This window comes from Falco cherrug, chromosome 4 (genome assembly GCF_023634085.1).
Source record: "Falco cherrug isolate bFalChe1 chromosome 4, bFalChe1.pri, whole genome shotgun sequence".
Lineage (NCBI taxonomy): Eukaryota > Metazoa > Chordata > Aves > Falconiformes > Falconidae > Falco > Falco cherrug.
The window spans coordinates 65,491,947-66,068,662 of record NC_073700.1 but is presented as its reverse complement, the minus strand read 5'-3'; the positions used below and the strand labels follow the sequence as shown (position 1 = coordinate 66,068,662).

Genomic DNA, 576,716 nt, shown 5'->3' with positions numbered 1-576,716 from the left:
TTGTGTGGTAACAGCCAAGGATGATAAATTTCACAAGCTGGTCAGGGTTAAATTGGTAAATCATGCAATCAGTTATGGGTTAAATATTAACGGAAGATACTCTCCAAAAGAAAGGACAAAGTTGATTACGTTCTTTCAAATTACTCCCAGATGTTGAAGCATGCCTTCCAATGAAAATAATTATATTACCTGCAAACCTGAACACCGTGTTAAAGGAATGGTAGTGAAAATTACAGAGTTAATAATCTAGGCCCCTGGCCATTTTGCCTCTCTAAAGACAAACAAGAAAACTTCACGTGTCCTGAGAGCTGTTGAAGTGAAAAATTCTGAGTTCAAGAGATTTCATACTTAATGCATTAACTATAATCTTTTCACTGTAGGCTAAAACACATACTTTTTTGCACTTTTTGTGACACTGTGATTTATAAGAATTGTTTCCTTTTTCTGTGGCTTGCAGTGTATGCCTTGGAACTGAGGAGCAGGCTCTCAGAGCCATTTAACTGTGTAACTGCAAATGTTAGTGACAACGAGGCACACTTACTACATACACCTTACCTGCACATTTCTGGAGAGCAGCTTGTCTCTGTTTAATACACCCTTCTCATACATTACTTTTTATTTTTCTTTGAGCAATTGACAGCCCCAGGTGTCCAAAAGCATTCAGGTTACCAGTTCATCCTTCATATTCTAGATATTGCTTATAAAGTGTTACACTTAAAATAACATTTGGGGTCTTTTTATTTAACTTCTATAATGTAGAACTCTTGGGATGCTACTCCTGGTTTCAGTATTTGCTTCTTTGCTTTTCCACTTTTTTCCAAATTAAAGATGAAATTCTCATCTAATCCCAAACTAAGATTTTCAGAAAAATATCCAATGAATGGTGGTGTTGGAAATTTGTAGCATTATAATCCCAACAAAATGGGGTTAAATAGACACATTACCATTCAATAGCTTCCATCTTAAAGCTATGAGAATTACTTTTGAACTGCTGGTTAACTAATTATTAGACTCATAGGTAAATATTTGACCAACAGTTAATTCCTTGATTGCTTTTCTTTTTTGCTTGAAACAGTTTCATGAAACTGAGTGACTTCTCAATAATGAAATTTGCTAGCAAATGTACTTCTTAATTAGAAGTCTGAGATAGACATACTGCTCACATCTCTGATAGGGACCCCACTCTGCAGCTGAACATATGCAAATCTGTGATGTGTGTTCAAAAACTGTTGTGGGAATAATGAGAAAATTAGACTTCTGAAAACTTTTATTAATTATTTGTAGTAATAAATGGCCCTATCAATAGTGCAGACCAGATTTCAGCCACAAGACAACTATAAAGCAAAAAACAACACATAGTTTCGCATCTCTCAAAAATTTTTTTCTCTGTTGTCTTTGTAGATCATCCTTGATGACGCTGTTGTTGCAACAGTTTTTAATGCCAAGAATAAGTGAAGAAAAAATAGAGAAGTATAAACTGTGTTTTAAAACTTCTCAGAAATGTGATTTTCTAAGGAAGCATGCATCTTTCAAATACTTCATACTGATCACAGGCTAGGTCATCTAACTACAAATATCAAAAATTTAGCTATCCATGTCAGTGCTAGTGACCTTGTGCCATCTTTATAGCCACTGGAGAAAAATAGGCACCATGAGACAGCGATTCGTCAGACATCTTTGGCATCTAGGACACCTCAGATCTTGGGGATCCAGGCGTGATATGAGTCTCCCTCTTGAGGTGGCTTTACTTCCCCTGAGCTATGAAAGGCACCTATGATAATTAGATAATGTCATTTTTTGTGCCTACATTAGGAAAAATGACCCAAGATCCCAGCTGGAGCTATCGAGAAGAGCTCCATGCCAGCCTAGAGCTTCTGAGGCTAGAGGGGTGCCCCCAAGGCCAGGGGTCTCTGACAGCACTGGAAGGTTACTGAACTGGTGTCCAGGCAGGGCCTGAGAGCCTCATGGAGAAATTCCTGCTAACTAAAAATCCCACCAGCTTCATCTTGCAGTGAGGAATGCATTGTGTTCAAACTGAGGCATGCAAATGAACAAATTAGTGGAGGTGCTTTTGAAATGGTATCATCTTCACCAACCTTAAAAATCCTGTTAGTTACCTGACAGAACAGCTTATATTTTTCTTTAAGTGCTGACAAATATATTTTCTAACTGAGATCAAAATGATATTATTTTCCCTTGAGTGCACTAATGTTTTATTTATATATATATATACATACATATAATTAATTAGTTATTTATTTATAAATCTAGCTGATATTTAAGGAGTTTATGAGTTTTGCTCTGAGTTTGTTTTTTTCTTAGTAAAGGTTTCTTTTCATCAAATGTGAGTATTAACTATTTATTAGCTATGGTCAAAAATAAACTTTCAGATCTGGAGGGCAAACACATTGTAAAGCTCTCACAGTTTAATCCTGGATTATGCAAACACTCGAATACAGGGAAGCTCATTTAAGTGAGAGGAGCTGCAGCCTTGGGAGGGCTTGGGCAGTGCTCCCTCAGCTCTATTCCCAGGCACCTGCAAATCTGGATCTGTGCTTAGGCAATGGGTGCCCAACCTTTTGCAGATCAAGACCCAAGAAATAAAACACACAAAGACCCCCTGTCAGCAGCACTGGTGTGGTCGCTGGCAGAGTGCTGAGATTTTGTGCCAGAATGAGGGAGCTCTGCCCCAAGTGTTTCCAGTGTTGCCCATCTTTGTCTTCTGTTGCATGCATTCACACCCCCCCCCCCAACTCAGACCCCTCCTTCCCTTCCCGATTGCACCCCATTGCCTCCTGCCTCACCCCAGGCCATGTTTTTTCCAGCCAGAATGGCTGGTTTTGACACTGTGTTCTTACCAAAGAGCCACAAAGATGCCTGGGGACCCAAACTGCTGTACTTCCAGAAATGTGGCAAACACCTGTGTTGAAAAACTTGCTGTGCTTCAGAAGGAGCCTTCCTTAACCAGTAAGGAATAGTGTTGAGGAACATCAGGTCAGCTCTCATGAAAGGGCTACAGCAGCCTGAGTTGCACAGTGGTGCCCAGTTCATGTCCCTGCTTTTCTTGCCCCTGTTTTTGCAGGTCCATTACCTGGCTGCTGCAAATTCAGACACAGGGACACATTGTAGCAGGACTCACATTCCCAATTTAAATGCCAGAAAGTAACTGGTGGTTTTGGCTCCTGTTATTTTGGGCTCAGCTTGAGGTACCTTAAAGAGACCTGATTTACAGAAAGTACAAACGACACATTTATGGGGTGTCTCAAATCTAACATGCAAATGCAAGAGTGAACAAAATATTTTCATTTTGAAAAATTTGGCTTAAGTGTGTGAAGCTGGATGTCTTCAGTTTTTACATCTATGTAAATATTTGAAAAAAGTATGACTATTGGTGGCTGCAGTGGCCTTCTGTGGACTCAGTCATTTCCCAACTTATTTAAAAAAAAATAGCTTTTTTCTTGCTGTAACTTTTAAAGGAGCTTAGAGGAACTGGTGATAAAATGTTCAAATTTTGTTTACTTTTAAATGGACATAAGTAATGAAGAATACATTATTCATAGTTGCCAACAGCAATACAGAAAAGGAAAGCAGAGTGTCATTCTCCATAAATGCATGTTGAAGTGAAAAATAAACTTTCAGTGATAAAGACCATAAAAATGCAAGACAAAAGACTGCTATTGAAAAAAGTGGTCTATTAAATTAAGATGCTACTAGGTGCCATTGTGACTCTGTGGGTAGCATGTCTGTCTTACAGCCAACTACTTGTGGGTTCAAGTCCCATACTGGGACTTTGGCTCCCGTCCAGTGTACTGCAGTAATAAGCAGCATGTAGCACTTTTAGAGGTGTCATCCTTCAGAGGAAATGTTAAACCTACTGTCCTTCTGCCAGCTCTCCAGTTGGAAATTAAAGATCCCCCAAGTACCCTTTGAATACAGTGAGTAATAACCTTGGGGCCCTGGCCAAGATTCCCACTCTCAATAAAAGAATTTGTAATGGGCAGGGAATATTTCACAAAATAACAGAAGTCATACAGACCAATGGAAAAGCCTCATTAAAAATGTCATGGTTCCTTGATGTATTTTTTAACATAGCAACTCACCTATTTGATTAAGTTTCAATAGCATTTTTAAGCAGCTGCCATAAGTTGCCCATACAGGGACACTGAAATGTACAAAGAACAACTTCTACTACACATCTTTGGGAAACAGCTAACTCCCATAGACACCTTTGAATAACTCAGCCCAGGTTCAGGAAAGGTCCATGAAAAATGTTTAACAAGACTACATTTCAGAACAAACCTTCAGTGCAGTGCACAGCAACATTCATGGTCTACTAAGTGTGAAGATGTCAGGAGTCAGAAGCTTCATGTGCTGCTTCAGTCTCTTAAGTACCAAAAGCTGATACACTCAGGTTGCCAAATGTATTCTTGCACTGGAGACTGTTAACCTGGCCAGCTGGTATTTGCATGCTATTAAATCTGCTTTTGAAACATTTTCCACATAGCAGGAATCATAGTAAAGTTATTTAATGGCAGTGGGCAAATATTCTGTCAGTGGCATATGTATATGATTGTGGAAGAGATTTTTAGCATCCCTCATGTGGGTTGAGTGAAGCACGACACAACGTGCTCTGAGCTAAATCTTCTGTCCCCAACTGGTCCTGGAAAGGTAACATGAAATACTGTAGTTTATTGTGCATGGAGACTGTAAACTACTTGGGAAGAGCTGGAATAACATCTCATAACCTGCACACCCATCCTGTCTCCCAGCTGACTGCCTCTCCGCAGCTCCACTCTGAGCAGGGGCCTCCTCTGCCCTTGCAGTGTGCCAACCAGCTGACCCCCAGATAGGCATAGAAGCACAGAGATGTAGGACCCTAATGCCAAGGGAAGATTTCTTGTCACAAATCCTGAAGGTAGCCATGTGCTGCTCACATTAAAGGGTAAGAGCTTTCACCTGCTTCTCTCTCCCCTGTTTGCTAATAGCAACAGGCTCCCAGCTCTGCATAATAGCTTGGTGATGCCACTTCTTGGGAGTCGCATACCCTAACCCAGGAAACTAAAACTTAGCAGTCTGTTTTTCAGTCACCCTAAACTCGTTCACAGTGAACAGGGAGAAAGTACATCTAGACAGCAATTCACTCCTGAAAAGTACACCTGAGAGAGGTCAGAGGAATTTGTTCTCTTGGCAGCTGAGGGAACAGGAGCGCCTCATGCAGACCTGGACCTAAGACGAAGGAATCCAACCCTTACATACCTGAATCCTGCTGATTTCAGGTGAGTAGATCCTGCCTATGCAGTGGGAGGAAGGTTGAAGCTGCCAGAATGAAGCAGCCTGCAATGTTGCACTAGAATCTCCTTTGTGGACTTCATCATTAATGGTTTTTACCACTTTTTCTTTATAAATGCAGAATGTACCAGCCCCAAAAGACTATGTATTTTATAGAGAAACTGCTGTTTGCCTGTAGTGTCAGAATCCTCTAATTTTGTTTTAGTTTTTGTGGCATGTTTGCCTCAACCAGACAACAAAACGAGCTTCTCTGATGGTGTCTGGGTGCAGCAGCAGTCATGCGTAGTACCGGTTAAATGTTATGCCAAAGATTTCCCATCACTGCACACTCAGTCTCATGACTATGCTTTTAATGCAGTTTTATAGGATGGGTTGTTGTGGTTTCTTGCTCCTGGAAAAGTTTGCCCTCTCTCTGTATGCTAGCCTCTGAAGAAAATGAATGGTAGGAGCAGAAAATGGCTTCTGTCTCCCTTATACCTTTCTCATTTCAGTTCTGCCGTTCATTTCTCATACTTCCAGTCTCAAGTGCTCTTCTGAACTCCTCACTTCAGTGACCTCCTTTCTTAATTTAATCTGGACAAAGCACTGAGTTCATTTTAAGTCATAAAGCTTGATTTGCTCTGTGCTCTTGGCAAATGTGAATAAGCTCCCTGGCTTCTTTTAATCAGCTATCATAATAATTTTTTTTAAAAACTGCAGCAATTAGGTCACCAAAGCAAGTAGTCTCCTGTGTTCCGTTGAGAACAAATCCATCCTCCTCTGACTTGCTGCATAATTTAATTATTAAAGCTTGATATAATTTTGGTTTCCATGTAAGGCAACCCCATAAGAGAAATTACATCCTTTTGAAGGCAAGGTTACTACCACTAGAACCAGTACTCAGAGGGCCTGGTACTGCACTGTATATGGTAATACTACTACTTCCTACCACTCACATTGCAACATTTGTCTACCTACCCAGCCAACAACAGCACTCTGCTGGCATCCTCCCTGCAACTTTGCACTGAACTAGTATGTGGAGGATCTGGGATCAATTAGTTAACAATTTAGCAATGGTCAGAAGATGTAAAGCAGCTGCTAAAACTAAGCTTTATTATTATGTTAACTAATATTTTTCCTTTACTTTTTGCATGTTTTTTTCTTCAGAAAACTTTGTTGTATTATTAACTGCGTTTAGCACCTCTTAGTTCTGACACTTAAATGTCTGAAATGTTTTGGAGTAATTACACTGGTTTGTATCACAGCACCTAAGATACTCCCTCTGTGTAAAAGTGTGCATACCTAAATTTTATTTTAAGAACCCTGACTGTTTCTATTAGCTTCTTTCAAAAAGACAAAAAAAACAGTGTGATAAAACATCTTATTCATCTGGCTGGAGCAGCTTTCAAGATTAAATGATTTAAGAAGTTAGGAAAAAGCGTTTGGCCACCGGGTTGATTTTAATTTCCAAAGTCTGCTTTTCCTGATTCCCTCTCGGTTCCCCTCAGCACCCCAGGAATATCTGATACTTCTGGTGCATTGGGAAAAATCTCTCCTGAGTCACATGTTTTGAGGATCTGATTGGCACTCAAATTGGGCTGCTAGGCACAATTAGAAATCCTGTATTTCAAGAAAGGTCTGTAATAAACACATGTAGCTGGTAAAGTAAGAGGCACAATAGCAGAATTCAGTAAGATGGTTCCAAACATTGTTGGTCAGAAGAACAATGTATCTTTGCGTTCACCTTAATGCGCTGCGTATTGCTCAGACGCAAACACATTTTGTGTGACGCATGCAGACTGAACGAGATCTAACTGTAGCACGCTGAGAATAATGGGGCCCTGCTCACTGAGTAAGCTTGCGTAGGTGTTGCACTGCACATAGATAATAGAGTGCAATTATTCTCAAACATGAATTAGAACAACTGTACCAACGTATTTAGTATGTTGATTTCTACTTTTTTTCAGGATTGAAAGATGCAACAATTTGAACTTGGAGATACTGTCCTACTCCAACAATAGGAGCTTGTATAAAGGCTAAGATGACCTGTAACATAGTCTTCTCTTGAAATTAGTTTCAATTCCAATAAGCCTCACTAAAGAAACTTACAATTATCTGCCTCGTAAACTTTAAAGCCTTTCTAGACTGAATATATCAAAATACTTCTAGTGTTATATATTATCAGATACCTTCAAGCCTGTCAGAAACACACCATTTATGTAACAACACTTCAGCTCCTTCTGGAACAACTAATTAAATGTCCCTTTTACATACTTGCCTTGTTCTGCCTGTACCTATTAGGATATGTTGCCCATTTTCAGTTGCTGTCAGAGCACCGGAGTTAGCTTCCTGGAATTCCATCAGAATAAAAATAAAGTTGTTCCTAATATGTGACACATCATTCAGTATGGCTTGTTCCAGACACTCTGGGAGAGGAAAATAATGCATGCTTCCTCAGCTGGGGCTATGTTGTGCCATGTGGAACTATTTTAGAGCTCAGTGCTTTTGATGGGGACTTCAGCTAATCCCATTCTCAGGTACCAATACTGAAAGAGCATGACTGATGTGCAAATCGTGCACAAAGCCTGTGAGCTAGCTTGTGCAGAAAACGAGGATCTTCACAAGCTTCCCCACCACAGAGGAAGCTGTTCTGCTCTGCCGTACCTGTGGGCAGCTGGGCAGACAGTGCAAAGTGGAGCTCGCTGTCTTTTTGCACAGCCCGGGAGGTCTGAACAGTCCCATCAGGAAGCACAGACTCAGCCCTGCACTCAAATCCTGGCAAAGGCAGCACTTTCTGCCATGCCTGTCAGTGTGGCAGAGCTGAGCATGTTCTACAGAAACATCAAGAAGCATCAAGGCAGCAGTGCCTGGCAATAGGGTCTAGCTTCTGGCTAATAAAAAGCCACTGATGGAGCTTACATCTGAAATGAGCCTTCAGCATAACCAGCAAGTCAGCTTGAGCCAGAAAAGGTGGCTGATGGTATCCTGGGCTGCATTAGAGAAAGTATGACCAGCAGGCTGAGGAAGGGGGTCCTTCCTTTTTATTCCATAATGGTAAGGCCATAGCTGAAGTATTGTGCTCAGTTCTAGGCTCCCCAGTACAAAAGAGTCAAGGACATATTGGAGAGAAAGAAGAGCCACTAAGAAGGTTAGATGGTTAAGGAACTGGAATTTCTCTTCTGTGAAGAAAGGCTGAGGGAGCTGGGACTGTTTAGAGACTAAGAGAAGTCTTAGGGGGATCTTATTAATGTATATAAATACCTGAAGAGAGGGTGCAAAGAAGACAGAGACAAGATTTTTTTAGTGGTGGCCAGGGACAGGACCAGAGGCAATGGGCACAGACTGAAACACAGGAGGTTCCCTCTGAGCATCAGGAAACACTTTTCACTATGAGCTTGACCACTCACCGGCACAGGTTGTGCAGAGAGGGATTGTGGAGTCTCCATCCATGCAGATATTCAAAAGCCATCTGCACATGATCCTGGACAACTGGCTATAGATGATCCTGCTTGAGCAGTGGGCTTGGACTAGGCTTCCAGAGGTCCTTTCCAACCTCAACCCTTCTTTAATAGCAACCATCAACGTAACTAATAAACATTAAAGTAACCTTTAAACACTAACAAAGGAAAAAGAGGCAGTTGCCCAGGTTCCTTAGACTGCTAATGTGAAACTGAGTAAAAACAGCTAAGTTTGTACATTAGAGATGTTAACAGACAGACAAGGCCAGAATCACAGTGAGATTTATCCAGTAGTACACAGTATTCTGCATCCTTTGTTATCTTGTTCATGCCTGTCTCGGTATTTCCTTTAGGACTTCTCTTCCCCAGGGCTCCCTCCAGCTGCTAAGGGCTCTGCACAGCCTCCTCAGGCTCTTTCCAGTCAGTACCACCACTTCTTGCCACGAACCTGCCACTCTCCTTCAGTGTCAGCAGCAAGAGCTGCAGCCAGCATGATTCATGGATGTTTGACCTCTTATGCAGTCCATGTATCAATTCTGTTTCAAGCCTGTGCTGGGACTTCAAAGCCACAGTCTGATGCACTGCATTGATTTTGCCTCCAGAGACTATGAGAATATCTGCTTTCTCTAGGATTATTTTTTTTTACCATGGCAGAAAATCAGACATGGGTATATATAAACAAAGAGCTCTGGAAGAACATCTGGGACATCAGGCTGCCCAACAGAGACATATCCTGGCCTATTTCCACTCTTTTGCCTCTTGAAACTCATCCCTAGAGCCATAAACAAAGTAAAGAACAAGAACATCAACATTTTTCAAGGAACTCTCATCCTGCATCTCATAGTAATTGCTACGTGCCTTTGCCTGCCAACCTTATTTTGTGCAGAACCTTCATTTGCCCTTACACATCAAATGTTCCCAACTTTGAAGAAGTTTGAATACAGATCTGGTGTTTGCAGCTGAAGCATACCTCTAACATAATGATGGAAAAAAAAAAAAAAAAGGAATGTATTGAAGCAGAACACAGACAAACTTCTTCCAGAAATCACTAATCAAGCAGCTGCTTACAGAATGAGGTCATGTCAAAATGTTCCCCAACATAGTGAATACAGTTCTGATGTAAGTTTATGAAAAGACTAACTCTATTAAGCTCATAACATTACTAGACCCCTACATTGGCCTCCTAAGGCAAGTGAGTGTGTTAACACACCGGCTTGTTCCATAGACATTGTTAGAGGGTAATATTCTTACACATTTTTTTCTGCCTCACCAGATCCTACATGGGAAAGCCAAGTGTAATATCTAAAGGAGGCAGATCCACAGTGTACTTTTTGTCCTAGTAAAGTAAATCAGCTCTACACTTCGCACTTCAGCAGCTGCCCAAACAAATTTCAATATACTGCTTGATAGCTTTATAAGGAATATGTTTGGCATTTGAATGTCAAAGACGGTGTAAGAACATTATTGTAGTGGTGCTGTCATCCAGGCATCTTAACCACAGATTAGAAATCCTGTGGTTTAGGCAATGCACAAATATATAACAAGCAAGATGGCATGGCATAAGCACCAATAGTATTTTACTTGAAGATACATGATACAGAGATGCATCATACACCAATATTCTTATCCACTGTGATATATCAGTTTTAACCTTAGTTGCTAAGGCTGTGACATTTGGCTGTAAAAGGTCAAGGGTGTCCTTGAAATACGGATCTGAAATATATATGGGACTGAAAGCTCAGCAGAAGGGAAAAGAGGAACTTTCTGAGGTTGAATTGCAAGAGTCTTTTTCTTACAACAGGAATTCTTAAAGAGCATCTGATTTTTATCATGACTGTGGCACAAGAGCAGAAGCAATGAGACTAATTATAATGGCAATAACCATGATAACAATAAAACAAGAACAATGCAGAAAATGATAACGAAGCAATTTTTCTTCAGCAAATAGGTTCCCTTTAATAGAGGCTTGTTTAAACTCTTGGGCAATGTGAGAAGGTGATTACTACTGTACTTCAAATGTTTCCTGTTGTAATATTTGTTCAACAATGTAAAGTTTCTGGCATTATAGGTGAAGAACTATTTTGGGAAAAAATAAATTTCTGTAAGCTCATCCATGCCTTTACACTTGTCAGATCTTCTCACCAGTTCTTGTCCTCTCTCAGCTGGACAACTGAGAATTACGGGTATGCATCAAAGCTCACAGAATTTTCCTTCATATGCCTGGTGTTTGGCCCATCCTTACTGGTAAAAAGCGGTGTTTGGAAATCAGCTCAAATACTGAGAAAGAACAATGGTTTAGTGTGAGGTTTTTATTAATCTCATGTTCTTTGATGTAAGAAATGCCAGATTGTACTGGCTAGCAGAAATGGAGAAGAAAATCAGACAACAAACATCGAGTCAATTTCAATGAAATTAAAATGTTATCATTACTGATGGATTATGAGAATATTATTTGACTTCATTTTATTTATGGTCAGGTGATGCTTTCTTGTAGAGAGGGGAAAGAATAAAAAGCAAGACGAACTACAAATGGAAGTAGCAAGGGAACTTCAGGGGACAGATGCTGCACTACTTTTGGTAGCTCATCACATCAGCAGAGGGTATGTCACCACCTTTGGTGGTGTTAAGTAGACTGGGGAGGGAGAAGGAATATAAATTTATTCCTTCTTCTTTCCGTTATTTCATATTCAAAGCAAAGTCTCCATCAAAGCTTGAAGTCTTCAGTGGTGGTAATAGTGTTTTTATCCCTATAAAAATTCAGGGAATATTTTTCTATTTATCGGATGTAATTTAATTAGTGATCACTCAGAGGTAGTCATGTATCTGACTGAATAGAGGATACCGTCTTGTCCTTCTAACATTCCTAAAGATATTCTTGTGTATAACCAGGCGAGGCAGTTAGGTACTGTCATTGTGCTTTCAGGAGACAACACTATCATATTTACTCTCATCTTTTACTCATCCTTTGATAGCTTTTTATGATTGCTCTCTGACTTTCGGCCTGCAGCCATTTCCCATCCTAAAGGGAATGACAATCAGAGATAGTAAGAAAGAGGAAAAGATGACAGAGAGAAAACAGTCAAATAAAGCAGGAAGAAATTCTGAAAGGTAAGAATGAAGGTTTAAAAGAAAAGTTTAAATTACAGCCAAGCAAAATAAAAGAGGTAAGACACATTGGTTTGAAAGTAAATGCAAAACCTTCACTTTAAAGATGTTTAACAAGTACAGTGGGACTGTGGCAGAGAAAGAAGAAGAGGGAAGGGCAACAACGGAGAAATTGCATAACATTGTCACAGGCTTTTCACAAAGAACATTTTGAGTCCACACTTTAAGGGTGGCTGGTTGCAATTCATAAAATAAATATCAAAAGCTGTGCCCATTTCTGAGTGGAGAAAGCAAGAAAATCTTTCAGCCCAGCATCTCTTATGAGATGTATCTCAGCCACAATATGTTTGTTTAAAATATAAAAGGCTGCTTGAGAGACATTTTCAAAACATTTTTTTAATCAAGGAAAACAAATTCATTGAAAACATTTTCTTTTTCCTTAAAAAGTTTATGCCAGTTATAAAGCATGGAACTTCTGGGGAAAATCAGAAAATACCACCTGCTCTAAGCTGAGCATCCCATATCCTAAAGAAGTACTTGGCCTTTCACTTATACCATGCTGGGATAGGTGAGAAGCTGCTTTTGCACTGCATTTTTAGTAGCCTCTGGGTTAGTCTGATTTTGTACAGGACCATGTATTTTGAAATTGTGAAAACTTTTACAAGACATGAAAAATGTTTCCTGTTCAGCTCTAGCATGAAGATTCTTATATCACCAAATAAAATGATCTATAATGGCTAAAATAGCTTCATTAGTTAGGTTTATTATTATGTAAATTGCAGAAAAGGCATGGGACTCAAACATGCAAAGGTGGCAATTCCATTACCTACTTTCCAGCACAACATATGTTTCCAATTTAAGCAAATTTTACCATTTCCCAACTGCAAATTGGATGACATACAACAAAAACTGTGTTTTAACAGCTTTAGCATTTTATAGACATTACAGCCATGCACCAATCCTTTGCCTTAGGAAAAAGTAAGAATTACAAAGACCTTGCCATAAAAGCACCTAATCACCAGCACCCAGCTGGAAGTTGTATGGCCTACTGCATAGCAAACTGAACTAAGACACAAAAAACGTGAACTTGTCCTTGAAGAAAGATGTTTTGCTGCCTTTGTATCCATGTCTATAAAATGGGGTAATAATACTTATCTGCTGCATAACTGAGTGCTTTGGAAATAAGAACTGGGTGTTTTCTGCAAAGTGGAGATCACTTGATATTGATGACAGCACTGAATAATAATAATGCAACTTAACAAATGTAGAAGAAAATATTTAAGAAAACTTCAGTGAATCAACTAAAAATACCAAGACTGTATAATGCAACCGCGTACCTGCAGTGACAACTTCTAATTTTGGGGTCTTATTTCTGTTAGTTTTTAGTTCAAATAAAGAATGAAAATAGGCTTGTTCATAGTAAAAATGTTCCAGTATATTAAGACTTTGGTTACAAAACCAGCAGTATCTTCCTTAGCCAGACTATGTTTTGCAGGCTCTGTTAATATCAGGCCTGACATTTTGATGTACTTTTGGGGCTCATCTCTAGTCAACTGGCAGAATACTAATTATCATGGCAAAATGCTACCAATAAAATAATGCCAAGATCTCTAAATTTTTTTGTAGTGCATAAACAAGTTGCAGATTAAAATACTTATTTTGAAAGCCTGGAAAAATCACTCCTGTATTCCAGATCACTGATAAAATCTTGGCTCCACTTAAGTCTGTTGGAGTTTTGCCATTGATTTGGTGGGGTACAGATTTCAGAATGGACTTTGAAACAATCAGATTAGAAACAGCTACTTTTCTGATTTCCCATATTTCACAGTGGAAGCTGAGAAAGAACATTTTGAATATTGAAGTCATTTAAGCCAGCCAGGAAGGATGCACTCAGTAACCTTGTTACTTTTCTAAAAGATTAACTGTCTGGAAAATGCTACAAATCTGGACACATATTTCTGCATTAGTTCTTAGAGATCTGAGGCATGAACCATGGTATGAATCAAAGGTGTGTATGTGCACACTATATACAGTGTGGTACTATTTTTCTGTTCATTGCATGCACACAAACTCTTATACCCATATGCAGCTCCATTGATAAAGTGGAGTTTTATATGGCTTTAATTGTAAGCTTACAATTGCAGAGAAAAGGGGAAACAAAATGTATGGGAGTGGTTTCTCTAACTAGTATCTGGAGAATATTCTTTAACATTTTCATTCATGCATCTATCGTATTTTTCTTAATACTTTAGACTTCAGTAATACTTTTGTTGTGACACCACTGATCAAAGTAAAAAACGTTTTTTCACTTTTCTATATTCTTTTTTTCTATTTTCATTTTTCCTAAGACTAACATAAATGTTCTCTCGTTCAGGAGTTCAAACCGAGGTACTGCCAGCTATGTGTCCAAAGGACCTTGTTTCGCTTTTTTCTTTCTCCCAAGACCACATGGTCAATGATCTTCCTGTTTTCTGTAGTCTACTTTCTATTCACTTTCTCCTTATGTACTCACACAATCAAAGAATTGTTTATTTCCTATTCAGGAAATATCCCCTTCTTCTTCTTTAGTCAAGGTGGGCCCCAAGGACAGTGATTTGAACAGTAGCATCTATTGTTTCCACCGTTGTCTTCCAGGGAGGAGCTTAATCGCTTCTCCCACCTGAATGACAGAAAGTTTATGTCCTCATCACTGTTGCCCATGACTGTCCAGGGATCAAAAGCACTTCTGCTGTACTTAACCATATTCTGTTGCCCTCTACCATATTATTATTTAACCGCATGAGCTGAAGTCAACCTCTATGCACACATTCTTATTATGACAGTAATTAGGAGCTATACAGTCCTACCAAGAAATTTTTTTTTTTTTTTGACAGGCCAGCAAGAGGTGTACAGAAGTACTACTACTTGGATAAACTTTCTCCAGTAAATCAGAAAGACCTCAAAAATCTATGGAATTTTATTTCATACACAGGCATGTGTATACAAACATGTGTTCAGGAAAAAAATCATGGAAAATATTGTAATGATCTTTGTATTCATACACCCTTACATAAATCAGTTTCTCAACTATTGCAGCCATGGTTGCATAAGTTCCCTGTTGTGTTGAACTTTTTTCGAAGTGCCCAAAACTATTTTAAATAATGGTCCACCTGTTTGCCCAGTTTTCTTCTTCAGAAGGGCTGATTGAGATAATTGATTGTGGGGGCTGATGAAGGGGGCGGGAAGATGAGGTCAGTTAATTGCTGCCTGGGGAAGAGGACGTAGGAGGTCTCTTTTGTCCCAGGCTGAGGGCCCACTTGTAATAAATGACACACAATAGAGATGCTCAGAAGACACTCTTTTAAGACCCTTCCCACAAGGGAATAACAGATGTTCTCTGTGATTTATGGGTCTGGGTTTGGGGGTCTAATACTGTAAAATGTCTGTGCAATCTGGGCTAGGTGTCACGAGCAAGTGCAAATAAATATATCAGGATGGAATTGTATTATAGCTCACTGTGTATTAACAGAATAAAACAGCAAAAACCCAAACAGGGTAAAAAACTTCTCGGTTCTCCTTTTGCACAACTGAAATGTGTGCAGACCTCACATGTTTTGAGAATTTCCACAGCCAATGCTTTCTGGAAGAAAACAACCCTCATCCTGAACGCTGCTGCCCCATGGGTTCCCTGCCTTTAGATTATGGGAGATCTCACATCTGTTCTCAGACTTGCCAACTCTAATAAAATGTATTCATTTCAAGCTTTGCTGATGACTAAAGAAAAAGCCCTAATAACTATTGAAATGGAAATCAACAACTGTTCCAGGCCACAGTAAATGGATTTGAGGACTTAGTAACCTGGCACCCCTGAAAATGTCTTCCATGTAATGCCAGACAAAATGAGCATATTTGGGAGCATTTGGTCAGCTCTCATAGATGTGTACTTCATTACTGAAAACCACTAAGTTTCTCATTTGTTCCTTTTTCTTATCCTTTCTAGAGTAAGAAAAATACAGAGGCCTTAATACAATTTTTTCTCATCTATCTTCTGTCTTCTCCCTCTAGTAACTGTCTTTGACGCAGCTGTGATTTACAGTGTTCAGGACAGCAAATAATCTGTACTCCACACACTGTTGTTTTGAGTGAGGACAAGGAGTTTTAGAGCAGCACAGTCCTAAAGCAAACAGTCCTGCTCAACAAAGCCATGAATAAAATAACCTGCTATAACTTTGGTATTGAAGCATGTATGCGTTTTCTTTTCCAGCCCTTAATGAACATTTGAAGAAAAAAATCAGGAATAATTGGCTTTGAAATTTGGCTGGGAGAATATATAACATGTTTTCACTTATGTTCAGATGCCATGGCTAGAAAATGGTATTTGTAATGGTATTCATATGCCATACCTCTCATTTCCCTGCCAAAAGTCTTTTATTGTAAAGGTTTTTATATGGGAAATATCTCAGTTTATCTAAAACACCAAGGAAAAAAATATTTTTAGATCTGTTTTCCACCCTCCCCCATCTCCCACCTCACATGCATAATTAGCCAGCAATCAGATATAATAGCTAGACACGTAAATGTCTTTAGTTTTGTGCAGGTGCAAAAAACTAAGGTTACACACAAAAACAAGCCCTAAGAATTAGTCTTTCAATATAGGACAGAAAGGCTGCTTTTCCCTGCTCCTCCAAACTGATTCCTCAAATACAGACACTTCTTTCACATATAAAATCTAATAATGTAATCACATCCCGACCCCTATGCTGTATAATGAAAAAACAATGCTGTGTGGGCATCTATTATGAGTCAGTTTTGGCATCAGTTTTGGTAATCTGGAGACAGCAATAGAGTGAAGAGAAAATTTACTTTGGAAGATGAAGCTACTAGCAGGAGATCAGCAGAAAAATGGAGATTTACTTCAAGAAAAATTTGGGGAATAGATTCTTTGCTGATTTATAGGCACCGAACTATTTTTTCAGCCACAAGAAAAAAAAAAAAATTATGGCTTTGGGAATAACCTCTGTATGTAAGAACATACATCAGATGAGAAATGGGGAATAATCTGAAGAGATTTCTTGTTTTTCCGTAGTTAGTGTACAGGTTACTTACCTTTGCCTTCCACTAAAACCGAATCAGCATTTTGAACTTACAAGTAAGAGTCAAAAATCTTCTTCTCCTGGGCATACATTGTTATCTAAAGGTGGTGAAAAATGATGCAGAAACATCTTCCCTCCAGATGATCTGTCAATATTCAAAACTAAAATCTTGGGTGGAACAAATGCTTCAAGGTCTGCAGCCAGACATTCCCCAAGGGAAGTTGTGAGGACAGGGGCAGTAATGTGGCCTTTGTGAAAACCAGCCTAACCCTGCAGCTGACAGTGTGTACGGTTGCTGGTTTATGGGGGATAATACGTAAGAAAAGAGATTACTGAGGTGGCTGAATAGCTAGGTTAAAAGGTTTAGCAACACGACAAAAAACCAATCCCAAGTCATCTTTATTGTAGCCATAAAATAAATACAAAATACAGGCATTGTGAGTAGATCTGGGTTTATGGTCAGAAATGGTCACAGATCACTAATTTGAAGTAACTTTTCTGAGGGTCTGTGGAAGGTCCTCACAATCAAGGCAAATTGGCTGGTTTTACAGAGACAAAAGACAAATTAGTATCATGCAACAAATTACTTTTTCTGTCAGTTTTCCAACTTAAGCAGCTTTAAATTCCCACCTCTGTGTAGACACATTTGTGTGGAGTGGAAGCAAGCTCTGACTCGCCCATTCCCAATGTTAAGTTAAACAAGGGCAGGAAAGCCAGATCCCTGTAAGATCTGGCATGCCCATATTTAATAATGTGTTTAGATAGCAGTGATCACAGCCTGTCCTCTGTTAAGTTCCACTCCAGCCACAAAGCCAGAGCAGTTCCAGAAGCAAAAGGGAGCGCCGGCTACTCGACAAGAAAGTAAACATTGAAAACATGCCTCAGCCTGCAGTATAATCTAACCCGGCTGGTATTGAGACAGATGAAGAGGGTTTACACAGTGGATTCATCTGGCTGTTGGGCTCCCTGGCAGGAGGATGGTAACACAGAGCAGCAGGGCAGAGCCGGCGGTGAGATCCTCCGCAGACCCCCCCACTCCTGGCCCAGGGAGGGCTGGTGGAGGGGCAGAGAGGGGCCCTGAGCTTTCTGGGCACTGGAGAGTTTGCGTTATGATCTTTAAGCTCTTAGACTGACTCTTGTTTTTCTGCAAAGAAAAGCCAAACTGTCTCAACGTATGAGAATTTAGCACAGCGTTAAACCACAAATCCTAAGCCTGGAAGGGCTCCTCTGTGGCAACCTGAAGTTTCTGCCCTCCCATCCTATAGAATGTCAGCTTTTCATGCAGCCCTTAACATCCTTCTAACTCAATTTTCAAGCTGTCTTTGGAGAAAAGTGCCCAATGTCATGTGCCAGGGGCTAACCCCTCACACGGAGACCCAGGCACAGCCTGCAAGAGCTTCTGAACTGAAAAACTGCAAGAGGCTAAAGAAACTACACCCTTGAAATGACAACATACACTGCTGCAGACATTTGGTGCCTCCAAGTCTATTCTCAGCATGAAATTGAAATAGAGTGTTTGTCCTCCTGAGACTGGCAGCTTGGAGGCACTGCCAGGCTCTTTGGAAGAGCTCTCTGCAAACACCTCTGTAAGTCGCCTCTGCTTCCCTGCCCTCCTTGCCCTGCCTTGTGTGCATAATCTATACTTACTTCCCTCTGCCACTGATGAGACTCTCACTCTTTGAGAGCCAAAAAGCCACCCACTGTGGCTTTCTCCATTAGGCCATAAATGCTCTTGAGCTGCTGGAATCTGTTTTGTAAATAGACAATTAATATGAAGAAGGAAAAAAAAAAAAATCTCTGCTCAGCATTGCATAGTCAGAGCCCGAAGACAGCTGTCTTGAGGGGCTCAATCCTGCACGTCATGAGAAGCTTCTGAAAAGTGCTGAGTACCTTCATCTTTAAAGAGCTTAATTGGAGATAAAGGTAGCAAAGCACCTTCAGCACCCCACTGGATGAAGCCACACGTTATTGGGACTCCCACTGATTTCTGTCATCAGAGCAATTGGTTTTGAGAATCAGTAAGGAAAAAAATCTCCCACTGACACCAGTGGGAATCCTTGGCACATACAGGGAACAAAAGATGGTTGAGATCTTCTCTGGATATGGGAGCAGTCTTTTATTCTGTTTATGCAAATTATATATACAAATTATGCAAATAATTACCAAGTCATTCTGGTAGACTGTATAATAATAACAATAATAATTATTATTGTCATTACTAATGTTGATGCTGTTTGTTACTATTGTTGTTATTCACATTTACTCTGATTATGCCTTGGGGCCAGCCAAGAACAGTGTCCGTCAGTGCTGTACGCAGACCAGCAGTTGCTGCTCCAGAGAGTTTACAAAGTGAAGAAACCCCATGGATGTGGGAGGGGAGGGCTGGGCAGCGGGAGGTTGCTCATGGGCAGTGCCACCATCTGGGGATGCCAAGCCTCCCACAGGTGTCTGTTTCTCAGTCAGTGGAGTTAGGACAGGGGTCTGGTGAGGAAGCAGGGCAGAAGGCCACGGCAGGACTGACTGGCATGGGCAGGCCATGAGGAAGGGAGCTGAGGCCAGAGTTTCTTGATTTCCTTTGCATTTTTCCCCCAGGGCTATGTGGGTGTTAGCAGCATCCCAGTGTGTGTGTGACAGATATGTCCACTCCTTGGATCTGGGTGTGTAAGAGGTCTGTGGGAAGTGTCTGCCCCGTAAAGTTGCATTTTACTGACTCCTGGATCAGTACAGGAAAACCTCAACTGCCAGGTCACGCTTCTCCTTCTATAGACTGGGATTTTGGGCTGCTGCTTCTTTGCTGCTAGCTACGGCAAGTCTGTTTTAGCCTTCACACCTACCCCTGCAGAAAACTGCAGTGATAGCAAGGTTTCTCTTGGTCTGTTGTGTTCAGAGACAAAGAGAGGAGGAAAAAATTCCACCTCAACAATTAATGAAAGTGTGAACTGGCCTGAACCTCCTTCATTCCCTCATCAAATAGTTTCCAGGTGTTTACTGATAAGGGGAAAGAGTTGCTGACAACCGCTGCACCCTTCCCGAAGTGGCTGCGCTTCACTTCCCTCTCATGTCCCTTGAATAACTTCACCGGCCACTTCTATAACAGTAAATACAACAAGCTGGGGCCATTCTCCAAGCTCCACGGCAGGTAGCCTGACCCAGCTAAACCCACACAGCCAAACTCTCCTACCTTGCAAAGCCGGTTGCTCTTGACCCTGCCGGCTGTTGGGATCTGGCCCTGGCACACGCTGTGCCCGGCAGGACATGCCAGCGCAGGAGGGGCCGCGCTGCCACAGGCCACTGCTGGCGCCCACGATAACGCCTTGGTTAGTGTATTAACAGAGCCACTAAATGTCTTGCCTTTGCCAGAGCCCTGCTGCTGTTTCTCCTTCCTGCCATTTTCAGTGTTTGTTCATTGTTACTTGAAAGAAATGCAAAAAACCCCACCTCATATAAATTTTTTTTTCCCAAGAAAATGTAAGAAATAGTCTCATTACTCGGGTTGCAGAGACAACCGATCACTCCTCTTGCATTTTGGAACAAGTACGTGTAACATCTAATGGCTTTTCACCAACAAGGCTTTCAATTACAAGAATGTAAATCCAGACAAACTCCACTGAAGTCAAGTCTGTTATTCTTGATTTACTCCCTTATAATTTAAAGCACTGTAGCTGTATTGTGCTAGAAAAATAGAGGAAGTTTTCAAATCTTAGAAGTCTGAATTTCTCAAAATGACATATGAGGTTATGATTTCCTGTGTGAAGTACAAATTATCAGGAGTGTTTCTGCATAGCTGAGACATGTCAGAAACCAATTTTTTTGGTCTACATTTCAACAGTTATTCCTATCCTGTTTTAACTTTTGTGTAAGTAATAAGGATGGACGAATCTGCTTCCCTTCATTTTTCAGTCTATTTTCACTCTTCATTAGCTTGTGTCTTCTCTGGTCTCTCCTCCTTTCCCACAATCTCTTATTAGTGGAACATGAAGTCATTTATTACCAGCTTGAATCAAACTTTCAAAACTACAATGTTCAAGTGGGTTCTACATTAGGCATGAACTAGCCTAATCAAAATGTGTAATACATCATCATTTTGCTGCCTAAGAGTATCTAGCATGAGAGAAATGTGTACCAGCTTTTTTCTGACATGGTTTCATATAATCAGAGAACATCTAATCTATATATTTGCATTGGCTACGATGTGGGGAGTTCACAATTGCATATAGTAACCTGTCATTCACAAACGTCTTGGATTTGTTTTGGAGGACTCTGTGTCTATCGTGGGAGGGATAAGACAGATGAATGTGAGGAAATAGTTGAAAGGTTCAGCTTCCAGTAGAATAAATCTGAATAGCCTTGAGCTGACAGATGTAAAAGGACAATTGTTTAACAACTTCCCTTCTACCAAGAGACAATATTCCAAGCCCTTGTAAAATACAATACACCATACAATATAAACACAATGCAAGTATGTTTAGCAAATTAAATAGCTGGGATAAGAATATTTGGATAGCTGGCCTTATTTTCTTGATTTCTAATTTTCCAGAAATGTTGGCTAGATCTCAGCTTACAAACGTCTTAGTTAATTTAAATCTCCATTCTTATTATCCCTTCCTGAGCCTCCTGGTAAGCTGAGTAGGTTTCATAGTTCCACAGAACAGTTTTGCTTAATAGAACTGTATTTATCTTGGCCATTTAAAAGTTCTCTGTGTCAAGCAGAACTTCTCAGATTAAAAATTCAAAATTTAAAAGAAAGACTGTAGAAAAACACTCCTTGAATAGAATGAGCAGAGGCACTTCCAGATTGTCAGACCCTCACAAAATACGGAAATGCCTACATTCTATTTTTCAGTCACTGTTTCTACTTAGTGATGAAGCAAAGAGGCAGAGAAGGACAACAGTATTCACTAGATACATGATCGAGCTGATCCCACCACCAGCTCTCACCATGGTCAGGGAGTATCTTGGCTGCATGGCTTGGTACCATTTTAATCTCCTCTACTACTCCAAGTAGTACTGTTGGGTTGAAACAGAATTGTTTCAGGGACGGGATCGGAAGGAACATCAATGCAGGAAATGTATTGTTATGTTCCTTCTACTCTAGTCATAAATACAGACCAGGGGTAAAGAGGTGTAGCCCTTTAGCACTGATCCGCATAGCCTGTGCTTCTGCAGAGGATTGTCTTATGGCCGCGCACCTGAACAGCTTCCCTGGTTAAATTAGAGCAATCAGTCCACTACCACTCCCCAGAAGCACTCACATCCAGTGCCAACTGTTTCAGGCACCACCTCTGCTACCACCCCATGGCCTATGGCTACAGGTTTCTTTGTCCTTGTCCCTTTCTGCATCTCACCAGAACCCAAACTGCTGGTGAAACTAAGATTCTGTTTACTTCTGCCCCACTATCTGTTTCTGTTTATTAAGTCATTGCTATATCCTGAGCTGAGGAATGTTACAAGCCCTGTGTACAATGGCCTGAAATAAGGCTAATTTTGAAATACCAAAAAAACCCCAATAATATCAGAAGATACTGCTGACTGAATTCTATATTTGTGAAACTTTTGTCGTGAGATGCTTTATTGTCAAACTGGCAGGAAAACTGAGAACAGGTCTCACCATATGGGAATTGTGGCATGTAAATGGTAAGTTTTAAGGTCAAGTACAAATCACAGTGAATACATTTGCATATTGTATAGTGGCTGAAAATGAATGTGCTATTGTGAGCATCTATTCAAGATCCCCACACTCCAATTGGCTGTGCCTGCTCCATTTCAGTACAGTATCTGGTAATGGAATTATGCTGTGAACAATATACACACTGAAGAATAATAGGCTGAAATTAATTCTCCCAGTGGTGTTTTCACTGCACCTTCACCTTCTTGGGAACAGTGAGTATCTGTAGCTTATCTTAGACAGTATGCTAGGAACAGACATTTAAATTTACTTTAAGCATTTTGAATTAAAATAGATGTCCTCTATTATTTTTGAAGTTGCCTCTCCTCTGCTACTCTCAGCTTTTCTACTTTTTTTCAAAAGTGCTCACATATATTTGAAACAATAATTCTTTACCCTAAAGCATTTTCTCAAGATTAATAACATAACCAAGTATCATGCCATTTTTCTTGGCAGCAATCAGGAGCTCATTTCATCCCTGAAGTTTATCAGTTCAATTCAGCAGGACTTTATTTTTGACATAAAGAGTCATACAAAGATTCTCAAACTATAAAAGAGAAAGACATGCTCAGGTACCTGTTATAGGTAATCAGAAATCATACTCAGAATGACTAACTTTGCCTTGTATGTCCATTTGTCAAGAAAGTCCAGTCTTGGACACAGATCACTGCTTTGTAAATGGATCATCTGTTGTCTAAAATACTGAAGTGGAAATAAATCTTATGACATATCCTGAGCCTTTCCTCTGTTGATTTTTTTCCTAAACTGGAATAAATTGAGGGATTATATCTTGTATTTCGTAACTAGAGAACTTAAAGAAAAGACATAGGGATCTAATGAATATAGATATCTCCTGGGAAAGAAACAAAGAAAAGAAAGAGTCAACAAATAAAATAATTGCACAGATAAACAGAAAAATCTGCCTGATCCTACGAAGGGATAACAAAGAAATGAAACAAAACTCATCAATGGAAATAGTAGCAAAAAATTACCAGATTTTGCTAGATCACTGGCAAAGTATTATAGCAGAGATAAGCTTCAATAGCCCCTCTTACTGTCTTCATGAGTATTCCATAGTGGATATACCTGAAATGCTCATTCTAGTTCAATTTGTATGTACTGGTTTTAGCAACATTTCCACTTTTAGGTATCTCGTACTCTTGATTTTTCTAAGGGAAAAGAAGTATTTTGAGTGGGCCCACTACACAACAAAAAGTAAACTGTGACATCAACATGAAACACCAGAAAAGCCTGAATTTTAAGCATAAGGTAAACATTAGCTTAGTTCTTATCTTTTAGGACAAAGAGCTTCTTTCTAGACAGGTACATTTGATGGTTCTTAGTCACTAGCCCTCCCATCTCCACTACAAGGAGGTTCAGTTAATGGTCCTGATAACTACATGGATGCAATGCCAGCAGCTTTATCAACATGTGAGTGTCTGTGATGGGAAGACCCCAGTTTCAGACTCTTCCAGCGACTTGCTGTATGACCTTCAGCAAGGAACTTCTCTGTACACTGTTATTCCCAATGGGATAAAGAGATAATGGTGTCTGCCCACCTGGTAATGAGATTTGAGGGCTGCTGATAAAGTGCAGGCCAAATTCTTGGTATTATCAGCACTTATGTGACTTCAGCAGGCTTTGTGGGGAGCAGGAGCTGGGCTGGGAAGCAAAAAATGGATGTATAAGCAGTTGATACAGAGGGCTGTTTAATGCAGTATTCTGGGCATTGAATGATATCGCAGAGGGGGTTATTTGCACCTTGTATACCTTATTAAGTCTTAAAGAGAAGGCAAGCAGCTTACTGTAGAAAAATACTTTCTCTTCAAGGTTTTGCTTTGCAAGTGAACTTCAGTCTTTTTAATGTATAGCTGGATGCTCCCTGCTACCTGCTTTGAGTGGGAAGGTGGGCCAGACGACCTCCAGAGCTCCCTTCCAACACAAATTATTCTGTGATCCTAATCCAGTGCTGTTGCCTTCATTTCGTCTATACCTTTATTGCTGCTCTTCTTACAATATATTATTTTTCTTTGGAATCCATAGTTCTTTCTCTGGTATATTTCCCTGATATTTTTTATGTGTGCCAACTAGTAGTCAAGAGAAAGTTATGACTGTAGCTACTTTTAGTACTAGGTCAACTTTGTTAGAAAAATATACTCCAGACATAGACCTAGACAAAAGTGCTGGATGTACCAATTAAAGGTCAGAACAGTTTTGACAATACAAATGCCAGCAAAAGTTCTCTTTCAAGTTTCATTTTCTATCCATCCATTGCATGTTTTCAGTGGAAACTCACCTTCCTCATTGTTGTCCATAATCACACCAACTTTTTTCTCTTCAAGCGCAGACTCCTACACAAGCTCGTAAATTACTTTTTACAAGCTTTGTATAAAAATGCAGAAACACCCGCATGCCAGAAAATGAGAAGCTCTGCCCCACTGCATCTGACCTCAGTATTCAGCTGTCTTTGTAAAGATTTTGAATGCTGGAACGGAACTAGATTCAAGAGGAAAATTGCTGTGCTATTTAAAAAGGGTGTAAACTAGTGATCATAACAGGTGCAATCTTTACTTTTACTTAAATATTGTAGGCATTCCAGCATGAGACATCTTTTTCTAGAAGTCAGCCAGTTGCTTTTTTATTGCAAAAGTGTGTTGAACTGGCATAATATTTTTAAACAAGATATCAAAGAGGATTTGCTTATATGGAAAATAGTTCTAAGGAAATTGATAGGACATTGCTACAACAGTACACATGACAGGACTTGTACAGTTGCCAACTGTTTACAGAAACCTGTGAAATTTTGCATTTTATTAATTTTTCGTTGTTTGCAGTGTCCTGGTATACAGATGTTCTCTTTTTGGACAAGCAAGTGTGTATGTAGACATGGATAAAACCCCAAGGTGTTCTGATATGCTTCTATCTTTTATTTTAATTGTGTGTGGTAGAATTGTTTAAACATGAAACTCGTGAAACAGAAGTAAAATGGAAGGTGTTTTACACTAAAGAAATCAGCTATGCATTCAGGGAACAAACTGAGTTTCTTTTTGTTGCTGTTGTTTGTTTTTGTTGTTGTTTGGTTTTTTGTTTGTTTGTTTGTTTGTTTTAAACACACTATTAATCCCACCTAGCCAAAGAGAAGGAAAAGAGAAAAATGGCAACATGAGCTTATGTAAAGACCAGTTTGCCTAGCAGTATCACTTGTGTCCATGGGAGTGTGAAGGATTTGGTGCACTGGTTTCCAGTTGTCACTGCGACAGCGTAGAGGGACAGGCTGCAGCTCATCATTATGCAGGCAGAGCAGCTTCAGCCATACCTACTCCTCGACAGGGATTCCATAAATGCAACTAGCATTTCAAAGACAAATACATCAAAGAACTGGAAGAGACATTTGTCATCTATCTAGAAGTTTAATTAGACATAAGTCAAATAAAGTCACTATCCATCTAGAGATTTGGAAGCACAACCCACCATACATCTTGTAACTGTTTTACTGACTCAAAACCCTTGAAAAGAGTACAGTGGCCCATCAGGCAGTGGACAGCATGCACATTTTAGCAAATATAAATGGTAGCAATGTGCTCATTCCCAGGATATTTTGGCACCAAATACAAAAATTACTGGCTTTACACTCTCTCTCAGTTCCAGTTTTAAGACATGACTCGTTAGGCTTTTTATTAAATGTTGCCCAAGTCAAATGCTAACATGGGAAAACACTAATGTGAAGTGTTAAGCACATCCATCCTGTCAGAATCAATAACAGCTTTGTGAGCATTTTATCTGAAGAAGGACTTAACCAAACTTGGAAAGAAAATTATGTTGAAGTTTTGCTAAACTTTTTTTCAATTTTTGTTTGAATTCTCGGAGGGCCTAACACACAAAGCAAGTTTTCTTTCTTGCAAATGGGTCTGAGTGCATGAGGCCCCAATAAAGACGTAAAAGGAAAAACCATGAAACATAGAGGTGATCAGTGTCATAGTAGTGATGAAGGAAGTGCTAGGGGCTAGTTATGTAGTAGAGTGCCATGATGAAGGGGAAGAGAGACAGAGTAGTGGAAATCAGCTGGTGTCCTCATCTGTGCATTACTGTAGATACATTGACAGAAGAAGACATGGTGATTTATCTGAGAGAAAATAGGCTGGCAGTAGATACAGAACTCAGCTTCATTAGGATAGAGATGCATACGATATCCTTGAGGCAGGCAATAGAATATATATTATGGATCTGGAAGAAGTACTGTCAAATCATGTTTAAAGGAAGTGAAAAAAAAGATGCAATTGGAACTTCGATAGAAAAGAGATTTGATAATTCGACCCTTCAGGCTTAAGTGTGTTAAAATATGGTCTAAGATGTATTAGTTCTTTGTGTTAGCAAACCCAAAAGGCTTATACCTAGTCATTAGCTATTCCAGCAGAGACAGTGAATGCAAACTTACTGGGCCCTTTGAAGAAGCATCTGACATGATGGATTTTCTTGCTTACCAAGAAAATTATTTACAGGCAAAAAAATCAACACAGATGTCTCATCAAACATTGGATAGCAGTGTCACTGACCTCAAAGAGATATCACAAAGTCAAGGTTAGGTAAAGAAAGAGGGAAGAGGCATGCAGTTAGAAAAAAAGAATTAACCTGTTCTGGAACACCAGATTGGCAAGTCAAAAGCCATTTTAGACCACAATCTATGCACATCAAGGGTTAAATTCTTTTTGCAGCTACTGATTGAAATGAGGAGAATAAAGTGGCTTCCAAAAAGATTGTGACTGATGAGCATTGGCCTTTGATGTTTGACTGATTTAATATTGTTTGCTGATATTTGTTATTTGGCATTTATTGACCAGAAGAGGGGGAAAAAAATGCCTCGTTTCTATCTCAAATTAGTGAACACTGTGGATTTCAGAAGACATGAAATTTTGTGGAAACCAATTAGGCATTCGGCAATATTAGTAGATTTTCATGTCAAAGTATTTTTTGGAAAAGAAACAGATTAATATGGAGCAGGCATTATGCAGTTTAAAAATAAATTTCCTGTTATTAGAGTAGGTCACTATTACAGGATGTTTGCTATGTAGAATAAACCTTTGGGGATAGCAATCATATTGGACAGAGAGCAGATTGTGACAGCAATAATAAAGTGTACAGCACAACAGTGTGGGAAATGCAGAAGAAAGAAAAAAAAAAACTACAGCACTGTATATTCTTAACAGAGATTCACATTGAGCTATAACCTTAAATAATTACAAGAGCTGAAAATGTTTTCTCTTCTTTTCCATACATTTCCCCTGACTGCTAGAATAAAAAAGAACACACACTTTCATGGATTCATTTAATTGTACTTTATTTCCTGATCTGTACAAGACTCAGAATCCATGTGCAGTAGTGACAAACACTACATGTCATGCTATTGATCAGTGCCAGCATATAAAACCACCAAGACAACAAACTAAATGCCAAGCCCCTTCTGACAGAGCCTGAGAGGGAAGCTGAATTGGATGCCAAAGCCTGAAAACATCTTGTTTGTTCTTGTTGAACACAGAAGATGAGACCAAGAGAGTTCCACCCTGCCTGGCTGCCCCCAGCAACAAAATATGAGAGCGGTTATCTCAGCTAGCTTTTAATATCACTGCAAAATTGTTACCACGAGACTGAGGCAGTCGAGGCAGAGCAGGGCTCCAGCCACACAGGACTTCAGAGAGCTATCTCAGCAGCTTGACTTGAAGCCAGATGCAAACAGGAAACCGGTACAGCTGTTTGTGTCTGCTGGTGTAGTTATTTTCTTTATCTGGGGTTTTATTCTGCATTCATCACCCCGGTATCAGGGCACTTCTACTCACAGCATCTAAAACAATCATCTGCACCAACTCAAGTTTCCAAAGGGCTCTCAGAGGTATCCTAGGGAAAGCACTATGCAGTAATCAGCTCTGGGATCTTGCAAAATCAAGACAAATATTGCCCAGTGTCACAGTTTTTATGTGACGGTTGTAAATGAAAAAAAGCCAGCTGCAGTGTCAAAGCCATCTTTGACACACAACCTTTTGGATCTGATGTTCTGTCATTCAGTGACCCACTCATGCAATATAATCACCTACCACCTGCTGGTGTGGTATTGATACCATAAATACTTTGTGGCAGTGACTTTTTTTTGTGAAGACACAGGGTTTAGTGCAGTGCAGGACACTTTGAATGAAAGTGTTGGGGTTCAGCAATAAAAATTAATCAGGAAGGACTGTGTGTGTCTTCTCTGGTGTGAGTTTCTGTCAAGTCAGGTGATGCTTCAACCAAATGGAAAAGGCAGGCATTAGTCATAACATAGGTTCAATTAAAAAAAATAGTGCATCTCTGTATTTCCTGATTCATGGCAAGACAACCTAATGGTTTTGTTATCTCCCTATGCATCTTCATTTAAAAGTAGCACTTGAGCAATTGGAACTCTATTTACATAAGACTGGATCATGACCAGTCAATGGACAGGTGCTTAAATTGAATGAAATTTTATTGGGCAAAACCTCATCTCCTTGGCTTTGGCCAGCTATAGAGGTGCATGGAGACAACTCAGTCCAAGGAGGAGATGAAGTATTTGTGTTCTTCAGATGTTCCAGTGTCATCGTTTCAGAGACTCTGAGATGAGCAAGACAGCCCTAGTGACACAGCCTGTCCAAGACATCTATTCCAAACAAAAAGAGAACCTCCACACACACATACTCTGTCATTCTTGGGGTGTCTTGTGTTACTGCAGAACACGTCATTGGTTTTTTTTGACACGGGGTTTAGTGCTTGCACTAATGAAGTATAATCTCCACTTTTCCCGGAAACATTCCCATAGCAGCAGGCTGAAACCAGTGCCATTAATTTCATATTAGGCCAGAAATCTATCTTTAAGGGGTAAATTAATTGCCGATGGTGGCACATCAAAGTGCTGGTGCAAGGACAGGAGTCAGTGGGTTGGATGTTCCAGTCCATCCATGATACTCTGTGGTTTTTTGGCACTGCATAAAAGCTTTAACTGGTTACTTGGCTTCAGTCCCCTTTGTAAGGTCCAGATGCCAAGACCCTGGTTGTCCCTGGGGCGTTAGCAGGAGTGGGAGGAGTGGTCATGAACACCATGCCTACACTCTTCCCAGTTGCCTAAGCCAGCTGTGCTAGTTATTTCTCATCAGTATAAAACAGCCTGAAGCCTGCTTTGCTGTGTGCCAAGGGCTGGTGTAGGCAGTGCCCAGTACAGGCAGAATAAACTGCTGACCTTTGCCATTCTGTTCTCATAACTTGCAAATGAGTGCAGCTTAGCTGGTCCAGGAGCCTGGCGAGCATGTGACAAAAGAGAATGAGGAGTTAAGTGTTCCCTTCCTCCCTCAGATATCTGAAATTCATTTGGCCACTCCATGGCTGGAAGCCACTGCACCTGTGAGTACATCCCAGGGGGTCACTGTGGCCTGTCTGCCTCAAAATGTCAAAAAAACTCGGCAGATTCTACAGTGGGAAAGTGAAGAATAACAGAGTCTGCACCACTGGATTTTCATTTTGGATAGTAAAACACTATTTATTTATTTTCCTTTAATTATAGAGCAATCGTGCTCCACTGAAACCGGGCTTGCAGATTTTACTATAACTTCTCTCTTAATTGGATGTTTGTGGATGTAAAGGTTTCAACCATGACTTGCGGAATGAAACAAAAACATCGTTTCTACATTAATGTGATTCTCCTATTTCCACCCATTCTCTCACAATCAGGTTTCCTTGATATGCTTAATCTTTTGCAATGGTTTCCATGGCAACTCCTCCTCATTGTTGTGCCACCAAGGACTCCTGTAATCAGGAAGCCCAACTTTGCCAAGGGATTGGGCTTTGCCTTGTTCCCCGGGCTCTGCTGCAGCAGAAGCCGGCGGCACCGCTGCTTCCTCCTGCCACCCCACCTTCCCTGCAGTCACACCTAAAGGCAAGGGCAGGAAGCACACAATGGGATGTTATTAAGGTTTTATGGTTATTGCTACAGCCAAAGCTGCTTTTTCAAGCCCTGTCATACATTGCTGGCTACTGCTGCATTTCCAGTAAATCCCCATCAGAAAGGTGAGGTGCTTGGCTGTTCATCCTCAGAAATGCAAAATGTTATCCTTGCTGTAGTGTCCAAACCTACAAAATAGCTTGTATAGAAAACACAGCGTCATCTGTGTGGTGATGTTACATGAAGCAGCCTCTTCTGTACAGCACAGCTGTAGTGTACAGTGTGTGAATTATCCCATACTGTACTGCACACACCCATAGCAGCAATATACAGATACATAACTTAACTCCTGCTGTACAGCACAAAAACACAGCCATAGTATACAGCTGTATAAAAATAGCTGATGCCAGGCTGAGCTGGCTCCAGCAGTGTTTGGTTATACATTGCAAGAACTGTACTTTGTTGGTCTAATTTTCCTTCCTACAATTTACCTCCCCCTCCTCCAGACCAACCAGCTCTGAGGAATGGACTGTGTGACTGGCAAATCAAACATTATTATTAATCACTGTAATTACTTTTCTTGGCCCAATTGCAGAGCCTGGGAAGCTAACCACAGTCTCTAGAGTGCAACCTTAACTACAACATGTTTCTGAGCCACCATTACCTCATTGTTAGTCATGTTTAACCAGAAAGAATTTTGAAACTTTTTTTTTCCCTGAAACCTCTCAAACCACGTAGGCTGCACAGATCAGCGTGAGAATCTCTGCATATGTATCTCTGTGTCTCCAGCTAACCACCAGCTTTGCCAAAACCTCAAGTGTTTAGTTCAGGCTGAGGGATAGACAAGTATCTTTTTCTTCCCCTAGTCACAGGTAGTGTGAATGGCTTAACCACAACAATGATATCATTTTCTACTGTCAAGTAGATCATTCATACCTTTCACAAAAAAAAAAAAAAAATGCTATATTCAGCCTGCTGCTTCTGTTCAAGTCAAGTAAACATTCTGTTTACTAATTACACCAGCTTTGAATGCCCACATAAAGGTAAAAATCCTGTTCTGAAAAACACTTCTGAAATGTATCAGCTACATGATAACTAACTGATGACTGCAAGGTCACTGATTACAGAAGGTGACTTAAACAGTTTTAAGCAGAGTGCCTGCTTCTATGTCTAATCACCAGCTTCTCAAGTACAGCATGAGAGGCCAGGATATGCTCCCAGCACTTGTCCCTTGTCCCAGGTGTTCCTGCCCTGTCCTATGCACACGTCTGCATGAGCATGTAACTATTCCCAAAACCAACTTTTTCTTGCAGGGTTATTTGTCCCTTGGCTCGGTGAATTGATCCAACTCACCTTTGCTACCACACAGGTGTTAGTGTCATCAAGAGGCAAGGAGCAGGAGCAAGTGTCCAGGGGGAGTGGGGTGGAGGAGACCTTATTCAGGCCTCATTTTATGCATTGCTTTTTTTACTGTATGTACTATACTGCATATTACTTTAAACAGACAGTAAAAGGGAAAACTTTTGTGATAGCTCCTTCCACTCCTAGAATAGCATAATCTTTTCTTAGTCCTGTCTCACCTACTGCAGGGACTCACGACACTGCTTTACAAGGAGGAATACGTCTGCGTTTTCCTGCTGTACAATGTGACCTGAGACAGAGGAAATGCTCAAACCTGCTTATGATTTAAGCTAAATTTGTACGTGGGGTTGTCCACATTATAACAGAAAAATCACAGATGTGTGGCAACATCACAGCCCTTCATAGCTACCCAATGTGTGAGGTTACCATACAGTTATGAAAGTGACTGGCATTTTTCAACCTCTGCTCTTTAGCTAACTGCTATTTTACAAGCTGAGTGGAAAGGACTGGTGATTATAGAGTCAGCTGGGTGAGGGACAGAGAGGGAACAGCTCGGACACTTTTCAGCCAGCCTTTCTTAGCAATCGTAATCAAACAGAAGGAGTGCTAGTTCTCATTGTCTTTTTGTACAGGCAGCGGTAGGCAGGTTAGTGCTAATTGCCAGCTACCTGTGAACACTTGAATTAAAACGCAGCAGACGCTGTGGCTTTTTCCTGGGCTTGAGTAGTCATTTCTGAACTCGAGAAGTGGCAGGTGAGTGCTGCAGAGGCAGAGAATTGCTCACTGTCCATGGGTAAAAGCAGCTGACAGGATGGCAGAGAGAAGCCCTAGCCATAGCAGCAAGGCAAGGAGAGACGGAGCAGCGGAGCCTTTCCTGTGGCACAGCCTTGCACCCATGGCCAGCTGTCCTGGGGAAGCGCCCTGGGGGTTTGTAATTTAGTGGCAGGAGAGCTTCGCCTTCCGCTTTCGAGTATGTAAATGTAGAGTAGTGTGTAGGAGAAATGCAGCCCACGTTACAAAATAGTTATGAGGAGAGAAAAGTCACGTGCTTCTGCACTCAGTACAGTGAACCTATTCACATCACCTGCTGAAGATGCCAAACTTTGGCGGGGACTCTGAACTCAGGGCAAAAAGTTATTACTGTACCACTAATTACACAGAGCTTTACTGAGCAATCAACTATTCAAAACCATTGTTACTACCATGCTTGTGTATTCGTCACCATGTACAAATGATGCCATGGTGACATGGGATGTATATGAAAGAAGTAGAAAATCATCCCTAAGTAAGAAAGATGTACATACAGGAGAGACAGAGCATTAATTGTTCCTGTGTGTATGAGGAGCACTGGAAAATCTTGGATTAATCATTGCCAAAGAACAGGTGAGTGCCTAGGAATAATCTAGAAAAGGAAGAACACTGAAGTAAAGTTAGTACAAATCTTTTGAGGCAGACTTACAACCCAAAAATCTTGAGAACAAAAAAAAAGTATTTGGAGAAAACATCTCTTCATGAAGATGTTCTCATTTTTGTCCAACTTAGATCTCATATTCAAATAACCACTAATTTCAGTTAGAAAATAATCTATAGGTTCTTTCCTGCTCTTGTTGCTGTGAAAACATTGGGAATTTTTGTCACTACTTAAATGGGACAAGCAAATGTCCTAGAGTTTGACTTTTTGCAGAAACAATGTAGACCTGAAAGTCAGTAAAGGTACTTCAACTTTGACCTTTGATTTGCAGCTGTAATTATTAGTATTTAGCTTCAAAAACTTCAATAAAACCACCATGACTGCTTATATGAAAAATATGTTCGTAATTATTTGCAGGCATGAAATGTTGTCTGCAAGAGAAGCTCAATGCTGAAAATCTGTCCCTAGAAAAATTAGTAATGAATGTTCCAGTTAATATTTCCCAAACATTCCTCTGTTGCAGTGCTGGCCTAGCTTTTCTGTTTTAACACACATTTTGGATGAGGCACCTGCAGAAGTACATTTTGCTCTAAAATGGGACTTCTGCTATAGCACAGCAGAAGAAATCAACTCAGCCATTTTTATGATCTTCAAACACAGACAGCCATTCAGGCTACAGATACAAGACTCATCATTCATATAGTCCTAGCTGCTGTGTTGGTTTGGTTTTCTGCCGTGGCTGGAATAGGAACTTGCCTTTAGCTTTACCTCCCTGTCCTGGCTCTCCAGCTAGCAAGGTTCCCAGCCGAGACTTTGACAGTTGCTGGGGGTTAATTTTGTATTCACATCTCTCTTATTTGAAAAACTCACACATAGTTTTCGGACTTCCCAAATCCTAATATACCCTAAATGAGAGGCTATGTGCATATACCTCATTCATGCCTCAAGGAAGCTTTCTCTGCACTTTCCCATTTCCTTGAATTTCCTACTAGGGTAAGTCAGTCAGAAGACTGACAGCAGCAGTACAGCACAGCACCAGATAAGACTGTCCCTTGTTTGTTCTTCCCTCAGCCAGTGCTGCTGTCATATTAGCTGTCCTCTGTATCTCCAGCAAAGGCACAAGGGAAGCTGCAGGCACATTATGCTGCAACCTCTCCTTTCCTCCACAGACTGTCCCTTTAAGCAGCCCTCTTCAGGGAAGGAATCCAGCCCACTAACTAATTGATCATTTATATTACAAATACTAGCTAATTAAATAATACCTTTTCTTTAGCATTTAATGCAGATCTCTAGCAAAACTTTCCTAGCTGGATAAAATATCTCAAAAAGTCTAAGGAGTTTAGCTTTCTAGTCACTCGTTCCACTCAGTGCTATCTATGTTTATTTTTGTTTCTCCACCTACAGATACACAAAACTATGAAAACAAGCTGCAAATCCACATACTTGCTTTCGGAGTCTTTGATGCTTAAGACAAATGTACAGTTATTAAAACAGTTATCAGACACTTACAACCTAAGTGTTGCTAATGGATTTTTTTTCTCCTTCTTTCCTTTCTTCATAATTTATGCAACATTTGCTCACAGGACTGCAGCTCTGGCTGATGCAGCAGTATAAAGTAACTAACTTACCTGAAGCAAAATAATAACAGATCTTTGGGGAGATCCCACCGTGAAAGGAGCCAAGATTAAGGAAAGCAGAAGTTTTGAAAGCTGGACTGAAACGGATCCAAGCAAAACATGCATACACCAGCTACTTCGTTCCAAAGGAGGCAGGTGGCAGGCTTACGTCCTCCTGTTCTTCAGCTACCCATTTCCTTTTGTGGTCATTTTTCATATGGGTTGCTTCCTTTTCTTGCAAGCCAAAATCTGAATATATTATTTCTGTACTGTGCTTGCAGTTTCCAACTCAGCTTACACATAAAATAATTCAACCGCAGCTTCCTACATTCCAAGTTTATCTTGCTTCTGCAATTGCTTTCCTCTCCTCTCTTTTGGATACTTCAGCACCAGGAGGATGTGGGCAAATCAAAAGGAACTGAGAGAAAACAAGCTGAAGGACTTGAGAGTCTGAATTAAGTCACAGTAAAACCTGGGTAAATTATGACATAAGGGAATGCGATATCTAAACAAAATTCATTTATTTGGCATGAAGCAATAATTGAAAGATTCTATCCTGAACTTTCAGTATCTTAGCACACTATTAGCAGTACAACTGAATCAGAGATGTAGTCAAACAATCATTTTGGGGAAGCTCAGTCAGTCAAGCACATCCAAAACTTACCTGTGCTTCTCCAGTGCATGAGGAGCACGTTTGTCTCTTTTTAAAAATCCTGTCAAACAGGCTTCTTCAGTGTGGCCAGAGGTGACCATATTCAGACTATTTGAGACCATTGGGAAATGAAGTGTATTGGCATTTAATATTGCAAGCATTCAGAAGTGAGAACAAGTATTGAAAGTAATAAATGAAGATGTTGCTGGGGCTAGACTAATAGAAAAGAATATCTGAAAATATCAGAAAATCAAACCTTAATGATGAGATAATCACCAAGCAAAACTATAGCTTGTCATGAAAATACTTTAAATCAGAAAATTTTACACTAGAAAAACTGGAACTATTAATACAAGGCAGGATTTGCTATTCCTTTACAATTATTATTATTGTTTTTATCGTCGCAGAGAGAGGGGAGGTTGGAAAAATACTATAGGTTAGACTGATCATGCAAAATGACTACTCCATATTCAATACAGAACGAAGTCCGTAATTTACTAAAGGACAAAGTCAATGCCTTAAAAGTTGTTCTTAGTTCTAGTTCATTGATTTTATTATGAATGCATAATAGCCGTCTCAAAAAAAGCTGACTTATGTCTTCAGACAGAGTGCATGGGTTTTGGATATATATGTTCAGCTCCTAGAACAAGGAAGCTATGATGATATTGTAGTTATGGCTTGTGTAAACCTTGTTCAGCTTTATAATACACGATATACACTTATGTAGCTGGAGAACAAAAAGATACATCATATTTGTGAAAAACACCTTTAGCTTAGAAAAAGATTCACAAGAACATACTTTCAGGTGTTCTTGCAAGTATTCATGCTTCATCTGAGTGATAGATTTGCTGCCTTATATATTAAGGCAGTGCCATTTCAGCACAGACACATCTAGGAAGTAATGAGTCAGATCTAAAAAAAAAAAACAAACCAAGCCCAACTGTTCCATGTGTTGCACAGCTAGTTAAGATTTGTTGCCTTTAGATTTGTATCCTGTGTTCTCCAGCATCACCAGTAACTCTACATTTCTTCCTAATCTCCCACCTGCATGTCCCTAAATCTTCCCACGTGTGCCAGCCCAATACTACTCCCACACTAGTTGCAGCTGCCTTCCGTGTCCCCACACCCACCAAGCTCCCTAGTGCCTCCAGAAGCTTTCCACATCCTCTCTGCCTCCTGCGATGCTGCTGTGTCTCTCCATCCTCTCCTCACAAAGTGGGGATTGCCTGTGTCACCCCCACTACAGCAGCCAGAGATAGTACCTTTTATCACTAAGGTGTCTTTGCCAGACCTTGCAACTAGGCAGGGGATGGAGGGATTGATAGTGCAGGGTTTCATACTCATTCACTGTCACTACCTCTGTGGCCAGGAGCCCAGACAGCCAGGATGGCTTTCTTGCTACCACAGGCATAACTGTGAGCAGGCTGACCCAGATAGTGAGCACTGAATAGGATCTTTTTATGTTGGTAAACAAAATTTGTATGCACTTGATACCTGTGAGACATTTAATCCTTTGTCAAATTTACTAAACTTTCATCACAGCTTCTAAAATGGCTGGGGGAAGGCATGAGCAGGCAGACAGACGGACACAGATGAGTAGCACTGGTGTGTACATCTCATGTCCTTAGACAACCAGGTTAAGAAACTTCAGAGCTGAAACAGCAGCACTGCCTCTACCTCACAAAAGCAGCTACTGAAACAATATAGGAGGTTGCTGTACAGATTTCTGGCTTCCTCATCCCTATTTCTCAGAAAAAAGAAAAAAAAAAAAAAGGTTTACTTCTATGACTAGTTCTATGCTTATTAGACAAAAGCATCATATTTCTCTGATCCAACTTATCTGGTCATCATTCTCTCCTAATTATCTTTTTCTCTATTGAAGGAACAGTACAGATACACCCCCCACACACACACGCAAAATGTCTAAGTTCCACCTGCCTGGTCAGTAATTTAGCGTAGTTGTTTAAGAACTAATTCAAGATACATTTTTCCGCAAGAAAGCAAAACTATTTTCACTGGCAAAAAAAATTAAAATAATCCAGGTTGGCAATTTAAAGTTATTACTGGATTCATTAGATCTTCAGTATCCTACCTACTGCTGAGCTGCTGACAGGATGAGATTTAGCTGAAACCAGTGGATCCAATTAGAGCCAGGGGTCCACACATTGAGCACTTCCAGCGTACAAATTATTGGTGACATTTCTAAACAGTGATTGACAGCTGAAGCCAGCACACATTTCCTACATCGCTTTGCAATGTCATTATGAGCAGGAGTGGACTTAGTAACCTTTCCATGGTACTAGCAGAAAAAAACTAACTTCCATTTTTTTGCATTCCTTCATTTTTCATCATAGACTTTTTTTTCTAGAACAATTGGACACTCCCAGCATAACTTGGGATTCTAATTTGTATTAAAATTTACCAAGGCTGCAGTCACAAGAGCCACCCTCAGACCTGGGGAATGTTAGGATTACCTTTGTGCAGAAGAAACACCTTACTACATAGATACAAAAAGCTACTTGGTCTCCACTATCAACCTAATATTGTGAGAAGGAACAGCTGAGATGGTGTGTGATTATTAATTTTCCTCTCTTATACAAAGGCTTCTCCAAAATGTTTTTCTAAACTAATTAAAATTCATTTTGATATGTCATTTATTAGCCCAACTGATTCCCAATTATATCTCCCTACAAACCTTGCCTCTGCTAGAATATTATAAGCACATTCCAAATATAAATAATTAATAAGACAAGCATGCCTTTCTTATCATAGGTTGCATGTTATCAACAGACTCACAGCTCATGTTTGGTGCTGCAATCGCTTTGCTTCCAGCATCCTCTCAAGTATCAGTCCTTCTTATTGCTATTGCAAGGGACCAGATTTAACCATCTTGGATGTTCTACATGGTAAGATAAAGAGGTAAGCATGTATGAGAATTCAAGGTCAATTATCTCTGTGTGGTTTTTCTGTTATTAGTATAACAAATTGTTAAAAATTTAGGCCCTGTTCATGTAATTATTTTCTGTGCAAAACTCACATGGACATCAAAGTGAATTAGTTCAGCACAGGGAGGGACTGCAAGATCAGGCATCTAGCAAAATGTTTAATATTTCAAGTGTATCATCCTTCACAATGCTTCACTGTCAAAGTAAATGAAGCAGAGTAATGTACATTGAGGAAAAAAATATCAACCAATTCCATTTCCATCCTCCCCATATAAATAAATACTGAAGATTCCATGACATGAAAAAAAGCCCTGAGAAATAAAAGCTGATTGGTAAAATGTTGTCTAGGGTGTTGTAATAGACACCCAAAAATATGTGTTCAGTAGATGAGTTTCCACTACATCCTTCGTTATAGCTGCAACTGGCTGAATTATTCATCAGAGATAACACACCCAGCAAATTTATCATAATATTATTTATACAGTAGGAATGATCACCTGAGGCTGATACATTTGTTTATATTCTCCACTGTATGTCCAAAACTTTATATAGTAGGAATATAGTTTCCATTTGCAAACTGGCCAATAATAATAATAATTTTGTTCAATTAATTTATTAGTTAAGAATAAGGTAGAAAATTTCCAAATTATAGCTGAAACAGAGTATGAATAATTGTGTCTATTCTCGCTGAGCTTTACAGTAGTTTCTGGTCAAATCTGCAAATAAAGTCTCATTCTGTCTGAGTCCATGAAAATCTCATTCTTCATGAGTATAAGCAAAGCAAAAAGTGCTTCTAAATCACATCAACAGCTATTATATTGTAATAGAAACTCAAGGTAAGATGCTGCTACTGAAGGTATAATTGAAAACCATACGGAGGGGCTCAATAAACCTGAAAATGTAATTCTGCTGTCAACTGTTTGCCCAAGGGAAGTTGCGTCCTTCACCAACAACAGAGCTGAGGAATCTCTGTCACTCATGTGCAGGAGTCCTGATCCTCTCTGTCACTCCTGTAATACTGCAAGAAATGGTTTGGGGAAAATGAGTTGGTTTATTCCTAAAACACATTGCTGTGGTAGTCCTACAGTGTTCTCAGTGTACCAGTACAGTCTTCCAGGATCAGCCAATGATTCTGTCAGTGGAACAGCAATATTAATCAGGGTTCTAAAACGAGGAAGGAAATTGGCTTCATATCCAGCCAAAGCCCAGGTTCACCAACTCCTTCCCTGCTTTTGAAGCTCAATGGCTTGGTCCCTCTGGACCCTAGTGGGTCTCACAAAATTGTATGTTCCTCAGTGTTCCCTCGATAATGCTTTCCATTACACCCTTCAGATACAGCAGAGAAGAATGTGCTTGGTTTTGTCTTCAAGCTTTTTGCAAATTTGTCTTATTCCCAGTCTTCTCCTTCAACATGGTATTATTTCCTTCTTTATTCCCTCAAAGATCCTCACATCCACACATTCCTGGCTTAAAGGTCCTGGCTACAAAGATGTCTCACATGATATTTGAATGTAATCTGCTGTATAAAAACATCCTGAGAGAGAACAAAAAGAGGCCACTAGGATCTGCTTGCTCAATATCCACCATTCCATCTGGGATGCATAAAATTCCTAAATCTTTTTTTTGTTGCCTAAAAATGTTTTCTATCTTCCTAGCTGTATCTGCACTACTGAGTAAAGAAGTACTTCACTGCCAAAAATCCCAGCGAAAAGTAACTGTCCCATATACTCTTGGCTGAGCTTGGACCAAACAGTGGCCTGAGAACCCTAATGCTGCACTCAACAGCATGTGACCATTGCTGCAGCTTTCAGAGGATATGTCTGCGTGGTTGTATGTTTCCTTTCTCAAATTCCTCTAAGATGTGGATGTCTAAAACATATCTGTTTTTACAAAACTCAATACCCTTAGGTTAGTTATGTTACTTTACCATGTTATGGCTAAACAGTTACTAAGCCCCAGAAGTACTACCTGCCAAACTGTCCATAGGAAAAGAATACTTTTCTATAAACAGCTCTTTTCTCATATTCTGTCACATTAAAGTGGCTGCACAAGACACTCTCACTGCAGAGCTGTGCTGGAGGCAGTTCGGTTCCTGGACTGTGAAAACTGCCTTCAGAAAACTCCTGCAGCCTCTGCCCTTTCTTCTCCCAGGAACCATCCATGTTTGGTTGGGCAGGCAATGTTATTTTCTTGTTTGCTCAGGCTTGCACCCAGAAGACCAGAATGAAAGGGAGAAAGTAACCTTTGCTGTCTCCCTTCCTTCCCCTAACTCATGCCAGAACCCACCATTCTTATTTTAACAGCACATCCCTGCTTCTGATCCGGGCAATGGAAATAGCTGCTAGACCTTTCTCATTCCTCTGGAGCCCTCTGCACCAAGGCTGCATGTACAGAAAAATAATTCTGCCCTAGGACAGGAGTCAAGTCCAAAGGACCAAAAAGATGTTCTCTCTCTCTCTCCAGCTTCTCTAAGGTCTCAAAATACTTGGCCAGCTTTAATTTCCTAGATCTTCTTTTTCCTTCCAACATGAGCGTTCATCTTTCCAGTACACATGCAGGAAAGCACATTCAGGTCTCAGTCTGCTTATACCATAGAGACCTTGTTACTACTCCCGTGATTCTGTTCTGTAGTCTTTTGAGAACAGATATGAGCTCACGCTGTCTGGACTCCAATGCAGCTGCTGCTGCTACTGCCTTTTTTTTTTTTTTTTTTTTTTTGTAGCAGAATGTATTTACTTGGCTTCAGCACTGGACTACCCACATCCTCAAAGCTTACAATCATGTTGGAGCAAAAGCAGAGCTTGTTCCCACAGACCTGCAAAAGATACTCTGGAAATAACGTTCTGATCTACTTATTTGCTCATGCCCTGTTTTCCTCAGTCTGTACTTTTCTTCGGACAGTTTCATAACTCCCAAGTCCTGAGTCACTGATTCCAGCTCCAGTATTTTTCCCAGATATTGTGCAAACCAATACCACAGTAAATGGGTTTGTGAAAGTCCAAAGACTTTTCTGCACTTCCTTGCTCTAGGCAATATATAACAAACAAAATCCACCTCTGCCTGGAACTGCATCAGTGTTTAATGTTTCAAAGCATTTCAGTTACCAGAGCCTCGATGTTCTTGTACTTTTTTTTTTTTCTCCTGTTAAAGGAAATCAGGCAATTGACCTTAAGAAACTGTAGTCTCTGTTTAGAAGTCTGCCATGTCCATAATGTCAATCCATCTCAGGGGTCTGAGATTCCTACACGTTTAGTTGTGCTTATGGATGCTTCTCTCCTTTTCAGACCTGTTTCCTTTAGCTGTCAACCCAGTAGCATCACACTCCTGGTGTGCTTGGTCCCCTCATGTCTTAACTCCCCCAGGCTGCTTTCTAGACCTGGTAAGGGCACCATTTCCATGATCCAGAGACTGGAAGGCCCTTGCAGGGTGTTTAGAGTCCTCTGGTTCAGGAAGGAGGAAGGTTCTGAAAAACTTTCCTCTGTGTGTCAGTTTATCAGTACAGCTACTTTTCCCTATGAATATTACTTCTAATATATTCTCCTTCTCAGAAGGTACCACTTACAGGGACAATCATTTATTTGGTGATCTTCCCCTATTCGATGTGTGATGGATGAGTCTCTCCAGTCATTGCATGTAAGGGCTCTTTCTGAGAAAAGGTTTTGTTCGTTGCCTGGGTGCCAGGCTGCAGAGTGATTATGCCTTAAAATGTAGTGAGGAAACAACTAACACCAAATCTGGCTCTCTGAGCTCACCTGCGAATCAATTCTGTGCACACCTGCCTGCAATGAGGGGTGTGCCGAAAGCCTCCCACAGCTTAAGTGTGGGGGAAGAAGAGCCCTCCTCAGATGAGCATGGAGGAAGCAAACAGCTTGGTGGGGTGTGAACTGGCTGCAAGGGTGCTTTGCTGCAGGTAGGCATGTTCTAGGGCAGAACTTGGGTGGGTAAGTGATTGTATATAACCAGTACTTACGTATGCAATAAAGGATCTCACTTGGAGTCTGTGCCTTCACATGCTGCAATTGCATACACGTTTAAGTTCACTATTAAGGCCAGTATTTAAAGTGAACTTTCATATTAGGGAGCTCACTACCACCTAAAAGGGGAGGGCATGCTCTTTTCACTCTTGTGCCAGCACTGGCACTCAACAGACTCCCAATGCAACAAGCAGAAAATTAAGTCTGCCAAAGAAAACCAATAGTTTTGTGGGGGCTTTGTGAATGAAATCATCTCAGCAAAGAGCCCAGTGGGTGCCAGAGTTAGTGGAAGCTGGGGAGGAGGGAGGGAAAGATGCATAGGGCACAGATGAGGCTCATGAGCCAGAAGCAGGGAGAACAGAGGAGAGGACAGGGAGATAAAGTCATCCTCTTGCAGTAGCAGGAAGCAAACAGGCCAGCTCAGTTGTCCTCTTATCTTCCCCTCTAGATGCTTTTTCAGCCTGTTCCACCACAAAGCCTCACCAGCTGAGGTAGTGGGAAGGGGTAGCTGAAGAAGTCTGCGTTAGTCAAGACAAAAGAAGTGTCCTTATAACCCAGCCCGGAGGTGGTCATTCAAATGACAAGCAAATACCACTTCAGACATTTGCATTGTTGGCAAATTCACTGTTCATTAAAGTGCTTAAAGGAAAGTTCACGTTGTGATGGAAGTTTACTTTTCTTGACAAGGGGTCTGACTTCCTGTAATTTAGACACATTGAGGTAGGTGGATTGGGAAGTTCATTTACACCCCTGTTTGACAAGTAATTATGCCATGCCCTATTGGAGGTGACTGGTCCTGTACCACAAAGAGCCAGTAGACAGTTTGCACAGCAGAATGTTTCCTTTTATTGGAAAAGACTTTGAATAACAAATACGTTCATGGAATCTGGAATCAGATCTTACCTTGCAAACAAGGTAAAAAAAGCTACACTTGCTGGGTAGTTTATTTCCAATAAATAATTCATCCTCTTCCAATAGAAAGTCCTGCATTCTAAAATGGAATTGGCTTTGCACAACTGATTTCCAGTACAGTATTTGTTCACTGGCAGAAGTCATCTCCACTGAATTCTAGAGGGTAACATAAGTTTCCCTAAGATAGTTTGGACGTCCTGCGGAATGTTAGCTGCAAAACCTTCGGTGTTCTTTGAGTATAGGTTGGTACATGAAATAATGAGACCTTCAAGCATCTTCTTCTCTCAAAGCTGTAATTTATGTCAATAGATAGGAAAGAATTAATGCAAAGCATGAATTATCCTTTCACTACAATACTGCTTTCCAAAATGTCTATTTCAATCATTGTAGTACAGACCTCAGCAACATGAAAGTCTCTAAAACTATATAGATCAACAAGTGACAAAAGAATCCTGAAAACTGAACAACATAAAACCAATCTGTTAAAAATATACAAGATTTCTGAATGTATTTTTAATCTTTACAACTTCTATTTTTCTTTTGCTCTTAAAGAAATTCAAAGTAATTCTAAAAATGAGGACATTCCTAGCAGGACTTTTATGGCAATGTTACAAGGTTTAATTTGTGTGAAAGTACTGATGAGTTTATTCGTTTTGTAGGAGTATGGAATTTGCCTCACGTAACACTCAGGACTTAGCTGTAGCTTTGATAGAAATGTTATTTGGTAATTATCTGCTCTTCCCTTGGGAACAAAGGAATTAATTCTGTTCTGCAGTTCACAGCATATTCTCTTTTACACACATATGAAGGATGAATTTTGGAAGATTATGATCTATAGTTACCTTATTGACCACAAATAACTCATCATCCCGGGCGCTCTATCATGACTTTTAAAGAAAACTCAGGACACAGAAGTCAAACTTCACTTCTTAACCTTTTTGTTTATGTTTGGGGGGGGAGAGAGAATAAATCTAAAGGAAAATAAATACTTTAACTTTCATCAAAGAATTAGATGATATTTTATACATAAACAAATAACCCACAAAAATTTGTATTTTGACATAACTCTCGAGTAAAGCCTATATATCTTTCCCTATTTCTGATTCTTCCCCTTTCCTTTAGATAAGAGAATAATCTAAAGTTCAGCTTAAATAAAAGTTTGAGCAATAAACTTCAGGCATAGGTGAGGAGCTGAACCTCTCCCGAAGGTATAGTTTAAGGAATGTGACTTTTTGTTCATTGCAGAGAAACTCTGTATCTGGAGTTAAGATGTTCATCACAGCTTATTCTTTAATCACAGCGTATTGTGTTCCCTGCTTTCAAAAAATATGTACAGGAGAAGGACATGCCAGCTGATAGAAACCCAAATACAGGGCTCCTGGATACGCTGTCATCACGAAGAGGAAGATAAAAATGCTCCTATCAGTATTCTGGACCCAAATATTACTCAGTGGAAGTCACTGCTTTCAAGAAATACTTGTAGTAATTATTTTTACAGATGTTTTTGCCTGCAACAAGGGAAGTCCTAGTTCAGTTCAGTAGGGCTATGGGGGAAAGGGATCACCTTTAGGGATTCTCACATCAGATCTGTCTCGTGCTCCATCCCAGGTACCATGGCCTGGGCAAGCCATTTTGGCTAAAGAGTTAGAAGTATGATTTTCTCCAAGAATTTGTTACAAACAAAATCTCCTGGTATAGATGCAAAAATACAGTGTGATCTTCCTTTTTTTTTTTTTTTTTTTTTTTTTTTTTCCTCCGGTCTAGCCTGTTTCTTTGTAGACCCCTTTACAGTCAATCACAAAAAGCACCCCTGTATTAAATACTCCTGTATTTATACTCCTGTGTAAACCTACTGTCCCCTCTAGGCAAGACTGCTTCTTCTCCTGCATGTGATGTACTTTCTAATACAAACATAGCTATAGTTTCTTGGGGTTGTGGTTTCCCACCTGAAAAATAATGATAATAGCGTTTCTTACCCAACAGGAAGGTTGTGTCAATAAATGTATTAAAGAAGTCAAAGGATGGAGCTCTAGAAACATAAATATCAACCCTGTAGTTAGGACCTAGGAACTTAATGTACTTGTTTTTACTGTCCAAAAATGCAGTCAGCTGTAAAACAACTGAAATTCTCATTTATTCTATCAGCAACTAAGGGACTTGGCACGGGCCACTTAATTGATGTTTGCCTTAGTCATTTTTAAAAAAGCTCTTGGATGTAATCTGCCAATAAGCCAACAATTAGATGTTTTACAGGATACTATTCCATTGACAAAAATTAACTTTAGGAAGAAGGAGTCGGAGGGCTGGAACTGGCTGCACTTCATAACAGTGCTGGTAATAAATCTTGACAATAAAAGGGAATGAAATACTCTAAGCCAGAAAAGTGAAATCACTAAAAATAAAACTAGAGACAAATTACATTCATCTCCCAGATCTCATTCAAATAACTGACTGGAAAAATGTCCTGCTGTGATAGCTGCAGCATCCCAAGAGGTCCACATCTGCCTTCACCCATGCAACTCTGCCAATCACGAAGACAAATAAAGAGTGATGTTCCTTTCCTTATTATGTGTGCTTCAGTTTGTGGTTAAGATAAAACACTCTAAGTGGATAGGAAAACAGTAGTTATATCCAACAAAGATGCCCCTGTAGGATTCCTTCCAGACTCAGAGCCACATTTGGCAAAAAAAAAAAAATAAAAAATTAACCACCATCAAATGTATGAAAAAACCCTTTCCAAGCCCAGACCACAGAACGCCTCCGTTTTTATGCACAAGGCACAGCCTGGCTCTGGCAGTGCAAACACCCACTCTTGCCTCAGAGAGCCAGGGACTCAGGACATGAGTAGTCCTCGCACTCATCAAATGAGTCATTAGCACCTTCTGGCAAAACAAGCCCGGTCCTTTCAACACAATTGGGAAATAAACTTTGTGCTGAACAACAGGAGAAACAGTGGAGTACCCACCAGCCTCTGCTTCTCTTTTCCCCTGTCTTCTGCATAAGGTAGCTTACCCAAGGCTGAAACACTTAATTTGCAGTAAGAGTGCAGCATGAAGGTGCACACAGTCTTCCTCTTCCTACTTTGTCCTTCCTCCTCCTGAACATGAGATACCATGGAGCTCCTTTGAGCACAACCTATCCCGTAGCATCCTGGCACATGCATTGCCCAGGACAGGCATGCATCAGCCTTGCTGTGTGCCAGACCTCACTATGCTGGAGGCACCCCAAGTAACACCACGGGATCTGACATTTCTCCATCGAGCAGAGCAACACAAAGCGAGTGCCTCACTTCATTGACAGAATCGGTTCCACTGAATTAGCACAACACTGCGCTCAGCCTCATTAACATGCCCTTCCTCAATGCTGAGAAGCCAGGCTAATTACTGTGAATGCAATACTGGCTGATAAAGTCATAGTATCTTGGTGCTATTTTAGTTGATACCAGTCTGAGATTATCCACCGCACACTATATTGTATGCAGTGAATGAAATGAGAAATAATGAGGTGAAAAAACTTCCTTTACCTTTTTTCATACTCCAGCAAAGGTTTGGGTCATACTTGATTTCAATACAGGGTGAAGGCTGGGGGTCAGGTTCCACTGGGGACAACTCGGCTCTTCCTGCCTACCCTAATTGCTCAAGCCGTACTCTTCATGATTAATTCTCTCATCAGTGCTTCAAGGTCTTCAGGGATTTTGGCAAAGATGACTGTGTTATCAGCTGATCTAATGTGGCTTAGGTGCTCTCATTTATCACGATGCCCTTTCTCTCCCTATTCAAGGTTTTTATAAACTTTTCCAGGCATGAGGTGAATTGTTCCAGTGTGACAATATCTTCTTGTCTAGTTCTATTCTTTCACTTGATCTCTTAAATTTTCTTGTCAATGCTTAAATGTCACCACAACACATTGTTCACATGCTCCGGGATTCTAAGAAATCCTTCTTCTTCTCCCGCGTTTCTCATGCTGACCGTGCCCAGGTTTTTTGTGTGTACACCGTTTCCATTACACACCTCATTAGGGGCGTGCACCTGCTCCTGTTGAAGGCAGTGGCAAAATTCCTACTTACTTCAGAAAAAGCAGGTTTGGACCCAGTGGTATGCCAACTGATAAATTAACTTTCAGACAAAACCCAAAGAGGTAGGAAATTTTCCAGGAATATGATTCGCCATTTGAATAAATGAAGATTTTTCTAATTGAAGCTGTCAGAAACTTTTCTGTATATAGCAAAGAACTCCTTTGTTTATTCACTGCTGAAGACCTAAATGAAAATAGACTCTATAAAACTGTTAATAAATAAAATAAATCACAGTCCAGCAGCTTTTTTCATAAAGTGAACTTTATTAATGTAGACACCATTAACACTCTAGACTACAATTGCTTATGATGTAAAGGGATGCCTGCTATTTGAAATTAATGAAAGCATATTCCTAAATGGCCAATACTGGATATTCTCCAAGTAATGTCTCTGCAGTGAATTGTATTTCATCACTGTAGAAACACAAGGTTTTGAGTTAATCATCTGATGCAAGAGAAAACGGAACAAAAAAATCATAAAAGTACATGAAAGAAAACATAAAAAATATTTTGGCTTCTGTGGTAATTATCAAAAAGAACATGTATTTTTTAACAGTTTGGGGACACGGAATGAAAAATATGGGTTGGTATGTCTTTAGCATTGTTCTACCATTATTACTATTTTAACCTTATGGAGATTATTCCTCTGTGAGAGATCGAATGAGATCTTAGCATAGAGTGGTTTAAAATAGAAGATACCATCTTCCTCTGCAGTCTGTCTCTCATTTCTGTAACCTAGGGTGTCTTTCCCCAAGCGTTCAAATGAATTAGGACATACTTAAAGTTGCTTTATAAAATAAAGCATAAGACAATCCACCTTCTTCCAAAACTGAAGTTATTATTTTAACATCTTAAATTATATTTATATATATATATATATAATATTTTAACATATATAAACATCTGATCAAAATTTTCTGAATATTGAGAATTTTTTGTACTAGTTCTTGTTTGACCCATGGCTGGCTATATTGGCAATTTCTAATCCCAAACACAAATTGCTACTTTCACTGGCTGTGGAACTGTAATATAGATTAATGTCCACTGAGCTATAGTTTGAGATGAAATGAATCTCTCTCATGATGTAACCCAAATTTAAGTCCTAGCCTCCAGAAATTATTCCATTAATGAATTTCTTCCCTATCCCTTCATCAGAAATAACGAACCCAATCCGACAATCTTTAATCAAATTCTCATGGAGCTCATTAAAGTAACTGGAAGTTTCTCTGAGTGATCTATAGGATCAAACACGTTCTTTGTATCACTGCTGCTGAAGTGAGTTTTATACATCAGCTTGTAGCTCCTCTGTGTTGACGATAAATGTCCACCTTGTTCAGGGCATACCATACACAAGCAAAAATGACAACAGAGGTAAAACTGAAAGAAACTCTGCTTGGTGCTCAGCAACTATCGGACAAGGCAGTATCATTTTAGTCCTTGTGAGTGTTGCACACCCCCCAAGTTTCCCTTCACCAAGGAACTTTTCTTTCCAGCCCTTTTGCACTGATCAGTCTAGTGGCAGGTCAGTTGCCATGGCTGCACATCACATCCTTTTTCTACTTGATAATCATGCTTCATAGTGTTTATTATGAAGTGATTCAGATATCAGTTGCACTAGGTAAGAAAGTCTGAATCTTAACCTTAGCGATTTGAAAGGTAATTGCCATGGAGAGCATGAAAGAGATCTTCACATCCTCTGCTAGTCCTGCCTTTCATTGGCTTGATCAGTGCTTTGGCAGGGCACAGGTTTTCAGAAGACATCAGCCCAGCTTTCTTATTTTGGTTTTCACAAGAAAGGCCACTGAAGTCTCCTTCCTTTTGCTAACAAATACCTGTGGGATATTAAAAACATAAAGTACTATGAATTGCCTCTGTAATGCTCTTCACTATAAGATTACATTCCATAAGAGGTTATTGCACTTTGAGTATCAGCTACACTGATCTTCCTGAGTAACGCAGTCAATTTTACCGTGCACTTCCCACACAATACACTGATTCCTTGGCTCCTGAGAACAGACTAATTGAGAGGGTGTGCTGTATTACAGAACACGATTTGCCTAAAAAGATTACCATCTAGCTCATTAATTTTACATTACCATACCATGCTTCTATTGACGTTATCACAATGCTTTCTACAACTACTTACTGCAATCACAAAAATGCACAGAGATCACATAGCCATTAAGGTGATGAAAAGATTTTTAGAGATGTTATTATTTATTTATGTTATAGCAATACCTCCTGGTCTTGGTCAATATTGGGACCCACTGTCCCAACCCAGAAAATGTGTTCCCTGTCCTGAAAATCTTGGGGTCTAATTACTCCTAGAAGCAACAAAAGTACAATGCAAACAAATAGGAAGAAGGAAAAAGCAGCAGTTACGACTTGCATTTAAATAAACTAAATATTTACACAACTTATGTGCATTTAAGGAACGTACGTTATAGGATAATCACAAGAAAAGTTGCTAAAAAATAGGAGTGAGCAACAACAAGGTAGGAGTGATTGATGAGGAGACAACTAAGAGAAGATAGGACTAGTGGGAGTTTTCTTCCCAAAATGACAGACTGGGATGGTATTTAAGGGAAAAGGATTCAAATGGATCGGATAGAAGTTGATCTCATCAGTGACACCAATGCTGCAGGGTTAGCATAATTAGATATAATCGTTCTGAATAAAAATGGAAATATTACAATAACTTGTGAAGTGTCTTGGACAAAAAAACTGGATTAACTGAGTATGAGACTGTATGTGAGCATCAGTATTCTGAGGGATGTTCTGGGAGAAACCATGGAAGAGATTTTATCAGGAGAGGTTTGAAGGAGTCAGAAGGGATCTAGGACCCTCTTGTTTCAAAAGCCAATGCTGACCTGGTCTAGAGGAGGCATTTCCATTTTACTTCTGAAATTCTGAGAAAAATGGCCTTTCGTTTCAGAATGAAACAGTAAGTAGAAGGCAGAAATTTCACTTGAAAATGAATAGTAGTAAGATTCTGCTTGAAAGAATCCAAAATGTTTTGTTGTGAAATTGGGGTGAAATTCTGCAGCACAGCCATACCATCTGAGACACCCACACCACCATTTGGAAGAAGCACAGGCTGTGAGGCACCTGGCACAGCTCCTTGGCTGCAGAAAGTCAGGACTGCTGCAATATACAGCTCGGTTCAGAAAATTGCTCCCACAGAATTAGGTCTAAACACATGAGATATCAGCTTGGAGGAGGACTTCTGAGACTGCCAGACACAGTGTTGGGGACCCAGAGCTGAATATCAGAGCTGAAGTCCCCAGGGCTTCCAGGCTTCTTGCTGCAGAGTCAGGAGACTGAAGCAGCAAGGTTTGCTTTTCCCCACCTCATCACAATAATTCTGCACAGTGTGCTTGCACTTCCCCTTACTCCCAGTTTCATCTTTTCCTTCTGATTGCAACAATATCAAAAGATCCGATGGGCAACACAATGGCTCTGAACTTGGCTATTGACTGTCAGTAGCATGGGAGAGCATCACTGATGAGGAGGTGGCGCTCCCGGGATCCCCGCTCGGTGTTAGGAGCCACTGCAGACTGAAGAATCTCAGGTGAAAAAGATGATGGGCCTAAAAACTTCAGATCCTACCCACAAAACTGATCCAAGGCTCCTCCGGTTCATGCATGTATAGCAGGGAGTCTGCGGGGGTGTGAGCAAGTTTCTCAAACTGGCAGATTCTGCATAGCATGGTTGCTTTGAAGCCCCTAGCAGCCCACAAAATGAGCTGGCTGGAACTCAGGCATGTTGGTGTCAGAAAGCCACTTGTGTTCATCTTCTAGTTCATAAAAAACAACGTACTTCCAGAAGACAATCTGGATTTCATGATAGAAACACAGTTGGAAATACCCAGCACACTCAAGCAGGAAGGTCAAGCAGTGAAGATTAAGAGATAATGAAAAACTAGACCACTTAATCAGCTTCTCCCTGTGGCTAGACATAAGCAATAAAAATACAGTGAAATAACTTGTAAAGAACCAACAGCAAGGAAATACATCTATTTAAAACTACTATTCATACTGATAACTTTTTATACTTAGAAAAAAGCCAATAGCTTTATACTTTGACCATAAATTCTTCCTGCAGAACAATCTGGGGCGTTACACAGCATTAGCATACCCATAGTATCTGGTTTGGGCTTTATTTTTCCCTCGCTAGTGCTGTCTTTAGTCGGAAGAGATGCAGCTGGGGGGATACTCCTAAAGATATTTGTCCTTCTCTCACAGACATGGTTTCAATTAAGTTTAATTACAGCCCCTGTAGTTTCAGACCAAAGTCTACTTCACACCATGTGTAGCTTCTATTGCAAGACAGCTCAAATCTCAAAGCTTTGCAGCAAGAATAGACAAACTTCTACCACCTCAACAGTATTTTTTGCAGTGCTGATGAGTTAGATTCAAAGTCTTTTTTCAAATATTATTTGAGGCTTATTCAGGGCTCCACTGCTGCAACCTGTAAGCAACAAAAAAAGATGGAGTGAGTAAAAGATGAAAGCAGCTCTCCTGAGGCAGATTTTTGTCCTGAAATCTGACTGTCTCTGATGCTTTTTTGGAAACCCCAGCTCCTGCTGTCTGTTGATTATAAAGACCAGATTCCTTTTTTCTTAGGAAAAAATAATAATAATAAAATAAAAAAGTTATTATCACTGACAATTACAGAGAAAAGTCATGAAAACATGACTACAGTGTTCCCACAGGGCTCCAAGAAGGAGGCAAGGGAAAAAGAGTCAAGCAGTTATTTCTCTGACAACCTTATTCTAAACAAAACTCAAGGTTTTGGAAGGACTTTGGACTGTAAAAAGGCATCTACAAAGAATGAAGCACAGTATGTATCTCATGCCTAAAAGTTTAATAGTAGGGAAAGTCACTCCTTTAGTGCTGAAAACAGGTTTTGGCACAGATGTTGGTACAATCATAGTAGATTCACGCACCTCTTAGCCAGCTCCAAGTTAATTTCTGCACAGCAACTGGCTTGAGGCAGAGCTCTGTATTCTGGGTACTAACTGGTTTTAATCTCACCCCAGATCTTTGTTGTTCAGAGCCCAATATTTGCTGAGATGGATTACGGGGTTGTTGCGCTCTAACTCTCTGCTCAAACATGGAAAATGGCATGCAAAAATCTGTGAAGTGAATGCAAATCCACCTTCAGAATAGGCCAGCACATGGCACTGTATTAGGAGCTTTATTTCTTAGGCACCAGACAAGTCATTTTTGAATTTGTTGACACCATGCACAGGATCCATATAAAGCCAGGCACAGAATCCAAGAACAAACTGAAAAGGAAAAACAAGCAGCATTTGCTCCCAGCAGCGATTGCAACCACATGGCAATCCTGGCTGCCATGTGGAAAACGTTCATTAGCCTATTTAACCAAAATTAACTATGAAAATGTACTCTGAGTTTTCTTCCCTCACATTGGTAAGATGTCTTTTAACGTAAGTGTTTTCTAACCAATTTAAAGCAATTTTTCCTGTAAATGGTGTCATTATTATCATTATGCTGCAAAAGGTTAGGTCATGATTTTTCTGAGAGTTCTCAGAATCACATTTTACTTGCTAAAATGTCAGAAAAAAACTCATATCTTAGATTCACCAAGGTGCAGTAAATTAGTGTCAAGAAATAAAGCAGAGAGCATCCTATTGGACAAAACAGAAGCAATAAACTGTAGTTACAGATACATACTCCCACAAATGTCTTTCTTCTCAAATAAATCAAATCAATACCCCAGCTCCGATATCAAATATTTGAAATTACTTGACCTGACCATGTCTCACACCAGGGTCTTGGCTCCACCAAAAATAGAAACAAAGTTGGAAGTTGCAATCCTGAGCTTAGGCCACTGAATCAAAGTATGTCTGTGTCAGACTTTGCACGCTTCCCCTCCATCACCATAATGCAAGCAATTAATTCAACTGTCCTTGCGAGAGTAGAAATCTGTACCTAAATCTGTATTTAATTTTTTAGTGGGTGTACACTTCAGTTGCAACTGTGTATATATATATATATATATTTGAATGGGGTTTTTTTGGAAAAAGAGCCTTTGAATGACATTTGTTTCATACTCTGCCTGAAGACTGGGGATTATTTTTTTTTCGGTAGAGTTGGGGTTTCATCCTTTCCTCTTTGGTAACGCCTCATTTGCCATAAGAGAGCATAAAAACACCTGTGCTGGACCAGACCACTGGTCCATCTAGGTCAGCATCTTTTCTCTAGCAGTGTAACAACAAGGCAAGCACAAAGTGACACTTGCTCAAAATACAATGCAGTGATTTGCAACACACAGTGTCCTTGGCTAAGGATGATGATTTTGAACTTATTAGCCCTCACACTAAGCAGTTTTGTAGTTGCCTTTTGAACTCCATAAACTTTTAGCATCTACAATATCCTGTGGCAAGAAGTTCCACAGCTTGCTTACATGCCATGGAGAGCATCTCCTTTACTGTGCTGAATTTTTCAACTACTAGCTTGTAGGCATAGCTGGTAACCTAGTTCTTCTGCTGCAAGAGATCCATGCCCACCTCCTCTATGCCTCTCATGATTTCATATGCATTTGTCCATCTCAGGTGGCTTTATTGCATTCAAAGTGTTATTTGGACTGGATGCTTAGTTAAAATTTGAAAGGGGGAGCTAGAATTGCCATATTTTTCAAGATGGAGATACGTAATGAATGTATACGGTAGTGTAATATTTTTTGTTTTGTTTTCTTTTTCCTAGCACTTCTTAACAGTTGATTTGACTACTAATGAAGACTGAGCCGATGTTTTCGCAAAACTGTTATTATGTCAGAATCTAATTCCTAAATTCCTCATCAGCTCAGAGCTCATAATTTTTTAAGTGAAGTTAGAGGGTTTTTTCCTGTGTGCCATCACTTTACATTAACTGCATTGAATTCATGTGGTATTTTATTGTTTAATCATTCAGTATCGTAAGGTCATTCTACAACACTTTATCCATGTTGGCTGTCATTTCTACTACCCTGAATAACAGTCCCATCAGCAAGCTTTATCACCCCACTCTTTACTTCCTCAGTAACTGCTTATTGTTTAATCTCTACTGCTTGCAGTTTCAAGCGTTAAGTGGCATGAGTTGTGTATGATTACAACGCAGTACATCAGGAAGGAAAGATTTAGAAGAATTATTGCACAATATTCCTATTCCTTTTATCACCTTTTCCTCTTCCCCATCTGTTCTACATTCTCCCTTTTTGCAGTACTCTGCAGAGAAAAATTATATGTCATTCAAGGAAATTACACTGATAGCTGTTCTCTGAAAAGAACATTTGGATAATTAAAAGGTGACTTCTCTTTGTTCTGGAGCCTAACTGAGCTAGAACAGGGGGAAGCGCTGAAAAAGAAGTTGGAATGTACATGTAGGGAGAATCATCATCTTGTTCATTTAGTGTGATGTTCTGACAGAATCAACTTCAGTTTTCTTCTTACTGTCTGGTGGGCTGACAAGAAATCTCTCCAAGGCCAGAACAAAGAATGCTCTAGGGAGCTGACAGCACACAGAATTTATGTTGCAGCAGACCATCATCCTATTCAGAAGCATTTAACCAGAGTAGTTTGCCTTGCCTCTACATCTAATTTCCATCAGTCAGAAATGTCAAGGGACCAGAAGGATTTAAGAGCAGAGGGTAACCTTTGTTTGGGGGTTGGTTTATTCATTCACACATGCAGGAAGTATGAGTATGTTCTTAAAAAGGCAGGAAAAAATATACAAAGTTGTTTTCAAATCTGACTGGCAACAGTCTGTTGAAAAAGTATCTTACTTACAATCTGCAGAAATATGATCTTCAGGACTCCTGTTTTTCCTAGCTCAAATGACAATAAAACGTTCCTCTTATGTTTTGTCCCCCAAAGTTCTCACTCTAAGTATTGGACTTTAAACTTTACCCAGACAGGAAACCTGCGAATGCCACAGCTTGGAGAATTCATAATTTAGGATTCATTTTAACATTCATTACTGTTTAAAGAAAACTGTATCTGCCCTTATTTAACATGCAAAGATTTGAAATTTATTAGAAAAGTCTTTGTTATTTTGCTTTAAGTTGTTTTTCTTCCAGTCAGTCATATGTATCTAATGACTCCAAAGTTTCTGAAGAAACAGACATCCATGTGTATCTTATATGAATGAAGCCAGTACAAAGTGATTCCCTTGTTGTATAATGGTTGTATAAGTTTCATGTAAATAAGGCTATCTAAATACATGTTATAAAGCCAGTTTATATTCGGAACAGTTCAAAATTTTATGTGAACCCCCTCTTACTCTAGTGTATGACCTACTTACATCACTCACATTTCCTAAGGACAAGCATTTTCACCTCACTCACACTCACCAATTCACCTAACTGGATGGCAATTGCTTATATTATCAAAATTGAGAGAGACATCACAGGAATTTCCATTGGCTATGCCGTTTCGTCAGCAGCTGTTCACAGGTATTGTGAAACTTGTGCTTTCTATGAGCATCCTTGTGAGTATTTACTTTAGCTTACACATTTTCACTGGAAAAAAAAGGCTGTGAGTATCAGAGCTGAAAGCTTGAATTTTTTATTCATAAGAAGTTTTTGCAGTCAACGTTGAGCCTGAAAGTGATGCTGAATTTACGTTGAGAGTGGAAAATAACAATTTAAGCAAAATCACGGACTGTCATGCACAAAACAAACAAACGAACAAAAAATAGAAATCATTTGCATGAATAATAGTCAATAAAATAAAATGAAAATTTCTCTTTTGACGTATTAGGCTTCTCAAAATTGTCTAATGAAGATTAGAGTGATTCTATTTTTATATTATGAATAGATGTATTCCAAAAAGTAATTTTGCTGTGTTTCTTTGCAAATACTATTTGTTGACCACGGGGTTCAGCAGCTACTTCTTTAACATTTCAGCAGGCATCACATTTTAATTCTGTTTTCCTTCCAAGAAATGTCACTTCCAGAATAACTTTGTTGAAAATATTATTAAATGCACAAAAAGATGTCTCGAAGCATGCATATGGGACCATATAGAACAAACACTCACACCCACCTTTATGTTATGAAAACTTAATGTTTGTTGCAGATGGACAGACTAGACTTTTCCCCTTCCTTTGAGGACAAAAAAAAATAATAAAATAAAAATAAAAAAAAATGGCAGCTGTACCTAGCACAAGGCATTGCCATCTGTATGCATTAGAGTAAGCCAATTTAATTCTTAGGATAATAGGACTTTCCAAGCTTCCAAAGCTACAGGCAAGAAGAATATATTCCACTTTGTTTTCTCAGATCCTAAACCTGATTTTCGTCCCAACTGAAATGATTGCCTTAATGGTAAGCATTGATATTGCTATGTTTATTTTGTGAGCACATGTTTTGAAACAATAGTTGAATAAAAAATTCTGTAAAGGAAATAATGAAAGACAAGTAAGGTCATTTGTTGCTTTGTGAGCCCTAGGAAAACATATAATTCTCAGAAAACCAGTTTCTGTATTAAAAATGTGCACAAGAAAATGAACGACAGAGAGAGAGAGAGAAATCAGGAGAGGAGCTACTTCGTGTTTCATTTTGATAGAAAAAAATCTGTATCAACCAAATGAGGTTTTTGCTGATATAATTCAGATGAGTCATAATGTTGATTCTTATACCAAACACATCAGAGTCTGTGAGATAGCAAGTTCAGACCCATAGTTGAGAGAATTATTTATCAGTCTGAGTTGAATAAGACATCATTCATTTAACAGAAATTAGAAGTAGCTGCCTTGGCAGAGTTTGCCTGTGGAATTACACGAGGATGGGCAAGAATTCTTATAAGGCTGAAGAAGTCTGTTTACTGACTTGAGCAGACTTTGAAGGGAGTCTCTTTGCATTCAGCTTGCGGTGCTCTGTGCACAGAGTTATCCTTATCTTTAAATGAACAAATGCTGAAAATCTCCTTCCCTACCAGTCTGTCTCAGCAGAGCAGGATAAACGTGCTCAGCTGAATGCACAGTTAACTCTCTTCACTAGGGCTTTATATGTGGACCGTTATTTTCATCTTTATTTTTAATGATTTGTTTCAGTTTGAAATTCCAGTTGCCTCCATAAGGGACTTAAGAAGTTTTTTTCTCAGTTTGGAGTCTTTTAATCAATATTAAACAATACATACTCATTAAAAAGCTAAATATGCTTTACTTTGCTCAGTGTAAAATCCCTATTTAAAATGGCTGAAATCATAAGGCATTTTTAAAAAATGTTAGACTGAATTTGCACTGTTACTGTTGCTACTTTTATTCCTCATTACAATGTTATTCAGAAAAGAGCTATATATTCTAGGCAAATAAGTGCATCGTTTCATTTTATAGTGTTCAAGGGTAGCAAAAATTACACTTAACATTTCAGTCAGGCTTCTAATACAATTCATTGTTTTCCCTCATTCATAATTTTTTTGAAAAAAAAACCCTGTGGACTTGATAACCTCAATGCTTCCATTAAAATCTTTCCTAAGGAAACATCCTTTCTTCCATTTTAAATTATGCATTTTCAGTTATAACATAGCTTAAGCTACTATTGGATAAGCAGTAAAACAGTAACAGCTGATCGAAACACTTCTAAATTTGACATATTACCATTCATGAGAAAAGAAAGTCTTTAAGTCCAAATTGCAGAAGAATAAGTTGAAAATAACATGATGAATGCAAAAAATCAGACCTTGTATGTCCAATGCTACCTAAGGATCAAGATATCAGTCTTATCTATAATATTAGTTCTAGCACCTACAACCTCATATAACACCTCTGTTCTATCAACAACTTTGACCTCAGGTCAAGAGTCTAGAGGAGACTTTCATGAGGATGTTTCATATCCAATAGGGATTGGAGCCCATCTTTTTTTGTTGTTATTGTTGCTGTTAATTAGTATCTTTATTAAACTCTGCGGTATTTAAAGTCACTGACATGCTAACAAAAGCAAAACCAATCCTGGAGCCTGCAGCTTTATCATCAATATTTCTTTTCTTCCTCAGATGCCTTACCCTCTGGTGGTTCCCTGTGCGAGTTATAGAGACATGGCTTACCCTTGGACACAGCCCCAGCTGCAGCTCCATGTCAGACATCCCTCCTCTCCCTCTGTTGCCCCTCGGCCCCTTAGCACAGCTGGAGCTGGCAGTGATCCAGCGATGACACAGCTGTGGGATGAGAAGAGGACAACAGGGGCAGAAAATCACAAAGAGAAGGGAGTCACCAAAGAAAGAGGTGACAAGAAGGAATAAATAGAATAGAAAAGTGGGAAGGTAAGAACAGAAAAGACTGTGGTAATTGCTCGGAATATAGAATCAGCTCTCCTAAAATGGAAGGAGAAAATAGATGCTGGGTTAGCAGCAATGGATATGAGAGTTTCATCCCAATGCACACAAGGAGTAGTAACTTTATCAAAGCCCTTCACATACTTCAGGGAAAGAATATCTCCTCTCTTTAAGGTGCTGAAACTCTGCTCAAAGCTCTGATTTTGTTTTTTTAAAAAAACAATGTAGTGGGGAAAGGAGTGCAAGAGATGTAAGAGCAGGAGGAAATACCTCTATTGTGTCAGTCCCAGCCATGGCTCTATAGTATTCCACTGTGCTCTCTTAACGGGGCTTGAGCCCAGCCTGCAAACAGCCACCACTTATTCAAGTGAGGCAGCTGTTTCAGCAACGAAGTCAGTAAAGAAGAAGGGAGCCAAACCCCAAAACGTCAGATTAAAAATCCTCTTCTCCCTCAGTCACTCAACATTCACTTCCATGGTCCTCACAAGGTCATAATTTCCCTAAGGTAGCTCCTGGGCAGCCAAGCCAACATAAAGATCAGATTTTAGACATTAAATCTAACTACGAGATGAAAAAAAGAACATGGTCCCTGTGTTTATTTTAACATCAGACATCATCTCTTTGTATCCGCCAGCCACCTCCTTACTTGTTAAAGAGATTTGATCTTAACAGCTTATCCTGCTCTTGTATCCTCCCCCTATAATTGCAGCTCATTTGTTTTGAACCAAATTATGGCTAACTACATATGATATTTTATATGCAGTAAGTTTCTCACCTGGTGAATTTTGGCTAGAATTACAGGAACTAATGGAACACATGATTCTGAAATAATAAAATTACTTTTATGTCCTTAAGCCACTTGAATTCTTTCCTTCTTGCAAGAGGTCATCAGGTGTGATTCAACCTGAATATGACATTTATTTTTCTATTTAGTTTTTGCTGTGTCCAGCACAAAAAAAACCACCCTTACTTGGATCTAAGCATCTTTTAGAACAACCAAAGAATGAAGACAACTTGGACTTTTGTTTTGCATGGTTAAATTTTGGTGCAAAAGTGCATATATTACCAAATTTTTCTAGTGACAGAATACTGATATTCATATTGTCCAGGATAATATGTAGAGACTTTAGATAACGTGGATGAATTTTACTATCAAAAGCAGCTTCATTTTTACAGTCTAATCAAAGGGACACTGTCAAGGTTGTTAAGTATTAAAATTTCCATGAATTGGCAGTTGCTCCATTTGAAAGTACTTACCTTAAAGAGACACCGTCAACTTAAAAAAGTCACATTTAAACTTGATCTGAATGCAATGTGCTTTTAATTAGTAAGTTTAAACAGTTTAGGGAGTAATTTTTTATTTTCCTTTAAATTTCGGGAGGAGTTGGGGAAGAATTGGGAGTTTTGCTTTCCTGGCTTTTATATCATCCTGTAAAGTTTTCAAATGTCTAACTGGCAAGAGCGTAATCCTTTCTAAAGCAACTTCACACATGTTTTCAGAGGTAATTCTCTGCTTAAAGATGCAGATTTCAGTGGCAGTGGAACGGATGCTTTTTGAAATGGCAGGAGGTGCTTATCTAAATTTCAGATTTCTAAATACTTCTGCAAATTGGGTCATGAAGTGTTTAAGAACCTGTGCCACTGACAGACAGTGGGATTCATATTCCTGAGTCTTTTTAGCACCTTTAAAACTTTATTCTCCTGAAAAATTATTTTCCCTCTTACACCGTTGCAGCAGTGATTTAGACTTGACTCCTGGAGCTGCTTCTCTGAGCAGTTACATGCTTTGACATCCTGGATGAAGTCAGTGAGCTAAAGCATCCCTCTAAACATTTCATTTACACTGAACCTTTTTTTTAAGACCTAGCACTTAGCTATTCAATTTAACAAAGGACACACACTAGCCACTGTTACAAACCAACACTATCATACATATGCCAAAGTAAAATATTACTCGTGTTCCCAGATCTCTTTCCCCTGAAAAGTTTAGCAAATTGGATAAAATTTTAAAGGTAAAGTTCATGCTATTCTAGGAGAAATGGTCTCTTCAAATAATTACTTGTATTTCTGTTACACCCTATTGTGTGGGTTCACACAGAGGAATTTTGGTCTACGTTGAAGCTATTTCAAAGGAAGCTGATGCACACAGATGACCATTAATGCCAGGCTTCTTTTATGTGGCCAACAATATGGCTGAATCTGTGAGACTTTTTGACACCTACTAGAAGGCATGAGAGTCAAGTGGGTAATTTAGGAGCTGAATGAATCCACCAATTATTCTTTCCTGTTAAGAGTGCCTGACAGGTACCTACGCCTGCCCTTTACCAAGTGATACTGTAGTTCTGGGAAACACTCTGTGAAAGCCTTAAATGACTCACATTCAGGAAAGAGGGAATTACCACACAGGAGATTAAATTCATGCAATGTGAACTCCAGCTTTATCTATTTTTGACGGCAGCTCTCCCAACAAGCACTGTTTCCCTTTTACTCACCTTTGGTATCTTCTGTCCCTCCATGGAGCCTGGCGCTGTCTTCAGACAATGTAATTCCACGGGCTGTAGTGCCTGCGTGTAGACCACTGTCGGTCAGCAAAATCACCAAGTTCGGCCACAGAAGGATGACATGCAAGCAAACAGCTGTATTTCACAGTAGAATAATTCTCCTGTTTGACATGAATATTAGACTCAGACTGACTGTGATCAATTTTCTGGAAATCTATGGCTTACTTTGGAAAGAATCTGAGGTGTTTAGATGGCTACCAGCTCTGGACCTCCCACACTATTCCTAGTACTACTGCTGAATTTAACCAGTTGGGTGGTTGTTTATTATCCATATCCATCTTGCAAGGCTTAGCATGACAACTACCAACACTCAGGGAAAGCAGATAGTCATGAATTAAAAATTGCAGACTGTCGCTTCTCACTCTGCAAGCTGCCTGGTTTTCTCTCATTGCGCCTCATGACATTACTGCTGTTTCTGACATTGGTTGCAGCGTTTTACTGAGCAGAATCACACACCTGGTGTTCATCTACCTACTGGAGGAGGAATTTGGGTATATCATAAGTGTAACACACTTTCAGGGCAAACCTTTCTCAAAGGATTCTCAGTCCAGTGCAAATACATCAGGTTTGTAGGCTAGGCAATTATTCTGTCTCTCACACTTTAAAATGTGTTTTTCACATCAAAAGCATTACCTCGCTGCCCTTATTCCTGGTGACATATTATCTCCGCTTCTCTCAGCGGAGGAGCCCTCAGACAGAGGGGCCTTATAGATGTTCAGCATCATCTCATATCTTCTAATAGTAATGTGTGTTTCGTTTGCCACATTGAAACAGAATTACCTCAACCCACTTTATCAAATCTCTTTGGAGAATCTGATTTTAACCTGACATGTTGGGTCCATTAGAGACTGTAATTATTTAGGGTTAATTGTACAGGTGTGGAAGGAGGAAGGATATGTTGAGTTGTGACAGATAGTATCAGGGTCAGAGTTGAGGTTAAAAGAAGGAGGGTGTGCAGCATTTTTTCCCCCCTTTAATAGAACAATTAACACTTAGCCCAATCAATCTTGCATTTTTGAATGTCTTGCTGCTAGGTCATGCACCATTACATCAGCATGTGAGAGATAGCCAATGCAAATAGGTCACTGGATGTCATCTCAATGGCATCTTACTGTAAATCTAATAAGGTTTAAATGTAAAAGAAGAGCCCTGAGATGAACAATAGAGGAAGAATCACAGATTCAAAAAACTTTATTAGCTAAAAAGAATGTTTTCTTAAGCAGGATAAGCAGCACAGTACTGACCCTGCCACTGATGTCTGGGTATTGATATAGCTGGAGGTCTCTATATCTAATAATAACTGTAGAAATATCTTTAAACACTAAATCTCATTTTGCAGTTCACTGTCCATGGGTTAACAGAAATTTTTTCCCCTTTATTAAAGCACAAAGAGGCAGCAATCCCAGCTTTATTTGTTCAGACATTACTGGGTGGTGAATTTAAATGACAGTCTTTCACACAGACACAGGCTCCTTGCTTCTTAGCGCTTGCTGATGGAACAGTATGAGAAAAATTGACCCTAGTGGTTAAGGCATGGCTGCAAAGAAAAGTGATCTGCTCCCAGTTGGGGCACAAGTGTCCCCACACATGGCTGCGTTACTTCAGCGTAAGGAAGAGTGTGGGTCTGCAGTGTCTTTGAGACCTGGGGGAAAATCCCTGGGTGAACACTCATCTCATAGTGTCCTGTTGTGAATGCAAAACAACTTCTGGATGTGCCTGCCTTATTGTTGGTCACCCGTGGACTGTGGTCCCTCAAGAGTGTCCCTGACCCTGGTTTTAGTGTTGACTACCCCTCACCAAGAGTGTGCCACCAGCTCCTAGTAACTGCTAGATTTTTTATTGCATACATTTGAACATATTCACCACATGCTTCTTTGACGATTAAATGGTTAATTTATACATGCAATGGTTAAATTTTGCTGCAAAGTGGGGTTCCTCCACTGTTTCCCTCTGCCTCAGGTCAGGCTGTCCCATGGTGGTCCCTCCTGCCTCCACCGCACAGGTGCCCACCATGGCCCCTGCTGCTTGTGACCCAGCTCGTGAGCCCAAGCAACCTGAACGCTGTTAGCTGAAAGGCAGCAAGGTCACACCTTACCCACTCTGCTGTTATTTATGTGCACAGGTCCTCAACTAATATAAAGAAGTATACCCTTATAATGGGTGTGAAAAAATAACAAGATTGCCAATAGCTGATAAACAGCCTAATCAACTTAATTCAAAGTATGCATTATTCACAACTCTACAGTTCAGCTTCAGAAAGAGATCACACAGAACTGCATCTTGTGCTGTAATTTTAGTTTCCTTCGTTGCCATCACATGGAGGAACACATTTGTCAGCTGCACCATTTGCATGAATATTGTGAAATCTTTTATAGCTGAAATGTTCAGAGCTTTACGTTCCCATTCCATGTGAATTTTTCTTTTAAACTAAAACCCCAACCCCTGCCTTTCATCCAGAATGAAATAACAATCTTTTAAGTTTTCCAGAGAAATTAAAACCTTTTCTTGCTTTCCTGAAATGGCTGCTCCTGACTCCCACGTCTCCTCAGCCTGTTCCAAAAATTGCGCAGGAACATCAAACGCTCAAACTGCCTGGCTCCGAGGTTGCTTGGAGACTCCCAGCTCAGACTGTCTGTTCAGGCACGTCTGTTAGGTCTTGAGACTTTCAGGCCTTTCCTCTACTGCGGGAACATCAGGGTGTCTGACTCAAGTGCAGGCTGCAATGCAGGACCCAGACCTCTGGTTCGAGCTTGGGACAACAAGGGTTCAAGCAATCTGCCATGGATCTGACAAAGACCTCCATGCCATTCTGTAGTCAGGATGTTTTCACAAATCATTTTGGTGTTTCAGGCAATCCTTGCTCTTAAGGGCTGGGAAGCCTTTAGGGAAATACACTTTTCCTATTTACCTGTGGGATAAAGGACAAATTGTATGTACAGCTTTGCTTCCTTCGATGTGTCAATCTTGAACTCCACTCAGAGGTTGAATTGGTTCCTCTCTTTTCATTTATTATCATCTTCTGAAGAACACTTTTAATAACAACAGGCTATCTGCAGTGTCTCTGATTTAAGTAGCAACTATTGATTGACTAGTTAGAACTTCCGTGCTTTATGAATTGTTCTCTAGAGGTGACGAAATGAGGAAATCAATGCTTCAATTTGCTTTTATATTCTAACCCCTAATGCAAGTTAAACTTTTTCTAAGCAAGCTTCAGAAGGTAAAGGAATATGTTAAAGTATCAGTAGATTTTGTGGGTGCAGAAAGGACAAACCTATCATGAGACATTCAGTTTATCAAACATATGACAAAAATATTAATAGTCTAAGGCAGTGATTAGAACTTACTCCAACTAGAGTTCTGTATTGAAGAAGTAAACCATCTTGTATTTCAAATGATTCTGAAAGCTTTTTAGAAAGGCTTAACACTAAATTCAAAATAATTTGAAACAGTAGAGAAATACTCATTATTGTGGCTGGCCTAAAGCACCAAGGCACAACCTTCACTCCCTGATTGCTGTTATTGCCATGGCAATAGTGGTTTATTCTATCAGCCTAAATTCATGCAAGGGGAATAAAGTATGGATTTACACAGACTTGCAGTAAAAACACAGTGGAAAGTCATGATGTACAGACATAGAAGCTGCTATTATTTGAGTCACTGTTACATTTTCTGGGAGCCAGAGTAATACTGCATGATAATTCACTTACCTTATCACAGCAAAACCTCTTTGCACTGAGAATGAGGTACAGGATAGGTTAATCTTAATGGCTTATATTGATAGATTAAGTGCATATGTTTTGTCCATGTGTCAGTTCTGAATTTAAATGAACAGCTATATACTATTAATTTTGTACATTTTGCTATAGAGTAGATCCTACATATGTTCCATACATTAAAAAAAAATCATGTGTCATGCATCTTTTTTTGTCAGAAATGAAAACAATGCACTTTGAGGTTAGTATATATTGCCAAGAATGTTTGTGGAATAAATGGACCTTCAATCTTATGAAATACAGCTTTTGCTCAAATAGGTGGCATGCATGAATAATGGCCACACCAGGTAGAAGCAAGTTATTATTCTGTTTTAGAATAAACATAAAGTAATTATTATTTCCTCATTGCTGAAGAAAAAATGTTAGGGAGAAGGGCAGCACGCACACAGCCATTATTTCAGCAGATGGGGCATACTATATTCATGGTTCAGATCTTGCACTAATGTAAAAACAGTGTCTCCATCAGCTTTAAATGCCTTGTTCTACATCTTTTTAAGGTACTGTTTATCCTGAAAGATCAATAATTTAATCAACTGTTTGTTATTGTGATGATTACTATGAAAAGAATTGCTAGGTCTTGCTTAAATTAACACACCCTCTATTTGTATCTGTGCTTATTATAAGGAGTGTAGATGTTGGATAGTCTAATGAAGTAGTAGAACTCTAGAAATCTTCATAATTAATAAAAAATTTAATAAGCTACCAAAACAAGAATTAAAAATAAAATTTTAGTGGTATTAACAAAAAGGAAATTTTAAAAACCAAAATGAAACAAATACCACAAATTACCTAAAAAGCAATCTAGGACCATAAATATTGTGGGTAATAAAAGAAACAGCATTTTCTTCTCCCCTGCCCAATTCAGTTCAGAATTAATAATTACAATTACAGCTTCCATCATAAAAAAGCATCACAGATAAAAAAAAGGAACGTTGTATTCATAGCCCAAGTTAAATAGCAAAGCTGTGTGTTGCTGGATCCTCAGGCCAGGACCCAAGCTCAGCAGATGTAGCTTCAGTTCCTGCCACGTACTTCTGATATAACCTTGAGATACTTGGGTCCATATTCATACCTCCCTCTTCAAGCACTGAATCTCAGGACAGGTAGGGCAGTTATATGGTCCTGTTTCGCAATAGTATAAAGATGGTGAAATAAATTCCACAAGTTAGGAAAAGCCTAATTTTCTCATGTCATCTCTTCAGTAATCAGATGAATCTTCAGAGAACTATCTGTTCTCATTAGCAACCAGGGAGACTTGTCCTGGGTACAGAACTATGTCAAACGCGAAGCCTAAAGCCAACAAGAAAGCTGGGTGCTGCAAGTTCCTGACCAAGCAAGCACCTATCTCAAGGGTTCCCAGCTGTACCTCTATCAGTAAGAGATTAAATATACTGTGCTTATTTTGAGTGTACACATTTTTTGAAGTTTCAGGAAGGCAAGGTGTGAGCTTCTCTTCTACCATGTGCTAAAGCAAGAATATCCAGCCTATAGCCCATGGTTTGATTTGGCCCATCAGAAATATTCTGTCTGTTCGAAAGCCCACTCAACGCCACTTTCTTTACAGAAGACCTTCAAACATAGGTGAGACCTTAATTATAGCAGCCATCTTTATGCTAACATCTTGCCAAAGATCCCTTTAGCCCTTCCCAATTCCTCCTCTTTGCTGACACTGTAATGTAAAATTCATGAGTCCAAAACTATTGCAGACCCAAGATGACTGAAACTGTATGTTTCCCAGATGGCTCTGGGAAATAGGCTGAGCCCTAGTTTCTGGTCCCTGTTCACAGCATGGCATAGGCATTTTCATCCAGTGATATATGCAAAAGCAGACACTGTAGATAGGTCCCAAAGTGAGGTTTCCTCCCTTGTGTAGCATCCTTACATCACAGCAGCAACAAAGCACACATCTTCTTACTTTAGCTTTTTCTCTGGTCCCATTAATCTTGCATCACTAATGTCATGCCAATCAGATTCAACGGGGGAGCAGCCTCTTCACAGTCTTGCCTCGAGCTTGATGACCCCTTGGGATGGGGTCAGATCCTTTCAGAATGGCCAAGGATTACTGCAAACTACCCCTGCTCCGCTGCATGAGTACTCTGGCATTGGCCACTTTTGGGCTATGCACAGCAGTATGTGCCCTAGTTTGGTTAAGATATTAAGAACAATCTTTTGGGTCATGGAAACTGTGGAAACAAACTGCCCTCATGTTAAGGAGAGCCAACCACTCAAGCCATTCTGGGAAATTATTTGATTATTCAAGAGTGCAACACGAGCCCAACATGACTAGTTTTTAAGGTCTCTCTTGTCAGACTGCAGGGTTGCTTAGTCATGGTGCTTCACTCCACTTGCCAGGGTTTCTGATCAGGTGCAGAAGCCTCTGCTACGGTGCCTGAGGAATTCTTTTTGGCTCTGAAGTATACATATTTAGTGACCCCAGGCACTTTCAGGCTTTATACAGAGTGTTAGAAAGTAGTTTCAATTTTTTCTTGAGATTTCAGTTGAACTGGTCTCGCACCTTTTATGGGGACCCGCTCTGGTCCCCAGATGCTGCTCCAAAGGGATAGCAAATGTCTCACAGGTGCCACATCTGTAGAAATGTCTCATATGTCTGATAACATGTACTGGATGCCTCTGTTTAGGCACTGAGCCACTGAAGTGTGACTAAATCTCCATTTAATTGGAATTTAAGATTGTGGATGAGAATAATTCCCAGACTATAAGGAGGTTTTGAGAATAAGCTCATTAAGGTTTAGTTCATGCTCCAAAACTGGAGTCACAGAAAAGAGTTCTCCATTACTTTCACATATTACCTAAGGAATCTTCATAGGAACCTGGTCAGTCCACAATTATTATTAATGTATTTTGATCCTCTTATATTTACTAAGGCAGAAAGAATTAGTCCAACATATATAAATTGACTACTAAAAATGTTACCCATTTATTTATCCTTACAAACATACATTTTGCATGCATCCAGGCATAACATTTTAGATATCTTAGAAAGTGTTGCAGTAAGAAACCTGTTCACGCTCATATGGCTGAATGAAATACTGGATTCTCATGGCACAGACTGACAACCCACATAGGCTGGGATGACTACCAGCCCATGTGCTGTTACATTGGTCATGATGATGGTATGCAGAGTAAATGGGTAAGATTATCTTGCATCAGCTCCTGAAGTTGAGAGGGTAGGGAAGTTAAAAAAGACAAGACTAAAAGTTGGGGGGGGGGGGGGGGGAAGTACTGAAATTACAGAAACTTTTCTTCTATGATGTAGAGACATGCTCTTTTTCCAATGTGCTTATTACCTATATTTTGATCCCAGTGCTATGTTATTACTGAACCTGGGGGAAAAGGGGATTTGAAAGACTCAGTAAACTATCTCCCTTAGAGCTAAATGTGTTTTAGGAAGCTTGTTTCTATTATAGAAACAGAAAGGAAGAATGTTTTGTCGCATGGGAGGTGTTGAAAGGCAGGTCTGGTCAGATACGCCAAGCTGTATTTATGCCTACTACTGGCTTGACCCTCTGCTGAGGAAAGCAGAGCACGCCGCAGTGAAGGCGGTGGAGCTGAGCTGTCTGTACAGCCAAGAGAGGCTCCTGAGCACGTCTCCTGCTTTGCTATGATTTGAGCACACAGTTAATTTTTCTAACCTCTCGGAAGTGCCAGGTCAAGATTACGTGGCAATCAAAGGGCTGGTTGTTTCCATTCCTGGTTCAGGGGGGCGCTTTTATTTTTTTTTATTTTATTTTTTTTTTTTTACACTCAAAGAAAAATATAGATGGAACAAAAATAATTCTCAGGCTGAACTGGTATAGAGGCACAGGAGCCCCCAGGAGGGAGCCAAGCACCCCACATGCCTGGCATGTCCCTTGGGGATAACCCCTCCATCCTGCCTAGATGTGCCTCTCTGCGGGCTGGGGGACCCGCATATTACACTTGCTGAAGATCACAGGTGAGGAATTCAATGTCTCACAGGGTAAAGGCAACTGCAGAGGGTTTTATGACTCAGTTTTACTGTTCCTTGCTTTTTCTACGACCACCATTACCATCAGTAGTTTAGTGGTTATGTTCAGTGCTGCTCTCTAACAGCAAGAGATTAATTGCCCACTCAGATACCTGAACAAGGAGCCACTGCCCTCAGTAACAAGAAAAACACCAGCAGTGAAAAGCACCTCCTCCCCGTTGACCTCCTTCCCACTCTCTTCCCTCCACCCCTCTCCATTACGGCAAGATTTCTCACTGCCAGGTAATCTGCACAACTACCACTGCTCCAAAGTGGTGAGGGTGGTAGAGCAGAATGAGGGCATGCTATCTTTTAGCACATGACTATAGTCCAGCAGTGATAATCGTTTCATGCTACCTAAGAAAAAAAATCAGCAGTATAATAATGTTAGTCAGGTAGCGTTTTCCACCTTATCAACACCTGCAGACACAAACCTGCACTGACAAATGCTACACCAGAGGGTAGGATAAGTGGAATTAGAAAATACTACCTTTAGGAACTATTGGGCTCCCAAATGCGATATGCAACAGTAATGTAGATAGCATGGAAAACCAGACAATAAGTACAGCTTTGAATTCAAACATGACCTTCAAAGAGCTTTCTCTTAGAAACACAGAGTAAAAGCCCTAAACCTTTGAAAGAGCATGACCAAACAATAAGCCCCCAACTTCGTGTATGCCTCTGAGAATTCATTCTCAATAATGGACTCTCAGAAGTCTTTTATCACTGTTTTAAAGACTTTATTTATCAAATTTGAAAGATATCTTCTCTTTGCCTCATTTTTATCACAGTCTCAAGGTATCTTATCAATATTCACTCAGCAAGCACAAGCATATTTCTAAGTGACAGTACAGAACAGTATGTGATAAACTGGAACATTTTTGCAGCTCAGACCAACGTGCAAGATAAAAGCGTATAGGCTCCTGCAAAAGCAGCAGGGCTTTGGCTGAAATGTCAGAAGCAACTATTTTGTGGGTAGTGATTCATTAAGCTGACACTTCAAAAACTGGAGGAGCAGTTCTAGTGCTCCAAGCTAAGTTTGAAAAACCTAGACACCCTTGAACTATAGGTTCAAGGCAGAGTCTAGTAACCCTACTCTCACTCTTCCAACTGAATCAAATTGCACTCTATGATGCTTAGGACAGAATATTTCATAGGCAAGATCTTCCGTAAAGTGGAATTGTGTTTGTAATTCACAGACAGTAGAGAGCCATGACACTATTAGAGAAAGGGATGTTTCCAGACATTTTTGGCCAAAGCTGAATAATTATTATTATTCTCTTTCAACACTGAATTTCAAGAGTGGGTGAAGAAAAGTCCTGTATGTACATAATTTGAGAATTCTCTAGTATGACATGTGCTTATGAGAAAAAAAACTTAAATGTGATCATTAAATGCATCCTTTATTAAGCAGATAATGCAAGTATCTATATGAAGTTTTACAGTGAAATAAACTGCCAATAAGATTTTGCAACTATAGCTGCAACATAGAAACTGGACTGTTGATTCAGCTGTTATTATGTTTGTAGTGAATCTTCATTGCCATGAGCATGTACTGTGTGAATGCATATAAGTCACATGAAAGATTTGTAGCCTACATATGAGATAAATGAAAAAGCTCGGAAGGTGAATAAGCAAACAAAAAATCATGTTGAAAGGATGAGTGAAGCTATGCAGGGCCTTGTTAGTGACCAAATCTTAAAATCAACCAAACAGTTAATCCTGCAGCCAACGAGGAACAGAGGGATAATGCTCTTCTCGCTCTAGCTTACTTAATAATATTCTACAATGACTAGAAGAACAGCCAATGGAAGAAATACGATATCAACATTAAATTCTGCAAAGTGGATAAAGTTTTACCTTGCACTAAAGCAGCAGTTAGTAGTTTGATTTAAGCATTCCCTTTATTCATCTGTTAGATAGCCAAGGCAGACTATTACAAAATTGATCTAAGGCACATCACGATTCAGTAAAATGGTTATTTTAGGATGTATTTTTTGTTTATTACTCTTGATAAATGACTGTGCTTTAAATAATAGAAATCATGCATGTATTGACAAAAGGAAAACAAGAATTATCTGAAGGGATATTATAGAACCAAAACTTGACACAGAAATGCATCCAGTCCACTACAATACGTTTTTAGTCAGTGTGTTTAAGTCTTTTATCTACCACTGTTGTAGTGGAAACAGCAGTGGTGTAACTCCTCTTGCCCTCGTAAAAGTTAAGGACTAGTCCTAGATCCAATTATGTAGTGCTAAACAGCTCAAAGTCTCCTGCTGTGATGATATATAACATTTTTCCCTGGTAGTGATTCTTTTCTAAGGATAATACAAGACAAAAACCGTAGTAGTGGATTACAGAACTTGTGAGACTTTCTTATTGTGAGCAGAAACTTCAGCAATTACCTATGAGCAAGAGAGCTCATTTACTGCAAGCCTGTTAAATGCATGGGTTAACTCCTGTGCTTGGGAAAATTGGGGGCGGGGAGGAGGTGGCTCATGGCAGTGGCAGGGCTGACCCATCTCTAAAAATCAATTCATGTCATCAGCTTTAGAAAGGTAATCAAGTGTTACATCTACATTCCCCTAACGAGTTCTAATCTACTGCAGGTTTAACTACAGTTGATTTAACGAGGCTACTCTGAGAACTCGAAGGAAGTTTGGGGATTTTACTTAAGAAACAGTAGATGCAGGAGCAGACACTTGGGATTTGATAACTAAGGATGAGAAGCCCTTGTTAATCATGTCTTCCCAGAAGTCAATAATTAAAATCTCAGTTTTTCCTGAAGGAATTCTTCCTTCAGTGTGCCTGCAAACACAGTCCCTGACAGCTGCCATATGATTTTCAGGTTAAATGTTTTAGTCTCTAGGACAAGAATTTAATAGGTCTTTTAGTCTTCCAAAGTGCCAAATTAATTGTTAGAGCTACATGAAAAGGGGTATTTTTTTCTGCAGAATATATCTGCTATAAACAGCTAGGACCTGTTATGGCTTTCAAAATAAATTTAACTCTCTCAGAGTGAAAAAGTGGTTCTGTTCTCATAAACCACCATTATAGAAAGGGGTAGGGGAGCACATCAGGACAGTCCAGGTAATTTTAGTTTGGGAAATCCATTGGCTCATGAGTTTCAGTAACCTTCTGTAAACTCTTCTTTCAAAATACTGCCTCTACCAGTGTCAAAAAACAAAAACCACACAAGAAACAGTGGCATCATATATAACTTGAGTTTAGTGAGGATGGAGCTGAGCCATTCATAGCTCCTGGAGAATTCTGCAGAAAAAATAGTTTCCTACATGAATTCTATCACTATTAACTTGTTAAATATATTACCAACTTTGGTGCGAGAGAAAGGAATAAAGGTGACTGAACCATCCTGCCACTGCACAGAGACACATGTGACAATGCTTTACACTCTCACAAAGACTTAGCAAATAATTTAAATACTTTTTTTTTTCTTTCTTGTTCTTATCTTAAAATATGTTAGTTGCCGGAAGCAATGATAGGGAATTTTTTGATTGTTTACCTGGTGTTCTTTTGGAGCCATCCTGGGTCCTTACTGTAACACAGGAACCCACCGCTCACCCCTCAGCTGACATCAAGGAACCAATGTAATTACAACATGAAGAATAAAAAAAATAAGACAATAAAGCAAATAACAAATCAGTTCCCCATGGACAACAATAAACAAATGTCTTTCCTCTGCACTATTTCAAATTATTTCATAATATCAGTCCATATTCAAGGCTACTTTTAAAAAGCTGCTGGTAATAAAGACAACATCAAACCAAGTTCCTTTTGTCATAAAGTTTGCTCTAAGCTATATATAGTTCTCTTTTGATTATCTGAGGAAGTAAAAATGCAATAGAAAAAGGCAGAACAGCAAAAGCAAACACACCCATTTTATTTTCCATTTCTCTTCTCACTTGTCATTTATTTCCCCTTATGGAGGCCACCAAGGTTTTTAATATATTTGAATCTCATACTCACAGTCCTCAAAGGGCATTAAACATTGAGGATTCATCTACTTATGTTCTCATATCGAATATGATAATGCACATGCAGATTTCTGATGCTATGAAACACATGTTTGGTTTCAGCCAACTTCCCTTTCAGACACACTCCTGAAAACTAATTAATGGAGTAAAGCACACACTCATCACCCCCAGTTAAGGCAAATATACTGATCCAACTAAGTGTACTTCCCACCTGGAGAAATTCTGGAACACATTGCATTAGATTCTTAGTACAACTTCCATTTCCCAAACTCTTCCTTTTTTTTTTTTTTTTCCTTTCCTTTTAATACCTCCATCAGCAACATTATTATACTGTAGGAATTAATGTCTCCCAATAATATGTATAGTGAATTTACCAACAGGATAGTTAATGTATACACATCAGCACATCATAGTAGGAAATGTGTGGCAAATAAATGCATGGGGTTAGTACACAGTAGTTTTGATGATCTCAAAGCCAAAGCTGGTATTCATCGGAATGCATCTCCATTTCATTCTGTGGAGCAATGCCAATCTATACCAGTTCAGAATTTGGCCTTTCATCTTCTTTCTTTTACAAAGCTAGAGCAGAAATAGCTAAAATTAGTTCTTGGTAAACTTTTAATCTCATTGATATTGAATTTGATCCCTCATAACAAGATCCTTCATGAATTCCAGAGACTTAATCTTTGCTAAATAGTTTTTCATGAGTGAACACTAATGACTTTGTGACACCAGAAAGGGAAATGAAAAAAATATGTTCTTGCAGGGAAAAAGATGTGTTAGAAACACCAAATAAATTAATTCCGGCTTTTACAAGTATTCCTATCTTTTGAATTGTAGCAATCAAGAAAGATGTATGCCTTCTGCCTAGTCTGGAGGGAAAGAATTACCTCCTACTATACCTGGGAGCTGTTCAAAGGGATAGACAGTTTTTTAAATTAAAGACATACTTTGCAAAGAATCACATTTTGGCCACAATAGTCACTCACAGCGGACCTCAGCTTACTTCTGAAATATTCAGAGACTTCTTTCCCCTAGCATAGGGAATCTGACATCTGTGAAGCAGAGTGAAGATTAGTCTTGGCTATGAGGTCCTATTTAATTCTGTGGGAGCTCAAGAATGCTATTGCAGGCAGCTTTTTCAGGCTCCAGTCCATCACAGAATCCAAATATTTGCAGTCAGGAGAAATGGAAACTGTGGTGTACAGAAATAGAAAAGGTTAAGCAAATGTGTTATTGTAGCTATTTTGTGAAAGACTTAGCAGTTTTGAAGAGGATCTCCTGGTTGTTGCTACAACTCCAAAAAAAGCTCCATGGGAAACAATGAAAGAAATGAATAGTGGGCAGTAACTGCTGGTCCACATAAGGGTGCCACGTAAGTGCAGGTGATATGGCAAAAGCCATGGCAGCCAGCGAGAAGGTGGGAAACCAAATAACTGTAAAAAGCTCAGAAATTACAAACTGAAAATAGCCCCTCAAAGCAGGCCCTCAGGTCACCTTGACAGGTTGTTGAGAGAAAGGTGATTGTGACCTGGGCCTGATTTCCCACAAAGAAAATTTATTATTTCATCAATTCTGTTCTAACCTGAACTCTCAGAAACAACTTGAATTCAGTCAAGTTATGAGTTAGTGATCATTAGTTTTCTATTAGGCTGTGAGCCTGAAACTAAAATATTTGCTTTTAATATGTAGCTCTCGTAGGCAGGCTACAAACACAATGAGGGAAAGTGAAGAGAGATCAAGATTTTCAAGAGACATCCAGTTCAGATTAAAGGGTTTCAGAAATGCAAGCAGATGCTCTGTGTAGAAACTATATGTTTGCAGCCACATTATAAAGGAGTTGGGTAGCGTTCACCAAATTGCAGTCCTCAGCCCAGAAGATTTCTTCACCACGGAAGTGCTCACTCTGACTGTTTACAAAGACTTACTTGTGAACAAGAGTATGTCATTTAGTCCTGCTGATAAATTGACTCATCAGCTACAAAACTGCCCTTTGGCTGTGTTTAGTCATCATTACTAAAGGTACAGAGATGGCAAGTGTCACGCATTTCAAACAAGTACATTCAAGGAATAAGAAAGTGAACTAGTGCTGAATATTATTATTGACTTATGCTATGGAACAAAAAAAACAATGATTCAAAGGATAAACAAGTCAGAGAAGATAGGGAGGTGGGTGGATGGATATACTACACCAGTAATCCCATCCTGCTAAAGTAGAACTATGGGATCATGTAATAAAAGATGTAGAGACAAACTCAGTTTCATATTCAACAGGACAAAGGCCTTGGAGACCTTACATTTAGCTCATTTGTAGTATAAACATGTCAAGTATTTAACTTAAAAAGATAACGCTTCTTCCCTGTCTCTGAAGTTTTAACTCTTGGGGGTGAATGTTATCCTTCTTGATGTTTCCACTTGGAGACAGATTCAGGGAATGAGGTACCAGATATTATCCTACTAAATACAAAGACAGCTGGAAAGAGACATAAAATCAATTATTATTTATGTGTGATCAGTTCCTTCAGTTATTAATTAGCTTTTGATTAACTTTTTTAATGTATTAATGCAGGTAGTTTTTCTGTTTATTTGCAAGAGTAACTATGCAGCATGGTAGTCTCAAATATCCAGAGATGGCAGTATCCACATAAAGGTCCTATTTTGGGCTGGATTACTTTCCAAAAGGTTATTTCCTTAAAAAAAATATGTATATTTGCTTTTATAAAGTGCTCAAATTACTAATGAAACTCATTGAAGATAAGGTAACATAGATACAGGAAAAGTTGCAAGTTTAAATGTGTCTTTTGTTAAGCACTGAAAGCAGAGTAAAGCATGTAAAGATGGGCGACGCTTATCCAGATCGGCTTTAACGGATCTCAATAAAGCTTGGGCTGCTGCAAATGATTAAGTTAAAGTCATGCCAACATACTAATGGTTCTGCATATTAGCAGTGTTAACTACTCACAAGATTGAGGAGGGATTATTACCTGACATTTTCATGTCCTTCCTGAACTCCAGAGTGTGACAGTTTGAATTAAAACAAAGTTATCTCTGTCAGGAGAGGATGAAATAGAAGCGACAAATACTTAATCAAGCCAGAACTTGGGATGCTGAATTGGGGCTGAAGGTGATTACAGTCACCGGTGATGGAAAGTTATCCACCTGCGTGTTATATCGGTGAAAAATAATAAGTTATTAGTTTGAAATTTGTGAAATGACTCATAGGAGAATCTTACATTATAATGACAGAAGGGAGATTTACTGTATTTGTATTAGAAAAAGGCTGAATATCTCTGCTTGGTCTCTGAAAAGCACCACAACAAGAGATAAGCATATCTAAACCATGGGTAAAGGGGACATCAAAAAGCAGACCCTGGAGTTCAGGTTCAAGCTGCATCAGGACCAACACACAGATTGCAAAAATTTTGCAGGCTCTTTCAAACTGCCTTGGCAAAAATCCTATCAGATTAACTGATTATTGCAAGCTTGTTGCATTTCTTAATTAGTAGCAATCACGTGAAGTCAAGTTCTGTGGGGTTTCCCACATTTGATCAAAAAAATCTCAGGAGAATGGCTACTCCATTATATTTGAGCTAAAATGTGGGTACCTCCTGTTTCTGAATCCAATTCTGAACATGTACAAAACCTGTGGGTTTTAGTGAAGTGCTAGATATTTTAAATATGCAAATGAGTGCCTGAGAGGATGTCCTTTCCTCTCTGTTAGTTATTTCCTATTAATCTGCAATATACAAAATACTTGCAACTTCCTTCCCATGTCTTAAAATTCTATATCTATATGGTTGGGTGATAAAGAACAAACATGCTCCTATGTCTCTGACTAGCTCACAGCCACTGAGACTGGCACAAGCAGCACTTTTTCCCCCTCTCAGATATACCCATCAGGATTTTCTTACCTTCAGATTTTACTTTCAGATTAGCCTGCCCAAAAAAATGCAGCTCCTGCAGTTCACGGGAAACCCTGAGTGGCATATTGTAACGAAACTTCAGTCTTTGGCACAGAGCTGTAGGACGTGGATGACCTCTTCTATGTAGCTGGAGTGCTGCTGACCAGATGACTCATGGAGGAAACACAATATTGACACAGACATACAATGCTGTTGAAAAGATTTTGTTTAGCAATTGTTTATTTGTTCGGGAACTTGGTACCACATTAGCACTTTTGTTCTGACTTGGGATTCGCTGATTATTTCCAGAAACGCCTGACTGCTATCAGAATAACAGCATTAGAAATGCTTAAAAACAAACATGCAATACACTGTCCCAAATACAACGGGGCTTTCTGCTGGATAACCCTGCCATGCTGTGCATTCAAAAAGTAAATGAAGTTGGCAAAAGATCTGGGAGTTCAAAATATTTGAGTTTTTATTGGCTTGTCCACCAGTAAACACCCTCACCTAAACTTATCTACTATGTCACGTTGTCAACTAAAATTTGGCACAACAGTATAGATGCAATAAAGTCCATGTTCTCAAAGTGAAAATTTGCGAGTCAGTCATTGAAAGACTACGTGTTTTAAGCCATTCAGTTTGTATTTCTAGTAAGGTGTAGGTGTTCCTTGTGTTCTCACAGCATTTGGTAATATGCCATAAGACACAGATGAAGGAACCTAGTGAGCTAAAGAGGGAGTCTAGTAGGATATTGTAAATACCGCTCCTCCCACTTGAGGATGATTGTATGTGTCACTATGGGAATAAATATTTCATTGGTATTCTGCAGGCGTTGCAGGAAAATGCTACTATTACAAAAGCCTGGATCATAAACGTGAAGGGGGGAGGGAAAGAAAGGCTTAGTTCTCATCTAAGTGTAAAGGATACTTCAAAACAAAACTAGGTAATAAGGCAACACCAGTCCAATTAAAGCCTACTGAAGTGAATTGAAAGATTTTAATTTATGTCAAATGCTGTTGGCTCTGTTTCTTTGTGATTCTGTGCTGTTATTTGTGTGTGTGTGTGGGGGGGGTGTGTCTGGAATGCAGTAGCACGATCATCTGTGTAGCTGAAAAGCATTCCTTTCTATCATATTTTAGAGAATGGGGGTTCAAGCCACAGGGACATGTTATCTCACCTTGCCTAAAAGGTGCCCAAGGGAAAATGGAGGCAGAGTGGTCAAGACAAGTGGTAGTAGCTTTCTTTCATTGAATTTTTTTACTGTCTAGCAAAGCATGAAAACTCAGTTTTATTCATGAATGTGAAGTTTTAAGAAGGAAACAAAAAAAACAGACTAAGCCTCTCTCAGGGGTATGAAATTAACCTATGGAACTGTCACAGGGCCATTTATGTGCTTCTACAGTAAAAATTATGTGACAAAACATACTTTTCCCCTGTTCTGCTTGGCTGAGCTGTATTTTCAAAGAAAACATCAATTAAAAAGAAAGATCAAACTAATAAACTGTTTCCTGCATCCTCTGTGATTATTTGTAGAATTCAGTATTTTCCCTTTAGCAGCCTGTCACTTTCTGAAAGACACAACAACAGAACTCAAGCTTTCTCAAAATGTGAAAGCTGCCCACAGAAAAAATCTTCTTTAACATTATTGCTTCTGCTTGTATGTGTAACTTATCTAAGTTAAAGACCTCATGTTATATGGGCAAAACTCAAAGCTGTGAGACTTATATTTTCTCAGCTAGTCTTTCCCTGTGTAAAGAACCTGAAACTCCCAGTTTTGTTCCCCTTCTACTATTTTCTTCCAATGGCTACATTCTCTGGGTGCTGGGAATACTATCCTCAACTGGGACTTTTTTGTTGTGAAACCCTCAAGTTAGAGCAAAACTGTCTTGTGCCAGCTGCGTACTCACTCAAGTTGTATAACTCAAAAGTGTTGGGTTGATAGCTTTTAAATATGTTATGCTAATTATAATATTGAAAAAGCAAAGCATCAGCAAAGTTAAAGACATTGTGTGCACTAAACTCATTGCCATCAATGAATATACGCAAGTTACTGAATAAATCTTCAATAGAGTAGAATAAAATGAGGATACAACAGATAGAAAATGTCCACAAATGATCAACTGGTTTCCTTGAGTATTTCTGTTGAGATAAGGTTTAATACTGGTTCCCCAAACACCTCCTTGATGGCAAACTGTGTTCTATCTGTATACTGAAATCCGAAGCTTTAGGTTAAAAGACTACTGAATATCATAACTGCCACCTAAACTTAAAAGATTATTACAAATATCTCCAAATGTGACTTTACACTGGTATATTCTTTACTGAGAGGGTGAAAAGGCACTGGAACAGGTTGACCAGAGAAGTTGGGGATGCCCCATCCCTGGAAATGTTGAAAGCCAGGTTGGATAGAACTTTGAGCAACCTGGTCTAGTGGAAGGTGTCTCTGCCCATGGCAGGGCTGTGGGAATTAGGTGATCTTTAAGGTCCCTTCCAACACAAACCGTTCTGATTTTATGATTCTAGAATATTGAATTGTATCTGGGTGTGCCAGAAGAAGCCACACGGGCCTTCTTTTGGCACAGACCTACTTATGTCAGTTTAAGATGTGCCTGTAAAGCCACAAGCTCGTGCTAAATTGATTTTCTTAATGTTAAATATAAGCTCACCTACAAGCTGCCTCCATCTAACTAAACTGAATTAAGACAAATTAGTCTGACTTGTGTCTAGTCACAGGCTCCGAGTACAAAGGCAACTATGTATGTGGTGGAGCAACAGCCTGCAGTGCCCTTGCGGATTTCTTGCTCTGCTCCAAAGCGTCAGCTGGGCTACTAAATATCTCAGATAGCCAAAGAGTCATTAGCAAGGGCTGAGGGAAGTGTCTAATAACCATCAGTGTCTTGATCCGCAGTTATTTATTGGAATTTGGGGCTGGAGCATCCTTGTACTAATTGTTGAATGTCTTGTGAATACTGGAAATGTCTGCAGGACATGCTAGTTAGCTTCCTTAATAGCCCATTTAATCTGTTTTTATGATGCACCGCTGAAAATATACAGACAGTAAAAATAGATGGCTTTTTTGGTTTGTTTATTAAGGCAAGAATAAGTCTGTACAGTGCAGAATTAAAATGTTTCCCTGTCATTAGTGATTGCCATGGTCCAATCTATTATTGCAAAGGCAATCAATACAGGCTCCCTCAAGCAGTACTCCTGAAGGAAGATATCCCTTGCCAAAGCTTCTGGATCTAGTATATAGCTATAAAGATTTACACAACTTGCCAATAGAGATGAGATTTCTATTGGCATGTATTTTTTTTATTAGATGGAAATAGGTTTTCCATCTACAGGGCACAATGGGATGAGTTAAGGAGAGATTTTCAGACACCAGATTTCCTACCTGTTCTGAGTTTAAAGCAGATGGTGGGCATTTGAATATCACTTTTTTGAACAAAAGCCTTTATTTAATGTTATTTTTTTAAAAAGACAGCTCCCTGCTGGAATTGTGTAATTTCTGTGACTGGGGGTGCATGGTTTGTCAAGTTGGTGATCAGTTATGTTGGATTTCTCATCTTCTCCACAATACAACTGTGGCATATGTGATTAGGACTAAGCATTCAGTGCTCAGTTTTAAGTGTTTGTTATTAATAAACAGAGAGGCTTTCATGTCTTCCACCTAGGAAGCATTTTACAAATACTAAATACATTTCCAAAGCACCAGATTCGTGAGGCAGATAAGGATTGGGAACAGATTTACCAAAAAAGCAATGTCAGTTGTTTTTTCCTCCCACTTAGCACTAACGAGCGTAGCACTTGCCAGTGTAACATGTCATGGGACACGGAGGGAGGTATTCAGCTGTATCTGAGGTCTCAGGGACTTTAGCATGCTTTCCTCTTTAAGTATGAGAAAGAAAATGTCTCAAGGACATGTCCTCATCCTACTGAAACAGGCAGGCATCTTGTTTTAAATTTCAGTGGCATAACATTTTGATATTAAAAGGGTGGAATTCATCACACCTAACTTCAGCACTCTAAAATCACATGCCAATCATCCAGGCTTTCCTTAAGGCTGGGGCCAGGCTCAGCACCTAGTTTTGAACCGTTTCTTAGGATAGACAGAAGTTCTTTGTGTAGGTGGCTCCCCCTCAGCTGACTCAGGAATGTGTTTACATGAGTAAGTTATCCTAGACACCTAACTTTTAACTTTTAGGTTGCTGAAGTTTGATAATATAAATCCCACCCTGAGTGGAGTTTACATGATAAAGACACACATCCTCGCAAGCAACATGGCTGGCATGGGAACTTATGAGTTCCTGTTTCTCAGTCTAATATTTAGTAAAATGTGTTATGAGGCACTACATTCTTATTCTAAAGACAATAAAGAAATGGCATTATTTTATACCTTTTCATTCACAATGGAAAAAAATCATATTAAACCATCAGAAAGGTAAAAAACCATAAACAATGGAACAAATTAAGGTTGCACTTTCAATGTTATTTCAGTTGATGGGCTGTCAGTGGCAGCCACAGCTTTGGGAGACCGGGTCCTGCCCAGCCACCACTGACCCCCCTTTCTCACCCTGTTTCAGCCCAGCTGAGGTCATGGCCGAGCCCTGTAGGCAGCTGGTGCTGTGGGGTAGCAGCATGTGGGCAAGAGGCTGGAGGGAGGGACGGGGGCAGGAAGGAACCAGCTCCTGCAGCACCTTGCTGCCCAGGCTCCTGTGTTGCAAAGCTACATCCAAGTGCCGCTGGTATTTCCTCAGCCACCAGCTGCTTTTACCTCATAAAGGGGCTTGATTGCTTTGTTCGTTGAGCCTGGCCGATTACTTGGCACGCCTATTATTCTAACAAGGATTGTTATTTTCTTTGGAGCCAGTACATCCCTGTTGGCAGCTGCTAACACCTTTCAGCCTAACTGTATCCTGCTAACATGTAGCTTTGAGTGCAGTCTGTGTACATATAGACACAGTCCCTTCCTTGAAATGTCTGCAACCTCAACATTAAACAATACTAAAATCTGTGTGCTGCTCACACCCCGACTGATGAGGGTGGTTATAAGCAGAGAGAAGCGCAAGCGGATGCGTGGCACCTTCAATCTCACGGGTGTTACACAAATGCTGAAATTCATACATGCTCTGGGTCCCTGGCATAATGAACATTCAAACAGATGGCAGAGGTCAAGCTTCAGGGCAGGCGAGTTCACAAAGATCTCAGAACTAAGATGTTTAGTGTAGGACAATGCTTTCTTAGCATTTCAAACCTTTCTCACTCCCATATCAAGGCCAAATCACCAAATCAAAACCAGGCAGGGAGACAGAGGGACTGAAAATATAGCCCGGTAGTGAGGGCATTTACTACAATACAATTTAAACAAAGACAAGAGGAGAGAGTGCCTGGCGCGGTGTGGTTTGGGCATTGCCCTGGCTGAGAGCAGGGACTTGCACCATCATGCACTTGTGAGTGCTGCAACTCCTGGGCTATAGATTATTCTGCAGGCTTTGTCCTCACAATAAAGTTTTCCTTTTGACAGATCAATTTTTCTTTAAGATGAAAACCTCTCTGTCAAAAAATTCCCAACCAGCTCTTTCACTAAGACAATCAGCAACTCAAATCAAAAGAACTGCGATAACCCCAAACCTTAGGACTGAATTGCTTTAATTATATATTACACTTGATAGAGCAATCAGAGTTGCTTTGATTTGGGTTATGAATAGATAAGATCTCTGTGAAAGATTTAAAAAGTCACTCTGTGCCTATTTTTTGCTTTTTTGCTTTTTTTAATTGACATTACCTTGACAAGTTCATGTAAAGTATCATATTCTCTCCCTGGCATGACTGAACTCTATGTTGCTCACAGTTTTATCACTGCAATGGCAAATATCCCTCTGTGTTTAGAGGAAGAAATGGAGACAAAATTATCAGCTAAGAAAAGGAAAAAATGGATTTGCAGTATCAATTTTGGTTTAGGCTTTCTCAACAGACTTTTATCTTGAAGCTGAAGTTTCTGCTCTCCTTTCTGTCCTCAATACAAAAATAAAAATCTATTAGAATACAAAATATTTATCTGAGCTTTTCAAATCAAATTTAAATTTTCAGTTATCACATATAGTCCTTTCTTTGAAAACAGCTTCAGTCAGATCCTACGATTTGACTACAAAAGGATATACGACTGCCTCTGTTCAACAGGGAGAATAAGATTAAAGCCGTTTATGAGAGGATGGTAGGTTCAAGGTGACAATGCATCATGATTTTATACCAAACAGAAGTAGCATTAAGAATTATCTCTAGATCACAGTACTGGCTAATAGTTTGTAAAAAAACCCTGGGTTTAGTTACAGAAACATGAAAAAAACATTAAAGACATATTGAAGCACCAAAAGAATGCTAACCTGATAGCAGGCACTATCTTGAGAATGTATTTCTGACTCTAAGCTGTGGCATTTACAGGCCACGTTTTCAAAATTGTTCTCTATTGTTGACTGTGTCCAGTTTGCAGACGGAAGTTCGGCACATAACATTGTTCTGGACTTCACCTTTCCTCTCTCCCTCCCTCCCTCCCTCCTTTTATACAACCTGGGTGCTCAAGTTTGCCACAGTCAGAATTGCTGAGACTCAAGACTAATGTTTCTTATTTGGAAGCCAGCTCTTATTGAGGGGCGGTGTGCTCAGCGTGTAAAACTGCATCTATGTTATATCGCTTTTGACTGAGCACACAAAAAGGCACACAAGATCATCAAAGATGAGGTTAGAAGACTTTAGGCTGATGATAAGATAAATTTCTATCAGTGCAAGCAATTAAAAACTAAGAACATTGCCAAAGGATGTGGTGAATTCTCCATCCCATATCATCTTAAATATAACTGGATGTCTTTCTGAAAGATTTTCTTGACTTCAGCCACAAGTTACTGGGTTTGATGTAGGAAGTATTGAGCGAAATTCTACAGTCGGTGTTAAAAAAGGAAGTTAGGTAATACACTAGATTATTATAGCGGTCTCTTCTGACCTCAAAATCTCTCCAGAATCTATCTGTACATTCAGGACTAATTTATTAAAAGCCTGGCTGGCTGTTGCAGGCAATAAGGTATTGCAATACTTCAAGGGTTCTGTGAAAAAGGACTGTTGCCAACATTGCTGACTGCAGTCAGCATTTTCTGAAGATCATAAGAAGTGAAAATACAAAATAAGCATCCTTCTGATTCATGTACATTTCCCCAAAAATGCTTGCTTTCAAGTATTTTTCATTATCCAGCAACTGCACACCTTAAAATTTGAAATAAAATATTAAAATATTTCACTAGGATATGATAATTCTTCTCTGTCACACAAAATAAATGTCTAGAAAATACTACTTCTGCACGCTAAGTGGAGATGCATCTCTGGCTGTGGAGACCTTCTCTGTAACTGTGTATTTGCCTAGGACTGCAGTCTAATCTGAAAATGCTCAAAGAATCAGCCAATTAGAAAGCTATCAGTATTAAAATTTAAATTTTCATTCAGTTCAAAGATAAAAAAATGGTAACCAAAGACTCCAGGGCCTGATGCCAAGACACAGTTTGTCAAGTACTTTTAGACAGATCTAGGTCTAGTATTAACATGCTACAATCAGGCAGTGCACTGCTTGCTGCTGAGTTTGGTACCACGCTCATAGGCTGACTTCTGTAATTTTCACATTTTGCTAATAAAGGGGACAAATGGCATTTCTCACTTTTGGAGCCTCAGAATCTGTGTTACAAAAGAAAATATTTTCATTCTTTGTGTGTAAAATGGTTGGGTAGGGAACCAAATAACACCTCCGTGAAAGGAAAGGAAAGGAAAAAATTAAAAAAGGAATCCCAGATATTTTTCTCAGTTGTTCTCTCCAAAAGTGTAGAAAAGCTATTGTTAAAATAGGTCAGCACATTACTTACTGCTTAGTCTACAAAACGGAAATCTGCAATGACTATGGATGGGCCCTATACTGTAACCCTTTGAGACCTTGAGAAGAGACCTCATAGAAATTTCCCTGCTTTCTAACCTCAGAGACAAATAGACCATAGAGACATGAGGGGTGTACTGGGGCACCTGCTCCGGGACCCCCTTTGGTAGCACAGTTATCCTGGAGGTGTGAAACCAGCCCTTCCCACCGATCTGCAAAGAGTAGTATTACATCTATGTTGAGCTGTGCTGCTTTTTTGACTCAGTTAAGAGGGAACAGGAGAAACATACTGTATGGAAAAAACATTTTAAAATAAGCCATCCCCCATTCTCTACAAAATCTAGAGTTGGCCTTAAGGGACGGAGTTTAGGTTTAAACTTTGCAACAGAATATGCCCTTTAGCACCTTGTATGACCTTCTCTGAACTTTTGGCCAGCATTAATCCACTAAAGTGCACTGTAAGGAATTAGTGGGGAAAAAAAAAAAAGGAAAAAAGAAAAGCTTTTCCATTGGTGTCTATGTTGGACTGTATTTAAAGTAAGCGGTTCTTTCCATACGTTGAATGACATTCAAGATCCAAATGAACATTCATTTTTACCTTAGACATTTGTCAGGAATGTGCTGGCAAATATCACAGGCAGAAAATTCCTGAAGAAACTGGCCAGGCTTTTCTATTGTTCAGTATGCTTTAGCTGTTCTTTGCTGTAGCTCTTTTAATTAAACACTACTAATTTGGCATCAGGGTGCTCAAATTTTACCAGACATCATGACACTAAATATCCCATATATATTATAAGGACACAATCTAAAACATATTAGCTGAGTGGTTGCACCCTTAAATGCCTACAGGTTACAATATGTCAGAAAATCTGGGTTAAAAGGGTTCCAGAACTGAAACCTAGTCAAAGGGAAACAGCAAAAGAGCTTTATTTTTCTGCCTGCTCTGACAGGTCACTGGATTTTGATTATGCAGTCAGATATGGTATTCATCCCCTTGATAATGAAAGGTGGGTGGCTGGCTGGAAAGAATAGGCATGCAAGACAGCTTTTGGTCATTGTCTGCACTATTTCTAGTAATCCTCCTTGCTGTCTAACTCATGTGTTCAGGAAGGATTTGGGCCCGTGGGGTAAATGGAATTGAAATCTCTCAAGAGGAAAAAATGATAAGGAAACAATGTGTACTTGCCAGCATTTTTAGGAGAAGATGTTTAACAAAAGAAGGAGCCTGTATTCTGTATTAGATTACTGCATCGCTGCCTGTATTGCTTTCATTGCTGCCTCACAACGCCAACTCAAGACAATAGATGGACTGCTGCTGCTCTCCCAGCTCCTTGCTGAAACTTTACCAGCTGGATCTGAATATCACCAATCAAATGTCATAATAATGCAAATCACTCACCATTTAATAAATAGACATGGTATTTATAGGGAGATAAACCCTTAACCACATTTCATTTACGGTCTACTGTGGACTGGGAGAACACACATGGTATAACTAGAAGACAGATCAGCTGCTCTGTAACATACCTTTTTTCTTCTCTCTTTATTTTTTTTTGAGATCTGCAGAGCACCAAGTCAGATTTCCAGATGCTCGTTCCCAGCCCCAGTCCGGCATCTCAAACCTTCTGCAACAGAGGACACAACTGTGAAATTCACAGCATAGCAGTTAATTAAAGAGAAATGTAACAGTTAAATTAACAGTATGACAACAGCTTCTTCTGTGGTAATGGCAGCCTACCATGCAGACAGGGCAAGGTAGTGCCCTGTCCTGCTTTCCTTCCATCCTCTGTTTGCAGGAAAGGTGTGTCCTGGCCTTCATGGGCAGTGAGTTACCAGCTTGGAATCAAAGCTTCTGAGAAGCAACTACGATGGTGCTGTTGGCACAGTGTAACGCGGCAGAATTTTGTATCCACCATCATGCAGTTAAAAAAAACACACCTTAGTTGTCCACCTGTGGACAAACACTGCTAAGTTGTGTGAGTCTTCAAAAATGAGATGTGGGCCAGTACAAATCATCCCCTTGTACTCAGAAGGAGCAAATGTGTTTCAGGCTTGTACTTACCGTGGTCCTGAACCCTCTGCCTTCTCTCACCACCTTTCCAAAGGGGCTGCATCAGGTTCCCAGGGTTCCACTTATTCTGTGATGCCAGAGGCATAACACCAGGATGTGTTTGCACCATGGCAGCACGTGGAGCTCTGTTTGTCATTTATATTTATCATCTGCCCAAATCGTCTCAATCAGTTTTACAGTTGTTTAGCTCCAATCACTGTAGACTGTGACATTTTATATCAAATACTCTTCCAACATTCCCACATTAATAAACACAAACAGTGAATCCTCTCTCTGTTGTAATGATGATTTCTGGCATAAATTAAAAGTGCATATTATTATGCCAGAATTAAGAATTGGTACAGCTTCATGCAATGCTGGAATATATATCCGAAAACTAATTTACTTGAGTTGTAATGTTAGGATTATCCTTCTGTCTTTCATGACTGATGCTTCATCTGGAGAATGCTTAATGTTTTCTTGTAAATGAGTGTTAACTCAAATGAATTATTCCAATCTGTTTAGTTTGTCCCTTTCTAACAAATGCAAATTATAATTAAAAAGTGGAAAAAAAAAAAAAGGCAAACAACATTGAAACTCTAGTATGACAACACTGTGTAGATTTTTCTACTCTTAAGTCCACATCAATAAGCAATTTAACAATAGAGGAACTCTCAATGGGAGCCCAACAGATGAAATTATTGTAGAGCAGATCCTTGGACGGAATTTTTTTCTTTGCCCATCTAATTGCATGCAGCCATCCTTGTGTGAAATCCCCCATCAGATTACAGGGCTTGTTGTATGTAAATTGAAGACTAAATGCTTGGTAGCACCTTTCAGCTCTGCTATGCTGGAAATGAGTTTTTTAATAGGAAATTAGATTAGTAATATTTTAGTCAACAAAAATGTGGAAAATTTCTGCATAAAGATGAGAAAATTATTCATGCAAACTGACTTCAAAAAACAAGAATGAGCATTTGTAAAATTCTGTATACTACTATTAATAAAAATTCCTGTGCATTATATTTTAAACAAAGAATGGGATATTCAAACACAAATTATTTCTACCTTGCTGGCTATAGTATTAACTGAGTTTTTGGTTAGCAACAGGTTGCATAATTTAGTGGCTTCTATTTTTAATAGGATTTTATACAGTACTCAAAGTGAGGAACAGTATGTGGAAAATTACAATGAACTCAGTCCAGATTACAAAAATAGACTTTTGCAAACCATCAACCAGGCACTAAAACAAGACACTGCCATTTCCAGTCCCTGTTATGCTGCAGTTGATTAGATTAACCTTCACTAAGTTTCAGAAGCTAAAGCGAAAAAAGACTCCTTTAGACTTGAATTTCCTCTGCAAATGCAGATGTGGTTCCTCTAGCATAAATTTGCTTTCCTTTGTGGCCCACAGCCCAGAAAACAACTATTCAGGTATTAATAAATTATCATTAATACTGTTTATAAACACTTACTTAAATGTTTCTTCCAGTTTGGGCTGGACCACAGAGCAAAGCCTGAATGTACCATACACTGAGAAAAGTAAGGAAGACAGACAGAAACCAACAGATGGTTAGAAGAATGAAACAAAACATACATCATCATTAGACACGAAGTTTTAGGCAAAAACATTCCTGTTCCTAAGAGCCTACTGGCTTTTAGTAGCCTGGCTACAGTCAAAGTATTACGAAGCTTCGCGCTTGCCCCTAAGGAGGATATAAAATGTGATGGGTACCCAGAAGGGGGTCTCAGACTTCAGCAAGTTCTAAGTGGGAGTAAGAATTATAACAGCGGAGCAGTGAAAACTAATGTCTTCTCCAGCTTGCTGAACACGAAGGTGATAACTGTTCTGGGCTCCTGGCAGAAGGTTGCAGCTCCTTGAAGTCTCTTAAAATACCTCTCGATATTTCTTCACCTTCAAACATCAAGCATAGGAATGCATTTCCTGCTTCCACAAGGAACACATCTCTCTCTCCCTCCCTGTGTAAAAGCTTTAAAGAAGTAGTTGCTTAATTACATGAAGAGACCCGAGGAACTCATTTTAACTGTCAAATGCAGCTATTACTAATTCCAGCAATATGCTCTGTACATACAAATGACACTATTGCTAGGACTAGGAGTACATCTAAAAGGGGACACTCATGCACCTGTTGCAAAAATCCATATAAACCAACTTTAAGAAAGCTCCCTTCACACTGACACACACCACTCCCCCACCCCCACCCCAAATATTTACTAGCTCTTACTGCCAACAATAGTTCTAGATAGGAAAAAACCTAAACACAGCCCCTAGTCCCAGGGACTGACAATCTAAAAACAGCCCAGGGAAGCCCACACACAAGAGTTGTTTTACTTGTTGCATTGTTAATTCACATCTTATGGGCTACACAATAGAGTGAATCTCCAGGAGGGTCATGAGTTTTGCTGCCAACTATTTTATCACTTTTTATGCATCTGGGGCATAAAAGAGAAAAAAAGGCAACTAACTACCAGTGGCTGTAATGGTGACAATAGGGGAAGGGGAGAACCTTTTTGCCCATATTTTACTCCTCTCCCTCACTCTTAATTTCTTTTCTTACTTTCCTAAGACAAAGATTACTCCAACAAACAAGCAGATTAAAATCAGATAACTGAAGCTATTATCACCTGCGGCCTTCAGCCCTCCCTCTGACAGATGTCACTGCAGTTTTCAGCTCAATGTGTGAATGTAAGCCCATTCCAGAGCTTGGTTGCTGTAAGATAGTGCAGCTGAAAACAGTATTTTGGGAGCCAATTTGCAAGGGAAGTGGGTCCTGGCATCCTTTGGAAGGGCGCAAGCAGCGTTCCATCCCGCTGTCTTAAAACCACAGTCACGTCTGCCTAAGCAGTGAAACCATCAGCCAGTCAGACAAAGAGTTATACTTCTAAGGAATTATTATTTATTTTCACGGCAGATAGCATGCAATGGGCATAAATATTTTCAAAACTTTTCTTAACTTTTTTTTCTTCCTCCAAAGCTCCTGGGCTTGATATTTTCCTTCATCTCATTCAGACAGTACTCTGTACCATCCCTACAACTGCCTGGGAAGTGTGCACTGCACACAGAATAGAAATCAAAGCCATTTTCTTTAGTCTGCTTTTGTGTAATCCCAAGTCAAGCTTCCAGCCTCAATTTTTCAAATGTGATTAAAATGTAAATTACAAAAGTTAACAGTACTCTCAAGGACAGAAAAATATTAAAGTAAGTTTTCAAAGGTAAGAGACAAATATCAATCACTGGCAAGAAGCAGCCTAGGATATGAATGAATTGCATGCCATTTAGAGAAACAAAGAAATGCAACAGAATTAATCAGCAGATGCAAAAGAGAGTGTGATGCTGATACAAAATAGAAGAGATGTACCAGGAGGCATGAAACAGTAACCATGTGCATCAAATCATCAGCTGGTTTCTGCACAGATGGAAAAACCTCTGAAGAAATGCTACAAGATTTTTAGAAGAGGGTTTCAAGCTGGACATAAATTACAGGCAAACAATTCCAGCCTGTGCCTCTCTCTGCCTCTGTCTCCCTTGTACATGCACACACAGAAACCTTACTTTCATGATGTCAATCTCCCATCCTGGATTTCTGATCCTTGCTCTTCCTCTGCCAAGTTAAGGCTGAACTTTAAATTGAGCCTGGAAGGCCAGGGTGTGGTGACACAACAGCAGCCTAAAAAACAGATACGTTTTTTTCTGCATTTGCATTCCTGACAGATTCCTCACAACTCCTATGAACTAGACTGAGAACTCAGGAGAGAAATATGTAGGAACAGTCAGGCATAGCAAAAAGAATTAAGAAATATTTTGAAAATAGACTTGCCAGCCAGGGCATGCAATAGCCAAATTCACTTTAAGTCTCAACAGCGCAAGTTCAAAGGTTTCAATTACCCAAGAATATCCTGTGTTTAGCCAACACTGCTAATCTGGCGCATCTCTTCCTTCTCTGGCCAAGGATTCTTCCCTTCCATTCTCAACATACCCAGCACAGACAAATGCAATGTTAGAAACAGAGCAAACATGAGCAAAACATCGGCATAGCTTTGAAAGGCAGGCCATATATCTACAGTCATGATGAGTTTAAATTTTGTTTTGTTGTTCTTCCTGCTGTTTGCCAGCAATAAATGGCAATTGTACTTTCCGACCACGTTTAGCTGGGCTCTATGCCATTTTTTGCTGGTTTTGATGGCAGAGTTCTCAAAGACATATATTAAACTATCTGGCCCATGCAATAACTCACCAGGGCTGCACTCTTGTTTCCAAGGAGGCCCTATAAGGCAAGGGGACATAGGGTTTTTTTAGAAAGGTAGCAGTCTTCTGCATTAGTAATATTAAACTTTCCCATGGAATGTCAATAGCATTAACAAATTATTTTGATAAAAACCCAGCAGGCTTTGCAGATGTTTTTTTTTTTTCAGTTTCAACAGAGAAAAATATGCAAGCTTTACACCCACTCCTCGATGCTGTACACTCCCTTACGGTCTGTCCTGTGACCATTCCTAAACACACTAATGTTACAGAGTTAATCTCATAATGGTTATGCGTCCACAAACAAATTACTGCAGTAATGTAGTTAGCTCAATTAACTTTTGAATCCATTCACTATGCAGAACTAAAGGTCATTTTCTATTAAAATATCTCCCTCCCACTTCCTTATCGCCCTTTGCAAATTACGGGAGTTAATATTAGAAATCCTGTCTATGCTATGTCAGGAAGAAGACAGGATGATGAAGCCAGAAAAAGACCTTATACTTTACTAACATAACACAGACATGGCCCAAAGAGAACATCTGCCTTCTTTCATGAACACATCTAATTATGGCAAATTGTTAACACCTTGAAGAGGAGTTTCATAGAAGGGTAAACTTTAACATATGCCATCCTCACATGGAAAACATCCCATACTTCATACTTTTCCAAGCATATGCCCTTTTTCCTATAACAGTTTATCAAAGACCTTATTTTGAAAAGGACTTCAACCTGTTTTCCATTCCTGTGGATGCATTTTTTAGTACTTGCAATTACTGGCCTGTCCAAATAATTCCATAGAAACATCAAACTATGTAATCTGGGAATGCAGTCAGGAGATGAGACAGCAAGGCCTGCAAAACTGCAAATGCAATTATTTCCCCAGTCACAACTACAAGCCACTACAATTTAGGTCTTTAGCAAAATCATCCCTTTAGTTCATTTGGTCACCGAAAGCTGCCTGTCCACCTTGCAGCTCCTGCTACTCCTCCCCTTGAGATCCCACACAAAAGTCACAGTGAATAATTTGACACTGTTATTGCCATGGCAACAGCCTGATGTCATGCATATACAGAATTATGATTGACATTCCTGCAGTATCCTACAAAAGGAGGAATGAGGGGAAAACCAGACACAGCTCCAATACTAATGGGGGAAACAGAGTATCACTGGCACTGTAAATACTGCTTTATTCATAAAACTGCCTTCTCCCATTTTTCACTGTGTCAACATTCCTGTGAAGGGCTTCCACCAGAACCCACAGCACACACTCAGTGCAGAGGTGGCTTCCTCACACGTGCCCGGGTTTGGTCAGGGTGCAGAGGGTGCCTTTCTGACAGTGCTGTCCTTGGGGAGAGGACGCCACGCTGTAACACAAAAGATTTCTTGCCAGAGGTTAGTCTTAAGAATGCACCTTTTAAATGTCACAGGTATGGCCTAAAAATAACACAAGACATCAAACAGAGTGTTTTTCCCCTGTGAGTATAGTCTTCAGGTGTTCAGCTGGGCTGTAAATCTTTTTTTTTTTTAACCAATGTTTATAAGCACTCACAGAAAGACACAGGCAAACCATTCGGAATAGGATAAAATAACATCTGTTAAATACTTTTAAACTCAATGTCTGCAGCAATTCTCATAAGGGTCTACAGGCAATACAAAGACAAGGATGGAAACAGCCTTTTATTCTAAATTTCATATGTACACGGAAAGCTGTTTTACACAGTTTGGTAAATTCTGCGTAAAAGAGCTATTGTCATCCAATGTCACTGTGCTTACACTAATAACTTTTAAACATGGAGTACATTATTAACAACAAAAACCATTAACAAACAGGCATAAAAGACACAGATATGTGTGCTGATATTTCACATGTATTCTAGAAACAAGTTGGCGCAAAAATAAAATGTGCCAGTAAAAAAAAATAGGCTTTTTTTTTTTTTTAATCACGCAATACATGATTTTCTTTCTTGCTTTCTCTCTTTCTTTTTTGTACATGATATGCTGAGATCCATTCTCGAGCCTTTTCACATCAGGATTACAGGCACTTCAGCAACCCAGTTATATTTTTTACAATACATGAAGTTCAGACCAACAAACATATAAACAGCTGTTGCGAAGGAATTTCTCATATCCCATATGCACATTCAAATATTACTCACTGCTAGAGCAATCTTTTTTGCTTTAGTTATTTTTGGATACTGACATGTTTTCAGGATGATGTGTAACAGTTTGTCTCCACTTACCTCTCATTCATATACTTAAAGGTTTATTTTTAATGTAGCATCACAATGCAACAATACAGTATACGGAAGCACAAGGCAACTGTCCACAAAGCTTCACAAATCGTAAAAAGAAGAAATTGTTTTCTTTTTTGATCCAAAGAAAAACTTTGATTTATTCCTCTCTTGCTTTAAGCTATCTCCAACATTTGCCCAAAGACAACTGTGAATCAGATGGCCATGGCATGATACCCTTGCTAGTTCTCTTCCTAGACACGTGTCATATGACCAAACTCATTTAGAAGTAAAGCAAAGTAGAAGTCATTGAATGTTTGTTCATAATTTCCCATCTTTAATAAAATAGTAAAATATACTTATCAAGGGCTTGGCTGTGACTGTATAAATAGTCTCTCTCCAGTTATTTCATTTGTAATGGACTCTGTATTAAGATTATAAGGCAATTGTAACAGGATTCTCAGGATAAATGAAAGCTTAATATTGTTTTCCTCATGAGTCAAGATAAAGGCTTTTTTAATAAGCTCAGAGTGGGGAGAGAGAGAAAAAAAAAAGAGTGCATTTGTGCATAATAGGAGGATAGTTTTTCAGCATATAGACACTTAAATATTGATCAACAAAGACTGGTATTGACTCCACCATAAAACATCTCAGAACTGCAACTGTGATCCAGAGTAGAACTAAGCCATATCCACTCAAGAGCGATATGTAACCCTCCTCCTGACATGAGAGAAATAAAAAAGGACATGTCAATGCTTCTTTCAACCTCAGATTCATCAATTTTATGCCACAATGCTGCATGTTGGTGTAATAAGTCACTGCAAAGTAAAACACATTACAACAAGTCCTAGTAACAAGCCATTGACAGCTACTGGACTGGGCTACGGGACTCGGCGCACCAGGGTGGCGCTGCTCACTTCCACTATGATTGTCAAATGGTGGAACATCCTTCCATGAATCCAACACTTGAGACAGAATGGCAAAGACATAAGGCCCACCAACACTTTCCTCGTATTTTTAAAGGCACTGAAACAGACGATGGATATACTCCTTAGTACCGTCAGTTTAAAAGGTTCTCAAAATATAAGTCTTTATATGAAAATGTTCCTTATTGCATGGTAAGTTGATCTTCATTTTCTTCACCTCAAGAATAAAACGGCCTTCCCTTTTCTGGTGTTTGCAATCTGTTCAGCCTCGCTACCTGAGATGGTGAAGGTGGTACGTCTTGCCTGAAAGGACCTTTAGGAGGGGTATAATTAGGGTCTTGAATTTTCTTATATGAGTCATAGTTGCTAGGCCCTTCAGAAGAAGGTTTTTTTTTCAGTTGTTGTTCTTTCCGCCTCTGCTCTTGACGAAGCAGTTCCTGTGTTTCTAGCATTACCCTGGCATTGAAGCCATGTCCCCCCATGTAGCCATTCCTCGATCCCTGGTAGCTGGAATATCTGGGATTTTCCTTTGCAGTCTGGAACCCTTCTCCAGGGGAATAGCTCTGCTCCCAGGAGTCTTGAGATACAGAACTGGCATTTTTTCTGCTTTGCCTGGAAAGAAAAAATGGAAGAGTCTTTTAAGACAAATGTTCTGGATCTCCTACTGTTACTGACAACAATCCCTGGAAAGAAGGGTGCTTCTGAAATGCCATCAGGTTTCCCTCACCTGTAGTATTCTCCAGAAGTCATGTTCTCTTCTGTCCCAAAGAGGCACTTTGCCTCTTTTGTTGGGAGAACATTCCCTATAGAGTAGCACTATGTTTCTAGTCCTCTCCAGGAGGAATATGCCATGAAAACCCATTCAGTGCTACAACCACCATCATGTTCTCAAGAAAAAAAGTGCTGCAGTTCAGTTGCAGACTAGGAAAGACCATACACATTGTTGTGCTTCCTAAGAAACAGATAACAGCCAGCACTTGTAGTCACTCACAAAAGATTTGTATCTAGACTCACACTTGATTAAAAATGCAACAGGCAGGTCCTTAAAACACTTGCTCTAACATTGCACAAGTCAGAAGATAAAGCTCTTTATTGATAGGTAGTTACACAGATGAGAGTTTCTTCTTTCCATTTCCAGAGCTAAGGAATTTCATGCTATCAGGACTGTTTCCCAGTTTGCTATAGCTTTCATAAAAGAAAAGGTAGAGATAACCATTTTTTCTCATTTTTTGGCTCCAGGGGGTAGATAAATAAATCAAATATGTACAGGAATTACAAATTCTTATCTCTTTTCACAATAAATCATCACATTATTTTGAAGACAGATTATGGTTTTGAAATAGCTTTAATTTACTATCAAGCTGCTAGATGCTTTTATGAATTTAAAATAAGATTGGTGATGATAAAGTAAAACAATTTTGTGCTCCAGCAACAGATACCCACTTTGAGATTAAAACTAGTGTACGAGTATCAAGCAGTAAAATAAAATATATTGCAACATTAATCAATAAGAAAATAATTTAGTTGCTTATGTGTGGCTTGGTTTTTCATGTCAAAACACATGACTCAATGTGGCCTCATACAATGAATATGTAGTGGAGAGACAGGAGACCCCGAGAACTTTCCTACCATTAGTAAGTGACCTAATGTTTTTGCAATCTTCCTTCCACACATATAATTTGAAAATGACCACATCCACCTTATTTCATAATAGATTTTGAGACCTCAGGATGACAATTGTTATTCAGGATGAAAGTAAATTATTTCAGCATAAATTACAACATAATGTAAATTCTCATGCAAATTTTTGTAGCTGTTCTTGGTATTCACATATCCAACTTTGCCAAAGAAACGACGTTTCTCAGACATGTTTTATCACTCTCTGGAACAAAAGCAAATGGAATGAACCTCTGCAGGCTACGAAACTGTCAGGTTTCTGATCTAGAGCAAGATAAATTTTAAGTACTAGAAAATTAACTTGGAGTTAAACATTGCTTTTACAGTTTCACATGGGACAAGAGGATGACTAGTTGAACTGATTTAATTTACTGACTGTTTTCTGGTACTTGTTCAAAATTAGTTGGCCCACTTTCCTTTTCTTTCTGGGAAGATCCTTTAAAATTGACTCAAGAGTTTATTTGCCTTTAGTACTAATGATTTGAACATACAAAGGGGAAAAAAAGAGGCTCCTAGGGACAATACAAGATGAAAAGCAACAAAACTCAGGAATAAAGCCAGTGCATAAATTTTAATCATTACAAAGCCACAGTTGCAACATTAAGCTTGGGACCCAAGTTTCAGAGTAACGTTAAGATTTCTTTAAAGATCAATCACAGGGTTACATACAGTTTGTAAAGCTGGAGAACTGGATGTCCCAGCTTGTTATAGGAGCATCAGGATATTTGCCGTGCTCAACTTTAGCCCAAGATCCTGAAGTTCTGTCTGCTCTCAGCACAGCTCAAATACCCAGAGTGCTCAAAGTCATTAAATTATCAGTAATTACTCAGTAACACGCATTGCTAGGTTACTAGTCACTTCTCATGTTGAAAACCACATTAAGTGAAGTTCTCAGTCACTCTTCAAAACATGCATTTCTATGACCCAAAGCATTACTTTCAAAATTTCTTGTAGATCAGTTTTCTCCTTAGAGTCATTAATTTTTGCCACTGGAACTGCATTTCAACTGATTTCCAACTTTTAAACGCCCCTAGTGACTGAGAAGAACAGGGGAAGCAGGAAGAATCCTAGTTTTAAATCAAAAAATAACCCCTGAACTTAAAAATGACACTAGTGTCTGTGCTCTTCCACTGAGTCTGCGCATGTCTGGGGCTAGGAAAACTGGAAGAGAACTTCTCAGGAAAAACAATATGGCATTAATGGGTGTGGTCACTTCAGAAGCAAAGTAGAGATAAGAAGCAAAGGGAATATAAAGTTTTTCAAAATGACAAACTGACAATCTAAGAAAACACTAACGTTTTCCTTTCCCACCTTCTAGACTTAACAGAAAAAGTCTATGCTGAAAGATGTTGTAGCATGTGAAAATCTGAGAGATCTGTTTTATTTTCAAATAAGGATAAGAGTTCATGATTAGATAACTTTGATTATGGAGCTTCTATTTGTTTCCAAAAAAAGAGTTATGATACACTTGGTGAAACAAATATTGTCACAAATATTTTTTTTTTTTCACATGGGGCACAAAAAACAATACAACCTTGTTGGAAGGGAATTTGACACCAACCTCCAGTGTAAAGGTTTCTCCATTCAACCACTGCCACTCATATTTGAAAATGCAAAGAGTATTTGCACAATGCTTAACTATGATAGTCAATTTACAGTTCAAGTTGGGTAAACTTTTAATAACTCTTATAACTAAATATCAAGTAAAAGACATTTTGCACAGACAGTTCATTTAAGAAAAAAACTTGGATTTTTTAAAAATACAGAATTGTTTAGAGAAAAAAGTATATTAATTTTCAGCATTTCACTGCTAATGACCCAGTAAGTTAAAAGACTTATATACTGGAAACTTGAAGGCCCCTGATTTTTTGGATAGAGTTTCTCAGTTCCATGTACTTTTGTTTGAGGTCTTGATAGTTTCTTTTCCTTTTATTTTTTTTCTCTGCAATAGCATCGCAAAGATATAATTTTTACCCAGTAAGGAATTAGGCAACAGAAAAAAAAATCATCTGAGATGTCAAAAGGGGACAACCCATGTCATGCTCGGGAGACTTTAGTAATTGAGGAAAATTAGATTGGATGGTGTTCCACAAAGAATAGCTTTGTTTTAATGTCTCAATTCTGTTGGGTGCTGAGTGTCATCAGATCCCACTGAAATCAGCTCTGAAGCAATTCTCCTAAAATAAACAGCTACCACATGCTCTCACTTAAGAAGTTTTATGCCTCTTCCACACTGAATATATTCCACCTTATATCAACGCTAAACAAAAGTGTCTACACTAAGTACAACATTTTCCTTCCACAAATGAAATTAGCTCCAGGCTCATATACAGTGAATAGTTTCAGACAGTTACCATACCTGGGTAATGAGCTGTACTGCCGCTGAGCTTGTTGGAAACTCTCTCTTTCTTCTTGCCGCTGCCGCTGCATTTGAACCTCTACTGATACTGAGTGTCGGCCACTCTGTGAGTATGTCTTGGTGCTTGGCTACAAAATAAAAAGGAAAATGTCTTAAACAAAGCAGAAAAATATCCACAAAAGAGCTATCATTTATATTGGTATTGTATATCTACAGTTATATTTGTTTCAACATGCGGTTCAAGTAGATATTTCATAATAATTGGGTTAAATCCTGACCCATAACCGTGGCTTGTGCTACAGATTCTGTTTCTGACCTACCTTTTCTGAGATGTATCAGGACAATATTGGTCCAGAACGGGTTACGCTTTTATAGTAACACTGACATTTAAATTAAGTCTGTGGAACAGATCTTCAAACACTGTAAGTTAGCCTAGCCATGGGAATACTGAGTTTTACTCCCCACTGAGGGAGACGGGAGCACAGCAGGTCTTTTGAACCTCACCAGCATGCTCAGGTGATGCTCTCCCTTACAGGAGCCATCCCATTTTGCTGTTGGTCCAGACATGCGCCACTTGGTTTCCTGAGACACAGGGAAACATTTTCTGGATTTATATGATCAAGTAGATAAATACAGCAAGTGTCTTTTGGACAGTGGGGAACCCTGTATCTCTGAGAAGGATTTTAGATAACAACTCAATGAGATGACAGTTTGAAACTTTGAGGACAATACTATGAGCAAGTGAAAAAGGGTGGTCTTTCTGGGAATACAGAGCATGACCGGTCAAGATCTGCAGAATGGCTGGATTATGAAAAAGTTTACTTTTGTAGAGATATCACTTTCTTCAGATTTTGTGATTTCAAGTTGCCAAATAGTGTGCCACAAAAGTCAAAGAATATTATGGGGTTTCCTTGTTGTTTTAATAATAGTTTTACCTTACAAGGAAACAGAGCACTATTTTATCTCATTAAAATTACCAGTTCTATTCAAAAGATTAGATTACTAAATCTAATCACTGGGAGGTTAGGGAGCATAACCACTTGTCTGAGCCTGGGACTGAAACAGCTTGTCTCAGACTTGCGGTTGTGAAAGCACTTGTTGCCTTTTTATCTCTATGCCTTCCCTCAAAACAAACATTTTTTTCCCCCATTATAATTTCTGCAGCAGAGGGATGTAATGGCTTACAAACATCTGCAGGATAAAAGGCTTTTCAAAGGCTTTGTACATTGTAGACAAGTTTTAGGAACTAGAAGGTTGTCATTTGTGACATAAACTTCTCCTTTGCCTTACTATATAGCCAAGTACCTGCAGGTAGCCAGAAACACAACAAATATGAAACAGGTGTACAACTTCTAGAAACTTCATTTTCAATAACAATGCACTACAGACAGAGTATCAGTCTTGGCTCAAAATTTAGCAGACACAGTTTGGTGAACAACTGACTTTCCCATTAAAAGATGATTGTGCAAAAGAATCAGAACGTGTAAGCATAGACTATGAGTAACGGAGAACTTATTTAAGAGAATCCTTAATGCAACATAGATGTCTACTTCAGAATAGATCTACTCTGTAAAAAACTCAGTAAAACAGTATTTCTAATGAAAAATGTCTTAGGAATAGTATGTAGAGGCAACAAGTTGAGAAAACAGAATTGTGTGTCAGCCTTGTGGGAATTTTTCTTACAGATGAATAAGCTGTACATATGTATGTCCAAACCAACAACCCCCCCCAGAGATTTCCTACTATATTAAATAAGGGCAACACATACAGAGCAGCATTTCAGTTATTGCATATGTCAACATTTCTAACTTTCTTGACTTTATTGAGACTCTTCTGACATTTGGTATTTTATTGAAGGGCTCAGCTTATGGAAGCGAGTGATTACCTGAAAATCACAAGATTTATTTGTGAATTCTCTCCAGTGTGGTTATAAGCAGCTTACAGAAAACCAGAGGGAGACTCAGAAGTTCCCATCTCAACTTCTCCATAAGGAATAAAAACATTTAAACTAAGATTTTAGAGCCAATCTCCTAATTTCATGGGTTCCACTTTAACAACATTGGAAAGCTTGCAGCTACACTATGTCATACGTGAGAAATTAGTTATCACAGAGAAGACATGAAACCAGAATTACTTCTCTTTATTTGAAAACACAGTTTCACTTTTTTCAGCCCACTGTAAATATAACAGATTAAAGGATTTTACAGTACAGGGAATGCTTAAATTACCAAACAGGTGGAGCTAGAATTGAGCTGCTGCTCAAATTTAGGTTTATACAAGACACTAAAATGCATCATCTATAAAGCATGAATGCAAGTACACATGCACACATGTGCAGAGAGCTGGAGTTACCACAAAAGCCTTTACTAAAATGACAGAGACTTTGAAAGTGCTAATGGACTACGAATGGACTAAGATCAAGATGTAGCTTCAGAGACTTCTTTTAATGCACACAGGAGCCAATGGTTAGACAGAGGCAGGGGCTATCATGCTGTAGCGCATGCCCAGTATGACTGGATCTGTGGATTCTCCACAGTTTACAAGAATTTCATCTAATGGACAGCATTTATAATTTGATGGGTCTAGAGGAAAACATCTAAAATCCATTATCTGATTTTCTGAAGGTAAGAGTACCTGCATGCCCTGTTAAACTAAGTGGATTTTCAATACTTAACTAATCTGAAAAAGATAGTTATTTAGAGTCCTGGCTGCATATTGTTCACATCTACAATAAGCTGTTCATATAATCAAATCTGCTATCTGATTTCAAGCATCCAAAAATATGGCAATGAGACGTAGAAATGCTCCCTCTGTATGTAATCACATATTCCATAACATGACAGATATATACACAGGCAGGTATATTCAATCATCTTCTTAATGAAAAGGCCTTTCTTTCAAATCTTTTCATTAAAAACCTCAGTGATACCATAGCGAATGCCCCTTGATATATGGCTATGATGATATAAAGAGTTAATATATTCCTTTTTGGATCCCTAACTTGTTCAGAAAAATGCAAATCTCCATACTGTGATTTATCTTTTCAATATGCTTTTGATTAAAGTTTCTAAACCAAAAATATTTATATTATAAGTAACCTGAGCCTTCAAAAGCTAATTGGTAATTTTGTCTCAATCCCCAAAGCATACTTTTATACATATATATTAAGATAAAATATATACACAAACACACATCTGTACACATGTCAGCACAAAATGAAGGTAATAAAAGAAAAAAAAAAAGCAGAACTATTTTCACTTCTTTAAACAGCAACAAAAAACAAGTATAAGGAATACACGTAACACAGTATTTTTAACACCGATATCAACACAAGGCTAAGTACAATTATAACAACCTGAAATCATCCAACAAACCTGGCAACAGCTTGGTCTTCACAGCACAGATTGGTAAGAACTCTGGCCTTGTTCGCAATGAGAGGTATGACAAGCACTGACCTTTTAAATCAGGATGCGGTCAAGGCCACAATAACAACCAACGCTGCATTATCTAAATAAATGTATGTTCATGTCTTCCACAATACGTTTAAGTGGCAATGATTGTTATTGCATTCAGCATTGTTAAACAATACTCAGCATGTAAAATTGTACTTTAAGATACGTGAAATCACACAGCTCTCATCTCAAAGAGGCATCAATTTAAAACCAGGGCTGCAAAGTTAAAAGTTTCTACAGATTTCTCACTTTATGCAAACAATTTTTTTTCATTTCACAGAGGATGTACCCCCACGGCTCATGTTGCACTGACCACTGTCAGCAGTAAACGGCAGCATATTTTGGGGATAAAGGTCCCTCCTCTCTTTCCTAGCTACGCCAGTGCCTGCCCACATGGTTTCTTTCCCCGAAGAGTGGCATTCCTGCCCATGGAGGTTAGCTCTGCACAGTGGCATCATGGATGCTCCAGGACTGGCACTGATCAAAGTTGCCACAGAATTACAGAGAGGAGGTCAGGGCACTGAGTTTTCAGGGAGATCCAACCAGTTCAGGTGGGAGGAGGCCCGCCAGCTGAGGTGACACACCTATCTGACAGCCTACTGCTATAGGGAAGAGATGGAAGAAATGCTTACTCAGGCTTATAGAACTCCTTTGTGTTGATAGAGAAATGGTTAATCGGGAGATTACTACAGGAACAAGCCCTTAGTATTTTCCCAGTTATTAAAAAAGACCATTATTTAATATTAAAATAAATGTGCTGATTTGTTTCCAGATTGAGCTTTGTGTTTAACCGAGAAGTTTCAAGTTCACCTCGGAAGTTGGAAGACACAAGGCCCCCCAAAAGTCCATGGTTCTTACTGTTCAGCACTAATGAGAAATAGATAAGATTATATGACCTTGCCTGCTTTATGTGTAGTAAATATACTTGGCACAGATGACAGACAATCCAGTAACTGCATATCAAAATTCAGAATGATAAAAAACATGCAGTGGTTCTGGGAGATGTCCTTCAAAAACTATTTTTACTTCTGTCTTTTTGTTTATGTTGCTATGGTGAACAGAACATATAGCAATATTTCTTTTAAAAATTGCCCACAGGTGTCTGTATTAATTCAAACACCATGCAATAAGAAAATCCCATCCCTTTGTATATCTTTCTATGGTGTATGTGTCGGAAGCTGAAAGGCACAATTTGGGACAAAGTTTTCCATTCTGTGTATAGCAGCAGCAGAAATACAACCTTCAGTATGGTACAAATAAACCACCTAGCCCTAAAATTCTGCCTGGGGTATTTACATGCACCACACGCCTGTGAGTTATAAATATGCTTGTTTACAAGCCAAAATTATATAATAGCTTTTTAAAATATTCTATCTTCATTTTCCAATTGAAACTAGTGGGAAAAAAAAGTTATAAATATAAAATTTTAAAGTCAGAGCCTAAACCTGGGCAAGGAATTGCTGATATTTCACAAAATCCTTCGCAGGGTTGTCACAGAATAGATATTAACTGCACAGCTGAAGAGAAACTACCTGTGGGGAGGCTGCTCTGTGTAACTTTGGTTTCCTCTCTTAAACAGGTTGGGGGAGGAGAAACAGCAATTTAGCTCCTAAGGTACTCTTTGTCTACTGCAATGCTCCATTAGATATTGCTTAATATCTTGAATAAAATATCCTAAAACAGACTCTTGAAATGGATACATAAAAGAATTAATATACTACTTTTCTTTTCTGTTAATGTGTTGAGTATTTCTACATAATTTACAGCCTGATATAAACTTTACAATGTTTGTTTGAATATAGTCTGTTATTCATTACTCCAGGTAAAATTACTATGTTACAGTCAAGGTTACAGCAATAAAAATCAGGCTTTTGTTTTTCTGAAATAATTTTAGATTATTATGATTTCATTATGGCTTTGAATAAGTCAAGGACTTGAATACATGGAAAAGAAATGAGTATCATAAACAGATAAAAAAATATTTTTTTCCTTTAATCCATCTTCTACACATCAACAAACAGCAGTAAAAAAAACATAGTCCCTAAATTTTCTGAGCATTTAACTATCAAGCCATGCCTAAGTATGTTGTTAGTATTTCTGGAGTCTTTCCTCTATGAAAATCATGCAAATTTGTGCCCGTAACTAAAGCTATACTCAGACGAGTCATGTAGTACATTTATTTTGACCCAGTTAGCTGTTATCTTCAGGAAGAAAAAAAGTACCTTTTCATTTGATTCCTAAATATTTAAAGTAGAGTTTGCTCAGCCGCTCCCTTGATGCCAAGTTTTTTCCCACCATCCAGATAGATCTGAGATGACTGGAGATAAATGTATTTGTGAATGGAATTTGCCATTTTCCATTTTTAGCACCAATTCTTTTTATTAAAGGTGGAGAAATAAACCACCAACTTTTGTTCCTCCCACATCTTTGTGGGGTTTTTATCACTGTGTACTTCTACAAACAGGACTGCAAGCAGTTGTAGTGTTTTCAATGGATTTAATATGCCCTTTTTTTTAATTGGATTGTTCACTCCCATGACATTTAGGGCTATAATGCTGCATTTCTATTACTGATGGTGGGGATCTGTTAATTAGGATGTGACCAGGCAAAAATACAAGATATGGAACAAATTACAACCAAAATCCCCCAAAATCCAGGACTGGTGCAAGAAGGATAAACCTCAGCAGACCCAATACTGCCCAGAAAAGAACAAAATACAGAGGCTCAAGAGAAAAATCAGTCCCAAAAGAATCCTGCACTGGTATAAAAATGTCATAACAAAAGCAAGGGCCTTGAATATTGGCAGACGTACTGTGTTTCTGTGCAATTCTACAAGCCCAGATAGACATTTCTGCAAACTGACTGGGATTAAAACCAGCAGGATTAAAATGGCACAATTATATTTTGTTATTTTTCTTTTTTTTTCCCCCTGCTGTATAACATCAGGCATACAGTATTGCACTTGAAACCCTCTTGTACCTTGTTTTGTGAAACACAAAAAAAATATTAAAAAAGCCATGCAAAAGAAAAAGAATTATGAAGCCTGAGAAAGTTATCTTAAAATAAACAAATGCCAAAACCTTTTCCATAAAGCTTTGACTCAGTTGCAGAACTAGTGGAGTTTAGAGACGGCTTGATGTTGCAACAGTTAGTCAGTTATTAAACTTTACTAGTGTGTCATTCAAATGGCCTTGAGCAGAAATATTATGCTGCTTAATAGACGGTGTCATCTCATTCCAGCACCATCACTTCTTGTGTGTGTTAAGCTGCCCGATGATGCTGTATGAACACTGGTAGGCATTCAAGTATTTTGTTTACCAGCAGGGCAAACACAGCTGGGCAAAAAGTCCAGCTCTGTCACATTACTTCTTTACAGAGAAACAACCTTCACCTGATGGACACAGCCAGAAAGGGATGGGGTCAGGCGCTGGTCTCTCTGCCATGGGTATCGCTCAGAGCCGGCATGATGTAGTGCTCCACGGCACAGGGATCTGCTTCCAGCCTGACGAGGAGGCTGAAGGTGTCTGTCACAGGTAACCGGACTCCTGTGTCACAGGCCATTAATAGTCCAGGATGGATTGGAGTTGGTGATGTTCACAGGATCATTTTGATAATATATTAGTGGGTTTCTGAGCTATTGCGCTCTTCTGAAAATCCTCAGAGCTGCCAGATTTCCATCAGTATCCATTACTTACACTGCAAACCTTGTGCTCATTTACACTTCCTTAAAGTAACCGATAGTCCCACATCACATCAGCACTTTGTTCCCTATCCTCAACCCTCCCATCAGCTTGTTAATGAGAAATACAAACTACTTATCACCTCACAGCACACACTTCTCCACGGATGGTTTTTTCCTCTCTTTCTACCCAAACCAGGTCAGAGTTGGCTGCTGTCAGGCAGCTCAGAGGCTTCTCTGGATGTAAAGCCGTTTGCTTATGTGGGCTGCACAACCAGCCTCCCTCAGGTAACACACTTTTCAGCAAGGGTCCAGATACAGGTGCACTTTTCACTGCTGCAGTTTGCAACCAACAGCTTACAGATGGAGAAGACCAAAACGACGCCAGTGAATATCAGCATTTTCCTGCATATGTATTATAAACCACTTTTGTAGTTTTTTTTTCTGTCACTGGTATTTAATAATACATCTGGATCTGTTTTGAGAGGGTGTCTTAACAAAGTCCATCATTTTAGACTAATATGTAAAAGTAAAACACACTCCTTAAAAGAGAGGGTTATGGCTCCTTAACACTGAAATGACTGTGAACTGCTGAAATGGATGAGATCATTGCTTTATCCTTTCCAAGCGTTGTGATCTTGAAAGGCTGGAGTACATGATGGAAAAAATAATTATAATTCAAAAATACTCTGGGCCAATTTTTTTTAAAGTACTTATCCAAAATGAAACATTTGGTCACCTATGTATTTAACAACAGAGCAGCTCCTACAAAAGCAACAATAAGCTTCAGAATTAATATTAATACATTAAGCTGAATTAGTCAATTTGAGCTCATTTGCATGATCTGTAGAAGGGGAGTAAACAGAGAGATCCCATTTGTTTGAATAAGAGAAAAAGGAAAGGTCAGTGTTCTGACCCACAATTTAGGAAATTATTCCATTCCTAAGGTAATCAGCCTGTCATCCAAATAATTCCCTCCTCGCTCATTACAAGAAACTATAATAAAATCCAAGTTGCCTGACTAAAGTTGCTATGGCATTTAGATATACAACAATTTGGCCCATGACCTTCAGTAGTTAAGTTCCCAAGTCTTCAAGAGTGCAAGTTTTTCTCATACACAGTTTTCCCAAGAATGCTGCTCAAATCTCTCATTTGGAGACTAAACAGCAGTTGATCTGCATAATGGAAAGTACCTCCTACACCCAGCCCCCTTTCACCCTGAAACTGCTACACTATAACTGTGATGAGCTATTGCATTATCTTCACCACATCAAATGGAAAACATCTGGTCATAAAAAAAATGTTTATTTTATTTATTCAATACAGAGAAGGTTAGAGGTTTTCTCACATGGGAAAAGGGAAGCCTATGTCCTGACACAGTATGTTAAGCAATGTTAGGTCATTTAGGGATACATTTACCTTTGTTCCTCTCCATGCTGCATGTCAAAAATACCACAGGTTCAAACTGGTGAGTTTAAGACGGGCAAGGACACAAAAATTCAACAAAAGTGAAAAAAACTTCTATATCCACCACAATAGGCACACAAAGATGACAGAATACTAGGATGTTACCTAGGTTGTTCTCAGTGACTTCATACCCAGAGATGGAGATCTTCAGATATTTCCACCTTGGTCTCGTGCACATGTAATGCTAAGTGACAGTAACCCGTCACCTACACGTGTTTTGGGGGAAGCTGTGGGAGATTCTACTGTTGTCATCATACAGCTCCCACTTTTTGGGGAATGCAATCAAATTGTTTGCTGTCTTTATTGTGGAATTTTAAGCAAAAATACAATAAAATATTTGTCCCATATTTAAAGGATCCTAATTTAGGATATGTAATTGATTAAAAAGCAACACGGATTCATTCAATTATGTTAAACAAGATAAGCACATAGATTTACATAATTGTATCACATTGCTAGCTCAGACTGAACAGGATTTAAACGATCAATTAGGTTGTATATCTCGAGACAAAACTGTCCTGGCTAATATCAGTGGCAAAGGGGTACTATTGTGAAGCATGCTATTATGCATATCTCTCCTTTTTTACCATGAAAATACATAGCTCTTAAGGAAAAGAACTAATCACAGTGATATTGCTTCAGGAGAAAGAAGCCATTTGCAAGGTTACATGCTCTCTCTAAATTATTTATCATTAGTATGTGTTTTATTCTGATTTTCCCAGAAAATTTCAGCATAACAGACATTGCCTTTGAGGCAAAAAAATCCAAGTAGTAGCTCTCAGAGTGGAGGGTCCAAACACAGGGCAAATAATGCTATAGGCACACAGGACAGATGGATGAAGAAGCTTAGAAACAAAACAAACATCAATGAACCAAAAATAGGGATAACAGAAATGGCAGAAGTGTGGAGGCAGAGGACCCTGCATCCCTCTCAGTCTGCTGCCACCCAGCCTGGGGACAGCAGGAGTCAGCCAGCCTTTGCAGATCACACAGGCTCCGTACACTTACCCACGGCTGCTCAAAACTGTAAGTACGTCGCCTATCTTCCACGTCCTCATCCTGCTTCGCTTGCTGAAACTCCTGTCTCAGGCGCTGTATCCGGTCATGATTGTTAGGGGTTGATCTGTTGCTAAAAGAGGGAGGATGGAATTGATCAATACACCTGGGAATGTATACCAACTCTGACGGTAATTTCTTAGCATAGGACTGCTACTACAGTGCCGGAGTACAGACTTAAAAAAATTCTCCAAGCATTGAGTACAAAGGTCTTCAGTTTTTTAAAAATTATTCATGCTGTTTGACTTATAAAGAAACTCCAGATAGTGTAAGGAAAAAACAAATGAGGATATTCCTAAAAATCATCAAAGGTTGCTGGCATCTTTTCAGTATATGTTACTCCTGGAAAAGAAGGAATAGATGCGCTAGTGTCAGACTTAATGTAAAGGGAAGTTAAAAGTCTTAATGATCTCTGCTACTGAATAAACAGGAAAGATACTTTTTCCTAATCAATAAACTGTAGTGCTGTCAGATCTTTATTCACATCAAATTCATGGCAATGTTTGAAGGCCCTACCTGTATAAAATTTGAGTATTTTCCCCAATCAATAAGAGCCTGTCAACTCTTGGTCCTGTTTTTAACAAGTCTTTTAAACTGATCAGTCTGAAAGCATTGAAAGGCTTGGGGACCAGCAAAAAGCAATCTGTTTGGCAGTGGTGTACACAGGAATGCATCCGGGCAGCACAGTGGTACTGGCTGATGCCTCCTGGACACCAGTGGGCTGGGGAGGGCTCAGCCCCGGAGGTACCGCTACGTGCCAGCACTCCCAGAACCCTCAGTTTTTCAAAACAATCAATTTTTCTACAACGTTGGAGATAATCCACTCTCCATAGCATGGGTTTATGTGAAACCATAATGAAATACGCACAGGAACAGTTTATTTCATGGGGAAGAGGGAAAGTGGCTATTTACTAATCTCGTTGCCATTTTTCCAGCTGTGTGGCTCCCAGCTGGCCCCTACAATCCCCACCGTATTTCAAACGTTAATGTAGGAATCCCAGGAAGCCTGACAAACAAATATGTTATATCAAGACTAACCAGAAGCATTTTAATCTCTTATTATGGCCTTCTTAAGACCTGCATTTCATTGTTTAGTTCAAAAGAGCTGGTGAGGGATGGTCAGCTATTACTTTGTTTCAAAAGAGAGATCTGCAGGGAGACAACAGAAAGCAATTCCATAGATTCCTGTTCTTGGACACAGTGTACAATAAAACACAGTGAATTTATATCCCATGTCTTCTCTCATATGAAAACAGACAATTCTGGAGTCCCTTTGTGACTGTTTTCTGTGTCTTTTGGGACTGGTAGGTGCAGTGGATTGGAGATCGTAGATTTTTGAGACATTACCTCCCATTCTTTTCCATGCCATTAAGCTTATCGGTGCTTGGTTGGCCAAACAGAAAAATTAGTATGACTCCAGGAAAGACTAATTTTTAAGAGGTTTGTTTTATTTTTTTGTTTGTTTTTTCTTTCCTTTTCTTTGAAACAAAAGGCAAAGAAAAGGAAGACATTTTGGGAATTGTTTTTTCTTGGTTTTTCAAATGAAAGCTTTAAAAAATACTTTCTCTATAGGTTAGGTCAACTTCTATGTACCGACTGACATTTTGAAAAACACAATTAAAAGAAAGCTTTTTTTTTAGAACAGGTGGAAATGAAACATCGTAGCATTTTCAAAATTTCCATTTCACTGTAGGTGTGTTGCTAATTCTACTTCCTTAATTCACCTTAATTTTGTCGAAGAGCTTATCTCCATTTGCAGTTTTATGTTATGTAAATTTATTCCTTATTGTCAAATTCTGCCCAGCTTTGCTATACAACCACTTGTTTATCCCCATGCATTGCTATACACTGCATATTTTAAACACAATCATCACAATCCAGTACAAGACATACAAAATACTTGTAAATGGTCTGTTGATTTTTAAAACTTGTATTGTTAATCTAACAAACAAGTAGTCCCACACTTTCTACAGTGTTTTCTGTCAAATAAATTGCACTTAAATGTAGCAAAATACTTTTAGTATTTCAGGTATAAGAACATAGGCTTGCAAGAGAAATGCCAATGAACTTAGGTGCAAAATTACTAGAAAAGTGCTGTATGTAGACACCTTGAAATACTCAAGATGATCAGTAAATAATCAGCCTTCCTTAACAAAGGTTGTTTCAAACTCTAAGGGATCACAGTGCAAAAGTGACACTGGAGCAGTCATCCAATGGCAAAGAAAAAAGAAAGGTGAACCCCCAAAGCATTACACAACCCCCTGTGCATTATACAGAACAGACATACTCTACCAGCCCCAAAATGGGCTACTGGGAGGTTTATTATAGATCTGAGGACTTCGGCACATTTTTTCTGATTGTTTTCCATTAAAACAATTACATCAACAGAGGAAGAGGAGGAAAATGCATAGTGTCCATGCCATGAAGCCAAATTGTATGTCTCCTCCCAAACAGCAAATGCATGAATTTGGCACTTTCCACTGCAAAGATGGAACAACAAAGGACAAGAAGGAACCTGGGATTTGTGATTAACCTGTCTCCAGACCTAAGAAGAACTGATTCTAATGAAAAAAAAAAAAAAAGTCATCAAGCCGATTTAGGAAAAGTTTTTCAAAGATATTAAAAGGTTTGATAATGGCAGAGAAGATAAATCTTTTAACATTTCTATTTTATCTGAAAAGCAAGGGACATGACCCAAATTTAGAAAATTGCAAAAGAAGTGAATTATAAAAAAGGACTATTTCACAGAAAAGAAAGAGCTAAATTAGAAGAAAAAACCCACTTCTATATTGACTCGAAACTCTTTGTGCCCAAAAAGCGTGTGAGACATAGGTTTTGCAGTTAAGTCAGTGATTTTATAATAATAATAAAAATTTAAATATTTCTATTTAGAAGAGGAAAGGGAAAAAGGCTGGCAGCTAAGGAGGGGCTAAAATGTTTTTAAGAAAAGATTATTTGGGGGCTTAGACTGTATCTCAGGTTGGTTTCCTTTTGTTTCCATTTTCCTCTCAATCTTGTTCTGATTGTCTAGGTTAAATTATAGCTACCCTAACACCTTCCCCCCAGTGAAGGCTTCCAGATCTCTATCCTGGCCTGCCATGCTGCCTCACATTTCTTTTCATGCCTCTCTTCATCCAGTTAATTTTAACTTCAGTGCTTTTTTGCTATGTTTTGTACATCTCCCACAGCACTCCCATCACACCAAGTATACCAGGGAACACTTGGTACACCTTCTTGATACCTCATTCAACCCCCTGCCAGCAATTACTACTTCCAGAAAGAGGGAAATGCAAAAACAATAATCACAATAGAATTGTCACAAATAAATTTTTTGAGTCAAAAGTGCAAACCCAGCCTCATTTCCTTTTATGTCCTGAGATGTTCTGTTTTACCTACAGCTCTTTATGTAAGTTATATCCTTATCCCTTGGGACAGATCTAAACAAATTATATCCAGTGTGAAGAGTCCTCAGCTAGTCTAAAGCAAAAATGAACTTTGACTTACTGGATGAATGCATCCAAGAGAAGTAGGGTGATATCAACAAACTAGTGGGATGCTGCACTACAGGTGTTCCTGTTGCTTAAATTCCCTTGTGACTTTTGCAGATGCATGGCGCAAGTCTTCAAAAGTTTAATTAAATACACCATGTTTTGTTTGAATTTTTCATTCAAATGAACTGAAAATCTGAAGGCAAATTCGCCTCGAAGAATTCAGGACTACTACCAGGAAGGAAGGAGTTGAACTTGAAATCCATCTAAAATTGTTGAAGATATGACCTCTTCCAGTTTTAAGCTTTTTAGCCAAACTGGAATTACAAATCCCTGCAGTAACCACAGGTTGTCCAGGTAGCTTTTCCCTGTGCCTACTTAATACCAGGATGGCTGCGAACTTATGAAAGACAATTAGCACCTCCTAGCATCGTATGCAAGCGATGTTCTTCTATCAAAGTGCTCTCATCATTAAATGTTCTTAAAAGAAATAAAAACAAAGGAAAGGGTTTTAAGGGCCAAAATTAACTCGGGTTGCAAAGCGGCTGGGCTTCCTTCTATCACATCTCTATTTGGCACCCCATTGCCTTCCATCTACAGATGGCACATTTCACAATCAGCTATTTTGTGAGCGCTGCTTTAAAACACACAAGCACCAGCACGGGCTAAAAAAGCAACTGTAAGCAAGGCTTAGATAGACCAGAGCTGTCACATATTTCCAGAAACAAGCAGCCGCAGCAATGGCCATCAGAGTCTCAGATCATTAAGCAATGTCTCAGTGTGATGTCATGCACTGATGTACAGAGTTGTAATCCTTTCAAAACAGACAGATTTTCAGTGTGATAAAGTAGAGACAAACATGCTACTGAACAGGGATGACTAAAGCTCTGGAAAAAAAATTATTGGCCTGAAAAAGCATGGAAAAGGGTCTTAACATCAACAGGCAGTTGCAACATGACTAGAATAACCAAAAGGTTAGTAAACAAACAGGGTTCTTTACACCTTGAAATCTTTCAACACAGATTTGAGCTGCCAGGGAGTCACTGGCCTGACCGGATGCTTAGATCTCTGGATAGCAGTTATAAAACACAGATGGGTTCTTATTTACTTCAAGCTGGCAAATAAATATTACCTGCTTGTATAAAATAAATTCTTTTCCATTGACAGATTATGCCATATTAAAAATAAAAAGCTGAATTTGGATCTGTGTCTACAGGTAGAGAGAAGCAGAAAAAGAATTTATTTCCATCCCATTGAGGACTAACGATGCCCTCGCTTTTGCAGCCATGCCGTAGTTGGCAGCACGCAGCCTTGCCAATGTCCTGAACTGGCTGAGTGTCTACAAAATCGGTCCCTTCCTTGATGGCTTGAGCAGGATGAGAACAGCCCAACAGAAAGCAGTGTGTTGATAATCTAACATACACGCTTCTGCGACATGTACTGAAACTTGAGTACTCTCTCGCCACAGTGCTCACCCCAAGCAGACAGACTTGCTTGTTTTGGATGGCCCTTGAGGGTGGATAAGAAGAAACTGTCAAGTGGTTGCAATAAGTCATGGAGGTAAAATAAAATGAAAGTATGCCCTCTACCAGGCTTAAAACTATCACCACATTCCAATGCATGATCTGCTGGTCTGTTCACTTCAAACAGATTTGTTAACCATCAGTGACACAGATGACTGTGCCCATGCACCATGGGGTTAATTAGGGCTGAGATGTGGCAGAGTTTGCACCGTCTCCTTTCTGATCAGCTTACCAGGGCTGGCTGGTCTTTTCCTATTATTTTGTTCCATGGTTTATTTTTTGACACCTAAATACCATTCCTCAAGCTTAGCATGACTGATATGGCTGGTCCTCTCCTTCCAGAGTGCCCTACATACGATTCCTCTGTGAGACATCAGGGAACAGATTTTCCATGAACACATGGATATTAGAACATATAAACATGGTACACAAACAAGAGCAACCACAGCTGGCATCCTAGAAAAGACCTGTTGCGTGATTACAGAACAGCTATAGTCAGTCTGAGAAAAAATAAACAGCTGAGCAAGAGCTCAAATTTGTTAGACTACAAATGCACTTGTAACACAGTTCAGTCATAACCTAGGAGGCAGCATAGAAAGGTTTAACCTACACTACTCTCTTTTTTCTTAAGTGTCAAAGAATTTATTGGGAATAAGGCATTAAAAGGTGGGGGAGAGGTGTAAGAAACCAAAAAATGTATCAATTACAAAATGGCACATAAAAATAGCTTCTCTGCACAAGCTTCATTAAGTTTTATCAGCTAGTATCTTGGGGTTTTACACTCAAACCACAGGTCATAAATTCACAGTAAATCCCCCATATGTTCACCAAACACCTGAATTCAATTTCTCTTCTAGTTGTAAGGAACGGAATGTGCTGCTTAAATTAATTATGCATGCAAAGTTAGTTTCTAACAAGGGCAGCTTCTTGCATGCTGAAGGGTACACGTCCTATCTGATTCGCCCCCCCCCCCCCCCCCCCCCCCCATCTCTTTCAATCTTGGCTTATTTCTACTGTTCATAAGGTTGTAAAAATCCTTCTCTCTTGCCTTTTCATATTTGCTAAATGAACACAGAGCATTATATATCCTTTAAAGTCTGCAGTTTTTAAAGGCAGCTAAATTCAGGGATTGGCTTAATGTGACAGGCAAGATCTAATGTTACCTGTATACATACCTACACACTTCAGCATATTAATTCCATCAAAAAAAGGTTTTAAACCCTAGGATTTATGTCAATATGTATGCATGTGAAGTCAGCTCATCAGGAAGTTTTATGTCATTCCCAGTTTACCTTCGCAGTGGTAGTCATCAATTCCAATATCAAAAAAAAGTTATGTAAGTCCCCAAACACACTCGCTTTTTCAGTGAATGAAACTCATTTCCACATTTTGACATTGCAATTTGTTGATCATTTCACACCAATTTCAGTAGAGTAAATCATTAAAAATCAAAAACCTACACCTCTGTTCTCTGGGTTAAAAAGGTAATCTGAAATGCTCTTAATTCAGCACTCGCTTCTGACGTGATGGCCATAAACAATGCGGAGAGCTGGAGCTGATAGGGAGGTCACTTCACTGCAACAGTCTCTTCAAACTCCCCAGACTAGATTTCACTTCCAGTCCCTCTGTGGCCCTTCCGTAGCAGGGCCATCATTTTACCACCAGTGAAATCTGAAGAATGCACCCAAGACCCTTTTTATTGCCACCATCACTCTTCCTTATTAGCCTGTCAGAGCCTGCACACCAGAGACAGAAATCCAGTCTTACTTTTCAGGGGAATTCTTCTACTAAAAAGAAAAGCGGAGACTTTAGGAACTTGCTATAAACATCTGAAAACAGATGCTCAGCTACTGGGTTATCACACAGCCTAAGCCTTACTTTGGAGCTGTTAGATTTTGCAGATATGAGCCAAGCCAATTTTCAGCCACACACAGCTTGTTACAGCCATTGTCATAGGGTATTGTGTTTTCTGAGTTAAAAAGGAAAGGAACAAAAAAAGACCGCATGTAACCTACAAAAAAATACATGACATCTCGCTGTGAATTTGTTATGCAGGTGTTAAGGAAATGGCAGAAACACACATACAAAGATTTAGTAAATCATGGAAAAAGAAAACAAAAATAAAACAAAAATCAAGCAAAGGAGAAATTTGCATTTTTGATTCTAAATGAAATACAAAATTACTTCAAAGGCAGGTGGGGAGAAGCGGGCTCTGACCTTCTACATATCTTCCTATCCTAACTGGAGCAGACAATGATGGCTCCAGTGCTGTTAGGCCTAATGAACATCCACAATTAGGCATCACAGGCTATTTTGTGTCAACACAAGGATTGCCTGGCACAGTAACACAAAGACATTTAACAAAGACCACAGAGAAGAAATCCTCTCCTGGACCTAGCTGGTCATTCCTGTGCCAGCAGAAGCGACCATCTGAGAGATCCCTAGCGGGCTTCAGGCCATGTCAGCCTTCATCTCCATTTAAACTAATCCAGCTGCTTTGCTGGAAGCTGTTTAAGGGAGAGCTCTCTCTGATCTCTCTGGATGAAATGTGGGGCAGAAATCTTCAGCAGCGGGGCAGCAGCAAGCAGCTAGGGAGCAGTCACTTCCTAAAGCACGACAGCTATTCGCAGAAAGGAACATCTGTCCATAGCCAACACCACCTGTGCAGTGTGAATGTTGTTACGTAGGTATCACCCAGCTCACTCTCACACACCTTACACGACTTAGCTACTGCTGTGTGCTGACACTACATTTTACAGTATAAAATCTGCTTCAGATCCCAACTCTAGCCAGCGCTAGACTGGGGAAAAATCCTGTGTCTTTTCATGGGAGGAGTCTAGAGACATAAAAAAAATTGGGGGGGTGGGGAGCGGAAATAATAATCCTGATTGTACTGTTTGATTTGAGGGATTCATCAAAAGTGAGTGAGCAGTATTTTATTCAAATATTGCACCATTACGCTGTGTTTGTAAATGGTGAAATTTAGTTCTGTTTCAATGCAAAACCCCAAAGTATTTAAAAGGTATTTAGGTCTTGCTTAATGCATTGACATAAGTTATATTGGAAACTCCCAAAATATTTTATGCTGTTTTATTTCCCTTTAACCACAGTAAAATGCTTAGGAAATAGGTATCGGGGTGTTGCAACTAGCAAAACACAACAGAACACTTTTGACTCTTGTGAACACTTGCCCTCACTAAAAATGACAACTTATTTTAAAGTACGAATAAAACTACAGTATCAAGCAGTACATTGCTAGTCAAAAAGTGATGTATAGAAAAAGACATCTTCTTAAAATGCCCAAACATTTAAAAACGTAATGCATTACACAAACTTCATATGGATCCCACAGTCCTTACCAGCTGCTAACATAATTTCAGTATAATTATTTCTGTTCTTTGACAGAGGGACTATTACAGTATAAATCTCCAAATAATATTTTGATTGATTTTACATTATATCTTACTCTAAGTAAAGGCTAATTTCCAAGTGCAAAATGAGAAGTTGTCCATGAAAAACAAACAAACAAACAAACAAAGATGACTGGCCTATGGGTACCAAAGCTGGGTCAGAGCTTCTGAAATCTGATATTTAAGGAGACTCCTGCTAGAAGCATCAGTAGTAGATCAGAAATTCTATATAAAACACAGAGAAATGTGGAATCATTGTTTTGTTTTTGGCACTAAATAATCTGCAACCTCTAAATAAAACTTTAAATCTGAGCTGTTAAGCATTTCATCATTTAGTGCACAGTTTCCCATATGACTCAACCAAGAAAAAATGAAAATCAAAGCTAAGATTGATTACTTGAATTGGTGCCTAAATTCACATGGCTGTTGCCTTCTTATGAAGTTGATTGCTAAGATTTATACCGATTAGCACAAAAAAGTAATTAAGATTTTTAATTAAATGTTATTTGCATATGGAGATTAAAAAAATCTCAATATGATATTTCGCAAAACAACTGATTTCTGGATAAATCCTTTCAGCATTTTATTGTAAAGATGAAGATTTTAATAAAGATGTTTTAATCATGCTTTACCACCACACTGTCTTGATTAACTTTAAAACTAGGATTTGCCATATAATTACAGTTATATTAAAATAAATAATCAATCCCAGGCAAGGACAGATAAGAACAGCACTTACCTTTTATCCAAAAATTAAATTAGTTATTTAGCAAGTAAGTTGGAATGGAACTTTTACTACTTCAACATTTGCAAGTGATTTCACTTATTTTTCCTCTTGGAAATGTTGAAATTATCTTTTCCTCAGGAATTCTTTTCCAGATGTACTGTGCAGGATGCTCAGTAATTGCTCTTGCTATGTTTTGAAACACTCGATTGGAAAATCTGAATTCTAATATTTATTGTTGTTGGGCTGCTTAGTCTCAACCCAAGTGCAGATTTCAGATACCCGAAAGTGTGTATTTTTTCTTGCTGTAGAAGAAATAACATTTACTTGTAACACCACTTCATTGGTTTACCAAGACAATTAGCCTGTTAAAGGCTATAGGAAAGCTAATTTATTTACCAGGATAAGGTAAGGTGGGATTTTTCTCAACCAAATTTAATCATCTAAAAGGTAGGCATATAGTTATAACTACACATCTAGACACTTTCTAAGGGAAATATAGAGAAGAAAGTTACTCTAGAGGGCAATTCACAGCACCTATCTTAGGATGCAATTACCCTCGAGAGCTCATTACTTTTCTTCATTGACAGAGTGGAGAGATGAGCTCAGGCTTAGATGGGTAGTTTTAGACATATTTATTTATATTAGGGCAGATGAATCCCACTCTAGATGGCTAACTCGGGCTCATGGTAGGTGAAAAATGAATCAACCTAAGAAAACCTAGTACAAGGAATGCCTGGTAGAAAGTGATGGTGAACTGGCATGGCATTATAACCCAACAGTTTAATCATTACGCAGAAATATGAATTAGAATAAAATTTTCTAAAGTCACTCAGCCTCTCTGCGTTTGCATTCACATATCCACAAATGGACAATAGCCTTCTTAAAGAAGTGGGTTTTGAGACACTAGATAATCTATACAACGACCAGCTCTCGTTGACTTTACTATAATATTAACAGTTCTTTACAAAGTAGAGTATACTGCTGTTGTAATTTCCCTTTATAGAAAAAAATGGTAAGGTTTTTAGTTTCTGAAACATACAGACTGTATAGCCATGCCTGAGGATAAGACAAGGACTGCAATGTAACAGCTTCTGTGGTTAAGATCTTCCCAGTATGGCTAATTCGTATCTCAACTTTCACATTACTTCAGCAAATGCTATGCAAATGCTATACGGTTTTCTTGAGTAACATAATTGCCATATGTTTTTTAGTAAACAGTAAGAAATGAAATATGTATAATAAGTAATTCCACTTAGTATGTCAAATTTATTTTGCATGATATTGGTATTACATTACAAAGTTACAATGGGATTATTTCATGTTGTTATTCTTGTAGTCTAGGTTGATAATGTTTCATTTTGACACCATAATGGTGTCTCTGGGGATTTTGATGACAATGTGTTTTGACATCATGTTAAAATATATCCAAACTGATATCACTTTATTTTGTCATCATTACCTAGTTTCAGTTGGATGTCTAAGATACTGCTTTATTCTGACATCTTTAATTAGGAAAATTTCAGTCCAAGTGGCAAGCGCTAAAAGAAGTTTTGAAGATTTTAAGCATGGCTGTGTAGCATACATTACTGCGTTACTGCAGTTCAAACTTGTACTGGCTAGATATCCCAAAATATAACACATTAGTCACACGGTACAGATCCTCAGTCAGATCATAAAAACATGAAAATGCTTTTTCTTCTAGAGCGTGATAATAAATTTAATAAATTGTGCTGTAATTCTATTTCAGACACTGTGGGCAGGAGGCCCAGCAGCGAAAACGCTGCTGCAAACCAGAACCTTCTGCTGCCGTTGGAGCATCTGACGTGCACTTACTTCACGACTCCCTGTATAGAAACCAGAAATTATTTCCTGAACGCTATTAAAAAAGTGAGATTTCTAATTCATAAGCTTCACTGAAATGGAAATTGCTGCATATGTGGCTCTAACTAAAGAACAGCAATGCCAGTTCCCGTACAGAGCTCTGAAACACAGCACTGGGCTTGCGCCTCAACCAGCACAAACCCATCCAGACTCACCAAAATCCAACAGAGTTTTGAGACTTTATGGGCATCGGAACATCTGACCAAGAGTTTTGAAAGTGTTTTAGGGGAAGAAATGATGGATAATTTTGAGCTCTAAGCTTCTTGTTACCAGCATGAAATTCAGGGATTGATTCTGAAACAATTTGCTATAGAAATGATCTGGTAAGTTATCCCTGGGCTACAAGGAAGATGCATGTCATACCAATTTGAACATGTCCACTTACAGCAATATCACTCAGTTTCTTCTTTTTTGTTATTTACTAGTTCTTCATTCTTTCTCTACAATGAATTAAAGAGCAACTCCAGGGAAATCAACACATTACACGTACTAAGAAGTATATTTATTCAGCACAGCAGCCCAAGTTCTACTTACTAAAATGATTGCTGATAAAAATCTCTTATTTTAAACATTAATGCATAAGATTTCTCTGACATTCAAATGTGATCAAAGAGATTAAAGAATTTCTTCTTTCCCCCCACTCTCCTGAAGCATAATACTTAATAGAAATTGCTTGTATTATCTTATTTCAGAGAGCAGGCTAGAACTGAGACAATCCCTTGATCCCAGTTCATGAATAAAGCATTTAATGGACTGCACTTGTCAAAGGACACACTAAGCATTTGATCTATACAGTAAACAAACGGCTATGAAAACAACCTCCCAAAACAAAAATTTGCCATTGTTACGCATTATTTAAGATATTTTCCCCTTCCATCCTCTCTTATTTCAGGATTAAGACACTGAAGGCATTGCTGGGATGACAGAATCACATTGAGATGAAAACAGAATTTTTCAAACAACTGATGGCAGCAATTTATATTTCAGAGAAACTGCTAAGAAGTCCATCTAAAGTTCATACATAACTACACTCCAGTAAAAGGAATTAATTGTTACAACACCAGAAAATGTATAATTATTGAACAAGTGACAGACAGCTAAGTTGTAGCCTGACATTCTGACACTCTCCACATCTTCTTTAAGAGTTTCCTTTGGGCATTTCCAGCAAAGAGGAACTCCTGCCAGCAGAAAAAAAAAAAAATGAAGCTACAGAACTGTGAGTCTGCATAACTATGAACCCAGCTGACCTGAAGAATTCAATACATACCTACAAAATGCTCTTTCATGCTCCCAAAAGAGAAGATGAAATACTACAAGCAAGTAACTGCAGCTATTAACGTAAGCAACACTGCAAAGCCAGTTCCATTTAACGCAAATTATGGACTTGTTTCTTCTGGCATTGACCATTCTTCACTAGCCAAAACCCCAAGTCAGCTGAACTGTCTGAAAGGTCTGTATAGAAGACCATGTTATTTTTAACAATCGTATTTATTAAAAAAAATATGAAACCATTTTTTTCTACTTCTTGAGTTTAAAAGCTCAGTGTATCTTCAATTACCTTAAAAAAATAATTGCAATTAATTTTTTTAAAAAATCTGTTTCAATACATTGAGCCTTACTAAGGCAGTGAGCTCTTAAGTGATAGACTAATGAAACATCAGTGCAAACCTGCACTGGTATTTCTGATTAATCTCTGAAATAAACTCATAGTGTAGTATTGTCTCTGCAATTCAAGGGATATATTGCAAGAGGTCACACAGTATTTTTTGTCTGACTGCCATGATCCTGTAAAGTGGGCAGCAATAGAAGACACTGCAGATCACCTGTGTAAGCACTAGCCATCTCCAAAAATGACCTCTCCCCTATGAAAAGTAACAGGAGCTCCATGAGCATCTATGGGAATTTTCAAAATTAACTAAGACATGACATAGCTTCCAGAATTTATATTGCTAGGCTGCTAACTCAGATAAAGTTCAATTCCCGTGAATTTTCCCATTTGAGCTGCACAGTAATTTGTTTTTCAGGGAAATCAAAACCAGGAATTAGAGGCTATGTAAGAAAAGCATGACAAATATCCTTATGAAACAGGACACAAAAAGATTTGATTTTTCTGCCCTTTTGCTATTTAGTTTTTATTATTTTTGCCAGATTTCTACATCATTAAGCCCTACTCAAATAGCAGGACCCTATCTGCAGCAGACACTGCACAGACTGCCTACAACCAGCCCTTAACCAAAGATTTTAAAGTTAAAGAACAGATTTGCTGTTGCACAATGGAGCACACACACATTTGTGCAACGGTCTTTTTTTCCCCACAACAAAGGCACGCAGTAGGCGGTCAGCTCACTGCCCACAACCCCACTGACCGCAAAGGGAGCCCAGCTATACAGGAATACACTGAAGGCACCTAAGAAAGACCAGATAGATTAGGTATCAGAGCAGACTTATTAAGCCAGAGTACCTAAATGAGAACAATCACCTTATGAATGATACTTGGAGAAACTGTGGGATTTAGATATCATTCAAACTTATGGAGACAGCCATGTCAAAGGTGCTTACTAGGTTAGGAGCTGTCTAGCACACAAGACGGTGAGGGTATCTACCACCACTATGAAAAGAGTTGGCAGAAAAAATTGTGCGTGAAATAACTACAAACTCATTTCTCCTATGTTGAGGTCAGGTAGATGCTGAATATCCATCAGGATTGTAAACAGGAGAATGCTGCATGAGCAGCATCAGCCTCTCCTTGTCTCTGCAGTGGGCAATACTGACTCCAGCCACCCCTCCACACAATGGAAAGGGGAGACAGGGAGGCCAGGACAGCCTTCATTTGCATCATTTTTACATTTTACAAATTGCATCATTTACTTACTTTGAGTCAGAGACTGTAGAAGCATAAGCAGTTCTGCCAAACCATTCTGGAGATTTTTATTTTTTTTAAATGAAACAATATTATTTTAAGCCATTTGTATAAATAAAATAATAATAGTCTCACAAGTCACATCAGGCCTCCTCCTTTCATTCTCCAGTCAGCTGAACCCAAGACAACCAAAGAGAGAGACACAAGTCTGTTTATCTGATTATATTTGAGCAACTATACTTCCCCTTGTTGCATACAGGTAATTGCTGCTTTTGCAGGGGCTGTAAAAGCCTGCATTGGGAGCACAATACAACTCATTAGCTCATGGTACTTATTTAAAATAAACCAAATGGCATGTCTTATATTACAGCTATGGCTCTATTACTAGTGCCCAATTCAAGTCGCATTTTTCCCAGCTCTATCACTCCTAGTAAATTACTTGCACTTGATGTAGAGCAGGCATAAAATGAGCAGAAAACAAAACTTCAGCCATTTTAATTTAAATTCTCATAATGGCAGGTCAAATTTATGTGAACTCTTTGGTGAATTGGTTCCTTTATTAGTACCCAGTTTAATTCAAATCAGAGTCTTCTACAGAAGATTAATTAAATATTAATCAAAAGTCCAGGGTAGTCTAAGCTTCTGTTCCATTAACCTAAACGTGACTCCATACAGAACCACAATGCCTTCCCCACCACCCCACTCCCCCAGTTTTAAAGAAGGGTTTTTTCTGTTATGGTGCAAGTCCTTGTAAATGCAGACATGCTATTTGCTGTGTATGTTTAAAGGTCATGATTCTTTCTCCTTTTCCAATTAAAGCTGCTCTTAATCACAATTAAGCTTTCAAGAAACAATTAACAGAAGTCAAAACTTTTCTCCATCAATATGTTTAAGAGATGTACAGTGTGTACCCTCTATTACCACTGGTGTCACTGAACTAATTATGTGATGTTAAGGTTCACCTTCTTGGGTTTAAATTTTGGTTTGAGTTGACACTAAAAAGAAACATCAATTTATTAGAAGATAAAACTTGTTCCGCAGTAATGGAACAGCTGTGTATATAAATTTATTGCAGCTTAATGTTCTCACACATAAAGCAATTAGAGCTTTCTGACAGACAGACTTGCTAAGTATAGTGTGGAGCATATAGTAATATGCAGTTACAGGCACAACATATTTAAGTGATCATATATATCCTGTACAGTAACATCCACTTCTCAAGCCTTTCCAACCCTGGATGTGCTCTTAATTAACATAAACGTATGCTTATAGTCATGTGAACTTTTCCTCCTCTGTGGAGGAACCTTGTCATGCCACGTCATCTTACTCATAGACACCTCTTGTGCTAAATTTGGCTTCTCCTTCTGCAGGAATATATACAGCTTAGTTCCTTTAGGCGGGCTTAATTTTTTTCCACATAAAGGATAATGGAGACCATAATGTTGTCATCAGATTGCTTAAAAAAAATATTCAAAATAAAACTATATACATGGTGTTTGGGATAAGCACCTTTATTTCTAGAACCATAAAGTATAAACTCATGAAATAAACTGCGTTAATCTAGCATCATTTCCTCTCATCACCTGCTCTTGGCTAACCTTGGTTGCCTTCAAATAGCTTCCAGGATATTTTTCCTTCCTTTCTGTTTCTCCTACAGGACAATTATATTTAACTTAAGCTAAGAACTGTGGTTTTGAGGATATTGATTAGCAAGACTAGCAATGGAAACTGAGCATTATGGGGCAGAGGTGTTCCAGACTAATGGTATGCGATACCTTTTCTAATCTTGGAAGGCTGGGAAATGTTAGATCTTAAAACAAGGATACATGGGTAATTGAGATGATAATTTTCCAGTTGATGGACTAAACAGTTAGACTAAATGGAGTTTTCCACAAGACTTCTGAAAATAATGAGAATTTCACAATATGAAGAAGTACAAACATGTTATTTGCTTTTACTTTGGAAACTCCTAGGGGACTTCCTTTTCATTTAATAGCTCAAAACTGTTCCATGCCCAGTTTTGTCACATTTACTCATGAACAAGCACATATATGTTATACATATACTCTTCCTGCATTTTAATACATTTATACTATGTCTGCCTTTACATGTACACCTGTCAACTTACTGACATGATGCTCACATCAGTTAATTGGAATTTCATTATCTGTAACACCTGGGAAGAGTAATTTCTTAACTCTTTAGTTATAGGATTAAATTAAATGACTGGCAGATTATTGTTGTAAAATAACTGCATGATTTTTTTAGGCTAGGATTCTCAAAAAAGTCTAAGACAACTGCAGTGTGTTTCACACTTGGTTGATGTAAGTGCTGGCTGCTAGGGAGAAGTTCTGCCCTCTGCAGCTGAGCGTTGCTGTTCCAGTCTTTGAGCTCCAAAGTGCTCATGATGTCACACAGCTATCTGAATCAAGGGCCTGAATGAAAAACCTTATTTTTTTCTTTCTTTCCTATTCTCTTCTTCTACAGGATTTGCTTTCAGGAAGATCAGCTCCCTGATCCCTCTGTGAGCACTAGGATTGGCAGGGACATATGCCATGGGACAGAGGGAAAGGCAGAAGTCTGGCTTTTTCAGTGGAAAGTCGTCCCTACAGTTTCCTGTGCCTACTGTATGCCAACAGAAGCGGGGTACTTAACTCCTCTGGCAGCCTGAAGGATGCCAGGGTTAAGGTAGAAAAAGAACCTAAGGAAGTAACTCTGGAAAAAGCCCACTTGGCCGTATGAGGAATACAAATCAGTAGTGAGATGCTCAGAGTTCATCTCAAATTGAGATACCACCAACAACTAAAACGGAAGTTTATGAACAAGGAAGAAAGACAGGCATGTACTTTTTTACACATATTTCATACAGTTTAGAACGATGTGGTTATCCTTCTCTGCCAAAACAGCAGCACGAAACCCCCTCTAAAAAGAGGGAAATGCACAGCAACACAAATAACAACTGGAGCTTCGATGGTGCCGTTATGGTTAGGTCATCAGAAATGCACGATAACTGGTGCCAAGCCAACCAGCTTTTCCATTTCACTGTCTTTTCTGCTTTTGTCTTTGAGATGTGACACAGGTCAGTGAATCTGATCAAAGAGCAGAAGCCAGGAATTCTTAATTCTGACAACTTTGGAAAAGCTATTCCTAACCCGTCTCTGCTGCAGCTTTAGGAACCGCTATCTGAAAATTCCAACAACACTTAACTTCATCGGAGGGGTGATCTAAAAACTAATCATTGTGGAAGAATCCTGAATATAAAAACTGTCAACAAATTAACTGTTCTCCTCTATGGCATACTTGCAGCATACAAACCAGAAATAACTGGCAAAAATTATGTTAATTTCAGTATTGGTGTTATAAAAAAATTTTGAGCTACTATGAAATTTAAATCCCTTATAAAAAGACCCTTCCCATAAATTAAACCATTTTTTTGCAGTTCCAGACTATTTAGTTCGGAGGATAATTTATTCTTAACAAACTGCTAAAAAAGTACAGCCTATCTCCTGTTTCTTTCATGATACACATGAAAAAGCTGTATATTGGAGCAATGGTGGGTGTTTTTTTTGTTGTTGTTACTTGGTTTTTTTGAAAACCATCACCTATCCACCACACTAAATAGATTCCTTTCCGCTGTGCTGACAGCTGTTTCCCAGGTAACCAACCTAGCTAGAAGTTGACTTCAAGCAGTGTACAGGAACCAGCACTCACATCCCTGCATTTACATGTTTCGAGGAGTGCTTTTTAACTGCTGCAGTGTCCCCAGTGCCCCTGGCAGTCAACAGGAGCTGGGAGTATCCAGCAAGTAATGGAATAAAGCTCATCAGCAGTGGAAAAATACCAGCTAAGGGTGATTTTACATACAGAATACTAAATGCCATTGGCAGTTGGAAATTAGAATTATCCTCAGTGGTAAACCAGCAGGATTAAACTTCAAACAAGCTGTCACCTTTTACGGGTTCTGCCTGCTTCTTCCCTTTTCCATAAAGGAACTGGGACAAAAGCAGCAGATATTTTGCTGCTTCTTTGCATAATCAGGAATCATTGTCCCCCCAGTTTCTGAAAGCATCTGTTTAATACACTTTCCTTGATAAATCAGATCTCATCTGCTGTCAGCCAGTGTTCTTTTGGATTTCATGGTTGCAGCGCATACATTTCTAGTCATTTTTTGTCCACCTGTCTTTTGCTGCTATGTATTAGTTGAAAACTGAATTATTCTACAAGGCAGTGGCCACACTTTAAGGTACCTCTTACGGCTCTCTGTTGTTCTGGGTCTGAGCACTTACTTTTTAGATCCATGCCATCCGATGATGCAGTGTGAAAAGCTGACAGAGAAGATTATATATTGAACAGGGCACTAAAGGAGTAGGATTTACCCTATAGTCATACAGGGCTTTTTATTTGGTTGCTTTTTTTTTTTTTTCCCTAAAGATAATGAAAAAACTATATTCAATGCCAGCTATAAGTGGGCAGCATTGCTGATCAGTCAGTTCCTAATAATGCCTTTTATGGAAAAACTACCAAGCCCAGGTAGGTTTATTTCTATGAGCAGAGGAATAATCTTCTTCTGGTTCCCCCACTCCCCTAGAGACTCTAGCATCACTACTCCCCTTTTATTATGTTGGAGTGTGGGGTTACAGATCCAATAAATGAGATGATCTCAACAGTTACATCGGAAATGCACAATGCCATACATGTGTGAGCATATGCACACCTACGCTGCAACATGGGATAACAGCTGAAAGTCTTGGACACACACTGCATTCTGTTTTAAAATAAAATCAAGCTTTGGTGTGTAGAACACAAAGTTACTTGCTCACACTGTGCTCGACTGTGCAGATATGCAGCCATCCTAGAATTTCCTGTTGCTAAATTCACTTCAGACACTGCTTTTTTCCAGTGTTAACACAATGGTCCCTTAGGAGTTACCTGCAATTTAATTTTCTTGTTCTCCTAGCACTCTGGATCTGACTGTGCTGTGTCTTTTCACTGTCCAAATATATCTGCTTTTAAAATTGACTGATTGCCTTTTCCCTTTAATATTCCATAAAAGACAGACCGACCATTTTCCACGGTAAAACAAATGTCATCACAGCTGTCCTAGTTCCATCCAGAAAGATTCAGCAGTGCCTCCTACCTAACCGACCATAATCTAGCAAATATCTACCACGCTCCCAAATTCCTGCTTTGCCACAAGCCCCGAAGCCAGACCTCCTCAGACAGTGTCCAAGAAGCAGAGCGCGATGAATGGAATTAGCCTGCCTTGCGGTTTCTTAGTGCGAGTGGCTGTGGCTGAACATACCCCAGGACATCCTGAATCCAGCCCATTTCTCTGTGGAACACAGTGACTCTGTGAGAGCCAGTCACCGCCACCCCACAGCGGCATAAATAGGGGCAGTGTGTGTGGAAGAGAATAACAGAAACTCTTCTTTATGTCCTCACGTGGGCATGCAAGAGGGCAGAATAATATCTATTTCAGTACAGTACCACAGCCTTGTCATCCAACCTCAATTATGTTGGTTTTAATAATTTAAGGGAATTCCTTTTGTGTAATCCAATCAAGTTTCTTAAAATTATTTTGCATTAATAATACATTATATTGAGGTTCACATGGACAGACATAGGTGCCATTTTCCTAAAGACAGTGCTTTCAACATATCTCCTGCCTCTGAAATATGCGCAAGAGGTTATTGATTTCTGAAACCAGTTTAAAATTGTAATTTCTATGGGGTGCAGAATTCAGATTGGGGTGAAAAGTCAAAATACTAAATTCTTCAATCAAGAAACAGCTATGGAAAAAAAAAAAAGTGATGCAGCTTTGGTGAAAAATATTGTTCTAAAATTATCTACCAAAATGAAATACTTCATTCTTGCTTATAATCAAAATTTTCGTTTCAGTTCACCTGAACCAAACATATTACATTTGGGATCACTTCAAGAAACACCTCACGGACTGCAATTGAAGTGCTTTGTGCAGCTATTCCTCAATACAGGTTGGATTTTTTCACTGAAACAAGGTATTTCATGATGTACACCACAAAAATTCAACCAGAAATTAGAATATATTGCCTCATGAGAGACCACATCCAGTAATGAGCTGCCACAGAAGATGACATTGATGCTACTTGGAAATATTGACATGAAAAACATTGTTTAACAAATTTATGTATTTTATCGTGAATTTAATTGCCTGACCTGTGACACTATGTTGCAATTTCATCTTTATAATGAAATGCTTTTCATATGAAAAAAATAAAATATTTTAGGCAGTTACAATGGTTTACTAAGCTTTTTCATCAACAAATTTTACCACAAAGTAATTCCATTTTAAATTCTAAAAAAGAATGTGAGAAATGGAAACAAAATATTTTATTTAACATTTGTACAGCTGTGTGGAAGCTGTACAAAAATCTGTTGGAGAAGCATCCATTTTCAGTGCTTCTAGTTAAAAACCCCCAAACCTCTTCAAAAATAATGGGCAATTTATGCTTTCTGAAATTAGCTACAACAGAGTAATTGCTGGGCGAGTCATACAACGTTTTACAGACTATGTTCTCCCTCAGAACAAGATCCCGAGGCTGCTTTAAAAGGTGTAATCTTCTGTAGTTATTTCTGGTGCTCAAAGCAATTACTTTTCAACGGGAAAAGCAAGTAGGAGAACAACAGCATCCAAGAGCGGAGTTCACTAGTTTGTAAACCTTGACCCTTCATATCATTCGTTTATTGACCGAGTTGGTAAAAGGAGCGTGTTACGATTAAATTACTACAACCCTCATCTTAGATGGCACGAGGCACCATGAGGCCGGCATCTGGCAAGTAGAATTTAAAAAGCAAACTTGTTTAAGACCTGATCCCTTCACAAGGACTTTTCACTCCTCTGTTCCAACAGGGTGAGAGCTCTGTACAAGTAAAACGCATGTAAGGGAGATGAGAAACAAGAAAGGAACGCTGCGCCTCCCCCCTTGTTCTCCGGCAGCACGCTAAGGGCAGCTGAGCTGGAGAGGGGGGCGAGGCAGAATCGACGAAGAGCGCTCCTGGGAAGGCTGGCAGAGGCAGGTGCTGCTGCCACTGCCACCGCTGCTGCTGCTGCAGCGGTGTTTGAAGTCAGGAAAAGAAGCCGCTGAGTAAGAACATATGGTAATAGAGCAAATTTGCTGGATGGCATGTGTATTTTCCCCCTGCTTACTCCCTCTCAAATAAAGACTTTGGTTTTATATGTCAGGGACTTTAAAAAATAATAGGCCACTGCAGGAGGCAAATGTTAACGACAGTAGTATGAAAGAGCTATTTCTGAGTAAACGGAAAGGATTTCTAGGGGTGTCAGGCTATTACTACAGGCCAATACATACATGGGCTTTTCATGGGTTAGTTCTGTGGTTTTCCCTTCCAGGGCATCCAATCACCTGCCTTCTGCAGCAAGAAAGTCCATGAAGCTGGGTCTACAACTGGGGAGAGGGAAAGGGGAGGAGGAGAGCAGTTCAACCTATTTTTACAGCAGTAAAAATAGGTTGAACACTCCTTGATCACGTTTCAGCTGGCGTAAAAGCAGGAAAGGAGGCATTACCCCAGATACCTCTGCCTCTCAGCTCACTCTTTCTTCTGCAGATCAGCTAGGAAAGAAATGGAGTGTGGAGAACTCATGGGAGAAAGCAATTTTTGGAAGAGTAAATTTAAAATAGAGGAGAGCTAAGGGAACTTCAAGGAAGGGGGGAAAAGGAACAAACATATGTTTATGGAGATGTCAGGAGATTTAAAGGCTGATGAAGTATTTAAGCACAAATCTGAAGGGGAAATAGAGAATAGGATAATAAAATGTGACATTATTACTGGAGAAAATACTGGGAAAAGATGAAAAGAAGAACAGGGTTTAGAAAAATCTATAAGGAAACAAAGACACTTAAAGGGGTGATAGAAACTAAATAATAATGCTGGTGATCACCTCACTTAAATTTTAGACTTCTGAAATTAAATGTCTCAGTGAAAGCTTGTCAGTTTTTAATCTATGGAGAGAAATCAGTACACAGAAACAATAAATGATAGCTCCCAAACTTACCTTAGACACCCAAGGATCCCAGAGGAGGCACCTTCTAGAGAGGCTTCTTTCTTTCTACTGAATATAAGGGGACTTTGACAGAAGTTGAACTTGTCTATGCCAAAACCCAGAAAAGACTCCCACTCTACGAGAATGAGCCTAAGAAGGTGAAGACGGATGTTTCAGTTGAGGAACCAGGCTCAGGCAAGTTAAGGAAGAAGTAGAGAGGTAGCAAAACCACATGAGAATGAGAAGAAAGCCTGGACAAATCCTACAAGTGTGCAGAGAAGGAAAAGTCACTGGAGGAAACAGAAACTTGAGGAGTGGAGTGCTAACAGAAAGTTTGTTTCATTCCACTTTTGAGTATGCAGTGGAATAACAAAAGTTTGACGCCTGAGATCATAGCCTTTATACTTGGAAATATAGTGTTCCTTTGGTTTTAGTCTGAAAAGTTAGTAGGTGCATAAAGGTAGTTTTGCCTTTTCAGGAAGTGAACGTCTCACTAACAGCAAAGGACTGGAAGGTCAGCAAAATACACCCATCCCCGCTCCCTGTAGCCTCAGGCTTAACAAGACCGTACTTCAGAAGAGTCTCCTTTTCCACCCTCTTGCCAGGGACAGCTCAAAAGCTACAAAATACTCTAAGAAAAAAACCCCAAACTCTCAGTGCCAAAGACAATAAAAGCATAAGGAACTCATTGTGTCACAAAAAGACTTAAAGCATCACCAAGACTTAGGCTACATGAAATGCATAATTGGGTCCTTTGAGGACTACATTTCACATTATAAAGAAAGCAAACTTTCCCTTTCATACACAATTCTCTACCAATAAGCACTAAGGAAAAAGAGTCCTGCCTTCCAAAGGCATGTCCGACTCATCACTGAGTTTGAGTGTGAAGTACCCAAGCAGTGTTTTTCAGTGCGAGAAGGAGCATCAGTGTTTCCCAAGATGTGACTAAGCTCTGAAACTTCAGATAAAGGCCCTGTTCCCCAACCACCTGCCTTGCAAAGTCAAAATATTTCTGGCCCTTTCAGGTGACTAACAGATGACATGAAGCATGGGATTAATTAAACAGAATATAAATTCAGAACAACAAATACAATCAACAAACTGTGATCTTCTCTGCTTTCAACTTCCTCTTGGGGATACCAACAAATCAAATACCAAAAGGTTAATACCACACACTTTATTTTCAAGACAACAGCATGGAAACTGGGCAGCCACAGGAAAAGTAAACTAGATATGATTAAAGAAATGTTACGACCTTTGTGAGACTTTGAGGACTGCTGAGCAGCCTGCGAGTTAATGTGACAGAGGAGAGAGATTGGTGTTTGTTTGCAGCATGTCCAAAGGCAATAAAAGAAACTACAGAGGAAGAAAGTAACAAAGAGTAACGCTGCCTAGTCAAGCGCTCCTTCCCTGAGTCTGCTTCCCTGTTTTCAAGAGAGAGGGAATGCAATGCATCCATACTCTGAGCCCCTCAGTCACATATTTATAATTTGTCAAGAGGTCAAAAATGGCATTTGCTGGGTCTCAGTGTCCAAAACGCCTTGAATTACTCTAAGAACTGAGACTCTGTGTTTAAATTCAATAACTAGAGCTTATTGAACACATCCATTATGACGGGAAGTTCACCTGCAGCAAAACTACAAATTCCTATCCCAGTGTGTGCTGGGCCTTGTGCAAAACCCAGGATCAGATTCTCTGGAAGAAGCTTCAGCATTAGGTATTCCAGGTCAGTCATGCCTGGAGATATAAGCTCATATTCATATATATCATGCATTCACTTAAGGTTTTATCCAGGTTTTTTCTCTCTTTGCTCTTTTTTTTTTTTTTTTTTTTTTTTTAAGATACCCATGCACAGTATTCTAAATAGGCTTTGGCTAAAATATGAAATACTTTGCATATCTTTTGTGTTTTACTGGTCTTCTCAGATTAAAAAAAAGCTTAATGAAAGTCAAAAAAGAACAGCCTGTAACGTTTTCAAGGATATGTTCAAACATTAACTGATTCATCCTCACTGGCTCATTAAGAAGAGGAAATTGCAGCGGAATTCTGTGTTAAAACCACTCAGAGAGGAGATGACAGATCCAGGATCAGTACTTATACATTACTGTCTCTCACCCTCAGTCTCAGTCCCAGCCCTGCAATAAACATCTGTGGGAAAGTTCTCTGGGCAGGCTCAGAGCCATCACGTCCTCAGAAAAGGCTAACAAGTTGAGAAATTTGCTCCTCCTTTCTTCTTAGTATTTCACCAGAGTCTCAGCCCTTTGAAACACTAGGCTTATGACTGCAATAATACACCATGGTAAAAGTCATTTGTGGAATTAGATATATTGCTAGCTATTCAAATATTTTCTACTACCTATTAGTGCACTGTACAGCACATCAATACTCAGCCCAGATATTACAGCATGGGACACTCTGGAAATATCTAAGCAGACTGATCAATTTAATCTCTGTTGCAATACAGTGCATTAGTGGGATGGCTTTTTTTTTTTCTTTTTTCTTGGCACAGCTTAGGGAGCTCAGAATTAGGACAAATATTCTCTTTCCTCCTCAACAAATGCTTAACAAATGACAAAAGTGACAGCTTTGAAAGACTGATTTTTTAAAAGTGAGGTACTGTATGGTAGCTTATGAAAGCACTTTAATTTAAAATGATTATTAATCAACCATCCATTCAGATAATTTTCTAATTTAGGAGAAGAAAAATCTATATTCTGTCTCTTACATCCCCATCAGGTACTAAAATATGAATGTCTGCACTTATTAACAAATACAAATAGGGAGCATTATCTCACGCAGAGAAACAGAGTTAATACTGAGATGTAGTACTCCTGCCTGACAGAAAATGTTCTGAATTTTAGTGCAGAAGAGATATCATCTGAACGTTAAATATTTTATTATATTACAGCCGTAAATACCGTACATGTATGAAATGGCAAACCTATTCTGACATACTGGAACATAGCTGCTTGTTCTGGGTGCTCTCTCTGGTTAATTCTACACAGAGCACAGGCTTAATTTTCTATTAAAAAAAACATGGGATAATAAAACGGCAAGTTCAACTAAGGACTAAAAGATAACAGTACAATACAAAGAGCAGAACTTGCAAATAAAATTTTAAACCTGGAGAATGAAAAGATACTTTGAGCGATGCATGTATAATCCCATCCTTACACTGATTTATTGTTGTGTGGTCTACCTACTTTGCTTCCCCAGCATGAATTCTGTGAAAATTGGAAATATAATGTGAATATTTATCACCACAACATTATTCAGAAACAATCCAAAGAGTTCAAGCAGCATGCAAAATACCATGAATTAGTTTTCTAAACAAAGTGCATCTGAAGCACAGTCCAGAGGAGTTATGTGCCCAGACTGAGACGTGGACAGAAAAGCATCTGCAAAGTAGGTCTTGTGTTTCCTGGCCAACTTTCCTAACCGACTGGCTACGAAGTCAAAGATGAATGCTACCCTGGCTGCAGCCAGGCTTAACAGAATAAAACCTGACTTAAAAACAATAGTTGCATTTCTGGGGGACTTTCTTCCTTGAATTGCCCCATTAGCTGCATAGGAAGCTTCAGCAGGAGAAACAAACTGCACATTGCCAACAAAATATTGGCTTCTTGGAGGCATAGACTATTGACTTGAAGGCTACATCTTTTTTAGGTGTGACTCATAATGCTTTCTAAATGGACCCTGGAATCACATCTGGTTTAAAAATCCAAGTTTATTGTGACATGTATATACACAGGCATAATTTATGAAGCAAGACATGCAAACACAACTGTAACACAAAATATGTGGCAAGGGAGTAATTTACTAGGCTTTCATACAAAATACAAATTTATTACCAAATGTCTGTGCCTAAAACTCGGTATGTAGTACATCATATTTTAAATTATTAACATCTCTGCTGGAGAAGCTTCCTTCATAAAATATTTACATAGCACATCTCAGGACTCTGTATTTTGCCAGCAGTTAGTCAAAGTGTAATATAAATATAGTTAGCAGGTCATTCTTTTCCTTGATAAGCTATTCCTTTCACTAAACCCAACCCACCCCCCACCTGCACCCCCCAATGTTTAAGCTATACTACTGCTTTGGCCTTTGTTATGAAATACTGTGCTCCAATATAATGATATATTTTGACCCCTGAGAGCTATTGGGGTCAGAAGGCATAACTTCTGCTAATGACAGTGCATGGCTGTAAAACAGAAGAGGCAGGCATGTTTCAATTACTTTTCCAATTAGTAGCAACAATCAATGCATGCTGCAAAAAGCCTTAAGGAAATTGGCAAAATGTTGCAAAGTATGGATATGATTCCCTTTTAAGTAACAAATGCAGGAAAAATGAAAGTATTAGTATTCCCTTGATTGTTTTTTCAATACTGCAAGATGATACAACCCTTTATTTCAGACCAGGCAACCTGGAAGTGTTGCCTTTTCAAAATCCATGCAGCTCTTCAAAGCAAGCAAGTATTAGATAACTTATCTTTTCCAATCCAAGCAAGAAGAAAACTTCATATTACTAATTTTGTTACGAGAAAGTAAATTGAATTTATGATGCAAACTTCAAATGTGTTGGACTGTTATTTAACGCTAAGCAATAATTATGGTCTAATTTTTCAAACAGACTCCCTGCTCAATAGAAAAAAAGAGCCTTCAGCATTTCAGACTCTTGGCATACAGTTGCCTGGGCTACTAAAAAGATTCTCAACACAGTATGAGAATTCTGCTGGCATTTGTATATTCAGTTTGTCAATGTGAAAATATAATTTCAAAGATGTAAGGAAAGCAGAAAAGCAGAACCATAGACTTGAATAGATTTTAAAATAAAATATACCCAACTATATCCAAGATATAAGGCACATATGTTCTGAAATACATAAGATTCTACTGTTATCAAACATTCAGCTGCACAGTTTAAAAATTAATTTGAAACATCTTCTTGATGTTCATATAATTTTCTTAAGGATATGGAATAAATACTATTTGGATCAATTTTTCATTAATGGTTGATAGTAAAACCAGAAAAGATTACAATTAGGTAGCATTAATTTTAAACTTCACAACACACACACATACTGCTTTCTAACAAATTGCTTATTGCCCATGGTAATACCCCCACATCCCAAACTCATGGAGAATTCTGTGATCATTCCATTTAATTTTTGTTTTAACTAATGTAACAGATACATCTCTCTAATGAGAAAAAATTACAAAACATATATGAAATAAAAATGTCCCCATTTTTATTGGGGATATTGGGATCATTGGTAATAATTCAAAGGAATGGGGTTTTTTTCTTATATTCAGGGAGAAAATGTGATTTGAATTCAATAGTAAATAATGAGATTACTAAAAAGCAAACATCTATAATGAATCATTTTCAAATCTGCAAGACCCGATTACTTGTGGACAATAAATTCTAAGGAATGGTCTGAGGGTTTCCTCCGGACAATAGTATTAAAGCATAATATCTACTGTAACACAGAAGAAATTCTAAAATTTACAAAAAAGACAATGTGTGAACATTTCAAGGAAGTAAGTGGGATCTTCTCAACATGACATCATTGTAAGGAAAAATTGTGAAAATAATGTTAACAGAGGCAATCAGTTGGATTGAGTGGTAGCATGATTAATACCAATCAACACTGTTTAATAGAAAACAGGTCTTCTTAGGAAATTTCATATCATTTTGTGATGATATTACAAATTCAGTAGATGAAGATAACTTTTGAAAATACTTGCTTTAATTTCTGTATAAATATCTCTCCCTATTATCTCTCTGATGAAAAAGTGGCATGGCACAAAATCAACACGGCTTATATATTAAACATTTTAAAGAACACTGAGAATCTGAAAAAGAAATTGTAAATGAGGAGTCAACACCTAATGGGAATATCTTTGGTGATGTGTAAAGATGTGCATTATAAAGAGCCAACAGGATTGAGCAGCAGAATCAAGATACACTTGAAAATCTAAATACCTCAGAGCAAAATTGTGGACAGCAGTGATAACTAAAAATAGCGTAGCAGTCCTAATAAATAATCAGCAGAAAATGGATTCTTACTATAGCACAGTGGCTCCCAGAACTTGCATATTTTGCGAATTCTTGCACCTGGATATGCAATGTAGGATTGGAAAACTCATACATATCTAAAAACGACATCAATAACATTAAAAGAAATCATCATTTGCAGTTCTTATCACCACACTTTCAAATGGATTTCTATTAAAAGGACAGTACATATTATCACAATAAGGTGACTGACTTCTGGAATAATTTACAATTCATGTGGTTATTTTTTCTCTCACCTGAAACCTTAAATTGAAATTAGAGGGACTAGAAATACCAAATTAAACAAGGCAAAGAGGAGTTGATGAAGAAATTCCAGATGAAAGGTATGAAGTCATTTCAAAAGAACAGTAAACCTTTTTTTATTTTTTGCACAGGGAACATATTTTGGCACAAAGATAAATATCATCCATGTTAACCCTTCAGCGTGGATAATGTTTCCTTCACTCACAGAGGAGCTGTGGGGCCAACATTAATTTTACTGATTTTTGTGAAATTAGTTTGATGCCAAAAATAAAAGAATAAACACATGTTCTTCCATGTTTACTGATTCTATCTCCTGCATTTCAATATTATTCAGCAGTTCTGCTGTGTTTCAAATGAGACTGCGTTCAAACACTATCTGACATCATCAGGGACCAACTCAGCCTGCGGCCTCAATGCGATACTGAAACCCAAATTGTAAACAAGATTAAAACAATAGTTACAAGCATAAGTCAGCTCTGTATAACAGTTAGTAAACTAATATGTACCCTCCACTTTCACCTTCTGAAAATTAGCTGTTTTGCACTGCTCCCAGAGCTCCCAGCTACAATAAATAAATGTACTATAGTATTTCTGGAAACAAGAGGCACTTGGCTGTGCAAGTCCCCTCTTTATTTTTATTTGTTATTTATTATTATTTACTTTACCTATGAACCAAGAGCAGTAGTGAGTTAAGAAAGAGTTAAATTTTTCTGCTGATTGAAAGATTTGCTAATAGCTGTGGAATTTGCATGATAATACACTCATTACAAAAGAAATATATGTATTATTTTAGATGAACAAATGAACTAGAGAGCTGAAAGGAATACTTTAAAAAACATACATTAAAATGTTTTGTTCATTTGTTCACTGTAATTGCTTTGCTCAAAGCTGTATGTGTTTGGCTGCATGTGTGTATACACAAAATTAGGTCTATCCAATTGCAGCAGCACTTCGGAGTCCCCTTTAGAATTAGGAGACCTTTTTAGCTATGTGGGGCAGATACCTAGCTCTACTCCACTTTGTGCTGGACATCAGTAAATTGAGATTTTGTCTAGGGTGGCAGGCTCCTTAGCAAGGGGAACTGGTGTGGCTGGCAGTCCCCTTGAACCTCTGTCTTCAAGGACGCATGCTGTGGAGAGGAGAGGAGGGAGGAGAGCATGCGTGGCTATCTCAGGAACTCGGGGATTACAGTTGGTCCCAAGTAAGTCTTACCTCTGTTTTTTACTGACCACAATCTTGGAAAAATCATAAGATCATTATAGACAGAAACAACTTCTTGAACTTGACCATGTAACCATCTCGAGGACTTTTCTCTAAAAACTGTGTCTTGCAGGTGAAGGTGGCATTGTAATTGAAGAATATAAAGAAATGGAGCAAGTTTTCCCATAGGGTCCCTCAGCCACTAAGCAAAAGCCACTTTAGCACACACAGCAGAGTATCCTCTCCTAAAATGATGCACTATGCATTACAGTCTTTTGTTATATCTGTGATATGGTACGTATATTATTTCCCCCATTCCACTTAACACTTCCTGCTCTCATTTCTCATATGCAGAACATGCTGGGACAAGCACAAAGGATGAAAGGTAAACTGAAATACACTTCCATGTGGCAATATATCGACCTCTGAGACACCACTCTGGATTCACACTCGCAAACAGGTCTAAAGAATTTTCCCTTTCAAGAGCGCATAGAGCAGCCTCTCTCCACAAATTACCGAGCTGAGAAAATCTAGCATTCAAGTAATGCAATATTTCACTCTGTAGGATAGAGGAATTGCCCAAATTTCAAAAGACATTACTAACAACTATCGGTTTCACAATAGCAGAACACAGAAATTGCAACAACACAAAAAACCACTTAAAAATCACTTTTATGTGATCACTGAGAATCTTAAAGAGAAATTATATTCACCACACATGCCCTAGGTCTGCACTGTGCTTTCCAAATCTCTTAAATTACTAAACTGGAAACAGGTGTTTAAGCTCTTATGGTACATCTGTCACACTCATGCCACATTGTTTTCTTCCACTGAATTTAAGCACTAATGTAAATGTGATCTCAGCTAGTTCAGTGATAAAGAACACTCTTTGTAAAAATAGTGGTACAGGTGCCTGCAATGGACTAAGAAGTCAGAGCTCCTGGCTAACACTCGGTGCGTCATAAATAATTCAGTACTGTAACAGATCACTCTGTACCTTTCTCTAATAGCATCTCTTTACCAAAAATTAAATCTTTCTTGATATAAGCCAAACATTATTATAAATAAGGAAACTTACACCATGTCATTTAATCTACTTCAGGAACAGTGAGTAATGAGTGATGCTGCCTGGTAGCTCTTGGATTGAGTGGGAGAAGGTGCAGCAGAGGCCATCTTTAAAGTTTTTTCACATTTTTATACACTGATCTAGCTTTATTTTATTTTTAAGGTCAAAGAGAGCTATTAAATCACTTGACAAATGGCACGATGTGTTCAGGAGGAGACAAGCAGAAAATCTAGGAAGTTATTGCAAAGTTGCACATTAGTGTAGGAAATACAGCACACAGTAGAAATAGTATAAAGTTACCACACAATAGACAAGCAGTAAACCTAATAATTAGAGCACTTTGGACACGATGATAAAGAAAAAAAAGGATAAATTATGTTCTTGTTAGAAGCACCCCCATGTTTATCCATTAGCACGTACAATTAGCATTTAAAATTGCTGACGCTGGAAGTGGTACAATTGCTTATTGCTGCCACTTCTGGGAAAGGTTCAGTTATGTATTTTCAGGCAAAATAATAGACACAGAGGTGATGTCCTTTGTCTCACGGGCAAAGCTTGCCACCTGCACAACTTTTTAGCACCCTAGGCTTGCCAGTCCACTATAGCAGTACAGACATTGAGCTCAGGGACTTTCACTTTGACCTCATCAAGAGGATAAAGGTGTTGCACATGCCCAAGTGGGAAAGAACCAAATTTTCTTTAAACCACCTGCAAAGGCTAACTCGGAGCAAAGATTTATTTCCTGATTGATTGGTGTCCCTGTGCATGAATTTTAGATGCTGTTAAAAGAAATCAAAAGGTAACTTCCAGCTATTAAATTCACAGAGCTTTCTGTGGTTATAAAATCACCAATAGGAAGTGATTAGCAAGGCTGGTGGAAAACAGAGGCTATTATTCTCCTAATGAAAGCCCTCTGCCTGGGGTTTCCACCTCAGCTTCCATTTAGTTGCTACAGTTCTATCATGCCTATGTAACAGGCAGTTTTGCTTCCCCCTGCCAATAGCCTGCCATGGTAAATAAGAGCAGTGTTCTCGAAACTGAACAGCCCGCTCACACATTTTATATCTGAGAAATCAGATCAGTTTATGAGCAGCGTATAACAGTTCTGTTATCCAAGTCTCATGATTTAATACCTAGTCTTATGACATTTATGTATTTTCCCAAAGCGCCAACTGATGTGAGTTACGCAATCCTTACATTTTTAATCTCATTTCTTAAGAAAAGGAAGCTTTTAAGATCACACCAGTCTGTATTTCAATCTATGAAAAGCTTTCTAATAACTTTTGAACCTACAGGCTGATTTAAGTTAAAATTAGGGATAAAAGTCTCAAAGTTCCTAAGGGTTTTATACAAATCGCTGTCTGGGTTGAGGACAGAAGCTGAAATCGCTGGCCCCTCCGTTGGAAATGGGGTCATAACTCAGCCCTGAGACACTGCTGTGGAACTGCCAGCTGGCTCACTGACATACCTGTCCTGGCTACTCAGCGTGTGCATAGCTTTAGACGTGCTGAATTTTGCACAATTGCTGCCTGTTTTCTGGTGGGAATGTAATAGGAAGGCAGCTCATGGTATCTAGCTGGGCACAAAGAGTTTAGAAATTACAGGACAAAACTCTGTAGGACAAAAGCCTGTCAGTTCTGCGGCTCAGAAAAACATTTTTCCTCCTTCAAAGCGAGACGTACTCACATGGCTGGTACAGAAATAACTGCAAACACAAGCCGCTAAACCTCTAAAGGCTCCAAAATCAATAAAGTGAGTCTAAAGAACAGAAAAATTTTAATCTCAAGACTTCTTTAAGCACCCTCATGATCTTGGGATGACAAGCATTGATAATACTGTAAGAAGTTACATCAAAAAGATGCCAGGGCCAAATCCTTGCTTAAAAGTGGAACACATCTGAGATGCAATGCTCGGTGAGATACAGAAGGGGAACTTCCCCATAGGGAATATGAACAAGGAGTTGAGGACAGGCTCTGAATTGCCCTCATTTACTATGTCTTGATTCGCTGCAAAACACAGAGGGAATCAGAAAGATATCTGCCGTACTGCTCATAACAGACAGGACACAGACTTGCAATGTTTATATGCAAACTTTTGATGGAAATATTTTGCCATTTTCATGAATTTTTGTCTGAGAACCTTATAAGGTATCTATGGAAAGAATGAACCTCTAAAAACTCACATCCAACTGTTTCTTAAAAAAAAATACATCTGCATGGAAGAGTTGAAGCTATTAAGGGTTTATAGAGAGAAGAGACTAAAACATTAGTATAAAATGTTTCATTCTATCTCATTTTTAAGTTTGCATGCTGAAACAATACTACCATTAGCATATTAGATCTGAACCCTCCATAGCTACTGACATGTCACTATAAAGAATTGAATACAAGCCTATGGGTCACTGTAGAAGAAAAATAAATTAATGAAAGTAGAAACAGACTCTTTTTTGTCTGATGCATTTCAAAAAATTAAAAATACCAGATGGATTTTAATTTAGGTAAAATGATTAGAAGCTCCCATAGTGTCTCCTTCTCCTCCTCTAGTCCCAGTCTTTCCTCTCCCGTTCATTTATTCTCTTCAGGTTTTAGCCCAGTGGGCAATTAACTGCCCCAAGCACTGCAATCCAGCTATTCTCTCCTTAATTGCATGTCATGATCAACAAGATTCCTCTAAAATGGTGGGAAGTCAGTCTTTTCAAGTGAACATCAGAGGTGTTTTGATAGCTTCTCTCTGTCCTCACAGCCAGAGCATTTACATTACTGTCTTGAGCTACACTGACACTTTTTTTACTACCTCAGGATAAGGAGAGCACGATGCAGGAGAGGGAATGTGTATGTGACTCAGTTTAGGCAATTTAGATTCCTTAGCAGGCTGCCCTTAAGAGAGGGGGAAACAGGCTTTTCGGGAAGCAAAATTCAAACAGCCTCTCTCTACCAAGTAAACAGCTGGGGAAGACTAACTTGTGTATCAGTGCTCCACACTGAAAGTTAAGGATGAAAGAATTGCCCCAAGTGTTAGAGTGAAGGTCCGCTTAAGTTTTTAATCTGCATAGTAAATGCACACTTCTAGTCACAGATCACATTGCTACTGCATAAAAGCTCTCCTTTCAAAAAGAATAAAATCATTCTGGTTTGTAGCCTGGATTTACCCTGTCAGAAAAATAAAGTGTAAAAACTTAAATATGAGAGGCTGAAATTGTAATTTCTTACATCTCCTATCTTCCCTAGGAGCACTATTTCAGGCTCAAATAAAGTAACAAGCAAAGCTCCTGTGAACTGATGGGTGTTGAGTTGACTCCTCTTAGAACTGTGAGATACCACTGAGGAATGCCACTGTAGGAAAATATCAGTAGCAGTCCCCATTTACAGATCATCCTCACTAAAACAATCACCAGAAAATACCACTCGGTAATTTCAACTATGGACCAGGACATAGAGACAAATCAAGTAAAGGAAGGATAGGTATATGAAAAGGAGTGCTAATATAAAATGCAAATATCTGGGGATTTCAGGTAGCTGAAGGGTGCACTTTGAAACAAAAAAATACAGTGGGTTTACTTGGAAATCCATCATTAAGAGTTTAGTATTAAGAACACAGCTAGGAAATGGTGAGGCTCTTTTTTGGTACTGATAGCTGTGATAAAACATCCTAAAATATCCTTTGCTCAACAGGGACTGTTCCTAATCAGAACTTTGGTCATTAGCATGGCTTGGACTTGGACACACTCCAGCGTGTACAATGTTCCTGTTTCATTCCAAAAGAGTACATATAATTAATTTCCTAAATCAGCTGACAATTGTTAAGTGGTAAGAAAGCACTTGTCTATCTCAGCATTTAGAGAACAGAAGCTGTTAAATATAAAGAAATGGGCAGTTAAAGCTACCATAAATTGTCCACTGTTCACATAGCAAACACATGATTTTGATACAGTTTTCTGTCGTTACTGCAGTTTTACAACAGCAATCTCTATGGAGAAAGATCAGACCAATAAAGTCAACTGATAGCTCCAAGAGCAGAGTTGGGCCCAAATTTATCAACAACAAAATCGTTAATAACTCTGCTTAATTACAACCTTTTCTATTCAACACAGAATATGCATGAGTTTTCAAGGAGATTTAATTATTTAGAAAGTTGAAAGATGTGATAAGCTATTTTTGAGATAGAAGGAGACAAAGAAAGAGACAAAAGTCAACATTTCAAACTGGTAATTTTTTAATGATCTGTACTCAAAAGCTGTCAGAAAATATTCTTTCTAATACAAAGAAGCAAATTCATTCTTCAAGTCAAGGTAATAGTGGGAAAAACAGGCTCAGTAATAAAAGGAATTGTTTTATTGACTGCAGAAGAGCTATCACCCCATAGAACCATGGCATGAGCAATAAGAGCAAACAAAAAATAATTTGGACACTGACTTGTAGAAACAAAAGCTGACTCTTAAAATCAGGCCCTACAAAAAATGGGCAGCCTGCACAGCACCACAAACACAGAGCCGTTATCAAATTGTTTACATAAATTATCAGTGCAAAGAAGCTTCCTGTCTTCTTGAAAAAGGTACTTAATATTCTGGCAGAATATTACATATAGAAATGTATTCTTAGTTTCTTGTGTTATTTTCACTCACCCATCAGTATTTACATGGAAACATATACATGCATCATATATAGAGAGTTGCAGCTATGCCATAGTGACACATCCCTACACCTCCATCTTCATGCTTAGTCAAACGTCTTGAGGGACCATCACAACCTTCAGCTAAAATCTCATTTATTTTATCAGAAAGGTCAGCATTTCCAAGGCTTGCTGGATTCCCCTCCTTCCCAACAGGCTGAGTTTCATGTTCTCAGTCCCAGAATACAGTAGAAAGATGCCAGCCTTACAGGGTCTGTGCTCAGCTAAGCTGGCTACTGTCTGTATGCTGCATAACCCTGGGGGATATAAGCAAACTGGTTAACCAAGAATTTTGGTTAAGTGATGTTCTGCAGAATAGGGGTATAATGTGTATTGCATGTCTTGCTCAAACAGATGTGGTGTAAACTGCTTGGATGCTGACATTGTTATTAACATATGCTAATTGCACGTTATTTATTAAGAGCATACCAAGCTAATCAGTTATGAGACTGGTTCACGTTACATCTAGTTAATAAAGGACAAGGAGACCTCTTCTGAAATAAGCCATGAGTCTCTGGCCCTGTACTCTACACAGCATGGAGTCATCTATGACTGCTTTTATACTATATGATCACCAGACACAGTAAGTTCCTTTCTCCTTTTTCAAAACCAGCAGACAACATCTCAGTTCTAAACAAGGATCTGAGACCTATCCCCCAGAAACTTGCTTTTATTGAATATGCCAGAATTAGTTCTCAACAGAGATTATGGAAAATTGCTATAAACAATAGAAACCTCGAAACTTTAGCACAACACACTTTTGCTGTGAATAAGCATAAAATGAAAAAAAAAAAAAGAATAATTAAAAAAATCCTGAAATACTAAATAAGGTGCAAAATGCAAAAATATTGCTGATAATAAATATATGCAGTGATCAAGGATTAATAATCATGCCTACATTAAAGCTGTCACATAAAGCTGCTCTTTTTCTCACAACAAAACTAGATTTTCTATATAAATTATATCCAACATCATCAACTCAGACAGATTTGTATTAAGTACAGATTTATCTTCTAGCTAGTTATCCAACACTAACATGACATAGCTTATAAATTAAGACAGTTTTATGTGAGTTCAAACCTGAAAGCCTAAGCCTGTGGTGAGTACCAATCAAGACATCACAATTATATTTGCCTTGTATAACCTGAAAACATAAACTTCATCATTTAGCCTAAGCTTGTGGTGAGTACCAATCAAGACATTACATTTATATTTGCTTTGTATAACCTGAAAACATAAACTTCATCATTGATTCTCAAGATCTGGTTTTAATGCACGCTTCTTCATATGATGTAAGTGTATATGGATTTTTAGTTCTTACCTATTTGTATCCAATGAGCTGAATCCATCAAATTCATTGCAATATGAAAATTCAAATGGCATACAGAAGTATCTTATCAGCTATTTAAAAGTAGCAAAATTAATCTATTTCCAATTTCATTTTCATATAACATTATGAACTCTTTCCTTACAACAATGCCAAGCCTGCCGCTGTTTTCATGCATCTCAAGAAGGAGAATCCAAACACTGATGAAAACACTAAATTAGGCAACACAAAATAATTCAGGTCCCTAATCCCAACTTAATTAGCTGTATCTGAATTCTGTAATAATGGCTACAAAGATTTTTTTAAAAAAACCTAACCATAGGGTCACGTCATAGAAAATATTGGCATACCTACTTAGCCTGTAGCCTCACAGAGGATAAAAAATCCTAAAAACAAAGGCAGCTTAACATGTCAGCTAAAACTTTTATGACTGCTAAATTTGAGAGCTATCCTTCTGTAGTACACTGGAGATGGAAAGGCAGATGTTTTAAATCTGCAGAGCCTCAATACCACTGCGCTCTGAAAACAGCAGGCAACAGAATGGAAGGAAGAAAGTATCTTGATAGAAAAAATCCCGGGAGTTAACCTGCTTGATCTTTCACACATACCAACTAGATTTTACAGTGCTTCGACAGTTCTTATGCAGTCAGAGGTGCTCACTATTGTACTTCTGCATGTGGCCGTCCTACCAGCAGATCATCATGATCTCCTGTCCTTTGTTCTAGCGCTAGAACTCTTTAAAAATAGACTTTTCTAAATATGCTTCCTGAACAGTTCACTTTTGTTGGAAGTTGAACTAAATAAGTTAAAAGAGATCACCTTTGCTGTACCCATTAGACAGACTATCTGGTGATGGAGATAATCATCTCCAAAACCAGATACAGCTAAAACAGCCAAGTTAAAGAGCTATTGATTAGTGATATGAACACATCTTCATCTGTGTTTTCTCAAAATGCAGAGGATATAGCAGTACTTCCAATCCCAGGTTTTTAAAAGCTGTTCTTCAGAAAGGATACTGGGTAAAAATAGAAAGGCCATTAACTGAATTGAATGGAAAAAATCCAGTTGATTTAAACCAGGTCAGGATTCTCATTAATAACTTTAGCTAGATATACTAAGGCAAAAGTTCAGATTACAAGCATCGTCACAGAGGAAAACAAAAGAACTGTTATTTCTGCAGAAGGGGTGAAAGCATACAGACTCTCAGACACCAAGCAAGAGCAGCAAATATATCTAAAGACTGACCCCTCTCTTGCTCCTATAGAGATCTTGATCCCAAATCAAGCCACTGACAACCTTAATCACCCACTTGAAATGAACAAAGATTTATTCTAATATTCACATTGTTATTGCTTTTATCTGTCTCATCTAAAACAGAATTTAAAGGATGGTCATCAGTCACAGCCTCTTAGCAGGAAAATACACACCACCACCGCATTCCTTCCAAGACTTCCTCTGAGAGGTCATTCAGAGCCAGTCATTTAGTCAGCTGTAGGAATTAAGATGAAGTTAAATATATTTTTACACCCTAAAGCAAAACCACTACTTCCTTTCTAATTGTCTGGTTAACAGAGTTACCTGCTACAAGCTATCAAGCAGGCAGTCTGAGAGCAGTCTGAGCTCCCATGAGCTCAGAGAGCAAATAAGACACTTGGCACCTAATGGGATAAGGTTCAAAAGCCCTGTTTCTGCAACACTTACATTTGAAGATCAGGGCTCAGAAATTAAGGACATGATGTTTTCCATATGCACAGTACTTCATGACTTCAAAATAAACATATGTACAAGTGTTTCTGTAATTGGGTCCTCAGACTGTAGTGCTGTCTCTTTATTATTTGACTCTTAAAAAACCTTACATTACTAACACTCTCTAAGGAATCTTCTTAAAAAATGTTTCCAGCAAAATACAGCCCTAAAACTTGAACTTTCCTACCTTGAAGATATACAGCTTTTTTGGTAGACAGACATTCACAAATATTTCCTGCACTATTCCAAAGAAAAAACTGATTCATCTCTTGCAGTATTGTGGAAACTCAGGAGAACTCAGAAACAATGACAACAGTTTCATTAAATAGAAAAGTGAATGTTTATATGTTCATTGTCTAATTTGGGAGAAATACAAGAAATACAATAAAGAATGGATATCAAGCCAAGCACTAAATTCAGGCCATTTGAAGAACATGAGCTCCTTTTGTTACTACAGACAGAAACTCTTACCCGCTACTTCCAGGAGATCCTACCCTACACCCCGAGGAGCAGCCACAGGACTGGCTGCGGGCTGAAGTCTTATTTTGGCATGAATCCACCAACATTTAATCTCTTTGGGCACAGGACTCTTTTCAAGTTTCCCTGTTAGGCCTATCAAGGGCATCTGAAAAGATTTTGGACTGGTGCAGCTGAAACAAAACATATCATGAGCATGAGTGAAATTATATGTCTCTTTATTCTAATGATTTTTCATGATGACAGATGGCTCCATAACCTTATGCCTTAGTCCAAGTGCAAATTACTTTGAAAGGCTGTATTGACATGCTCATAGACGCTACACAAATGCTACTTCAGACTCACAATAATATTTACAGGCATATTAAAACATGTAAATATAAATATAATGAGAGATTAATGCATATTTCAGGAATTTAATATCCACTGCAAATGAATTAATGATTTCACCTTTTGTCCTATAATGTTTCAAACCTCTGTCTAAGTTCTGGCATCACGTTCTCCTTTCAAATTAACTGTAATTTTCCAGTGCTACGCTTGCTATGAATGAGCAAACACCCAAAGAAATTACAAATGTGCTGACACATTGAAAAAAAAAAACTCAACCCCAACTGTTTTCTCATGCGGAAAAAGCTCTATTTTTTCTCCATTTTGTATATTACTTAATTTCCAAAGTTGGGGTTTAATCCTAGTATGTTTGCAGTATTGAACTGGAAACTTCTAAGACAAAATAACCTGAAATAGAGAATTAGCGTATTTCTGAGGATAGCAAAGTAATGCCCAGCAGAAGGGTTTTATCACTGGCAAAATGTATTAAAGAAAAAAGCCTAAAAAAGAACATAGCTCTTCAGATAATTAAAGTGCTTTAGACCACTAGCCAATTGATTTTCTCCTTGTAAAGGTAGCTCAATTGAAATGTTCAGAATAAATCATGTGTTAAAATTATCTTCTAAAGTAAGAGCTGAGTGCATATTGATTAATAATTATTTGCACTAACGGACTGAACTAAAGCAATACCATCAATTACTTCAAAAATCTGTAAGATCAATCATGATGGAATCAACCGCTGAAAGATTCACTACACTTTTCCCAGTATTTCAGAAATGATCATCGAATGGCTTTCTAGAGATACCTTGGTTTCCTGTTTCTAAAGCTACAGAAATTTGTTTCAAATTCCAATTACCACTAGGCGTTTCAGCTACATAATAAAGCTCTCACCCTTCAATTACATGGGAGGTCTGCACGAAGAGCACATGTTTTCCAAATCAAGTATAAGGCATGAGGGGGCACTTTCACCAAGGAAGTTTAGTTAATATTTCATACTTACGCTAACACAGCAAAGGAAATGCAAACAGCCTAAACTAATGACCAGAACAGATGATTTACATAGAACCACCTAGCCAAAGACAGGGGATACTCAGTATAAATTAACTTCGTTTTACACACTAATGAGACCTAGTCACTGAATTTGTCTGCATAGCACAATAAAACTCTGGTAATTCTAAAAAAAATTACAATTTGGTTTGCATGGTTATAAATAGCACAGAGATCGTTAATCCCTTACGGCACCACAGACATTACTCAAGCCTGATATCTTATTGAAAATCAAAGAGAATTTTCCTTTCCCATGATGTATAGCACTATTAGAGTCAGGTGGGGATCTACTGGCTGTAGCACCGGGTTTTAAGCAGGTCTGAACTGAATAGAATTTCTGTCATTCTGGTTTTCATGGTTTCTTTTCCACTAGGTTTTAGATTTATTCACTGCAGAAGCGTTGGACAGACAGACAGACAGAAAAGAGGTCATGAAAACTGGTAGACCTTAGTCCACACATTGGTGGAAGATGTTCAAAATGGAAGCACTAACCTTTTAGTTATTTCCTATATTTTTCTTATATTTTTTTTACGTTGGCTGACACAGGACCACCTCCCACATATACTACCTGGTCTTCAGAAGACAACAAAATTTCTATGCACTTTCTCTGTAATGGAGAAAAAAAACATTTTATGACCTGAAACAATAACACTTTTAGCCAAATTATTTAAACATTCTTTACATAAATGAGATGCACATCTCTGTCTAAGCATCTTAATTTTATGCATTTTTATACTTCTAAGCAACTTGGTAGTGAGGGCTGCTTATTTGCATTCATTTACATACAATTTTCAGGAAAAGCTGAAAAAGGGTAGTAAGGAAATCCATCATGTTGACTTTAAGTAAAAATATTATTTCTGTAAAAAAATGTCTTGAATGTTTATTTTCTTATTTTACTTAGGAAATTACTTTTAATGTCTTCATAAGTTTCATAAGTATTGAATGGCACATCTCAGAAATGACAATTTTTTTCACCTAGTAGGTTGTTTAAAAAAATCCACCAATATTTTTTATGTACACAGACACAAGATACAACTTTTTTGGTTTTTTTCCCCTAAGAGAACTGAATTTCTTAGCGAGGTGGATCACCATCCTGATATGTTCTGGCTCTTCCCTGAATTTATATTTTACTATTTTACAGGCCCCAATCCTTGCCAGGTTAGTGAGGGGATGTATGGACCTGTTAACAAAAAAATTGTGTAATGTGCACTTACAAATGTGTTTCTACTACTGCTTTTAGGTCCTGTGCTATCTGTGGATTATTTCTTAGATGATGTTAAAATGAGTTCAAATCAATTCTGTTATTTTACATCTACATTCCGCATATTTTCTTAGTTTTTTTAAAGCTATGATTTTCATATGTAGCCACATTCCTTCTGGCTACCAGCTGCATCTCTAAGTAGCTGGTACTAAATCACACCTATTCTCAGAATTAAGATGGCCAATGGCTTCTCGTTCCTTAGAGGCAGCACACAGTTTAACTCTCTTTGTTTATTTCCTCATCACATCCAGCCTGTCTCCCATTACATCCCCCTGCCTCTGTAACACATGTGCAAAATCAGGAACTCAACAGAAAAGGCAAAGAAAGATAAAACACATGGAACAGATGCTGTGCTACAGCTGAGCTTTCTAGGGAAGCACATTAGGAAATCATGCAGTGTAGAAGTGGTCGCAGGAAATAATTGTGGGTGTGTTTTGATAAAACATGTGACAATTCCTACCGTCTGTCACAGTGATAATTTTATTGGCTGTCATCATATCCTTGGTGGTGGTAACTCACAGCGCAGTGTCAGGGACAGCTCATGCATGAAGGACTTCCAGCGCTACTCAACTAAAGTCAGCAGAAGCATGTGCTTGGCACAGCGCCCTGTGACCCCCCTCCCTGTGATGGCCAGGCAAGAATGAGACCTCCGAACCACAGCTCCAGCCTCAGCAGCAGGACTGGGGGGCACCCCCTTCCCTGTAGGGCACAGGCAATGCAGGTGAGAGCTCAGAGTTACTGTGGATGCAGCCCAGCATCATAAAAGCAGGGCTTCTCCAAGTTAAAGGTAAAAGGGAAGACACACTTTATACATTTTGCTTCAATTAAGCCAAAACATACAAGTGGCAGGGAACAAAATGTGTATTTTCAGGCTTTCATGATCATTTTATGGGTCATTGTTGCCCCCCACTTCTTTTTCTCATGTGTGTGCTTTTCTACACATCCTTCAAGTTTCTGTGTGATTTAAGATAAGCATTTCCTAAATTTTACTTACATGATTTCAGCTGCTAAATACTCTGAAAAATAATTTTGTGCTGATTTGTATCAGGTCAGTAACATATGGCTTTTTATTACATTGCCTTTATATTATAACACCTGACACTGCAAGACTTTAGACTTTCAAACTCACAGCTCTCCTGTACTACATACTTTTGATCTGGTTGAAATTTTAAAATAGGGAGATTTTACTCTCGTAAATTAAAAGATAGTACAAGTCCATTAAATTTCATAATCAGATTAAGGCACTGTAATAAAACTCTCAGTGACCCAAGGGAAAGACTGCTTGAGACAGCAAAGTGTAATTAAGGAAAACTATTGTATCTGTATCATTAAAGAAAACGTTAAAAAGTAATTTGAGCCTAGGGATCAGCACTTCAAACCTTCCCTAACCCTAGCCTTAACCCACAACCTAACTTTGAGGTGTAAGCACATTTTGTCAACAGCAGCCTAGAGGCCTCATGAAATTAATTAAGTATGCTATCTCTTTACAATGGAAACAACCCCCTCCCCCCCCCCCCCCCCCCCATGCTATTTGCATTTCTGGCATGATAGGCATTCCTTACTAAAGTCACCAGTGTCTGTGTCAACAGCTGGGAAGTACAAGACTGAGCTCTCTTTCACTTCTTTTGTCTTCCCTCACCACTTTCAGACTCGGGCGTTAATTATGCTACTCCACAGGTACCGCTCCTAAAAAGCAGGTAAGTCCCCTGCTGCAAAATTTGTTATTCTGATGGTTCTTATCATGAGAAAGAAGAAGCCTCCCAAAGTGCTGAAAGAAATTCTTTGTCCTTAAAGTCCTTTTACTCTCCTTTAGAAAAGCTGTGTGAGTCACAAGTAGGAGGACTGCAAGGAGGCAAGGATACATTTGCCTTGCCATCACGCAGCAGCTGTCAACTCTTCCATGCCAGTGACAGACACGTGAAACTGCATGAGAATTTGGAAATGCGATATGGCACACAAAAAAGAGAAACACCAGGAAAAGGTTAGTCCATGCTGCTGCAGCCTCCACAGAGCAACTGAGAGGACCCATGTGCTAACGGCAAGATGGCAAGTAAGTCCATGGCGTTGCCAGAGCTGGGGCTCTCAGCTTGAGCACTGTGCCTTATGGGCAGATGCTCCAGGCAACCTCCCAGAGATCTGTGGGGGTTGTGCCAATTATCCCACGGATCCTCTACTTCTACACATTTATCAAACCACATCAGAAGTCCAGCACAAAGCCAAGACACCAAACCCCCACAGAAGTCCTATTACTCACCCAGCAGTCACATGAGCACTGGCCTTTCGATGGCCATCTACATAATCATAATTCTCACCTAGATTTTAGGGTCCTGAGGCCTCAACTTGGTTTGATTTATAAATAGGCAGATTAATTTCCCCCTGCTTGACCATGAGACATGGATTTTAAAAACACAAGGTGCAGAAGACTAAAACCCTCAAAAGAAAGTTATTCAACACAGCTCAACCACTTACTGTCACTCAGTTTTATTAATTCCAGAAATAAACTGCATTTGTTCTTGGGGGCTAAGATTCTCTAGGTGAATATGAACTAGGTTCCCAAAAAGTTGAAATGGTCTCTGGTTTTATAAGGAAGATATATTTTTGCATAAAGAAAAGATGGGTCACCAGTTTTAAAGCGAGACTTAACAATGGAATAAACAACGGTATTTAGTGTACAAATTATGTGATTTTTGACAACATGTTTGTCCTTGTGCAGAATGATAACAGAATCCTACATCTTTGTAATCACCAATATGTTATTTATGTAGGATAATCGCATGACTGACAGTGCACACATCAGTGACAATAGCCGCAGTACCAAAATACACACATGTAAGATTATTTCCTCTTAATAGACATTGACCATCATATAGGTAAAAAAATGCTGCCCAGAAGCCATCATCCTCTGAAATGCTGCTCTTGGATCTTATCTTCAATTTGAATACAATCTAGTCAAAACAGAAGGAATTTCAAATTAATATTTTACGTCTTGTGGTCAAGCAAATACTTCAAATGTCATGCCAGCAATTAAAGTGTGTCTAGATTTTTTGGCTGTGGTGGTAGTTGAACTTAGGACCTTCGCAGTGAGTCACCACAGTCACTGAGATATTATATTCTGCATGTACAAAGATGGGAAATTTTCCAGATTGTCTGCCAAGATTCACTGCACCTAGGATACAGCAAGTGTCATAAATAGAATGTGCCACAGCAAGCCTTGCAATAACTGCCAGAGAAACGCAACAGACCTCCTGCAGTCTGATTTAACATAAACAAGCCAAGACATTGAAAAAGTAAAAACACTGCCCTGCAGTCACTGCTTAATAGCTTTTTCAATTGAGCATGGAGAAGTCTGACGTATTGGGAATGTCTGTCTACCCAGCGTACGATGATGCCTTACGTGCTGCAGCTTCTGCCACATCATGGGGAACCTTCCTTTCCTACTTGGAAGATAGCAAATTTATGTTCAGAAAGAGCTGAATTTGGCGTCTGCTGTGCGTGTATATGTGAATATTTGCTTTTACTGCTTCTCCGCCCTGAAATAGCAAAACAAACCCCATGCATGTTAAAACATATGGCTTGGGTGAGGAATCGGTAAATGCAAAGCTCTTTTATTTCCTCGTTGAGTCTCACTTTATAACTGCTTGTGCAATCCAGATCACAGATCTTGAGAACATTTTACAAAAGTAAGTCTTCCTTATGAAAACACAAGAACCCAATTTTTTTCTTATAGCCTATTTCATTTTTATTTATACAATTTTATTTAACTTTTAAGAAAAAAAGGAATTACCTAAATAAAAAAGATTTTTTCATTCTTTCTTAGTATATGGTTTGAAAACCCCCTCCTCCTTTAAAGATGAAAATGTTGAAATACATTTAAGAGAACAAAATAATAAGTACTGTAATTGTTATTACTGTATTGTAATAAACATTACTGATAGTACGACTTGCAAGCACAGTGACACAGTTACAGACTGTATATAACTCTACTTGTAATTTCTATGTTGTAAGCTTTAGGCTGCAGTTCTGGTATGTTCCAGAGTACTGGGGAAGTCAATAGAACAAAGAAAGAAAGAAATCTTTAACAACTGCATTAAAAAGGTAAGACTACCTTTAAAACAAAACACTGGTCAATTAGTTGGAAAGGGCAAACTTTGTTTTTCGTCCTCTTCACCATGCTACAAAGAAACGCCACCCTGGGAAAGGTCACGGTGCGTTACGAAGAAATTAGGGAAATAGATTGCAGTGAACTTAGTGCTACTCTTCTGTGACAAAGTGCAAAACCCCTGCAGTTATAAAAAAGCATACAGATAACGGTTTATCAATGACAAAGTGAAATTGTAAATGACTTGTCCATCAAGAAAGCTCCAGGTGCAAAGCTAGCATGAAAAGGACTGTCATATGTGCTATTCTTCCACGTACTTTAAACACAGCAAACTCTCCTCTTGAGAAAGAATTCCGTTTCAAATGGGAAGAAAAAAAAATCACTAAAAATTATTTTTATACAGCTTAAAAGCTGTAGGAAGTCCTGAGTACAGGTTTAAAAACAAATCAAATAAAATAAAATTTTTATATAAGTGGGAAAATGGCACTGGATTTGAAGTCTTACATATCATGAAACAGTTCTCTATTCTAACTGAAGATAAAGACAATGGTTCATTTTAAAGGTGTGGTCACATGAAACCAACAAGAAGAAAACATAAACGATTTCAGGGGTGTTTCTTTTCATTATTTAGGAAATTATAAATTCATTTTAAAATTAATTTGATAAAATCCAGTGATTTACTAAAGTAGTGTTTACCTTTTTACAATTCATTCTTTTAAAAGCTGAGAGCCCTGATACCATTTGGGAGTTTGTCATCTGGAAAACCTCAAAAAGATTTCATTCCCTTCATACTTAGCTATGAAAACAATGTTAAATAATGGAAAATAACAATCTCATGGGATTTTTTTTTTCCTCACTGCTATATTGCAATGATACCAGTATGAAAAGAGCAAGTGCATCAACCCCACAGTGTATGTGAGCTATTTATCACACTATTACAGGTACTTCATGTACAGCTGAAGATGTTGTACCTTCTGGATTTTACACTGACAGAGGGAATGCAGGGACTATGAAGAAAATGTGGCATAAAAATGTGGTCTTTAAGGCTGAACTGAACTGGTAATTTTCTATTGATACACTACTGGGTAACAGTTCATCTGACAGCATCTGTAGAACCATTTCTATTATTTTCTAATTTGTGTGGGTTTTATACTACTTTTTGCTAGATTTTAAATGGTTTGATATGCCTTATTTTCTATTTTACTTTGTAAGAGTTCATTTTGTAATATCAACACCACCAAAGAGACACAACTGCAGAGCTACAGAAAGGTCTGTAGACATCTAAGCATCTGCAAGTCAACTACCAAAAGATTTATTTTGTCTGAATCTCCTTATTCTTAGCTTGCTTTTTAATCAAAGTAAAAAAGAATGCAACTATTTTACGTCTAACATGAGTCCACTTTCAGTGGGAATTTAGCATTTAAACATGGTATATACACTTTTCAGATTTTTCTGGAAAAAGAACTAAATTACAATCAGTGGTGTTCTGTGATAAAGTTGTGCTGCCCCTTAAAAAAAATGGGGTCTTGATATCTTCAGACACTGATTTGTGCAGCTCCACATCACTTTCCTATAGTTTTTCCTTACTATATGCTAGAGGATGTACAGATATGCTAGAGACCACTCATAGTTAAATACATATGTGCTGCAACTGACAGACTTCTACCGAAACAGTATCTGTATTGGGTATTACTCATTTGCTCTTTATTTTTCTTCCCAGAGCAAGAGTTTATCTACTTTCAAGCTACTATTTCCATGTCTTTCTAGGCCAAAATTGTTAGAACTATTTCTTAACCACTAGAAGCAGCTCTGGGGTAGTATAACATATTGTACATTGTATTGCAAGCTAGAGCCTCTAAGCAATCAGCAGCACCATGTCTTTATTTCCCCTATAACAATAAGCACAATTAAGTCAAAGCACACCTGGTTAACTCTGTTCTGGGCTAACCCCTGCATGCTCACTAGTTCCCTTGTACAGGACAGACGGACAGGAAGGCATCAGGACAACCCCAAAGAATTAGCAAGCCTGCAGTGAGATTCTACAGGAGGGAGAAGGTGCAAGAAAGAATGAGCAGAAGGTGGCAGTTTAAAACACTTATTAAAGGAGTTACCAAAATAAAAGGATGTAATTTAAATCACTAAATGACGGAATCCTATTGTGATGAGGCAATGCAGTGTCTGAAACTGGATACTCCCCGTAAAGATCACCCATGTACCTGCACAATAGCATTAGATGAGGATGGAATTATAAATCCCAGTGACATCGGAATTTGTGGGTTCGGCCTCCGTGCAATAATGTGAATAGGTTTTGTATTGATAGTTATAGTCTTAAGCTATATTTATTAGTGCCCACCTGCTGGTAACACTTTAGTGCCCCTTATACAAAAGCCAACAATAACATCAATCAGCAATTCATTAAAATAAAACTCAAATGCCAATGAAATGTTAAAACATATTCGAAATATGTTCTGTTAGCTTTCCAGTATTCCTATATTCAGTTATAGCACCAAGGTATGAGCCAATATACAGAAGCTCAGATGTAATTTTAGCATAGGGCAATGTTAATTACAGCATGTCAAGCTATTTAAAAATTAAATTAATAAAAGGAGACTAAATTTCATTTTTGTCGCATACCAGTTAGAACTCCTACTTCTGTTCATCAGAGTTGACTGCTGTATCGTTTTGGACTTTTATAGTATTGCTCTGTGTGGAAGGAGTGCCCTCCCCCACTTAAACAGCAGTAGACTGCTGAGAGATTGTTCAAAGATAAAAATATGTACCACCAAGTCCCTAAAATGTCATGATAAACGAACTCAAATGTCACTATTAAAATATTTCCTTTCATCAGTTTCACAGCACAGATCTCCCATTGCAATGCCAGAACTGACTCAACTTTGCTAATACTTCTATGGGAATACTGAATTTCCTTTTGAAGGCTGAATTTAAGACAATTGCAATCCATGTGGCATAAAACTAAGATAGCCACCTGTAAAGTGGCTTAAAAGTTACCCCCTGGAGGAAAACTCTTCTGTGTGACCCTCTGTCACAGGAAAGGACCCTCTGTCAGAGGAAAAAAAAAAAAAAAAGAGGTTGAGTTCATCACAGGCAGACCCCTGAAACAATTCTCTCCAGGCTTCTTTAAATGTGAAAAGCATCATTTTGCTTTCAACTGATTCTGTTAACAGTCTCTGAGAAAGATAAAAAAGTAACATGGCATAAGAGAGAATTGCTTATGAAGAAAACAGAAGACTAAATGAGAAATCCAAGGGTACCAGATTTCTTCCCTCTTTGCCACTGTTATTCAATGCCGTGTTCCCAGAGAGCAAGGAAAAAAAAAGAAAGAATTCCTTTAATGCAGTACCAGAATCAATACGACCGTGAAAATTTTATTAGTTTATTATGGGTAGTTTCTATAACATTTCATGCCTTTCTCCCTCCTGTCTAACTATTTTCTATTCAAATATCCAGGTGATGCTTAGGAACTTTGAACAAAGGGCTGATAGAAAAGGAAGACTAACGGAACAATGCGTGTTTATAATGAGAACCGAACTGCTACCTGCAGAGAATAATACAGGATGATCTCTCATTGGAGAGGGGGAAAAAAAATAAATCAACAACATAAATGGAACGCTGTCAAATTTATAAGCAGCAATTTAGACAGCAAATATGTTGCTTGGGTTTCAGCAGTCTTAAACACTGTGAGCGGCTTAACCTTATCTCCCAGTGCCACTGCCTTCCTGGAGTAATTGATGCTCGGAGTCCCCCAATTTCACATAAACCAGGCCACTGTGTTATTGTATACAGCAATCTAACTGCTAGCAGAGACAGGAAACGGTGCTGAACCCAGATCAATAGACATGTCAACAGTAAGCTGCTTAATCTAATTCTGCCTATCTCATCTTGGAGCACAGAGTTTGCAATTTTACTGCGAGGTCCCTCTGGCAGGAAATGGTTTGGAAAGTTTAGTCTTAAGAAGTTTAAGCGATACGCTTATCCTTCAGGCCCTTGAATGTTTATTCAGCAGAATAGCTGCTTTAAATGTTTTATAAATGGGAGCAATGTAAACAAGGCACTCCTGAATTCCTTCCCATATGAAAGCTATAATGGTGATTTCCTCACAGTGGACAGGGAGCTTAACACGACAGCCAATTACGCTTAAAGGTAAATTGCATTTGTACAGATGTACCCAACTAAAATAAACTTTGAAGATCTGAATAATTTTCCCAACACCCCATCCTCCACTCTGATGATATTCCCACATGGAAACACTTCTTTTTTGACAATTACTTTGCTCCTTCGTCTTTCCTCTCCCCCTCTTTTTTTTTTCTCCTCTTTTGTTGTTTTGGTTTTTTTCACACCCATAAAAATTACATGTTTCTTTGCATGTAGCTTCAGCCTCTAGGCTGGTATAATGCAATCTCTGACAATAAATTAGATCAGGTAATAAGAAACCCTGTCATAGGCTCTCCTTCAGAAAGTGAGAGGGAAGAAATTAAACTGATGACATTTTTCTCACATTCCTACTGCACCAACAGCACCTACATTCCCTTTTGAGGGAAAAAAAACCCCCAGGAATGCAGAGGTTTGCCCCACACGTCCGAGCCGGTGGTGGGGAAACCTCAGCGAGGCACCTGGGCAGACGGCAGCGCTTCTGCCACAGCCGGAACGTGGGCTGGGATCCATGTCGTCTTGCGAGCACCCTCCAGCCGCGCGCCTCTCACAGCATTATCAATGATTAAACAGCAAAAATATAGACACATATATATATATATATGTGTCTGTTCCATATCCCAAAATACTCAGAGTTTTCTGTTTCATCTGAACCGCAACGAAGTCGTGCTGCAGCCCTGGGGGTTTGGTCGTGCCACGCAAGGCAATGGGCAGTGGCCGTTGCGAGTGGAGGGGAAATTTAAGCTCCTGGTTAACTTTGGTACCACAGCTGATGGCTTCCAACCAAGTCAGGCCTTTAAACTACTTTGACAGTCTATTTGTCACTGGAAAACAAGTCCAAACTTGTTTAGAGAGGAAAGATAGTGTTTCATTCAAGGTACTGAAGTGGGAATTAGATGATGCAGGTTCTCTCCTCAACTCTGCCACAAAGTGCCAGGGCGCTTGTGCCAGCCAGTTAATTACCTCAGCTACACATCCATAAAATAAAACTTCCTTAACCGCACTGGAGTGCTGAGATGCTCGATGCATTAGTGTTCAGACACTAGAGCGCTGAGCGCTACAGAAAAGTCAGTAAATTAACTCCATAAATAAAATGTTTCAAAAGTGCATTTCAAACCTTCAGCTTGAAATCATGGGACTGCTCCCATGAGTTAATGCCTTGGAAATAAATACAGCAAAATTTCCAGGAAAATACAGCTGAGAATAGGATTGAGAAATAGTAAAGACACAATTTTAATTTAGATACTTGTGCATTACTTAACAAGCAAGTTGCTTACTACTGGAAGTCTTACAACATGCTGCATACCTCAGATGAGGAAATTTTGCAAAAAAAAGTATCCCTGGAGTAAAATTTAAAAATTTCAACTTTATATCTATGGGCTTATTTGTTCATTTACTGTGAACAAAATTCTCTTGGACAAAGACTTCAATGGAAAGAGTTTGCATAGCTGCCTAAAAACGCTTCAAACTTCCCTTCTTTCTGTTTATAAAAGTTTTACTCTTTTTTCCTCTAAAAGCTGAAACTATAGAACATTATTCCAAAGATCAACAGCATACCAGGAATAATCAAAGGCAGAGCTGAAGAGATTCTTTTGTCAACAATTCATGGACTCAACTCTACAGCCATTTCTAATAAGGAGCAATTTAGTAAAAATAATAAAAATCTGAGGAGACAGACTATCCATGAATACCAAAAGCACTAATTTAGTTCAATTAGTTCACTTCAAATAGAAATGTATGGCATGCCAGTCTATTTTGGTTTCAGACTTGTCCCACCCTCAGTCCACATTTTCAAAGACGTAGTATATTCCAAATGCTAATTAACTACCATTCCTTTTAAACTCATGTATATCCCTACAAATCTGACAGTGTGGGGGTTTTACATGGGATGTAAGAGTAAGAAATTACATTCTCATTAAAATGCAAACAAATCAGAAAGACCTTACTTTAATCCCTCATAAACCACTATTAGAACAAGCATATTTCTTGTCTCAGCAAAACACACATACCAAAGAGTCACTAAGAACATGAATACGTTTCTAAGCCTAGTGACGCACTCACGGAGATCTTCATTTGAGAAGGTCTCAGTGCTTGTAACTTCAACTTCATTTTAATGCAACCTGCCCATTCTCTGGATTAAACTGAATTTTCTGCTTTCACTTTTCATTCACCTTCTTCTCAAAGAAACAATTCTGGTGTACTGGTAAACAGTAATTAGCCAATCAACAATGCCACAAGCTGGAAATAATCCATTTTACCAGCTTGTATATTTAGAAAAAAAACCCCAAAAATCTAATTCTTTACAATCATCAGGCTGGGCAATGATGAAAATGATATAATTATCATGCACATGCTCCTTACTATTTTCCACACTTATATGATGCATCTCAATATAAATGGAAAAGTAATCTCTTTGGAGGTGTGACTACGTTTTCATGCATTTGTTTTATGCCTACAAGTGAAGTCATTGATCATTTCTACAATGCAAATAAATGATTAATCCCTCTGATCTGTAACAAAAAAGTATACTGGGAGCTCAAAATCTTTCCAACTCTAAAGTAAACTTGTAAAACAAAAGCAAGTACAGAATCTTGCTGTTAAATGGTAACAAGTCTACTTAAAAAAAAAAGAGCACATCTTGCAGTTTTGAGTGGAGCAATTAATGCTCTAAGGTTTTAAAGCATGGCTACATAAAGAAGAGATGCACAGAAAATATACTAATGGGAATATAAGACTTGTTGTATAAAAATTATGGAGAACCTTATAATTGAATAATGATGATGATGATGATGATGATGATGCCACTACATTTGGCACATGCATACAAAAATACTCCATAATCCATTATATAGCCCAGGTACCTGAACATGTAAGTGCTAGACCATCCTTATGAAACTAGATCACAGCAGATCCTAAAGTTTGGGTTCCCTACCTCAAATTTCAGGCATTGAACCCCTTTACTTAGAAGCACTTTCAGTTTCAACAGTGTTGTACAAACTGCGAGTTACAAAAATGGTTTCAAATTATCTAAAAATTGAAATACATGTAGCTCATTTGTGGCAAAATTTTAAATGTACATGTTCGAGATATGAAAGCACAACTGTTCAGCTGAGCAGCTATGTATGCAAATGCCACATGAATTTTTATGATGTCCTGATCCTTCCTAACAAAACCCAAAGTGAGACTCCTTTTTTAAAGCTCTCACGCCACCATCTTGAAGATGTCACTTTTTATGTTACTCTGGCTTATAGGAGACCAGATATAGACTCAGACCCTGCAAGCCAGCAATCAAGAAACCTGAACATAGATGCCTACCATTTTTTTTAAAGTGTGTGAGGTTTTGAGTTGGAATGTAATTCCCACTGAGATCAGTAACACTTAGATGTCTACCCTGCTTAAGCGCTTCTGAAAACCCTATTGCATGCTTAAAATGTTGCTGTGGCTTGTCTGAAATACTCACACCACCTCTACATTTTCACAGCTATAATCACCATTATTTCATGACTTTACTGACCCAGGAGAAACTGCAGGCAGTCCTTCCAAAAGGACTAAGTCAAATTGATGGGTAGTTGTCTTTTTGACCCTTTTGTTTAACAAATGCATTGGTTGCTTTCTATCTGGACTTAGATAAATGAGTAACAAATTAAAAGAAACGTTTTTATGATTCACTGCAGTAGCTTGCATTTTGTGTTTTTCTCTTTTCTGATACAAGGTTAAAAGTGTCTGGTAAACCTTTTAAGGTTATTGAAACTAAATTATTAACGCTGTGTTTCACCTTCCTTTTGTCCTCTTCATGGCATTCTCCCTGATTGCTTACTGCTACTCCACTCCTACAAGTTGTAAATCAAATGAAAAATCTTTAAAGTACAAAACCATCTGATTAAAATTTTCATCCACAAGGGAACCACAGATATGACAAGAAGCCACATTATGCAGTTTTTACATTTAAAACATCTGACAGTCGTCTTTTTCATGTGTGCGAAAATTGAACGCTTTCATCTTTGGAAGCAACAAAAAGGATGATTCTCACTCATAAAACCCATTTGCAACCTTCAAAACATCTTTGATATTCTCCTCCATTGCATAACTGCGTTTGGTGCATTATATGTAGGCATAAAGTGTCATGACACAGAGCTAGTCCGGACAAATTTGAACTTCCAGCTCAAACCTGTACAATTCACAAGTTTGCTGAGATTATCCCCCAAATTCAGCACCAGATCATCCACCAGAGAGCCCACACCATCTAGGCAATTGGAAACATAAAGGGAACATGTGATAAACCATGATCAACCCATAGCAAACAGTTCCGAGGGAAAAGATATACCTTTAAGGAATAAAGGAAGCCAAATACTAATTTACATTTTTGTGAGGTTTTTAATGCAATGCATATCTTATCTAAGATACGGGTTTATTTGACAGCATATTTCTGAGAAGTTGGCAAACAACAACTTTCTTAATGCTGCTTTTCAGCAGCAGAGTAAAGGATGATCTATCACCAAGTTTTCAAGATCTGAGCTCCTGATACTCCAAAACAGAATAAACCAAGCAAACTGCTGCATTTCAGTTTTCATTGGATTTCGTAGCTGCTGCACATTTACGGTCTGCTAGGCTGGCACAAAGTTACTGTACATATGCCACAGCGGGAAGAGCTTTGTTTCTCCAGCAGTGGAATTCCTGCACTGAGTTAAAACATTGGCCTGAGTCAGGAGCAGGCCCTGAAGAAAGCCTATGGTGCTAATACTACACTATTTAACATCTGACAACATATCGATGCCTGATAACATGTCTTGTTATCTACAGAGATACAAAGTTACAGAGAAGCACTGAGCTCTCATTAAATAGCAGCACTGTCTGCTGAGCTAGCTCCTCATTTACCCCATTGACATATTATTTCAATACAACAGCATCAACAAGGTGTCCTGCAAGCTGATCATGACAGTTCTAAACCAAGTATTCTGGATACTATATTAAGAGACAAAAGCACAGAAATGGCTCTTTCCTAATTCCACGGCATGTGATGTGCATGTTGCTTCTCTCAGGAGCAAGGTCAGTGGCAGAGCACAGAGAGCTCTGGATGGATGGAAAGGATGCGGAGCAGGAGAACCTTTACGCATGGCAAGCTTTAGGAAAGCACTAGTGACCACCTGAGATACCATATTTGGGTCAACAATGTTAACCAAGAGACACTTCTTCATAAGGAGCTCTCAAAGCTGTTTGTTTTCCTTTAGAATTTGAGGTACTACTTGCATTTTATGTTTCATACAGAAGAAAAGCACCATCTCAGCAGGAGTAGAAAGGGCTGACAGCAAACTTTGCATGGGAAGGCACGAGCTTCTGTGATGGGCGGAAGAGACTAACACGGGAGCAGTGGCTGAAGACAGTGACTGGGATGATCAAAGTTCTGAGCCAGAAGACAGCAGCCTGTAGGCATTTGTACCATACCTGATCTAGCGCTCTCACTTTTTCCTGCAGCAGAAAAATCTGTATTGTCATTCCCTACTGGAAAGAGATGTGGTAAGATTTTCTCATGGAAACCTGAGCAAGCCACATAAGGAATGAAGGAGCTCTTACGGCTTGTATTTACTGAACAATTTGTTGTTTCAGATCTCAGTTTGTCTTCCTTTTCCCCCACCTTTTTCTTCCTGCCTTTGTTTTGGTGTTCAGATACTTAGACTCTCACAATCAATCACAGCAAAGTAGCTCCTATAAACCTGCTTAGACAAAAACATTTTCCTCCTCAGCTCTCCAACCTATTCCCTGGAAAGCAGCTGTTTCTCTAAATATACAAGGCAGCAGCATCTGAAAAAGTGAGTATGACATTACACGACAAAAGAATCATTTCAGTTCTGTCACACCATTGCTTTGCAGAATTGGGACTTACGCAATAAAAGATACAGTTTAAACGATTTGCAGATCTGTTTATACAATATGCATTAAAAGAGTAACTGGACAGAATAAAGAAAGGCAAGGGCATAAACAGATGGGAATCTTAGCAAGATGCCATAACCTTCAGCAAAAGATTCACAGTCTCTTCCTCTGGCCCAGGGAATTTTTTGCTGTACAGTGGCACAGTTGTGACAAAGGGAGAAAAACGCAGTAAAAAGGTGAGAAGCGAGTTCCCGCCTTTCATTTGCTAAAAGCTGCCATAGCCATTCTGGCGTTAGAGGATGAGTTTGGCTGCTCTTTGTTTCAGCAGCCACCAGGACACATTGTGTGAGGTCTCCAGCTGAGTCAGTACACGCTCGCTGTGCTCTGCGCACACAGATGGGAGTAGGCAGAGAAATGTCAAGCTACTTGGATTAGCTCGGTTTTGGTCACGCACACAAGCAGAGCCCAGAGCACCTGAGGAAACCTAAATTAAACACAAAGTATCCTCCTTGGTTTAGGCACCTCATTTTTTAGGCATTAGTTATTAAGGAACTTCCAAGCTGGTAGGTCTTGCTGTGGTTTAACTGCTTTCGTAGCTCTGCATCCCAGCAGTAAAGGTACCCTCCCCTGGCAATGAGATAAAGCCATCGTATAAAAAATGTGCTATGACGTTTTAAGTTTTAAAATCATTTGGAACACATGCATGCAGTTAACTTTATACTGTTATTGTTGCCAATCCCCTTGAGGGAAAAGCAATCTTCCCCTTCCACTCATTCTATGTATGGAATCTTTTTTGTCTGACATATTTCAGTAATTGGGCACATTTATTCTTCAGCTAGTTCTAACACAACCAGTAGAGGCTGCATTTTGAATCTATGAGAGTAAGCTGGCAAATGGCGTGAAAAAAATTAACATTTCCAACAGTACGCAACACATGGATGAATGTTACTCAGCCTGACGGGATGCACAATTTTTAAACCTCTTACAAATGTCTGTGTATATATACTTCTCCCTGAGCACTCTATGGTTTTGGTTGAGGGCTATTTCCAGTTTGAACTATTTTCCTTCAGTGTTTTCTCCCATCTTCTCTACCTGTCGTAACATCCATTACTGGCTGCCACTCTCTTCTGCGCCTTGTTTCACTGCCTTCCCTTCCATTTTCTTTGTACTGAATCTGTCCTTTCTTGGTCTTCTCTCTGACTCAAGGGAAAAAGCAGATCCCTTCTTCCTCTACACACAATTTAAAGGAATATTCTGAAGCAGGAGTGGGGGAGAATTTGCCAGTTTCACCCTCTGAACAGTGATAAAGCAGTAGCCTTTTTGGTTTATACCCCTGTTTATCAGTGTCAAACTGCAGTTCAACTACAAAAAACAGGCCTTCTCAACAAGGTATTAAAAAAAATAAAGCTACCCTCAATTTTCCCCTTGCAAATTTCCAATTGATTATGAGGGTCACTTTATAGATTAAAGGTGCCATCATGTTTAGAGTGCTCAAACATAAAAAATTGCAGAAAGGACAGTGCTATCGTTGCATCAGCTTATTTTTTTCTTTTTACCACTCCTAGCCCAGACCTTGCAAGGATCCTCCTTGCTCCTCACCCAACTTTCACAGGGAGAGGATACGTAGGAAACACTTAAACATGGAACAAAATAACTTCTGAAAAGAGCTGCTACCATATTGCTAAACAGCAGTTCATTGTTCCCTTGCCTTGGACAGTTTGAGCTTTAGGTCTTTATTTTACTCAAAGATCTCTTACTTACTAATGCCCCGACCTTGGCATCTGTGCTACTCCTCTTAAAGCTAATGTGATCTGCTCACACAAAGCAGACTATTGCCAGGGAGCATAAGCAGTCCTAGTGATGTCACTGAACTCATTAAAGATATAGTTGACTTCTTGGCCCTAGAAAACCTAATTATTAAATGTAACCTTAGCTGAAAACAATAGTGCTTGTTGATAAGCAAAGCAAAACAATAGGTGTTTTGTTCAAACATAAAAATAGTACTTGACCAATAAATAGGAGTTCCTGGTTTATAACTGTGGCAAACTGTAGTTAACCATGGAATTCCTGAGATAATTGATATAAAAAAAGAATGGAGTATTTTGAAATACAATCACATGCATATGTTGAAAACCTAATTCCTAATGGAATTCATAGCATTAACGCCAGGTCTAGAAAACTTAGTGGTTCATGTTAGTAAGCAGCAAATGCTGTATATTCTCACTCTGAGGACCTATTAGGAAGCTAACCCTAATGTAAAACTGCTATAATCTATCTTTTGAGAATTGTTTTAAAATACACCTTTTATAGCAAATGCAAAACACAATAACTTGTGTTGTAAATGTGACTGCTATATTTATTTGTTGCTATAGCTATGGATTGCAAATTTAGAAAGGAAAAATACACTTCAAATACTACCACTGACAATAAGAGCCTTATGCTTCTACATGCTATTAAAATGCCACCTCCCACTGGTGACATATAAATCACATCACCATTGAATCAGTTTCTTTCTTTTAATGCATTTGCTTCTTGAACTTTCTTACATTTGTGCTAGGATTTAATGTATTTATTTTTTCTAAAATCATACATAAAAAAGCCAACAACTACCTGGTGGTTCCTGGGTGACTGCCGTCCATCAATAAAATTTACACAAACACCTAAATTAGAGAAACCAAATATTTTTGAAACAGAAGTGGCTAAAGCGACAGTTAAAAAATAGAGATTTTAAGTGAACATGCTCCAGGGTGAAGACACTGTCTTCAGACTGCCTGGAATATGCTTAGAGTATTTACAGACATCTTTCCCTCTCCCTCTCTCTCTAGAAATTAAGTGAAAACTGTGCTTCCCAAACAGTAAAAGGATAAACTGAACAGAAGGTACAGGACTAACTGCTGAACCCCCAAATAACTTTTCTGGGCTAGGTGCAGCTTTGCAGGTATATATGCTGACTTATTTGAGCCATTTAATATTAGGTTGGTTAAAGTTATCCTGGTGATAACACCATGGAGAACAATGTTGCAGAGACAACATTTACCTGTCACAGAAACTAATACAAGCCTCTCACATATTTTTTTTTACAGTTATAAAAATGCAGCCCAGCCTTGTGCAAAAATTTTCTCTCCTCCTTGCTGCATGCTTCAGGATTTCATGAGAATTTTTTGCATGAGATCTGATCAACCTCCCTCTAGAAACTACCAGTTAAAGCATCACTCTATGTTTGAAGACTACCTGCTGAAGGTATTGAGGAATCAGTGCGAAAATACTACTTCTCAGACCAAAATTATTAAAAAATAGATGCATATACATTACATATAACAGTTTTATCACATAGGAAAGTACCACCAAAATACATGAGAATGGTTTAAAAAAACAGCAGTTAAAATACAAAGTACACGAGGGGAAGGTAGTTTTATAGGAAGTGAAATCACATACACATATGTGAGCTTTAGACAGAAAAAAACACCTCCCCCATTATTTTTTTTTTGAGAGAGAGGATTGGGTATATATGATAGATATCATGGTCAAATCACTCGACATTTAGAGCTAATAGAAACTGTTACAGCAGTCTACACTTACGTGTCACAAAAAATGCATGTGATTTTAAACTCTTAACTACAGATTACAGGCTGGCTTCCTGTGACTTTTCCAAACAGATGGTCGGAAGCGAGGATGAAAGAAAGTGTTTTTTGTGATCCGTTGTTCATATGAGAATGTTATCTTTGTTTTGTTTAAGTGTCACAGCTTGCTACAGTAGTGAGCTGAACAGAATATTTTAAAGGGTTAAGCTTTTAAAATGAGCAGATTCAAGAAGGGGCACAATAACATCTTAATGCCTAACAAGTCAGTAAACACCATGCATACCTGGAGGCCTTACTGTTTAAGGTCTTTCTAAAAAAAGGATATAAATCTCAACGCACTAATTTTAATGTCAGATTTGGTATCATTGCTGTATAATTATCTAATGCTTAATATGTCCTTCTAGGAGCAAAATGCATCACATAATCACACCCCATAATTACAAAATACATATAAACCCTATTTATATATGCACATACATCAGTTAAAAAATATGCTATTATAATCTTCTGTTAGTGAAGTTTGCTAAAAATTGCAACTATCTGATATTTTTCCATCTCTCCTGCTCTGTTGCTTCTGTTTGTCTCATCCATTGGTAGCATCTGTACTGTAACTTCAGGCAGCAAGGGGTCAAGAGTAGTTGTTTGCTACAGAGTTACACCCAGCACAGGGGGGCTTGACCTACATGGTGCTTCTCCAATATGCATGTTAAATCAAAGATCAAACCATAGTAATGTCTAGGCAAAGACATTCAAAAGAAGGCTAATTCACTGCACATTCCCTGAACACAGGGAACCAATGTGGTAAATATAACAATGGGGTAAACATTTCTCAGCATCTTTTCCTCTCCAAAAGCTCTTGGTATTTTTTGACAAACTTAATACCTGGATTGAGGGACCCCCTGATTCACAGCTGTAGCTGATACCTACATGTGATGTCTTACCTCCAAAATACATTGGCATTGCATTCATGTCTGTGTTTCAGTGTCCCATATACCGTTCTGTTCATTACTATATAAGAAATGTATATTATGTTTGGTCTTGCCAATGAGGTTGCAAGGCAGAGCACAAATTAGCTGGAATACAAATATAATTTTGTAGGAAAATATTACAATTTTTGAAAAAAATCTTTCTTTATAAAGCGGATCATAATCTCCTAACTACAAAACTAAAGGATACTATAAAAGAGACTAAAGTTTACTAAACATTCTCTATAGTCAGTGTTTTTTCTCTTCATGCAAAGCACGTGCTTAATGGTTTCAACCAGCAGAGATGCAAAAATCTGTCTGATCCTGTAAAATAAACTACTTTAAGTGTCAAGACTCTGACCACTGAATTCTTGCCAGGTAGATTAATCCCATTGCTTTCAAATTAAAAAGGGAATTTTAGCTGCTGTTGCTCTGCTCTAAACAAAGTTGTTTCAAACAGAAGAGTAAAGGGCATTGAACAATTAGAATAAAAGAAGAAAAACATATCAACTACATCCACTTAGTATTGTTTTTGTACATCTACATCATGGACACTGCCAATCCTGAGCACAATCCAGCTGAGGAACTAAAAGCTTCTACTCTCCCTAAGCAACTCAGGTTCAGGAACCCAAAAGCTTTCCTTTATATCTTCTTCCACCAGGTCACTGACATTACTTGGGCTGCTCATCTTGGTCTGGGGTATCAATAACCTCATTATCCTTGTCACAGCTTTCTTCTAGTCACTCTGTCAAATCTGATCTTCATATTTTCATTTTACTGCTGACACACTGTATCAGGTACTTGTAATATTGGAAGAAGATTTTGATTAGTTACTGCAGTACTCCTTCTCACACCATCTTTGTTTTATCTTTTCAGGTCATCCACTTTCACAAATGCTAAAAACAGCTGATGTTGCTTCCTAGGATACACACATGTCCATGTCTATTAATGTCGGTCTAACAATCTTTGCCTACCATATGGTCAACATTTACCAATGCTGAGACCTCCTCTTCGGCATCAAAATCAAACTGGGTTAATTCAGTACAGAAAACCCCAAATGCACGTTTCAAAACCATGTGTACTACGTCATTGAATATAAATCTTACTGGATTACAGAAAATGGATGGCAGACCAAATTGAAGTATCTAAATTGGAAAATGTTGCCTAAGTATGGTCTTCTTTAATTGAAATGCTCAAGCAAGCCTTAAAGAATGGCTATTTTGTCAATTACAGTAATGACAGAGAATGAAAAACCTATTGAAAACCTATAAACCCCTTAACATAAGAGAAATTTACAAGACTTGAAACCATATTACCCTGTATTTTACTTAACAGCCAGCTATTAACATAACAAAATAAATATAAATATAATGGAAATATGACAGAAAGAAGCCAGGTCTGACTCCTGACTTTGAAGCTCTTTATATCATTCTAGGTTAAAGTGGGAAAGGCATAGCATGACATGAATCTGCACTAGGCTGCCAGTTTACTAAAAAGGGTGATGCAATCCAAGGGCTCTGAATTACCCAGTCATGCCCCTTCCATGGCCACTTCTTCCCTCTTCCCACCTTCATGCTTATAACTGAGCACCAGTTCCACCTAACTCCACCTCTGGTAACCATCAGGCTCGTCATGAGACTAATGATGCCACCAGCTCAGCAGAAAATTACCCTGTGTAGAAAAGGTAGGGTTTGTGCAGTCAGGGAGTGGAACTGGCTCAGCAAATGGCCCTGTGATTCCTGAGCTGGCACTGGGAGAAGGTCAGACCATCAGAAATGGAGGAAGCTGGCAGGGCAACAGAACATTCCTCTGCTTTGGTATCTTTTTTGGTGAAATACCACACCAGCTGTTTACAGAACCAGAGCATTAGAGCTCTGGGAATGGGAACTGGCTCTATATGGAGATATTAACATCAGTGGTGACGTCCTCAGGTTCACTTTCTCAACACCACCAGTGTCACTGTATACAAAATCCTTCAGCAAGTCAGAAAAACTGCAAAACCAAGGAAGCCTCCAAAACTGCTGCAGTCAAGAAGCTTCATAGGACAATAAGCTTTTTCAGCAAATCTTCCTAGATTCTGAATTAACAATTTATTGTTGAAAGTTTGTTTTGAGAAGGGGAAGCCAGCCAATAAATGGAATGGCAAGGACAGAACCACTCAGAAGTGCAGCAACTAACCATGCACTTCTAAACCAGTACAGAGTTTCCCCTTCCTTCTGTTGGGAAGACTATACTAGGAAACTGGTGATCACCCAGCTAAAACCAAATACATTTGTGGGCACATTTTACAAAATTTGATATATTAAAAGCCTACACATATAGATGCAAAAATAAAAATTAAATTTAAAGAGAAAAGCACTCTCAGGTCAAAAAGAAGTCTTGAGAGAGATACTGACACTGTGATAACAACAAGAACAGCAAACACTGCAAGCTAGAATACCTACATCCATAGCCATCTACATATTAAAAGAAATGCATATTCATGTTTCCTCGGTGATGTCCCTCTGCTCTTCCAGAGTCAAAGGAACTCTTCTCTAACTGGATACAATCTTTCTCACTATGCTCTTCAGCAGCTGTCTTTGCTGATTTCTAATCAAAGCTCATGACGACTGGCCATGGCAACAGATTGTACTTTCCCAGATGAGTGAGCAAACAAAGACTTTCCCCCCCCCCCCCCCTCCCTCTTCCACAGAACTTGGGATGCATATTGTGTCTTAAGAGGGAATTGATGAGTTCCATAATCTGGTCAACACCTCAAACACATTTAATGAAGGAATGTCAGAGGTCTATGATATTTGTATACTTCAAAATATGGACAGCTACATGACAAAGATAAATGCCAGCCTGGGAAACAAAAAACTGGGCTGTAGCAATTTATAAGAGTAGAAAATGAGAAACTTTTAGACAACAATTGATTTAGATTTGACTGAGAAACAGGCATACAAAGAACAAGTAAATTGACACATCATAAAAAAATCTTCACTTGGGTTTATTCTAAAGTATTCTTTAAATGGGGGAAAAAGCTCATCACAACAACAACATTCACTGAAAGATGATATTGATTTTAGTAGGCAGAGCCTGAGGGATGTCAAACCAGAAAATGACTATAATCAACTAGAAAGGAAATTCATCATGGCAAAAAGGAAGTGGGTGGATGTGCAAAGCTCATGAAAGAAAAAGAAAAAGAACACTGGCTGCTGTTAGATGCATTACTTAAAAAAAAAAACAAACAACAACAAACAAAACAAAGTGAATGCTAAAATGATTCCTAAGCAGTAAATAAATACATGAAAAATCTAATAGGTAGATATTGAAATAAAGTAATCAGAGTATAGGCTATATTTTATCAAAGAGGCATTGCAGAGTTCCATAAGCAAATGTATCCTGCCACTGTGTTCTAAAGAGAAATTCAGATTGAAGATTAAAAATCTGAATACTTAAAAACATAACACTTACATTTCTCAGAAAGACTGCATAAAAAGAGATAAAATACATGGTAAACCCACAATTCTAATTTAATTTTCTATAATGAAACAGAAGAGTGCTGAATAAAGTCTAGCAGAAGCCAGTGTGTTGATAATTGTCAAAGCAGACAACTTCAAACATCCTAGGACAGGAAAGATTAAGTTTAATATATCTCAAATGTGCGGGTTTAAAATAATTTCATTCAACATTTGTTCTCAGTCTTGAATAGGAGAGGAGGAAGAGGGAAGATTAAATGGCAGGTAAAATGAATGGTTTTTTTGCCAATAAAAAAATCTAGAGCACTGATGGAATGTAATTTAATCTAAACCAGAACAAACCACTTATGTTCTTCTACAAAATATGTGCATGACATAAGGCCTGATCTTTCAGTGCAATCTGGAAGCAGGAACGGCAGCACACCCAGCTCAAAGCCATGCTTTGCACGTGGGGTAGCATACAGCACCGGGTTCCTACACAGCCTCCACGCAACATTCTGACAGCCAAATTAAGGAAAAAAAAGATTCAAATGTGGCTTATATTTTTGAATGTGTTGCTTTTCACATGTTTGACTTGAGCAATTCTCTGATGCACGACAGGACATAGTGAAGGGATGCCAGCAGCTGAACATGAGGCTAGAGAACTTTAATACGGAGCAGTCAGAAAAGTGTGACTAACAATATTTGGCCAGAAACATTTAGTATACAAGTTGCATAATTCCCATTCCCCTCCACAGCCCTAAACTGTGCTATGCTAAGCAGTAGGTGAGGTGCTATAAAACAGTAGACAGCTTGTGAGCAGTGGTAACTTTTACTATGGCTGCTGGAAGCAGTAGTCCTCAGGGCCAATCCCAAAGCCCATCTTTATCTTCTACCACCTGTCTTCATTAGCGGTGGAAACAATAAAGCAGAAACACATGTCCACCACTCCCCCAAATGAAATCTGTGTTCTTGCATGATAACTACATGCAGCTTTAGGGCACTGCTCTTAGCTACTATCAGTAAAGGGCATATTTCCACCAATTTAAATGGCAACTTCACCAGTATCTGGAGCAAGACAAAGAGTGGAATTCACCTAATAAAATGAAGACATCTATATCTGTGTTATTCATCTTAGTCAATTAACATAAAGAAGATTGTTAGGACTGACTTAGTTGACCTACTTAGACATTTGTTTTAGGATGAGGTAAATTACACTGTAGCTCCCTTTGAATGTATTAATTAGATTTTGATTTTCTATAAGCAAAGCTCAGGTGACTTGCTCAGTGTATGTTTACATCTATTTGGATGACTCCTATTTGCTTTGCAGAGTGCCTGCAAGAAGCCAGTTAATTGTGTATGCAATTAAGTTCATGAAACTAAAGACTTATTTATGCTTCTGTTGTTTTTTGTTTTGACATAGTTTTTCTACCTTAAAAGAAACAAAAACAGTTGGACTGGATCACAGAAAAGGTCCGTCTGCTCCCCATCTTCTAACAGTCACCAACAGCAAATGTCCAGGGAAGACTACAAGTATAAAGAAACGTCCCTGACAGACACTTCCAGTCAATGCAATTTGCGTTACAGGCTTTAGCAGGATTGATATTTTGTATTGAAGCAGAGATAACAATTTAGCCCTCACACGGTTTCAATTGCCTGTGCAACGCTTCAGGGCAGTAAGCACTTTACAAGTACTAAGTACCACTATTCAACGTCTTTCACTTGTGTTAGAGATTTGATGATAAAATGCTCAGATTTCACATTATTTGTATTACTTGTATTACTTTCATATTACTCATATTACTTGTATGAGCACAGAATAATTCACCCAGAGCTTGAAGTCGCTTAGCTGCCAACCAGTCTACCAATCTACATGATTTTCTGATTAAAGGCACCCTGAAGACCACTACAGTAATAATGAGGTGTTTCTTAAACATTTTAAGATTTAAACAGTTTAAACATATTAGTTACAGCTTTTATTTTTCAGACATACAAAACCTAAACATTTGTCTCTCTGGCAAAGTTACTCTTTACTAATTTTCAGAGCATTAGCTCAGAAGCTGCAACTTCCTGTAACATATTGAGTTTATGTTAGGGGCAAGATAATTTACTCCATTTTGAACTATTTAGCACAAAGGGTCCTTGCAATAAATGCTATCAACTCTAACAGCTCTCCTTTTCTTTTCCTTTCCTCTTAGCCCTAGCAGAACAGTTTCCATAATTTAGTTTGTAAACATGTGAGCATGACACAAAAAAATATTATACTGGGATGAATATTCCTTAAAAAAGTCACCTAATCCTAGGTGACTAACAGAAACAAAACAAAACAAACAAACAAACAAATCAGTAACTTTCCATCAGGGAGTCTATGCAATAACAGATAACAGTCAACACAAAAATGCTCAATGAATTCCATTGGTTTTCCCTGGGTAAAGAGTAGAGCTGGAAGGGATCTGAAAGTCTTCTTCTCTGTTGAGAATCAGCTATACCTGATTATGCCAGCCTCACCTGACCAGAAAGATTTCCATAACCTCTACATAAAATCTACTTCCCGTACTTCATTCTCCTTATCACTAGACAAAAATGCTTTTTTAACTTCCAGTATAAATTGAATATTTTTGCCCCATGCACTAGTAATAGGGAGAACAGTCTACTTTTAAGAAACCTATTACATCCTATGAAGGGTGGCTCTCAGAGTGTGATACTAGCAAAGACCAGCTCTTGAAAAGATGTGTATCCTTTTGAAAATCATTTATGAATCAATTTTCCATTAACAACTACCGCATATGAAGTAAAACAAAGTCTATTTGCACTTATCTCATTTTGTGTCTTTTGTTATGCTGGCATTGCCAACACAAAATATTTAAAATGTATTACTTATAGAGCCAATTATAATAATCAAGTGAGAAAAATTCCATTACAAATCGTAAAATAATCTCTTATTGTATTTTAGGGGATTGACTACATTATGCCATAAGTTCTTTAGCAATATTACAGTTGCTGAGATATCGGAATTCTTATATGCTGTTTCAAATTATTCTCTGAACAGTGTCTGCCCCAATCTATCATATAATACATTGTCTACATAAAGGAAAAATTTTTACGGCCTTAAAGAATCCCAAAATACTTTAATAAAACAGGTTCTTGTCCTTTTTGAGTAAATGGCATTAATGGAACATGTAGAAGCAGATGACTGTATACAATTGCTGTTTTGCCCTTGAAAGGCAAATTCTTCTCTAGCAGCCATTCAGAGGTTCAGCCACAAATGAGGGCTACCATATGCATCTGACATCGCTGAGGCAATGTCTGGAAATAACTACGCATTTTTCAAACTTGGGTTTGAGTAGGTAGAGACTACACAGCAGTTTACCCAGAAGCTACAAATAGACATTTTTCAACAATTAAGACATTATTATTTTCTGTTAAGCACATCAAATTCTATAGTACAACATGGAAACAATATCTTTCTTAAAACCAAAATATATCAAAAGAAACCCCAGTTAATTACCAATCTGGTAATCAGATCTATGACTCTGTGATATTTAAATAGCCATCAAAAGGAAGTAGCTGGCAAGATACAACAGACATTTATGCATTTAAGTCACCTTAAAAGAAAAAAAAATGTTTTGACATTCATGAAGCGGATAGTGTTTAGCTAAGGATTTCTGAGTCTCCAGAAGAATACAAGCCCAGAAACACTCTAAAGCTGGCTAGATTGTACGAGCTGAATCTTCACAGCTTTTCTTCTTGCATAAATTCCTGTCCCAGAAAACAGCTTATGAGGGCATTTAAGAATCTAAGTTCCCTTTCAAAATGATGAAGAGAGAAAGAGGAAAATGCAAGGTCCAAAGACTTGATGATTAAACCCCTCTAAATTAAATCTTTCAGATAGTATTTGTTTGATGTATAAACATCTAGTATCTACACATATGTAAATGCTGAAACATTTAAGTGTATTTGGGTATTTGAGAGTACACAGTAGCCATCCAGACACCATCATATTCAGATGTAATACCTTGCCTTCTCATGCACAGGAAGGAGGACAGAGAATGATCTAACCAACAGGAAAGGACAGGCTGGCACAGTGGTTTTTTCATCCTGATCTTCTTGCAAGTAGATGAATCAGGTTTAACTTTCCACTGCAGACTACTGTAATTGTTGCTAAAAGTCACTTGGTGAGCATCAGCAACTCAGATGCCTAAACATGGAAATCTAAGTGTCTTACCCAAAGACTTATTCCCATAGGAATGGCAGATATGAAAAGGACCTACAGCAGCCCCACATCTTTCTTGGCTGAAGCTACAGTTTGGGTTTGTGTGCTTTAGAACATTAAAAGTTGCACTGAACATTCACATTTTGGCATTGCATTTGCCTTTCATGGGAGTTACATGTCTAATTTTCAGTGTGTATGTTATGAAAACCAGATTTCCTGCATAGACATTAGATAAAGGCATGTTCCTAGGGTACTTTGATTTACCCTGTGGAGATATCTCTATCTACACACTATATATGGATTTCTTCTCTCTCTTAATACCTACACTGTGCCTGAACATTCTCCTCAGTGCCTCCATTTTATGAGAATCTCAACATTTCCACACCTCATTCTGATACTGTAAAGCTAGATGCAAAAGTGATGCTCATTCACTATGACATCAAGGGTATATAACACTGTAAGAGCGAAACAGACAATCCCTAGAGAGCTATGGATGGCCAAGCCTTCATGAATGGACTTCCATTTGCACCATGCACACAGAAGAAGCTTGGCTGACTTCAAACTTAATGAATTCTTATCAACTTGGTAACTAAATGACCTCAGGGCAGGATTAATATGTATGGTTAGAGAGCATTTACAACTCTGCCTAAAGCTATCTCACTTGGATGCTCTGAATTGCCCTCCTGAGGATACTACTTCTCTCCTTTGACTATATAGCTAGCTTGGCTTTCTCATTTAGGCATGAATAAGCTCCTTTTTAAAGCTTTGAACTATTTTTTGTGGAACCTCTGTGGCTTTGACTAGGACACATCCCAACAGATTCAGGTCCGATGGAACCACATTAAATCAGAGTATTTCAGAGACACCCATTCATCCTCCAGGAGCTAAGACTAGGATTTAGAAACAGGAATTTTGGATCTAAACATGTTGATGGTTTTTCTTTCAATTCTCCACATTTCACCAAGTTTTCTCTCTAACTCAGTGAAATTTTCTCGCTTGAAAGTTAGATCCATAAACCATCATGACTACCTTAATGCTATCAACAGTCAAAGTGCAGTATCAAAGCTCAGTTCAGCAAACCATCAAATAATATTCTCTTTGGGGTATTTTCTCCCCTTGATGAGCACACGTAAGACCTAGTTACATTAATCATCATATATATATTGAGAAGCAAATGTAATCCATTGTACATTCAGCCTGTCAAAATGTATCAATTATTCAGTCAGAACAGTATGACTGCATGAATCATTTCAGTGTTCATCCCAGAGCAGGCTTGGAAAAAGGTTTTGATGAAATAACTGAGTAGAAATTATAAAAACTATTATTTTTAACTAAGTTTTGAGGTTTAAAAAGGGAAGGCATAAGTAGGTATAAGTCAGGTTTAGGACTGCTTAGAAAGCATTTCTTTTCCTGTCCTTCCTGCTAAGCTCTTTCCAATTCAGATAATGTTTCCATTCTGCTGCAAGTTTTTCTCAGGAAATTAATTTCTTAGCTGGATGTCACCTGAGGACGCCCAGATGAACCACCTAACACTACTGTAGCCTCTTTTCCTTCTAATGCTGTCTTACATCTTAACATTTTGCATAACAACTGCAAGATTTTTATGGGAGACGACCTGATCTTATTATAAACTCTATAAAGTGCTGCACCACACTTTATGGCATCACATAAATAACAGTAAGATAACATCACTGCTTGAGGACTTGTTTATGTTCGGAAAGTCCTCTTTTACAGGGCAAAACTGAAGGGTTTGGCCAACAGGAAACAGGACTGGAAGAAGATTGATCTCCTCTGCTTTTCACTCTTTGACAGGAGATCCTTGTTTTCTTTCCCTTACTGATATTTTCCCCCTGCTAATGTGTGTGCAGGGGGGCTGAAGTTGTCAAGAAGAGGATAATTGCAGGAGATATTTTGCATGATAGGATAAGATACTAGTCTGTTAGATGGAACTCTCCCTTATTCGGTGCGTATGCAGAGGAATGTATTAAACAGAAGTCCTTTAAGGTACATTAAGCTTGACAGTCGTCTTTCCTCCGTTGTGAGTTTGGCACACACGATGGCTGTGAGACAACGATGTGGGCTGCAGCTTGCTCTCATTTTAACGCCAGCTCAATCCTAACGTCCTCCAGCGTCTAGTGATTTTGCAGTGAGATTATTTTAAAGAAGTTTTTATTTTCTCTCAGTTTTTCAAATGAATTTAATATAGTGTAAAGTGAGAGTTTATGATCCTGGAGAGAGATATACCATACAGACTAGCACAGCATGAAAAGCATTGGGATAGGTTTTCCAGCATCCCCCAGTGCCTCAATTCTGAGCCAAAGGGACAATTTTCTAATCAAAACCCCTCATATTTTTCATTCTTTGGTACTCTTTTGATAACAGAAGGCCCAGACAAACAGAAGCAAACAGAAACTCCATTCTGCTGCTCATGCAAGCCTGTTCACAAAATGCCTCCCATAGGCTGCTTTCCACCAGCCCTGCTATTTCATTTAATCCATTCAGTCCTGAAGGATCAACTTAGGCAATTAGATGAGGGATTTGGGCTCTGAGGGATAATTGGATGACTTGCATGCAATAAACTTCTTCCACGCTCTCTTCACTTTTTTCTTTTGTTTTCTTTGCTCATCCCTTTGTTTCTCATCATTAATTTTTTCAATCAAGTTTGTAACACCCTTGCAGATACAGCAAGATAGTAATGTGACCGAGCAGCGAGAACCTAAACACCTACATTGCGGCTCCTGCTGTTTCATGGCTCTTTAAATTGTTCTGATGTGATACCAAGGGGAAGAGCGGCTGAATTTAGATGACGGGATGCAGTTTCATTTTTGTATCTGCAGCACTGCTGAAGTTGCAGGGAGGGAATGAATGAGCTCAGATGTCTTTGCCTAATCTCAGGTGAACCCTGGAGGGAAGCTCATAGAGGGGAAAAAGGTATTACAGCAGAATTTAATTGGTTGCATTCTGGTGAATTGTGTGTGAATTATATCATAGCCAAGGAGCTTACTGACACAGATTAAGGACTGCTGAAATGTAATTACCTTTCTTTTCCCTTTATAACTACCTGCATCCCCACTCCTTGTCACCTCCAAGTCCCAGCCTGGGAGCAATTTTTGCCTTGGACACCCAACCCCATCTTTACTCTTTGGTCCTCAGCCTGATGCTTCTAACTGTCATTTCCTCCTATTTTGACATGTTCCTCTCACATCAACCACTTCCCTCATGTCATCCTTCCTAATATCTTATTTATTTACCATATAAAATTGCCTTCCTCTGCTCATGTGATTTTAAACTTCTCAGCTCCCTTTATTTCCTGTATGCTAGCATTATTTGTCAGTCTGGGTACACAGCGGTTTAAAATCACATGCAAGTTTGAACACCTCTCTCCGAAATTACAATATAATTATCTTTTATAACAAATGTCAGTGAAATATCAATGATCGCTATTGCTATCAACCATAAAAAGTAACAGCAACAAAAAAAAAATAATCAAATCTTAAACTGCCTAGCTTAAATGTGTAAAGATTGTGTAACTAACTGCTGAATGTGCAGAAGTCCTTTTCAATGCCCATCTGCAAGGAATACAAACATTGCAGCCACAGCTAAGTCTCTCAACCTGTAGGACAGAACGTTTCCCTTCTAGATGTCCACATTCAGTCTCACATGAACAGACACACAATGCCTTGCATACCTCATGTGAAGAGCTGCTCAGATAACACTGACAGGCATAATATGAAACTAGACCAGACTGTGCACAACCTTGTGAAATGCTGTAGGTTTCTTCCAAATGAAAAACACCCATCAAAATCAACGTCAAGAGTAAAAAAACCTCAAATATTTCTCCTCCTACTAGAGAGATAGGTATTCAAGAGCTAGCCATCTTCAGATGAAAGTATTGGGTTTTTTGAGATAAATATCTTACTTAGAAATAAATTGAAAAATACTTTTCAGAGTTCTTATATGACTGGGGAGCATGCAGCTCTGCTCTCCATATCTCCTCAGTGAAGAGCAGGTGTGAGTAGCTCAGGCAGAATGCTGAAGGATGTGAGTGTTGAGCTGCTTCAAATTGTACTCCTGTGCTCTTCACAGAGAGCGCAAATTGACTGAAGATGGAGTAATGAACTAAGAGCGTGAAATGTGAAAAATATTATTAAACTAAGTTCACAAAAGTAAACATCGCATTTGTTTCCAAACAGAGAAGGAAAGGAATATGGTAATGGTTTGTCTCTTCTACGGTATGACGTGGTGATACCGGAGTTAGCTTTTGTCTTTGCAGCAGTCTAAACACTGCAACAGAGGCCTCAGCAGCAGCTAATTTACCCTGTTTTGTGACTGAGGAACACACATAAAAATCTTTTTTCATCTTTCCTTAAGATCTCAAGGGACACCCTCAGGTACCAGGAATTTCAGACACTTTATGTCCTTCTGCCCTAGACCCTAGTACATTCAAGAGAACATGGAGGTGATAAAATACAAATTTAGGTTAAATACCAGGCAATTGTCTTCTCAAACAAGAGCTATAGAAGAAAAAGAGTAGGCTACCTCTCCACATAAAGCTGGTGGACAAACCCATTTCAAAGTGACTGAATTTCCACTACACAAGTGATGGAATAAACCACAGTAGGAATCAATTCTGTGTATGGAGGGAGTCAGACCAAGTGACTAACAAGGTCTTTTCTATAACTCAGTAGAAAATGGTTTCTGGAAGAACATCACCAGGCACTTCTCACAAGCGTACAGGTGTTAACCTTGGTGCCCTGGCCATGTTCCAGCTCAGGTAATTACCTTTTTCACTTAAATTCTCCTTCCAGACTCTCCTGGCTTGTCTCCACTCCCAGGCCCTGATTTATACGCAATTAAACAGCAGCAGTGTTTCACTGCACAGGTGATTGCTGGTCAGGGCAGGGAGTGGTGAGGGGATCAGCTGCGGAGTGGAATGGTCGTTACATTGACTACAGGTCCCCATTAAAGGTTATGAAGTTCTTTAGGGTCCTTGCAAACTTACTATCCAGATGAAAGATAACCCTGTATAGACCATCCTATGCCTCATCTGTGCTTATGAGGAGGGCAGCTGATTATTTTTTTTCTTTTTTCGAGGGTGAGAGGATAGCTGGCTTCCCTTTGTCACAGCAAGCTCAGCAGGCAGCTTCCCCCCCTCCCCCATCACTGTCCAGCAGTGCTGCTGATCTCCACAGGAGAGTTGCTTCATTTCCCCCTCCCTCTCCTCTGGTGCAGCCCTTCAGCTCCGCAGGAGGCACCCACGTCTCCTGAGGCCCCGCTCCTGCAATGCCACAGCACTCGCCAGCTGCAAATTTCAGCTCATGAACAAGCGCAGGTGAACAGGAGTCTGAGAATGGCTCGGAAACCTTTGCTTCACAACAGCCTGCGAACACAGTAACATTTTTCTAGGACTTATGATCTCTTTTTGTCCAGGAAATTGTACAGATGAGCCGCAGAAATGCAGTGTTAAAAGATAAATACTGAAAATCCTCTACAGAAGAGGGGCTGTCAGAGCAGCAGGTCCCACACGGCAGCAAATACTGCCCATGCAGGAGAGCAACGCAATTCTCCACCAGCAGAATAAGCCTGACTGAAAAGCAAGAACTAAGTATGTATAAGAAGCACATGCAATCCAACAGCACACAAAATTGAGTCATTTTGCAAAGGTACTTTCAGACGCATCATTTTTGGTGGAGCTGAATATTGTATACACCACACAAAACCTGTGAAATAAAGGACAGGAGGCAGCTTCCTATATTTCAAGATGAATGAAGGGTTATACTTTCTTCTCAAACTTTTCCTTCAAGTTTTAGATAGTGTATTGGAGAAAAAGATAAGGTATATGTTCCAAACAATTTGTGAGAAACAACCCACGCACCTGAGTATAACTCTGAAATAGAGAAATGCAATAGGTGATTTAAGAAAAAAACAAACTTTGACAATCATTCTAGAGGAAAAGTTCAATGATAACAATGAAGTATTATTTTGTGAGGTAATCCTTATTATTTTCAAATTTTTTTGATGCCTGAGAAATCTGAATCTGTTTTTTCCTATTCCAAATCTTACACAAAGTGATTAATTATTTGGGGGTTTTGTTTTTGTTTTTCTACACATATCCCAGACTCAGAGTTGCACAGCAATAGGATGACAGAAAATGGACACAACCTAGAGCATGGGACTGTCTAATATAAGAAGCTTTTTCTTTTCGCTTTTGTTTTTTTAGATAGCATGAAGCTGGTCAACTACTGGAACAGGCACCCAGGGAGCTGGATGAAATCTCCATCCTCAGAGGTATTCAGCATACAACTGCAGCCCTAAGCAACCTGACCTGATCAAAACTGCTCTGAGCAGGGGGTTGGACTTGATAAGCTCTGGAGGTCACTTCCTCTGGAGCAAAGGAATTTTTAGAGAAGAGGTTTTTTTATACAAACACATATAGACAGACATAAACATGCACACATAAAAATTCTGCCACAGCTAAACACATTCATGCATTTGCATCTCATTCTGCACATGTGTATGTGCTCTACTGAATGTGGACACATGCTCACATATGACATGCTGCACAGATGATGGAGGCATCCAACAGGGAATACTGAAAACATAAGTGTGAGGGCTCCAATAAAGCAGGGGTACTCCTGACACTGAATGCTGTCTCAGTTTTACCTATTTTCCTGTTAAATTCTGACATCTTAAGCTGCAGCAATTTTAACTACATCAGAAGAGTGCAATTAATGAAAGCTAATCAAATTCAGTCTGCGTGAACTGTTCAGTGGGGCTTAAGAGGGCAAATAACAACTTAGCTATGACCATCTAAGCAAGACATAGAGGATATTTTTTGAAATTCTAATTAGACTGGACTGAGGAAAATGGATACAAATAAGAAAAGGAAAAGATGGCCCTGCCCTAAATCACAGTGCCTGCATTGAATGGACATCAACCGCATCCACCGAGTGCAGCACGCTTTTCACAAGTGCAAGATGAGCAAAGGAAAATGAAGATTGTGACTGTTTTTCAGCCACCCACAGAAGAGGACTGAGGTACAGTCCATGGCACTTGGACTGCCTCAAACCCAGTACATCCTGCTGATGCTGAATACCAAACCACTTGTTTTAACATGGTACCTGAATGGAAAGTTTCTTGGCTACTACTCTATAGGGAGACCTTCCAAGAAGAAACAGGTTATGAATCTCAACTTAAAGTAGAAACACAAATGCTTTTGGGGAGTAGAAATTACCAGAGTATGATAATGTAGACAAAACTTAGATGAACAGCCCTACTAAAGTGAAAGGAGCAATTTCTTTTAATTGCACATCCTTTCACAAAATGCCTTTGCATAAATTCCCATAATTGCTTTTCTTCATGATCCCCCAACGATTAGATAAAAAAAAACATTACTTACAGCACTGTTTTAATTTGAAGTTAGTTTTAGATGAACTATAAAAGCCTAACTTAGTGACTGTGCAATCTTACTGCCTGTACCAACTCTTTTGATTTCCCTCTAACATAAAATATTTTTGCCTCACCTGTCATATACAAAACCATGTGTCCTCAATTTTTAATGTCTATTTGCAAATTTATACTTTATCAGATACAGAGACTGAAAAAAACATTAGTAAAAGCAAATGTATGGAAAATTGCTTCCACAGAAAAGAAGGCTCTGTCTTAAGTACAGTTTTAAAAAAGTTGGATCAATTAGCAATCTGTGAATGTTAGAAACATCTTAACAATGTCTCAAAGATGAAAGAGCATATCGCAGAATGAGGGAAGGGGGAAAAATTAAATTATGTCTGCAGTCATAATGAATCAAAGCCCAGAAGGTGGTCTCCGAATCAGCAGGTTTTGATGAAATATTAAGGAAAATGATTATTGATGAAAAATGAATAAGATCTTTTTGATTTTAGCAACCTTTAAATCACACTTTGCTAATTAAAATAACTTCAATGCATCCCTCCATTCCTTGATGGGCATTTAGCAATCCTTAAAATGAGTGGGTTCATTTGACAACATTTTAGCAAATATGCATAGAGTTTATCTTAAGCAAGCAGACACATCACAGTTTAAGATGATGTAAAAAATAATACATAGCTAAACCTTCTCTTCCTTTCTCCCTTTATTTTATTTTTTACACTACATCTACTAACACAATTACAAAGTAATGACAGGCAGCTTCTGCTTGTTTCCTCTGCAGCACACAATACCCAGTAATATATACTACAACTATTAATGAGCCATGAACTATGTCTCGGGAAATAAAGACCAAAGCTACTATTTTCTGTCTCCTTTGTTTGCCAGGTCAGAGCGCTCTTAGGACAATTACTCCTGCTACCTGGGAGGCCTCTTACTGTGGGTACTGTGAGCTTCTGCAAATAAATTTCCTTCCCAAAGGTAAGTGGAAATGAGAAGTCTGAGAGACATTAGTTGTCATATCCCTTGAAGTTGTACTGAATCTAATTGCTTTTTAAAATATTGGTAGTAGAAATTCTGCATTCTCTTTTTGTCCCAGTTTGTACCGTGCTTCCTTTTAAAGAGAAACCTAAGAACGAGAGAAGGCTGTAATGGAGACTGAACTGTTGCACACAGAAGACATTTAATTACAGAATGCGATGCAACTCAGGCATGCCGTACATTACTGTTACAAAACTATATACAAAAAATAAAATGAAGTAAAATCTGCTCCTTCACTTTTTCTTTCACAAATGAAGTCTTATATGTGATATCACCATTTAAAGTCTGGGCAGATGAAATTACCTATTTGTTACAAATATGTGATCTATTTACTGTAATAACATTTCATACATCTGTCATGTAAGAAAGACTTCTATGAATGCATCAGATTGAAAAGCTATTTAAATGTCACTAGTATTTTAAGGAATGAAAAAAAGTTGTGGCAAGTAAATAAGTCTGACGTTGGAACGTTTTTCAGAAATACATAATCATATAAAATAGGTCATGCAAGAAACCTTTTAATGTCTCACATCATACTGTTTGAGACTTAAGGAACAAGATTTCAAACGCCTTATGAACCAATTCTTTAACAATATGCTACGAAGTATAAGGCTGCAGTAATATACACTGTTTTCTGAATGGTGAGTGGAAAAGCGTTGGTTTTCAGCTTTCCAACCAAGAACAAACTGAAATGAGATCTTTCAGTGATTTCTCAGTTTTGAGGGTTGCCAGTGTGGTGTGTTTCATAAGCATTCATTCAATGAGTTCACAGGATATTACAAGGAATTAACCACCCCTCCCCCACCCCCCCCCCACAATGTATATGTAGTGATGTTATTTTCCTTCCTGAAATTTACTGCAGAGGATTCCTCCCCACAATTAGACTCCACCACTTCTGCCAGTGACAAACTACTTTGAACACAAGCAGGGTGCTTTTTAAGTCACATAAACAAACAAGGCTGGCCATAAGGATAAACAATGTAGTTAAATATAGTTTGTCTCATTTGTGAAGGATATACCATTCATATAAAAAAAGGAACAAAACCCCCTCCTAAGTCTCCAATATTAGAAGAACATAAATTAAACCCCAAAATTTTACTTCAGTTTTCATCCACTAACCTATATTAATTCAAAGATCTAACTACAAATTTTATATTTAGTTTTAGCAAGCAGAGAGACAGGATTGAGTGAACACAGAGCACTCCTTCCAGTATCTGCCTGTGTACTCCTCTCCTAAAATCAGACAAGTGTAAAATGCAACACACACACCACCACCACCCCCCCCCCAGCTCTTTAAATGCTTGGAGAGGAGAAGCTGGAATCCTTCACCAAAAAGGAACAGATGGATTGACTGGAGGGACATAAAAGACAGAAGAATCATAAATTTGTATTCTATTTAGAAAGGGCCACATTCAACACCACCAACAAATTAAAATGATTAAATTATGCGTTCAAGTACTGCATAGCACCAGTTTGCAATCCAAATTTTGGTTAGCAGGACTAGCAAAGAACAGATTTTAGCAGTTTACACCAGTAGGATCAAAGCACTTCATTTAATGAACAGGAGAGCCTTTGCTTTTCCAGCTTTGTGTACTCAAATATTCCCTGTAACTTTTTCAGGATGATCTTAAAATTGTATTGATGGCATTAGTGGGAAATAAAGATGTGTGTGTTACACGCAGCTGGTTTTTTGGACTGCAGTCTCAAGCCACACAATAGCCATTTGATGCCCGAGACATTGCCTTTTCCAGTTTTACATGTTTTATTTCATACTAGGATATATAATTTAAGGGGGAGGGGGGGTTAGGTTTTTTTTGTTGTTGTTTTTTTTAATAAATTAAATGCTGCCTGCTGAAAAAATGTAAAAGTTGTTCTCTTTTTTCTTCAAGCAACAAAACACCCAACTGATCTATATCTGTGTGCAAATTGCACTAATATACCAATGAAGAATATACATAATTCGGTTGCGCAATGTATTTAAAAGTCCTGATAGGTATCATACCCTTAAATGGATGAAAAGCGACAGGTTTTGACCTACCCTTTATAGATATAGTATCTTATAATAAGCAGTAGCTGCAGTTAAAGAACTGACAGTCACAAACCTAAGCAGATACTGCTAATTTCCAGCAAAGAGAGCTTGCCGGCGGTCACACGGAACAGGGGCACTAAGGGCGCGTTCGCTTCACCCCTCCTTTTGTAACCCAGCGCGGGAAGTTCATCCCTCTCTTATCTTTCTGTGCACTTTCCCACTGCAACCATTTGTAGAGGTACTAACTCGGGCTGCTGTTGTAAAAACAAACAAATAGCTGCTGCGCTTCAGATTACACGGCAAGACAACGGGAGGAGAGAGGAAGCAAAACCGCCTGGGTTTAAGCGAGGCTGCGGCTGTGGTAAATGGAGAAGGACACGGTTCTCACAACAGTATCAGTCCTTGGTATCTGTTCAGAAAGAAACCAGGACTTTTAAGTAATTAAAAGGGGAGACCTGAATAGAGTTCACTGTAAGTCTGCCATTTATTCCACCAAGGCGGTAATGCAAACAGCGGAGTGCAATTGCATACTTCCACAATAGGGAGCCTACATAAATCCTCATAAATTTATATTAAAAGTTGTCTTATATTCTATGAAGATGGAAGAACAGAAGAAAACAACCAACCTAAGATAATAAAACGCCAATGCTAATGGCGTCTTTTGGGTTCTAAACATATGGGTCTGTGAGAGACTGAGCTAATTTTTAGGCAGTCCTGGGGGCAAGGATTACTGGCTTATAGGATGAAGGGTAGAGGAACAAAAACCCCCAATGTGTTAGGGCTAAAGTGAAATTAAACCCCACGAAGAGTCTCACAGAGGCTCTAACTAATCCCTCTCTGGGTTATCACAGACAGAGGAGGCAAAATACCACAGTGACTTCCAAGTATTATTTTCAGTTTTACATATTAGACAAGTGCAAATAGTTCATTAACCCACTACTCTCCAACGGGTTGTCTTGGAAAGTCTGTTTGATTATCCCATAATGGCATATGTGCCATTTTCTAGGCCAGGAAAGTCTTTCCAGAAGCCAGATTGTCACAGAACTGAAGCTTCATTATGCCACAAAAGGGTGACACTCACTGGAAGATAAGGATTTAAAACATTTTCTGAAACATTACTGATTATTTAGGGAGCTTGGAAAACAAACGGATCCCTGCTCTGAAACACTTGCAACCTAATCAAGTATTGACAGTGTATTTACCCACGAGTGGTGCCTTCCCCGGGCAGCACATCATCTGTAGGGCTCTGATGGCAGAGGGCAATACACAATGAAGAACAAGGGATCCACGTGTAGGAAAACACTTGCACATCAGTGAAGAGATGTTAACAGAGGTAGGAGGGAAGAGCTTACTCATAATCTTATTCCATCTAGGTTGTTAGCCTTCTGCACAGCTCTGCAGGTTTTAAATGTCATTGGTTAGATGGTTTACAGTGCTGTGGCCTTTCCCTTCACAAAAGCGCTCTTCAAGACAACTTCCAGAACTGTCAGAAGATCTCTCCATTGAAGAAACAAGAAACATCCTCGCACTTACAGGATGCATCACCCTGAGTAATAATTCCTATCTGCACCTCTGGTGGGCTTGGCAGTAAGCTCAGATTCCTATGCATAAGTGATCCCACAGACTTAAGAACACTCCTGTGACTGACACTACTAATAAAGAAGTTAATATAGCACCTTGTTGTTTTAAAAAATATTTATCCAGGCATGGCAATATAGTATTTCATAGCTTTCATGACACATTCTGCTATTGCTAAGAGTATTTTACACACACTAGAAAGACAAGGTCTGCTTATTTCACTCTTTACATATTCCAGTATTATATTAGAGTGTTTCTTTCCAGTTTCTGGGATTCATTACTCTCATGCCAATTTAAGCATAAAGATACTACTGACTAAATAAAAGTTAACATCTTAATAAAATGTTCTCTCCTTCTTTTTGGAAAAGGAGCAAGCAAAGTATGCAGCCTGACCTTAAAAACAGCATCTTGCCTCATTGCATCAAATAGATGGCAGTTAAAGCAAGTGGGGTTATTTTCAGTTCCCAAATATTCCTTTGACATAACTTGATTCCACTTCTGATAGAAAAGAAACCAGTTCATAAAGGTCTCCCTTCTAAAATGAACATTTTTCTTTTTAATGGCAAAATGCATGCAAAAAGCATATGATTATGGTATTTATGTTTCCATTAAAATGTCCTCAGCAAGCTGGAGGAGTCTAACCTACTATTTTCAAGCTATTTAGATTTACAGCAGCACAGTGCCTATTTTATTTCAATTATATTTCAGGACATAATTCAGGACAATGCACTTTTGGTGGGAAATGATTACAGAGTGACAGCCAGTAAACGTCCATTAGGACTTGTCTTTCTACATGCTGCTCAGCTGTGGATGTCAGGTGATCGCTATAAAACCCCATTGTATAGCATCATTGTCATCTACATGAAAAACACTATTGATCAGTCATGCAGCTTCTCTTCTGCATGATGCAAAACATATAGAGACATTTTTCAGCTAAGCTAAAAGCTTTATCCACACAACACAGTTCTTGAGATACTTCTCTCCTGAACTGTAAAATAAACATAGATTTTGCATTCCACCTAGATTTCACTGTTAATACCTAATGTAAGTAGTGAGAAACTTCTTAGCAGTCTGTCTCCGTCAACCATCAATAACACAGGACGGAGCTAACATCGCAAGGGCGGCTGTTACATATATGCAGCTATACTGACCACTGATCACTCCCAACATATTTTATTTATTTGTTGCTAGAGCTTCATTTCTTCTGAGCAATAAACTGCTCCTCTGTTAAGAATCTGCTTTAATGGTCTAGAATCAAGAACAGAAAGCAACTTTTTTTAGTGCTACTGGAGAGACCTGCTGTGACTACTGTAACTGGCATTTAAAGTGGTTCAAGATTTACAACAGCTACTTGTATGCATGGATTATGTAAGAAGTCCAAAATAAAGAACCTCCCATGTTTCAGTTACATATTTAACAGATAATAACTATCACTGAAACCCCAACCCAACCAACCAACCCTCTCCCCAAGCCCTACCAATATCCATCAATGACTTAACTGACGCAACATAAATCTACATTAAAGCAATTCTAAAACAGCTTCAAGTCCTGTAAGGATGTTTTTGAGTAGAAATTATTATTTATAGGTGGGGGGTTTTTTAATAGCCATTGTTCATAAGATGAGTAAAGCAATGTTGCTTATACACATACAGAGTAAGTTAACAATGAGTAAGTTAACAACTCTTTCTCCTTTGCTGTATTTTGGGATTATAGAATCCACTTTCTAATTTAGAGAAATGAATGGACAATACAATATTTAAGGAGTACCTATGTTCTTCCTATTGTTTTTTACTATCTGTCTACAATTGCAGTGCTTGGGATACATGCAAATACAAAATGCACCCAAGAGGGAAAATGAAGAAACAGGACTGGTTTTGTACTGGTTGCAAGTTAGGTATTAAAATAACTTGGGGGACCTCTGCCTGACAACTTGACAGCACCACCATTTGTTGAAGCACTATAATAGTTGTTCTCATAATATCCTTAAACTTGCAAAAAAGAAAATAATATTGTCCATTATTCTGATGAGCAGTTTACATACTTGTCCTCCACTTTTTTACCATTCATACACCGTGACACAGTTAAATTTACATCAGTTGGTGGCATGTGCTGATGAAAATAAGAGAGAAGTGAAGAAATATTAAAGAAAAACAAACCTTGACAAGGCCTCACACACAGGCACAGTAATTCTCTTGCAAGTTAAGGAAAAATTTGTCAGAAGTGCTCAGCGATGGTATGCAAACTATTATGGGACATTTTGTTATAGGCTTCCTTAGAGGAGACTTTTAAATAACCTTTTGGACATACTTAAATGTCAAATTTTGTTTGGCACTAAGCACCAAACTGTAAAAGAAATAACATTTCCCATATAAACAATGCTGCTTTTAATATGAACGTGCTAAAGATTTGAGACAGCCTGGCCATTCCCAGCTCCTGGCAGTTCAATGCAAGGGTAACGCACCGCAAGTGATTTCCCTTCCCACCCACAAACACTGGAAGCGACTGTTCCTATTTAGGTAACCTCTGAAATGTCCAGAGGAAAGGAAAGGGTGACAGGGCAAAGGGATAAAACACACTGAAAATAATGCTCACTGCAGGTGAATGCTACCGTAAACAATATTTTAAGGATGCAGAACTGCAACCAACTATTTCTCCTCAAATTTCCTGTAGCATTGTCAGGATGAATCGGACTGCAGAGAAGAGAGTTCCCTGGAGAATAGCCTTGTGAAGAGCCACTTAGATGCTTGGTGTGGAAACGGGCACCACGGGAGATGCCAAGAGAAGGGAGAAGGTCTCACTGCTGGAAAGGAACAGCAAGAAACAAACTGCAGTGCACATGGGGTGGGGAGCCAGGTACCCTGTAGACAGGGAGACAACTCACCTGAGGCTCACATGGCCACACCTATTTCTTAAAATAATGCTCAGATGACACTTTCTTAATACATCTAAGATAAAGCCTGTAAAACACAGAGCAGCCTTGTGAAGATAGCTAAGCCACGATCCAGGCTCTCCTGCTGAACATCCCACAGGTTCAAGCTCCCAGACGTCTTTTGCCCACCTCAAGACTGAAAGCTGCTCCCTCACAGCTGTTACATCTCCCCCGTGCCCAACTAGATGATCTTTAAGGTCCATTCCAAGCCAAACCATTCTATGATTCTGCAACGTGCTCTGTCAGCCATGGGCCCAAGGTACGGACCTGACTTCTGTGAGAGGGAAAGTTGATGGTGCAAGTCACTGCAAAGTTCCCCAAAAATTATTCTGGACCCAGGTGGGATTCACCAGCTCTGCAGTTTGGCTGTTAATAAAGGTGTGAGGAGAGAGGAGAGAAAACCCCATACACTACTCATCTTCACACCTCAGACCCTTGAATGGGTACTTCAGAGCACATTTATAGCAAACAATGATCTTTTTCCATCTGAATTGCCTGTTTTTTTCCAGGTGTTTCTTGCCGAATGTGCCTCCCCCCTTTATCACAGGGCTGGGGGTGGCTTTTCTTGCCTCAGTTCCTGACCCACATTTTCTCCCTCTGCTCCAGCCCGTTGTGCGTGCTGGTTCTTTCCTTTTGTCACAGTGTGATCCAGTGGTGAGAGACGGGGCCCTCTGTGCTCCAGGAGCAGCCTGAATGTGCAGAACTACCACACTGCTCTTCAGTCCTACCCATATGATTAACATCGGATTCCCCCGGCACTCCCTTATCTTCAGTTTTACTCACTCTCTCCTGGCTCTTTTATCAGCAATCACACAGAGTTAGCTGGGTCACGCAGGTCTTCTATTTCGCCGTGCCAGGTTTGCATCAAAGAACGTTTTTTTTTGTTGATGTGACATTGATGCCATTCAACTCCAGCATGAAACACTGCCTTTGGTCTAACAAAAACAGCCATGAGAGTCACCACGTGGCAGCCATATCCAGCCAAGCTATCTTGATTTCCAAAGGCACAAAAGTGCTAAAATGTCAGGCACCTGGGCATACCAGCGCCAGCCAATATAAGGCTAAAGAATACAAAATTTCAAGGGCAGAGCTGAAGCTGTCATTTTTCAAAATTATTTTGCTTCCTTCACTGAAATAATGTACATATCCGCAATACACAAATTATGTTTATTTAATTTGAAAGATAGACCTTTTACACAGTGCAATACAAGAGCACAGTGAGACTGAGAAAATAAAAAGGCAGTTGTGCTGCTGAATTTTAGTAAAAAATTATGCATTTGACAATGCACCTGAGATGTTATTTTTTGTCATGTTAGAGGATATGTTTTTACCAATATTATGTAAAGGAACTTTTCAAAATAAGTCTAGTGGAGGGTTAAATGCACCAAGCTCAGTTCTTAGCTGAGTTTTAGACAATTAGCTACACTCTGCATGACAGCTATTTTCCTTAAGAGCAAATACAAAGGATTCCATTACCACCTAGAACAGGATACGCAAGATGAACACCAGTCATCATGGACAGCTATAAAGGTATCTCAATCACTGCAACCAAAGATACCACTTTGCTGTTTCAACCAAAAGTTTTGTATTTTTCTTCTGGAAAGAATGGGGTAGAAAACAAAATGAATAGTTTTATTCTGAGCTGAATTAATAACCTCTGAACGAGATAACGATCGGTCCTGCACTAGGATTTCGGTGTTACTTTTTATAAAGCTGAGGAAACGCAGAACTACAAGATCATAGATGTAAGCCAAGAAAACAGATGTATTTTCATTGTTAAAGTACAAAAAAAGCTGTGAATTTTGCCTTTGGTTATTTCTGTTTTAGCTTCAGGTTTTCAAATGAACTCAAAACTCCATCAACAGAAAGTGGAATTTTGCCCAATTTCAGCATAAAACCAAGCATGACACAGTTCAGATAATGTAACCACAGGACGCTTATAAATCATTAGCTACAGCCTCAGAAGAGAAAGTAACTCCTAAGTCAAGCTTAGAGTTTACTCACTTGGTCTATGCTTAATCCAAAAGCTCAACCTGTTAGACTGAAGTTCAGGACTACAGTAGGACTAGAATCCAGGTAAACTTTAACGCATTTTTGATTTAACAAGAACTTTCCAGAGATTTTGTAACTGCTGTGACTATATTGGAAATGTCGTATTCCACAACCACAGCAGTTAGAGCTCTGATAAATAAATCAGATGACATTACAAGTGTGAATTTAATTTGAATGATACCAAATGGTGACTCCAATATTCCAAACCATCTGAAGAACGAGAAGAAAAGCAGCTGCTCTTCAGAAAATAACTTACATGTCCCATTCTGTTACAGTTTGTGTGAGCTCAATACTTTTCTACAAAAAGGCTTTTAAGAAACCATTAATAAAAACGCAGTTCTGACTTTCCAGTTGATGTACAGTCATCTCCTATGACAAAAGCATTACAAGGGTGGATTTTGAAAGAGTGTATTGACTGATGTCTGGTGCCTACCTGTCTACAGGTGAAGACTTTGAATTCCGTGGTTTCTTTACTTGGGCGTACAAGGCTTCCACTGTCTGCCCTTCCCTTGGGCTCTGCGGTCGGGCATTCAGCGTTATCGTGCCACTGTTTGAAGAAGAGTCATAGGAAGCGATCCCAGCATACATTGGGTCCGCATCACAGCCAAACGTCCGGTTAAAATCCTGTATCTCTGCATAGTCACGTTCACGAGCTTGTCTCTCTCGAAATTCTCGAGTTTTCGCTTGAATTCTGAAAAAATTAAAAGAAGGCTGAAACTGATGTTTTCCCTCCCAGTCATTTGAAAGCAGCAGTTAGCAGACATTTTAGGTAGCCCATCTTAATGAAAACCAGTGAAGTGTTTCCAGTTTCAGTTTGCCATGGAGTCTCAGGTTTACCTTGGATATTGAAGCCTGGATCGAAGTAATGCTACAATCAACACTAGTTTTTAAGGAAGAATTCTGATTATCCACTGTCTTTTGTTTCATTACTAAGCTAAATAACGACTAGTCATAGCTGCTGGTAAACAGAGTTTACCTCGTTTCATGCATTAGGATGCCTGTACTATTACCTGACCTGCCTGAGAATGGCCTGATGCCATTTGTACTGCATTGTACTCCATCAAAAACTACCAGATTTAATGGTTCTGATGCATGTATTTACAGAGGAATTTTAATGTACTTTCTTGGCCCAATACTACAAAAATCATACTTCTTCCAGAATTTAAAAGCTTCGTAAGGATAGGACACACACGTATATAATTACGTATGCATGCATGCAATAAGAAGCAGAAGTAGATTCTTTTATGAATCGTTTTAAATGTGCATGTTTTCTTTAAAATGTAAACAAACTGCATCTGGCATCTCTCAAAAGCAGGCAGTCTTTCTCAGAGAGTAAAAACATGTGCCTTATGTTAAAGTTACAAATGAAAGGTGATGCTGTACTGGGGTTTTGTATCTAGGCGCATTTGTTTAGCTGTATCATAAAAAGTGACATAAAAACAGATGACATTTAGGAATCTGACAAACACAAATTGAGCACAGGTCTTATTTTCAAAAGCATGCAAAAGCTATCACTAAAATTTGATCTGGGCTTCAAACTTTCTTTGGCATTTTACAAAATTTGATGTATCGCACACATATGCACAGTGAACTGAAAAAAACACACACACCCCCAACATTGTCTCCCCAGACCAATTTAATGCTCTGTCATCATTGCAAAATGAAGCACTCAGCTGTCTCCTCCCTTCCATTAGTAAAATGTGCTCCTTTTTCATCTAATACAGCCATGGCTACACAGTGTGACAGCATCCATCCATTCAGACTACAGCTCCGTGCACCTCTGTTACGTGCCATTTCCAAAGACAGCTTGGCTCGTTCACCAACTTTTAACAAAAGCAGCCCACTCAAAGCCTCTGACTCTTTTGAAAGTAACTCTTGTCTCTTTTGAAATAGAAGAGGCTTAAAGTTAGGTAATTTTGACATTTCTGGAAATTTTAAACGCAGCCCCATTCAAGATTAGTCTTTGCAAAAAGAAAAGGGGATATGCAAAGGGTGGGATTCAGGCTGCAAGTAAAGACATCAGAATTTAGGTGCTTGCAGTAGATGAGATTGTGCCAGCTATGTGTGCAGGCTCCATTTACGGTCCAGGGAGCCAGAAGTCAGCAGACTCCAGAGTTTTATGCATCTGCTGCACTAGCTGGTGTCTTCTAGCAAGAAAGGAGTCGTTCAGCAGCTATGGCCACCTGACATCCCGAGGTAATCCTGCTGGACATCCAGCTGCTGGGCAAGGACTCCCACAGGTCCTCGTCACATCTGCCAGCCTCGTGCTGACATCTCAGAGACTGTGATAACTCAAATGACACAAGATGCCTGTGTTCAAGCATATGAATCCAGCCCTAAGTGAGTATGCAAACATCTAAATTTAAGTGTCTTCACCAGACTGAGTCCCAAGCAAATTGTTCTTTCTATGCTAACAAAGATTACCATATCAAAAGAAGGGAATAGGAGGATGGCATGGATAGGCAGACCTATTTCCCCCGCAAATCCTGCAAGTATTGACCAAGGATAATGATTTGTGATACAACTGATTGGCTGAACTCCCTTCAACAGCAAATGCCGTCTACATTGATGGTTCAGTGATTCATTTACATGCCCCGATTTGTACCTCAGTGTTGTTATTCTTTTTATGTCTATTGTCACTGACATGTGCACACAACTCTCTCATACTCAGTCACACGGGAAAGAAAAGCAACCATATCAAAAAGAAAAAGAAAAAAGCAAATAGAAGAAATCTGAGAAAGTTTAACTTAAACCAATGTAATTTTTTAATTCTGCAGTTTTGCAAATACAAAATTATTCTCTTTACTGCTCGCTTTTCATTTTAATAGGGAAAAACGGAAATTAAAACTGTAACACTATTCAACTGACAGCATGCTCCTCTGCAATTTCAGCAACATCAAGCCAGAATCATTTTTTGGTTTTTGTTTAATTTACAGTGAAGAACTACTCAGGCTTAAATCCAAAACCCACTTCATATTTAAACTGTGTTTCTGCATGCCTATTTTTTAAATAAAAATCTAAGTTTTACATAGACCTATGCTCCAAAGCTGTAATTCAGAAATGTTACCATCTTAATCATTTGGAAGGTAATCTATGCAGAAGGAAAAACAGGCCTGAAAATGACCTGCAGCTGTTGATTCCTCTCTCTGCAGGTTTCACTCCCAATTTGTAGTCCTGTATTAATCAAGCTGTGGAGGAACGCATTTGTCTATTGATATTTGTCTTCTGAATGGCAGAAGCAAAGGAAATCAAATTTCGTAGACATTGGTAGATTTAATTTTAATTTCAATGGACAATGTATCACCACATACTGGAACACCGGCTGACACCAATTTGAGACGAAAAAAATATCCATGTATTTTAAATAACCAAAATTTCAGTGTATGAAATCTGACAGTATAGCAATAATGTGGCATACAGTAATTCAGTCAGAAGAAAACACTGTTACCTGAGGTGCTTATAAGAGAGAATTACCTGGTGGTAACAGGTGATACTGGCCTCAGTGTTACACTGACTGCCATGAGAGATGCCGGTGAACTTATCTAACTTTTAACTGTGAATACCATATCACCCTCCACAGGTGCAGAAAGGAGTGTCCCTGTTTCATGTTAACCAACTTTTCTCATGGATCTGCTTTTCGACTACTTAATATGTTTCGACGCAGCACCATTTGCAGCAAGAGCTTTAAGATTTTCCCGTGCGTGGTTCAATGAGGGATACTTATTCCTGTTCAAGTGGGAGAGAACTGATTGTTGAAGTGTTATGCAAGTAATTATGTTCATATCCACAAGGAAATTTTTTAGAATATTTTCTATAATTACTAACACAATGTGTTAATACATATACATAGTATTAAAAATCCAAGTCTAAATGCATTATAAGTCTTCCTGTTAACTATAACCAAAGTACCTAGTGACCATTTGCAGTAAGTAACATTTAACAAAGAATAACCCTAAAATAAAATGAGAGTTATAAGATGTCTGACTATACTGACACCCAAATTGTTCTGATTTTCTGTCTCTTAAGTAATTTTCTGTGCTTTAAGTTTAAACCATTGTGACAAGTCCTATCACTTTCACATGACAAAAGTATAGGTATTCTAATGACCTAGCATATTTTTGAATATTGTTTAAAATTCAGCTTTGGTTTTGCCTTCTCCAGGACATTCTGCATTTAAAAATTATGTCTACAAACCTAAAGGAACCAAATGATCAGGGAAAAATACGTAGACATATGCTTGAAAAGATTAGCAGCTATCAGCTGAATATTGCACTATTCCCTTTGCAATTATAACAGTTTTTAACTTTGAACTTATTTTTACATAAGAACCTGAACTTAATGGAATGTTATTTTCCTATGTTGGCACACACACCCTCCTCCCTGCCCATCCCTTGTTCACGTGTGTGTATATGCATGATACAGCCTAAATCTTTTGCTAGCATATATCACATTAAGTATACATATGGGAAATGCCAGCACAGACTATTGTGGGAAAGATTATTATTATGTAAACACTCTATGCAGCACAGACCAGAACCTGGAATCTGCTCTGTACCTCAGCCCTGATCAGCAATGCTCCTGCTACTGAAATCCAGTATCTGGAGAAGTGCTTGACCACAGTGCTTTGGTTTCACAATGTGGATGTGTTTATTAAGCTGTCTTCACTGAGTTGTATTCCTTCATGACATGGCACAATAAAAATGCATATGTCTGAAATTTCAGAACAGCTGATTTTGAGGATTTATGGCCTTCCTACAGATTTTGTGTGGGTTTAACAACAACAACAATAATAATAATAATGTTTAGCATTCACATAAGTCTTTTATCTTCAAAGAATTTTGCAAAAACTGCTAATCAGTTTTCCAGTGTTTATATGAAACCAAACTTTATAAAATACAAAAGCTACCCCAAGAAGTTTCTAAACCCTTCTTGCTGAACTGTTAATACTGAAAACGTCAACAACATACTGTCATGCTTTTGATACTCAAATTATAATATTCAGTAAAGTATAAACTATCCTCATGCATTTGTGTGCCATTCAATTCAAAAGCTAATGATAACTGCTTCAAATGACAACATTGTTAGCTGCAGAACTTCCTATGATTGTTAGAAGAGCTTTTCATTGCAAGCTAATCCAGTAATGATAGACACACTCATTGTATAGCAATCCTACGCATGTGAAATGGTGGTCACAAAAGTAAGGGAAAAGCTCATATGCTGTTGTCCAGAGCGAAGAGTCATTCACTTCTTCAAAACTCCTCATTCACTTCTTCAAAACTCTGTGAGAGTCAGCCTTCAGATGAAGGCAACTACCGTTCTAGACACCTAAATTTAGGTGTCAACATATGTTTGGGACTCCCAGAAGAGCTGGTCAAGACTCAGTCACATCAGGCAGATGCCTGCAGGGTCTGGAGAGCCATTCAGTTCAACACCTGTAACGTGGCCATTCCAATGTGAAGCCAAACCCTTCTCCAGGCTCTGCCAACAGTGTGGAGTACCCCTCCCTTGACCACAAAGGGCATTTAGCCATGTAGCTCATTTGTGGATACCAATTAATCGTATTATTCTGAGAGCCCAATCCCAACCCCAGCCAAATATTTAAAGCAGTTTTGTCTGAACTAAACTTTAACTTTTTCCAACAACAGAAAACTCAAATCCCTGGTGCTGGCAGAGCTGTTGCGAGTAAAAACAAATAAGCAAAGCTGGCAAAAGAAGAGAAACTGACCCTTACTTTGTGTAGTGTTAGGAGTGAAATTGTAAATATATTCCCAATCCCCTGACAGCTTCAGTCTCCTTCATAGGATTTTTTTCATATTAGTGATTTAGATCCTTGCAAGAAAACACCTACTTATCCTAACCGATGAACACAGCATGGGAAGGATACTCGTGGCTAGTACATCACATTTGCCATAGCAATGGCAGCAATGTCCTCCCCTAAGAAGTGAAAGTTGGCTGCTGCTTCTGGTGTGCAATTGCTTGGTCAATTCAATTAATCCTCCTGCTGCTGCCAGGATGCAGCTATTGCCCAAGTGATAATCCACAACCTTGTCTTTTCCACCGAGGCTCACTCATTTACAAAATCAGTATTGAACGCTTGCAGTTCCCCATATGTGAGATGGCTGACAATGTTTGTTAAGGATAGAAACAGCATTGTGTAAGGACAGAAGCTAAATGACAAGCCATTCACCGCTGCCAGTTCTCAGTTCCTCTGCCATCAGACTGGCACGCATTGGGATGATGGATTGAAAACAGAGAAAAACAACGACACGTTTATAAAGCCAGTCAGCTTGTTTAAGTTAGTCAGATGGGATGAACACATTCGGTCCAATTTTTGCCAGATACCGCTTCTAATAAAGAGGTGAGGAGGTATGCTGGCCAGTAGCCAAACCTTGTCAAATTTGCCCCCTCCTCCTTTGCCAGTAAAAAATACCTTGCAGGCACAGCGCGCCTCAAACTAAGCCAGGTCTCAGTATTCCTCTTCCCCTCTCCTCAACTGCCTTTAAGGCTTTAATGGCCCTTTTCCTAATTTTTGGCAATCAAGTCAATATGGGAGTTTGTCCTCTCCTGTATTTTTCTTTGACCTTTGTCTAGATACAAGCAGAATTTTTCTGACAACTACTCCTTCTAATGAGGGTACCTTGATTATAGGCATTATTGTGATTTCCCTCTGAACTGGCATATGACACTTAGTTTTTCTTATCATGATTAGGGCTAGTCAGTTATCACAGTTATAACCACCTCTGAGCAAAGACATCTGCTTTCCTGGGAAAATCATCCTCAAGGATCACTGTGGGCAATGGATAATCATGGGCAGCAACTGCATCAGCTTGTAAACAAGAAAGACACCTCCTCTTCCTCATTTGCCCCTCCATTTCGTTCAAAACTTTAGCATATTAAAAAATAAAAAGTCAGAAAATACTGCTATGTAAATATAATTTTTATATTGAAAGGCTGCAGACCAATCATTTTCTAGTCATTGAAAGAAAAATAATACCAGTTCTGCCTTATCTCCTGGGTACATACATGTGTGGCCAGCTGGCTGAAATATGACTGTCCTCTGAGTCATACATGAAGAAACCCATACAAAATGTGGTCAGTTTGCTATGGATAAGCATAAGCATAGAGGAACAAAATCAGAAAGGCCAAGGCACAAAGTGAAATAAAAGTAGCAGGGAGCTCTAAAGATAGCAATAAATCATTGCGTAATTGCATTAGCAGTAAAAGGAAGAGCAAAGAAAAGGTTGCTCCCCCGCATAGTAGTGGGGGAACGATATTGACAGATGATGCTGAGGAGACTTAAGGCTTAATGGGTTTTTTTCTTTGCATCTGTCTTCACTGAAATGGTTGATTGCAAGCAGGTGGCCAGCACAATTGATACTGCCACCAATAACGAAAAATCGCCAATCTAACAGCAAAAGAAGTAGCTAGAAACTGGTTAAGATCATTAAGCTAGTTGAACTTCATCTGACATACACCACTGTCTGAGGAAGTCTCAGACCTTTTTCAGTAACCAGGAGAACTTGTTGAGGACAGCTGAAATATTGGAAAAACTAGAAAAAGTCAACAACCCTCAGAGGACAAGCAGAATTACAGACTTGGCAGTTTAACATCAGTCCCCTTTGAAACAAACTATTGGCAAGCGCAGAAAAGATAACGGGACAAGCAGTAGCCCATAGATTTACCAAGAACAGACATGGTCAAGTCAGTTGGATGTGACTTGTGAACAGAGCAGAAACAGGCTAAGAAAAACAGCTATGGGATGGTTTTAATATGTTAAACCAGGCAGTTCCTACAGAGAGTATCTCTCAGCAATTCAGAGTCACGCCAGATGGATGGATGATGGATCGAGACATTTCCTACCTGGATCTCTCTCTCTGAATGTACTCATGGTTTTCATTATTAATTAGGATACTACTGAATCTGCAGAAAAACCAAACGAAGGAACTTTGGAGGAAAGGATTAACATTTCAAATATTCTTGAAAAATAAGAGTAGACTTCCAAAATGCCATTAATTTCAATAACAGAAACTAGAAGGTAGTTTACATAGTTGGAATAATTAATTAAGCATACCGATTAGAAGTAGGGGAAAAATCTGCAAGCTGATTTTTCAGGAATGGATCTGGAAGTTCTACTGGATAACAGATACAGGAGTGAGCAATGTCAAGCCAGAGCAGAGACATAACAGCAGTTTCTAGATACATAAGGAGATAAGGAATAATGTTTTCCATCTCTAATGCAAGTACTAGGTATTTAAACTGCAGCAAGAAGAACTGAGAATAGATATTGTGGGCACAGACACTTTCTAACAAAGAGGTAGCAGAAGTTGTAGAGTCTGTGTCATTGTAAACCAAAAAAACCCAGGATGCACAGGATGCAACAAACATCTTGTGCAAATGGCACACCCAGGAGATCCTACCTTGGAAAAGTGACATTATGTCTCTTCTGGATTTGTAACTCTGCACCTATTTCTTACATATTGGTTCTACAACAACAGAGAAACGTAACAGGGGCTACATATAAAAAGAAAAAAATAATAAAATATAGCCACTCACCACCTTGTAATTAAAGAAATGCACCTACACAGTCTTAATTTTCTTTCTCCTTCAACAATGACAACCTATCTGCCAATTAGAATATGTGATACTTACTGTCTCTCTGATGTTTCCCCATCTCAAATCCCACATGCAGAAGAGACACAGGATTTAAAAACCTTTAATGAGCTACAACCCAGAATGGCTGTAGTAAAAAAAAAAAAAAAAAGGGGGGGTGGGGGGGTGGGGAGGTAATAAAGGTGATAAATTGATTACTGTAAGTGCCCTAATATATTGAGGAGAACAACATGCTTGTTTTTATTAAGAAGTTATATTAAAGAAGGCAGCAAAATACAAATGAAGATGTAAAGAAATGTAAAAATGCAGAAGAGAAAGTAAACATTATGCATAAAGACAGATGAAGTGCAAGCACCAATTTGAAACCAAGTGACATTGACAAAACTAAAGAAGACATTAGAATAATTTCCTCTAAGCTGGTGAAATCTCTCATGTATTTCACCCCTACCTTTCCTTATCCCCTGACCTTCTTGATTCATCCTTTGTCTTTCCAAAGTGAAGATACATCCCCCCAGCAGAGTATCTCAAAACTGCTTTCTTGGATCTTGGAATAATCAATTGAAAATCCCTGCTTATTTTGATTTTTAAAATCTGTAAATTACCATCTTACTGTATTTCAATGGAGCTTTTAGATTACTCTGCAGTTAACAGTCTGCAGCACTTTGGGGTGGAAGGTACATCTGCTATGTTATGTTAAAGGGTATGTTTCAATCACAGGCAAATGTATCAGGTACATAGGCAATACAGATCCTCCTATCTCCAAAACAAGCACTACCATGAATGAAATTTTCTTTCCTTATTTTCATGTCTGATTCAAGGGTCAGTGACAGTGCAGGATCACCCAGATGGGCAACCGGGACTGTTATCCTGCTGGGAACCATGTTGCATCAAAGAACATCATTGCTGTCTGTGAGCAAAATGGAATTTAGGGTTGGGGTTTTTTTTTGCATTACAAAACTGGCCAGAACAGCTGATATTTATACCTATGACAAAAGTTCCCTGATCATTAGATTAATTTAGCTCTAATCACTTATTTATCTCTTTTGCTGGACTGAAGTAGAAAGGAAGGTGATCACGAGAGTCAGCTGTTGCTGAAACACAACTTGGAGAAAGCTCCTGCTTGCATCACTCCCCCCTTTAAGAGCCCTGGTTTCCTCTCTCATGCAGGCTTTCTTGAACCTTTCTTCCCCTATTTCCACCCCCACGCCCCCACCCCCCCCACCCCCCCTGCAACTGGAGAACATTGCCAGAAAGCAGTACTGGTGGGTAAAATCTCTGCAGTTACGTGTGTAAGAAGCAGCTGTTCCTGTATATGCAAGAAACAAATGACACAGGCATACCATGTATCATACCATATATCAAATCAATCATTCCCAGATACTACTGGAAGTAACTGCAGGTCCAGCTACAATACTGTCATCAGTTAGTTGAGACGAGCCTGTCCAGCATCTACACTCCTCTAGCTGAAGTCTAGTGACAGAAGTGGGTATAAAATTCTGCCACTAGCTCTATTTCAGATCCATTACTCCGTGTTTCTAGAGTACTATGTATAAAGTAGCCTAATCCTGAACTTGGAAAATGAAACAGTCTGAAGTGACAAAAAATAGAATGAAAAACCCCACAACAAAGCGAGGGATTGTGCGAATCTCATGCACTAAAGTTTGAAGTTGAAAGAAAGGGAAAAGAAAAAAAGACCCCCACCAATAGAGAATTTAGCTTATAAGTCATCTATCACTCAAAATCTGATGGGTTTTCAGTTCTGTTCAACTCAATTACACTAAGTTCAGTAAGTTAATAATTATGGTACAGCTTTTTTAATTCTCAAGTAAGTATCTGCTACAGCAACTCTACCACTAACAGCACAGTTTATGTGGCATCAGAGGACACGCTGCTGCCTTATCCTGAAGTTCTTGGCATCCTGAAGCGAAACACATGTTACTGCCCTTACTTAGAACTGAAATTCCTAAGACAGCGCTGAACTTGTATGATCTGCAAGACAACTTAACCAAATTTGTAATTCAAACTATTGTAAAGACCACATAAATTATATTTGAAAATATATTGCAAGAGACTTGGCTGGACCTCGCCCAGTACAGTGTCTTGAATCACTGCAGAGGAAAAATAAACAAAATATACTTTCAGCATGATGTCTTAAAATCTTCATACTTACAATATATAGTTAAAGAAAGTGAAGACTTTTGTTTAAAATACTACCTCAGCAACTATTATTCCACAAAACCTTCAATTTGCATATCTCCCAAAGAAGTCAGTATTTTTATGAAGTGGAAACGGTCTAAAATGTTTTTCCAGAGCTCAATATTCTCATGCTTCATTTTGGTGCTCTCTTACAAAAATTACTGCAATTGATTTGTTTTCATGTACTGCACCCTCATCCATTATGTAAAAAAACACTGCCAAAAACAATGCTACAAATCTCAGTGAAATTAGAATATCCCTTGACAAGCAGACCCCATCTCAAAATAAATGAGAATGAGAAACACATTGCTCTGATTTTCTGATTCACAAAGGAATTTTTTTCTCCCCTTTTATGGGCTGGGAAGGGGGTGGAAGTTTTATCAGTGAAGATTTTACACAAGTCACTTCAGAAAATATTTATATTCTGAATGTTTGCAGTAATAACGGATTTAGAGGTAATAGTTCTTGTGAAAGCTGTTAAGTGGCATCAAAATACAGCAGCAGCAAAACTAAAGCTAAATTTTTGCATTATTTTAAAGATACAGATAACACTTAGGCTACGTAAGAAACAAAAATCCTCTCCTTATCACAGTATGTTGTCTTTTTTCCTAAAAGTAAGATAGAGCTGCTTGATGAAAATATTTTGCTTAAGGGGAAAAAAGTTGGGGTTTTCCAATAAAAATATTATGGTCTCTCTGGGAAATCTGGAAAGACACCAAGAGTGTCCTGCTGTTCAGCCCCCTACTCCATCTGATACTTTAACAGTTCCAGATGGCCTTTACTACAGGATGACCTCTCGTCTATTCTTTTATTATGACCTTTGGGTCACAAATTATCTATAGGATGCTGCTGTCATTCTGTAAGACACTGTTGTACACTTTCATCTAAAGAAGAAAGATGCTTAACATAAAAACTCATCTTTGTTAGGCTGACCTTCCAATGATGATCAAAACAGACAGTTATTCCAATCAATGTCATTGCTGGAGAAAATATGCGTCATTCTTTGCAACACTGACATTAAGAAACTAAGGCACGGTTTTACATCAGATCACTTTTGCAATTCTACTTGGCTAGAGAGCGTGGCATGTTATGGTCATGTAAAAAATCAAAAACATTGCTGTAATGGTTAGGGTGGGTTACACTGATTTGAAGGATATGGTGGGTTTGTTTTTTGTAAGATATTGATGTGGTTTTCATGCAAACTTCATGGACTGGAGGTAATAAAACTTCATGTAGGTTTTGTTAATTATTTGTCTTTCTCTGTCATTGTAAGCAGAACACACTGAACTTGCATAGGAAAATATAATAAATAGTCCCAATGTACTAAATAAAGTAATAAGGTTAATTTCTTTCCTGCTGTCAGTAAATTCATGTTAGCAGTCTCTCGTCAGCTTGACATCAATTAATGATTTTAATTCCAGACTCTTGTCACAGTACTCACCACCCTTTCGTCTAATTAAAATGGATGATGCATGATGAAGGGAAAACACAAGACTTCTGTTCTTGTTGTAACATTTCTATTCATTAGTATACTTTTACAACAAAGGGCTTGTGGCTTTAATGGTACTAGAGAAAGATGAAGAGTTTATTGTATGTTGGAGATAAAGACCTTTAAACCCTTAGGAAACATATAATACAGGAAGGATTTTATGGAATGGCCAAATCCTTCAGGAAAAAAAAAAAAGTGTCAATGTTATTTTAACTACAAATGAAGAGACAGAACGTTTCACTCCAGATGTAGGAACAATCGCTACATGAACAACACCCGCTGAAATCGCAGCCTTGTTTACACTCCCGCGAATGGCCTAGAGATCGCTCCCCGCAAGTGACAGTGGGACCGCCCGTAGGGCGCCCCGGGACCGCGCGCCCCGCACGACCACGCGCCGCGGCCACCGCCGCCCCCGGGCCCTGCCACCGCACCGCACCGCACCGCCCCCGGGCCCTGCCACCGCACGGCACCGCACCGCCCCCGGGCACTGCCACCGCACCGCACCGCCCCCGGGCCCTGCCACCGCACGGCACCGCACCGCCCCCGGGCCCTGCCACCGCACGGCACCGCACCGCCCCCGGGCCCTGCCACCGCACCGCACCGCCCCCGGGCCCTGCCACCGCACGGCACCGCACCGCCCCCGGGCACTGCCACCGCACCGCACCGCCCCCGGGCCCTGCCACCGCACGGCACCGCACCGCCCCCGGGCACTGCCACCGCACCGCACCGCCCCCGGGCCCTGCCACCGCACGGCACCGCACCGCCCCCGGGCACTGCCACCGCACCGCTCCCGGGCACTGCCACCGCACCGCACCGCCCCCGCCCGCAGCCGCCGCGCCGCAGGCAGCGCCCCCCGGCTGGCAGCAGGGCGCGACGCCTCGCTCGGCCGTGGGACGCCCGGCCGCGGCTCCCAGGCTGCAGCCCCCCCGGCAGGGCCACCGGTCCCCGGCCGTGCCACCTGCCCCCGGCCGCCGCGCCACCGCCGTGCCGGCAGCTCCCCCTCCCGGCCCGCCGCTCCCCCGGCGCGACCCGTGCCGGCGCTGGCGACGTCTGCACAGACGGGGACAACGGTAACAGCGCAATTATGCAAATGTAAATCCCTCCGCAAGCTAACGGCACAAGCGGTTGCGTTTCCCGAAACGGAAAGGGGGCAAAGCGGCAGCGGAGGAGGGTTCTGCTCCGGGTGGCAGCTACGCCCGTGTGCGCACGGAGCAGAGCAGCGCTCCGCTGGCCGCCAGCCCGCCTCCCGACCAGCGCAGCAGGGACGGGATCGTCCGGCTGCCCTCTCAGCGCGGAGCAGAGGAAGCCCCCGGCTCCAAAAGCTCCCATCTGACTGTTCCGTCATCCTCCCAGCACTTCTGGAGCCTCCGCCATAGCGCTTCCACCAGCACAACTCTTTAATTCTCCTCCAAACGGTTTCTCCTTATCTCCTCAAGACTCATCCTCACAACACAGGTGCTTAAGCACCTGATCCTGCATCCATTTCAGTGGAAGTTGAGGAAGAACACAATACTGAGATTAAAATGCTTTCATGGTAACCCAGATTTATAGAACATTAGTAAAGCTCTTAGGTCAGCATATTAGCCAAACAGAGAAAATATCCTGTACACTCTTCTTTCCAGAGGAGAAAGTACCTCCAGAGGCAGATTAAAGCATAAGCTCTACTCGCCCATAGCTGGGATCACACGCTCTGAATCATGAGATTACATTAGAATTGCAACTTCCATCTTTTAAGCATTATCTAGCAGTGAACCATGCTGGATACAGCTGCATTTCTTGAAAACTTCACAAAGAGGCAGGCTTATTTCGTTCCTCTGTTATCTCCTACCCGAGTACAGCCAGTAAGGTTGGTTGGGTCGAGGAGCACTTGGTTTGCAAGAGGCAGGCAGCCCAAGGCTGAAGATGGGGCCGGCACGCATGGCCTTACTATGCAGGTGTCAAAAGCTGGACGTGCCCGAGCTGAAGAAAGGCAGAACACAAGCAAAAGTTTTTGATTCGCTGGAGATTTATTTTGGAATGATCACAGAGCTGCAGGGGGGGGAGGGAACCCCAAAAACCCAAACAACAAAAAAGAAATCCCAGAAAAAATCCAACGGTCAGAGGGGGAGAGACAAAGGTATCAGAACCTGCCGTTTAGAGGGGTGTCTCTCCCAGCAAGGGCCACCAACAAAAACCAGAAGACAAAAGCAGTAAGTTTTCTGTCTTCACATCTTGTAAGAGAGGGATTATACTACAGGGTCTTGAAGAAGTCAGAACACATTTCAGGGCAATTCAGGTTGCAGGATATTGATGGACACACTGGCTACCTATGGAGAAAATCCTATTCTGGGAGGCCCTCAAAGACCATATGTAGAGAGTTTCTTAAGTGGAAAATTCTGCGGGTTTCCAAAGCCTTAGATCCAGCAGCACTGCTGAAGGTGACCATCCATGTGAAAACTAACTAGGTTGTAACACCAACCCTCTTGATCACTGATAAAAGTTTCAAAATCTAGTTTGAAGTCTCTCCTACACAGAAACCTGTGTAAGACTGTAATTAGTCTGAAGCATCTCTGAAAGCTCAAGACATTCCATGTCTCTCCAATCTGTAAAATCAATTGCTCTTAGGTAGATAAGCCAACCACAGGTGCATTAGGCACCCCTGGAACTGATAGAAGACCTTCGGTAACAACAGGGCCCAGAGCTGTTTTCTCAGTCTAACCAAGTGAATGTATCATCTCAGTGGTACCCAGTTTGAGTTGTCCAGTGACGAATGGTGGATGAGATGACAGCACGGCAAAGAGGCGGTCCAAGTTAGCATATATACAAAACAGCTGTATTGGGCACAGGAATAGAGCTAATTGAATTCAGGTCTTATTTGGCTTCCTCTCTTGTCTTAGGAGACAAAAAGCCAAGTTCAGAAAACCTATTGCTTAGTTTTGCCTTAAGGTTTTGATTGGTGCCATTGCTGGGGAGAAGCACCCTTGCAAACAGCACACCAGAGCCCGTCTGGATTTTCAGATCGGTGCTTGGCAGATATGGAAGGATAATGCAAGCAGCCTGCAGTAAACCAGCACTAAAGAACAGTGACATGGGGGCAATGTCCTATGGCCTTGGATGAACTGTTAATCCAATATTTGGAGAATTTACGAACAGCAAGCATTCTAGAGCAATTTTGGTAAGATTGGTGGATGGTCTCCTCAGATGACACTCTTAATTGTTCCAGTATTCTGCCTCATTGAAAGCTGCCTGTATTTTCACCTAGATAATTTCATTTTCTGTTCATAATTACTTTAAGATTGACAGTAAACATGTACCATATACAGCTTAAGAGATACACAGCTGAAGTAGTATGCACCATAATAGAAATTATTATTAATACTATGTTGATAAAAGGCAATTATATTAATTTTAATCATGGCAAATTGAAGAACATTAATTTGCTTATTTGCCTCATAATCAATATGAACATTACTTTAAAGATTTTAAAGAAAATACTATTATAATCACAACACTATTTGAATTATCAAGTCAAGGCATAATAATTCCATAAAACTGGGGCCATGATTGATTTTTTAATGGACCATTCACATGTTCTCTGACCCCCTAAGGATTTTTGCTCCTAGTCTCTCATACATAGTAAATTCATTAAATCCAACCTATTTCCCCAAAGTATTGCATCATTATAGAGGTATATAGTATCAAATACCAAGTAAAATAGAGCAAGTGAATTGTACTGCTAAAAACATCAAGGAGGAAAAAAACCACAGAAAACAAAGTTAAAATAGCAGCCATTATGAAACAACACTGACAGTAATATTTCACTCTGTCTCCTACTAAGCATTTTGAGGGATTTTTCAGTTAATTTGCAATAGTACTCTTCATTAATAGCATGTATCTAATATAATTATTTTCCAGGATAAAAAGGAAACTCTGCAATCTAACTGCAAAAATATTTAGTCTCTGTGGACCAAATCAACATCTGAATTATTCAGAAACATAAGGAAGCACCTCACACATTTGGTTGCTATTTTATTGTCTTTTATTAGTTGTACATGCCACTAGCCCAAAGAACTTGTGTTCTCTTATAGACATAACACAAAGGAAAGCAAATACACAGTTAGGGAAAGAGAAACGGGAGGAGGAGGACCCATGTTATGATAACATCAAGCTGTTATGAAGTTCTGGCACATGCATTTTCTGCAGTTTCAGTGAACACATAAAATTGTTTTTATGACACACAAGGAGTGAGATTCCAGGAAAGGTTCAAATTGGTTAGCATAACTTGATGCACAGGGATTAGGAATTTGCTCCATGCATTGGGGGGCTACACAAATAATTTCATAATTCTACCTTGGTACCCAGCGTGACTATTGCAACCTCTCTCACATCACCACATGGACAGTCTATACTCTCACCATTCTTACTGAGAGAGACATAGAGACACAGAAAACAGAGAGAGAGAGAATGAAGAAAGAGAAAATGTTACTAACTGGAAATCTCAAACCTTTCCTCTTCGAATACATCTATATGGCTGATTTTCTGCAGACTTAAGGTTACTAAGAAACCCTCCGTGCTAGGCAAGCTTGGGTTCAATAAAGTGTATTGAGCCAGGGATCAGCGCTGTGCACGTGTGGCTAACCTTCCCCCTGCCCTGAGCGGGCTGGAGCGACGGAGGCAGCCTGCAATGGCTCTGCACCCCTGGCATGAGTTTATGCACAATGTGGCTGGTCTGCCCATGCCTAAAGGAAAGTTGACTGCACAAACACCCTCATACCCAAAGTCACTTATTTCCTTCAGTTCCAGTGTTACCCTTAACCACTTAATCTGAGAGCACCTTACTCTTAAAAACAGGAACAAATTTAATGACCCTGCTTCATTTTTATTAAAAAAGAGAAAATAAAAACCAATCAGCAGACAAATATAAAAACAATCAAGCACTGTGATCTAGCCACCCTCTGCTGTCAGAATGGGTGGAGAAAGACATGAATAAATTTTTACATCAATTTATAGTAGTGTATCTGTTAAAGAGTAAAAAAATTCCCATAATGTAATCCAAACAGATGGTCACAAATGATAAAGTTTCTGCAGTTTAACAAGTTACTGCTGATCTTCATTAACTAATAAATGTATACTCTTAGCCTGCCTGAACTGTAACGTCAAACACAACCCCAAAAGAACTGAGAGCAAACCATTTTAAGTTTAACTGAGGAGACTATACAAGAGTTACTGTGGCTCTGCTATTCCAGAGAGCTGTTAAGAGTGATGAAGCCATTGCTTATAAACTTCAGTTCTTACCCGCAGAAGACCAAGGTGCATAGAGAGAACGATGGTTAAAGGGACCATCACGACTAACTAGCCACACTGCCTATACAAGGACAACAAAATTTCCCTCCAAAATTCCTGCATCAATCCTCAATTTATAGCTGAGCTATAGCATAATTTTTAGATAAATCATTCCAATTCATAGTTCACTTTCACTGCTAAATGTGTCTCAGTCTATTTATTATTCAGCGCTCAAACTTTGTAACCCTTTAAAGTTTGTCTCCTTAACTGCAGAGATGTCTACTCACAGAGATCTCTCCATGCACATCCACAAACATCAGTTAATTTACAACCTAAGCTTTCCAAGATTCTGACTAAGTTGATATAAGCGATACCAGAGTCTAGGCCCCAAATATCTAGGGCTACAAGAGACAGGATGAAAAGTAGATCGGAAGTATCGAGAAGAGTGTATGAAACATATATTATATAGGTTTTTAATGTTAAGGGAAGCTGACATGGAAAAATAGAGGTACTCACCACTCTTTTTTACAATTAGCAGTTTAATATACATATCATTCCATAAACAGACTGCATGACACATAAATAGGCTGAACTCCAGTGACAAATATACTGGTAAGCATAATTTTTAGGTTTTTTTTCTAAGTATATAAATGAAAAAAAACTAGATATGCAAGACTTTGAAGAAAAATACAAAACATACTTCATTCTATATAAATATTTCTTTCCTGAAAATGTCAATAAAATCAGTTATAGAATATATAGAGAAAACATTTCATTTTATTACTTTAGTCTCCTCAAGGAAAGGAGCTCTGGGTCTATAAAAGATACTTAATGCAGCCAAAAAAGCTGTTGATACTAATGTCCAAAATAAATCCATCTTTGTTTTGTTATTTAAAGTATATAAACATATCAACATTTGGGAAATTTAATCAGTGAAAATTGAACTTGAGTGATAAGATGTAAAAAAAACAAACTCTCTCTATCAAGGTTTAAGCAAATACTGAAGTCTACCTCTCCTGTTCTTGCTTCATTCGTATTCTCTCCTCTTCTGAAGTAAGAGCTTCCTGCACTTTTATTTTACCAGTTTTTTCACTCTTGTCATCTTTGCGATGTTTGCCAAACCTGTTAATAACACACAAAAAAAGAATCTAACTTGTGAAATGAACAAAACTGTATTTTCCTTTTCCTAAGACAAAGAGTCCTCTAAGAAGGGCTGCTTGGAAACCAGGAAAAGAAAGTGCAAAGACCTTAGAACCTCAATTTGTAATATTTTCAGGCTGCTTTTGCTTTGGTGTGTGGTTTGTGTGGCTTTTTTTTTGCAAGTTTTTTTTAAATTTTATTTGTATTTCACTCCACTTAAAAGTGTATAGAATTCCTCACTAAAGAACAGAACAAAACAAAACAAAACAAAAACCCAGGACTACACTCCTTTTTTCTGCCAGGATTTTGGGGCCGCTATTCTGAAATACACAGTCAAACAACGTTTTAGAAATTACTCAACACTATCACTGCCAAAGAACGCAAATCAAGTTTACATTAAATTAAAGCTTTCATGTATGAGCTGCAAGAGACACAGTGCTGTGTGTCTGAGAACTGCCCAGAGCGCAGTACCACCCTCCACACCCACCCCACAAGAGCAGTTTCACCACTGGATCCCATCCAAAAATGTAAATTTCTTCTTTTTCAGCACCAAAGTTTTTTTAAACTTTATTACTCATGACTTTTCCCCCAGGGGGTGTTCCAGTGCAAAGAGGGTGAGTGGAGGGATGGAACAGCTTGGGCTGTCCTAGCCAGAGCAGGACACTGCCAACCCAGTGTTTGCCCTCTTTATGGCTCCTCTTCCCCTCTACCAGCTACATTTCAAGTACTTTAGGTTTTCTCCATATTTGTACATTCCACTGTTTTCTTTTAGACTTTCAGGGAGAGCACACTTTGGCATCTGAGACACTCAGTTATTATTAGGACACAATTGCGTGTATTTCTTAGAAATTTCAGACCTACTCTGAAAGGAATTGCTTTTGTATAAACTAAACAAACACTTAAATACGTCTAAAGTTTAGATGACAATTTTCTATATAAGGCAGAAGGGATAACACGTATCTATTAAACGGTAACTTATCATAATACATACCTATTAACATCTATCGTACCAAAAGCAGCAAGAATTTTACTTTTTTTTAATCAAATGCTAGATGAGAGCAAACTGACACTTGTGCACTTTACACTCAGGTTCACATCAAAAGTGAAACGAAAGCACTGAAACGTGCAAACACAAGCTATGGTGTGGACAGGACACCCCGAATGCTCACAAACAGTGAAATAAAACAGAGTTCTTAAAACTTTCTTTTGACCCACGTATGTAAACAATTGTAGATATTTAGATTCCATAAGACTTTTATAATGTTTTCTCTTCTGTTCCTGTTGATTCTAGTACAAAGCCACTGTGTGGGCTGAAGACGTACCACATACCGACCCTGCAGAATGATTAATTTCTGGCCACTCAGTCAAGAGATGTTATTATACTGCGTAACCATGTTTATGGCTCTTAGGGCAGCTGTTTAAAAACACAACAACACAGAAATACAGATCAGGAGCATATACACAATCTTTAAAGTGCATAGCTGTTCTCCACAGTTCCCAGATTACTTCTTTCCAAAGTAATTCAGGCATCTGAAAACTAAAACTGTTCACTAATAACCATCTGAAAAGGGAAAGGCAGAGGACATGACAGGGTTGAGAAACACAAAATAGGACATAAAAATAAAGTCTCTAATTTTATAATATCTTACATGCAAAACTGACATACTTAAATTCAGTGACTAGAAACACCAGCATGTATCTTTTAAAACATCCACCTCTTTATTAGAGAGTAGTCAAATCCATTATACAAAACATTTACATATATGACAGAAGAGATTCAAATCAAGGTCTGGATGTCACCCACCAGACACAAAAGAAAAAAATAATGGTTAATTTAAAATATCCCTAAATCCTCTAGCCAAGAGAGGAGTTCTGGCAGAAAAACGGTGGAACTGAGCCATTTTACCCTGATAGACAGAGAGTGCTGGGGGTGGCAGGGGTCTGACTGACGGAACACGCAGAGCTGTGAGGAGACACACAACATATGTGGTACTGTAGCACAGCATCCGTGGGATGCCCGCATTTGCTTCTGTCTCCTGTCCTTCCTTGACCCATTCAAAATGTCAGGCAAAGCAAAGGGACCATATTCCAGAGTAGCCAGTTTATTTTTGAAAAAGAAGTAGTGCTTAAAAAAAAAAAAAATAGGAAAAAATAGACAAAATTGAATTAGTTAGTACCCATTAGATTTTGGCAGCAAAACAGAATTTCTGCCACCATAAATCAATTAATTGCAAGTATGAACAGAAATATATCAAAATCAATACCTTATTAAAAAATAAAGTACACAGGAAATTTCTAATAATCCTTGTAAGCAATCTAGTAAATGTCTGGTCAGGCTGCATGATTGTGAGGAAAGTATTTCTAACGTAAACAACACATAATGCAAACCTAGCAAAAATCAATGGTTCGAGTTTCCAGATCCAGCCGCCCAAGTCCAGAACACACCACGCTTATGCTGCGTTTCAAGAGAGGCAGAGGCAGGTTTACCGCACAGGCAGCACTTGGAACAGCAGGAGGGTTCAATTTGCTTTGATTCATGAGCAAGCTGTGGCAACAACCCTTCTTCTCTTACAGGGTTTTCTTCTGATCATCTGGCAATGATCATTCCTTCTGCCCTCGGGGACCATCCTGATAAAGCCTCCAGAAGACATCTCTGGTCCTTTCCCAGGCATTTCAAAGGGTGGCCATATTGCTCCCTCTCTGACTGGAGACTTCCCAGTGCCCATCTTTGACAAGCTCTGTGGTCATCCCAGCAGTGGACAGCCTGGCAGAGTATGAACCACGGTGGTCTTGCAAAGGTGCCTTCTCTGGACTTTGTCACCCGCAGAAGTGATATATCTGCCATAATCACCACTGCCTGTAACAAGTTCAGCAACATTAACTGCACTGTCCCTACACTCGAACCCAGAAAAATCAATGCCATCCTCCCCCCTCCCTGATTGTGTCTTCACGCTTTTAACACCATCACCTGCATAGATAGCATCTCTGTGATACTCAAGAAGTCACGGAGCCACACAGCAGTTTGGAAACACAGTGCCCTAAATGAGTCTGGCTCTGAACAAGTCTGCATATTTTAGCAAGACCTCTGTGAAAAAATATTTGGAAGTTCAAGATTTCTCTTTTCCACTGAGATCACAAGTCTAACAGCATCTCTGTTCAGCTTCAGCTTACAATAGTAGATGTAACACACCAACAAAGGAAAAACATTTTCCAGGCTCCACCAAGCACCTAAGAAAGGTGTTTACAAGAACTGTGATGGGCATGGATATGTACACACACCCCTTTTATTTCTGTAGAAGCAGTCAACACTCCCCACTCCAAACATCATTCGAAGGTTTTGGTAAGATTACTCTTGCTAACATAAGTGTTTGCTATTTATTTCTATTAAATGCATTTGCTCCATGAAGTACAATTTATAGTCTTATTGAAACCCACAGCCCAAATCAGCATCCTCTCCACCAAATTTGTAACAGACATTTATAAATTATTTAACATTGATATTCAAGCCAAGTTTAACTACAGAAGAGCAATGTCCAGCAGTACTAAGGCACACTATTAAAGCCAGCTGTTAACACTCCCTGTACTGTACTGTACTGTGGTGACTACACTGGTGTCCAGCTATTCCAAATCACCAGTCTTTCTAATTTCCTCAAATCGATGTTTCCTGCTCTGATTCATGAATATTAAGTAAAACAGGATGCTTAGAAATAAAAATAAAGAGTATTCAGATCACTGAAATTCAAGCAGTCTATGCAATATCCTTTCAAAACACCAAATGCACATCCCACAGCCCCTTTACAGCCAGCAGTAAAGCCCTGCCCTGCTGGTGTCCTGTGGCCCTTGTGTGAGTCGAAAGCAGTGAAGCGTGGGTCAGGTCCCCAGAATTTAAAAACTCAGTATTTAAAACACCCCAATTTAAATGCATCGGTCCAGTGAAAAGATCTGGCTTATCTTTGTAGAAGTTTCACCTTCTTAAATGTGCAAGTGGTGTAGTCCCTGACTTGCCCTTTGAACGTCAGTTCATGTGTGTGACACCTTCCCTGCAGCCCATCACCATCTGCATCACTGTGAAGCTTACTCCTTTACTGCTCAGGTCCTCAAAAGGAAGGGAAGATGGAATTAGGATATGTCCCCCATACATGACCCATGGCAACTTTGGAACCTTAGTGCTTCCCATACTGTTTCTCCCAAAATGCATATATTGAATGGGCTGGCACACCCTCATAATAACGTCCCCCACTGAAGCGCCTGCTCACTCAATGATAACAGCCTAAGGCTGGAAACTCCTGAAGAGAAATTGTTAACGATATATCCCTTGTAAAACAGCAATCATCATCCATTTGTCCTGCGTCACAGAAACTAGATTTTTTGCAAGGACATGGCCTTGAGGATACTGCCAAGTGATTTGATCCCAGCCCTTGCTGCTCACTTCACAGATGCAGGAGCTGTTCCCCGCTGCACGCAGCTGGGTTAGTGAGTGCCTGAAGCACCTGGAGATTTTCAGGCACTTGTCTGAACCTGTGATGGTCTCATTCTCATTGCTGTGAGGCTAGCTGCTGGGATACTTGTTGCAGTTCTTGCAAATACAAATTAAATGACAACTTTCCTTCCGAAGCAGACATGAGAACTTCACTGCTCAGGATCCGTGCATAGCAATGCTCCTTGCTTTATTGAAAAGGAGGACAGCCTTTAAAAACAAAGGTAAGAACTATGGTTGGAATTAAAAAACAAAACAGTGCAGAAAAGGAGCATCTGTGACAATGATGTACAGACAGTCCCAGAAGCCTAATTCCAAGATCCTGTCATTTGCTAAGTTAAGTGCCAACAACCTGACTGTGAGCTATAAAAGCCCTACCTAAATCAGTGCACAGGCTACCGACACACAGACACAAGCTACTGCATGATGTGCAGCAAAATTACGTACGCTACCGCCTCACAAAGTTAACATATTCATGACAAAAAATGTTGTGATGCTAAAGGCTGAGCTACACCAGACACTGTGGAGCACCTGCAGCCATAGCAGCACAACACTGACCTGTGGCCACCACTTCCCCCAGCCCGAATTCTTAGAACCAGACCACAGAATATTACTCACGGTGGAAAATATAGAGCAAAAGGAAAGTGGACATTTTCCTCCAAACCCCAAACAATAAGAAAAAAATACTGTTCTGTTCATAAATGTATTCTTTCATAGACATAGCCTAATACTTACTTGATGACACATACAGCTATAGAATAATCTCTTTGTTATAAATACAGGAACAGTACCTCATGTAGCAGCTCGTTTATTCAGTAACTCTCTCATCTAAACCCTGTATAAAAAGTATAGCTAAAAAGTAGTTTAATTTTATTTTGTAACTGCATAATCAAAAGCTTCAAGAAAAAACTTCTATGACCAATTGAAATACAGTTTGTAAATTAAAAATACCCTGTCTATCCCAGAGTGTGAGAAACTGATGAAAGAGAACAGCTGAAATCTTGTTCACTCTAATTGCCCAGATACTCCAGGGTTCTACTTAATTTATAGCTTCTCAATTCTCCTTTCACATTAAGGGTTAGAGAAAGTTTCAAGATAAGTGTAAATGCTCAAAGTCATATTCACAGATCCACAGACTTAATCCTCAAATTCAGCCAACAACAGCAATCACAGTAAGTGAAGAAATTAAAAAAATGTAAGAGGACCAATTTTTAAAAGTATGAACTCTGGAGTATAACAGCCAAGTCACATCAGAAGAAAGGACCATCCTCAGACCCTGCGATACTAGTTTGTCACATTATTATTAATAAAAAGACGAGAACACAGACCCACATGCCCGAAGCTTGACCCTCAGATAGGAAATCCCATGAAGTCTGCATAATCTAATCAAACTAAAATGCATACCCAAACCTCTCCGTCAGGCCCTAGCTGGCTTACTTTCAAGCTTACTTGCCTGAATGACTGTCACCAGTCAGGAGGTGGCCTAATCCAGAGCCTGTCACACTCAACAGAGAGGCACTGCCTAGCAAGTGCCTTCGGTGGCTTTGGTCCATTGCATCAGAGCAACTAAACAGTACGAGACTCAACAGAGAGGGTAGGGTAGCAGAATATTTAAGGAACGAACTTAAGCTGCGTGATGCCATCTATATAAAATGCGCAAAATGCATACAACATACATATGTAGACATAAAGAACTTGTACATGACTTTGCATAAATAAATACATAGTCAGAACAACTAAAGAAAGGAGGATGTAAGAGTGGTAGCAACAGAAATTCCACATTTACAACTTTTCTCAAATATAGCTTCAGTTTAAAATAACATATATCAGCATCCTTGATATGACAAAAATAATATACATATAATCTGCTAAATGGGTTTTACTCTGAGGTGTTACTGATGAGATCATTGTCATCCGCCATATCACCCACATATTTCATTAGAATAAAGAGCTATAGGAGAAACATACATTAGTTGATTAATGAAAAAACTCAAAAATTGATTGAGACAGAAGTTTAGTAGCATTATGTTCCTTAATAGAAAAAATACCATCATTAAAAATTAACAAATGGTAAGAGTCTTGAGCTGTTCTATCAGTGCTTTCTGTCTTCAAGGCCTTCATGGTCTTTTCCCCATAGCAGCGAACAGTATTCACACACACACACGCCCCAACACTACTCAAAGGATTTTTGCAATGATTTCTGCAATCTTTTTCACCCTGCTGTCTCAGCAAAATCATAAGATTTATATTGCAAAAGATTATTGTGACATACAAAACCATTCTGTTGCTAAAAAAAGAATGTAATAAGCATAAACAAGGATTCAACACAGCACACAAACAAAAATCACCCTGGTTAGTGATGACTTGAGGGCTGACAAGCCTTCATTTCCAAGCGAAATTGTGCAAGTGCTATTTTTAAAAATATGCTTCTAAGTGCAAACATCTACATATTTGCAATGCATTTCTAGAAATAGCCAATTATCACATCTAATTGAATTAGTAGATCAAATTTTACTTGTTAGGAGGGAGTGGAATGACTGCTGGAGTGACTCAGCAGCAGTGTTGTCCTGAGATGATACAGAAGCACTGACGTACAGGCAGCAGGAGCAAGGCGCCTTCATGTAGGAGCCTGTGGGTATAGTTAAAATGGACATTCATAACTTTTCATTTTCCATGGGTTTCTTTGCCTGTGTTAAAACTGATAAAGCCACAATCCTTCTGGTGCAACATTCAGCAGAAGACCCCTGCCAGAAGGGTTCCTGGACAATTCTACTGTCCCAAACCAAGAAAGGTGCGTTACAAAAGGACATAGTCCACTCATGAAAATGAAGAATATCTCTGAAAATGTACACCTGTACCTCTTCAGAGCAAGGAATTTTGCCTTCAAGCAATAAAGAAACTCATGTGTTGAACACAGACATTTAAAGCAGGAGAACCGAAATTTTTATCACTCCAAATTATCATCCCTCTCTGAAGTTGCCACTTGGTGCATGAATGAGTACTGTACAGCACGTGAAGGTCTATGTTATAATTCACACATTTCCTCCTAACAGCCTCTGCCTCACTTTCCAAACATTAAAAACCATTTTTTTCAGCACTGTTCAGGTGTGGATTCTAGTTCATCTCACCAAATTAAGGCTACTCAAAACCAACAGCCAGGACGGCACACAACTTGTAACCCTTCATGTGCAACATCACTGGTGATTCCCACAACAACTTCCTGGAGAGGAGTGGAAACAACATATGGGATCAGTAACCGTTTCCAGCCACTGAAGCTTAATCTGCCTGTCTTTGCGAGTCAGTATCCCAACTTCACAGAAAATGAGTATGATGCCAAACCAAGAGACATGTCATGAGGTTTCATTCAATTATTTTCATAAACAGTTTTGATAACATTTCCTGAAAGGCATGACACAACAGGCAGAATATTATTCACACCAAGTCGCTCTCTTTTCACAACTTCAGCATTTGTAATATTTACTTCCAGCATAAAATGGTGGAACTTTTAAAAACAGATTTCTTTTATGGAGAGACCATCTGTTTGCAAATTTCTAAACAGAAGATAATCTTCTTGCATTACTACTCATGATTGCCTAAAGCTAGTTGGAACCATTGACAGCTCAAATAGATAAATAACTCTCAAGAAATAAGAAAAAACCTAACAACTAATCCCAACAACTGCAGTTTGAAAAAAAGGCTGAGAAGGTCAAAGGAAGTGGGGAAAATTTTAAAATGATAATATTGGAAAGACAGCAGCAAGTCAGCAAGTAGACAAGAGATTCTTCTGTTGCATGGCCGAATCAAACTCAGTAAGCAATACCACAATGTACTAAAAGTGACCATAAATAACTCATTTTCATGGTGGTCAGCCAAAACCTGTTAAACTGTGGATTGCGGCATCCCTGAAGGAATTAGGAATAAAAAAGAAAGCTTATGCTTAGATACAATTGTGTTAGCAATCATCAATGATGGGAGCAACCACAGAAGCAGTACATGACATTTTAATGGATGTTTCATAACAGCCTAAACATTTTAAAGTTTGCTTGCGTGGCAAAAACTCTTTAATGTTGTATACGCATTCAAAAAACAGAGCGGTTATTGACCACAGAGTTACTTGCTTTAAGATTAAATTTGATACGCTGTGTGCTATTTGTCATTGAAGAAAGTAGTTCATACATGTGACACAGCCAAGATAATTCAGTCTTTTAATAGATAATATAGTCCTAATGGGCAACATATCCTTTCATTACTGTAATTTAATGTACTTACAAATGCTCCTGTCCCCTCTCTCAGAGAGAATTTGCCCATCAAGACTGCAGTGCCCTGTTAGGCAATTCAGTACTGGGCAGTAAGATGTTAAACAGTACTGAAAAACCTGTAAATACAAATTGCAAAAAAGTCTCACTTACAAAGTAAAGAGCAGGCTCCTGAAAACGTCTAAGTGAAGCCCTCCGATATGTCAACTCATCTTTCACAGACATAAATGCACACATACAACTGTCTACTTTGCAATACATAAAACCATACATAGGGATAAAAAATCCCCACCCCACATTCTAAGCATCAAGAGCAGCCTACAATTAACAGATGCCCAACTATCTAAAGTACAATGAAGTTATTCTTCTCTAACATAAGCAATTTTTCTGAGTCCAGGTACAACGCTCTTTCCAAGTGCACTGGGTGCCAAGCCCAGCCGCCCATCTCTTGCTCACACCATACTAAGCAGGTCACAAAGCCTCACCCCAGCTCTCGCCACCCACCTGCCAACTGACAACCACGCAGCTAGATGGACACGCTTCTGTTGTTGCATTTGTCACACTCCACAGATTAGTTTAAAAATTGTGAACCCATTCAGGTATTAATACCACCACATTGTAGGCTTCTAATTACTGGTGTCCACCCAGAGCGCTTAGAGAGAGCGCTTAAACCATGGCTACTCTTCAACATGTTCCCTCCACAACTATACTTCTAATTCCTGCTTCGTTCATTTTAATGCATTATTGTTTCAAAATACAATGCTTCAAAATTGTAAATTACATCTGGCTCAAGGGCTGATTATGAGAAATACTAGCACTTCTGCCTCTGCGTGAATAACTCTGATAATAATGAGCGATTGATTGAGCTCCAAGAAGTCCAAATGATGAGAAGGGTCAATTTGAACATTTCTATTAGCTTCTTTTGTTAAATCTAACACTTTGCCAGGCCAGAGACAAATACTACATCTGGTTACCATGATTTTTCCCAACCCTACAGAAGTACAATTTAGAAAATGGGTACTGGTCTAAAGGCAGACCTTGTAAGAAATGCTAATGAAACATAAAAACCCACCCATTTTACTGGCACTCAAGAGATGGTGGGGGGAAAAAAAAAAAAAAAAAGAAAAAGAAAAAGAAAAGTTGCAAGGGAAATTTGCTTCAACACTTTTCTGGCAGAAAAGATAAAAAAACCCTCAGTAATACAAAAAGCCCTCATAACTCCATTTTATAACTGAAATACTTGCTTGCATACACATGAGCATGGCCTGCCTTTTGTAAACGGGAACTACAGTGAGAAAATTACTGAAGATGCTCACTAAGCACATGCAACAGGCAGAGAAACAAGGACACAAATGTAATACACTGACTAGTTAGACCAGGAAATTGCAGTAACATTACTCAAACAACTTAGTCTTGCAGCATTGCAATTACACTATATAAAATCAGCAAAGGTTAATATAAATACACAGAAAGTTAATCAAACTACTGCCACTTCATCCAGAACCTTCCAAAGATTAAAACTTCCCTACAGATCTCATTACCTAGAAATGTTAATGTCAGTCAGCACTTTTTCTGTCAATTACTGAAAACCTTTGTTGATACACATCTCCTAGAAAATAACCTCTGTAGGGTAAATTAAGCAATAGGTGATGTCTCTATATCGTTAGCCTCACGCACATATTCACACTTACAGGAGGTACGGAAGGCACAGACAATTTCCAGCAGAGGAAAACAGACAACAGTGTAGGTTCTGTGGGGCAAGTCTAAACAAAATAGCCTTAAAACCCGGACAAGCATGCAGCTACCATCCTCTTCTCAGAGGATGCCTACGACACCCAACACCAGTTGCCCTCACTGAGCTGCAGCACCCAAGTGCGGGTGGCTGTCGGTTACAGTTTAGGGTCTCCTTCCCATTCTGGGTTCGACAGTGCCACCTAAGTCTCCTTGGGGATAAAAATATAAACTTTGATTAGAAAAACAAATAAATAATGCCAACAGGATATTTTTACAAAGTGCTGTAGAGAACAACTCCGACTACACTGAATGCCCCTGAATTTAACTTCTCATAAAAACCAGAGAGCAAAAAAGAACCGGTACATTATTTTGAAAGTTTGCTATAAACACAGGGCTAAGGCACAGGACTTAGCCTGAGCCAAGGCTCTGGTCAGCTTACATTAACATGTCACTGCTGGCTTCACAAACCTCTGTCTATTCTATCAGCTGATACTCTGCCCTGCGGCTCTAAAAAGTTAGTTTACATAGGCAGTATCTTCTGGGTGGAAAATGAAGAGTGAGACTTTGCACTGCCGCAGCACCACCGGAACAAACTGTCTCTGGAGTGGATGCAACAAGGCTCCGGTGGATCATTGCTGGGAAGTCAGTCTGGCAGCGAGTCCCCACAGCAGCTGGCGCGGGGGCTTGCCCAGAGCTGCCTGGAGCCCTGGAGATGCCCGGCATCCTATAGCTGCCAGTACTCAGAGGCTGAGCTGTCTTCATGGTAACTGCAGTTGAAATAACTATATCAATTGTGATTTATGCTGCTGATTATTTCAGGGCTAAGTCAGCAGTGGAGATTTATTTCAGATAGAAAAGGTGTACAACGTGACTAATTACAGGCAAGAGACGTGGGCTGGTGGGTTTTTTGTTGTTGTTGCTCCAGCCACCATACAAGTAAGCTCCTAGCACAGAAGACCTCAGACCTAGACCAGCCCCATACTCACTGACATTTTTGTTCTGATTTGTATACATTCAGGCACTATAAGAAGTGAGCGACTGGGCCTATATTTACTTATTTAGAAACCCAGATAGATGGTGTTTAAAATAAACCCAATCTTGACTTCAAAGATACCTGGCTCCTGAGATGTTCATCTCCAAACGAGATCAGGTCTGCCCTTGCTCAGTCCTACATACAGTATACAGTAATTATCACTGCCACCTTAATATTTCTTCTAAATAAAATAAGATATTTTTTATTATTGTTTCTAAAGATTTAAAATAAATCTAAAATAATTCTTAAAAGAATGAGGAAAATGATATTAAGTCTTCACATTTTATTTATCTTACACAAGCAGTTTTCTTCCTTTTGCAGTTATAAAGGACAAACAGAATTAGCAAAGTATTTGGAGCTCCACAGGTGATATCAGGTCTCCTAATAGTTACAGACGATGATACTGTTGGTATCATTACCTGCTCAGCAACATCAGAGAAAAGAAATACTTCAACTGTAACACTACATCTGAAACTCCTGCTTGTGGCAGCATGTTGTGCTCTGAATTTCAGGATTTTAGCACTATGGCTTAAAGACAAAGATAGCATCTGTAATAACTTTGTGAAATATTTGAGATTTATTTGTGGTATGTTGCTGTTAAAATGTGTAATAGCAATTCAGCTTGCATTCTAAATACTGTTGGCACACCTGGTGTTGAATATGCTAGAAGCACTTGAAATCAGTATAAAAATATACTACTTTCATTATTATGGTACTCAAAAATGCTGATGCAGCTAAGATTCTAGATGCATTTTTGTTGTTAAGTCTTTTTTTCAGAACTTTTAGAGATAATCCATAAACTTTGCTTCTGATTAGACATTTTCTTACTAAGTGCCACCTATAACAGCATAGCAGAAAAAAAGAATTCTACAACACTTTCAGTCATGCATCCACTACCCATCCACCTTCAAACTAAACTCAACAGCAGCATTTGGAAACTATAGATAGCATATGTTTTTAGCATACAAATATTTTGTATTTCTACAACATGGGAAGCACCACAGGACATCAAAGCCCATAGAGACACTAGCATGAATAAGGTACTATCCCATTTTTAAGATAAGGAAATAGTTCCTCTTGAAAGTTTAAGTAACTTGCCAAAGTCCAGATTTCTGTATTGCAAGCACAAACAACGTAAGGACTAACTGCAGATTCCACTGACAAAGCCAGGTCTATGACGTTAATATATCTACTGAAGTAGTTATTTCTAACAGAGAATTTTTCTACCTATACAGCATTACCAACATACTTTCAACATCTAACACAAACCCTTTAAAATAGCCATATGAATAATAGGCTATTATATTTTTTGACAATAGTTAAGATCACCAAGTAGTCCGTGAAACCATACTACGTTCTTTTTCTTTTTAGGACTAGAAGCCACAGGACTGACATCAAAAAACTCCTGAAAAAAAGTGTTAACATTTGTAGAATGTTACATAGAAATTTGTAGAAACTATGAATTTATCTTCTGCAGAAGCAAACATCTAAAAATTTGCTGTTAATCGCATCATCAGCTAGCCCAAACATGCGCTGTAAAACTAGTTGAAGTGAATGCATTCCAGCAGGATCTATTTTACAAACATCTACAGCCTTTTCTTGCACTCCTGCTTATTGTAAGTTTGCACAGAAGCAGTAAAAGTTAATATGCAGTGGAACACTACATTAACTACTGAAACGTTATTGCACATCAAAAAGGTTTACTGCTGCTTTGCAAACATGCTTACCTGGGTGCCATAAAATACTGACATAATGAATCAGCTCTACCACAGTGCATTGCAATCAGGTCTTCACAGTTATAATGTAAAAGCAGTTCCTTGATACAAGAGTCATTCTACACAATCTCTAAAAGACATTTCTCTAAATTATATACTTCAGATTTTGTTAGTGCTTTGGAATTAGGTAAGTATACCCCAAACTGACACTAACAGGACAAATTGCCCAGAATGGAATACACACACACACACACACACCCACACCCCATATTTTGCACTTGAGTGCAATGGCACTGTCTCAGGAAATCCTTGAGCTGCAGATCACTGAAAGCCTGGCAGACAGACCTGGGAAGAACTGCTCTAGGGTCACCCTGTTCTGATACCCCACCCTTGGGAGATACTACTGACCATTATCAGAGATGAAGTATTGGGGTACAGGGACTTACCAGGTATCATACAGCTCTGTGTGACTGTATTCTTATATTCTTGAAAAAACTCTAGAGAATCTACTGAACATGGAAGGAATTAAAAATACTTTCTCCCCCACCAAAAGTAATACAAACTTCCTTCTTTTGCAACTCACTGAACTAAAAATGCCTGAGGATTTACTTGAGGATATCTGTACTTTGAGATGAAAATGAAATGTATCAGCATTAAAACACCACAGATTTAACATTTTTATTTAAAACACAGGTAACATTTTCTGGTATAGCATGAAATAGTAGAAAGGAAGATTTCTGTAGACAGTTTCTTCCTCAGTTCCACAGAAAATAATCACCTTTCCTAGCTCAGTGGATCATACCAATATGATACTATTAGGTAACATATCAGCCAATCAAGCTTGCTATCCTAAGACTTGCCAGTCTAAGACAAGCTAGAGTAAGATGCTTGGAAGCACAGTAAAAATAACCTGGTTACAGATAACTTCTTCCTTAACAGTATGCAACAGGTGGCTCACAGTCACAAATGCATGCTTAGCTGCGTTATTTCCTATATTCTTGGTGTCAAGGAACTGTGGGGGTAGTAAGTCCTTGAGGGTAATCACGTATGACAAAAATCCTTTAAACTTTTTGGATGACAAACTTGTTGTACATCCACATGTTTTTGCTTAATGAGAAGGACAAGTACATGTTGATTGATTCAGATTTTTTGTACCAGCGATTATTCAACCTTGTTCCTATCTCCTTTTATGGAGGACAAATACTTTTTCACCAGGAGAGTGGTTAAGCACTGCAACAGGCTGCTGAGACTCCATCCTTGGAGATGTCTGAAATTCAACTGGGCCTGACAATCAGCTGATGAAATGCTGAAGCTGGACTGCTGTGAGCAGGAGTCAAACCAGAGATTCTTTCCTGCCTGAATCACTCTAAAAGTGTAGTATTTTCAGTATGTCTTCAGTCCCTCCTAATTTTTTTTTCCCCTCCAGAAGTCATCAACAGATTCAAAGTGGGGTAAATACTACTTGCATACTCCATTGGCATTATGTTTCTAGTATTTCCTTCTCTCTTATTCCTTCTACAAAACTTTTGTTCCTCATATATTTCCCTGATATAACAACTTACAAGCCTAAATAAGCCCTCTGAATGCCTTATACCCACTGTCTTCTTACTACATACACTCAGGGAAACGCAGGGGCTCACAGGCTATTTCTATTCCGGTATATTCTGTTCTGGAAATCATACTGGCTTACACCCATTTTTCCATTTTCACTGAAGTGTTTTATAATTCTGTCCTTAATGGCTATTTCTCTGCACAACAGTAGGACACATGGAAAACCTAACAGGAGGCATCAGTCTGCCAATGTACCACGAATACAGATCATTGTTCCTGGGAAGTGAAATGCAGTAATAAGTTGGAGCTTTGCCTTTTAGAAAAGGCAAATCAGCTGTCCTGCAGCTGCCAACTTAAGTACCTCAAGTAACTACGACTTAATAGTCTAAGTCATCTTCAGCTATAAAAATATATTAAGTTGCATTAATTTTCATGTAAGAAAATGTTCCTATTTCTGCTTTTAAAAAGGATTTTCAAAGGCAGCTGCTTTAAAAACATAATCTACAGAATCAGTAATGTATACCAATGTACAGGTGCCATCAGCAGCAAATTAAATCTCCAAAGAACATTTCCAACAGATAATGAAATAAACTTCATTAACAGAGCTTTTCATCTAACAGATCCTTCACATCTCAAGACAGTATTTATTTACCATACTTTGTTATGAACTAGCACACTGACTAGTTAGTCTTCAACCATGACATCAGGTGGAGGAAAAAAATCCTATTTCTATACGAGCTAAAACTGAAATTGACTTTGAATCTCTGAACTGTCAACAAATTCTTCTCTGAAAAGGCTTGCTTTGTAGAGATTATAAAGTAGGTGTCATCCTTGACACTTGTGTTCTATATTCATCCAGCAGGCCTGGAAGAGAACTGCCACAGAATGCCGGGTAGGATGGCGGAGGGCTCAGCTGTCATGCCGCCTGCCTCCCTCGCTTGCTTTGCAGGCAGAGACGGTGCTGTAGGTGTCAAAGGTTCTCTATTTAAACTCGCTGACAAGCAAAGGAAGAATACTGGAAGAATATGTTAGCAGCCACTATGAACTCATCTCTAGTAACAAGTCAACCTGACACTTATTTCTGGATGTTAGAAACGAAAATCCCGATTCTATTGAAATTATGGGGAGAAAAAAAAGAAGAACTCCAAACAAAAAAACCCCCACCACCATACAATATACCCCCATCAGATTTACAAGTTCAAGACTTACTCTGGGAAAATCCAGTGTTAAGAATACATAGAGCAAAGCCCTGCTTTCTGTCAGAATGACAAACTAGAAAGCCACATACGATTATGTTAATCTCTCACTTCAAATCTCCTTCGCACAATCGCATACCACTGCTTTCTGTGTTTTGTTTAGAAGTCACAGAGTTTACTAACCACTTAATGAAGCTGCATTCCTTAAATCCCTGACAGATTATGTGAAGTTGTTTGGTTTAGAAACACGAATTTGCCATTCCACTGCCCCCTGCCCTAATGTCATCTTAGTCAAAAGCTGGTGTGTTTGGGGCTGCAGGCAATGGGACACGCATTTCCTCAAAGGAACCGATTCCACCAAGCAGCAGCAAACAGGAGGGTGAAAAAGGACGGAGAGGAAAGAAAGAGCATGGCTTGCCTTTCCAAAAAAGAAAAGCTATTTTCAATCAAGCTTATCTCTTTCAGTCCCTTATTTACTTTTAATTGGAAAGAAGGAAGCGAAGAATATGAATATGCTTTGAAATACATTTATAAGAGCCCTGGGTAATTGTCTGCATCAAAGATGACAATTTGCTGCATGGCTGATTTCATTTGAAAGGCTTTTCTGATTCTGTGTGTCCCAGTGGCCATTGAGAACTCTGAAAGTGGATCAGGACAAAGTAGCCCAGAGCAGCACAGAAGAGAAGGTGCCATCAACAGCATCCAACTTGTAGCCAAGATGAGGACTGTGCTCCTCCTCTGAAGCTTGAAAAGGCATCATGCTGAGACCCTGCACCCAGGATTGTAGCGGGTCACACATTTTCTAGCTGGTGGCAGAAGAGGGAAAGCAGATGTGGACTTAATGATAGTGGCACCATCTGGCTCGTAGTGGCAGCAGGCAAAAGCCAGAGCGCAAATGGCCCCAGATTCCATTTACCTGAGCAACGACCCAGCTCAGCATTTCTCATGGAAGTCTCAGTACAAGCACTGCAAGCTGTCGGCGACGTTCTCAGATGAGCATTAGCAAACCCAGGTGCAATTCAGTGTGCGAGCAATGAGCTTCCAAGTTAGAAATTATATAGCCGGCAGGTGTTTAAGCAATAACCTCCTCCTCTGTGTTCTAAGGATCAAGATTTATGGTGTTTTGTGCTGTGAGCAGAGCACTAAAGAAAAAAAATATTCTAACTTTTGGAGTTCATTCCCATGTTTTCTATTAAGCCTATACATCAGTAAGTGTCATTCACCAATACAAAGCCATATTAGTCATGCTTCCAAGGAAAATGCCATTATTGCTGCTTCTTAAGCGATTGAATGATGAAAATCAGACCACAGATTTTATTTTATTGAGTTTGAGGTATTTGCCAGTCCTGTTCATTAGGGTATAATTCAACAGTATTTTACACAACTCAGATACCTTTTTGTCATGTGCCTGCTTAAAAGTCTGAAGGTTGTTATTAAATGAAAGAGAAAGAAGGTAATTACTAAATCAATGTTATAACCCTTGTGATTTGCTTTTCATCTCCTCACAGACATTATGATGAGAAAACTTAAATGAAAGCCAGAATAGGAAATACAAGGAAGTCATGTAACAAGGAACAGTAATCCATGTAGGTTATTCTCCCAAATGCCCAGTCAGAGGTCTCAGATGGCTAATGTGGTTGAAATGTGTAATTCAAAGCTACAAATAATATGTTTATGAATCTGGACATGTCTAGTGCACCTTGGAAGCAGCTGTGTGTGGGCAGAAAAAAAAAAAAAAGAAAAAGACAGCAGTATATCTGATTTCAGCTAAAGAAGGCTGCAAACTAAATTATCTATTTCCTCTCACAGAACTGGAAGGTACAGCACAGCAAGGATCCCAGTAATAATTTTAAATGTAATTAAATCTAATTAGGATTAGATTTTAATGCTAATCTGGGAATATTACATTTGCATTGGCTACCAGTGCATTGATTTAACCACCTGTAAGCCACAATAGTTAAGAAAGCCATTAAAGTTCAGTTACCATACATTATGGCTTTACATCTCCGTGAACACTGGAAGCCAGATCTTGAAATGCGCACCTTCCAGTACTAAAACCACCTATGTACATGATTAATTTTAAGCATACTGCCTTGTTCCATGGACTTCATTACACAGTGCTTATGCTCTCCATAGAAAAATTATTTTTATGTGGGACTGAGGTATTAATTCCTACAACAGAAAATGTATTAATTTCACATAACATACTTATCCACAGTTGATTCAAATTACATTACATCTGTTTCATAAACAACCTCCAAAACCAATGCAGGTATTTTCTTGCTTACACTCAAAGTTAAGATACAATGTGCATACCTCTCATCTTTTGTTCTCCTCAGCATTTCCCCACAAACTCAAACATACCATTTGTATTTGCAAATCTGTTTTTACCCAACCATAACAAGGTCTTCTTGTTTCAGCAGGTTTTTGTTACCAGGTGCTGAGTGACTGTCCCTCTGATATTTCCAGCAAGATATCACTAGGTAGCTTGGGCTCCCTACTACTCCCCTTTCTCCCTTTGGAAACCCTGAGCTGCTTTTTTTCCTTCCTTATTCTCAAGATGTTGGTAGTTCAGTTTCTTCTAAAGATGTTATTCCTCAGACATGTCCATTCCTGAGACTGATCACTTAATGGACATTGTTTCTATCACAAAACTCACCAGTGAGAGTCTTCCCATACAAACTCCCCAGTAAGAGCATGGTTGTCTACTTTCTTGCAAACAAAATTAATTCCCCAAACAAGTGACATAATCACAGTGATGCCACCACCTTATAGAACCATGGTTCAGGGATGACCATAGAGGAAAACTGTATATGGCTTTAGGAAGCTGGAGAAAGATCTGGAGCTACCACTTCAGTTGCCTGTGACCTGTTACTTCACCAGTCCAGTCATCCATCTAGAAACTATATCCAAGCCTGTACACTGGGAATAAGTGTAAATGAACTACAGGGACTGTAAGTCATAAGCAAGACTACAGCAGAAGTGTCACATCATCATTATCCAAAAACTACAATAAGAACGATCTCACATCTCCCTATCTTACATCCTGAGGGAATCCACTTTCATAAATGAAAATACCCTATATATGACAGGAGCAAGAGGAGGGGAAAAGTCGACAGCATATACAATTTTCCTCTTTCAGGAGAGGAATGTCAAAGAATCGCATGACATAGAAGCCCATCAAATTAATGTATCCCTTCCAGCACTAATTACAGGTGCACTGTTTGAAACTGTGAAGCCTCTTTCTTAAGGCAGCACTACAATGACTTATTTATCAACTGATTTTTTTATGTCAGGTTGATTTTATCAAGAAGTAAACTCTCTACTTAAAAATACACAAAACCAGTCTTAGAAATGACTAAATATATTTTAGATTGCACTTGAAGAAGCATACAAATTTTTATAAACTTCTGATGTCAAAACATATATCTACTCAAGACTTCTTAGTGTAGTGAAACAAACAAACAAAAAAAAACAACTAGCAGAACTTTTTATCAGCTTCCCAAAAGCTATTTGCTCAGCTGGTAGTGGCCATCCAGGCACCCCCTAAATGAACAGCAATGGAGAAGGAGGAACTGGGCAGCCTCTCATTTGGTGTGTGGTTACAGCCACAGGACATGACACACAATCCTATTGAAGGGATAAGACAGGAATGATGCAACTATTCAGGTAAAACAAATTCATTCAGGTGTAAGCAAAGCTCTGCAATGCCTGCATCTCCTCCAGTAGACCAGTATTTTTGTTCAGTGCTTTCCTAAGTTAACTTCTGCCCTACATTGATCTGTGAAGAGACAGAGACTTCTCAGCCAAATGACAAATTTAAATAAATTATTCTGTTCTGCCTTGAAATGTCATTTTGAAAAAAGAAAGACACACACGCTTAGACAGATTTATTTCACAGTGAAAAGGGTGAACTTTCAGAGTGCCCACAGTGCAATGTCACCAAAGGTCCTCTGGAAATAACGGGAGTTGTGTGTGTCAGAGCCACGCAGGCTGCATCCTGCATTTTACAGTTCTCTTTCACAGTTATGTCAGTCATCTTAACGATGTCTGATAAAAGCATTAAAACAATGGAAGTATTTAGAAGATTTATTTATGATTTTAACCTGCTATCTGAATCACCCAGGGATTTCTTGGAAATGATGACTAGATGCTGAAGGATAAATGTAACCTAGGGTTCTCTAATGGGAGTTTCCATCTCAGTACAGTTTAATGAAGATCCCAGTAGCAAATCCTAAGATTTTTAACTGAAGGCAAGGAGACTTATTTTTATACATCACATAGACACCACTCTATGAGCTGCTAGTTTGCATATAGGCAATAAAAAGCCCCTTGGCTAAATACTGACATTGGAATAAAGTGTCAGTTAATAGTAATATCCTGCAGGTGTTCTTGCCCATACAACCTAATGAGGAAGGATTATTTTAAGATAAGAGCACAGAAAAGGAAGAAAAAGGTGAAAAAGGAGAAGAGAAAAAGAACTACAAAGAAAACACAATGTTGTGCAGAACCAAAACATCCAATTATGTTTTGATCATGGCTTGAATTTTAAATGTTACCGTTATCATTATTTTCTATCACACAACTTTCAGTAGTTACTTGATATCTATGATATATGTCAGACGTACAGAAAAACAAAGCATGTTATAGGCAGACGTAGTAGCTTATCTTGCAGCCACTATAAAGCCCATCTCTCAAACATTATTGAGAAGCCTGTCAACAAAACAAATCAAGCACTGAATGGAAATGAGGCATAATGCTTAATTCCCTCAATCAGCATTTTCCTCCTTGCCAGGAGCACCTCTCTTGGGTGGGCTGACAAGGTGCAAGCTAATTTACAGATCCAGGAGGAGTTAACTGCATCTGGATAGCATTGCACCCACGTTAATTAAGAGGAGGCTGAAAACATAAAGTTCACTCAGAAATGGTAGAGAGGGAAAAAAATAACTCAAGGAAATGTTGACTGTTATGAAGAGCAAACAACAACGGGATCATCAGATCTTCCTACCAGTCAAACTACTGTTGTTTCTACATTAAAGATTTCAGAAGTGTTATATCAAGCATACAGACAAGGTTACTTCCTTTTTAGCTGGGAGCACCTGATTAAAACTGGTATTAATTTCCACTTGTACACTTGTTTCCACCTAGAGCATTCAAAGCTGCACAGGAATGCCAGACATCAGGCTCTAAGGCTGGAGGGCAGAGAGGAGCCAGCAAGCCCTGCACTGAGCTGGCTCTAGAATGCAAAGGCTCCTCCCTTTGGATGGGACCATATGTGAGTCAGCCCTTTGCCCGTGCACCAAAGCTTGCAACATGAAGCAGCTATCTCACAGGTCCTCTGGGTACTGGGAATGTTACACAGGAGGAAAGTGAGGACCAAGGAGCTGCCCAAGCTTTCTAGATGCTGTAAACATCTCTGACTGAATTCACAACATAGCACTCATGTCATCAATATGCTACTTAGAGCCCATAGAATTTATCATATATAATATTACTTAAATTTACCTGCCATTTCTGCTGTATAAAAATGGCAAGGACTGCAGAAATGAACCAGTCAGCATTTCTTACCTCCTACCTTCCAGCCTCCCCCAGTGCAGGGTGCATTGCTCTGCTTCAGGCTTGAATTTAGGCAGGTAAACTCCCAGAAGATGAGGCATCCCCGTGTGACACGCAGGTGACCAGGCTGAAGTGCTCTCCTCCTGTCTGACCCGCGGGACTATCTCCTATAACTCTTTTGGTGTTCTGTGGCCTATGCTGCCTAACAACTTGGTACTATTTTGTGTTTTCTAAACACATTTTCTAAGTAATATTTTCTAATTAACTAGTTTTCCTAGTAACTGATGTTGTCATACGATTCACAGACACAGAAACAACCCTCAAGAACCTATGCAGTTACAACACAGGCTCACTTCATGTTTTACAGGATAAAGAAAGTAACAGGATAAAAGTTAACTGAAGCTCCACTTACATGTTTCCAGAGCTGAATCACTGTTACTAAGGTTTTAAAATAATACTGGTATCTCACTTCAAAATTAAATAATGAATCACTGCATATACAAAAGGAAAACAAACACTGCTTTATTTTTTTTTCTTGGAAATATATTTATTTACTCTAGCTAGCTAAAAGAAAGACTGGTTTTCTTGCTCTCTCATAACTTCCCACAAGTGACCCAAGGTGTTGTTTCACCATTTACCCAGAACAGCAGGGTGTCCCTCAGCAGTCTGCTTCTTTCAGATCACTTATGACTGCTGGAAACATGACTCCTCAAAAAAGACCCCCAGTGCCTGGTAAAAATCAGGTCTTTCACTGACCCCTTCACCAGACTGTGGGTTCTCAGAGCACACAACCTTACTCAGAACCTGTTTTCCCTGAGAGGAGCATGCTGTTTTTCAGTCTCAAACTGATTCAACTCCTTCACATCATGCCTCCGTGATACCAGTCTTGATAGTAAAGCAAGGAAAAACACTCATTTAGTAACACACAAGCTTTGGGTACAGTATTAGGAACAGCACAGTTTAAGAAAGAAACAAAACCCAAAATTGTTTGACCCGTCAAAGGACATGTGCACTACTTAGACATCACCAAAGACTCTTTCCAAGACCAAGCAATTTGTGACTTAAAACCATTTTTATCTTTACAGCACCTTTAGCCTGCTGGCCACCTCCTTGTCTTCCATCCTGAGCTGCTTCCCTTCCGTGACACCACTCACAGGCTCAAAAGTTCACGATCAGCCTACGTATATCATGTATATATTTATACAGTAAAATATGGCCTCAGCAAACAGTCACAATATAAATGAACAACTAAAAGATGAAACTTCTTTTTACAGTTAATTCTATATTTGATTGCAAAGCACCTACCTGAACATGTCCCCTAAGCCTTTCAGCATCCCTTTCTTTGCCTTAATTTTATCCTTCTCTTTATCTCGATCTTTCTTCTTTTCCTTTCCAGCCTTTTTTCTGTCCCCTTTATCTTGGCTTCCATTCATCTGTCTCTCCAATGAGTGGGATGGCTGGTCACTTGCTGTGGACACAGATTCTCTACCAGATCTTGAGCTTTCCTCTGTGTCTTCCTCCACTGAAAGCACATATTAAGAAACATTAGTGGGATAAGAACAAACAACAAGGGCAGGCTTTTTGGTATGTTGCATAATGTATTTTGAAGCAGGATATATAAACAACCACAAAATACTCATTTATTTTATTTTCAAAATCAGTATCTGCTTTTGTGAGGTTTTCCTGGAATGTTCATTTGTACTATTAATGCAATAAACTCACCCTTTGCATAACACTCTGCAAAACACAATTTGTGGTTTGTGTTCACTCCAAATAATGTATGGGTTAATAAAGAACATTAGCAAAGTGATATTAATTGGCCCATTTTGTTTCAGTATTTAAGTCAATTGAGGAGTGATTTCAAAATATCTGCAAGAAGAAACAACAGCAGCACCAGCATGACCTGTCAGTAAATTCTTAGAAACACTCCTATAAAAGTATGAAAGTCATTAAGGACTGTTAACCCTCAATACAAGCCTTGATAGACTTTTTCTTCTGCTGCAAGTAACATAATGGTTTTGCCACACTACTTCATTTCCTGGAGTAGTTTAAAACATATAATGCACTATAATTTTTACTCCTAGTTGAGATGGGGTAGCCTGGGAGGTTCAGGTGGGGAGGTTCCACCCACTGGAACAAGTAAAAACCTTTAAGGGTAGATAACATGTTCCTTCTCTGTTTCCAATCCAAGACCAAGACTGAGAATCCTGAAGTATACCCAAGCCTAGATTTAACAGACGACATGTATTTCAGAAAGTTTGAAAGAAAAATGACCAAAAGAAACGATCTATTAAAAAACCAAAAACTCCTCCAGTAGCTTAATAAGAAAGAAAGAAAACACTTCAAGCTCGTGGGTCAGAATCCTGCAACCGTTTTGACTGAACTTAAATCCAGGTCCAAAAATCACAGTGCATGGCTGTCGAAGCTGTGATCTTGCAGGAGCTTTCACATTTTATACATCACATTGTAAGTAGGGCTACACCATCTCCCAGTTTTCCAACAGACAGCACAAAGCAGCAGGTAGGATCACAGATGTATACTTTGTACTGTCTCCTGTAGCTCTAATGCATAATGAGGCTCCAAACAACTTCTGGCAGTAGAAGCTGGAAAATACAGTTTTGCTTCATATATACACAATCTACAGAAAAATAAAAGATTTTGGTTGGTACTCAACAAGATATGGAAATGGCCATGGCTTATAGAAGGAAAAAAGAATCTCTTTTTAGTTGAGCATATATTTAATACTTATTATTATTCCTGCCAATATTACTGTTTCTAGACCTCACTGACTATTCTACAGCCAATAGAAGTGTGTCATTCTTTAGAAATTTCTCTTACATAGACTACTGTAGAATATCAACTTGTTTTTCTTAGTCATCATTCATATTTACCTTACAAGTAATTCATTGAACCTGAAAAGTCTACAAATCATTGACTGAAAGCCATTCAATATCATCTCTTCTTTCTGATACTTGCCTGCAAAATACTTTTTATTCATTAATATTGCAATACACAGACCTGTCCAACAGTCTTAGTACTTATTCACTGAGTATCCCAAAATTTCTATAAATATTTTCCAACCCTGAAAGATCATATAAACATATCTCAAGAAAAACATACCATGTCAGATAAATCTCAATATTAGTAACTATTTTTGAATCTCAACTTGTACTCTGAAATAAGAACCAGCAGGGGAAAAAAAAAAAGAAAAAAAAAAAACAACCCAAAAAAACCAAGGACAGGTTTCAGCATTTCATGTTCACTTATCTTCAGAATCACTGTGAGTTAAGTAAATGATACAGCTTCTCAGTTGTAGGCACAGTTTTAATATTCAGATAATTGTATTTTAGAAACTTAGTAGGCCTGTCCTATAAATGGCTCTGTACTAGCTGTACTTGTACTTTTTTCTTTGTCACAGTGTTTCTTAATCAGTGCCTGGGATGATATTTAGTTATTTAAAGAGTAGTGGAAAACCACTTTGGAATAGATAAGCTAAATTTTTTGCATGTTAATTTATAGCTACAATCTGTTCCAGTTAAAACCAACTAGACATTTAAAACACTGTACTTACAAATAAATATAATTAGTAAAAAAAAAGTGCATTAAATTTCTGACAACTTTTGAATGTTTACTTGGTACTTCATTCCTAGAATTTTAAAGATGAATCAGTTTTGACCTCTGGTTGTTCATATTCATATAACAATGAATTAATCCTAAATATGTATTGTGTACTGTGCTATGCTGAGTTTCTGAACAACTTGTCATAACAATGCTTCCTCTTATTATTTATTTTGCATATTCTGTGGAGGTCATATTGCCTCCTTTTCCAAACTTGTGCTGCAATAAATATTTATCTATCAAACTTGCTTGCAATTAACTCTGTAGCTTAGGCTGAGCCCTGTGAACTGGGCTGCCTGTTCTCCTGGAGTAAACACTGGTGTCTCTACTGGACTCAACAGAATTTCTGGTTTTCTTAAAAGGACTCAACATGAAGAAACTTGTTCCACTTTTATGCAGCACAGTCATTCTGCAATTAACATACACCTAATTACTAGTGTTTAGAACAAATGCAAATGCTGCTCAATTAAAATTCAAGCCCAGGCTACAAATGAAACTTCTAATTTTTGTCAAGTTGCAGTAATGACATTAGGTTACTGCATAACACAGAATGTATTTGTTCTGGTGCTGTTATTTCCTTCCTATCCTGCAACTCCTGCCTCTCCATTTAGGATGCTGAAGCCAAAAAATTAAATTGGAGTATACTTTAAACATCAATTAAACCTGAAAACTAGTGTCATTTCATGAACCACACTGTACTATGGAGAACTACACAAATAGGTATTATGAAGCTATTCCCCTAATTAACCCATAAAATCGAAAAGATGCACATGAGGAATCAAAGCTACTTAATGTGAAGCTATTTTGCCACTAAGCTCCTAGGCCTCTTGTTGTGATATTTAATACAGCTGTAGATTCTAGCAATTAAGATTCAGCAAAAGATTAGAAAGCTTTGTTGATCTCTCCCAATCCAAATGCCTTGTTCTCATTCCAGACACTAAAGATAACCATTTTGCTTCCAATCAGCTATTTCAAGTATTAAGGAAAAAAACAAAAAGCAGGAAAAATGGTCAGTAAAAGCTGAACACCCATACTTTTCCACACATTACTTCCTTGCAGCCATTAAAACTCAAATGCATCTGGCCCAAATACTTTTTAGAATGTTACCATAGAACTGGTCACTGCTATCCAATTTTCATCCTACACTGAGTAATTTAATAGCATGTTGTTCCAAGGACAGCACGTACATTCAGAAGAGAGTCAGACCCTTTGCCACATATGCTACCTGTGCTTTTATGGCTTTTGTATATGGGGTGATGACATGTTAAGAATTCCTTTATACAATATATTGTAGTGCTATTATTTGCTGCTCTAAAGAGGGTCACTGGAAGAAAGAAGCACTCTTAGCACTGAAACACTTGGAGGAGAAAGGGGAAAAAATCCAAGGCAGACAAATGGATCCAATCTCAAGGGCATCAGCAAATTGACCACCGACATGTTTGCCTGGGTTTTACAATGAGAGAAAGCCATGTTTTAATTTCAAACAATTGTGGAATAAGTAAATACAATTTAAAAAATCTTAGGCAATGACATTATGGCAGCAGTGAGCATTAGGACCAGATTGCTAAATTGATGTCTACTTATTTGTACGTGCCCAGGCTTTGTCCATCTGAAGATACCATTTGGTAAATTCTTGGGAACCTCAGGCCACATATAATTTACATGAAGTGGAGCAGTCTGCCATGCTTTCAGTTTTAACATAGATACAGACACGTTTTCAGAAAGACAGGCAACATATGGCTGGGCCAGCTCTTAAGCTCCCATGGCCACCATGAGGAGAAGGCCTCAGGGACTGAGTTCTGTCCAACAAATTTACTATATTTGCTTTGCTACTCATCTGCTTCTATTAACCTGGCACTGTCAATTTCTGGATTACTTCTTAGATATTTTCTTATAACACACAGAAGCTATTAAAACACAAGTAACTCATATAGAATGCATAGTTCTAAGCACATAGCTTGGTCACGCTTTGCTCAGCCCTTCTTCACCATGTGAGGTTTGAGAACAGCCTCGTTCTTGCTCTCCCATGACACCAAGATGGCTCTTGGTCCACCAGTGCCAGACGAGTTCATCCATACAGAGAGATGAAGGCAAAGCCTCCCTCCATGGCATTTTGATTTCAGCCAGAATGCTTTGTCTGGTTTCCACTACTCCCATGCCAAGACAAAAAATACTTCCTTGCTACCCTCTATGCATTGCATCAACAAGCTCAAAATCCCTTATAGTAATCTCATACACCTATACTCACCTAGAAAGCGTGTCATGACAAGAGTTTTGCCATGTTTTTGATCAAATGAAGTTAAACCATCTGTAACTTCTGGATAAGCCCTGGATATCTCACGTCTTAAAAGAGGATATTGCTATCAGTGGGCTCACACCAAACAACGTCTTTTAGAAAAACATACACTTATGTCCCCAAAAACCATCAATCGGCATGCAGTTTGGGAGAATGAGCAGGATCACTGCATATTTTCTCATACCTGTTCTTCTACTGGCCAGAAACAGATTGACAGCCAGCAGCACCAGACCAGCATTTAGCCTCACTGCTGCGTGAAATCGCTAGGTGCTGGAAAAGTGAAGCAGAATTAATTCTGCACATAACTACCTTTGAGAAAAGTGACTAGCAAAATGACCTCCCTTTCAGTCTCAAAACACTTTTAGAAAGAGGCAGATGTATAAAAAAACCCAAACCCAACAATCAAGGAGTTTTAAAAAAATAAAGGAGTGATTACACAAGTAGCTTATAAAAGAATATTAGGGAATGAGACTTATGAAACAGACTTTCCAAAACTAAAAAATTTTAGAGAGACGAGGGTGAAAAATATCTTTTCAAGCCTCTTCCATCAGCATTCAGGCTAAATATTTTACTACTTCAGCCTTCCCACCACCCTCTTCATTCATAAACTTCTAACTAGTTGCTGGTTGATTAAAAAAAGTTCTGCTGGTGTGTGACATGTTGAAAGTAGTACATCATGAAGGTTAAAAATTCAATGATTTTAATACAACTCCTTATTGAGGTAATTTACCATTCATACTATTTTCATTCAATGCAAGTTGTCATTTTACCAGCCCATTCTTACATAGTTCAGTAATGATAAGGTTAGCTTTGAAGTGATTCTTTTATGTTAATGACAGTCTCCACATGTTGGGTCATACTTTGGGTTAAAGAACTGAAAATGTAAATGAATGCCCATTAGGGTGGGTAATAGCTAATCATTAACTTCATATTTTATTAGATCTGCCAGCCTTACTCACTCTAATTAAAGGACAGTGATTTCTTTTTTCCCCCCAGACACTACAAATGTACCCTTTCAAAGTTAGATGCACATGGTTTTGTAACATTAATTCAGTGGCTTTTTGTATTTCTGCATTACTTTTTTTTCTAATTTACATTAATAAATGTATTAGCCGTCTTACAGAAAATTTTCATAGTAATTTAAGTAAATACACTCCTAATAATCTTATTTTCTTATTTTAGAAGGGAAGGAAGCTGCAGAGTGTTGCAATCTGTTAATGCATATGAAGGGAAAAAGCCTGGAAAAGAAGTATGATGAAAATAAGTCAGTTCTATTCTTTTAAAATCCTAAAATTATCTTCAACTACTTTTAATTGCTTTCTAAATAAATTAACATATGTAGTCAATATTTTTTATGTTCAGCAATAGCTTACTTACAAGTTTCCATGCCTTCATCATCATCATCTGCTACAGGTTTATCGTATGATTTGTCTATGGCAGCTCTGAAGCTTTCGTTGCAGCCTCGTCCTCGGATAATCCGCGGGCGCGGGCGGTGGAAGGGAATATCGCCATTCAGAGTCACCTCAGCAACGGCTGTCTGCAGACTTTCTAATGAGCTGGATTTCTTCAGACCTAATGAAGGCCCCACATCTCTGGTTGGGGAACCTTAGTGATTTAAGGGGGAGAAAAAAAGAAGTAATTAGAATTAGTATTGAGAACTGCATGCTTGATTATGCATATCCATCCTGAAAGTCTTTAGGGACACACTTAACATTATTCACACCATCTCTCAATAATCTGTAGGGAATTCTCCACAGATTTGTTGGTCTCAGAAGTGAATGAGTATGTCAAGTCATTGTCAACGAAACCGACAATGTTAGCAATGTCTGGCTTTTCAAATCAGTGAAGAGAGACCAACATCCATTACTATTACTTTAAACAATTTGAATGATAACATAATCACAGGGCTTTAAAAACAGCTCATAAAAACTGCAGAGATACATAACTAACAAAACTATTAATTATTTTTGTTTTGAGCAGAAAATTTCATCTGTACTAGCCACTGTTGAACAGAAAGCAGATTATGGGCATGAATCTTACTGTGTTAAGAGTAACAGTCTTGCAAAGTAGCCTGACTTCTGGTTTCAAGGAACATGCTGTTTGCTTTTAATCAAGTGTTAAAGACTTGCATCAAATTGCTAGCAATTTCATAATGAAATGCTTCTGAGAAATACCAGTGACTTGCTGGGATTTTGCAAAGTTGCTTAAAAATAATCTGTAGAAAGGACCCAATTAGGCAATGCCAGTTAACCAGCTGGAAAAGAAACACATTCCTGGCAGTCACCAGGTTGATGTTTGGGCAGTGCTACAGCTGGGGCTGAAGGCACCGCTGCAGCATGTCCAGAAGTGTGCCAAGAAAGTCCCAGACAGTATCCTGCAAAAGCCTTTCCCCATACGGACTTTTCTTTCAGGTTTGTGGACTAAATGTCTAGCCTCTGTTTTTAGATAAACACTCTGACAGTATAAATCAGCTCACAATTGCACAATTAGATTTCATATTATAGTTAAAACTGGAAGAAATCTTTCAGAGGGGAAAAAGAAATATCACTGCATTTATTTGAAGTGATTTTCTTCAGAAGTGCAGTACAGTCTGGGCCGGATTTTCCATAGGATTTGGGGCTAGACAGCAAGATGAGGTGAGGCATCACCATCATCATCATGACAGCTACATTTCTTGAAGTTAGGAGACCAGAGCCCTCACCTAGAATATGGAAACCTCACTTTTTCTCTACCCAAAGGCAGCAGAACAGAGATGAGTGTGGTGGCACCTCAGCAACCCCAGGCAGTGGGTTGTTAATCAGTTGATATCAGTATCGTCATCTGACAGAGGCACAGAAATATAAATTTCAAAGCCCTGAGAGACAGAGCCAAGAACTGAGCTCTCAGGGATACCAAACCAATGAACAATACATTTGTAAACATGGTCTGGTGTGAATAATGCAAGAAAGGAAAATTATCTTTTTTAAGTATTTATATCAGAATAACACAGTTCTGCAGTTGATCCCTATTCTGGTAGATATTAGGAGGGAAAACAGAGACAGTATCTGTCACCATTCTTAACAAAGGTGAAGTTACCTTAAACTGGGGAAAACTGCTACTTATACTACTCAAAACCAGCTTCTTTGTCCATTCAGACTGGGTGGGGAGGAAAGGGGTTGCTGGACCTACCAAAGGGATGCAGAATAGCATCATGGCAAGTCCTCTCCATGTAGTTTGTTAAATTGGTATGAGATGGAGCAAGGCAGTAAACACTTTTATTTTTTATTCACCTACCCAAAGTCTAGGCAATTATGTTAAACTGAAATCCCTCAGATCAAAAAAATTCAAACCACAGTTGTCAAATTACTCCCCTTCAGCTTCCCTACTGATAAGATGAACTTGTAAACAGAAACAAAACAAAAATCCTCTTTCACAGGTCTAGACAACTCCTGCAGTTTTGTTCCCCCAGTGGTCCAGAGTCCTGCTGCTTGGACCCTTGGCCAGAAATAAACATCCCCAACAAACGAGAAATTTAATTTTGAAGAAATTGCATCTCCTAGAAGAAGTCACCCTCTCACTCACAGCTGGTACCTGCTGCAGGGCCCAGGGTCACGAGGATGGCTGGGGGCACAGTGCAGCTGTGGGGGTGAGCCAGAGCAACTGGGACTAAGGAGGTCTGATGGCCTCCCAGCTGTGCAAACAAGCAGCAGTTCACGTTCACCAGACTTCTGAACATGAGCTGAAGTCTAAGGCAAGTATTTTTACATACACTTTCTCTACCAAGTAAAAGAACTCCAGTTTAGACAATTCCCTATAAACTGTCCACTTTCTAGCATATGCCAAAACCTGCTATTCCTGCACTAAAGCCTGCAGTACACAAGAAATGGCATTTTGGTTTTTACTTTTTGAGATTGTATTCTACCAAAAACAGTCAAAGACAGCAAAAATGAATGCAACATTTTGAAAGAAAAAAAAAGAGGAAATGGGACAATCATATATAAACCAGCTGTTTGACAGATTCAATCTCATATACAAAAGGAAAGGGTATCCTCTTACATGGCAACTTACTGTAAACTTCCTTATTCTACATTCTGCTTTGCAACCTTCTAAATGTAATGCTCGTATATCTTTTCCTAATTACTGAGTGGCTCTTTTTGTAAACAGTAATTATAAAGGAGGCATTTATGTGCCCATTTATGTTCTTAAAGGACATTAAAAAAAATTCCATTTCCTGCCACTCAATACAGATCTTTGTGAAAACTGTATTTATGTAAGTTGGCCTTTCCCAAAGGAAAAGCTAGATGGGACATGACCTAATGTTCCCGAGTACTGTAAAACTAATAATGGATTACAAAAATGATAGGGATATTTATTGAACTTGGGTGGCCATGAGCACAAATGTGAACAGGTTGCAGAATTTGAAAGAGGGAAGTGTCCTTTCGCAAGAAATTTTAAGTGCTGCAATTGTAAAGCTATGTATATTTTAATACCTTCACTATCTTCTTATGGCCACTTCATAGCGAGTCTACTCTTTTCAAAATATATAGTTAAGCCTCCCCGTAAATCGAGTGAGTTCAGAATTTATTACTAGAGTTCACCAGCCAGAAAGTGAGTTGTTTACCCATAATCTGGTTAGAAACAGCAAACTTTCTTTAAAATGGATTCTGTTTAAAATTTATGAGTCACATCAAAACCTTGTTTTCTACATACAAAAATGTCAGCATTTTCTTCCAGCCTTTACAGCACTGGTGGTAATCATCAGAAATGTTATCTGCTCAGAATGAGTTCTACTTCTATTTTGACACCAGAATTTAAAGTAGAAAAAAAAGAAGAGGAAAAGACACATCTGCCTAAAGCATCTTTATATAACTGAGGGATGAAAGGGATTCTTTTATCATTTTTAAAATTTGAAGTTTATCAAAATCTTCCTTTTCAACAATTTTCTTAACAAATATCCTTTGAGGTAGATTTATCCCTCCGTACCACAGCAGTCCCCCTACTGCGACTGCCACCATGTGCACAGTCTCCTCGCACACTCCACTTACACGCTCCACCATATGGCTTTACTCTACGTGCCACATACCCCGATCCATCCTCTCAAGGGCTTTTGTAACATGCTCACTCCACCTGGCCAAGCCCAGCCACTGCCCACCACACATGCATCACCACTCCTGATGTCCCCAGCTGGCCAGCCCTTGGGGACAATGGCCAAGCCTTGCCCTCCAGGCCATGCAGCCAAGCTCTGCTCATGCATGACTCTGCTGGCAGGGTGTGCGTCTGCTCCCATACGGTAAAGACAGCCCCCGCCACATAACTTCACAGTACATACAGATCCAGCGAGACATTTAACATGCAATACATGACACGAAGCCTACATGTTGCTCCCTGCTCCAAGCCCTTCGTTTTTCCCTTCCTCTGATGCTGTTTAACAACTCATTGTGCTTCCATTTCTCTCATCTTATTGTTAAGTATTTATACAGTGCCACAAATCCACTTGGGCAATTTGCAAAGGCAAAAATCGCGGTGTCACAGGATATATGAAATTTCCCTCAGTGGCTGAAGGCTATAAACCAAACTTTTCGTCAGCACTTTCTTTTAAATGATTTAAAATTGCAATTTTATTTCTTTCTGAAACATTATTTTTATTAAGTCTCAGGTTAAATGCTACCAGCAACTGATGCCAAAAACCTCCCTCGATTTGATAAACTCAGTTTTGCAAAGGCATGAAATCTACTTTCTAAACACTTTATTAAAGGACATTAGCAGTGAGTCTATTTACTAACATCTGTTCCATTAAATCCGATAAATTCTTCTATTTCTAGTTCCGATCATACACTAAAAGAGACTGGGGTGAGCAGGGGAGGAATAGATCAAGCAACTGCATCAAAAATAGTTTCATTTTGGGTCCATTTAATAAAAGAGTTTATTTTTAAAACACTGTGTAAAAATAAATAAATAAACAATTTAGATATATTCTTTTTTTCATTTATTTTTTGTTTTCACAATGTATACATGGAAAAATAACCACCTAGAACTATAGCATGCCTGGCACTCCACAAATAAGCCATGCTCAATTGCTACTGAATGTGCTTCAGCGCTTGGATGAACTGTAAACACTGCAAGTATTAGGCACTTCAAGTGAACTATAGAAAGAAAAATAATTAAAAATCTATTATAGTAACTAGGGCTGGTGAGTTCTACACTCCCCTTTTCAGCCGATACTATTAAGTTCAACTCTGACTGTAACAGAGTTTGTTTTTATTTTTTCTGAAGTAAATACACGCTAAAGCTTTCTGGCTTCTACAGTTCATTAAAACATAGTTCACCACACATTTGAAGCATTTTTTTTCTTAGAACCCGACAATTTTTAAGCCAAACTACAGTAAGTGGTTTGTTTAACAACCACATCCATCTTCAGAAATGGGAGAAATCCAGTGTTTATATACAAAACCCAGTTAAAAGCACTCAAGATAAATAAAATACAAGTACAGTAAAAGGTGTTTTTTTTCCTTTTTTCCAGCCACTGAACTTGCTGCACACAAAATATGTAAGTGGTTAGTCCAGATGGTTATGGTCATGCTCTTTCACCCAAGTTGTCCGACTTGTCTCTTTTTCTGGAATTTAATCCAGGTGTTACACATAGAGAAAAACTACACTCAATTAACACCACCCTCTATTGATAGCACCAAACCCACTATGCACTTTTAAAACCTAAGCATCATATTTTACTAAAACACATGGGTTTTACACCATTCTAACCATATTTCATTCAAATAGGCAGGCTAATAAGAAAATGAAAAATAATTTACAATACATTTTAGTTTGATCTATAACTCCTTTTAATGTGAATAATGCTCAGGGGCGAAAGCAGTTCCTATGCACTGATTATTACCACAATCATTAACATAATTCATACATTCACACTCTGATGGCCTTAGTCCTTCAAAACATTCATACATTTTTATTTTGTGTACTCATTCTCAATTTGTAAAGCTGCAAGTGTGTGGCCAAATTCTGCAATATTTTAAGAACTAGAAGTTTCACCTGTTTAAATAAAAATTATAATTTTGTCACTTGAGTACTTAGAGCTTTTCAGTATTCCTACTCATGTTGTAAAGTATGGTTAAACAGAGATGCAGTTGTGAATTATTAATTATAAATTCTGTATGGAATGCCCTTCTCCCCAAATCATACTAAAATAAATAATATTTTCAGGTTAAAAAGGTGAATTGTTCCTAATTAGAGCTAAGTAATGTTATGGTGTCTTCTGGATCTAGCCTAATTAAAATAACATTCCAAAGGCCAAAAGCTAACTTATATTAATAAATCATAAAGGTTCATAATTGCAGTTGGTGCATTATTTTAATTACTAATAAAAAAAAATTGCTTTGAAAGCTATTTCTCATTATCATTGTATGAAATGTTACAATTGATGGTTATGTGGAAAAGATTATATTTACATATCCTTTTGTTCTGTTACGATGCTCAGGTTTCGGCTCCAAAGGCAAATCGACTTGCACAAATAAGTCTTGAAGTGAACTCACAACACATATCTGATGACCATTTAAGGCAAAGGTAGCAGTTTTCTAATTAAAATAATTAGTTCTAAGCACTGTGTTAGCACTCTAATAGCCAAACATTCAACTCTTCTACATCGTCTCTCTGCACATTAGAGTTTGAAGTAGGAGGAGATTTTTCCAAGATTTTTGGAAAGGTCAAAATTATAAGCTCCAAGTGTAGAAACAGGTGTCCACCTCCCGTCACATGTATGACCTGGCTGAATATACTACGCAAGATATTTATCTCTACAGAGAGTTTTCTTTTTCTGTACAACTTGATTATTCACGACAATAGAAAGCAGCCATGCAAGTACTGGAATATTCATGTTTTCATGCAATTTGACTGGCAGTTCTGTAATTGTGGTAAGCTGCTTTGACCAAGGTTTCTATAGCAACAGCCTTACTGTCAATTCTTACCTGTTTTCTGGTCATCCATTGTACTGAGCTTAGTCTCGTCAGCTACTGTTAAAAGGTAAATGTATAACGGTTAGCCCAGTTAGTGCCCATGCCCCACATGCATCCAACATTCCTTTTGTTTTGCCTTTTTTTTTTTTTTTTTTTTTTTTTTTTAAAGTTAGGAGACCTTAGCAATGTAATACTCCATGCAAATAAATTGCAACAGTAAGCAAACATTCTAGGTAGAAATGGCAGCAAACTAGTAACCTTCATGCAATGTCAGTCATGTTCACATCACAGGCAGGTACAATATGTTATTTACGCGTTAGCACATCACAACTAGTCAAGACAAGTCAGTACCACCAACCTTACTATCCCCTGAGGAAGTTGGTGAATTAGGGATTGTAGTCAAGATATTCACAATTATTGTAAAGGAGTGAATCATATTATATATTATTCTGAGTAGGGAATTTTGTGTGTTTAAATAATCAAAACTCACTGTTTAAGGTTACTAGAGTCTGCACTTCAGAGTCTAAATTCAATGGCAGAAAAATAGATGGGCTTGTTGGCAATTACTTATTCCCAGTTGTTTTATCAGTTAAAATGATTATAGTCGATTGCCTGTCTTAGCCACTGCTCCTTTACAGGGCTTCTGATGTAAATATTGAAACTTGGCTCTCAGACAGATGTCAGACTAGCCCCATTTTCTAATTCTGAATCCATCTACAAAATGAGAGACTACAAAGGATCTTTAAGGCTAACTGTATTATCATCATGAACTGAGAATAATCCTGTCTACACAGAACCACAGCGTGGTAGTTTTACACAGTTATTCTATATGGATTGGTAAATGCACTTTTCACCTCCATTTTAATAAATACTTTTAATGTTTATAACCATATATCCAGAGGGCTATGGTATTTAAATGTACAGACATTTACAAGTGGTACAAACAATACACAGGCCACATGGCCATTCACATTAAGAATGCTTTACTTCCCCCCAGTAGACATTACATGTAGTAGTACTGCACATAAACAACATATTTGGGATCACAAAATCTATATACTTACAACAAGAAAATCAGGTTCAAATAAAACAAGTTAAAAAATATCACTCACTACCTAGATCCATGCTTTTGGATTTTCGTGTTTTAACAAACTCCAACTGACTGGCATCTGAAAATTGCTTTGTACGCTTTTCTGACATGCTCTGGCGTCCAAAACCCTCTCGCTGGAAGGCAAGCACTGGATCAACATCTGGACTAAGAGTGCTGTAAGAAGGGAAAAAAATCATGCGAACATTTATCAAGATCACGCAACCTTTCACTCTGCAGAGAAAAGCATTTATTTAGCACGTGACTTCTACCAACAATGAAGTGCACATTTTTAAATAAACCACTGCAAGTACTCAGTTACACAATGCATTTGTTTTACTTGCATCGAGTAATTCTAATTAAAAAGTATCAAGAATTTCACTTATAAGCTTTAGTGAAAGATATACATAGCTGGTACACTATACATATATTATCAGAATGCACAACCCCAACACAGGAATAATTTGAGGGAGAATAAAATAGTTCCTTTTTCTTCAGCAGAAACAAATAGATTCTGTTGATAGCAAATTATCAGATTTTTATCCATCACAACATGCTTTTAGTAAAGCATAAATAGAATCTGTCCTGCCTGAAGCCCACAGAGCTTTAAATTTCTTCATTTAAAGACTGCATTAAAATTTCTCTCCATATGTGACATTGCTTGTAAATTTTTCACAGCATCTCCTGGTTTTAACCTGGCTATGACAGACAAATGTATTTTTACTCACTACTTCCCTACAGAACAAGTATTCACCACAATGGTTCCACCACTAAATCAGAAACAGGGGTAAAACTGGACTGAGTTTCAGGGTCTTCTGCAGGATTCTTGCATGACCTTGGCTGTGTGAGCCAGGTCTTCAGGGAGCAGTGACTGGCATTTCACCATGCTTCATCAAAAGCATGCTCAAGATAGATTTATTAATGTTTGTCAAATGTTGGCACAAACACGAGTGCAAGAACGCAGGCAAAATTTGGTGTGCAAGCTAAACCTTAGGCTTGCAACGTGACACCATGGCCACAACGCATGTTAAAAAACCTAAAAAATCATAATAAAAAATCACAAGATTGCTTATTTCTGATAAACTGTAATATAAAAGGAAATTCACACAAAGATCTTCTAACTCCTGGAAAAGGAGAGAGTATTAAAAGATTCTGAAGGCAAGCCCAAACAATTTAGATTTATACTTTAGCTGGCACAAAAAAGCAACAAAAGCATAAAATACTGGAAAAAATTAGCATTTTGCACTGTTGTTATCTAGCCTATACCAAAAAAGATCCCTCAAAATCCCCCCTTTGATTGTTGTTGTACTTCAAGATAAAAAAAAGCTAAATATTTTGTCACTAAGTTCTCTAAATAGACTAAATGCCATTCAAAATATTTTATACATACATGTTACTATTCAGTAATGTTTCAAAAGAATTATGTTCTGCTTTCAGGGTAAGTATAATACACATTTCATACCTAGTGAGAAACAGGCAAATAGTGAATTTCTGCAGAAACAAACTTACAAATTCTGTAACATGCACATGTTTATGTATGCTATGTACTATAATTTATGGAAGCATCTTTGAACAAGAAACACCTTGGTATTAGGCACAACAGTAAATAGAGGTAAGAAAAAGTATCCAAAGATATCAAGTACTATAAAGAGTGCTGCATTATCAGGCAGCCTAGAAAAAATTCAGTCTAGTAGTGGCAGATTTACAAATAATAAGATATGTGCATGTGACAAGTATATAATACTTAAGTGAGACCAGCATCAGAGCTTATATGAATAAAGTCAATGTCAAGTGCCTTTTGACTTTAACGTTTCTGGCTCAGGCTCATAATGTTTTACATTTAATTACTGCAACTATTTCAGAGATGTCTGCACAATGTAGCAACATTTTGGAGCATATGCTGAAGAGCTCTGATGAATCAGAGCCCAAACTCAAAAATAACTACTTAGTCCTCACATTCACTCCCACAAAATATGGAAAAAATTATCTCCACATGACAGAAAGATAAGACAGACAAGGCCAACATACACTTCTAGCATTTACAGCAGCACAACACACAGCTGAATAAGAACCACCTAAGTCTGAAAACGTCCTCCAAGTGACTCAACTGAACTTAGAGGGTTTCAACACCTTTCATAATCAGATCATAAATGACCTTCCCAAGGCCACACAGGAGTTTCTGGCTCACTGCTAGTCAGCCTTGTCTCTGAAGGCCAGAAAAATGTGGTTTTACTAAGTGAGAATTTTCTCTAGCAACATCTGTTAACACAGCTCACATTAGTTAAAAACGACCGGCTTCATCTTGCTGAACAAAATGTATCCTGTGACACTTTCTGCAAAAAGGGTGAATTTCTAAAACTATTTGTTTTGGCTGCATGCTCCTTATTTTCATATGAGCTTGCTTTGATCCATATACCTAACGTTTCTAATAAAGCTGAATATCATTTTCACGTAAATACAGCATGCACATATATACTCAACTTGAAGTCCTAAGAACTGACTAAATTCCAAAGTTAAATGAAACTCGAAAAGGGCACCACAGGTCCTGGAGAGAGCAGTGGGTCTGCACATGGCATCAGCAACCAGGAATTCTGGAGACTGGATCCCAGCATTTCCACTGACACCACCTTTAGGGGCTTTCTCTCTGCTTCCCTTACCTGCCCTTACCACACCTACCTTCCACACATGCTTATTAGGGGGATTATTACTGTGTTTGTACAGCATCCTGCATACCAAAGGTCTACACAGCACCAAAAATTACTTGCTCTCTGATGTCACGACATCTCATACCTTTTTACAGCACAAATATCTGAGCGCTATGTAGAGTCATCAGTTTCCACGTCCTGGTTTATTTCTGTTGTTATAGACCCACAAGGGTGTTTTAGTAACTAAGGAAGGAGCAGATCACAGGAGTTTGAACGTATGGATGTTGCCTAAAAGTATTCAAAAGCCCCTGTGAAAATGCACAGCTCCAAAAGCCAACGAATACAGAGGAGGAACTAATGCCCCTAAAAATGCCTCATTTTAATATTTTTCAACTACATTAATAAAAGACAGAAGGTGAATTTAGTGCAAGTCATTAAGCAATGCCAAATGCAATTTACTATATTCTAGCATACTTAACAAATAAGATTTCTGGAATGACAGTTGATCCTTAAAAGAATGTAACCGTCTTTTGACCCTCAATGTTATTAAAATTCCACTTATTAATCCTGTCTTATTGCCCCTTTGTTTTCATAACATTTTCATCAAGGATTAGGGAGATACTGTGAGGCTGGAAAAGCTTACATTTTCTTCTGTGATTCAGAACAGCTGCCATTCTTGTTTGGATAACCCTTCATCCATATTCTTAGTTTTACCCTTTGTGCCTTCCAGCAAAACCATACAATGCACCTTCGTTTTACAAGTCTTCCTTCATCCATTAGCAGCAGGAAATTAATGCAACAATCTAATTCTACTGCTATTTACTTTTTTACAAATAGAATACATTAGATAGTAAGGGGCTGCACTGATACACTCTTTTAAGTGCAATTGTATCTGAAGACCTTTACAATTTCTTAAACACACATTTACAGGTTTTGAGCATGATCAATTCCACAATATCTAATTCCTTTTTTCTTTACTGTTATGTTCATTTTCAAAGTATATGAATAGTAAGATATGCTGCATAAGTAAGTGTAAAAGCATCTGCAGGTTTCAAATGGACTTTTACTTTACGCTGTAGGGTTTTGTTCATATTCAGCTAAAAAAATTCACTCACAAATAAGCTTTTATATGCAGCCTTGAGTACTATTCTGTTTAAAACTCTCAGATTCTCAGCTCTAAAAGCTTTTACAAAAGATAGATGGACTTTTCAAGGGCCCAGATCACAGGTATGACTTGTCCAAGAGAAGAGCAGCAACATTTTAAGAAAATATGCAAATGAGGATAAATAAAAAAAAACATAAACTTTTTATACAATCATTGAAACAGTCCTTAAAATACAGAACTCAATTCCTGGACATAAGATGAAATAAACTAATATAAAGCAAAGAAGAAGATGACAGGTGCATATCAGCTGGCAGGTGCTATTGCTGTTTTATTAAGATATTGCTGACACATTCATAACAGGCTTGAAAGACAAGAAAAATAAGAAAATTCATATATTTCACACTATTTGTGGTAATTATCTCGCTTCAAGAAGTGGCAGCGTACAGAGGTGGGCTTTTATTTTGCCATTACTATACATAATTACAGGACGTGGAAATTAAATCTTAGATCTGTATTAATTGTACTAAGCAATAAACAGTATTTCTTTCCCAGGAATCTAAGCAAGTCAATAATGGAGCTCAATGCATTCATCAAGAAGACTCTTATACTCAAATGTATGAAAGTAATTAGAGAGTCAATCTAAGATACACAGAAATTATTTTTACTATAGATTAAACATATGAAGTTACTTTCTATAGTTTTAGATGTGGAACTATTACTTTCATATTTTTAAATTTAGAGCTATTACAGTACACTGTCTTTGCATGATAGTTACAAATCAGACAATGTTATGAAAGATATTTCTTTATGCATAATGAAGAAATCCTAACTAGCTCTTGGTGCACAAGCATTGACACTAAGGCAAAACAAATTGCTGCCTTGACCTCTAAGCAGATTTTCAAATTACTGTACATTATTAAGAAAACCAAGAGAGTATATAGAAGAACTAAAAGGCTCCTAGATATATACTGGAAGACAAAGACAACACCTTTGTTTTCTAAATGTTGAAATATTTACAGTGAGGTTTATAAATTAAAATTTCCAATTGGTAAGTATTCTTTCATGAACTCAAGTATTTATATTTTGCAAAGGGTTTTTTTTTTTTATAAAAGCTAGTTCAGTTGGCAACTAAACTTATATCAAATCATCAAATTAACACAGCAATACATGAATCTGATCTTAATAACAATTAATAGCATTACCACACATGTGCTTTGACAGAGCACAAAATTACAATCAGAAGTAGAAAGTCTAACAAATTTTCTGTACAGCCCTCCTTCCTGAAACAGGTACAATTACCAGTTTGAAAACAGTGAATCAAAATGTGAAGGAGGGGGGGGAGATTAGTATTAGCAGTAGCCAACAATTAAACTAAAGAAAAAGATGTAACTGCAGTCATGTTTTTTTTTCCTTCCACTAAACCATTCTCTTACCAGTCTGTTGACTCATTAATTGCAGCTTTAGCCCATCCACCAGCATCAACAGTGCCAAATCCAACATCATCATGGGAACTGGATGACGACTGGTCAGAGAGATGAGGAGGGAGGACTGACAGCCTGTCATCTTCAATAATGACAGTGTCATCTTGGGGCATGTTCACCGTTGGAGACAGCTGATATTTACCTGAACAATAAAAGGAAGAAAAAACCCCAAAAGTAAATAATGGCAGAGTGTGCCTTGAATAACATATAATCACAGCTGATAAAATGTCACACCAAACTGCAATGCGACTGATAAGAGAGACACAACACAGATAATGAAAGTAACTATGTCTGATTTTTACGCATCTTCCTACGCAGAGGTTTGAAAAGTAATATATACCAGTTGCATCTGTGACCTACTGCAGGAAGATCACAGAATCCCAGGAGGGCTGAGGTTGGAAGGGACCTCTCACCTGCTCCATCCCTGCTGGCTCAAGCAGGGACGCCTACAGCCAGTTGCCCAGGACTCTGACCAAATGACTTCCGAATATTTCTACTCCACCACATCCCTGGGCAAACTGTGCCACTGCTCAGTCACCCTCACAGTGAAAAAGTGTTTCCTGATGTTCAAAGAGAACCTCTGTGTTTCCATCTGTGCTCATTGTCTCAGGCCCTGTCACTAAGAACCACTGAAAAGCACCTCCCAGGAGACAGCATCTTCTCTTGCATCAAATCATTTGTTAGAAACAAAGAAAGAGTTCAACGGGAACTAACAGAGCTCATCACTTGTCCTGATCAATCTTGCCCTCATGACATACGGAACTTGTTTGACTGCTGTTGGGAAATGGGAACCTTTTAATAATGCCTCCACAAAGGTAACGATTGTGAAAGGTGATGAGAACTCAGGGCTAAAGCGAAACAATTCCAAATTTTCTTTCTCTCCTTTAAAAAAAAATCTGGAGGAACACATGCAATATTTGGGGAAAAAAATTACCTAATTCTATTACCACCACATTCAAATAAATGTTAACACTGTTAAAGTGCTTAAACTAGAGCCAGCACAAACATGAAAGAGACACTATAAAGACTCAGCATTATTCCTTGTTCAGTAGCAGACTTCACTGGGTTGATTTGTGAGAGTAGCAGTTAAATTTAGAGGATTCTTACAAACTACTAAAAAATTATTTCCATGCAAAAAACAGTTTTAATGTGCATCTAAATATTATAAATCCACTACCACTGCTGCTTTTATAGGGATAGTTATACACAAATAATTGTATTTTCCAGTAACTATTTCAATGCATAAGATTGTATAATAATTTTCAACTGCTGTATAAAAAGTAGAAGCAACTTTTAAACTTATAGAAAACTTTATGCCACCAAAACAGACTAAACAGCTATAAAGAATATCAGAAGGAATATTTTCATTGCAAAGCTTCGTAACATAACTATGGTTTAAACTGAATAAATCTGTTTTTCAGGATGCATGCATGACATACAGATTTGGGAGGATGGGGGGTTATATGATATTATTTGGACAACAGTGGAAATATAGAATTATCACCATTTAAAATTTTAACTTGGCAAAAACAGAGGTTATTTCAGTATCTAGAAACACTAAGCTAAAACTTCCTTTAAGGAAAATGAAGATTTGCAAACCTGGATGAAAATTATTTAGTTATCCGAGGCAATGGCTAATTAAGTATGAATCTTTCACATTTGCAGCACATAATTTTTTATGTGCTAGAATATCTTTATTATTTTTTTTCTCTTGGATATTGATGCTTGACTTAAAAAGATACGTAATATAAAATGTTTGGTCCTAACTCTCACTACATGCAGCTGACACTACATAAATTTTATTCCTGGAAATATGTTATCTTACTAAAACAATTAGAAAAAATGTCACACCTCATGAAAAGAAACCCACTACCTTAATCAACCGTTAATGTGACAACAAACTTTAAATTATTCTAAAACTATGATGCACTGCAGTAATAATATACAACAAAACTTATATATTCATAACATAAACTGCTTCTGTGGATGCATCAAATATTTTCACACTTTATTTTTCCTACACATACGGAAAAATTGTGTAAAATTAGGGGAAAATAATTTTTCCTCTTTTCTGGAAAGGTTTTAGTTACCATCACTACTTTTGCATGCCATAATTAAAAAACAAACAAAAAAATAAAACCTTATGCATAAAGAGCTAGCTAAAATAATCACTGCGCTAGATAATGTATTTTGTATAGCTTTCCAAAGTGGGAAAACTGGCTTCAGAAAAGATCAGTGAAGAAGGCTGAAGTGTCTGGAAGAAAAAGGTATGGCATGGTGAACATGTCATCACTGTCAAACTGAAATGAATGTGTTCCATTTGCATAACAGCTGATTCCTTGCCCAGCAATAGTTTCTTTGATGGACAGGTTAATGTTTAGCCTGGTAATGTACTTCTTTCCAAACATAATGCCTACAAGACTGTTAACTCTGTAGTTAATAACGTCTCCAAAGAATTGATTGTGAAAAGGTATAACCTTACGGCATTCGGCAGATTGAACTTCTCATTTGAGAGGCTACAGTAATTCAGTAACATTTTTAACTTTTCACTACCCTGCTTTATATCTGACAAGGGTAAAGACTGACATTTTAATAGCTGCTTTGGAATTAAGAAGAAAACCCATCTGACATGACTATGCTTTTCATTGCAGATAAAGCTAAAAACAGGTGAAAGGCTTCACCTCCAGCAGATGGTTAGACGGACCTCAGCCCTTTGTAGAGAGCTCAGCTGAAATGGACAGAAAATACCCTTGGAGAAAGCAATTCGGCAAGTGTTGTGAGAAACATTACAAGGAAACATCAAAGAAACTTCAAACCTAGTAATCAGCAGTATATTTCACTGATCCACAAACCTAAGATGTTGCTCAAGCTGTCTACACACCTCTCCAAGACAGTAATTTTCCCTCAGGCTGGGAAAGTGCTATAAAATTTAGACTCTGAATACACTTCAGGTTCCAGGTCTGCATATATTAATTCAACTTCAGCCAGATAAACTGTAATAACCAAGTATTTTGGATGGTGTAATAAGGAAGAGAAACCATTCTCCCTTTCAAGTGTGTCTTCTCTCAGGACCACGAGGCTCAAATTTCTTGAACAAGTTACCAATCTAAACAAGTGTAGCCTGAGGACCATACCAAACGATGGGGTCAGAAGGGTTCCCACCTGCCTGTGCAGAGAGAGACGTCTCAGAGCTCCAGTACACAGGTCTATGAGGACTTTCAGCATAGAAGGAAAAATGTGCAAAGAGCAAACCTTCAAACCTGTAACACTATAGACCTATAATAGACCAGAAAATAGTTTGGACCCAAGTTAAACCACCAACATAAAGCACTCTAAAAAACCCCTGCGCATACATAGTACATAAAAAGGACAACAGGTTTAGTCATGAAGGTACTCCAAGTCCTTTTATATCTTGAAAATCCCTGAAGTTTAGTTAATCTGTTTGCTGGAATAACTTCAATAACTTGGCTCACATACTACACTGCATTGTCATGGTACTGTATCTGACTCAGTTCTTGTTGTTTTGCTGTTGCTTTCTCTTTAAAGCAAGGTCTAAGAAATCTGTTGAACACCCTTACAGTAGGTTCAAAACCAAATATTACTTTATGGGTGACTCTGATGAGCATTTTGGTATTGTGGGATTCAGACCGATGGTGCACTTCAAGCCTCTTCCATGAATAGAGGGCCTTTCTTGCCTTGACATGGCAAATTATTCCTAACCCGCCTGACCAAGAAATCAGCAACAGCTACTCTGTGATGAAGAATGAAGTATTAACCAAACTAGTAAATACAGTAATAAATAACAGAAGTAACAATAAATGAAAATAGTGATGATGATGACAATACTGATGAAACTGCCTACAGGAGAGATACAGAGAATTGTGCAATGAGAAATTAGAACTTCTCCAGGTCTTCCTTCCCCTCCCCCCAATAGCATACTTTCATTAACAACATCCTAAGTTTTGGCAAAATCCCTCATAGATACTCATATAATCTAATTTTTCAAGCTAAATAGAGGTGGGATTGGGAATAAATGTTGGGGAACAGCTAAGGACAAAAACGTCTCCACTACATTCAGGCTTTGGATTTCAAGGGAGTGCTTCAGATCTGTCAAGGCTATCATCCCAGACCACCACATTCTGATGAGATTCCTGGCTGTTGAACTGCATTCTGTTTTGTAAAGGGTTATTTTCATTTAATTGATACACACACTCAACATCTCTAGTTAAATTTTTTTCAGCAGTGCTTCCTCTTCATTCTGTCCTTAAGACAGCAATTATTTATGTAGAGAACAAAGTACTTGCTGTTGTGTAGGAACTATCAAATTTTAAGAAGTTCTGGGGGATCCTTCAGGATGAAACGCAGATTCAGTGCAAACTATTGTTATCCTGTGCACCCCCTGATAAATAACTTATGTTTAGTCACTGGTAGCAACACAGCCCACTGTGTTCATAAAAAAAAATATCAGCAACTAGAAAAAAAAGATGAAAGAAGACTTTGTACTACGCTGTTTGTTGAATAAGAATAATTTATATAGACAGCAGCTATGTATGTATTTGCGTATTGCAAAACTCAGAAGCATAATGGATGATATATAAGAACGGTGTATCAAAAGAAGAGACTTGAATTTTTAATCATAGAACCCACGAAACCAGCATAACACAGTTGTTATTTTGAAGGTACTAACAACATGCAACCTGAAAATATTAAAAATAAACAAACACACACAAGGGTTTATTTTCGCCATCTAATTCTTAGAAGTGAAGACTTAATTTGTATAAATAAAAAAAATGCCTCATCAAAAAGCAAAATATCCCCTGAATACAGAAAGCGGTACCTCCTCTCCATCAGAAATTTTCGGTGAAATGTTATCAAATGAAAAGGCATTAGAAAATCTATAATAGCAATAATCATCTAGAAAAACATCAACATAAGAATTGTCAGAAACATTAAAAGATTCATGTAGCCTTTTTGCAGTAAGCAAACATTATCTTACATAACTTAAATCACGTTCTAAACCTGGTATTTTATTCCCACTTTCACAGCAAGGCTCTGACAACCAGTTCTTGCTGTCAGTTATGTATTGAAAGAGTAAGGGAATTGTCTTAAATACCCTTCCTGAAAAGTACACGAGCTGTATTTGAAAGAAACAAAACTCTCTTAAAAGTTCTATTTCAACTTTAAGCAATGACTGTAAAGAGCAGGCATTTTCCAGACTTTAAGATTATCACTTTTTAATAGTCTAATTTAGGAAGGAAGAAAACTCAAAATCCATCCGTTTTATCCAATAGCAAAAGAAGCAGAAAAAACTACTCCTTCACACATGAAATCAAACTGTGACCTCCTCACCACAAGGTACCAAGAGCACTAGAAGTTCACATAATTAAATCCATTGGGGGGTAAATAAAAAGACATCAGGTCATTCCAAAAGCCCTTAAGTCAGAGGGCTCCTCCATGTGGGGCCCTCCTCAGCCAGATTGTTCTTAGGATTTATCCTGGCTATCAGACCCATTTCAAGAGAGGAGGAAAACTCTTCCAGGGTCATGTAACACCACATATGCATTCTCAAAAAAAAAAAAAAAAAAAAAAAAAAAATCTGAGGTTTTTCTCATTATCAATGCAAACAGGACAGGAATTCCACTGCATAATAAATGACTGAGTCTTACAAAAGTCTGTTAGTCTGAAACAAGCAGCTGTACCTCTCTCTCCTCAAATGTGATAAATAATACCTCTCTGTTGTATGGAACTGTAAGAAAATGTGCATGCAAGAAGATCATAAAAGATTACAAACACTGCAGTTTTAACTTTGTGGTACTGATAAATTCAGAAAAATCAGCATACTAGAAAACTGACTGCTACCTAAAACCTGGGTTTAAACATGACAGCTCTGTGAAGCTGCCATGATTGCAGAAGGGAATGACCCAGTCCAAGACCAGCAAGATCAGTTTTGTTACACTGGGCTAGACCACATTTACTATGAGGTTCAGGCACAATTTGATTTTCCATGTGCTTACAACTAAAGCATCAACGGATTTAGTTCACAACCTACCAATTTGCTACATAATTCCTGGTTTCTGAAAACAATACAGATAAACAATGATTCAGAGGAAATCAAAACATCAGCTTCAGGTTATAAAGCGCTTACAAAATGCAGGAAGGATTTTTTCCCCTCTATGTTTATATTGCAGAGGTATCCAGAAGCATTAGATTTTAAGAGCTTTGGAAAGAGGTTTTTTCTTTCGCTGAAACATCTGTTCGTGGGTACTGCTAAAGGGTTGATAGCAGACTGATGAACCACTAGTTCAATTTGGCATGGCAAGCCCTGTATTCCTTTGATACAGAAGTAAACTGCATTGCTGACACACATGCACACAGACTCTCTCAGGGTTTCTTCTCCCATCACTGGACAAGGTGTTTAAGCGATAACTCATTAACGCTTATATGAGCTCTACGTGTAAATCCTCTGCAACACTGATGGAAAAAGCAGAAGGCAGTGCTTTGTCAGTGCTTTATCTAAAGCCTTGACATCACAAGAATTAGTCCCTTCTATGACAGAGACATCACAAGAATTAGTCCCTTCTATGACAGAGCAGTGCTAAAGACTTCAAATTGTTTTATCATTCCTTAAATTAGTCAACAGGTTTTTTTAAATTCTTCTCTTTAACAGCATATGACTTTGGGTGAAAAGGTTTCATGCTTCCTCAATTCTCATTTTATTTTCTGAGCTGCACAAAATGTAACGCAATAGAACAGAATATGATTTATTTCTAATTACCATTGCCCAAATGCACAAAATAAGAACAAAATGCTTAACTGAAGAAATATCTTAAACAGCAAACCCATGGATTTTCAGAGAGTTTAACAACAGTGTTATTCTGCTACCACCAAGAAAAAGCAAACCCCAAAATACAGAAATTATAAAAACAAAAAAACAACCAACAACCCCAAAACAGAGAAAAGTATATATACAAACTGTTGACCGGAAAAAGCATAAAGTGGTAGACTAATTTTCTATGGATGAAAATCAATCTGAAGCAATTAAAAACTAAGTTCAGCCTTGCTTCATATCAAATTTATAGCAGCATCTTCTAATATATTCTCTGTGTGTCACGCACACTAAAAAAGTCCCAGATTTAATGGCTACCTCTTATGTTTAAAACTTGCAACTCAAGCAAGCAGTCGTTGCATCTTCTGCCAGGTGCTATTTTCATCAAGCTGCTTTTTGCGTTTAAATTTGAAAATCCTTTCAAACTAATCCCATCCTAGGCAGTAAATCCAACCACCCCTGTGGCAAGGCAAGTCTATATTACCTAGCTCTGTACATCGGAAGCTGAGTTGCTGCAGAGCAACCGCTAATAACCTCATTATCCACTGGGACCCTGCAGATGGTATGGCACAGAATCTACACAAGGGATTCTTAAAATTAGTTATGAGGTTTTAAAATTGGTGTCCTGCAAAGCAAAAATTCAAACAAATTAATGAAATGCCCTAATAAGCATAAATGGATGCAAGTTTGATTTATTTATTTTCGTACTATAGTATGACTGAAATAAAGGAGAAGAAATGCTGAAATTAATTATAAATTCCCATGAGTCACTGCCTTTCATGTGAATGAAGGCTCAACATGGAGAATAGACCAACCAGTAATTTATTGTCCCCAATCAGATACTGAAAAACCATGCTAAACGCTCCTGTTATTTGTTCTATAACCTGCCATGAGATACAAAATTCACTTCGTAATTCTGTTTGACTTACTTTCTCTTATCAACTATCCAGAACGGTTGCATGGAACAATTTTAATGCACATTTTAAGTTGGTCCATGCAACCTCCATGTTTCCCGATTCCCACACCTAATACATTAATTGCCCTTCGATGCGTCACATAGAGGAATAAAAACACGCCCCGATTAGCTGAGCTGATTTGACTCACCCATTATCCTACTCAGTGCTGCGTTCTTCGTGGGCGACTCGCTGAGACCCTCGATCCCACCATAGAGGGAGTGGGAAATCCTCCGCTCCCGGTCATCCAGCAGAGTCTCTATGGGCAGCTCTGGCCCCGAAGGGCTCCCAGGTGACTCCAACTGCACAGAGAAAGGAAAATTAGCGCCCAGGGTCCATTTAGCAGCATGGAGGAACTGTAACAACTTGCCTAAGGCCTAGACTTGTCTGGGACCAAATGAGCTAGGACTTCTCACCCTGGATAAATATAATTTGCAATGACAGGTCTGCTTAATGACCAACTTTCTAAGCCACTTTACAGTGCACCTCCCATGGTGCCCTGTCAAATTTCAAATCCTTCAACAGAAAATTGCTGGGGAAAAAAAAAAAAACAACACAAAACCCAACAACCAAAAAAACCCACAACATTGCATTTTTGTGTGTCTTTGTTGGATAATTTCTTAAACAGACAGTTTTGGCTTTTTTCAATACTATTGGGCAGACAGCTGGGCCATCTTTCCCACACTGACAGCCTGTCAGAACAAGGCTCCTCTCAGGAGTGCGGAGCAGTAACTCCACGTGGAATTGGGCTGCTGTTGCTTTTTGAAGTGGTGCAATTTGCTTCCAAATGTAATCATCATGGAAACCCCCAGGAAACCCCACCACACGTATTGGTAAACAGTACACAAACACTCAAATATTTTATAGTTAGGAGGGAAAGGGAAAGGAAAAAAAAAAAAGAGAGAGAGAAAGAAGTCAAACATCATAGTAACTTTTTTTTTTTTCTTCCTACTTATGATGAGTTCTTTGCTCTGCCTTTCCTACTTGCAGGGTACAGAGACCTCCCATGCTTTGTTCAGTGTGGAAGCTTCCCTGATCCCTGGCATGGCTGCAGCATCCAAAACTGGCAAGACCTGAGGTGCCCCCCACCTATCCCAGCCCTCAGCCCCTGGAGCTGCTGGGTCCCTGCCCACCAAGACTCCAGGCAGACCTCCCTGGCCACGACAAAACAGATGCAGTAGGTGGTGGAAGAAGTGATGGAGATGGGCTGCTTGGCCACAGGCACAGAGGAAAAGACTGCATGTATGCCACTTCCCCACCCCAGCTGCTCTCCATCAGAAGGCTCCCCCGAGCGACTTCCTAGCCCAGCCTTTGTTTGTAGAAGCTGGTCATCCCTTGTTTGCCCGTATATGCCTCTCAGATTTACAAAAAGAGGGGGGAAAGTTGTATTTTCCTCAGTGAGCCCCAGCAAATCAGAGCTTAGTGGAAAGCAGCACCTATGCAAGGTAAAGAAATAAAGCAACTTGATATCATCCAGCTGGATTTACCCACCGCATTAGCCACAGGCAGCTCCACTACCACTGCTGACAGCCCCTGGGAGCAAGGAGAGTGAGCACCTGTGTGCTCACTGGCCAGTCTGGATGCCAAATTTTTCAGTGCCCAGTTGCTCACTGCAGAGACAAGAGACTCCCCGCGCTGTCACCCAGCCCTCACGCCATCCAGCCTTCCTGCCCCTAAAGCTCTCGGTTCACCTGAGCTCCAGCAGCCTGCCGGCTGCTCAACGATGGTACTGGAAGAGCTTCACTGAGACCATTACACCAATTCACCTAAACAGCATGAACTGAATCTGGCCCTATTAAAAAATAAACAAATACTAAAAAAATAGATGTGTTTTGCAGGGCAATCATACAAACTCACACATAAAAGCACTAGCTGTTGTCACCAACACACCTCTTCAAATTGAAGCGTACAGTTAAATCTCAAGAACAATGTCCTTACAGAATACCACAGCACGTATTTATATGTATTGAAATGCAGCAGGGAGCAAGATACTGAACACGCTGCAAACTCTTTGAAGCCACTGGGAACTCGGAATTCTTATTCCAAGGACTGGTCTCTAAATGAGCATGAGAGGAGCAGTTCATAGTTTCATGAATTACAATAACAAGCTACATGTTTGATAGTTGTTTTTTCTTCTTGTAACAGCTGCCCATTATTAATCACTGTACCTGCAATCCCCAGATGACTAAGAAATGTACACTACAAAAGATTTTTTTTTAAAATATGCTTGAAGGGCTACAAAGCATTCAACTACAGTCTCCGCAGCAGAGGCTTTGAAGTCAGCCCAATGGACTAACAACTCCTGACATTTGAGTACTGGCATAACGCCTGGTACATGAAGGGGTGGAGGTTTGCGAAACACCACATTACAAAGTCAAGGAGACCATGATCGGGAGGTCGCAGAGTCTGTAAAAATTATTATTTCTGTTCAAAGCCATCATCTGTTTAATATAAATGAGATATTTAATGAAGTTCCAAATTGTAGACTTATCTCTCCCAGTTTGATAAGCACTGGGGAGATTTACTGCATCGGAGGGTCAACACAATTACAATTGGAGGCACGTCAAGCTGCAGGAGAATAATAAACTTGCAGTGCAAGTGAATTAGACTCAATAAGGTTTAAATTGTGAAATGAGGATTTGTTTTATTAGTTTTTTTAAATTGCAGATTACAACTGACAGCTTTACTGAAAAGTAAATTAAACAATATTTGTAGCCTCTGTAATAAACGAATCCAAGGCAAATTCAAGAATGTTAAATTCTGAAACACTGTAAGAAAAAAGCACAAAGCAACATTAGACTGCTTGAGAACTTAAACTTGCATGATAAAGGCACTAAATGCTGAGCTAACCTTTACATCACTGTCTTTAAATAAGGTGTGAAAATATCAAAGTGCTTTGGGATTTGTTCTCCCAGTGCTATATTGATGACTTTATGTAACAAGTGTCCAGCTTTTAGTGAGCCATATTGCACAGTACTTCTTCATATGACAACCCATCAACTTTCAAACTCATTTGTAGGAAGGTCTCAGGAGATTTTCAGAAAGATACTGACAAGAAGAAAGCTCTGAATCAGAGAAATAGGTAGAAATTCACTCCTGGCAACGCAGTCAAGTACAGGGTAAATAAAAAGGAATAGCAGGAGGTTGTGTTTAGATGGCTGTGTTTTGTAAAGTGAATCATGTATTTTAACATTTTCATGGGGAAAACTTTTTCCATTTCTAATTAGCATCACAAAAGGTGGGTTTAAACAAAGGCATCAAGCCAACTACACAAATATTTTACAAAAGTTACAATGCCTTTTATAAAATAGAAAAAAATTAGACAGGAATTACAGAACTGGCTTTCAAAAAAACCCAGTCTTTTCCTTACATGGTTAACAGAAGGTTTGTGTGAAAAAAAACCTACATTGTGGAAACTGTTCTGTGGGCAAGACAAAGAGACTGACAGTCCAAAGCAAGATTGCAGTTGAAATAAATACTTGTTCTTCCTGGTGCATTTCTAATACAGAGCTTGAATTACACATTCCACTTCCTTCCCTTAGCCGATATCATAGAATCATAGAATTGTTTATGTGGGAAAAGACCATTGAGTCCAACCATAAACCTAACACTGCCAAGTCCACCACTAAACAAACCATGTCCCTGAGTGCCACATCTACACACCTTTTAAATACCTCCAGGGATACTGAGGCAACCACTTCCCTGTGCAGCCTGTTCCAATGCTTGACAACCATTTTGGTGAGGAAATTTTTCCTAATATCCAATCAAAACTTCCCATGGCACAACCTGAGGCCTATTCATATAATTTAATTTGATTAGCTGCTAAGATGTAGGTAATATAAACAAAGATGTATGAATTCTTGACCTTCATTAAAGGCCTGGACAGGAACACAAGCTAGGCAGCAACTGGCCCCTATACTTCCTACCAATAGCTGCCCCAGGCAGGAGCATTTCTTGGTGTGACAGTTCAGAGGCACCGACTGTTTAAGGTTGGACCCAACCACTGGACATTATCTAGTCCAACCTCTCACTCAAAGCAAGGTCAGCAAGAATAGGTTGCCCAGTGACTTGTCCAGCTGGATTTTGAACACATGGAAGGAAAGAGACCCCACAGCCTCTCTGGGCAACCTGTGCCAGTGGTTGGCCACCCTCTCAGAAGAAATTCTTTCTCTTATGTTTAAAAAAACTTCTTGTATTTCAGGGTCTGCCCATTACTTCTTGTTCTGGCCCTGGGCAGCCTGGAGATGAGTCTGGATCCATCTTCTTTGTTCCCCCATCAGGTATTTATAGACACTGGTAAGGTGCCCCTGAGCCTTCTCCTCTCCAGGCTGAAAAGAGAGTGCTCCCTCTCTGGGTCCTAGCACTGATCTATAATAAATGATCATATTTATAAAAATGCAATAAAACCTTACGCTACAGATTGCCTGTAGCTCCTTTTCTCTCCATTCTCTTAAAATAAAAATAGAAACAATATTTTATATTTTTTAAAAATAAAAAATCTCTCTACCCTGGCCCTTTGTCATTCAAATAAGAACCAGCTGCCTGCTAAAGCACTGTCTGTACTAACTACCCCAGCTGCTGCTTATCTAGATGACAAAAGGACAACTCATGTGGTCCTTCTTACTTAAACACCACTATTGATCCTATCTGAAGTTATGCACATAAATATGAAAAACATTTATGCACAAGACCATTGCCAAAGTACTCAAAGCATAAACAGACTTTTTTATTTTTTTAAAGAAACAATAATTAAACTTACTTTTTCCTTCAGAAAGGAAATTATCCAAATACTGGAATGCAGGCATTATGGATTTCAAAGAAGCCAGTACAGAAATTTGCTATATATTACACTGCATATAGGGTACCCACGCTCTTTGTGTCACACAGAATTTTTCTCCAGGCTTTCTTTTTCCTTTCTTATCTGTACTATGGTTAAGATGTCCAAAATGCTTTAGCTCCTTTTTCAACACATATACTTTTACAATACCGCTACCAATAGTAGATATGATTTTCTTTGTTACCACCCAAGCTGGGATCCTGTTTTAGGGACAGATGTTGCAAGATGCAAAAATGTAGGTAAACAGCCAGTAAAAGGGTCATGTTTGACCTACATGCACAACCGTGCACTAGTAAAAGTAAAATCAGTACAGTGTTTCCAAGAAATACTGCATTCTTCTTCTGACAATGTTAAAAGGCAAGCAGAAGACAAAAAAATGCTTTCAGAATTGGTGGGAGGGAACCCACACAGCTTTGCAAAATGTAGTTAGATGGTAGGTTATGGGGTATGGGGAGGAACCCGGGCCAAGATGTAGCTTATAAGTTGATGCTAAGGATGGAAAAATAATAAAGGAGAAAAAAGTCAGTCAAAATAAATGGGGACAGGTAGTCAGGCAGAACAGAATACGCAAGATACTACAAAATAGAAAAACATGTACATACTACCCCCATAGCTAACTTCTAAAAATATTTATTGGGATGTTTACTATTAGAAGTTTACCTAAATGCACTGAAAATCATGTACCAAAAAGACCACCAGAGGCCTAAAAGGATACCATTAACAACCCCTGTATTAAAAGCTCAGGTAAAATGTGCCACAGTTAAAAAAAACCGAACATCATATGGCCCAAGAAATTTAGAGGAAGAAAGGAGAATTTAAGCAGCATCCTTCAATGGATGCTCAGACTGAAGGTAAAATGTTCACCAAGGACACCAGACATAAGAAGGAACACAGGAACTCAGCTGCAGCCCCTGATGACAACCGTGAAAGGGGCACTGAGGGAGAAGTCTGCAGCAGGGAAGCTCAGTGATTTCTGTGTCTCAGCCTTTGCTGCTGAAGATATCAGGGAGATTTCTACACCTGACCCCTTTCTTGGTAACAAATAAGGAGAGGAGTGAGATCAGCCAGAAGAAAATACACAGGAGCGTTAGACCAAATGGGTAGGTGAGAAGTTAACATGTCACCCAGGTTGGATGGCATTTTCAAACATGAAATTGCATAACTGCTGCCCAAAACGTTCAACACACTGTTATGAACAGCCATGGTGCCCGAGGACTGGTGGGTGCCTTTATACCTAGAGGGTATCTTGGGAACTACAGACCAGGCATCTAACCTCCTTATGGATAGAATGGTGGCATCCACAAGAGAGTAAGAACGCTGAGCATGACGGACATGGGTCCACGGGGAAATCCTGCCTCACTGGGATGCTGCATATTCACAAGGGTGCCACTGAGCTCTCTGAGCTCTCAGGCAATGAAATGGACACGACATACTTGCATCTTCAAAAAGCTTCTACCAAGGCTTCATATCAAAGGCATTAAAGAAACTAATTTTTCATGGGACTGGACTAAGTCTTCATTTTCTGAGTTGAAATCTGGCTAAAGGATTGGACACAAAGATCAGTCTTCAGGGTGGAGCAAAGCCAGCTGTAGGGTCTTCCAGGGATCAGAGCTAGGAACAGCTTAGGCTGATGAGCAGCTTTATCAATGACTTGGAGAAGGGAGTGAACAGTGAAACCACTGTGTTTGGAGAAGATGCTAAAGCCTTTTCATTAGTTAAATGAACTCCAGAAGGTCATCACAAAACTAATCTAGTGAGAAAAGAAAAAAACGAATCTGTCATCGCAATTTCAAAGTAGGTAACTAGGTATCGCATCCAGGGAAAAATTATGCTTAATGTTTTATATTTCCACACATACCAGGAAGAAAAAACAAAACACATTTGCTTGCTTCCTTTCTTTTATAATGAAACTACTCATTTGCAAAGTGTCTCTCACTGATCTGTTTACCAGTCAATATATTTAAACAGCTGATGGAGTCCTTGTATGGTCTGGATTCATGACTTGCTCCATTTTCCAGTCAGCAACTGAGGCAAAGATGAACAGGCATGCAGAAAAAAATTTAGGGATCTACAAATCATTTGCAAACCTTCATTTCAGGGACATTTAGCAAGACATTAATTCTGCCAAAACAGGGAGATAGACAAGAAAAAACCTTGAAGTCTCTCATTTTGAGGAAAATGGTGATGCTCCCCATCATGGTGGACGAAAGCTACCTGCATATGACATGAACAGAGTGCAGACGAGCAATCTGTCCAGGTTGCTGGACTGAAAAAAGCAGGATTCCAAAAGTAACCATTACCTTTATTTTCTTGAATCAGCACATACTGCTGCCAGCTGCACCGATCTGCCTGACAGTTGTGCCTAAGCGCTGTGTACGCATTATGGTGATACAGTCAGCAGCTGTTTGCCCATACAGGCTAATCATAATAATATCACTAATTAACAGAACATGGCACAAGGAGCTCCACTGCTCCTCCTTAAATCTTAGTAATTTAAAAAACGTCGGCCTTGAGTTAAAGATCTAAAAAGCTGATGGCCATGTCTTCTGAAAACTAAGGTGTTAAATACCTGCCATATATGAATATCCAGTCAATATTAGTTTTTCTTTCCGAATTGCTACTGTCTGCACAACTTTGGAAATGTACCTTGATGTCTGTCTGTGCTTATATAGGAAAGCTGAAGAGTCAACACACGATGCCGATCACTGAGGGCAAGGCTAAACATTGAAAGTATAATTAGAACAGCATATTTAACTTTTTTTGAAAGGGAGGCAGAGTGCCTTTGGTATATCCATATCCCAAATTAAATGTTTTTGTTACACTAATCTAACAGCTTCCATCAAATATGCACTGTGTGATTTTTGTCTAGACTGGCTGAGATATTAAACAAAGCTCTGCAAGGTTTGCAGTAGTGCAGCTAACAGAATTAACTACATTACTCTGTGTAGATGTAATGCAAACAGGAGAAAAACTCAGATACACAGTTTTGGCTTGGAGTTCATTCATAACTACCACCAACTCCATGCTTATATCAATATTTACTACAAGATAATTCACTTGAAAACCTGGATGGATTATACTCTATCTCCTGGCAAGTCAATGAAAATTCTTTCTACAGGCAACTCTTCAGTTCAGTAAAACCACAACAGCGTAAAAGCACTTTTTACCTTCTGGGAAGTTTGTGGTCTCTTTTGAGTTTATAGTTATGTAAGTGTTGATGATGTAAATGATCTCCTCACAACCTCTCTGAAAACAAGATAATACTCTGATGGTGTTTATGTATATTTTTATTGTTCCTGTAATTGTTTTGGAGGCTTAGACTACAACATAAGAACTGGTGAAGCTGTATGAGAATAATGCTAGCATAAAAAGGGAGTATCAGAGGTCACTTCACAAAGTTTTGAAACAGTTTCATACTCAAGTTAAGTAGACTTTGACTTTTGAAGCCTGAGAAAGCTTTCTAACAAAGAAACAGCTCCTCTACAACAGATGGGAGGCAACCACCCCTGCCTCGCTAAACTGAGGACAACAAGGGTTGAGCTGTCCCTCTCTTCATCTAACAACCAACATACAAAAACCATGTGAAAATTCTGGTCTGAACTGTAACACACAGAAATGTCACACTGCAGAACTGTGCTGTCAAATGAATTTTCCCTGCCCTACAATTCTCAGGGCTGATTATGAAAATGAATGTTAAAAACAGAAGAACTGTAGTCATACTACTAACTTCCTTAAAATTTAATTCAAACTCAGTTTTGAAGAAAAAAAGACTGTGTTGCTTATCTATCTCAAAATAGTTTGATTTTGCAAATGCAAAACAATCACTGGACTTGAAGCCATGGGGAAAAAAAAGTCTTGTTTTTTTGTTCTTTTTGCTGTTGGTTTCTTAAAAGCCAGATAGCAAATGTTTTTATCATCTAGACATTGAGCATAATTCTCTCCTGCACTGGCATTATCACCCCTTGTACAGATTCCCACTCTGAGACACTTGCAGCTGCTCCATGGCATGGCATGGAATCCCAGGGTGCAGAGTTCTGGCCTTGTGCTGCGCTGCAGTACTGACCATGACACTGGAATGGAGCAGAATGAACACTGCTGTTGGCGATACGCAAAAAGGAATATAATTGGGCTCGTTCCACTTCCACAGAACTGTGGTGCTGGAAGACCAACAAGAGTGTAAGATGTATTTTTTTCAATAAAGCAGGCACATACAATGCTGAATCAACACAGGAAAGAAATCAGTTGAACAGGATCTTTTTTGTTGCTGTTGTTATTTTATGGTGACTCCTCTGGAGAACCAAAAGAGAGAGAAAAGCACAGAAAGCACCAGAGAAATAGTTTCACAAAGGGTATACATTTCTTTCTTTTTTTTTTTCTTTCATAAAAAACAGTAAAAACCTAGTTGTTTAGTCTAGAGAAAAGAAGGCTCTCTACGACTGCCTGAAAGGAGGTTGTAGTGAGGTGGTTGTTGGTCTGTTCTCCCAAGTAACAAGAGCTAAGACAAGAGGAAATGGCCTCAGATTGTGCCAGGGGAGGTTTAGATTGGATATTAGGAAAAATTTCCTCACTAAAAGGGTTGTCAAGCATTGGGACAGGCTGCCCAGGGAAGTGGTTGCCTTACCATCCCTGGAGGTATTTAAAAGGTGTGTAGATGTGGCACTCAGGGACACGGTTTAGTGGTGGACTTGGCAGTGTTAGGTTTATGGTTGGACTCAATGATCTTAAAAAGGTTTTCCAACCTAAATGATTCTATGCTGGTAAATGGTGTAACTTTTCAAGACAGGCACTGCCCTTCTCATGCTCTTACTTCTAATCTGCAAGCTCCTGAATTTGCCACCAGTCCCATGTCATTTATTTTTTGTACTAATACTTCAAATCTTCTCTGGTGGCATCTGCAAGAATATTCTAACTATTCTTGAGTAAAAATTCTGTCAGATTTAAGGAGCAGTGTCTTTAGTTCTTCATTGCTGGGTTTGCTGCGACATATTTACAAACACTGTTTTGATACATTTGATCTAGAAGACTTTCACTAAGAGAAGAGCAAACATCTGCATCCTTTTTGAAAAAATTATACTAAACATAGAAATGGTCTATAATATTTCATCCTCTTTATGCAGTAACACATAAAATGCATCTGAAATTGGGTAGGAATAAGGAATAGCCTACAAAGGACAGTCTGGTACACAAGTTCAGAATTAGGGCTAAAACAAAACAACACCAAATATAAAAAGGTCGTAATTCTTTCAACACCAAGTGAGAAATCGTGTGCATCCAAGTGGGCTTTCTAGCAGTATGTATATCTAAACATCTGTATACATGTATTAAAGCTGTGTATAAGCAGTTAATCAAGAGGAGCTTAATACTTTTAGAGAGGCTAGTGTCTTTTTCACCCATGGTTTTATAATACACTATGGGGTGGAAATTTTTAAAGATCAATTTTATGCATTAAAAAATAAACCATTCCTTTTTCCCCCAGGCAGGATCAGCCATACTAAACCAATTTGTGCACATCGCTTTTGAACCATGATACTCAAGAAATAACATTCCTGGTAAGACCCTACCGGTGTTAACAAGAATGAATGACTTCTAGATGTCTTAAGAACAGATGCTTCCCTGACCCAACATTCAACTGCACCCTATTTAACTCAGTGCATTTCTCCAATCTGTCCAAATCATTTTGAAGTCTAATTCAGTCCTTCACAGCATCTGCAGCCCTTCTCAGTATCATATGTCCATATATTCCTACTATATAGCATTATTTACATTAATCTAGAAGATAAACTATTAGAAAACATGAATATGTTTCAAAACATCAATACATTAACGTTGCACTGGAGGACACAGAAGTTATGAATAATATCAGAAAAAGAATCACCACTTCACCCTGAATTCAGTATTTCATACTTCCCTGCAACGAAGGCCAAGACACGACATTTAAAACCCAAATAACGGAATTATTTGCATCAAGTTTTGCAGAATCTTTACATGGAACTTTTAATTTCTTAGACAAAATATATTAATGAAATATAAGACCTCTACTCTTAATTAAAAAAAAAAACTGAAAGTGACAAAGAAGCAAGTTAGTTAACACTAAGTCTATAAATGAAAGATTTAATAGACCTACAGAAAAAACTCCAAAGAACAGAAATCACGTAAACAGTCAGACTGAATTACAAAATCAATATAGTTTTATTCAGTGTTTCCTGTTATTCATTGATGAAAATACTCAAAAGAAAAACTTTATTGATTGATAATAAGGTTAGCATGTCTAACACTGAATTTCAGATAATTTTTTAATTCTCTCTTTAGCTTCTCAAATATTATATTCCAGGCCTCAGAGGAAACATGACATCTCCTATAAACACAAATGCCTTAGAAGTGAAAACACCCAGTCGTGTTATCAAAAGTGTATTACCTCATTGCATTTACTTATTCGCCTTGCAACAATAAGCTGAATCATTCCCCGTTTGTTTCCTTCAGTAGACATGGACCTCCTTAAGGTTTCCATAGCATCTTGATTTGTTTTGCCCAATAATGATTCTCCATTTACTGCTATTAGTTGATCATTCACTCGAAGCCTGCCATCCTGGAAAAGGAAAGATTATAACTACTTACATAAAAGACACACACAAGAAGTTTAGTCTGCTGAAGAGAGGAAAAAACCAAAAGAAAAATAAGCAAACAACTATGCTTAGTCCTAATAGTTTATGGCCAAATGAACAGTGGTATAATAGCTTCCATTGCAGCCACTGTAGGAAATGTCTATTGCAATTACAGATCTGCACTGCAAGCTATTATGATAACCTGTTTGCACAAATAGAATACTAATTGAACTGTCAGGGATAGCTTGTATCCTTCCCAAAAATCTATAAGGGCTGTTTAAATCCTGGGATTTGCAAACAGATGAATCTGAGTAGAAATCTAAACATTACCTCTGATGGTGTAATTGGAAAAGCTAGTTACAGAGAGGTCTCATTCTTCTTGAATGTGTGGTTATTTTCAAAACAGCGTTATTATGGAAAACCAAAGAAGACCAAAGTATACAGATGTTCTCTCTTACCTTGGATGCTGCTCCACCGTTAATAATGGACTTGACGAAGATTCCTAAATCAGCATGGTTTTCTTTTGACCGGTTACCTTTGACGCTCACGCCAAGTCCAGCTGATCCTGAGTCATTCAGTGGAACTTCAAATGTCAGGAATTCCCTGGTGCCATCAGGGGTGAGGACAAGCTCCTCTTCTTCTGCTTTCTGTCAGGAAGATTAGCATGGGATTATAGAAGAGCATTTCTTTGGGAATTCTCCTCCCTTTACAGCAATTAGCATTAAAAAAACCTCTGCTTTTAACTACAATGCCATAATATTTTCCACAGTAATTACTTGAAGAACCACGCACAAATAGTGTATTTTCAATCACCTCCAGCTGATGCCTAGATTTAGAAATATCTTATGTTTGTGTCTAAGTGCTTCTCTCTAGTAAAATAATTGAATCACATGTCATTACTGAATATGCCATTAATACCAACTCACCTGTAAGCTGCTATTTCATTAACTGAGAGTGCTATATCAGAAAGATTTTCTTACTTTCAAACCTATAGAATTTATTTTAAAGTATTATCATCATCTATGGTAGCTTTGCAGTCACGGGGAGGAACAAAGTGCAAGAAAATCAAATACAAAAATTACACATTCCCCTCACTTCATTTATAAACTAGCTGTGTTAGGAAAAACAGAAAATCACACAAGTGTGATCTGCAACAGCACATCTCTGCTATTGCCAAGCTCAGCATCAAATCCAGCTCCAAGCACCAATTTTTCTCTTTCCCAGCTCTGCTTTTCACCTCTGTCCTCTTAACCACATCTTCAGCTCTTCACGCCCAGCTGTAGCCTGGCTGGGACAATCCCAGGTTTTGCTCAAATTATAGTCCCAGGCCTGCCAGGGTCCCAGCAAGAAGCCGCTCAGCGGCACCCTTCCATGCACCCAAAAGCCATGCAAGTGCAGGTGGCCGGCCTCTCACTGCACCCCCACTGAGCTCAGGGTGGCAGGGACCCTGACGTGTCCCCACAGAGCAGTGGTGCTCATTGGGGCAGCAGGCACAGGCACAACACCCAAGAAAGAAAATGGTCAGGCCCTGAGGAGCAGCACGCATGCACAAGTGGCTGCTGCCCAAAGGAGGAAAAGGAGGGATGGGCGGTTCACCAGCCCTGTCCCTTGCAGTAGACACTGTCCACTTGTCTCTAGCCACCTTTCAGTTCTAACAGAGCAGTTATAAACACTTTTGGTTGTAACTTTATAAAAGAAAGAAGTCATGGCCTTAAAGGCAATTCTCTGCAGTGGGCTCAGTGTCTGGCCTGCAGAAAGATGCTCATTAACCCAGCTGTGTGTTTTTTTCTCACCCACATGAAGGAGAAAAAGAACATCCCCCCAGAAGGTGCACACTAATGTCCAACAGTCGACAGTTCTTCTCTGGAAGAATTAACCTGGTCAATTTTTTCATAACCTCAGCAAATATGTCACCTCCCTCACTGACACTGATTTTATATTGACTTTTCCTATGTCACTCTCATCTATTTGCAAAGCTCTCTACTATTTTTCTCCTACTCCCAGATACCTGGAGCATGACAAGACACATGAAAGGTTAACATGTGCCTGCTGAGCCATCCCTGTTTCTTAAGACCTGAGGAAATGCAAAGCTGACAGGCTGTTCTGAAATTCAAACACAGACTACAGCAAAGATGGATGTGAAAGCCATGTGGAGTACAGCAGACTGAGATGATCAATTTGGGCACAAGCATGCTAGTTGTGTCACCATTGACCTAGAAATGCAATGTGAAAATGTCACACGGGAAGGCAGCCAGACTGCTGAGAGAATCGGAACAGCCAAAGGAAGAAAAACGGGAGCTCTTATTTCCCACTTGGTTAAAAGCATGAACCTTAATGTGTTTGCCAGCCCTTTCCCTTGCGCTGGATGCTATTTGCTCGTCTCTAATCACCTTTTCTTTATAACAAAGCATAATGCTTCACCAATTAAAAAAAAAAAATTAACACACGCTATCCAAGTGCCCTAGCTTGGCTGGCTCACTTGTGAATCCCATTATCCAAATACACCTCTTGGCTATGCAAAACAGCATGATCTGTGATAGCCATCATGAATGGAAAGGTGTACTGTGTCCATGGGGAAAAAAATGGATTTAAAAACTATTTTCCAAATTTTGGGAAAATAACAACCCTAATTTTCCTGCTTGGGTCACAGAAGCACAAGTTACAGCATATATTTGAATGCACCTTTTGTCAGGTGGCTGCAGAGTAAAACAATCTGAGACAGATGCACATTACCTTTTATTTCCTGTAATACTAATAACTTTCATATTCCTTAATAAACAGTAGTAGCAACAAAAGCTTGCAAGCCAACGAGGAGATAAAGCCAAGGTAGGATGTATGGGTAGGAAGTACATAAGATTTTTCTTTACTACTGTAATCATAAACCTACAATCAATCCCCCCCCCCAGTATTTTCTAATCTTCTAAAAAATCTGCCAGAACTTCAGCCAGAGCGATCTTCCTTCCAGAGCAGAGAACTAAACTGCTTCCCTGCACAGCCTGTCCCCGTAGGGTGCACTTCTATATGCCAAAGGGTCAATTGGACAGAGCATCTTAGCAAGCTTCCCCAAGGACTTGGCTAATGGCCCTCCATGCTACTTCTCTTCAGCAAGACCCAAAGAGCTGCATTATCAGCTCAGCACTGTTCTTAATGTGAGCCTTCTGCTTGCTTGTCTTCTACAGTCTGGAATAAGGAAATAAGCTATTATCAGGCAACAATCACCTGAGTGTGCAGGTGAACTTAAGGCCTAAACTGGAACAAACTAAAGAACTCCTTAAGCAACTGCACCTGAGTGAGTAGAAGAGGTTCACAAAAAAATGAGAAACAGCAGCCTCAGCGCTGGAACAGAAGTTTTGAAGCCATGATAAAATTGCTTGATCATCCTAAGAAAAAAGTTACCATTACTGGGCTAAGGCTAAATAGCTTTAGGGACTTCACCAGGTATCCACAGCTTTTTTTCAGCTAAGCCAGCTTCTTTCACCACCATACCTGTGTCTGCAATTTTGGGGACAGGAGAAGCCTTTTGCCCTCTAGAATCTGTCTCATCTGTCAGTGCCATATGCTTGAATGAAGATTTTTAAAAGAGGAAGCAATAGAGAGAACAAACATTTCCTTTTGATATCCCACCATTTTTCAAAGAATACTTAAGAAAAAAATGTGACTTTCATGAGTAACTGCTCCATTAAGATTCAAGGAAGGACTATCAATATGAAAGTACAGACTTTAACATTTGTGCCACACCACGGTACCAAAGAAGGTCTTACTATATATGACATATATAATACAACTTCATACATTGAAAGCTTGGAATGAAACTATACAGTGATTACGTCATAAAGGAGCCACTGCCAGAGAAATAAGCAGGAAGATTTTAGCCTGATACCATAATATTTTGAACCCAAGTTGCAAATACAAAACAAAAATAACAAACAACTCCTCAGACTGGCTGAATCCTTTGTTCCACAAAGCCCTTTAGAGTACAGAAACATTACATGTACAGCAACCGTCCCCAATCAAATATAAGCTATTATAAAAAAGTAAAATTCGCACTGAAATTGTGTTGAACATTCAGTATCTAAATGTAACAAACCATCACAATTCGCTAATACATCCACGAGACAGCATAAAATGCATAAAAATCTAAAATGCAGCATTTAAAAATTCCAACTGAGAACACAATCACTTCCTAATTGCAATAACTTCCATTTGATCTTGATACACTCTAAATTAACAGCTTCACTATGTCAATCAAACACCTCAACACTATTTTCATGATTAGTTGATCTGTGGGAGAAATTTATTCCTTCATACACTTTGACAGGCCAGCAGTAAACACGCAAGCAAAATTATGTACTGTGAACCCTGAACAACAAAATTCAACTCCCTTAAGATTTTTCACATAGTATGTCCAAAACAATTAACAGCAAAACAATATTCCATTCAGACAGATTCTGATGAGGAAAAGGTCATCTGAAATGACTTCAGTTGGATGAATGAAGCTGCTCAAGTATGTAATTTGTAATAAAATTTCGATTGGTGATAAAATATGTAGTTGACTATTTTTTGCTTCAAATTCATACTTAGCATCAGTTTATGCTAAATGACATTTGAGGTAAGTTTTAAACTTTTTAAATACAAGATAAATATATTTTAAATTTAAACCTCCTAACTTATGGCAGTGGTTTGATATATAGAGATTAAAAAAATTGTAACAAATGGGGGAAATTTTTTTCTTCTACATAACATCAGTTTCTGATCCAATCAGAAAACCTGATTTACTTTTACAAACGACATTAAAATGGACCTTGACACTAAGAGTGCAGTGTTTATCTCATCATATTAGTGACAGCATCTCCTTATCACGTTTTAAATACTATGAAGAAATTTCTTGCTTGGGACTTCTTCCCTTTATAAAAATCTCATCAAAGTTGTGAGTAAGCAGCATGAGATGGGTGAAAAAAGAAACCGAACAGCAAAGAAAAACCTCCTCCCACCTAGTGGGGGAAGCAATTTTCAATCAAGCTGGGACAAGTTTCCGAAGTGGCTCGCTGCAGCTACAAATCTGGCTGCATTCTCTCCAGTGAAGTTCATTCTTTTGCAAGCTTAGACATGCTGTCTTCTCAGCAGCTATTAAGTCACTGAAACTTGTCTGCAAGTTACTTTGTGATTATGTAGAGATAAAAGAACTAAGTTAATCATAGGACTTCCAGCAAAAATCCAATACACTCCTGTTTCCTTTCAGAGAAGCAATTAATAAAGCTCTGCATCGCCACTCTTAAAGGGTAACCTACATTTATGTATATGAAAGCATGTACATGAAAACATTTACAGGGCTCTTGTATGCACACACATATAAGGGTACATATAAAACCACACCCTTATATATATCACAATTAAATTCATATGATCAATTACGTAACTGTAGCGCAAACCCTACCCAACACCTCCAATGACCCCATCTACACTATTCACTTTACCTGCCCCCAAATCCTGTTGTACGCAGCCTTCTAACATCACAGCCCTAAGCCTGTTAGCCTCTGTTTAGTTATTATTTTTTTAACCTATCAACCTTTTGCCTCACAAATGCATCTTCTCTCTTTTGAATTTGTCTAGATGGAAAATCTCAAGTTCTTGAAAGATAAGTCCCATGGACATAAGAGCTCAGCAGGTCTAAGAAGTTGTAAAAGGACTGGACGTTGCAAAATCCCAGGTTTAGTCATTTGGTTTCAGTAATGGGGAATTGCCAACCTAATACCACAGCCTTTTCCAGGACATTTTCAATCTTTAGAAGATTTTAATATAGTATCCATTATTTTATTCTTTCTCACAATGTACCTGTGACACTAAGAAATCATTACTTCTATACACTGGGAAGCAAATAAAATTTGTCTCGGTTATTGTAATAAAGTAGAATTCTTATATATGCAGGAGAGAGATTTCACCTCGCTATTGTGCGAAGATATTTTTGACATCAGAGATGACTCAGATTGTTTTGTCCTTCAAGTTAGGTTGGCAACATTGCTGTCACATCAGGCCACCTTCTAAACTGAGATGCGTAAAAAGATGATGACTCAGTTTTACCGCATGCCATCACACATACAAATGTAGAACACAAACTGAACAGCTCTAAGGAACCAAAACAGCTTCCTTCGTCAATAACTGTTTCGTGGGGGGTGATGTTTAGTATTTATAAAAATGTAGATTTATTACTGCTGGAGGTACTGAAAACAGAGCAATGTAGGTGGCCTAAAACGTACCTCTCTAACTTCAGTTGAGGCCTCTCCTCGGGAGGAATAACTGAGAGCTGATGCATCCTGCTGTGGGTGGACATTAAAGATAAATGCAACTACAGAATCCCAGATTTAAAACTGGACCTCCAGCAGAGAAAAGCCTGCCTACTGATCCAGTAGTGACATGCACACTCCAACACAGCTTCCTCCTGAAATACAAGGCCTTTTATCTTTTATTTGTTTGGTTGCTCTTTTCAAATCAAACAATCGTGTTGTGTTACAAGTTATAGGGGCCTGAAGTGTCTGCTTTCCTAGTTATACAATGATATAGGACTTAAGCCAACTAAACAACTAACATTGTTACACTTGCTTTCTTTTCCTTAACTCTTCCTAGGTTAAGTATTCTAATCTCTCTCTATGTTAGATAAACACTAATGAATCTTATTTGCACATCTACACTGTGACTCGTTACTCATATTAGCTAAGTTAATATGTCACATCTGGCAAAGACTGCACTCCTTCAAATCAAACAGCAGCTGCTAAATATCAAAAACTACATCTGAATTCTGAGATTTTATAGGAAATGTGGTCTGCTTTAATTCTAATCCCACCAAGGAAAAGTTTTTTGCATATTATATGTGGATTAACTTTGGTACATATTTATATGCAGAAATGCTAGCCCATGAAAATACTGCAAAACAGGCTTGTTACATCTCCAGTTATGCCCATTTTATGAATATAATTTAATATCAAAAAACATGTTCCACATTCAAAAATGTCTTCAATTTAATGTTTGTGATGGATTAAAAAATGGTATAGGAAAAAATTAAATGTTTTCCAAAGCACAGAAATTCTAGCATGCGATTTTCATTTAGTATGAAAATCAAAGCGTAGCAAAAGCCCATGTTTAAGTACATCCACATGTTTGTTATTTTTCCCTATAAGAAGGCCATTGCTATCTATGCTAACATTATTCTCCTTAATGCTAACACTCCGATCTGGGCTGTCATAGAAACTGGTTTAAGCAGCTGAGATTCTACATTTCAAATCAACTGATCAGACCGCTAAAAATACTTTGTTGGTTACGCATCTCAGAACTTCACACAGGGACTAGTCTGTTGCCGTTACCATAATGACTGTACTTTATTCAGGCCAACAATATCCTGCTTCAAACTGTTGTTCCTACTATAGCTTCAAGCTCCCACTGTATGTTCTGAAACAAATATGTGATTGCATTGCTAACTCCATTTCTTCACAAGATGCTTATCCTAGAGAAGTGAAAACCAAGGGATTAGATATACAGCAGGTGTCTGCTCTGCCAAAGAAATGTGTAAAGCTACAGCTCTCTGCATTATCTCTTGTACAAGAAAACCTTCAATGCCCAACTCAATAATGACACAGCTCCCTAAAAATCTTTATACTTCTTTCACTGGCCTATTGGATGTGCAAGACCTGAAAGACCAAAGAAACAGATAGAGAGTGTCTGGGGAAGTCAGACAGGAAAACAAAGTTGAAAGGAAATTAATGTCTTTGTAGAAGTCCATGGCAAGAAACAGGTTCCACAGGAGGCAATGCCCGCACGGGCCACTGGGACTGACCTGTGTCTTACTCCTACTTCTGCAGATATTCACACAACCATGGCAAACCACATCATCTCACTATTTTCCCTGGATTTATTAGAAAGGAAGAATCAACACCAAGAGTCTAAAGCCAACAGTGCAGTAAAACAAGCTTTGCACTCAACCAGAGTTTTCAGAGGTTTAAATAGGAATTTTAAGCAACAATGTGAACTTTGCCTTCACCCAAATTAGGACAAGCATTTGAAAGAACCTGATGACCCTATTGCCTGTGCTGGCAGTTAACTAACTAAAGGATCTGGCAAGCCCCTTTCAGTCTCATAGTGTATATCTGTTGTTTGAATTGTAAATGCCTTACGTAGTTGACTCCTATTATCCAAAACAACATAACGTCAGTATGTAGGAAATACCATAATAATGGTGAATAATGAAGCACACACCAGTGTGGCCTCAGGATGACTCTGCAACAGTGGCACTGAGGCAGCCCTGTTACAGAACCTTGGTGGAGGAACACATACATTGCCTTCCATGAAACTGGCAACTGGTCAGCAAGCGTGATCACCGCAAACTGAGAAAACAGCTAAAGCTGCCCTGCAGTCCTGCATGGAGCCAGCTTGGGAGTGCCACGCTGCAGCCCAGGTAAATCACCTGCAGACAACAGTCAGAACTATGAGCTTGAGCATCAGTCCCAAGCACACCCTTACACAGAAGTTTATGTGGATTGTCATTGAAAATTCCAGGAAATTCAGAGTACTCAAAGAGCATTCATAAATACAGTCACTCAACTGTTACATTAATTATTCACTAGGAATTCATGTCCCAGCTCTACTCTTTAATGCCCAGAATATGCTATTCCATACTAGAGTACCTCCTATGGTAGAAAACTAAGTACAGCAGTATCCTGCAGAAGATTACACATTCATTACGTCTTTCTTTCATACAGGCAGTGATCTGCTATTTCTTACATCACAACTTTATTAAAAATATAATCTGAAACCACTCAAAATAGCACTAAAAAAGGCTTTTAAAACATTGTAATCACCTTGTGCCTCACACAATTAGCAGATAAAAATATAAAAAAAACAGTCAGCACAGGTTATTTGCAGTATTCCTAAACACCATGGAGGAAATAACAGCATTCATTTAGTCAGACCTCTCCTCCTGCAAGAAAATAATTCTGTATCTAATGACATCACTGCTGTTGATGTAGGCTCATATTAGTCAGTGTATGATCTTGGCTCAATTTTTAGACACTTGGATCACCTAGTGCAGCAACGGAAACTGATGAAGCTCTAAACTGTTCTCCAAAGAAGGTTCTATGTGAAGGAAGAGTTGCATCAACTGAATGATACAAAACTGCTATAAAAGCTGAAGTTCTATGTAAGTGCTAAATATGAATCGGTGGAGCTTAACTTACAGCTTTTGAAATATAGCTATGGATACACACCCAGTGAATATGTATCCTGAAGTAATACAAACAGCTTTCCACCAAAAGTTAGAAACAAACATATGTGCTCAAAACACCAATATCTTAAAGCTAAACACTGGCAATGTTTATTTCCCCAAGATTAAGCTCTAAGAATTTTCCATCCGTTAATCAATACAAATGATGTCTTTCTAGGCATTTGCTAGTATATCTCTCATATTCACAACAGAAAAAGTTGCAAACAAAATATGTATAAAAATAACTATGTGCTAGTTCTTACAAAATGCCTCTGACCACAGTTGTATCACCCTATTCCAAAAGCTTATGAATTCTTGCATAAAAGGTGCATTTGAAACCAAAAATGCTGATAGGTTTAGCCATGAAAATACCCTTCGATTCTGAAAAAAGACGGTGATCAAAATGAAATTTATATAACAACAGGAGCATCAGATGTTCAAGTTCAGAAGAAAATAAAAAGCAATCCCATTTGCAATTTCCATCAGAGCTGCTAAACATTTATATATTGTTCCAACACACCAACCGCTCCTGTTATGTCACTGTTACGAATCCTGCACTCACTAAAATTCATAACATTCTGCTCACTTACAACAATTTGACAGAAAAACAAATGAGAATCGAAAACTGAAGCTTTCCCATGCTGCTGAGTGAAACAATCATTAAATGAAATCCTGAATCTTAACTTTGAATCTCTTTTTACCAATAGACAACACCACCTCAAAAACACTTACTTATACAATAATTATTATTTTTCTAGTATTATGCTTACATGAAAGTTAACTTGCAGGTTGTGAAATCATAAAATAAGCAGTGAATGACAATTGTAAAAGCAAACTACTACTGAAACACTACTGATTTTCAAAGAGTATGAGGAAAAATTAATTGGCAGATGTTTTACATAGCATAATTAACAGTTCATTTCAATGCTCCGTAACAAGATTAAGATAATTATGCTTAAAAAAAGAAATGTAATAATGATAAATTACTAGTTTTCATATTACGGTCAATCTCCTACATTCCAAATAATCACCACATTTAGAAATAGGTGCATCTGTTCCATGTTGTCATCAGATATACAAATGGCACAAACTCATGGCTGTGTGAAACAATCTTTCAACCAAGATACAGGAGATTTCCTTGCTTCAGAAGTAGAGTGCCTGTTCCATTTGTCAGCAAAACAGAAGGTAAAAACAGCACTATTGTTTTCACCAGGGCACAGTTACTGGATAGAAGCTGAAGTTGCATTAGCAATTTACATTTCTTATGGATAACTGGAAAGCAAAGCTTAAATTCTGAGAGCTTAGCAAGTTACAAAAACTACTCCTATGACAGTTCAAGAATGAGAAGATGGGAATCTGTATTTTGTGATGGTGTGCAAAATATGAAGTCATATGCTCTCCTACATGGGTAAGATTTCAGGCCACAAATAAATGAAGAAAAAAATAATTTTCAAGGTTTTCTTCATTACATCTATGAAGACTCTAGCTACAGCATCCAAGTGCCACAATATTAGTGTAAACCATTTCAAATTACCAGTTATATGAATGTAACCCCTGAGTGTTAATAATGTGCTGATAAATTAGGCTTTTTATTTTGGGGTCTACATAGACATTTTATTTCAGGCCTTCCGTTTTCAAGGTTTTGGTTTTTTTCTTTTTTAATTTCAAAGGTGCATTTTTCTTCTATTTCCCCACAAAGACATAACAACAAAAAACAACCGCAAACATTCTGTCTTTAAACTAAAAACAGACTTAGTATTTTACCTCTCTCTCATTTCTATAGCTTCCCTGCTTTCATCATGCTTTTTTTTTGTTGTTGTTGGGTTTGGGGTTTTTTTTGCTTTGCATTCTACTATCAAGTCCTTGACACTTGGAGACTAAAACCTCACAACTAACAGCACAATGATCAGAGCAGGCACAGAAATAGAAATTGCAAGATTAGAAATCTTAAAGACCTGAAAAGTAGACAGAGGAGGAATAAATAGGGATTGAGGCAGAACCAAGAATAAAGGAAAGCAATGAAAAATAGTTTCAAAAATAATATGTAAAAAAAAGAAAGCATGTGACTGTATTATTAATGTACAGCTGAGGAAAACTGGTTCTGTAGAATTGGAGTATAACACTTACCCAAAGCAAGGCAGATTGGAAGAAGAGAGGTAAGTGCAAAAGCATTGTGCATTACAAATACCCGCTCATACCTTTCACGTTTAGTCCATTTTTTACTTCCACCCGGGAGTAAGCAAATTTAAAGAGATCTATTGTTCCTACTATTGATCACTATTGATCTGAGCCTTCAAATAAGTAACAGAAAAATCCCACCCCATAATGAAAAAACCAAGCCATTAAGCAAAACACATGTTGACCAGCTTTCTAGCTTCATTCCCTCACTAACCAAGTAACTCTCCACACGTTTCCCAGTTCAGTTCCTTATTTCCAAGGCTTGCTAGGTCTTTCTGGGTGGTTTCTCAGAAATCCCTAGCTACTCATATGCTTCCTGTCTGTCTTCCATAATCCCCTGGTTAACAAGCAATTTTTAGCCCACATCCACAGAGAACAAATGAGAGATACTTATTTTCTTTTGGTCTTTCCTTAGATGAAGTCAGGGTGTTGGTCTCAAAAGAGGCAGAGAAAGCATTTACCATGGAATTGAATTCAAAACACTAACTTTGCAACAGATGAGCAACTGATTTATATTAACACCTTGTAGGTGATCTGACTAATCTTAATGCAGTTTTGGGGCAGAATTTCAACTCCTAAAACCAGGGCACTTTTATAAGGCTGCACCCACAAATTATTCTCAATTGTATTCAATTACAGGCAGAAATACGGTCCTGGGTTTTTATCTTTGATCTCCTTATGTATCAGCAGTACATGGTAAGAAACTATGAAGATAAAACCATACATATACTAATGAGATGTACTAAAAAGATACTGCAAGGCATGTCTGAAACAATGATACACCCACAATTTTGCAGAGCCCTTATGCAGATGACTTTCAAGCTAGAAGGACATCAAAAGCCAGAGGGATAAAAGTGAATATTGCTACATTCAACCCAAAAGCCCATTTTTACAGTTACATTCCATTGGCCGGAAAAAATAATAGTATCAACCTATGTACCCTTGACTATCTCACTGAGATGGCTCTTACATCTCTTTACCTAGTCTTGACTTTCTTTTTATCCCAGACACTACCTCACCATTGCTTGTAAGGCATTCTGAATTGCCTAGAGAAACCTTTTCTGTTTTGCAACAGCCTAGCTGATTTCAAATCCCTGCACAAATGCTCTTAAATTCTCCATAATCTAAGTTACTATTTAATTTTGAAATAGATACCTAATTGAATGGAGTTTCTTGAAATATGTTTTTAACTAAGATACACTATACCCTTAAGGTAATATATTCTTGTTATACCTCTGTTAATATTTCATAAAATCTTTTATTTTAGAAAAACTTTTAACAGATACTAGTATAATGTGTATTAAGACTGATCCTGTTCTACTGACTAAAATGAGGTGTGTAAACAGTATACAACCTCAATACACAGCCTCACTGACAGATCACATACATACCTGTTACAGCCCTCAAAGGGTTAAATCTTTTCTTTTAAGAACTAAAGAAACTAAATAGTTTCTTAAAAATAACTAACAAACAGCGGTTTGCTATGAGGATACAATTGAGCCTTAAATCCAAACTGCCTAATCGCTGTGTTTGTATCTCAGGATTCAGTCACACAATAATGATTTAAACAGTTTCAACAAGTGACCCAAGTTAACAGTCTACTCTTATCATTCCAACTTTAGGCCTTTGGCTAATGTAATTTCAAATAGCACTTGAACATACATAAGAACTGATTTGTACACAATATTCAAACAGTATTTGAAATTACATTAAAAAACGCATTTAAAATGTAAAGCTAGACAGAGCCATCTACAGTGTATAAGGTGAAAGGAGGATCTGTGAAACTTTGATGAAGTGCCATATCAATTTAAAAACATTTGGGAGTCTTCCAGTATGGAAAAGACAAAGCTCTTACCGTTTCCTTTGGAATTTGTGACTGGCTTTGTTCTGCATTCTAAAGGAAGTAAAAAAAATAAATAAGAACACAACTACATACGACATATACTATCTATCAGCAGGGGGATGAAACAAAGAGCTCTAATTCTGACGTGAAGTGGGTAATGGAAAAATGAAGGGTGTTTGCCACACCCTTGATTCAAATTTGTCTAAACAAGCACTAAATGAGAGGTGAACAAAAATAACCTCCAGTGATCTTAGGCCAGGGACTTTATCTGGTTGTGAGGTAGGTGGCTATCTAGCCAATGAAGAATCTCAGCTGCTTGTACCATTTTCTGGCTGGTGGAACACTCTTATTCAGGGATGTTCTTCCCTGGCCTTTTCCTTCTGCTTTGAAATTTTTGAAGAATGACCTCAGCAGCCCAGATTAACCCTTCCAAATATTTTAAACAAGTACCTAATTTTTAAAACATCCATTCTCACTTTAACAGGGGATTCCCCTTTGAGTGCATTTGGATGAACCAGAACTACAGCACTGTATAACCCAGGACACGAGAGTGCTTTCAGTCCACCACAGATAGGACCCTCCAGTACCTTGCATTTCTCACCTGTGTCTTAAGGGAACATAAGGCAAACATACCTTACTGGAAAACCTTTCTGCATCCCGCTACCAATTCTGGAAACGCACATAAGGAACCATTGCTCTTCCAAGCCCATGTCCACCCATATGAAAACCCCTTTGAGCACCCAGGAGCCACCTTGTTCCTGGCTGGATCATCATTGTTAGGCTAACTAGATATTTCTTTCCATTCAGCTGGGCCAAAATGAAATTCTAGGGTTTACTGGACTTTTTTGTTTTGGGCTGTTCTGCAGGAGACTCAAATGATTAAGCAGAAAAACATAGTAGTGGTGTAGTAACACAAACACCTAGTTAGCTATAAGCTGCAGCCAACAACCCTTAAGAAAAAGAAATGATGAAGGAGACAGCTACCGGGAACATAGAAAGGACCAACATATATCCATGGGTGTATTAACTTGTAGGGTATTGGAGACTAACTCTGCCAGCCAGTCTCTGCTGATATTGAGAATATAGCTCAACAGCTAAATAAACCAAGTCAATCCTTCTGTGGATTCACATAGTCAGTAGCAGGCTCTAAGAAAATCCTTCGCAGCAAGTTATGTTTGGGTGTGGGAGGTAACCACGGTGTTACAGGAGCTCTACTTAACCAGGGTAATCCTCATCCCTCTCATAAAGGGAGGAGGCAGGGAAAGAAGATTTTTAAGAGACAAATCTGCCTCACATTGATGCGGACAAGCCATAGTGTACCACCTATCTGGCACTAGGTAACTCTGGAAGCAAAAAAATGCCTGGTATCCTGAAGAAGCATAATCATTCTTCCAGACCTCGCTGGTTAGAAAAGTTGACTCCTGTCAGTTAGATTTTTATTCCCTGCTTTGTTTCATTCATTTCTACCATGATCTGCTGCACTGGGTGGTGGTTCTCCATCAAACACACCTCCCCTAACCTGACCACACAAGCTACAAAGATCCCATTTTAGATACAACTACACATTTTTGTAGGTCTTTTCCAGACCATAACGGCAACAAACATCAAAGACACTAAACTCCACAACTCTCCTGAAAGCTTATTATCCTCATTTTACTTATAAAGAAAGCCAATGATAAGTAATTTTTCAAAAGTCATTCAACGAGCCTAACCTAAAACATAAAATCTAAACGCCATTTTTATTGGGATTAGTCTCTGTACAAATGTTGGTAAAATAAGATCGTTTTAATGCTGAGTGCTCCTCAGCAAGTAACAGTAAGTCCTACCCTTTATGAGATGGATAATATCAAATAACATGATTTTATGCATATGGTTTCCGAAACAGAATCAGTTAATATTTAAAGCATACAAATGTGGAAAATATGACAGAAATAGGGGAAGGATGCAAAGACAAATTGTTCATAAGTGGCCAAAGAAGGTTTGCATGTGAAAAAGATGAACTGACATGGTTTCAGATCGTTCCCATCCCTCCTTCAATATTCATTTTGCTTGGGGGTTGGTTTGTTGGGGTCTTTTTGGTAAATAAAGCTAGTAAAAGTCAAGGAGAGAAGCTGGTTGAAAATTACTTTTTTTTTTTTTCTTTTAGGATTATTTCTTACCAGAGAAGAAAGAACAGCCCTTATGATGAGTTTTAGTTCAACAACTTCCCCAGCAATTCTGCTCCTGCTCTTTGACAGCTGTCAACAGAGCACACCTAACAGTTCTTCATGTCAAAATGGAAACAAACAAATCCTTATGCAACAGAGGATCATCACGCATACGTACTGTCAGATCCTCACAATATCACTTGTTCAACTGGAGCTACAGAAATGTACAGAAACGTACATCAGTTCAGATCTGATCTCTGACTGCACAGCACAGAGCCCACCTACTACCTGACAGCCATGCTTAGATCTAGCTTCTCTACGCTCGTGCTTGCCAAAATACCTGAGAGAGTATCGCCTGAGCAGCAGCAGGGAGGCTACTGAGGTTGAACTCAATTAAAGGGGCTGATTTGCTGTTATTTTTAAAACTATATCAAGTATTACTATGAAATCTCTGCATTACTCACATACCTTTGTTTATAATTAAACAAAATATTCAGTTAAATTATGCATTAAAACTTCCTCATTTTACTATAGAAATAATATAGACAAAATTAAGACATTTTCTTACTTCTAAGTTTATTTGAAAAATTTTAAAAGCATTTTCATTCACCTTTATGTAAGATAGCAATACTGTGAAAATTACATCATAGGAACTTATAAACAGATTGCTTTCACAGTTCCATAATAAGGTAGGGCATAATATGCTTTCCAATTGTTCATTTCTCTTCATTTTAAGACAAGTTTCACTTCAGCACCTGAAGTCATGTTCCAAGAATATTAAGGTAAATGTACGGTTCATTTACAACCTTGCCTGCCACTTTGACTTCCTAGGTTTTACTGTAGTTTTGAAAAGTAAAAGGCCAATGTTAACTGTCTTGAAATGGCCAAACAAAAATTCATTCTCTTTGCAGTCAAAATAACAAATCCAACAGAAAAATGAAGCAATCAATTCATCATACTTATATTTTTCAACTTGTATATGTCTATCTTTGTATGATAATGCAGCCAAATAAGTTATTTTTAGACCTATAGCTATGATAATACAAATAATAAATAACTTCAGCAGTTTAATTGAATACAGAACAAAGTAAGACTGCTACATTCACAGTCTACCTTTTCATAACAGAAATTATCTTGAATAATTATCAGAGAAATATCTGTATACACTATGCAACCGGAGCAGGTACAGTATGAAACAGCATTTTATTTCCATTTCATGTAAATTCCTCAGAAACATTTTCTCAATTGCCCTGCTAAATTAATAACTGCAGGGTTTCCATTCCACAGAGATTGCATTTATATTCAAAAGAGGCTACTAGTTCTTATATATTCCACTTTTTGATAGAAAGATATTTCCATATCCTGTTTTGGAGTAATATTATATGCTCTAAAACATTTTAGTGAGCAGGTAGTGGGACAAATGGCAGGCTTTCAAACATAGATTTGTCCATACGAAAGATATGAAGTAATCTACTTGTCTGCATGCATCTGAATAAAGTCCATCCGATAGCTTCTTCTACAATAAACATTTTCACTCAAAATATAACTCTCACTTATACATTATCAACAAATATTTAATTCCAATAGCAAATCTCAAAGAGAATAAAAAACATCCATGTAAAATTGTTTTAAATAAAGCAAAATAGTTTGTTTTTTCTTTTCTTTTTCTTATATTCAGTTCTGGCCATGCATGTTTACTAGCAGATGACAAGATCAAATCATTTGCTCATACTCATCTAAATCTCTTAGCTGCTCTCTATTTTACGCACCAGTTCCCTTGGATGGAATGTTTCTTCTTGTCGAAAAATCAGAAGGCCAACGGTCCCTCCCATCTTGGTGCTTCGCAGCAAGGACACAACTTCTTCTTGAGTTTTGCCTGTTAAGTCAACTCCATTTACCTGTGACAAAGGAAGTATTAGAAATTGATAAGACTCCAAAACTGGAAAAACAGCACAAATTTATACTGAAAAATCACATTAAGCACATGGGACAGTATTAAAAAAAAACTCACTGAAGCAATCTGCTTATTGGCTCAATAGAGCTTCTACTTGGTAGAACTAATTAAACATGCAATCTTTACCTATAAATAACAAGCAAGACAGCTAAATTTCCCTCCTTTTTAGCAGCAACTGTATACTCCAATATAATCTAAAGACAACTAAACCCATCTACCAGTATTTTTTACATTTTTCTGCATTAAAATCCTTTGCTAAAATCAATGCATGATCCAAAACTGGTCCTGTTTCCACATGCCTTGGTGTTATACATATCTTCCAAATATATCTTGCACAACAAATTGTGTCAGAAGTGGAAAGTACTTTTTTCCCCCAAATAACATTGGGGTAGCTACTCTTTACTTTGACTTTGTTCAGTAGTCCAAGTCCTTGGCCTCCAGATACCACTTAACAGGACAGACAGGTATGGAAAACATACAGGTAAAATTCCCACTGTATGAACTAACTTGAGTAAGGGGGAAGCCACAGAAAGATAGTGTATTCTCAGGCTTGACCTTCAGAAACATTCCTGAAATGCAAGGCAAATCAACTAACGACATTGAACAAAGGAGCATGCTGCTCAGAAGAAGTCAGCAAACCTCTTTTTCCTTCCCCTCATAAAAGATCACAGCTCACACTGTTGAGATACCATAGCTGTAATATTAAATTCTTCTCAGTCCCCTTCTACCCAAGTCATCTGGGTTACCTTGAATTACAGTAATTACAGAGGCCTATCCCTCCAGCAACAATTCAAGCTGACTTTGCTAGTTTTGCAGTAAAGTGAAGTTAGGGCACTGAGAAGAAGTTACAGTCTCAGCTATACCTCCAGTGTCATTTGGCTTAAGGACAGTAATGAAGAGCTGTGGGTGATAACGTCTCATATCACTCCAGCTAGATTTGCAGCAAGATCTCTGCTGTGCATCTATCTAAGGAAAATTTAACTCCCTTGAGGACATCCTTCAGGAGGGATGTGGCCTTGATTCGCTGCAGCACTATTCTCCTCTTATATTGTCGCTTCCAGTTAATTCACTAAACTTTTCCAGCCTATTGTCTTCCGTGCTTGGCAACACCTTCAATAATTTCTGGTCTGTCACTCCACGCTGATTTAATGCCACTTATTAGGTAACAATGGCTCTCCTTCAACTTATTCCTAAACAGCAATGCAAGACTATGCCACTATATTGACATAACGACATGCAAACTCATGTTTTTATAGTATGTCTGGGTCCAGCTCTTAAAATTGAAAATATGTAGCCCTTGATCTGTTACCTGGAAAAAAAAAAAAAAAAGAAAAAAAAAAGAAAAAGAAAAAAAAAGCCAAAAAACCCCAAAGCTACAAAAAAAGGCAAAAAAGAAGAGGGAAACATTTTCCTATAAGATAAACCACTAAAAGCCTTTGGAAGTTAACTACTGCTTGAGTTCACTCAAAAACACAAACAACATGTAACACTTCATCACCTCAATTAATCGGTCTCCAGCTTTTAGTCTCCCATCTTGAATAGCTGCACCTCTCGGAAGGATGTTTTTCACATAAATTGGAGCAGAGCCACCAATTGGGACATCTCTTGAAGTAATGCTAAATCCCAAGCCTTCTGTACCTGCATAAAGAATGTAGAATATTAGTTGTTAAAATGCACATTTTATATTACATATTATTTCTATCCAACAGAATGTAGGTATACTTCAGTGATACAATCCATGAAAATACATATGCAAGATATAAGAATTACTGCATAGCAAAAGAAGAAACAAAAGGCATATATAGGAACGCTATAGCTAAAGCACAGAGTCTGGCACAGGTGGCTCAGCAGCCCCTTCTTGCAACTTGCTGTTCTGATAATTTCCAAGTCATTGCCATATTTCCAACTTTCTATTTCAGATGAGATGAGTGACAAGGAATCAGAACAAAGTATATCTGATATCCTATGACTGTCTTCCCTCTTGTCAATTTGGATCTTGTCAATGATCCTTTCTTTCTCTTTTGCAACCCTATCAACAATGCCAGTCGGCAAACACTACTAGCCATGGGGCTTTGTCAGCTCACTTACGGACACCAACATGTGACAGACAGAACCAGAGCTCAGTGGTCTCATTTCTTCTGCTCTGAGGGACCTCGAGCTGTTTTCTGTCAACAGCCTCTCTGCCCCAGGGTTTCACCCCGGCTCTCACTGAGTTCCACCCCACCTTCTGCCACGCAGGCAGGGAGCAGAGCCAGGCTGCCACTTCTGAGGTCCTGCTGTGCTCCCAGGTGACTGACTACGGTTGGCTGACTGAGGCAAAACAGAGACATTTATGACGTGGAGAAATCCAGGGAAGGTCCAGGCAATATGACAAATGAGACTTGCTCTTACTTGAGAAATTATGCCCACAACTGGTTACTGAAGTGTACCTTAGGACCACACCTGGGGTTCACAAGCTGAAAGGACAAAAGAAGCCTTTCCTACTATGCAGAAAGTTCATTTGTGATCCTCTCTTTGATGCAATCTGTCCAGTGTTATCAACAACCTTTGAAACACCACATCAAAACCCACCCTCTCCCCACTACACTGCACATGACTCAGTATTGTACTGAAGATAGTCCAGCATGAAAACAGACAGCCATTCAGCAGAGAGCATCCCTGACAGACCATCAGCATCTACCACTTCCATTTGAAACATCTCAGAGGTTGTCAAGATATGCCTGCAGTTCAAATGCACTAGCTAGGCATATGCATGCCCAACCTACATTTAATCTGCCCTACTAAGGCAACATGCAGTTACAACTCTGCAATATCAGATATGGTCTCTGAAAGTTGCACAACATACTTTTTTGTATAAGATCAAAGGGAAAGACAGAAGCCAAACTTTTTGTGCAACAGTCCTCAGCCTGGGAAGCTGAACACAACCTACGTGAAAGACACAACTACAGAAACATTTGAGGTTTGTATTGCATTTGTGTGGCAAGGTTTTGGTAGTGGGGGAGCTACAGGGGCGACTTCTGTGAGAAGCTGCTAGAAGCTTTCTCCATGTCTGATGGAGCCAATGCCAGCCAGCTCCAAGATGGGGCCACCGCTGGCCAAGGCCAAGCCCATCAATGATGGTGGGAGCATCTCTGGAATAAAGTATTTAAGGAGGGGGAAAACCTGCTACACAACAGCACCTGCAGATGAGTGAGATTATGTGAGAGCAGCAGCCCTGCAGCCCCCCAGGTCGGTGCAGGAGGAGGCGGGGGGGCTCCAGCCACCAGAGCAGAGGTTCCCCGGCAGCCCCTGGTGAAGCCCACGGTGAGGCAGCTGTGCCCTCAGCCCAGGGAGCCCATGGTGGGGCAGATCCCCACCTGCAGCCCCTGGAGGACCCCACGCCGGAGCAGGGGGATGCCCGGAGCAGGCTGTGATACCGTGGGAAGCCTGTGCTGGAGCAGGTTTGCTGGCAGGACCTGTGGCCCTGTGGAGAGAGAAGCCCACGCTGGGGCACGGCTGCTGGCGGGGCTTGTGACCCTGCAGGGACCCAGGCTGGAGCAGTGTGTGAAGAACCGCAGCCTGTGGGAAGGACCCATGCTGGAGAAGTTCATGGGAAGGACCCCACGCTGGAGCAGGGGCAGAGTGTGAGGAGGAAGGAGCAGCAGAAACAACGTGTGATGAACTGACCACAACGCCCATTTTTCCCGTCCCCCGAGTTGCTCAAAAGGAGGAGGCAGAAAATTTCAGAGTAGAGATGAACCCAGAAAGAAGGGAGGGGTGGGGGGGAAGGTGTTGTAAGTTTTGGGTTTATTTCTCGTTATCCTACTCTGATTCAATTGGTAATAAATTAAACTAATTACCCCAAGTTGAGTCTGTGTTGCCCGTGACAGTAATTGCTGAGCAATCTCCCCTGTCCTTACCTCGACCCATTATATTTCATTATATTTTCTCTCCTCTGTCCAGCTGAGGAAGTGAGTGATAGAGCAGATTGGTGGGCACCTGGTGTCCAGCCAAGGTCAACCCACCACAAGGTTAAAGCCTGAATTGATTTCTTGCTGTTCCCTGTGTTCATTTGCTAAGTCTGCTTTTTTATTGAGCAGGTTAATATTCACATGTGAAAGAGGAGTCCAATACAGTCACCAGTAGTCTACGTACAGATTTCTGATATCTGCACAATTACATCTGATTAAAGTTTAGTACAATATATTTTATTATCAAGATGGTAATGATGTTAAGAAGTAGACTGACACAGGTGACAGGGCTGGGGGTGACATAACCTCTAAAAATCTTCATCTTGAACATATCTAAGTCCTCTAGTACACACAGCAAGTGTACGCAGCTCAAACAGTTCAGGAAATTTGTATCAGTTCCTCTAGGCTAACTATCATGAGACAGCATCCCTTCCTTCAGCAGCATTCAAAATAGCTGAAAAACGGACATTTGAATTTGAAAGTCTTCATCCACTTTCAGGCTGATATAAAATTTATCAGTGCTATTACACAGAGATGAAAAAAAATAGTAGTTCTTATAACACCCATTTTTTACTTTGGAGACCTCATAATTTGAACAGTGCTTCAAACATTCATAAAGCTCTTTAACTCTTTGCAACATCATGTGAAGATGATCTGTATAAGTTTTTTTTAAGTCACATCTCAGCTTGTTATGGAATTTATCTTTTTCTTATTTTAAGGATCCATTTTGAATACTGCTCTTTGAGTACAGATTTTATCTGCTAAAATTTCTAAACTAGAAATCAGAACATGACTGCAGTCCCAGGACAACATTTCATTATTAATAAGCTTAATTCCCATAGCCTTATTATGGCATCATTACAGATGTCTGGTTCACACACTCCACTTAAAATCCCCATGGAAAAAACAGAAGTTGAAATGCATGCAGGATATAAATTTGGACTGTGGCATTTTCTGCTGTCAAATCTCCAGAAAGCCTTTACCAAAGCCAGCAGAATGCCACAAATCCATGCTCAGCCCAGATTTTAGCAGAAAAAAAATTTCTAATTACTTGGGGAAAGAAGGGGACTCAACTGAGCTATGTTTTGCTATGCTGCCCTGTACAGCTTTGCATCAGGCAGCTTTTGGGTGTCATCTTCCTTTTACCTTTTCTCTACTTCAGTTTACTATCCACGCACTAAAGATAAATGCCCTTAGCTGTATAATACAGCTTCATAAACTCCTATGCTTACTATATAGTAAATTAGAAGTTAACAGGACAGGGAAATAAATGGATATATTTGACTGATGCCAAAAAAAAAAAAGACTTCTGTGACTGGATTGCTTTTAGTTGGGTTTTTGGTTTGTTTTTATGCACATAACTGATGTAGTTACCTCTATTCCATGCATTTCAGTTTTCCTGTTGATAGAAATGTATAAAAGATCTTAACATCTTCCTCCTGCCAAAATATTTTCAGTTCTTAGGTTATACAGTAATGCATTATAGTAATGAGGGAACTGTGCAAATACACTGTAGGCTTGTCTAGTATCTCTGATTTATACTAATAATATGGGAGAAATTGGACAACATACAGGCAGAATCAGAACATGAGTAGAAAACAGAAGGAATTTTCATCTTTTTGAAAACATGGGAGTCATCCTACTCAAAGCTAGGAGCTTTACTTTGCAAGGTCTAGATTATATTTGAGCTATGTTTAACTCAACCTCTTACAGTTTTTAAAGAGAGCAAGTATAGAAAATGTCTTCCTCCCTCTGTAGCTGTCATTTCTGCCAACAACCAAATTACACTGAGTGATAATAACATTTAAAAATTACCAATTTGTGGAATTCAAATTCTTAGGCTTCTTTGATAAATCAGCAGCTTTCTCAACAAGCTAGAGCTGTCCTTCTTCAATGTGTTGCTGAACACACCTTCTAAGGTCACATTACCCTCAAGAGCTCAGCAAGCTCTGAGCTGAAGATAAAGTAGTTTTAGGTCAATAAAAAGGGCAGTTACAATAGTAAAGGAACTACACTGTACAAACGGAAGAGGAACAGATTTGATGCTTCAGGTTTTTAGAAGAAAAAGTTTCTTAGAGCATTAAGGGGGGTGGGCACTTTCATGTAATTTAATTTTGTATATATGTGTGTATATATATAGATATAGATATATTCAAAATGAACATCATCTTATTTGGAATCAACCTGATCATAAACTAACAAGATATTAAAAAAAATTATTAAATCTCACTAAAGGTGGTTAGGTTTTCTGCTATCTCCCAGAGAAGAAGCATTTAGTTTCTTACTAATGCTAGGATTATTGATTGTAGAAAGAGTGTGTCTAGCATAACATTTCTGTCTTTCTGAGGCTCTTCTGCACGAAAAAATTGTGTGCTCCTCATCCAACACCAATTGCAGGTCTACATTTTCAGCAGGAAAAGGTGTTGCTGGATAGAAATACTGCCAGAACATGAGACAAAAAGAAAGCATCACCTCTGCACTGCTTCCAGTACTTTCATGTCCCTCTCAAAAGGATATTCGTTCAGAGACCCACTAAGGAACATCTGAAACCTACACTATCAACTTCTTAAGATACTTCTCTTAAGAGTTAGCTTCCCTTTCAGGACTGCAAGCAGAGGTAGAAGTCAGTCATGGTCTCCTTTCTCCTCTGTTTTAAGAAAATGCAGATGAGTTCTCAGGTACTTCAGTACAGATCTCCCTACATTTAAAAAATAAAATTAAAATCTCACTTCTGAAACAATAGGAAATATTTGATAACCAGACAACTGGGCACTATATTTGTTACTAATTATGCAAGACAAGCAAAGCACATTTCAAAATAACCTCAATATGGAAAACCCATGTGAGTGCACAGTCCTCAGATGAAATAAAGGATTGTTAAGGAAAAGTGCTGATTCTTCATGGAAGAAAAAGAACACAGCTCGCTCTTTCCTATAACAATAAGGGAAGCTGGTTACACTTTTAAATAATTTGTGACACAAACCCACAAAAATTACAAAATAAAGCATCCCCACTTAATGAAACTATTTTATTATAAAATGATCCAGAATAAGGAGAGAGATAACATTACAATAAAACTAAGCAAAAGGGCCAAGCACTCTCTGACAATAATCAGAGCAGACACTCTCCTTCCAAGCATTTTAAGCTCCTGCATTTTGACAGTAGAGTCTTTCCTGAGATCCACGGATGGATGGATGACTGCTGAAACAATTATCCTACTATTTTATACTAGAAAGCACTTTTTATTAAGGACTGGACCTTATGCAAGAGCTGAACAGCAAGTATGTTCTCCTTATTGTCAAGAGCTTCACTAAATTAACCTATTTTAGATACTTCCTGAAAAGTTATTTTACTGCTCCTACTTTGAGCCTTATATTTTCCGAATTTGTGTATCTGTAGTCAAAGTAACTGTACATGCAAATGGCTGCTTAGAAAACTGACTGCTGAGCTGTCCATAAAATTTCTGCAGCCACATGTGCAATCAAATTAATTGTATGCCCATTTTTATGTAGTTGAGTGATTTGGAACAACTCTTTTTTTTTTCTCCAAGAAAAGCTCAGAACTCTCAAGAAGATCTTTGATCAACCTAATAGAAACATTCTTCCCTTTTTGCTACAGCCTGCTAATAAGTAGTGATCAGAAGTTTTTTTTTTAAATGGAAAGATGAAACTTGATGCAGTTAATATTTCTTCAGTGGCTAACAATGCCCAAAATTATTTGCGTCACTTTTGAATCTCATTTCTCAAGGTCACTTAAGTAATTAGGAATCTACATGCTTCATTTCAAAAGTGACAACCACCCCTACTGCATCTGAAAAGGAATACTAAAATCGGTCTAAGAGAACATACAACTTCAAAAGAAATTTTAAATAAAAATTTAAAATGTCATTTCAAAGTCTGGCTCAAGATAATGTGTGGGAAAACAGGAGAGTATGATGAAAAATGTATGTAAATCTGTACACTTCAGATACATGATGCAGGATATCTTACAGAGAAGTTCAGGGCCCTGCCTTGGATGCTTGGCTATTTAAACCCAAGTAAAACAAGTAATCATTCATATATATATACACATATACATACATACATATATATACACACACACACATATACACACACACACACACACATACATATATATGCTTTACTCCACACCAAACTTGATGCAATTTTAAATTAGCGTACTCCCAAACTATCCGTGGCACCTTATTTGTGGCTGTAATGACTCTCTTATGACTTCTTGCAGAAAGCAAGTTGTGTGTGGCAGGGCTGGGTGTCACCACGCCATAACCCTGAACGCCCAGGCACCTGGTGGGACCTGCAGTTTTTAAGCTCGGCTCTGTATGTAAGACTGAGCATGATTAACCACAGAAGGGCCAGCAAGCCAAACAGGAATCCAACAAGAAACTCTGAAGAGCAATGAGTCTCATAATCCTCCTCACATCTACAATTTAACCATTTCTGTCCGTTGCACTGCACAAAGGTGTCTCCTTCCTCTCAGGAGTCACCATCTCCTCGAGCACGGCTGCTACAACATTCCTGTGATGGACTCGGTGATTCCTATAGCATTCCTCCAGTCAGGTATCCTGCACTTGTGTCACTGCTTTCTTTCTCTTGAAGCTATAGTATTTTGCAAGATTTATTACTATTTCTCTGGGCCAAAAAGGGAGAGATGATCGCAACTCCCATGGACAGTAGTTAAGTTGCCCTCTCCAAGCGAGGAGATGTGGACTGAAACCCTGATACACTGAACGCTTCAGACAAAAACCAGGAAAATATTTGGTGGAAGCAGGACTGACAAAAAACAAGAGCTCAGTTTTGAAATTTTACGTCAACTACTATATATTTAATTTAGCTAGACAAATATGTAGTTACAGATGGAAATGATCTGAAGCAATAGGCATTATACTTAAGAGCAATCAAATAAAATGAGACTAATTTAAAGACTGAGTACTTCAGGCTTGTATTAGTACAGCAGTGTCAAACCCAGTATATATGAAATCTGAGCAATAAAATGCCCAGTTGAAAAGCAGTCTTTTGAATGCCTTAGTGAGTAACAGGCTAAATGTTGAGAGCTACTCAGTGCTCAAAGACTAAGCCTTAGAATGATCTGTTGTGTAATTGGTTGTTTATTATTTATAAGTGCTGGACTAAATTTCTCTCAACTGCATTGGCTCAAACTCTTGCAACCAAAGAAAAAAAACACTCTGGAACTGTCCCAGTGTATATGAGGTCAAAATTTCTCCTGACACTGGGTGTTATATCCATGTTCTTATTTTCTCTATCTATTAGCTGTGAAGAACTGTATTTATTTATTTATACTTCCTTTGTATCAGCTTACACCAAAATATATGTAAACATATGCTCAATGTCACATCTTGCACTATCTTAATTTGTGTGAGCTATTAAGCTAGACTGTTACACAGCCTTAATGGCATTAGAATATCAGCAATAACCCCTACATCTATATGCCAAAAGTTCAGGCCCTGACCTTTAAGGAAAGATAAACAGATATCCATTTTCATCTAAAAAAAGCCAACAAACATTCTGCATTGACTGAAACATATGACTGACCTTCTCTTCTGACTTTATTAAACAGCTAAATCTTATGAAAGTTCAGGTTATTTTAAAATGCCAAAACAGCAATAAATATTAAGAAATCATAATTACAGAAGCACATACTGTAGGGTTATCTTACCATGTCATTTTATATAGTAAAGCTCACACAATATATAGCAACATGGCTGTAATAAAGGAGGTCTGTCAGTATTGAAAAAGCATCAGTTCTCATATACTACATCAGTAACCAGAATGCACAGGTTAAATCAAAAGTGAATTTCAAGATGAAGCTTTACACGCTTGCGTGTCTTAATGCACCCCACAAGGAGTTTTTAATCTAATGATGGTAATTGGTGAAATAACTGCTGCCTGTTAGCTACAAAGAGAACACATTTGTTAAATATCTATAACGCCTGTATTATTACAACATCCTTCATTAGAAATAATCAAAGACAATCAACATCCCTATTGCACTCATATTTATAGCAAACTACTTGGGGGCATCCTTAAGTGTTTTGCTTCATTTGTTGCTCCTCATGTATGTTCTCAGAGTGATCAAATGGAAGCCAAAATGGGCCAGCATCCCTCTTTCTACAGTGAATATTAACAAGTGAAAGACAGCAATGACAAAAAAGTATCGTTCCTTAAACACAATTTAAAAAAAAATTAAAAAGATTACCATGCAGAAAATGCAGTACATTGCTGTACTGTCTGTCCATAATCTGAGCTAGATGTCATTTCCTCGTAAGTACTATTCTTACAGAAGCAAATTGTTACAAGCAAAGATCCCCTCTAAACCTCTGAAATATACTCTAAATATGGATTTCAAAGCTTTTACTAGTGTAACAGCCATCAAAATTCTCTGGTGTGAAATAGATGTTAAAGTATCTTTCAGAACACTTTCAGTTAACAGGTAGCACCCATCTCCTTCAATCCAGAAACACTTAATATACTGGTGCCAGCAAAGCTAAATGACATTATAGAAGTGGGGCGAGTATTTATGAAAATGTATCCAGTGCAAGATGACCAAAATGTAACCTCAAAAACATCCGTAACACATCAAAATTATATTCTCATATCTTATGAGCAGCTAGAATTCCACATTTGTTTCATCAAAAAACATTGTGTTCCCACATTCTATATTCATTTCCTGGTGCTTTAAAATTATATGAAATGCATATTTCCACTCCTGATTAAGAATTCTTCTACATAAATTCCCAGTGATATTTCTACAGGTTTCTACGGACACACACAAAAAAAGGTAAAAATCACTGTAGTGACTGAGACCATATTTGTAGACACAGTGATACCTTACTGCGCCAACAAGATTTTTCCAAGCAGGCAGATCTGAGCTGATGGCCTAAAGAATTTCTTGAAGGACCATCAACAACAGAAGCAAACTGTCAATTCAACCTTATGTCATCCAAGTTTGTAGAGCTTAAAATTCAGCAACCAGAAAGAAGCAATCTGGTGGTTCATGTGAAGTTCATAGAAAGGAAAGCACACCGATAAGGTGACAAATAGCCTGGTACCTGTGAAACTGTAAAATCTCAAGCATTCAATGCATTGTCTTCAATACTTTTTGATAAAAAATTTTAATTAAAATTACTAATGCTAAGCACATCCAATATGAAAGAAGTTTTAGTTCACAAAGAATACTGTCACATAGGCAAACTTCTTGCTGTGTAGTGTAAAACCTATTCTTCCTGCTGGAGATCAATTTATATCTAACCTTAAACATGCTCATTTTAATAACATAAAGCTTCCAGCTCATATAATCCTTTAAAAAATTATTTCCCAAAAAGCTAAGAAATACTTGCATCTAAATGTCATTTTATTGTACCTCAGATTATCTTAAGTGTCTAGATGGTAACTTGTGGATAACTGGCTAGCTGAAAAGGGTCACATAGACATAGTCCAGCTGGCTGGACAAAAATGCACATCGCTCTCAGCTTATCTGAAGAAAAAGCAAAAATACACTGTCTTTGGCTGTTCTTGTTACATAATAGGAAGATTTCGGAGGGAAAAGAATGTTGCAGGTGGGAACAGATAACTACAGAAGAGAAACTAGGGGCGGGCTTGATATTTAGGCAACTAACCAATAATGAGCTTAACTTTTGTAATATGTATGAGCTAATTATAACAAGGCATAAAAGGTGACTGTAAGGTACAATAAACGAAGTCTGCTGATCACTCATATTGAGTGACTGTGTCTTCCCTCCGTCGCGACAGTAACTACACAAAAATACCACGTTTTCTCACTTAGGCCATTTAACACATCATACAAATTCCAGGGATGTAGCAATGTGTCTACATATGTACATATAACACAGATGTTGAGATAAGGACCAACCACTTGCTCCTCTGCCCTTAGTCTCTCACGCCCATTCAAATGACATCAGCATAAGGGCCACGGTAGGAAATTTCACATTACATCTCAATCATTTAAACACACACTTTCACAACTCAGTGGAATGAAAGCTTTAGCTGGAAATTAGAAAGTCCAATTTACCAACTGGATCCAGCACACACTTAAAATCTAACGGAAAAAACACAGTTACTCGGTTTGAAAAGTCATTATAACTAAGTACAGAATATGGGTCATTTTGCCTTATTTATTCATATTATATAGTTCACGAGTCCCTCGGTCTTGGCCAACAGAATTTGTAGCATGTACTGCACTTCTCCATTAGCGGAGAGACAGAAAATGTTAAAAGCGCTCTTCAAAACAGCCTTTTGTGAACATGCTGCACACACTCAAGTGTATGGCTGGGCTTCTGGGCATGCTATCAGGGAAAAGTCAGCCCCTTGGCTTCAAAAATCCATCACATCCCCCGCTACTGCAAGCTACCCTGCCCAATACAACGGCACTGAACACACATACATACACTACACACATATATGTTATGCTATATGAGGAGTGTATTAGTGCCTTACCTTTCCTCAGCTGTATACTGAGCCTCTTCCCTATCTTTTTGGTGTTATACCCACTGTTTGCAGTGGAGGTGAGAACTTTTTGAGGTGACGGTACCAGGCCCGAGGGTGGTTTCCCTGATGAATTCACACTATGAGGTAGCTGCGAGTAGGAGTCTGTCTGATCGGACTGGTTACCCGCTCGAGACATTCTTTGTAATGTGTGAAGTCCAGAATTGTTAATACTTTTGCCGTCACCATACTGGGAATCGGGGCTGAACCGGCTGGAGTAGTACGTGTTCTTCTCGCTTTGGGACAACTGTTCATACTGCTCTTTATTAGCCGCAGGGACCACATGGAACCAAATGAATGGCGTACGCATGGCTTGGCGAAACATATGCTGTGCTCTAGGTTTCAAAATTAACAGAAAATTAGCAAATTAGGACTGGCAGACTACAAGGCATTATAAGCATAATTACTAATGTTAATTAAGCAACACAAGCTGACAGACACATTGCACTCAAGCATAAACCATAAAACTTGAATCTGTTCACTAGTCTACTTGGTCTGCTTTTTGCTACGGTTTATTTCCTTAGGGGAAAACAAAATGGTTAAATATGTTTAACAACTAATGTACCAAATACTGGATTCGGAAATGCAAAATAATTAACCACAGTCTTAAAATGCAGACAGTCCTATGGCAGGACTGCAGTGTCCTTTTGTTTTGAACCTTGATAATTGCAATAATTGTGATAACAGTAATCACAGTGACAACAAAATTATTAGAATGAAAATTACACTTTATACAAAGACTATGTATTTCCGTAATTTGCTGAAAGTATGTGCAGTTCTTGCAAAAAGTCTAGTTTATGCTTTTCTGAAGTTTTTAGGCTTTCAGAATACAACATTAAGAAATCAGGGAAAAAAAATGTTTAAGCCTGCACTGACAGACGTTGCTCTAGGGTCATGATCCAAAGTACACAAAGTCAAAAAGTCTCTTCTCAGGCTTAACAAATTGTGATTCAGAATCACAGGACAAGCAGAGAAAAAGCTGCTTTCAACTATACGGTACAGGGTCATGTTCCAATCCAGGTTAGAGCCAAATAAATTAAAAAAAACACATTTCAACTGTATATTAAGTATAGGATGATCAGAATAAATGATATTTCTTGGACCCTCAAACTGTTAGGGTATTCAGAACAGTATTATCATCTTTGAAATCACTAATTTTCTGCATACCTCTTTTCTGCTTTCTCTTTCAATATCTGTGAACTACAAGCTGATGTCATTTTTAAAAGTCTTTCTGATTTAACATTCTGTGATTCTACCAAGTCCAGCATCCACTGCACAAATACTTACAATCTCTCAAACGTCTCCAGGAAGTTTCTGTATATAGTACCTTTAGTTCTCACACATATAAAACCACAACTATTTTTAAAATTTTAGAAATGAAGTCTCTATGCTATCCACTTATATTGAACATGATGCATTGCAAGTATAAAAACAGAAGACATGCAGGAATTTTAGGACAAATAGTTTAGCAGTGCAAGAAGAAAAACTCCATAATGTGCAAAAACAATCAAATAAGAAGTGCATACATTCTAATGACAATATATTATCCCGAATTTTTCATAGTTTGGCTAATTAAAAAACATTCGCGTCCCTTGGTGTATTGTTTCCTTATTAGAAAGGCAAAGTTAGACTTTTTTTTTTTTTTTGCTTTCCTCAAATTACAGCAAGGTGCAGTACTAAAGATTAAATACTGCAATTTAATACATTGTAAGTACACTTACTGTTCAAATCTCCTGTTCCGAAGGTCTCCATCGTTAATCCTGACAATACAATCATTCTCACGAAAAAGGTTTTCTTGTTCAGCTTTTCCACCCTTCTCCAATCGCTTCACCAGCAGCCCCAGGGTTCTGCAACATTAAGATTACAAATGAATACTGTTTAAACAATTTTCAGCTTAGAAAATCCTACTGATTTAATATTTTATCATAACCACTATAGAAACTAAATTTTAAACCATCTTTACCTTGAAGTAGGATACCATAGTTTGAAATAATTTTTACCTGAATTATTTTCATTTATCCATGAAACAAAAAGCCTAGGTGAATCAAGCATGTCATTTAAAAATAAGAATGAACAGACAGTGTGATGATAGCACATCCATTCTTGCAAAAGGCCTAGATTTCTGAGCAGTAAAAGCTCCAAGAAGCACCACACATCTGACAGTTGGCATCTTTTCTGCTAGTTGACCGAAGTTGAACTGGTTCAACTTAAAATTTAAACTTCTGAATTAGCAGAGAATATCGCAGCCATCACTACTGCCTCTATGCAAGCAAAACGCGGGGTCATCTCACAAAACAAGCAGCCTGTAATGAAGGGAATGGGTAGAGGACTCCAGAAATTCACGTGAACCGAATGCTTTTATTTTTAAACCATAACTTTTTTACTAAACGGCAAAGAGGAAATTAAAAACTTATATGCCATTTTTAATTCAGCATATTATCTTAACTTAATTGGCTACCATTTGATAGCCTCTGTGCAATGAGTTGGTCACTTCTATCTAGTGCTTACCCGCAGTGTCACCTTAAGGACATTCTTAGAAAGAAAAGGTAAACAAATGTTCAACCTGAAATTATGAAATGGATCCTGAAGAGTGGATTTCTGAGGTAGGATAGTGTGAAAAGTCAATGATGTTTCTATACCTGAACTCTAGGTCTGAAGAAGGATTCAATCTTCAGGATTATTCTTGCATCGACACTGCACTTGATTTTTTTTTAAAGAAGATCAGCTTTACATTGAAATCCCACAGGATGTATCAGTGGGTCAAATTCACATCATCCAAGTCAACACCATTACTTTTTCAGAAGTCATTTCAAGGCATGGCGTGAAAAATACTTGGTTGCGTGGCAGGAATTGCAAGACCACATATGTCTTTTAGCGCAAAACTTTCAGTGATCGTAGCACTTCAGTTCACACATACCTCAAAGTAAATGAGCAGTCAATGTTGCTTAAAAGGACTCCTCATGCGCTCGAAAGTTATATACGCACTCGAGCACTTCATCAAACGGGTCAGAAAAGCAAAATCAGCTTTTAACTTATTTCTTCCACTTTAAATTCTTCATTTACCAATTTATCATCAACATATGCAAATAAGACATATATTTTACAGAACAGTCATACGTTTTCTCCTACAAGGCAGATGAAGGAGTAAGAGAAACGATCCTAGTAGTATTTCCATTTTGGAACCACCTAGAGACATTAAGATATGATATTGAAAGGATCTGTACATGTAGACAGACTGTGAGGAGAAAAACAACATAAAGCATTATGACAACACAAATCATCAAATGATGTTTGAGTCAGACATTAACATTTAAGTGATACTATTCTGTTTCCACCTGATATGGAGTAATTTACAAACACCTCTACTGCACCTTTGACCTCTCCGGGGGTGGGGTGAGGGGTGGGGGTGTCCCATCAGAGGCAAACCTCCACTCTTATTTGGTTCCCGATGGACTGCTTGGGCACAGTCACTGATGCTAATTGTGATTGGGCTTGACTTTAGCTCAGCTGCTGCAATTAGCAATCTGTCTCTTTGCAATAGCATTGGTGAGCACAAGAACCAGAAAGATTCCATAAAGCTAAAGTATCATTTCTCTAGAATGCATGCATTTCAAAAAACAACAACACCCCCTCCCCCCCAAAAAAAAAACCCCAAAAAAACCCAACAACACCAAAAAAACCAAACTCACAAAACCAAAAAAAAACCACAAAACAAAACTAGTGTCTCCTATCCCTCCCCATCCCAAGCTGATATCCTTTGGGTTTGGAAGTTCCAACTTTTAGAAGTTCCAACTTTTGTAAGTTCCTTGCAACACCCCAGCATCTCCCATGAAAAAAGGAGAAGTTAAAAAAAAGCAAAACCAATTTTCCCAAATTTCCCAAAGCAAAAACAATTCTTCCTTTTTTTTTTTTTTTTTTTTTTTTTCCTTGATCACCAAAGTAGTGAAACACCTTGTATTATCTAGGTATTTTACATGGTTTGCTGTTTGCCTTTCCCACCATCCTCATACTTTGCATGACATAAAATTCTAAAACTCCCCAACAGTCACGCACTAATTTAATGACCACATCATGCTCCATTCATTGTACTAAAACTTGCTGATCATTATGAAGGTATATTGTCACAGAAAGTAAAACAAAAGACGTTTTCAAAATAGCAATTCAACCCCTTTTTCCTTCTATTCACTAAAACACACTTTGAAGACAGTCTCAGATTTTTAAAAATGATAATTATATAAAAATATGCATACATCCTTAGTTGCAGAAAGCACTAAGTAATGAATGTTAATAAAAAGGAAAAAGACTTGTATGCTTTCACTGCATGATTTTTATCAGAATTATAGTTTTGATACATACAAAACTGATGGTTAGAAAACAACTTTGTGACTTTCACTTCTGATTTGTTGAACTTCTCTGGGGAGACAATGTGTGATCTGCACAGTGAAGTTACTGAAGAGGACATGTCTCAGTGAGGAAGAGATAAGCAAGCAAAAATAAAATTGGGAATGCTACATTTAAGAGAAAACCACCAAAATATCTGAGGAGAAGAGGAAAGAATTGTGTCTACTCTTTTTTTTTTTTTTTCTTTCCCTTCATCCCCAACAGCACTTTGATGCAGGTGTGCTTTGTAATGCCCAAAGACAATTCAGAATTTGAATGTGCATGCAATACTTGGCTGTGAGCATACACAGGAACTGCAACAGGTGTTTTGTTTACATGGTTAAATATAAAAAATATCAAAATAGCAATATACTAAATATCAAAACATATTCTACATAAAGTACAACACTCCAAATTAATACTATGATAACACTCTATACAAAATAATGATTTCATCCCAATATCACCATGTATTTATGATTACAAATTAGTCTATCAATGCTTTTTGTATAGTATTTTACTTGAAATGATGCTACCATTTTGCATTCTGAAGTTATATTAAATTATTAATATAAGATGCATCTTTATACATGGTTTGTCATTTCCTAAATTTACTTCACCTAAACTCTCAAATCTAGTAAAAATATTAGCAATCCTAATCAATGGTAAAATAATGTAACACATAAATAAACTACCAGTCAAAATTGCTAATAATCTCATTAAACAAAGGCTACAAGTTCTACTAATGCGAGATTGCTCATCTCAGACACAACATATGGTGCTCATGAGGATTTTACTTTGTAACAAGTGTTAGAGCTAGGTTAACCAAGGAATATAAAGCTGAAGTCACTGAGAACAGATTCAAGGCTGGATGAACAGCCTGAGCCAAATCTGAAATCAGGATCCTCACCGTGCCCTTTAATTTACTTAAGTTTTTAATATAAAGACATGGGGCAAAGGATCCCTTTAGACACAGTTCCAGAAACAATTTCCTGAATGTGGTTCTGCAAAGCAGAATAAACTCTCCTAGAACTTGCAGAAAATGCATGTCCCTGAAAATCAGTACCAAAAGCCTATCAATTTCTTACAGTATTTCTTCAACATATTACGGTTAGATATAAGAATATGACTCTAAAAAAGGCATTATGGGAATTCATGTTTGTTGTTGCAGTAACTGGAGATAAACTGAGTAGACCTGATATTGCAAATATGCAATAACCTAAAAACTAATTGTTTTTTTTTTCCCCTGCTGTATGCCACCACCATTAATCCTGATAAGTGGAGATACAGCTCTACTACAGTTTCACTATTACGTTTCCTACATTAGGAAAACATAATTTTGAAAGCCCATAAACTATTCTAGTATAAAATACAGAAGTCAGTATATATATTTATTTAAAAACAACCATGTAGCATACAAATATATGAGTGCATTTGAATTTGCTTAATCACGTCCAGTTAAACTAAGCCAATGCATTTTCTAAGATAAATTTTTCCATTATAAAAATTTTAAACTATAACCTTTTTAAGAACAAGATCAAATATTGTGTGAACCTCTGCAAGACACTCTGCAAGTCTAAAACACTGTCGAAAAAATAATTATAAATGGAAATTTGGTAGCTGCACTATTTTAGACTAACGTTAGCTGTCATGGGGACAGAAGGGAAACAGTACTAGGGCACAGAGCTCAATCTTTGTATTTGTTTTAAATATCTAATTGGGAATGTAAACAGATTAGATTAGCATTTGCACCACTGTATTTCCACAAGGTTCATTACTCTAATTATACAATTAAAATAAACTCAGCTACATGTGTTAACATTTCAGTTCTCAGTATAAATTGCAACCAATGACAAAACTAGAAATAAGCAGTGAATGTTTTATTGACATCTAAATTGCCTGAGTTAGTCTGGGTAGTTCTTTGAAATTGTGAACTCCCCACATGCCATCCAGCTGTATGGAAATGTTTATAATTTGTCTTAATAAAAACTGACAGTGTAAATACTATAAGAGTAATAAAAATATTACATTGAGCATCTAGAATATGATTTGGCCATCACCGCCTGTTGTACCTACACACTGAAGTTATTTACCTATTACCTGTAAGCTAACTGTAATATAATCAAATCAGTCAGAAGAGAAAATAACCAGTTTAGATGTTTTATGTAAAGACACTAACATAAAAAAACAAAAACTAGATTAAGGGGCAAAAAAAAGGACTGCTTGAAAAATCTGATGTGTAGTGGTTTCATGCCATGAAAGACCTTTGAGAAGCACTACGGGAACATAAACATGGTATAAATTTCCTGAGATTTGGAGGTTAGAGTAGGCAAATCAGCTTGTTTGTTCAAGTTAAATTACTGTGGCTGATCAGTGCTAAATTGGACATAAACTTCTTTGCACTACATTGACATCACAGTGCTACTGTGAAGGCATTAAAATAACTTTCTCAGTTTTCATACCTGAAGTCCAGAACCCATTTCAAGTCTTTCATAACTACTCCTCGGCTTTTTACCTCGAATAATACTTCAAATTAAGTTCATATAACTTTTTAAAGGCTGAGATCAGACAAAGAAAGCCTTGAATCCAGCTAAAAGAGTGAGGGAACGATACATTCACACCACAGGGAATCTTTTTCTAATGCAGTTGTTTTTGAAAACCAAGGCTACCTTTGAGATTTGAAAGGCTGGAAATGCAGGAGAGGAATAAATGGAGATGCAGATAACACATAACTCCTAGATGATCAAATAGAATACGATCATTAGAGAGGCACCTTGAAGGCAGTATTAAGGACTCTCAGTGTAGACAACGGCCACTAGCTATTACTTTAGTTTTCTTTGTATCTTGAGTAACAGACTAAGACTAAAACTTTTACAGTGAAATATGAAGTGATTTATAAACTCTAGAAAATTAAGGACACTTCCACTAAAAGCAATAAAAATTAAAAAAAATAAAAAACTACAGAACACAAAAACATACAAACAATTTTCTAGTTTAGGGATTGTGTATACATCAATGCCTACCTTCATCTGAGGTTTTGCATTGTTTTAATAAAATCTGTTAAAACTGTCATTTAAACTGACAAAAAGCCATATAATTCAGTCTCTTATTTTTCCCATTCTTCTGAGACTTCCTTATTATTGTAAAGACATTATATTTTAAAGACATTTAGGATATATAGCATAGAAACATAGACCAAATATTTTTAGCTGCCAGGTTTTAGCTGTACAGTTTATCATGGATTTTGTGGCATGCTTCATAGGAAGAACAGCTGGCAGAGCCCTACATAATGCTCTGCATCAAAGTAACATGTCTGATACTTCTTAATGGATGTTCTTTATGGGGTTATCAGATGAATAGACAAATCCTTTTCTGTTCTGTTTTACTAAGTAGACATCACAGTGGTCTTGGGACTGTGGGACTGTAACTTCCATATCATTATTCACAGAGATTTCTAATGTAATCTCATATATTCCTTGTTTCAGTTCAATCTCCTTCCAAAGACAGACATAGCAGGATTTTGGAAGAGCAGCTACGGTATAGAGCTTGAGAAGATTTCAAAGACTCTTAAAAGTAGAAGAGGCCATATAATGGTAAATTACGCTAGAAATACTCTTAAGCTTGCAGAGGAGAACTTGATGCAACCCCATTTATGCATCAACATCACATCCCTATCAGACAGGACTACTCAAATGCTGTTCTTAAGGGACTGAATGCTTGCTCTCCTCTATGGGCACCTAATAAGGAAGGATTAGTGCTAAAGGCAATTTTGCACAGATTTAGAATTTTCTTTCCTTTTGTGCTTTCCTCTCATTCATTTCCTCTTTGCTCTACTTGTATCTAAAAACTTTTCTGTTCACTTCCTATTCTGTCATTCTCTCTGCTTTCATTTTCATTCTTCCTATTCTTCTTAGCACTGCATCTATGCTATAGCAAAAATGTGCAAGCAGGTTTTGCAAACAAAACTTTTATTTTGAAACACAACCATAAGGTGATGAATATGTATGCCCCTCCTCCCTTTTGAAAAGGTGAACACACTCTTATCCAAAGCATATAATCAAAAAGGCCAATAAAGGACTGATGAACTTCTAGAGGTAAAAACAGAATAAGGAATCACATCCACAGACGAAAGTTTGACCATGTCTGTACAGTTCGATAGTACTTTTCCCAGAGAATTAATAAAAGATTTTTTTCTTCATTAAAAAAGTCTTGTTTACTATGAACAGAAATAATTAGTAGCATCTATAATGACAAAGAATAGATATTTACAGATTTTGTTCAAGATCAAAACCCAATACTGAAGACAGATCATACTCAAACCCAAACCCTCACAAGACCATGAAAAAGTCAAATATTTCCTCAATATAAATAGACATAGTTATGGCATACAATTTTTAGAGGTTGGGGGTGTTTGCTTTGGGGAAGGGGGAATTTTTTGGCAGGAGAAGGCCCCTGTTTATTGCATAGGGAAAAAAGGGAGAATCGCATTAGTACATTTTACATTTTTTTCACTTTTCCGATTTATTGATTTAGTAACATTGCCTATTGAGTAACATTTTCAAAAGCAAAAGAAAGGGACTAGAAGAAAATAATTGAAAACACAGCATAAGTGGAATTGGACACCAAGCAAATATAAACCAAGAGTGGGCCAAGGGACTAAACTATATGATACACTAGATCTTTTCTTTTTGGACATCCCTCTAAGTCTTTACCAAGTCCTGTGTTTGGTTTTGTATATTTAATTTTCTATTGAGCAGATCACCTGCTCAAATAAGTTAGTTCACTCTAGCGTGCAGCATTATGCTTTGCAGCGAGAGGAGGATCAAAGAGCAGCCATGTGCTAGAGCAAGAAACAAATAGGCAGAAGAGAATCCCTGCCAAGCACCTGCTCTCTCTCTGAATTGAGCAAAAAGAGAACCAGCGTATCTTATTTGCTCAAAAGAGCTGGGGGACCAGAAGAAAAAGTAAAAAAAAGAAAGAGGGGGGGGTGTCTAGAAAGAAACCAAAAACCACCATCAAGCACTCCAGAACTGCAGGTGGGTGCATTCCTTTCCCTGACCACACTGCAAGCAGCTGGAGAAAATGTCACTGTTCCCAGTGAAAGCATGTAGAGGTGTGGGCACAGCTGACAGTACAGCAGCAGCACAACACAAGTGCTTATCATCAATACCAAGCAATGCACTCTACTTTTCTTCCACTACAACACAGAAAGCATGGGAGAAATGTTTCGGAAATACCTGAGGTCTAGTCCTCCACACTTTGAAGACATGGACCCAAATATGTCCCCTCTCCAGCCAATTATTTTGGGGGAGGGAGATGAAACTCACTCAGTGATTGCACGTACCATTCACTTTTCAATGAGGGAAGTTCCAGTATTATGAAGAAAAAATAGATACATTTTAATATAAAAATCACTTCCCTTGTAATAGAATTCTGTTTTCAAGTAGCTCCTGATTCTAAACATCTATATTTAAAATTGGCTTTCTGATAATAAAACTTCACCATATAATCCCAAAATCAGGACAAAAAGAGTTAAAAATCTTTCATAGCTCTTGATGTAGATAGCATCCTTTTAAAAAAGTGAGATATTTTATTTCTGTGTTTATGGTTTTTTTCATTTTATGTGCTCTCATGTATAAACAGTTTAAGCTTGCCCTCAGACTTGACAACCACATTAACATCCTGGAAGTGAATTTTATCTGAGTTTAAATTCTCATCCAAAATCTGAAAATATACATTTCTAACATCATTTTTATTTAAAAAGTACTTAGTAGCCAGCCAACATTCTTAAACCAGTCTTTTTCTTAGCCTTCACACTGTCTAAATCCCAGATAACTGTGTGAACATTTCAAGCATTTCCAGCATCATGGAACTTACTTCTGACCTTATGTTTGAAGTACCACTCACTCCTGCCCTTCCCATCCCCACACTGAATTTACTGAATTTCAGATTATGAATAGAATCATTTACCACTTTACAGAAGTTTGTTCTTCAAACTTGTGGTCCTCAGAAAAAGTAGCCTTAAAATTAAAAAAATTACATTTTCTCATTATACATATCAGTATGGCTATGAAAGCACTGGGTTTAAAGTAACAACTGCAAATAAAGTTCTTATTCCTCTGTGTTTACAATCCTGTTAAGGTATTTAGTATAGAAGGAAAAACACATTTATCATTTCTGAAAAGAGGATATTAATATTTCAGATATGTATACATGTATAGCAAGTTAGTTTTGCTCCTAATTACTAAACTGAAAATGCTGCTGGGTCAACAGGTGTGGAAACATAACACCCCTTCATGTGTAATCAAAGATTACTTTTAAAATATGTGTTTGTTCCCCTTTTCCTTAAAGAAGGAAAATACAGGGTATACTTAGAATATGCATGACCAGAATAAAATTTGCATATATTCCTGAAGAACTAACATTTTTCAACATACTTAAAGGCTTCAAATCCCCCACTAATTACTGCAAAAGTTAAAACTATTTTTCTGAGATGATGTTAATGACCCTAAATGCTAAAACTCTACTACAGCAAAGTAAGCATTAGAGATGATGCATTCTGTTTACTAATATAGTCCCCCACATTATATTTTTTAATGTAAAGGACTTTCCTTACACTTTTTTTTTGTAAGCAATCCAACTTCAGGAGTTCCAGCCTGCCATGTAATAGAAAAGGTTCACCTTCACCAAAATCAGAATGTTTCAACTGGTTTTGCTACTTCATTTTAAACCCAACAGATGGGACAACACAAAACATTGAAATTGTGATGATTGTTTCCTCTTCCACTATCATGCACAGGCATAGGACACCTCTAGTTTAGACTCCTGCTGTTATTTGGGAACTTGTGGCTCTAAACAGTGAGCAAGCAAATGTTGCATAAATATTAAAGCAGCCAATTATAGTTTTTAAGAGTGCGAAAGGAAACATCTTTATACTCCCAATTTCCCATGAGATTACAACAGAAACTCTATTAAAACCCCACAGTTCTAACTCCTTTCAAGCAGAGCCTTTCCATTAGTTTCCACTCCAACTACAGAGTCAGTAAACTTGCATTTCTTCCTTTCTTAATCGGTGAGACTGCCTTTTGAAAAACATACAATATTCTACAGAAGGCAAAAGCACGTAGTACAAACATTAACACAACTAAGATAAAACACAGCAAGTTACAGTTCAATTAAAATCCTACACGATACTTTACCTTCCGCCTCGGGCACTGAAAGGCACTACATGGATTCCCAAAGGCCCGCCGTCATTGGAGACTTCTACGAGCTTTACCATATCACTGTGAGACAATGACGAATGAGGGAATATGAACATGTACCGTGAAGGAACCAAAAAACCCCACACAAACATACACAGAAAACCAAAACTATTCCAGAAATCAATTCATGGTGATGAAAGCATTGCTGAATGCTACGTACCTGAAGATTAATCTGATGGCATGAAAGGAGATCAATCATAAAAAATAGTTCAATTAATAAAACAAACAAAAAAATCAAATAATTTTTTCCTAAACTTGAGTTTGCTACAAAAAAATAGGCAGTATCATCGCATGCATTGTTTTATTTCTTCCTTACTCTAAAGTTCAATTTAAAGTTAACTGTTTGGACCATTGAGCAGAAATACAATTTTTCCTCAGAAGCCTAAAAACTGATCATTAAGCACTAATATGCTTTATTTTTTTAACTTGGAGAGAGACCACTCTAAGCCTTACCAGCTTTAACATTAGCTTTCATGTAACTACCCCTTAATAAAATAAGCATTGTTCAATTTTTAAATTTGTTAAATTCTTCTAGTTTTAAAACAAATCAATTTGTTTTATTGTAAATCCATTTCTTCTATTGGGAGATTGCTGGATCTGTATTTCCTTACTAGGTGAAGTTTCCACAGTAAGATTTAACTGTAACATTCAAAACCAACCAGACCTCCTCCAGAAGCAACTATGCATATAGTTTTCAATTATGCTTTTTGCTGTAGAGGGGGAAAAAGTGAAAGAGAAAAGTACAGGTTCAGAAAGAGACATGCAAAATTTCTAGAAATAGATTTGGACCACATCTACTGATGTGTTTGAAACACGCCTACATCTGGAAAGGTGGAATACAGCCCATAAACCATAAAGAATTATAAATACCCAGATGAGAAAACAATACATGAAGGCCAAACCTCTCAGTAAATTTGGAAGTGAGAGATCTGAACAAAAGCCACAATTTAAATTTGTGGCTTATGCCTCTCTCTAGTATTACATACTTTTCCCATATTTCCTGGCACTACATATACATACAGATCTTTGAGAAGGTTATTTCTCATCAGCATACAAATCAAATGTAATCTAGAAATGGAGTAAAGAACAAGACCAATGCCCTGTGATAGCAGTAAAAGATTTTCTACTTCCTTCAATAAGCTCTTGATCATACGGTGGCCTATCACAAAAGCTTGAAGTGCTTAATCTGGAATTTGAGAATAACCAGACCACATATTGTTAGGAAGTCAGCACAAACACTGCAATACATTTTCTTCTATATTTCTTTCACATTAAATTTTTTAAAATGTATTTTTAATGTAGCCTTTATATTTGTTGTATGCCTCAATTTGTGTTTGATTTTTTAAACAACATAAATGGAAGGTCTCTATCCCTGTTGCCACTGTTTTCGTAGTGGGGGGGCTACAGGCATGACTTCTGTGAGAAGCTGCTAGAAGCTTCCCCCATGTTCAGTGGAGCCAATGCCAGCCAGCTCCGAGAAGGATCTGCCACTGGCCAAGGCCAAGCCCATCAGTGATGGTGGTAGCACCTCTGGGATAACGTATTTAAGAAAGGAGAAGGGGGGAGGGGGATGGAAATCTGCACAAAAAAAATGCAGCAGAAGAGAGGAGTGAGACTGTGCGAGAGCAGCAGCCCTGCAGCCCCCCAGGTCGGTGCAGGAGGAGGCGGGGGGGCTCCAGCCACCAGAGCAGAGGTTCCCCCGCAGCCCCTGGTGAAGCCCACGGTGAGGCAGCTGTGCCCTCAGCCCAGGGAGCCCATGGTGGGGCAGATCCCCACCTGCAGCCCCTGGAGGACCCCACGCCGGAGCAGGGGGATGCCCGGAGCAGGCTGTGATACCGTGGGAAGCCTGTGCTGGAGCAGGTTTGCTGGCAGGACCTGTGGCCCTGTGGAGAGAGAAGCCCACGCTGGGGCACGGCTGCTGGCGGGGCTTGTGACCCTGCAGGGATCCAGGCTGGAGCAGTGTGTGAAGAACCGCAGCCTGTGGGAAGGACCCATGCTGGAGAAGTTCATGGGAAGGACCCCACGCTGGAGCAGGGGCAGAGTGTGAGGAGGAAGGAGCAGCAGAGACAACGTGTGATGAACTGACCACAACCTCATTCCCCATTCCCTGTGCCACTGGCGGGGGGGAGGAAGCAGAGAAATTGGGAATTAAGTTAAGCCTCAGAAGAAGGGAGGGGTGGGGGGAAGGTGTTTTTTCTGATTCCAATGGTAATAAATTAAACTAATTTTCCCCAAGTCGAGTCTCTCTTGCCCGTGACAGTAATTGCTGAGTGATCTCTCCCTGTCCTTATCTCGACCCATGAGCCTTTCATTATATTTTTCTCTCCCCTGTCCAGCTGAGGAGGGGAGTGATGGAGTGGCTTAGTGGGCACCTGGCATCCAGCCAAGGTCAAACCACCACATTAGCTCAAGAAAGCGTTGCAACAACAGGAGAGCTGAGAGATCAGCCAAAAACGTGCTATTTTTCAGACTTGGACCAATGTTTTAAGACTGACAGCATTACAGCATTTGGTAATGTTCCCTGCCCCAGTTCCCATATAGGCTAACTTCATTTCATTCTCACTGTACATTAAGGCTAAGTTTTCATTAAACTAGCGTGCAAAGCAGCTCATGGTAATCAAGCAACACCTTTCACCTCCAAAAGACATTTTTTGCTATTGGTATAGCTGTGGCTCCTTATGATCAACTTTTTTTCTGACTTTCCTATTAGCTTAAAGAAAACTGAGGGCTGAGGAAGAGAACAAATAAAAATCACTGTGATTCACCCAGAATCGTTGTAAGTGGAAACATAGCTTAAATAATTTTTTTTTTAAAAAAGGTCAGTTTTCATATCCAGCCGACACTGTTTAACTTGTTCTACTGCTTCAGTCAGTAACCTTTCTTTTTCCCAAAATACACATTTAAGATCTAGGCATTCATTTTTAGTATACTTTTTCTTAAAAAAATAATCTGTCCCAAATTCAAATATTAAACAAAGTAAAATGGAAAACAAAAGGAAATGAACCCTTCCTAAGCGAGGAGTGTTTCTATTTTCCTTCCCGATTTTCTCAGAAGTTTGGGCCAACTACTTCAAACAAACATGCAAAGTAGTATGATATCAAAATAGAAAAGAATGAAGTAGTATATGATGAAAAGTCAGTAAGTCACTTAAAAGCAACACCAAGAAGCATTAAATTTGACAGAAGTTCTGCAAACTCTATTTAGCAAACAGCATTTGGAATTTATAATGTTACAGATTTTCTAAATGGAACAGAGTAAAATTCAGCATGTACTGCCAATAGATGCCACCATGATCTTTAATGTTTAAACCTCTGCAACTAATTCATAATTCAATTCAGAAATAATAGGAGCAGAAGATTTACTTTTATTTAAAATTTAACTTGAATCAATTTAAAAGGCTTAATTTAAGGCTAGAAGGGATATTTTCTCATTAATTCCACAGTGAAGTATGGATCAGCTCTTTGCAATGAAATGCAAAAGGTCAAGCTTGCTGTATCTCATGACAAAATAAAGTATCCTCTACTGATTTTTTTCTTAAATTAGGCAGAGCTTCCCAGTCCTGAACAACATCAGTTTTGATCCATTCACAAAGAATAAGACTTCTGATCACATAACTTATGTGACCTGCATGCACATCTTCCCAGTAGACTGTGAACTGGTGACAGGAATTAAGATATTTCCTTTTGAAATTCTTGCCTGTTGATCTATTTGTGCTAGCGCTGACCCCTATTCCTTCTGTCAAGTTTTCAGAGTTCCATCAAATAAGCATCTTCTTTGAGGCAGAAAATGTACTGTAGCATCAGCACTTATAAATGTCAAGTTTCCAATGCTCATCTTTAACACAGGCTTTTTAAACTGTTTAAAACCTGCTTTAAAAAAGCTCCATGAAGCAAATTGTTTAAAACCAAAATGAAATATGACCTAAAAAAAAAAAAAAAAAAAAAAAAAAAAAAAAGACTGCCCCACTGTAAGAGCAGCATCATTCATATTATTCTGAGGGTTTTGCTAGTCTATATTCAGCCTCAAGACTCATCCTTAGAACAATGTATTCTGCCAGTAACTTACTCCAGGGAAAAATTGGTAGCATTCTCCAAAACAGTGTCTGCATGTCCAACAGGCTCAACTCTGCTATTGTCCTCCTCTGTTCGATCTTCATCCTAGATATTAAAAAAATAAAAATCATTGAAACCTAGGTTTGATAGGTTAACGCATTTTAATAATGTCATCTTACCATTTTCAGATTATTGGGGTTACCACGTGTAGTGGAAATGTGTGCTTCCACAACTACAAAAAATATTTTCTGTTGCTGTCTGAAACTGTTGTCAATTGGGGGGGGGGGGGGGGGGGGTCACTTTATGTGGTTTTGCCATGATATTGATAGTTTTCAATCATCATTTTACTACACTTACAAAAGCAATGTTACAGAAGCTATCACAGCCAACATTTTTTAAAAAGTAGACAGGTAAAAGCACCAAATCAGCTAATGGTCAGCAGTGATTGGGGAAACACCTGCCAAGCTCTCTCTGGCCAGGTTACTATGGACTCAACTGAACACACCAGGCAGCTCAAGAGACTCATTGGCAAAGAGTTAAAAACAGTATAAGAAAATACAGCTTGTATAATTCCATAAAGTACCAGGACCTCTTTAAACATTTTATTACAGGCCTTTATTAATAGCATGCCAGAAAAGGCTGACATCAAAGAGTTACGTGAGGTTCTAATGCTAACCAATTGATTTTATTTTTAATTTGACTTTCAAAAAGTACATACGTTATTCACCAAATGTGTAATTTTGATGTCAAAGTTGTGAATGCTATACTTTAAAATTTATATCAAGGTAATTCAAGGACTTCCAGCATAAAGATCTAAAACATTCTTATACCTATGCTACTCATTTAAAGCTTATACTTTTAATTACCTGTGTGGCCAAACAGAAAATATTATAAAGTGTGAAGAATAAGTTTCAAACAGGGACTTAAGATTCTACAGTCAGAGCCATCAGGTCAGTAAATAATAAGTGATAAGTTATGAGTTTAACACACAGTCAGACAAATTATTGAAGAGACATTAAAGGCAGGCAGAGACAGTTGGAAATGTCCAATTGACATTTCCACCGAGAATATGCAAAAGCAGGAGGCTGGATGCATCAGGCTTCCATGGGCTGTAGATATGCCTTGTGCATCATGGATAACAACACGCTGTGTGAAGCCAAGCTACTTGAAGATTGATGATCCTGTGTTTTGAGAGGTTTTAATATGCACTGCTTCGTCATCTATCTCTGTTAAGCACTAGGCAAGTACTACATTTCAAAGGTTAACCAGCATCTTGAACCTGCCTAGAACTACGTTATGAATGTAAACAAGAACTCAAAATAAAATATTTTCCGTATAGTGAAAGTTGCTTATAAAGCCAATATAAAAGATAATCCACATAATTCATAAATACCACATAGGCTAGTGTATACATTTCTATATTTATTGATTTCAGCTAAAGTTCCATATGTACCACTGCATAAAGTTTAAAAATAAATAAATATTCAAATCTCCATGGCAATTCTAAAGTTACACACAAAAACATAGAGATAGGAATGTCAGAGCATTTGGAGTTGTTTCACATTAAAAAGAAACGTTCCATCTTGTTTCATACAGCATATCTTGCAGATCACTGTTGCCATGGGTTTCTCGTTTTGAAGTTAGGGACGCTGGCGATTATAGAAAACTACGTAAGTATTTATATTGCCCTGAAGCTATTATCTGCAAGTCTAAAATCAGAGTTGCTGATGAACACAATTTTGAATCTCAGCTACGATAAAAGGTCATCACAAACGAACATGACTTTGTTAATACAGTATTTTTGGCTATTTTCCATGTGTAACCCTTTCAAGCAAACATACAGTAAGTATATACACATGTAAGAAGAGACTGAAATGTCATCCTACCTATTAGTATATATGCCTCTGCTAACAAGTAAACGTCTGGCTTTATGCTATGTCATTTTAGCAGACACCTACATACATACGGTGTAAGCATAATCGATCTAGTACCACTTGGGTCCTATACTTTACCATCTGTCAGCCCCACATGTTTTTCCCTTGAGTAGCTTAAACTAAGTCTGTAAACAGAACTCCCCTTGCCTCACTCGGTCTTTGCAGCAGACCCACTCCTGATAGACCAGCTTTCGGTGGCTTCCTGCGATACAGCTCACCATGCAAGATTGGAGCTAAATCCTTGTGGAAATCCTTCTTTCCACCACTTCCCAGCCCCAATAGTATCTTTGCTCTCATTCCCAGAGCCTCCTAAAGTCAGCTCATACTTAAGCCTCTCCCCTAGTTGCACATCCTGTTTTCTTTCTTTCTGTCCCACCTGGTGGTCCAGAGGTTTATTCTGCCAAGGGAAGGAGCATCCCCCTGCCTGACCATGAGCAAACCCAGAACGAAGGCAACAGCCAACTTACCTGCCTCCTGCCTATTCCGTATCTTTTCAGATTAGGATATAACACATCAGAAACTGCATATCAAAAGCTATATAAAACAGATGTTATCTGGCACCATGACATCTACTTTTTATGCTGTTTGTACTGAGAATTATAAACACAGCAAGTTTTGGAACCAGGCTCCACTGTCAGTTATCCAAGCAATTAAGAAACAGCAGCTCCCACGCGCCTCTGCCTTTTCCCGGACAGCAGACAGATCTGTACCAAAAACATGCATGTGCCTGTAAATAGGTGCTTAGAGGAGGAATCAAAACTCCAATGAAAGCACTACTTCCATAATCAACAGATGTATAATGTATCCTTTTAAAAATCTTTAATATTACAGTAATCAGGCTCTCTTTTCTTCTCAAAATAACACAGGTTTTGATTTACATTGAAGTGAATGGAGAGAAAAATTGGAGACCCGCAGAGGGATTTGACTTAAAATTCTGATTTACTAAGTAACTAGCTGTGAAAATCTCTGCATCAAGTAATTATTTCTTTATTTGGAAAGTAGTTTTGTTCTGAAAGGCGAATTCCACCTGGATGTGCTATCATGAGGTAAAATGAGGAAAAGGACATTTAGAAGAACACAAAAGTTTCTGAGAACCCAGATGGATATTATTGCAGATATTTCTCAGAAATAACTAATTTGAGCAAACTCCCAAACTTTAAGTTTCTTTTCTTTCCATAAAAACACCGATTCCTGCTATATCAAAAGATACAACTTTTAATGTACAGCCAGTATAAACCGATTTTTTTTTTTTTTTCAAAATAGAAACAGAGTAATTAAAAGATCATTTCAGTTTTACAGCACTGAGGAAAATTTAAAGCACGTCTTCCAATGAACTTCTGCATATCCTGATGTGTTCAGAGTAACATTCCCCCAGTTCCCTTTTGCTGAGATGACATATCCAGGGCTTCTCACTCGGGCCTCACTGTGCCAACAGATATGGATGTAACCGTCCATCAAGCATCCATGCCACCTGTCATTTATTGAGGCTACTAATACAGAGATTAAACAGTATAATGACAACTTTGAACAATGGTATCAATCAGAAAGAAAACTCAAAATTTGTTTTAGTTAGTTTAAAAGCATTAGGGATTTCAAAGAGTTATTCTTACTTTCAAATGGATCTGTACAAAATTTGTGTGTCTTGTAAGAGTCAAGCTTGTGCACAGGTACACAGTGGCAGATTCTTGGAAAAAAATTAAAAATTGCCATTGTTCTAAAAATAACTTAAAAAATCATTATTGTTCTATGTTCTGTAATAAAATTAATGACTCAAAAACTGAAAAATTAACTGCTCAAAATGAACTGTTGCTGCTAGCAGTTCCGCCTATAAAAAGGTCCATTTCACAGTTCACCTGCGTTAATGATATATCTGAAAAGTTGTCAATTTGTTTTGTACTTTTGAAGAAAATTTCCCTAACAACTCTTAGCATTACAAAACCTTGAGTTAGGAAATATTAGCAGTACACTTGCCAACAGAACATTATTCAATATATATATGAACCCAAAAAGTCCCTTCAATTACATTTTCTCAGATTATTTCTGAAGGAAGACTGCCTTGTGTCATTTCCAAAGCTCAAACCCAGCCATGCCTTCCCTATCTTACTGGACATTTTACCTCTTATTACCAAAATGTCAGCTCCTAACTCTGATAAACCTAGAATTACTGCCAGTCATTATTTCATCTTTGAAGAAGTACTTTTCCACTCATCTCTGCTGTTCAATATACTTCTAACAAACTCACCAAAATCATAAGCAGAACTTCTTCACATTCCTTTGTCTTTTGACAATTACCTGCAGAAAACTCAATGGCAGCCAGGCAGTCTGAATAAAGTTAGTGCAGTCACTTAAATTCCTACATGTTTCATTTCTGCAGTCTTTATTTCTAGGTGCCTAGTGTGAGAAACTGCCAATCACAATCTACTTCAGCCAGCCAAAATGGGAAATGGGCTCTGAGGGCATCTAAGGGTTACATATAAATCTCTCTTCTCTGAACACTTAATCCCATCTCTCACATTCAATAGTAACATCTCCATTTTACCAATAACTGAAAAAAAATGGGAGTTGGTCTTTGGCTTGGGTGGTGGGTTTTTTTCAGTTCAGAGGGATATAACAATTATTTCATTATTGTTCAGAACGTGATTGGGTATTTTACAGTAATGGTTGTAAGAAAGAGAGTAACTCTGCTTTCAAATTACTCAAACACTCCACAGCAACGTCTGCTGCACTGAGCAACACAAGAAAAATAAAAATTTGACTGGTCACTTACTGTGAGCAGCTATCTTGTGCACTGCGTAAATCCAAATCAACATTAAAGGGAAGCTGTAAGTAAAGTTTATCATCATACATGTGTGCATGGAGCCATGCTAAAGTTTCACCACTGGTCTCCCTTCGGCATACTTTTCTTGCTCACCTCTGCAACCTGCAGTGTTGAAGTAATTCCTCTTGTGTCTCTACCAGCACCTCCAACACCAACCACAGGCTCCCCCTCCCTGCATCTTCCTGCCCTGACTTTGCTGTTAGCTTACGTTCCATTTAGAGAGCTTAATCCTCCACCTGAGTGCCAGAAAGGGGATTACGGAAAGCCAGAACAGGCCGGGTTCCGGCGCTCGGCATCCGCACCCAGCCCCATCCCATGGCTGGCACAAGCCAGCATCACAGACGGCTCAGCCACACCGCAGAGCTCTCACCTGGGAAAGCACGCCTAACCACTCCAAGGTTTAATATATTCAGTGAAAAGGGAAAATCTGGGAAATTTAGCTGTAAATTGTAGTAAATCTGTTTGCATTGTACATAAACCAAATTTTTTTCTGACTTCTGAAGTTGTGAACTGAACAAGAGATCCAGTCTCAGCAGACAAACAGGCTGACACGGGTATGCAAGAGCTGTACATCTTTTAAAACATAATTAAACCTAGTTTGTAGCTTTACTAGTCTGCAGAGTAATAGCAGCAAAGTATTTTGCACAGGGTGAATGTTCTCATTATACAACACTTTCAGCAATTTTACTAGCATTAGCAACAGAAAGCAGGGTCTTGGAGTGGCAAGTAATTGCAACTATTGTGGTAAACAGGCAGAGCTACCAGTGTGAGCAACATATGATAAATATATCAGACATCTACCCCTCTGCAAATAAAAGCCTGTCAATACACAGCCTCTGTGTTTTGGAGGAAGAATTCAAGGGGTTTTTTGTTTCCTAACATTTAATATTTTTAAAAAATTTAGCATAGCAAGCAAAAGTACTATAAATACCAAACAGAAAGAAACAGTATGTAATGTCCAACAGGTACTTTACATTTTGCTGTACACATTTCAATAATGACAAGCTCCTGAAAGACTGCACAGCAGTATTTTTTTTCCCCAGCTGGGACACAACAAAAATAATGTTTATGCTGTTAAAATACACCTTTCCCTTCATCCTTCCTCTTTTATTCTCTTGCACTTCTCTGTAACGATTATGGAAGAAGAGACCGTATTTGCTATTAGTCTCCTGGCAGCCGTTTTTTATAAATGTTTGTTTGGTCCTTGCAACATAAAGTAGGTTCTCTCTCTGCATGATCAGACTTGATAGGAAACAGCTCCTAAGGGACCCATTTTCCTGTGTCTTAACTAGCACAAATATACCAGCATCAGGCTTTTGTGCTAATGTTCTCACTTCTTGATTAACTGGCCAAATCTCCAGAGAATGGCAATTTTCAATCAAATCTGAAGAGCAGTTACAAAGATCACACAGGGAAAAAACAAAAGTTATTGAATAAAAAAAAAAATGTGGTTTCTCCCTCTTGAACACATATATATGCACAAATAATTAGCTGAGAGCTTTGTGTAATCCACATCAGTCCTATACTAGATGCACTGCTATTATCAGTAATCCAGGGAGAGAGGAGAGAGAGAGAGAAGCCTTACACTAAATTAAATCATCATCTACTTAAACAAAAAAAAAGAAAACACACAAAAAAAATTAATCTTTTTTTTATATATATGTGTTAATACTCTCCTTACATCTCAGTCATGCCTATTTTATTCACATCCTTGTGCAGTATGGTCATCCCACAATTGGAAATGGCAATATTCGTACAGTTTCCATATGCCTCACTACCCTAAAATAAAATTTGCCTTGCTCAGTCAAATCAGTGAATAGATATGATACAGACACAGAGAAGTGCAGAATGGAAAGGATTTCCCAGGTCTCTGATGAATATCAAATTCATCCCCTGCTATCACAGGCAATCATCTCTTATTTCCCATTTAATAAACTGATCAAACTGAGCCTTAAGACTGGTTGGCTTCATGATGGCACTATTTCTGTTGTGAAGCATCTTGACAGGAAATATTTTTACGGATTTAAAGAGAGACGTATTTGATTTCCTATTGTCCAAAAAGCCAAAAACACCAGATAGCCAATGAATATAATATACAACCTTTGAAAAAACCTATGCAACACTTCAGTCTTCTCTAACTACCAATTTTTCCATGCCTAATGACTCTTCTTAAAACATACATTAAAAACCTTTTAATACTAATAAAAACTGAGCAAGCTTTATAGTATCTCAATTATTTTGTAGCATGTTTTGGGTTTCCATAACCTGTGATATTACTGAAATCACACACATACATACCCCCGTAACAATTTGGTGGCACATCCCTCTACTGCCCAGCTAGCTAGGCTAACGGCAAGAGCACAACACAAATACTGCTCGACCACTTAACAGAGCTTCCACTGAAAAAGCTTTTTGCTAGATGACGCTTCAGTTAATTCTTTTTTCCAGTAGGCACCATAGACAGCCCTGAAAAGTATGAGAGCCTTTTAAGAGTTTCAGTAGGTTAGACAAAAGGTTTTCTTCCTAGTGGATTTATCTTGAGACACCTTGCTGGTTCTGCTTCTTTAAAGAAAATCTTGGACATGACGTTACAGTGGTAGCTTCCCAACAAACAGTATAAAATGCATTAAAACTCAAAGAGTTTTTTTGTTGTTGATCGAACATGCTTGTTAATTAATGTAGCCAAATGGTTTATGCCTATCAGCAGAGAAAGACTATTGAGGGGAAAAAAGGGAAGGGGTGGGGGGAAATTGCAACCGCTTAAGCAACTCAGCAACCCCATACAAGGGAAACAGAACAAAATGGGATCTGACAGAGAAAGGAAACCACAGTAATGGCTAAAGCAACACTGACTCTCAAGCATTTCACGGTGTGTACTGTAATCATATTTCATAGACTGTATTCACTGTTTGAGTGAAAACTACATTTGTTTTCCCCAGGCTGAGGGCATCCCGCTCCAGACCATTTTAGTGAATTCTCTGCGACTACTGACAGTCCAAGGTGGGAGACAGAGGGAGGAGGTATGCTGTAAACTGATAGCTACCGTAACGAATTCATACATCAAGGTTCCTCTACAGATGGCAAATATCAAAAGGACAACAAAAATATGTAGCTGTTTCCCACCAGATCATATTTAAGGGACATTTTAAAGAAGACTCAAGTGTTACTGTAGTACAATGCAACAACTATTTCTTTACCTACATATATATAAATGTATATATATGTGTTATACATATAACAAATATTTCATGGTCAGCCATTTTGCAACAGATCTAAGTCCACAAATACTATGCAACACCATAATACTCATAGCATATTAGAAAATATTATAATGATAATAATTCAGTGCCCTACATTTCTGTTCATTGACAAATAGGTAAATTGTTGCCAAATTGAATCTGGTAACACCTTGATGATCTATTTCTTATATCAAAGAGAGACTTAAGGTGAAGACAACATTGGGTTATTTCTTAATTCCTACACCAACTTGCTATACAAGAGTGGCAAAAATCACTTAAAATTGTATTTCTCTATTAAAGTGTTGGGGATAATACTCCATGTTTGCAAAGACAAATAAAGATAAAACACTTGGATATGACATTTTAAAAAGCAGTAATATTAAAATGGATCTGTACTGTCTCAGCCAGAAAAGGCCTCTTTCTTGCTCAAAGATACCTGATGACCTTCACCTCTTCCTTTTCTTATAATCTGGTAACACTTGCAATCGATAGCCTATGTTTCAAACATTTTATTAGATGCAAAGTATCTAAAGGATTACAGAACTGAAGATATTTCATCACATAATGAATTTGTGAAATAGTTTGCTTACAGAGCAACCAACCACAGCTAACAGGGATAACCAGAAAAGGTTTGGCATGACCATGGACAGGGTGTCCCAGCGCTAGCAATGCTACCTGTTGGGGAGTCCATTAAAATGAGTTTTTAAAAAGCAATACAACAATAGAAAGTCAACTAAAAGATTAGATGCAACAGGAAAGTAGTAACCCCTCATGTGCTAAATATTTGAAAAAAGTAAAGCATGGATTGCCACACTTTCAGTATTAACCAAAGATGTAAAAAGCTTTCTGAAGATCTGATCAATAACAAATTATAGATGTGTTCATTGTATTACAAATAGAAGTACTTATCTCATAGACCCATGTACAACCACATCAAATTAACTCAAATTGATTGTTGCCCTAAAAATAAAATGGATTCATTTTGTGCAACTGTCTAGTCACAGTTTTTATTCTGCTTTCTTTTTCCACAGGATACAAAAGACACCTGTTTCATAGACAAAAGGATTAGGTTTTAACAAAGGTTTAACTGCTAACTATTTCCATTTTCAAATCTCTGAAATTTTATACTCATCATATGATTCACAGACTGACATATAGACCATCAAGATCTGTCAGTCTTAAATATTTGGGTTCATATTACATATGGATTCAAAGTCATACTTTGATGTCAGAGTCATGGGAAATATTTTTAATGGAGATGGTTATCAGCTTTGTTCAAAATGAGGCTACAATTATAGGTCAACATATAATCAAACTTGCCTGTAAAGCCTAACCCAATGGCCAGGCCTGGTTTTGTGCAGGGTCTTGTATCATTTACCTCAAATAATGCAGGAATTACCTCAGTTAGAGGCATCCCCACATGGTGAGCCAACATGACTGTGCACCTGCCATGTAACAAACACACTTCTGCCTGATGACTTCATATACCATGTATTTTCTCTTTCATCATCTTAACTGATACATACCTGTGAGTCTATATATGACCCCCACGCATCACCCCTGGTTAACTCATAAAATACCTACATATATAGAGAAAATTGCCTCTACATTGGTAGAAGATGCTTTACTTGAATTATTTCACAACAAGAGTGAATTTTACAAAATGAAGTCTAGTTTTCTTTACTAATTTGAGTTCTTCCTACTCCACAGTTACAGGTTGTACATAATTGGGATTTCAGGACCAGCAAAGAACAAAAAAATAACATTCATTTTAGATGCAAAAGTTGATGTTTATGGAAGGAAAAAACCCCCTCAATATATTTCTAAATTGAAGTGTTACTATGGCATCCAAGAAATAAATAAATAAATAAATAAATGCTTCTAAATATGCATATGTTTTTAGAAGGCCGTAACAGCAAAGGCATTATTTTGTTCTTAAGAAAAAAAATGAAATACATGGTAGTGGTGCAACCACAGTGTTTGTTTTTTCCATTGAGCAGTCTGAAGTAGGTCAAGTTAGGCACATCCATTAGTTCTCCTATAAATAGATCCACAGAGTTCACCTGTTTGTAACTAATGTAGAGCAACAGAATTTTAAATACTTTTTCCTTTAATCTGATGAGTTAGCTTATTCTGTAAATAGACATTAAAAAAAAAAGTAGTCATTAAGTCCAGCGTGATTTTTACAAGCTGAAGAAATGACAATGGATACACGAAATTGGAACACACACTTTTTTCCCCTGTAGAAAACCAAATGTACGTGCCTCCACCTATAAGCTTAGAGATCTGAAAGACTTCTGCAGAGATGTATTATAGATGAGTCACATAGTTTCCCCTTGATATCGACACAAAGGAAAGGGAGAAAATTCTGTATAAATCACTTCACATTTTCCCTGTAACACTCCTGAATATATTATTATTCTCCTTACCTTTTCAAAGACCGTGATTTTCAGCCTTCTGAGGATTTTTTTTTTTTTTTAAGATACAAAAAGCATTTCTTATTTAGCAACTTGAATTTGTCATTAGGCAATTTTTAAACAGGTCTCATTGCTCTTTTATCCTTATTCATTTCTTTTTTCTTTTTTAATCTGAAATAGTCCCTTGTTGCTTGGTTTGCAGATCTGTATCAGCACATGAGGATTTCAGTAGCCTCAACCAAGTACAGAACAGTTCCATCCCCTTGAGCTCTGAACGTAAGAGTCAATTTAGAAGCAAGCTAAAAGTATAGCACTCTGTTCTCCATCACACAAACCATCATTTTACTCGCACAGGCATCTTAGTAGCAAATTCAATTCTGGATATTTTTCTTGGCATGCCTCAGGACTGTTCAGAGATGACATCAGAAAGCTTATTGAAGACTCGGCTTTTTAAAAATTTAATTAAAATACCTGCTTTCCAATAAGGTAAAAACTCAATACATTGGTGGAAGTTTAAAGTTAGCCTGTATCCTTAAACTTCCAATTTCAACTCATTTAGGAAACATCTTATTTTATGATCTTGCTTAAAGAAAAATACATGATTTTCCTTTCATTTAGACAGTGATTTATCTTCAGTTCTCATTTCCTAGGATTTGCTAACATATAGCTTCAACTTATAACTTCTATGATATAGATTCTTACTGCTGGAAATAAAAATACCTATGTATCTGTTTTAAAGGTCTTTCAAGTTACACACCACATAGATGGACAAACATGCCCGACCTAAGGATTCCCTAGCTTGCATAGCTTTAAGTTAAGGTATGGCACCTTCCTCCCCTAAAGGAACAAAACAAGGCAAGATCCCAGACCCAAGTCCCAGGGGAGGAAGATCCTCCAGGGAGCCCCAGCACCACAGCAGCAATGCAGGGCACCCAGCCTCGCCCCAGAGGCACCCAAGCCTGCTCTTTGGCTCCTCTGCAGTTTGATTGATGAGATTTTGTTATTTTGCAGGTTTATATTTTACTTCTTTTTTGCCAATTTGCACAGTTGCATGCCACTTTTTGCTTTTCACCTCATCCTTCATTGAGAAACTCCACTAACATTGCTTCAATTGAGTTTCCCTGTTACACCATAGCATTTTCTTTTTTGGTCTTTTGCACAGCATGGTTTTTACCTTAGGCACCAAACAAATTCACCATTTTAATAACAGAAAATAATACTATAGCATTTTTCATTGTTCTTTGCTCAATTTGTTTTGCTGAAGTCAACATGAAAAACAATTTCAAACTTCTCAGTAAATGCTTCATTTACGAATGCTCCATTCCAAGTGCCTACAGGGTTACAATCTGGTCTATGACAATTTTATTAATTTTTTAATCAAAAGCATTAAATCAAATCTAAAATAAATAGTACTCAGTACTTCTGTAGTGCCCTCCAGCACAGTATGGCGAAAGTGCTTCATGGGCAATAATGACTTTAGCTTCACTGTACCCTCAGGAAAAAGACAAAAAGCTATTCTTCAAATTCTTTATTTGAGGAAACCGAGGCACAGAAGATTTCTTTCCATATTTTTGAGGTTCATCTCCAGCCTTGAATGTGTTCAGTTTTTGGTGATCTCTCTGAGATAGACAGAGCCTTACATTCAGAAAAATATAAAATACTCTCATGTACTCCTGAATTCACCCAAACACGACAGAAGCTAAAATGGCACTTTAAAAATAAAATAGCTCTAAGCAAATTTCTGAAAACATCAAAAAACATCTAGACTCATCACACTGCAGATAGTAAGTCATTCCCCGCTGAGGGCAGCAGACAGCACCGCAGGTCCCATCACCCCTGGAGGCTGGTGGCTGGAGAGAGGCTGGGGAAAGCACCAGTTCCCTTAACGGTTTGGTCCCAAGCCTGCACCAGCATGTGCATACCGCTTGTTGTCACACAACATTTTTATATGAGACATGATGAAACATGATCAATAGCCAAACTGCACCATCACCACCACCTCACTAAGCTACCCAGGGACCACCAAAGACCTCTTTATCTAAAACGCACCAAGGAACAAAGCGTAGGACATGACACAAGTGCTAGGACCACAACTCCAGAAGGACACTGCAATTAACTGCAAGTTTTACAAAAAGGAAAGCATTTCAGGAAATAACTCATTTAGTGCCATTCGTTGCACCAAAAGAAGTACCAGCTTCCCAGTATAATTAACTTTTTTAAAGTTCTTCTCAGAGACCTTACTTCCATTTGTGATTCTTTCCCTTCTTTTTTTGCCCCAAGTCAGAGCAGCAGGCCCTGAATCCAGCACATGTGATGGAGGTACAGTAAGTCCAAGCAAGCGTATTTCCAGTGTTGCCCATAACACCATCTCAGCCTGGCATTTCATTATCCTGCAAGGCCAGTGCAAAGCACCAATGTGGTTTGTGGAAAGAAGCAGTCCCATCTTTTCCCCACCCCAGGTGGTCACGTTCATCACTGGATCTCTCTTGTCCACCTTCTCCTTTCTGCTTATTCAAGCATTTGTATCATTACACAAAAGATCTAAATTAAAATGAATGTTTAATAAAAACTTTTTAAATTGGTTACATTTCCCAGGCTGGTCCAGTTCAGTCTAATTAACAGTCTTATAAAAGCTTAGGGATGCACAGGGGACAAAGCAAAGCATGGCCAAGACTGCTTCTTTCAGCAGCAAAGATGACTTAAAATGTCTCTAACATTGTGGCCTCAAAAGGTTGCTTGAAAGGATACTTACTGTTCATTGGCAGTTTTGCATACAGCTCAAAGCACTCTTTTCAACATTCAGTAACCTGCACTGCTCTATGTCCAACCTCATCCCTCTTCTATCGCCTCCTTTAAAATCCTACCTATTTTCAACTAATCTAAATAATCATGTCTTGGTCACTAAAGCTGCCACCTTAGCACTCCCCCTCTTTCAAAGCGAGCAGGCTTTCCAGGAATAAATCTTTCCTGACCTTGTATTCTGCTGGCCTATTTTCCATAATTTGTTTTCCTCCCTGCCTGCTTCTAATCTACAGCAGAACTTCACTTGGCACCAAGTAAGTAGTTAACTAAACAACTTCATACAAATTACTCAAAATCCACCATCTTCCTTAGAGAAGACCAAATTATGGCAGAGGCATATCAATGCTTTTAAATGCCATTCCCTGAGTTCATTAAAAACTAAGATGCATAAACAGAAGGAAAAAAACCCACAGAATCAGTGGTTGAATTCCTCTTCATCCATCCCACAAAAAAAAAAAAAAAAAAGGTGAATGTATGGAAGTCATGCACACATTAGAGAGGCATGTGCCCAAGACTTCATTAAAAAGTCACAGCACTTTATACATACATGTCTACATAAACACTCTTTTAAGGTAAACGGATTTTTGGGAAGAAAATTGGATAAAGAACCAGAATGACTTGTGTCAGTTAGGTTTAAAAGGAGGTAGACACCATTAAACCCCATATTTAAACATTCCAATTTTGACGTATGGTTTTCTTAGTTGCCACTTAACCAGTTATAAACTACCTAAAGCCAAGCTGAAGGTTTCAAAGTGTACAGGAACTTGTTATCAGTTTCACATAAACCACATTCAATTCCCAGATGAGCCACTCAATGAAGCTAGTCCAGTGTAAGGCCTCCCTGAAGAAATGTTTATTTTGCTTTAACTCTTCATACCTTTTCTCTGAAACTGAAAAAACCCCAATCTTTAGGAAACCAAGGGAAAGCAAGCAGTATTATCCTACCATTCTGAAAGCTTTTTTCTTCCAAGTATGAAAGGAAAGGCTGAAGAAACCTGAAGAAAAAGCGAATTCTGGGGTTTCAGTAAGAAACAACTTTAGAAATGCAACTGCACTGAGTGCCACTGCATCCCTAGGCAGGATCTTCAGGCACTTCCACTTTCCAGTTTCACAGAACACATCAAGTTTCAGACTAACTAGCTGAGCTATTCTACTACCTTGTTATGGCCAGCTCTGGCCATTTCAGAGGACAGTGCAAGAGCCACTGTAACAGACAACTCAAGTAATTTGCCAACAGGCTTTTCTCTCATCCTTGGGAAGTTAAGTCTGATGTAATGAGGACTGTACTATAGTTTGTACTTCCTCAAATGCCATCAAATTTGAGAAATGACAATACTGGCCTACCAATACTCCTGATTAGCTGGGAAGGAGGAAATCATCTGCTTTATCAGCACAGAACTCAAATCTTGAAGAGACTAGAGAGTGAACTTTTGAAATAAGATAAAGGTCATTATAATTAAGAACTGATTCAGCATGGAGGTGAGGCGAGTTTAAAACAAGAATTAGAAAATCCTGTGACAAACGATGTGTTTTCTGACTGAATTTAATAAAGCTCATGGTGTTCTCACAGAATGATACGATTTGAAGAAAATACGGGGAGAAACAAAGAGATGAATTTAAAACCTGTGATTTTACTAAAATCAGCAGGTTTTTTGTGTTCTATCTTCAGCTACTTACAGGCTCAGAATAGTTCCTTAATATTAACAGTTAGAAACTTTTTGCAGTTTAATTTAAAACAAACAGCAAAAAAAAAACCCTTAAAGAAATATCTTTCACATGTATCCTAGACAGTGCAGGCAAGAGAAATCCCTAAAAATAATGAAATGCACTTTCTCTCTTTACATATAACCAAGTTGAAGGCAGTAATGAACAGAGAAAAAGAACAAGAGTGTACATTCACACAAAAACAAAAGACCATTAAAACAATCTTTAAAATAGAAAAGCTAGTACTTTCCCAAGGGACTGACAGCAAGATAATGTTACCTAAAGAATTAATAACCTGGAAGAGAAGTCAAAAATAAAGTGATGAAATTTGCCACTGAAATACAACTTAGGTTTAAAACAATCTTTTAAAACATGATCGATGAGCTTTGCGAGACTTTCCAGAGAGATATATCACACTGGTGGACTGAAAAGCCTGGTGACTGAGGAAATTGAAACTTGAATAAATGTAAGATAATGCGCTTTGAGAAATGCAATCTAGTCTAAGCCTCAAAGGGAAGTAGAACAATCACTCTCTCAAAAAAAAAAAAAACCAAACCAGCAAAAATCACCACAAATTGAAGAATTAGTCAATGATAATACTGAGGTAGATTTAATATACCTGGTTTTTACTGCAGCATCAAATATTTTTGCAGCAAATTTAGCTCCAAAAGTACTTTCAAATGGCAATTCCCAGTCTTCTGCCCTCTTGAGGTAGTATGGGTGAATATTAATGTAATATGTACTTATTTATACTGTAGATGAATAAAAAAAAGAAATGGGCAACTGTATGACATCAAATATTTATGGAGAAAATTAGTCAAAAAGCATAACTAGCAGCGAGAACAACAGATTATTGGGAAGATGTTAATACTTTTCTGCCTTATTTCCTAAATCCACAGCAATTCTTGAGAAAGCAGACACAAATGTACTGACATGATGTATCTGCAGGTAACCCATGGCCTCAGTACATAGAGAAGTACTTTATTTTACCTGTTTTACACTAATTCCTGGTCTAGCCAACCTACACATACCACAGACTGTGCAATGCCTGAAGCAGAGCAGGAGAACTGCATTTCCAGTTGCGCATCTCTTTGGACATGACTGGAAATTACTTTTCTTCATGGTGAAAAAACAATGTAGGTAGAAAGGTTTTAGAAACACATGATGTATCTGCAGGTAACCCATGGCCTCAGTACATAGAGAAGTACTTTATTTTACCTGTTTTACACTAATTCCTGGTCTAGCCAACCTACACATACCACAGACTGTGCAATGCCTGAAGCAGAGCAGGAGAACTGCATTTCCAGTTGCGCATCTCTTTGGACATGACTGGAAATTACTTTTCTTCATGGTGAAAAAACAATGTAGGTAGAAAGGTTTTAGAAACACAGTAAATCACAAGACAAGATAAAGTGTGCACCCTGTGTATGTGGAAGGTGGCAGAGGTATCTGTGTCCATCCACATTTAGACTGGTCATACAAGAAAGACAGACTGAGAGGTTACTTCTGCTGACTTGTGGCATGGGTTACAGAGCACTTCTTGAGCTTTTTGAGAAAAAAACCTACATCTTCCTTTACCACACTACCATAGACATGAAACAGAGCAACACACAGATGCACACATAAGAACCAGCAATCTAGTGAGGTATATGCAGAAGCAAACATACTTAAGCACTGGAAAGCTTTTTGTCTGTGCAGTTCAGGTCATCTAAACAGTATTGAGTACTAGGCACTTTCCTATCAAAATGAGGTAGTCAGGAAGAAGAGATGATGGCTTTAGAAACCTGCTTTTCACCATAAGAAAATCCTGAAATGCACAAACACCAAGCTGTTATATTCTAGTGCAGGGAAAGAAGAAGGATTAATTGCAAATGATGGATAGAGAAGAAGATCAGAACAGAACTTCCATGTGGTACAGATCCATGTAGCTAGGAGAAAGGAAGCGAAATGAGGCTAAATATCAGAAGAAAATCCTTATGCAGTGATACATCAGATAATGAAAATCTCCCAAGGGAAGAAGCAGAATCCCCACTGCTCAACACATGTAAAAGCAGTGTGGACAAAGAACTACAAGATAGGCTACAGGGAATAACTCAATACATAGAAGAGGATGGTTCAGATGACCTAATAATATAACAGGATTTAAAATGACTAGATAATTCTATTATCATTAACCACATTCACAGTAGTACATGCTAAAACATTGTTGCTATGGTAATCAATCCTTATGCGTCGTTGCAGAAAATGATTGAGATACAAGGGATGAAAATGAATGAAACCAGCCTTTCTTATTCTCAAATAATTCAATGTACCAGTCAGCTGGGTAACTGGCTAACATGAAAGTTTACATCTAGCTTCCCATAAGCCTTTTAAAATACATAGTAAAGCACAACTGAGTGTCTGGCATTCTAATATGGGTTGTCCTTAGACTTACACAGGCAGTTCAGATTCAAGGTAGGAGCAAGGATCCAGTTCAGAGGGAATGCTGCTGAAAACGCATGGGTTACTCTCATCATTGCACTTTGAATCCCCTGCTCTTAATATTGCTAGAATTCTCTCAGCCCAAAGTAAGCCAACACTCTGGAAAGACCAATGCGTGCATGCTTCTGCCCGCGTGCTGTTATATGTTACAGTTCCATCCCATGAGAATATGAGACCAACTTGTTTTCCATGTAGAAGGAAAGAACGAAAGATAGCAAAGGCAATCATTTTCTCTGGCACTTTCTAAGTAACCCTATGGACAACAAACTATAATAGTGAAAGCATCCTGCTTATTATTCTTAATTTATACTCCCAACTGAAAACATATACAACTTTTTAAGATTCAAGGCACAGGTACACAAATGATCAGCAGACTCTTGATCATATATGATCAACTCTAAATCAATTCCTGCATGGATGTTATTGTGTTGTATCAAAATACACATCTCTCAGTACACTGGAAAATGTGACCTGGTTTGCTCATTCAACTTTCGCCTTTACTTACAGTAAAAGAATATTTGTCAGAAAATCAGGACGTTAAACCTGGCAGTAATAAAATCCCCTGAGACAGGGAAAATTGTGCAACTCAAATTTTGACAGAGTTAAAGTCATTCCTGATACCACTCAAATAGTCTGTTTGAACCTCTGCTAGTAAAACTGAAAAATCCCACCAAGTTTTTTAAATTACAAGTGAGAATTTAAATAAGTCACTAACACTGCTCTTCCTCTGAAACAAAAAAAAAAATCAGCAAAACACAATGGGAATTGAGTGGGAACAAAAGCTCGAATCACCCTGTGAAAAACCACCACACTCCCACTTTTCTAAAATAGTAAAAATGGTTACAGACTGTGTTCAGGAAAACTACATTTATACGTGGACAGAAAAGAAGACGACTAATTCCACTCCTTGGAATGTCACAGCAATGTTCCCTTTCAAAAAATGCCTTCTCAAGTGAACAAAGTATTTATTTTGGTCTTTTGATAGTCAACAGCATCGTTAAGAAAAATAATTCAAAGCAGCCCAAACAGAAAGGGTACTACAGATTACAGGAGCCATGTATTCCAAAAGGAACATGTTTTTACCTGCTAGTGTTGGTATTTTAGTGTAACTTGTACTCATTGTTCAGTGCAACACTATGCAAAATATTACTTTGAAACCAGAAAAAAAAAAAAAAAAAGGAGAAAAAAAAAAAAAGATCAAAAAGGAAGCAGGTCAATATTCTGGTTTGAAAATCAACTATGAGCAAGCAAGGACACCAGAAGGTAAAAATAAACTTTAAAATCCTCAGTTTAAAAAATATTTGAAAGAGGCTAAAAATAAATCAGTTTCTTTTTTAAGAAGTCATTAAATTCAACCTTAAGGAATGTATTATATTTGAAGCGAGAAGTAAAATACATATGTCAAGGAAAAGATCAGAGCAGCAGCGAAGTTTTCAATATTCACAGACACATACAGCAGCAAAATATTTGATAGATGTGCTATGCAGTTGCCCTCGTACATTAAAAGTTTATTTACATAATGTAATTATTTGTAAAAAACTTCTCAGGGATAAGCAGAGAAAATTACTCAAGTACTATCAGAACATTCTTGAAATGCTAGAACATGCCTGAATTCACAAGACATTCAACTGATAAAGATACATCCTTTTATTGAAAACAGTCTGTAACACACTGTATGTATATTTTGTTTCTATTGTAATATATTTCATTAGTATTTTTCTTGGAATTTAAACAAAAATGTTCCTGCCTGTGTGAGTTTCAAGTTGTTAGTGCCAAAACTTCAGCCAATGTTTCATGAGAAAATTACTGAATTATATCTGTTTACGATTATAACACAGATTTTTTAAGAAAATTATTCCCTTTTGGGCATTAAAAACTAAATGAGTATGAAAGACTAGAATGTGTTTAATGTGACCAAGATAGCTTTTCCCGCCAAAATGCTTCGATTTAATCCAAACTAATTTTTCAAAACTTAAAGTCTAATGTAAGTTATTTCGCTTCCAAAAATGATATGCATTTACTAGAAGAAACTTGATAAAAAGACATCATTAAAAAATCCAAATTGTGAAGGCCAAGAATTTTACTATACAACTGCCGTAAATAATATTTTTTTTTTAATTTAAGTTCATGGATGAGTCAAAAAGAGCATGTGTGAGAAAGAGAAAGAAATCCCAGTGCAACTGAGAAATTAAACTGAAAAATTAAATCAAGGAGCCAAAAAACAGACACACAGATGGTAAAAACTGGCAAAAATAACGTAAAAATCATGCTCTTAAGTACCAACAGATGCAGTGACTTTAAAATATTACTCCTTGAGGATACACAAAGACAATAATCCCAGATTGTGATTTCTGGGCCAGTCTACTGCTGCACTAGAGCCACAAAATACACTGCATTGTACAGAGAAAAAGATGATGTGTCAGAGACTGTGATATCTGCACTGCCAGTCTAGTAAGATAGAAGGGAAGAAAATTAAACTATCCAGCACTGTGAAATTAATGTCTTCAGAAAAAAAAAAAGAAAAAAAAGGAAAAAAAAAAAGAAAAAAATTAACTGTGTAAATGAGATAAGAGAGGTGACTTGCAGAACCCATTTACAGATTTATAATACTACAGGACTGAGCATGAACTGGTTATTTGACCATTTCTGAAACATTCCTTCTTGAAACAATATTCAAGCTTCTCATTCCAGATGGAAGTGAGACGTGTGCTTACCATATTCCAAGTTGTTAAATTTTGCCACGCTAATAGCTTTGCTGACCTCCAATCTCATTCAGGGTCTCCCTGATTTCTATCACCACAATTACCTAAAAGCTATCCCAGTTCACACTGTTGGTATTAAAACAAGGGAAGAAAAATATTACAAGATTTGAAAATTGAGATGCTGATGTATAGTACCTATATGCTTGAAGTTCAGCCTTTCCTGAAAGATCTTCTTAAAATCAGAGTTTGAAATTAATAATTATTAGCAGTACTTTTAAAACACACTACTTTAACCATCTGGAAAATTAGTTTTAATGAATTAAATTGATATTGCTACACATGATTGAACAAACCCAGCATTTTATGCCATCACCATAATTTCAGGCTAGCTGTAGATATATAACCATCAAGACTACCGCTTTTTGGGGCTAAAAAACAAAGTCAAATTCAACGAAAACAAAATTATATTCCTTACTACCTCTTTCAGTATGCAGAAGTTTACACTGGGCACTTTTTTCTCTAAAACAGTTACTGAATTTATCAGGATAATCATCATTCTCAGGAAGGTGACTGGAACTCCACAACATGAATGTATTAAAAAACACAGTTAGAAGAAAAACAATTGTCATAAAGTTTTACATTTGTCATAAAGTAAGTTTTACAAGTTATACATATATATATACGTGTGTGTGTGTGTGATCAATAACAGTAATTTAAAATACTCCTCCTGAAAGTGGGCAGTTAATGAAGTGTTCCGTATTTCTAGTCTATAAACAAGTATGGACACGTACTTCATTCAACTTTAGTGTATGGATGGATGAGCAGTAAGAATGCTGAGATATAAAAAAGAACAGGAACGTTTGCTGTATGTTTACTGGCAAACAGAAAGATACTGTCACAAATCAAATAAATTTTGTCTTTTGTAGAGGTTCCAAACTCAGATGACCCAGAAAAGTATCATTTCTCACCAGGACACCCACCAGCTTCCACCCAGCATGATCCAGCAGAACTTCAGGAGGTGGTCTTTGCCCTGCTGAAACAGCTCAGGAGGCAGTTTCGAAATGACTCCCACCATCCCGAAACCAAGCCCCAGCTGCATGCTGCAGACACAAGCATGCACCTGAATTCATCCAAGGTTTCGAAGGTTTGGCTTTAGAGTAAGACAAGTCAAAGCGTGCCTGACACCAGCGTGCTCAAGCCCCCAGGGGCCCGGCATGGGAGGGCACCTCTCTTCAACTGTGCCTCCTTTTATATTTACATCACAAAGTGTATCAAACACAAGTAACTCTAAAATGAAGAATGTCATCAGAGAACTGCGTTGCAATGATGTAGGAATATGGGTTCACGTAGATTCAGATATAATAATTTCTTTAGTCTTTTTTTCTACGCATTTCCTAGCCTACAGCCCAGTATTTTCTGCTGTCCCCTTACACACCAGTATGGAGCTGAAGTGCCTCCTACCCACTTTTCAGCTTTTCAGTAAGATTGACATTTGTTAATTTAGGGAAAAAAATGTCACGGTCCTTGAGCCCCATTAATTTCACCCACCTAAAATGCTGTGATATACACTGTCCTACTGAAGTATAGTGTTGTAAAATGCTTCTTTTGCACAAAGACCAATTTTACTGACCTTCAAGTCACCAGCAAAATCCATCAGTTCTGATGAGAGGATAAGTTGAAAGAATCTTCATGAAGAGAAAGTTATTTATAGTGACAAAGTGTAACTACAAGGAAGAAATACTGATAGGCTTGAAATCTGTGCTTTGTTGTAACAATTATTGCCTAGAAAATCAAGATCAATAAATATGGTATGATGGAACACTCAATGTAACTTTCAATAATTTTAAATAAAGATGCTCACAGATACGACCGCTTTCTTTTGGGACATATAATTTAGTCTGCACTTTGGATAAATGGGTTGAAATTATAAGCAATCATGAATCCTTACACATTAGGAAAGTAAAGATTTTTGAAGACAAATGAGTGCATCCAAAAGGAAGAGGAAATTAAGCTTTGATACAAAGTGACTTAACACTGGCCTCCTGCCTAGTATTCTCAAGAAATACTAAGACCAGAAATTTTGCTCATACTGGATGCCTCGCTCCTCAGGTGTTTATTCCACAGTCTGTAAAAAATATTTGCAATATACAGCCTAAAGGATTATTTTTTAATTTTTATTTTGGAAATGGTTGCATATGTATGCTATCCTTACTTTTTAAATTGTGAATACAAACATTATTTTAAATGGCAAATGTGCTACAATAATAATAACCAACGGATTTCCTCCTCAAATTTATAAATAGGGCTGGAAAAAGAAGCACAAAGTGTTTCAATCCAAATGAAGTTAATTGCATGCCACTGGCATGAAAGTGTTACCTATATATGGTATCTGGGCAACAATTTTTATTCTTAAAATATCACATGCAAGAGATCAAAACTTAAAAGTAGCATTCATTTCAAAAATAAAATCTCTACAGCAGTATATTACTGAAGATCTTTAGTTTATTAATATTTGTAGTGCCACTTGCTTCACACGTTTCCAGTTGCTTGCTTCTTCATGGAGACACTAGTTGTGCTGCTGTATTTATTTTAGTTCTGTGTATCCCAAGTATGAAACCTTCCTCAACCACAGTAACTGCATCAGTTACAAATCCGTTTTCTTTCTTTGGCATAGAGACTCAGCAAAAACCTTTATCAGTGTCACAAGGCTGCTGGCAGTTAATTGTTGGGTATTACAAAAATGCTTTTAATTATTTATTAAATCAGAACAAATGAAAATTAATTTGGAAAAAAAAAAAGGAAAAAAAGAAGAGAGGGAGTGGTGTTTCTTCTGTTTTGCATGTAACATGTATAGAAGTAAATAAATTTTTTGTGCCTCCTGACTTCCTAACCAACACATTCCTATTCTCCCTGCTTACCTCCTCCCCAGCCCTGGAAACTATCAGCGTTGACCATTTCATATGCAACTCCAAGTAGTTTCAAGATAAATTTAGAATTGACTTATTTTCAAATCAGTCAGTGAATGACTTGGCAAGGCTGGTCTATTACCTTCTTTTTCTCATCCAGTTATACTGATGAAATAAATTAAAATCTTAAGGTATATCGCATCAACTAGTCAATATTACGTAATTCCATTCACTCAGTTGCTGCACTCACTAAATCTTGCTGTGTCACTTCATAAGAATCATGACATTTCTCAGAGTATCCCATAAATTACAGTAACCACTTAATACAGCCAAAGAGTACTACATCCAATAATGAAATGCTTGTATCAAGCAATAAAATAGAGACTAAATTTAAAACCCAAAATAAAACAAAACCCCAGACAAATTACTTCCACATAACTCAATTATTAACTCAAAGTTACACAGTGCCATTCCCCTTTACAGCAAAGTGCAACCACGTCATTAAAATGACCTGTCCACAAAGGATTTAAAGAATAAGCACCTTTCCTATTTCCATCCATGGAAGATAAATCAACTATCACTTCCACAACTGAAATTACAAACTTGGCCCTTTTATGAAACCTTCTTCCTCATAATTAATAATACACAGAAAGAAAAAAGTATTAAAAAAATCCTGCTATTATTCAATAGATTAGATAAAGATAAGTTTCCCATTCAGATAAAATCTCTTCCCCCTGTCCAAAATAACCTCTCTGCCTTTATTTCTGTTCTGTTTGGAATTAACTGAATTGTATAACTCGGCAGTGATTTACCTGAATCTCACCTAAAAGCTGTAGTGAGGAGAGCCCTCAAATCCATCTTCCAGTCCAGATTAAGTCATTCTATTTTATTGTAGGAAGGACTACAACATCCACTACAAATTATTAATATAAATATTTCTTTAAATTAAGTAACATAGCCATTTAGAAGAAAAATTGTACCAGGAAGAAAATCAGACTGTAAAGAAAAAAAAAAAAAGGGGGGCAAAAAAAAAAAAAAAAGGCACTTATTTTTCCATTTCAAGTCAAGGAAATTCTACAATGCAAATTAAGTTAACTGAAAATTAAGTTAATGTGAAGCTTATGTTAAGGCCTGACTGACTTCTAATGTAGAATTATAAAAGCCTGGCAACAAAACCAAGCAAATTATCAATCCTGGGTTTTCTTACAATTTGAAAGGAACAAAGAAAAAAACCATAGTATTTGGGGTAACTTTCCAATTTTGAATGACGTCTTTCTGATAGAACATAAAAAAGGACAATATCTACACTCCAGAAAGTAAAACAGAGAAGGGATGTGGGAAGATGGGGTTTAGAGATGATATCTCTTTCTTTCCAAGGAATTGGTTGCTGTTCTGTAGAAACCTGCATTGTAAACCACAAAGCACATAGACAGGAAGAAGGGAAAGGTAGACCAGAGAAAATGAGAACACAAAAAAAAGGGGGAAAGGGTAAAATATCAATACCATATACTACCAGTACCACCTTCTGAAACAAAAATGCAGAATTTCTTTTTAAGCCTCAAAGATACAAGTAATCACTTAGGTATTTACACTTTGGTTAAAAGGCTAGAATGCAGAACGAGCATAATGTGAATTTTAAATTAAGAATACTTTACCAAGGGCGAGGCAGAATCCTCTATAGACACAATTAACAGAATTGCTTTAATACACTTAAAACTTTTAACCTTTGTGGTCTTCGAAGTGAATAGTGGAACTGCATCTATTTCAGGTTTGTATGGAAGGGCTGTACTGCCCTGAAAAGTTTTACAGTGCTGCAAACTAATGAAATAAATTATCTTAATTTGGTTAGCTCTATTTTCATTAACTGTATTACCCACCGAGGGAAATGAGGACAAATTTTAATTTTACTAATGTATTTCACTTCCGCATTACTTTAGCTAGCTGTAATTGCGGCTCCTGCTCGGCACTGCTTGCTCTGCCATCACGGGGCCACCGTGCCCCCACGCTGGCACCCACGCTGGCAGCACCGTGAGGAGCCGCGCAGGGCAGCTACGGCACCACTGGCTGTCAGCACCTCAAGCAGGGCTGTGCGGCACTAACTCATACCACGTTCCCACCGGGCCTTTCGAGGACATGGCACGGTAGCAGCAACAAGCACATTACGAAAATAGCACGAGTGTTTCTTGCTATAAACAACTAGCTGGCATACATTAGATATGCCTGGACAAAAAAGTAAACATATGAGAAGATAAATCTCTTTCACAGCATGAAGAAAGAAAACAAGTTCTTAAAAGAGGAAAAGGAAGAAATGAGACACCCTTTCCATAAAACGTTTTTCCAGGCTCAGTATTTTCAGGTGTCCTTATCTGACCTGCTACCATGGAGAGACAAACAGTCAAAGAAGCGAGAGATAATACTGCCCTGCAAAATATTTAGAAAATAGCCAGAAAACTAACAGCAATAATTTATTTAAAGTTTCTTCAAGCATCCTCATGTAATTTAGAAGAGTATTACTTATACCCCTGGTATCATAAATTTATTACCATTAACTACCATAACAACAGCATTATTTAAATAGTTTGGTCTGAAAGGGCAAACAAACAGCAGTGTACGGTTATTAGCAAGTCTGCAAATGACCTTCCATGTATGCCAACGCTCTTCAGAAAGTTTCTGCAAAATGAAGTATGTCTTCTAGAAGACAGTAGCAGAGACAGAGTTGCAGTTATATTACTCTACTCAGTGCTTGCCAGACTGCACGTGGAATACCATGTCCAGTTCTGGTCACCACAATTCCTGAAAGACACAGACAGACTGGAGAGGGTCCAAAGAAGGGCCAAGATGATCTTTAAAGGGTTGGAGAATCTGCCCTTTGAGGAAAGACTGAAGGAATTAGGTCTTTTCTCCCTGGAGAAGAGAAGGCTCAAGGGGACCTCATCAGAGTATACCAGTACTTAAAGGCAGCTACAAAGAGGAGAAAGGCTCACTCTTCACAAGGAGTCACATGAAGACGACAAGGAATAGTAGGTACAAGTTACACCAAGAGAAGTTACATCTTGATATAAGAAGAATTTTTTATTTTTTTATTTTTTTTTTAAACAACGAGAACAATCAATCACTGGAACAACCTCTCCAGGGGATGTGGTACAGTCCCCATCGCTGGATGTTCTCAAGCTGGGATTGGACAGACTGTTAGGTAGTCTCATCTAGGCTCTCTTTCCCACAAAAGGTTGGACCAGATGTTGGTCTCTTCCAATTCGGACTGTTTTATGATTCTTTAAATTTCAGCCCAGTCCACCTGCCTAACTACGTGTATATGCATGTACATCTATAATAGTGAGCGTGTCTGAGTGTGAGGATATACAGCCAAACATGATGCGAGTCTTTTCCTATAATAACTAAAACCCATGAGTATTTTTGTAAAACTGCCTTTTCTAGCTTGCTTTTTTTTTTTTTTTTTAAATTGTGGGGACATATTCTGCCATGGAATTCATATCAACATAGCAGCCTATAACTGAAAGTAGACCGGAGCCCTGAAACTGTCTCACCTATTTAATACACAGTATGAAATAACAGATTATTTTTCAAAGGAGAACAAGATAGATGCCAGCATGAAACATTGTTTATAAAAACATCACCACTACAGCTGTCCCCAAGCAATAAAGCTGTTTATTCCAACCTCCTACCTCACATAAACTGAAATCCTCAGCACTGAAAAACAACTTGAAATGCATTCATGACTCCAAGACAAATAATAATAATGATCTCCTTCCAAAATATACAATTAAGGTCATGTCCAAAAATGCCCATTTTGCATAAAAGTTCAGAGACTTCTAAATTCCATGTTAGTATTTTCTTAAAACTAATACATACTGTAGTGTGAAATTTGATTCTGTCTCTGTACATATTGATGCATTTAGCATAAAGATAAGTCTTTCTGTTTAAGGTTGCTTCTCTGTTTCTGTGGTTATACATAAACATTTAGAGAATATTTAATAAATATATGTATATTCTTATCTAAACTTTATACAGAAGAAATCAGAGATTCTTCTGAATTCAGAAGACATTGAAACTCTTCTACGCAGTAGGAATTAAAGCCCACATAAAAATCAGAAATAGATCAAGTTAGGACGTAAAAATCAAATGGCTTTTAAATATGGAAATTAAGTTTAGATTTAGAAATCTGGATTTGAAGCCAGTTATGTTCAAAGTCAGATTGAAACCTAGAAAAGGCCTGTGATTCTGATTCTCCCTACAGAAAAGCATGGTAAAAATTTGATTTTTACCCTCTCATACCCCTTTTTAAGCATTCCGAAATGTAACACAGAACCAGCTCCAGTATCCAGTAAGTCTCCCAGATCAAAATATGCCTGTGGGAACGGGGCATCAAACCACCATGAGAGCCTCAGCTGCTGGAAGCTGCTCAGCAGGGTCCAGCCTGGAAGTGACCCAGCTGAGCTCATGCATAACTCAACTTAATGCAGATCCAGACACCAGTACTACACACCAGGAGTCTGGATATGTTTATGTAGGTACTGACATTATAAACACCTAAATACACATTTCTCATTTTGGAGCTTACTGTGCATAGGATCTTTTCTAATATAAGAATAATAAATGCAACACATGGAGGACACTGAAATAATTCTATAGAATTATCAATTAATTAATCATGGTCACGTACAGATCAGTGATATCCCAACAGCACTATGCTCTTATGAGACGCTGAAGGCTACTATAAATTATGTAATAATTTGAACCTTATTACATATAAAAAATATTCCATAGGTGTGATTGGTCAAAGAAAAAATAATAAAATATATATTTTAAAACATAATAATCAACACTAAGATTACACCTGTGCTTAGTAATAGCTCCAAAGTGTCAAGGTGCTTTTCTGGTGGCCAAACAGAGCATTTGGCTGTTGCAGAGACAAATGCAACTGCCCCTCCTCATGCAAGGGGGTCAAGCCAGCCCTTCATAGCTTACATTTTAACCGAGCATTTCAGTTCCTGAGGTGAAGGAGTGAACACCTTGCCATAAATAAATAAATAAAGAGAGCAGTCAATACCTAATTACCTGTAGAAGCAGTGGCTAGGAGAAAATATTCTTGAGCCAAATCAAGCTCTTCACCTTCTCCACAGTAAAAATGCAAGAAGAAACAATTGCTGTAGCACTCAGGGTGTGGATAACCCCATCAGGTAGAAGCCAGTGCGATGACATGGCCAAAACCCCATCTCAAGTAGTAAAACAGCTGAATTTGCAAGTGGATATAGGACTGGGAAGACTTCGAACCCTTGCAGGGGCACCTTCAGGTCTTCTAATCAGCCCACTGACTAGAATAAACCTTAAGTGAATCCTCCTCTACTGTCAGGCTTGTCTCACAAACCCTGGACAGACTCCTGGCTACACTCATGCACCCCTTGCCTGTCCTACGGGACCATCCACAGAAGACCCCCGGCACAGAGGCAGGTCTCTGCATTAGGCCTAGAGCTTCAAACAGATGCATATCTCTAGCTTTGCAACAGAAATCCTTCCTAAGGAATATGAAAAGCTTTAATATCATGTTAGTATTTTATAATTTATATGCTGTCATGGTTCTATGTTCATTAAGGTTGTTATCACAAGAGAAAAATTATAAAGCATGGGTACTCAGAGAAAGAGGAAAGCAATGAGATTCTATCTTGGCATTGTTTTTTTACTGCAGTTTCAACCTCTACATGTAAGGAATTTGAGATAAGAAAAGCCTCCACCCCCTGAGCCAGCCCATCGCTAGGCATGAAGAAGTTGCAGACCTTTCCACTGTAGCTACAGTCATAATAAAACTTAAGCCACAATATACCTGTCCGACAAGAAGAAACGCAAGAGGCACACTAGTGAAAAAAAAAATATTTATATATGTTAACTATGCCACTTTGAAACATTCAGAACTAAACAAAATAAATAAGCTGCATTTCTGCCTTCTATTCCTACATTAAGGCATAAAATAGAAGCAAGGTGTTTGTTGTTAAATGAAAAATGTGACAACATAGGTAAGCTGGAGCAGGAAAACCCACAGGAAATTAGTAGTTTAAATTCGCCAACCTACCTTTGAAGCTCTGATTATTTTTTTTTCAGCTGTCAGCACTGAAACACCCTAATTTACTGCATCCAAATGTTTTAAGAGTATATTCAATCATATTAAAAGCAAGCCTTATTTTACTGAAAATACAAGCTGAAGGCAGGTACTCTACAGCTAGAGATACAAGACCATATGCTACTTGCACGTCTGATCTTGTTCAAAAAGGAATCGGATAAACTGTATCAGATTACTATGGACAGATGTCATGAACAAGACTAACTTAGGGAAAGTGTTCCATACAGTGCATTTCTGTTCCAGAAGACAGCAGTAGTAATCAACTTCTCTTCCCATTGCAGAATACATTTGATTTGCTTTAATCTCTGGCTTTTGCCAGACACTAGAAAGCTATTGGGAATTTCGAAATCAAACCTGTTCTTCAGTAATAACCATGAAATTTTACTCCTTCGCCTACCTTGCTTTCATGCATTGACAAATACAGATACATACCAAATACAAAGATAGATAGATAGATAGATAGATAGATGTTTATAGATTTACATATAGCTTTAATTGAACCAATCCTGATGTGTCTGCAAATTTGATCAACCACTTCATAATTAAGCAGGGCTGCTGAGGGATTTCCATCCCCTGCTGCTCTCGCACCCCTTCCCAGCACACAGCACAGCCGGGTGCTCTTCATCCTTCTGCGAAACAGGCCTCGCCAGCAGAGCAAGGAACACACTATTTCACTTCAAGGTGCCTTGATTGCTGCCAGTTCCAATTTTTGACTAAAGAAACTAAAACGACCACCCGAGAGAAGCTTTCTGTGTACTCAAACTTAAGGAATTGGTGAAAAGTTTAACTCTTTCATGCATTTCCTTTTCATGCCTCCCTGGTATGAAACAGCATGAGTCCAGATTTGATCAGGGCCTGAGCAAGTCTTCAGGTGAGCTGAGGGAGAAAAGATTTCTCAAATAAAAGTGACATTACCATATATATGAATAAATTTCAGAGGAAGTAAGATTTTTCAACTAATCCTTAAAGTTTGGTTGCTGTGGGAGAAAAGAAAGTGCTGTGGAGGGCAAGGTGAATAAAAAACCCCAACTTTTTTATGGTATTAATTGAAAAATTGCAAATTTTTTTCCTTGGACTTGACAATCTGTAGGAAAGAATTAATGAAACAATTGAGTGACAGAGTGAAAAATACAATCCTTAACTTTCTAACTGTATTCTGAAACTGTATGGATTTTAGACTTTATGGTGGTGAAATGATTCTTTGGTACAAAGTTTCATGTAAATTACTTTGTGGGCCCGAGAAATACCAGACTTTCCAACAAATACATGGATCATTTGCCCTGCGGACAACCAGAGGGCTCTGGAACCGGGAGCAATTGTTAGGTAGATACAGCTAACCAGCATATACAACCAGAATACCTTCAAGGACTCAGAAAGCAGAATTAATCTTTTCCATTTCTTTGATGTATCACTCTAATTTAGCAGAGCCCTAGTAAAGCACAATAGATTGGAGCAAAAGCAATTACTCCAGGAATTTCAACAGGCTTCATGCATTCCTCTATTTTTAGGCACTAAAACCTAGACAAGTTTACAGAACTATTTCTCTAACAACTACTCAAACATATCTAATTCTGTCCCTTTATTAGACTCTGCAAGAGCAGCTTATACTGATTTCATAGAAACAAGGTCTCTTGCATTTCATCTGCAGATTGGGCTGTGATGCTGCGGAATTAGTTTGCTCCATAGCTCTGTTTATAGGAAATGAGGCATTGTCCACACAAAAATAATTGCACTTCAGCACATCACACCTTTCACTCCTCAAAGCACAATTCCAGTGAATCTTCACATATGTTAGAAGCTGACAAAGATCATCCTGCAAATTTTTTTCACCTTATATTCAAAAGTAAGATATGAGGCAAACAGAGAAGTAACTCAATCCAGGCCAGAAGACCCTTCATCCGACAACAAGCCTCTGGAGTCTGCAAGACGAATCCAGTGTTTACTACTGTCTTTTCTAAAGAGCCATAAAGGCAGGTTAGACCAGGACTATTATGACTGCAGTATCTGCAATGGTTTCTGCCCTATAGGTTTCTGGCACTGTCACTGCCTTACCCTTGGTGCCAGACCTGCTGTCTGCTACTTTTTATGCACGTACTGGTGGGGTGCACAAACCACTGCCCCTCCACAGCTCTGTCAAGCACACATGAACAGGACTAGAAGTTGCTAAATTAATTGATTATGCCAGATGGCAACCTCATCACTCGAATTTCCTCTTCACAGAAGTGAAAGGCTTAGCCAGTGGGAAACAAAAGTCCACAACAGATACTGAAAAAGATATTAGTATTGAAAACCCCAAAAAAGAGTGGAAAAGTATCTCTTATCTGGAGCTACTCCATCCCCTGCCAGGCTCTTCCCTTCCATCTCCCTGCAGAACTGCACTGCATCCCACTCTCACTACAGGCTTTCTTCCCCTGGCATACCCTGTTAAGCATGTTTCAGTCTAATTAATTATCCTGCTGATATGAAATCGCAAAAGGATCCTGGTCTTCCAGGTACATGCAGATTCATTAACACATTTAAAGAACAAACACTCTCTCTCAGCAAACACCACCACAAACAAACAAAAACAAAAACCAGAAAATTTGCTCAGAAGAAACATTATTTCCAATTTCAGACCTCCAACAGTTAACTCGGGTAACAAATATGCTTCCAGACTACCCTAGTGCCCAATTATTTACTTAACTGGTGAATAAATTGAAATAATGAAGTTGTTCAGAGACCAAAATCAGCACAAAAGTTAATATAAACATCATATATTAAAATACTTATGTACCCAACATTTTATAAGATGATCACTATTAAGATTTCTAATCCAACTTCTTTTGCTGAGACAACAGTTTTGTTAACTGCCATGGTGAGAATCTAATGATGCATGGAAATATGCCTTGAAAACATCAAACAAGCAGAACCATCACAGAAGCTTTCAAATCTGGGCACCAACTTTCCATTTCAACACAGGCAGATACAGAGACAGCAGCTAAACTCATCTGCACTACCTCTCCATTTTTTGAGAGGAATACAGTAACAGGACTACCAATATCAATATATGTGCAGAGGAAAATATACCAGGACCAAAGACAAGAGGTTTTCTCTTAAAACATATAATTTTAAATGAACCTGCAGCTAATTACAAGATATAAAAATAGCTAATAGTTTGTATTTGGGGTTTTTTAGGTTTTTACACTCTGTGATATTACATAAGCTCCTTTTTAACTAAGAATGGGATTGAATAAAGTTTGAAACGTCCTTGGATTTGGCAATGCTGGACTTCAAATATCAGTATGGGATTTGTGGTGAAGGACACCAGTTCCAGGACACCAGCCCAGTGCTGGACACTGAACTTTCCCCTCCATTCACGAAGCACAGGGTAAGAAGCTCAGGCTGTGTCAAGCGGCAAATTTCATTTTGAAGCTCCTCTGTATAAAGCAAATTCTGGTTTTATGTTCTATTGCTGTAAATTACAAAATGTGTACATTTATGTTCAATGAAAAACTCAATGTTTTCACGTCACTTTGTATAAAGAAGAAAAATGAAGTAATAATCCTACACATGCACTATCCTATACATGGGCTTCCTATCGTGTTACCAGTCTCCACAGTAAAGATGCATTTTTCATTACACATTTGAAGACATTTCCTGGAAAATTTCAGACACATGCAAATACATAAAGTGAATGCTAGGTAATTTTAATCTCAGACCTTTAAATCTCTTTGACTACCACCTTATTAATAGAAAAAAAACAAGTTGGAATTAGTCAGTGTCTCAAAAAAGCCCAAGATCAAAAGCAATATAAATGTACTCTAAATAAGTATGACAATATTGTCTTCAAATTTATAATTTAATATATTTTACAATGTTAAAAATAACAAGCATTTAAAAGTTCAATGCCAAAACTGACCCACATTTGGCTACTCTGTAGTAAAACTATTGGCTTTCAACAGCAAAATATTTATCAAATGTTTATTATTTTGGTATTATTATACCTCTATATATAATCTATATGATATCTATTTAGAATAACCCTGTTGGTATCGGTGGTTAAGAACAGCAGCATTCCACATACTATATAAATGTGTTAACGACTCAAAAATGAAATAATCTGCAGGTGTCCATTTCAGTCTTGATGCAGTCTTTTTGGAAGCAGAACGAATGCCTTGCAAATTTAGCCAGCACACTGCCGGTGCTTGTATCACATTTAAAGCCTGTATCACATAAGAATATACTTCTTTGTAATAGCTTGGAGTACCATAAAGATTAGATTGATAAAGTAATATATATATACACACACATATATATTACCTGTTCTTGCCTCTCCAGCCACTTGTCCACCATGGGATGACTGGCACTTAACGATGAACGAGCATTGTCTCTCTGAAACTGGTTAGACCAGCTATTAGTATCTCGTGGTAGGCTTCTGTAGTTTTCATCTTTCTAGTTTAAAAGAAACAAAAAAGTGTCTTATAAAAAAAAAAAAAAAAAAACCAGTCCTTGCACGTTAACAATGCAGCTGGTTATTAAACAAATACAAAAGGAAGATTGACAAAGGAGAACACAGGTCTGGCTAGACCCAAGGACAACACAATTGCCCATCCATTCAATTGCAAGAGCTCCCCTTCCTTAAGGCCAGTGAAGCCCAGTTAAAGCCTTTGGTGGATTTGTAGCTTCTGCACCCACTTGTGCTTCACTACCCTCTCTTTTCCAACTTCAAACCTCAAGTGCACAGACTTCCCAACTACATACTCAGCAAGGCTTCTCTGGAAGAACTCTCATGGTTCTTGCTTTCATTCTCACCAAAAGCAAATATACCATACATCAGTCCAACCAGTGACAGCTAAGGCCACTATGTAACTTTTCGAAGTCTCTCTGTATGTAATCAATTTTACTATCAAAGGTGTCTCACTGCTCCAGGTAGTGTACTGTAGACCAGAATAGCATGCTATAGAGTTCAAAACTTGATTTACTATTCTCCATATTAATGCTTTGCTTGGTTTGCCTGAAGGTATATGAATACAGTCACATTTGTAAAATGGCAGCAGGTGGAGATTGTGCTGACGGAGATACATTTCTCCTATTGAGATGGATAAAAAAAAGATTTCTTTTTCCTCCTAATTGATGAGTTTGCCTGCACATCCTTCCCACAAGCTGTACAAATTCTTCAGCTTCTAAAGATTATTAGACCTTACCCATCCTGATCACTAAAAGCCAATAAAAACACAGAGGCAGAGCCTTGATGATGAGTTACCCTTAGCTCAAAGTCAATGAGTTACTCATAGGTTAGTTCCCTCTACCTGAAATAATACATGGAATTGAAATTTTACTTAGCTTTTCAAAATGGAATTATAAATGTGCTATAAGTATCTCTCTTCAGAAGCAGAGTATTTTTTCAAGTCAATGTTTGTCTATCTTCATACCAAACCAGATAATTTAGAGAATCTATTTTAAAAGCAGGAATGTAGTCCTACATATTTTGCAATACTACCACTTTTAGGAATCTTGAAAATCTCTGAAAAAATAAACAAACACCAGTGCATGTTTGCAACTAAACCCTATTTTCTTATTTATAGCACACAGCTGATTTTTGACCCTTTCTTAAATCAATACTTCATTCCATCAGCATAAGTATTTCCTTTTTCTGTTTATGGTATTCATATTTCTTTGGCCTGGCACAGTATTAGTCCAACATTCTAAAATACGGACTGTAGCATCAATTGCCTTACAATTGTCCTTCACAACTTTATTTCTTGTAAATGTATGACAGGCTTTGCTAGGAAATTCAGGTCTTAGTATAACTGTGATATGCAGCAGTTTTCAAAAGCTTCCTGTGTGAGAGCGGTCTTTTCCCAGACATATCACACTTAAGCTTTCTTAATGGATGACAACTTCTTTTCTTGAAAGAGACTTTGTAGTATGAAATAAGTCTTCCATTTCAAGACATTAAAGCTTGAATTCTAGCAGCATAAGATAACCTTGTAAAAATATGTCTGCACAAGTAACCAGCCTAACAAATCACCACCATAAATTAGTTTACCCTGCCATAAATGAGTAAGAACTTTGTGTCATTCAGCAACTAAAAATAAAAAATAAAAAAAATCAATTTTCCAGTGTGGTTAACCACAAAACAAGCTAGAAACTTGCTCAGTCTCTTGCTTAGAAAGGAACAGTGGCAGTCAGTCACTGCTTTGTAAAACTGTCCATTAGTAGAGCCACAGAAGGCAGGGAATGGTGTGTACAAATTGATTTGTTCCTGTTGCTTCTCTTATTCAGTTCTACTTTTCTGGTGACAAAGGTGGCAAAGCTGCTATGAGCCAAAACAACAATTTCTCTTGCTTAATGTGGTGGGAAGTTATAACAAAATCAAAATTTGACAAAGAAATTACAAAAGATCATTTTATGCACAAAAAAAACCCATATACAGCTGGTATAAAAGTTAGTCACCTAACAATAACTCGCCATCTAGCAGACCATCACCTACTCTGAATGAATAGGAATTTCTTCCTATGTAACGAGATGTTGTCTGTATTTCTGTACTTTACAGATAATTCCATTTTTTATTAACTCATGTTTACAATGTTCAATACAAACTTTCTAAAAAAAAACCATTTTTATCTATGCTGCACAAAATTCACTCTCCACACAGCATTCTGTGCACACAAGTGTTTTGCAAGAGCAAGAGAGAAGGAAAAAAGTTCATCAAGGATATGTTCGTCAATCTTTCAAACATTGTCTCTGATCTGATACACATAGGACAGCCTTATTGCTTGGACTTTACATTGGAACTTGATGCTGTAAAGTCTTAAATGCCACTACACACAAATATATTGTGAAACAATCTAAGCTGAAAGAGTTGAATTAGGCCTCTTTTTGGTGCATCTATACTGTCAAGAAATCTGAAAGGAGTTTACTCCTAATACTATTTGTGCTGACCAGAAGAGTATATTCATCCAATCTACTGAAGTATTTCTGATGTAGCCCACTTCTGTAGAAGCCTGCCTTTCTCCTGCTAAGACCTATACCAGTTCATTTTATACAGAAGGCATCAAAGTCACTCAGTAATTTTTCTGACAGCAGAAGTAAAAGCTGGAATGGTAGAGAGATGTGGCTCCTGTAATTTCTTGTGTTTCTCAGTGCTGCTCAGGGGCTCAAAATTGTGCTATTATCAGAGTAAAATAAAATACCTCACCAGTGCTGAAATCACACAGAGTCATGTTGCTGTTAGCCAGTGAAATATTAGAAAAACAACTGGCCATAGCCAAGTCCTTCACTCCTTTGTCATTGCTTTTTGGCAAACAGCTATCCCTGTACTCCATGGGTGGCAACTAAGCTAGACCAGAGGCAGGCATCAGTGCTTCCAACAGTGCCGCACACGGTCCTTCTCACAGACAGCTACACAGCAAAACCCTAAGGTGCTGCTGATTACCTGGAACCCCATCTATGCAGGGATCTGCATTGCTGCTGCTGCCAGGTCTAATTCAAAGACAGCAGTGGTGATAAACTGTAGAGGGGGATGTGAAAAACACAACACTGCAGCTTTGACATTGGGATTTACTGAACCAGCTGCAATGTTCTTTGCTAGTTTATTTATTTATTTCTATATATATATGTGGCTGTTTTTTTTAAAAAAAATATGCAAATGTTAACCCAGAAAGCTTAACTTCTATTCAGCATGATCTAGCATTAGCACACATGCTCCCAATAACCAACTGGCAAAGGTGCATGTTGCTTTTAACTTCAGTATCATAAAGAAAAAGATTTCATGGTACACAAACCATCAGGGTCATGCAGGGAATTCTCTTTTCTTCTGGAGCTGCAGCTGTAAGCCCTCCTGGGACTGGGGCTGACATGCATCATCAGTTACAATTAAATGCTCTAATTTTTTTTTTTGAAAAAAAGTTTCTTTCCCAAACCTGTTTGGGGACCACAGGCTGCATCAGTTTTATCATACTTGAAATGGAAATTGATCAATATAACACTAAAACTGTCAAGTCACAATATACCACTACACTTCACAGCCGTATTTTGCAGTATTTCTAATGAGGACACACAATTTAACACCTTAAGATTTAGCATAGAATGGTGTCCCTGTGGGGCTTTGCTGGAGGGCTGGGTGAAAGGGGACAAGAAAAATGAAGCAGTTTTATTAGACTTTTAATTTCAGATGATTTGCAATATATAACAAGCTCCTCATCAAAGACTCTGCAGCTTGTAGATGAAATTATGCATTAGCATGATCTGTGTACTTCAGTTACTAGCTATCAGTGCATAAACTCACTCATGATTTTAACCCAGTTGTACCCCTACAGACTCCCAGCATCACTAACCCAACCAGAACATCCTCCACACGGTATGGTGACAGTCCCATGTCTTATTTCATATGCCACTAGGCCACTTCCTGAATAGCGAAGAAGTTGCATTTTTCCCTTTGTTTTGACCACTTGTATGCCTAATATAAACTATTGCAAATTTTGGTGTGAGTTTGGGTTGTTTGGTTTTTTTTTTAATACTGGATAGCAATACAAGAGGAGAGAGAAAAAAAATAAAACTCAAAGATCTCTTCGTCATAATTCTCTGGAAGGAAACCCAAAAATGTAAACCAAGTTTTCACTTTAATTATTTCTACAGCAAATTGCTCACCTCTCATTTTGGATATTCACTAAGGGACACCATTTTGGGTACTGATATTATTTTTTTTTGCTATCCATTCTTTTTTCTTGTACACTGTGCACTTTGGGAATGGCTTCTTGCTTGCTTGGGTTTGATTCCTTGTGATGGCCTCAGATTGAGATATGTTCATGAGAGACGAGACTTCATTTAATCTTTTGCATTTATAATTTTGTTTGACAGACTCTGGGCAAATTCATGCCTACAAGTGTATTTATTGTTGTTTAATCACTAAATAGCCTGCTCTTCTTTCTTTTTATGCTCCACTATGTCCATGCTAGACCCTGAACAGTTTCATATCACTCTCTGAGAGGATGCTAAAAGCTGTAATTAACAAAAGTTTCATATAGTTTATGTAAATAACTGTCTGATGCAAACATCTGTTTATAAATATAGTAGCATACACATATATCCATTTTCCATGCTGTCTGAAGGTCCTGGAGCTTTTTGTTTGTTTTGGTTTTGTTGGGTTGGGGTTTTTTGTTTGTTTAACTGGACTTTAGAAAAATAAATGAGAGCTAAGACTAACTGACCCCCATTTCTAAAGAAAAAAAAAAAAAAAAAGTCTGCACAAATACTGTCTATTTTACAGAGAAAATACATTACATATGGGAAATTAATTATGTCAAAAGATGTACTGAATGAACAGAAATTCCCTTCAAAAAAAACCCTAAGTCTTACACAAGGTCAGATTTGGAACTGTTCTGTCTATCCATCAACAACTTTTTAACAACAAATTGTACCAAATTTCAACAATTTACCTTGAAACTAATTGTACCAGTCACTCTATAAATATCTCTATATTTTGAAAAACAGACACTACTGTTTAGGTGAGCTTCCTTTTCCTCTGGCTAGATTCAGGTTACTTCATCATTCTACAGTTTAGTTTCAAAGCTTGCTATTTTTTGCCCCCCCCCCCCCCTTTTTTTTTTTTTTTGTATTGAAGAACATGACCTCAGAAGGTACAATAATCCAGCTATAGCCCAGCCATCTAACACATGTAAGAGGGAACCAGTTCCAGTCACCCAGTATCAGGATCCTTTTGATCTTAGGCCATTCTCCAAGGAGTAAAGAGAACTCTCACACTGAAGAATTGTCGCAGCTTCATGCCTCCTCTCAGCTCTGACCTGGAACACTGATCATTTCCAACAGCTGGTAAAAACTCTCTTAGGATGCAGAAGATGTAAATCTAATAGTCTAATAAAGAACTTGCATGCCCTATTTATGATGAAAATAGATGAGAAGAATGACCACTCTGTAGTCATTCTGATGGTTTCAGAAAGACTTGTCTTCAGAAATACTCTTTCTACAGCTACGTGAATAGAATTAATGCACTACGTATCGACAATAATTCATTAGATGCCAACAAGGAAAAAGGCAATTGAAAAGCCAGTGTTCTGCTGAAGTTCTATCACTTTCTGCTCAGAAATTTCCAGTTGTCTAATTCCAATTCATATATTCCATGTTATCCCCTGATTGACAAGCAAGGCCTGACCTTAACAAAAAGCAATAACTAGGGGCCATGATGAATGGACAGTTTTTCTGTGCATGCAGTGTTATATGTAAATATCTAGTGTCAAAGAATATGGGCTAAATTAAGAATAAACTAAAAAACATGAGACTGCCTATCCAAAACATTCTGTTCATCTCTCTTGTTTACAACAGAAAAATCAAAAATGTCATGAACTCTGCATGTATACATGCAAAGCCAGAAACTACCAGGCAGTGTATATTGTTATTTCTCAGACTGAGAAATAACTGAGAAAGACTGAGGGACAGGAAAGAAGCTGCTTCTTCCATTCACTTTTTACTTATTCATCTCACTATAAAACCTCACAAGAGAGAATGTAAAACAATCCCAAATAACATATGGCAGTTGATATTCTGTAATTATAATTCAGAAGCTGGATTTTAGTTCTGTAAGCTTCTTAACTAAAAAGGCACGGTTTTCCATAGTTTCATTTTAAAGAAAAGTAAATGAACCAGTTAACTTAAAATGCCATGAAGCTATAGTTCTGATTCCTCTATACATTATACTTCAAAACCATTCTCCCCTTCTACTATTTTTCACTGAAGTGAAATCTCATAGAATCATAGAATGGTTTGGGTTGGAAGGGATCTTGTGGTGTCACTTCAAAGGCCACTAAAGAGTTCTAGGTATACCCAGCTATATATGAATCTATACAGCTATCTATTTAAATGCAGCAATATAATTACGCACAATCATGCCATTTTCACCAGGATACTTGCTTTTGTACCCAAATCTAACAATGTTTTATGTCAATTTGAATTTAGATGAAATAGCATTTTTAAAGTTGTTCATTTATTTTAAACGTCTACATCCTTTCAGTTGATTCCTTGGAAGAGCCAAGAAATTAAATTGCAGGAGGGGAAAAAAGCCAATAATGAATTAATTTCAAAAGTACACTCCGAAGACAGGACTCAAAAAATGGAATGTTAATATTAAATATATTCAGGTAGCTAAGGGCAACAAACACTGGGGTACGGGGAACTTCCCAAGGGTGTTACATCCAGATCTCGAAATGAAGAATAACTTATGAGCCACCAGCAGTGTCCTGTTAAGTGTCGGGTCGCTGCCTTCCGGTGGACGTATCTCTAAAATGGTACAACTGGCTGTTTGTACATTTAGAGACTTGCATCTGCAGTCCTGAAACGATGAAAGGAGCCCAGGGGATGACTTAACCGTTCTGTCTTCTCAAACTAAAAATATTCCACCACCACCACCCCTTTCTTCATTACATGGACAAGCACAGAGAAGAGCAGCGATTTAAGGTCAGAAGCAGGAGGGCAATGCCCCAAACCCGTGGCAAGCAAAGTGGCTGTGCCTTGGCTTTAGCTTTTGGTTTTAGCTTTTGTCCAGATTTCTTTTACTTTGTGTGCTCAGTAAGCAACGGTCTTAAGCTGGACATCTATATGTAGGGGCTGAAGAACTCGTTTATAAAGAGACAATAAAACTGGGCGGTAGCACAGAATGATCGTCCCTTTTCTATCAGGCCGTGAAACAAAACCAGGCTAAGTGACATCTACTTCAGCCCCAAATTCAGTCATACCAGAAATAAGCCCAGAGGGTGACTAGGCATTCCTGGTTTGAAATCCTGTATTTACTGGTTCCGAATTGCCCCACTGTCATGGTTTAACCCCGGCCGGCAACTAAGCCCACACAGCCACCCACTCGCTTCTGCCCGGTGGAATGGGGGAAAAGAGTCAGAAAAGTGAGAAAACTCGTGGGTTGAGATAAAGACAGTTTAACAGGTAAAATAAAAGCCACACATGCAAGCAAAGTAAAACAAGGAATTCACTCGCCACCTCCCATCAGCAGGCAGGTAGGGTGCGGCGAGAGGCAGAAAAGCCCCTGGGGCTGCGCAAGCCCTGCTTGGCAGGAACATAAGCAGCCCCGTGTTATCAGCGCTGTTCTCAGCACAGTTCCAAAGCACAGCCCCGTAACCAGCTACTTTGAAGAAAATTATCCCAGCCAAAACCAGCACACCCACTAATTAAAGCTTACTATGCCCTCTCCAGCCACACTACTCCTTTGTACAGGTTGGTTCCACATACTGGTCTGAAATTTATTCTGAGACTGCTTTGCCTGCTTGTCTTTCCTTGTCTTCCTGTGTGATTGGTATTTATTCCAAGATGACATAGGTGTGTTTAAAAATACAACAAATACAGCAAAAAAGGCTGAAATAAATACTGTTTAAACCATGCAGGCTTATGTCAGAACACTGTAGGGAAGCACAGCCTGCAAGCTGGATTGTACTTTAAACTTTTTTTATTTGCCAGCTACACATTCAGCCAAAATCTAGACCTGCTTTGTACCAATACACAACCTTGATAATATGAAAACAAGATGGACAAATATATGATTCTGCAGAAACTCCTGAACCATAGGTGTATGCTGTAAATGCACAGTTGTGGGTTGCAACTAAATAGATGAAAGCAGGTCAAAACCTGGATACAACTGAAAAAATGTATGTGTGTTTCTAAACTTAAAAAAAAAAATAAATCACTAAACCTGAGAATTCAACTTTTTTTTAACTTACTTAATCTTTTATCAACTTACTCTTTCAGGCTCAGAGTTTTTCACTCCCAAACCCAGAGTAAGCTATAAGAACACCAAAAAATAATTAAAAGAACTAAAGATGAACATTGAAACATGGGAATCTGCTAAGTACACATTCACTTAGATGAATGGCAGAGGAAAAGTCAGCTGTTTGTTACAACTTCAGTTATCCTACACCACATACTTGAAAGCTTTCAGTCTTCAGTATAGCTTTCATTGCCTCTCAGAGAGGTGCTCTACACATTTACTGAAATGAAAAGACAAACAACCTGTGCAGTTCCACCACTCTTTCATCACCAGTAAGAAAGAGACTCGCTTATCCAGACCCTCCTTGGCACTCCCAGCTTGTGAAGCAGCACTGTGTTCCCTCACCTATGGACCAGACATAGCTCACCCAGACATTGCTCACCAATTACACAGAAAGAGAGATGGGATAGCTCAGTACTAGGAGAAAAATACACATTCTTCCTACACTACTGATGAAGAACAGAGATGGAAAGTGATCAACAGACTTGCTCAGTCTCAGAGCAGAAGTGGGAAAAACCTCACCAGCTCTCAGATCTCTCTATCTTGCAACTAATAATCCATGAGGTAAAACAATTAAAAAAATGGAGAAAAATCTCACTTTCACTTCGGATTTGTTGGTTTTGTTGTTGGCTTTTTCCCTGCTTCTTAACACATCTGGTCATGACTGACTGTTGGATGCAAACAGTTGAATCCTGTCTGTGTACACAGTTCTCGGCAAACAGAAAAGCACAGCATCAAGTGATGCACATTGGCTGTTACCTCTCTGTGCACTAGGCAAGGATTTTTTACTTTGTCTCTCTCATTCCCAATGTGATGATGATAAGAAATACTGTATTTGTTCTCACGTTTTGACAGTCAGGAATTTTAAGATCTTTCATAGAGATTTCATATTTTATTGCACTAAAATATCACTAGCTGCTTTGCTAAAGGAAGTCTGATTTTTCTTCATGGTATCCAGTGAAAGTACAAGAGGCAACGGGCATATAAAGAAAACAAGTTATTAACTCAAAACATAAGAAACAGCTTTCTTACTGTAAGGGTGATCAAACACTGTAAGAGGTCGCCCAGAGAGGTGGCGCAGCCTCCATCCTTGCAGATGTATATACTCAATACCTGACTGGACACAGAACTAAGTAACCTGCTCTAGTTGACACTGCTTTGACCAGAAAGGTTAGACTAGGTATCTCCAGAGGTACTTTCCAACCTCAGCTGTTCTGTGCAAGTCATGAATATTACAAACTACCCAGGACAAAAATCACACATACAGTGTTTATTTTATATTGCACTCTGTTTGGGTATGATTCCACTAAACTATTTCATCATCGCATGACAAGTTGTCAGCAACACGCTACCACCACAAAGAAAGAAAACTCATGTATGTGACTTTTGTGCTTTGAATTTCCATTACTCTTTCTCCTATAACATTTTCTGCATTAAAACACTATTTCATCATCTGTGAATAACTCTCATTCTCTCTTCCTCTCAGTCTATGTGAAATCACATCTGAAATGACAAAAATTGTGACTGTCTCACTGAAAAGACAAAACCCCTGCTTAGATAAACACGGATGAAGAAATATTCATGGCTACTGAATCCTTCAGAACTTCTGTTTAACACACTGCATTTTTATTTTGAAAGCAGAAAGCTCCGTTCATTACGTGGGGGTTTAAAACCTATCATGACAGAGCTGTCAGGTTCTTTGCATTTACCCTGTACTTCTCCTTAGCTGATTCCACTGTATTACAGCCCTTTACCAACACTGTCCATCTGATACATGCCACCTCCCTTATGCAGGCGTACAAACCAGAGACTCAGGTTCCCAAGAAGCATCAGCAACATTCCGGTCTCTTTTTCCCAGAATGATGCCCAGTCTTTTAGTCCACAGTCTTTCCTAGTCAAAATAATTGATTTACAATCTGAAATCCAGACTCCCTGACTATAAAATGACACTAACACACAAGAGTTCTAATACAGGGCTCTTCAATTCTCTGAATTATAGTTAAAATCTATTGAAATACGATGTCTTTGGTGACAGTGATAAAGCAAACTTCACTAAGCTGTGTTTAAAAAGACTCAAAGCTAAATGAAACTAATTTTCACTTTAGAACTGATTTTGACACTGACATACCATTATTGTTGAAGCTTTTCATATAATGCATGCATGCTTTTCTCCTACCTAGGCATACTTCATTAGAGAAATATTTTTTATACTGTTTAGAAAGAGTATTAGAAAGCATTGCATCATTCACATAAATAAATAAAAACCCCTACAATCCAGCAATCTGAAAATTTATACTTATCAGTCTCAACCCACAGAAAGAGCAAAAATACCTGCAAGAAGAGACATGGGAAACACAATGCTCTACAGGTAAGGGATTTGACACTAGATGACACTTAGATCACTCCGATATGGTTTCAAATACTTCCTCTGCAGTTTACAGAGCCCGAAAAGATTCAGTTTCCAAGTAGGAAGAAAAGCACATCCTAAAAATAATTATTCCTGGAAGGTATGGCTATTTTCAACTTCAAAATACATCTATGGACAAACCATTTAAAAACAAACAAGCAAAAATGCCTGGTTGCTGACTAAATGGCAAAGGCAAAAAGACAAGAAAACATTTATTTTAAAAACGATGTGCCAAGTACACTCAGCTATGTGTTTGCTGTTGCTGATCCACCCTGCAGAGCATGTTGCATGCCATTTGCTTTGCTCCAGGTGGGTGAACCCAGGAGCGAGAGAGGCACAGAAGCCCACGCACAATCATTTTTCTCTTTCACTGCTCTCTCTTGAGCTCTCCTTTTTACTGTACATTTTCACATCTTTCTGCTGTACCAATGCCGTTATCTCTGATGCAACAACATATGAATCAAATTCAGAAAAGTCACAGTGGGAAATTTTTCATAAGCCAGTTAGCCATGGTTTATCCCTGCATTAAGCAAGGCAGGTTAACTAGATAAGCCTTGTGTCTTTCAGAGAAGCAGGATCAAAGCAGGTAACTAATTTGTAACAATATGCAATTCCTTGCCACAAATGGAGATACAAATTTAAAAATAAAGCACACTGAAAATACATAGGATAATTAATTCACAGTCGTTATAAGATGTAACATATCTGGTTGTTGCATTTATATTCTTCCAATACAGTAACGGAAACATTAAGGGAAAAGAAACATGATTTTTTCATTAATGCAGCTCACACCTATTACAGGCAACTAAGCAAGCCAGTAGGCTTTGGTACTGAATTATTAAGAACATGATTCAAATCAACAGTTATTCAGAAAACAACAATATCAAAAAACATTTTACTGCAGTGGAAAAGAGCACACATTATATGCTTCAGCTGCATATAATCTGTTCAGCTGTACAGTTCAACACAATTCAAACAAAATTACAGCTTGCAAATCAGGTATTACTGCAGGCCTTTGAGAAGATATTTTTACTAAGAGATTTCTTCTCGTTTCATTAGAATGGCTGAAGGAAGCAAGAGACAGGATTAAGCCAAGCTGTGAGTCACCTGTATTACCTAGTATGTCTCTCACAAAAACAATGTATCTGAAAGTGATTTTAATATTCAGTTTTTTAAAAATCCCGAGAAGTAAATTTACCTGCTAAAACTGCTGCTAATCATGAGCCCATTTTGTAAATACTTGCACAGACAAGGAGTCCTAATCATTTGGTTGAGATCAATCATGAGAAGGATACAGAAGGACAAGCCAGGAATTACCTAGCTGAGCAGTTACCAAAACTATAATAACTTGTAAATAATCAATAACAATGATAATTCTTCAAATAAATAAGTACTTTGGGACACAGAACATCTGGTTTCAAGTTGCTCTTACAGATGAACACAGAAACCAGAAATAATGAAGATTCCAATTCTAAGGAAACACAGCGTGTATTGTGATATCCTGACAATAAATATGATGTTTATTAACAATAAGATGATATGAAATATAAGAGAGCACATCCAGTTTAGTGCAAGGTTTCACACCAAAACAACCTTCTTACTGTATCAGAAATGCATCTCAAGTTAACACACATTCAGATCTTTGCAGGACCAACTCAGACCCCTCCAAACCAAACTCTGTCCCTTTCTGGTCATTGTCTTCTTCCCCTAAGGACACAGGAGAGCCTGATGTGCTGCCTCATCTACCCTAATAACTACAGATAGCACTACAGTTTCTTCAACGGGGTCCTTCAAACAGCCACATTTTTCCTCTTTCCCAGTGCCCTTTTCCCCTTCTGTTTGCCCAGTACTACTGGCATTTGTCCTGGATCCTTGCAGCTTTCAGTGCATGGCAGAATTCCCACCCCTTCACTTCATCTCAGCTTGGGCATCTGCCCATTTTCCTGCCATTCCAAATTCTTCTTACCCAAAATGCAACAAACACCAATAAGGAGTCTTCTCTTGCTTGTCCCCAAGAGATAAATCCCTTCCACCAGATACACACATGCAGTTTCCCTCTGCTAATTCCTCCAAAAATTGGACAGGGTTTCTACCTGTCAATTATTTCTCTTTTGAGGTGACAGGCTGAAAGTAATGTCACTACTCTTAAGAGTCAGTAGGTAGATGAAGCTTTTGGCAACTCTCCCAGAAACCCTTTTCTTGTTTCTGCAAGATACTGCTGGGGCAAAGTTGCTAATCTACAACTGTGCTGCAAATCTCAGCCCAAGAACATATGTTCTTGCGCTGTCAAGAAAGAGAACTGCAGTGAAAACATTACATAGTGCCATCCGCCCACAAAAGATATATGGGTGCTCAAGCCCAATGCACTGAGCAGAAAATTAAGATTGTTCTCATTGCCTTGCTTGAAATGTCTGTGTCATCTACAATCAATGAAACGGTCTGGAACAAAGCACAGCCATCTCTTTTTGTTATCTGAGTAGCTGAAGAAAACAACCTAACATAAGAAAAGTAGTGAGGACTTGTCATAGTTCAACTAACCAAAATACATTTGTAAAAATTCAGTGTTAGTTAGTACTTTGGTAAGGGATTGGTGACACAGACTTCAAAAATGAGCCTTTTAGAATAATACTACAAAATCAATCTTTGCTAATACTGGGAAATGAAAGGAGAACTCTTAATATCCATTCCTAAGAGAACTAGGATTTACTACAAAATCTTGACTCACATGAAGAAATCAAGATGCTGAAAAAAGATGAAAAAAACAAGTCTAGCACAAATGAATTTGGGATTAATTCATAACATATGTTGCACAAGCAATTATTATTTAATTCCAGTTGTTTACTGCATCTTATTAAAAATAGTGCATTCAGTGAGCTGCTGTATTCAAAGGGTCGATGTATACAGTGTGCAAAAAAAGGTAAAACAAATTATTAGTATCTATTGTGCTAACTAACTTATGTTAGTCCTTTCCAATCTTGATTTAATGTTCTCTTGTGCCTTGCCTCCCATCACTACATAAGGTCACATGCATTCCTTTCCAGTTTGGTCACCATGCTCCAAGAGACATGAAACACTTACACAAAAATCAAGAGTATGTACATGCTGAACAACTAATGATGCAAGACGACTAGTGTGAAAGATCAGCTGCTGTTCAATTCCCTTCAATTTCTGCTAACTTCAGACACTCCAAGAAATCTGATTATGCTGTATGGCCCTCCATATTTATGCTTGTGGTGTAATGAAGTACAGTCTCATTATGATTTCAGAAAAATTAACTAAAAATGTTAACACTTCAAATAGATTAATTATCATTTTTCTTCTTCACATCAGAATAGTATAAAAGACATCTTTTGAAACAACATGCACTTTCTGTGCCACACCAGTACAAGTGACAGAAAATATACCAGCAGAGACCTAACAATACCATGTTAAACGGGCATCTCTGTAAGAACATGGACCTCAATGCCTGAGTACTGTGCTTTTATAGATGTGTCTGAAATAACCGTAAGCCCACTGAAGATAGCTCAGTTCATTAGCAGCATGTGAAGACTTTATTTGGGAGTCTCAGCTGCAGTCTTAGTTTGCATTTATACTACACAGAATTAATAATAATAATAATGAAAAAATATTAATAAAGAAAAAAATAAAATAGCTATAATAAGATGTGTCTTTTCCAACAGGATTTTGTGTTGTGCAGTCAGAATGGCAACCAAAAGTGCAACTTGCTTTAAAAATTACTCATTTCTATTGGAATATATATATATATATATATGGTTTTCCTTTTGAGTTTGTCTGCAAGTTACCATCACAATAATGGGTAATGTCAGGGACTTGTACAAAAGGGAATATTTCTTCAATATATTTTCAATAATGCACTGCGAAAGGAACTTCCTGCTGTCTTTTTTAGTTAATAATGCAATTCGTGTAGAGATACTGAAATCATATTGGAAAAATGAAGGAAAAAATACTCACTGTACATTACACTGTTTTAGTTTCAAGAATGTTATCAAGGATGGACAGCATTTGCAATTTATGTTTTGTATTACTTTACTAGTGCCTTAGAAAGTAAAAACTAGCAATGCCGTGTCAGAAAGACAGACCAGAACTGCTGTGGGCACGCAGATTATTCATTGACATTAGGACGTCTGTGGAGATTACTAAAAACCATTATAGACATGGCCTATTTGCATTCAAAGAAAACGTGTGACAGCATTTAGGCCCTGCTTTGCAGAGTAATGAGTAATCAGTTTCAGCTACGGTTAATGGCAAAAATCAAGTTTTTAGGGCCCCCACTGTGGGCATCACAGAGAGTCCCTGAAGGGCGGGACACGTGTGAGCCAAACACTGCTCTGCTGATGATGGGGCTTGGTGGACAAGGTCATAAATCACAAGTTTAAACCAGGAGAAGGTGAGAGAAGGACAAAACAAGAATTCAAGGACATTTGCCACTTACTGGATAAAGAGGGGGAAAGAAATATACCTTTCTTTCATGAGTGCTGGGTACACCGGGGGTGTTCTGCTTGAGAAAGCCTGCTGTTGTGGACCACCTTGTAGGGTTTTTCCGTGAAGGCTCTTCTGAGGAAAAATTTGTGTCACTTACAGAGGTTGAGAGGCCAATCAGTGCAGGGTCACTACTACGTCGGACATGAAGAGGCATATCTGAAGAATAAAGCAGACAGTAAATAAACACTGACTAGATTTCAAATGTTTTTCACATAGGAAAAATATTTTTTCAAGCTCTTGATGGGTGGTTTGACCAAATGTGGTTTCACAGAGTAAGGAGTTATTGACCTCAGCATAGCTCCTCAAGGACAAGGTCTGTTTCCTCAAAACCACAGCCTTGCTGCTTGGCCACAAGAGAAGAAAATGAGGGCAAAACCTAACTCCAAATCTAGCAGAGTTCATTGGCTTTACACATACAAACACAGCATAGCTACTATCTGTCGTTGGTTGTGTAAAATTAAAAAAATGCATAAGCTTGAACAACTAAGAGGCTAAGGTAACTTACAGGTATTTTAAAAAGCAAGTAGCCAAAGGCCTAAATTCAACAGCCTCATGACAAAGTAAGGGGTGGAGTAGGCTGATGTGACCCCCACTCCACTGCCACGGCTGCAGCATGGGCACTGCCACCACAACACGCCTGCAAGAAGCTGCACACCAGCCTCTCTACAGTGAAAGGCAGCCTCCTCGCCTTCTAAAATACACTCTCAGTTTCTTTCCCAAAACTTATGAAATTGACTGTTTTCTATTCTGCATTCTTCCTTTGCCTCTTCCTGACAGCTGAAAGAAGATCTGTGCTGATTTACCCTGATTCCCTTAGCCTTCCAGCTGGCATGGCTGACAGGAGAAAAATATTTCATTAGTAATAAATGATACAGCAGTCAGGTAGACTGATTGCAAAGCGATAGGTTTTTTTAATATATGTAGAGGTCAAATCCATTCTGGAAGCATTGATGACACATTAAAGTTAGTTTCTCTTGAAATACAACTTAATTTTTTCCAATTTCATTTATTATCCTACAACAAATATCCACATATCTATCGTCTCCTTGCCCAAACAGAAGTTTCATTGCCTGTATTTGTGACCTCTTAGCACTTTCCCACTCAGCATCAGAATGGAGGGGACATGATTTATCAGTTGCATTTCTCTTTACTGCTGCACTGGGAACCTTGAGTGTGAAGTGGAAAAGAAAAGGTGAAGCCTACGGCATGTAAGCAGCAGAGTCACTGGGAGAGGCACACTGGGCAACAGCTGAGAAAGAAATCTACGTTTTAATGCTTTGATGAAACAATTCCCAAGGAAGCTGAAGGGGTATGTCTCAAAATGCTAGCAAAAAAACGCACAATGACAGCGGTTCACTAAATGACTGTCTCAAACTTTACAATATGTTTATGTTAATGTTACGTATAATAATACCAAAGCATCTTTTTTGCATGGCATTATAGAGACACTGAGAAATACAGTAAACTGTATCACGCTAAGAAAATGTGTGAGTTGGGGGTTTTTAGTCAACTAGGACTTGTGCTGCTGAGATATGCAGAAGCGTTACACAACCAAATACCAAAACAGTCACTCTATTTCACTCCGGTAAACAAGAATACAAAGAATTAATTAATGGGTTTTCTCCACAATTGTTATACTATTTCTTTTTCCTTTGAAAATTCCATTTTTCTTCATGTTCATAACACAGATATTCACAAGAGTTAATTTCCAGCAAACAAAATGTTTGCTTTTAGAAGTAATTATACACATATTTATACACATACAAATGTATATACACCTATAAATGTGTATAACAGAACTAGAAGTAATTAAAAGAATATTTCAGGAAAGATCACTTTAATTACACAGAAAAGTATTTATGGTCTGAGTCAACTCTATTTCCATTTTGATTACTCAGTATATACTCATAAACTCATAATAGAGGGTTTTTCTTTGATTGACTTGTCTTCAATTACTTCAGGTTTCATGAAGCAGCTGAAGGTAAAGCCTCTCATTTCCCCCTAGATGACAAACATCATAACAGTACACTACCAAACCACAAGAGATGTCTGTAACAAAGGCGGTACAGCTGCAGTCCCGGCAACAGGCCCGTGATGTGTAATGAAGTGACCCATTAACAGGGGTGCCTGTGCTGCTGGCATAGTCCTGAACATACACTCTCATTTATTAGATTAGCCTGAGCAAGAAAGTGGCTCTGTGGTATGTAGTGCCACTTAAGAAAAATACCAATCTATATCTGTTCCAAGCAGCAGCCCGTCCATATTATCCTTGTTTGCCTTAGCTACCCACCCTACAACAGAGAATTACAATTTTCAAACGTGAGTTCACTTGCTCCTTATGCTTGTACGTCTATATATAAGCATGGTGAAAGCAAAATGTTCTTGTGTTTTTACACTTTTTCTTCAAATTGCTTGACAAAACGAAAGTTCAGTTGGGTGAACTTCTGTAAGAAGATAAGCTGAATTACCGAAAAAGAAAGAAAGAAACTGGAATTCAAAACAGCGCTCCTGGAGAGGAGTGAGCAATTATCACTGCCTTGCCTTTCACTTTGTAGTGAAAGCCTGACAGTTTGCACCAAGTAGCAGAGACTTTTCACAATACAGGAAGTTAATCATGCAATGGAATTCCCAAATATTACTATGCTCCAGAGAAAACATTAACATGAGAAGTTTCTCTACAAAGTCTATTCACTGATGAGCCACATTTAATATAACCCGTTTCATTTTAGTAAGGTTAGTTATTGAGATAATTTCAGACATTTATTGAACACTTCTCCAAATCTGTATTAAAAAAAAAAAAATAATAATTCTGGCAATATAAACATGCAGCATGATCGGTTCTAGTCTCTCATTATGAAAATAGTTCCATACATAAGGAGAAGTGATTTGTATTACTAACCAAACTTCACAATACAGTGAATTATAAAAGACAGTAATTTGGGTGTGTTAGATCTGTGTATTTCCCAGTTAAACTAGAAATTTAAATATACGGAAATTATTTAATATTTTTTTTTAAATTTCTAGAATGGGACAAGCACATGGGAGATAGCTCTAGTGTATGCTGCTTGGCAATGGTCAATAGCACTCCAGGTATTAATCCAAGAATTAAATGTTATTCACACTATGTTAACCACAAATGGTAAACAATCTTCTGCATTCCTCTCTCCAATTCTATACTGAATATTCTATTCAGTATTGATATTCTCCATTAAAACAATAACATAAAAGAATAAATTGAACAGATTTTTCTACGAATATATTGTTCATTACAATCTTCTGGTTTACTTGAATTTATAGATTTGAAGAGGATATACTTTGAAATATTAAAAGAAAAATCAAAGGAGAGGAACTTAATAATTAAACCACAAGATGAAGTACGCACGGGACCAATGCAATGTCACTGATTCCAGGATGATGGCTGATACCGTTTGAAGTCTGTGGTTTCTTTGAAGAGTGGATAAAACAGCAATGAACTCTAATCACAAGGCTTCAAATTCTCTGTGGCACTAATGCACTGTAAATATTGATTTACTTCTGCAGCTAAGGTGCCTTTTAAATAAGCACTTGAAACGGTAAATCTAATAATGAATTACAGGAAGTTTTAAAAGTCTAAGAATTAAGGAAAAATTAAATTAAAAATCATGAAAGTTACCACTAACTCAGTTCTTGAGCCACATTCAAGGACCTGAAGTATTCACCCATGAGTCTAACGCTATAACTTCAGAAAGAATTATGTGTGACAGAGAATCCCATTAAGTTATGTATATAGCCACAGTTCCGCTAGAAAATGGTTATTTGTAGGATAAATACAAGCTGGATAGCAAAATGCTCACATTCATAATCATGAAATTCTGACTGGAAGTCTCATTTTATTAAAAGCAACAGCAGTTTCACTGTAAATTATAAAAACAACCAATACACATTTTATAACCATCTTTAAATGTTAAGAACACAGAGTTGTACCTTCCCTTCCTGCCAGCAATTCCATTTTTATTTTAAAAGGGTCATCACCTTCTCTGATTTTCAAATACACTCACGAGGAAAAGCATTTGAGGGTCTGGCAAATTTCATCCATAAAGCTGAGCATGTCGCCCTGCATGCAGGCATTCAGAGCAGAGGACAGTGGTCTCAGAATAAAGCTAATACATACCTTCCCATACCAATTTCCTCTCAGATGTCAGCTTGGAGGGCATGACTAGAAAACTACATACCTATATTTGTATAGCGTAGCCAAAATAATTTTACTCTGTGAAGATTTCAGCTAATATTTCAGCTCCTTAGTGCCAGCCATGGCAGCTTGCACAATGTGGTGTGCAGTGAAATTTAAGGCACAGAAATGAAAAAATAATCTTATGGTCATTTCTGGCCACCTCACACACACCACCAGGCCCATGACTGATGAATAGACCTGAACAGGACTTTGGTTTTCTCTCCATACTCTAGCCTTCTCTGGGAAAATGATTCTTCAGTAAAACAAAAAACTCTGTGGGGAAGAGCAGCTTTCAACAAGGAAGCTGCTCCGGTTAGACAGAGTTCCTGAAATAAGCCCATAGATACGTATGTACATCAGGGTATGTTGTATACACAAGGCACACGTAGATCCTACCTCAGCATCAAGAAACTGGTCCAGGGATGGGAGACAGAGACTCAACGCCTGTGTCACCCATCCACCTCATCCTACCACTCAAATCCTCATCTGGAGGCCAAGAGGAAGGATGAATCAGGGTCATCCTGAGGCTCAGGAATGCAGGACGGCTACTTTCAGCTTGAAATACTTGAAACTACAAGTTAAGACTTTGTCTATATTTAACTGAAATATCTTTTTAAAATATTTAGATTAGCCTTGAGTTTCGCACTCCAGACTCCAGCAGAGCTCCCCAGGCCCTGGTTCCAGTTTCAGTAGGTTCAGTTCAGTTCCTTGTTCCACTCACTTGGCAGCAACAGCCAAACATCCCTCATGACTTTTGAAAACTCAAATTCCCAGATCAGTTCAACTTTCTTGCAAACCTCTAGAGACAAGACAATGATAACTTACAAAGACCACTAAGGCTGTTGTAAACTGGACTACACAAAGAAGAACAACAGTTGGAGACAAAAAAACCTGCTGATTGTGAACTTACCTACAAACTGCATTAAACCCTAGCAGCAGCTAACATAAGCCAGAACTTCTCTACAGTATTAACAAAACAGTGCAAATCAAATGTAGGAGTCTTGAATTAGAAAAGAAAAAAATATTTAAAAATGTAAGCAGTTGCAGAGGTGATGAACTACTCCCTGGACAACTGCATCATCTGTCCTGCAGAAGCAATCTCAGGCATGCTATATGGAGGTGGCTGTGGGGAAGGATGCAAAACAGTAGCACTGCAAAGCTACCACCAGTTGCAGCATACCACCAGAAGTATACTTTTGGACATGACAGCAAAGGAAGAAGATAACCTATACCACCAACGCCCTATTCATGGCCCAGAGCCGTTATTTTTATCTCCCCTACAATCCATTCCGCTATTAAGTAATGATTATTTAATAAAAGAATTTCCCAAAGTGAATACTGTTTCCTTTGTCAAAACCTTCAGAATATTTTTTCTAAATTGTTATTATTTTCCCAAAATTTATCCTCCTATTACTAGTTATCTCTCCTTCACTTATGAAACTATCCTTTCCTTTCATGTGTCACAGACAATTATAGCATTTCTCCCCTAAACGGTGCTACATAGCTCATAACTTCACCTCTGCCTCTCTAATTCTCTACCACTGTTCATTTATGTAAATATTATCCTGGTCTTAACTTGTTCAGAAGACACCCAGAATAGTGTATTTATCTTACAACATACCTTCAGTATTGTCTTCAGCTATCTTACAAGAAGCAGCCTCCCTGTCTTTTTTTGAACTTCGACACTAATGCACGGTCACCAATAATCATATTTGGGTATTTTATTGTCATGGTATCAATCCAGAACATCCATAGAAGCCCTAAATTTTTTGCTATAGCCTCACTTCAGCACCTCTATCTTGCTAATTAAAGTATATGTTCAGTTTAGATCAATACTCTTATATGTTAACTTTATTCATGCTGAATTAAGTTGCATTTTTCCAGTATGTATACTGGAAATATATGAATATGAATTGAGGAAAGAAAAATAATAATACTACATCCGTATTATTATTTATCTTTCCTCCATTCACATTATTCTCCATTCCTAATTTATCAACATCTGGAAATTTAAGTAACAAACTTTTTACAGTACTGCTTCTCCCAGATTTAAAGATGTTAACCCCAGAAAAAACAGGAACCCTCACAACCCCCTACGGGACAACAATCTCTAGAGTAAGGCTGCCTCCAACTTTTTAAGATTTCTATGATGATTTTCAAACCATACGGAAGTGTTTATGCTCACATTGACTTGGAATTTCCAAGATGCTTAAAATTATATTGAATATTTTAACATTTGCAAGTATTACATCAATTGTGCATAATTCACCTGTAAATGCCAACTACCTAGTGTTCATGACTCTCTCATAATTATACAAAAGCTTAAGATTGCATAGTTTAGATAATTAGCGTTTCTCTACTTGAAAATATGTTTATGCTTAAAAACGTCAACTTCTAAAATGAATTTCTCTACATTCGGAACTCTTGGTTAAATAACAAGACTGCTATTCCTCTTACAAAGAAAAACAATCATTGTTAACTCCACACAATTCCAGATATTTATAACTACTTCATGTACAAATCCAACTGTTTTCAGTTATTCTTCTAGCTATTGATCTTCACACAACAGCTTATGCACTTCCTCACATATTTTCAATGTTATCAAATACTTTTCTCTACTTCCTTATTTCTTTAGCTTTAAAATGGCACATTTATAAGCATTTGCACATTAAAATCATGACAAATCACAACTATTCTATTTTCCTCATACTACCGCCCCATGCAGTTGGAGATCTGGCAGGCAGCCACATCAGGAGCAGGACAGAGGCCATACCGCAGCACTAAAAATGCACAACGTGGTCTTCCAGATGGCAGATGAACTGAGGCAGGTCAGGGAACTCCTACACTCAGCCTGCAGAATCTGACAGGTGTGCGTATGTCCCTAACCATCACATAAATATGGACAGAATTCACTTGGCTGTGTAAAACATGCAAACAAAAACCCACTGTGAGCTAGCATAACTTTAAGAAATACAAGATACTGTATTAGCATGCCTATGATCAGAAACGAGTCAGAAAAGTAAGATCATCTCTGGAAGAATGGGCAGCAGTGAAAAGAACACGTTCAAGCCACCAGAAAAATTCTTACTACAAAGCAAAAGAAAGAAGATAAGTCCTTACCTTCTTAGTATCATTTTCAGTTTCTTTTAATAGAACCTAAGTTTTCCATTTTCCCAAACATGACTGCTCAATGACTTTGAAATTCAGAAATAAGAAAACATCAACCTGCCACAGTTGTATTTTAATAATGAGGTAATGTTAAATCCTTATCTTGAAAGGCCTTTAAAATAACAGTCTTCCTTCCCTTTCTCTAATATTCTTTCTTCTTACTTTTGAATACTGAGATCCAGGAGGAAAAAGATGATTGCAGCTTGAAACTCAATTTACTTAGACACTGACTTTTAAAGCTAATTAGAGAAAGATCTTTAAAACCGAAATTAAGATTTAATTACCTCCACCTTCTCTGTCTCCTTTCTCTGGGCTTTTTTCTAAAATGCAAATATCTTTGCATGCCAAGAGAAAAGACAAAAATGTCAGATCTTACAAATGTTCTACTCATCCCTGTCAAAAAATTATGTTTCAGTATGTTTTAATGAGCTGCAGCCTCAGTTTTTTGGGTACATTCTTTGTGGATCTGCTTAAAACATGCTGGATTACCCCTTTATCTGTTTTCACGCTAGTGCTACAAATGTAGGAAAAATGCACTTCTAGCCCCCTAGATGTTAAGAATTTTTGCAAAATTTCTTCCTTACTTCTTCAAACAGTTGTGCTACAGTAGATGCATCAACAGCTTTGCTGCTGCTGAAGCTTTTCTGCTTACATCTAAGATCACGCCTTGCTATATATATATTTATATTATAATGAAGACACTATATTTTGCATCTGCGTTCACAAGTCATTTCGCAGTGCAGGCAAGGGTTTGCAGTGATGGGAGCAACTTTGAGTTGATAATGCTTCACCACTCTGAGACACAGCAAGGAAGTTGCCAGATACTTTTCTTATCAAAACTTTGAAAAAAAAACCAACCTAAAACTGAATGGCAAAATTGCTCCTTGTAGTGAACATAATGCAGTGATGTGAAAACTGTTTATAGTTTATGGTCTAAATGTCTTGGGTAGGCTCAGAAAGGCTCACTTAGAGGAAGAAGTTCGCAACTTTTTCCTGGACAGAAGGGAAGAAATACAGATGCAACAACAGGATTTAGACTGTAACTTGAAAAGCCTAGTTGGGCAGAACCAGGAATGATACAATGTGTATAATACACATCATGATTGTATCAGACAGACAAAATCTGCTGTGGTCGCCAATGTTGTGACCCCCTTCTAGTCGCCAGGCTACCACTGTGCCGTTACATGAGGAGGAAAAGTTGTAGGTAGGAGTACCATTACTCTGCGGTACTAGATATTACAGCTTCAGAACTGCTTCTTGGTCTGTATCTACTTCCAGCTTATCCTAGAATAAACTTTCTTTCAACATCTGTTGCCAACACAACCTCATGCATCACTACAACACCTCATATGTGAGATGGGAATTCCTATGGGGATCATATCCAGGTGCCAAAGAGTTAAACATGCTTAACTCCAATTCAGCAGGTATGTGTGTAATTAGTAAGGGATTTGTTTTTACACCAGTCCTCACAAAGCTGGTACAGGAATATCTTTCCCTCCCTCCTCTCCATCAGAACCTACTGTCATATCCACTGGCTCATGAGTTATGGCACTAACTGACTTTTCAAAAGTCTGCACTGCCCAGAGGGCTGTGGAGCCTCCACATCACCCATCAGCATCGCCCCTGTGGCTCCTGTCTGGAGAAGGAAACACTACCCACTGCCCATTTCCTGGGCAAACAGCCAGGACATTAAAACCAACGGCATTTCTGCTGGGGTTTTGAACAGGGAAAAAAACACCAAACTTCTGGATTTGTAAAGACATTGCAACGTCATCACAAAATAGTCCAGCGTGTACACAGGACATGGTAAATAACAGGTGGCAGCAGGGAAGCTACTGGCAGCTTAACTATGTGAACAGTGAACAAGTTACATATGATGGTTGTTTACTTCATTTATGTTTGAAACCGTGAGGGAAGAAGTATTTCTTTGCCAGTCATCTGATGCATACTCCATCTTTGGACGTGTTTGGCTGTTAACCTAGCATGTCTTCACATTTCCGTGGAGAACCTCCTTGCCACTGAGCAGGCACTGGGCACCTGGCCTCTCCTCCAGCAGGCTGGGCAAGCATGGCCAGCTCCAGCCTCACTCCACTGCAGAGAAGTACAGGGTTCCAGGCCACTGTCAGGCTGGAGAAGGCAATAATTTTGGAGTATCACCACCTGGAGGTGGATCTGAGCCTGTGTTACCCAAAATTCACACTTTCATGACAGATTTTTAACTGAAACATTAATAGTTCTGACCACCAAGAAAACCTGACTACAATCATTTAAAGATGAGTGGTTTGGGGTTTTTTGTCAGAAATTATCTGTGCATGCGTTTTCATAGCTATATGCACCAAATTTAAAGAAAAAAGAACATGTGGAAAGAACACCCTTTATGCACACTACCACGCTTCTGAAATAGAAAAAAAAAATTAAAAAAAATACAACTAACACATATAATAAGATAGAGTGAACATAGCCCTTAACATCTATTAAAAATTACTAACAGCTTCTGCAGTTTTAATGGAACCTGTTCTTGTTTCCATGACAGAAACATTACTAGGATTAGAAATATGTTGGTACATTCATGAAACATGCTCTCGTTCAAAGTGTTATCAAATCTCTGCAAGTTAACATTTTGCTAAGCTCTTACCTGCCAATGATGACCAAGAAGAGTAAAAGATCTCAAGCAGAACTAGGAAAAGGCCATGCCATGCCACCTCATGTACCCAGACAGACAATTTTTAGCAGAAGGCTCTTCTGCATGCAGTGAGTAATACAGCTCAAAGGCAAAGCACAGAGCATGAAGATCTCAAGAATATTATTTTCTGTCATTCAGCTACAACTATCAAGCTGAATCCCCAAAGACAAATCAAGTATTTGTGTGTTTAAGTAATGAGATGAAATGCCACCAACACTCCTCAGCCACAGGGGATGCATGCCAGTGGAGCTGCCATGCCCATGACCTGGGAGGGCAGATGGCACGGCTCTCTACATGAAGATACAATGCTGTGCATGACTTCTTATTGGGGGTAGGTTGTGAAGTAGCTTGAAGTTTGGGGACTACATAAACCGACCGGCATCCAAACAAGCTCTTTCCAATTACATGAGTGGGGAAAAAGAAGTTCCAACTATCAGCACAGCATGCTGAAATCTTCTCATTAACTCTCAAAGTTAAAGATTAGTTTCTGCAGAAACTCTGGTGCTCCCAGTAGCCAAATAGGGAGTAAGATAATTTAGACCACATTGGAAGTTTTTAGTTAAATTGTTCAGATAATGCCCACAATGGGACAATAAAACAGAACATCTACTGTTGTCCAAGGGGTGACAGACCAACAGACATCTTTAATTGTTCTTCTTTACTAGAAACAGATCATATTAATAAACTATATTCCCTTCTTTTTTAAAACCATGCCTAATGAGCAGTAAGAGACTAGCTGCTGCTTGAAGCATGGGCAAAGTTGAGCATTCCTGTCTGTCTTTACATGTGCTTTACAAAGTCCCTTACAACAACCGGGAGCCTGAATTGTTGTTTTGTGGAAGTGTACAAAGTTTTCTACACCTTAGTGAAACTTTGGCAACATTTCTTCTCCCTCCCTCCTTCCTTCCCCGCCCCCCCCCCCCCCCCCCCTTTTTTTCTCTCCTCCCTTCTAACAACCCTGGAAACGTGCAGTTACACTGTGTGCTTTATCACATACCTCTCCTTTTTTTTATTTCACATTGCCAAGGCTGAAAAGAGTCAAAAAGTATTCCTAAAGGTTCAAAACCAAGATTAAGCAAATAAAAAGAACCTCAGATGAAGTTCAAAAAGAAATCTCACTACACGAAACACAGTTCATGAGTTTTTGGATCAATGACTTTTCATGCTTGCAGTTGCCAATTTTCATTATAATTTGTGATTGGTTCTAGCCCAGAAGTGAAGATCATCTTTCTTAGTGGAGAAACAGCTTTAGCCAGAACTAACAGAAGATATTTACTGAAATACTATGGTATATACTTCATGCCAGAATTTGTCAGGTTCCCAGCAGCTAACTTTTCCAAGCTGTCTCCACACCACAAGCCTCCTTCCATGTCTCATCCTAGAATGTGCTACAACAATTTCAAATATCTGCAGGCAGAAAGAGAACATGAGGCAGACAAATTTTATTTTACAAAAATTATTAATATTTTAATTGTGATTATCACTTTTCATTTTATACTATTTCATTCCGTTTCATTATTCAAAGGAAATTAATAATGTATTTATTGTTCTGCAGTCCAAAATGTATTGATACACTGAGATGTATGGATACATGAGAAAAGGAGGGGACAGCCACCGTCTATTACTTGGTCCTCTTCCATTAGCAGGAATAATTGAAGGCTGTTGCTTGAACATGAGGAATCCCAAACAGATTCAACAGAAACTCAACAGCCCAGGACAGGTTACCCAGGAAATGCCCTGCAAGTAGTCACTTAGCCAAAAGCAGTCTGCAAAACTGCTCAAACATATTGCATTTTCCACAAAGCAGAAGAATGCTGTTACAACTGATCAGGCAACTGAATGCCGCCTTCCGCACCTAAAGCCAGTTAAGTGCCTTGTGCTCCAAATACATACACCTCCCTCTCCAAGTCCTTGCCGCAGAAAGATAGCAAGTTGACAGAACCTCTACTGAGAACCTACAGAAGAGAAACAAAGGAACCACACGTTCCTCTAGTCCGTGTGAAGCCATGGCCAGGGCTGCCTGCACACGAGCTGACAGAGAGAGTACTCGCTTCCCCGAGTGCCACATACCCAGACAAAGCTCCTACAGCATCAATGCTAACAACTTCAGCCAATGAGAAAATATATCCAAGAGTAAAGCAGGAACATGGAAGGGTCACTATCCATCCAGCTATCAACATGGAGATGCAGAGGAGGCGCTACCTTTCTGCATGAGCACCCAAGCTGCACTTTGATGCCACAGTCAGGATGTAAAGGACAGCTGTAAGAGCACTACGGCAACCAGTCCTCAGCATCCATGGGCTTCCCCTGCCCATCTTGTAGCTGCGTATCTGTAAGATGCTGCTACTACAACCAAAAATAAAATTCACTGCAATAATATTTTTTTAACTTCAGTTCTCTACAAAGGCTCTGTGAAATGCAAGTCACATATTTTCCAGTCCTCTAAAGGAAGAAAGTTATCTTGCATAACCACTGAAAGAAAGCCACAGGAGAAGAGAGCCATCTCCTGTACTGATGGAGTTACTTCTTTAACCCACCTGAGAGCAATGGATTTTAGGGAAGAAGTCTTAGTATCACCATTTTTATCTTAGATAAAATTTAGAAAGCTTTCTGGTATTAAGGCCTCCCTAGCATATTGATTTTTCAGTACATGCACCCTTATGAGGTTTTTACACAGCACCTGAACATTCACTAAATAAACATTGGGAAGATGTACAAACAAGGGTGAGTGGTACATCCATAGGCTCTCACAGACCATCAACTTCTCTGCAGTGTGCAGCAAGTAGTCGGTGTGCTTCTAGCACAAAACCACCTCTGGTTTGTTTGAAGTGCTTACTTCAAAATCTGGAAGTTAACTCTAAGAAATTGTTTGCATAGATTCTGCCAAATTACACTATTTTTACATAAAACATGGTGCTTCTTACTAAAGAATATCTGACTTTAATAAAAGTAGCTATCTTGAATTTCATGTAAAATAAGACAGCAGGAAAATAGCCTATTTTTTACTTAACTATGTCATGCAATCTCTGAAGGTAGAGTATTTTAACATCTATAGGATAGCTAGGTCATATTTCATATGAGATGTCAAGAAACCTACCACATTAAATAATATCGAAGTTATTATTCATCACTACAAATAAAAAGGCTACTTAAGACAGAGAACCCTCATGCACCCTTTTTTTAAGGTCACCCCAAAACAAAAGTAAATCCATATTCATACAAATGTGCATTAGTTTAAGTTGGGATCTTGTCTGTACAGAAACTGAAACATTATCTTCCATATGATTCACATAAACACTAAAAATATTTCTTAACAGTTTCTGAAACTAAGCTTTCTGAGAATAAGTTCATTACTTTGTGCTTCTTCTCTGGAACTTGTAAAAATATTTTAAAAGTTATTAATTCATCACATTGTTGACTCTTGTGTCTCAGACAACATTTGGATTTATGTATCTTTGAATACTTCCAAAGCATGTTTAAAACCCTTACTCTTACAGTCAAGTTCAAATTTAGGAGCAGAGAAAACTTATCCATTGGTCATGCAACACATGCACAAAATGCAAACGTCCTCAAAAAGTTTACGAAGAGAGAAAAGACTAAGCGTATGTGGGAAATGAAGTCTGAATCTTAATAATGGAGGGTATCTCCTCCTCTCCACAACACAACATTTCTGAGAGGGGCTCTTCATCATCATGCAAAAGCCAGCAGGAGGAAAAGCCACTCACAGAGGAACAACTCTTGGATGCAGGTATTACAAAAGACATCGCTGCTGGACAGGAGGGCACCCTGGGCTGCTCCCTGTTCCCTGCTTAGCATCAAGCACCTCTCACTCACCTCCCCGTTTTTATCAGTTCTTGGCATGCAACCATCACTGTGCTTTTTGTGTGATTACTACAGCAATTCTAACGTAGGGTAGATTAAAATAAGCTAAACAGGTATATTTGCTTTTTCTGAGATTACCTTTTCTGAGATGCATTTGTGTAAAGCAAGGTTGCTCTCATGTTCTTCAGAAGCAGCTGTTATCTCAAACACAACTACTAGACTAAAACCAGCAACCAAGTGTAATCATTTTTTGCTGTTTCCACCCAGCGGGAGAGAAAAGCAGTTAAACACCTCTGAGAGCTTTGCTGCACCTCTTCAGCAACAGCACCTCAGCAGGGCTGGGAAGCAGCTTCACCAAGAGGAACAGGAGCCAAAACCACCTAAATCCCACACTCATTTGGATGTCCACACTCCTCGCTCCTGGTTGGCACAAGAACAGAGTTGGGATGTTGGCCCCCTTCTTGGCCTGCTAACTACAGCGGACATGGAGAGACAGATGATGATGCTCTGCACATCCATAACCTATAGGCAGGTACATAACATACCCCACCGGGTCACTGAATCACACTGTTGCAGACATGCCCACTGAACAGTTCCTCCCAACACCCCTTTCCAACTGCAGGAGGTTTGTAGCTCTTGTCCCTGGGTACACTTTGTCCTTTAGGAAGTCCCGTGATGCAGCCAGAGAGGACAGAAAGCCACCTTTTCAGTAAACGCCAATTCACAATCCCATTCCTGAGGGTTTTTAACAATTTTGTTTCCCTTTTCATTTTACAGCAGAGGAAAAGGCAAGACCTGGACATCACGTGCTTTGTGGGACTCACCTGGAGATGACTAAACAAATACAAGCTTAATCCAGGAAAGTATAGTAGTAAGTTCTTTAACAAAATCTACTTTTGCAGATCTTGCCATCAAAAAAACCCAACCTCTCTGGACCTAAAATGGAGGATAGAAGTCTTTGCATGAACAAAACAAACACAAAAATTCTTAGATCAAAAATCACTCAGCAGCATGAGGCTGAAAATTTTTTTCCTACTGATTTACTACGTGGCAGTTTGCTTGTCTAGCCTTTCCAAAGAGCAATCTAACATTACTGTGAGGACAGCGAGAGGGAAAATTGCTGCTTAAGTGGCAGGTTTGTTATTGTTTGACAATTCTAAAGAGTTCACTAGAAACTTCTAAAAGGAGCATCTCTAATTCCCTGAAATTACTGATAATCGGCCAAGTGAATGGAGAACAATTATGAAGAAAATTGAATGCTTCCAAATGCCAATTTGCTGTATATCCTGAATTAATATTGCATAAGCATTTTTAGTCTCTCGCTGTAAAAGCAAAAGAATAAAAACCTAGGCCCACAGGCATTCTCCAGTGGCATTCCTTACAGAATTTATATCATCATTTTTGCATTTTGTAATCATACTTAGCACTTATGTGGTGGCTTACATCTTTAACCTATTTTTCTTCTAAAACAAAAAAAAACACCTGTCTTCTGTATTGAAGGTTCAACAATAAGCAGTCACATCACAACAGCATGAAGCCCCCTAATACAGCCAGATATATAAGCTGTTTTTTCCTACTAATTAAGTCAGACCAGACTTGAAAACAGTGCTGCAAAATAGTCTCTGGAACTTTTTGTGGTACAGCTACACCAGCAGCTGGCCATGAAGTATGGTAAAGAGCAGAAATAATCTGGGAAGAAAAGGGCTCAAGATGTCCATTTTTTAGCTGAGCCAAAACACATCAGTTTCTGTTAAAAGGCCATGAAAGTGTAAAATGTTAAGTCATAAATTTTATCAGCCCAGATTTCCTGGGTAGCAGCTCAGGCACCAGCCAGTCCTGCAGGAGAGCGAGACCAGCACAAGCCATGGTGACAGAACCAGATGCTGTCCGTCCTCCTTGGTTCACACTAATGGGGAGCTGATTCAAAAAAACAAAAGCAAAAACCCTTTAAAGTGAATTTTCTCCTTTTTCTCCTGGGGGAGGGAGGGGGGGAGGAAAGAAAACCCACCAAAACAAACAAACAAAAAAAAAACCCAAACCCCACACTCTCCACCTACAAACAAAACAGGGTATGGATGGACAAGAAACCCAGTTGCTGTGGGGTTTGCTGGAGAAAGGGACATTACAGCAGTATAGCTAGAAAGAGACAGGCTGTGTTAGATGTGACTGGAAGACTACAGAACCAGCTGGAATGGACACAGTAAACAGGGAGACTGTACAGCTGGAAAAACGGCATTAAAAAAAAAAAAAAAAAAAAAAGGAAGAAAACAAATACAGAAGTGTTAAATGAGAAAAGCACAAGTCCAAGTGTGCGAAGAATCATTTGCTACACAGACTGCAGCTGACGGCAAGACTCCAAACAAGACTCATAATTCAAATCCTGAAGACACCCTGTGATCATCCTGTCAAACACCTATATAAGCCCAGGTACACTGTGCAATAATGTCTGCATTTAGTCTTTTAACTTCTGTTGGAAATACAAAAAAATATTGACTTGAATTTCAAGACTTCAGGAGACAGAGAATCCATCAAAGCCCTGGGACTGTCACTTTTAAAGCTCTGCAATTCAGCGAATGTCTTCTACATCTGAGACATCCACAGTTTGTGTTTCAGGAAAGGTAATTCAAAATGTCATCATGCACTTACACAAATCTAAGATTACACACAATACCATTTTTCATTTTGTGATTAACACTTGAGAAATAACAAAAGTGTAATCATGTGGGATTATCCTTCCTTTTCATGTCTTTTTAACTGTTTTTTGCAGTTTCTGGCATGGACCAGGTCTCAGATTCTATAGATAGTTTTGCAAAGAGAAGGAAAGGGAGATAAGGAGGGCAGCAGAAACCTGCTCACTTCTCTCTCATAATCATGCATCGTTTACATGGCTGCTAGGGTAATTGTTTATATGGCAAAGTAACATCAAGGAAACTTTTATGTATTTTTATTTTTCCCCAGGGAGGTAAGTATTCCCTTTGTCTAACTCCTTCCCACCAGCTGCCCCCCACCCTAATCCATGCTTCTTTGTTCTTTAATTCTTCATGCCTTCTCTTTTCCTTTCCCCCACTGTTTCTGATCACAGGCTGATACGAAGTGGTTGTCTCCTTTCTAAAATTTCCATGAGGCATCAAGTTAACACACTGCACCGGGTTCTCAATCTGGAAGTCAGCAAATGGAAACAGAAGGAAGGCGCATCAAGTCACCAGCAAACCCTCTCTCAAGTTAAGGCTTGTCCCCGTCACACACACTGAGCATCTCACATTCTGCAGCTTGATAACTACAGACAGAAAGCACAGAGCACACAAAGAGCCTTAATCAGCAGCCCTACCTTTGACATTTCCTCGCTTTTCATTGTGAAAAATGACCCTTCAGGTGTCTTAAAGCAAATGACAGAAAAAATAGTAGGGGGAAAAATCAAGTAAGGAAACACAGAACAAACAATTTATATTGCAATGCAAGTGAAAGAAGTAAGAAATAGTTAGGCTAAAATGAAGCAGATGGATTTAATTTGGCTGGTCGAGGTAAAAATGAAACTGAATTCAGCATATGTATCTATGAGTGAAAATTACCATCCATCTTGCTAAAACTATGACTTCAAGATCCAGAACTTTTTCTAAGGCAAGACCAAGCAAGCACCGTCTTTTCTTTACGTGTTACATATGCCACTTGCTTCAGGATTTTTTTTTTGGGGGGGGGAAGGGGAAGTGAAGAAAAAACAGAAGTAAAGCTCTCCTTACAAAAGCCATCACTTTTGATATAGCATAAGATATATTATTGGATTTAATTACTTACTAAATTCTACAAAACATGGTCAATTAATTCCTTCCTCCCACAGAGGTCTGAAACTGTTCCTTTCAGAGGAAATTCTAACTATGTACCAATCTTATCTGTTTTCATACAGAAAACACTGAAAATCTCTTGTCCTAAAACTCAAAGACATCTGCCAGATCTGGGAGGCATAAAGAGTGTGTGTGTGTTGGGGGGGGGGGGGGGTAGAAAAAAAAAACGTTGATTCGCAAGGACTGAGTGCCTGTTAAACACAATTGGATTTGCAGAAAAACCTTGAAAGCACATGTACTCGGAAAATATTTAAAACATCTGGTGAAACCTGGATGAGGGGAGGGGGAAATACAAGCCCATAACATGAGAACAAATTAAAATACTTCATTAAAAATATTTTTTACCCTTAGTAAAACATTCTGACTTTGAAAAAGAAAAATGGAAATAAATGGAGCAAAATCCTAGCCCTGGGAGAATTCAGAAACTGAAGCCAGTACCATGGCACATACAGCACAGCACAAATTGCTCAGCATGAGTGACGCTGACGTACTGCCTTCAGGGTCTAAGGAGTAATTTAATATTCAATTCAGCCCGTAATAGGAATCCCATGGAAAAAATTCACATCCACAAAACCATCCTGGTAAAACGCAGAATGAATAAGGCTCCTGGAAGCTTGCTTATACACCAGCAGCCACAGCAGGTAAACAGCACATAAATATCAACATTATAATACTACCCCGAACTCGCAGCCGTTGAGAACTTTAAGGAAATTCTAACATACAAGTGCCAACCAGTTCACATGTGCATGCACCACGCTCGTCTGCGAGCTCGCGTCACCAGGCACATACCCAGGCAGCTGCAAGCCAGAGTGGGAAGACTGCAGCGTCCGAGCCCAGCCGAGTGCCTGCTGCCCCAAGCACGGCTCCCCTGCCCACAGCCTGGCACGCTGCTGGGCACGGCTGCCCTGCTGCCACCCAGCACACCCGCTGCCCGCACCCTCGGCAGTGCAGCTGCTCGCTCCCAGCGCCACCGCACACACGGCTCCAGATGCACACGTGTGGTACTCCCATCTTCCATGGGCCTTCTGGATCTGCTGCCACCACAACGTACTACTGCATAGATGAACTGCCAACAGACGCATACAATTTAGAATAAACGCTTCAGCTGCCACAAGAAATACACAGACCAAGCTGTAATAAAACATCTATGCGTATTCACAGCTGCAGTTTCGCTGAAGCTTTTTTTACCCTTCACTTTTGGGGGGCTAGATTTTTAAACAGCGCGGTTTTCTCCTCCTTCCCTCCATTACTGCTTACAGGCAGCTTCTCCTCCTCTTCCTCCTCCCTCTCCAGCTCCCGGACACTGTCCTGCTCACCACGAGCCAGAGCTCTGCGAAGACCCTCTCCTGGAGCCTTCGGCTACACGTACCACACCCCTGGTCGCTGCCCCAGTGCGGGCTAGAAATACTGTCTCAGTACAGCCATAACAGCGGATTTCCCCCTACCCTTATGGGTGGATGAAGTCGAAATACTTATTTCACTGTAATGTTATGTTTTAAGCAACATAGCAAAGAGCTATGGGAAAGCAGGCTTACAGGAAGACTTTGCTCACTTCTGTTTTATTACTTTAAAGGTGAACTTAAAACAGAGGTAGAGGTAAATCATCTACATGTACAATACTCAGAAATATTGCCTACTATGTCAAACTAGAGCAGTACCTTTAGTCACTCACGTAATGGGTATTTCTCACGGATAAATGTCACATAGTTCATTTGAAAAAGCAGTTCCATAATTTTTTTACCACAGCACTTCTAGTAAGCCCTTCATTTTTATTTATTTTTCCATGAGTCAAGAGCCCAACTAAAATTATAAATAAAACATGAAGAGACTTCACTATGCAAGACCCTTCAGATGGAAATCATCATGAAAGTCAGGCAGTGCTTGACCTGAAATCTCTCTGTCATCTAATGAAGGTCTTAAACATCAGAGCTTAAAAGAGGTCGGAATAGAAGCTAACATCATTTTTTTTATTTGGTGGAGAAAGCTTTCATACTCAGAAAATATTTCCAAGATTTTGGTTCCAAAAAGCCCAAAAGCAGAGAGATCAAGACAGAACTTACCCAAAATCATTGAAAAATTAATTTGTATGTTGTATAGGGCTGGTTAACAAGCCCTGTGTGTCCATTTTTTATTTAATTTGTCAGAAACCGATGAACATAATTTTATTCTTTTAAAATCTACTAAAAACTACTAATATGGCTTCAAACGTTACCTCACTTGAAACAGACTCAGCAGTTGTTGCTCACCATTACTGTCTGCAAACTGCAAAGACTTTTACTTTAATCGCCTATATTTGAGGGATGGCTCCTTTCCCCAGCCACACATTCAGAGGCTCCACATGTATACAGAGTGCTTTCCTCTTCCAAGCCCACACGGAGCCAGGACACCCGAACAGCAGCAAGGACAGCATGGCCACAACACCCAGACGCTGCGTCAGATGGTGCGTGAAGGAAAGCGGTACAGACGCACTCAACTGCACAGAGCAGTGAAGACAACTCAAGGCCTTCAGTGCTCATTAACTCCATGTCATGCTTATTCCCCCAGATTTAGGTTGGCTTTTCAGTGCCACATGGCGTGACCTGTTATGCTTTGAGGCCCAAGAATGCGTGGCAAGAAACAGTACCGTTGCCTCTCTGCAGAGGTTTACCAATGTGGGAGCAGTACCGTGTAAAGTGACTGGATACCAGCATTAGACCCAAGGCAGATGACACTTGGTTTAACCATAATATCCCATGGAAATTTCTCAAACTAAATTTTACTTTGGAAAAAAGCTAACGTGGGACTATCTGCATTCATGACATACTGTCCACAACTCTAATAGACTTCCCACACATAATTATGGCTGTGCAGGAACTTCTTAGGGCCATGTAAAATTGCTCTGTGGGTCAAACTGAGAAGCCTTTGGCTTTGTAAAACATAACTTAGCCTTTCTCTTCCAAATATAAAGAGGACCATTTTAAAGGCAACATAGGCAACATCCTGCTTCATAAACAATCTTTCATATAAGAATTTACTTGTATGGTGTGAGGAAAATCACATGCTGAATGGGATCCACAGACATATAGGTCAGGACTGGTCAACTCTGTTTCTGTCCCATCAATGCAGATTAGCCAGTGCAGCTAGTCTAGACCATAGTCCATCTCATCCTGAAATAAGCTGTAAAACAGGTCAGATGAACTCACCCTAAAGGCATCTATTCTTCTCCAGGAATGATAAAGTGGGCTACCTCGAGTATTTAGCTCAGATGCAGAATCTGAAGTCTGTTGATATCAACCTCATCCATTGTGTCTGCTTTGAATCAACTGTTGCCCAGCAATTGCCAAAAGAGTTCTAATTTTACTTCCAGTTATGACCAGTGACTGCTGTACAGCAAGCTGAATCAAATTCAGCCCCTCGGGATAAGGTTTTAATGGTTGATCAAAATTTGCTTTGAGAAGCCTAGTCCCAAGCTCACGTGCACAATTTCCAGAAGCTAACACAACAGCTTGCTATCGCTGTCTTTGTGCAGCTATTTACTGTATGCATGCAAGTAGTTGTACAAGTATTTAATCTTAACCTAAGCACCACTTTATGCTTTTGTTTGTAAATGCACACAGACCTCAACTCCCTTCCCACATATATCATCAATTCCAGTTCCTGTAAATTCAAATAATGTTGACATAACTAATTCCCTAAATCCGTAACAGAGGCAAGAAACACAGACCTGGAACACACCCCAAGTCCACATCTACCTCCAATCCCAGCCGAGCTCTGGCATCAGCCCGGGTGGGTGAAAGCCACACACACACACACAGAGTGAGATGGCCACTGTGTCACCAAGGGGGACCCCGCCTGCCCCCACAGCATCACAGAGTTGGAGACCAAGGGGTCTGTGTTGAGCTGAGCCGAGCCAAGCTGTGTGAGCCGGAGAGCGGGCTGTGAGCTCGTGACTCACCTCAGCTCAGGCCAGGTTCATGGGCTCAAGCTGGACTTGTAACCACAGCATCCAGTACTATTGGAGGCCAAAATCTCTGGAGAAAAGTTCTTCTAAAGACTTACACTAGATTCTCACTCTAAGTGCTTAATCTGCCCCTAACATGAACCCATGGCACTTCTAAAGCTGGAGCTCCTCTTACACAATTCATTTCAGATTTACAACAAGAGAAGAGTGGGAGAAAGAAAAATTTTTATCTTTTAAGAAGTATGAAATAAGGCCATAAATTAATGAAAAGTTATTTCTCATCCAGTCCTTTAGTTCTGTATCATCTTTCAGTCCTTTTCAGTGCATAAGAGAGTAAATAAAAAACCAAACTAAAAAACAAGTCTATTTAACTAGCAGCCATCTGTCCCTGTTTCATCCCCCTCAAAAGAACATGTCAAAAGACACAGAATTTAAAGCAACTTTTTCCCCATAATCACCAACAGAGATGGTCTATCTGCAGAATGCATTCCCATCTGAAGAAAAGGGTATGTGAGTTCACATACTGCAAATGCAATAAATAAGGGAGCAAGAAGATCCCTTGTGAATTAAGAAGAAAAGCAAGCAACAATGCTCTCCCTGAAGTACAAGTTTAGCCTAAAGGGTATATACTTGAAGTATAATACCTTACAGCCTTGGGCTTGTGGTCAAAAACATCCATATACTTGTCTGGGCTGGGGGCAAGTGCATCGAACACAGGATAATACTGCAGGCAGCACAGCACGGAGTTCCCAGCATCAGAACACTCTTCACTGGCTCTACAACACCCTTCCCATAAGATCATCCCACTTAGGACCAAGTGAATATTTAAGTACCTTTGATAAACTCTGCATCCTCTCCTGTTGGCAAATTGTCTGCAAGCAGTTTATGTCACTAGTCCACCCCACTAGAGACCAATGCTGTTGCCTCAAAGCAAAGCAAAACACGACCAGGATACCAGTTACTCTCACGGACTGGTGGTTCTGGAAATCAAGGATGCCTTGAAGCATACTGTTTTATCACATTTCAGAATAAGCACCTATAAATACTGAACGAGGTTCTTAGAAGCTGATGGATTAAAAAAAAAGTGTAATGTGTACACATGCCTCCATAAAGTAAAAAATTTCACAGGGTGGTTGTCTGTAGCGTGAACGAGCATTTCTTGCTATTTCAGAAATGTTCCTTTGCCTTCACTGTGCTCCTTCTTGTTTGCTTACAACGACAAGAAATAGAGAGGTAATCAAGAAATTATCAATAGAGTTACTACAGTTACTGATACATGTGTGATGTATAAAATAAAAATTAAAAAATAGCTTTATCACAACAGGATTAAAACCCATGACACCCCAATACAATGGACTTGAGCAGCTACACTATAATGTTTGATTGGATAAGATAACATAACATTTTTGTATACATAAAAATACAGTTCCCTTAATGAAAAAGTTATCTTTCATTTAAAGAAGGGGAAAATAAAACCCAGCACCACCACCACACATGCACATTGAAACATTCTCAGAGTACAGCTGTGATTTTCATAATAGCTTCTTGTTCAAGTGATCATTAAATCTATTTAAGATGTCAAATTTAGACTAATATCTAAACCTGACTTCTTAAACTATTCAAATTCAATTACTTCACATCTTCATAACCCTTCCTCGTTATCTCTCTTGTACTATGTTCTGTACCTATGGTACCAAATGCCACCAGGTATCAGATACCATACCATATTTTTATTACTGTCCATTATCAGTACTCAAAGATAGAAGCCCTCACCATATGGAATGACATCTTGAAATGCCCATGATGACTTCAGTTTCCTCTAGAGAATCCAGTAAGTTCTAAAATTCCTTACTTTATTGGTTTCAGGGATTTTTTTGATCCTACTAGAACCTACAGTATTTTGCTTGATGGTATACTGAGAAGATTGAAGATATTAAAGGTTAATTTAGAAACTTAAGCAGTTTAAAAGCCACTTGTTTTTACAAATGTGTCACGGCCTCATCAAAACCGCATGGTTTTTAAACTGCTCAACAATCCCAAATTAACAGCAGAGCACTGTGCTTGGAGAAAACACCAATTGGAGATCACTCAAGTCAGAACCGTGCTGTAGAAAGAACAAAATTAGCCTCATGGAAGAAAGCAGAACCTGGTACTGATATTTTGATTCAATGACTCTGGGTTTAAAACAATCACATCCTTGATAGAGCTAAAGGGATAAATGCAGTAAGAATTCCTGAATGGCAAGAGCACCAGAAGGTGAGGAAACAGACTTTGCTAAATCTTCTCCTCAAACTCCAATGCATGAGTAAACCTTCCTTATTCAGCTGCCAAGAGCTTGGTGCAAGCCTCAGTTCAAGGCTCTTTTCGCATTATCCAACATGGTAAAGGAAACATCTGAGAACCTGGCAAGGAAGTGGGCATGATGGTTAGGAAATCTTTTGGAATTCATTCCTGGAACTGCACTTGAATGACGAGCACCTGAACACTGGCTGGTCACTGATGAAAGTTCCTGACTGAGGAGTCTCACCGTGGAAAGCTGACCTGATGCAAAGCTTGGTTGAGCTAGTGGAAAACATCCCCTTGACTTTAGCAAGCATTGCCTGTAAAGCCACAATCCTTCATTATAATATGTGGATGCCTTTCTCTGCATTTTGTAAGCAGCTATTTAACCCTAGAGGTAACTCCATCTGATAAAGCTCCAAACATCTGTTTTTTGATGAATTCATCCTTCTCTTCTAATCTTTTGCTTCCTTAGTTCTTTGACATTTGAACATTGCTTTATTTCCATATATAAAGCTGAATCACAGCTGAATAAGGAGTCAAAGAGATACAAACAAGAATGAAAAAGTGTCTAAAGGCCATATGTGGGAACGAGTGCTGAAACAGTTATTTTTGAAACCAGAACAAATATGAACTCACCTCTGCAGTCCTTTGCCAACATGCAGTGCTCAAAATCTTTAAACAAAGGCACTGAGAAATATTAACAAATTAATTCTCAGAATATGCATTTGGGACTCTAGATAAATACTTGTATCAAGTCAGTGAAGTGCCATATTTAAAACAGCAATTTTAAAGTACTTCACGTTCACACACTTATTTATGCACTCACACCTTTAACTGGTTTGCTCAGTACTGAATTTTTTGAACACTCAAATTCTGAGATACTAAGAAAAGACACATACATATTTACAATGGACTCAAGAAATGGCTCACCTGTGGTTACCAAACAACCTGATGGCTTAGCGAGGAACAGGACAGACCAGCCACAACCAGCTGGCTGTCCTGCCTTCCAGCATAGCGCAGGACAGCACTCAGAGGAACAAACTTCTGAACCATTCCCACAAAGACTGACTTGTTACATGAGGTATAAAAACATTTTTCTGGCCTACAAGGTTACAAAAAATGGGTTTTTTTCCCAGGAAATGCCAATCGCCCTTCTCTTAGCAGACATCAAGAATGAGAAAAAACCAATACTTTTGAAGACTTGGAGCCTATCAGTTTTTATCTTTTCTTACCTAAACAAACCAGTCCTTCCGATGCTCCGTCTTAGTCTCCAAAGCATCTTACTCTTGTTGCTCTCTTCCAGCTCTCTCCAGCTTGTTTACAATTTCAACAAGTCCGGCACCACAGCTGGTCACTCCAGCTTAATCCTTCCTGCTCATAACTACTTCAGTGAGCCCACAAAAGCATTTGCCTTTGATCCTTCGATGGCAGAGCATAATGCCCAGATGCACTATAATAATACACTACAATGCCCAGATCCTTCTTGCCATACTGTGTACTTAGCTGTTCACTAGTATTGCCTTGCAAATTACATTTTTCTTTCTAGATGCAGTGACTGTGCACATCTCACTGATTTCAAAAGAGTTTATAAATGTATGAAATGAATGCTGAACTGAAAACTTGATATCCAAAGTGCTTTAAACTCCGTCTTATGTTTTTTTTATGCAATAATAATCTATATTCCGGTTCAGATTTATTAAAATACTGAATAGCCCTTAACCTGAGAGCCCTCAGGGACTATATGCCCTACTAATTTGCCAGTGAACCACTAAAAACTACACAAAAAGCAGAGCGCACCACAAACTCAAGGGCAAGCAAGGTCATCAAGTTTAACAGATCAGTCAATTCCCAGTGAAAGTCTGCACGCATGCTCCCTACCTGTGAGGAATAAACTTGTGCTTATTGCAGGGTAACAACACGCATGCACACAGGGAACCTCAGAGCAACATCTGTGCTGCTGGGTAAACCACGATGTGAACCTGCAGCAAGTTCTTTGCTCCTCTCCACTTTTAGTACAACTTCACAACAAGCTGTGCACTCACTTCAGAATATTCTCATCTAGACCTTCCTCTCCCCCTCGCCCCTCGTAGTGTGCTTCCGTGAGCAGATTATTAAACTAATGCTGACAGTCCTACTAAAATATATGATACAGATCACTTAAGCAAATACATCACCAGAGTACACCATTGCCAACCAGCTCTTAGTAATTTCTTAGACTCCTCTGGCCAGCATTTCAGGGAGATGCTTACCCCCAAGCCTTCAAGAGAACCTTATACTTAAGCATATCTCGTTTTTAAGGAACCGATGCACCTACCAAAAACATGCAGAAAACAAAAGCAGCAGTCTTGTAAAAGGCACAGCCCGCTCACATTGGCACAAACTAGTACAATACTAAACCACACTGGGAAGCTGTACGTGCACAATATGCTCGCACAACTGTCTGCTAACTCCTTCACTATGAACATCATCTGCTTTTACAAATAACAGCTTCAAGAAGCAAACACTTTAATTGTATTCATTATTTGGAGTCACATAATTACATGGTAACTTCAGAGGCTGGACGAGATCCCTGGAGGTCCTTTGTCCAAGCCCTCCGCACAAAACAGTACCAGCTAGATCAGGTTGCCCAGTCAAGTTCTGTCCATGTCCAAGGATGGAGATGCCACATCTTCTCTGAATAGCCTGTTTTGCTCTTGAGATGAAAAATAATTTCCTAACATCTAACTGGCATTTTCCTTGCTGCAACTCGTTTTCGTTGCTTCCAGCAATAGTGTGCCCAGGTGAGAAGGGTCTGGCTTCATCTTCCTGATACCCTCCCATTAAACAGCTGAAGAAAGAAAGAAAGATCTTCCAACTCCCTTACTCATGCCTACTTTGGGCCAGAAAAAAGCAAAATCAAACCAACAAAAAAAAAAACCAAACACCAACAACAACAGCAACAAAAAAATCAGTCCTTTAAACCTCTCTTAATATATTTTCCAAATAATGTTATATATTAAAAATACTTTTTAACTGTAACTGCTGAAACACTGAGAGATATTTGTAACATATTATCACACCCAAGACCAAGAACTAAGACCACCCCCTTGGATATTTAACAGAGCTAAATAACTTAAAAGGAAAACTAAACAAAGAGATGACCCTTTTCACAATATCTCATGTAGCTGGAAAGGGATTTTATTTACAATATTTAAATGCAGTACTGTGAAACAAACAACTTGGTTCACAGGCAGTGCACCCGCTGATGAACTGTCACTGCCTGACATCCTGTCTTATCTGCCAAATTGCTCATTAGGTTTGGCAATTTTCACCTGCGCCTCCAGTTTATATTTCAGCAGGGAATAAACATCAGTCTGCTTTAACAATCTTCTGCAGTGAGCTTCCAAGCTCTTCTCAGAAAGCACGCAGGCACACACAAAAAAAACGCCTTGTGTACTGTATGCTTCGAAAAAAACCACAGCTCAACTGATGAAATAGAACAAGAGGAAGTTTAACTTGGGTAACAGAAAAGCAGTAGAAGAGAAAGAGCTAGATAAGAACATAAATAAATCAACCATTTGTATTGATGAATTGTGTTTTCACATTGGAAAACAACACAGGGGGTACTGGCCAGCCACGTTTTCGTTTCCACATTTAGATGGGAAGATTCAATTTGATACAGCCCCCCATGTGCAAAGTACAGCCTGTGTTTGTGCATGGGAAAAGAAGGACTCCAGATGAATATTACTTTTCCAGCTGGACCTGATCTAGCTAACCTTTCCCTTGCTGGGAGAGGAGCGATGGTGTGATCTATAAACAAACAAAAGGGGTAGCATGGCAACCAGAACAAAGAGAGGAAAATCTCAGCAGGCCCTTAAGCCCCAGCCTAATGCGCTGAGATGCCACCTCCGAACGGAGACCGCCCCGTACCCCTCGGGTGCAGGTGAACGGTAGCAGAATGGCACAAAGCTACGCTTCTGTGAGCGAGCTGCTGAGCAACAGAGCCCAGCTTGTGAGCAAAAAGCACCAGAGATGTAAAACAAAATGTCTAAAATGCTATAAACCAATTTCAGATGGAATACTGTTTTTCATTTGTTAGATGTAAAATATTCACCGCCAACCCTACAATTAGCTAGAAAATTACAATAATTACAGCAATTTTGTATCCCATCACCAATCCAATTAATAGATATATGACCTTGTCAACATGTAATAATCAGGATCTGCATCTACCACAAAACTGGATGGGTTTTATTTGCTGAATAGAACTTACACAGTAAGAAGATAATTATTTGAAATACTGAGAATACCATTTGTATGCTATGCTTCACTTCACAAGTTATAAAGGAAATACAATAGGGATATTATTTCCATTTTCAATGTATATTTAAATGAAATTCTTGAAATAGGTATGTTTAATAGAGGGCAATATTACTGGACTGGGATTCTAAGCCTGTGGTTTGGAACATTTAAAAACAAAACATACCTAAATGACAATATTTTAAAAAAAAGGAATTAGCTAGATAACATCTCTGGTATCTCTAATTTGTGAAAACATATTTATGACAAATTGTTTCACCCATTTTACTTTTGCATGCTTTTTATAAAAAGAGTCAAAAGAGCTATAATTTTTACCAACAATTTAAGAAGTTGCCTGCATTTGTACAGACCTTTGTATTGTAGGGTCTCAAAGCACTTTTTGGTCATTTTAGCAGTCAGTGAGCTTACTATTCCATGTATCTTCTAGAACGACAACGAAGATAAGTGAGCTGTCCAATGTACTTTGAATTTTATCTGTGTTATATGAATTAAATGGACTAACACCAATGTATTCTCTAATATACCAGATAATCATACTAAGGAGAAAACGTGTATGTACTTGCCTCCTTTAACCCCCACTAAGCTGAGAACCCAGAAGGACATCTTTTTGGCTTATGCATGGAAATGACATGTATTTAGCAGTCACGTACCCTAGGGATAGCAAAATGGAAGGGTCCTGAAATTCCAGGAGACTTCTTTATTCTGCCATTAATCCTTTCCCTAATTTAATTCTGTGTTGCAATGAAGCATAGTTATAGCTTGAAAAGATATACATTCAGGTCTATGTAAGCTCACTGTTAAACGTTGTTCCCTTAATTTTACAGAAAACATTCCAGCAAAAAAAACCCTCAAACTTAATACAGTGGTAACTTTCCCATTTGTGCTCTACCTGATTACTTAAACATGGATTTTATCCATTAAAAGAACACCTACAGATAAGTAATCTCTCTGGAATTACGAATAGTTGTTTAAAACACTTTATCTACAGAATATCAAAGGACTGACTGACACTAACTTCTGCTGCAAATTTTCTGGAGTGGAGTATTCACTTCAAAAGTTCAGTAGCAAAATGATAGACACTACACGTAAGAGGTACAATGCTTTATCCAACATAGTCTTGTTTGCATGGTACCTTTAACGACAACGAAAACTACAATGTAAATTTTGATGCATGTTTTTTCTTCTTAATAAGCTGAAACATTCAAAGATACTGTCTGAGCAAGAAATGTCATATATATAATTCCTGCTTCATGGTTTTGCAATGAATGTTCCCCATGTTGAAATAAACAAAAGGGATGCTCTTTTTTTTGGTGTTTTTTTTTTAAAGAAGTGTATTTTTGCAACACAGTAAATGCACATATCAGCAGGTGTTTTTATGGAAAGGTGACAATCATAACCTAGCAACATTGACATGTTCAGTAGAAAGTGCTCCTATCTTTAGTTTCTTTTTACCTTTTCCTTTATTAAATGGAATAAAACTGGCAAACTGAAAATTATACCATGCAGCAACTGCATTTGCAAATTCTGCTGTGATTTTTTTCAGTGTGAGGACAATTTAAAACTGGCAGCACAGAAGGAGTTTATTGCTTCTAAAGGCAGTTTATAAATAATTTATTAAAACAGAAAGGTTTTTACTTGCATGCAACAAGCATTTATGCAGTTAATCAATTCTGATCAGCTTTCGATAAGGACAGATAATGAATCATTTTCCCAGCAGCATGAACGGGTAACAGCACTTGGCATCCTCAATAAGTTAAGATGAAACACATCAAGATACTGAGAACATTTACTTACTTGCACGAAGGACTGAAGGGGTGACCTCAATTTCACTTGTTGCTTGGTAAGGCTGAAAGGCCGATGCCGCATTGGAGCCAAGCTCACTGCCAAAAATCTCCGGGCTTTGCGTGCCTGTTGAGCTGGCGCTGGTGCCATCACCTCCATGGTGCGGATCTTGCTCATCAAATACAGCTACAAGCTGCAAATGACAATTTAATGTACTGTTAAAAAAAAAAAAAACTTTCACCACCGTCAAAGTGCCATTGTATATCAGCATTTCATCATTTCTTCCCATCAAAGAGCGAGAAACATCTATCAGCAGAGGCTCAGATCAATGCCTAGATCACAACATCATCAGCCCAAGGAAAGGCAGCTATTAATTGGATAGTACCAAGGGTCAACAGCTTTGATGGGGCACAAAACCCATCACTGCAAGCTGCAGAACTGCAGCATGAACGGCACCAAGTCAGGAAAGGAAGGGTCACACCTTTCCCAGCAAACCACTTCATCTTACCCAGAAATGCAGAAAACTATCTTAGTGCTGATTGATGCCTGTGCATTGGAATTAATCACCCATGTTTTGACACCTTTATATGCATCATTACTACAAAATCAAGTCATCAGCAAAACCACATTTTTATAGCATAAAAATGTACCATAAGAAATGATGCTAATACATATTGAAAGCTACAGACAAAATACAAAGCCACCCAAAAATTTTAATCACTACAAGTTATTATCTATTAATCTACCACCTATAAAGCTATTATCTATTAATATGATTTAAATTGTGAGCTTCTCTTGCAAAATTTCTTTCATAAATTTACAGATACTTCTGTATTTGTTTGGAATCATCTTCTTAAATACAAGCTTAAGAACTCAAGAAAAACTTAAAACTTAGCCAAGTTACTAATTTAATCAAGATTTATTAAATCTACCTTCACCATTGCAAGGGAAATAGGAAAAATATCACAGTGGTTTTTTGAAAATCTGAGATATTTTTCCCCACTGTAAATGAATGCTTTTATTTTAAACAAATATTTTATCCCAATTTATCTTTGGTGACCTACTGAAAGAGAAAAGGCCTGCTCTTACACACATTTAATTTTAGAACTTAATTTTCAAGATGGGTAAAAAAGTTTTATGGGTAACAGCAGTCTGCAGCCTATGAATTAATCTGTAATGTAATATTTGAAAGACATTTCCAAGAAAGTATTACATTCTTCTGTCCAAGTTGGTAAATAGAACAAATCAACTTAAACCTACTCTGATCTCTGCAAATTGTTTATTTTGTTAGAACAACACTTGAAGTTTGTATAACCAAAGGAATCACAGAGGTAGTTTTCTCCTTTCTTTTTTCTGTTGTAGTTGTTGTTGTTTGTTTGTTTTTTAAAGTGAATTTGACATCATTTCATCCTATAGAGTTTACTGTTAGTCCCTTTACTCTAATCTAACTTACACAAGCATCAATAAAAAAAATTTAAAACTGCAACTGTAAGCCCAGGTGGAAACCACTTGGGAATTCAGATTTTGAAAGTACTTTCAGGCATTCACTTTTTCTAATGAGTAGTTTTGAAATCGCAGAGAGTAGCTCACTTCTGCCAATAATTCTGTACCTAATGCAAATTTCAGTTCTGGCATGCACAGAATAGAAAGAATGAATTGGTAATGGATAAGAAGTCCACGCTCTCTCCAATACTATTTGAAAGGTAGGGTGCAGAAGGAAGAAAAACGGGCTGCAGCTGTGGGTAGCTAGAACATACTTGTAACATACAATTCATTGATTTATGCTTGAGAAATCTACACACAAAAGTGACAACACCTAAAATGTCAGTAGCTCAAGAGTATCAGAAAATTTTCTTACACATTGCAAAATACCAACACTTACAAAAATTGAAGGATATGTCTCAAAAGAAGCACACTTTACCCATAACAATTTTACTGTTTTATAACAAGCTAATTACCAATCCCCAGCAACTGAAAATAAATTAATCCACAAGTGAAGAAGGCTAAAGTATTATAACAAAACACAATGAATGCATTTAAGAACCCTGGGCATGAAACATCCAATCTTTTTCTCCTGTGCATGGCAAGTATCAAGATAAATCCTCAAATTATATTCTGTTCCTTTGAGGTTGACTGAAACATATTACTCAATGCATGCTGCTGCAAGTATTTTATATATATTGTGTATATATGTAAAAAGGTATGTGCATATACATCTCTATATATGTATGTTTTACTTTAAGGTGCTTCCAGCTTTTTGCCTATTCCAGACAGTTTACAACTTACGACATCAGAATATCTAAAAATGAATGTTTCTTATTTCAAGCTTAGCTTTTGATCTTATGTATTTTTGCAGGTATTCATTGTTTTGACAGCATCAAACCTTCAAAAGGCTTCAGTTCCGTTAGAAAGCATGCCACGTTGTAACATTTTTGCATACAGCATGTGAAGAAACACAAGCCATGTTAGTCTTCTCCAAATCTAATTAGTGTTAGGAACACACGATAGGAAGTTCGTTTTAAAACAGCATTACAAAGGTACAGTCATTCCTCATAACAAGATAGAAAGTCTTCAGGACTGGAAGATCTAATGTGAATAGACAGTGTTGGATCTTGATTATGCCGCTTGGTATGCCGCTCTGCGGACCATGAGCTCACAGGAAACAAGGACAGTCAAAGCATCTTCCACTGTATTCTAATACCAAGTACTCATTTCTGATTTCTCCAACATAGTTTATTTTAATCAAGGAAACTCCTTTGAGGAAAGGCATTATACACTTTTGTACCTCTAGAGGCCCAGAAACCACACCTCGACCACCACCTTTGCAGGAACAAGAAACAAAACAAAAAAACATCTGAAAAGACACCTTACGGCTACTTAGAAGGAAGCCACACAAGTAGGTCAGTGAACCTATGAAGAATCCTTTGTGGTAGGAATCCACAGCAATGAACGCTGATCTACACCAGGGAAACAAATGGCCTGTCAGTGAGTTGCCAGTCAAGTTTAAAGGCCAAGGAGATGGTTTTAATTTAGCAAAGCATGGAACACAGGTTACTAGACCAGCTTCTATCAGCCTTAAAGTCAACGGTAAACCTATGGTATTTTGTTAGGCTTTAAATATCAGATTTACAAAGAGAGTAGAAAGCAAAGATTACTATATTTCTGGAAATATCATCATCTTTACTGTAGGGAGACTGCTTCCGTACTGACTTTTTTTTTTTTTTTAAATAAGTAGTAAATGACTGAAATTACCATGACCGTGCACACTGCTGGTTTTCAAATGCAAGGAACTGCATAATCCTTTCCAGAACCACTCTGTGGTTACTTCCAATACCTGAGGCACAGGAGCTCTGCCTCCTGTTCTCTGACCTTCAGTTTTAGCTCTCATCATTCGCAGTGACCTGAGAAATTCATCATATCATCCATTCTTATGCAGAAGGGATCAGTAGAAGGCCAGAATAAACCATAACAATGCACAAAGAAAGAAAATAGTTAAGCTGTTCAGTACTAGATCAATATTAGCTCTTTAAAAGACCTTCCACCTAAATCCAGTGAAAACTTGAGCCATTTGGCTTATTTGAAACCATTTCTTGAAAAAAAAAGACAACTCCACATCCAAAGACCAAGCATCATATCAACAATAATAATAAATAACAACAGTACTAGTTATAGCAAGTTACATCCATCCCAATTCCATGGGTCCTGAACTTGAACGCATCAAAGACATGAAAATACGGTTAAATAGGTTACAGCAGTTTTAATCACCTGGGGTAAGAGGACACACTATTTGAATTTGTCAATCATTGAACTAAAAATCTGGAAATGGGAAATAAAATCAAACAGCAACAAACTACTTTGTCTCCCGAAAGCATATTTGATGAATGACAGGCTTAATTTAGACTGGCACGCTTACATTTCTAATTATATTATGGCAAAAGCAATAGAAGGAAGGTTTCAATACAGATCCACATCCTTCATCGATGTAAGCTGGCACCAGAAGAATCATGTTTGAACAAGATTAAGAATTTAGTCCCCAGTGTAAGTATACACTAGTTTTTCAAGAAAAGTGAAGTTTCAAATATTCAGTAGCACTTTCAAATATAAAGACAGCAGCTTTGTTCAGGTCATAACTTACAGGAAGGATTGTTCCATTTCAGCAATGTAATTACAGTAAGTCTTTGAAAGGTCCATATGCATAAACTAAAATAATCCTACTTTTTTAAACTCCAGTGCAAGAAATATGCATAATCCGATATGAATTATCAACAAAAGATATTATTTTTAAAAAAGCAACAATATTCACAGTTTGACTAACAGCTATTTTTTTAAAGAAATAAAAGCAGTAAAACTCAACAATCATCCCAGTGATAAAAAGCATACTTGTGATCTTCAGTACACTCAAAGAGGTTGTGTGGTTTGTTTGTTTGTTTACCACTATCATCATCCTCCAAAAGAAAAAAAAAAAAAAAAAAAAAAAGAAGTACAGTTGAAAAACCAGCTACTAACTTGATGTTCTTCTCTTTTGACTGATAAAGACTCTACAGCAAACAGAAAAAGGAGGCACAACATAATGCAATTCTTTTTGCTAAATATACTTGGTTCATCAAGCAAACGGCTTACAAAGAAATTCTTCTACAGCCTGAGATATCGAAACAAAGTTTTACTGCGATGCCTTTGGCTTTGGGACAGGGGGAAGGCATTCCTGCAGGTCACTGCATTCCACCCTCTATAGTGATTTCCCACACCACCATGCTGTATGGAACTAATTATACTCCAACCTTTAGATCATTCTGGAAGAGATACCAGGATGAGCATATCGTACTAACCAGGTGATATTTACTTAAAATAAAAAGCAAGAAGAATGATTTCATTTAATATTGACACAGCAGCAGCAGTCTGCATTCCAATATTAATTATTACAATTTCCATCTATTCTAACATAATTAAAATCTAGTAAACACATATGCAGTCTTAATTAATAGACTAGATTAAGTACTTGAATGTTAATTAACTGGATTAAAAAACTAATCGCACCAGCAACAATTGTTTACATTTTCGTTAAGTACTAACACCATATAAAACAATTAATCACTATCAAATGGTGCAATCCAGTCATCTCTCTCCAGCACAAATCCATGAAATCAGAAATCCTTCACAGAAACTCATAAAGCTGGAAACTTTACTTGTATTTTATCCCCCACTATCGCAAGCAAGATTGTCAAAAAGATCGCTTGAATTCTGCATATTCTTAAGTATCTCCAAAATTTGTTAATTCTCCTGAAATACTTATTGATGAATCTGATACTGGTTCACGTGTAGGCACCAGTAATGATTTCAGGCTTATTTTAACATCAGTTAGGATTACAGCTCTATTTTCCTGCTAGAAAGACAGCAAGTGATCCTCTGTTCATCTCCACTTCTTGTCCACTCCTTTTAACAAAGAGTGAAACTAAAATCACTTATCTTTTTTAATGATTATAAGTAATTTTAAATACCTGGTTTCTTCTCACCAGAAGGACACTTACTAGATAATTTCATACAAGGCCATTCCCAATTTGTTCCACTGTCCAGTGACCAATTGCACAGTAGTTGAGCTGTTGAGCCATCAGAAGTGTCTCACTTTCCCTGGCTGAACCACGTACTTCCCCTCCCAGCCCATACAACAACTTCCAGATGTGGTCTTCACTTTCACAGCTGCTATGGCCTTCTGGCATTTATGCTGCACATCATCTCTAAAGGATGGCCATTCGTGTATGAAACTGCCTCTCACACAAGTGATTATTTTTCTGATTCCCACAGAATAGAGAGTACAGCCCTTCTGAGGCAGCTCTGAGTTGATGGAGCAGGTCAACACCTACCTCTGGTGAAGCGCCCACAGTGGCAAGGATTCTGGTTCTCAGCTTACAATTAATAGCTGAACTAATTAACTTTTTCACAGCATATTTTTGTCCTTGAAGTGAGAGATTTTGACGGTCCAAATGAAATTCTAAAATCTAAATTAGCCTTGTTACTCTATCTCCACCTAAAATAGCTACTGCCAGCATTTCCTTTAAAACCTGATGCCAGAAAATTAAACCCAGCTCTGTCCTGCCATCCCAACGTACAGGTCTCTGTGTGCACACACTTTCTGACAGCCACCTTGACCTATTGATGGGAGATATTTCAGTCACTCTCTGACCGCTGCCATACACTTTCAGACAAGCATCTGGAAAGATGGCGTGGAGGATGCTGGCAGAAAATCTAAACACAATCACTGGCATTCTTTCTGCAGCAAAAAACTTTTCCAGCCTTAAGGAAGCCTGTACCATGAACCTGCAAGGCAACCACAGAACTGACCACACACCTCTGCCATGAACATGACTGAAGGAGACTGGACTGCAAGAGAATACAAGAAGATTTCTCTAGTAATTTTTTAGGGTTGACAAAAAACATGTGTCCCCAAAGCAGTCTGTGTAGTACTCAGTCCACGTCACAATGCAGAAATAAGAGTACTTGTTTAATAAGGCCCAGCAATAAATCCAGTTTCAGCTAATAGCAGCTCAGACTCCAAAACAACCTGAAATACAAGCTGCTGGTGAATGAACAGATAAGTACAAGAGGAAAAAAACATACATTTGAGAAAGTAATTAGCAAGGTAGTAGCCAATTATTATTCAGATATGAAAGAAAATAAATATGAAATCAATTTGTAGGCTTTCTGATGACTGAACTGACTTTAATAGCCCCATGGCAGACCTGAACTCTTATTATTCCTTGAGCTTCACTTTTCTACATGGCTCATTAAAAACCCATTTAAATGTAACTATTGTTTCAATGAACTGGTAAAGAGGAAATACAGAAAAAAATGGACATTTTCACAAATAATGCACTACTGCCCACAGACACAAAAAAAAAAATCAATTAGCAAAACCAGCAGCATCTAACAGGCATCGTGCGCTGTATGTGCAGCCCAAGTGTCCCCTCTAAAGACTTATAGATCACCCAACATTTTGAAAGGAAAAAGGGGGCAAAAGCAGTTTTCAATTTTAGACAAACACAAACAACAACCTTTACAATTTGAAGAAAATATTTACCTGCCCTAATTAATCAACTTCAGTCATGAAGCCAGAACTTGCTTTACAACTTTTCAAAGTCACATGACTAGAAGAGAGCCAAACAACCAATATTCTTGTAATAACTTTAATGAATTATTGCTTTTGTAAAAACAAGGAGGACATTGTAAGGGTCATACTCTACTACCAAATTAACACTTTGTGTTAGATCTTCTATGGATTATACAGAAGTGTAATCTCATACAGAATCACAGAATAACCTAGACTGGAAGGGACCTCTGGAGTCCAAATCCCTGTTCAAACGAGGGTCAGTGGTAGAGGTTGCTCAGTGCGACATCTAGTTGTTTTGAATAACCCTGAGGACGGACATTCCGCAGCCTCCCTAGGCAATCTTGACCAGTGTTTGAGCACTCTTGGGTTTAATACTTTTTTTTCCCCCTATATCAGGTTGAAACTTCCTTTGTTGCATCTTGTGTCTGTTGTCCCTCGCACTACTCCTGTGCACCTCAGAGAAAAGTATTAGCTCCATCTTCACCATGCCTGATGGAGACCACCTATGTCAAGAATGCTGTGCTTTGGGCAACTGCACAGCCATACAGCACCCCTGAAGGCCACCCTTTCCCTGTGATGCTCTCCAGACCCCTAACTCACCCTGGTGGCCTCTGGCTGGGCCATCATGGTAATGTCTTGCTTGTAGTGAAGAGGCCAAAATACTCCAGAATCAGAGAGAAGTAGTCACTTCTGTCACCCTGCTGGCTACAGGCTTGTTCATACCACCCAGAATGGAGCTGGTAATCTTTATCACAGGGGCACACTGCTGGCTCACGTTCATGGGGTTGTCCACCAGGTCTGTTCCTACCCAGGCAGTGGGCCCCCAAGCCCATGCTGCAGCGGAGGGTTATTCCAGTCCATATGCAGGACTCTGCATTGCCTTTGCTGAACATAATCTGCCCCCTCAATACCCCATGATATATGAAAATAACCACTGCTGGTCTCATTGAAAGTCATTCTCGTATCTGCTAAGTAAACACCCTTCACTTTCAAAGCTCAACATAACATACCAAGTTAAATCATATTTGCAACTCTAAACTCATCTATCGATTCAAAGGAGACTTTAATTTTACAGATAGTTTAAAAATTTTCTGCTTTCATGATTCTTTAAATCTAAGAAAAGATTCCAAAGTAAATATACAAGCTTTTTATTAAAACATTGCTTCTGATTATTCATTTCCTACAGCACTTTGATCTGAGAAATTCTAGAACCAATGTTAAATTACAATCTAATTTTCTCCCAGTAGGCATTAAATGCATTTTTATGTACTGTCCTGTAAGTTCCCAGACTATTAAATATATTTTAAAATTCTAAATATTTAAAACACATTAGTTTAATATTACATAAATTTAAAAAACTTTTTCTCCTTTCTCCCTTATTGCTGAGCAACAGGCTAAAAGCAAGCATGACTATGGCACCCTGGAAAGTAAACTGTGTAAATTCTGTCTGTATAGATCTCTGCTTGATCTCTATTGGTTAAGCCAGGCTGAGGTTCAGACCAAGAAATAAGACAATAACTGAACAGTGTAAAAGTATTATGAGGGCTATTAGAGGTAGCTACCAACTGAGCTGCCTGTCAGGTTGGCTGGGTTTGCTTTTTCATGACCTCAGATCTTGATAGCAGACATACTGCTCCTGCGTAACGTACTGAATGAGACTTGAGCCACCAGCTCACGTGTGTGGCCTGACGGGCACAGATATGTACAAAACATGCACAAACTGATTATCCTGCGAAGTCCTTCTGACCTGCTCTCCTGGCCAAACCTACTGCATGGACACAGCAAGTCCAACACCAGAGCTGGATCTTGGACTTCATCACCAGCTAACTTCCATAGCCAAAGAAAGCATCTGCACTTGTCATCTCCTACAGACAAGCCAGCAGCCCTGCACCACATGGCCAGAAGGCATTGCTGGCAGAAAGAAAAATAGAAGCAGTCTACATTTCACGAAACTGACAGACAAGGGGAGAAGGACGTAGATGCCAGTAGGTGGGTTTCTCCTTGGTAAGACATACCCACCTAGGCCAGGAACGGGTAGAAGCTCCAGTTCATTACATTAACTTATGCTCCTGAACGCTGCATTTCTGCTGTTAACTTCAACGATGCTGAGGAAGCTAAGGAAGGCTCCACAAGCAGTGTGACTTAGCTACTGGTCCCGGCCCTCTCAGTGGAGGTAACAACTGACACATTAATCAGCATTGGTACCTGCAGCTGTTAAGCTAAACCCTGGCAAAAGAAAGGGCAGTGCCATCGCTGCACTCTGGTCTCTAGGAGGATGGGGACAAGGATGGAGACAGCCATGCAAAATCCAAAAAGCAGAAATGCTGCAGACGCATCTCACTGCAAAAGTGGTTTAAGATTATGGGGTAAGAGATTCCAGAGCCTGCAACTAAACACAAAACTACTGTTAAAATGAGAGTGCAAGAATACAGAACATCCTCATTCCTTCTAAACAATCTTTTTTTTTTTCCTTTGATGCTTCTCAGCAAAAATGAAGATATTACACTTAAAGAGAAGTTCGCTTTCCTCAGTTGCTACAGTCCCTCCACACAGCAGGTACCAAAATGTTTAATTCCATGCTTGTTTGGGCTCTGAGAACAGCTGGGGAAAATATCTCTGTCTATATCAGAAAGTTTTTCAATCATAGGGTTTTTATCACAGGATTTTTCTAATGGGTATTTCTTCACCAACTCTTTCTTTGAAAGCATACAGAACATACTGCTACCCTGTTATTTCCTTAAATACTCAATTTATATGGAAAATATTTCTTCCAAAAGCCCTTTGTAAAAACAGCCCTCTTCTTAAAGTCTAAGGACACACTCTGAAAAATTACCACAATATGTGATTTACCATGGGATCTTCTTAGCTCATTTTGAAAAGAAATAGGGAAAAAAAAAAATATCTGTCCTGGCTTTAAAGAGGTGCATAAAGCACCTCTGGTATCAGAAGAGAGAGTGCTATGCTTGGGAAGAAGCAGGGAAACATCTGACTGTGAACAAGCCAATTCTCCATTTCTGATCCCTCAGCACAAATGAATATATGCGAACCACACTGAGGACAATATTAATATTACTTTGGAAGCAATTTTACATTTTTAGAGTGCACTATAAAAGTCTACCTCCATTTCTAAGAGGACCTGTCTCAGAAAGATACCCTGATTATTCTCCATGTAGCTGAGCTTGTGGGTGTGGGATGACTCTGCAGGTCAGCAGATCTTCCGGTCAACAGCATGGACCACACTCAAGTTCAGTATTTTGTTTCTGCCACAGAGTTCAGCAGTTAAGCAGCGACACTATGCAGTAAGTAATCCAGACACAGGGTTATTAGAGGGGCTGGTGTCACACAGCAAGATCTATTGCTGAAAGAAAAGATGTATTAAATCTTAACAGTTGTCTCATCTGTCATTGGGAGCTGCAGCCCCTGAGTACTAACAAAAAAAATGGTTTGTTTCAGAAACCCCCAAAAAGACCAAGCTTTCCATTCCTCTGTTACAGGATCAAAAAACCCCAGAATTCAAAATCTAAGATTTTAATTTCAGCTGAGATGCAAAAAGGTACCTGGTTAGTTAAAGCATAGGCCAATCTTTGCAAGCTTATTAAACTTGAAGAAAATAGACTTTGTAAAATACAGCTCTTCATTTCATATAGTGTGTGCTGTTCGGTGTAATTTGCATGCAAAAGCCAGGAGAATGTGATTAAAAATACCCATCTAGAGACACAGATGAAAAACTTCAAACATTTTCTGATTCCCTTCTGTTCCACTCATTATTTCAATACCTCACTACAACAAAGGAATAGATAACACTTGTCCTTGACATTAGCCTAAATTATCTTCGGTGTGCAACACAATACCTATTAAATTAGGCTTATTTTAAAGCAACATCAAGGTCTGTTTAAGAGGTAACTCTGTGTACCTTTTGCCTTTCATATAACACTTTCTTTTTTCCCCCCCAAGAAACTTTTCAGAGGTCTTAAAAACAGTGAAATAGGGATGGTTTTTTAACTAACTTCATTATCTAGTATTACAAAATGACAAAGAGAGAGACATTTACCGCTGGCATTTTAAAATAACAATAACAATATTCTTCATTTTGTGCATAATGACAAAAACAATCAGCACATTAGGCAATAATTCATGCCTCTCCTTCTTTAAATAAGGCTTTAAAAAAATCTTAAATGCAAACAACTGGTTGTTCCCTCGCGACTAACATTTTATATTATATTAAAATGTAACAATAGTGAAAACAATGCACCAACTTACAGTCAATGAGGCCTATCCTTGCAAAAGGAAGAATAAAAGGTAGTGGTCCAGCTGCACCAGGCTGATGGCAAGCGACACATACCAGGCATCCATGGAGGTTGTCCCCTCCTGTGGCATCCCCCAGGCACAGGGGACTTGACTCACCAGAATTATTATGTGAACCTATGCCAGGTAAGGAGCTTTGGTCTTAAGCAAAAGACACCCAACAGATAACATTGATAGTCTAGAAAGGGAGAGAATCCCAAAACTGCCATCCTACAGTTCTTCCTTAATACCTTTACATTTTCTACAATCAAGAGGACTATAGTGATCTCTGTCTGAAGAAATAACCGCCTGGTGCGTCCACATCCAGATGGATATCTGCCTACCATGCACCGTAACCTGCCAGGAGGAGATAGGGCCTGTGTTTATTTCCCACAAAACACCAAGTTAAAATAGTAACTGAACCCCGGGGAGTTTCACTAAAACCTAGGCTCCCAACACCAAAACCATTTTCAAAACGATCTGGAGCCACATTTTCAACAGTAATTTGACAGATAAGGTTGCAGTAAAGCATCTCACTTATTTTCTCCCCATAAAATCATTAGAAATCAGATGCCAAAGATATTTTTGAAACTCTACTTTTAAAAACTGCCTGGTGGCTTTTCAAATCTGACATCTAAATACTTATGAAAATAAACACCAGCAGGGAAAAAGAAAAAAAAAAAAAAAAAAAGGAGCAACAGGAAGAAGGGAAGGGTAAGGAGGGAGGACCTCAGAAGGAAACTAACTGGTGAGTATCATCACATCCATCTTCAAAACACATTCACCGATTCACCGGAAGTCAAGTTCTTTTAATTCTGTGAAATGCAGGAATGAATAACAAAGGAGATCTCTGATATCACACTCAGGACAGTTTGCATCAGTCCATGATTCTTGACTATTTGGTGCAGAAGCCTCTACCACCTTACAGCGCTCTCTCTTTACGTAGGAGATGCAGCACTCAAGCATTATAACCGAAGCACTGAAGCAACAAGAACATAAATTGGGACATTTGATGTAATTATACTCCTAAATAATTTAGTGTGAAAGCTTCAAAGACTCCAGCTTTATTTTCAGAATTCATTCTGAAAATTAATTCCCTAAATCACTGTGAAAACTGGGACTGATGCACCTACATCACCTAAATGAGTCCAAAAAACATTTTTTAAAAAAAGAGTCACTCAAAAGAGAAATTAAGTTTCTATGCACAATCATTTCAAGCTACCAAACTTGGGAACACACTATCATTCTTACACTTTACCTTGACTCATCCCATATCCATGAATACATTTTCCAGCACAATATAAGTGTCACCCAACCTGAAGAAGGAGATAAGAAGCATTGCCAAAACCTGTCAGCTTCAACCTGTAGACAAGGAGCGCACTGAAAGCTTTGAAACAGATCCCTTCCTCCTTGTAGACACCCTAACTCCTCCCCATCAACTCTGGGATGATCTAGCCTCTTTGTTCCTCCTCTTTTCTCCCCTAGAAAACCTAAGGTTTTGAGTAGCTGGCACTCCATACCAGGGCAGCAGGCCTATCTCTGTTTGAAGTATCTATATTATATTTCGTAGCGAATTCAAATATTGTTGTAAGGTTATTAAAATCATTCATGATTTTATCTGTGCCAAATGGATCATTACACTGTCAACACTCATCTTTATTATGCAAAAATATGCAGAACTTAACATCTTTTGTTGAGCTGGCAAAACAGTATATTCAGTAGTAACTCTATTTTTCATTAAATTTTGCACAAGGTTAAAGCATGTGTAGAATCTGATTACCAAAGGCCCCATTCAGAAACATCACAAAAAATAAGCTGACTTGTGCAGCAAAAGATTATTTATTTTAAACCTACAAACAAATAAATTCTTCTTGAGTAGTGCTCACAGAGCTAATGGTATTCCAAATCCTTTATAGTTTCCTTTAATTTTCACTATAAGATATTAAAAAAAAAAAAAAGATCTTTCAGAACCCAATATTCCCTTTCAAACACCCTTAAAAATATAGAGAATGGAAGTCCCTGAGGGCCCAGCACAAAGAAAAGTTGCTTTTCTTTTTCAATAGCTGAGAAAGTCTCGGCTATCCCAAGTTCTTGAAAATCACCATGTATTTGGGAGGACTTTGTTGCTGAGTTTCATCTCTTGGTAAATTATACAGAAAAATACAATCAAAGCAAACCAAACAAGTGCTCACTCTGCTTCCACACGTACAGCATAGTTGGGTATTTCATTAGGTTAATGTCCATTTGAGTGAGATTTGGTGATTCTCTGCTGATTTGTGATGATTTAAAAAAAAATAGCATTTTGCTTTAAAATATTTCCAGCTTTAAAATATTTCAACCAAAACAGAACCACAGATACAGCTGAAGGGCAACTTGAGGAAGCTTGCTTTGCTTTGCCTGGCAAGGGACAAGCATGGCCAAACAGCGGGGGGCAGAGAGCGGAAGACCTAGGGAGGACAGGGTTGATACCATGGAGAGAATTAGGACAACTGCAGGTGTTAAGGTTGTTTGGTTCTTTTAACATGTTTGGGGAGAATAAGATTATTTTTTTTCCTTTACTCTCTTTTAAGTGTTCTTCTACACACACTTCACAATCCTGCTTGATGGAAACTCTCCGTAGGTGCCAAGGCTACCGCCACTCTCACCTCTTACCTTCCACTCCTCTCCACATGTCTTCTAGCAGAAACAGAAGTGAATTTGGTCTGGTTACCTCCAGCATAAGAATAATTTCTTGGGAAACTCCAGACACCTTGAAATAGCTTTTCTGACTCACTGTGTTATTAAGTCCTCATGTAATTCTTCTTTCTTTGTACTTCTCCTGCCAGACTCGATCTTTGCAATTGCATGAACGTTTGGATAACCTTTTTGGGGTGCAGCCTGTAGTTTGGTACCACACAAAGCAGATGTATTGCAAAAGGCTAACACAGGTAGCTGGGTAAATTATGCTGTCAAAAGCGATTACCATTTAAAAGGACTAAACAGAGGAAGCAGATAATACCTCCAAGATCTGTTTATAATTAAAACATCCTAGTAATTAATATTAAAAGGAACAGACTGAAAATGAGAGACAGCATAGCTTCTAAAGAGAATAGGTTTTATGTTTTTAATTAGGGGTCACCTTTTCTGATGTGCAAGATCAGTTTTAAATTACCTGCCTCACTGGAGACCATTCACTTACTAAAACAACTCTGCCCACACAAATATGAAAAAATACGCATTTAATCAGAAACATTTATGCATTCATTACTTTTTCAGACATCCTTGCTTTAAGATAATCTTGCCCCTCACTGAAAGCAAATCTTATTGCAGTCTCTATGCCTAATTGTTGTATCCCAAATGATTTCTCTACTTTCCAAAATAATTACCAAACATTATATCATCCAGGTTAAAACAGTAAAAGAGCATCAACACCGAAGCTCATAAGTAGGTAAAATGAATAGCATATACCAGGAAAGTCTAACGCGTGCAGCCTTTGCACATAAATCAAACCGCCTTATGCATTCTGACAGCTCCATCTAGCCACAGCTACACAAAAGTAACTTTATCCCAGGCAGGATGAATTCATTTACATTCAGTACATACCAGCCATGACAAAAACTCTTGTGGTCAAAAGCGTCATTTCCAGAAAGGCTTTACTAATTGTTTAAGAATTAGATTAACACTTTCACAATCGTATCTGCACTTCAGGTTACTTGGGTCTCAGAGAAACACAACATCAGAAAAGTCACATCTTTAAAGGTCCCAAAATTAGAGCATCTGGATAATGTCAGGAACAGATGCTGGGATCAGAACTTGGCAGGAATTCCTGAGATGGGAACCTCAAACATCCTGGGGAGAACACAGAGCAAAATCGGGTGTAACATAAAGATGAAAAGCGCGCAGTGACAGAGTGGGAGGGAGACTACATGCAGGACATGCACACATCTGATGGAGCAGATGAACAAGAATAATAGCAGAACAGCCAGCTGCCAGAAGAAGGGGGAAGGGAGGGAAAGCCTCCTCATCATGGAACTCCAGCAGTTTACAAATCTGCAGCTAATGGACCTCACCTACAGCAGCACAGATGGGCCGTGAGGCATGGGCAGCACCGCTGCTGATCTGCTGCTGGCTGACTCCCTCAGCTGTGCTCCATGTTAGAGACTGTGGTCAGTGAGAAGGGTAGATCGCAAAAGACAGGTGATTTTTCTCCATTTTTTTCCTCTTGCATCCATCACTGACAGCTCTAATAATCTGAGATTCACCTTTCTGTATATACTGCGGCACTTCGTGCACTAGTAAAATACCATACATATTCCTCTAGTAAACTAACTAGGTAACTAGTTCCAGATATAGCGCTTTAAGTGTGCATGTGTGTAAATATATATCTCAAAATATTAAAATAATTTAAGGAGATTAACTCTTATTTCCTTACACATTCTTCTTATTGTCTATAATGCCAAACACTGTTGACTTGGCTGGTATAAAGATCAGGCTCATTAAAAGCGACCCAAGTTTCTGACACACACAGGATGGCTCTAACACCTTCCATTAAAACAGAGACCACCATGGGGTACTGAAATACGCTTTGCTTAGACCTAACTTTGGGCACAAGTGTTTGAAAGCACTGGCCTACTACTGTGTGATGTTCACAGAGGACTAGGCAATGTACCTCCTTATCATATTATGAAATTACTTATGAGAAGTGGCAAATGGCTGAAAAGAAGCTATTTAGTGTTTTAAGTTGTAGCTAATGCAAGTTACAGATCACTGATAAAGCCTTTTGTCCTTAAGCTGATCTAAATTAAAATTTCAAATGCTGCTAGTTTACCAAGAGTATTTGAGGTTCAAATCCTATGCTAAGTCCCTTAAAACTTAAAAGTTTCAAATATGTAATAGTTTCATTTTACACATAATTCCAGAATAATTAATGCTGAAGAAAAGGAGATTAGTCCTCAGAGGTGGACTCGTGCAGCTGCCTCAAAATGCAAGCAAGAAATGTAAATCTGCCATATTGCTGTGCTCATCCCAGGACACACACAGGTGTTTGCCCCAGCTAACGGCACCACGTGGCCATGGCTATCAGTCCAGACTGGAATTTTACTAAATTCCCTTAGAAATCACACAGGAAAAACTCCAGTTCCCACTAAATGACAGAGCAAATGCTCCTTCAGCTTGGCAGAGGTAAGTGGCAGCAAGCAAAGAGAAAACAACAGGCAGAGAACAAGGGGTGCACGTCCCCCCAGTCTGCCCACGCTCGCTGCCAGCCACACAGTTGTTACAAAAATAAAAATTTCACATGCAGAGAAGGGGAAAAAAAAAAACAAAACCAAAATCAACTTAAAATCCTAAACTCTTCCACAAACATATATATAATATTAAGCACATGAAAGCAGAAATGCTACTAGAATTTGAGAAAAAAACATAACCAAGCAGAATACTATTTTACTGCACTCCAATGACTGAGTCACTCCCTGCCACAACCGTCCTACTCTGGATGTTTTGATACAGACATTTCTGAGGTGAAGGGGCGCGAGGGGGGGTGGGGGGTGGGGGGGGCAGGGGGGGCCTGTGTGGCACTGAGTGTTTTTAAGGATGGGTTTGGCCCCCAGACTAGAAAAATAACTTTGTCAGAAAGGCAAATGCCTCCTGGACTGTCTTAGCCACCCTTTCGCATTCACACATAATGGAGAGATAGGAAGGAGAGAGAAAGCGGGGGAAAAGAAAAGAAAAAACAGAGGAGAAAGAGAAGTTACACTGTACTGGAACATGATCAAAAAAGATTTATCACATATGTCATTTCTAATTTGGCACTGATAGCTTAGCATTGTTCAATACAGATATTTTACGTTCTCAGATGCTTGTTCAAAGACTGCATCCCCAACACCACTCAGAGATGAGTGGAAAATAAGCACACGTGCATTTTACATAAGGGAAGAAGAGCGTAAGCATTTATTTAAACCACAGATATAGCATGACTCCATGTACCAGTCAGCGGACATGTAACAAACTTTTTCCTCTGGAAGCCTGTATATTAATGGCATTAAAAGGTAGCGAGGGGCTCCAGGGTGGGAGCAGGTGGCAGCAGCACAGGTAGTGATGCCGAGGCAAGGGGAAGTCTCAGAGCCACGGGACGCAGGAATGGAGGGTTTCAGGACCAGCTCAGAAGGACCATAGAGGGGCTGCAGCACTGGAATTAAAGCATGTGACTCAAGGTCACACACGCTACCAGCACAGAGAAGATAACAGTGATGTATCACAGTCAGCATATACAAAGCAGGCCTCTCCCTCCATGGTGGGATTTAGCAGTCATTAGTTTATAGCTGAGATTTGGGGAATGACTTGTGCTGAGGAGCAGGCATGACAGTTGTTTATTGTGAGCCAAATTAATTCTGCCCCCAAAAAGGCTACTGTGGCTCATCCCCCCTCACTCCCCCAACAACTGCCAGAAAGCTGCAATCTTCATCTGTCATCTTGCATAAAGGAAGTTTAGTTTATGAGTTTATTTTGGGTCTGTTATCAGCTATACTCCTTCAATTCTAATTTAGCAAATTATATAGAAGATGCCCAGGCAGATCACATCAAGGTTCTGATATGTGAAGTATCTCTGAGAAAACAACTGAGCACCATCGTTTTGGTTTTCCAGCACTCCCTCCCACAAGCAAACTTTAGCTCCACTTGGGGCTATTTATGTGCTGGTGTCGCTCCACTCCCAGTTGAGTAGAGGGACTTCCTTGAGTATCCAAACGCCTATAGTCGGGGAGCAGCAGGTGAAACTAGTCCTAACTAGAAGAAACTGCAGCCCTGGTGTGAATCACTGGAGAGCTGAAGCACCAAGCGTTCAAGAGGACAAGTGTTTTTAAGAACTCAATTCAGAGTTTTGCATTGCTCTTCTGAGCAAGAATACAGTGCATGTCCTGGCACAACACACCTCCATGCAATATGCGCTTGATGCTTCCCCAAACAGGTCCTGGACCATGGTATATGCCCAGGCCAGAAGGACATGTATGGTTTGTACAAGGAGTACAGCTGCTGCACAGAAGTGGAAAACCACAGGGAATAGCGGGTGAAGAAATGCAAAGCATGCTCATCTTTTGAAAGCACAACTTGGATCAGACACCAAGCCCCTCCAAAATAAAATAAAATCACTTTTGAGGCCTGTGAGCAGAAGCAATAAACAGTTCAATATAGGCTGCTTTAAATACTGCATTGAAAGTACACTGGAATCTAATCTACGCTTTGCTGATCCTTATAAATTCCACTTAAAACCAAAGTACTTTTCCATTCAACTTACAGCAAACATTTCCTAGAAGGCCCTGAATTTAAGCCTTCATGTTCAGATACAACTCCAGTGCTATTTTAGAACACTTTTTAATTTCTATGAAATAGAACTATATTGAAAGAGACAAAATTAAGGATATTTAACAGCACTCTTGCCTCTTCACTGTGCTCATTTGATCTTAGAAATCCAGTAATACGGCAGACTCTAAAAAACGCCCCAAAAACCAGTACCTACAGAACTATTAGAATGCATTAAAAAAAAAATAAATTTAACCAGACTTGCCCAGACTGATGATTTTTTTTATATCTTCTTGAAATAAATACAGAAGTAAAACATGACAGTGTGAGATTCTCATATATTTTATAATTCAAAAAGGTGAGATGACAAAGAAAAAAAATAAAAATCACTTAACTAAGGCACTGAAGCTGTAATTAAATCTCATTAGAAACACACACATTCAACCCAATGATTTTACTTCATAGCATCAAACTCAGCAAGTTTTTTGTTTTTTAATTGGTTCATTAAAACTTCAGTGTACTTTACATACAAGTATGTCAGGTAGAAACAACTCAGACTGAGCAGATAGAGACGACAGTTTTCAAAATTCTTCTTGCAAGGTTTACATGCAGAGCAGTCAGACAAGGAAACTGCTACAAGTTTCAGTGTTGGCAAAAGGCACTTGATAGTGGAACCTGAAGGGATGCTTCAGCTTCCTCCTTCCTCTAATCCCTAAATGACTGACTTCATCTCTCACTTTCAGCCCCCTTTGCTAAAAAAATAATTTAAGACCAATGATCAAATCTGAGATGAAAGACTTCAGATCAATGTATCACTTGTCTGCTCTGCTTCCTAATGGAACTCTCAACAATGGGAGTTGGTTGATTAAAAATCCAGAACTGCAACTCCCTCCATCATAACCACTTAAGTTCAACATGGGGCAACTCTCCTGGAGAAAAATGTTATTATGTTATTATGGAGCCAGTGGGCAGCACAAAGCCTACTCTTTGGTCTGAGAGAATACACACACTAGTTGGCCAGAGCTGTTGGCCTGGGCTTCTTACCTGGACAGGAGCCTCCTGACTACCCACGGAAGGGCAGCAGACTCCCACATTTCCACTATGCAGTGCTTTATTTGCCAATTCCACCAACACATGCTCCCTTCAAAACCAAAGAAAAGAGAGATGGCCAACATAAGCACAAGCAGAGGCATTGCAGGAGTAGAAAAAGAGAAGAGCTACCTGTAGGACATGTGACCAAAAGCTACTGTGGGTAAACAAAGGTCCTTTATAAACTCCTGCTCATACCTCTTCCTTTGAGGTCCAATTCATCAAATAAGAAAATGGAGACTATGCATAAAACTTCACTTTCTGTGTTAAGTCATTTACCTGCAATAGGTACTAATTGTGGTTACAAACTAAAAGGTTTCATATACTTTCAAGATACAAGTGTGACTATATTCAGGATATATATGCTTCACTGAGACACACCAATCACTCCTGCCAGAACCCAGTTATCAACACCAGCTAAACCTAAAGTAGTAGCATTTCACATATATACTGTAAGACGTCTTTCTGAGACCCCAAAGTCTGGGATTTTGCAAGTCTGTTAGCAGAACAGCTAGCCAGCAAGAAGCACGAAGTACTAAATTACTTGGCACCTATTCAGCAGCCAGCCATACTTCCTACAACCTGTGCATCAGAGTCTTCTACACACTCAGCTCATTCTGTTTAGATCCTGTCATGCAGCAGACTTAACTTTGCAAATTGTCCTTAAGACTAAACTATTTTAAAAATGCACTGAAGTTCATTTTCGGTATTTTTTTTTCAAGGAGAAGCATTGCTTAATTTCAGACATCAATCTTAGGTTCTTGTTTTGAGAAGCCAGTCTCTGCACACCAGCAGGGAATTCTGCGTGCCTGATGCCGATGGACTCTCTGGAGGATGTAGGTCTCTTCCACTAGCAGTACAGACATGAAAATACCAGCTTAACTTTAGCACAATTCAAATACCTAAAATTAGGCACCATAAATACCCATCACTGTTACTCAGCTGCAGAGGTATTTAGGAAATGGAGAGGGGCACATTAAAAAAAAAAAAAAAAAAAAAAACAAAAAAAAAACCACTGTAAATTTCCACTAAGAGCTGTACTTCCAATTATTAAACTATTAGATGTTAACAGATATGAAAACTGCCATCAAATATCATTTACAACATATAAGGAACATTAAATCTACACAACTATGTTAAAAGAGGAATGACCATAGTAATGCTGTGCATCACCTTAACCACATGGCCTGAATAAGGAACAATTGACTAAAAGACTACAAAAACGTGATTTATGAGACCAACATGGCTGTTAATACAGTGTCCACCAGTTTCTTTCCAGACCAAGGCTAATGCTTTAAAGCTAATCTGAAAGCAAGAAACAAAAGGTTACAAATTGCTCATAACACCATGTGTTCTATGATCCCATTTTCATTTTGGAGCAATAGTTTGAACCGCACCAAAATGACATGGTAGGTCATTTTCACATCTTTGACTCAGCAATCTAACACGAGTTGACTGTGCTTAAGTAAAAAATGAACACGCTACAGACAAAAATTTGGATGCTAGGACATCTTTACTCCTGTATACATGAAAAGATCTTAGATTATCTTGACAAGTGTCCAGCTGCATTAGTCGCATAGGCAATCAGTCAAGTGTTTATTGGTGTCACACAGAAGACTATGTGGAAAACTACAGCATCATTTCAGTTAAAACACTGAAAGCAAGTTAGGAAAAATTCCCATTAAAAGTATAATCCCCAAAACCACGTACATGACATATGTAACCGTAATCACTGACCGCCTGCAGGTCCTAGTGTGACCCACAGCGGTACTAACCCTCAGGAATGATATGCAGTCTAGACAAAAGCTGAAAATAATAAGGGGCTGTCTGCCCCAGTTTCCCTGAAATTGTCCCCAAGCAGAGAATAAATTGATGATTTGATTTTTTGCCACTGAGCCCCATGCTACTCTTGGCTGAAACCACCCCTCCCAGGCATTTACAAGGAACACAGCCCAGTTTTTGTTTGCAGGTTATTTTAGATACAAGCTAGTAATACAACCAAGTATAACCACCTTCCTCAGTGAATAACCCCACTCAGTATCTCCATCACACTCTGATAATCAACTAGGAAATAATTTCTTAACGAGGGCAGAGCTGACACCACAGGCCACATAAGGGACTGCAAAAGCAGGTAGATGCCTAGATTTAGGACTCCAGATCTGTCTGTCCATTATTAATGATCCATCTACTTTGCTCTTGTGCAATACGAATCTCTTCAAGCACTTTGAAATCCCATGCACAGGCTGTTTTCCATGAAAGACCTACAGCCAAAAGTATTAGGCTAATTAGGCGGCTGAGTGGAGAACAGATTCAGGCAGCTGAGAATGACAAGAAGCAAAGCAACACATATGGGCAGCGATTCCTTTGCCCATGCCATTGTCACCAGGCAAGAAATCAGGAACACATTCTGACATTCTGCAACTGGACAATGAGAAAACGAACGAAAAATTAGAGTAAACAAACACAGACTGCATACCCTATGTGCCACAAGCCAGCCAGCACCAAGAAGGGCACGTCTGCCTTACTGCTACAGGGCTGTGCCCACCATGGAGATGTAGCCACATCCCTTGAAACATAATGGCTTGAGTCTCGGCCCGCCTCCACACATATGCTAGATACTTCTGTAGTCTCAGGATGCATTATTCCTCATCCCCAAGTCAGGCTCCTCAGAGTTTGCAGCACGCTAAAAAGGCTTAGGATGCCTACGCAGTTACCACTTGTTACACACTGCACCGGGCTCGAATCAGCCAGTTTCTCTACACCAGATGTCCCAGAAAGCTTATTTTCCTATAAGGCTATACTTCACTGCAGACTTTTCGTTAAAGTTTAGATCTCCTATAACATGGATGGAGAAAGGTTCAAACCTCTCAAAATACAGGAAACAGGGAAACATCCCAAGTGATGGCATCTCCAGAACAAGTGGATGTCTGTGTTCACAAAAAGACATAGTTGTGTTTGGTTTGGTTTATGCATAATCCCCAAGGAATTACCAGTGCTCATCTAACAAGCAGCTTGCAATGTACCACTGCAAATAAATATATTTCTTTTATTCTCCCCAAAATCAGCTTAACTAGCTCTCATTCTTTTCATATCATTTTAGACAGTTAGTGTATTCTCTTCCCACTGGACAGAGAATGAACACATTATCTGTCCATCTTACAGGGCCCCTGACAGCCAAATAAAACATGGTTATTACTGTCAGAACTCAAATGAAATATTCTGAACATGGCAAGAAGTTATTATCCTGATGTTCAGAAGACAAGCTAGAAATGGAAAAGGGAAGGAAAAATATCTCCCCCGCTTTTCTAGGCTTTTGTGGGGAGATTAGGTTATTCTCTTTTGCTTGTTGAATTAGATTTGGGTTGGTTGCTTTTCTTCTGTGTTGAAATATCTCTGTTGAAATGAACTATTCCTTTAAGACGACGCAGGATATGATTATTTTTTTTGTAATCAAAACACTGATAAATGAGTAAGCAATTATTTTTTCCTTAGGAAAAAATTGTAATATTACCTAAAAATTTACGTCTTAAATAAACATACTAAATCAACCAGGTAATGACATTTCAGTGCGCAGTAAAATTCACGGCAAGTAAGATTTGTGATATGACAGATAAACCTAGAAGTACTAAACAAAAGCAGTCACCTTGCAAATCTCTTTCCCTGCTGCAGTTAAAAAAAAAAAAAGCCAACAACCACCACCACTATGGGTGACATGTTCATATACAAAGGTTGCCTACTTTAACCAGGTTCACCTATAATTAGGCAGCACAATCTACTCCGCATAATAATGTGAAAATGTAGAACGATAACGGAACAGTGAAGAAAGGGAAAGGGAAATATTTTTCCTGCATACTCATATGGTGGTAGAAGGTAGAAACTGTAGATCAGTGAGCTCTCATCTCTCCCAGAACACTAGTGGGAGAAGAATTTTTATTTCTTACGGCTTCAGAGGTGGAGAGCATCCAGTATGGTATGGGGCCAATCTCACTGTAGCCAGCTCCCAGGGACTGGTACCAGGCAGCTATCACTCATGTTGCAGTCAGCAGCTGCCAAAATTACAGTTGTCTCCAAAGGGTTTTTCTCTGAGCATCCTTACTTTCTAAAGTCATCCACAGGGATCAATACTGTTTGATGGTGAAATCACATCCCTCGATAGCATGCACACAAAAATGGCATTAAACAAAATTAACTATGTAATAGCATTCAGCAGCAGGCCATTTTGACATTTGAGCAGGTAAGTCCACTGATACCTTCTATGCACATTAAAGATACAGCTAGGTCGATGTGGAAAAGCAATTCTCAAATGTTTCTAGAAAACCAGGCATTTACTAAATAAATGTAAAAAACAAAACAAAACAAAAAAACTCCAAAAAAAAAAAGAATGAACGAAAGAAAGAAATAAAGAAAACATTACCAAAAAAAAACCCCAACACCCATCAAAACAGACAGCTGTACTAGATCCATCCATCCCAAGTGTGCTGCCTGTAACAACCTTCTCTAACAGATGCCAAGAGAACAGGGCAAAAATACTTCCTATCTCCATTCTCTAGTGACTTGCAGCTCAGGGACATCCTAAGCCACGCACACCATCTCTGTGTCTAGACTCGTTAAGCCAAAATTAAATACACATCTATAACAAATATTTTATACAAATATTTTGAAAATTACCTAAATCCAGACTCTTGGATTTAGTGGTGTTTATGCCACATTTTCACACCTGATCAGATCTCTCTTTTGAAGCACTGCATTTTAAAGCAAAACTTCCAAATTACAAACCTAGCAAGTTCTTTCTCTAATTTTTCTACAACAATCTGTATTAAGCTGATCCATACAAACCTCAAAATGTGTTGCAAATTACTCTGGACATCCAGTATGTGCGATAACCTCAGGAATAACCTTGCAAGCCCTATTTAGCTCTAAAGACGTCACTGTGTTTCTTTTCAAATTTAAAGACTGTTTATTTATACCAATAAAGTAATTTTTACATTGCATTGCTGCCCTTTCTGGGTTACAGAAACTCTGAAAAAGTACCAGATAACAGCTTCTGGCAGCGTGAGAGCTAGTATCATCAGCCAGGTGCAACAGTCATTTGAGGGAACTTCTTCGAAGTTTACTATATTTGCATTTTAATATAGTCAGCTCTGGTGCTGTAACAATGCAAAAGAATTCATATCTAACCTCATTTTCTCATAATGCAGAAGAATTACACAGGTTTCTTTCAGAGGTCACCTCCAGAATGCAGGTCACTTGCAATGCATTCACTTTGCTCATTCTCTTGGCCTTTCTGCAAAGTCTCAGTGCACAATGAAAATGGTGACAAAAATAATGAAGAGCTGCTCTGAACTTTGATGGGTTTCACTGCACTTCAAGGCACATTCAGAGGAAGGGAGGCACCTCCTCCTGTGACAATATAAGTTTTGCAGTCACACAACCATAGGATTATCAAGTATTTTCTCCTGATCTGCAAAGTGATAAATAGTTTTTCAGCCCTTAACTGTTTAGAGTACAAATAAAACAGCAGGAGCACAACTGTTATGTTGTAAGCGATACTGGTTCTCATTACATGAAATCATATTAAGTTGTATTTGTATTCCTTTCTGAAGGAAAAAAAAATAACAAAATAAGATTTAAAAACCTTTTAAATATATCAAAGTACTTTGCAAATAAGGTTTACAAGTTCACTTTCTATGACACGATTAGAAGTCTTTCTATAAAACCCAGAAGTTCTGGTATTGTAATTGCATCATGCCTTTCAAACCAGGTACCTCATCATATATTCTACAATTGCTTTTTTTATAGGTCTACAAAAAGGAGGGGGGAGGAAACCCAAACCCCAAATTTACAGCGCTGTGGCGATTTTTAGTAAAAAAAATGTAGAAGAAATATGCTTTAAAAGTAACCAAAAGGTGTTGGAAAAATTAAAGTTAAATTGTTTCTTGTCCTAGCACAACAGCACAGTCTTGGAAAACTGAAATTCTTACTCAAGATCAAAGTAAAAATTGCTAAAGCACAGATTCAGCAAAACCTTGAACACTTGACAACTGTATTAGTTCTGCTATATATACTTTTTTAAGTCTATTTGAAAAGTAGAACTTGAATTAGCTTTTCTGAACAGTTCTTTCATAGTAAACCAAAATATCACTGTTTGTTCCACTAAGTTGGGGGGGGGGGGGGGGGTGGGGTGTCTTTTCATAAAAATTAACCCTTTCCACAGAATTTCCACCAATAAAAAAATATTTGGGACTATGAAGGTTTTATTACGGTGTCTACTTTTTTTTTTCCCCCCACAATTTCCAATATTCTGTAACTAAATTTTCAAAAAGACAATTATGAAGTATACATACAATAGTAATTTCCATGGTCCTTGTCAGAGGCCATTAGTTCTGTGAAAGCCATCTTGGGTGAGAATCTATAGGGTTTACAACATCTAATTTTATGAAACATAAGCGTACATCAGACAGCATCTTACAACCTATTTGAAACAGAGTTCTCCAAGTTACTTAAGCAATTCAACCACTGATATAATTAATTTTGATGTAAATCTCTCTCAGGGACTTTAATGAGCCAAGTCAGGAAAATCCAAATTAAATTAAAGAAATGTAAACCGGCTCTCAGAAGCTTGTAAGTAATGATGTTAACAATATTTGTCCAATACTAACTAGAAACTACACATTTTTAATAATTTAAAAAATGTAGTTAGTTCTTGAAGAAAAATACATGTTCTCAGGTATTCCTAGAAATTTTTTTGAAAGATTCAGTTAAGGGGATTCAGCAATAAGACACGATGGTTTTGCTTCTACATTATGCACCCACCTCTCCTACTGTTCAGAAATCAGCACATGACATAGTGTTGGGTCTTAAAGTCCGGGAGGGATGGGAGGGGGAGGGGGGGGGGGGGGGGGGGGCGTGGTGGAAATGAGGGCATTTATTTCCAGACTTCTTCATATCCCCAGGTGAAGTCATACACTTCTTGTACGGGACTGGCATGCTCAGAGCTACGCCAGCCTCCTCCACTGCAGGCTTCTTGGAATAAGAGAGAGGGACAGCTTAAGAACCTGGGAAATCAACATCCAGCCCCAAAAAACTGACAATTACAAACAGCGCTGCTGCATGAAAGCATATGCTGAAGCAAAATGGATTGAAAGGCAGAACTGCATGCAAAGACAGCAAAATCTCTTTTCACAACCAGTAAGAATTCATGTTTTTTTCCCCAAATGTTACACAGGAAAAGCAAAAAAGCAAAATGAGTAAGGCATTATCAGTCCAGACTACAATCATATATGAGGGTAACCTCACATATACCAATGTACAATTAATAAACTGACTCATTTCAAATCTATCTTATATTTACAAAAAATGCTCATTCCACCCAGATGGAGCCTCCAAGTGACCAAGACCAGGGTCTATAAAACTATACCATGTTTCAGGCCAGACACAAGAACATCAAAAATTTGGTAATTCCATCTTAGTAGAGCAGCATGATAGATGGCACTTTTATGCTGTAACCTAATAAAATACCCTCTTTTGTCCCTCCCACCAGAAGAATATTATACTTAAAAGCATGATCTAATTAAAAATACCAGGGGATGAATGCAGTCATTGGTTTGTATCAGAGAAGCCCCTGTGCAGACAGTGATCCCAACACACCACAGAGCCGCACCTACAGCTGAGGAGAGGTCCATGTACCTGGCTGCTCCCTAGCTTCCCAGTTATGCCCTCAGGACAGAGTGGTGATTAATACACTCAGTCTAATGGTAAAGTAAGTGAATCAGCATCAGTAAGTTCCTCACTTGAAACATGAAAGAGAGTTTGCTTTCAAAAAGGTCTTCAGGCTTCAGAAATCTCTGCAAGGAACGATGCCATAAACACTTCTCAAAAGCCTTCAGCCCTTTGGCAGACCAGCAGGAAGACCACCCTGCATTTTCTTACAGGCTAGCTCTATTTGCAAGACCAGCTTGAAGATATCAGCTGAAGGGGTTTTTGACTGTCCACCTCTGTCTCTGTGAAGCACCCACACCGTGCCAGTCTACACAGCTCCCACAGGTGCAAAGAGGCTGCAGGAGCAGCAAGAGCATGTGGTGACCCAGCACCATACCCCACAAAAGACATCTAGCTATTTCAGAGCAAGAACAGCAGTGTAAAGACAACGAGGAACACAATTCACAAGGAAGGAACTGATAGCATCACACACTCCTTGCAACAACAACTCCTTTCTGCAGCTCCCACCATGAGTGGATTCAAAAGGCAGGTGACAGAGGAGCCCCCTTGGGCAGGGGTCCCCTTCACCAGTCACCTAGGGGACCCAAATGTGTAAGAGTCGCCTGGGAGGAAGCAAAGGTTACCTGAGCTGAAAGTTTGGTTTTCCTCAGTAACACGCCTTTTACATACGGCTTCCTTTCTGAATTGCTACGGAAAATTTTCCTAATGCAGACAATGACCAGGTGTCTTACCCAGAGAGCTAAATACCATGTCCTTATCCTTTCAGGAAATACCTAACTTGTGTAAGAGGGTTACATAGATGCGAAACTAGGCTATGAAAGTCTACATATTAAGCATTTTTGAAAACGTGAACTGAAAAGGACCCTTGAAATTTTCCAAAAAGTGATGGTTCGGTAGCGTAATAATCCTGCTGGCTTTGCTGGAAGCATAGTCTCCATAAAAACAGCTGTCCCACTGAAGGCCGTGCAGCAAATGGAAATCTGTGTTTAAGGCAAACATCACTACAGGGATACACAGGAAAGCCTGAATAATTTTCTTACATATGCAGGATGAGATTTTTAATACAGGTGGAGTAAAACAAAGGTGACATCTTAATGATAATCTATTTCTGCCCTGCAATTTGCCCAAATCATTCCCTATCCATTAAGTTACCAGCCTGGAAAAAAAAAAAAAATATATATATTCCCCTTTCCTCTCTCTCTGTATTGGCACAAAAGACCTGGACGTACCAGACAGTGAACTTTAAGGGCTAAAATACTCTCCTTTTCACTATTCATCTTGCAAGTATGGTGAATGAGCACAGGTCTTCAACTACACCAACCCCAACACTTAGTATTTTTCCTCCATGCTGAGGTCTGAGCCACCTTAGTCCCTGCAATCTCCTTTCCATGAGCACCAACATGTCATCCTGCCACAGATTCTGTCAACACTAGCAGAAGCTGTGACGCCAGGCAAGAGTGACAACCAAAGCAAAAACATCCATTCTGATTTTTTTCAGTTTTCTGTGACACTGAAGAAATACTTGTGGTATACATCCTTATGGCAAAAGTAGTTTATATCACATACATGAGCCAGTATGTGAGGTTTTGTTTCTGTATTATAGGAAACATTTTTAAATGAGAGAGCAGGGATAGGGAATGATGAAATAATAAAAAATTAAAGGTGGTTATAATTTAGAACAAAGGCTGCTTGATTTGTAACAAACAATTGGTCAGATAAGCAAAAAATATCCTGAAAACAGACACACTGCATATTTTATACCCTAGAATCTCTCCATTTGGTGCATGTAATTTCTGCACCCCCACCCCTGAAAAACAGAACAACTTAATATTTCGGTCCTAAAGTAATAAAACATACAAACAGCTTTATTTACTTGGGGAAAACTGATGAACCTTCATCTGTACTCAAGCTCTTTATTGCTCAGATTTGACACGGGAGTCCACTTAAAGCTCAACAGGGGTTTCTCAATAGCTCTTTGTGTGACACACTTGCTCTAGAAAAATAATTTGCTTTTGTTTTTATGTTACTGTTTCCACTTTACAGATAAAGTTAAGGAGAATCTAAGCAGCCATCCTATTCCAGAACAAACATATTTAAAGGTAAGAAATACCCAGGCATACCTGCATGTGTAGGGAAACTCCCTGGACACATTTTTACATGAAACTTCAAAAGAAGTTCAGCTATTCAAGTTTCTATATAAATGTATAACTAATCTACTTTTGCTAAAGAAAATTAGTTTTGATGAAAACTTTCTTGATGAAAACTTCCAGCTAATAGCAAAGAACACAGTTTTTCACCTATTTCACCATCTTTCCCTGAATTGGGAATTTTAACTCAGTCCATTTTTTGCCTCAGGTATGCTTTTTGCCTTTTAAAAGTGTAAAATCACCTAAAAAACCAAGGAACTTTTTTAAGTCCCCTAATTTTTCTAAGCATACTATCTTCGAGGTAGTCGAATTACCTTTTCCAGATCTGCAAGAAATCAAGCAAAACGCATCTTATCGCAGATAAACAGTCAGGAACTTCAAGGATAATACTGAAAAAGCTTTAAGGATTCCACTGCAAGCGAGCCAAATGGAAATCCTATTGATGCAGAGTAGTCACACAATCCTTTTGCATGCATCCATCCTTCCTAGATGAAGGATTTCAACTGTCAGAGAAACACAGGACAAAATGGCAAGAATAAAAAGTCTGAAAACAGAAATCTGATGTATTGATTGAGATACACAAGAAAAGGCAGTAACATTTCTATGAATTATGATTTTTCCAAAGTTATTAATACACCTTTTTTATTGCGCTCTCTCTCTTTCTAGAAATAACATGCCCAGCAATTTTGTTAAAAAGGCAGCGTTTCATTTCATAATTCACAGATACTCTTTTTATCTGCTGAAATATTATTTGCCAATTACAAACACCACCACTTATCACCAACTCTGGTACTATTAGGGTTTTTTTAATATGGTAATAAGCAACTATTCTTTCACCTTAAAATATGGGCTGCATTAAAATACAAAACAAGTTTCACAGAGAGAAATATCTTTTCGCTAAAGAATAGATGTAATCTCAGTGTAGTGATTTAATAATAGAAAATTGCCAAGCAATCCAGGGTGAAAGCTGCATATTGTACAAAATGCAAAAGAAAAGTGGACAAATGCAAATAACCGTGAAATGTTTGAAAGTCCAAAGGAAAAAAATACTTTTTATTCAAGGAGTGTCGCCCTAAATTTATATGTAATTCAACACATTGAACTCTGTGTGTCTTTAAAAGAAGAAAACAGGAAACTGACCCATATCCCACTTGATACACTTCAATGAGACTTATTAAGTTTAATAATGTTTGCTTCAGGCCATGAACAGCAATACGATATTCATCAAAGCTCACCAAATTAAACTTTTCTCCCACTTGCTTACCTCTGGCCCAGCCAATTTCCCCTAAAAGTAAATCGATTTCACACTGAGAAACCTATGAGTTGATAGAAATGCTTCCCGAAAAACACAAGAAACCAGAAAAAACACCCTATAGTATGTATTTAATTGATCTAAATTTAAAGAAACAAGGTTTATAGAGAAAGATAAAATACTTAATAGGCCAATTCAAACATTCTGAGAAAATACAGGCTTCTGAACACATCATCCCTTCCCTCATCAGTCTTCCACTGACAGAAATGTGTATATTATTTTTAACAAGTTGCACTAGACCTTAGAAAGTGATGCATTAGCAAAGGATGTATCTATCCTGTTCATCCTCTCAATAGGACAGCTACAATGCCTCTTACAACTACAGGATTATCCAGGGCTCCCTCATCTCAGGTTCCTACAGCGATGACATCTACAGCACCGAACAGGCTGCACGGATATCCACAGAACCATCAGGACCACAAACAAGTTCCTGTGCTGTGAAGTACAACAGGGAGAGATAACCTAATAGCAGGGACAGATTGCAACAGGTGGGCAAGCAGCTTCAACATACCAGGACAGGAGTGTTAATGGTCCTGACAGCTTCCATTGTTGGCAGAAATCATGACCTCCAGAAGTCAATGATGTCTGGAGGCTTTACACAAGCAGTAGGTTTTTCTCTCAAGTCTGTAAGTCTGTTGTTCTACATCTGTAGAAACCTTGTATTTATGGCAATTCCAAAGAAAGATTAAAAATGCCCAGATCCTTTGCAGAAGCCAACGGTCTCGACACGAACCATTGCCTGGTTAATGCTTTACTGCTCCTAACAGACCATGATCTAAAAGTAATAATGCAGCAATAAAAAACCCACGCCAACTGGGTTCATGTTGTATTTTGTTTTAATAGAAGAGGCAGAAGTACAGGATTACTGCTTCTTACATGGCACCAACACAGTACAGCTGTGAAAGAAAATGGCTCAACGCAGGAATGATTACAGTCTCTCAACATACTTAGTAGGTGCCTTTAAAAAGAAGGGTATTTTTCCTATGGCACCTAACAGAAGAATTGCATTCTTCGATTTAAACTGTTATTCTATACTTCAACAGATTTTCTTACTCATCCACCAAAAACCACAGATAAAAGATTAAAAAAATTACTCCCAGAACAGCAATATAATTTCACCTTGCTCACTTACCAAAACTAAAAGTGCACATGTGAACAACAATAAAGCACTTTGGAAGTAAATGTTGCTAGCAGAAAAACACAACAGATGTGGATACCATGTAGAAATGCTCACATATGATCCACAATGTGATTTGATATATTAGATTTAAGTAGAGTTTTATACCAATTCTGCAGAGAAGTATGATTTGTAATAACCATCATTTTTCAGTTTGCTCGTATTTCAAAATGTTCTGCTAAAAATCACAGCTCCTCGGTTTATCTTTATGGTTGACTGGGACTGACAAATTCAGTAAGGGTTATGTATCATTAATACCGCAATAAAAGGAAGTGCATTAGTGTGTCTAATTATTGAAAATGTTTTTATTAAACCAATGGCTCTTTGGTTTCTCTAAAAAAAAAAAAAAAATGCTGAGAGCTGTAAAACAAAGGTTGAAATCCACAATTACTAAACAACTAATATACCATAGGGTGCAAGAGATGGAAAGCATCTAGAAAACTTCCACATCTGTAGCAAAGTAGCATCTAATTATCCTCAATCTATGCAAGATGACAACATGTAATTCACATTATGCTTCCCAAGATGCAGCTTGTAGCAATGCACCATTCAAGAGACCTTCAAAAGATCTTTAAAGCGTCAGTTAAGAAGTTAAAATTGAAGCCGACAAGGAGAGCCAAACATGATGTGGTCCACAGCCCGTTAATTGCTCACAGTTTTTGCCTACTACTTAGTTAAGGCTGGTAAATATCAACTTCAGAGGCATTTAAGAAAGAAATAGTTTAGAATATGCTACATGTAAATAATTAAATGTGATAGCTCTACTCACTCCTCCATTATAATTCTACCTACTGGCTACATATTGGATCCTGATCATTTTCCTGGAATAGATATTGAAATAAAAAGCCTTAATTACTCTGATATCACTTTTATGAAAATCATGCATGATGATTTTTATTTCAAGGTGTCAAAAAGGAGAAAATGGTATTTAGATTACATACCTCCAGCATTTTACTAGGTATACCCAATCCCAATGCCAGATTTACTTTTTTTAGTCAAAAATTGAAGGAAAACATATTATGCAATTGTCGAACACTGGCACATTCATTAAAAATACTACATTGAATTTATGACATTTAAAAAAAAAATCCATCAATAAATTCCATTCTATGCTCTGCGACAATAACATACAAAATAAAACAGTCAAAATAATATAACATCTTCGAGAATAGGACTTTGAACTTTGTGTCTGTGGCAGAAGACTAGCTTCCTCCTGTGTTTCTGGAAGTCCTCAAGTATTCAGCTTCCTCCCGTAAGGCATCTTTCAGAGTTCATTCTAAGTCCACCTTCTCTGATAATAAATCTAGTACTTGGAAATCTGCAGCAATACATTTTGGCATGAGTACATAATTTGCTACATGTTTGCACACTGCTATATTATGACCTTTTCAATACTATAAGGATCAAACACTTTTTAAAATCCTCAGATTTGACATACATGTGTATGTCTCATAACAACATACTAAGGTAGCACTGTATTTTCTTCTTTCACATACTCCATTCTCTCCATAGAAAAATTTAGACATTTTCGGCTTTAGCAAAACTACAGAAATACTCAAGTACTCAAGAAAAACTGTCTAAAACAACGGGCTGTCACCTCCACCCGGGACCACCTGGTGGTCTACAAACCACTCCTAAACATGCCCACAAAAAGGAACTATAAATTCAGGCAGTGTTAATGTCCACAAATTCACTGCCAAGAGGTCTGCATTTTCACTAGGACACTCCAAAGGTCTCTGTAAATCAAAGGGAAGTGGGAAAATGCTCTAGAAGACCAAGAAAATATGCCTGTATGCAAAGACCCTGCCACTCAGTATTTGTGTTTGCATTGTCATCTTTTTCTGTTTGTTTGGGTTTTTTTAACAACCATTTACCTAGTCTTCTACTGATTTTCAGTGAATAACATAACGTGGCAAATCCTGGCAGAACCCATTGCAAATGAACTTATAAATTAATCTCAAATACAGTTATGTTTGCTGCCCAATAATGGTAACTGCTGTCACACTAACGTTACTCTGCAACTTCACCCTGGTACTAACAGGGGACCGATGTGAATCACTATTGACAGAGAGCTAAGCAGAGACTGAGAAGCCACTAAGATATCTGTTCCATCTACCTACTTCCTCAGACAGATAAGCTTTAATATAAATTATTTGACAGCATGTTTGCATCTCCACACAAACGTTCAAATTATATTATTTAGCATTCCAAGGCAACCCAATGTTTTGTGATGGAAGACAGTGCCTGCACTATTAAGACTAAAAGCCCATGCAAGTGTCTCTGGAAATCTGTAAGCTAGAACAGAAACCTGGATTCCTCAATTCTCGTCCTACATTTTATTCAATGGTGACATCACCTTTCACATTCCTACAACCACAATTTGAAAAAGAAACCACCAACACCACCTGCCTCAGCATGTCAGAAATTTGGCCCCTATATTTCTTATCCTGCGCAAACATTTCAATCTTCAAGCTGATTGTAATGCTTGCAGAATTCAAATTTCATAGGATACCTACAAAGTGCCTCCAAAAAAAAGTACAGACGAATTCGAGTCATTATCTCCAAGTCAATATATTTTATTCACTGCTCATTTCACGCAGCAAACCTTTTAAGAAGGTTAACAGAGAGGTATTTGACAAATTTGTAAGGCCTCTTTAAAGATCTGTGAGGGGAAAAAAATCAAGTTTCTTGGGTCATATTAACCAGAAGAACGCACAACATGTCTTCAAAACAGTTCTTCAGAATTCCCATCCAGCAGAATTTTTTAAATAGATGAAAAAGTGCCTGACATCACCATCACAATATAAATACCATATGAACAGGGAAACAAAAAGCCAAAAAGAGTTTTTCAGAAGTTGCATTAATATAGTTTAAAAAAGTATTTACTGCCAGGGCTGATATGTATATAAAATGAAATTTAACAGATGTGAAACTTTAGAGTACATTGAAAATTAATATAAAATGGTTTTTTTTATTTGAAATGTTATAACTAGCAGTGCAAAAATAATTCTTAGCAAGATGCTCTTTCATACTTGGCATTATAGTGAAGACTACAGCCTGCATAAATGATGTCACAGGCACAAACAAGCCTAAAGAAATGCTACTTTGGGCCTGGCCAAGACTTCCCAGGTCAGAATCAGCAAGTAGCAGTAACAGCTAAGCTGTTTTTCAGAAATAAACTGTCCTGTTAGCCATATGCATGTGAAGATGTTTTTGTGCGTAAAATACAGTTAATGTGCGTTACAGATAACTGAGAGCCAGCAGCATAGCGCCAGTTTGCACACTTCACGCTCCCAGGACACTCAGCATCAGAGTCTAAATAGTGTGTCACAAACAGATTGAATCAGCCTGGTGGTATTTTTTGTGGTTTAGAAGGTATCCCCGAGGTTTCATAAAACAGAGGAGACACAGGTAAGTCAGGTGTTTGCCTGAACAAGAACAGTACCGCTGGGATAAAGACTGACTGTGGGACACTGTTATCCCAAATTCCAGCACACTGCCTGAAAAATAAGAAATGCTATTTTTAGATATATGCACTCATATAACTACAAAATTAATACCAGACAAAAGCAAGGGTACACATTTCCAAAACACTGGCATCTCCCAAAGACCATACGTTTATTTGGAAACACTCTTTACATCATTTTTCAACAAGATCACCAGTGAATGGCAGCTGAACCAATGCTGTCAGACATGAGGCTTGGTACATTTCTAGTTCACCTTAACAAGCATCCTATGTTTTATTCTAAATAGCTGGGTTCCACACTTGAGAGCAGACTAAACAATCACCAAACATCTCTCAGTAAAACCCCATGTACATCCAAGACAAGGATATTTATAGGTAGGAGCTAATGCCAACATGAGGGCATACTGCCCTACAGCTCATAGACGGAGACCAATTTTTCACTTTAACTGCCACCATTTATACAGAACACAGAAGGGCTGGACACGTTTCCACCTTAAAACTGAATTTTCTTGAATAGCTAAGTCTAAATCACATCCTCCAAGTATAATAGATTACGGGTTTATAATTTTCCAGACAGGACGTTAATGCCCATATATCAACAGAGACGTGAGTTTCGGCTCACAATCCAAAATCTCCCTAGAGAGAAATTTTCATTAACATTAAGACAAAAAGTAAACTACTGTAATTTAAAGGCCCAACAAACATTGTAATGTTTTCAGAAATACAAGTCCAGTATCCTCAGTAATGTTCAAGAGAAACAAACATTGCAGATGAGAAGAAATACACCCAAGAAAAACATACCTAGCAACTTTCTCTGCTGTTTCTCCTGGCTCATTCCAGCTCTGCACATGCAGCCCAAAACCTCTCCCCTCCCACACCAACAAAGACATGTTGGGACCCACACCCTTCCCACCCTGCCCTTGCCTCGCTCCCCATAACCTTCCAGGCCACACATCACCCTTCTGCCCACAGATGGTGACTGCTGGACTCCTCATGACATTAACTTCTCAGGATATGGGCACCAAGGGCCTAGGCAAGATTGGCAACTACAACACAACAAAGGTTTTGTTGGAAAAAGCAACGTGGCAATAATATTTCTTGCCTTCAGTTATCAAGGTGTGTTACAGGAGCTTCTAGATAGCAAAAAACACCACTGCCTCACATCACAGAAGACATGTCTTTCAGATTTCCATTTTGGTGGGAATATTGGCTTATCAGAACCCAATGTCCAGTTCAGAACCTGGAAATTACTCCCTCTTAGAAGACGACTCAGCCATAGAAAGTATGACTCGCACAAGAAAGCAAGCAAAAACTTCCAATGTCTGTGGGCATGTAGAATACTCTGTGTGCAGAAAATCCACCTAAGTTCAATAGGACACCTAGCATAGGTAGCTCCTGACATGCAAAAAGGTCAACAGAGTTGTGGCCTGTGCTTCATACGGGACAGCACCACATCAGTCCACAGACTAAAAGGTTACTTTTCGTACATGTCTTTCATATAACATGTCTGTGTATAAAAATTTCCTCCACAGAGCTGTAGCTTCAGTGCAAAGTGCATGTGGAGTAGCAAGACATCGGTGGGAATCTTGCTTAGGAGGGGATGTTCCGTTAACTGGAAGACAGCAAAGCAGATTACAAATCACAGAGTTGTTAGAGCACAAGCAACCCTCTTCCATCCACAGTGGCTCATACAGCTATATGGGAAGCATATGCTCTTACAATGTCAATGTTGATGGCACTCTTGTCAATAAAAAAAAGAAGGTATCTTGGTTGTAAATTAAATTGGCTTATACTTTCTCTTTTTTGTGAATATTGAAACTGTGTTTATAAGACATTCAGTTACATTTACTAAATAAGAGAAAAATACTTAAAATAGAGCTGTCTTTAAAATGTGATTAAGATCTTCATATCCTAGGTTAAGTACAGTGCAAAAATTTGAGTGCATTTTCTTAGGAGAATGATCATAAAATAGCAATGATCTTGTAGAAGTATATTACTTTCTCCCTTTATTTTTAGGACCCTTAAACTTGGGGGGGTGGGGGGGGGGGGTGGGGAAGAAGACTCAAGAAAGATCACTAAGAGTTCAAAATTCCAGGAAAAATTCCAGGGCTTTAATTAATCTTTCCAAGGTAGGACAGTTCTGCTGTTCCTCTTTTTAACCTGCTTGGAAACACTGTTTTGTTTTCGTGTAGACACATAGAATAGAACAGAACGTCTTGAAAGATCTCAAATTTAACTTCATGGAGTAAGGTGCAGTGCCTTTCATTTGTTTTTTTAACCTTTTTTCCAAAACAGAAGGTTTACATTCAGACCATCTGATCACTCAACAAGCTTCCCTCAGCTGACAGTTTTTACCAATCCAGATGAACAAGAACCTTACAAGTCTGAACTGCATCAAATCTGTGCAGTAACCGAAAGATAAATGCATCAGCGTTTGGCAGCCACGACACACACACGTAAGCTATCAATCAAGTATTGCTATTGTGAAGGTAAATACGATCAAACTTTACAAGGTGAAGCTTTGGTTTTTCGTCTTCTCCCCAGTCTCTATGCATTATTTTAAGAAAGAATCACAGCTACAGATACCCTTATCATGTGCTTGCAGAACCAAAAGGTCACATCCTGCAAAACAATGCAGAAGCTCTGAGATAACAGGATGGCCACTTACTAATCCATCAAACAAAGCATGTCATATTTTTATCATCATTGCTTAACTATCGAGAAGTTGCTTTTTTCCACTAAAGTCAAAGAGATTTAATTTTTTCATATTCTTCCTTTAAGAATTATTCAAATAGTCTACACTAAGGTAGGAAATAAAAAGTGGAATACAAAACTGTGCTACTGTGTAAGATGCACACTGTTTCTATCGCACTGTCACACTACACTAGGATAGCCCACTATATTCTTATCTCATCTGAAAACATTTCTGAAAGAATTTTTAAACCACTCCTACAGTACCTTTAGCATTAAGCACTATTCAAATCGTTTTTTTAAAACTCAGAACCATCCTCATCATTTAATGAAAGCAGAAACATGCAATTTCATTTGCAATGGTTTTAGACCAATATAGAAACTGCAACCCACCTAACCAAATCCATACAGTGCTTCCCAAAGGGGCCATCAATGTATCGCTACTTACTGCTTGAGTGAATCTGTGATTCCCTTCACACACACGCAGACCTATATGCCCACACAGTGCAAGGTCAGGATACCTCAAAACAGAAAGTATATACAGAGCACAAACTCTACGTAAAGGCAAACCATGCCTGCACTACACACTGCCAGCTTCTCACCTATTTTTAAAAAGTGCTTTTAACTCCTTTACATGAAGGACCTGTCTTTGCCATTCCAAAGACACTACTTCTAAGCATTTTTCTTAACATTAAGTGGAATTTTCTGACAACACTTCTGCGAGAGGCCTGCAGGGTAACCTCACACAAAGCACCTACTCCAACTCAGTAATTAAAAATTTAAATACCATGTTCATACATTCACTTCCAACTTACTCTAATTTGCGCTTTGCAGCACTTAGCAAATGAACAATGTCATGATCTAATTACACAGCAACAGAAGAAGAAGAAAAGGCTGAACAATTGTTATTACTCCTGGAGGCCTCATCTGGGCTGTAACCTCGCAGTATTTAACAGATAAGCCTTGGTACAATATACCTGACATTTACATTTTCAAACGTATGTTCTATTCAACTACACTCACAATATTGGTTTAATTAAGATACAGGACATCACTGGCCAGAATCACTTCACTAAAAAGGCATATGTTAAATAGTCCTATAACCAGTATAATATAATTGAGCTCTGTCACTTGGAAAACCATTGCTTAACTAGAATCAAAATCAATATTCCCCCTTTTCACAATGTTTTTCATTTCGCTCTGTTCAATCAAAGCAGCACCAGAAATGCATACTGAGTACAGACAACTGTACCAGAGGTACACAGAGAACACACTGAGATTTAAGCATGATTTTAATGCGGTGGGTTTATTAGTAGTAATTCAACATCTCACATGACATTTAATCAAGGTTTAAAGCATTTAACTCTCCCAGTGAACAAAGACAGAAGTTTCTGAACACCATTATCAGTATGAGGCAAAAGAAACAACAGTACCCATTAAGCACAAAGGAAGACAAACATGACAAAAATGAAGAGAAACTAAAGGTCAACATTATAGGATGGAAATCAAAATACAAAACATCCATTCCGATCATTTCTACTGCTTTAGGTGCTGAAATCACGCTCTGCAGCAAGTGGCTCAGCTCACAGGGTCAAGGGGAAAATGTCTAAGTTACTATTCCTTTTTCCATGTCTTAAGGAATTTTTCGGCAAACTTTATAGTCTTACCACTCTCCGAGACAAGCAGGATAAGAAAAAAAAACCATATTCACTATAAAGTTGCAAAAAAACCCAGCAACAATGTATTGTTTTAGAAACAAAGATTGGTTTTCCTCAAAAACAATCTGTTAAAATGTCACAGAACACAAAGTGAATTAAATAACTCTCTTTGGCAGTAAAAGATGTATGTGTTTTACACAGAGGCATAGACCACTGCCTTCATTAGAGCAAGGGCTCCCAAATATCTCTGATACACAAGCTACTTCAGACTGGTATGTTGACTGGTAACGTCACCAAATTAGCACATTTAAAACAAGCTTCATTTGTGAACTCATGCATTAAAGAAAAAAAGATGGTATTTTTCTGCACATAACGGAAGGTTCTCTAGCATAAATACAAGATTTGGGGGCTCAAGACAGTGAATATCTCTGCCTAACATTACAAAGCCCCCTAGATTTAAATACTATAATGCTTTTTTTCTAGTTTTAAAATCTCTGCACAGGAAACATTCATTAAAATCTGTTAAACCCAAAACTTTATTAAGACCTTAAAATCTTTTTACCTTAAATACTGATTCCTTTGATTTCTACTCTTCAGCAAGACAGAGAGGCATAGTCTCTACATACACATTTCTTATGCAAAGTCTGTCTTGAGTTCATTAATGGCCCTTCTCCTCATTCCTAAAACACTGACTCAGAACTCTCACCCATGTACCACCTACAACCAGCCTGCCAAACGAACTCTCAAAACTCATGACAAAAAATTCCTACCTTCTGATTTTAATACAAGGAGAAGCCCGAAAGTTATCTTTATCAAAACCACTCCAGATGTCAGCGTTATAATTAAATTATGCCTTTGCTGTATGTGAGCATTCTAGTCATGAGAAGCTACACACATACATCCACAACGAAGTATTAACTTTTAGAGACTGAGACTAAGGAAAATGAAATGCATAGCAAAATCTTGTTCGTGTATATTAAAAATGCTCCTGAAACTCCATTATCACTCACCATCATACCAAAAACTGAATTCTGCACCTGGCATTGAGCACCTTTTTTTGTGTTTTGTTTTGTTTTGGGGGCTGGGGTCAGGGAGGTCAGAAGAGGTGAGTAAGATAGATATCCTAGAGCTATGAAATATGAATTCAAGTAGTCATCAGGGTGAGTAAAGGGAGGCGAGAACAGTACTCATCATTCATGGGTCATCCAAATGTTCCTTCTGCGGCTTTACTTGCATCTCAGCTAGCAAAGAAACAAGAGGAGCCTATACTCTGTAACAGCCAACTCCACTTAACTCCATTTTCATCAATACAGTATGTTAATCCCATCTTCCCCTACCATCCCAACAATCAACCTGCAATACCACATCTCATAACCCAGTTCGAAATGCTCTAAAATGATGCCACCAGCTTGTGGCAAACACTGCAAAAAGACATGCCCCATGTTGCAGCCTGAAAATAGCAGGCAGAGGTTTGGGCACCACACTCCACTCTTACAAAATGCTGTTGCTCTTGCTGTAGAGAAATGGTGGGACTCATCTCAGAGCCAGAAGAAATGGAGACAAACAGAAAAAACTCAAAAGAGAATGAGAGCATTTTCAACTTCCTTCCCTCTCAGTTTTACCCTTGAGAATGTTTCTGGTTCTGCTTCCCCATGCCTGTGCCTTACCTGACAGACTCTCCCCTGAGAATTCCTCTTATTAATACACGTAGGAGGCTTTGTATTTTCTGCTGGTATCATACTGAGAACACAACTTTTAAATAAATTGTTATTAGTAGTTAGTGACATGGTTTTAATCCTGGATGGTTTTCATACACAATCTGAACAACCTAAAATAGGCTCTCCACTGGAAAAGACATAGGAATTTATCTCTAGTTACTTAACAGCTCTAAAACATGCTTCCTTTTAAGAGCCAAAGAACTAGGTTAAGGCCTCCTTTCTGCAGGGAATGTTTAGTAATTTGCAATTTAGCTCCATTTTAATTTGGAACAAATACTAAATATTAAGGCATACTAATAACAAGTAATTACTACTATTTTGATTCTAAATTATCTCCTAAAAGGCAACTGCCCTTCTGCTCTGGGAGGATCAAAGTACTACAAACTTTGCACCTCTGAATAGCCCAGCAAGGAGTCAGCTGAATTGATAAGCAGGGAACCAGCTAAAACTCTGTTGAAAAGGAGCATTTGCTGCTAAGCACAAAAACAACTTGCATATTTGCAAAACTGAAGAGCGAAAAAAAAAGCAATCTCACATTTTCCCTCAAACATTTCTCACCATCCACAGAAAGGACCACGTTAGCTATGGGCCCAATTAGACTACTGCAGGCAAGTGAGTTACAACCCAATTGATGAGCTGTTTTTACTGACCAAGCATATACCCCTTGCCTGCCACCAATACCTTAATTTCACCGTAAGGGCGTAGTCCAGAACACACATTTTACTTGGCCACTGTAGTAGGCTCATCTATTCTTGTCACAGGAGTACATCCTACCTGCCCTCCTGCAACCACTTCCCTGTGCTGTTTCTTTCAGGAAAGCGTTGGCTCCTTACCGTTTCCAAGTCATCTGGTTGACTTGAGTGTGTTTTGACTTTGTACAATTATAAGCATGCATTTTTCTAAATATTATTTCCTAATAACAAACTAAGGGATTGAAAGTTGCCCAGATGTCTGCAGAATACAAATGTTTGCGTACTTTGGCCCTTAAGTGGACTGTGAATACTAAGCACACCTGCTCCATAGCTGTGTTCAAAACATCCAGCCACCTGCAGCAACAATGACCAGATGGTGGCAAAAGAAGTGAAAGGAAATCAACTGTGCAACTGACTAGGAAATCAATGTATAGTCACACTAAAAAAAAAAAAAAAAAAAAAAAACAAACCAACAAACACCACACAAACAAACAAACTCTGTTTCACAACCTGAAGTAGTGTTCAACACAAAAATACAAAAGGGATTGCGATAGTACAATGTAAGAGGAAAAAAAAAAAAAAAACAAATGCAAAAAAGAAAAAGACCATATTTCTGGTACCTTCATTTATTTTTTTTTATAGCCCATAACCAGAGAGAAGATGTGAGACAACGGTGGCATCATAAAGTTAAAGTACTAGAGATACCATTTCCCTTTCAGTTCTAAGCTATGTTCATAATAAATAAAAAAAAAAAAGCTTTGCCAAACATTTTCCAGTAACAACTCCAAAGGATGTATTCCATACTAAGTTACTGTGGTGTTTTGGGGGTTGCTTTGTTTTGGGGTTTTTTTCCCATATCTATCTTTTATGCGAAAATCCAGATTCAATTATTTGAAACACACAAGTGTGTATCCTTCAGGCAAGGATACAGTTTAAATTACCTAAGTCTACAGGCATCAGAATAAGTCACTTATTAGCAACATGCAAGATTCTTTAATAAATTATATTACTTGATTCTGATTTTTATTAAAATCATAGAACTAAAATGAGAATTAAATTATTTCCTGCTTATTCACAAGTGCCATTTTACTGGTCTGTTACTAGACTGACACCATTATAGTTACAGGAATTATTCTCTATTGTTTCATTGTATAAACCAGCCATAAGCTTTTTATAGCTTTACAGAAGCACTTTCTTGTGCAGCTTTTACTTTTAACCTGAGTTCTTGCTCTTTGGGATGTAAGAGGATGAGTTCAGCATAAAGTAAGGAAGATAAAGCAGGGTCACACATCAATGACCCACCATACAACAGCTTGTGTGTTAAAGAGAATGGTAGGAGCTCAGTGATATGAAATATTTAGGTCTCCTGAAAAGATACTAAAGTCTATTCCACACTCACAGGAGGAAATATACGCATTTCCAGCATATTTAATAAGTGTAATAATTGGAGTGCTTAGAAGTTAGGGTGATAAAAAGCTACATTTATCTTTTCCAGCACATTCGTGTACAATTACAGCCAGCCTAAAAATAGGCCAAGTCACTCATAGCTGAAAAGATCAAAAATTATATAACTTGAGTGACTTGGTTTATTTTTAGGCCAGTCTTAAAAGAATTTCACTAGATTATGGAAAAATATAATTGCTGTTGGTAGTCAGACATATTTTCTTGAACTGAAGACTAAAGCTAAGAACTTAGAAAAAATTATGTTAAATAGATCATGAAATAATCTCCAGTTTATGCAATTTTATGATAAAAAACCATTCCTTGATTAACTCAGCCAACAATAGTAAGGCTTTCTTTTTAGAGGGCATATAAGCAAATTAGACTTCTCATACTTTGAAATCACTAAAGAGCTGATATTTTACTCTACATTTTCTCACTATACCTAAAGAAAGAAAATTCATGTTTATGTATGTTTAAGCATACCACTGCTAAAACAAACTTGCAATGAATTAGCATAATTGGTAGAGAAACTCAATTCTCTCCCCTGCATGTGCAGGTGAATACACAGAACAGATTGGTATCTCCCATTGCGAGTGTGGCTAAGTGTTTCTAAGCAACCTTGCTCCATCATCCTCCGTGACAAAAACAAGTGAAGAGTTTGAACTGCAGTCTGATAGAGCTGTGAATACTAATGACTAACACACACAAAAAAGGCACCTCATCACTGATTTCTGAATGGAACACAAAGAAATCACAATTACTAAAGTACTTAAACATGTATCACATAAAACTGAAAATTCAAACAAATACATTTAAGTGTATCTTCAGTAACCATGTAAGAAGTAAGAACGCAGATTTCAAACAACCAAATTAGGTAATTATTTTTTTCATGTGTATCTCTTCTACAGCACAAAACATCCATGAACATATCCATTCCCAAAATCCACACGCACACAACACGAGATGGCAACGTATCTTGGCCACAGAACTTACTTTAATCCTGTTATCAGTTCTGAATAGCCAACACACAACCCACATCAGCAGAAAATTAGTTGCTTTGACCTCACCAGCCAGAAGCATCATGCATCATCACACATTTGGTGCTTGCCACCACCACATACATGGCTAAAAGCAACATCTTCACCATGAGGGGAAAGTGTGAATAGACTGAGATGTTTAGCACTAAATACATAGAAGTTAACATCTTTGTTCCCAAATATAATTCAGAAAATTATGAAAATTAGTGTACCTGCTAAAGCAAGCACCGATCTTCCATACACTGTTCCCGTACCTTTTATTCAGTTACACCTTTCATTATTTCAGAAATGGACAAAAAAAAGCTAAAATATTCTCTTGTGACTGCTGGCATAACCCACTCCCCAGTGAAAAAAAACCAGCAGCAAATCCTTGGTAAAAACTATTTTGCATTGGTGTTTTTTCTTGTGAAGTTTTTACCATAATCATATAGTAAGCATTAACTTACTTTAGTGGATGCTAATGTAAACTTAGTAATGTAAGTACTGACCACAACTGCATGTGCAAAAAATTGCTTACGTTCTTAGAGTTGTAAGGATCTCCAGTATATCATGTATTTAACTACATATTGATTGATCTCAACAACAGGGGGAAAATTAATATAAAGTTATTTAGTTTTAAAATGTTAATAACAATTATTAACAAAATAAATTGTGATTTTATTTTTAATACTATATTAAGAGTCTCTGACATTATTCCAAGCCAAAAATACATTTTTGTTTTGCACAACCTCCCTGGTTTTATGTTTAATATAACCTTGATGATGTGAATGTTTTTATGTTAACCTTGCAGACCTAGAGTCTTTTGAGTCTGGCTGCATCCCAGGCACTCTTAGGCAACACACCAAACACACGAAGCACAAGATTTGTTGAAATCACAGATGTCATGCTACAGATTTTTTTAGAGGCTTTGCTTTGCTCAACTGACATCTTAAGAGGAAGGATTTAAGGACAGCCACAAAATAGCTAAAAACGGATTTTGCATACACAAGATTTGCCAATGGCCTGAAAATTCAGTCTACTGTATTTTATAAACATAAGAGATACAGTCCTAATACTGTCAAGCTGCTTTTTTGAAACAGCTAACAGATTTTTACCAGGTAGCATAGATTTTCAGTATATTTTCTACAGCAATATGTAAGACGACAAAGAATTCTGCTGATGCAAGAATATGAAAACATCATTTCAAATGTATGGCAAATTGAAAATGGGAAAGCTCTAAAAGAAGCTTTCCCCCCCCCCCCCCCCCCAACAAAATTATACATGAAAGACTCCCTTAGTCTTCCATCCATCACAGCATCACTAAAGAGTAAATCAAAATACTGTAAAAAAAACTTTGTAAGAATACAAAGCATAAGTATCAGTAATTTCTGAGAAAGACAGAGAGGATGCATAATGAATTCATAAACTGTGAAATCACAACCTCATTACCATTTTGCTGTTCTCTTCACACACTGCATAGGATTGCTGTGGCTCTAGCCAAGGAGCCAAGAACCCGGCCCTAAGGGTGTAGGGAGGTTTCCTGCTAATATAACAATGAAGGAACAAACTAGTGGCTGGACTTCTAAAGCATTTCTTTGCCCATAAAACATCTAATGAAGCTGTCTCTAGCAGAAGACTTTGCTAATAAAATTATAAATCCTCCTCTTAGCTCCCACAGAGGTCACTTGAAAGGTTCTCAGCATCTCTCAGAAAAGACTTCTAAAGAAACTATGTCATCTTTGATGAAGTGACACTAAGAAGCATGAATAAAACAAGCAAGTCAGGATTTTAAGTGAGAGATAAGTTTTATTAGACTACCTGGTAAAATAATAATAATAATAATAATAATAATAATAATAATAATAATAATAATAATAATAATAATAATAATAATAATAATAATAATAATAATAATGTAATGAAAAAATTTGGCATACATAAACCCTTCCCCAAGTGTGAAGCAAAACCCAGGCTTTCAAGAGAGTGTAGAACATTGCGTATGCATAAATAATCCTCACTTCTCCTTCTAAATTTCCGTATAGAGACTTTTTTTCATTAGGTAAATTTAATCTTGTAGCACTTCATTAGTCCAAATAATGAACACGTTATGCAAGAGCGTACAAAAAAGCTTACAAAACAAGAAAAAAACTTTCCCACAAGGATTTCAACTTTTCCACACTAGAAGAAAACTACCTGGGATCCCCTCCTGCCTCAACACAGAAATGTACATTTACGCTGAGGCAGAAAGTCGTACTCCACCCCAACCATTCCACATCCCTCTGCCGAGGTCCAATTGCCATTCTTTCCACAATCTGCAGAGCTCTTGGACATAATTACACCTCATAGGAAAAATGATCTTAGAAATCACATTTCAAGTTCTCTCTCTTCCTTGCCTTGCTCTGATTCACTATAGATGGCAAGCAAGATAGGATTAACCAAAGAGGCTCAACTATGTCTTGCAGTTAGGAGATAATCACCAATTACTGCTTCAGACAAATCTGATTTAGCCTTACTGCAAAAGAAGAATTGTATGATGGGGAGAGAAAGAGGGAAAAAGACCTTAAGATTTTGATAAAGCAAACTGATTTTCCGCTAGAAAATCAAATTCTATCCTTGAAGCATTCTCTCCTGATTAATACCACTGTATTTTCTAAAGAAATTCTAAACTCAATCAAGTTATTGATCAATCGGGGGGTTTATTCAATTCACTGCTGACACTCATTTCTCTTCATCTAAGTATTTATATAATAAAAATATTAATAAATGGTCATCACCATGAAAGCTGAGTGTCTTACAAATTCTAAGAGGAATGTATCAAATGACTTCCTTGTTTCATTGAAAGCCTTGTCTAACGTAAGTTTCTCTATAATTAGATGTATACACCATAAACAAAAAATACATACTGATTTGCACTGTTTGATAAGAAATACCTTGGTTTGGAGTATAATTAATTTCTGTCAAAAACTGCTGTATCATTAATTGTATTTAAAGTTGACATTTATTTTTATTGCGTATCTTCACGTTATCAAGAACAAAAGGAAAAACAAGCACTATTTAAGTTATTTCAACATCTGTTCTTCCTCTAAGATTTAAATTTAAACAGATGAAAGAAGGTTTAGGGGAAGAATTTACAATCACTATTACAAGCCAGTTGCTGCAGATAACTTTCCAGAGCAATCATGCTTACTTTCAGAGGAGTTATGGATACCTCATCTTTAGGGCAACAGAAAGGTTGTGGACGCCCCATCCCTGGAAGTGTGCAAAGTCAGGTTCAATAGGGCTAGGGAAAGATGTCCCTGTTCATGGCAGGGGAGTTGGACTTGATGATCTTTGAAGGTCCTTTCCAACTCAAACCATTCTATGATTTTGTTTTATCACAACAGATTTAAAATTTCTACAACAGCAAGAGTCTTTCAAAACCCCTGGTTGTTGAGAATAATTATGGAAGGCTACCAGCCCAGTGATGACAGGAACAGCAGCCCAATACTGTCCATCTACACTCCAGGGCAGAAATTTGGGAAATTTGAGTCAGGAAAGAAAAACAACAGCACATGTTAAAACTTTAATAAAAGTACATGCAAAAATAATCTTCCCAGACATAACTGTTAGATGCTTTCATCACCAATCAATCACTGGACCAAAATTCCCTCAGAAATCATAAACAGTACTTATAGTCTTAATCGCCTCTGCAAAAACAAGCCAAAACCAAGAGGCACGGTGTAAAGGAGAGCATATCACAGATAATGACATTCCACAGGTGTATCTTTAATTTTACACTGTTCTGATGCAATATTTATCAAATTAGAAGAAAACGAGTAAATAGCAGCAAATTCGCTGACTGAATGAGCTGGCAAGATCTATATGTGGGCAAAATTATCTTCCAATTCTAAAATAGGCTTTAATATACTACTGAATGTACTAATATACATACAAGGTACAAAAAGCCATTATCGTTTTCACCAGACACATAATTCCTATTTATGATACACAATGTTGTGTATCATCTGTAATCACCAATTTAGATTATAAAAACCCCTCAAGCAGTGGAACCAATAAATCATGGAATAGCTTAGAGCTATTAGAAAACATTAATTCTATTCTCAAAGCTAAATTACATTTTGCAATTTCTATCAATGGGCTTGAATGGAAGCTTGAAATGATTAATGTTTTATCAGAGATAGCACAGACAGCGAACACAGAGGCTGCCATTTAGAATTTAATGCTGGTACCGTGTTAGTGACCAAGTAAAAACTGATAGACTTATCACGGGTCCCAGCACTGTTGAGCACAACAGACCGCAAAAGTAAACCACAGATTTGTAATTAAGTCTGCAAGCTAGCAGCCTCCGTATTTGGTGGTCGACACAAGGTATTGCCAGCCACAATTCCATAACAGTCCCAATAAATTTGTGCCAGAGAAAAATTCACTTGTAATTGCTGTTAGCGTGATTGCAATGTATGCATTTAATTCAGGTGTCTGAACCAAGGCTCCCTCTGCTGTCAGATAAAATTTCAGAAAAGGTGACTCGGAGCACTCCTAGGCAGTATTCTCCATTTACTATGTACTTATACTCCCATTATAAGAATAAAAACAATTAAGTGAAACATGTTACTATTCCTGTTAACATTCCCCATTACAGACTAAGGTTGCACCAAAGACAAGGTCAGACCTTTCTGTCCAGGACCTGCTACAACAAGGCGAAAAAGCAGCATTTTAATACAGCAGTGAGGTATTGGCACCCCAGGCTTGTGGACAGTCATTGTACAAGGCAGTAAAGCAAAGATCAGAACAACATCTACATCTTCTGATCTCTAGTATCTTCATTCGGCCTTCCCTAAAAGTTGTATCTAAATACAGTGACCAAGCTGTGCAGCAGGTGGTAACATGACCAGCACAGACACACAGTAATAGTCAGGTGTCACAAACAGTGGCCTTTACTTGGAGGAAAGAGGCAAAATTTAAACACTCAAAATTAAGAAGTGATCCTATATAAAAAAATGTAAAAAATTAAAATCTATAAACCCTGAATAAGCAGTCTGAAGACAAACAAGACAACTCCAAAGAGCTAACCACCATTCGCTACAGGCCTCAGCAAAGCCTCTAACAACGATGCACATGGTGGCTGTTTCCCTAACTTTAGGATACACTATGGAGGATCCACCTTTATAACTAAACAGACTACCAATTAGTTCATTCAAGGCATATATAGATAAATGTATATGCATAGTGCATATAAAGAGAGAAATGATACTGTGGTAAAGCTGATGGATAAGACTATTGTTAAGAATTAAAAAGTGTATTTTGTTTAAATTAAATATGCCTTCTTCCTTCTGCTTCAGTAAGAAAATTGAATTTTCTGTAGCAATAAATTATGTATTATTCCAAAATCACCTGTCAATACTTTTTCCTAAAGAAAAAGAAACAAAATAAAACCATATCTAGAAGGTTTTTATCATTAATTTCTCACATCCAAGCAACTTGTGTCTGTATTACCTGCCTATAAATATCACTTCAAAATCAGTAGTAAATTTTAATGTTTGTTTTCTCTCCCCACGGGACGATTTCTTTACATGGAAGTACAGAATGGGCTTTGTTTAGTTTTGTTTGCCTAAAACTGCCATTACTTTTAGTTGTGCTGTGTTTTCAGTAAAATTGCTATTAATTTTTTCTCCCCTCAATAGAATTGGAGATTAAATCTTGTCACTTTTCTAAAGCAAAAAGTTAATTGTTTTCAACACAAGGATTTCAGATATAGTGCAAAAGACCTTGTTAGAAAAGAAAAAATAATTAGGAGAGAGAATAGTCATAGAAATAAACTTTCCCTTTAAAAGAACACTACAACTGAGTTGATCTTCCTACTTCTAAAATTCCTTCTCCAAAGGACACCGTAAGAAAGCTTATAGGGAACCGAGTAGAGGAAATAGTATGAATAAAGTACATTTTGACTGTGTTAATTAACAGTAAGTTGGACTAACTGATACCACAAGCTGGTGAGAAAAGTTGGATTTTCATTGCATCACATTCTATGATCAGAGACAGATCTGGTTCAAACGCTTTGGTCAGCCTTAATCAAATAGGTGCTAGTGTTTTGCTACAAGACACTTTTTTAAAAAAAGTTAAGACCTCTACCGATCATGGAAAGAAGCATCTCTCTTCTTGTAAAGTGCCAGCATTACAGGTCACAACTCAAAAAAATAAACTGAGGAGGTACGCTACCAGATTCCTCCTGAGCACCAAGCCCTCCCCAGATCAAGAAGTCTGTATCTGAAATGCTCTTGATGCAACTACATATTCCTGTTCAATCAGAGCATTGTCCACAATGTATTGATAAAAGGATCACTAGTAAAAACAATTCTTTGTGATCCACTGTGTTGTTCACCAACTCCTTGCCAACAACCATCCCCTTATAAATGATTTGGGTAAGAAAAGTCTACCATTTTCTGTAGTTGTAGAGGGCTTAAAAAACCTGCAGTAGCAAGAATCTGAGAGTTCGTTTCTTTTCCATTACAGGAAAATTAATAGGTAAGTCAAAGATTTATAAATTATAATTTCAATCCAGATATGCTAGTTTGAATAAGATTATCACTCTAAACAGAGGAGAAAAAAAATAACACCTTTGGTGAGTGAAGGTTTTTGTCAAATTACTCTATTGCTGCTCTTTCTCACAGATCTTTGAGAAAGCCAAGAATCATTTCTTTTTATTATTATTGTTTACTTCCACTGTTCCTTTTCCTCATGTCTTTTTTCTTCTTTCATTATCCGGTTTCCTTCCTAGTCAAACACACATCCAGAATGCCAGCACACTTTCCTTCCTACCCTTGTTCCAGCACATCTGTTGTTTCAGAGCTGCTTAGTAGGAAAAAGTGTGAGCCAGTGTATTTCAGTCCCAAAACAGCCCTTCCAGTGCCCAGTGTTCACAACTGATGTCCTGTATTGCTAAAACTGGCCAGTTGTCTCCAGTCTAAATAAATATCTGGACAATAGAGCTCTTGTTAAAACCTGACCTCCAATCCCCCTTACGTTATACAGAAATTCAAAGTCCAATTGTTTAAACTTAATTTAATGGGAACAACTCCTACAAAGCATTCTTGTTATGAAAAACACTTTTTTCTTGTAATACATAATTTTGTGGATTTAGCCTCTTTTTTTCAGTCTTCTAAGATAAGACTGAAGTGCTTATTGCAGTTTACTTCTTTGAACTTACAGGGTTTCTGCACCTACTTCTTTTTAGCCCATTCTCTATGCCTGCATGTTGCAGAGCATCTCTGAAGAGGACAGTAAAAATTCAAGTCATGACTGAAATAGAGAGCCCCCTTCAGATCATATATGAGACATATGAGTTTTATAAATAAATGATAGCCATCTCTGAAGACCACAGTATCTCTTCTGGTCATAAAAATCAAAGCCTAACCAAGAGACAACACAGACTTTTGGTTTCAGCATTGTGATTAATTTTGTAAAATGCCTTGTTGCCATTTGTTCCAGTATGCCTCATCTAAGTATTGAATAGCTGCACTGCATTTGGCATACTAAGCCTTTCTGATTTACACTAGTCACATTAATTTTAAAGTAATAAACCCAAGCAGAAAAAGTCACATTTCTTTTGTTCAGGAAATAAAACTGCCTTCAGCAGTAGTCAATCCATATAGATTACTTAATGGAAATCTAACTATAATCTCGTTTTACTCTATCTCCTAGAAAGACTTCAGCTTTAAAAGAAAATCAGCTTCCAGGGAACAAGAAAACTGACAGTTCATGGAAGCATTTAAGAGACAATAGCGTAAGTTAGAACATACATGTCTATGTGTGTGTATATATATGTATAAAATGTATATATACATGTCATATAGGCACTATTGTCACCTATTTAAAGATGAAGGGGAAACTGTAACATACTAGGAACAAAATGATATGAAAGAGGTTTCATTGTACATGCATTTGTATAGCTCAGTCAAGGCTATTCTTCCAATAACAAGGATTTCCTTAGAGTTTCAAAAGCCCCAAAGGAAACAGACAGTGTAAGTTCAAATACAAGGCAAAATTAACAAAAAAAAAAAATAAAAACTGTAAAACATATTTAAAGATAAGGAGTAAGGAAATGTCAAGTTCTTTACCATCCAATTTTTTAAAAAAGGAAGTGTAATAGAGACATTTGTAATGCCAAAATTTAAAATAGATGTATGAAAAACATCAGTAACTCAAGGGTCGAAACAGGATATTGGAGAACAATTCCCACACCGGTGCCCCCAATTAGAAATCAGCAACGATATGTAATGATTCCTTGGTCAAATTATTATTTTGACTGGTAATACCATAACTTCCTGACAATCCAAAATTTACGTAAGGTAGAGCTAGGAAGAGCATGAGACATCCCTCAACTATCCAGTCTTCCTCAGTAACGAGAAAATGGAAAAAATAAGTGTTTTGTCTTCTGAAAAGGTGGCTTTACTCCCTCCAGTTTTCAAAATCCTCAATAACTAAATGCCCACAACATTAGCAACACCTCTATAAGCCTGGAAGCCTGGGAAAGTGCCAAGAAAGATACGTTTCGTATTGCAGTCTTCTCATCCCACTCAAACCCAGACTCAGCAAAGCATTTAATACTCAAGGTTAAATTTCAGTTTAAATAGTCACAATGAAATGAATGTAGCTGTTCCCTGTCCAAGTTCTTTACTGAACTTTGTCTATAGGGAGGAAACCACCTATTTTATGGATACAGAAAAGCATAGAAGTCATTGTTAAAAAAAATAAGACGACAGCAGGAGTATGCATGAGCACAGGAACTGCCCATTGTTCAGGTGTATCCTCCAAAAGCATCCACCATTACCCAAGAAATAGACTCCAGGTCCCAAGTGTCTGATAATAATACTAAACTATGGTAATAAAGTTCATTAACTTGGACAAAACTAAAGCTTCTAAGGCTTAATAACATACGTTTTAATTATATTTAGTTGGGAAAGTAACAGTGCCTCACCACGGCTGGATGAATAATATTCATTGCACATTTGTACAGAAAAGAATTTTTTTGATACTGTGTGGTTGTAGGTTGAACAAATTATGGTTTTAATCACGGTGATCGTTCTTTTGTTTCCATCTTGTACCGCAGCCTCCCTCAGTTGTGCAACCTACACCTCTGACCCACTCGGTGGCTCAGGAACGGGAAAGAAAACTACAAATTTCCTCCTAGTTAGAGCTCTGCTACTGACACTGCAGCATCTGAGGCATAAGCAATTTACAGCGACTCTTATCCTTCAAAGTCAGCCACAAAATAAGACCATTTTGACCACTTTCAGAGGTCATGTGAAGCTACTCACACCCAAGGAGAAGAGTTGGGACATGTGGCAGGTAAGGTGCTGTCTGGCATGCAGCATGGTATCTGTATTGTCATACAGACATCAAATAAATGAAAGACCCATTTCAAAAGTGCTTCTGTTACTCGTTTCCAGCTCTGAGAAAGTCAAAGATATAGTCTCTCTTAATGTGGTTGTTTAAAAAAAAAAAATCCACACACTTGGAAATTTTTAATTATTATTTTAAACAGTAGGAAATTCTTGAGCTAATTTAATTATGAAATATATATTCAATACCTAGATCCAGATGACAGAGTAACAGGGATGTACCATGGCCCGTCTGTGGCTGCAAAGGGAGGGTGTTTACAGAGGGTCCTGGGAGCCACCCTACACCCACACCTGAGCGCTGCCCGCTGGCGGGGCGGCACTGGGAGGAACTGTTGAAAACTGGGCTCAAAAATGCTTCTTCCAAGTGGAAGAACAGGACTCCTAACCAGGGTTTTGCTCACGGGTCATTCAATTAAAGCTTGCACAGTGAACAAAGCAGGTCTGGAGACCACAGAGCAGAACCTGATCCTATTGGGCATGCGTAAGGCACCGCACCTGCAGCAGCCAGGCCAGCCTGTGATGGATGGGGAAAGACCCCTGACACTGCTAGTCAGAGCTGCCTTGCTTTTATCCATTTATTTGCTTGACTCAATATTATCCAAGAGCATGTTTGAATTCAATTTCCTTCAGTTTTAACAAGCACATCTTCTAAAAGAAAATCACATTTAGAAAAAGCCCGCTGTATCTGGTGCTCACAGATAACATCTCAGCCGAGCGCACAAGATGGTTCTATTGGTGACACCACGGCTTTACCCCCCAGCGTCAACATAATCTCCCTGCAAGTGTCTGACACTCCCAGCCCCAGCACGGCTTCCACGGAACCCACACAAGGTCCATAAACCACCTTCTCTACGTAAAACCCTGCCTGGGCAGGGAGCCACGGGGTGGCAGAGCCCACATTAGTGGAACACCTACCTGGTCAGCACATTTAAAGATCTCCTGAGGTATACTCTGTTATCCCCAAGTGGCACGAGGATGGAAGCACAGACACCCAACAAAGCAACATCTAATACAAGCAATGGTCAAGAGTTGGAAAGAGTAGCAGCAGAGTGAAAAGTCACCCAAAAAAAAACATTCTGCAGAAATCCACTCACATTTTTTTTTATGCTTTTGCATGGTTCCCAAGAACAGACTCCTTTTTGCTTATTACAAGAAGAAATATTTAAGCTTATTACATTTCTGGTTGTTAGAATACATGACAGAATATTCTCGAATGTAGATTTAGGCCGCTACACAAAACAAACTGAGTATACATACCCCAAAATGTTTTAGTTCATTAAGCCTCAAAGAAAAGCATTTGTACAATCCATTCTAGATCAAAATACAAAGGCCATATGAAAGAAGTCAAGTTAAGACCTGTCAGCTCACACTGAGAAAGCTGAAACAGAGGCAATTCTCTTATTACACACTGTATTAAATATTTTTCTTCCTCTGAGCTGTAAAGACCTCTCAAAGCAAATTTTTTTGTTAGCAATACCCTGCTATAAATTACCTACCACATATTTAAAACACATATATACACACAGAAGTTAGGTTTTCCATAAATCTCTACACTCTTCCAGATATTTTTAGTTTTAATGTCTCACACAATAGACGGATGCAACAAACTATTTTTCTATTGCTGTACAACCTCAAATATAATAAGTCTTTATGGCCTGAAATATGAGCTTTTAACAACATCTGTGCAGTTAGAAAATATAACTCAGCTTCCTAATCACTGTAGGGAGCAAGAGTCTTTTCAAAAGTACTACCTATTGTAAATACATATTAGTGGCACAATGTTAAAGTGATTATATTTTTATTTAATTACAATCCACTCTACATGGCAGTTCACGTAGCCTAAATCACAATTAATCTTGATTAGTGAAACCTGCAGCATAGTACTGCTCAGAGTAATCAAGATGATTACAAAACACATGATCTTTATGTTTCTGTTTTGTCTCCACAGCAGTTATCAGATACTTATCAATTTTCTAGCCCAGAAGAAAGTTTAGACAGGATGGCAACATGGGAACCAGCTAACCTGAATGCATTTGACTTTGGCTGCAGAAAAGCCATGAAGAACAAACACATTTATCTGGCAGGGGGGTTGATTTTCACATTTTTTTAAAAAATTTGAGTTCAAAACGGTTAAGTATTTCAGAATAAAGCCTCTGCTAAAATGAACACAGGTGAAAACACCATGATCAGCTAGCTGCTGCAAGCTACTTGCGCTGAAGGAACTTACAGAGGCCAATTCTTTACAGACAACAGCAAGTTTTAGTACCCTCTTTAATTCAGATGATGAACTTTCCCCTAAGGATCATCAGTTTGTTAGAGGCATGTTCATTTTATTTGCCATTTAAGCGAAGCACAGACACTTTTGGCAATAATGGCTCAAATTGATGCTCATAACAGCCGGGCAGGAAAAAAGAAATCTTTTCAGAGAGGAAGGGAGGGCAGAGACTAGGACTGGGTAATAAAAGGTCCTGGGCAAGAAGAACGAGGAACTGGAACTATATAGATAAAAGAACAGAGGCAAAAGCAAGGCAAGATGGAAGAGGCTGGAAGAGAGCAAGTAAAGTATACACAATTCAGTAGAAAGAGGCAGAAAAGTGTTCACCAGCCAACACACATGCTCTCCCACAGTCAGTCACTGAAAACATTCCTCTTATGTACTGCACCGGTTAAACATGTGGATTATCTCCTTATCTGCATGCAAAGTGAAAAGTCTGAGGGAAATACCTTACTTGTATGCATCACAGCATTAGCAGAGGTTTGGAAAACAGAACCAAACTCTCAATAATCAGCTGAAGCCAAATGTGGTTTCCAGTTTGCATTTTACAGCCACAAGAAATTACACCCAAGGAGGAAAAAACTTACAAACTACTATACGGAAACTTAAACTGTACATATAGAGCTTTAATTCCAGAATTGCTTCGTGTCGAGTGCTTCATTTGGTTATGTAATTATTATTTTAATCATATTTTGTAATTATTAGTATTCTACACAAGCACCTATGGATTACTTACACATGTAGGTAGAGACTTTTGAGACTGTGTGAAGGAGGCAAACAAACAATACGCTCAACAGTGAAAGACTAATTTTGCTAAAGTCTGAAGTTTTCAGGTGTATCATGTATTATGACAGATAAGTAGAAATACCTGTTCTTGGAAATCAGAGAATAAATATTGAACGATCTATACTCTTTTGTGCCTATATTCCAAACTGTGTTTGTGAGCAGCATTTTTCCCAATAACAATTTATACCCTGGATGTGAAATGCATCAATAAAATTCTGTATTATTTTTGAATATGGCCTGACAATAAAACAGTATAAAAATCTTTCCTGCCCTTCGATGAACCTCAGAACTTCAAGTAGGACATTTCTGCATTTATGATCTCATCAGTGGGGTCAATGACAGCCACTGACCATGAAACGGAAAGAAATATTTCAGTGGTTATATAATGGCAGCTTAACGCAGCTTCTTGTTAGTCAATTACTGCTATTAGCAAGCCTCTGAAGGAGGAAGATTTGCAATGACTCTGCAATTAGGCAGCTAACTACAACTGTCACTATGCAAAAGTTTTTTTTTTAAAAAAAAGTTACTCCCCAGATGTTCAATAAAACCAGAATTAAGTCCCAAGCAGCCTGGTAACTTAAAGCTGTGTAACTGTGTTAGCAATTTCAAGTTCCTCAAGAAACTACCGTAGGGGTGTCACTGCCAGTAACACAAAACAGATGTTAAATGTTTCACCAATATATGCATTATACATTATATACATTCCCTGAAAATTCATTTTTATAAATTTATCCTGTCACAGTATGTTATTTAGCTTTGCTTCATTTTTAGAACTTTTTTGACTTACATCCTACCATGAAGAACAGTTTTATCCACATAGGAAACTCAGTGTATAAATATAATTTCTTGCAGTGAAACGACTGTTCTATTAGATGGTGTAGTCCAGGTTTGCGCATACAAAAAAACCACCACCACAATATAGAAGAGGGTTTTTTTCGCTTTTTATCATCTTACTAATCCCCATACATCTGCAAGTTAATTCATGATAATTACATATTTAGAATGAAAACTCCTCTGACCAGGACCTTCATTTCTGTAAAGTGCTGATCTCATTGACTGTGCCCTATAAATGATAATGACAGAGCTTGACTATGAACAGTGACATTAGAACATCAGAATATTTACTGTTCTGGGAATATAGATATCACAGCCAGTATATTACATCTTAAACACTGCAAAAAATACACCCTCCAGAAAGCAGCCACTTTATACATTTTTACCAACCTTGGTGACCTCTGTAATAATTCAGAAAGTTTCTTTTTCCTAGCAGTCAAGCTACCATTTCTCAACCTCTATGCACTTGCCAGGATTTCCCACTAGTACAGCCTACACAACCTCCAATCAATAAACTAGAAACCAATGTAAAAATCACAGTTAAGTATGTGATATTGTCAGAGGCAGCATGACAGCAGTCCTCTGCACTATGTGTTAAGTAGCTATACAGAAAGAACAAATGCTCGGGCACTTAGGACTAACACAACTACTATTATCACAGCTCCTAGTTTGTTAAACTAAGAAATTTCACAACAGATGTTTTGAAAGAAAAAGTTTACTTCGCATCAAACTTGAATTCAAGATCTGCAAACACCCACAGACGAGACTTCCTTGTCTTACACACTTTGTAAGAGAGTGCAGCCAAACAGAAACTTTGCAACAGAAGCACTAACCTTAATATTAATTTGACCCACACTGCTAAAAAAACACGTTTCTCCAGAATGCAGCATGCAAGCCTGCTGCTTATATTCCTCTTACGCTGCTCTCCATATTACTCTCCCGCTGCTGCCCATCTCATTGCAAACAACATTTAGGCTTCTATTGGGTTGCAGCAAATTATCCCTTGGGATCCTCCAGCTGCCACAGCAGATCTGTGACAAATTCAAGTCAAGTATCTGGTGATGACTACCATCAGGAATTGGTTATTGCCATAAATCATTGCACCCCTTGATGAAGACTAAAACTCCTCTGATCCTTGATAACTGAAGCATTTACTCTTTTGTTTATTCTTGAAACATGACAATAAGAAGCTATTCCAACACATGTTGTTTGTACGCCTCCTCGGATATGTACAGCACCAATCAATAATTTTTCAATTTAAACTATACCAGAGTGAAATAATTTTTGTTAGTGATGTCAGTGCTTCTGAACAAAGGTAGTAAAGATGACAAGTGAGTTTTAGAAAACCAGAAACATCACCCGGTACCAGCTACAAAACTCCAGGTGAATATACACAAGGAATCTCCAAAATGCCCCAAACCCCTAGTAAACAAAAGCTGATATTCTCTCCAAGTACTATCACTTTACTGTACATCTTCCCATGTGTTCTCTGTGTTCTTCCATGTGTTAATGAAAGATCCTGTGCAAAGATACCAGTTTTTCACCCTGGTACCTTAAGGCAAAACCTGCTGCTTTTCTCACATTCTTAAAAGAGTACCTAACCTTTTCTCAAGGGTGGAATTCTGTTGCTCCATTATTTTTGCCAATTTCTGATTTGAAAGATGTTTCTTCTTGTTCATGTGGCTGGGTGGGAAAGGCACACAGCCAAGTGAAATGAAAATATGTCCACACCCTGTTCAAAATAAACAAGCCATGACATGGAAAAAAGAAAGAAAAAACCACCTCCAGAAAACTAATACTTTTTCTGTTAAATTAAGATTCTGTTAAGCTCAATATGTTTTTAAAAAAATTAAGTTATAAATATAAAGCAGAAAGTTTCAACCATAATAAATCTTATTTAAGGATGGCCCAACACTTAGGAAGCTAAATTGGCATTTAAGAGCACAGTAAGGTCACAAGTTTTGGAGTGTGATTTGCAGATCTTATCCTTGATGTCCAAGTTAGTTCAAACACCCACAATTGCTGAGGATGGCTGGCTTCGCATAGAAGCGGGTAACTCCTTATATGATTTCTTTCGTTAGCCAGGGGATTAACGGAGATAGCAATTTCCTAAAGAGCAGTAATGACACAAATGAGAGGAGTTTCTACAGCGATCATCTGACCTTTCATTAGCTCTCCAGCTGTAAACCTGTAACAAAAATATTTTATCTGATTGGATTACTCTAAAAATATATATCACAAAAGGCCAGATGGCACCAAATAAGGGTGCTAGAGGAATTAAAATCTTACAGATCCCTAAGAATAGAAAGAAATATGTATGTATTTACTGTTCAGCATCTCAGGTGACTCATAAATCTTAGTATCAAGCCATCTGCTCAGCTCTCATCTTCACTAATTCAGTCCTTATGTTGAATTACGCTCCTCAGTTATTTTTGTAAACACCTCCAAAATGTTGTATCACTCCTGGTGTATATGTTTCCGAGTCTGGAGGAGATGCCATAGGACATGTGGCTACTGCTGCGCCTCAGTGGAATCGAAGGAGGAACATGAATCTCCACCTTCTGCTGCAAGTTCACAGACATGGGTCCCACCAAGACTAGGGTAGACAGCTTATTACGTTAATGTAACAAACAGCTTCAATACCCTAGGTGCCAAAGGAAATGCAGTAGCCAACTCATTACTGTCAAAAAGATTATGATGCTGTACAGTCATACTTATGACGTTTGATTACAGGAGCCAGCAGGAGGACAAATAAATCAGGATGCAAATACACTGGCTCATTTAAAAGAAAATCTATTTAGTACTACCAAACACAGCAAGAGTATGTACATTTTGTAGAGTGACAGGCACTTTTATAATTGTCTAGCCTTCTCAGAGAAGGTAATTCTTTGTCAAACAGAATTTTGTTCAGTTTTTTACAGAACGCTGCCATGGTATACTAACATGGCCAAAGCCAGCCTAGATGCTGAGCTATTTATCTTAATCTTAATTGCACTTTAATCACTCAGTAACATCAGCGAGTTTTCCTTGTAGTTCAGAAGAACCTCCACTTTTCTGTTATGATGGTGCTGCATGCAGTAGTGTAACAAACTTCAGAAGAGAAAGTGACAGAAGAAAAGTAAAGAAATAAAACTGTTTCCTTCTTCACTGAGAAAATTAATTTCAGCAGATAAAGCCTGTACTCTGCATAAAGACATTCCTCCTTTGCCCAGCCTAGCCAATTCCAAATTTTCCCAGTGACCTTGCCTAGATTAAATTTACAGTCAAGCAATCCTCTCTTTTAAGTCAACAAATTTCGATTAGTGACACTCTGAGCTGGGAAACTGAGTTTTCATACACTTACCCAATTTGGACAACGAAAAAATTCCAAATTCTGGCCAATTTAGCTAACTACTTGCGATGCCCAAAATTGCTTCCAGAAGACTATTTCAGAAAAGAGAACTAGCTACAAAACACAAGCTGAGACATTACTTGCAAACTGCTACAAAATCTTTATATATACATATAAATACACAAAGACACACACCCAAAACATCAGCAACAAAAGCAACACTTGATTGTACAAGTACACATAACTGCTGGAGCTTAACTTCCTCACAAGTTCAGCATCTACACTTGAAATGGTATAGAAAGCAATCAGTGGTATCACCAGCATGGAACTTAACCTATGGAGAACTAAAACCAATGGGACATAAGGTATCGGAGCAGGTCTCCAGAGGAGCTGCCCCTTTACTTGTCCTAAGAACTGGTCAATATTTTTTCTCCAGCATGCTTATTGCTGGGAAGAAACCTGAAGGTTCACATAGATCTCATATACCCTATCCTTCCTGTCCTTTTGCATATTAAATATTAAAATGTGGAGGACCACAAAGAGCCAAAATGTCAATAAGTAATCAAAGTAGAAATAAAATGAATTATTTATTTCACTGCTCATCACCATTTCAATACTTTGCATATTGCAGGACACTAAATGGACTGTTTTGAAAGAAACATTCGGTTTAGTAGTGGAGGGGATTTACGGAAGCAAGCATGTAGATTGGGGTCTCCCTCCGGTGCTGCATTACCTTTCCAATTGCTGAATGAATCCTATAGACAGCACATGGACACTGAATACCTTGGGAGGTGGGGCTCTTGTTTTTACCCATCATAATCTATTCTTAAGCAAAGTGAGAATAAACACATAAAATAATAATTAATTACTCTCTACAAGGAGATAGAGAGGGAGGAGAAAGGGTTTAGGAATAACATTTCATGTACCAGTGCAAACAGCAGCAGCTGGAAGCCACTGGACATCTATCTCCCCGTGAAGCCTGCCAACAGTGTGAATTTTGACAAAGTCTGAGAGACTCTGAAGCTGCTCTCCGCCTTACCAGTGAAAAAGACTGCAAGCAACACAGCTGAGGTCCCTGCAGGACCAGAGGATTCACCTCTTTAGATAATCAATCACAGGACTGTTCTGAAGCACGCAGCTATTGCTGCATTTGGAAGTTTTTCTTTACTGTTACTTATGTATTTATCTTGGAACTATGGATATTCACCGAAAAGACTGCAGAACTGCACCACAGTTATATGATGAGCTTATGTTTCCAATCCTTATGCCCTTTTATTTTAAGTTTTAGGCAGAGAACTAAGGCTCTTTAAAAGCACGCACTCTTTCATTTTTCAAGATCCTTAAGTCAGCCCATCGTGTATGCATGCTTTCCTCCACCATGCACAAAACCACTCTTGGAAACAATACCCACATTTGCGGGGGGCAGTTTAATAAAAGAAAAACCCACACATAAACAAAACAAAACACACACACAAAAAACCCCTAACCTCCCACCAAAATAACAAACAAACAAACAAAAAAAACACCACACAGCACACACCCATGACAGCCAGACCAAAATCTTTCAATTCTGAAGACACCAAAACAATCCAACAGGCACTACAAGCCCTGCAACATGTGTCAGTTCGCTATGAGGAGGATCAGCTACTTGTACCTGCTTAGCAGTGGTTATTTGCTTCAGAAATACCTGTACCAGGAATCCCAAACTGCACCTGCACAGCAACATCTGAAACATTACAAGCTGAAGAATACTTCAGCATGGGCCCACAACAGAATGATGCTTTGTAGATATAGTAATCTGTTACAGATGCAAACCCTTGTATGTAATCAATGTTTTGCATGAAGTCTTCCTCTATCCATGCAGACATCTCCACAAATGCATGACCTCGGTCACCTCATCTTTACAGAAACAATCATGAATATTTCAAGCTGACAACTCAAAAAGGATATTTTTTATCCCATTAAAAGGTCATTTTGTGATAAGGTGCAGTCTAGCAGTAAAAAATTGCTCTTACTGGCTTACGGGTACTTACTATCTTAACATTAGCCTAATTAGTACAATTCATCTTCAGAAAACTCAACTGGAAGGAAGCATACAATATTTATACTGGGCATCACAGTTTATAGAAATTATAGTTGCAGAGAAGAAACATTGAGGGGGGAACTAGTCTACCATATATTTTTGAAAATCTGACTACACATTTTACATACGTCTTTAACACAGTACTTGTGTGGCACTTTGGCTTATTTGACTTTGCATTCTTATCCTGCATAGAAAGGAACAAAGAGAACATCAACTTCACACCAACAGGGCTATTTTCAAAACCCGTATTTTGAAGTGTCAGTACTCTGACTGTAGCTGTACAATTGCCTTTTGGTACCTGTTTCCTTCAGTGGAGCAGGGGAGCTTGAGACTGGCATCTCCAACTTTGCTGGCCACAACCTCCCATCCCACCATCAAGGTCCTACCCAAGCAGGTTGCTTGTAAATAAATGCAAGTTGTGCCTGGACTCCTGAGTCCTTACCAAAACTGGAGCCACAATTCTTTGTCCTGTGGGGCAGATCAGTCCCCTTGCCACCCACCTCTAAATCAGATGCTTCTTTGGGAGTGAGGCATACTCAAAAGACTTCACCATAGCATGGAGGAGGAACACACAAATGCTATAAACCACTGCGTGTCCTTCCAGCCCCAATGCGCTCTTTAGGGAGGTTTTTTGGCTTTTAAAACATGGTAGTGTGAATCACGACTAAACTGGAAGACAACTGAAAAGACACAGGACCATACAGAAGTACACAACTAACAATTTGCTATTTCTGGCAACCACCAAAACTGGTTGTTTTCTAAGTCACAAACACGTGCGTGATTTATTGCTTCACCATGCCAGCTTTCCAGTTTACTTCGCCTCAGTCTCACCTCAGTGCAACCAGAAAAGCCATTTGCAAACTGACAAAGGAACAGCAGAAAATGAGAATTTATGTTTGGACAAGGCTCTATTTACTGGTCTAACAAAAGACTCCTCCTAGTGTAAACTTCACAAACACCATTTCCTTCACACAACGCCCTTGCTTAAATGAACTCCCCCCTTCCTATATTTTCATGAACAAAATTGGAGCTCGTTCTGGTTCCATCCAAACACCTAGCAACAATCTAACTCCACCTGCTTTCCTCTGCTAATCAACTTCCAGAGTCTCCTATGCCTATGCAGTGATAGATCTGCAGTGGATGCAAAATTGCAAACATCTGTTGGCACTATTTCCATAACAAGATTACACAAGCCCTTGAAGAGCTAAGATCAAGTAAAAAAATCCAAAAGACTTGAAAGCCTCATTAACTTCCTGGTTAATCAAAATCGGAAGTGGTCTTTAGAAGTAGTGTGACTTTTGAGATTTCTCCCAAGGACTACTTTTCATGGCTTCAATTGTTAGCAGGAAAACAAAAATCTTTAAACCAGCATTTCTCAAAAGCTCTATGGCTGATTTAGCTTGAAAATGCACAAACATTCTCAAACAGCAGATGATGGAGGATTGCTATTGATCCTCCCAGCACAATGGCAGGGTAAGAGGTACACAGTCTAGGGGGAAACAGCAGGGAAAGGTTATTGTGCTGGCATACAGTTTAAAAAGCTCACTGCAATGATGAACGGAACCAGACAAAACGTGGAGTTTGGAAAATACGCAGAGCTCACATCCATCGTCTCTGTTAGGAGATACATGGCTTGAAGCAAGTATAAGCAGCACCATAAGAAGAATCCAGCTGTGACAAACAGTTGGGATAAGACAGTAACATCAGAGAACTGAAGTTCTCACACCAGATTCAGTTACAAGAATAACAGATAGGGCTAATACAGATAGGAAGAAAGGCGTCCTGTTCATTTGCAGTTGTCCCCTTTACTGGAAAGATCACAATATTGCACATCCAGGAGCATGCATCACCTCTCTGCATGATGACTACCATGGCAGTGGTCCAGAACATGGATTCTTAATTGTCTCTGGAAGAATATACTTCTGTTTCACCCAAAAAGTAGTTGCAGAAGATCAGCACTGCTTTTAGAACAGCAAATGCAATGCATTTAGAAATTAATTCACTCACTGAATAAGAAGATTATTTCAATGCTGCCAGCAAGGCACAAAATAAATAGGAAAGCCACACTCCTTTTTGACTTCATTTTGTGGCCTTTAAGGGCAGAACAAGTAGACTTCAGGAAGCATTTGTGCTAAGGAAAAGCACTGACACATCTGGCTTTTGGGGGATGGGAGGAGTGACACATTTTGGAAGGAGGAGGAGGTATTTCTACAGAAGACATCATTTGGATAAATCTTGATAAGGAATACTAAAGATTACAAAATTCTGGGTATATGCCACATTTCTTAAGGCTATTCAAGTTCCCTTTAAATCTTATGACTGCCTCCACTTTCTATTTCCACAAAAAAAGATCTTTCTTAAAATTCATACTGTTTCATTTCAAAGCTAATGCAGGCACAAAAATTTCCTAGTCATAATATTAATATTTTCGGTACTACATTTTGATAACCAGCATTAAAATGCCTCAACCACAAACTTACAGTGACCTCTGCTGAACAGTTAGTGCATCTTCCACACAGACTGAAAATGGAGCTACACTGCCAAACCCAGCCCTTGCAAATCAGCCACAAAAGCTCTATTTTGAAAATAAAGTCACTGTTTAAGCCACAAAACCCAGAGCTCTGTTTGATATTAAACAGATAACAATTTATGCAGAGTATCAGGAAGAATATTCTGATAACCTAAAAAAAAAAAAAGATAAGCTTTGGACTAAAGCTCTATATGTCACTTTGTGAGCTACTTAATGCTATTGGCTACACCTAGTAATTTCAGCTGTTCACCCAAGGATTACACTTATCCCAGTAAATTAAAACAGCCTGCTTGTGCTCCCAGGGTCTAAATAATGTCTGTGGTGAGAGAAGCACTGGCCGCAGTACAACTAAGGATACTTAGATTTTATAAATGAGAAAATTCAGAAAACTCTTGTCTGGCCTGCTTTTAAGACTATAGCAAATATTTCCATTCCTTAAAATCCTTTTTCTAGGCTAGGTATAGCTGTCCAGCCCAGCCTCACCTACACTGGACTGCTGCTTCTCTCCAGCTGTGACCTCCAGCAGAGCAGGGTGAGCAGAGAGCTGCCCTGCGCATCCTGGCATCAGCCAGGGCTTCAGTGCATGGCAGGGGCTGTGGGAAGGGGATTACCTCTCCTACCGTCTCCCTACACAGTCTCCCATACTGCCTGCTACGTGGGGAAAGCCCAACCACAGCTCCAAGCCACAGCTCTGTCTGTCCAGGGGCAAAGGGTAAAAACAAGTCAAAAAAACCAAAGAACTCTTCAAATTGCTTCTGGTCTATGTTTCTCAGTTTGGGTAGCAGTAGTATCGCTCGCTTTTCCCTCTGTAGCTCACATTTTCTTCCTGTCGCTAGGCACAGCAACCATCTTCTGCTGGCATACTCCTTTTTTCTACACAGACTTAAGTCCATCATCTTTCTTTTCCTGTTGGAAAGGAAATAGCCGAGACTCTCTGGCCAAATCTGCAATATCCTACAGCATTTCCCCCAGGACCCAGAAAGAGCAGAGGAGGGGTCCCTGTGCACCAAGCCCATACAGGAGTACAGAAAAAGTGGTTCCTCTGTACATGTAGTTTAAGAGAAAAAAAAAAAAAAAACCCACAAAAAAAAACCCAAACAAACCACACACCTATCTCCTGTGAAGATACTGGGGCTTCCTCCTAAAGAGGGGTATGATCATAACAAACCTTCAGAAAGGTCTAGACTCAATGAACTATTGCCATCCTTGCCTCACACAATTGAGCTATGGTTCAACTACTTTGGTTTGCACAATAAACAGTAGCTTTGTTACTACACCTCTTTTTTTATGAAATATGGAGAAGAACGTGTACATAGAGACACGATGCATTTTATTCAAAGCCAGCCAAACCAAACAAATATTCTTCCAGCTTAAATAATTTTTAGTATTTTCATTACTTACACACTTCCAATCTTGTGAATTTAAATGTGATTTTCAAATTGACGGTATTTTCCTTTAGAAATCTGCACCTGAATCACTGATGAATTTAGACTCTTGCAAAGCGTAAGACTTTGAAGACACAACAGAGCAAGAGAATTGAAGGCCAGAACATACATAAGCACAGAACAGATCTGTCCTAGCAAATACATTACAAATCTCTATATAAACATGAGTAAAATAAATACATATACATACACACACATATATACATAACACTGCCTATACATTCACAGAGCATTCTTAAATCATAACAGAGGTTCTTATTTGAAAAATCATTACAAAATGATAAATCAAACTTTATACCATTTCTGTAATTCATTAATGAAGGAAAACAGCGCACATTGACAATTTTGCCATCAGTTGCCAGTTTACAAAACAAACAGCACTTTGTAGTCTGCAACCATCACAGCTCAGAACTTTCCTTGTGCCATTAGAGGATATCAAAAACCAGGTTGCTCCCACCAAGGAACGGTCCCAACTCGGCATGGCCCATCAGCTGGCAAGAACTCAGCTCATCCCCCTTCCCGTGCACAGCGCGGCAGGCGGCTGCACTACTTCTGATTACGGAACGGGAAGAAAGAGCTCGCTTGCTAGTTTCCACCACCACAAAACCACACATTTTGGATTTATTAATGTTTACTAATAACAAGTTTTTGTCAGTGCTTACAAGAGCCATTTAATCCAAACGTGCACCTTCACATACCACCTTGATTGTATTTAAACAACATCCAGACAAATACACCATATTGAACTGTGAGAACAACATAAATAGCTTAAATATTTAACTCTCTATATTATTTTAAGTTTATATGCATAAAATTGGACTACTTAAAACTCCATCTCAAATTGCATTACATACCATGTTACCAAGCAAGGAATTTGCATATTGTGCCATGAAACACTAATCTTTGCCTGAGAGACTTTCCAGTCACTCAGTTCGTTTAGACACAACAGCTCCCAGACCACGCTACAGTATCAAAGCTACCAGACACCACCTCTCCAGTGCCCTACAGCTCTAAGCCATGAAAACTCACGGGACTATGGATTTTATTATCTGTCATAGTCTAACAAAGTTTATTCTTATGACTAAAATGATTTTTTTTATTTTAATCTTAAATACTAGAATAATTTTGAGATAAGCAATAGAGGGATGGCAGGAGTAGTCCCAAACTGCAGATGAGCCACAAACTGACACGTTTCAAAATAGTATTAAAAAAAAAAAAAGAGAGATACATATCAAATTGGAGCTGAACCAGGAGTTGTTCAAATCCTAACTAACATTTCTTTTTTTGTATATACTTTAAAATTTCACCCAACTCCTGTGATTTTTATCTAGAGTTTCATAACACAGGTTTTTGCTTGAACCACAAATGCTTCAATTTTTGAAGATACATTCTCATGCAGTATCATGAGAATGATACTCTCATGACCAACATTCACTTTAAACAAATCTTAAAGATTTTTAAAAGGTAGCCTCTTGAATTTTCAGCGCTCAAATCAGGAACTTTGAACATTAAGGAACAGCAGAAATGAAGCTCCCATGATCTAGCACAGAATTAAAAGGACAGATTTAACTTTCATAACTTTAAGGAAAACTAAAGCTCTAAGCCAAGAGACAGCAAGTTCCTCCCATTATTTCTGTACAGACCCATGGCAAGCCTTGCAATTTTGACACTTCTACATCTAACATTAAATACAAGGTCGTGCCTACAAACCAATCCTTAATCTATCCTATTGCACCCATTTAACAGCACTTGTATACATAAAATTATATCATATACAATTAGTATGTATAACATATGCAATTCTTCAGTTGCTGACTCAACAGCAAGATGGCAACTTACAAATATTTTATGGCATTTTACAGTGACTATAAAACCACAATATGATTTCCATATTTTTATGGCTCTAAATAAAACTCAGATTTGTTTTGAATGAATGAAAGTGATGCTCCCACAGGAAAATGCATCTTTAGTTTTTACAACATTCCATAACATACAATATGTACAGAGGGTTTATTTAGCTTCAGAGACATATTTTGACATCATAAAATTTCCTGTCTTTGGCAGTTCTGAGTGACTGGAATTAACTTATTTACTTGGAATTAACATAATAACTTAACCAGATGGTATGAGAGTTGCAGTTGATTAGATCAGTGACAATAATGCCACCAAGTCTGAGCATCTGACCTTGGCAAAACAAATATTGCAGTATTTACAGTGAAAGAGGCAGACAAATCTGTAAAGAATGGCTGTTGGTAGAGTGTATGAACACAGAGCTCCTCATTAAAAGAATATGTTACTAGAGAAACTGAATGTTATCTTGTCACTTATTCTATAAAAATGCCTCCATTCTGAAAAATATTTTTAATATGCGTTCCAGATAGCATTCATTTACATACATATACTAATTTTCTCTTTTATGGTTCATTTCTAGATTTAACAGACACTTAGATAATTGAAATTTTATATAGCACGCTAAACAGAATGTAGGTCATGCACTGATTTTAACATTTTTATAAACCAAAATTACAACCAGGTAATATACATGCACCTTTTTATTTATTGCAGAGTTAAAAAACATACTTTATTAATGCATTTTTACCCTAAAGCTTTTTTTAATGTCCAAATAATTTCCCAATTGCATCTCAAAATTAAACTCTTTAGTTTTCGTCTCTGTACCCCAGGGCTTTACTGCACAATGCAACATATTTTAATACGGTTAAATGCTACTGATTCTGCAAAATGTTATTCCTTATTGAAAATGGTCATTAATATCACTTCATACCTCAGAGAGTATGGTAGTAATTTGGTAATAAACCACACTATTATCGTCGTCTTCTAATAACTTGAAAGTGTTGTAATCCTAGGGCCTTAAATGCATTATGGAATATTATTAGAACAAGCACATTCTGGTCATTATTTAGATGGGAACATTTCCCATGTCTCTCATACCTCATTCAGTAATTGCACGCTCCTGCTATAATTAAATTTGCCCATTTTAAATTGTCCATAATATCGTAAGGTTCATTTTCTGGTCCTGTGGGACACATCGACTCCATTTTGGGCACAACATACTCTTTAATGATATATTTTAAATTGTTTATTTTTATTTAACTGACTGTCTAGAATAACATCTTGAAACATCCTGAATTAGATAAAACAGTTTAAAGTGGGGGAAGCAAAAAAAGCAGCAGCAACTTCCAGAATATTTAAAACAAGAGTGAAATGTTTTTCCCCTCCTTGAAGTGACTTTACCTATTGCCTAGCAGTAAAAGCCCTGTCTTCCAGGAAAAGATACTGCTTTGAGATGAGCAGCATTTACTGGAGATGGCCAGATTCACAGGAAAATAAATGCTGTGTCTGAGGCTTGGCCGGGAGCCTCCCTACCAGAGCCACGTGCATGCAGCAGTCACCCACTTCACTCCCTTAAATTCATACCAGGATACCCAATAGAGCAAAATAAAACCTGAGTGAATTTCTTAAACGAAGAAAAAACACTAAGGTTGCAACACAGTATATTTAAACAAGCACCTAATCGTGTCCATGTGTAAACTGTTTACTGTGAATAAAAATCTGAAAATGTATATATTTGAAAATGTGAATACTTTAAAATGTGTGTTTTGCAAACCCGGTGTCATTTAGCAGCATTAATATCAGTAGCTGCATGATCTGATGAGTCTACGAGGCATCTCTGTCCTGCTCTGCAAAAGCTTGCAGAGGAACACCAGGGGGAAGCTCATTGTTTCCACATGCCAGCTGAAAATAAGTGTTAAGCCATTTTCCTCTCATCTAAATAAACGTCCACATACAAGTCTCATAAGGGATCTGCACTGGATTTTGTGCACAAATAAACTGCAAAACTTGCACTCATCAGATAAATTGTGGGAAACCCATGAGCAAACTGTATCCAGACAAAACTAACAAGTCAGTCAGCTCAAGCGCTTGGCACCCTCAGCCAAACCGTGCAAGACAAGCCAAAGACACAAACTACCAGAAAATCGAAACTCCCAAGGAATTGCATCTGGGTTCACTAACTGCTGTGATAACGTAAGGAAGAAAAGCACATTTGTATCTAGAAAGGTAATAATGCTTAAAGCATATTCCAAGGCAACGTAAAATATCTCTACAAGTCTGCATGATGGTATAAATGCATGAAACACATAAAATGCTGTAAGAAATAAAGCTCTAGAAGGGAGATTCTCTTAAAAGTAAATACTGTGCTTAACGGAACACAATGTATTGAAACGGGAAACAAACTATTCCTTGTGTGTCTCTACAAGCCTGTCTGGTGTTTTAAAATGCACAGAAAGAGAATACTCAGAAGAAACATTCTGTATTACATTTCTGCTACACCATAGATCACAAAATCATTTCATGGCTCAACTATACTATGACAATGAAAAATCTTCTTCAGATACCTGTCAATAAGAAGAAAGCAAAAGTATCCAAGAGCAAAAGAAAATCAAGCATAAAGGGGGAATCAAATTGTTGAGAAGGACAGCTTTTATCATCTGAGAAGTTTCTCTTGTATACAAACAGAAACCACTGCGTTCAGAAATATTAAAACATTATGGCAGAGACTGCAGTCAAGCACTCAGAGTCCTTATACTTGTGACATTTCTGCACACTGTTAATATTTTGTGTTCCCACTTACAGCTGACAAGATATCCACTGGGGAAAAAAAAAAAAAAAACAAAAAAAAAACACAAAACTGAGTGACAAAGAGCCTACCTTCATGTTTACACAAATGTGAATGAACAAAAGCTGAATAGAAATCCCCAATCACAAAACTTACACATCAGAATGTTTCCCTCTTTCTGTGATGTGTTACTGTACAATTGCAGGGAAGTACTATGTCACACCACCATGCCCACAGATGCTTATTTTTAAACTTTCACAAGTCTGCAGCTTTACTGGTTTACACCAAGTACAATGTTGTAATTCAAGCAATAAACTTGCATCTGATGCCGGTCATGCTCCTGCACCTTCTGTTCTGCAGACAACTAATTTAGGAATAAAGTACTATTTTTTCTTTTATATTGGCTGATAAACACACTATGGAATTACCATTGCAAAGATACTGTTATCACCCAAAATCATTTAGAATTAGTAGTCTTTGCCATCCAAATTATAAAAATTGCAATTTTTCTTAATTTCAGATTCAAAACAGATCCATGTAACTGATGTCTCCAATGGTTCAAATAAGTGGAGAAGTAGAAAGAAGCGATTAAGAAATTAATAAAGAGCCTCCACTGGAAAATATCTAGGAGCCCACAAATCAAGAAGGCTGAAAAGGCCTGCCCTCTAACAGCATCTTCCTAAACAGAAAACAGAACTTTGAATTTTCAAATAATGATCTGAATAGCTTAGATCATACTATAATAAGTTGTAAAAGCTTGTAGCATTATGTGTTCCTTCTACTGAAGTTAATCATGTTTGAGTCCTTTAAGGCAAAACAGATACACTAGTACTACAAATTAACAGACCAGATTCTCCCTGAACATTGTTTAAATGTAACAGAAAGATTTCCCAAATGCCTGGAAAAAAAGATTTAAGTCACAGTCATTTGTTTGCATATGCAATACACTTTTTATTATCTATTGAACAAACAGTAAAAAAGCATGCCATGAAAACATACCTACGGTTATTTTATCCATCTTCATTTATAGTGACCTACATATTTCTAAGTAACAGATTTTGCCACATTTTAACAGATTTTTTTTAAAAAAAAAAAAGGTTATTGAATTCATATCTTTATCTTGCATTGATGAAAATTAATAAATCTTAAGGAAAAAAAAAAACCAGCGTTTCCATAACCAGGTCTCCAATAAAATATGTATCTCACCAAAGGCATACAGGTGCAAATACCAATTTCATCTACCTTTCTGAATAACAGCAAAACGCTGCTGCTACCAACTTTAATCTTTCAGGAAATTATTTGAAACCTAATAAGAACAAGCAATTACCCAGCTTTTTTGTTTTGGTTTGGTTTGGTTGGGTTTTTTTGGTTGTTTTTTTTTTTTTGGGGGGGGGGGGGCGTGTCAGAAAAAGCTCATAAGTGTAATTAAGGAGAATGAACACAAGAGGTAGCTAGTGTCTCCATGTTCTTATATTCTACTCTGAAACCGGAACGAGAACAGAATTAGCAAATACAGCCGCGGCAATGAGAAATGTGTCTTTAAAAGCGAGATGGAAAAATGAAAGATTTCTGGGCTCTGAGCATTCATAGAGAGCAATGAGTAGGTTATGCTGATTGTACGTCAACGGAAAGCAACTTGTTCGCTCTAAGTCATTTCATAACAAAGCCCAAGTCCACACAGAAACATTTATTTTCATCCAGGCTGTTTCTTTCTTCCCCAATAAAAAGGAACACCATCTGTTTCACATCTAACCCCAATATCTTCTTGAGGATGATTATAACTGACCCTAACTCTAGCCCCTTTTTGGATGATAAATACACCTTTTTGAAAGCACAATAATATTGTTACTGAAGATATAATTATAAATGCACAAGTTTTCATACTTGTTTTCAAGTATGTTAATTAATGTCTGGCACAGTTCCAGGGAAAAAAAAGATCAGCTTAAAGGAGCATGATGTGTGCAACATATCAAGTAGACTATAATTATTACCTCTTCTTGATAAAGCTGTTCAGAAAATTAATGCTTCAACACTGTACATCTAATAATTTTAATCATCCTTTAATACAATGGACAAATCCACCAAAATCCAAAGAGATTCAGTTACTGTTGTGTTTCTTAAAGTGCACACCAGGAACTTCCAAAATGCTTCCTAATGACAATAATTAAACACCTGGCTATGATGACCTGTACCTGTCTGTAGTTCATTCTCAAATAGTTTCTCCCATTAATTACACACATGCTGAGAACAGAAAGAGAATATTCATTATGAACAACAACTCCAGGACGCAGCAGTCAAACTGCCAGAGCAGCTCCCCGCTGCACAGCCTGCCAGCTCCCTGGTAGCCCCTACATGCTCTGGTTTCAAACCAGATGCTACTGAACAGTTGTAACAGCTCTGAGCTTATGCTCACCTGCCCACAGGAAACATGCTGGGGACAAAAAAAAAAAAAAAAAAAAAAAAAAAAAAAAAAAAAAAAAAAGAGGGGGGAGCTTTTATAAAGAACTGTTAGGAAAACATAAACCACCCTAATTTTCATACAATTTGTACACATTACCTGTTGTTTAAAACCCAAAGCATCAGACAATAATGCTCAAGGTCTTACAAAAATGACATTTTGTCTTTTGCAATACTAACAAAAAAAAGCCAGTATGTTAACATCAAAGGTTCAGTTCCTAACTCAACCAACATACAGTTGCAGGTGAATTGTGGACAAGTAAAGTCTCGCAAACACTAGAAGAACTGAATCTCTCTACTCAGCTAAGATGCAACATTCTCCTGTGTGTGTATAGACATACTTAAAACAAGCATACATACATAAATTTCAGATTAGGTTCTGTTCCTCGGGGTTGCATCATTAGAGCAGGCATACCCCTGCAATGGCAGGATCCCACTTATAGCTAACATTCTTCAAATGAAAGAACACACTAAACAAAAAGATTAACTGGTAAGTCATAACTTGATATTTACCACAAAGCCAGTGCTAAGATCTGCGTAAAACTCTGTAATTTGAATAAAAGGTATTTTTATCAACAAGAGATTCCTTTTGGAATAAATGGGAGTGAGGGAGATTTTGCTAAGTGCTACTGTAATGTGTAATATTCAGCGCCATAACAAACCAAATCTTAATGTCCTATCAGTACCCAGTTCCTGCTCAGAATCTTTCAGTAACAGATCTCAAAGTACTTAATGTTTCATGCTGAAAAGCAAATTATCTATACAAAAGCATTTAACATGCGGTGTTAATAAGCATTGAATAAGCATTAGTACACAGTGAACTCCAAATCAGATCTCTACAGTATATACCAAAGCATAAGATAGCGCAGCTACACATATTCCCATAATAGGGCAAATACTGAAACATAAAAGGGAAAAAAATACACTATAAGTGCATATTTTTAGATAAAAACCAAACCTATGGCACTTAACTTTGCACCAGGTTCTTGAGAAACATATAAACGCAACTAAAAACTAGTATAGTTCCCAGTGTTTATTGAAAACAGCAATATCAGAAAGTATGACCCTAAGTTTCAATTCTGATTTCCTTTCAGGGCTTATTAACTCCATGTAAAAATATGCCATTATTAGAATTTTAAAGGGCAAAGAATGAGATAAACTAGCATCCCTTTTATAATTTGAAAATTTTTTTTATTACACATTTTACTTTTTTCATGCACCCATTTCAGTTGCTATTAAAAACATCTGAAGCAGTGAGTCATTCCAACAATTTTTATGTAAGTAACTTCAGTAGATTTAGCGAAATATTTAACCTAAGCAGCTCAACACACCCAAGTTTCAACAGAGCGGTACCAACTCAATGAAAAACATAATTTTTCCGGTTTAACTGCGTGGTACCTGTGGCAGCTTCGGCACTACTCATGTGAACTGCCATGCTGTTAGCATGGAGAAGCAGGTAATTCAGCTAATACTCTTACCCAGCTAACCTCGTTAAATGCTGACATTTATTTGACAAGACAAACCGGAGGAATCCGATCCTGGAACACGTACACGTTGAAGCACCAAAGGAGATTAAAAATCAACTAGGGCAGCTGGATACCATTTTATTTTGGCCTGAACTCAAGCAAAACAGAACCCAGGCAACCTGACTGGAAAGCCAGCAGAAAAGGCCCAGAGCAAGAGGAGCCCTAATCCAGGACCTGCATCATCCCCCACATAATTGCATGCTGTTAATGAAAATTGCTTTATTCCAGCCCCCAGCTTTGCATGGGCTCCTCAGGCTCATTTGCCAAGGGGGATGACGACGAGGAGCAAAAGGAGCAGCCGGGACCGCACACCGAGACCAGGCTCGCCACCAGGAAGGGGTGCGAGCGAGAATCAGCCATGCAGATAACAAGCATGCTCCTACCATTTAATCATTTCTGAGAAACATGTTCACAGCACTGGGTAAGATGTCTGGACTCTGTCAAAGTCAAGGGATTTAGGCATTTATGCACCCAAGATACTTCTTTACATTGGACCTTCAACAGCATCTGGAAACAAGGCTACAAAGGCTTTTGCAGAAGCTAACTTTAGCTCTACTCACTAATCTGCTTACGCTCCCTTGGCAGGCAATAACCAGAAAGTGGTTCCACCAAAGCACGGCTCAGGGAGGCCAAATCATGGCTGCTCCTCTGGGAGGGTTCAGAGCCAAAACCTGTCACCAGAGAGTGGCAGGAGGAGCCTCACGCTAGCTACAGTTAGCCTTCATGGAGGGGCATCTCAGACTGATGTGTTACCAACCCATTTGCAAGTGCCTGAACATGGCAAAACAGACTATCTGAAAAGGTTTTAATAGAATTTTTTTAGTTACGAATATTGAGAATTGTTTTGACTACTATAGACAAGGTGTATGACAAATGCTGGGTTCAAAATGGACAACAAGAACAGGGACCTACTTCTCATTGGGTCGCCAAGGCGCTTACTCCAATAACATTCCCCAGCCTATTTCAGATCTTTCTAGATCTTGAGAAAATAAAACTGAATTACTTTAGTCCTCTTATTATTCATTTAGTCCTCACTATAAATATCCTAGATAAATAGGTCCTCCAGCTATCAGGTTATAGACAGAAAACAAATAGGTGCTCACATTTACACTCAGTGAATACATTTCCATGCTGCTACATCACTAAAGAATAGGAACATCTCTCCATTTTATTGATAACAATTATGATTGCAACACAATTGAAAAAATAATTTTTAAATTGCCATGAAAAAAATCATATCATTGTAAATATTGATATAAATTAAAAAGTACTATATAAACTGGTCACTTAAAGAAAGTATGATGAATATTGTCCTATACTGCAAATCCACAAACAAGTTACAATTTTACTTTAGCATTTAGAATCCCTAGTTATAGAAAGTTCAGTAGTACAATCTTAGAAAAGCAAAAAGTAACATTTACATTTTTAAAATCAAGCATAAAATTTACATATTCATCTATTGATGCTGATACAGGAACTTAAATGCATCTGATGTACCCTTAGAAAATTAAGTATTTTTTTCTACAGAAAACCTACACAAAGTTGTCAGCATTATGAAGCATCAAAAAAGAAAAAGTCTATACCATCCTATGCTACTAAGCACTGTTAAGCTATCAACTGTAAGTACAAAATCTCAATCCTCAGTTGTAACAGCTATCTCAAAGCTCATTACTTCATACATAACATGAGAAAGGGGGAAAAAAACCCTACAAACCCTCAACATTTAAATCTTCTATCATTGTAATGCCCATCATTCAATCTTCTGAGCACTAAACATGAAAGACTGTGCAGACCCAATCTCTACCACTCTATAAACAGCTTAGGATCATCCTTCAGTTTTGCTGTCTCCTACTTCCTTCTATAGCTCATTTATAGTTCTGGTTCAGAGCACAAGTCTCAAACAGTCATCTCTGAAAAAAACTGCTGGTGACCTTCTACTATTGACAATAAAACCCCAGTATTTACCCTTCCCTTCTATTTCCTCCTTTTAATTCTTCTTCCCTTATCTATAGACAAACTTTCTCACAGGGCTGTGAAGTCTTACTCTAGAGGTTTTGGAGACCAGCCTTATAAAACACCTTTCAGAAATCCAAGCAAGGAATATAAATTTGATCATCCTAATCCCACCAAACGAATCCCACCAGATTTGTGAAATATGACTTATATTAACAAACATATTTTATCTTATGAGATAGAAAACATGTCAACCCCTTTCCACAAGATCAGATTCATAAAAACATCAACACATACAATGAGCAATACTTCCTTCACGTTTGTTCCTTGCCAACTCTGACCCCACTCCTGCTTACATGCAGTTGGATTGTATAACAAAATTGAAGCTGGCCATACCACATTCCTTCTTCTCATTACTGATGTGTGTAATGCCAACAATTTCTCCCAAGCAGACTTGCCCACAGTCACACAGGATGCTTGTGACAAGAGTCAAAACACAGCCAGCCACAGAAGCGGTGAAACAGCACTTTTCCCCAGAGGTCCTCCAGCTGTTCGGCTAACTTCCAGGAGAAAAATCTGACTATCCTCTCTCCTTCAAACAGTCCTGACTCATGCTTCACTCTTAAAATTGCTCTGCTTTCTTCTTCAAAAAGGAATTTATTGAACGATCCAGGCTACTATATGCCATACACTCTCCCCTTGAACACTGGTCTGCTGCTCTTTGAAAGGACAGTCTTATCTGCAACTACAAAAAATCTGAGCATTCATTTACTTGTTTTCTTCTGCATAATGTCTATTTCTGTTAACAAGATTATCATAAATTAAATATAACTGCTTCTACACAGATGAGATTTACCTTCCAAACTGAATAAAAATTATGTTTGGACTTGTGAAGTATCTACATCTTACCACAGTTAGATCACTGGGTTTTCTGTAAATTATGCTTATATCCTGAACCAGAATTATCTTCTTCTAAAAATCTAGAAATTATTTTTTAATTTCTTTAATCTTCTGTCATGTTAAAAGGTTTTATTAAAAAAAATTTAGAAAGGTACTGCCTTAATTCTGTCTACATTGAAACTTTTCATGTCACTGATACACTGCTCCTGAATTTCTTCCATTAAATTAATTCACTGTATTACAGATGTTGCTATTGATTTATCTACTGAACTAAACACATAATGAAGTAGAAGGTAAAACTAACAAAAAAAGCCCTATTACTTTTTCCTTTCCCCTTACTAATTTTGTCATGGCTCCAGAAGTAAATCCCACAACAGCAATAAAAAACCATATGCCTTTTCACTTCAGTCTCTCTGTAAAACCAGCTTTTCTAGCAGTAGAATTAAGAAAATAAGTCAGGACTGAAAGATAAACCTGAAAAAATATTGAAAGAAAAGATTACTTAAAAATTCAGTCTTCATCTTGGAAATTAATAACTAGTATTTTTTAAAAGGGGCATGTTTTCTCTTCAGATTATAGTACAATTTTAGGATTATAATAGAGAAACTTGAAACAAAACCCATAAATCTAAAGAGATTTTTTGTTGTTGTTGTTCATCAAAGCACGAGATACAGCTGCTATATTTTATGAGTCCAACCAAAATACTGATCTAAACAGTATGAGTGTTAAGACAAGCTAGGTCCAAATCCGCAACAAGTTTTCAATTTCAGAATATGAGAATAATGAAGTGTTTACTAAAATGCAGCAAAAGATTAATGTGTTAATCTCTGCAAAGTTACCAACACACGAATTCACTGATTACATCAATAGGTACCTATCAACTTCAGGAATGATTTAGAAGTAGCCTATCTGGGCTCCATATCACCAGGCCAGACATTTGGAAACAATTAAGAACAGGTAAGAGCAGTTCCAAATATTTGTTTCACCTGGATTCAATACCCATAAGATATCTAGGAGGTCCATTGGAAATCTGAAGATTGACCTTTCTATAAGATAAATGCAATACCTTCAGAGGGGCTAGGCAAACACTTTTCCTCCCAATAAAAGTAAAGTGAGCGTACATATAACAGCCTATTTTTTTTTTATTTTGCCAGACAAAAATCTAGTTGCTTTTTGGCAGCCACAAAAGGAAAGGGAAAGGGATGAATGGGTACATAAAGACAGTCATCCTAATCTTAGCACCGCTATAGCATCATACACCAGCTTTGTAACGTCTTTACAAACTAATCCTTTAAATTATTAGCAAATACCCCTACTCATTTGCATTTGATGGCCACTCAAAAGACTGAGTATCTGAATAGAGACCAGACAGCGAAGAGGCAAAGGGCTAGATTAGAAATGCCCTGAAGACCTACCCCACTCTGGTTGGACCCTGCTGCCTACAGTCACAAACTTTTAACTTGCAAACCACTGAAACAACAAGGATGGCTACATGCCCAAAAAATAAAATAGTTTATTATAGAGTTTGTTTGCTTACTAAACCACCACTTTATCATCTGGAGGGACTAAAGTCTTGGGTTTTTACTAATTAGTAGATGTTAACTATAATTCTTTTAAGATGTATGACAGGAAAGGAAAGGAAAGGAAAGAAAAAAAGTTTACTCCCCTCTTCTGTAAACCAAATGTAGCTGTTCAGGTATCTAAATACTAAAAAGTCATCTGACTCCAAGACATTAAGCCAAAGGCAATGCTCAAGTTATTTATTCACATCAAAGTAAATTCAGCCCACCAAACTTCTGACAAAGTGTGGAAGGAGGAAGAAAAAGGAATCAATTATAGTTTAGTAAGTGAACATATTTTTACATGTCCGGTACTAAAAAGTTCAGTGAACTGCTTTATAACAGCAAGCATCAACATTTTTAATGATTCAGGATATCATTTTCATTCTAAGATGACAATGAACTACTTCACCACCACCCTGCAACTGTTTCCCGCAATGCAATTCTATCTGTGTCCATAAGCAACTGCCTGTGTCAGTGCTCCATCACCCACCCACGAAGCAAACAGGTGCAGCAGGCTTCTAGAGACGGATGTCTCAGTCCTGCATCTGCAACGCTGGTACTGTACTCCACTGCTGCCAGGAAGTGAAACACCACTGCCCAGTGTCATTCATCAATGCAGCATGGCAGTGTCAAGAAAAGAAGTATGTTCCCTGCTGACAACTTGTTTTGATGAAAATGCATTGCAATATTTTAAAAGTTTTCAAAGCTGCCTTCCGTTCCTGACAGCTGACAGATTTATGACAGCTATTTGTCATGAAAAATGTGCAACAAGAATGACTTAATATTCAAAACAAAGAAATCAATGTACTCTGCCTTATTATGCCAAAGTACTAATAAAGGAAGAGAAGGTAATTCAGTAAAGCAAGGACTGTGAAAGAGAATTTAAGGAAGCTTAATAGGAATGTTTCAAGTCTTAAATATTTTAAAAGTTGAAACAGTCTTTAATGAAAAAATCAAGAGTGACAGACTGTGGGACACTGCTGTTCTCACAAGCACAAAGTTATGAGACTTCATGTTTGATTTTCCTCTCAACAAAACCTGAATGAAAGCAATGAAACACAAATAAACTGCAGTCGTTGTTACCTCAGTTTTCTTGGGTTTTCTTTTCAGGAAACAGGAAACAATTGTGTGGTGTTTCTTTGGTGTTGCAGGGGTTTTGTTTTGTGGGTTTTTTTAAAGTATTAACAGAGGAAGTAGAAAAACGTATTATGAAAACCTTCCATAACCCATTTTAAATATGATCAGCACAGAAATAAGTAAAGACCTGTTTACAGTAAGTTTTCTAATCATCCATTTTAATACATATGACATACAGCAGATACAAGTTCAAACCCCTGTGCAAATTTTTTTCTGATCATTAGGAAGAACCATAACCACCATCCTGTTCTGCACTGCTTTTAACTTCTTTACAACTTTTGGTCATAAATTCTACCCTGTGCTTCAGAAACTGCTTGAGGAAAGATATTTGAAACCATCGTACTCCTACAAGAAGTTCTGGCTCTGCTTGAACATAAAACCAGGAGGAGCTGGAAGGCATCGTGCAGCAGGAAAACTATGATATAGCTGCCATCATGGCAACATGGGGTGCCTCACACAACTGGCATGCTGCAATGAAAGGCTATAAACTCTGCAGAAGGGACAGGCAAGGAAGGAGAGGCAATGGCGTAGCCCTGTGTGTCAGGGAGGGTTACGATTGTCTAGATCTTAATGATGGTGGCAATAGGGTTCAGTGTTAAAGGGTAAGAATCAGGGGGAAGGCCAACAAGGCAGATATCATGGTGGGAGTCTCTAATAGACCACCAACCAGGATGAAGGTGCAGACAAAAAATGCTGTAAGCAGCTGGGAGAAGTCTCACAATCGCTAGTCCTTGTTCTTGAGGGGACTTCAACTTACCAGATGTCTGCTGGAAATACAATATAACAGCGAGGAAACAGTCTGGTTTCCTCTGGTTATCTGGAGTGTGTGGAAGGTAACTTTCTGGCACGGCTAGGGAAGGTGCCCCACCAAACCTGTTGTTTAGGAACAGAAAAGAACTTGTGGGTGATGGGATGGTTGGAGGCAGTCTTGGGCATAGCAATCATGAAACGATATGAGTTTTCGATTCTGGGATAAGTAAGGAGGGTGGTGAGCAGAACTGCTACCTTGGAATTCCAGAAGGCAAACACTGGTTGATAAAAGTCCCTTGGAAGGCAGTCCTGAAGGGTAAAGGAGTTCAGGAAGGCTGGATATTCTTCAAGAAGGAAATCTTAAAGATGCAGGAGCAGGCCATCCCCACATGCCAAAAGACCAGCCAGCAGAGAAGATGACTGTCCTGGCTGAACAGAGAGCTTTGGCTGGAACTTAGGGGAAAAAAAAAAAAAAAAAAGTTCACGACCTTTGGAAGAAGGCACAGGCAACTCAGGTTGTTGTGAAGTTATGCAGGGAGATAATTAGAAAGGTCAAAGCCCAACTAGAACTTAATCTGGTTACTGCCATGAAAGACAATAAAAAATGTTTCTATAAATACATTAGCAACAAAAGGAGGGCTAAGGAAAATCTCCATCATTTATTGGATGCAGGGGGAAACATAGTGACAAAGGATGAGGAAAAGTCTGAGGTACTTTATGCTATCTTTGCCTCAGTCTTTAATATTAAGACCAGTTGTTCTCCAGGTAGCCAGGCCCCTAAGCTGGAAGACAGGGACAAGGAGCAGAATGAAGCCTCCATAATCCCAGGGGAAATGGTCAGCAACCTGGTACACCACTGAGACCCACACAAGTCTATGGGGCCAGATAAGATCCACCCAAGGGCACTGAGGGAGCTGGTGGAAGTACTCACCGAGCCACTTTCAAGTGCTGGGTCCTGCACTTGGGTCACAACAACCCCACGCGGCACTACAGGCTTGGGGCAAGGTGGCTGGGAAGCTGCCTGGCAGAAAAGGACCTGGGGTACTGGCTGATGCTGAACATGAGCCAGCAGTGTGCCCAGGTGGCCAAGAAGGCCAACAGCATCCTGGCTTGTATGCGAAACAGGTGGCCAGCAGGACAAGGGCAGCGATTGTCCCCCTGCACTGGGCACTGGTGAGGCCGCACCTCGATCCTGTGTTCAGTTCTGGGCCCCTCACTGCAGGAGGGACGCAGAGGGGCTGGAGCGTGTCCAGAGACGGGCAAAGGAGCTGGTGAAGGGTCTGGGGCACAAGTCTGATGAGGAGCAGCTGAGGGAAGTGTTTTTTTAAAAAAAGTTGTAGAAGAAGAGACTCAGGTGAGACCTTACTGCTCTCCACAACTCCCTGACAGGAAGCTGTAGGCAGGTGGGGTCAGTCTTTTCTCCCAGCTGACAAGAAGAAACGGCCTCAAGTTGCACTAGGGGAGGTTTAGATTGGATATTAGGAAAAAATTCTCCATGGAAAGAGTTGTCAAGCATTGCAACAGGCTCCCCAGGGAAGTGGTTGACTCACCATCCCTGGAGGTATTTAAAAGATGTGTAACGTGGCACTCAGGGACATGATTTAGTGGTGGACATGGCAGTGCTGGGTTAACGGTTGGACTTTATGATCTCAAAGGTCTTTTCCAATCTAAACAATTCTATGCTTCTAAATCTGTAATATACTATTTCTGTTATTTTCTTAACTGTACTGATAATTTCTTGACTACAGCTAATTCATTTGAAAGATATTTTTCATAAGATTGACAATCAAACTAAGCTCTCCTTTTTTCAGTTTTAAACCCACACCACATGAGATTCTCACTACTCCTGACTGTACTGAAAACTAGAGTAATAAAGGCTGCGGTAGAAAAAAAAAGAAAATTAAAACAATGTTGAGTTTTCCCAAAGAAATTATCCAAGAAGAAAAGCTGTCAGTCACTGAAGTTGATACTATCACAACAGATGACAAGAAGCTAGCTACAGTGGAAGTGTGAAATGTGACCATCACTCTCACTATTTTCTGTTTATTTTAAATAACAGATAAACAGTCATTAGTGCTTACTGTATTGCCAATCAGTTAGACAATGCAATCAGCAGCCTAAAGTCAGATTAGGCGGCAGCTGGTTAGATGAATGTCATCTGTCAGGGGCTGTTCTTCTAAAAGCCAGTAATACTGTCAGTGAAAATTACAGTCCACAAATCAAAAGAATCTAAGTGCTTGAACTGAAACATGTATGAAATCAGACAGCTCCCACTGGATTTTCCCCATGTGCTATTACCTCCATGATCAACTCACTCTTCAAGTGACAGAAATTGCTGAGAAAGCAAAACATTGCTTGATTTCTGTCGGAGACCTATACTTTGAGCCAGGGGACATATTTTAAGATAATTAAAATTAATTTTCCTTCCTTTTTTTCCAAGAAACATTAAAATCAATCTGCTGTAAAGCAAAATGCTCGCTCACTCTCACACAGAACAACAGGGGGCAAAACTTTGTTGCTATTACAAATCTGAGAAACTCATTAGTTGGAAACGGGATAAAATAATTTTCAATCAGCAAATTCCAAAACATTAGACCATAACTTTTTCTAATAGTATTAAAATGAAAGCAAAGACCATGCACACAGAACTACAGTAACCGTTCAAAAAACATGTCAAAAAATTGCATAAATAGCACAAAATAATGCAAAGTTTTAAGCCATGCAACTCTCTTTGTTCCACAAAACCAGTGGCAGAGCACCTAAAAGGTACTTTCAAGTACTGAAGGGTACTAAAGCACTAGTCTTCTGTTTCCGCTAAAGTGCTAGGAATATGAGCATTTTGAAATGGAGTGTTACCGGGAGGTATGTTCAAACATCATTTTTTTTCCCCCACCTAGTCTGTATGTCTGTATTTGGAATTTTGTTCCCTCCTTAATTGGAATAGAACGGCTAAACCTAGGAAGGCATTGCTGCAGCCAACAACACTATCTTTTGAAATGCATCATCCTCATTCTGAGGATATAATCCTGCACAAATAGGAAAATAAGCAGCAAGAAAAATATATACAGAAAACAGCAAAAGTCAGGTGGGGATTTTAGGGGGGGGGAAGTATGTTGCTTCCTTGCTAATCATGGAATGTCACCAAGAATTTTAAATTAATAATCAGCGTGCAGCAGCACTAGCTGGGTGCCAGTTGGGTGCTGAGCGTGTTTGCAGAAAAGGACAGGCAGATCCCTCCTGGGCAGCACTTAGAAGGTGAGTCAGAAGTGTGCCCTCATGGTGAAGGCAGCTGCCTGCAGACCAGGCTATGACAGCACGAGTGTGGCTGGCACATCCAACTGTGGCCATCAGCATGGTGGAACTGGACCACAGGATATGCAAGGAGATGCCAAGAGAGCTGGGCTTGTTCAATTTTAAGGAGGCTAAGAGAAGCTTGTTGTTGTCTTCTACGGCGTAATAGGAGGACATAGCGAAAACAGCTGAAATCTCCTGGGAGGTGACCAGTAGTGGGAGGAGAAGCAACACTGACACTAGTTGCAACACTAGGAATTCAGATTAGGCTTTGGTAACACTTTTTCATCCTGGCAGCACACACTGAAACAGGTGCTCAGAGAGGCTGTGTAATCTCCATCCCTGGCGATGCTCATATCCAGACTGCACAGGCACTGCGCAAACTGGCCCTGTTTGGAGCAGGAGGTTGGACTAGGTGACTCCAGAGGTCCCTTCCAACTTCAGTCATTTTGCAATACTGTGACTGTTTTGTTTCTCACTCGGTGTGTGCCTACACTTCAACAGCAGATCAAAAGCATCAACCAAGGCAGAGCAGGTATCACCTGCTGCAACAAGTTTGGTGAATACACGTAGAATCTATCAGCTCAGCATATTGCATTCAGCCAAACTTAACCCGGTCTTCTGTGGGTCACCACCAGCCCTTTGTGAGCACAAGCAAGAGTGAGGACCCGCCTTCCTTTGCACCTCCTTGCTGCTCTACATTGGGTGCTGCAGTGCCCTGCCAAATCAGGCACCTGATCTGCCCTTTCGCTCCCCTGGCAGGCAGGGTTGGACCCCTGAAGGCCATTCCCATTCAGTTTTGGTGATGGAGACTCATGCCCTGCTGTTAACATTCATGGCTCTGAAGACACTGAAGCCACTCGCAGCCTCCAGACTGCTCCTCACAGCAGAGACCTTTGTCTGTACCTCTTCTTCCATGACCACTGTCCTTTTTTTCTGGCAAGGTTAGTTTTCAGAACAACCAGCACCCCGACCCTGCTCGGCACAACCAACAATTCCTAGTGCTGGTGCCAGGGGGGTGGCCAGGGAGAGCACGAAGCCACTCTCCTTAGCAGCACAACTGCCTTAGATCAGCTAAAATCCATCACAAAGCCACACCTTTCAGAATCCAAAAGTGTGGGAGCTATAACGACAATTACTCAGGCAGAATTAAAAATAATAGCTCAATTTAGATCAGATGAACTTGTAAAATTGTCAAAATAAAGCCTAATACTTTGCTTGCATTAACGAAATCGCCAATTAAATTTGAAAAGCTCCTGGCAACATGCTGTTATTTCAACACCACAACAAAGTATGTCCCGAGATGGTGTGACCGTATGTGACGCCATATTAACCACCAGGACAAGGCGCCAATGGAAGGAACCTGCCGCCTCTGGGAGAGGGTGACTTTTCTCTCAGCATGCTGGAAATCAGCAGAGGAAGGCATTAACCAACACCATCTCATCAACCACCACCAAGGCACAAAGATTTACATTGCTGCAGGAAGCACTCTAGTGCACACATCTGTAGAGGAATGAAGCTGGGTTAATTAACATTGATAATATACAGCTGTGGGTTGGCTGATGTAGATAAGGCGCAGCTGTGGCTGGTTCTGTTAAGTGGTCAGGCAGCCAAGGAAAAGAGAGGAGAAAGAAGCAGACAGAAGAGAGGAGAGAGAAGGAGCACCCTGGATGAGGAGAGACTAGGAGAAGGCAGCAGAGGGAGTATGCTGGCATGAGATAGTAAAAGACCTTGCTGCAGCCGGCTAGTTTGGAGAGTGCTGCGACACACATCTACCACAGTCTTCACAAACAAGCCTCAGTAAGAAAAGGGAAGCAGGAACTCAAGGCTCATGACGGCCAAGCCTCTTGCTACTGCACCATTCTGCTCTGATTTTACTCTGCATTTAACTCAAGGCGGGCTTACTTCACCAGCTACGACCCACCTTGCGCTGCTATGATCATAGTTTTAATAATAACAGCTAACCACCACTGTTAAGAGCTGGCCATGCTCCAGAGCAAATGAGTTTTAATAGACCAAGTTTCTTCTAACCACCCAGCTGCCAGAGGAGCATAGACACTCTTATCTCCCAGCGCTCTGCTACATGCATCACATGCTTTTCTCTTTGCATGCTTGTCTGGTTTAATTTTAAAAGAAACAGGATCAGATTTTCAAAGCAAACCCTGAAGCCTTGCACTTCAACTGACTTCCTTCTCCACAGAGAGAATATTCAAGATTCCCAAGAGACTTCAAAGCAAGCTCTTGCAAAAGATAGAAAGAAAAGCAATTGCAGATCACTGTTTTCAAAAGGAATGTCCAAAAATTAATTATTTGAGATTCCTCTCTTCCCTAATTTTTCTTAACAGATTACAAATAACTTCTTTTGCTGGCATTGGTGCCATGGGTTTTTCTCACCAGACCTGTCACACACCGGTAGCATCACACCTGGTACATATATGCTCCTTACCACAGAGTTTAATGTGACAAACCATTGCTCTCTTTGAGTAGCCCTTCTATAAAATCCCCAACCTTCCCAGTGCTGTTTTTCCACTCAGTGTTTCCTTCTAATAGGAAAGCAGAAAGAGTAACTCACAGGCCTTTGTCTGCTTTAGATGCTCATAACAAGGGATCCAGAGCACTCCTATTAACTGAGTCATATTTAAACACAGGACTTTGGAGGTTTCCTAACAACAGCTTCTTTGTACATACTGTTCCACATCTGGGATAGTGGACAGTGCATCCCACACAGCTCTGGAACTATAGAGTTAAAAAGAAGAGAAAAAATAAGCTATCCAATTCAATTCTATAGCATTCCATGGGGAAAAAAATAGGAATATACAGGAATAAATCATGAATCTGCAGTCTATGCAAGCTCTTTACACTCTTGTATGAGCCTGAAACCCTGCCAAGTTCCAAAACCTTGTATCCAAAACATAAGTAGTTATCAGGAAAACAGTTTCAGATCTTAATTAATCCACTGAGGCCCCAGCCCGTGTCACAGTAATCAGTCAGCTGGCGATGACAGAGAGGAACAGGATTTGAGAGGCTCTCACAAAACATCTAAAAATAGCACTGGATTTCTTTATGTTCCCATGCACACAAGGATCTTATCTCAAATTTTCAAAAACTTATTTATAGGTTTTATTTCATGTAACTGAATTTGTTCTTCATTCAAAACTTAAAAAGAGGTAACCTCTTCTCCTAAAACTATAGATTATGTTGCATAACACTTGTACACCTGAGAAGTTACCGCCTACATATTTCTGTTATGTGGTTTTCCATCCCAATCGACTAATATGACAACATAAGCAGCCAGTGAAAGTAATTACTGTCAGATTTTCTACCTCAGAACAGGCAGGTCTAGGGAAATCAACAGAATTTTAAAAGTGATCTGTAGTAATAAATAATTTGATGGGAAGATTATCTTCAAAGGTATTCATTTTTACATTAGATGGATTATTTGAAATTGTTGGGTTTGAACACTTCATGATTTTCAATTTCTAATAAATTAGCTAAGCTAATGAAAAAAAGCAAGAAGTGCAGCAATTTACCTTAAAAACAGCCATATCACTGTAATTCAGAAACAGTGACAAATACCTTCTTAAAATGTTCTCAGGTTCTCGTTAACATTTTACAAGTAATTTAGGAATCTTAATTTTTTATGAAAAAAGATCAAAATGGAAATATTCCCACAAAAAGGAAGAAAGAAATCAAACTCTGCAAAAAAGGGAGGTCAGTGATACAAAGGCCAAGGAAGCAGAAAAGTTTTTTGTAGAGTATTATTCTTTTAACAGGCTTTGATTGATACCAGTCTACCAAAACATTCAGAAAACTGATTTTGGCTTGTCTGCCTGTACAAGCAGAGACAGAGTCCCGTTCCTCCAGGGAACTACCCAACTAAAACCTCATATATTGTGAGCAGCGAAGTCTACTATTGTCTGCTAAAACAGCAAAGACCAACGCACAGTTTTAAATATTCTCAGATGTCAAACATTCATTAGAAAAACTTTAAGACGACAGAAAGGAAAAGGACGACAGAAAGGAAAAGGACGACAGAAAGGAAAAGGACGACAGAAAGGAAAAGGACGACAGAAAGGAAAAGGACGACAGAAAGGAAAAGGACGACAGAAAGGAAAAGGACGACAGAAAGGAAAAGGACGACAGAAAGGAAAAGGACGACACTCTAGCAACAAAAAGGCATTTTTAAGTAACATATCTCCTGCTGCGATAACTGAACTATTGCTCACTAAGTAACTCAGGCCTGGAATAAGCCTGCATAATCACAGAAGTTTCACTGTACGGAGTGGAGTCAGGTCTGGCTGGCTGAAAACTGATCAGATTCTGGTAACTTCAAATCTGTAACTTTCTTCAGTATTTTAAAAGTTCAACCATAACAAAAGCAGTTGCGTTGTGTTCAACAGCATTTCCAACACACACAGCAGTAGCTGCTGTTAGGCTGGAGAGCAAGGAGGTGATAAGGATGGTTTTGTCTCAGTTATAGCAATCTAAAGACTGAAACAAGCCCAAGCTTGTAGGGGAAAATAGATTACTCTTTTTTATTATTTTACAGTTAGCTGAAGCGTTTAAGAGGGGGAAAAATACACATTCTCGAGCCAGAAAAACCCTTCTTCAGATCTATCCAATATAAAAGTTGATCAAAACAGGGCTTTGTCTGGAGTGCTTCGTTTCAGCCGTTTCACCCACTAACATACTGCAACCAAGCCAAAGTAGTAAAAGTTTCTTAAAACTACTCCTACAATTCTGCATCTATGAGTACCGCAATTCAGACACGCTTCCATGTGAATAACGATTTTAGAAAAACACTTTTTCCATAAGTGACACCATAAAAGACTAAGCTGAAGCAGATGAATTTTTCTTCTTTTCAATAAAAATAGAACTTAGAGGATTAAATCATTAAACCACCAAGAATACACATTCGGGATTTGTTCAACCATCAGCTTGAACTCTGTAATTGAGCATATTTTTCATTAACCACTAGAGGTCAGCCGGTAACCATGGCAGCTATCCAAAAGATGCGAGGCCTCAAGAACCTTCTTAAGGTCTGGGAAAATTGAAATATGCAGGTACTACTCACTGATTTGCACCTACAAAAGAAATTTTTAAATTAATGTGAGTACTCTTTCTATTTCCCAAAAAGATCCAATGAACATGAAGGCTCACAGATGTCACAGATTGTTTTTTTAGATCTTTGTAAAATTTAGATTTATTATTTTTACTTTAGAAATCACATCTGATAATAGAGGCAGAAAAGAACTCGGAGCTTGGTGCCCTTTTGAAGGTGTTCCTGGTTTCTTCAGATATTTCCTCATTTAAAACTTCTGGAACTTTGATTCAAACAAAGGTCAGCTGTGACCATAATTAATACTAAAGAAACACACCAAACTAGGATTATCCTAGTATTCTACTAGTCAGTATTTTGCTATTTAAATAGACATTTTGAGTTGTCAGGAATAGGAATATTAATAAAAACAAATATGAACCTACACACGTCAAATTAATTGTGTTTTTAAGTTAAAACCAGACTTTACACTGGAGTCAGTAACAAATCCACTCAAATCTGAACAGATAGTCTGTCCTTAAAATTTAGGAGCAGATGGTGGTCAGGGCCTGAAAACTACTTACTTGTGAGAAATTCACTTATATTGCTAATGAAAATCTAGTCTATTCTAAAACATTTGTGGAAACACTATTTGCAAAGTATTAAAACACATTATGTTCTACACAGCTAATTAAATATTCCCTGGAAAGTTCCTTTAAACCCTTCAAAAAGGCACCCTGTGCACACAACTACAGAGCGAGAGATGGCTGGTAGTGATTCCCTGCTCCTTTCATATTAGATTAGATCGGGTATCAATATACAAAGACATTCCATGAACTGATTCAATTGTTTTTATTCCATTTACTACAGCACACACTACATCTTCCCTTTGGAGAAATTTCATTAAACTAGATCCTAACTATGAAAGATAAAGACCTGTGTGTTAAAGTCTTTTACTATATGGCAGTGCAGCACTGCCAAGGCATTAAGCTGCCCTCTAACCCTAAGAACTGGTCCCACCAGAACAGGTGCCGCTGCTGACTTGCATTACCTGTTCTGAAATAAGTAAAATATTTCACTCCCTAAAGCTCTCAGTCTGGTACATTTCAACATTAAAAATAATAATAATAATAACAAAAACAAAGAGCAGTGAAACAGCTGTAATCTGAATAATAATTTCAAAAGTTTTAGTACCCATCATGTGTTTCAGCACAACAGACCACACACTACCAAAAGCTCGCAGGGTGCGTATTACACTATAGAAGCAAATCCTTGAGACAAAAACACAAATCATAAATCATGCCTTAAAAGCAGAAAAGATACAGGTTCTTCATGCAATAAAATTAACACAAGGTTTAGCTAGCTATTAAGAAATATTATAGCAAAAAAATCAGCTTTACCCGCACACAAGCTTGTACATATATACACACACACACTCACACACAGCTTGCAAATCAGCAGACTGTTTTCCACTTTGTATTAACACAGCAAGTTTTACAATCCTTTTAAAAATTTAGGAAGTAAGGATATTTTCTTGAGGAATATCCAAATACAAACCTGCTTTTTCTGTGCCTGCTTTTTTTGAGCACCCAATGTAGCTGACTTAAAGCTAAGAGACTTGGACTGTCTCCTAACTTTCACTGAATCTCTCCGGCGATCATATGAAAAAGACGATGACTTCTTTGTAATTTTCCTCTTAGGTGTGTCTGCCATTTCATCCACCAAAATATGGTTACCTTCAAGCAAACAGCGTCCCAAGAAAACAAAAACTCAGTACCATCAAGCTTCCACGGAACAGGCTTCAATCCTATAGGAAGAAGTGGAGCAACCTACAAGCGACACAGCCCACTTAAAAACAACTTCTGTTCTTCCAACAGGTTGTACAAATGAAAAAAGCAGATGGTCCTGCAACGCTGTATATCACTGAAGAGCAGGCAGAACTCCTTCTTGCTGTATAAACTCAAAGAGGCTTCAGCAGTGATGCTAATCTGAAAAATGTAGTGACTATCCTGCTGAGCACGCTAAAGGTGAACGGAAGGTAGTTCCCTGCACACCAAGAGGGTGTGGAAGTACACCAACAGGGTGTGGGGACGAAGCAGAAGACTTTGGGTTCAAAGCATCTTCTTAACCCCTTCCTTTCTGGGCTACTGCTAGGAAGGTACCTGAAAAGTCAGACTGGTGAAAGCTTCCCGGAAAAGACAGTGCTATTTTCTTCTCTTTGGATCTAAGTCACATGCTGAAAGAACCTTTAGCATGAGGTAGCTGCCCCATTTATTAGGAGCTCTGTTTTAACCTAATTCAAATATTCCCTTTTCTCTCCTTGTCTGAAAGACTATTCACACTACAAACTTATGAGGTACTTTTATCTACTAAGCCAACTGGAAAATAAAGTCCAAGCCTATGTATGAATCTTGTCATCCTTCCTGGGAATAACTATGAAGTTACAGCACTTCTTAAGACCCATTGGTATCACTGGATAAGAGAGTAACACTAACAAATTTTCATCCTAGTAACAGTGTGGGAATCTTATCAGAGCGCTGAGATTGCAACTTTTGTACCAGAACTATGTTTAGGTAGGAATGTTTCCTTGCATAACCTATTAGTCAAGGAACTACGAAGGTGCAGAGCCCCAAGACTTGCTGTTATTGTTTTCCTTCAAGCAAAATATATCCGAAGTGCAAAGCTGTGCATATGGGAATGTGCCTGCAAATCAAACGCTGTCAGATTTAAATCTGTGCTAAAAGACAAGGAGGAAAACTATCATTTGACAAACTTATGCCGTTGTCCAGGGTCTTTTCCAGAAACCTGTCCTTATTTTATTCATGACGCTACTTCGCATATAAAACAAGTGTGAATAATTTATACTTGCAGGATCATCCATTACTGTAATTAAGCTTTAATATGGGTCAGTCCTCTAGCGTATGAGTCTCACCACCTCTGTTAGGAAATATCTGTGAAGTTGGAACAACATTTCTTTTAAGCCCTGCCGATATCAAGGAGTAAGAGGGTAGTGTTAATGAATTCCCATAACCAACTTTTTCTGCAATTTCTTCCTTTATTGTAGGATTAATAATATACCTCTAGGACAAAGTGATATTGCTAAAATTAATGAAAAGCTATCAGAGTATCATGCATTTATTAGCCATAATGGCCTAATTCTAGACTCACTGCAGATTTTTGTGGAGATTTACAGTGTGCAGAATTACTAAGCTTCGTATTATCTACAACTAGATCTAAGCAGTGAATCTGTAATTATTACAGGACAGAGGAAAAAAAAAACATTATAAATATTTTTAGTACAAAGTATCTGTTCATTGTGATGGGTTTATAATACTGTAGCAGTCATCATCCATAGCCACATATTGACATTCAGTGTCACTAATATTAGACACTGTGAGACCATCATCATTTCAACACACTCTGTGGTTTTCACCAAAGTTTAAAGAGACTCTTTCTCACAAACTGAGACCCTACTTAAATTACCAGTTCCCATGATTTACAAGCATCACCTTTTTGAAGAGTAAAAATAAGCAGACAATTCATCATTATGCGTGCTTTTAAACCATGATGTCTCAAGAAAAAAATATGTCCTCTAAAACTTCTTGAAGTATCTGCAGCGTTTGACAAAAATCACAGGTATTCTAATATATCATAAAAACTGAAGTCAAGGCAAGTCTGAAAAACTTTTGCAGATGGCTACTCTTATGATATATTCTAATCATGTCTGTTTGCACCAAAAAAAAAAAAGCAATTAAAACTAAGAATGCGCAAATAAACTTTAAAAGTCCACTAAAATGCATCTGACTATGTATCAAATACCAAGTACAATCCTGATCACTTCAATAAAAAGCACATCAGACCTAAAACAGGCCAAGAAACATAACAAGAATGATTTGAGTTAACAAAAGGATTTCCAAATAAGAAGCAGTAAATTACAAAGAAAATTTGAAAGGACAGAGGTCCTTAAAATCTTTAGAGATACAGAAGAATGTCTGGATTATATTTATTCATAGTTCCCCTAAATACAAGAACCTACAGCACTCAACAACCAATTTTTAAAACAAAACATAGTGGTTTACACATAACACGTATCCTTTCATTTACTTTGCTAATGAAAACTTCAATTTCATTTGACGCCCCAGATCTTGCACTGAAAAAGACAAAGAACATTCCTCAATGTCACCTCTGATTTTAGTCATCTACAGTTTGCTTCTTCCATCCTCTTTTCAAGTCTGAGAGTCCTGGTCCATTTAGACACTGCTGGCAGAGAAGCCTTTAATCTATACCTGCAATCAATGTCAACATTTGCTCTGTGCTTTTGCTATTTCTACAAAATATTTTTGGTTGCTTGGTTTGTGGCTGGAAGGAGTAGAGGGCTCACCACCAGCATGTACAGCACCAAGATCCCATCACCCATCCCTTCAGTACCCCCGCTGTTTCACCACAGGGACCACTCCAGCAGCTGCATGGCTGCTGGCAGCCTTGCTGCACTGAAAGGGAAGGTCTCAGCCCACTCATTTTCCCACTCTCCCTCTTTTTACTTATTTCACACCACAACCACTCCCAGCAGCAAAGTCCTCTCCCTTTCCTCCTCAGCTTGCCAGATCCTTCAGTGAACTGATAATGCCCATGAAATAGCAGAGAAACATTTGGTTATTTTTGCAAGGAGGAGTCCTGTGCCATTTCAGTGAACAGATTTGCTAGAAGACGGGGTCCAAAGAGTGCCAGAGCCTGCACGAGGTAAGTGGCAGGACAGGGATGACAACATGGGGGTGAGGCAGACACAAGGGCAAGCTGCTGGAAGCCTTCTTAGATCCTACGTCTCACAGAGCTGTACCTTGCAGCATAAGCCAATGCTTCCAGAGGTCTATTACAAAACCAAAAATATAAGAGCTAGCTCAGAACTCATTATTTTGTGCATTCAGTTAATGGAGCCTCTCTCTAAAAGCACATCACATCTGCCAAAATGATATTTCATCCACCACGTTATTCTCTACTCCCTCTGTATCACAGGATAGTTCTGCAACCCTTCATAACCAGCATTTACAGTCAACGTCTGGTTTCACACACAGTAATGGAATTTGTCACTCCAGTACTCAAATCTCCCTCCCTTTTTTCACAATTACAAATATATTGAACAACTCATGCTCTATTTTCTGTCTTCCAATCAACTATGTATCCATAAAAACCCTCCTCTTATCCTGTGGCAAGTTTGTGGGTTTTTGACTGTACTAACCCAGTCACCGTTGCTTAGGTCCGTCTTTCTGCTGAGAATATGGGCAAGTTTGTGAGGCATGATTTTCTCTTCATAACAGTGTCGTAGTCTTCCCCAGAATATCATATTCATGCACACGCCTGCTTCAGAGAACTGTTTGTACCAAATCATTCCATTTTCAGAAGTCAGATTTACCTGCAGCTCTTCAGGTCACCACAGAAACTGATTTACAAATATACAAACGTCACTTCTCTCCTACCTGGGAATTCTTCATGCATTGCTACAATTACTTCAGTAATACAGGAAAGGAACTGGGATATTGCAGTTTATCTCAAAACCAAAAAATTATGAACAGAAATGTAGTCTTCACAGAGCTAGAAAAAGTAAATGATGATGAGATTAATAATTTGCAGGACAGTGCTGAAAGATTAAAAACTAAGAGCTACAGATGGGAGACAACATTTAGTTACATCTAGGATCTCTTAGTGATTGGAAAATGCACGTTTCAATTTTAATATGTTATGCTCAGTATTTCCTCACTTCCATGGGTTTTAGTTTCATCCATAAATACTGTGAAGTTATTTATTAGAAATACTACAAGCATTTTAATTCCATTATTTGACAGAAGGTAATATTTATATTTGGAGACTATTATTTCCAAATATGTCTTCATTAAATACAAGTGGGAATAAAGACCACACAAACCCTTCAGTTTTCTATTTTAAATCCATCAGCAAGACCTAAAAATCGTACTGACAGTAATAATGAGTCAATAGTGTTAATGCAAGAAAACCTAGTTAAAACAGGAGACATTGTTTGAAACTAATTTGTCAGAACTTTGATTAATATCAAATTGTCAATCTCTAAAAATGTAATTAAAATAAAAAACACTGCATAATACTAGATGACATCAAGACCTCATTGTTAAACTTTACTCTTTGAATTTTTTACCACAAAATAATCACACAAAGGGTTTCTATCCCAGTATCAATACTTTCCCAAGCTCAAGTAGTTATTTTAAGCTGTTGCAAGAAAAGAATGCCTTATGTTCAAAATGTGTTTTGCCAAGTCACTTATGAGTAACAACAAATTGTTTCAAGGTCATCCTGTTTTCCTGGGATGCAGGAAGGCAGTCACAGAACAAGAGGAGAGAAGCTGCACACTGTGGTAGAGCTAATCATAGCAGCAGTTGAAATTCAATTTGATGGGTAAGTTTTGAGTAAAAAGGAAGAAGGGCATACAAATCATGGTACTGTAAACACTACAAATCGCATTTTTTTAGTAAGTTTTCGGCATTTTTAGGTTTTGCTGTCAATTTGCTGCACTGGACGTAGATGTTCTTTCATTCACTCCAGGTTTTTTAATCTGTTAATGGCAGAAATAAGCTGCAGAGGTACAAGAAAAAGTTTCTGTTGTTCTCTACTCATTTTTAAGGGTTAAATTCTTATGTTGCAGAGTCAAAGAGAATTCAAATTTAAATTCTGCTGTAAATTTGCTTAAGAAGCAGAGGCACCCAAATTTAGAACAAACAACACTACTTTTGAATATTCTGATTATGTGCTGATGGAAATCTAAAGATAACACAAGTTTATCTGTGCAACTTTCATCAACTTCAAAAGCTCTTTAACATTTTGGAGAGAATGAACAGACACAGGGTTACCAGAATCTTATTCTTTTTACCAGCACCACGTTGTCACTGTCTACCCAGAATTTACTACAGATAACTGTCCCTAAAGGTAAAGTGACAGGACCAACATCAGTAGCAGTGAGATACTGTAATCACAGTTCTCCAGTCCCTAGCTAGCCTTTAACCTTAACATCATAATGCATTTTCTCAAAATAGAGCTTATTTTTGTGTTGGTTTCAAGTTAACATTTGTTACAAACAAAATACAGTCATCCTTTCCAAACCCACATTTTGTGTATCACATGCCTCCCTAACTCAACAGCGCTTTCCAAGAGGAAGTAAACAAAACAACAGTACTATTTAGAATTGACCATCTGTTTAACACAAAAACCAAAAGTTCATTTCCTTTCCACTACACTGGGAAAAGCTCCTAATATGCCTTCATATTATGTGAAGGAGCTGCTCAAAGACTTTCTCCCATCACACTAGGAGCAAGTGGGCACTAAATTTATAATAGTATTAAGTCTCCATAGGTCTCTGAAAGCAGATGCAAATGAAGTGCAATTGATTACAGTGAATTTCAGCAGCAATTTGATTACTCAACGTAGTCAATTAACTCTATTAATGTTTACAAACTCCATTTCAGCACAGGTCTAGGAAATTAATCTCCATCCCATTCTTACCAACAGTATTGCACTCAAAACAGCAACTTCTTGTGTCTTTCTAGGAGGCTCAAAGGTACGTCTAAACAGCAGTAAGCACCAACATCACCTTGATCTTACAGTGAGCTAGGCCATACACTGCCACCACACACAGACACTGTGGCAAGCATGAAACTTTGCTCCAGACAGTACCAAACCATATCCCTCTGTTGTTTTTTTTTTAATCTCTGCACTCAGTGAGCACAAGTATAAATGATGCAGGGTCAAGAGCTGATTGAATATTTGAAAACAGTAAGTCTATCAAAGAAAGCCCATTCCTTGGTTTAGTGAAATAAACCCAGGCTGCAGTTCTAAGCATACACCAAAATACAGTGGTTGTTTTTGAGAAGTGTTGAATTTATAAGCACAGTGATGGAAATTATAAACTGCTGATGCTTTCACATTTACAGGTTGCTAATCCCAAGCTATCAGAAACCTAATACATTTGGACAAATGAATTTATGAATAACTGACATTAGGTTCATACCCAATGTTGTTTCAAACTAGCCCTACTTGCCCAGCTGCTCACCAAAAACAGTGGCTGTCAATAATAGATCCTTGTTGTTCTCTTGGTAAGGAAAGCCTCTGATTTTTCAGAAATGTAGTTACACCAAACACAGATTTTGATCTCCAAAGCTTTTCACTAAGCAACAGCCCGAGCATTACTATGCAGGAAAAAATTAAATATAATTGCACATAGAATTATTTTTTTTAGTTGTGCAAAATACAAGTGACTATTTCAGTGGAAATTCAACTGGGAGTACATACTTATACCTTTAAACAGGAGATTACACAACAATTTCCTAAGTATTTTTTTCCATGGATAAACAAGGGCCTAATAAGATCCTTAATAAGTACTTTCATATCACACTTGAAGTATGAGGATCTCTGAAGTGTCTATGTGCCTCAGCCTGCCAGGAGAAACCATGGTTAAGGATGGTTGGGGTATTTATTTTCTTTTTCTTCAGTTGGTTGGAGGTTTTTTGCTGTTGAGAATATCTGCCTACTAAGAGCTGAACTGAGGTCATCAAGTATTTATCATCAAGCTGGAAACGTGTCAAGTTGACATATGTTTTTTGAGAGCCTTCAAACAAAAGGCTACTTTTACAAGTAACCGAAATACAAACCAAACTGTTTGCTAACCTATCCGTAAAGTATTGTTCTAATCACTAAATGCACAAGAAACCTATATTTTTAAAATAATGAAAATAGGTTATGCAGCTGACTAAAAGCAAGTTAATGGGAGTTACTTCTTTATTTCTGGAAAAGATGTATCGGCTATTCATCTGCCCAAACTTTTCAAGGAGCTTCCTCAAACAGCACCATACATGATCATACTTAGGACTGGAATGGATGCCACTAGTTGAAAACAGATTCTTGTTTCTTGTGGCCAAATATTTTTCAAAACCAACAAAAACAAGACAATCCATTTGCATTCATGTATACAAAGACAGATAAATATAAAAAACACTGATGTATTTCCACTGAAAAATATCTTTCCATAATAAAACCTACAAAGAATTTGCACTGCAATCAATCACAAAAAAAGTTTTCCAAGAAAAAAAAATATCCAAATGAGCATTTACTAGTTTTTAATACTATTACTCCCATTAAGTGCATTAACCAAGTTTTCATCAGCAACTTCATGTGTAGTGATATTGTGTAATATAAATGTCAAAGTTGCATGCCAGCTAAATTAGAATTCATTATACACTTTCTGAATGATCTACGTCAAAGAGCTTAAGAAAAGCTGTTTCAGAAAGGAACAAACAGCTTAGGAAAATCAAATTTTCCATGTAGTTTATGTTTTTCTCCTTTTTTTAAGGGGGAACAACATTGAACTTCACAAATTATTCCAGACAGCAACTGGAATCCATTCTGTTTTAGTAAGTGACAAGAGATTACCAAAATATAGGGACAGAAGAAGCTAAATTAAGTCACTCTACCATGCTGCATGTGAAGGACACCATCAAAGATACTTCTCTTATTCCGTTCCGAACAGCTGCTGTCTCTCAGGGTCTTTGTATTTGTTACAGGATAGAACATTTTCTCCATGGAGACAGTAGCATAGGAGTAAATGTATTCTTTAATTACTTAGAGTTTTATTTTACTAATATAGTTGACTATATAAAGCAATAACTCCATCAAAAGGACAAGCTGGTCCTTAGCTGCCTCACATTCTGTGTCATGCTTATGTGAAATGTACAAACAATTATAGCATAAAACCAACATTAATAAGACAAAACTTATGTATATCACCATGAGAATGATCCTTCTATCTAGAGAACCAGAAGACAAACTGATTTTCAAAAGTACAGATGATAGGTAGTAATCAGCACAACAAACTTGTCTTCAAGAACTTCCTTGTGAAAATGAACACAGTTATTAGTGTTCAGTTTTGCAATATCCTGGATATTTTTGTGTGTTCCCCTCCCCCCCCTAAAAAGAAAAGATACAGTGTCATGTTTAATTTTGAGCATAACTAATCCTACAGACTTCAGTAACAATTTAATTAAGTGTTTAGACATCATCTGTTTAAATGTTTTTAAAAGATATGCTGATGTGTGTATATATATAAAACCTCATTAAATGGAGATTTATTCAGAACCTTGCATTAATGAGACCTATATCAGGTTCTGTTAACACAAAACTAGTTAATGCACTTGCTACAGAGGAAGCATAGAGTGCAGAGCTAACAACCCAAATCTAAAGGGAACCAGGAAGGTCAGCTGTAAAATATAAGATGGGAAACTGAAAAACAATGACTAATGACTGAAATGTTCGAAAAGAATCAAACCTGCAGGTCAAGTGAGAATGATTAATTCAAGGATATAAACCAGTACAGCACAGCATATTTATACTGCACCTTCACAAACAATGCTACAAGGTCCTACAAAAAAATGAAATCTAATTGTTAAGTGCTATCAGTAGAGACGTGCCAGATTCACAGAATCAGAGGATATGAGCTTGGCAAATGCAAAAATAAATACTACTAATTACTAGGTATCTTGTCCATCTATGTACAAAAACAATATTGTAATAATGGCTTTGCCTGTTTCAGTTCCAGTCAGAGTTTTTCAACTATTAGTCATGCACATAAAAACACCCACAGAGTTTCACTGTGAGGAATTACCCCACTAGAAGGTGGCAAGGCAAGGTAACAGCAAAGAATGAAGTCTTGAAGTCACCAGAATTCAAACTTCTTCTGAAGGGAGGAGCACATGAGGAGCTAAAAAGTGCATGATTCAAGTAACCTTAAAAAAAAAACAAAACATATATATACACACACATATATATGTGTGTGTATATGTATACAGTGACAACTTGCACCTGCCTCCTTGAGTCCTGTAAGTAAAAGTTAAACTAATCATGCAGCCGAGCACTTCAATACGAGATAACTAACTAGAGGTTTTAATTAGCTTTGCGTGAAATCTTAGCTGGGCACTATTTTTATGGAAGAAATTCCTGAAAACTCAGCACTGTTACTCTATACAACTTGAGTAATCCAAACATTTCAGACAGCGAGGAGTCTCCATGTCCCAAGACTCCTCACATTATTTTTCTTTATAAAGCCCTGGTTGAAATAACTGTGTCAAATTTTGTCACAAGAAATAACTGTGGGCAAAGTATTTATTTCTGAAAAATTAGCCTAAGAGTCATCATTTGGCCAGTTTTCAAGGAGCCTTCAGAATGCCTGTTGCTTCCAACAGAGGCAATTAGGATCTTGTCTGTGAAGGAGCAGGGTCCTGAAATACATTTCCAGACTGAAGTCTGTGTCAGGCTCAGACACCCTCAAGAGCTTCAGCAAACATGTGGCTTTGCAGAAAAAAGTGGTGTATTTACATATGACTTTACAGTCTGCCACAAAATTTCTTACCTACCCTGTTTGAACATGTAATTCAAAGACACAAATATCTATAACCTCATCCTAACAGTCAATAACCAAAAACCTCTTAACTGACTGCAATCTAAATCTCTACTTAATAAAGCGCAAAAGCACTCAAGACCCAGCAGTGTATAATTATTTTCTCAAGTTCTGTGTAACTAGCAGTTCCTCCCAAAAAGATTTCTGAAAAACAATCCACCAACCCTTCACTTTAAGAACAGCATGGTTTCTTGCAAATATCCAACTGGTAACATTTTTGCATGGTAACATGAAATTTTTTTGCAGTATTGTTCCACTGCATTAAGGTGGTTTTCTTTTATTTTTGCAGCCGCCTTTTCTTTCTTGACCTTTTAAAGAACCAAAGGATGGAAACCCCATGATTTCAATAAAAGATTTCCTGTACGTTTTGAAAAACATAAGAGGAACAGACTTCTCACATCTATCAAGCAAGCTATATAAAAAACCTGAAAACCTCTGTACTGACTCCCACTTTTGGACACATGCAGGAAACACGGAACACTGATATACTGACATGCAGTGTGCGCTGAGCCGCTTTCATAGCTATTTGTACTTACACGGTCTTTGTCATCGGCTACATCACAAAGAATGTCATCGAGATCTAAGATCCCACCATCCCCGTGTTCCAGTCTATGTACTTGTATCCAGTAGTTTGGATCCTGCATAAAAGGACAAGAAAATAGTATCAGGTATCGCATATGAACAGAATATTCCACCATACAGTTAACATCACAGTCCTACAAATGCTCGAAGTTAAAACATCCATTTAGGTCATATTTCTGTAAACAAATGGAAATTGAGACGCAAAGCCAAAGTTCTTTTTTTTAAATTGCCCTAGATTAGATAGATACTCTTTCCACTTTTATCAGTTCTGCATGAGTCACAGTTCCATCACCGACACATAGGGAGGGGAACAGCATTCCCAGTGTTACTGAATATATGCACTACATAAAAGAGGAACACATCATCCTCAAAATAAACTATCTCAGACAGTGGTCAACATGCACAAAACATTACAGAACAGCCATGAATGTGTTGGTTTGGGGTTTTTTTACAGGACAGCTATAAAAGGTACAAACAATATTTAAATGGTATCAAAGGGCTTTGTACCTATGCTTTGGTAGAGTTGGTAGATGGGATATATACATCTTAAAAGAGCACTTTCCACATTTTAATTAAAAATAGATACATACACACACATGCATGCAAACACATACATATGCATACATATATGTGTGGGTTTGTGTATATGCATGTGTCTACCAGTAACTGGGAAGACTGGCTTTATAGTTTTTATTATAACTTTTACTGCAAAACAAAACCATAAGGAGTAAGGTGGTGTGCACAAAGTGTCTTCTACATATTGCTACATAACCTGAGTGGTGTTTAGTACTTAACGTGCTATTCTTAAAAGGTTTGTTTTCCAACAGGGAAAAGTTGCACTGTAAACACACAACCTGAACATGATACATAATCTTTTCTTGCTTCTAAAATACTCCCCCGTTAACAGTGCCAGTGCCCTGGGGTTTTACGCATCTAGCAGTAAGAGAACTTCCTTGCTTTTCATCCAGCAGGCAAGACTGCAGAAAGTGACTAATGTGAAGACTTTAGAACTTGCAACATCTTGTACAGTTCCTAACTTTCTAAAAATAGCAATTAGCATCACAATCTTTTCAGGTATCAGTGTCTAGAAGTCAAAAAAAGAAAAAAAAAACACACCAAAACCAAACCAAAACCCACACTTGAACAAACAAAAAAAACCAAAACTCACCCAAACTAAAATGAAACCAAAAAACACTTTGAAAAAAACCCTTCCACCCTTAAAGAACTTGAAAACTATTTGATTTCTTAAAGGATAGAATAGAACAAGAAACGGGACAGCCAGAATTTCTCTAAATCCATATGTGTTTTTAAATCTTGACAGGACATGCTGCATGAAGAAGCATTAAGGGATATTCATTTTGGGTTTAATATCCCAGAACTCTGTTTATTTGCATGTGATATATATGCATAGGTCAAAGATTTCAGAGAAAATTGATAACCATGAAACTTACTTCATTGTTTGTGTAAGTATATCCACCCTAAGTACTGCAGTAAATAATCATCATCATCAGATGTTCGTATTTCAGAATTGCATTTTACAGTCATTAGGCTAGTCATTTCAGAAGTTAAATTACAGATTTTTTCCTCTAATTTCTCTAAGTATTAAATATCATCACCTTACTTTTTTCTAAGCAAGTATTTATTATACAATTAACTGATTTTCCTAGTATATGGCTTTTCCCCAAACAACACTTACTATTGCAGCACATTACAGAATATAATTCAGCATTCATTTTTCAATGTAAAAATTCAGCATTAATTAAGAATAGGCCTACGTTCTTCACATTGTCATGCATACAGAGGTGCACATATAGCTACATAATACAAAAATTTACTTTGTAAAAAAAGGTATGTAATGTAAATACTAGGATAAACTTTTTTTAAGTTTGTAAGTGTTAGTGGAGTATTCAGACACAGCTGGGAAAAGCCTTTTGCACACAGAAGAAATCCTTCAAAGTTCCTTAATTCTAAACAAATTCTAAAGATATGTCCACTGAAGAGGTTGAGGTGTCTTTCTAAACTCTGTTCTCATGCTAAAAGGAAAGAGAATCCTTCCTCATCTTTCAGCCCATTACAAAAGTCTCCTGTCTCTCATACCTACACCAGAGACTGAAACACAGTTGGGAAGACCTAGGGTTTGAACACACAACAAAACTGACACACTGGGAAGCATCTTGCATTCCTAAAGGACTTGATTCAGGTTTCCTCTGCTAATTTTTCCATCTCAAATCCAAGTCAGAATTGAACCATAAGCCAGGTTTCACTGCAAAATCAGAAATGGAAAACCTAGTTCAGGCTTTAGGAGAGTTCTGTTCCCTCATATGTCACACACTTCACCATTTTTGTTTGCATCACATCCTCTTCTTACTGAAGAATGGAAACCTTAAAAACAGAGAACTGCAATGTTGGCTCACTGACTGGACTACATCCACCAAAATAAACAGCACACAAATTGAAACTACAATTTCAGAATTCCTTATCCTCATATTTTTCTTCCTACCAGAAGTATTTCCCACCTCCAAGGCAAACATAAGAAAACACACACGGTTATAGAATCAATAGTAGAAACACCCACTTCTAAAGCATTGTTGTGCTATTTCAGCATGGACAATCTACATTAAAAATAGCTTTGATATATAAGCTGCATCACTTTTGCTAATTAGTTCCTTTAAAAGTTTCTTGATATTGCATAAGAAGTTTTAGATAGACTTCATTTTTCCTACATCACCTGTTTGTTGTGCCATAGCCTGAACTGCTCCGGTCGCTTTTCCTGTCAGACAAGGTCCTGATACAAAACAATATGTTAGCAAGACTAGACAAGAAATATATAAAACTAGTTTGGCAAGAATTTACTCTGGCAGGATTTGGTAAGTAAATATGAAATAACAATGAAACTTTTCATTAAAGCCCTCTCCAAACTTCACAGAGCAGTCCTTCTCTTGAGGCCTTTTTACCCTGTTAAAGGTTTCACATAAATCAAGGATTTAGTGGGGGAAGGCTTGGGAGGGGTGAGGTCGGGGGAGGGGGGGAAGTACTCACATTGGTTACACTGTACTAAAAAAAAAAAAAGAAAAAGAAAAAAAAAGTGAATTTACCATGTTAAGAAAACCCAGTTATTTATGGTTCCAGATTGTAACAACTAATTCTATGTATTAACCAACCGAACAATATACATAGAAACATCCAATCTGCATAAATGTTCACATTTAAATTCCTATTCTGTGTTCCTTCTGCAATGAATATATGTTGTATAAATACGAGTCAGTTTGTATGCTCTGTTTGCCAAATACAAAAGAAACTGAACCCAAATTACCACTGATTTGAATTCAAGTACTACCACATCGACGTTACAAAGGTATCTGTATTCACAGCTTGGTCAAGCTGTATTTCTCGATCGAAGCCAGTAAACAGACACTCATGATTGCCTATGCAATGGCAGCAATACAGTCTTCAAGCATTTTCTGGAGCAGTCAAAAATACTGTTTTGGCTTAGACCAGTTACTGAGTCATAAAGTGGAAATTGGCAATTACCAAAGTTTACTGGAGTTTACACAACTTCATCTGCAGGGTAAACTGGTCCAATCACCCCTTCAGGACACCCAAAACACCTCTGGGGGTCACCCTCTCTGGGTGGCAGCGCAGCGCTCCCAAGTGAGATCTCAGGAAGGAGGGACTGGTTCCAACACTCCCCCACAGAGAGATGACCTGCTCAGGCCATGTGCAACAGGGTGCTTACAGCAATGAAAAAGAAAATGTCTTCTAGTTATAAAACAAGAAAAATGCAAACTATATTGAGTCTACAAAAGTCAGTTTGTATAAAGATGAAAAAAAATTACTCAGAAGCTTTTCAAGAAACCTGCTTCAGAGCTGTTCTCGTTTAAGAAAGCATCCCAGAAGCAGACGCTTTAGTGTTGTTTCAAAACTGAATTTGTATATTACAATTAGATTTCCACAGTTTGCCAACAAAACAAAGCCACACTTATATTCTCTCACTGTTATGATTGTGTAAAAGGGTAGTGCACTCTCCAGATCTGTAATACATTTAGAGATATAAAAACATGCTTTGATAGAAAACTCATTAGCTACACTGCTCCACCAATGTGTAAATTAGCAATGTGCAATTATTTTTTAAAAGCTGTATAGATGCCTTTGTCACTAGTTCATGCAGAAGAACTAGCAAGTTCACTTCATTGAATGAAAGGACAGAAGTAATGCTAAACCTGATTTATAATATCTCCATTTAAATATTGCATCACTCAGCTCAAGTCTAAGCAAGTCAGATCTCCCGTTTCCTGTGTACACCCATTTTTTAACTATTCTACTTGACTATGATTATAAAGGTACTTACAATTTAAACTCATGAGCACTACGTTTTCTGCTCCAAAGACCTCTATAATGGAAGATAAATGTTTGCTAAGTGAACATCAGCACTGAGAGTGGAAGCAAAAGCACACTACCAAGGCAGTAAAAATGCAGCCATTCAATATTCTGTTTATTCCATACAACATGACATCTCAACAGCACAAAGGAAAAACTGAGAAAACCATTTAGTCTAAATAATATCATTCAGTATTCTGTAGCTAACAATTTTATGTTTCCACATAATGAAAACAAGGACCATATGTGGAAAACAATATCTAGAAAATGGAACGGGTTCTGCAATGGGTTCTTATTAATGGCATAGAAAGATTTCTAGTTCCTTTAGATCTAAATAAGTGTACTGCTTTTTGCAAACGTACCCTTTCCAAAAACGTATAGAAGCCTTTAACATAAAAAGCTACAATAAATAAGATTATTCTTTGAAATATTTTGTCCACATCATACCAGAAGAGCCACCACAAACTTCTTAGAAGTAGCCATGTATGTAACAGAAAGAAGAAAATTGGGCTCCTAAAAAGCCCAACTTACAATTCTTAGTATTTATAAATTATGCCCACTTCTATGATTTAATCTCACCTGCCCACCAGGAGGATGTCCCGAAGCATCAAAAGACTACTTTATGAGTATGGCTGCAATTACATAGTTGGGGGTGGGATGTGAGGGGATAATTTCTTGTTTGGTTTGAAGCCCATCCAGAGAGCACTACTGGGGGAGGACAACAAGCCCATCCCAACTCGAGTTTCCCAACTGCAGCTTTCACTGGGGTGCAGACCAACTGTAGTTGTCACTACAATTTATTACACATCTTGAAATCAAGTAATCCAGTTTAAAACACCTATATTTTCTAATCTGGTCAGGCCAGGAAAGTATTTCTTGCCACAGAGCAGTGTCTGGGGAAACAGACTGACTTTGCCAAGCTGAGCTCACCAAGGCTCTGTGCCTATCAGAGATCATCCTTCTAAAACTGAAATGATTTAAATTTAGATATCATTTATGGCTTTTTGCTTTAAGATCATTTTCAGTACACAGATCCTTAATGATTTTTAAAAAACACTGTCAGCTGGAGAGTCGTGCACAGCTACTTCAGTGTAACTCTCAAAAGAAAATGGACTCGCCACCAGGACGAGTGAAAGTGCAGAAGCAGATCCAAGTGTGTCAATGTAACTTCTCATTTATAAATGAGGAGATAAAAGGAAAAGTAAGTATATGATTTCAGTTTCTGCTTAAAATCATCTTTAATCTAAGACGACACGGCCACGTATGTGGCTATGTTCACTGTTTTGAGTCCTCTGAGAACAGATAAAGCCTTTGTGGCAAAAGAGTACACACAGATCAAAACCAACTAAATCATCAGGCTGGGGTGTGTACTGGACTTGTCTGTTCAGCAGCGTATGGCACTTGGGCGTGTTAACATAGTCTGAAAGGAAAATAATGGTTAATAAAAAAGGAATATATCTGACAATTTGCCAGTGAATTCATTTCCCTGTCTAGCTCTGTGCTGCAGGAGGGAACCGTCAAAACAAGCAGTTAGGTGCCAAAGGAAAGCCATGAATGCTCGCAGTGTCAGCTGGATTCCAGTTACGTTCCACAGCCCGATAAGCTGGCAAGAACAAGTCCCCGGGTTTGAATTGCATCTTCTTCCAGTCACCTGTCTCTTTGAATTTCAGCCACAAAGACCTGCTGCATTACACACGACAGCAGCAATGAGAAAATCAGCTTCAACGACGATTGCACTCTCTAAAGTATTGATGCTGCATCACAGACGGTTGGCAGTAACAATACAGCATAAGTACATTCACCATCTCTGCAAGGGCACAGGCTGGCAAAATACTTAACATTAACGAAAGTAGCTCCATAGCACTCAGAAAGCAACTGATACCTGTAACAACTCTTAGGTTACCAGGTGATGAGTTCACGGGACAATTACCTTTTCCATTTGTGACCACATTCAATCTGCAATCACTCCCCTATACCAATTGTACAGCACATTTACTCCACCTTTCCCTGTGTCCCATGAAGTTAAGAAAAACAGGGCTATAGAAGACTACAGAAAACAGCCAAACTCTGTACAGTACAAAATAAGCTGTAAAACTGCTCTTTGTTCTGGGGGTGTACCAAACTAACATTAATTTCTTGGAATTTTGTATTGCTGAGAAATAGGGATACACACACAGAACGGTTATAAATCGTGCCATTAGCAGCAGGTTTGGTCAGGGATTCAACTTTTTCAAAAATACAAGTGTATATAAAGTGTATATACACACCAGGAGGTATACACTGAACCCAGATACAAAAGTTATGCAAAAAGAGAAAAATATTGAAGTCTGCTCACTGAAGCATCTTGTTCCACTTTTACACTCATCAATGCTTTCCCAGCCTCACTAAAAAGGGCTTTAACTTACCAGAAATCCATGAAAGACAAAATCTGAACATCTGGCCAATATCACTCTAAGACACCAAAATGTCAGAAAGGGTGTTAACAAAGTAAAAAAAAAAAAAAAAAAAAAGTTAGGTTTTACATGCATCCTGCATGTTCATTTTCAACAAAAAATTGATCACATTATCACTTTCAGTACTCACCATATTAGTCTGACAGCCAAAAAACTGAGCCAATTAGTCATTCACTTCAGCAATTAAACGTCTCCTAAAACCCACTACATTGAAATAATACAGTCAGTAAATCACTGGAACACTACCACATATGAAATTGTGACGCGTTACTGCTGGAGCACAAAAAAAAAGTCTCAAGGAACTACCGGATCTTGCTTTAAACAGGAAAAGGCTGGTATTAAAAATGGTAAATTTACTTTGGCTGTTAGCCATCACACCATTTGCGTAAGCCTTCAAATATATATATGTGTGTGTGTGTGTGTGTTTGTGTATATATATATACACACATAAATGAATCTCTTACTCTTCTGAAAAGAAATGGTGATTTCCTAAATCTGTAAGGAAAGTAGTCTGAGATCTACTCTAGAGTTACCCTTCCTGTTTTCCCACCCAACAATTTTCCAGACAAAATATTGTGTCTTAGGATATGCAAATTCTTCCTACTAATGCATTACCTCCATGCATCACGGAAGTCTGGATTTTTTATTTTTTTTTTAACTCACCCACTTTATCTAGAAGCAATCTCTACCAATCCATGAGAAATCTATCACTAATTATCTTATATCACTAAATCAACTTTCCTATGTGCTGCATATTTCAGATATCCATTAAATATCACATCATCTCCATGTGCCCCAGTAACCAAAAAGCACAGACTAATTCAGATTGGAAGGGACCTCATGACATTCCAGAACTGCTCCTGCTGAGCAGAGGGGCATGATCCCTTCCCCCGCCGCCCAGCCATGCCCTGCTGACCCAGCGCAGGGCGCTGCCTGCCACCAGCATGCAGGGCTGGCTCCTGCCACCAGCCCCACAGCAACTCCAGCCACAGCTCCAGCCTGGGTCACTGCACTGGACTCCTCCTTCCTCAGTGCAGGACTGGGCATCATTTAGGTTGGAAAAGACCTTTGAGATCAAATCCAACCATTAACATAGCTACGCTGCCAAGTCCACCACTAAACCATGTCCCTGAGTGCTACATCTACATATCTTTTAAATACCTCCAGGGATGGTGAGTCAACCACATCCCTGGGAAGCCTGTTCCAATGCCTGACAACCCTTTCTGTGAAGAATTTTTCCTAATATGCAATCTAAACCTCCCCTGGCACAACTTTCACATACTACTTGGGAGAAGAGACCGACCTCCACCTGCCTACAGCCTCCTGTCAGGGAGTTGTGGAGATCAATAAGGTCCCCCCTGAGCCTCCTTTTCTCCAGGCTAAACCACCCCAGTTCCCCCAGCTGCTCCTCATCAGACTTGTGCCCCAGACCCTTCACCAGCTCCGCTGCCCGTCTCTGGACACGCTCCAGCCCCTCTGCGTCCCTCCTGCAGTGAGGGGCCCAGAACTGAACACGGGGTTCAAGGTGCGGCCTCAGCAGCGCTGAGTGCAGGGGGACGATCGCTGCCCTTGTTCCGTTGGGCACGCTGTTTCACATACAGGCCAGGATGCTGTTGGCCTTCTTGGCCACCTGGGCACACTGATGGCTCATGTTCAGCCAGATGCTGACCAGCATCCCCAGGTCCTGGGGTTCCGGCTGCATTTCACATGGCTCCCGGAAGCCTAGTCCAAAAATATTGCACTGAAAACATTGTTCATCGTCAAAACTAGTGACTTAGTGACATTTCTTCACAGCACACAGCTCTCTAACCACTAGGAGGTGCCACCACCAAAGGGCAGGTCCAGGCTCCTGAGCAATTTGCCGATGCCTGGACTCTGCTGTTAGCATCAAGTCAGGCACCCACAGAAAAGAAGTTATTTCGTGCTGCCACTAGGATGCATGTGGCAACCAACCTTGAGAATTAATAAATGAAGAATAAAGCTTTACATCTGGCTATGAAAGGTGAACACATTTTCACCATGACTACTGATTCTTTATGCTGTGCACAATTATTTTCTGTTTGTTGCGGGAGGAATTAAATATTTGAGAAAGATATACTGAGTGGAGTGACATTGTATCTCTGAGCTCCCTCATGTCCATGCTGTGAGCACTGAATAACACTGTCCTGCCCAAACTGCAAAATAAAACTTTCACATGGGATTTATTCCTCTGTAGGAAAATAGTAAACATCCATCCAAGCACTGTCACAAACTCCACAAGTAAGGTATGAAAAAAATGCACTTTTCAGATTATCTTGCTGTAACAGATCTTATTCCACAATCTGCATTAAAATACAACCAATAATGCAACAAAACCAGTTCATCAATTACAATTTGTAATTATTATTATTATTATTAACTCCAGGTGACAGATATGAATTAATGAAGCTCATGAATATATAGTGAAAGGTACTGAGTATAATGGTGCACAATCATCTATGCAGGGAGATTAAAATTTAGGCAACAACTCTGAAGAAATGCAGAACGTCTTTGCATTGCAGCTTGACAAATGAACCATGGGTGAATTTGATGAAAGAGAGAAGCGTTTTCTGTTCCTTCCAAAAGCTTCTCTCTTTACCTCCATCCATCATTACAGCACTGCTTGGATTTAAGCTTTCAAGGTTTTTTTCAGCCATTATGTTAGCTCTTCAAATTCAGTACTAGATTTGGATTGGAATAATGGATTTTACTGGAATAACCATCCACATATGTATGTCTGCACATACATATATATTGTAGGCTGACACGTATGCTTGATCTATGTTGATTAAAGAAGAAATAAGTGAGTCTGATAAAGCATTTCAAGGTAAGACTTAGGACAGCAGAAGTATAGTTGTCTACCCTAGTGACATCCAGCATGAGATGAAGAAATTAATTTATTTCAGAAATGTACTGGAAATAAGATTTCCATTTGGGGCCATTAATATCAAGCACCATCAAAGATGGAAACAACCAATTTTGATATATGCTCCCAAGCAGGCAAAGTCAGTTAATCATGTACTATCTGAACTCTAAACAACTATTAATATATAGAGTTGCAAAAACATTATTATATACAGTGTCTCACATTTCCAACATGCTGTAAATTACAAAGAAAAAATACAAAATGCCTCTCCTTTCTGATGACTGCATTATTCCTTTAGGAGTTTCTAAGTCAGGGATTGGTGGGCAGGACTTTGCAATATAAACAGCTTCACTGAACCATGCGGAAGGAATGCACAAGTTATTTGAATCACAGGCAAGTTTATCTTTATTTAGGTTAGTTATGATATCTTATGTTTTTGATAGGATTTAGAGTCTTAGCATCCCAGGAGCCTTACTCTCCCCTGCCACCTCGTCAGCCATGCACAGGGGCACCCATGAGCTCTCCCTACCCCCTCCACAATTCCTTTAAGTGGGGGTACATGTCAGAGGAGATCCCCCATGCTCCCTGCACCACACCACAGCAGCACACATGAGCAGCAGGTTGCTTGGGCACCACCTGCTGCCTACATAGTAATTCCCTGTCCCGTTTCAAGAAGCATTGCATCTGTTGCATCAAGCTGGTATATGGCACAAATAAAGTGGCAAACGTGCTGAAAAACACCTACAGATCAACACTGGGTCCTAGAACCCAGAAGAGATATGAGGAGCATTTCTACTGATTTGTGTTGTAGGAAAATCCTGCTAATAGTGAGTGGGGGACTGAAAGGTTCAGGAGTTTCCACTGTGCCCTATAAAACTGTTCCCAGGACTACAAGTATATTCCTTTCATTTTTTTTCTCCACATCTGTGTCTGCATTTTAGCTCATACAAAAAGCTTTCCACATTGCCTAAACAGGCTGACATGAGACCAGAGGAACCCTGCACACCACCAATCTCACCCGTAAGGATCAGGCACCTGTGGAACATACATAACTTTGTTTAACATACGCCTCTGCACACACACAGAGGTGCCTCTGGGTCAAACCCACCAAGGAAAATTGGTTTCCAGTTAGCATCTGCAAAAGCAATGTGGAAATAATCATAGTAGCGTGTTAATTTCTCTGTTACATACTTTTCAAGATATTTTAACCAAAACAGGCCTTATCTTCATCTCTGGGGAACCATTTTTAGCAACAATATTTAGCTATTATTTTTCCAAACTGCCCAACCTTTTTGAAGCAGTATAATTTCAATACCTTCTTGTGGTACTGATTTAAGCGTGTCGTCACTCATTTCTAAACAAGCCCAGGGTTTTTCTGAAATTTTAAGAACAATCACTATATAAACTCAACTACTATAATCATGATTATTTTACAAGGTTAAATAAAAAACAGATCTGTTGATCTCTTTGGATTCAGGGTTCTGATTGCTGCTAATCCAGAGCAGGAACTGTAACGCAGCACTTCACATTATGGTGCTTTAAAACCCGAGTCCTAAAAATCGCAGTCTCAAGAATTATTTGTTTTGTTTTCAAATGTATTCATAACTTCTAAAGATAAAGACGTTTTTTAAAAAATAGATCCTGAGGTAACCTTAGGTTTGCCATGGCTATACTCCTACTGTCTGACCATGCTGCAAGGCCATGTTTAAGATTAAATGCAGTTAGCACCATAGCAGGCTAGATACCTGACCAGGAAAATACAGAATTAACGCTGAGTGCTACCAACTCCGCATTTTACCTCTCTTGCTATTTCAGTTTACAACCATGTTTTGTTCAGAGGTCATCAGTTACAGTTCCTCATTGTAAATCTGCAATAATCCTCCTTTTCAAATCAGTAAGTAAGCTCAGGTCTGGTCTAGGCTTGAGGTTAGCCCCACCTTAACCAGAACAAACCAGAACCCCACTCCCACACTTTTGGGTAGTGATGAGAGCCCATAACAGGAAAATCTTAACTCCTCTCCTTGCCCTGAACCCTCTCCTTCCCAGTGACTCTCTTCATTTCCAAACTCCTCCCGCAATCTCATTTCCAGTTTCGGACTTTGGTATAAATACCAATAACCACCTGTCCCCCATGGCTGACAGGTACACTGCAACCTTCCCTCTTCCTCTGGCTTCTCGAAACCCACTCTTCTCCATTACCCACTTTTACTTATGGCTCATCATCACTTCCATACCTGGCCAGCAGGGGAAACAGAAAGCATTTCCAAAATGTTAAAGCAAACACAGATAACTATTGGGAAAAAATTATTTAAGAGCACACCTCTTCCATTTACAACACCAGTATTCCTTCCAAACTGACACTGCAATACCCTCACAGACCTAGCTGCATTAGTGCCCATCAACATAAGCTAAGCTTGCCAAGGTAAGCCCTGAAAATAAATCCACTAATGCAGGAGGACAGGGGTTAGCATTGAAAACCTCCTTTCACTTCCTTAGTTATCTTCTCCCTTGTCACCTCCAGCGACAGCGAGCAGCTAACAGCAAGCAGTACACTGAACTCTAACCCATTACACATCTTTCAAAATTGCTTAAATCTCAAACAGCATGTCTGCACTCGTCAAAATTAAAGCAGAAGACTTTATTAAGAGAGAAGCAAAACCAGCTAGTCTTCCTGACCAGAAAAGAAAGCAACAAAAAATAACCATGAAAACCAGTGAAGCAATGCCAAGCCCTGTTTTGAACAAAAGATAAACCTTCAAGTCTTCTCAACTGAGCTTTGGGTATATCGTATAGCAAATTGTAAAAACTGCCTAATTTTTCAAGCTCCGGGCACCGCAGTTTGTATCTCCAGAGGTTTTGATTCATGTAAGAATGATATGACACTTCAGTGTTCTCAGACACAACTTACAATGTGGTCTAAACTAGAAATTCCCATCTTCGTAACAAAGTCAACCTTGGCAGAAGATACAGAGAAATTATTGCAATTGCATGCAGAGTAACAATGTTAGAAATACACTCAAATGCACCATAATATTCCATCTAGAATTATACCTTCAAGGCCTGTAAAACCCAGGTAATTATATTTCTCCTCTTCTGTTACACAAATTAGAGAGTATCCACCTCTTGGACAAACCTGAGTTTGAAACCTCATTTCTAGTTCTTCATGTGCTTTGAGAAACTGACTTTACTGAAAATGTTTTCAATGTAACAGTGTAATTATATTACATATACATACACAGACACATATATATACAGAATCTGAGAATTCTTCACAACTAATGGCAAAAATAAATTTCACATAGGACTGGTTAAAAACAAAAAGCATGTTTTAAAAAACAGTATTATTCATTTATGTCCAGCACATATGCTCACAGAAAAGTAGTATGTTTTGAAGTACTGCAACTTCTATTTTCTGTACCCAACTCCTTTAAAACAAATACTGTATATTTGAGACCAAGAAGAACAAGCAGCAAACTGTGCCAAATAAGCTGTAGAAAAAAAAAACAAACAAACGAACAAAAAAAGACAACCAACAGGTTCTTAGAAACAAACAAATATTCTTTGCCCAGAAAACACGTTTATATTATTCACCTGACAACTCTCCAATTGGTGCCCCACCAAAATAGAGACAGAAGAAGGTGCTAGCATCTCTTGTTACCTTTGAATGATCAGTACATAAATTATGCTGTTATGCACATTAAGACTGTTTTAGGCTACACTTAAAAAAAAAAAAAAAAAAAAAAAAAAAAACCTGCTTGCTTTTCTGTAACATAGTAGAGCAAAAAGAAAAGAACATGGTAAATAGAAATAGATTAAAATATCACATCTTTCTGTCTGTTTTAGTGTGTGTTTTAGACAGAATACACTAACAGCTCTGGAGCCAGTACGGCATCAAGCTAACCAACGTTTTAAACCATTTCATCTAAGCACAAGCCTCCATTCACGTATTTTCGCAAAACACTTCAAATTAATTGATTTAATTTTGCAAGTTTTCCCCTCTAGCAACAAACAGGCCTTTGTTTTGCCTCTTCTCTTCTACATTAGTAGCAACAGCACTGGTAAAAATACAATGAAAGCTGCAACAGCTGGGATAAAAAAAAAAAAATCCCTCATTTTTTTAAATAGCAAGATGTCTGGACTGGCAGAAGCTTGCGAGCATCAAAATAACAGCCTTGTGTGTGTATACATACACACACACACTCTCTCTCTCTTGTATATAAAACCCACTCTCCGGTTCTAAAAGCCAAGAATACTGTTCTTAAAGAGGGAATCTACCACAGAAGATTTTTGTATTTTGATTCTCACCTTTCTCTCACGCTCTGTTTTGATTCAGAAAAAGAATTATGTATGCTTACACAAATGAAAATATTTAGTAAAAGAAAATCATTTTCAAAAGCCAGAACACGCAGTTTTTCTCTAGGAACAGGGGTCTTGCTTTCTAGTGGAGAATTCTTCAACTCAGCAGAAAGTCTTCCAGCTGCTTTTACATGCTTTTTCCTACAGGCAAGTTACTCGCAACGGTGTGCAGACTAAAGCCCCAGCACACGTGGGACAAACCAACTGCACACACAAGTCGGTTATACACAACACCTAGATCGCCAGCTGGGGACTGAGCTGCTCCATGGCTGTAGCAGACAGGCTGCTGCAAGAATTCCCAGGGAAGATTCTAGTCTATATATAGTGGAGAGGTCATGAACTTTCTTTCTTTGGTAAGACACGGAGCAAGATCTACCGGCTGCAAGCTACAGATAAAGCTGGCCAGGGGCCTTTGCTATCTTCGAAGTAGGCAGCATTTCCTACTCACAGCCCCATACCCCTTCAAAACTTAAGGGAGGAGGGGAAGAAAATCAAAGTTTTGCTGGATTTTTGTGCACCAGTGCTGAAGAAAAGGGAGAGGCAAGAAACTTATTCATTTAGCCCTCAATTTAAAAACCAGACTGTTTATACGAGTAGATGTAATAGATCGCATGGCCATAAAGTGGGTGGGGGGACACAAGCAGAGCACACGCACAGCAGCGCAGGAGGGATTACACTCACTCGGCTGTTGTGAATCACACAGTGAGTCACAGTAACACCCTCAGCTAGGCCAAACTTCTGTTCCAGTTCACATGCACAGATTTCATCAGGTTTGCACTGAGCAGTAAAATTCAGCCCTAATAACATTTTATTTCGCTTGTACCTGTTCAATCCTTCCTATTTTCTAAAAGGCTGATTTCATTTCACACTGTTCTTTTACACAGCATGCAGGTTGTTACCCTAGGAATGCAGTTCCCTTTCTGTACAACACGAAAATTAGCAATAAAGTAAAATTTCACCATTTGAAAGAAGAGAAATATTTTAGACAGCTTAGAGTTACTAGGAATCCTCACCCATAGGAGAAAGTTTTCTTAAATGCAAGCTTCTTGAAAACCAAATTTGAAGTAAAAAAGTCAGGTTTTGTAAAGCTTTCATTTTCTAGGATATACACCAGTGTCAGTGATTAAGACATCTGACATCTGAGTTGAAAGAGATGAGGCTCCGTGGAATGCTCTGCAGAGTGTGAGCTTGCTGGGTGAACCTCCTACTTCCCAGCTAGGCATCCTGCCCCACAGAGACTCCATCTCCGAGACAGCCCTCTCATGTATTTTAGGAAATAGTTTTTACAAAAGCTGCCTCTTGCATTGAAATGCCGTAAAAAACTGACTTATTTTCATACAACAGAAAATTAATTCCCTAGCTAGTTCTATTACTTAAAACCACAGTGGTTTCAAAATTTACTTAGTTTTAGGGAAAAAAAAAAAAAACAGTCTTGGACTCAAAACTTTCAGACCTCTCAAGCTCATACAAAACATTCTTTTCAGACTGAGTATATCAGATAAGATCAAACATAATACTGTGATAGTCAAACATTCTCCTAAATTATAAAGACAGGGGGAAGGAATATATATTCTCTCTGGAATTTTTCATGCTTCCTATGAGAAGTATAATCTCATTTTACATACGATAGAACATACTCAAGCTGTTCTCTGCACTGGTCTGTAAATAAGAGTAAAAGCAGACATGTTTATGCTATTTATTAATCCAGAACAAGCCATATATTGTAACATGAAACAAACCAATTTGAATTTAGCACACTGATATTTTAAAATTACTTATACCCTCATAACACATTAAATGTAATAAAAATTCTTGTACTTTAAATTTTAAAATCAATCTTAGCTGGATGACTCATTTATAAACATTTTAAAGAAATTTTAAAAGAAAATACTTCCTTGAAAGTATTAGTAGTCCACCACATGGCCTTTGATAAGCTACACATCTCTTTCAAGTTCCACCGGGAAAAGAGCATGTCTTCAAAATAGCTACTCTTCCAAACAAACAAACAAAAAAGTGCTTAAGCTTTCATACTCACATGTGCTCAAAAGACCAAGGTTACACTGCAACAATTAAGATCAATATATCAATGACATACATCAGAAATAGTTCCATAAGTAATTATGTCTGCATATGTTACTCTGTACAGAATTATTCAGGATGCAAAATTTGGACCTTGGTCACAAATGAGAAAGATGCCTGTATTTTGATTCATAGCACCATCTTGATCAAAAAGGATAAAAAAAAATTCCCAATTACTTTCGCTTTAGGACTGTCAAACCTCAAAATCCAAAGACATTTAACTGCAAACCTTTACTCTGAGCTCACCTTTTTTGTGTGCATCAAAAACACGCGAGGCTATAGGTGCTTACTGAAAATGTTTAACTGAAACAGAGTTAAGGTGGGGTGCCCAGAGCACACCCAGCTCAGCTCAAAGGTGCAGGCAGCAGAACTGCAGCTGAGCAGCAGCATGGGCAGTGCTGGCAGCGCTGCCCATGACGTTGTGGTGATGCAGAGGAGAAGCTCAGTGAGATGTCCCCCTCTTCCTCCACTCACAGCTTATTACTGACGTTGCCACAGTAGCTAGAGATTTCAGTGGGAACCAGAGTCCTGCTTTCCCAGAGATGGACCATCTGCCTGGAAAAACTTACAGCTCATAGCTGATCTACTTGAAACTATACTGACCTACCTGACTGAATTTCCTAAAATTCATTTAATTATTTCCAGGTCAGATTGCATGTGGACAGGGGTGTCCCACAAGTAAGAGGTGCCCATAACCTGTCAATACAAAGTTAGCTACTTTTAATTTTAGAACAGGCATATCCATAGCCGCTTTTGGTGCAAGCTCAATGAAATGAGAAACACCTCTCGTCACCTCTGATGGGGCTGAAGTACAGCCTTCATGCCTGTTACACTGCTTGCATTGCATGGCAGACGGGCTCTCTCCCCTCGCTTCTCTCTTTATTTGCTCCCCTGGCTGCCTCTGAAGCCAAAAGAAGAAAACAAAAGAGGCTTCAGATGAGAAATAAACATTAGTATACCCTACCCAGCAGTAGTAGAGTTTGGGGACATTACACAAACCAGTGCCATTGCAGCCCCTTCAAAACCTGGGGGGTTTGTCCCACACCAAGAAGCCTTAAGAGCCTAAATTCTATGGATGAGCCATAGGTTAGCTGGGGCAACCAGGAAGGAGGGCAGAGGATGCAGTTCAGTGGGTGATGTTCAGCCAACTTTTCAAGATGCGCAGAAGCACCTTCAAGCACAGTACAGAAAAGTCACAGGAAGAAGAGGAAGGAAAATGGGGTCCCAACAGAAGTAGTCATTACTAACAGATATCTGTCCTTTAAAGAAAAACTCACCATCATTTCAGCCAAACTCTGGAAAATACAGTTTGTTTTTGGACTTAACTCACAGCTAAAATTTCCACAGTGCAGTTCAGACACAGAGGAGATAACTGTAGGGTTTTGTGCAATTAGCTTGTATTTAGTTTTAGAATACTTCTGCCTGCATAAGTCTGTTTCAAATCTTAAAGGCAAAAGGGAAAGGTTACCCAAAACTTCTGTTTCTTACATTCTCTTTTGATTACAGGCTAAAGCCAAGAGACTGTCCTGAGAGGCCAAGATAAATGTGTAACCACATAATTGGTCTGGCACAAATGGCACTGAAGTCATGAGAAATACCCTCAGCTCCAGAGAGATTCTGCCTGTGCTTGAGCACCACATTAAACTCCTGTTTACTGTTTGCCCAAAAAGCCATATACACATGCCACAGGAATGTTTTGTCAGGCTCAGGCAGTGATGGTGGACATCGAGACTCCATTTCTTCCAAGACAGCTATATAGCACAACTGCATTGTTCTTCTTGCTCACCCTCAGAAAGCACTTTAACTTGCCACAGAGGTACAGCCTACGAACTTTAGAGGAGGAAGAATCTCTTCTCTGGCACAAACAAAATGAAATTAAAAAAACATTATCTGTATATAAACCTGCTGGTTGAGACCTAACATGAAGGGAAACCTCCTGTATTCCCTTCTCCTGCCAGAAGTCCCTGGGGTCCGGAGACGTAGACAAGGAGGGTGCTTAATGGTGGCACTTGATGATCTTAAAGGTCTTTTCCAACCTAAACAATTCTATGATTCTATGTTTTATTCTAGCGAAATTCTTGCATGGTATGTCCTTACAATGGGCCAATGTTAACTAACATTTGCAAAAATTTTGAACTTTAAGTACACAAGAAGCACTCAGGAAGCAAAGTAAATATACAAACTTCAGAAGTACATTTGATTCCTAACCCATGGGATGAGTAAAGAGGAAAATTATCATTCTGCTATAAAGCAGGTATTGCAGTGTGATACATGGCAGTTGGCACATTTGAGTAAGTAATGAAAGCATGTCATTATACGTAAAATGTCTATATAACAGCAAGCTCATTAGTTTATATGACTCCCCCCTCCTTCACCAAATGAAAGCAGATTCTGTTTACATCAGAGGACACCTAACAGGAAATTCGGACATATCGCACATGACTTTGGGGACAGCAGGGATAAATTAAGGAATTTCAGTGTAGTATTATAACGCAATGCAGGACAGAAACAATTGGAGGTCATATGTGATGTTCCCCACCACAACAGTACTGCCTGCCCCTGGAAAAACGTCACTGCAAAGGTCCAAGCTACCCACATGTTCGTTTTTCTTTATATACATTTTTGTTGCTTATTCTGTTCCTGCTTATGCTGATAAAAGCATCTTGATTACTGTGGTTGAATTAATACTGGAAAATGTTTTGGTTTTTTTTAAAAAAAAAACAATAGACAGATTATTTTGTAATTCATGATAAAGATTTTTTTTCCTGGCTACTTTTGGAAAGCAGAAGGGAGAACAGAGGCACACTTAAGAACGCAGTAGTTACCTGTCAGTCTTCAAAACAAAATGCTAATGCTGACACACTTGGGGTAATTTATTCATGCCCCACCACAAGCGGCAGCCTGGCCTGGCCTCCTGGAGCAGGCAGCACAGTGACTGCAGGGATGGGGAAGAGGAGCTGCAACAGGGCTGCCCCAAGCCAGAGGGGATGGAGGGGAGGTGGATGTACCGGACAGGAAAGTACATTCCCCTCAGGATAATATGGCATCAGCAAGGCTCAGATCACAACCCAGAGATCCCACTGGATGAGACATGGCTCTCCAGACACCTAACGCTGACCCATAGCCAACGCAGCCTACCCCTAGGGGTGCTGTGACAGGGGCCCCTGGGAATACAAGCACATTAAGAAAGCCCGTGTCCTCAGGCCTCCCCCAGCTCTGCTCCTACATCCCCTCAGTACGACCTGGGTCTGTCTTTTTGCTGTTTCTTGTCTCCTCACTTGGTTTTCACATGCCCTGCAGGTGAGTGGCTCCCAAATGCTGCCTGTGCGGCAAAGCGACGCACACCAGGGAAAGTGACACCGGCAGTAGCAACGACTCAGGTTGGCTTTAACAGCTATCAAGTAGCCTCAAATTCAACCAACTGGCACTTTGTCCAACAGTACCAATAGCCCTCAGTCTGCTGGATGGTAACTGCTATTCCTCCCGCCGAAGCCAGCGCCCTGGGACCTCAGGTAAACAAAAGCAATAAGGCACAGAGGCCTCCTCCATTCTGCCATGGGCTATCACAAAACATACAAGGGACGACAGGAAGCTCAGCAGGCAATTTCACTGTAGGTTGGCAAAGGGTAACAAGATCCTTCCCAACTTCCTCCTCTCTCCCATTGAAAAAAAAAAAAAAGTCTAAGTTACATAGGGTTTTCCAAGCCCTCTACCACGCAAGGCGTACAACCATGCAGACCAAGGAAAAGTCACCACAGCAGAAATCATGGATGCATACTACCTGTCTCTGGGGGAAGAACAAACCCATATGCCACAGCCACCATAAACCAGGTGACCATAGATCACCAGGCCACAAATGGTCTTCAATATGTTCAGAAATACACTGCCCAAATACTATGCTGCTACTGAGCAGCCATTTTTAGACACTGCATCCCCACCACTCACCAGAGTCCTTCCCAACAGGAGTCATTCCCAATAAAATGCACTGTTGAGGCTTGCAACATGAATCCACAACCAGCTCCTTACATATCATACTGGAAAGTAAGAAATGCAGAGGGGAAAGGCAGTCCGCCTAGGCAGGGTTAAGGAAGACCAGCCAGTGATGATGTCCACCCCATTATTTCAATGATCCTTAAGACAAAACACCCCCCAACCACCCGAGTTCCAATGTTCCCTCTCCTGCCAACACCACATGCCCAAGCCAGTCACACCTGCAGCAGCCTTTGGGCATTCACCACATACATACCAAAGGGCTCCAGCATCTCTGTCACTTCACGCAGAGCCCTTCAAATGTTCTGACCAGCTGTGATGAAACCTTGGTCATCTGGCAAACAGGCATTACACACAAAAAAAAAACCAAACACAAAAAACACCCAAAACAAACAACTACACATTTTGCAAGAAACCTTGCAGGAGAACACTATCCTGCTCTGGTAACTTACTTACTTTGTTGATATTGCAATATCTTAAATAATAAACAAAAATGTAACAAAAGCAGAAATAGTAGCCTCTTCTAGAAAACGATGTTTTTGTTTTAAACTGAAATGGACAGTCAAATGACAGGACCCATCAAATTAAGATTTCAAAGGAAATTAAGCAAGTACTCCGCAATGATGGGAAGTGAATCTGTGGACAAAGCAAATAAAAACATTTTGTCTGCTTTGCTCCAACTCTTAAAGTATTATTAATGTGGCTTTCTCTGTGTACACAAATTTTAAAGATAATTATGTTCTGAAAATGCTTACCAAAAGAATATCTGATTTATTGGAGTCTTTAAAATAACAAAGGTTAGCCAGAGAAATGTAGCTATTGGTGCATTAAAATGCAGCTACTGCTGCACAGCGAAGAAAACTGTTCCATACCCAAGAATTTAGCTGTTACATCATGTAACACGGAAACCACGACAAAAATGACAAAAAAACCAACATGAATGTAAGCTAGCTTCCTCAATTAGCCAAGTTCACTGGGTAAGACAAAGAAAATCCTATTTTATAACAAACTAGACTTTGCCTTCAGTAGTATTTCACAGATTTCATCCCAGTCTGGCCACTCAAAATGAACAGGGAACCTGCAGGGCCAAGGCACTGCCCTCCTCTGCGAGAAGCACACGCACAAACACCCAGCCTGTGCTTTAGCTTCTGGCATTACGGGTTTCTGGTCTTAAAAACTTCTGCAGATTTTTGGTACTTTTTTTAATGTGTATATTTTTAAATAACCAGCCTGGATATCTCATTCTGTTTCTTGTATCTAGAACTTACAAACCAGAAGTAAACAGAGCTTACTACAGGCGTAAATAAAACCCCAGTAAATATCCACAGTCCAGAGACGCTGGACTGTGAATACAAACACCTCACTGCAAGTGCAGTTTCAAGTATGACAGCATGGACAAGTAAAGGAAATATAAAGATAGGCAACAGCCAAGTGCTACCTCTGTTCTTCATATTTCCTTCTGTTCCCCACGGGTGTTTTCTTTAGGATAAAATTATGCCTTTAATTAAAATCCTGGTGCATCCACATATCATACTGTTACATTTACAGGCCTTGTACTGCATCCTAACTCAGGTTTGTTTTCACTAGCTTGCATTTTAAACAAGCTTAGCTTTTTTTTATTTTTTTTTTTAAACGCTTACGATTAATCAATTCTTCTTGCAGGAATCAATGATATGCATTCCACTTAAGTGGGCTCAGACTTCCCTTCCTGGTGTCCCTCAGTGCACATTTGTACTCACCAGTGTATCATTTCAAAGTGCAGAGCTTTAAGAAAGGAAGCTCACTCCGAAACACTGACCATTGTCCAGAACTGGTGCCAGAAACCCTCTACAATGTGCTGCAAAAAACTGCTCTGCAGCAGCCACGTATATTCTGCACTCTCTTCCATTTTCTGCAGATTTCTGCCTCCATTAAGAACACACTATTCACTTGCTAGCAAACTTAAGTACATGCAAACAATTTTTCTTCATTATTATATTTATTTCACTGTTTTTTTGACTGAAAGAAGTTTGTATTTTTAAAATCTGGAAGAAAAACTGTGAGCAAGTCTCCCCTTTACTGCCTCCCAAGAACATGCCTCCCTTACGGGGGGGGGGGGGGGGGGGGGGGTGCGTGGGAGGGGATGGATGGATACAGTGCAAGTAGAGAGAGTAGAGGAAGGTATGGGGAATGCATGCTTGGGGTTTTTGGTTTTGCTTTTGGGTGTTGTTTTTTATTGTGTTTCTTTTAAACATATTTTTATTATTATTTTAACTTCACAGCTATCCTCAAGTGTCAGAAGATTTAGAAGAAAAACTTAATTCCTCAGTGAGAACAGAGCTTGAGCAGTAGACATGGGAATACCTGCTTTTCATTTCAAAGTACATTTAGCATAATGCTGTACAAATATAGTAAGAATTGCCTCTCAAGAACTCTAGAGAACTCTGTTCTAATGAAACGGGCAGGACGCTTAGTGCCTTCTGTTGTGAAAGCATCTGATGGGAATACCGCTACTGGAAAATCTGGAGCAATACTCTCATTTTTATAACCTCAAATGAGAAGAATTTTGCAGTATAAGTAAAACATCACAGAAAAAGTAATTTTTCATTAAATCTTGTGCTTTCCATAAGCTTACAAAAGCTTCCAATATTAGGCATTCTTATAAATGCTGCACATCTCTGTTACCTAAATGGCTACGTTTACTAAACAGATATGGTACCAGTGAAAAAGCGCATGCGATGCTCACAACACATGACAAACTTTAAATGAGCACCTATACCACCTGCTGCAAACACCAATACTCTTCAGTGCTGCCCATGACTTAGGGGAGCACAGACATGCAAGAAGCTGCTCTGGGCACCAAACATCAAACACACCTGCAAACACAAGCAGGGTGGCGACACTCTGAAGCCTTCCAACAGAGCAGCTCAGAATGGTGGAGTGGGGAGAACAGACAGGGCTGCAGTCCGGGACAGGGCAAAAAATAAAGGAGCGCTGCTGGGGCCACGACGAACGAACCAACACACCGTGCCCAGGGAGGCCAGAGGGGCCACTGCTAAAGCAAAGACCACCTGAGTGTGCACAGGGCCCCAGAGAAGACAACGCACCACTTACTGAGCTTCCTCAGTAGACAGGAACCTCTAAAGGCATCTGCTTTGCAATACAGTTCTTTGTCGGTCACTACAAGTTTCTTCACAACCTGTTTCAGGAGTAGTTAACAGAAACCAGCAGTACAGTAGGACACACAAGGCTGCAGACACAGGCCTCTCAATCAAGATGCATATAACAAAGCAATGAAACACACACAAGCGTAACCTTAATGCTATCAACATCTGCCTCAACAGATTTTAAATAGGCTTCTGAAATTACCTGCAAATTTTGGCACACAATACAACTTCAGTAAAACAAACCTTACTACTCCATGGAAAGGATATACCAATTTTTGTTTATTTTCAGAAGTATCTCCCGAAGTTTTTTATTAGTTGAAATAGCAATCTCCCCATAACCGAAGGCTACTACAGAATTTACAGCTTCACTGGAAAAAACGAAAAGTCACACCAGAAAAAGTCTTTTTCATGTTTACAACAACAGTTGCTTTTATACTAAAATATTTCATTAGCAAGATCTTGAACTTGAAATTTTTCATCAACAGCAGAAAACCCTGTAGGTGACTTAACAAATAGCAAGGCTGCCTCCAAAAAAAGTAACAGTGAAATGAAATATAATTGTTCACACTCTGCTGATAAATAAATAAATGAATAAATTTGTGGGTATGTTAATAAATTGAGCAATCAATTGAGAGGAAGGCAAAGCATGACAATACCAGGGCAGGATGGGAGAGCCTCCACCCTCCAGACACTGTGTACGCATTTCAGTGGGACAGCACAATGAAACCCCATTTCTTCCCTTTGAGAGGGGCAACCATGCTACTAGATATCTGCTGCAGAGACTGGTACCGACCCACCAGGAAAACCAGCAGATTTTTACATCACAGCAGACCTATTTTCTGATCCAGCAATGACACGTTTTGGTGTCGTTTCTTGAGGTTGGTAGGCAGTGGCATAAACAAACCCCAGTGGAAGAGCCTGGTTTCTGCAGCAGCACATCTCAGTGTCTCATCTTCTGCCTCCAGATACCTTACTTTGGGACAGAGTTCAATTCTTAGAGACAGAGCTCAGAAATTTCAGTTAAAGATGAAAAACATCAATACGTATGTGCCCTACCATCTACCGCTCTAGAGTTTCTTTAGTAGTTTGGTCACACTATTATGAAATAGTGTGTCTCTCAAATACAGGACTTCCACATCCTAACACAGCACAAAGACACAAGTCAAGATGAGCAGATTCACTTAACTCAGGTCTTTCTGTTCCTCATTTACCTCACCATCCCTATCTTGCTTAATGGTGAGGCTCCAGCCCATCCCTCCCTCCCTCCCACAGCAGCTCAACAGCAAAGCCAAGGATGCATGCTGACTAACTCAACTTCAGTAAAATCACCACCACCACTCACAATCAAAGCTTGTGATCAGTTTGCTGTGCTGTCATCATTGTAAGAGCATCTCCTCCCCAAAGTAGACATGTCCATCTTCTACATCACTTGGATTATATCCATTCTATTTATTATCCTTTATCAGTCCTATTTTTAACCCTTCTGCTCCTTCCTTAAAAGCAGATGCCTCCAGCCTTTCTCCTTCTGTTCTCAGCTGTATCATTCAAGTAACATAACGCCTGTAGCAGAACAAAACATTTTGTCTCTGTCCTTCATTATTTTATTTTTAAATTGACTTAAAAAGCAAGAAGCAGAGATCATGGAAGCCAAGACAATGCAGCAATGCAAAAGCAATGAGATAAGTCACCCCAGGGAAACTGCTATCTACTGAAATGAGATACAAGCTTCTTTTTGTCATCAAAGAATTAACAAGAGAACATGCCAGTAATTCATAAAGGAGTAGACATGAGCATAAATGATGGGAGGAGAAGTTTCTGTGCTGCAGAGAGGCAGAAGACAACAATGGCCAAAAAGCAGGAATTTTTACTCCAGGTCCAATGTTTCTTAAAGTAATTATAGGTGGATAACTCACAGCTCAGACCTGGAAAAGCTTCTCCATATTCCTCCTGCTGATTTCACACTGGGATTTGTAGGTGCACAGTATCCAACACCGTGCTGCCCTGGTTTTCCCTTTGTGAAGAGGAAAATTAATATCAAGTATTTCTATTAAACATGAGAGGGGGGAAAAGTGTGCAATTATTTAAAGATATTGCCTGCATACATTTGTTGTTATTAATGCCCTAACTACTAGAATGTGAACCACATGAAACAAAAAGCTGGCTGCAGGGAAGGACAGTCGGTCTTAGTGGGAGTTGGCTTTCTGGGTTGGGTGATTCTTTTGAGCTGTCCACAGTGATGGCAGCATCAGCATGGTAACCCCTGCGCAAGCTTAAAGAGGATGTTAAGTTGACCACATGTTGACTTTAACTCCAAGTCACCCTGGTGTACACCCAAGCAACTTTTGCTTTCCTCCAGCTCTCCCATGATTACACCCAAACTTGCAATTTTCAAACACTGCCCTTCCTGTCTGCTTTTTTCATACACAGCACAAATGCTTCCTTGGTCCTGCTCCTTGCAGGTGGACTGCTTTCCCTTCCTCTCCCCCACAGCCCAATCAACTTCTAAGCAAAAAAATTCTTTCACAACTTTTTTCCTCACAAATTTTGTCCAAAGGCTACAGGAGTTTCTGGTCCACTTCAAAGTATTGCTGGCAGGGCCATAACTGAACCTTCCTCCCTGTGCAGCACAGGCATTACCGGAAGGATGATTATCCTTCTTGGCCTTATTATTGCTTGCCTCTGGCTACAACATCCTACCCTTCTCCATTTGGGAGCTACCCTACTTGCTCATCAGGTTCTTCCCCATTCCTGCTGCTGCTGACATTTTCCAAAACTTCTCCTAGAGAGATCACTTGCTTACCTCATCCCCAAAAAAAAAGCTTCTTCCATTTTGGCTGCAACCCGTTCTCAGCAGAAGCCTCTGTCCCCCCTGCAAGCAAAGTCCCTGCAGCACCGCGGGAAAAGCCATGCACAGGCTCCCTCCCCAAGTCCCTTGTACAGAGGAGGGAAGCACTTCTACGAGAGTCAGCATCTCAGCCTGCAATAGGCTCCTGGAGTAGGTGAAAAATCCACATTTCATGGTTTTATATCAAAAAACACCCTTGGAATGACAACTGCATAGAGCCTGGACCTGCTATTGATTTCACTGCCAGTGATGGTATCCAAAAAAAAAAAAAGCACCAACCAAAAATGCTAAAAGGAGGATTCCTGACTCTGGCTACCTACCAGTTCTGAAGGTATACTCCACATATTACAAAGCACTGGAAGTTCTTATAAATCTCCTCAAAGCACAGTTCAAAGCCCAGGCTAGAGGGCAGAGGACCACTCTTAAGAGGAAATGGTGGAAACGAGAAAGCCGAAGTATATGATCACAGCAGGCAACTGTACACCAACCTTCCTCCTAACAGTTTTTAAGAGTTTCCCCACGTTGTTTTGTCCACCATAATCTTTTAACTTACAGTAAAACAAGCAACATCTGAGTGCAATGTAATGGAAAGAGATACGCCTAGCAAGTTTATCCTGGAATGAAGAATTCCTTCTTCTGGCCAGTGTTGATACTGGTATATATTTTTACGATGCTAGATAGCATTATTCCTTTCACTCAGATAACAGCAGGTAATGAGAGGGAACATCCTAAATAATTCATAATAAATTCTATGTTGAACATCCACCATGCAGAACATAAAAGATTTTAGAGCAGTCTGGTTTAAGGCTGGGAGTTGCTAATTTGAATACTTCATTCTAAACCACTATTAACTTCAAGACATTCAAAGCCCACTTGTATCGGCCTGGCAATGCTGGCACAGCAAGAGTTCCAAGAACCTCAAATTTGTGCAAACATCTGAAGCAAATAATCTGAGAAATTAAAAACTTCAAGGAAGCAAGTATTAAACTCAGAATTTTAGGATTTACCTGGTGTGAACTTTCACGGTAGGAAGGCCTGACCAGGCAAGTTTTCTGCACTGGCAAGGCACTTGGTTTTTACCCTGAATCCCCAACGCACCATCCGGATTGCTTCACAGATCACTGCAGGTGCTAAAGCACGTTTCACCCTTCAACAGCGTTTAGCCATACCAATGGGTTCTCTGGCACCTGATCACTACCTTACTACATCCAGATTTACTGCTTCATGGTAACTCCTATTCATGATACTTTGTATTTGTTCACACTACCCAGAGGAAAAATGCTGTAAATTCAAATTTGACACCTTTAATTCAGTGCTTGGATCCACAGAAACAAGATTTCCCAGCTGTGAAGCATCTTTTTTGAGGACATGAGCAGCTCTGAGTTTAAAAACCTACACTGTCAGCATCATGTAAGCAGCTCCTCTGGCTTCACAACACATTTACAATACTGTACATAAATTTCAGTACATGCAGGTATAAGCATCAGTGTTTACCAAGACAAAGCAGGAAAATGCCAAATTGAAATTTAGGAAGAACAGGTAGAAAAAATATCATAGGGCTCATCTGCACTGAGAAGTAGAATTGCTTTAAAATACCCACTCTGTTCCCAGGTGCTCGATGGCCAGCAGCACACACACTTCATCTGCTAACCCAACAGACAAGCACATAGTTAAATACCATCCAGAAAGAACTCACACTGGGAAAAATAATAATAATAAACCAATGATACACAGAGGGGTGATTATGAAGGATTATGGTGAGAAGCAGCACAGAAAGAGAAAGCTTCCTGATAGACATACCAGTACCCAGTACTGAGAAAGAAGGTGGGGTTTGTGGAGGAGTTTTTTTATTTATTTAAAAAAAAAAAAAAAAGGTAGACTTCATCCTGAAAAGATTTTATGATCACTAAGCTAAGCACCACCAGGTCGCAGTAGGGTTTTTCATTGCTCACATAGATGAAGACACAGCTTGCAAAGCAACCAACAGAAACCTGTTTTCATCTTCTAGACTCTCTAACTTCAACACAACACAGCTCTGGCAGTTAAAACTTAGTTTCAGTGGTGAAGTGCAGGCTTAGAAAGGGATAGCTTTGCAGCCCTGAAACAATTCTCAGTATTTTTTCTGAGCAATGGCAAGCAATAGATATTATAACAATAGGGGTGACAAAAATCTCTGTTCCAGAATAACACTAGCAGTGGTACAAAACTCCTAATGGCCGTCCATCCTGAACTGAAAACATTACACTTCAAGACTGCAAATGAGTGTTTCACCTCCCGGTACTTTTGAATTCAATGTACACTGACAACCTGACCACATGTGATAGTATTCATGCCAAAATATTATAGATATAATGAAAGATTTCCTTACTAAACTCTTATAAAGAACGGTAAAAAGTTTTACTAACAAATTTACCAATACTGTCAAGCTGTTCGCTTCAACTTTCCTCTAAAACAGTGCAAGTAATAGCCTGCAACCTCATAGACCAGCTTTTCTTTGTAAGAAGTTGTCTGTAGATTAGGGTTACCTGACACTGACTACATCTACAAGGGCATTCTACTAAGAATAAATTTATTTTTAAAATTACATTATATAAATTGCAAAACAATACAGTTTGTTTCTCCCAACACACTATATAACAACTCCCTACTTGCAGGAACAACTGTTTTCTTCTTATACCTTTTAATTAGAGTTACAAAATGTTTACAGTAGAAGGAACAATTGCCCTATTTCTTTTCAAACAGCTTCTAGATCTGCTGCAACATGCCTATGTATCTGATTGACACCACTTTTCACTACACAGATGTGGTTATACAACCCTGGTACTTCTCTTGCACTCTTTTCCACGGCTCCCAGTATTTATTCATCACATCTCATATGTACAAGATTTGCCCCTATCCAATCACCACTTAGCTATCTGGTTTCAAAGTTGCAGAAACAGCAGGGATGCAGATATTGAAACACATTTCAATTCAGTACATTATTTGGTTGAAATAAGTCATTTAAAATTATTTCCTCTAAGTTTTTTAACAAAGTCAGTGTCAAGTTTTATCCAACCAGGGAGCAGCAAAGGGAAAACAAAATTAGATTATAGATATGAACAGGTTATGTTGCTTTTTTAAACCTGAACTAACACCTATTGAGTTTGGAAAGTTTATCGGAGCATACTTAGAAAAATATACGCATGATTTTTCTAAACATTGATTCACAAGTGGCTGACCTCAAAAAAAAAAAATATTCATTAAATTATTGATGAGATAGGAGTAAATGCCTTAAGTGAGGAGAAGCTGGAGAGTCCCCATCCCTTCTCCCAAGAATGCACACAAAGAAGCCTTTCTTGACATGGTTCAGGTCCATGGAGTTGAGTACCCCCCAGAGCAGAGAGAAGTCTGTACTTCAGCAAGGAGTTGAGAAGTACAATCTCATGCAAACATCATCCAGCCCTCACAACCTCCTGCAAGGCAGAAATCTTTTTATCCAAAGTAAAGAAGCGCAACCTACCTATGGCCATACAATGAGTTAGCAGCAGAGATTTTTCAGGGAGGTAGCTTGGGGTTTTTTCCCTCCATATATGTACTTCTACACATAGCAAGCAGCCACTCACAAGATCACACGCTAGTGTGAAAGGGGAGCTGTGACAAGAGGGCATATATAATGGATGGGATCCACTGGAGCAACCTGGACAGTCTGCACTGGAAGTATGTGTGTCTAAGCAATTGCAGGCATGCTGCAGCCAGCTCCCAAACTCTAAAAAGTGAGCTATTTCACATGGCTACTTCAGGACAAGGTGAATCACATCTTAAAATTTCTCTGCTGCGCTGCCTCTAAACAGAGCCTGTAGTGCTGCCCAGACCAGCTGCAGGCACCAACCTTGCAGATTAACAGTTAGGCTACACCCATCAAACTTAGCTGGGGTGAGGGAGGTGAATATAACCTCTCTCAGTGACAGGGTATCGATTTCTAACATCAATAAGAGCTGCAATTAGAGTTTTGTGCAGAGTCCCTGTGTACAGCAACAGCATTTAATGCTACAGAAGTAGCTTAAAACTATCCAAGAGAAGCTGAAAGTTACACAGACCAACTCCTCCAAGTGGGGTTTAAATTCTCAGTATGGAATATGAACCAAAGCAAGGGTACGGATTTTGGTGATGGCAGCATGCAGATGTAGTGATGTGCAACAGCTCTCTTACATTCTGCCATTAGAATGCGGCGAACACTCTGTGGCTAAATCCTGACAAGTACAAGCCTTTTCAATGAAAAATTCAACATCTTTTTTCTCACTGTTGGAGGCAATGTGACCTTTTTGTTCCTTCTCACGGACACCTCGGCGCACACTCCCACCTCGGTACGAGTGCGTAAATTCAACACGAGTGCGTAAATTCAACACGTTCTCCCAATACACACCTGCAGCCTCAGCACAGCCTTGCTGTGCTTACACACACTCCCTCACCCGGACAGGGCTGGCTCCGGACTCAGTTACCATGCCAGCTGATAAGCGCTTTCACTTATTGTTGGCTTCCGATTGCAAAGATCCACCTTTACCCAGCAGTCCATTTACCCTCAGCAATGATACTGGTTTGGTTTCTTTCACAATGATTCACGTTTTATATTTCGTAAGTTCAAGCACCCACCAGGAGTCTGGCATCATTTCACCAAATAAAAAGAGCTACTACACATCACAAGATAGTAAAGTTCTGGGGTTGTTTGTTTGGGTTTTTTATTTAGATTACTAAAAAATACCGTGATTTTGGGGAAATAATTTTGTGAAATAGCAATAGCAGGAGGAATCTGGATGTTCTCTAACAAGACTCAGTCCAGGAAATACAAGATGTCCCATGCTAAAATGAACATTTTGCTTAATCTTCAGAACCATGTTTACTGCTGCAAATGGACAATTTTTAACCTAAATCATGGAGAATAATATATATACAGTAAAGACCATGAGATATGCCAGTACTTGATTACAATCAACTATCTCAAAGCTTATTCTACTACCATTACTACAGCACTCCGTGCAGCAAATGTGTAAGGGCAACTTGTATATCTGAGGTGGCTTCCAGGCAATGAGATACAGTGTGTTTCTAGAGATGGCTAGTACTGAAGGACAGCTGTCAGTATAGAAGGTTATACAAATGCAATACTTAAGAACTCACTGCTCATGATCCTAAATCTAAAATACAAAACAGATAAATGTGCTAAAGCAACCATTGAGTTGACTCTTGAGCACGTGTGAGTTACAAGACCTGTGATTTCTTAGATGTCTCATCACACACTCAGGGCTAGCCGGCTCCATTCCCTGACCTACTTGCTCAAGAGGTGCATATTACTGAAGCAGCAAGTGACGCACATTTGTGAGAGCCTACAGACTCCAATGCTTGTAAATGCCAAGGAAGCTTCATTTCTTGTGTGAAAGCTGACTGCCAAACTCCACAAAATTGTGCTCAAATTTTCTGTTTTTTTCTGTTGCCCTTGTAAACAGCTATCTGAATCACCGACTCCATCCACCACTGAATGGGTTTCTCTCAAAGAGAAAATTTTAACATTTGCAGGCACAAAGCAGAAAAGATGCTGAAAGCATGGGCATTGCTCACAAGCATGAACAGTGATTCAAAAGAACTGCAGAAAATAAAATTTAGGAGAAAAATTACTGGTTTAAGATCATTGTAGATTTCTTTCTCTAGAAAGGAGGTAGCCATCCTGTGGATCCTTATGCTCATGCAATTTATCAGCAATTGAAAAGCAGCCTTCTCACAGGGACCACATCACCTGAACTGGCAAGAAGGCCAAAATGTCGATCCTCACCCATGAGGGGAAGCAGGCTAATAGAAATAGATGCCAGTAGCACCAAATCACCCCAAAACCAGACTGTATGCTCAACCTAACCTTTTTAAAGTGGAACAGCTGACACTGAAAGAACCAAGCATTTTCATGCTTCACCACTCCTCCACCCTGAAGAGAAATCATACCCATACAGAGGCTCTCCATCGGAGGAAATCATTCACAAACATTTCAGTGGGCCACCTCAAACACATTCTAGAAACTTCAGGGTTTCTTGAGAAAAAAAACAAATTCTTTCTTGGTAAGGCAGCAACTGAACTCTGCTTGAGAAGGATCTTTGTATGTGTGTGTAAGTATGAGTGTGACAATAAAGAAAATACCAAAATAAATTAATAAAATCCCATAGAAGTTGAACCTTTTAACGAAAATTAAGCAGAGTCACTTTAACTCCTCAAAATGTCAGTAACCTGACCCTCAGGACCATTCACTTAACTCCTTAATTATAGACTCTGTTCCTGTAACTGAAATCTAATTAAATTCAATCCTGTGATTACCCAGAACTCAAAAAAAGATAGTGAGACTGCATCTGAAGAGAAGCCACTGCAAGATCAAATGTAGTCTCTTACCACGTTACCCTTTTTCTCTTCAGTTTTCCTTATCAACAATACTTAGTTTAAGCTATTTATTCAGAATAGGAAGGACAAATACCACACAGACCCTGCAAGTGTCCACAGGCAAAGAAGAATTTGATTCACAGGGACCTCCAGCGCCAATCGAAAGGTTCAAACAAAATCTGCTCCTGAAGACCTAAAACAAACCATTTCAACAAAATACAAGGCTGAAAACTCATGTTCTATATTCCCACTGGAAATACGGTGCACATTCTCAACAGCAAGGAAATCACTCAGCAGAGCATTTACCTACAAATGGCTTGAACTTCACTAGAGCTCGTGCAAACCACAGCACAGCCAAATCTAGGGAGCCTCTCTGACAGATGGTCAGGAGGGGCTGTCACTCCCTCAGGCACATCACTTGGCAGGGACACCATGAAGGGTAATGACACATGGTCAGGCTAAGGAAGCATGAGGTCCCCTCTGGCCTGGATGCCACTCACCCATGCAGCACCTTCCTCCAAGGGTGTCACGGCAGAGTGACCCAAGTGACATCAGTGACGTTGCACACCTCCAAAGAGCAGACTTTATGGACATGGCCAGTCCCCTGTAACGGCTTAATACAAATACATCTTGTCTCTCCTTCCCACCCCCATTGCCTGCTGCCTCTGCACACCAGTAATCCCCAGTGATCCAGCCATACTCAAAGCACCAGCCTTGCTCAGAGCTGGGACCTGCACAGGGTCACCCTTAGGCCACCTCTGTTCACAGTGGAGAGCTGCACTGCACAGATTTCGTTACATGACATGTATCCACTCCAGGGCTGCTACCTGAAGAAACTGCAAGTCATATAATGTTAAATGTATACCAATAAGACTCTAGCTCCAGAATTTGACAAGTAGCTGTACTGGCAGGTCACACTGCCTGGACACAACCCTGATGATTTCAGGGTGCTTCTACCCAGTTTCTACCCAAACGTGACCCTGATCACCTAACACACCACAACAGAGCAATCACTCTCCTGTAGAGAACTGGTGCCATATATTCTCATCCCCAAAACACAAAAGTGGTTTTATATTTAGTAAGTGTGGCATTCTCACCAGTACAGCAGAAGCTGGGTTGAGACTAGATGCTCTACTTTCAGGTTTGATATGTAAATATCAAATTCCAGACCCCTAGCAGACTATTCTCACCATCCATTCACACAGCACAAACTATAGGATGTTTGCAAAGTTTTTACACCTTGCAGATGAGATACAGGGGAAAATGTGAATAGGCTTTTTAAAACAGCAAAGCAGATAAGGTATTTTCAATGGCTAATCAGGCTGGGACGACTCCTATATTTTTTTTGTGCACAGTCCAGCTGAATGTTAACAACCAAGCCCATGCTCTGTGCAAGTGTAATAAAAAGGAGGTGCTGTAAAAAAAAATAAAAAAATAGATTGAACAGTTTGCCCTGGACTGATAAAGCAGCAAGCAAACAGCACAATTGTACAGAAGCGTGCTTGGTTTGTGAAAGCAGACAGTCTACTCATGTTAGCTCTACAGCTACTATCAATTCCAGTGGAAAAAAAAAAGAAAAGAAAAAAAAAAAAAGAGGAATAAAAATGACATCATTTTCCTTTCCATCTGGAAACATAAGATTCAAAGGAGTGTCCTTCAACACTTTGGATCCTCAGGATATGCCACTTTCTCTTATGAAGTTCAGTTGACTCTGGTCATAGTCATGCTTGAGCAACCTGTAAATCAGTGAACATACCTGATTTTACAGGCTTTCTACTTCAGTCAAAAAGTGTATAATTGTATAATACAGTTATCTACTTATATTTTTAACTAAATTCTTTCTCCTCCTTCACATAGGTCATTTGGGAGTTTTTTTCCTGACATTGATTTCTATATCTAGCTTGCTTGGCAATAAGCTCATCCAATGCATTTTCTGTCTGTTGTTGCTGAAATGCTGACTATACATCCTCTTATCATTAGTGTAAGTGTTTAAATGAAAAAAAAAAAAAAAGGTTTACTATGTGTATGTTTTTTAACAGCTAAGTTTAAAGTTATTTAATAGTGTACAAATTCAATATAAATATATCCTGGCATAGAACAGACACAAATATCCATTTAAATCATCATCAGAACAATCTCCATTTGGAAACATACCCACTTACAAACTACAGAGCAAACAGAAAAGCAGCAACATCTGAACTGGCAGAATCCTACCACCACATACTCATTCATCACTATGCACTGCAGTTCAATTGCTTTCAATAAAACTCAACTTTTTGTTAAAAGTCCTGAGTCAGTAGCATTTGCAGGATTCCCATGACAGTACTGCTGGTAGCTGGAAAATCCATCTGTCTGCATCCTCTTCACATGGCAAGCTCAGGCATATGAGAACAGCACAGTACACAAGACCCTGACTGAGTCCGGACAGAAAGCACACTGCTGTAATCACTCCTGCACACCAGCCACCCCTTCTGTGTTGTTATTGCATACTTTAAGGAACAGCTCGTGTAATCAGGATGCAAGATTAATAGGACAGGACAGATTTCCTTGATTACTGTTCTGGTATAGTGAATAGCCTGAGTTTAAGACAGCAAAGCTCAAAAACAGCCTAAAAGAAAGCCAGAGACAGAAAAAAAAAAAATATATATATATATATGTACGTGGCAGCGTAAAGGAAGAGAAGTTTATACATGATTTATAAGCACCTGCAGACCATCTCCTTTCCTCTACAACAGATGAGACAACTGCCACAACTGAAGTACTGCTTTCCCTACAATTTCTTTCCATAGCATCGTTATGTAACTCAACAATGCAAGGGGACCAGGAAACTTTCTAAACCAGAGCTTTCAATGTGCATATAGTGCATAAGAGGGAAGAGGACACTGTTGTGCAACAATCAATTGCAAGAATCAGGAACAGCACCAGAAAAAATAGTAGAGGCTAGAAACTAGTAGAAGAGAATTAATTTTGATGAAAATTCCAGGAACACCGATGCCATTGAACAGGTCAGAGATAGCTGTTCCCAAAGGCAGCAAAGGAAACAAGCGTCAGCACTGTTAATTTCAGAATGATTAAATCTAAATACAAGCAGCTTTTATTTTCTTAGGGGCTTTCTAATAAAGACAAATGTGTAGAATGAGGGATGTGCCACAACAACAAAGAGACACAAAATGCATGTAAATCATTAGAGGTGTTTGCTACTAGGCTTTGTTGAAATCTCTCAAGCTATCCAGTTCCAATAAATGACTTTGCATTGTATGTCCTCACGCCTAATAACAACACGTTTGTCAAAGGCGTACAGAAACACTTGAAAAAAAAGTCTACGGGCAAAAGAAGAACAAGGGTTATAATGTCATCTAAAATTATTTAGTAAATGTTTTCATTTGCATAGTCCACCAGCTGCAGCTCTGCAAAATGCTGGAGATAACATGATGACTATGACAGCTGTTAACAGAACCTGAAGGCTTCAACAAAAATGGTAATAATAAATGGCAGTTGTGCTATGGTATGTTTTTTAAAACACAAAAGAATAAACCACCACTTAGTAAACTCACACCAGCTTTTTAAAAAGCTGGTTTAGGGTGGAATTATAATTTGCAAAATCCCAATTTTCAGGTCTTAGTATAATTATTATTTAGTACGTACTATAGCAAGCGCTCCCCTGTATGCTCTCTCCAGCCCTACTGCAGCTCTGCATGTTTCCCTATCCCTAATATAGAGATCCTGAATATGACATTATAATCATGAAAGCTTACACCTACGAGGGGAAAACATGCTTTCTTCAAGCACTGCATGCAGAAGGGATTAAAAAGTTTTGGTAGATTGAGTTCCTTTTAAATCAGCATCAGTATCACAGTAGTCTACAAGCAAAGCTGAGACCAAGGCAATTAACCCCATCAATCTAAAACAAATGCATATGCATGAAGACAATTCTTTCTTACCAGCACCAGCTGAACACTATTAAAGCACTTACTGTCTATCTCAGATTTTTTTGCCCGTGACCACTTTATTTACCACACTTCTGTATTACAAGAAAATTACAGCACTTTAATGAGAGAAAAAAAGAAAGAAATTCACTAGCATGGATCAATATACTCCCTTCTATAAATCTCTCATATTTAAGACAGATAACAGCACTGACTGATTGCCTTCTGGCTTCAGTGTGTCACTTAACTTCAAAAAAAGAAAATCACTATTCATAAATCACTTTAGATAGGTATACTAGAGTCAAACATAAGCATTTCCTCTGCTTTCATTCTCAGTTATAAACATTTAAACAAGTATGCAATACTGGAATCAACATCCTCACTGACAAGTACAGATTACTATACAGAAGTTTCAGCCACAGTATAAATAAATTGAAAAACTTTAGATAAGAAACAGAAATTATTAAGTAGTTTAACATGATAGACTCCACATTTTTCTGGGAGGAAAAGACTTGCTTTTCAACAGCTTATTTCCACAAGATATTCCCTTTTCAGCTTGGCAAAGCATGGCATGTCTTTTCATATGGAGGCGGAGCTACAGGAGAGCAGAAGGATTAAATACAGCAATATTTTACCACATCCTTACTAGAGGGGAAAGATAGTCTTGCAGTTAACAAGTCAGTAGGTCGGCACTATATTTCCAGCTCAGTGCCGAACTGCTTGTGTGGTCCTGGACCAGCCAGCAAACTCCTGTACCTCCCTTCCCCACGCACTCCCTGGGGATAATTACATACTTGCCAAATTCATGCTACGATGTCTCTTTGCAAATTTGGGCTTTGAAGGAAGAAGGTGGCAAAGCACAGAAGGAAATTGCGCATTTAAGAGGAGAAGCAACCAGAGAGCCATCTCCTTGCTTCTAGTTTGGGTGTTGCATACTGTTATAACTGATGGGCGCATCACAGCTTTGCTGCAGTACAGACAACCAGTACAGCAAAGTACTTTTCCCTTTCCGAAGGTAACATAAAGATGCAGTGAAAAACCACAGAAGGACTTTATGCAAGTACCCACTCTCTGCAATTAGCATCATGCTGTTGTGAAACGCAATGCACAAGGTCCTCACAGAGGACACGATGCTGCTCCCAGGTGCGTGCCCCCATTCTCCATCACCTGTAATTGGCATAAACCTACACAGCTTCCCAGTTAATGCAGGGCTGTGTTGGGAGAGCAGCAATTCAAAGGAGCCCACTCCTACTCTGTGCCCCTATTTCACACCTGAGAAAGCAGCATACAGATACATACATTTCCCTTCTCAAATCACAGCATCAATGAAGCAAAAACTAACTAGATATTTTCTGTATCTTCACAACTGGATTCAGGTCAGTGCTTCTGAAAGGAACCAAAAGACACTGCCTCTGTTTTCTTAAATCCTAACCACAACAGTTAGCATCTCCCCCACTCACTTCTACAGATACCTCTTTCCATACCTCAGGTTCCTGCACACTTGGAAATTTCTTAAAATGGAGTAAGGAAAAGTTGTCACGCAAAAAATACCTTTCAGTTTTTTACAATGTAATAGTAAAGTCACATTAAACTTCTCTGCAGACACTCTGATTTGTGAAGTACAGCCGAGTGAGTGAATCCCTTAACTGTTCAGGGACACAAAACATATGGTCTTCCCTAACAATCTGTACAACCTGTACGCATAATCTTACCTCCATGTTACAAAGAAAGGCAATTTGAAGTAGTTCATCCTATAATGAAGGCAAGCTATAAAACCCATTAATCTACTAGAGAGGAATATGCCACGGCAACCCAACCATGCTGCAAGGTGCTCCGCTCACCTTGCAGCAGAGCTGGTGCCTGTGCAGCACACAGCAAGCACAGCTCAGCAGCAGCAAGTCTGGATACAAGTGTGAAAATTCAAGTCCACAGCAATGACCATGGCAAAAATATGAGTAAAGATATGATGAGGAAAAGCCTCCATACTTTTAAACATTTGAATTTCAAGTGGATTTATCAGCAGATTTCCAAAGACTTCCAAAATGGACAGCTCCTGTGCCAGTGCACAGCTAAAAAATTACTTGAAAAGTGCTATGAAGTTCTTGCTAAATAGTGTCATCACCATTAAAGTGACCTACGTACTAATAAAGCACAGATCTAGTTTTAATTAGTGGAATTCTATACTTAACATAATATGCGTTTAAATCCATGCTTAAAAAAAACACTGAAGCAGTAGATTTTATTAGTTCCACTTTTTCCTTCTGCCTATTTACATTTATTTCAAAATTACTCTAATATTTGGTTTTCCTTCTCCACTTAACATTTCGAAACCAGCAGAGCCAAATGAAGCTAAAAGCCTTGTCCTGCTGCTGGTGTATCACCAACAGATGTTCAGAGCACTTAATTGCAAGGCTGCAATCTGCTCTCTGAAGAAGGCTCGTAGCAGGTGTGATGATCTGGTCTGCAGAACAAACTACATATAAAGATGCAAGAGGGTCGGGGGGAGGACTCCACCACTTTGAACAAGCAGGCCTACAAATCCAACATGCTATGTAACAGCAGAGGAAGGCAGAGGGGAGCTACAAAGTTAAAACAGAAAAATCTTGGCATTTTTGAGCTCAGTGTCCGATTTTACAGCTTTTCACACACTGCAAAGCAAGCAGGTAAACACAACAGCAGGTTGACTCCCATTTGCTGTTGATGCTGAGAAAGGTAGAATTTGCAATTGCAAAGAACAGACCCTCCTCTTTACTGCATCTAGGCACAGTTTACAACTCTGAAGCCGTGTGGTCTTCACCGAAGGCTGGCTTTCTGAGCAGCGCATCAGGTGAAAGGCAGGCTGCAAAGAGCTGTTTATTACAAACTGATTTCAGATCTCTGCTCCTCTTCTCAGCTTGTAGCTTACGCTGCAGAATAACACAAAACACAAAGTGAATTATTACATTCTGCACTTGAGTTCAGAAAGGAACAATGCACTTTTTGGAAAAAGCAACAGGGAAATTCTGGATGTAAAACACCACACTTCTAAAAGAAGAATTCATTATGGAAATTTTTTTATTATTATTATTTCAGTATCACATACAACTTTAATCTCCAAAAATAATCAAGGAAAAATTGTATACTCATTGTGTCTTAAAACGGATCTCTATTCACTATGTCTTTGGCATCCACCAAACTTTGGAAACAAAGCCTTTCAGAAGGCAACCAAATACTGGCACACTGAGTCCGAAGCAACTTGTGGAGGCAGCTAGAGTTAGAGCAGTCTTTACACACTGTCTAATCACAGATATAATACATGGTCTAATAAAGGGAAATAGACCACCTATAAAACAAGACATAAGTTTTACAAAATCAGCTATTATGATTTACAGATTCAAAATAGTTTAATAACTTTCACATAAAACAAAGGAAAAAAATCCCTCTTTTAATTGTGGTCTGCTATGAGACCAAGCAAATGCTGAGTTATGAAATGGAAGTCATTCCAAACAAAATAGACCATTCCTACAAACAGGACTCATACAAGGCTATGGTAAATATTTAACCACTCAAATCAACAGAAGAGTAGCATTCATGCATGAGCAATTACAGGCCAACCTTGAGAACATTTTTAGAAAGGGGACTCCCACACGGGTCTATCTGATCACCCCGTACAGCCTGCAGGAAGACATCAGACCGCTGCCCAAACTTTTCCTTAACGATTTAGCTCAGCACTTCTCCTACAAGTCACTGGCCAACAGAAAAAAAACACTATGAAAAGCAGATTTAGACTCAGTCCGAAATACACGATTGTCCAAAAAAGTATCTCAGAAGTAGATTTATGATACAATTCCCTTTAGCAGCTTGTTTAGACTTCTCCAGATGCTAAAAGGTAAACAGCAGTACATCCAAGCTAATTACTTCATATTCAAATATCAAAAGAATATTTAACTCGGCACAAATTAGCTTTTCATACAAGCTAGCTCCCCTTTGCTGCTGCTTTCATTCCCCAGCTAGGGAATTCCACCAGCAAAGGAAAATTCCTAACTCCACAGAGACAGGGCAAGAACCAGAAGACTTTTCAGCGAAATATTTTATGAACCCCAAAAGATACAATACTGGATACTCATTATCTGTACATTCCAATTTAGCAGGGGGCTTCAAGCTAGCAATAGTTATTCTGTGGCAACGCCAAAGCAACAAAATGGTCATCCGTACTAATAAAAGAGAAATTTATAAGACACTGATAACAATAACATTTCACGCATATTAACAACTAGGTTTAGCATTATGTTCTGAAGTGATTGCTGGGCACGGGGTGAGACTACTCCCTTGTCCAATATAACCACAAGTTAAATGCACTGTTTTACATGCAGAGCCTAACATTTTCTTTTTAGACCAGGTTAGCTAAGTCTAGAAAATATAGAAGGTTTCCTCTTTAATCAAATGGCAGCACTTAAACATACAAATATTTTGCATAAAGTTACAGACACTTAAAACCACGTTCACTAGCTGTTTTACAACACAGAGCCTATGCTGACAACTCCAAACTTAAAAGACCTACTTATTTCCCCCAGTCCACTTTTTGCTGCAATTTCTTAGTTCAGACTTAAAATTTTCCAGAATTATTACAGACCACATTTATTTGTGCTATTTTGCATTTGAAGAAAAACTAGAAAAAGCAATAAAAGCTGCTGTTAAGAAAACTCAGCAGAGCAGAAAACATCAAACCTATCTTCCCAACTCAGTATTCCTAACGCCAGAAAAAAAACCTGTTCAGTATAGGATTTAGAAGTGATGCTCTGAACTCAAACCACGCCCAGAAGACAGGACTCCCAGCTTGACTGAGTGAGGACAGAGGTGGTGTCCCGTGTGCTGGGGCTTTTCCTTTGCCCCATCCCCAGCCGCCTTGGACCTACAGCGCGCAACAGAAGCAGCATCTTCGTCAACATGAAACAGTTAACTTGGTACACACCCTCACCTCGATCCAAACTCGCGCTGCCACCTGAGCACTGAGCACCCTCACAGGAGACCTACAGGAGCTGGAAGCTCAGCCCAGGAGAGCCACGTCCATGGCCAGGCTGGGCTCCCCTCATCGCCCTCAGAAAGAAGCAGCATTACTCCTCTTACCCAGTGCTCATCTCTCTGTAATAAAAGGCAAAAACCTGTAGCAGAACAAGCAAGACGTATGAAGATGACTACTCTCCAACTGGTTAAATACTTACAATTGCACAATTTATTTTTTTTTTTAGCTTTCATCACTGCCTAACATTTCAAGCTAGCAGTCTTCCAGCAGCCTGGTACTGCCAAAAGGTGGAGATAAATTCAAGGGGGGGTAAAACCCTTTCCCTCTTAATCTTCCCAGGCTGCACACAGCACCAAGTCCAGAGACTCATTCACCAGGAACAGCTAGCCACCGCAGCCCAGCCACCGCAGCCCGGCCGACTAAATTCTTTTGGTAGTTGTAGCTGGCCACTTTCCCAGCACTCACAGCTGCAGGCAAGCAGTCTTCACAGGAAGGCAGAGGGGAAAAAACTGACAGCACAAACAAATGCACACTTAAAAAAATGCAAATAACTCTTGGTACAACAGGTTCTTGGAGAGACCAAATTAAATCAAGCCTTGTTATTCCACTTAGCGGTTTATTAAAGAAGCTAAAGGTTCTAAAGCTTCCAATTTATTCTTTTTTTTTTAACTGTCATTTAAGTTGTTATAGCAACAAAACTTTTAGGCTACTTGGTCTCAGAGACACTCCAACATCCCTAGATGTAATTTTTCCAATTTTTATTAAATTCTGCTCCTGTTCCTTCCTGTCCAGAAGGACTCCTAGAACTTGGAACAAAGTTGTTCTTCACATTATATGCGCAAAGAGGTCTATCTCTGCAAGTTTCTCACAAGTAGGATATTGCTTCTGACATTTAATAGAGAAGAAAAAAAAACATTGTGTGGCCTTTGCCTAGGGGGAAGATAGAGTAACTCAACAACTTTGAAAGCACATGCAAAAAAGATGGGGTAAGGTGAAGCTACTTTTTTATTTAGTAAGTGTGACTACATTTCTTCAAACAAACGAAAACACCTAGAGTGGGTGCCACACGCAAACATACAGGCACTCCCAAAAGTCCTATCTCCATTTAAAACGTTTTATGCCCACGTAATTTTTTTTTTCCTATTAGTAACACAACATGAACACCAGAAACATTTAAAATTGCCATTCTAAGTCTGTAAATACATGCATACCCGGAACAAAAATCTTACAAACGTGGCCACTTAAAAAGAAAACTGCTAACGATATACCAGCTTGCTCCTCCTGAAAGGATTCAAAATCTTGCTGCATTAGTAGCAGGCTGAGCGTGAGAGAATGTGGAAAGTACGGCCAAAAATGTGACATCGCTTCTCCAAAATAGTGTCTATTTTCCCTACCAAATCAAAGATTCACTACTTTCACTAAGCTTATTGCCCAAAAAGGGAAGCTTCCTATAATATATTCCACAAGTTTCTTTTTAAAAAGGAAGCCTTTTGGGTGACATCTGTTGTGCCACTGCGGTCAATTTCTCATCCTCCTCCTAAACTGACCACTTACCTCCAGGGCATCAAGTTATCAAGTTTCTTCCCATCTTCAGCTCTGTATATTTGTCCATACTTAATTTAGCCCATTACTATCTTCCTTCCACACAAACTGTTTCCCTCTCGTGAAAGAAAAGGTACTAGGATTTACGCTTATCTATCCTTACCCCAAAAGCACTTTCTTTCCCCAGTCTCCAAGGTCAGCCAAGTCTTTTTGCCTCTCCTACAGAAGACCACCCTTCTCCCCACAGTCATTTTCCTTCTGCCATCCCCGTCTCTTACCATAAAAGTCCTGATGAGCTGGAAATGCAACAATCCAGGAGGTGACACCCACCAACTGCTCCAGGACCAGAGCACGGTGCCTGGCAGGAACACAGCCCAGCTCCTGGGGTGCTAATCTTTGCTCCTGGGATGCAAGAGTCACGCTCCCTTCTCAGGGAAACACACTTGGTCTCTATTACTCTTCCCCCCCCACTGGAGACCTTGGCCCTGAGATGTAGTATGTGGGATCTAGTCCAAGAGTTTTTAGTAGGAATACATTTCTCCTCTTGTCTGGGACTAAATATATTGTTTATCGTGTATCACTGTGCAGTAAGAAACTGAAGTAGGAAATAAGTTATGTCATGTACCAGCTACCCGATTCAAAAAGAACCGCAGCAAATACTGCAACAAAAAAGTTATTAAAATTATTTCTCATTTAACAGGTATCTGGAACCAATTTGAGAAAATACCTAAGGCTATCAGTAAGTAAATAAAAATCTGACATTGCTAAAATATTGTAACAAGTAAAATTAATGTGATTATCTCAAAAACAAAAAGGCTCTAATGCTCACTTAATTTAAAATTATTTTTCCCCAATTTAGAATTTGACTCATTTCTCTTTCACTAGTAATATTAGTAATTTTGACAAGTATTATGTACATCTGTGGTGCTGTATTTTTTTCTTTCTTATTTTTTTTAAACAGCACCACCAGATTATGTAAGTTAGCTCAAAGGCAGTTTAGTTTTTTGGTGGGTTTTTTTCTGTCTTGCAGTACCAGACTTGCTGTGCATTACAGTAAAATGACCTCAAAAAAACAAGCAAAACATATAATGCATATTAAAATAGGAGGGGGGGGAAGAAATAAAGCACAGATGCCCTAAAGTATCTTGCAGAATTTTTTAATACTTTTTGCTCCACTTTTTATTTTCTTACTGCTCACAAAATATTTCTGAGTGAGAACATCTGTGCTATACTCTGGATTGATGTTAGAGGAATTCCACTTTATTTTCAATATACATAAGCATTGGTTCAGCATTGTTGCCGTTTTATCCATTCAATTTATATTTGGATGAAAAGGTTTGTTTTCCTTTGAAGAATCAGGAAATTGTTCTAAAGCCACATGAACCGTGTTCTCTATAACTAACGTCACCAGCATTTCTCCCCCATTTACTCTATCTTATTTTACCAGATTAAATGTGCCACAACCAAAAGATGTCGTAGTCTGGTACAACTGAGAAAGTGTTACTTCCAGTGGTGTTTTTATAACAGAACCAAAACATCTGTGACCGTTACAAGCAAAGTTAAAGTGTAAAAAGCTATGAGAATCAGATGGTGTTCCACTGGTGGAAGGCTGTCGCCCAGGAGAAGAGAGGCTGGCAACTCCCTAAACCCCAAAATGCCTCCAGGAACTGTTCTCTGAAGGCACTGAGCACTTTCACAGGCTCCTCTGCCGTCACCCCCTCAGAGCTACAGGAATTGCTCACAGCAGCTAAACGATGGGTTTGCTCAAAGGGAAATCGCTCTCGAGCCACTCTTCCACAAACACACACTTCACTTTGATCACCATTACTTAAAGCCGAAATACTGAGAAACCACATAATGCCAAATTGAAAGCAATGACGTATCCCGTCCAGCTAAAGATAGGTGCTGCTCACATCAGCCAGCCACCGCAGCACCACACATACCCTTTACTGATAGCACCCTCAAAGCTGAAAGGCTCGCATGCTGTATGCTTTTTACACCACTCTTTGTAAGCACCACAGAACTCAGCCTTCCTCTTCATTAGCCTTGAATAATCCCAAAAGCGCTTACCCTGCTTGCTCTAACAAGGGTACGGCGGCAAGAACTGGCAGAGAGGGGCTGCAGCAAAGCCCTGCCCAAGGTGCCCCTGGGCTTGTGTGGCTCCCCACCTCCGGAGCCACAGGTCCCCTCAGGCACACTGCTGCTGTTCCCATGGCAAGGGGCCTCCACAGCCGCTGCCACGCTTCATCCAAAGGTTCATTCCTACCTTCACCCTGCAACTTCTCCTGCAATGAGTGAGAGTCACCTGTATTCACAACAGAGGACAACGACAGGAAAGCATTCATTTCCTTGAAAAGGCATAGAAAGTTGAAGAGAAAAGGTTAAAATGGAGTTTTCCATAATGAGCAGAGGGAAATAAATCATCACTACATGCAAAACACAGCCTTGCATTTCCAGCACCAACTCCCAAACCTGCAGGATCATGCGACAGCTTTCTAAACATGAAGCAATCGTGACCCATTTCAGTACTTTTCTTCCTTAAATTAGCAGCTCTCCACTGCTGTTCACAGCTTTCACCAAGCCACAGGAGAGCGAAGCTACCCATCAGCTGCCTTTCACTGCTACTGCTGCTGGGAGCCCAACATCAGCAAGGAGGTCAAGAGCCAGCTTGAGAAAATTGCCAGCAGCCCCAGGGAACCTGGGCTTTCCTGGTTGACCTCAGGTAAATCAATGAAATACTCCCCAGCCAATAGCAAATGCAGAGCCCAGAGACTTCATCCTGGTGGTGTCGGCTAGCAGTAAAACAGTCAACTGGGCAGCAGGACTGAGAAGGGGGGTGGGGGGTGTTGGTTCTTTTTTGGGGGGGAGAGGGTTCCTGAACATTCTGGAAACAGCCTATAAGATTTCTTTCTACTTGAAACAGGCTCCAGACTTACGCAAGTATCAAAATGAAATCTAATTCTAAAAAAAAAAAAAAAAAAAAAAATTTATGCTAAATTTATCCATTGTGGCCCTTCAGTATTTTCATTACAATTTTAAAGGGGTCTCTGCATGGGCGCTGTGGAGGACCCAGCTAAGCCTGCGTCCAAAACAGCTAGACTCAAGCAGGGAACGTGCTAAGACCAATACAAACCCCAAGTAAAATCAGCAAATTTTCATACCAATCCACGCCGTGTCTTAGGATCTATAAACAATGCCCCAGAGACAGTCATAAACAACTGTGAAACTGTTCGCTTTGCAGAATATAAAAAGCATCAAAGTCGTCATTGGGTACCTGGAAGACAACCTGCTGTCCGGGAGCTGACTTTTAAGCAAATCATCTCAGCTCCCAGTTAGCTGCCACTGGGAAGGGGGTGGGGGGAATACCAAAAACAGGAAGAAAAAAAAAAAAAAGCATCACACATTCACTGAGACTACTTCTCTTCTGATGAATGTCAGACATACCAAAGAGGTGGAGCTTTAAGCTCTGGGTGGCTTGAGCTTCCTAAATACAAATTATGTGAGAATATGGTCATTTGACACCTGTTACCTTTGCTTACACAGCCAACTTTCCCCGAACTCTGGTCTCTTATCAGCAACTGCCTTCAAATGCTATCAATGAGCAGACTGCAATTTCTTTTCACAAATATTAACATAGCACAGCTTTTAAATTAACAATTCAAGCATTGTTCCATACATCACAAATGCCTGAAAACTTTATCTCCCATAACATTAGGTGGGAGGTGGGGGGAAAGGTGTCTCAAAAAGGTCCTCCTAAAATCTTTTTTGATTCAGCAGGAAAACTTCTACTTACTTAATCTATACAATTGGGGTTATAAACAAGGTCTAGGAACCTGACTACAACCTCATGGTATGCAGGATGCCAGACCCAACTACCACAGAGACTGAACGATCCCCATAGGGTTTGAACAACTCCTACAAATCTGTTATTTCTTATTTCATGTTCTTGTTTACCATGTTCAATTACATCACACAAAGACAATACAGCAACAACGAAAATTAAAAAGAAACATACTATGCCTACCCATTATCTATGCATGCTTATTTACACCTGCGAGAAAAAGAAGATAAAAAGTGAAACACTTACAATATCCCAAGAAACCCAATGCACACAAGGATTATGGTTACAGTCAAGTCACCAGAAAAAAAAGTCGGAAATGTCTCTGGCTGCAACTAGATCAATCCAAAGCTACAGGATGCGCAATTATTTCTTTTTGCTAAAAGGTTACCCGATACATCATTTCTGTAATAACTTTCCACATTTTAACACCGGCTTATAGTCAATCATTTCATAAACATGATCTCAACTGTGTATCTGTCTGCTCCCTTTTGGAGCAGCTCATCATCACTTGTCATTAATGTTAAGCCAGTCAGGTGTGGCTGACTTCCCCTCCTCAAAATCCCTCTTACCTTCTTGCCAGCATTTTTTTATCATTATATTAATTGCTAGGAAGCCACAAGCAGGACTACATCAACACAAAACCTGCACAGCCCCTACCCAGCAGGGTTTGGAGAACGCACCTACCATTTCTCAGGCCAGCTGACCCCTGCCCAAATTGTACTCATTTAACAGTCACTCAGAAATTGTTACAGTAGCCGCATCAGTCCAGCCACACAAACAGCATCACTAGCATGCCACCACACAAACAAGGTTTCAATAAGCATGATCATTTTTTGCTGACTCCAGTTGCCCTGGACAAGGTGGGCTTTACAAACATCTCTTATCATTTGCTTGTTCATTCCCCACAAACACAACTTGATGAAAAAATGGATCATGTTTCAGACACAAACCTTTTTTTGGAATAAAAGTAAAGGAACAGAAAGATTTCCTATGCATGCTACACAGACCAAACTTCAAGCACAGCCTGGCATATTAATAACTTATTCCATATATAAAGATTTAGCGTTGACAGTAGTGTTAACCCATAATGAATTTTTTGAGATTTATGAATCCTCATCAAAGACAACTGCATCCAGAACTAACTGCAGTAACTAGGTGTGTTATCTATATGCTTTTTAAGTCTTAAAATTTTACAGAGAAGAGAACTTTACTATTATGTGGATTATTTTCCATAAATATTTTTTTCCATTCTTGACATGTCTCTTCAACCTAAATAGTACCAAGCCAAACTAAAGTGAGGTCAAATCTTGACGTTACTTGCTCCTGGCAGTCCACAAGCATGATACCAGGCTGCCTCACCACGATTGCAGAGGTATGTCAGAAGCGCTCACCGTGCAGATCACTAATTGCTAATCACAACCTGGAAACCATGACAAAGCAGGAGGTAATCTGGGAACGGCTGACAACTCAGTTTGCAGAGGTTTCAAGCAGTTCTCCTGAAGGAACTGCTGCATACAGTGGATACATTTTTGCAGGATGAGAAATGCTGGTTTTCCTGTAAGTATGATAACCATAAACTTAATACAAATATTTCGAATAGTCTTCCACCAGATATGCCTTTTTTCTGTAACAGCACAGGGGTGGTGAAGTAGATTTCAGTGTCAGCTTGATAACAGCTGCCAGATTGTTATGTTCATATGCGCACACATACATTCATCCTCTTGGTTTAGGAATTACTTTTTCCCTCCTCCTGCCTCTTTCTGAAGTGAAGATTTGCTCATCTGCTGCACTAGTTTAGGGAAAAAAAAAAAAAAACCACCACCTAACTGCTATAAAAAGGGTAACCTATGAAACTCTGCCATTAAAACCATGAAATTACTACGTTACTCTACAGAGAGCTCAGCAAACAGCACCGTACATTTAATTACAAGACACGGAGGATCCATCTCCTTATTACCTAAACATTGCCACAGAAAATCTTTGGTGAATTTAAATCAAAAGTAAGGTCTGACTGTGACCATATAAGACGCTCAAAGAAAGCCCATGAACTGTTACTGTTTTCAGCCACAGTATTTCCATATAATAAAAACAATCTTAGTAATTATGGCCACCTCAGGTCCACACCAGTGGCATATAGCATAACCACTATATAAATACTAATAAATAAAACCACCGTGTCATTTTAAACACAAGACCGGGAGCTTCGGTTACTAGGGGCTAGTGAAAGTCTGGCTGCACCTCTGCAAAATGTCTGTTTAGTAAACACACAGGCATGTTCAAAGAGAAATTGACATTATTTTTCCTGTGTGTTTCCAGAGGTGGGTCATTTCTTTCCTAAACAAACCTACACATTTGCAACTATGTAACCTTTCCCCGGTGACCGGCAGGCATTCTTCTCCTGCTCACTACTGCAATCACTTGCAGGCTTGACATTATACTGCAGAAGGTAATTGCCATCCCTTCGTGCAATTTAACAGCTGGAAACAAGGGCGCAGTCCAGTGCCACACGAGTTACACAGGCCACAGTTTTGGAACGTAACACATCAAAATAATTGACTTTATTAACGGTGTAACACCAATGAACAAATTCTGCAAACACTTCTCATCCGAACGGCCCAGTGAGGCATTCGGTGCTCCCTCAAGGGACACACTCCACTGCTCGCTGGTCTACCTTAACCGGAAAGGTACTTTTGGCCACCGTCTCCTACATGCATTAACTGCCATATATAAACAGCAGCTGGTATGTAGCCACGGCCATATCCCAGTGAATTGTTTTACTCTTTTTTTCCAGCCAGACTCACAACTGTGTTACAGGAGGAATAGTAAAAACAGAGACACAATGTGTTAGTGCTGTTCACCACCACGTTCTTCCGGATTCACGTGCGAAGGTAACAGGAACCTCAGTTACTTTTCTCCTCCCAGCAACTGGAATTCTGAGAAAACCAATCTTAAAAATTTTCTTGGGAATCACTTCGAACCAATCAACCTACTGCTCACAGTATTCTTTCCACTGCAGGTTTCAGAGAGCCTGGCAGTTAGTATTTGCCAAAGCAAAACTTCCAGGTGCTTAAGTGTACGGAGCGTCAGGAGGGCTGAGGGGAAAAGCACGCCCGGCTGCCTGCATGGATCAGGTAGAGCACAGGGGAACGGCGCTGCTCAAGTTCTCAGCCAACGACGGTCACATTATCCCAACAAACCAGTTGATTAAAAAGAAGTTTGCAGCACCCAGAGGAAAGTACAGAAAGAAAGAAAGAAAGAAAACCACACACAACGAAAGAAGAGAAAAGCAAAAAACAAAGCCCAACAAGTCGCCTGTGGCAGGAAAGCCAAGTGTGCAGCTGCCTGCGCACCCACAGCCAGGGATTTCAACATGGGGCTGAGGGCGGCCGGCGCAGGCGGCACCGGGCTCAGCCCCGCCGCGGGCCGGGCCGGGCCGCCGCTCCCCGCGCCCCCGGGCACCGCGGGCGCCTCACGCACAGGCGGAGCCGCCCCCCACAGCCCCCAGCGGCGCGGAAGGCGCGCAGGCTACGCGGGCGGCCGCGCTGCGGCGGGGCCCCCCCGGACCCTCGTCCGGCCCGGGGGGGGCGGCCCGCGGGGCGCAGCCGGACGCCCCTGCGGCGGGCTCCCCTCCCACCGCCCTCCCCGCCGGGCCTGGAGGGCCGGGAAGCCTGGGGCTGGATTTCCAGCTCTCCGCGGCGAGTCCCGCCTCGGCCCCGCCACCGCCGGCCCTTGCGCCGCTTTCCCGGCCGGGCTGGGGCGGCCCCCGCGCCGACACCCCCGGGGGCCGCCACCTCGCCGCCAGGCACCGGCGAACAAAGGGCCGCGGCCCGCCAGGCGCCCGCGGGGAGCCGCGCTGGCCGCCGCGGAGGGGCCGCCCCCCCCCCCCTCCCGGCTCCCCTCGGCGGCGCCGGGCACACGCTCCCCGGAGGGCTCCGCCGCTGCCGGCCGGCCCCGGCCCCGCTCCCGCCGCCCCAGCGGGGCAGCCCGGACTTTCCCCCTCGCTTCCCTCTCCGCTCCGGGAAGCGCCATATTGATCGCGGGCGCCGCTCCCCGCGCCCCTCACCTTGGCGATCGCCTTCTTGTACCGGGTCACCGCTTGCTGGATCAGGCTGAAAACTTTCATGTTCCCGTCCCCGCAGGGCACGACCACCCGCGTCCTCCCGAAGCACACGGTGACTTTCATCCTGCGCGGCCGGGGGGGCTCCCGCGTCCCTCCGGCCCCGTGCAGCCTTCCTCCTCCGCCTCCTCCTCCCCCTCTCCGCCCTCCGCCACGGCCGCCCCCCGGCGGGGCGCGGCGCTCAGCCCCCGGCCGCCGCCGAGCTGCCGCTGCAGGCGCGCTGGCTCCGCGGCCGGCGCGGCGAGGGGAGGGCAGCGCGGCCGGTGCTGCCGTGCCGAGGGAGCGCGGCCGAGCGGCGAGCCGGGGGCCGCTCACATGCCGCGGCGCTGCCCGCTGCCCTGCGGCCACCTGCTCGGCGCCTGCCCCGGCGCGCAGCGGCGGCGGGCGGGGCGGTGGCGGTGCTGCCTCCCCGCTCCGGAGGCGTGGGGCGGTGCAGCGGGGCGGGGGCAGCCGGCCGGCTCCGCGGGGCGCTGGGCAGCGCGGCCGGGGCGGGGGGCGCCGGCGGTGCCGGGCGGGGAGCGGGCCCGGCGGCCGGGGCTCGATACGCGGCGGCGGCACGGCCCGCCCCGGCGCTGGGGCGGAGCGGAGTGGGGCGGGGGGTGCCCGAACCGAGCCCCGGGGGTGTGCGGCGGCGTCCGCCTCCTCTACCCTGCCGGGGCCCGGGACGGCAGGGCCGAGGCCGAACCAGCGCCGGGAGCCCCGCAGACCCCGCGGCCCTCGCCCCTGGTGGCGCCCTCGGGGGCGGGCGGGCGGGCGCTGCCTGCTGCCCCGCTTCCTCAGTCCGGGGGGCGCGGGGGAGGCCGGCAGCGAACGGGCGCAGCGGCCAGCGGAGGGTTCCCGCTGCCCCTGCCGGCGTCTGGCGAGGGCCGCCGGGCACAGGCCAAGTCAGACGGTCTTCGTGGTCCTTTGGGTGTCTGCTAACGTAACAGAACCCGCACAGCAAAAACGGGTGCGGCATCAGTAACGCCCGCATCAATGGAACCACTGAGCAATCTGCTGCCCAAAGCCATCAGATGTCAAAGGGGTTTACAGATATCACTCATGTTTTGCAGGGATTTTGCTGAGGACAACGGAGTTGCACAGTTGGCCGGACGTTCATCTGGCCTGCCAGCGTACTTCTCTGGGGTAGAAATAAGTGATGAAGCAATTCAGATTAACTACAGAGTGAAGGCAGAGTTCAGAGGACAAGAAGGCAGGGGAAAAAGCTTTCTTTTTTTTTTTTTTCTTTTTTTCTGAACTTCCATGCAGTACTAGAGACATGAAGTTGAAGGCAGATTTGCAGCACATAACATCAACATCCTTCTACTGCTGCACAGGGCTCCTGGACACGTGTCCTCCGGTGCTCCCTGCCCAGCAGCTGTCTCGCTGGCTGCCCGCTCTTGGTCTCATAGCAATAGTTGTAATAAATAAAAACTTCAAAACTGGTACAAATGGCAAAGCTGTGTAGCAGATACACAGTTAAGCAGCAGAATTAATTCTATTCTGAAAACATCAAAGGTGAAATTTTTGCCTAGTTTAGTCAAGGGTAAGGTAAGAATGGCATCCCTAAACCTTTGCATCCCAGTTAGCAGTTTCTAGGGCAGTAAATGGAGTCAGTTTATATTGGTTTGCTCCCATGTGTATCTGGTCCAATTTAATTCAAATCCATGGAACTTTTCCTACTAATTGCATTTTGGAAAGCTTTGGGGCACTCATAAGATCAAATGGTCCATCTGTTGACCTACAGATAATTCTAAGCTTAGATGTTAATTTTATTGCCATTACCCACCTGAGTTACCTGAACTAATAATATAGATGAGGATCTGAATTCTCTACGAGAAACAGTAAGCAGGGAACAAGCACACCTGCCATGTTATAATGTTTATCATATCCCCAGTATTCACCTGTGTAGAATAAAGACAGGAGTTCAGAAAGACAGACATGAAATAAAACTGGAGTAAACAGTTTACAGCTCATGACTGAGACAACTGACACTCCACATTTTTATGGTCATAGCTCACCAAATCTATTAATGGAAAATGTTGAAAATTTCCATTAAGTTGTTGTTTCTGTACTTTTTAGGTGATCATAAGAGCCACTGGAAACATACCGAGAGGATGAAAGAGATATAAATCCTTGGTTTAATATACATGACCTGAGAAACTTGCAAAAACAGATGTAAAAACGTGAAGTCAATAGAGACTCTTCCAAGAGTGTCTTTGACAAGCAGTTTTACAGTGGCATAGACTTAGTATTGTTCAACATTATACTTCAGCTGTCCTTTATGTTTAGCAGCTAAAACATAATGTTGCATATCAGGAACTTTACCACACTGCTATAAAGCTTAGTATTAGATACAGTTGCTGGTCGACAGTAATTATTTCACTGCTTAGACACAGCCACAGGTTTTTCATGTTTTTCTGTGATTTAATTCCTGCTTTTACTGTCTTTAGTAAGCTTCTTGGCAGTATTCCCAGCTGTTCTAACAGTCTCCTGGAAAAAAAAAAAAAAAAAAAAAAAAAAAGGTAAAACAGTTTAGAAAGAAATATTGATAGTTTTTCTATTAAATGTGTAAAACAGGAAACTTCATAGTGAAGTACAAAGAAAACAAGTTTATCCTGGGATCTGATAGAAGGCCAAAACTTAGACACAGAGACACAGACATACACACGCACACACAGACACACAGACGCACACATGCACGAGTGATACATACTACTGTGGAAACATTTTGAATACAATTTATCCAGTAGAGCGTTTGTTGATGTCTTAGAAGGAAGAATGAGCTTTGACAAACAAAGTAACAAGGCTGTGAGATAGTCCAAGGTCTGATTATGCAAGGTAAAAGAAGTACAAAACATTATTATAAGAGATTATGAGAAAAGGATTATACTAATCAGGAGAAAAATTGGCAAGAGATGCTAGTTTACAAAAATTACAACTGCTTTCCAGGTACTTAATGTGAGGACACCATGTTGCAATATGGGTGGCATATATACAGTTCTGGATGTTGAGTTTTTCTCGGCTAATACCCCATAGAACCTGACGATTCATTATTAACTGGTACGTTGTTGGAAGATTTCCATGAAAAGGCAGTTATCTGTCTGGCAGGAAGGAGATGGATGGAGAGAATCAGAGCTACCTATTACTACTGATTAATATTCAATTTCTGTTAAAAATAGCCACCAGGTTGAAATCCCGCTGCAAACATCAAGGACTCAAGGACTGAGAATCCTGCAACTCAGTGAAGATCACCAAAGTCATTTTTATCTGAATGTTAAAAATATTCAGGCAGTGGAATGCTGCTGATTTCCAGAGCTATTTCACAGTTTATCCTGCCTTTATACTCTATATCAAAGTTTTTTTCTGTAATAATTCTCTATGTGCTCACTCTGGTCTGACAAGAAAACACTGATTCAGTGTACAGTATGTTTAAAGTTCACAGAATTTTAAAGACAGATGTTTCCTTAAGCCAAGTAGAATTAATTCAGAACTGTGGAAAGACCAGTGTCAAACTGAAGAGTAATAGTGTTCCTCAAAGAATTAAAGTAAAAAAAAAAATAGTTATTAAAATCATATAGAAGTCAAAGTTTTTTACAAAATAATAAAAGGGTAGCTAAGTTATATGAAGCAGACAAAAAAAAATTAAACTCTGGCACCTGATATGAGTACCAAGTGCCATTTGTAAAAATTACTTAGTGAATACACCAAACACTACCAGGTTTTGATGATTTAAGGTACCTACGTGCTGTTTTCCATACCTTCACAAATCTGACAAAGTTACATTTTACTCTGAGTTGCTAATTTTACCAAATTAAACATGCCTGTGACTATTTGAGGTCTTCCTGAGGGTAACTTTTTAGCTATAGGAGTTGATTGACTTCTCTGCCGTTGTATTTTGTGATTTTTCTAGTACATACTGATGGTACCTCCAAAAAGGAGCAAGGCAATGGTTCCTAACATCTTGTTTTATGAATGAGACAATCATTAAAGCTTATTAAGTAATTGTGGCTAGCTCTGCCCTGGAAAAAAAATGAGGCTGAATAAAAAATTATTTTCTACAGCTTCTCAAAATAGGCTGGGATTTGGGGAATGGAAAGTCCTCAAATCATTAAAAAGTAATTACAGAATCATGCAGGTGCTAATGTCAGACTTGGGAGAAGCAGACACACAAAGTTCGGGAAGAAAAGAAGAGCTTTCTTTGTGGTATTATAGAAGGAAGAAATTGTAGTAAAGAAGAATCCACGATTGCGAGGAAAAGCCACAAGACTGTTGACCCTTCCAGGGGCTCCAGCCTGTGCCTGAAGCAACTTCAGGTAACAAAAAGGTGGTTAGGATTAAAGAATGTTTATAGGTGAATTTACTACTTTTTTTGTCTCTATCTATACTGGTCTTTTTAAAGAAGAATTTTAGAAACTCTACTTTTTAAAAGAATTCTCTTCAAGGATTTTTAATAGTTTTCTTAATAATTCTCTGTGGTTTTCAGCTGTCATCAAACTGTTTAAATGGGCATGCTTTCTCTAAGATATATCAAGTAATGGCTTTGTTGTGCTGACAATTGGGAAGGCCCGAGCTAGCATATCGAGTCACTCTGTGGTGTGGGTGTTTGGAAATAATCCACAGGAAAGGGAGCAGAATCGTTAGAGGTCTACAAAGAGAAAACCATGACCTATATGGAAAGAAAGAAGATACTGGGGTTGTCCAGGGCACAGAAGGGGCATTGCCAGAAGATGCCCGAACAGTCTTTGTGCATGCTGAGTGCTATGGACCTATACCCGGAGCTATGAATTATCGTAAGGAAAACATTCACACAACTAGCTTTACCCAGCCCCAACTCTCATACCACATACTGTATTCGTGCTACGGGCTGAATGGAATTATATTCGCATAATGATACAGGTAAAGTTCTGAATGTCCCCATACTGCAAAACATGTATCTAAGTCAGATGTTGGAGCTGGCCATTCTTTGTTTGCCTTTAGGGCCATGGAGAGTCTGCAGCTCGGTTCCCCACGGTGCTCAGGAGACACCACAGGGATCGTGCTAGGAGATGAATGATCTGCCACCTTCTCTCATGCCCTTCCACTCACTGAAGCTCTTCTGCAGACTCCAGCCATGCTAGTGGGAGCCATGTGTCTGCTTTTGGGATGTGAGACCAGTTATCCCCACAGTCCACCATCAGTTAGAGCTTCAGCAAGCTTTCCAAAGGGAAGAAAAAGGAAGAAAGAGAACAGTGAATGTTAGCAGCTGATACCAGAAAATCCCAACAGAATTTCACAGGACAAAGCAAAAGAACTTTTACAGATTTTGAATTTTATCCCTGACCAATTTCAAAGGGCAGCTCTAGACATTTGGTCACCAGAGCTTCCCAACAACAACTATGAAATGAAAAAATAATGACTAGATAATCTAAGTAGAGGGGTCATTGCTGCCTAGCCCTATAATATTGAACACAAACATATAAACGTAACATTAGTAAAATTGAGTTCTTAGCAACTTTTCAATTACCATAAACTAGCATTAAAAACTGTAAAAACAGTAGAACTTGAGGGATTCGTGACCACCACAAGAAATCAAGGTGAATGTTGTTAATTTACCGAAGACTGAACTACAGGGTACTTGCAGAATAAATGTTTTTAAGACCCTAGGATGTTTGTTTAAATTTTGCCCGAAGGATTAGAGAAACTTAATGCTTTCCTAAAAATATCAGAGGTCTTTGTCAACCTTCGTCTACAAAAGCTACTTGGAGACATTTTGCCTCTGCTGAGAATTTATTGGATGTTTTCATCCTCCTTTCCTTCTTTCTGCCTGTCCAGAAGTTTGCTTTTTGCTTTTCTTCCAGCCTTTACGTTATTGATGAAGTCCCTGGCACAGATTTCCAAACTCTGAAACACAGAGTACAGGATTCCAGCAACTGAAAAGGCTTGTGGAGCCTTTTCACTGGCTTCTGTGGGCTTTGGATCAGGCCCTAAGGCCTTATCTACTCTACTCAAATGATGAATAAACAGTATTAACACAGAGCTACAGTATACTGGGCTCTGTTTGACAAGTACTTGCCAGAGCTGGAACTAATTCAGATACCGTCAGAGGAACCCATTTGCTGAAGAGAAGCTATGCCAAATTATTTGCCACAATCAGGTTTTATCTATTGATGAGCATTCCTGAAAAAATACCTTCCTGTGACATGAAGAGGAAGACCCACAGGGTATGTTAGTCAAAAGGCCCATCAAAAGATGATAGTACATATATTCCACCATACGAATTATTCATGTGGTTGATAAACATATTTAGAACATATTTCTCAGCTGGTGTTCCTCTTTAGGGATCCCTGTTCAATTTCTCTCCCTGTTCCCATCCTTGTTGGGCTGAAAGGGAATGGGATAGTGTCATGGCTTTCAATAGCAAGTTGTCTTGATTGCAGGAAATTATTGATAAAGCATGAAGGGAAATATATCTTCTGCTCAGCTTCTCCTTGTGTCAATGGTAACAGGAATGACTGCATGAGGTAAGGATATTGCAGCAGAGACTTTCCAATTTGCACAGCAATTTAGGGGGATATAAATACAGGCGTGCATTTGGAACATGTCCATCTCTGTTACACATGGAGTTAAATGCACCTCTGCTGCTACTCATGCAGAAAACACACACTATCGCTCCTGCAGAAATGTTTGCTCCCGAGCAAAGTCCCATAGCACCTGCAGAAAGCCTTTTCCAAGTGCACAGGCCAGTAGACAAGTGTCAAAGCATGAAGGACGGGCAGGGAATGAATTACATGCTTCCTTGTAGGGAGTGTGACCAGGATACACATGGTCACCTTCACTGCTGCTGCAGAACTACTCTCTGACAACTTCAGAAAAATTCCAGGTATGCACTATGACCAGACTCAAGCATCTGTAGCTCCCTTCAAAGAGGAATAGGGCAAAAGCAGACAGCTGAAATTTGGACACTGCTTTTAAGATCATTCTTGGCTTACTTAGAGAAGATGAAATAAAAAAAGAGTCGGAGAGAAATGACACATGATCTGCTTCACTCTGCTTTCTCCCATTTTCCTTTCATGAACCTCAGTCTCCTTTCTCCTCTTCCTCTTCCTCTACTGTCTTTTCTTTTCCATACCCAATCCCACTTCTCCTTTCATCTCACATCCTTTTATTGCCTTCCCTTCCTCTTGTCTTCCTTAAAAGTATTTGCAGCTGCTGAAATCAGTAAAAAGAAGACTAAAATGAAATAGGAGAATCCCCATGAGCTAAAATACATGACAGATTGTTACATACCACCAGTAATCTATTTTATTCAAGACTGAAAAGATGATGACAGTAAATGAGCAAGTTTTCCAAAATTCACTTCAGTGTTTTACAGTGTAAGGATCTTTTAATTCTTCACAGAAGCAGCCCAGTAGCTTAAGTTCGTCTGCAAAGATTTAAAATCTGTAATCGATACCAAGTTGTCTTCTCCAATACAAAGCCGAATAACTAGCCATAGCACAAGTACGACATCAACCCCATCGAAGTGCAGCAGGCAAGGAAAGCTGAAATCAGTGGCAGCAGAATCGTTTGGTCAGATAACTTTTTGGTTTTTATTCTGTTGTTGACTATGCTGATGCATGGGCTACAGCATGCCACAGGAGTGTCTCTGTGGAGAGCAACAGCAGAGCAGCCTGAGAGCCACCACTCGGTGCCAAAAAAAGCCTTCACTCAGGTCTCATCTTGTTTCACTGAACAAAAAAGGCATCCTCTACACAGGCCCTTCAGCAACTGACATTCCAGTACTCAAGGAAACACTTAGCAGTGTATTTAAAAAGCAGGATTTCTCACATGTTAAAATTACAGCACGATCTTCTTCAGTACCACACCTAAGCACGGGTCCGGCTGCCTTCCACAGGGGCTGTGTTTGGATTTGAGAGCAGATTAACTCACGCACCCAAACCAAAACAGATAGATCAGACAGACAACATTAGCTCTACCGATCTTCCTGCTGCCGTGGAATTGCCAACACAGGAGACTTCTAATTTGCCAGAAGTTCACATTGCAGCTCCATGGTAATCCAGCCGACACTGCAGTTACATCCATCATGGCATCTGTTCTAGGTTTTCATTTTATCCTGAGTTTAATAGCTATTCCCTCATATGGAGGTAAATGCGCATCATATATGCCTCAGTAATATTTTCTAGTTTATTTTCTGTTTTGAAAAAAGAAAAAAAAAACAAAAACAAAAAACAAACCACAACACTTCTTACTAATAAGTTATTTTGAACTTAAATTATGTCTCAAGTTGATGACTTGAAGTGCAGTAAATCACTAGTACAGGATATTGCTTAATACAGAAAGACAGTGGAAATAAAGCATGGAATATTGGTATGCAAGTGCATTATACCCAAGAAACTATAACCACTTTCAAGGACTGAAAAATTGGCTGTCTTTCCGATACCACAGAAATTACAAATGCACAGCCTCACCTGAAATCCAGGGAAGCCAACAAGGAGTTTAATTACGTATAGGCTGTTGCAAGAGTTCGATAATTAAAATCTACCAGGGTCAAACAACCATTTTCCATGAAGGAATACAGTTTATTCCTAACCTGTTAAACTGATAATATAGTAGATAGGGGTGATTCCTCTGATACATGGTTTTGCAAATGCGTTTTCTTCCTTGCAAGATTTATCAATATGCTGCTGAAGTTTTCGATTTTTTTTTCTTATAGAATCCAATACCTACTCCAGCTCACAGCTTGAAACCAGACTGCACTGAATGCTGCTTTGTCTATACTTTTCCCACCTGAAATAGATCTTAAAGCCTAAAACCACTGAGAAGGGATGTGAGTTCCACGTTTTCCAGGTCTTATTGTTGCAAAGTGCAGCTGCAATGGACACCAGTACATTAAAGCTGGAAAGAAACAGTTTACCCTGCCTGGGGGTTTTCTCCACCTCGCTCCTGGAGGTTGCTGGCCTCACGCTGCAAACGGCCAGATGACACACTCTGAATCACTGCAGTTTAGATCACATTGTCCGAAGGCAACCTGAAATGGCCAACATACTTTAAAATACTGGCTGATAAACTGTAGTAGTTCAAGAGCTGCTTTTCATGTTGCTGAGCTGTCCTTGTCCCTAGCAGAACAAGCGGTGGTCACCGGTTACAGCTTTGGGCTGCCTGTTCCGTGAGTCACCCTCCTATCTGCGAGGGCTGTCTGTTTTTGTATTCCGAGATTAATAGCTTTGATATTTAGCCCTGCTGTTTAGCCCTGTTTGTTTCAGAGGTATGGGGAGCCATTACACAGACGGGGGCTCTGTTCCAGCTGGAGCTTTTCACACAGCTTTAAACTGCACGGTTTGGGCAAAACAGAAGGTGTTACCAATACTTGAGAGTCATCTGTCCAATTCTACCTATCCAAACTTTCTGAAACACTAAATACTCACCACTTAGCATCTGTAGATCTCAGCCTGGTTTAGATCTGCTAGGGTTTTTTAGCGTATTTTATTAGCGTGTTCTTGACCTCTGCCTTCACCTGTTCTCTGAGGTTTGCTTTATTTTTTTCTGAGTGAATAACTGGAGGCAAAGCATGTGGACAATTTCTTATTGTTTTTTATATTAGCAGCGTTCTGCAAGTAGCTTAAGTTTTTTACAGTGTACTCATCTCAGAAAGGAACTATCTCTGCATATTTTCACACACTGAGATTGTTACTTGTGGTGGTGACACCTGGGAGGTGCCAAAAAACTGAAAAAAGTGTATGGTACAGATTTACCATATAATTTGATATTTTAAACAAAACAAAAAAACCCACCTTGAATATATTTAGCTCAGTCCCATAAGCATTAAAATTCACAGCAAACTGGTTAATTTGTTAAGGGTAAGACAGCCAATGTGACTGCTCATACATTATGTGATTTATGTTAGTACTTAACCTCCTAATATTTGCTTTGACTTACATGTCTGCCACAAGGCCCGCTGCTTGGCCAGAATCGTTTTGGCAGCCTAGTAAATAAACAGCCTTACCAGAAAGCTGTGTGCAGGGAGTGATTTTTTCTGAGAAATTTCAATTTGATCCCATCCTCTCCATCTTTGTTCAGACTTTTCTGCTGATGCACCTAGTTAAGGGCTGGGGTTTTTTTCAGACAAGAAACAACTACTATGTGTAATCTTGCCATTCTTCTGTACTTCCAGGCACTCTGTTTTGCACATAGCAATTATCTGAACTTGTTCTTCTCTTGTGGTGACTGCAGTTCATCATTAAAGTATTATATATATATTCTGACAGTCTTTGCAGGACAGCTTCATATTCACAGCACCTTCTTGCATTCTTAAATATTCTACAATGTATATACTTTCCTGCATTTTTTAATGTTTCAAGCTTTTAGGATATGATGATTTTTTCTAACTTTTCTAGTTGCATGTTTCTCTGTTTCATCGGATCTTAATGTCACCAATTCCCTTTGACTTTTTTTTTTCAGATTTTCTGAATTGCTTATGTAATATTGATATTCCTTTCTTCTTCTATTTTTGCATTTCCTCTTTGCGTATACTGATCCATGATATCTTCAATAATTCACAGCTGCTTACTAAAATAATCTTACCATCCCTAACGCAAACACAAACACAGGCCCAACTGAGGGAGATGCACACTGATGAGTTATGTATATAAAGCCTTTGAAGGAGGTTCTTTTTGCTAATATTGCCTCTCTGTTTCCCCACCCCTACCATGATTTCTCTTTCTGTTCATCTTTTTCTGTGCAGCCTTTTTCTCCTTTGGCAGTTTTCTCCTTTCACAATGTTCCTTGCAGCTAATCACCAGAGCTAAGAAATATCCATCCCTGCAGCAAGCCACAATCCTCCATGGCCTCAAATTTCTTCAGCCACTAAAGAAAAGGTAAAGATCCCCTCTAATCACACTGCCCACAGAAGGGACGTGAAACTGAATATCCGGACACATGGGCTGAGCGAGGGCTTTCCCTGAGGCTGCACAGGTGGGAGCAGGCAGGATTAGACCTTTGTCTGTAAATACTAAAAGATCAATGTGGCTGCAGCTGTCAACATCATCAGGAGACTTCTCACCTGCACTAGTGGAACTAATTGTAAAGCACCATCTTAGCGCGTGGGAGGCTGGAGGTAATTTTAGTGATGGTAAAAGGTGCCAGACTTATCAGACATGGGAGATGTTCTTCTAGATTTCGCTTGTGTAGTGCTTTATACCCACACTAACTCAGTGTAAAACACCATTGCTGGTTTGACAGGGGAGTTTTGATTTAATAATCATTAGCAACACTTGTTTTGCAGTACTAATGACTAGTTTTGGCTTCACAGAACAGGTACTGTATAGGCAGAAGGATTAACAGCATCATTTTGCTGGTGTCTGCCTATTCTGCTGTGGAGTCAGCACTTTCATGTATGCAAAATTATTCAATATATCTTTGGTACCGCAACTAAGCAAATTAACAAGCTTTCTTACGCATCAAACCAGGGATGACATTAATTTATTATTGGAGAACACTGCACAAACACACTGAGCTCTGAATGATCCTGTGCTGTACTTCCTCGGAGACAAATCCACATTTTCTAGTATTTATGGATTCTGGAAATGCTTAGGAAAAAATGCATATTGTGTTATCTTACTAACTGAAGACATGACAGTTATTTAAAAACTTCTTTTTTTCTTAGCTTGCCCCACAGCATTTTAACAATTGTGGTGAAATACTAAAACAGATACATGAAATGCAGTATATTTTTATTTTGTTGAACTCTGTGGGCTTTACTTAAGAGCAGAAGGAGAATATATTGTTATTGTGCTCTGTAGCTGGGTCAAACAAGACCCAGCTGTTGCCTCTATTTGGGATTGTCAGTCAAAGCTTTTCTTATGTGAAATTTAAGACATTTCAGAGCTACCGTTTCATCAGTCATAGCAGTCAACGCTGGTGGTCATTTTCAGCAAAGGTATGCCCAGGACAAAGCCTTCAGTCCAAGACCCTTGACTGAAAAAGGGTGTAAGAGAGGTTGCGTAGTAATACAACATTTCCAGCTGAGCTTTGGTGTCTGCAGTGGAACGGAATGGATCTGTTGTGAGCCCGATGTGCCTTCACACTGCAGGAAAATTTGGCTCACTGTCACCAAGTCACGAGGCTTAGGCTTATATTCATATTTGAATATCTGCTCTGAGGATTACACTCCTACCAGGGAGCAACTAATGCATCCAGGCAGTCCTGCCCTCCCTGGGGGCAGACGTTCCTCTGGACTCCAGCGCTTTGTTCCCGGAGCTGCCTAATCCCGTCCACGCTTCCAAATTCCACCAGCGCAGACTTTCTCAACAGTCATTTTATAGAAGCTTTTCACTGTTTTATTCTCACCTGATGATGAAAGAGGCCTGGTAAAGCACAGCTGCCCTTGAGAAAACACCACAGAATGCCTGCCTGCCCAAAATGCCATTCTATTACTTCAGCTATCTCCTTTTTTCTCCTGCAACCCAGAGAACAACAGTGATCTCTGAGGCTGATCCGACCAGTTTTCTTCTTCCGTTTGATATCTGTCTCTCTGGCCACAACTCTTCTGCCAAAAGCAACACAGACACAGATTTTGGACTCCACTTGTCCCCCCTACCTGCCTGCTCCCACCTGTCCCTGGCATTGCAATGATTTCCCATCTGACCACATTAACATCTCTAATCAAGCGGGCTGAATACGAAGAGGAGCTGCAACTCCACTTTGTGACCAGCAGCTTCCATTACATATGCCACCACCCAAACCAGAGACCTGTGTAAAAGGATTAGTTTCCTTAGTATTACTTTGTGATGTTGGATGTGTCTAACAGGGATGGGAAGTTCACGAAGCTGAGAGAACAAGCGATAGATCATAAAAATGTATGGCCCTGAGAAAAATCCTCACAAGTAGGCTTGAGTGAGCCTGAAATAGGATTTAGATCTGAGAAACTGCTGCTGCTTAAGATCTACCCTATACTAATGGAAAACAAGGCTTTGATTATAAATAAACTGGACCGTGCCACAGACACACCTGATTTCATCACCAGTTTCTCATCAGACCGTGGAATAACCCACAGCACTGAACTTGACTGTTCATGTCAACCAGAAGAGTCCAGCAAGTTTAAAATATAGATAACTGTGCAAACAGTAAATAAGCTAAACAGTAACCCAAATTCAGGCAGCTTTCAGCTTCGTTTAAAAGACGAGTAACTACTTCACTCAGCCTGTTTTTGGATCCAAGCAGAGCTGGCAGAAGAGAAAAAAAAACCCTCAGCTCTGGCAGCCAAGGGCAAAGAAACAATGTGGGGAACAAAATGAAAGTTACCTTGCAAATGGCAAGTTTCGGCTTGCTTCTAACTGCAGTAATAAGAAAGCAAAGTGATTCACTCTGGCAAAGTTTTCCAGCTTGAGGAGCTTGAAATAATACGACCGCCCACCACAACTGCAGCCTGCGACTGAGCTTGGGGAGGTGGGGGGGTCAGCCTGAGAGTATTGAGGTGATATGGGGAAGGTGGAGATGGAAAGCTCATTTTGAGAAAAGTACAGATAAATGGTGGCTTGCTGGGGAGGAGGGAGAAGAGGCAGGAGGGGAAGGAGCAATGGTAGTGCAGTCCTGTAAAAATAAGATTGGGTAATGACGGTTTGTTCTGTGAAAGAAAACCCGTTCTGCTCTTTCACAGCAGCTGGGAGATGGACGTTCGTACATGCCACATAGCGCTGCGCCTCGGAGGAATCACCAGGTCACCATTTAAAGTCTTTGTTTTGTGAAGGAAGGTACATTTTAGAGATGGGGAGGAAGGGTTGAGTGACTTACTTGCGGCAGGCTAGTAAAAGAGGGCGGGGTGGGGTGGGGGGAACCCAACCAAAAAAAAAAAGACCAAAAAAAACCCCACATTGATTTACTGCCTGAGTGTGGTTAATATTTATCTAGATGTTCAAACTGGATATCAGATTTCAGCTTATAAAAAGTTGGCCAATCATAGCAAGATTTTTCAACTAAACTATTAACATTTTTCAAGTACAGACACGCTGATACAACTTAAAAGGAAAGCTACAAAATAGCAGGTCTCATTATTGTCACTTAAATAAAACCTCCAAGACAGTTAATTATGCATATGTACTTTTAACTTTGTCAAAATGTATGTAATAGGCAATAAATTTAATTTTCTCAACCTATATTTAGGTGGGCACACTAAACTTTTTTCTTTTTTTTATTATTCCCAAATCGCTTATCACCAAAATTGTACTTTGTCCCCAGGCATTTTCCTCATTTCTTTCTATTCTGTAATTCAATGACCACAAAATTGCATGAGCTTAACTACAGAAAGATTAATTTTAGGTTGTAACTGTTTCATCTTGCTTGGGTGTTTCTCTTTGATGACCATCTGTGCTTGATAGTGCGATACCCACAGTTCATTTACCTTTCTTAAGAGTAACTTGTGTTTAGTGGTTTCAGTCCTATTCAGTGTGTACACCCTTAAAAAAGTATCAATGGGTCTTTTGATGCTTCCATAAAATTTTGAAGCCTATTGACAATAAGCAGCTTTTTTCACTTGCTGCTTCTTGGTGGCAGCACCTCAGAGGTCCACGGACCACAAACTTAAACCTATTGAAAGCCTCCGTAGCTCCCACAGACTTACTCCACCTGTTCTGCAAATGAGCCTGACTTTAACCTTGAACTAATGAACACTAAAGCTGTGGGCAATGTATGAAGTGCATATACATACTGCATGGGACACATGTGAAATGCATAGGCTATGTGAAATATGAGCTTATAAAATTGGTAAATAAACTCTCATTTAATGGAGGTATGAAAAAATGCCGAGGTCTGTATCCAAAACTCACATTTCTAGCTCCTTCCTTCCTGAACATCCAAAGGAAGAACGCGCTGTGTTTGGGCCTGATAGTTCACCAAGAACCATTTTAAAGCCTGAGTGTACAAAACTTGACTGCAGCATGGTAGGACAAGCTCATGGAAGCCTCCTCCTTCAGCAGCCTGCCTACCCCTCCAGCCCTGAGCAAGGGTTTTCCCCAAGGGTTGCCCAAGCCCAGGGAAGAGAGAGCTCACAGTGAGCCGCACCCACAGATACAGGGTGAGCAGCCTCATTTTTTTAAAAAAAAAAAGGTTTGAAAAACTCATATTTTGAAAGATCCTGGTCACTGGCATGGAAGATTTTCTCCTCTGATGGCATTCCTCGCTGATTTGTTTTTATAAGTTTAAGCACCTCTCTGCCGGTACAGCTGCTGCCGGAGTCCTGCCAGAGGATCCATAATTTCTTAATAGCTTCCACCAATGAGCTGTCGTGTTAACAAAACAGAAGATGAGAAAATGTAGTTGTAGAGCAGGCAGATGTAACCTGAGGCTAAGGAGGCAGCCACTCGTAGCACCTTCTCTAACGTGGCCCCAGAGGAAACCTGGAACCAGCATACCCAGGAGCAGGTGGGATATGACCCTCCCTTCTGAAACCACCGAGTTTCTGTCCACCTACCTAGACATCTAAAGCCTCAACCGAGCTTCAGCTGTGCACCGGGGCCAGCTGAGGCAGGGAAACAAACCCAGGAGGTTCCACGTGTCCCATTGACTTCTGATGAGGGGGCCCAACAGTAACACACTGACAAGCCAAGCCGTCAGCTATTCAAGACGATCAAGAGCAGTGACATTCCCACATTTTCAGAGCTCTCAACAAACATAGCTAATTAAGTCTTGCATCATCACTGCAGTTACACACAAGTAAGTATTCATCTCCCCTCTTGACAGAGGAGGAAGCTGAAGTCTCAGGGGGTATCTAGGGGCACAGAGTGAGTCACTGGCAGAGCTGGAGCTGTATTTTAAGAGTTGTTAGCTCCAAGATTGCTGCCTTTTCATTTATTAGATTGAAAAATGCCTCTTTCTCAGTGTGAACTAAAGGGAAGATAGGGAATATTCTTCCATTATCAGTAAGAACAGGATAACCTCTTCCATGACATTACACCAACCAACATATTGTGGCTAATATGCAGTACCATAGTGTCTCTCTCATTTGGGGGGGGCTATTCGGGCAGGAAAAATGAGAAGAGGTGATATAGGGAGGTCCTGGGCGCCTTGGGCACGGCTGGCACACAAGACAGGGAGGGTTCATAAAGTGCCCTGCTTTCCTCCCAGTCCTTCCCTCAGCTGCCTCCTGCTCTGCAGGCGCTGCTGCCTGCAGCTCAGGGTTAGCCACCCCGCTGCACTGGGAGCCTTCCAAACTCAATAGAACCAGCTCCTGCCCCAGAAGTGTTACACGAAGACACAACAGGTGGCTGAAAGAGAGAACTGTAGAAATAAGTTATCAGTGAAATCAGCTTCTCTTGGGCCTGTTTTTACACTTTTTTAAAAAATAACCATTTCCAAATAGAATATGCACACATGATTTCATTCAAATTTATAAATTTATGTCATAATTAGGATTCAGGATAATCTAATGTACATATAATTACCTACGGACAAAAAAAAGTAGGCGTGTGCAAGGGCGTCTGAAGGCAACGACTTCTTAAAGCGAGTGTTGCCTAAACTAACCTGCCTCGACTTGTAACAATGCTTTTCCCAAAGCGTAACAGCTGGCCAGCCTGCTGGGCGCAGCACAACCGGAGAGTGCAAGTCAGAGATTGGAAAGGTGGCATGAGCATCACTTCTCTGTCAACTCTAATCTCAAGGTAATTTTCTGAATGGCCTTTTTCCTTTGGCTCTGGGCGTGCCTGACGCTGCTATCAACCCCTAAGGTGCTCAGGAGCAGCATCCTGGGAGGGCACCTCCAATCTCTGCTCCCTCTCCCTGACTCCAGCAGCAGGTATCAAAGGATCGACAGTAACCATGAGCCAAATTCCTACGGGACATCCTTCCTAGAGACGAGCTTGCCAGGACCAAATAAATCAGCTTTGTGGGGGAAAAAAAAATCAGCTATATTGTATTGCAGGAAATGGTTTAATGTATGTGTTGAGTGATATCACTGCAGATAAATTCTGCCCTCCTTACCTTTTTTTGCCTGGGGAAATAAACAGCACACAGAAAAATCTGAAAAAGTGGTCACCACACTTACAGGCAAGCCATAACATAAATTCACATTTTTGCTTTAATAAAGTAATATAAATTTATGGAACTACCATAAAAAATATTACAGATAATGGTACATGCTGACAGTTATTCATGTTTCTGTATTTAGAACTCATCTAAACTGAGCATCTTTCTCACCAGCTGAATTTCATCAATGGCTGTGATTTGGTATGCTTCCTTCACTGAAAATCTGAAAATGTTATTAGTTCTAAACTGTCTAACTCAAAACTAATTTGGGGTACAATTCTGTTCCCAGGAGGACCATCTCAAAATCTGTATTGCAATCAGAATACTTGTTTACCAGGTTAATACCAGGAACCTGCAAGTGGTGTGGCCCAGGCTACAAGATAACAACACATAATACCAACTAAATTCAAATGCAATAAATAACAAAATATTTCATGGTCAAAAAGCACCTTTGACCACCCAGTTTTATTCAGTATTGTGTTCCACACATCCTTTCTGTTAACATTTAAATCGCACTTTTATGCTAGATGCTCATCCCCCAACCCACACATTTTGCTTGTTCTTCATTTTTTAAGTCACAAGCACCTTGGAAATATACTGCTGTAACAAGCAAGACTAAGCCTATACATATGTATAAGAACATAAAACCAGCCGTACTGTTTCAAGAACCAATATCCATCCAGCTCGCTATCGTTAACTCCAAAAGTAGTAACAGATGTTTTGGGGAAAGACTACAGAAGAGAGAATATTTTACTGTGAATCTCCACATGGCATTTCTTCCCAGCTTCCAGCACCACATTAAATATTTATCTGACTGATGTGAAATTACATATTTCCATGTTTCCAGATCTCACAGTGCTAGAGGATAAAAAGGACCTTCCAATGCAGAGTAAAAACTTCAGACTGTTCTGAATTAGCCCATCCGCTGTCATTCTCATCACCAAACTCTGCGTTGTTGGACTTATTTTCTTTAGCCCATCAAAGCAACTTGACTAAGAGTCTAGATTAGTGTTCATAAAACACTGGGAAAACTGTAGAAGAAAGGTCCTCAGGGCATAGTCACAGTTACTGTATTATTTATACATGCAAACCTCACAGCTAGCACTGCATATAGGCATTTTGTGCGAGTGTCAGCCCAGTGACCTTCTGCTCCAGGGCCCAGGAGGTAAAATCCTTGGCTGGTTTTTATTCAGTCCTTTGATAAAGCTTCTGTTTATGTCTCGGAGTGCTGAAGTTTAGCCTGTGGAGATAAGGTTGTCTCTCATTCAAGAAAATATTGTCAATCTCATCAAGGAAAACAAACACAGGAATTGGGCCAGGTTATAACCATGTGTTTGTTTGTGATGGCACATTTCTAGGAATGCACTGGCTTACTGCAGATCTGAGTAATTAGAAGAGCTACAGTAAAGTGGGATTACAATTCCAATTTTCCAAACCCCTTGGTTTTTTGTGTAGGAGCAATGCTGTCAGCTAACAGCCAGCAAGCACACAAAGTGGTGACAGGCTCTCTGCCACCAGATGCTGTGACAAATGCTCGGCGTTACCAGAACAGCTACCCCGGTGCAGGGCTCAGGTCCCAGGGTGAGGGGGACACTCTGTGCCCCCTCCTTCATCCCCATGGCTCCAGCTGGCATCTGGCTGCTCAGGCCCTCTTCCCCCACTGAGACGTTATCCCTTCATGGAGCCTGAGTCCTCTGGCTCTAGCTACTGCCACTGTCTACCACTCTAGCTACTGCCCGATTTATCCAAAAGCCTCAGCGGCAGGTGATGCAGCTGCGCACTGCTGTCTGCCCACACAGAGCCACTGGTACCCTTCCTGCCACCTCCCCAGAGAGGTTTTTCACAGCACACCATGATGTTCCTGCTGCATCCCCTCTGCAGGGTGGGATTAAGGGACATCTCTGGCTCCTCTGCAGGACTGAGGAAGCCCAGAGATAATCCCGGTGGGGCCACAGCCTTCCTGGAGCTGATCCCAGCCTCTGCCCATCTGCTTTCCTGAGCCATTTCAGAAGAGGATGACTCTAGAAAGAAGCTGAAGGGCTTAAAATCTAGTGAGCCTCAGATAAATGCATTTCAAGGACTACATCTTCTGCTAAGTCTCCCTGTCAATTTCGCTTTTCTTGTAAAATTTTTGTTTGTATTTTTATCATGTTATTCCTTCCTGTTGCTCTGTGAAAAAGTCTGACACCAATGAGCTCTTTAAACCTTGGAGATTTACTACAGACTTTACCTTTTCAATACTATCTGGTTTTTGGAACATAAAATATGAATTTTGCTGTGATCAGATATATGATTGTGAGGAACTGCCTTCCTATTCCACGAAAAAAAGATACTGAAATTATCTCCTAAATAGAGAAATGAAAACATGAAGCAGCTCCTGCCTCCTGAGCTGACTCTGTCTAAACTTTTATAACATTGCACACACATTATAAAACCTCCGATAGACCCTTATCGAACATAAATGATTTGTTGTATATAGAAGTTTTAAAATCAGACTGAAACTAAACCTCTTCTGAGCCTAATGGCAAGCCCTACCTCTCTGCAGGGATGTATTTCTACTGGAGAATACGTACACCTTTCTCGGTATAGACAGCTGAGTGGTTTCTTCAGCCAGCCGGGGTTTCTTTCTTAGTGTTTCTCATGCATCGTTGCCTTCTCTACTGCCCATTTTCTATGTCAGCAAATGGGCTTTCTTAAAAAGGGTTCCTCCTTTGCAGATTTTAATATCAGGAAAAGATTTCCATCAGACTTTTAATATCCCATCTCACTTTCAGTCCTTCTGAAAGGTATTTTTTCCCCTCTGTATTAGACAGTAAACCTAATTTCCCCTCTGTTGTTATTATTTGTTAGCCTTAATGCACTGTTTGCTGTAAATCGTACTCTGATGAATTTCAAGACACACAAAAATCTTATTCATCTCTAGATTTTCCGTGTTCCTCCCTTTTATTAGTACTTTTCTTGTTTTTCCTGTAAAGTTGCATGTTTTGCCTCTAGTTTTTGCTGTGCAGCCATGCACTTCCAAAACAGTCCAAGATTCCACGCATCCATTTCACAACCACACAACAGAGAGCTTCTGCTGGCACATGATCAAACGCATGGCAAGGTCCTTAGGGGTGAAGACAGAAAAACTGTTTTTTCCACCAGAAAATTCCTTTGAATTGGACAGGATTGTGTCTTTATGATATTCCCCATGTCCTTGCAACCGGTAGCAACAGCTGAATCTGGGAAGAACCCGGAGCAGACCAACGAGCCCCAGCACTACTTCTTTAAAAGCAACAAAAATAGCTTCGGTGGATGCTGTGTCAGCCCAGGCAAATGAGGCTGGGACTGAGCATCCAGCCACTGATGGGGGGTTTGCCAGAGCTGCTTTCTGCCACCCCGCTCCCCTCTGCCCAGAGCCGGCTCTCCAGCACCGTAAGCACAGCACGCTGCGCGGCAGGGGAAGGTATTGCCTAAGGGACCCCACCAGGGAGGGTTTGGGGTTGCATGTACCCTCAGCTGCATCTTTTCTGCTAAACACAGAGTACCTGATGATCACTGACCAAAACGTTGCTCAGGAACACCTTAAAAAAATCCCAACTTTTTGTTAATGTTGGGAAGGTTTAAAGAAACATGACTGAAGGACAGCTTAGGCAGTGCAGCAATCTTCATTCAGGATAAAAATACGTTGCTAAGTGCCTTTTAGGAACAAACTAGCCAAAATGAGAAAAGCTGCTACCTCAGGCAGATGTTGCACTGGTTGGAAATTTAATGATGTAGGTGAGGCTGAGGAAGGCTGTAGGAGAGTGGTGAGGGTTATGGCTTTGTGGAAATGTTCTGGGAAAAGCAAAAAAGGCACCAGAAAAGCCAAAACAAAACAAAATAAATGCTGTCAGCACAGAAAGAAGGCAACTGAAGTCTGTGTTGACCAGGGGACTGGGGGGAGGCGCACCAAGGCTGTGAAAAGGAACCACCTCCTGTTGTTTCATTCCTAGTGTCTTCCAGAGAACATATTTTTAGATTTTATTTCCATAAATGAAAAATAGCTTCTCAAATATGTGTAGCTTGTATCACTTTTCCAATAAAAGGAAAAACTAAGAACCTGAACGTTGACTATGCACTGAATGAACTGCTAAAGAAGTCAGGAAAACCTCCCCCACTGGGAAATAAAACCCAATATTCCATATAACAGTAAAAGCATCACCAATTGATACAATCTGGAAAAAAATTCTTGATTAGTTCATGTAAGTTTAGACAGGTACGCAGCCACTCTGCAAGCACAGCAACGTTAGTGTAAATTTGGAGAACTCCACCAGAGCTGACACATTTCTCAGTTTCACATATATAAAAACCTAGTGGTTAATGACTGTTGGGCTTCAGGGTTTTTTACCTCCATAAAGCAGCAGCACAGACATATTAATCCCATAGGCCCTTCTTCCAGATGAGCAACTCTAGGGTAAAAGCCACCCTTCAAAAAACTTGCATTATTCTCCAAGTTCTGCACTATTCTTCTTCCCTGCCCAGCTACAGCAGCTGCCTGACTGCCTCCTGCTGCTGAAATTCCCTCCCCACCCACCCCACACTCCTTTACATGTCACTGCCAGATGACATATGTACATTTATCATGTAAAAACCAGTGACACAAACATTTCCAATTCTGGTTCTTTCACTTAGCTCAACTGAGCAAAAATTTGTAGTCTTACGGTTTCTTTCTTTCCATTAATTGACCTCATTTCAACTCTAATCCAAACTGTCTGTATTTCCTTCTCTAGTATCTCTTTTTTTCCTGATGTTTGTTTAAAATGAAGAATCATTAAGTCATTTCTACAGTGTCTTGGGACAACCCATTGAGCATCTATACCACATTAGATATACCTGGTAGCTATACAGTGATAAATTTGTGAATAGCAAATCCAATAACTTCACAAGTAGGGAATGTATTTTGTCTTTCCTACTTATTCATGAATGAATCTGCTTGAAAATTCCCCAAAGACACTAAAATATGTAATTTGAAATGATATGGCTTCTGTGCACTGCTGTAGGTTCCCCCCCCCCCCCAAGTTAGTTCACCAACATTTGCAGATGAGGATAAAAGTGCCGCGCTGAGGAGGAACGGATTACCCACCGGTAAAAATCCCAAGAGCCTGCCCCAGGACATGGTTATGGGAATCAAATTAGTCACAGATACAGTAAGCATAAATTTTTGGGTTTTGGTTTGTTGGGGATTTTTTATGTATCTGTAACCTCACAATTTTGTAATGAGCTGCCCAGCTCTTGGGAGACACTTGCTCTGAGAGACTTGCTCTGAAGGATCAGATCTTCAAATGCAGCTGGCAGCTTACTACAGTTTACAAAAAAGTCTGAGTAGGTATGTCCAGAGAGCACATTTGCTTGAATTAGAATAATTAAATGCCAAGTAATTATTGTGCTGCATAATCACTCCCACGCTTTGCCCTCACAGCTAAGAACTCCTGCTTTCCTAGCAAGATACCACTTCTCTTACAAAATACCAATGCAAATCCAAGGTGACCAGCTCCAGTGACCCCAGGTACACTAAAGCATCTCCGTTAGGTTCTACCTTGAGTTATTTGTCTCAATATGAAGACACAGCTTCTCCGAAAGACATAGCCGAAGGGTGGGCGGGGAGGTAGCTCTGGTGCCCAGTGTTGCTGCCTGCCAGCCCCATATCACCCTCACATACAAGAATACTTGGTACTGATCCCTATCTATCTCAGCATAATCCTTTTCATTAATCCTGGAGAACAATGCACATATTTATTTTAACAACATGTTAAAATAAATATGCAAAACCTACAGCAATCTGATATTAAGACAATCTGCTGTGAGTGCAGGTGGTTACAACTGTTTTCCTAAAGAAAGTGCTGCAGACACGTATGGACTCCCTGAAACAAATCTTCCATGTGAAACTTGCTTTTCACTGCCACTCCCTCACCAACATATTTGACAGGGACCCAGGCAAGCACCAGCTGTGCCCTTCCATCCATGTTACGGATACACTCTCCAGCGGTGAATATGCACTGTCATCTTTGCACATTCCAGAAGCAGACCCCGTGGAACGATGCTGTTGAACACGCCAACAGCAGGGAAATTGCTTGCCTGGCCTTGCCAGCCCAAGTTCAACTGCTGCCTGCTGCTTTGACAGGCTGGCTGCTGCTTGAACAGCAGCACAAGACCTCCTTCAAAGTTTAAATAAAACTGCAAAGAACCTTTAAAGGCCCACGTAGATGGAAGTGAGGTGCTTAAGCAAACTTGCCAATTGGTTTGTTACACAATAGTTACATCTTGATTGTTAAATAAGGAGTTGTTCTGGCTTGCCATTAAAATGAAAAAAGTAGGACATTTGTTGCTATATCAAAAAAGCTTTCCTGCCTTTAGTGACTGTGATCCCGTAAGCTGTGTCGAAAAGACCTGGTGGAGCAAGGGCAGCTACACTGTGCGCCCATGTCGAGGCAGGCACTGCCACCACCTCCCCCGGACGCTCTGGTCTCTGCTCGCTGGCTCTGGCCATCACATTTTACAGTGAATCCAGTCAGCCACGGACAGGTGAAGTGGAGCATGATGGTTCACTGATGGATAAGCAGATCAATTATTTAGTGCTTCTGTCCTGGAAGACTTCGCTCAGCATAAATTACCCCTCTGCACTGGCAGGGAGCCCACCTCAACTCTGTAAGACTTGACTAGGAGAGCACTGCGTGCCCACGTCTTGTATGTACTTACTATTCTCCCCTTCTAACTTTCTATCTTCTGGAAGTTGAAACCTAGTGAGTTCCATTGCTACTCTTGTTACACGCTTTAAAAAGGCATAAGGGTTGAATCTAGGTGGATAGCTGGCTTTAACATGTTTTTCATAACAATACATGTATTTCTTACTGCTATACAATGGTTTAACCATTTACTTGAGCTGTTATGGCTTTCTTTTGCGATGTAAAACATACTTTTAATAGCAGTATGCATCCTCTATTGATACATTTTACTGAATGACATTTTAAAACACCTTTGAAAGGATACACATGCCACATATTTAATCCAGGGACTTTCTGTGCACTGTGATTATTAATGCAAATTTATTTTTTTGTTGTTGTTCCTCTTCATCCTGCTGTCACCCAGGGGGGACCCTCAGGCACTCACAGGGCAGAGGTGATGCAGCGCAGGGTAGGGCAGGCCAGCCAAGGCTGGGCTGTAGTCTTCAACAGAGCTCTGAATGCGGAGAGCGTTAGAGCTTTGTAAATAAGTGCTGGGAGGCGGTACTTTAGAAAAATAAAAGTACCTCCATAAAAGTGAGAAAACCATGAAGCCAGAAAATTTTGTCAATCGGGTGAGAGCTGGGGATGACATAAAGCTCAAGGGAGGGTGAGGAGGAATTAGGCAGAGCTCCCACCATTAGACACAATGGCTTAAAAACACTGCAAGAACTTTCCTTTCTGCAGTGAACAAAGTTTTTTCCTTCTAATCCTTCAGGCTCCTAGTCAGATGTGGTGACAGCTGCTCATGCTATGACGCAGGGTCAAAGGAATTTTAAATATGACTTTTTTTAACCCTGAAAAAAGCTTCCATTCTTGAAGTAGCTTTCCTTTCTGGCCACCTTAAACCATTGGTTGCTGCACAGTTTGCACAGCTGTGAAGGTCTCAGTTTTAGACATGTTTTAGATAGCTACTGACTTCAAGTGGGTAGAAATGGAGGAAAAAATGAATTTTGAAGGAAAAAAATTATGATTAACCTCAGTTTCTACGCTTAAATAGCACTAAAGCTGATGGGCATAAATGCTACCTGCATGTCAGAACATAAGAAATGTAAGAAACAATTAGGCTCATTCTCTAGCAAACATCACATACAATAAGAAAACTCCCATTAACCAGACACTTCTGTTTGTCACATACGGCCTCAAACTGGCAGCCACATGGAATAGAATTACAGCCTATCAGGGAAGAAAGTCATCCTTGACAAATCTTTCTGCAGCAGTCAATCTCATGGATTTCAACCAAAACCTCAGGTTTTCAAACTGATTAAAAGGAAAAAAAAAAAAAAAAATAAAACCAAAAGCAGCAAAGCATTGGACACAGCCAATCTTGTCAGAATCAGAAATGCAAAAGGTACCAACCTGCCCCCAGAAGGTCTACAAGAAATGTTCTAATTCCTCGACCACCAAAGTTTACATCTACACACCCAGCGTGTGATACACATCACGCAGTGTACCAGAGGTCCTTGTGGAGTATCTGGGGGTGAAACTCACCAACCACCTCGGATTAGAATGAATTTTCAAATAACAAAAGCACAGTTATCATTTAACCTTGCAAAACAGTAATTCCCTCTCACATCTCAGTCCCAAACCTCAAGGAAAATTAACAAAATATTTACGTTTAAATATTATTATAATACTATTTAGTATTAATTGTACAGAATAGGGACATTGGTTTTGTGCTCACTGCAGCTGTCTCAGCATCCCATGTCCCTGCTGATTTGCCCCTGTTCTGCAAATGCTTCCTCTTTGTCTTAATCTGTCACCTCTGCTTCTACTGAAAACTCTCTGGTACCATCAATTCTCCCCAAAATGGGCTAATTAATTAACATAATTACAGACTGCTTTTTCTTTTGTTTGGTTACTTCAAAATGACCTGCAAAACTTCACTTGTTTTAAGCATAGTCCCATTCTGAGGGAGGAGCCAATTCAGGGATGGGGTGAGGAATGAGTAGCCCTTGGAAGGGTGAACCAGTCCTAGTTCCATTTTGTTGCTGGGACAAATGTATCAACAGCCTGGGAGTAATGGCTTCCAGTGATATCTGCATCAGACTCGCTGAAAAGCTTGCGTACTGGAAAACTTGACCACATTTTACATCGGTTGGTCTCGTAACACATATTACCTGCCCTTATAAACCTTTCCTCTTTTACAAACTTAACTATCTGAGCTACAACACAATTGCTATAAAAAAAGCAAAAGAGCAAAGTAGTACATTGCACAGGCATCAGAAAATAAATAGCGGGCTCTGTCAGGGGCAGGTGTTGGGGGAAGGGAACAGGAACCTCCAGCTGAGCAGCTGCCTGCTGATACTCTACTCCTACCTTGTTCAGGGAAACAAGCTGATGTATGTTTTGAAATATTTGACCCCACACACACTCCATTACCTACTGAAAGTCATACAAAAGCCCCCAGCTGTTAGATAGCGTACACTGCTTTACACTGAGACATAAAAAAGATAGCCATGAAACTTAGCCAGCCCGCTAAGACGGCCCAGTCCCTT

General features: G+C 38.9%; 1 protein-coding gene across 19 annotated transcripts; it reads right to left on the bottom strand.

The window, feature by feature from the left end:
• Positions 1-92,858: 92,858 nt before the first annotated feature.
• On the bottom strand, positions 92,859-550,927 carry PARD3 (par-3 family cell polarity regulator). Of its 19 annotated transcripts, none has more exons than XM_055707486.1 (25): positions 550,451-550,926; positions 499,511-499,612; positions 396,799-396,979; positions 366,711-366,916; positions 351,384-351,515; positions 317,962-318,053; positions 313,834-313,917; positions 303,976-304,101; positions 302,207-302,589; positions 291,263-291,402; positions 289,580-289,708; positions 285,676-285,714; positions 272,854-273,042; positions 272,209-272,379; positions 261,108-261,258; positions 253,130-253,319; positions 247,972-248,123; positions 246,872-246,916; positions 240,294-240,521; positions 234,308-234,524; positions 211,356-211,466; positions 193,221-193,478; positions 107,997-108,117; positions 98,391-98,518; positions 92,859-94,966 (listed from the first exon to the last, which is right to left on the bottom strand). In XM_055707486.1, the coding sequence occupies exons 1-25, from the start codon at positions 550,568-550,570 to the stop codon at positions 94,573-94,575; spliced, it is 4,089 nt and encodes a 1,362-aa protein (XP_055563461.1). In that variant the 5' UTR covers positions 550,571-550,926; the 3' UTR covers positions 92,859-94,572. The 19 variants fall into 19 exon arrangements, with proteins under 19 accessions (XP_055563461.1, XP_055563462.1, XP_055563463.1 ...); XM_055707487.1 differs by having other exon boundaries at positions 247,975-248,123; positions 550,451-550,925; XM_055707488.1 differs by having other exon boundaries at positions 366,738-366,916; positions 550,451-550,924.
• Positions 550,928-576,716: the final 25,789 nt, after the last annotated feature.

Bases quoted from the DNA above. Each gene is read 5' to 3' on its own strand.
- PARD3 (XM_055707486.1), bottom strand. From the start codon at position 550,570: ATGAAAGTCACCGTGTGCTTCGGGAGGACGCGGGTGGTCGTGCCCTGC. The intron at 499,613-550,450 runs GTGAGGGGCGCG...CCTTTTATGCAG, and splicing joins ACAAGAAGGCGATCGCCAAG to GATCCAAACTACTGGATACA. The intron at 211,467-234,307 runs GTAGGTGCTTTG...TGTTATTAACAG, and splicing joins GGCTTAGGGGACATGTTCAG to GTTTGGCAAACATCGCAAAG.